The 442867-nt window shown below is 38.1% G+C and overlaps 40 protein-coding genes, 12 long non-coding RNA genes, 2 other non-coding genes and 5 pseudogenes across 89 annotated transcripts; 23 read left to right on the top strand and 36 right to left on the bottom strand.

The window, feature by feature from the left end:
- Positions 1-4026: 4026 nt before the first annotated feature.
- LOC133729773 (G-type lectin S-receptor-like serine/threonine-protein kinase At1g61370) lies at positions 4027-8862 on the bottom strand. Of its 2 annotated transcripts, XM_062157345.1 has the most exons (8): positions 7443-7577; positions 6889-7359; positions 6676-6783; positions 6170-6366; positions 5835-6045; positions 5182-5419; positions 4658-4808; positions 4028-4531 (listed from the first exon to the last, which is right to left on the bottom strand). In XM_062157345.1, the coding sequence occupies exons 1-8, from the start codon at positions 7564-7566 to the stop codon at positions 4229-4231; spliced, it is 1803 nt and encodes a 600-aa protein (XP_062013329.1). In that variant the 5' UTR covers positions 7567-7577; the 3' UTR covers positions 4028-4228. The 2 variants fall into 2 exon arrangements, with proteins under 2 accessions (XP_062013328.1, XP_062013329.1); XM_062157344.1 differs by having other exon boundaries at positions 4027-4531; positions 6889-8862.
- A 2246-nt stretch (positions 8863-11108) lies between these two features.
- On the bottom strand, positions 11109-15288 carry LOC133729772 (G-type lectin S-receptor-like serine/threonine-protein kinase SD1-29; annotated as a pseudogene).
- A 1095-nt stretch (positions 15289-16383) lies between these two features.
- On the bottom strand, positions 16384-21369 carry LOC133729766 (G-type lectin S-receptor-like serine/threonine-protein kinase SD1-29; annotated as a pseudogene).
- A 1461-nt stretch (positions 21370-22830) lies between these two features.
- LOC133729793 (uncharacterized) lies at positions 22831-23987 on the bottom strand. The gene is made up of 2 exons (XR_009856510.1): positions 23944-23987; positions 22831-23873 (listed from the first exon to the last, which is right to left on the bottom strand). It is a non-coding gene; the product is annotated as an uncharacterized LOC133729793 (long non-coding RNA).
- Positions 23988-24869: 882 nt separating this feature from the next.
- On the bottom strand, positions 24870-25339 carry LOC133731413 (G-type lectin S-receptor-like serine/threonine-protein kinase At1g61460). The gene is made up of 2 exons (XM_062158789.1): positions 25169-25339; positions 24870-25085 (listed from the first exon to the last, which is right to left on the bottom strand). Exons 1-2 carry the CDS (start codon positions 25337-25339, stop codon positions 24870-24872), a joined length of 387 nt encoding a protein of 128 aa, XP_062014773.1.
- Positions 25340-25442: 103 nt separating this feature from the next.
- LOC133731412 (G-type lectin S-receptor-like serine/threonine-protein kinase SD1-29) lies at positions 25443-26172 on the bottom strand. Its single transcript, XM_062158788.1, has 2 exons — positions 25655-26172; positions 25443-25555 (listed from the first exon to the last, which is right to left on the bottom strand). The coding sequence occupies exons 1-2, from the start codon at positions 26157-26159 to the stop codon at positions 25443-25445; spliced, it is 618 nt and encodes a 205-aa protein (XP_062014772.1). The 5' UTR covers positions 26160-26172.
- A 1213-nt stretch (positions 26173-27385) lies between these two features.
- On the bottom strand, positions 27386-28292 carry LOC133731410 (G-type lectin S-receptor-like serine/threonine-protein kinase SD1-29). Its single transcript, XM_062158787.1, has one exon. The coding sequence runs from the start codon at positions 28226-28228 to the stop codon at positions 27386-27388; it is 843 nt and encodes a 280-aa protein (XP_062014771.1). The 5' UTR covers positions 28229-28292.
- A 10683-nt stretch (positions 28293-38975) lies between these two features.
- LOC133729774 (G-type lectin S-receptor-like serine/threonine-protein kinase SD1-29) lies at positions 38976-43217 on the bottom strand. 4 transcript variants are annotated; one of them, XM_062157347.1, is made up of 7 exons: positions 41372-43217; positions 41147-41254; positions 40986-41041; positions 40679-40889; positions 39955-40192; positions 39617-39767; positions 38977-39487 (listed from the first exon to the last, which is right to left on the bottom strand). In XM_062157347.1, exons 1-7 carry the CDS (start codon positions 42687-42689, stop codon positions 39185-39187), a joined length of 2385 nt encoding a protein of 794 aa, XP_062013331.1. In that variant the 5' UTR covers positions 42690-43217; the 3' UTR covers positions 38977-39184. The 4 variants fall into 4 exon arrangements, with proteins under 4 accessions (XP_062013333.1, XP_062013331.1, XP_062013332.1 ...); XM_062157348.1 differs by having other exon boundaries at positions 38979-39487; positions 40986-41254; positions 41372-42051; positions 42178-43217; XM_062157349.1 differs by lacking the exon at positions 41147-41254 and having other exon boundaries at positions 38976-39487.
- Positions 43218-44211: 994 nt separating this feature from the next.
- LOC133731409 (uncharacterized) lies at positions 44212-58019 on the bottom strand. The gene is made up of 13 exons (XM_062158786.1): positions 56236-58019; positions 55826-56094; positions 55517-55727; positions 54761-54998; positions 54423-54573; positions 54005-54300; positions 46926-48316; positions 46710-46838; positions 46303-46499; positions 45992-46202; positions 45274-45511; positions 44904-45054; positions 44212-44777 (listed from the first exon to the last, which is right to left on the bottom strand). Exons 1-13 carry the CDS (start codon positions 57554-57556, stop codon positions 44475-44477), a joined length of 5106 nt encoding a protein of 1701 aa, XP_062014770.1. The 5' UTR covers positions 57557-58019; the 3' UTR covers positions 44212-44474.
- A 141-nt stretch (positions 58020-58160) lies between these two features.
- Positions 58161-62145, bottom strand: LOC133729765 (G-type lectin S-receptor-like serine/threonine-protein kinase SD1-29). The gene is made up of 7 exons (XM_062157333.1): positions 60682-62145; positions 60489-60596; positions 60111-60307; positions 59800-60010; positions 59082-59319; positions 58706-58856; positions 58161-58589 (listed from the first exon to the last, which is right to left on the bottom strand). Exons 1-7 carry the CDS (start codon positions 62021-62023, stop codon positions 58290-58292), a joined length of 2547 nt encoding a protein of 848 aa, XP_062013317.1. The 5' UTR covers positions 62024-62145; the 3' UTR covers positions 58161-58289.
- Positions 61586-74674, bottom strand: LOC133729770 (G-type lectin S-receptor-like serine/threonine-protein kinase SD1-29). 4 transcript variants are annotated; one of them, XR_009856502.1, is made up of 9 exons: positions 73326-74674; positions 73105-73212; positions 72750-72946; positions 72448-72658; positions 71687-71924; positions 71362-71512; positions 70776-71248; positions 63231-63556; positions 61586-61722 (listed from the first exon to the last, which is right to left on the bottom strand). XR_009856502.1 is itself a non-coding variant. In XM_062157338.1 (7 exons), the coding sequence occupies exons 1-7, from the start codon at positions 74659-74661 to the stop codon at positions 70949-70951; spliced, it is 2541 nt and encodes an 846-aa protein (XP_062013322.1). In that variant the 5' UTR covers positions 74662-74674; the 3' UTR covers positions 70358-70948. The 4 variants fall into 4 exon arrangements, 2 of the variants coding, with proteins under 2 accessions (XP_062013322.1, XP_062013323.1); XR_009856503.1 differs by having other exon boundaries at positions 70776-71131; XM_062157338.1 differs by lacking the exons at positions 61586-61722; positions 63231-63556 and having other exon boundaries at positions 70358-71248.
- An 8074-nt stretch (positions 74675-82748) lies between these two features.
- Positions 82749-86605, bottom strand: LOC133731408 (G-type lectin S-receptor-like serine/threonine-protein kinase SD1-29). Its single transcript, XM_062158785.1, has 3 exons — positions 86504-86605; positions 86175-86253; positions 82749-83515 (listed from the first exon to the last, which is right to left on the bottom strand). The coding sequence occupies exons 1-3, from the start codon at positions 86603-86605 to the stop codon at positions 82749-82751; spliced, it is 948 nt and encodes a 315-aa protein (XP_062014769.1).
- On the bottom strand, positions 84984-95589 carry LOC133731407 (uncharacterized; annotated as a pseudogene).
- A 3343-nt stretch (positions 95590-98932) lies between these two features.
- LOC133729764 (G-type lectin S-receptor-like serine/threonine-protein kinase At1g61370) lies at positions 98933-104223 on the bottom strand. Of its 3 annotated transcripts, none has more exons than XM_062157331.1 (8): positions 103828-104223; positions 101292-102329; positions 101102-101209; positions 100776-100972; positions 100472-100682; positions 99782-100019; positions 99527-99677; positions 98933-99385 (listed from the first exon to the last, which is right to left on the bottom strand). In XM_062157331.1, exons 2-8 carry the CDS (start codon positions 102184-102186, stop codon positions 99083-99085), a joined length of 2103 nt encoding a protein of 700 aa, XP_062013315.1. In that variant the 5' UTR covers positions 102187-102329; positions 103828-104223; the 3' UTR covers positions 98933-99082. The 3 variants fall into 3 exon arrangements, with proteins under 3 accessions (XP_062013315.1, XP_062013316.1, XP_062013314.1); XM_062157332.1 differs by lacking the exon at positions 103828-104223 and adding an exon at positions 102808-103159; XM_062157330.1 differs by lacking the exon at positions 103828-104223 and having other exon boundaries at positions 101292-102765.
- Positions 104224-106495: 2272 nt separating this feature from the next.
- Positions 106496-107290, bottom strand: LOC133729760 (cysteine-rich receptor-like protein kinase 19). The gene is made up of 2 exons (XM_062157328.1): positions 107123-107290; positions 106496-107033 (listed from the first exon to the last, which is right to left on the bottom strand). Exons 1-2 carry the CDS (start codon positions 107288-107290, stop codon positions 106731-106733), a joined length of 471 nt encoding a protein of 156 aa, XP_062013312.1. The 3' UTR covers positions 106496-106730.
- A 55-nt stretch (positions 107291-107345) lies between these two features.
- On the bottom strand, positions 107346-111419 carry LOC133731406 (G-type lectin S-receptor-like serine/threonine-protein kinase At1g61500). Its single transcript, XM_062158784.1, has 5 exons — positions 110903-111419; positions 110578-110685; positions 110250-110446; positions 109957-110167; positions 107346-107587 (listed from the first exon to the last, which is right to left on the bottom strand). Exons 1-5 carry the CDS (start codon positions 111417-111419, stop codon positions 107346-107348), a joined length of 1275 nt encoding a protein of 424 aa, XP_062014768.1.
- Positions 111420-118131: 6712 nt separating this feature from the next.
- LOC133731405 (G-type lectin S-receptor-like serine/threonine-protein kinase At1g61500) lies at positions 118132-126261 on the bottom strand. The gene is made up of 7 exons (XM_062158783.1): positions 124908-126261; positions 124712-124819; positions 124326-124483; positions 124018-124228; positions 119348-119585; positions 119113-119263; positions 118132-118564 (listed from the first exon to the last, which is right to left on the bottom strand). Exons 1-7 carry the CDS (start codon positions 126259-126261, stop codon positions 118262-118264), a joined length of 2523 nt encoding a protein of 840 aa, XP_062014767.1. The 3' UTR covers positions 118132-118261.
- LOC133729761 (uncharacterized) lies at positions 120196-123684 on the bottom strand. Of its 3 annotated transcripts, none has more exons than XR_009856498.1 (3): positions 123175-123684; positions 122700-123052; positions 120196-121303 (listed from the first exon to the last, which is right to left on the bottom strand). It is a non-coding gene; the product is annotated as an uncharacterized LOC133729761 (long non-coding RNA). The 3 variants fall into 3 exon arrangements; XR_009856499.1 differs by lacking the exon at positions 123175-123684 and having other exon boundaries at positions 120196-120651; positions 120763-121303; positions 122700-123167; XR_009856497.1 differs by lacking the exon at positions 123175-123684 and having other exon boundaries at positions 122700-123167.
- A 1802-nt stretch (positions 126262-128063) lies between the features above and the next one.
- On the top strand, positions 128064-128947 carry LOC133729762 (uncharacterized). Of its 2 annotated transcripts, XR_009856501.1 has the most exons (4): positions 128064-128289; positions 128390-128580; positions 128676-128737; positions 128895-128947. It is a non-coding gene; the product is annotated as an uncharacterized LOC133729762 (long non-coding RNA). The 2 variants fall into 2 exon arrangements; XR_009856500.1 differs by having other exon boundaries at positions 128676-128937.
- A 6813-nt stretch (positions 128948-135760) lies between these two features.
- LOC133729759 (G-type lectin S-receptor-like serine/threonine-protein kinase At1g61500) lies at positions 135761-141966 on the bottom strand. Of its 5 annotated transcripts, none has more exons than XM_062157324.1 (11): positions 140440-141966; positions 140240-140347; positions 139877-140073; positions 139572-139782; positions 137722-138993; positions 137511-137622; positions 137177-137373; positions 136930-137088; positions 136619-136853; positions 136248-136457; positions 135761-136135 (listed from the first exon to the last, which is right to left on the bottom strand). In XM_062157324.1, the coding sequence occupies exons 1-5, from the start codon at positions 141068-141070 to the stop codon at positions 138950-138952; spliced, it is 1191 nt and encodes a 396-aa protein (XP_062013308.1). In that variant the 5' UTR covers positions 141071-141966; the 3' UTR covers positions 135761-136135; positions 136248-136457; positions 136619-136853; positions 136930-137088; positions 137177-137373; positions 137511-137622; positions 137722-138949. The 5 variants fall into 5 exon arrangements, with proteins under 5 accessions (XP_062013308.1, XP_062013307.1, XP_062013310.1 ...); XM_062157323.1 differs by having other exon boundaries at positions 136248-136398; XM_062157326.1 differs by having other exon boundaries at positions 136753-136853.
- On the bottom strand, positions 135995-138614 carry LOC133731404 (G-type lectin S-receptor-like serine/threonine-protein kinase At1g61490). Its single transcript, XM_062158782.1, has 6 exons — positions 138426-138614; positions 137722-138310; positions 137186-137373; positions 136619-136752; positions 136248-136398; positions 135995-136135 (listed from the first exon to the last, which is right to left on the bottom strand). The coding sequence occupies exons 1-6, from the start codon at positions 138612-138614 to the stop codon at positions 135995-135997; spliced, it is 1392 nt and encodes a 463-aa protein (XP_062014766.1).
- A 1892-nt stretch (positions 141967-143858) lies between the features above and the next one.
- Positions 143859-148672, bottom strand: LOC133729758 (G-type lectin S-receptor-like serine/threonine-protein kinase B120). The gene is made up of 8 exons (XM_062157322.1): positions 147121-148672; positions 146557-146667; positions 146212-146450; positions 145912-146122; positions 145542-145779; positions 145295-145442; positions 144885-145195; positions 143859-144441 (listed from the first exon to the last, which is right to left on the bottom strand). Exons 1-8 carry the CDS (start codon positions 148415-148417, stop codon positions 144423-144425), a joined length of 2574 nt encoding a protein of 857 aa, XP_062013306.1. The 5' UTR covers positions 148418-148672; the 3' UTR covers positions 143859-144422.
- A 5737-nt stretch (positions 148673-154409) lies between these two features.
- LOC133733910 (calcium-binding protein KRP1-like) lies at positions 154410-155124 on the top strand. The gene has a single exon (XM_062161557.1). It carries the CDS (start codon positions 154551-154553, stop codon positions 154896-154898), a length of 348 nt encoding a protein of 115 aa, XP_062017541.1. The 5' UTR covers positions 154410-154550; the 3' UTR covers positions 154899-155124.
- A 5626-nt stretch (positions 155125-160750) lies between these two features.
- LOC133733479 (calcium-binding protein PBP1-like) lies at positions 160751-161461 on the top strand. Its single transcript, XM_062161109.1, has one exon. The coding sequence runs from the start codon at positions 160987-160989 to the stop codon at positions 161338-161340; it is 354 nt and encodes a 117-aa protein (XP_062017093.1). The 5' UTR covers positions 160751-160986; the 3' UTR covers positions 161341-161461.
- A 3600-nt stretch (positions 161462-165061) lies between these two features.
- Positions 165062-166209, top strand: LOC133733478 (zinc finger protein CONSTANS-LIKE 9-like). Of its 2 annotated transcripts, XM_062161108.1 has the most exons (2): positions 165062-165828; positions 165955-166209. In XM_062161108.1, coding segments are annotated over exons 1-2 (495 nt in total). In that variant the 5' UTR covers positions 165062-165335; the 3' UTR covers positions 165957-166209. The 2 variants fall into 2 exon arrangements, with proteins under 2 accessions (XP_062017092.1, XP_062017091.1); XM_062161107.1 differs by having other exon boundaries at positions 165070-166209.
- Positions 166210-167574: 1365 nt separating this feature from the next.
- LOC133729757 (universal stress protein PHOS32) lies at positions 167575-170452 on the bottom strand. 2 transcript variants are annotated; one of them, XR_009856496.1, is made up of 3 exons: positions 169606-170452; positions 168259-168331; positions 167575-167795 (listed from the first exon to the last, which is right to left on the bottom strand). XR_009856496.1 is itself a non-coding variant. In XM_062157321.1 (2 exons), exons 1-2 carry the CDS (start codon positions 170297-170299, stop codon positions 167776-167778), a joined length of 714 nt encoding a protein of 237 aa, XP_062013305.1. In that variant the 5' UTR covers positions 170300-170448; the 3' UTR covers positions 167575-167775. The 2 variants fall into 2 exon arrangements, 1 of the variants encoding a protein (XP_062013305.1); XM_062157321.1 differs by lacking the exon at positions 168259-168331 and having other exon boundaries at positions 169606-170448.
- A 4812-nt stretch (positions 170453-175264) lies between these two features.
- LOC133729755 (E3 ubiquitin-protein ligase CSU1) lies at positions 175265-177996 on the top strand. Its single transcript, XM_062157318.1, has 2 exons — positions 175265-175643; positions 177161-177996. Exons 1-2 carry the CDS (start codon positions 175405-175407, stop codon positions 177834-177836), a joined length of 915 nt encoding a protein of 304 aa, XP_062013302.1. The 5' UTR covers positions 175265-175404; the 3' UTR covers positions 177837-177996.
- Positions 177997-179238: 1242 nt separating this feature from the next.
- LOC133729756 (uncharacterized) lies at positions 179239-181705 on the top strand. Of its 2 annotated transcripts, none has more exons than XM_062157319.1 (5): positions 179239-179665; positions 180038-180101; positions 180273-180437; positions 180927-180992; positions 181097-181705. In XM_062157319.1, exons 1-5 carry the CDS (start codon positions 179367-179369, stop codon positions 181310-181312), a joined length of 810 nt encoding a protein of 269 aa, XP_062013303.1. In that variant the 5' UTR covers positions 179239-179366; the 3' UTR covers positions 181313-181705. The 2 variants fall into 2 exon arrangements, with proteins under 2 accessions (XP_062013303.1, XP_062013304.1); XM_062157320.1 differs by having other exon boundaries at positions 179240-179665; positions 181121-181705.
- Positions 181706-183529: 1824 nt separating this feature from the next.
- LOC133733546 (transcription factor MYB8-like) lies at positions 183530-185108 on the top strand. Its single transcript, XM_062161174.1, has 3 exons — positions 183530-184068; positions 184188-184317; positions 184521-185108. Exons 1-3 carry the CDS (start codon positions 183927-183929, stop codon positions 185029-185031), a joined length of 783 nt encoding a protein of 260 aa, XP_062017158.1. The 5' UTR covers positions 183530-183926; the 3' UTR covers positions 185032-185108.
- Positions 185109-185233: 125 nt separating this feature from the next.
- On the bottom strand, positions 185234-185307 carry TRNAT-AGU (transfer RNA threonine (anticodon AGU)). The gene has a single exon. It is a non-coding gene; the product is annotated as a tRNA-Thr (tRNA).
- A 1106-nt stretch (positions 185308-186413) lies between these two features.
- Positions 186414-189719, top strand: LOC133733477 (uncharacterized). Its single transcript, XM_062161106.1, has 2 exons — positions 186414-186590; positions 187336-189719. Exon 2 carries the CDS (start codon positions 187382-187384, stop codon positions 189569-189571), a length of 2190 nt encoding a protein of 729 aa, XP_062017090.1. The 5' UTR covers positions 186414-186590; positions 187336-187381; the 3' UTR covers positions 189572-189719.
- An 8059-nt stretch (positions 189720-197778) lies between these two features.
- Positions 197779-199287, top strand: LOC133731403 (serpin-ZX-like). The gene is made up of 2 exons (XM_062158780.1): positions 197779-198195; positions 198318-199287. Exons 1-2 carry the CDS (start codon positions 197779-197781, stop codon positions 199158-199160), a joined length of 1260 nt encoding a protein of 419 aa, XP_062014764.1. The 3' UTR covers positions 199161-199287.
- Positions 199288-207746: 8459 nt separating this feature from the next.
- On the top strand, positions 207747-209774 carry LOC133731402 (disease resistance RPP13-like protein 4). The gene has a single exon (XM_062158779.1). It carries the CDS (start codon positions 207747-207749, stop codon positions 209772-209774), a length of 2028 nt encoding a protein of 675 aa, XP_062014763.1.
- Positions 209775-213585: 3811 nt separating this feature from the next.
- LOC133733728 (putative cyclin-D6-1) lies at positions 213586-215816 on the bottom strand. The gene is made up of 6 exons (XM_062161369.1): positions 215458-215816; positions 215088-215174; positions 214891-214986; positions 214486-214690; positions 214251-214381; positions 213586-214163 (listed from the first exon to the last, which is right to left on the bottom strand). The coding sequence occupies exons 1-6, from the start codon at positions 215722-215724 to the stop codon at positions 213840-213842; spliced, it is 1110 nt and encodes a 369-aa protein (XP_062017353.1). The 5' UTR covers positions 215725-215816; the 3' UTR covers positions 213586-213839.
- A 5710-nt stretch (positions 215817-221526) lies between these two features.
- On the bottom strand, positions 221527-224292 carry LOC133729754 (protein PAL OF QUIRKY). Of its 2 annotated transcripts, none has more exons than XM_062157316.1 (3): positions 224167-224292; positions 222966-223224; positions 221527-222883 (listed from the first exon to the last, which is right to left on the bottom strand). In XM_062157316.1, exons 2-3 carry the CDS (start codon positions 223198-223200, stop codon positions 221829-221831), a joined length of 1290 nt encoding a protein of 429 aa, XP_062013300.1. In that variant the 5' UTR covers positions 223201-223224; positions 224167-224292; the 3' UTR covers positions 221527-221828. The 2 variants fall into 2 exon arrangements, with proteins under 2 accessions (XP_062013300.1, XP_062013301.1); XM_062157317.1 differs by having other exon boundaries at positions 222966-223221.
- A 7295-nt stretch (positions 224293-231587) lies between these two features.
- On the top strand, positions 231588-234610 carry LOC133733473 (equilibrative nucleotide transporter 3-like). 2 transcript variants are annotated; one of them, XM_062161100.1, is made up of 10 exons: positions 231588-231673; positions 232178-232230; positions 232348-232452; positions 232625-232780; positions 232865-233008; positions 233101-233206; positions 233403-233578; positions 233684-233829; positions 233958-234216; positions 234309-234610. In XM_062161100.1, exons 2-10 carry the CDS (start codon positions 232189-232191, stop codon positions 234417-234419), a joined length of 1245 nt encoding a protein of 414 aa, XP_062017084.1. In that variant the 5' UTR covers positions 231588-231673; positions 232178-232188; the 3' UTR covers positions 234420-234610. The 2 variants fall into 2 exon arrangements, with proteins under 2 accessions (XP_062017084.1, XP_062017083.1); XM_062161099.1 differs by having other exon boundaries at positions 231626-232002.
- A 6194-nt stretch (positions 234611-240804) lies between these two features.
- Positions 240805-242756, top strand: LOC133734708 (equilibrative nucleotide transporter 3-like). Its single transcript, XM_062162321.1, has 8 exons — positions 240805-240906; positions 241018-241173; positions 241291-241434; positions 241530-241635; positions 241766-241944; positions 242044-242204; positions 242276-242534; positions 242646-242756. Exons 1-8 carry the CDS (start codon positions 240817-240819, stop codon positions 242754-242756), a joined length of 1206 nt encoding a protein of 401 aa, XP_062018305.1. The 5' UTR covers positions 240805-240816.
- A 2453-nt stretch (positions 242757-245209) lies between these two features.
- On the top strand, positions 245210-247017 carry LOC133734887 (equilibrative nucleotide transporter 3-like; annotated as a pseudogene).
- Positions 247018-247743: 726 nt separating this feature from the next.
- On the top strand, positions 247744-250581 carry LOC133729753 (equilibrative nucleotide transporter 3-like; annotated as a pseudogene).
- Positions 250582-253453: 2872 nt separating this feature from the next.
- Positions 253454-254252, top strand: LOC133728121 (uncharacterized). Its single transcript, XR_009855629.1, has 2 exons — positions 253454-253656; positions 253831-254252. It is a non-coding gene; the product is annotated as an uncharacterized LOC133728121 (long non-coding RNA).
- A 4277-nt stretch (positions 254253-258529) lies between these two features.
- Positions 258530-264917, top strand: LOC133729752 (lysine-specific demethylase JMJ28). 4 transcript variants are annotated; one of them, XM_062157312.1, is made up of 13 exons: positions 258530-259446; positions 259547-259704; positions 260278-260383; positions 260480-260612; positions 260702-260765; positions 260896-261637; positions 261807-262136; positions 262579-263130; positions 263226-263298; positions 263376-263461; positions 263613-263732; positions 263827-263897; positions 264455-264917. In XM_062157312.1, the coding sequence occupies exons 1-13, from the start codon at positions 258745-258747 to the stop codon at positions 264459-264461; spliced, it is 3144 nt and encodes a 1047-aa protein (XP_062013296.1). In that variant the 5' UTR covers positions 258530-258744; the 3' UTR covers positions 264462-264917. The 4 variants fall into 4 exon arrangements, with proteins under 4 accessions (XP_062013296.1, XP_062013297.1, XP_062013298.1 ...); XM_062157313.1 differs by having other exon boundaries at positions 258531-259446; positions 263830-263897; XM_062157314.1 differs by having other exon boundaries at positions 258531-259446; positions 264451-264917.
- Positions 264918-267656: 2739 nt separating this feature from the next.
- Positions 267657-271144, bottom strand: LOC133733469 (uncharacterized). 4 transcript variants are annotated; one of them, XR_009857725.1, is made up of 7 exons: positions 270900-271144; positions 270336-270751; positions 269988-270095; positions 269583-269667; positions 269210-269296; positions 269018-269088; positions 267657-268215 (listed from the first exon to the last, which is right to left on the bottom strand). It is a non-coding gene; the product is annotated as an uncharacterized LOC133733469 (long non-coding RNA). The 4 variants fall into 4 exon arrangements; XR_009857726.1 differs by having other exon boundaries at positions 270336-270671; XR_009857727.1 differs by having other exon boundaries at positions 270336-270668.
- A 9175-nt stretch (positions 271145-280319) lies between these two features.
- LOC133729749 (uncharacterized) lies at positions 280320-298767 on the top strand. Of its 8 annotated transcripts, none has more exons than XR_009856486.1 (7): positions 280320-280713; positions 280843-280922; positions 281595-281922; positions 287373-287492; positions 290967-297142; positions 297481-297912; positions 298003-298226. It is a non-coding gene; the product is annotated as an uncharacterized LOC133729749 (long non-coding RNA). The 8 variants fall into 8 exon arrangements; XR_009856491.1 differs by having other exon boundaries at positions 280320-280922; positions 297481-297589; positions 297658-297912; XR_009856488.1 differs by adding an exon at positions 298297-298767 and having other exon boundaries at positions 280321-280922; positions 298003-298174.
- Positions 282582-287366, bottom strand: LOC133729750 (uncharacterized). Of its 2 annotated transcripts, XR_009856494.1 has the most exons (3): positions 285101-287366; positions 283201-283938; positions 282582-282672 (listed from the first exon to the last, which is right to left on the bottom strand). It is a non-coding gene; the product is annotated as an uncharacterized LOC133729750 (long non-coding RNA). The 2 variants fall into 2 exon arrangements; XR_009856493.1 differs by lacking the exon at positions 285101-287366 and having other exon boundaries at positions 283201-285094.
- On the bottom strand, positions 298103-314323 carry LOC133729751 (uncharacterized). Its single transcript, XR_009856495.1, has 5 exons — positions 313696-314323; positions 312782-312866; positions 310696-310795; positions 299334-299445; positions 298103-299075 (listed from the first exon to the last, which is right to left on the bottom strand). It is a non-coding gene; the product is annotated as an uncharacterized LOC133729751 (long non-coding RNA).
- A 650-nt stretch (positions 314324-314973) lies between these two features.
- On the bottom strand, positions 314974-319608 carry LOC133729747 (uncharacterized). Its single transcript, XM_062157310.1, has 5 exons — positions 319372-319608; positions 317530-318883; positions 317019-317288; positions 316259-316414; positions 314974-315586 (listed from the first exon to the last, which is right to left on the bottom strand). The coding sequence occupies exons 1-5, from the start codon at positions 319377-319379 to the stop codon at positions 315467-315469; spliced, it is 1908 nt and encodes a 635-aa protein (XP_062013294.1). The 5' UTR covers positions 319380-319608; the 3' UTR covers positions 314974-315466.
- A 1337-nt stretch (positions 319609-320945) lies between these two features.
- On the bottom strand, positions 320946-322098 carry LOC133729746 (uncharacterized). The gene has a single exon (XM_062157309.1). The coding sequence runs from the start codon at positions 321668-321670 to the stop codon at positions 321131-321133; it is 540 nt and encodes a 179-aa protein (XP_062013293.1). The 5' UTR covers positions 321671-322098; the 3' UTR covers positions 320946-321130.
- Positions 322099-322231: 133 nt separating this feature from the next.
- On the bottom strand, positions 322232-323690 carry LOC133729745 (uncharacterized). The gene has a single exon (XM_062157308.1). It carries the CDS (start codon positions 323163-323165, stop codon positions 322242-322244), a length of 924 nt encoding a protein of 307 aa, XP_062013292.1. The 5' UTR covers positions 323166-323690; the 3' UTR covers positions 322232-322241.
- A 16152-nt stretch (positions 323691-339842) lies between these two features.
- On the bottom strand, positions 339843-341318 carry LOC133733457 (transcription factor MYB102-like). The gene is made up of 3 exons (XM_062161078.1): positions 341094-341318; positions 340872-341001; positions 339843-340779 (listed from the first exon to the last, which is right to left on the bottom strand). Exons 1-3 carry the CDS (start codon positions 341224-341226, stop codon positions 339954-339956), a joined length of 1089 nt encoding a protein of 362 aa, XP_062017062.1. The 5' UTR covers positions 341227-341318; the 3' UTR covers positions 339843-339953.
- Positions 341319-352447: 11129 nt separating this feature from the next.
- Positions 352448-355732, bottom strand: LOC133733456 (putative PAP-specific phosphatase, mitochondrial). Its single transcript, XM_062161076.1, is given in 8 exon segments — positions 352448-352813; positions 353162-353212; positions 353298-353373; positions 353758-353963; positions 353965-354147; positions 354696-354755; positions 354889-355100; positions 355178-355732. Coding segments are annotated over 8 exon segments (1272 nt in total). The 5' UTR covers positions 355506-355732; the 3' UTR covers positions 352448-352657.
- Positions 355733-370581: 14849 nt separating this feature from the next.
- TRNAL-CAA (transfer RNA leucine (anticodon CAA)) lies at positions 370582-370665 on the bottom strand. The gene has a single exon. It is a non-coding gene; the product is annotated as a tRNA-Leu (tRNA).
- A 131-nt stretch (positions 370666-370796) lies between these two features.
- On the top strand, positions 370797-371779 carry LOC133733449 (uncharacterized). Its single transcript, XM_062161068.1, has 2 exons — positions 370797-371190; positions 371483-371779. Exons 1-2 carry the CDS (start codon positions 370909-370911, stop codon positions 371645-371647), a joined length of 447 nt encoding a protein of 148 aa, XP_062017052.1. The 5' UTR covers positions 370797-370908; the 3' UTR covers positions 371648-371779.
- Positions 371780-373259: 1480 nt separating this feature from the next.
- LOC133729743 (vesicle-associated protein 4-2) lies at positions 373260-376379 on the top strand. The gene is made up of 7 exons (XM_062157307.1): positions 373260-373739; positions 374217-374287; positions 374506-374587; positions 374707-374825; positions 375547-375624; positions 375797-375916; positions 376011-376379. Exons 1-7 carry the CDS (start codon positions 373487-373489, stop codon positions 376068-376070), a joined length of 783 nt encoding a protein of 260 aa, XP_062013291.1. The 5' UTR covers positions 373260-373486; the 3' UTR covers positions 376071-376379.
- Positions 376380-385255: 8876 nt separating this feature from the next.
- On the top strand, positions 385256-387738 carry LOC133728476 (uncharacterized). The gene is made up of 3 exons (XR_009855866.1): positions 385256-385837; positions 386383-386458; positions 387461-387738. It is a non-coding gene; the product is annotated as an uncharacterized LOC133728476 (long non-coding RNA).
- An 861-nt stretch (positions 387739-388599) lies between these two features.
- LOC133729589 (uncharacterized) lies at positions 388600-389486 on the top strand. The gene is made up of 2 exons (XR_009856423.1): positions 388600-388668; positions 389124-389486. It is a non-coding gene; the product is annotated as an uncharacterized LOC133729589 (long non-coding RNA).
- Positions 389487-392497: 3011 nt separating this feature from the next.
- LOC133734576 (uncharacterized) lies at positions 392498-393341 on the top strand. Its single transcript, XR_009858419.1, has 2 exons — positions 392498-392650; positions 392971-393341. It is a non-coding gene; the product is annotated as an uncharacterized LOC133734576 (long non-coding RNA).
- An 11618-nt stretch (positions 393342-404959) lies between these two features.
- LOC133733640 (uncharacterized) lies at positions 404960-407052 on the top strand. The gene is made up of 5 exons (XR_009857810.1): positions 404960-405266; positions 405559-405836; positions 406207-406457; positions 406689-406744; positions 406852-407052. It is a non-coding gene; the product is annotated as an uncharacterized LOC133733640 (long non-coding RNA).
- A 1385-nt stretch (positions 407053-408437) lies between these two features.
- Positions 408438-411218, bottom strand: LOC133729742 (sugar carrier protein C). Its single transcript, XM_062157306.1, has 4 exons — positions 410941-411218; positions 410512-410834; positions 409147-409776; positions 408438-409024 (listed from the first exon to the last, which is right to left on the bottom strand). The coding sequence occupies exons 1-4, from the start codon at positions 411068-411070 to the stop codon at positions 408548-408550; spliced, it is 1560 nt and encodes a 519-aa protein (XP_062013290.1). The 5' UTR covers positions 411071-411218; the 3' UTR covers positions 408438-408547.
- Positions 411219-430440: 19222 nt separating this feature from the next.
- LOC133731400 (uncharacterized) lies at positions 430441-430881 on the bottom strand. Its single transcript, XM_062158778.1, has one exon. It carries the CDS (start codon positions 430879-430881, stop codon positions 430441-430443), a length of 441 nt encoding a protein of 146 aa, XP_062014762.1.
- Positions 430882-442867: the final 11986 nt, after the last annotated feature.

The raw sequence follows: 442867 nt of genomic DNA, 5'->3' as shown, positions 1-442867 counted from the left end.
ACCCCATGTTCGTATAAAATAATAATAATAATAATAATAAAAACTTAAACCCCCTATACATAAGTTTTTCAAACTCATTTGGCACCCTTTTCTTTTACCTTAACTAGGTATCAATTCACAATGTAAAACGTAAGTGCAAAATTCGTATTTTAGGTATAGTTGTTGCGCTTTGTCTTGTAGTATCAAGAGTCGTATTTGAATTAGGGAATTTAGAGGTAAGTGTGTCTGCAAGTCTTCACTTTTGTATCAAATCTAGAAAACATGACTTCTAAAAAATAAAGTTTAGCTGTTTAGTCTATCAAATGTATGATGATCAGCCCCAAAGGTCAAAATTGTGAACAAGGAGCAGTACATTTATGCCTTGCTTACTAAACTACATAATACAAAAAGAAATGACATAATACCTAAAATATACGTTACAAAAAGTGATGAGATAACATCCGGAATTATAATAAGAGCCTCCTCTAATTTCATGCATCCAACCTAATTAATGTTTATTCTTTTCAATATTCAAGTTTACAAATTGCAGCCCTTGTTGGATAACACGCATGATAATCGATAAACACACCCAAAAAAAAGTACGTTTGGAATGAACCGTAAAAAATGGACCAAAATAAGAACAGGCAAAATGTGATTGATAGATAGTTAGATACGTGCACCTCAAACAAACTGCAAAGTGATACTGCAGGCAAAATGGGAAAGTCAAGCCACCAACCAAGGTCGTGGACGTGGTGCACATGTTCTGAATTCTCTGCTGAATTATTTGCCATCGATACAATCCGTTGTATAATACTTTTCATCACTGGCCAACTGATGGAATATTTCAAAAGTCGCTTTTCTATCAGTTTACATTTGGTACCGACTAATAGACCAATCATGTAGATTCTTTCTTCATTCATCCGTTGTAGCTTTTCATTTAAAATACCTAAACAGGTCGCATTCTTGTTGAGTTCAAAATTAATGTAATTACTTTAGTTAAACTGTTAAAGAGCCACTTATCAATCAGTTATCACGTTATGAACGAGTAAGTCATGATGTACAATACTAAGTGCGGTTATATCAGTTGATTCAAGTTATATATTGCAGTCGATCATCTTGTTCTTTCTCATATTACATTTAGACTTTGACCTACCTTGCATGCTAACCAGGATGATGCCGGTGATTATTTAGGCCATGTTCAGTATTGTTTCCCAAACCTGTTTTATGTTTTGCAAAATCAAAAAAGCATGAAAAATGCGTTCAACTAGCGTATTCCAAAAACTCATAATAAAATACGCAAAATACAACTCTTAATTTATGAGTAAGCTTGGAAAACATACATACGACGTTGATGGGTGATAGAGATAAACCTCACCAAAAATTTGTTGATGGTGTTGATAGGAATAATCTTACAAAAGACATTATTTTTAGTTTTAGATATACTATTAAACATGTTTTTACTTTTTTACTTTTGGTAAAACTCTTTTACAGTTTTGCTACTAGACGCATATTCAAATCCTGAAAACGAAAAATTTGATTATCCATTTTCATTTTATAATACAGTTTTTTTAAAATGACTTTGTAAATCGTTACCGAACGGGCCCTTAGTTTGCAAGAAACTCGAATCAAAACAAGCTCAAACGCATGTGCAGGGGTTGAATTAGTTATATTGTATGTGTGTCAGTTTTTAATATAGGATTTTTTTTTTTTTGATTAACTGAAAGAAAACAGGAAAGCAAACTACAAATACACGATGTTTTTTGGTTCTATGTAATCTTGACCAAACTTTAGAAATGAGTCCGAGATCCAGACCTTCTATTGTGAATGACATACAAAGAGGTGATTACTGTTTAGGTAACCAAACTGAAGATATCTGTAGGTAGTTTACTCAAAAGGTGGATCAAAATAGTTGAAGATCATGGAAGATCGGTTTCACTGAGTAACATGACAATTACATCTCGTATGGTTGGCTTATCCATGGCATGGTCTTGAACATAAGCGCAACCTGTATGCATCTTGTAACTTCGCATGATGAGGATCGAAAATGAGGCTGCCAATGCTTCATCAGTCAACTCAAGGGCCCTGCCTTCCTTCCACAAATGCCATGCATGCCTGAAACATTCAAAGATTTTATGAAATATGCAACATAGAAGAAGACTGAAGTGAGGTATTTCCGATGCAATATAAGGAGGGCACATACATAACCAATCAGGTTTAGATGTTTCTCATGATAATCAGGGTTTCTGTTCCTCCTGCTGCTAACAATCTCTAACTCCAGTTTACTCCAAAACTGAAGATATCAGATTTCTCAGAAAATGTTCCTTCCATGGCATACTCGGGTGACATATAACCAGTGCATAGACAAAGATAAACAATGGAGGTGTTTGATATTCTTCTAAATAAATTGAAGATACACAATGCTTTGAAATCAATAGCTTGGTAGAGAAGAAATGATGCTTACAATGTTCCCACAACTCTGCGAGTGTTTGCAAGATCTTGTGTTCCTTGGAAAATTTGTGCCAGCCCAAAGTCGGAAATTTTTGGGTTCATATCTTCATCCAATAGAATATTGCTGACTTTTAGATCCTGATGAATAATCTTTAATTAGGCGAGAATCATGATGGAGATAAAGAAGTCCTTTGACAATGCCCTTGATGATGTGGAACCTTTTATTCCAACTTAGCTGCGCAATTGTAGAAGAAGAAGAAGACAGATGGATGACCTAGCTATGAAAATGCTTTATGAAATGGCACTGAACTCACGGGGCAAAGACTGCTCGTGAGATTACTAGAATTGGTTGTTGCATGAACCATGTGATTTTCCAAATGCTAACTAGATGTCCATGAAGATGTAATTCCACATATATGGGAGAGATTAACAAGGAAAAAGAGGGAAGATAAGTATGTTATTTCCAACCAAGGATATATTCCAACATTTTTTGATGAAAAGAGGTCAGCCCATTATATAGATTCAGCAAACAGTACAAAAATGAAACACTCCTATGAAGTCGACAGAAAGAATCGTTCCTTAGGGAACCCTAAACACTTATTCTAAAACAAGAAATAAGACCCAGGCCACCCCCAGTACACCCACATTTTAAGAAATTAACGCACCTTTATTCCAAACAAAGATCAAAATCCTCCGAAGCAAATAGTAAAATGAATCCTAAGAGAATATGATCTTTGCGACCTGATAAAAAAACTAAAAACTAGGAATGGAAGATGACAAGTCACCTTCCATCCCCTCCAAAGTTAGGTAAACCCAGGAGGCCCACCAGTAAACACCAGACTACAAAGCTTCAGACCACAAAGCTTCAGCCCACATGGCAATTATGATGGGCACCCCACCGCAGCCAGAAGATTGCAGATCGTCGAAGTCAACGACTCCCGCCACCGCCGACGAAGTCCGGCACCATATGGGAATAAAGACACCCCGACCAGGTCTCCCTCGATCCTCCTCCATCACCAGCTTCCGGCCACCGCCACCATATGCGTCACCACCACCACTAGCAGCGTCGGTACCCTGTCCAACTCCCTAAACTAGAACCTAGAATAACGACGACGCCATATCCTCCAATGCCCCGCCACCGCCATTGAATCGCTGCAATCCCAAGAAAGGATTCCGGTCGAAACCTCGCCGCTCCACTGCTGCAGTCATGGAACGACTCACCAGTCCCATCCCCAAAGCCAAACCCGGAAACCTCTCACAAGCCAGAGACTCCCCTTTGCTCTCAAACGCCTTATCTCCAGATCCCACCACCGCCAAAACAAGGAGGAGGCATAAAACCACAAACCCATGATCACAACGGAGAGAAACTCTGTCGCCGCTACCTTCAATCCGAGCAGAGAAGAGAACAGGGAAAAACCCCACCTTTGTAGTCGGAGATTCGCTGCTAAGGGCCATTTTAGATAATTTTCTCGACAACCGCAGCCGTCGAGTAACCCTAGTAGAGAGAGAGACAGCTAGGTCTGATAACTTAATGTGTACTTTAACACTCAATCATTCGATACATTTAATTTTTTGATATATTCCAATCTCTAATAGTTATATAACAAATTAAGTAACAATGTATCCCATGATTGGCCAAGCTATTGTCTATTTTTGTGAAACCTTCAAAAACTGTCCCAAGAAAAAAAAAGAAAAAAAAAAGGGATTGGTTTCTACATCAGAAGGCAAACATTCAATATGTATAATAACAGTTTCGAATGATCAAAAGTCATTGCATTATGATGTACCAATTTTCTATCATCTATCGTCCTTCGATCATTGACATGGTAGCTTCACTTGCAGAGAAAGCATTTACATACTGTGGTTGGGGATCACAACAGACTGGGCTTTGGAAAGTAAATATAGGCCGCTTGGGTAGTGGACCATCGGTAACACTACTTAGCATGAAAACTACATCTGCCATGGTTGGTCTATCTGCAGCATTGTCTTGTACACAAAGAAGCCCAATATGCACGCATCTCAACAATTCTAAAGAGGAATATGAACTAGTCAATGCTTCATCTGCCAAATCCAATCCCCTGCCTTCGCTCCATAAGTGCCATGCCTGAGAAAATTCGATCATATGTTGTTTCAAACTGTTATATTGCTGCATTTATCTCCATATAAATTGTTGAAGCTTATCAGACAGACAGTACTCATAAAATATTAATACTTAAGCGTGTGTACTTACATAAGGTAGGAATCCTAGCTGTTGTTCGTTGTAATAGAAGCTGTTATTCTTCCTGCCGCTAATAATCTCCAATAATAAGACCCCAAAGCTGTACACATCAGATTTTTCGGAAAATATCCCCCCCATGGCATACTCTGGAGATATGTAGCCACTGCAGGCAATACATAGGGTATTAAAATGAAAAATTGCTTCATGGTATCAGTTTTAAGAAAAATATGACAAAGCTAATATGTCTAAACTCGATGTAACAGACCTTCGGTTAAGTTTTAACCCACATGAGATTCCAGGTTGTAATTAGAAGGACCTACATTCTGATTTACCAACATGCTATTCCAGCTTCCACTATTCAGAAAAGCTGTTATTCCCGGTCCTAGTTTTGTCATTCTACCCTCCAAAACCAATATCTCAGTATCTTAGAAACACTCAACAAAAGGAGTACAAGAATATGAATGGCACTGCATGCTAAACATTAATAACTTGAGGAGAAACAAAAACTACGAGTATTGGAAAGAAATGATACTCACAGTGTTCCCACAACCTTGCGAGTATTCACTAGATTCTGTGCCCCTTCAACTATGCGTGCTAATCCAAAGTCTGAAATTTTTGGATTCATTTTCTCATCCAATAGGATATTACTGACCTTCAAATCTCTATGTATTACCTTCAAACAGGAATCATGATGAAGATAAAGAAGTCCTCTAGCGACACCCTGAATTATGTTGAAGCGTCTGGCCCAATCAAGCAGTGCTCTTTTCGTTGGATCTAATCAGTAACCAATAATATCATTCACATATGCAATACATTATCCAATGAAAACATTGACTATGACTAGCTATCTGGCCTTTAATTACGAGAAAATACTAGCACCGTTGTACAAACAATACTGAAATAGGGGCAAATTAAAAATCAGTTAGTCTCTATGTATTGGTTGAAAGAATTCCATGATTTTCTGTACCATGATTATTTAGTTCATATGAATTGATTCATATAATGTTAGCAGACAGTTGTATTGCTAAAATCAAATTTTACTTTTTGAATAGAACAAATAATAATGTTGCATCAGCCCAACTTCAGGATATAATTAAGAGCCTAGGGTAGAGATTACCAACTATATTGAAAAGATAAGAGAGGTAACAGTAAGAAATTGCAGCAATTAGAAATCACTACTGAAACTAACCGAATAGAAAAGTATCCAAGCTTTTGTTTGACATGAACTCATAAATTAGCAACTTCTCATCCTCTTTAACGCAGCATCCCATGATTTTGACAAGATTTTTATGTTGGAGTTTGTAGATCAACAGCATCTCATTCTTGAACTCTTCTATGCCTTGCCCAGAGCTACTAGATAACCTTTTTACTGCTATTTCATTCCCATCTTGCAGCTTACCCTAGATGTGGTCCTCAAATTAATCATTGCATTCATGGAATCATGTAGGTATTTTGCAATTGTAGTTATAGCTGTTGTACTACTACATTTTCATTAGGGAAAATTTTGTATAAGAAAATAGTTACCTTATAAACTGGGCCAAATCCTCCTTCACCAAGTTTGTTTGTGTTACTGAAAGTGTTTGTAGCAACTAATATGCAATCAAAATCATAGATGAATAGCTCCGACGGATCATGTTCTCTTATATATTCTTGAAGACGGTCTGTTGAGGTCACAGTTGTACCAGTCGATCCAAAGTACTTCGTTTTTACTTGCCTTTTTCCTGCAAATATAGCCACGAAATTCAGAGTCCAATGAAACAAAGCAGTTACATGTTTGGCTCATCAATCCATCACAGCAAGGTTACCAAGAAATGGATATCTCCTAGACAACTCCTCTGTTTCTAAAACACAAAAAGCCCTCCTTTGATACTCTGTTTCATATTTTCTGTCCTAAATTTCTTGTCCAAACCACCTTACCTAAATACCTTCTTATTATTTTAACAATATCAACCCCTCAAGAAATTTAGATTAATTGCAACCCTCTATCATTCCCTAATGTAGTAATTGAATCCCTCTACTCATGTGCTTACCCTTTTTGTTCCTTTGCAACCTGTGCCAACCGAACACAATGGAACCCAATATACTGATAAAACAAATAGCTGCAAGGCTGACAATTAATTTTATATGCTTTCCTTCGCCTGAAAAGAAAAGAAAAAAAAAACAATCAATGAATTTGGAGTACATAAAACACAAGACAGAGAAAGATACTGCTAATCCAGGAATGCTGCAATAATATTGTTTACCGAGGTCTGCCTGTGCTAGACGAATGAAAATGTCTGTTCCTCCAGAGGAAAACTCCTGCATATCAATAAGGTCTTTGGACCAGACCAAACACCCTATATTATTAACAAATGCATACGCCAGGCAAGGACAATTATTTAGGCAATACATCTTGCAGTCTTCAGATTCCAAAGATGTGATATATTCGTGAAAATCTGGTACCTTCAACCTTACCCTCTTCTGAAAACCATCGCTTCCTCTGGATGAGACCGACTTATTTGTGTTGCTGTCACAGAACAATTTGGTTTGCCTCACACACCCTCCTGTCCAGTTTTGTTTGCTCCATTCCTCATCTGACTTGGGTACAAACTTTTCCAAACACTTGCACATTGGAGATTCAGAAGTTGTACAAACCCCAAAAGGTCCACAAACTCCATATCTGTCGCATGGGCTATCGGGTGCCCCCCAGTTACGATACCAGTTGGAGCCATTTTCTGAAAGCATAAAGTTCAATAAGCCTTTGGAAGAGATATCAAGATATGAGATAGTATTGTCAAGTAAAGTATAAGAGAAATACTTTGTCCCCAGTATGGGATCATCGTCAAGCTTAAATCCACTTTGATATTGATGATCCATTTCTGGTAGGCCAATGAACTTTGTTCTATCCCATGGACCACTTCTCCAATAGGGAGTTGATCCATTATTAATCCAGATAAACACTTGTGTTGGCGTCTGTGATTCAAGTCCAACCAAGAACATCCCTGCTGATGGATCATTATCACCTTTCCAGGAAGTCAAGAACTTTCTCTTTCCAGATTTGCTATCAAATCCAACCAACATGCTTGGAAGGATTGTGTCGCTAGGATAATCAAAGCTCTGCCACACAACATCTCCCATACTGTTTTTGACAACTAATTCTCCACTTTCTAGCAGAAGGGCAGCAGCTGAAGTACTACTAGATGAAGACACCCTAGTAGTAATATTAGTTGACCAGACAGGATTTTGTTTCCCATCTACAAGCTCCAGATTCCCATTGCTACCGATTCTCAAACTCGACAAGGTGTCTGTAAGACGCTTTTCTCTGTTGGCCACCCATACAACTTTACGAGGAGATATATTCTTGTGCCATATCCCCACATACTTATCACTATCGAAGAAGCCCAATTCAAAAAGGTGACCAGGGGAGACAAGAATTTGTCCTGGTGCTAATGGCTGTGAAGAAGTTATGTTATAAACTTCAGCACCATATTGTGATAGAAGCAAACTGAAGATGAATAAGAAAAACAAAAGACCAATACCTTTATGCATCCCAATCCCAATCTACTTCCCAGAAAAATCAACTATATAGTGGTTTAATAGAATAGTGGTGCTATTGAAAACACTAAAGCAGCTACACCACACAGAACTGAGCATAGACAAGCTAACTAGAGTTTAGTCAATATGCTTGTTACCCTGCTTTAAAGAATCTCTCTTCTCTGTTTTGTGCTAAAATGCAAATGCTACTACACAAAACTATTCTATTGAGATCATTCTGAAGCTTATTAATTTCCTTACCAAATCTACAAATATCTAACTGTTGACTTTGTCAACAAATAAAGCATATATTAGTGAACTAGAAGACTTTTCGTTCTTTTGATATGGAGAAAGATCTATAATGGTTCTGCCAATGCTTTCAAAGTCATAGCAGAGAACTTTGACATAATCTTAGGCTCCTAACGGAGATCATTTGACTCGGTAACGTAGAGTCCAAGACTCCTATATGTGGTGGACTGCTTATCTACCCCCATCAAGTTGAAACTTTTCTTCTCTACCACTAAAAAAAAAAACCATCACGTTTCTAAAGAAAAATGAAAGGGCCAGCCATACCGACTTGCACATCTCCATGACCCCATCACTGAAAGCTTATACATTGCAACTGTGTTGCTGTGAATGTTAAAAATTGCATGATTAACTTTCACAGCAATTCGAAGTCAAAGTAATAAATAAATTGTTTAAAATCAGATATAAGCATTCAAAGAAATCATGCAGAGATTTTTGAGCAATATGATGTAAACTTACAAACAGCTACTCGCTGTGGAAATTGGGAAGCCACAGAGCACCAGGATACATCGAAAACAAAATTTCATGCATGAAGTTTCACCATTTCAAGAAACCTTATACATCGAGCAACAGGTCAGAGAGCAGTGTCGCTGTACGATCTTGACACGTATTGCATGATGTACAAAGTTACCGGAGATGGCGATCGGAGATGGGAGCTCTTTTGTTGCGTTCGGTAGTTCTGCAAATTTGAGCCACTTGGGACGTTCAGGGGCTTTCCTAGAGATTTCGCATTGTTCTGGGCCAGTTACAAATCTAGCCCAATAAAGTGTTGGGCCATAAATTTGTTACAAAAATTTTCTCTTCTTTGATTTTTCTTTTTATTCTTATCCTTTTTTTTTTTTTTCATGCACATTTATTGTTACCGGAGATGACAAGTAAATCACAAAATTACAGAATGTTTGATGATGATTTCGGTCCTAATTGAAAAGGTGCGGATGGTGTTGTCAAACCTGCTTTGTAGAATATCTACCTGTTGATTTAGAATTCTTCGAGTGGCCTTGTAAACCACTGCCATCATGACTGTCTTTTCGACTCTTTTCCTAGACCTCCCATTCCAAAGTCAATCAGATTATCATAACAATAGACCATATCATCTATTCAAATGAAAGTTGGAGGCTGTTGTTAATTCGTGTCGAAAAATTCCGTTGAGGAGTTTGACTCACCAATTAATGCGGACTGGAGCGGGAGCTGACCGGGAACAATCGAGAAGCTTCCTTCGAGCGTTGACCTGAAGTTTGACCGTCGGCTCGAGGAGGAGGGGGGGTACCTGCAGAAAACTCTTCGATGCCTAAGTCAGTACGTTTCTTAGTAGTGGAGTCGAGAGAATTGGAATTCGATGGATTACCTGGACGTCGAGCCTCCTTTATATAGGCGATGACTTACTTTTTTTTTTTTTTTTTGAAGTGGGCCTGGTGCGGCTGCCCTCAAGCCTTGATTAATGAAATTGCAGAATACAAGGGGGGGGGGACATAGAGCCTGAACCTCAAATTACAATAAGCATAGAGAGAACATCCTAGATTAAAACCCGGATTCTCCACAAAATCTATGTATTCTAACAAGCACCGATTAGCAAAGAGTGCACGAATGGCTACTCTATTTGCTTTGACATAGCGGTGACATACCGGAAAGAGAACTCTATTACGAATAAGCATAATTACCTGTTTTAGCACAGCTTTCCCACTATGTTGCCGCACGGAAATAAATACGGCGATGACTTACTTAGGGAGCAAGCCGTCATTATTCTGGCTTTTATGGCTGCATTTATTTACACACTTTATGATGACAATTATTGCTGCACTAATAACAGTTAATCATTGTGTACTTACGACCGTCATTCATTGCGTATTTATGATAGTCATTCATTGCGCACTTATAATCATAATCATTGTGCGTAGTTATTGTCGTAATAATCGCCGCATTCATGACTGAAATTTAACGTCATACTAACTACGGAGTTAATCGCTTTAATTGCGGGCCCAGCAAAATTTGACCACTCCCACACACATTAACTACTAAATGCCATGATCTTGGACAAACGTTTTTTTATTTGTTTTTTTTAGAAGATCTTGCACCACTGTGTTCCTTAACAATGAATTAAAAGATGCAGGATCTTCAAGAGTTAAAAGAGGTAGCTCATACCACAACGAATTGAACTTGAACTCTTAAGAAGAGATTAGAGAGAAATGGAAAAAACAGTTGAATAAAAAGAGAATGGAACACAGTAGATGCATGACTAGATGGATAGACTTGAGGAAAAGAATGAGGGCAAGAGTTGAAATAAGACTATAGCACATGGAACACAATCAGGATGTAACACCTGATTGAAACCCGAAGGAACCTAGAGAATAAAATCACAATATGCTCTTTAGGACCATTCAAATTCCAAGCAAAACTGAAAAATATGCAGTCAAGGACATTGGCTTCACATTGGTGGGGATTGAACTGCAAGCTCTACTCTGCTCTCAATTGAATTGGGTGGTTGGTGCAAATCAAAGGGTGTACTTAACATCTGTGTGCAGCTACTACGGTCGAAGTGTGATTGCCTGCAACTCGATCTGCAACTGTTACTACAGACTAAATTCTCACCACACAAGTTACATTTATAATGTGATAAGAGTTTTGTTAATTTGGCATCAAGGACTTCTTCAACATGTTCTTTAGGGTAGTAAAACTCGCTACCTTCAACTTATAATATGCTACTGAATATGCCTATGACAGAAAAACAAAGAAAAAAACAGACCTCTATCTGATACCAAAATGGAAGTGTCAAAGTTTGCTTCAGCACATAATGAAAATTTCATTTTAAGCACCAAACTAATTACTATGCTAAGCTAGAGAAATGTGCATGACCCCTTTTCGTGAGGAAGGCTCTTCCTTGACTAGTTACTACAAAAAAGGCTAATAGTGCCATATGAGAAATCAAGACAGCAGCAATTGATCTCTGTAAATTTTGGTGGACCTAGAAATTTAATCTGGGAAAATGTTGAACAGTTTTGACTATAAAGTTAGTTGAATGTACATACACCTTCGCTGACTAAGTACACTGAATAATTATGATTACCGTCCTTCAATCACTGTTATGGAAACTTCATTTGTGGAGGAAGTATTTTCATACTGTGGTTGAGGATGAAACACTGAGTTTTGGATAGTGAACACAGGTTGCTTAGGTTCTGGACCATCTTTGTCACTACTTAGCATCAAAACTACATCAGGCATGGTTGGCCTATCCACGGCATTATCTTGTACACAAAGAAGCCCAATATGAACGCATCTCATTACTTCTGATGAATAATATGAATCATCCAATACTTTATCTAACAATTCCAATCCCCTGCCTTCATTCCATAACTCCCATGCCTGAAAAGGGAAATATATGTTGGAAATAGTAGTTAAGATCGTGCAGTATTTAGCATTCGTGTGGTTTAACCTTATAAAATAGAAATGTTCACCAAAATAATACAAGCTTCTGCTTATAAATTAGTATTTACTATTTAGACTATGAACTTACATAAGCTAGAAATCCTAGCTGTTGGTCTTGGACACAGAAGCTTGTATTCTTCTTGCTGCTAATTATCTCCAATACCAAGACCCCAAAGCTGTAGACATCAGATTTTTCAGAAAATATCCCGCCCATGGCATACTCCGGAGACATATATCCACTGCACAGGAAGCTCAGTAGTATGAAACTAATAAATTACTTGGTTTTTGACTTGGGAAAAATGCCACAAAAATTATATATCTAATGCAATGCAAACAATCTGTGGTTAAGTTTGAACCAAAATGAGAGGGGAGTCTGTTAGATTGCACGTCTGAAATAAGTAGAGACTGTACCATGCTAATTAACTATTGACTACCATATCAGTTTGCCTGATACCATGCCATGCATTAGAACTTGATTTATAAAAGAACAAGCCTGAGAATAGGAAATATATGATTCATACCGAGTTCCCACAACCTTCTGAGTATTTTCTAGATTCTGTGTCCCTTGAACTATTCGTGCCAATCCAAAGTCTGAAATTTTTGGGTTCATTTTCTCATCCAGGAGAATGTTGCTAACTTTCAAATCTCTATGAATTACCTTCAAATGGGAATCATGATGGAGGTAAAGAAGCCCTCTTGCAACACCTTGAATAATATTAAATCGGCTATTCCAATCAAGCATTGCTTTTCTGGTTGGATCTAATAAAACAATCAATACAACCATTAGCATGTAATCAGTAATGTAAGTCACAATTCCCATCGACACACTGTTGTGAATGTATGGTAGAGAACTGAATTAAACTGAACAAACATGAGCATCTACATATGCAATTCAATATATTTAGATTAGTTTGTTTGTATTGGAGAATAGATTCCTTGTGTATTGATCAGAAAGTAATTCAATGATAAGAAACTGCAGTACTATTGCAAGAGCATATACTGCCAAAGATAAGAAACTGCAGCCCAATATGAAGCGCCGATAATACTAACCAAATAGCAGTACTATTGCAAGAGACTAGCAGAACTATATTGCAAGAGCATATATTGCCAGAGATAAGAAACTGCAGCCCAATAGAAAGCGCTGATAATACTAACCGAATAGAAAAGTATCCAAGCTTTTGTTTGGCATGAACTCGTAAATCAGTAACTTCTCCTCTTCTTGAATGCAGCAACCCATGATTCTAACTAGATTTTTGTGTTGAAAATTGGAGATCAACAACATCTCATTCTTGAACTCTTCAATGCCTTGTCCGGAGCTACTAGATAGTCTTTTTACAGCAATTTCCTTCCCTTCTGGTAGCATACCCTACATGAGGTCCAAACTTAATCATATCATTCATGCCTGATGCTATATCATCGTTTAACGGAAAAAAAGAAATTTACCTTATAGACTGGACCAAAGCCTCCTTGCCCCAGTTTGTTTGTCATGCTGAAATTGTTTGTAGCAATTAATATGGTATCAAAATCATACAACAATAGCTCTGAAAGATCATGCTTTCCCATGTATTCTCGAAGAACATTTCTTGAAGTCTGAATTGTATCAGTCGGTTCAAAGTGCTGTGGTGTTAATATGACATGTCCTAATTCTGAAATTAATCATCAAACACTGAGTCAGAGCAAAACATCAAACAAGTTGTGGATAGAGCAACCAGTACATATGTTACCATCCAGTAATGCATGGAAGTTATTAACATCAGAAAGAGAGTGAGAGGTAATGTGCTAACGCTGTAAATATGCCCCCCAACAAATAACATTCTCTTACCCTTGTGCTTAGTTCGCAACCTGTGCCAAATGAACACTATGGCAACCAAAGTAACGGCAGAACAAATAGCTGTAAGGCTGGCAATTAATTTTATCGGCTTTCCTTTACCTGAAAATGGAGTTTAGATTACAAAAAACAAGCATGAGACAGAAAAGAAAAGATACTGCTACTCAGAGTTGTGCAAGAAATAATATATCATTACCTAGTTCTGAGTGTGCGAGGCGAATATAAAGATCTACTCCACCAGAGGAAAACTCCTGTACATCAAGAAGGTCTTTGGACCAGACCAAACAACCTATGTTATTAACAAATGCATAAGCCAGTCAAGAACAATTCTTTAGGCACCGTATCTTGCAGTCGTCAGCCGAGTTTTCATCATCCAAAGATGTAACAACAAATTCATGAGAATCTGGTACTTTCAACCTCACCATCTTCCAAAACCCATCATTGCTAGTGTTAGTCTCACAAAACAAATTGGTTCGCCTTACACACCCTCCTGTCCAGTTTCCTTTGCTCCATTCCTCATTTGACTTTGGCACAAACCCTTTCAAACACTTGCAGATTGTAGATTCAGAAGCCTTGCAAACACCAAAAGGTCCACATGTTCCATAGTAGTCACATGGATTACTTGGTGCCTCCCAGTTAAGATACCAGTTATTAATGCCACTATCTGAAAGCATAAGGTTTGATATCCCTTCTGAGGAAATGGCTAAATATGAGACACCACTGTCAATCAAATTATAAGAGAAATACTTTGTTCCCTGTATCACATTATCATCTAGACTAAATCCGCTTTGATATCGATCATCCATATCCGGTATCCCAATGTACTTTGATTTATCCCATGGTCCAGTTCTCCAATGAGGAATTGATCCATTAATCCAAACAATCACTTGTGATGGCGTCTCGGGGGTAAGCCCAACCAAATATTTCCCAATCGATGGATCAGTCTCACTTTTCCAGGAAGTCAAGAAGTTCCTCTTTCCCGATTTACTATTGAATCCAAGTAGCTGGCTCGGTAGGATTGTGTCAGTAGGGTAATCGAAACTCTCCCATAATCCAGCTCCCTTATCATCCTGAACAACAAAGTTTCCACTGTCTAAAAGAACTGCATTTGAGCTATTAGATGACGCTGAAATATTAGTTGACCACACATAACTCAGTTTTCCATCGACAAGCTCTAGATTCCCATTGCTGCCAATTCTCAAACTAGCCAAGGTGTCTGCAACTGCAAGAGGCTTTCCTCTATTGACCACCCATACAACTTTACGTGGAGTTATATTCTTGTGCCATAACCCCACATACTGATAATCAGAATCATTAGGAGTGAAGAAGCCCAGTTCGAAAATATGACCAGGGGAAAGAAGAGTTTGCCCCTGTGATAATGGTTGCGAAGCATTTAAGCTATAAACTTCAGCACAATCCTGCAATGAAAGCAAACTCAATATGAACAAGAAGAACAATGACAACTTCAAAACACTGAACCTTTTGATCCCAACAACCATTTCCAAACAAATATGTGTTCCTTACAACCAATGAAAGCCAAAGCATGTATTAGGATAAATTTCAGTCACAAACTTTGTCAACTTTGACAGCTAATATCCAATACCATATAATATTAACTCATTCTGCAAAATACAATGACTGCTTTCGAAGTACTGCGCAGTCAACTTTGAAATATGTTGACACATGTTTAACAAGACAAAATGAGAAGCCGCCATGGCGGCTTTGCCCCCCAATCCACATTAGAGCTCGAGTGGATTGCAGATTTGCAGCTGTTACTGGTGAACAGGACCAATTGATAAAATAAAAATGAAAATGCTGAATGTAAACACGATCAGTTGATCACTAGTGAACAAGAATGAGATATACCAGAAAACAATTATGGGCAAAGCTTCAATCTTTAAAAGGGTCAAGCAGCTATTCCTTCATTTTATTTTTTAAAGAGCAAAGCTGGTGGGCTTCAGCATGTCTTTTAGTGTTGGGTGCAGTGAGCTTTAGTTTGGGTGTATTAAGAATTAACCGCTAAAAAATTGGCGGGAAGAGGAAAGGATAGCCGAACTGTCATAGGCCCACAGTCAGGGTGTGTGGGTAGGCTTCTACTACTGACTTTGGTGGCAAATGTGAGGCCCAATAGTCAGAATGTCGTTTAGTGTTGGCATGAGATTGGGTGTGCAGTGAATTACCCGCTAAATAATTTGGCGGGAAGAGGCAGCACTCCATTTTGAAACGAATGTATAAAGTCTAAATGTTTAGGTCCCTCTTTGCATATCTAGGTAGATTGAAAACATTGAGTAAATATCAACGTCGATCTTTGCAATTTATTGGATGATTGTGATGCAACAATTTCATCTCGCTTTATCGTCCTCCAATCACGGTATGGTGGCTGCATCATTAGGAGCAAATATTTTCACCCTGTGGCTAAGGATGGAAGACCATGTTTTTGAATATTGGCCGATTAGTTTGAAAGAGGACACTTCAGAATGTTAAAATAAGCAAAGCACATATAGGCTACTGAATATGCTTTTTTGCAGAAAAAACAGTGAAAAATAAGACTTCTGAATACCAAAACAGAAGTGTTACGCGTTTGCTTCAAATAAGAAAGAAGAACATTTCATTCTAAGCTCCAAGGTACAGATTAAGCTAAGCGCGAGAAAATGCACATGACCTTTTTGTGTCCATAGTTCATTTGTTACAACAGAAAAAAGCTCTATTGCCATATGATCAATTATTAGAGCTGCAATTATTCTCAGGAACTATAAAGAGACCTAGAGATTTAATCTGGGCAATGTAGATCAGTTCTGGTCAATATAACTTCACTGATTAAAATCACCAGATACATTGAATAATTATAAAAATCACCAGATACATTGAATAATTATAATTACCGTCCTTCAATTAATGTTATTGTAGCTTCATCTATGGAGCAAGTATTTTCATACTGTGGTTGAGGATGAAAAACCAAGTTTTGGATAGTAAATACCGGCTGCGTAGGTTGTGGAATATCTGTGTCAGTACTTAACATCAAAACTATATCCGGCATGGTTGGCCTATCTGCGGCATTGTCTTGTACACAAAGAAGCCCAATATGAACGCATCTCATTACTTCTGATGAAGAATATGAATCAGCCAATACTTCATCTACCAATTCCAATCCCCTGCCTTCATTCCACAACTGCCATGCCTGAAAGAGTTCATATATGTTGCAAACACTTGTTAACACCATTTAGTCCGTACTGTGTTTAGCTTCACAATATAAAACTCACCAAAAGTAAGAGACTGCTCATGAATTCTCAACTTCACGTTAATATTTAGACTATGAACTTACGAAGGCAAGAAAGCCTAGCTGTTGCTCAGGGATACAGAAGCTTGTATTCTTCTTGCTGCTAATTATCTCCAATACCAAGACCCCGAAACTGTAGACATCAGATTTTTCAGAAAATATCCCCCCCATAGCATACTCTGGGGACATATAGCCACTGCACTAAAAGTCATTAGTCTATAACAGATAACATTGCTACTTGGTAAAGAAAAAGCCACAAAACATTACATATCTAATGCTCTGCAGATAATCTGTAGTTAATTAAGCTTTAACTCAAACGGGATGTCAGACTAATGTGGTTGAATTTAGAACTTTAGTTGTGAATTCAAGAACATGTCCAAGAATAGCAAAGAAATGACTCATACCGTGTTCCCACAACCTTCTGAGTATTTTCTAGATTCTGCGTCCCTTGAACTATTCGTGCCAATCCAAAATCTGAAATTTTTGGATTCATTTTCTCATCCAAGAGAATGTTGCTGACTTTCAGATCTCTATGTATCACCTTCAAATAAGAATCATGGTGGAGATAAAGAAGCCCTCTAGCAACACCTTGAATAATATTAAACCGTCTGGCCCAATCAAGCACTGCTCTTCTCGATTCATCTAACCAAAAAATCAATACAGCTATTAGAATGTAATCAGTAATGTCCTTAACAATTCTAGTGAACATCAGATTTTTGGTAGAGGTTAAAATTAGATAGAACCTGTGAAAATTGCAAGGAAATACAGACATAATTGTTATTGTTTAGTAGAGATCTATCTCAATCTATATATATGTCTACAGGGCATTGTAACATATACAATTAATCTTTTAAATAGTCAAAAGCATTAAATTTGCAGGGCCGAATATCTATATTAATTTATTTGTGTAGTCATATAAAAAGAGTAGATTGCTTGTATTGATCAAAAAGGTATTTCGAGGATGATTGATCATGCTGGTAATTGAGTCCACCTGGATTAATTTATAGTTTAATGTTAGTGGGCATGAAATTATGAAATATAATCATGCTTGGTTGAATTCTTATCAATGCTTTTTCTTTTTGTAAGAAATGGTATCTTTTACTTTAGTGAGAGACTGAGAGTCTCTTTCAAGGTCCTAATTTTCCACACAGTGAGCTCAGATATGACCAATACTATGAATGAACAAGATTAATAAAGATAAGAAACTACAACCAAACATAAAGCGATATTAAAACTAACCAAATAGAAAAGTATCCAAGCTTTTGTTTGGCATGAACTCATAAATCAGTAGCTTCTCCTCCTCTTTGATGCAGCAACCCATGATCCGAACAAGATTTTTGTGTTGCAGACTAGAGATCAACAACATCTCATGCTTGAACTCTTCAATGCCTTGTCCTGAGTTGCTAGATAGTCTTTTAACAGCTATTTCCTTCCCTTCATGTAGCATACCCTACAGGAGGTCCCAATATTAATCATTTTTTTCATGTGTTCTAGTTCTATATCATTTGAGAGAAAAAAAATGATTACCTTATAAACTGGACCAAAGCCTCCTTGCCCGAGTTTGTTTGTGATGCTGAAATTCTTTGTAGCAATTGATATGGTATCAAAATCATAGATCAGCAGCTCTGATAGATCATTCTTTCCTATATATTCTCGAAGAGCATATTCTGAAGTCTGAATCGTACCAGTCGATTCAAAATGCTGTGTTGTTGATTTGATCTGTCCTGATTCTGCAATATAATCATCAAACACTGAATCAAAGCCAACAACAAACACTTTGTACACATGCTCCTATATCCTATCCAAAGAAAAGGTCACTTTCTAATTCTCTTACCCTTTTGTTTAGCTTGCAACCTGTACCAAATGAACACTATGGCAAACAAGATACTGATAGAAAAAATAGCTGTAAGGCTGGAAATTAACTTCATTGGCTTTCCTTTACCTGAAAAAGAAATTTAGAATACAAAACAAGCATGAGATAGAAAACATAAGATACTGTTAATTCGTTGTGCAAGAAATAGTAGCAATCACCTAGTTCTGAACGTGCTAGGCGAATATAAAGATCTTCACCACGAGAGGAAAACTCCTGTATATCAAGAAGGTCTTTAGACCAGAGCAAACAACCTATTTTACTAACAAATGCATATGCCAAGCAAGAACAGTTATTTAGGCACCATATCTTGCAGTCGTCAGATGTGCATCCAAAGCTGCCACAACAACTTCATGAGAATCTGGTACTTTTAACCTTTCCATCTTCCAAAAACCATCATCATTTTGTTTTCCTGTTGATGAGACTGCCTTGCTTGTTTCACTTTCACAAAACAATGTGGTTCGCCTTGCACACCCTCCTATCCAGTTTCCTTTGCCCCATTTCTCAGCTGACTTGGGTACAAACCCTTTCAAACACTTGCATATTGGAGATTGAGAAGGGTTGCAAGTACCAAAAGGTCCACATGTTCCATAAAGGCTGCATGGATTTCGTGCCTCTGAGCCAAGTCTCCAGTTCTTGCCATCTGACACCATAAGCTTTGATACTCCTTCTGGAGAGATGTATAAATATGAGAGAGTGTCGAAAAAACTATATGAGAAATAAGTTGTTCCCTGTATCAAACTATCATCTAGACTAAATCCACTATTATACCGATCATCCATAATTGGTATGCCAATGAACTTTGATTTATCCCATGGCCCACTTCTCCAGTAGGGAATTGATCCATTAATCCAAATGAACAACTGTGATGGTGTCTCTGCTGACAGTCCAACCAAGAATATCCCCATTGATGCATCCTTATTACTTCTCCAGGAAGTCAGGACATTCTTCGTACCAGATTTAGTATCAAATCCCAGCAGCTGAGTCGGTAGCAAGGTGTCACCAGGATGATCAAAGCTCTGCCATATTGATTGACCAGCTCCAATAACATGTTTGACAACAAAGGTTCCATCGTCTGAAAGAACTGCAGCAACTGAACTAGTATTAGATGATGAAACCTGAATCATAGTAACATTGGTAGACCACACAGTATTCTGCTGCCCATCTACAAGCTCAAGATTGCCATTGCTGCTAATTCTCAAACTAGCCAAGGTGTCGGTATCTGCAAGAGGCTCTTCTCTGTTGACCACCCATACAACTTTGTGCGGAGATATATTCTTGTGCCATAATCCCACATACTGATTAGCAGAACCATTGGGACTGAAAAAACCCAATTCGAAAATACGGCCAGGGGAGACCAGGGATTGTCCATGTGCTAATGGTTGCGAAGCAGTTATGTTATAAATTTGAGTACAGTAATAATGAGATGGAAGCAAGATTAAGATGAATAAGAAGAACATGGAGCAATTTAAAATGCCAACGCTTTCGATTCCCATACCCATTTTCTTCCCCAATCCCATTAAGTTGTCAAAAACACAATGACAATAGTATATACTGCAACAAAGGATTGAAAGCTGTTGGTCATTTCTTAATCAGATGCTAGTTAACTTTTAAAAGCATGCATATTCATATTGGAGTGGGAACTCCATTACCGGATCGATAATAATTTAAATAATTTACCCCATCAAGGTACAGAAATCAGTCTAGATGAGCACCATGTTTCTACATTACAAAAATAATAAAGCATCACGTTTCCTACATAAAAATAAAAAAGCAATAGAAGAACAGAAGCAGATGGCCCCTCTTATTACTATATTCTTATGAGGAATGTGAATTAACCAATACTTCATCTACCAATTAATCCAATCCCTTGCCTTCATACCATGCCAGACGAAATCCATACACATTCACATGAACGTTAGACTCTGCTGTATTTAGAATCATGTAATTACCTTCAGTTAAATATGTAAGAAACCACTCTTGAATACTCAAATTCACATAAAGATTTAGAGTGTCCACTTACATAAGCTAAAAAGCCTAGCCGGTATTCTTCTTCCTGCAAATAATATCCAATACCAAGACATGTGGAATTGGGAATGTAAAGAGCCAACATTCTTGTCTCAGCTTCTTATTCGTCATCATCATCATCAGGAATTCACTTCCCACGTTTCACTTGGTTCAACTCCATGCCCATCAAGTTCAAGCAGCTGCCATCGTCGTCTGTTTTGTAAAGGGTACAGTTGGTGGGCTTCAGATTGTCTTTTTAGTGTCGGGTGTACTGAGCATAAGTTTGGGTGTACAAAGAAGTGCCCTATAATGTTCCGAACTGCTATACTCAAGACTCAAGAAAAACTTCCACTTTCGTCTTCTCGCCTCCTCTCTCTGGTGGCGGGTCTCCTTACCCTTTCCTCTTCCTTCGATGGCGGCGGAAACTGACAGTGGCGGGTTGTTTGGGTTTCGACCCATCCTTTCTTGGCGGCAGAAGGCCGCTTGTTGATGCACTGGGTGACGGAGGCGGCGCCATTCTGATCTGGCGTTTCTCGTGGTGGGCTTACAGTTAGGGTTTGGACTCCTAGTCTACTTCAGACTTTTCCTTGGTCTGCAACTACTAGGACTTTTGGGCCCCTAGTTTTTATTTTTGTTTTTTATTTTTTATTGAACCTGGGGAAGCACCCTACGTTTATGAACATGATTAATATTGGAGAAGACTCTTGACTGCATTCGGAGCCTTCTCTGTTCGGGTGAGTCATTTTGTAATGTTTCGTAATGATTTAATGGATTGACACCCCCTTTGATTAAAAAAATAAATAAATAAAAACTTCCACTTTCTACTAATCAATATGTTTTACGGTATATATATGTGTGTCAACGGTCAACCCAAGATTACAAAAGTAAAAGTTGCTGAAATAATTATGAGTACGACCTAACTAAATGATTGTGCAGTGGAGAAACTTTAGTAGTCGCTTGTCTCATTTATTATGTGTGGTAAACGATTTGCACGACCATCTCACCCAATACTTTTTCCATGTTGTGATCTAAAAAATGATATTAAAGTCCAAAATAAAATAAGGAGAAAAAAAGCCACAAAACATATACATCTTATATCGACTGAAAACATTGAATAATTAGCAACATTCGACACATTTTATTCTAATGATATTGCAATTCACCAATTCGCTATTGCCTATCGTCCTTCGATCACTGTTATGGTCGCTTCAGCATTACTAGAGCAAGTATCAACATCATGTGGTTGAAATTGAGAGACTAGGGCTGCTTAGGTTTTGAAGAAGCATCTATCTCACTACTTAGTATGAAAACAACATCATGCATAGTTGGCCTATCTGCTGCATTGTCTTGTATACAAAGAAACCCAATATGAATGCATCTCATCACCTGTGATGGTGAATATGAATCACCCAATACTTCATCTACTAACTCCAACCCCCTGCCTTCGTTCCATAATTGCCATACCTTATGCATATTATGTTTGAAAGAACTTTTCAAACTGTGCTTGGGTATATGAGAGAAATTACCATAATTTAAAACTAAGAACTTATATAGGATAGAAAGCCTAGCTGTTGGTCATGGATAAAGAAACTACTATTGATAGCTTAATTTATAGCTATTGATTTTCCTTATTCTCCTGCAAATATGTCGATTGTAATATAGGGAAATAAGGGTCTCCCGCAGAGGATTAAGTTAAACTAAAAGCTTCAACAAAAGTCACAAAACGTGACTGCAGTTCCTACTGAACAGCAGTCGGAAAACAAACTAAAATCCTAACCAAAACAACCCAGAAAAATATGAAAATTTACAGAGACGTACTAGACACACAAGGCGTCCAGCACACAAAATTTGGGAATTTTTGGAGTTAGTTTACTATGAGAATAAAATACGTTAAAACAGAGAACAGAAGGAGAAACGAAACTGAGACAGATTTGAGATTGGTTGATATCAAGATGATGAAACTAGCTAGGAAGGAAGTATCCACCTCCAACAATCACACACAACACACTTTGTCCAATTTACTTCCAATTAACTTAGTTGAAGACGCTCAGATTGGCTCGGTACGCTTGAACACAACCTATTACTCTTTCTTACTTTGTACGCTAGGCAGGAAGTGCTCTACACCTAGACTATTCCCAAGCAATGCAACCTAAAGGTACGTTTATTAGATTAAACATGCAGAGATCATTAAGTTTGAAAAGAGTTTGAGCAATCACTAGGCATCGCAAATAACTTAGAGCCTTGCTAAACCTAGGGTTTTGTCTACTTGATAGTGAAAACCACCAATTACTTCTCTAGACAATTTGAGGAATCCAACTATTGATCCAGGCATCAAATAATCAAAGTATTAGAACCCTAGCATGCATACTAAGTAGGCCTCCAAAGCATACAAACATAGAACTCATCAATGAGAAATCGGTAAACAAAACCTCAACTTTATTAATCGGAAAACAAATTGAATGTCAAAGCATGTTGTGGATCATGTCTAGGGGCTTCAACTGCCCCCTAGCTACTGGAAATTTAGTTACACATAATGGAAATCAAAAACACAATTGAGTTCATGGAGAAAGAAGACAACAAAAACCAAGAAATAGGAAAAGGCTGATCGGCGATCGATCGTCGGCAGGCAGCGATCGATCGTTTTCGGTGATGGTTGCAATCCTCCTTCTTCTTCAGCTCTTGTGCGTCTCTCCTCTTCCGTATGTGTGATGGTAGGTTTCTTGAACGTCCAAGGAGAGATTTTATTCCGTTTGTAACTCTTTCCTTCTTTCCTTTTGGGACTCTAATTCCTTGGCTTCCACGGAAAGCTCCTTTATTAATGTTCTGATTGATTTTGGATTCATTGACATCCTTCTATCCAATAAGAGCAGCCAAGATAATTAATTGCTGAATATCTTTTTCTTCATGTTGCCGTATGCTTCCTTGACTCATCAAGATTCCACACTTCTCCATTATTTGCACAAATCTCCTTCCTTTTGCTCATATTTCTTTCCTTGCTTTGGCAAACCTAATAAACATAAAAATAACTAAATTAACCAGAAAATAAGATAAACTAACAAAGTAAATATGGGAATTACCAACATTATTATCGCATAATTATGCTCCGATCAACTATTCTTCTTGCCGCTAATAATTTCCAAGACCGAGACCCCAAAGCTGTAGACATCAGATTTTTCGGAAAATAACCCTCTCATGGCATACTCTGGAGACATATAACCACTGCACGTACAGTAAAGTTAGTAGTATGCAACTCACAAAACTTGCATTTTTTCTTCTATCACAAAATAAGATGCCACACAAGATTGTATTTTGAAGGCTCTGCAGTACGGAGTCGATCAAGATTGCAATACTGTAACTAGAAGGGCTATCCCAGACCAATAAACCACTCAACATATTAATTAATTTGTGTAATACCATGTCTGAGAATAGGAAAGATCAGAAATAATTTCTTACATTGTTCCCACAACCCTCCGAGTATTTTCTAGATTCTGAGTAGCTTCAATTATACGTGCCAACCCAAAATCTGAAATTTTTGGGATCATTTTGTCATCCAAGAGAATGTTGCTGACTTTCAAATCTCTATGTACCACCTTCAAACAGGAATCATGATGGAGATAAAGAAGCCCTCTAGCAACGCCTTTTTTCTATGTACCACCTTCAAATCTCTATGTACCACCTTCAAACAGGAATCATGATGGAGATAATGCTAAAGCGTATAGCCCAATCAAGCACTTTTTTTCTCGTTTGATCTAATCAGATTATCAATATAAACCATTAGAATTAATGTACTTGGTAATGTTAATCACAAATCTCATGCATTGTACAATTGAAATGAAGACGATCACAATTCTCATGAATTACTTTTTCTAACTCCACGACATAATGAGGCTTCATTGAAAACTTATTTCGAGCCAAAGAGCTTCAGAATTGACCTACACTAATGAAAGAACAAGATTGCTAATAAAAGAAACTGCAGCAAAACATATATAAAGTGCAAGTGAGACTAACCGCGCAACAAAGTATCGAGGCTTTTGTTTGCCATGAATTCATAAATCAGTAACTTCTCCCCATCTTTAATGCAGCAACCCAAGAGCCTAACAAGATTTTTGTGCTGAAGATTGGAAACGAACGACATCTCATTCTTGAATTCTTGAATACCTTGACCTGAGCTGCTAGATAGTCTTTTTACCGCAATTTCCTTCCCTTGTGGTAGCATACCCTACAGAAGTACCAGAAATTAATCACATCCAAGTGTGAATTTTGGACCTTTGATCCATATGAAAAAATAACAAAAAAAGTTACCTTATAAACTGGACCAAAGCCTCCTTGCCCGAGTTTGTTTGTGATGTTGAAATTGTTTGTAGCAGTCGATATAGTATCAAAATCATAGATCAAACGCTCTGATAGATCAGATTGTCCTATATATTCTCGAAGAGCATCTCTTGAAGAAAGAATCGTATCAGTTAATTCCATATGTTTTCCTGATTTTGCAATTATAATCATCAAACACTGAGTTAGAACAAAACAACAAACATGTTGTGGATATAAACCAATAAATTAATTAAATCTCATTGTCTTAACCTTTTTGGTCAGCTCCAAGCCTATGCCAACCATACACTATGGCCCCCAGGATAGTGATAGAACAAATAGCTGTAAGGGTGGCAATTAACTTTATTGGCTTACCTTCATCTGCAGAAAGTTCACAAGATAAAAACAAGCGTGAGACATCACAGAAAATAAAAGACGATGCTAATTAGACAGAGTTTTGCAAGACATGTAATCCTTTACCTCGTTCTGCTTCTGCTAGGCGAATATAGAGATCTTCTCCGCCAAACGAAAATTGCTGTATGTCAATAAGCTCTTTGGACCAGACCAAACACCCTATTTTATTTACAAATGCATAAGCCAGGCAAGAACAATTGCTTAGGCACTGCTTCTCGCAGGCACCATGCTCGTTGTCAACATCTAAAGATGTAACAACAAATTCATGAGAATCTGGTACTTTCAACATAGTCATCTTCTTAAACCAATTATTATCTTCTTTAGCTCTCAATGAGACTGACTTGTTTGTGTCACTTTGACAAGACAATTTGTTTCGCCTCACACAACCTCCTGTCCAGGTTCCTTTGCTCCATTCCTCATCTGACTTTGGTACAAACCCTTTCAAACACCTACATATTGGAGATTCAAAAGCTTTGCAAACACCAAAAGGTCCGCATGCTCCATAATTGTCGCAGGGATTAGTTGGTGCACTGAAGTTTGGATACCAGTTCTTGCCACTTTCTGACAGCATAAGCTTTGATCTTCCTTCTTGAAAGTACTAGAATGGCCTAGAGGGGGGGGGGGTGAATAGGCAATTAACAATTATTTGCAATCAATTTTCCTGGACGTTGTTGAGGGATTGGAAAAGCCTATCTATCCCTAACCAACAGTATAAAGCATTTACCATATGCAAGCATAAGAATAAATAACAGAAAAGTAAAGAACACAGGAAAATGTTTACGCAGTAAAACCCTCAAAAGTGAGGTAAACAACTGCGGGCCTCAGGCCAAGTGCTTAAGCACACACTATAAAATAGTAAACAAAATACAAGGTACACTTACAACCTCTCGGATAACTCTGGACTCGGTTATCTCTAGCTAAACTCTTTTAGCCAGTTGAACTACCTCTCAGTAATTTGTCTACAGCTTCTAAATGTGCTCCACTTGTCTTGAAAACATCGGTCTTGAAAACTCAAACATAGTTGATTTTCTCAACTGAACTCATCGGTGTTTAATACAAGAGAATATTAAGAATGAAATATACTCATGACTAACTTAATCTCTTGAACTTTGAACTCAGACACCACACCTCAAAAACCACAGAACTCCTATATATATAGGAGGAACAATAACCAAGTTTCTTCAGCTTGGTTGGAGTAAGACCACGAGGTCCAGATGCACTTGCTCCCTACTTCTATCTTTGACAGCAAGGTCTTCATGATTGCACTGAGTGGATATTAAGATTAACAGCAAGGCTAGATCGAAACCTTTTCTTTAACAGCAAGATTTCCATGATAGAAAGATGGAGAACCTAGCTGCCATGTCCTTCCCTTTTCATTTACGACAGCAAGGTCTCCATGATTGAATTAAGTGGGCAGCAAGGAAAAGATATGGTTGCTTTCACCTTTCTTCTTCACTCGGATCCATCTCAAGGGGATATTGCCTCTCCTTGCCAATATGTTAATACTAACAAATCACCAGAAGATCACAGCGCACAACCCAAATTTCGTATGAGTCAGTGGGTCCTTGTCATGTGTTACTGATCCAAATGCTTAGATCAAATCACTCACACACTTTTAGCTAGAACACTCTTAGGCATGGGGCCGAAAGCAAAAAGTGAGGCAGTCATGCAATGATGCAGCCGAAAGCAAGCAAGGGGCAGCAAGAGGGTGACAGCAAAGCTGAAGGCATGTTGAGTCGCAGCACATGTCCGACAGGTGGATAAGTTTTGTATAAGGGGAATGCCAACATACAATTCTTATACTAACACTTCTGAAGAGATGTCGAAATATGCGAGAGTACTGTCAGAAAAACTATAAGAGAAGTACTTTGCTGTTAAATTCTCATATAGACTAAATCCACTTCCATATCGATCATCCATATCTGGTATGCCAATGAACTTTGATCTATCCCAAGGCCCACTCCTCCAATAGGGAATTGATCCATTGATCCAAATGAACACTTGTGGTGGTGTCTCAGGTGTCAGTCCTACCGAATACTTCCCAGTTGATGGATCACTTTCACTTTTCCAGGAAGTCATGACATTCTTTCTTCCAGATTTGCTATCAAAGCCCAGCAGCTGGTCTTTTAGGATTGTGTCAGCAGGGTAATCAAAACTCTGCCACAATTGATAGCCATTATATTCGACAACGAAGTTTCCATTGTCTAAAAGAGATGCAATGACTGAACTAGTAGTAGATGATGGCACCTGAAATGTAGTATTGGTTGACCAGACAGATATCTGCTTCCCATCTACAAGATCCAGATTCCCATTGCTGCCAACTCTCAAAGTAGCCAAGTTGTCTGCAACTGCAAGAGGATTTTCTCTGTTTGCCACCCACATTACTTTACGCGGAAGTACATTCTTGTGCCATAACCCCACATACTTATTAGCAGAACCATTGGGACTGAAGAAACCCAATTCGAAAATGAAGCCAGAGGAGACAAGAGTTTGTCCATGTGCTAATGGATGGGAAGGAGTTATGTTATAAACTTCAGCACAATGAAAATTCGACGAAAGCAAGCTGAAAATGAATAAGAAGAACATGAGAAAATTTAAAATGCTAAAGCTCTCAGCTCCACTACCCATTTGCACTCCCATTCCCAAGATGTTGCATGTAAAGACAAAGACAATCAGATACTGCAAGAAACGAAGGAAAGTTGAAGATGGTTATTTATACTGAAGCGCAGTAACTATTTTCACGTTGTTGAGGATGAAAGACACAATCTGAATATAGGCCGAGTGGGTTGTGAACAATCAGTGTCACTACTTAGCATAAAAAACACGTGGCATGGTCGGCGTATCGACTGCATTGTCCTCAACACAAGGAAGGCCAACACGGAAACATCTAATTACTTCTGACGAGGAATGTGAATTCGACAATACTTCATATACTATTGAAATATGAGAGGATGAAATATGAGAGGAAGAATGTCTTCCTCTTGATCTTATTTTTTGGATATGAAGATGATACAACATCCTAGCTTTATATAGGCATCTTACAAACAATTAATGCATGTGTGAATGCATGAACTAATTGCCAACCAATGTTGACATCAACTAAATACAACATGTGTAAATGCATATGTGAATGCAGCAGCCAGCCAACATTGACAGCAGCCAATGTTGACAGCTGATCCTATACTTCCAACACTCCCCCTCAAGCTGGATCAGGGAAGTCCCTTGAGCCAAGCTTGGAAAGCAGACGGTCAAACTGAGCGGAAGCGAGAATCTTCGTAAAAATATCTGCTAGTTGATCGCATGATCGTGTGTATACTGTTTCAATAAGCTTAGACTGAACCTGATCTCGAACAAAGTGACAGTCTACTTCAATATGTTTGGTGCGTTCATGGAAGACAGGATTGGCTGCAATATGCATGGCAGCCTGGTTGTCACAATGTAGAGTTATGGGTGCAGGGCATATAATGCCTAAGTCACCCAACAATGTCTTTAACCATATGAGTTCACAAGCTATGGATGCCATTGCACGATACTCAGCTTCGGCACTAGAACGAGCAACCACCGTTTGTTTCTTACTTTTCCAGGTAACTAGATTGCCTCCAATGAAGGTACAATACCCAGTTGTAGACTTTCGATCAATGGAATTGCCTGCCCAGTCAGAGTCTGAGTAGCCCACAAGGTTGAAGTGACCATTGTTCTTCATAATAATTCCTCGATCAACTGTGCCCTTTAAGTAGCGAAGAATCCTTTTGACAATTTGTAGATGATGAGTTGTAGGAGAGTGCATGAATTGACTAACCAAACTCACAGCGTAAGTGATATCTGGTCTTGTAATGGTGAGATAGATGAGCTTACCCACAAGACGTTGATAAACACAAATATCCGTGAGAGGCTCTCCTTCAACATCTATTTTAAGTCTGCTACTAAGAGGAGTGCGTGCAGGCTTACTCTCCTTCATTCCTGCCTCATCAAGAAGATCAACAACATATTTACGTTGATTTAAGAACATACCATTCGAGGAGTGATCCATTTCAATTCCCAGAAAGTACTTCAATGGTCTAAGATCTTTGATGGCAAAGGTGTTGTGCAAGGCTAACTTGAGAGACTTAATCTCATCCACATTATCTCCAGTGATGATTAAGTCATCCACATATACTAGAACAACCAACGTGCCAGCCTTGCCACGTCGAACAAATAAGGAGGAGTCTGCATGACTTCGCTTAAAGCTTGAGGCAAGAAGGACCGAACTCAGTTTGGAATACCAAGCACGTGGGGATTGTTTCAAACCATATAAGGCCTTGTGAAGTTTGCACACCATTCCAGCTTCGCTTTCACGTGGGTGACCAGGAGGTAATCTCATATACACATCTTCTTCTAGATCTCCGTGCAAGAATGCATTCTTGACGTCCATTTGGTATAGAAACCAGCCACAATTTATAGCAACAGATAACAAAACTCGAACTGAGTTCATTTTAGCAACTGGAGCAAAAGTCTCTTTATAATCAACACCAAAGGTTTGAGTGAAGCCACGAGCAACTAACCTTGCCTTGTGCCGCTCAATTGAACCATCGGAGTTGAACTTGATTTTGTAAATCCATTTTGCCCCTACAATTTTCTGGCCTTTGGGAAGTTTGACTATACTCCAAGTTCTGTTGTCATCAAGGGCTTTGAGTTCATCATGCATAGCTTTCTTCCAAATGGGTGACTGATTTGCTTCTTCAAAATTCCTTGGTTCAGTTTCTTTGGAAATCTTGATGAGGAAAGCACTATGAGAAGAGGAGGTATTGATGGAATGAGCAACTTGTGCAAGAGGATAACGTGGTGTGTAAGTCTCATAGTCCTGAAGTCTTGGTGGTGGATGTCTCATCCTTGGTGGGTTTCTTCGAGGTTGAGATGTGTTTGGTACAACTTCTTGTTGATCATCTTGAGTATTGGACTCTGTCGGCACCTCTTCAGTGTTTGCAAATTGTTGAACTAGTTGTGGTGAACTAGGAGTGCCTATTGCAGCTTCAACAGGAATTGGAGTGGGAAACAAGTCACAAATATGCTCCCCCTGAGGTTCATTGTCAGATAACTGAAAGAAAGAGGCAGACTCATCAAAACGAACATCCCTTGAAACAAACAATTTTCTGGTCTGTGAATTGTAACACTTGTATCCCTTTTGGGTAGATGAGTACCCGAGGAACACACATTTGACAGCTCTAGGATCAAACTTATCTCGGTGATTTGACTGAACATGTACAAAACACGTACAGCCAAATACTCGAAGGTGTGTTATGTCAACTTTTCGACCTTTTAGAACTTCAAAAGGAGATTTGAAATTTAACACACTGCTAGGCAATCTGTTGATGATGTAAGCTGCAGTTTGAATTCCTTGAGACCAGAATTTTTTTGGAACATTTGTTTGAAGCATTAAGGCCCTAGCCTTCTCAAGTAAATCTCTATTTTTGCGTTCTGCAATACCATTTTGTTGTGGTGTTCCCACACAGCTGGTTTGATGAATAATCCCTTGAGCACTAAGATAATCAGTCATGATTTTGGATGTGTATTCAGTGCCATTGTCTGACCTTAAAATGCAAATTTTTGATGAAAAATGATTTGTGACAAGGTTATGAAAATCTTGGAAACACTTGAAGACTTCACTCTTGAATTTCAAAAGATGCACAAAAGTGGTTCGAGTAAAATCATCAATAAAGGTGACATAAAACCTATAGCCATCAAATGATTCTAGGGATGCTGGTCCCCAAACATCAGAATGTATAATTTCAAAAGGCTGAGTTGCTCTGGATTGAGAGATTTGAAAAGGCAATCTAGTAAATTTTGACATATGACATGTCTCACACTTATGGGAGACTTTACAAAAATTAGGGAATAACATTGACAAAACATTAAAGGAAGGATGGGCTAGGCGTTTATGCCACAATTGTTGCTGTATTGCAGATTTGGACTCTGTTAGAAAACACTTTGAAAAGCTTGATGAATTTGATATGTAGTACAAGCCATTTAGAAAGAACCCTTCACCAATCTTCTTCTTGGACACTCGATCCTGAAAAACAACATTATGAGGAGAGAAAATAGCTAGGCAATCCAATAAGTTTGTTAACCTTCCTACAGACAAGAGTTGGAATGGGAATGAGGGTACAAATAATACAAATGACTCGATGCTATCAGAAAAAAGCTTTAATTTTCCTTTTCCTAAGATGGGAACATTGTTGCCATTTGCAATTGAGACATGTGAAGGTTTTGACAAGATTTCAAACTCATGTAATATGGAAGAATTGTTTGTCATGTGATCTGAGGCACCTGAATCCACTATCCAAAAATCATGATTCTTACTGACATCTAAAGCAGTAGAAATGACACAAATAATACCTGGTATATCCTCTGAAGAAGCCATGTTTGATTTCGCCAAAAAACCAGCAAACTTTCCAAGCATAGCAGTTGTGCTTCCATTTTCATTTCTCTCTAAACTGCCTTGCTTCTTTTCAAGATATGTAGCAAACTCATTTATAAGACTTATTGGATTGGATGTGAAGTTCATCATACCTTCAGAAGTGTTGCTGAGGTTTCCCTTTGGATTAGAGATGTAAGAGCTTCTTTGAGTGGTGCCTCTTTGATTCTTCTGCTCCTCATTGAACTTAGGTTTCAGTTCTGGATGCAATATCCAACATCTCTCTCTTATGTGGCCTATACCAGCTCGTCCAATGCCTTCACAATGTGTGCACTTTAGATCTAGCCTCTTGCCCTTGTATGTTCTGTCGCTTGTGACACTTTTGTTTGCAGCAAATGCTCTAGCTTCTGACCCTCTAATATTGGTGTTCACATTCATCACCATTTTGCGCACTTCTTCACGTTGAATGGAGTTGCATACTGTTGCGAACGAAGGAAGCTCCGGGGTCATCAAAAGATGGCTTTTGAGATCCTCATATTCAGACCCCAGACTTGCAAGCAATTGGAATATTTTATCTTCTTCAGCTCGTTTCAACAATATGGTGGCATCAGTGGTGTGAGGCCTATACATATCAAGTTCATTCCACTGGGCCTTTAGGTTGCCAAGATGTTGAACAAATGAGAGATTACCTTGTTGAATCCCTGCAAGATCCTTTTTGAGTTGGAACACTCTTGCTGCATTGTTTAGGTTGCCATACATGTCTTTGACAGCATCCCAAAGATGTCGAGATGACTCTGAATAACTGAAGATTTCTGCAAGTTTTGGCTCCATTGAATTAAGGAGCCATGACATGACAAGTTGATCGTTGGATAACCAACTTTCATATTCAGATGATGAGGCATCTGGGATCTTGCTTTTGTTGTTGATGAAGCTGAGCTTTGATCTTCCATCAAGGGCTAGAGTGATGGCTCTTGACCAAGGAAGGTAGTTGAACTCATTTAGAAGCACTGAGCACAGACGCTGATTTGGATTCCCTTCTGGGCTTTCTATCTTTGCAACGAGGGAACCTTCTCCTTTTGTCATCTTAATGAGGATGAAAGAGGACTACAAGAGTCTTGTAGGAACAATATAGATGCAGGTCCTATGAGGATTTCTGCTTTGATACCATATTGAAATATGAGAGGATGAAATATGAGAGGAAGAATGTCTTCCTCTTGATCTTATTTTTTGGATATGAAGATGATACAACATCCTAGCTTTATATAGGCATCTTACAAACAATTAATTCATGTGTGAATGCATGAACTAATTGCCAACCAATGTTGACATCAACTAAATACAACATGTGTAAATGCATATGTGAATGCAGCAGCCAGCCAACATTGACAGCAGCCAATGTTGACAGCTGATCCTATACTTCCAACATATACGTACCAATTCCAATCCCTCTTGCCTTCATTCCATAAGTACCATGTGATAGAAATGCCTAAATAAAGTGTTTCATTCAATGCATGAACTTTACAATCTGGTGTCTATTTATACATGCTAGAGTGCATTGTAAAGGCTGCAATGGTCCTGTTGCTATTCATCTATGTATTGACACTTGTGTGTGCTAAAATCTCAGTCATGGTAGAAAGCTCGAAGAGTAAGCATTAAATCATTAATGGTGAAAAAATAGAAACCCTAACCTGAAGAAGAAGATGAAAGAGAGAAAACGAAGAAGAGCAACTGATATAGAAGCTTGGTAATTTTACAGAATGATCGAGAACTAATACAAGTAGAAAAAGTGTAGCTATTTATACTAGAAGATAACAGTAAATCGTTGCAGCTAAGCAAACATATGCAGATCACGCCACATGTCCTTCATGATGCGGTCAGGATTAATCGTCCATGCAACTGAGTCAACTTGGTCAGCTTGAGGTTGAGTCATGCAATAAGCATGAGCTTCTTGACCTATTGCTGAGTTGTTCTCATTAGACCGCACGTTGATGTTGGACTCATTAGCCTCACTAGGCACACGATCACCAAGTACACTAGGCGCAGTAGGCACCACCTTACTGCCATCAGTATTAGTCTCACAGGCACTAGGCTCATCACCATTACTACGAGCACGAGCACTACTCATTATGCTAACAGTGTGATCTTACTTACATCTGTACTATGGAAACACAAGTTTGGTCTGTGCTACATTTGTTGCACCATGGTAACATGTCTCTTGGCTTTATTTTGCAGAGAATTTTGTCTTTGAGCTCCATTTGAGTTGTGTAGGAAATCCTTATCTTGAGCTCTGTGTTGTTGAGCATGCTTTGGTTTTGGTGGTTTTGACACTTCAGCAGCTGACTGGTTGGTGATTCATCCTCTACTATGTCCAGGTCAGTGATGATGTAGTTATGATGTAGGGGTCATCATGGGCCGGGCTAGGGCCGGCCCTACCCTAAATTTTAGGGCTTAGGGTCGGGCCGGGCCGGGCCTAGTCAAAGTCAACAAAATTTAGGGCCGGGTAGGGTCGGGCCGGGGCTTAAATATGCTAACCCTTACCCGCCCTAAAAGCCCGATCTATTAGGGCCGAAAGGGCCGGGTCGGGCCGACCTTCCGAATAGGGCCAAATAGGGTCGAATATGGCCAAATAGGGCCGAAAAGGGCCTTATTTTGTTTAATAAAAAAAAATTACATTATTTTTTTTTCCTCAAAATGTGGCTCAATGGTTATATAGGTAATATAAAACATTGTTTTTAGTTGATCATATTTAATATGTGTGTGTGTGTATAGGAATTAACTTATAACATTTATTAATATTAGTTAAGGTGGTTATATTCAATTAACTATCTCTCTAAATCTCCTAATATTAATTGTTATGTAACAAAGAAAATAAAAACTAAAGAAAAAAAAGCTTAAGAAATCAATTACAAAGAAAGAGATAAATTGCATATTATAGAAAAAAGAGAAACATAATTAAAAAATAGAAAAAATAGAAAATTATTAGGGCTTATTCGGTCGGGCCTAAAGGGTCGGGCCGGGCTTGGCCCTAAAGGGCTCAAATGGGCCGGGCCGGGTTTCATTCTCATGGCCCATACCCTACCCTATTTTAAAAAGGGTCGGGCCGGCCCGCCCTAATGCAAGGGTCGGGTTGGGCTTCGGCCCTACCGGTCGGGCGGGTTTAGGGCCTAAGGGCCAAATGATGACCCCTATTATGATGTATACTGTTAGCACCACGCCAGACAAAATTCCACATATATGTGTTCACATGAATGTTAGACTAGCTATGCCGTATTTAATTAGAATCATATGAAAGAGATTGGTCTTTTTTTTTTTGGTCGAAGAAAGAGATTGGTCTTCACTTCTCAAATTCACATGAAGAATTACAGTACTGTCCAATTTCATAAGCTTGAAAGCCTAGCTGTAGGTCATGGTAATAAAAGCTTATATTCTTCTTGCGCGCATGACGCTAACTGTGGGGGTGTAAAATTTTGGCTTTGGGCTCCCACCCATTAAACCAAGCCCACTGATCAAAGCCCAAAAGTGACTAACAACTTGCTAAAGTGAAAGACAGTAAAAACTGATCACCTAGTGGAGAACGTGCAAACACCTCTTCTCCCACTACAACATAGAGTAAGGGCCAAGAACCATAAATTGAGGACCAAGGAATGAATGACTATAAATTCTGAAGCTTATGGAGGAACTGGGGGGAATGGTAAGAGGTATCAATCCAATTTCTTTTGTAATCTTCTCGAATTGATATTTACTTGGGCGTCGGAGTGTTTTTCTGTTTTGCAGGTCCCTTCTCCCATAATCGATTACAAGATGGATGCGTCAAGGGCTTCTCGGAGATTGAAGGAGAGAGATTTATATTGGGTAATCCCTCTCCCGAATTTTTATGCACCAACACTAACAATCTCCAATACCAAGATCCCCGAAGTTGTGGATCGAGATCAGATTTTTCGGTAAATACCCTACCCATTAACCCATAGCATACTCACGAGCCATACAGTCATTGCATGGGCAACTCATTGTGTTTACTGAATGAAATTGTTTTATGGTTTGTAAGATTCTAAGGAAACTAGGAAAATGTTATAACGAATGATATATCTTATAAGATTCTAAATGTCATGGAGTCTACAATGAACTTGTAAACCAAATTTTGGTGTCAGTTAGTAATGCAAGGTTAAAACTGTTAACAATGACCACCATCCCAAAAGCCCAAATTGTGGGACAAAAATGCAAAATCAACCCAACACTCTTTCAAGTATATATCCTCGATATATGGGTGTAGAGGAGCATAGAAATTCGATCACATACCTGTGTAGACTGATCATACCATATGCAACTAACAAAGAAGTGGGGAATGTCAATAGGAGGTTTACAAATTGGGACCTGGTACGCACCGAGATCTACATAACAGTAACCACCAAAACTTAAAATTTTTAAGCTGCATTAAAGATTTTGGTTCTAGAACCCATTGTTGTATCCGAAAACTAAAATTCAGATGAATGCAATGAAAAGCAATCTTTGTTCATGCACTGAAGTTTAGGGTTTACCGAATGCACGTGCTGGTTGTCTAAGTAATCGGCATGCAAAGCAAAAGTGACGAAGGTGACCACGTTTTCGCTTCGTTTGCGGAAACCATGCGCAGAAGAAAGCTACTTTTGAATAGTCGCAATTGGGTCTCCAAATCACAAATATCTGTTTCGTCGGCCATGTAAGAATAAACGACTTGACCTCTGCAGTTGCCAACGACGAAGCTGTTCTGTTCCGGACTGGATTCACTGGAACAGTACAAACACGTTTTTTCCCTTTTATTTTTGCTAATGCAAAAAGATTCCTATTTCAAGAATACGGTTTAGAGTTTTTTTGATTAATTACAAGACCCCCCGAAACTATTAAGTTATTTTCATTATCACACACAACTATTAAATTTTTACATTTGCATACTTTATGTTTCATTTTGTTAGCATTTTGATACTCTGATCACTAACACTGTTAAAGTCTACTGGTATTCAATGGAATTTTCGTCAATTCATCAACTTTGTAATCAAAACTAAAATTTCTGCATTTGGGATTGTTTCTGTTGTGGCTCAAACCTGAGAAGTTCACCGATGCACACCGAGACTAATGGGTTGTTGTGGTTAGGCCTGGGATTGGTTTGGATCTCGTTAAAAGTGCAAGGAACCATCACCGAAAGCGTTGCTATGAAATTGGTTAGGGAGATAGATTAAAATACAAAAGGCCTTTTTGATCCAAGTAGCTACGAAAAAAGAAGTACAGGAATTGTAAAAAAAAAACCCTAAGGCGCCGCTCTGACGCTATCAAACCCTAAACCTAAATACAGCGACCTGCATCGTTGTCTTGTGATCTTTGTGATCGTCCTTCCTGCTGCTTATCCTCTCTCAGAATGGCCTCTTCCATCGATGCAGTGACTGCCAGTTTTGCGACGTCCCTGGCTCTGGCGGGGGATGATGTCGTAGACATATCTCGTTTGCATGGATCTGCACCACTGCGCATCTCCCAATCTTTGCTGCCAGCGAAGCCTCTGACGGCGAAACCGTATGCTGCCTCCGACCTCCAACGCCACTTCAGGAGGGTGTGGGTTCTTGATGGTCGTTTCAAAGTCCAGGAACGTGCCCACAAAAACTTTGTGTTTGCGTTTGATCTCAGGAAGGATCGCAATAGGGTGCTGTGGGGAGGACCTTGGTACTTTAATCGTGCACCGATGATTATACAGGAGTATGATGGTCTAATGGCTCCCGGTGCGTTGAAGATGGACTCTCTTCTTCTGGGTCCGGATCGAAAACATCCCGCCGGCGTTGGAGGTGAAACAAACCACTATCAACGTGGCATCCGTGGCTGGTAAATTTCTTGATATTGACAAGAAGCTCTTTGACAATACTGGCAAAATTAGGGTTCGCGTCTCCCATGAGATCTCCAGGCCTTTCTTTCTCAAAAGAACTCTAAAGTTAGCTCCTGGCATTGTGGAGGAGACATCTTATTTCTTTGAAAATCTAAATGGAGTTTGTCCGATATGCCACTTAATCCTTCACGAGAATGGTACATGTCGGATGGCAACCTAGTCTGACCTGCTGCAGGATGACCAAATGAAAGAAAGAAAGAAACTGGATCTGCCTAACCCTTTTCAGAGTGTTGCAAATGGCATTTTTCACAATGGGACTTTTCGTTTCAAGGGCATCCAAACCCCGATTTTGCCACCACTGGCTCTCAATCTCTTTGGCACCAAGGATGTCCCAAAACAGCGGAAGCCGGTGATTCTTCACAATGCACAGCTAAAAAATTCTGGGGAAAGTGATAAGGCACTTGCGCTTGTCCCTTTTGACGAAGCACAAGTTCTACCCCAAGTGCATGAGTCACAGGAATCGTTAAAGCGAGGTAGACCTTCTTCACCTTTTGCTTCTCCAAAGAAACTAAAATTCCTGCTGAATGCTAGACTTGAGAGGAAGGGAGATACTTGCATGCCTCTCAAAAAGGTGAAGATCCCTGCTATGCGTTTTACTGCAAAGTCGTTGGGATTGATAGAAGCACCAGGAGGCATGCTTGTGCCTGCGGAAGTAGCGATGCCAAAGGAGGGCACTCAAACTGAACAAGCAGCTACCAAAAAGAAGAGAGGCCGCCCTCTTGGGTCCAGGAACAAGAATCCACTGAAATCCAAGAAGGTACCTGTTGAGGAGGTATTGAGCACGCTCTACTCAGGCAAGCCTCCTAGCCCTAGCTTCAAGGGCAAAGAGAAATTTTAGTTTTTTTTTTAAATTTAGCCTATTACTATGCTAACTGTTTCATAGTTGAATAGACTTGCTTTGAATAAGTGAGCAAGACATGTCGAATGAGTAGACCTATCCTATGTACCACCGTGTTACCTTCACAACTCTCTGTCTGTCTATAGATGGCAGCGAGAGGGTATGTAATGACTACTCTGGCCTGACCTTTTATTAATGAAAATCTCTATGATGATGTTTTTTATTCAAAAAAAAGAAGTACAGGAATTGTCAACCATTCAATGAAGGTACAGGATGGATCTATTTTGGGAAAATTAAACATTCATATAGATTATACGTTCCCCAAGAGAAAAGGTTTTTTTTTTCTACTCAAGAAGGAAAACCTTCAACATGTATAACACGCTTCAGAAAGACCAAAATTCATGAAATTGCAATGTAACAATTTGCTATCACTTATCTGTATCGAACAATATTTGTTATCGCTTATCGCCCTTCAATCACTGTAATGCTAGCTTCATTTTTGGAGGAATCAGAATTTTCATACTGTGGTTTAGGATAAGAAGCTGAATTCTGGATAGTGAACAAAGGCTTCTTAGGTTTTGGACCATCGATTTCACTATTTAGCATCAACGCTATATCCGTCATAGTAGGCCTATCCGTAGTATTGTCCTGTACACAAAGAAGCCCAATATGCACACATTTCATTACTTCTGATGAGGAATATGAATCACCCAATACTTCATCTACTAACTTCAATCCCATGCCTTCGTTCCACAACTTCCAAGCCTGATCCAAAAAAGAAAAAAGAAAAAAAAATCATATTTGTTGTGAACAATTACCAATATTTGTGGCTTAAGCAAAATGAAAGAGGCTACTAATAAATTCACAATAAGATTATAATGAATATGAACTTACATAGGCTAGAAAGCCTAGCTGTTGGTCATATAAATAAAAGCTGGTAGTCTTCTTGCTGCTAATAATCTCCAATACCAAAACTCCAAAACTGTAGACATCAGATTTTTCGGAAAATATTCCACCCATGGCATACTCTGGAGATATATAGCCACTGCACAGAAAACTGATTAGTATGTAAAAGAGAAAATTGTTTTTTTTTTGGGTTTCTGGCTTTAAGAAAAATGCCATGCAACTAATCTGCAAGTAAGTTTTGACCAAGCAGGTCAATCAACCATTCAGTAAACATTATTTTTCTTGATAAAATCTCCGAGATATAATAGGAAAGAAATGATTCTTACCGTGTTCCCACCACCCTCTGAGTATTTTCTAGAATTTGTGTTCCTTCAACTATGCGTGCCAATCCAAAATCTGAAATTTTAGGATTCATTTTCTCATCCAAGAGAATATTGCTGACTTTCAAATCTCTGTGTATTATCTTCAAATAGGAATCATGATGGAGATAAAGAAGCCCTCTAGCTACACCTTGAATAATATTAAAGCGTGTAGCCCAATCAAGCACTGCTCTCTTTGTCAGATCTAATCAAATAATCAGTAATGTTAATCATAATATTGACCATCACGAGATTTGAAATTGATGAAATCAGTACATTCCTAGCCTTTATTCTCTAATGAATAGGCACGGTTCCAGTATAATATGTAGATGAAATGTAGTGAGAAATGAACTGAACAAACAAACAAATGTTGTACAGATAAGTTCTAATATGTAATGAGTTTCTCATTTATTTTGTGATTGAGAAACAAAATCAATTGCAAATTCCTTACATATATTGCAATGTTTTTCCTTAACCAAAACAATGATCCTTTTGTATGTCGATGGGTAAACAAGTGAATGATAGATTATTTGGTCCATGGTACGTAGTTTAGTTAATGTGAATTGAGTCATAGCTTTATGTTAGAAATTTACATTTTACAAAGATCTAGTTCAGCTATAAAAGATTATATTTAAAAAGAAGACGGGTAAAACATAGTTACTACAGCCAAATATAAAAGCACTGAACTCACCAAATAGAAAAGTATCCAAGCTTTTGTTCGGCATGAACTCGTAAATAAGTAACTTCTCATCCTCCTTAACACAACAACCCATGATCCTAACAAGATTTTTGTGTTGAAGCTCAGAGATCAACAACATCTCATTCTTGAACTCCTCAACACCTTGTCCTGAGCTACTAGATAGTCTTTTTACTGCTATTTCCTTCCCTTCGGGTAGCATTCCCTACATGAGTTCCACAAAACAATAATTCTATTAATTCCTGTATCTTGTACCTGTTGAAGTGCTGTATATGTTTTTCTTAGGCAAGAAGATATATACCTTATAAACTGGGCCAAAGCCTCCTTGCCCGAGTTTGTTTTTGATGCTGAAGCTGTCTGTGGCGATTAGTATGCTATCAAAATCATATATCTTTAGCTCCGAGGAATCATGTTTTCCTATATATTCTAGAAGACCTTCTCTAGACCATTTCATTATCTTACCCTTTTGGTTGGCACGCAATCTGTATAAACCAAAAACTATAGCAGCCAACAAACTCATAAAACCAATAGCTGTGAGGCTGGCAATTAACTTTATTGGCTTTGCTTCAACTGAAAAAGAAAAAAAACTTATAGTTATATATATCATCATACAAAGTTACATACACAAGCATTAGACAGATAGAAAAGATCAATATTGCTATTCGAGTTGTGAAAGAGCTCATTTACCTAGTTCGGATTGTGCTAGGCGAATATATAGATCTTCTCCATCAGAGGGAAACACCTGTATATCAATAAGGTAATTGAACCAGAGCAAGCACCCTATAGTATTAACATATGCATAGGCTAAACAAGAACAATTTTTTAGGCACACCATCTTGCAGTCTTCAAATGTGTCTGCATCGCCCAAAGAAGAAATATATACATGATGATCTGGTACTTTGGACCTTGCCATCTTCAAAAACCCATCATCTTGTTTTCCTGTAGTTGAGACTGAGATATTTGTTTGTCTCTCACAAAACAATTTGGTTTGCCTCACACACCCTGCAGTCCAGTTCCCTTTCCTCCATTCGTCACGCAATTTGGGTACAAACCCTTTCAAACACTTGCAGATTGGAGATTCAGAAGCTTTGCAAACCCCCAAAGGTCCACATGTTCCATAAATGTCACATGCATTATTTGGAACCTTCACAACAGCATTCCAGTTCTTGCCATTTTCTGAATACAAAAGCCTTACTGAACCATCGGAAGACATCTCTGTATATCCAGTAATGTTGTCGACTAAATTATAGTAAGACAAATACTTCGTTCCTTGCTTCACATCATCCTCTAGAGTATATCCACTTAGATACTGCCACTGGGTATTGGTGACTATCCCAATGAACTTTGATTTATCCCATGGTCCACTTCTGCAGTGAGGAGTTGATCCATTATTAATCCAAACAAACATTTGTGATGGTGTCTCTGGCGAAAGTCCAGACGAGAATATGCCCATTGATGGATCATTATCACTTTTCCAGTTAGTCAGGACATACCTCTTTCCGGATTTACTATCGAATCCTAGCAGCTGGCCAGGTAGCATAGTGTCACAAGGATAATCAAAGCTCTGCCATATAAACTCATCAGCTCCTATATCATCTTTGACAACAAAGTTTCCAGTGTCTAGAAGAACTGCAACAGCTGAAGTACTATTAGATGATGATACTTCAATGGTTGACCAGACAGACTTCTGTTTCCCATCTACAAGCTCCAGATTCCCATTGCTGCTAATTCTCAGATTAGCCGATGTGTCTGCACTTGAAAGAGGCTTTTCTCTGTTGGCTAGCCACACAAATTTCCGGGGATATATATCGTTGTGCCATAACCCCAGATACCTATTAGTGGAATTACTCAAACTGAAGAAGCCCAATTCATAAATGCGGCCAGGGGAGACTAGAGTTTGTCCTAGTGCTAATGGGTTTGAAGGAGTTATGTTATAAAGCTGGGCACTATACTGGGAGGGAAGCAAACTAAAGATGAACAGGAAGAACAACAAAACAATACCCATTTGTTTAATTGTTTACCAGGAAAAAAAAAAAACTCTGAATTATATAGTTTTTTGAAAAATAGCTCTGCGATTGAAAGAAGTGAAGCACCTAGGCCACACAGACCTGCAGTCGATGAAAGTTCTATGATAAGGTCTGCCAATAGTTCAAAGTCATGGCAGACAAATTTGACATAACTTTAGGCTCCTTGGAGATTTTTGACTCGAAAACATAGGGGTCCAAGACTTGGTGGTAACTTCTCCGCCACAAAAAAGAAGAGAAAAAAGAAATTGAAGCCAGGCCAGCCATACCGACATCAGGCAACATCCCCATCAAAATGAAAGCTAGCTTGTGTATTAAGTTAAACACCGACAGAAATACCAAGGGCTTCCCGGCTTCGACTCATATTCCTTGTTTAGATTTTTGGATGAAATGTCCCCAGAGGGAGATCGGCGATGAGAAGAGGGTGTGTTGGTAGTTTAATGATGGGTAGTGAAGAAAAGGAAATATGAAAGTTGGCGTGGTGGAGAAGAAAAGATGAAAATGGGTTCTGGTGGTTTTTGGTGGTGTGTGGCGCTGTGAGAAAGGGATAATTAGAAATGGTGGCTTGGTGGGGCACGTGGCTGTTGTGCTTGTGGGTAAAACAAAAAAATGAAAAATAGATGGGCCGTGGTCCGTTGTCGAAGAGGAAGAGATGACTGAGAAAGAGAACAAACTGAAACAAACATATAAAAAACAACATGTTAATTGGTACAAACATATAAATTCAGTTTGGTCCGTTGCCTGGTAGTTTAATTGGTCTTGGGCTGTCAATTGGTACAGTGTCGAATTACCCGCTAAATAATATTGGCGGGAACAGGCAGCACTAGAGAAGACACCCAAAGTCAATGTGTGTAGGCTTTTACTACTATAGTGGAATTAACAAAGAGAGAACAAATTTCTATCAACTGACTCAATTGTGAAGGAAAATAGAAACCTAAATCCACAAAAAAAAAAAAAGGACAGTAATCTCGCTGAAAGAAAATACTTGATCCATTTCGAAACTAATGTCTAAAGTTTAAATGCATATCTAAACAGATTGAAAACATTGAGTAAATATCAACATCGATTGATTTAAAATACACAAGCACATATACGGTAGCGTGTATGCTTGCTGCAGAAAAACAGTGAAAAATAAGACTTCTAAATACCAAAACAGAAGTGTTACACATTTGCTTTAAATTAGAAAGAACATTTCATTCTAAGCTCCAAGGTACAAATTAAAGCTAGCTTGTGTAGTAAGTTTAACTATGCTAGCCACAGTGTTTAGAATAATCTAATCAAATCAAAGAGACATATACAATAGTCAAATATCAAACTCATTTGCAGATGGAGATGGCAATGGTAACCGTAATACTAGACTACTAACTGAAGAAAAGAACCGGAAGCAAGTAGGTAAAAGCAAAAATTATTAAGGGTCAAAACAATAGAAGAGAACTGAATTTTTTGAATTTTGTACTTTGTCTACAATCTAACCAATTTAAACTCCGATCAGATCAAATCTGTTCAATTGCATACTCAACTCCCAACCATTTCATAAAGAATACCAAAACTTCAACTCCTTGTTTTCCAAACATCTAAATTGAATACAACATTGAATAATGATTGACCTGAAAAGCAGTTTAATCTACAGAATCTGAATGGATATTTTTTACATGTAGCCACCATATGGATGATGGTGAGCATGGCATGTAGCTACAAATAAAGTCTGTCTGCTATGGAATTGTGTAGGCAGGATACCTATTTGATATGCAACAATTTGTTATTATCTATCGCCCTTCGATTATCGTTATGGTAGCTTCATTTCCTGAACAAGTACTTTTCACATACTGTGGTTGAGAAGGAGAGACTGCGTTGTGGAAAGTGAATATAGGCTTCATAGGTTGTGGACTGTCTGTGTTACTACTTAGCATGAGAACTACTTCCGACATGCTTGGCCTATCCACAGCATTGTCTTGTACACAAAGAAGCCCAATCTGCAGACATCTCATTACTTCTGTTGACGAATATAAATCAGCCAATACTTCATCTACTAACTTTAATCCCCTGCCTTCACTCCACAAGTGCCATACCTGAAAAAAATTTGAATATGATGGCTACAATTCTTAGACTAATGTATTTAGCTTGTTAAGTATTGTTTAAGCTATACGAAAGAGACTGCTCAAGATTTGAGATTGAGATTTAGTGTGTGAACGTACATAAGCTAGGAGGCTTGGCAGTTGGTCATTGTAATAGAAGCTGTTATTCTTCCTACCGCTAATAATCTCCAATACCAAGACTCCGAAACTATAGACATCAGATTTTTCAGAAAATATCCCTCCCATGGCATATTCCGGAGACATGTAGCCACTGCACAGGAAATTTATCAGCAAAGTTGATAAAATTGCATCAAAACCAAAATACCTCCACATATGGCATGAAACTATCTTCAGTTAAGTTTAAATGACAAAGGGGAACAGGAGTTGATCTCTCCATTCATTCAGTATATCATTACGAATGACAGAGTATAACACTAGAACTTAAGTAGTAAAAGAACATGTCCAAGAATAGGAAAGAGATGATATTTACCGTGTTCCCACAACCTTCTGAGTATTTTCTAGATCCTGTGTCCCTTGAACAATTCGTGCCAATCCAAAATCTGAAATTTTTGGATTCATTTTTTCATCCAAGAGAATATTGCTGACCTTCAAATCTCTATGTATTACCTTCAAACAAGAATCATGATGAAGATAAAGAAGTCCTCTAGCAACACCCTGAATAATATTGAAGCGTCTGGCCCAATTGAGCTCCGCTCTTCTTGACAGATCTAATCAACAAAAATATTGGAAATGTAAACAGTATCCCATGCATTGGACAATAAAAACATTGACCATGACAAAATTACTAGTCTTTAGTTGCCAGGAAATTTTTGACAAAGTTGTATGAACAATAGTGAAACAGGGCTATAATATAGTCTAAAATTGGTCCTGTTTAAGATGTTCTCCAAGGAAATAAAAAACTGAATGTGTACTCACAGAATACGCAATTCAGTAAATAGTTAAAAGAGTACTAAATCAGAGGGTTATCTTGCTTGATTGTCTAATTATTGAACATAATTCAAGGATTTTTCCTTCCCTGATTATTTAGTACAGGAATTCATTAATAGCTCTGTGTTACTAGGCAGTTGTATTGCCAAAATCTAATCTTAGATTCTGAGAGAATCATCGAAAGAGTTCAGAGATCACCAATTCTATAAAATTAAAAAGAGAGAGATAAAGAGAAATTGTAAAGTGCTAGTGAAACTAACCAAACAGAAGGGTATCCAAGCTTTTGTTTTCCATGAATTCATAAATCAGTAACTTTTCATCTTCTGTGACACAGCAACCCATGATCTTAACAAGATTTTTATGTTGAAGTTTGGAGATCAACAACATCTCATTCTTGAACTCTTCTACTCCTTGTCCTGAGCTACGAGATAGTCTTTTTACTGCTATTTCCTTCCCTTCTTGTAGCTTACCCTACACAAGGTACACAAATTAGTCATCGCATCATTGTACGTGTCTTGTAATTAATACTACAATAATGTCTAGGGGCATGGAACAAATGATAGAAACTCACCTTATAAACAGGGCCAAATCCTCCTTCGCCGAGTTTGTTTGTGGAGCTGAAATTGTTTGTTGCAATTAAGATGCTATCATAATTATACATGAATTGCTCTGCCCGATCGTGCTCTCTTATACATTCTAGAAGAGTGTCACTTGAAGTCTCAGTCGTATCAATTGACTCAAAGTGCTTAGTTGTTACTATTATGTTTCCTGCAAATATAGCATGCATAAAATAAAGAGTCAGAATGAAACAAGAAAAATGTCAGATCAATTAGCTCACAATTTTATCAAAGTAAGGCAACTCAAGAAGTGGATATCAACCAGCGAATACACACTTAATATAAACTTATGCATGGAAACTGTACTGACTACATTAATACTAAGAGAAATGAGGGAAATCATGGCCTAATGTAGTTGTACCTCTGTAACTCAAACTCTTACCCTTCTTTCTAGCTGAGAACCTGTGCAAACCGAACACTATGAAACCCAGAATACTAATGACAAAAATAGCTGTGAGGCTGACAATTAGTTTTGTCCGCTTTCCATAACCTGGGAAAGTTGAAATTATAATACTTAACACAAGGCAGAAAAAAACAGATACAGCTAATCCTAGAATTCTGGAAATTTATAGTTCACCTGAATCTGTATGTGCTAGCCGAATAAAAAGATCTTCACCGCCAGAGCTAAACTCCTGTATATCAATGAGGTCTTTGGACCATACCAAACACCCTATATTGAAGACATACGCATAAGCCAGACAAGAACAATTACTCAAGCACTGTGTCTTACAGTCCTCATTCACATCGTCAGATAAAGATGTCAGATATTCATGAAAATCAGGTATTTTGGAGTTCTCCATCTTCCAAAACCCATCTTTCTTCCCCATTGACGAGACTGATGTATTTGTGCGTCTCCCACAAGACAATGGGGTTTCCCTCACACAACCTCTTGTCCAGTTTCGTTTGCTCCATTCCTTGCCTGACTGGGGTATAAACCCTTTCAAACACTTGCAGACTGTAGGGTCAGAAGCTTTGCAAAACCCAAAAGGTCCACATGCTCCATAACTTTCACATGTATTAGTCGGTACAGCATAGTTAATACTCCATTTCTCGCCATTTTCCGAAAGCATAACCGTTAAGATTCCATCAGAAGATATGTCCAAATATGCAAGAGTTTTGTCAAAAAAACTGTAGGAGAAGTACCTTGTTCCCTGTTTCACATTATCATCTAGAGTAAATCCACTTAGATATTGAGAATCCATATTAGGTACACCAATGAACTTTGATTTATCCCATGGACCACTTCTCCAGCGGGGAGTTGATCCATTTTTCCAAATGAACACTTGTGTTGGCATCTGTGCTGACAATCCAACCGAGAATATCCCAGTTGATGGATCATTTTCACCTTTCCATGATGTCAACAAATTCCATTTTCGAGTATTACTATCAAATCCCAGCAACATGCTTGGCAGAAGTGAGTCACTAGGATAATCAAAACTCTGCCACAAATCAGCTCCCATATCATCTTTGAGAACAAAGGTTCCATTGTCTAAAAGAACTGCAGCTGAACCATTAGTTGACATCGAAACATTGGTTGACCAGACAGAACTCTGCTTCCCATCTACAAGCTCCAGATTTCCATTGCTGCCAATCCTCAAAGTAGCCAAGCTGTCTGTAACTGCAAGGGGATTTTCTCTGTTAGCCACCCACACAATTTTACGAGGAAATATACTTTTGTGCCACAACCCCACATACTTATTAGCAGAATTATTAGGACTAAAAAATCCCAATTCAAAAATTTGACCGGGAGAGACTAGAGTTTGTTCCTGTGCTAATGATTGTGAAGGAGTTAGATCATAAACTTCAGACCAATGTTGTGAGGGAAGCAAGCTGAAGATGAATAGGAAGAACATGGAGGAATTTAAAACACTAACACTATTGGTTCCAACACCTATTGGCATCGCAATAGTGAGAACATCAAAATAATGAAGAGTATGAACTGGTTTTTGATGAAATTCAGAAGCAGAACTTTATTAACTGAAGATGATAGATATTCATGTATCAAGGGTGTTAATTTCTTACCAAACGCGGGATGCTTAATTGTCATTGTCAACCAATAAAGCATATATTACTGAACTGTCAATGTAACCAAATGAAATTATCATTTTTTACTATATAGTAGAAAGTTCTGTCAAACCTTTGAAAGTCATGACCAGAAAACTTTAAATAACCCTGGATACATGTCTCAGCAAAAATAAACAATTCTTAGGTTCCTTGTGGAGCAAGACTGACTTGTGGAGGTCATTTGACTCAGTAAACATAGTTCCATATAACCAATTCAATTGGGTACTTAATATACATGTATCAACAGTTCAATTCCCATCCACCTATTAATCTAGACGCCAACAAATATATGAATGGCACATACTAATTGGGATGAAATAACAAACACGAAGAGTGTCAGGCTCCAACGCACACAAGTAAGCTTGTGAACACCTTGAGTTACACAGACCATTGACACAGTCCACATTTCACTATCTTCTGTGGTCGCTTTCAGATTTTCAACTAAGGGCATGATTAATATTGAGAAAAAGAATTGAAGTTTAAGTGAAGGATAGACATCTGATAGGTAAATTCAGCACAAAGAAATTCAGAAAAAAGTCAAACAAACCCAGTAAATATAACCCATAAATCTTCTCCCTCAGTCCCTCACCTAAAACCAATCAATCTGTACACGAATCTATCAAAACAATCATCATGACAAATAGCTCTTCAAGAGCCCAAACCATATAGAAGCAGAAATTGATCAAAAGGATTGATAGTTTCCAAAAAGGGTCCAATGGGCAACAATCAAATAAAATTGCAATGCCAAACTTACCCAGAATCAATTCATTAGAACTATAGTAGTGAACAAGAATCCAAGTATCCAACATACCAGAAAGGAATCAAGGGAAGTAAGAGCAGGGTAATGGCGGAGACTCAGAATTCCGAGAACAAAGATAATAATGCACCATTTGAGGAACTCACCAAGCTGCATTTCATCCCTGGAACAGAAGCAGAAGAGACCTGTCCTCACCTCTAGCGCAAGTTAGGTTCACTGCTTGAGGAAGAATACATGGATGACTTTTCTTCTTCATAATTTCTCATATTCTCAGTCAGTGCACTAATATGAACACAGTCTTGTTGACATATAAAAGTTGAGAATTTCAGAATTTTTTTTTCTGATTCACACTAATTAAGCCTATAGACTACAATCAAATATTCAGAGCAAAAAAGTGAAAAAAAGAAAAAAGAAAAGAAACGCAAGTCATTTATGTGGTTGTTGACCCATATAAAATCATTAACTCATAAAATACAAAATAATAATTATTATTACAAAGCAAGCTGTGCTATACATTCTGATGCAACAGTTTGCAAGCACTTATCGTCCTTCAATCACTGTAATGGTAGCTTCATTTGTGCAGAAAGTATTTTCATATTGAGGCTGAGAGAAAGTGTTCTGGATAGTGAATACAAGCAGCTTAGGCCGGTTTAGGACAATCTGTGTCACTACTTAGCATCAAAACTATATCCGTCATAGTTGGCCTATCAGCAGCACTGTCTTGTACACAAAGAAGCCCAATATGCACACATTTCATTACTTGTGATGAGGAATATGAATCACCCAATACTTCATCTACTAACTCCAGTCCCCTGCCTTCATTCCACAAGTTCCATGCATGCCTGACAATATTTAGCTTCACATTAATGTAGCTTCATATATATGCTTTCAGGTATATATGAAAGAAACTCAGAAAATCACGATTTTACATTAGGAGATAAAGTATGAAACTTACATAGGCTAGAAAGCCTAGCTGTTGGTCATATAAACAGAAGCTGGTATTCTTCTTGCTGTTAATAATCTCCAATATCAAGACCCCAAAACTGTAGACATCAAATTTTTCGGAAAATATCTCACCCATGGCACACTCCGGAGACATATAGCCACTGCACAACAAACTAATTAGTATATAACTGACGGAATTGCTTCTTTTGGTTTCTGACTTTCAAGAAAAATGTCATGCTACTAATCTGCAGTCAAACATGTCAATTAACCTTTTAGTAGTACATTATCTTTCCTGATACCATCTCAGCAAATAGGAAAGAAATTATTCTTACCATGTTCCCACAACCTTCAGAGCATTTTCTAGATTCTGCGTTCCTTCAACTATGCGTGCCAATCCAAAATCTGAAATTTTTGGGTTCATTTTCTCATCCAAGAGAATGTTGCTTACTTTCAGATCTCTATGTATTACCTTCAAATAGGAATCATGATGGAGATATAGTAGCCCTCTAGCAACCCCCTGAATAATATTAAAGCGCCTATCCCAATCAAGCACTGCTCTTCTTGTTGGATCTAATCAAACAATCAATACTATTAGAATGTAATTACCCACTAAATAATTTGGCGGGAACATGCAGCACTAGAGAAGACACCCAAAGTCAATGTGTGTAGGCTTCTACGTACTACTATAGTGGAATCAACAAAGTGAGAACAACTGACTTAGCTGTGAAGGAAAATAGAAACCTAAATCCACCAAAAAAAAAAAAAAGGACTAGTAATCTCGCTGAAAGAAAATACTTGATCCATTTCGAAACTAATGTCTAAAGTTTAAATGCATATCTAAATAGATTGAAAACATTGAGTAAATATCAACATCGATTGATTTAAAATATGCAAGCACATATACGCTAGCGTATATGCTTTCTGCAGAAAAACAGTGAACAATAAGACTTCTAAATACCAAAACAGAAGTGTTACACATTTACTTTAAATTAGAAAGAACATTTCATTCTAAGCTCCAAGGTACAAATTAAGCTAAACGTGAGAAAATGCACATAAAGTATACAGAGAGATATTTTTGATATCGTATGTCATCCCCTTTAATATGCAACCTCTAGAACTCTCCTCGGCCTTCCATTGATGGCTTTATGAATGGGTTTGTGAAATCATATAAGAAACTCTAGCTGCAACATCGAAACTAAAAGTTCTGATACCAATTAGTAGTGGGAATGGAAATACGAAAAAGATAAACCCTAATTTTTGTTGATTCCCAAATTGAGAATAGTCATGAATAAAATGACAGAAAGTAATAAAACCTAAATTACTTCATTGATTCTATCCTCCGAAAGTAGTTAAGGATTATATATCCCCGTTATTACTAGTTGGTTCCCGAAGAATGCTGAATTGATAAAACAAGACGGGAAATCTCGAGCTCGATGATATTCATAATTAATACGTCAAAATCCATATCACCAAAACCTTAGAGGGTTTACATAACTTAGATAGCAAAACATAAAAAATAAATCTCAAACATAAAAGGAAAAAAAGAAAGAAAACGAGAACATAACAGGCTTAAACAGGTTGATGCAATATTTGGCTATCACCTATCGTCCTTTTAAGCGATGTGATCGTAGCTTCATTCGCGGAACTAGGATCAACATCATAGGGTAGGGATCGAGAGACTGGGTTTTGGAATGTGAAAGTTGGCTGCTTAGGTTGTGGACCTTCTATCTCACTACTCAACATGAAAAGAACATCATGCATATCTGGCCTATCCGTTGCGTTGTCTTAAACTTGCTGAGAACAATGATAATGTGGTGGAAGTAAGATTAAGATGAATAAGAAGAACATGGAGAGATTTAAGCAGCTAACACTTCCAGATTCAATATCCATTTGATATGTTTCCCATGAAAACAATGACAGTTTATATGCTGCTGGTTATGGACCCGAGCTACTTAATTTGTGAAGACGCAATTCATATTGAAGCTGGTTAGACTTTGAAAAACTTGGAAGACGTTATGGTAGAGCGCGCGGAAGAAGGATGGAAACTTCCTGATTGGCTCATAAATTTGCCACTGTTAGCTACTTTGGTTTGAATATTAATTGCTACCTGTAACAATTTCCTGGTAAGATTTCTAGCCAGTAAAGTTTTGCAGGGCTGCACAGTTCCGGTTATTTCTTGGTACTTGTAATTGCTCTCTTTTGTCAAATTTGTACAGTAGGCTCGTTGGGGCTTGCTTCACATTTAACTCGTTTATTTCTTCAGTATGCTTTTAACTCGTGTATGCCGTCTTCTTCAACATTCTGTGAAACACATGGAAATGCAGCGGCTGCAGCATTCACAACAAATTTTGCTTCTATTTTTTTAATTAGTCGTAGATAAATTTAGTTATATTGATCAATAAATGTGGTATCATTACCAGAGAATCTATCACGTAGTGGCTCGATAAAAAAATTCTCACACAACACTACTGTCACTAAATTAGCATATGCATGATGCACACAAATACAAACAAAACTATACAGACTAAAAATAAAAATAACATCAAACCCCATACTTAAATTTTAAATTTAACCATGTGGTTGCCTAACTCCTCAAAAAGTTTTGTAAGCCACCTCTTTAGGAGCATGAGGGGCCAAAAAACTAGGACTAGAATTTACTCAATTTAGTCTCTCTCAAACTCAAAGTCGGCCTGAACCCGAACTCCAACCCAGCCTGCACCTGAGGCCCAACCACACCCATGTCGGAGACGTCATAGACCGAGCGCACTACTGCAAACAGCCACTCATGACCAGTCACAAGCCGCCACATAAGCTCTGATGCAAAAATCTATCTAAAACCATTGCGGGCACCACTGCCCAAGGACACTACCTCCATCAAACCAATGAATGGTTGTCATGAGATTGTTAACTTTCAGTCTTTCACCGTACCTGTTCAGTTGTTTCAATTGTTTGATGTAATTGAATGAGTAAACGATTTTTGTTTACAATGAATTTTTACAAAGATGATCTATAAATGTTGATTTAACTTTTGAACGGTTAGATTATGGATTTAGATTGCTGATTGTATGTAAATAAAAGATAATTTGAATGCTCACATGCTCACATACATACTGATTCAAATGCAAGTATTTTCTTGAAGAATTTTTTTAATTATTTTTCTTTTTATAAACCTTAGCCCACCCTACCCTTACATATGTCAGTGAGAATCGAACTCATGACCTTTACAAAATATGATTCAACAAGAGTTGAAGGTTGAACTGGATCAAGACAACCTCCATGCGCCACCTTTGTTTGCCGTATTGATTGACAAACTAAATGCGGATCTAAAAAATTATAGCATTTGGGAACATAAATTGATTATATGGTGAGAGGAACTTTTTTTTTGTTTTGAGGCACCACCAGGAAAATGCCTACACTATGGCTAAGCTCCTGCAGCATTGCAATGCTAAACTTATTTAGCCTAAACGGAAAATGAAAACCTAGCAAATAGATATTCTAGAACTTACTGCACGCTTATTCAAAGCGACTACAACAATAAAACATAACTAATCAATTAATACATCACTTCACATAGCACTCAAGAAGACTCGGGCCATGCAATGATGCAATGGTAAGAGGAATTTCTTTGCCAAAAAGTATTAGATGTTGCTAATGTAAGACTATCACGATGAGGTGCAGATTTTTGTGGAATTACTTTATGTGAGATAGAGTTAAATGCAAGAAGCTTTCTTGATTGAGGTAGCTACGGAAAAGAAGTAAAGGAACATTTCAATACAAACTCTAAAAGTATTCAATGGAGGTCCAGGTTGGTGTCTATATATTTTGGGGAAAACATTCATATACTACATACCCCAAGAGAATGGGGTTATTTGCTATATATCACTTATCGCCCTTCAATCACTGTAATGCTAGCTTCATTTTTGGAGGAACCAATATTTTCATATTGTGGTTTAGGATAAGAAACTGAATTCGGGATAGTGAACAAAGGCTCCTTAGGTTGTGGACCATCAATTTCACTACTTAGCATCAACGCTATATCTGTCATGGTAGGCCTATCCGTAGCATTGTCTTGTACACAAAGAAGCCCAATATGCATACATTTCATTACTTCTGATGAGGAATATGAATCACCCAGTATTTCATCTACTAACTCCAATCCTCTGTCTTCCTTCCACAACTTCCATGCCTGATCCAAAAAAAAATAAAAAATCATATTTGTTGCGAATAATTATAAATATTTATGGTTTAAGAAAAATGAAAGAGATTGCTAATAAATTCAAAATAAGATTATAAAGAATATGAACTTACATAGGCTAGAAAGCCTAGCTGTTGGTCATATAAATAAAAGTCAGTAGTCTTCTTGCTGCTAATAATCTCCAATACCAAAACCCCGAAACCGTAGACATCAGATTTTTCAGAAAATATTCCGCCCATGGCATACTCTGGAGATATATAGCCACTGCACAAAAAACTCATTAGTATATATAAACGAGTAAATTGATTCTTTTGGTTTCTGGCTTTAAGAAAAATGCCATGCAACTAATCTGCAATTAAGTTTTGACCAAGCAGGCCAATCAATCATTCACTAAAACATTATTTTTCCTGATAAAACGTCCGAGATATAATAGGAAAGAAATGATTCTTACCGTGTTCCCACCACCCTCTGAGTATTTTCTAGAATTTGTGTTCCTTCAACTATGCGTGCCAATCCAAAATCTGAAATTTTTGGATTCATTTTCTCATCGAAGAGAATATTGCTGACTTTCATATCTCTGTGTATTATCTTCAAATAGGAATCATGATGGAGATAAAGAAGCCCTCTAGCTACACCCTGAACAATATTAAAGCATGTAGCCCAATCAAGCACTGCTCTCTTCGTCGGATCTAATCAAATAATCAGTAATGTTAATTGTAACAACCATGCATGTTACTATGAAATATTGACCATCACGAGATTTAAAATTAATGAAATCACTACATTCCTATAGCCTTTATTTTCTAAGGAATAGGCATGGTTCCAGTATAGTATGTAGATGAAAAGTAGTGAGAAATGAACTGAGCAAACAAATAAATGTTGTACAGATAAGTTCTAATATTTAATGAGTTTGTCATTTATATTTGTGATGGAGAAGAAAAATCAATGACAAATTCATTACATATATATTGCAATTAATGTTTTGCCTTAACCAAATCAATGATCCTTTTGTATGTCAATGGAGAAACAAGTGAATGATAGCTTATATGTGCCATGGTACGTAGTTTAGTTAATGTGAATTGAGTCATACCAATATGTTAGAAACTTAAATTTTACAAAGATCTAGCTCAGAGATAAAAGATTATATTTAAAAAGAAAACAGGTAAAACATAGTTACTGCAGCCAAATATAAAGGCACTAAACTCACCAAATAGAAAAGTATCCAAGCTTTTGTTTGGCATGAACTCGTAAATAAGTAACTTCTCATCCTCCTTTACACAACAACCCATGATCCTAACAAGATTTTTGTGTTGAAGCTTGGAGATCAACAACATCTCATTCTTGAACTCCTGAACACCTTGTCTTGAGCTACTAGATAGTCTTTTTACTGCTATTTCCTTCCCTTCGGGTAGCATTCCCTACATGAGTTCCACAAAACAATAATTCTATTAACCCGTGTATCTTGTACCTGTTGAAGTGCTATATATGTTTTTCTTAAGAAAGAAGATATATATACCTTATAAACTGGGCCAAAGCCTCCTTGCCCGAGTTTGTTTTTGAAGCTGAAGCTGTCTGTGGCGATTAATATGCTATCAAAATCATATATCTTTAGCTCCGAGCAGTCATGTTTTCCTATATATTCTAGAAGACCTTCTCTAGACCATTTCATTTTCTTACCCTTTTTACTGGCACGCAATCTGTATAAACCAAAAACTATGGCAGCCAACAAACTCATAAAACCAATAACTGTACGGCTGGCAATTAACTTTATTGGGTTTGCTTCACCTGAAAAAAAAAAAAAAAAAGGAAGAAGAAGAAAGAAGCTTATGAGTTATATTATCATATATGGAGTTACAAACACAAGCATTAGACAGAAAGAAAAGATCAACATTGCTATACGAGTTGTGAAAGAGCTCATTTAATTACCTAGTTCTGAGTGTGCTAGACGAATATATAGATTTACTCCATCAGAGGGAAACACCTGTATATCAATGAGGTAATTGAACCAGAGCAAACACCCTATACTATTGACATATGAATAGGCCAAGCAAGAACAATTTTTTAGGCACACCATCTTGCAGTCTTCAAATGTGTCTACATCGCCCAAAGAAGACATATATTCATGATGATCTGGTACTTTGGACCTTGCCAACTTCAAAAAGCCATCACCTTGTTTTCCTGTAGTTGAGACTGAGATATTTGTTTGTCTCTCACAAAACAAATTGGTTTGCCTCACACACCCTCCAGTCCAGTTCCCTTTGCTCCATTCGTCGCTCGATTTTGGTACAAACCCTTTCAAACACATGCAGATTGGAGATTCAGAAGCTTTGCAAACCCCAAAAGGTCCACATGTTCCATAAATGTCACATGCATTATTTGGAATCTTCAAGACAGCACTCCAGTTCTTGCCATTTTCTGAATACATAAGCCTTACTGAACCATCTGAAGACATCTCTGTGTATCCAGTAATGTTGTCGACTAAATTATAGTAAGACAAATACTTTGTTCCTTGCTTCACATCATCCTCTAGAGTATATCCACTTAGATACTGCCACTGGGAATCCTTGTCCACTACCCCAATGAACTTTGATTTATCCCATGGTCCACTTCTGTAGTGAGGAGTTGATCCATTGTTAATCCAAACAAACACTTGTGATGGTGTCTCTGCTGAAAGTCCAGACGAGAATATACCCATTGATGGATCATTATCACTTTTCCAGTTAGTGAGGACATACCTCTTTCCGGATTTACTATCGAATCCTAGCAGCTGGCCAGGTATCATAGTGTCACAAGGACAATCAAAGCTCTGCCATATAAACTCATCAGCTCCTATATCATCTTTGACAACAAAGTTTCCAGTGTCTAGAAGAACTGCAACTGCTGAAGTACTATTAGATGATGATACTTCAATGGTTGACCAGACAGAGTTCTGTTTCCCATCTACAAGCTCCAGATTCCCATTGCTACTAATTCTCAGATTAGCCCATGTGTCTGCAACTGAAAGAGGTTTTTCTCTGTTGGCTAGCCAGACAAATTTCCGGGGATATATATTGTTGTGCCATAACCCCAGATATCTATTAGTGGAATTACTCAAACTGAAGAATCCCAATTCATAAATGCGGCCAGGGGAGACTAGAGTTTGTCCTAGTGCTAGTGGGTTTGAAGGAGTCATGTTATAAAGCTGAGCAGTATACTGGGAGGGAAGCAAACTGAATATGAACAGGAAGAACAACAAAACAATGCCCATTTGTTTAATTGTTTACCAGGAAAAAAAACTCTGAAGTAAATAGTTTTTTGAAGCATAGCTCTGCTATTGAAAGAAGTGAAGCACCTAGGCCACACATGATGAAAGTTCTATGATACTTCTGCCAATAGTTCAAAGTCATGGGAGACAAATTTGACATAACTTTAGGCTCCTTGTGGAGATTTTTGACTCGATAACATAGGGTCCAAGACTCTGGTGGCAACTTCTCCACCACCAAAAAAATAAATAAATTGAAGCTAGGCCAGCCATACCAAGATGAGGCAACATCCCCATCAAAATGAAAGCTAGCTTGTGTCCTAAGTTTAACTATGCTAGCAACAGTGCTTAGAATAATCTAAGCAAATCAAAGAGGCATATAACAATAGTGAAATATGAAACTCATTTGGAGATGGAAATGGCAATGGCAATACTAGACAACTTGAAGAAAAGAACCGGCAGCGAGTAGGTAAAAGCGAGAATTATTAAGGATCAAAACAATAGAAGAGAACTGAACTTTTGAATTTTGTACTTCAAGTGTGATACAATCTAACCAATTTAAACTCCGATCAGATCAAATATGTTCAATTGCATACTCAACTCCCAACCATTTCATAAGGAATATCAAAACTTCAACTCCTTGTTTTCCAAAAATCTAAACTGAATATGACATGGAATGATGATTGACCTGAAATGCAGTTTAATCTACAGAATTTTTTAAGCAACAATTTGTCATTTTCTATCGCCCTTCGATTATCGTTATGGTTGCTTCATTTCCGGAACAAGGACTTTTCACATACTGTGGTTGAGGAGAGACTGCGTTGTGGAAAGTGAATATAGGCTTCATAGGTTGTGGACTGTCTGTGTTACTACTTAGCATGAAAACTACTTCCGGCATGCTTGGCCTATCCACAGCATTGTCTTGTACACAAAGAAGCCCAATCTGCAGGCATCTCATTACTTCTGCTGACGAATATAAATCAGCCAATACTTCATCTACTAACTCCAATCCCCTGCCTTCACTCCACAAGTGCCATGCCTGACAAAATTCGAATATGATGGCTACAATTGTTAGACTAATGTATTTAGCTTGTTTAAGCTATACGAAAGAGACTGCTCAAAGATTTGAGATTGAGATTTAGTGTGTGAACGTACATAAGCTAGGAGGCTTGGCAGTTGGTCATATAAACAGAAACTGGTATTCTTCTTGCCACTAATAATCTCCAAGACCAAGACCCCGAAACTGTAGACATCAGATTTTTCCGAAAATATCCCTCCCATGGCATATTCTGGAGACATGTAGCCACTGCACAGGAATTTTATCAGCGAAGTTGACAAAATTGCACCAAAACCAAAACCAGAATACCTCTACATATGGCATGAAACTATCTTCAGTTAAGTTTAAATGACAAAGGGGAACAGGAGTTGATCTCTCCATTCATTCAGTATATCATTACGAATGACAGAGTATAACACTAGAACTTCAGTCGTAAAAGAACATGTCCAAGAAGAGGAAGGAGATGATACTTACCGTGTTCCCACAACCTTCTGAGTATTTTCTAGATCCTGTGTCCCTTGAACAATTCGTGCCAATCCAAAATCTGAAATTTTTGGATTCATTTTTTCATCCAAGAGAATATTGCTGACCTTCAAATCTCTATGTATTACCTTCAAACAAGAATCATGATGAAGATAAAGAAGTCCTCTAGCAACACCCTGAATAATATTGAAGCGTCTGGCCCAATCGAGCTCTGCTCTTCTTGACAGATCTAATCAACACAAATATTGGAAATGTAAACAGTGTCCCATGCATTGGACAATGAAAACATTGACCATGACAAAATTACTAGCCTTTAGTTGCCAGGAAATTTTTGATAAAGTTGTATGAACAATAGTGAAACAGGGCTATAATTTAGACTAAAATTGGTCCTGTTTAAGATCGTTCTCCAAGGAAATAAAAAACTGAATGTGTACTCACAGAATATGCAATTCAGTTAATAGTTAAAGAGTACTAAATCAGAGGGTTATCTTGCTTGATTGTCTAATTATTGAACATAATTCAAGGATTTTTCCTTCCCTGATTATTTAGTACAGGAATTCATTAATAGCTCTGTGTTACTAGGCAGTTGTATTGCCAAAATCTAATCTTAGATTCTGAGAGAATCATCGAAAGAGTTCAGAGATCACCAATTATATAAAATTAAAAAGAGAGAGATAAAGAGAAATTGTAAAGTGCTAGTGAAACTAACCAAACAGAAGGGTATCCAAGCTTTTGTTTTCCATGAATTCATAAATCAGTAACTTTTCATCTTCTGTGACACAGCAACCCATGATCTTAACAAGATTTTTATGTTGAAGTTTGGAGATCAACAACATCTCATTCTTGAACTCTTCTACTCCTTGTCCTGAGCTACGAGATAGTCTTTTTACTGCTATTTCCTTCCCTTCTTGTAGCTTACCCTACACAAGGTACACAAATTAGTCATCGCATCATTGTACGTGTCTTGTAATTAATACTACAATAATGTCTAGGGGCATGGAACAAATGATAGAAACTCACCTTATAAACAGGGCCAAATCCTCCTTCGCCGAGTTTGTTTGTGGAGCTGAAATTGTTTGTTGCAATTAAGATGCTATCATAATTATACATGAATTGCTCTGCCCGATCGTGCTCTCTTATACATTCTAGAAGAATGTCTCTTGAAGTCTCAGTCGTATCAATTGACTCAAAGTGCTTAGTTGTTACTTTTATGTTTCCTGCAAATATAGCATACATAAAATAAAGAAAAGAAAAATGTCAGATCTATTAGCTCACAATTTTATCAACCAGCGAATACGCACTTGATATAAACTCATGCATGGAAACTACATTAATACTTAGAGAAAGGAGGGAAATCATGGCCTAATATAATTGTACCTCTGTAACTCAAACTCTTACCCTTCTTTCTAGCTGAGAACCTGTGGAAACCGAACACTATGGAACCCAGACTACTAATGACAAAAATAACTGTGAGGCTGACAATTAGTTTTGTCCGCTTTGCATCACCTGGAAAAGTTGAAATTATAAATTATAATAAGCACACAAGAATAACTGTGAGGCTGACAATTAGTTCTGAAAATTTATAATTCACCTAAATCTGTTTGTGCTAGTCGAATAAAAAGATCTTCTCCGCCAGAGGTAAACTCCTGTATATCAATGAGGTCTTTGGACCAAACCAAACACCCTATATTAACGACATATGCATAAGCCAGACAAGAACAATTACTCAGGCACTGTGTCTTACAGTCCTCAATGACGTCGTTAGATAAAGAAGTCCGATAATCATGAAAATCGGGTATTTTCAAGTTCTCCATCTTCCAAAACCCATCTTTTTCCCCCATTGACGAGACTGAAGTATTTGTGTGTCTCTCACAAGATAATCTGGTTTGCCTCACACAACCTCCTGTCCAGTTTCTTTTGCTCCATTCCTCGACTGACTTGGGTATAAACCCTTTCAAACACTTGCAGACTGGAGGGTCAGAAGCTTTGCAAAACCCAAAAGGTCCACAGGCTCCATAACTGTCACATGTATTCGTCGGTGCGGCAAAGTTGAGGCTCCAGTTCTCGCCATTTTGCGAAAGCATAAGCTTTAAGATTCCATCAGAAGATATTTCCATATATGCAAGAGTATTGTCATATAAACTGTAGGAGAAATACCTTGTTCCCTGTTTGACATTATCATCTAGAGTAAATCCACTTAGATATTGAGTACTCATTCCAGGTATACCAACGAACTTTGATTTATCCCATGGACCACTTCTCCAGTGGGGAGTTGCTCCATTTTTACAAATGAATATTTGTGTTGGCGTCTGTGCTGACAATCCAACCGAGAAAATCCCAGTTGATGGATCATTTTCACCTTTCCATGATGTCAACAAATTCCAGTTTCGAGTACTACTATCAAATCCCAGCAACATGCTTGGCAGAAGTGAGTCACCAGGATAATCCAAACTCTGCCACAAATCAGCTCCCATATCACCTTTGAGAACAAAGGTTCCATTGTCTAAAAGAACTGCAGCCGAACCATTAGTTGACACCGAAACATTGGTTGACCAGACAGAACTCTGCTTCCCATCTACAAGCTCCAGATTTCCATTGCTGCCAATCCTCAAAGTAGCCAAGCTGTCTGTAACTGCAAGGGGATTTTCTCTGTTAGCCACCCACACAATTTTACGGGGAAATATACTTTTGTGCCACATCCCCACATACTTATTAGCAGAATTATTAGGACTAAAAAATCCCAATTCAAAAATTTGACCAGGAGAGACTAGAGTTTGTCCCTGTGCTAATGATTGTGAAGGAGTCAGATCATAAACTTCAGCCCAATATTGTGAGGGAAGCAAGCTGAAGATGAATAGGAACAACATGGAGGAATTTAAAACACTAACACTATTGGTTCCAACACCTCTTTGGCATCGCAATAGTGAGACCATCAAAATAATGACAAGTATGAACTGGTTTTTGATGAAATTCAGAAGTTGAACTTTATTAACTGAAGATGATAGATGTTCATGTATCAAGGGTGTTAATTTCTTACCTAACGCGGGATGCTTAATTGTAATTGTCAACCAATAAAGCATATATTGCTGAACTTTCAATGTGACAAAATGAAATATCATTTTTTTACTGTGTAGAAAGTTCTGTCAAACCTTTGAAAGTCATGACCAGAAAACTTTGAATAACCCTGGATACCTGTCTCAGCAAAAATAAACAATTCTTAGGCTCCTTGTGGAGCAAGACTGACTTGTGGAGGTCATTTGACTCAGTAAACATAGTTCCATATAACCAATTCAATTGGGTACTTAATAAACATATATCAAAAAAAAAAAAAAAACACAGTTCAATTCCCATCCACCTATTTAATAATTGGCACATACTAATTGGCACAGTTCAAATATATGAATGGCACATACTAATTGGGATGAAAATAACAAACACAAAGAGTGTCAGTGTCCAACGCACACAAGTAAGCCTGTGAACACCTTGAGCTGTAACATTGTTACAGCACAGACAATATACAGTCCAGATTTCACTATCTTCTGTGGTCGCTTTCAGATTTTCAACTAAAGGCATGATTAATATTGAGAAAAAGAATTGAAGTTTAAGTGAAGGAAGCAAAGACCGTATGATACTCTCATCTTGAGAGAGACCCAGATTACATGCAAAGAAAAGAATCCAAAAGTATGATTCCAAGAACTGGTACCTCAATTGAATCATCTGATTGGTAAATTTTTTGGATGGAATTTATTTGTGCTGAATTTACCTATCAGATGTACATCTGATAGGTAAATTCAGCACAAATAAATTCAGAAAAAGTCAAACAAACCCAGTAAATATAACCCATAAATCTTCTCCCTCAGTCCCTCACCTAAAACCAATCAATGTATACACGAATCTATCAAAACACTGAACAATGTATGAAGAGGATCATAACAACAATCATCATGACAAATAGCTCAAGAACCCAAACCATATAAAAGCAGAAATTGATGATAAGGATTGATAGTTTCCAATGTTCTGATGCTTGTAAAGATCTAAGGATCCAAAAAAGGGTCCAATGGGCAACAATAAAATAAAATCACAATGCCATACCTACACAGAATTAATTCACTAGCACTACAGTAGTGAATTCCAACATACCTGAAAGGAATCAAGGGAAGTGAAAGCAGAGTAATGGTGAAGACTCAGAAATTCCAAGAACAAAGCTATAAATAGTACCATCTGAGAAATTCAACAAGCTGCATTTCATCCCTGAAACAGAAGCAGAAGAGACCAGTCCTCTCGTCTAGTGCAAGTTAGACTGCTTGAGGGATGGTTATTCTTCTTCATGACATCTCTTTCTTTCAGATAATTCTTGGTCAGAGCACCAAAATGTACTAGTTTTGGTTGAAAATATAAAATTTGGGATTTTTAGATATTCTTTTTGTTGGCTGTTGAGTATATGAATTAACTGGCACCAACAAATTCTACCATGTTGTAGTATATATGAAACATGTTGTATTGTTCATTATATAAAATGTCTATGTCATGTATAAGATAAGTATTTGAGTGAATAGCATAGGTATAGTGACTTGTGAGTCAAGCTTTATGCCAATGGGGAACAAGTGTGGCAATCATCATCACAAACCACAATGTGGAGCTGCAAATGGAGATGCCACAATGGAAGGCTACAAATGAAGATGCCATCAAGTTGTATCATTATTTACTTCAAATGTATCCCTATAAATACCTCCTATTGAATGAAATGAAACACACTTGAATCTCTATTCCCTCTCTCTCTCTGTCAATTTTGCTTGTCCTTAAACACGTTATCAGCACGAAATTGCTCTAGAATTAGAATCGAAATTGAAAAGAGTAGAGGAGTTCAAAATCCGATCGAAGTCATTTTTCCAAACCAACAAAAAACCTCCAAACCCTAGCTCATATCAAAGCCCTTGATCCAAGAAGCCCAGAACCGGTTTTAGAACCTCCAGAACCGGCCGGAAACCGCCTGAACCGGCCACCGGAAAAATTGAACCGCTGCCGGACCGCTGTCGAGTCCTGCCGAAGTGCTGCCGAGCAGCTGCCGAGACCTGCCGAGTCCTGCCGAGCCCCTGCCGAGCAGCTGCCGAGAACTGCCGAGTCCTGCCGAGCCCCTGCCGAAGTGCTGCCGAGACCTGCCGAAGTGCTGCCGAGCCCCTGCCGAAGTGCTGCCGAGCAGCTGCCGAGACCTGCCGAGACCCCTGCGCAGCACCTGCCGACAGCACCTGCCGAGTCCTGCCGAAGCCCCTGCGCAGCAGCTGCCGAGCACCTGCCGAGGACCTGCGCAGCAGCTGCCGAGCACCCGCCGAGGACCTGCGCAGCAGCTGCCGAGCACCCGCCGAGGACCTGCGCAGCAGCTGCCGAGCCATCTGCCGAGCAGCTGTCGACAGATCTGTCGAGTAACTTTCCGGCAACTCTCCGGCCACTTTCCGGCCACTTCTCCGGCAACTTTTCCGGCCACTCTCCGGACACTTTTCCGGCGACTTTTCAACAACTTTTCCGGCGACTTTTCTACAACTTTTCCGGCCATTTTCCGGTGACTTTTCCGGCAACTTTTTCGGTCATTTCCGACAACACTATTTCAAGGTATTCTTTACTAAAAGTTCCCGCTTTTGAGTTTTTCTTTATTTTTCTCCTCCTTTTTCTTTTTGGGAACTTACAATTAAAAAGCGGAATTATAGAAATTCACGCTAAACGAACTAAGAGCGTTCGTAGTCAATGAACTAAGAGTGTTCATAATATTCGGACTAAGAGCGTCCGCAAGCATCGACTTATGACCCTATTAAACATCATTGTTTCGATCTAATCCAAATATTCTTGGAAATTGATTTCTTGGTAGCATAGCTCGGAAATCTTATTGTTTTAGTTTTTCGTGGAAGTTTTAAACTCCGAAACTAATACATCTTTTTCTTCTTATATTTCAAGGATGTCGAATGAACCTAGACTCGAATTTCAAATCCTTGACTCAACTGGTTCGGATTACCATAGTTGGAAAACTGACGTTGAGAACCATCTCACATCAAAAGGGATATTGCCCATAATCCAGGCACCAAACGCGGGCCTTGTGTTCCAACGAACACCCATAAAGCATGCACAAGCAATTATCTTGATGCGACGCCATATGGACAGAGCACTCAGATTAGAGTATATGTCCATCAAAGATGCAAGGGACCTATGGGTAGCGCTAGAAGAACGCTTTGATAATATCCAAGATTCCCTCCTCCCTGACTTGAAGGTTCAATGGAACAATATACGCTTCTCCGACTTCAAGTCTGTTGCTGAATACAATTCAGAAGCTCTTCGGCTAAAAGCCATGCTGAAGTTCTGTGGAAAACCTCTCACAGAAGAAGAGCTAATTGAGAAGACTCTCTCCACCTTCCCCGTCGCAGCAATTATACTATCAAAGCAATATCGCACTGAATTTAATGCTGGACGACTTACGAAGTTCAATGAGCTTATCAATATTTTGTCGGTGTCTGAGAAGCACGACAATATCCTTGTGAAGAATTATAATTCAAGGCCCGTAGGAACCAAAAGCGTTCATGAGGCAAATTATAATGCACCCAAGAAAGGGCGCAAGGAGCGGTACCCTACTAATAAGGGGCATGTATACCCTAATAACAGGGGACATGACGGACGAATGGGTCCATACAACCGCCCCAATAAGGAAGGAAACCGCAACTTTGGAGCGGGCACACGTGGTGGCAATTCCACACGTGGGAAAAGAGAATATAACAACACCATGGGCCGTAACACTGTGGGCCGTGGAGGTCGCATAATACGCCGTGGTAGTAGCAGCAACAACCCGCCTAGGGAATATCCACAACGTGCACCTCAAATAAAGAAAGTCAACCACAATGACGTGTGTCATAGGTGTGGATCAATCGAGCATTGGTTTAAGCAATGCCAAGCAAGTACTCAACTAGCTGCACGCTACAAGGAGTACAGGGAAATGAGGGAGCAAGAAGCTCACCTTGCTGAAGAAGAAGATGGTGAAGATGTTATTCTCACCATAAAAGACTTCAAAGCTGAAAATGAAAAGCACGAGGATGCCGCAGACTTTGATTAAAATAGTCTTTTCTATTTTCCAATAAAACGGCAAATGTGCCTTAGTCAAATAACAATTGAATTGACTCTTTCTCATGTGGCGTACCCAATGAAGTATGATGTCTAGGCAAGTAATTGAGATCGGGGTATTTAAGCGAGCCTCGCTCCACCAACATCTCTCTACTTACCTGGTCATATTTTATTGGAATTACCAAACGGATTGAGCAATTACAATTTGTATAAAGTTTAATTTTATATTGGAATAAACTTTGGAAACTTTGATGTAATCATTGACTATTTTCCCTATTAATAAAGTATCGCATTATCAATGTCATTGACATGTGTTAATATTCCGAACTTTATTTTTTCAGTATGTCTTCGGGAGAATTGGAATGCCTTCTTGATAGTGGCACCACACATACTATATTACGACATAGGCAATTATTCTTATGGATGACTCCTAGTCAATCTTCAGTGACCACGATGGCAGGACCATCTCAATTGATTCATGGTCGTGGACCAGCTCAATTTCTATTGCCGAATGGCACAAATATTAATGTCGCCGAAGCTTTATATGCTCCAAGGGCTGGAAGAACCCTATTAAGTTTTAAAGATATAAGAGCCAATGATTTTCATGTGAAAACACATTGTGAGAATGGACAAGAGTTCCTTTACATCACCTCTAATAACTACGGAAATACACGAGTATTAGAGAAACTCATGTGTCGCTCTAGTGGATTGTACGCAACCACTATTAGAGTCATTGAATCCAACCATGTCATGAATGAAAATTTATGGGATTCCGACACATACAAACTTTGGCACGACCGTTTGGGACACCCAGGTCGAGATATGATGCTCCGTATATTAAAAACTTCACACGGACATCCATTCTTTAAAACAAAAGGAAGTACAAACCAAAGAAAGGTTCAAAGAATTACTTCTGAAGCATATCATTCGTTTTGCAAAGCTTGCTCTTTAGCAAAAGTAGGATCGAGACCATCCTATGCAAAAGACATTAAAGAAAATATACCATTCTTGCAAAGAATACAAGGTGATATCTGTGGACCTATATATCCAACTTGCGGACCATTTAGATATTTTATGGTGTTGGTTGATGCATCGACACGTTGGTCACATGTCATGCTCTTATCCACAAGAAATGCTGCATTTGCTAAACTCCTAGCACAAATCATTAAGTTAAGGGCTCACCACCCTGATCATCCTATTAAGTCAATTCGTCTTGACAATGCTGGGGAATTTACATCAAAAACTTTTGATGATTATTGCATGTCCATTGGGATCGAGGTTGAACATCCTGTCCCTCATGTACATACCCAAAATGGTCTCGCAGAAGCTGCCATTAAAAGACTTCAAATGATTGCTAGGGCATTGGTTATGCGCACCAATCTCCCTATTTCTGCTTGGGGCTATGCAATATTACACGCAGCTGTGCTTATTCGTCTAAGGCCCACTGCCACCCAACCTTTTTCTGCGTCCCAGATGGTAACTGGGTATGAGCCTAATATCTCACATTTACGCATATTTGGGTGTGCAGTCTATGTGCCAATTGCGCCACCACAGCGCACTAAAATGGGTCCTCAAATACGATTAGGCCTTTATGTTGGCTATGACTCTCCAACCATAATCCGCTACATAGAACCCTTGACAGGTGATCTATTTACCGCTAGATTTGCGGATTGTCACTTTGATGAGACAGTCTTCCCGCCTTTAGGGGGAGACATGAACACTAATGTTCATCAAAAAGGACAGGAATTGTCGTGGTTTGTCCCCACTTTGTCCCATCTTGATCCCCGAACCGCACAATCTGAAAAAGAAGTGCAGAGAATTCTCGATCTTCAGAACGTAGCAGAATCGATGCCTGATGCGTTTTCTGATATCGCTAAAGTGACGAGATCACACATACCTGCTGCAAATATACCTGCAAGGATTGATGTCCCTAAAAGACATAATGCCATCTCAAAAATACATGAGAATGGCGCCAACGTTCCCTCTATGGGTGACACATTGGCTAGGCCCATGGCTCCTGCCAGGAAGCGCGGGAGACCTATAGGTTCGATGGATTCTCGCCCAAGAAAGAAAGCGAGTTTGGCACAAAATAATCCATTAATCATAGATATGAATAATCCATCTCACGAGAATACTCCGGATTATGGTTATGTCCAAGAGACATCATTGGGGGACGCTCCAATGTCAGAACCAACTCCAGAGAATAGAGAAATCTCCATAAATTACAATAGTGTACATGAGATGATGGATAGAAATTCTATGGCAATTGATGATGCGTTTGCATATCATGTTGCAAAAGGAATCATAGAATATGATGATATCGAGCCTCGCTCTGTTGAAGAATGTCAACGAAGAGCGGATTGGCCTAAATGGAAAAATGCGATCCAGACTGAATTGGATTCACTAACAAAGAGACAGGTATTTGGGTCTATAATGCTGACACCACCAAATATAAAGCCTGTTGGCCATAAATGGGTCTTTGTTAGAAAGCGTAATGAGAAAAATGAGGTGATGAGATATAAAGCCCGCCTTGTGGCACAAGGTTTCTCACAACGCCCTGGAATCGACTACGAGGAGACATACTCTCCCGTAATGGACGTTATAACGTTCCGCTACCTTGTCAGTTTGGTAGTTTCCGAAAAACTTGACATGCAGCTTATGGATGTGGTTACAGCATATCTCTATGGGGATCTAGATTCAGAGATATATATGAAGGTTCCTGATGGACTTCAATTACCAAAATCAAGTGGTTCTAAACCACGGAGCGCGTTTTCAATAAAATTAAGACGCTCACTATATGGATTGAAACAATCCGGACGGATGTGGTATAACCGTCTAAGTGACTACTTGATTGGAAAGGGATATGTTAACAATGAAATATGCCCTTGCGTGTTCATTAAAAGAACAAGTTCCGGATTTGCAATTGTAGCAGTTTATGTCGATGACATGAACCTAATTGGAACTCTAGATGAGTTAAAAGAAACTGCTAAATATTTGGAATCCGAGTTTGAGATGAAACATCTTGGGAAAACACGGTTTTGCCTCGGAATAGAACTCGAGCACCGTAGTGATGGGATTATGATCCATCAGTCAGCATATACTCAAAAATTACTAAGGCGCTTTAATGAAGATAAAGCAAAGCCTGTAAGTACTCCCATGATCGGCCGAAGTCTTGAGCCCACAAAAGATCCGTTTCGTCCAAGGGATGAGGACGAAGAATTATTAGAGGCTGAAGTACCCTATCTAAGTGCGATAGGCGCATTATTGTATTTAGCTCAATGCACAAGACCGGATATCTCATTCGCAGTGAACTTGTTAGCTCGACATAGTTCTGCGCCAACACGCCGCCATTGGATTGGCATAAAGACAATCTTTCGATACTTAAAGGGTACGATTGATATGGGCTTGTTTTATCCCTACAAAGAGAAAAGAAAAGACGGAAGCATGAGATCAGACCCCATGAGGCAAAAAGCCACCTTCCGTAATGTAGACGCCGGCGACACCATCAATGGTGACCGACGTTCTCCTCCTCCCCTCCATCAAAATAAAAATAATGTTTTGATGGGATTTGCTGATGCGGGGTATCTCTCTGACCCCCATAAAGGTCGCTCCCAAACAGGTTATGTCTTTACCATGGGAAGCACGGCGATATCTTGGAGATCTACAAAACAGACCCTTGTCGCTACTTCCTCAAATCATGCAGAGATTATTGCTCTACATGAAGCTGTGCGTGAATGCATATGGCTAAGGTCTATAAATAGACACATTCGAGGAACTTGTGGTTTGAAGTTTACCACAGATAAACCTACATGCATTTATGAAGATAATGCAGCTTGTATTGAGCAAATGAAATTAGGTTTCATCAAGGGTGACAATACTAAACATATATCACCGAAATTCTTCTACAATCAGCAACAGCAAACACTTCTAAACATTGAAGTAAATCAAATTCGATCAGAGGATAATGTAGCGGACTTATTTACTAAGTCGCTACCAAAAAGCCCTTTCGAGAAGCATGTGAAGAGCATCGGATTAAGAAGGTTATCCGAACTCCCATGATCTTCAGGGGGAGAATAAATCAGGGGGAGTATCTAGAAACATACTCCACACTTAATGCGCGTTGCACTCTTTTTCTCCTTCGACCAAGGTTGTTTTTTCCCACAGGGTTTTATTACTTGGCAAGGTTTTTAACGAGGCAATTTCGAAGCGCACGGCTTAGACAAATACTATCGACATGAAATATCCAAGGGGGAGTGTTGTAGTATATATGAAACATGTTGTATTGTTCATTATATAAAATGTCTATGTCATGTATAAGATAAGTATTTGAGTGAATAGCATAGGTATAGTGACTTGTGAGTCAAGCTTTATGCCAATGGGGAACAAGTGTGGCAATCATCATCACAAACCACAATGTGGAGCTGCAAATGGAGATGCCACAATGGAAGGCTACAAATGAAGATGCCATCAAGTTGTATCATTATTTACTTCAAATGTATCCCTATAAATACCTCCTATTGAATGAAATGAAACACACTTGAATCTCTATTCCCTCTCTCTCTCTGTCAATTTTGCTTGTCCTTAAACATACCACATAATCCTATAGACTACAGTCAAATATTCAGAACAAAAAAGAAAAGAGTGCCAGTCATATATGTGGTTCTGGACCCTAATAAAGACATTCACCGATAGAAACATTGAATGATTAATATTACAATGCAGGCTGTGATATACATTGTGATTCAACAGTTTGCAATCGCTCATCTTCCTTCAATCACTGTAATGGTAGCTTCATTTGTAGAGTAAGTATTTCCATATTGAGGTTGAGGATGAGAGAATGAGTTCTGAATAGTGAATACAGGCTCCTTAGGTTTTGGACCATCCGTGTCACTACTTAGCATCGAAACTATATCCCCCATGGTTGGCCTATCCACGGCACTGTCCTGTACACAAAGAAGCCCAATATAGGCGCATTTCATTACTTCTGATGAGGAATATGAATCACCCAATACTTCATCAACTAATTCTAGTCCCCTGCCTTCATTCCACAAGTTCCACGCCTGACAATATTTAGCTTCATATTAATTTAGCTTTGTATTTATGGCTTCAGCTATGTAAAAGAAACTACTCAGAAATTCACAATTTTACATTAGGATTTAGTGTATGCACTTACATAGGCTAGGAAGCCTAGTTGTTGGTCATATAAACAGAAACTGGTATTCTTCTTGCCACTAATAATCTCCAAGACTAAGACCCCGAAACTGTAGACATCAGATTTTTCCGAAAATATCCCACCCATGGCATATTCTGGAGACATATACCCACTGCACAGCAAACAAATTAGTTTATAACTGAGGAAATCGTTTCTTTCAGTTTCTGGCTTCAAGGAAAATGTGTCATACTGCTAATCTGCAGTCAAATATGCCAACTAATTACGATCCATAGTACATTATTTTTCCTGACACTGTGTCCATGAATAGGAAAGAAGTGATTCTTACCGTGTTCCCACCACCCTCTGAGTATTTTCTCGATTTTGTGTTCCTTCAACTATGCGTGCCAATCCAAAATCTGAAATTTTTGGGTTCATATTCTCATCCAAGAGAATGTTGCTTACTTTCAGATCTCTATGTATTACCTTCAAATAGGAATCATGGTGGAGATAAAGAAGCCCTCTAGCAACACCCTGAATAATATTAAAGCGCCTAGCCCAATCAAGCACTGCTCTTCTTGTTGGATCTAATCAAACAATAAATGCAAATATTAGAATGTAAACTATGTCATACCATTGATAATATTATGATAAATTGATTATTATTATCTTGTGAAGGTTAAAAGTAAACAGAGCCTAAAAAGAACCAGAGAATTACCAACAAAGTTGTGAATGTATAATAGAGAACTGAATTAAACTGAACAAGCACAGGCATTGTACGGACACGATGCAGTATTAAACAGTTATGACCAGTAAATTTGGAGGGCTGAATGTCTAGACTAATTTGTTTGCGCATTAGAAACAATGAGTGGCTCCCTGGTGTATTGATCGGAATGTAATTCAATGATGGATTGTTTGTGCAGCCATTCAATAATGAACTGAATATTCTTTTCATTCTGTTAAGCAAAAAAGGATCTGGCATTTCAACATCTTTCAAAGGTCCCCAAAGTTCGAGGTGTTACAAAGAGCTCAAAGACAATGAACACTATTGAAAGGATAAGACAGCCAAAGATAAGAAACTGTAGCCAAAAATAAAGCATTAGAACTAACCGAATAGAAAAGTATCCAAGCTTTTGTTTGGCATGAACTCATATATCAGTAACTTCTCCTCCTCGTTAAGGCAGCAACCCATGATCCTAACAAGATTTTTGTGTTGAAGGTTTGAGATCAACAACATCTCATTCTTGAACTCGTCAATACCTTGTCCTGAGCTACTTGATAGCCTTTTCACTGCTATTTCCTTGCCTTCTTCTAGCATACCCTGCATGAGGTCCATAAATAATCATTGCAATCATGTCTGAGTCTTGTACATGTTGCAATGCTGTATTACACATAAAAGAAAATGATTTTACCTTATAAACTGGACCAAAGCCACCCTGCCCGAGTTTGTTTATGTCGCTAAAATTTTTCGTAGCTATTAATATGGTATCAAAATCATAGATCAATAGCTCTGATAGATCATGCTTTCCTATATATTGTCGAAGAGCATCTCTTGAAGACTGAAACATAGTAGTCGATCCAAAATTCTGTGTTGTTGATTTGTTGTGTCCTGATTTTGCAAATATAACCATCAAACACTGAATCAGAGCATACCAATAAAAAAGTTGTGGATATCAAACATTTGCTCCTATCCAGCTATGCATCAAAGTATAATTTGATTGTTACATTAGAGTTGGAAAGGGAGACCCCACAATCACATTCTCTTACCCTTTCGGTTAGCTCGCAACCTGTGCCAACCAAACACTATGGCAACCAAGATACTAACAGAACAAATAGCTGTAAGACTGGAAATTAACTTTATTGGCTTTCCATCACCTGAAAAGAAAAAAAGAAAAAAAAAGGAACTTAAAATATAAAGATAATCATTTGTTAGAAAATAAATGATACTGCAGATTAGAGTTATGCAGGAAATAATGATAAAAAATTACCTAGTTCTGATTGTGCTAGGCGAATATAAACAGTTTCTCCACCAGACGAAAACTCCTGTATATCAATAAGGTCTTTGGACCAGACCAAGCACCCTATTTTATTAACAAATGCATAAGCGAGGCAAGAACAATTATTTAGACACCGTGTCTTGCAGTAATCAGGTGTGTTTTCACCATCCAAAGATGTGAGAACTAATTCATGAGAATCTGGTACTTTCAACCTTACCATCTTCCAAAACCCATCATTGTTTTGTTTTGCTCTTGATGAGACTGAGTTGGTTATGTCAGTATCACAGAACAATTTGGCTTGCCTTACACAACCTCTTGTCCAGTTTCCTTTGCTCCATTCCACATCTGACTTTGGTACAAACCCTTTTAAACACTTGCAGATATGAGATTCAGAAGCTTTGCAAACCCCAAAAGGCCCACATACTCCATAATTGTCACATGGATCATATGGTGCTTCCCAGTCAAGATACCAGTTCTTGCCCGTTTCAAAAAGCATGAGTGTTGCTATTCCTTCTGAAGAAATGTCAATATAGGAGATAGGATAGTCATAAAAATTGTAGGAGAAATACTTTGATCCCTCTATCACATTATCGTCTAGACTAAAACCACTTTGATACCGATCATCCATAACTGGTACGCCGATGAACTTTGATTTATCCCATGGCCCACTTCTCCAGCACAGAGTTGATTTATTAGTCCAAATGACCACTTGTGATGGTGTCTCAGGTGTAAGTCCAACCAAATATTTCCCAGTTGATGGATCATTCTCACTTTTCCAGGCAGTCAAGAAGTTTTGCTTTCCAGATTTACTATCAAATCCTAGCAGCTGACTTGGTAGGAGTGTGTCACAAGGGTGATCAAAACTCTCCCACAAATCAGCTCCCCTATCATCTTTGAGCACAAAGTTTCCAGTGTCTAAAAGAACTGCAGATGAACTATTAGATGACGCCGAAATATTGGTTGACCAGACAGAATTCTGCTTCCCATCTATGAGCTCCAGATTCCCATTGCTACCAATTCTCAGACTAGCCAAGGTGTCTGTAACAGCAATATGACTTTCTCTGTTAGCCACCCATACAATTTTACGAGGAAATATACTTTTGTGCCACAACCCCACATACTTATTAGCAGAATGATTGGGACTAAAGAAGCCTAATTCAAAAATTTGGCCAGGAGAGACAAGAATTTGTCCCTGTGCTAATGGTCGTGAAAGAGTTATATCATAAACTTGAGCTGAATACTGAGAGGGAAGCAAGCTGCAGATGAACAGGAAAAACATCAAGCAATTTAAACCACCAACTGTTTTTTTTCTAACACCCATTGGCATCACAATGTGAGTCCTATACAAATAATGGCACCTAGGTACTGGTTTTGGGATGAAACTTAGGAAAGCTCTACTGAAGGTTTTAAATTTCTTACCAAATGCAGGATATTTAATTGTGATTGTCAACCAAAGCATATATTAGTTTATAGAGGGTGGTAGTATCTTTTTCTGTCAAATTGTAGTTTTTAATAAGGTCACATTTCATCCCCTTGCTTGGAAGCTGATTTATTTAATGCAATTCCCTTAAAAAAATATGTACACATTTCATATTCTAATGGAGAAACTTCTGTTAATTTTCTGAAAGTCATGAACACACAAGATCCTGGTGTCCTGTGGAAATCATTTGACCCGGGAAAAAAATTATTGCTTTATGACCAATTCAAATCGAGAGTAAAATAAAGAAAAGTTGGTATACTTCCAATGGATTCAAATGAAGCCACTTAAATTGATCGAATTTACCTCAGAGGAAGGAAGGGAAGTGAGAGCGGCAGAAGCTGAGCAGACCTGTGAAATCCCTTAAATTGATCCCAATATGGCCGTTCATCGTGTATTAGTGCACCTCGCCACCTCGGTGTTAAATCCCTTGGTTCTTTTTTTAGAAAATTACATAGTAGCACCTGACCAAAGATATAAACACAGAAAACTCACCTTCAATTTGTTTTATACAAATAAGGACACAAACTCAAGCCCAAAACCAAATGAAGCAGGGCCTGGCTTCGAATTATGATAGAAAATGACTAAAATGCTCAGTTTTTATTACAATTTACGCTCATGCCACTGCCACAATCCAACAACCAAAACCTAAAATCCCAAAACGCAAAATGCCCAACCCCAAATCAGAAACCCTAAAAACTCCAGCGACGGATCTAGCTTGAATCTCCGAAGCAGTAGCACTGCAAAATGTCCAAAGCAGTAGCACTCAGCTTGATTCCGGAATCAACCTTCGCTCGCGTCATCTGCGACTTTGCCGGATCGTTCGTTCTCAACCTCAGCCTCTTACTCCAATCTGAATCGCGCCGGCGACGACGACGCGCTCACCATTCACGGCGACGATCTGATCGGCTTCGTGATCGTGAATTCCGGTCAGTACCGCTTTTCTAATTTCGAGTTTCTTGGGGTTTTCGCTTAATTCTCTGAGTAATTTTGTAAGATTAGTTCTTTCTTGGAAATGAATTGAAGTTAATTTGACAATTTATCGGCACCGACTTGAGAAAATTTTTCGGATTCCTTTCAGTTAGGGTTTAAAGATTTCCGGTAGTGTTTTAATAGTTGACGGTAGTTTCAGTTGGTTCTTGGATGTGGAAATCACTATGGCTAATTATACAATTGATTGACATAACCTTGAAAATTTTCAGAAAACCTTTAGGATTGTGCCGTTTGAAGCAGTAGCACTCAGTTTGGAGTGTGGGGAAGCAGTAGCCTCTTCTGAAAATGGTATATTGATTATATTGCTCTGTGTTGTTTCTTACTGTTTTTTTTGTGTGTGCATATCTGGTGGAAGATTAGTATTGAACTATTGATATTGAAGATTTGATCTTGCTTTAGTTGTTTGAGATTATGACTGCTTTTAACATGAAATGAAAGACGATGGTGTGTTGACTGATGTCAAATGGACACATGAAATGAATATTGACTGCTTTAGTTGCCCGGATATTGTTCTGTCAAATGGACAATGGTTTCTTTGTCGAGTATGTTGATGGTCTGCTTTCTGGCTGTAAGGGCATAAGGCTTATTAGTTATTAGCTTATGTCAAATCTTTGAAGGGATATATTTTCCATGTATATTGATTATCTATGCATCTTCTATTGCAGTTTTGGAACTTACCCCATTTTGGGTTATGGCTTTTTGTTGTCCTGGCTTCTGGTTTTGTTATATCAATGTTCTTATCTTGCTATGTGTGAAGTACATATTATTGTTATGTGCTACTGTGTGCAGTTTATTTGAAGTTTATTTGTGCAGTTTATTAGTGTGCAGTTTATTTGAAGTTTATTTGTGCAGTTTATTATTGTTATGTGCTACTGTGTGCAGTTTATTATTGTTATGTGCTACGGTGTTCAATTGAAGTTTATTTGTGCAATTTATTATTGTTCTGGCTTCTGGTTTTGTTATATCAATGTTCTTATCTTGCTATGTGTGAAGTACATATTATTGTTATGTGCTACTGTGTGCAGTTTATTATTGTTATGTACTACTGTGTAGTTTATTATTATTGAAAGCAGATTCATGAATTTAGTATCACAGGTTCTGTAGTTTACTTTGATATGATCGGCTACTGTCAATGATATAATCTATGGATTAATGACCAGCTTTTTGTGTTCAGGTACTTGGAAGCAAAGAAAGACAAAAACAAAAAGGGCAAGAAAGAAGATAATGTAGGCGATGACGAGTGCAATAGTAGAACACGAGTACGAGGGCAGTAGCAGAACTGGACGAGCATGACTGCAGCGAGTGCAGTAGCAGGATTAGGCGATGACGAGTGCAGTAGCAGGATTGGACGAGTATGAGTGCAGTAGCAGGATTGGACGAGTACAGTAGCAGGATTAGGCGATAATGAGTGCAGTAGCAGAACTGGACGAATATGAGGTGCAGTAGCAGGATTGGACGAAGACGAGTGCAGTAGCAGAACACGAGTACAAATGCAGTAGTAAAACTGGACGAGTATGAGTGCAGTAGCAGGATTGGACGAGTACAGTAGCAGGAATAGGCGATGACGAGTGCAGTAGCAGAACACAAGTAGCAGAACTGGACGAGTATGAGTACAACAAGTGCAATAGCAAGATTGAATTAATGCACTAGCAGGAATGCAGGATTAGGCGATGACGAGTGCAGTAGCATAACACGAGTAAGAGTGCAGTAGCAGAACTGGACGAGTATGAGTGCAGCGTGGGCAGTAGCAGGATTGGACAAGTGCAGTAGTAGGATTAGGCGATGAGATGAGAGTAGTAGGAGAGTGAGGTTTTGTGAAGTGTCATGAAGGGATTATTCTCAAAAAAAAAGAAAAAAAGAGTAACATAAACGAATTATTCTTAAAAAAAAAAAGTAATATAAACGGATTATTCTCTGGATAAAAAAATAACATAAAGGGATTATTTTCAGAAGAAAAAAAAAGAGTAACATAAACGGATTATTCCCAGAAGAAAAAAAAGTAACATAAAAGAGATTATTCTAAGAAAAAAAAAAGTGACATGAAGGGATTAGAAGTCAAAAGAATTAATTAAGGGTAAAAAAGTAAATTAACTCATGACATGTGACAAGTGGAAAGTAGATTGTCCTTATTTGTAAGATTTAATCCTTATAAATGGATTAGAAGTCAAAATAAGTAGTTAAGGGTAAAAATGTAAATTAACTCATGACATGTGGCAAGTGGAGAGCACATTGTCCTTATTTGTAAGATTTAGTCCTTATATGTTTAATTCAATCTTTAAAGGATATATTTGTTAAGTCATCTTTTGTCAATAACTTATATGTAATTTGTTATTCTTTTTTTGCTTCCCAATGTTCTCAAATTACACTGTCAACATGTCCAAATTATAAGTTTTCTTTTTGGGCCCTTTGTATTGGGTCTACCGGTATTTTAATAGTTGGGCCTTTTCGGTTGGTTACATCAGGTGGCTTTAATCAATGATTCAGTATCATAAAATAACAGTCATGCTCATCTAAGAAACAAAACAAAGTACTTGTCCTTTTTTTTTTTTTTTTGTGAGAAAAAAACAAAGTACTTGAATTTGATAGGAAAATGTAATGTGAAAATATGCTGATGACTGGTTTGAAATTTCATTAATCACAAATAGGGAAATTGAGCAAGTTCACTAATGTTCTACCTTTCTATAGCTTAGATTGAAAAAAAAAATAGAAAATTACATAGTAGCACATGACCAAAGATGTAAACACAGAAAACCCACTTGTAAAAATATTTATACAAATAAGGACATGAGCCCAGGCCCAAAAACTAACTGATGCAAGCATGACTCCCAATTTTAATGTAAAATGACTAAAATGCTCGAGTTTCATCACAATTTACGGGCATTGCCACTAACCCAAAAGGGGAAAACCTAAACCCAACGATACGCCAAAACAAAAACCCCAATTTCGCAGTAGCAGAAACTCCAGCGACAGGGCCAACAACAGTAGCAACTACGATTCAAATCCGTGCTCAGCTCGAATTTGGCTTCAATGGAGGTCGATAAGGTAAGCCTTTACTCCAATTTCGCTGCCTTCGTTTATGTTTCTTCGAATTAGGATGTGAAAAGAGTGAGAGGAGGTTGGAGTAGTAGGAGTAGGAGTAGAATTACTTATTGCGTTGGTTTCGGGTAGTTGGCTTGGATGTGAAAATTTGAGTTGCAATCTTTGAGTTGGGTTTTGGTTTTCAGCTGCATTTGGTAGTTTCAGAGTGGAAATTTGCTTGATTTTGCTATTTTTCTTTCATGGTGGAGATTTCAGTTCTCAAGTTCTGGGTGTTGTTCAGAATTTTGGAAAGAGGGGTACTTGAAGTGGGCAGTGGACTTGTCGGCTGAAAAGAGGTTTATGCGAGTTGGTTTTTGAATCATCTTGATAAATTTGTATGTGGGTGGTTCCTGTTTTGTTTATGTTGTTATGTGTGATGTTGATTTGAATTAGTTTCGTGATGATTTTCATGGATTCTGTTTTCATGTATCATCAGCTGCTTGGAAGTGAATCAGTTTATTGTGTGTGATATTGGAATTGAAGCTTACCTTCGGCTTCTAGTGGAAGGTTACTGAGACTCTAATTCAAGTGTTTATGTAATTAAGATATAAATGTCTGATTTTTGTGATTGAGGATTCTAGATTCTAGATACTTAAATCGGAGGAGTTTCCAATTTTGTGTTGTTTGCTTATTTGTTTAATGTTCATGGATTGGCTTCTTAAGAATTATATGGAACTGTGGGTTTCTGAATGGTTGAATATGCACAAGGTGCAAGTTTATCATTTGAGTTACTGTATTCTTCCTTCTATGGCTACTTAATTTTTCCATGATTGAACTTGAGCTTATTGTGTTTAATGTTTTTGTGCTAGTCATCCATATAGGTCTTTTGGTATGAAGATATTAGTATGAATCTGTGAAAGATCAAATCAACTTGTATTCATTGATTTGCTAGCCCAATAACGATTATACTCTCTCTCTCTCTCTGCCTGCATTAATCTGGTGGGGTGCTATACTCTCTATACTCCCCTCATCAAGGGTAGTATCTAACTTGAAGTGTTTTTGGATTTTTTGCAGTTGCCACGTACTCCGAAACAAATTAGAGAACTTATGCAGGTTGATGGCCTGACGAAACACTACAATAGGCAATTTCAGTTATAATTTGGATGTTATTAGTGTTGTTTTTGGATTACTGTGAATTGATTTCATGGATCTTTATGGCTTTTCTCTTTTGGGTGGGAATGAGTTTTTGGGAATTTTGGATTCTATCTAATTATGGCAATTTCAGTTATAATTTGTTTATTTGTTTAATACTTTTACTGGGTGGGTGTGGTCTTTTGAAAATACAAAGCATCATTTTCATTCCAACCCTGTTTTGGAAATTATTGCCCCCAAAGTTCATTCCAACCCTGTTTTTGAAATTATTTTCATTCTTCAGTCTTTCTAACCATGATAAAAGCTATTCTTGATCTCCTACTATTCAAATTGAATTGATATGCTACTATATAATTTATAGCTTATGTCAATGATATGCTCTGCTACTGTTCAGTGATATGATTTATTATTTGGTTCAATGATATGATCGGCTACTATCAATGATATGATCGACTACTATATAGTTTATAGTTTATGTCAATGATATGCTCTGCTACTGTTCAGTGATATGATTTGTTATTTGGTTCAATGATATGATCGGCTACTATCAATGATATGATTTGCTACTATATAGTTTATAGTTTATGTCAATGATATGCTCTGCTACTGTTCAGTGATATAATTTGTTATTTGGTTCAATGATATGATCGGCTACTATCAATGATATAATCTGCTACTGTTCAAATTGAAATGATATAATTACTCCTGCTTCTGCTATTGCTCCTGCTACTACTCCTGCTCCTGCTCGTGCTACTACTACTGCTCCTGTTACTGGACGAGTATGAGTGCAGTAGCAGGATTAAGCGATGACGAGTGCAGTAGCAGGACAAGAGTACAAGTGCAGTAGCAGAACTGGACGAGTATGAGTGCAGCAAGTGCAGTAGCGAGATTGGACGAGTGCAGTAGCAGGATTAAGCGATGACGAGTGCAGTAGCAGGACAAGCGTACAAGTGCAGTAGCAGGATTGGACGAGTGCAGTAGCAGGATTAGGCGATGATGAGTGCAGTAGCAGAACATGAGTAGCAGAACTGGACACGAGTACAGTGCAGTAGCAGAACTTGACGAGTATGAGTGTAGTAGCAGGATTGGACGAGTGCAATAGTAGGATTAGGCGATGAGATGAGAGTAGTAGGAGAGTGAGGTCTGAGATTCTTTCTCTTAGCAACGTGTAGAAGAAAGATTTTTTTTTTTTTTTTTTTGCTTTTGAGAAGTAACATAAATTGATTATTCTAAAAAAAAAAAAGTAATATAAACAGATTATTCTCAGAAAAAAAAAAAAAAAAGTAGCATAAAGGGATTATTCTCAGAAAAAGAAAAAAAGTAATATAAAGGGATTAGAAGTCAAAATGAGTAGTTAAGGGGGAAAAAAAAGTAACATAAACGGATTATTCTCAAGGAAAAAAAAAGTAACATAAAATGATTATTCTCGAAAAAAAAATAATAATATAAAGGGATTAGAAGTCAAAAGGAGTAGTTAAGGGTAAAAAAGTAAATTAACTCATGACATGTGGCAAGTAGAGAGCAGATTGTCCTTATTTGTAAGATTTAATCCTTATAAAGGGATTACAAGTCAAAATAAGTAGTTAAGGATAAAAAAGTAAATTAACTGATGACATGTGGCAAGTGGAGAGCATATTGTCCTTAAATGTAAACTTTTGTCCTTAAATGTTCAAAACCAAATGTTGTGGAGTTTTTTGTGTTTTGAAATCCTATCAAGAGGGTATATGTAGTTTGCTAAAAAAAAAAAGGAAAAAAAAAACATAAAAACAACATTGAAAGCATCTTGACTGAATAAATACACTGAATATAAATTTTTTTGATGCGATACACTGAATATAAATGGGATTATGCTAGAGCAAAGAATTTACTAGAGCTTATAGGCCTTCAATCACTGTAACGGTAGCTTCATTTTTGGAGGAATTAGCATCTTCATAGTGTGGTTGTAAGCGATAAATTGAGTTTTGGATAGTGAATACAGGCCTCAGAGGTTGCGGACCATCTGTGTCACTAGTTAACATCAAAACTATATCCACCATGTTTGGCCTATCAGTTGCATTGTCATGTACACAAAGAAGCCCAATATGCATGCATTTCATTACTTGTGATGAGGAATATGAATCACCCAGTACTTCATCCACTAACTCCAAACCTCTGCCTTCATTCCACAACTTCCATGCCTGACAATATTTAGCTTCGTATTTATGGTTTCAGGTATATGAAAGAAACTGCTCTGAAAATCACGAATTTACATTATGATTTAGAGTATGAACTTACATAGGCAAGCAAGCCTAGCTGTTGGTCAAGTAAATAGAAGCTGGATATATATATAGAACTTTCTTCCCGACGCCGGAGGAGCGACGTCCGCACTTTTTCTGGGTTGCGGACGTCCGCTCTCGCTCCGGCCTCTCTATATATATATATATATATATATATATATATATATAATCATAAAAATACTTTACATCACAAACACAAGCATGAGACAGAAAGAAAACTGTTACTGAAAAGCTGTGCAAGAGGCCAAGAGGTATTATCATTTACCTAGTTCTGAGCGTGATAGGCGAATATAAAGATCTACTCCGCCAGAAGGAAACTCCTGTAAATCAATGAGGTCTTCGGAGTTTTTCGACCAGACCAAACACCCTATGTTATTGACATATGCATAAGCCAGGCAAGAACAGTTTCTCAAGCACTGTGTCTTGCAGTCCATTTCAGATAAAGATGCCAGATATTCATGAAGATCGGGTACTTTCAAGTTTTCCATCTTTAAAAACCTATCTTCTTTTCCAATTGACGAGACTGATGTATTTGTCTGTCTCACAAAACAATTTGGTCTGTCTCACACAACCTTCTGTCCAGTTTCTTTTGCTCCATTCCTCGTCTGACTTGGGTTTAAACCCTTTCAAACACTTGCAGACTGGAGTATCAGAAGCTTTGCAGACCCCAGAAGGTCCACATGCTCCATACATGTCACACGGATTCTTTGGTGCATGCCAGAGAAGATTCCAATTCTCTCCCGTGTTTGAATACATAATCTTTGTAATTCCTTCTGAAGATATGTCTAGATATGCAATAGTTTTGTCGAATACAGTGTAAGAGAAATACTTTGTTTCCTGTTTCACATTATCATCTAGAGTAAATCCACTCAGATACTGAGTACTCATTTCAGGTACACCAATGAACTTGGATTTATCCCATGGCCCACTTCTCCAGTAGGGAGGTGATGTATCAACCCAAATGAACATTTGTGATGGCGTCTGTGCTGACAATCCAACCAAGAATATCCCAGTTGATGGATCATTTTCACTTTTCCAGGATGTCAAGAAATTCCGTTTTCCAGAATTACCATTGAATCCCAGTAACATGTTCGTCAGAAGTGAGTCACTCGGATAATCAAAACTCTGCCACAAATCAACTCCCATATCATCTTTGAGAACAAAGTTTCCATTGTCTGAAAGAACTGCAGCTGAACCATTAGTTGACACTGAAATATTGGCCACATAGAACTCTGTTTCCCATCTATGAGCTCCAATTCCCAGTGCTGCCAATTCTCAAATTAGCCAAGGTGTCGGTAACTTCAAGAGGATTTTCTCTGTTAGCCACCCAAACAAATTTACAAGGAAACAAAAGTTTGTGCCACAACCCCACATACTTATGAGCAGAATTATTAGGACTGAAGAAGCCCAATTCGAAAATCTGGCCAGGAGAGACTATTGTTTGTCCCTGTAATAATGGTCGTGAAGGAGTTATGTTATAAGCTACAACACAGTAGCATGAGGGAAGCAAGCTGAAGATGAATAGGAAGAACATGGAGAAATTTACTATACTTAATACTATTGGTTCCAATACCCATTGGCATCCCAATTAGTGAAACATCAAAACATGACAATTATGAACTGGTTTTGATGAAATTTAGAAGTAAACCTCTGTAGTTTCTTACCAAACCCGGGATACTTAATTAGTTAATTGTGATTGTCAACCAATAAAAGCATATATTAGTAACCTCAATGTGACTAAATGACAATCTATTTATTTATTTTTGGGGCTGTGACCAGTTACCCATTTTTAGCCCAAAAAATGCCCACTTACTCCACCAAGAGTTTTTTAACCCCATTTACCCAATCTTACATCTATTGACATTTTAGCCCCTGTTAATTAAATTAAAACCCATCCATCTCTTATCAGTCTCTCTCTCCTTCCCAAACTCTCTCTCTCTCCCCCCGATCTCCACCTCCACTCTCTCTCTCTCTCTCTCTCTCTCTCTCTCTCTCCTCCCCATGATCTCCACCTCCGGTCTGTCTCTCTCTCTCTGATCGCCGCGCCGGAGATGCAGTCCAAATCTGAACACGACGATGAAGCTCCAGTCGGCGATCCAACGTTCTCGTCGCCGTTCGATTGATCGGCGATCCAGCCACTCCAACGTCCTCGTCGCAGTTCATCGGCAATGTGTCTACTGCCCCTAACGCTGCCCCTAAACCCTAAACTTAACACGAAGACATTATTTGGGGGCAGTAATGTGTCTACTGCCCCCCACTAAACCATTATTACTGCCCCCCACTAAACCATTAAAACTTGCCCCAGTTTTGTGAAGGGTTCTGACTTCGTATGAAGACATTATTTGGGGGCAGTAATGTGTCTACTGCCCCCCACTAAACCATTAAAACTTGCACCAGTTAAGTGAAGGGTTCTGACTTCGTATGAAGACATTATTTGGGGGCAGTAATGTGTCTACTGCCCCCCACTAAACCATTAAAACTTGCACCAGTTTCAAGGATTCACAGTGTATTGCACTTTATCACAAACAAATCAACAAGAGATGATTACTGTCTCCTAAGAAAGACATTATTGGGTGGCACTAATGTGTCTACTGCCCCCCAATAGACCATCAAACATTACACCGCTTCCTATGTTTCGCAGATTATACAAGTTATTCACACTCAAAACAACAGATAATGTCTAAAAACCCACATTATGAGGGTCAATATTCTGTCTACTGCCCCCCACTAGACTGACACAAACAACACAATTTTTTTCATTTATCAACTACTGCAATTTAACACTACATTTACTTTGGAATAGCAGTTTTCAGTCCGTCAATAAATAAAGCAGTCATCATTGGCCCCCAATACAAAGTCTACTGGGGGGCACTAATGTTACAACTTTTATGGTTATGATTGCACAATAGCAGATAGCCATTTTCAGTCCGTCGTCGATTCCTTCAGAAGGTCAACCCCGGCCTCGCCGAGCTTCTCAGCGACGAGGACCGTCGGCTTGGCGTCGAGCCTGGCAGCGGAGAGCACGACGACGAGTTTCGGCGCGGCGATGGCTAGAGCAGGCGTCGTGGGCGACCTGCCGGAGGGATGGAGGGAGGGAGAGAGAGATCCGACGTCTTCTGGAGAGAGAGAGAGAGAGAGAGAGAGAGAGAGAGAGAGAGAGAGAGAGAGAGAGAGAGAGAGAGAGAGAGAGAGAGAGAGAGACTGAGAGTAGAGAGAGAGAGAGAGAGAGAGAGAGATAGAGAAATCGGTGAGGGGGGAGGAGAGAGAAATCGGTGAGGGGGAGAGAGAGAGAGAGAGAGAAACTGAGAGTAGAGAGATTGAATGAGAGGGCAAAAAAGTCCCAAAAATTAATAAAAAGAATTAATTGGGTAAAGGGGAAATAATCCCTTAGAGTGTTTTGGGTAAATGGGGTTTAAAAACTCTTAGTCGGGCAAGTAGGCACATTTTAAGCTAAAATTGGGTAAATGAGCATTTTCCCTTTATTTTGTTTAATGTAGAAAGTTCAGTCAATCCTCTGAAAGTCATGCAAGAAATCATTGAATAATCCAGGATACCTACCCCAGCCAAAAAACAAATAAATAAATTATGGAGCTGGCCTTGTGAAGATTTTTTGACTTGATAAATTTATTACTCTATAACCAGTTGATCTGAGAACTTAAAATAGTCCAACAGTTGAAAAATAAGAAGAGGAAATAGTTTTGAGGAAAAAAAAATTACTAAAGAATGGTTATTCTATGCATGCTACTCTCTGGGTGCAGGAAGAATTAAAAAATTGAAAAATTAAAGAAGAAAGTGGCTTACCGTTGATCACCTTGAGCTGTAACTTATTCCAGCACAACATTAATCAAGAATTCAAGGTTATATCTCACTATCTTCTTTGGTCACTTTCAGTGAATGAAGTAAATTAATGTATGATATTCTCACCCTGATAGAGACCGAGATTATATGCAAAGAAATCAACACCAAAATGGTTCCAAGAACTGGAACTATTGAATTGAATCATCTGATAGGTAAATTCAGTAGAAAGAAAATTCAGATCAAGTAAATCAACCAGTGAGTATAACCTCGACAAACCAAACCATGTAGAAGCAGAAATTGATGAAAAAGATTATAGTTTCCAATGTTTTGATGCTTGTAAAGATCATAAAGATCCCAAAAAGAGTCCAGTGGGCAAATAATCAATAAAATTGCAAGGCCAAACTTACCCAGAATCAATTAATTAGAACTATAGCATGAACAAGAATCCAACATACCTGAAAGGAATCAAGGGAAGTGAGAGCAGGGTAATGGTGGAGACTCAGAATTCTGAGAACAAAGATAATAATGTACCATTTGAGGAACTCACCAAGCTGCATTTCATCCCTGAAACAGAAGCAGAAGAGACCTGTCCTGTCCTCTAGCGCAAGTTAGGTTCACTGCTTGAGGGTATTCTTCTTCATAATTTCTCATATTCTCAGTCAGTGCACCAATATGAAACACAGTTTTGTTGACATATAAAAGTTGGGAATTTCAGAATTTTTTTTCTTTGGGTGTACAGAATATATAGATAGTCAACTGGCATCAACAAGTTCACACTACATAAGCCTTTAGACTACAGTCAAATATTCAGAGCAAAAGAGTGGAAAAAAAAAAAAAACATAAGTCATGTCTGTGGTTGTTGACCCATATAAAGTCATTAACTGATAAAATACAAAATAATTATTATTATGACAAAGCAAGCTGTGCCATACATTCTGATGCAACAGTTTGCAAGCACTTATCGTCCTTCAATCATTGTAATGGTAGCTTCATTTGTGCAGAAAGTATTTTCATATTGAGGTTGAGTTTGAGGATGAGAGAAAGTGTTCTGGATAGTGAATACAGGCAGCTTAGGTTTTGGACAATCTGTGTCACTACTTAGCATCAAAACTAAATCCGCCATAGTTGGCCTATCAGCAGCACTGTCCTGTACACAAAGAAGCCCAATATGCACACATTTCATTACTTGTGATGAGGAATATGAATCACCCAATACTTCATCTACTAACTCCAGTCCCCTGCCTTCATTCCACAAGTTCCATGCCTGATAATATTTAGCTTCACATTAATGTAGCTTCGTATATATGGTTTCAGGTATATATGAAAGAAACTGCTCAGAAAATCACGATTTTACGTTAGGAGATAGAGTATGAAACTTACATAAGCTAGAAAGCCTAGCTGTTGGTCATATAAACAGAAGCTGGTATTCTTCTTGGTGCTAATAATCTCCAATATAAAGACCCCAAAACTGTAGACATCAGATTTTTCAGAAAATATCCCACCCATGGCATACTCCGGAGACATATAGCCACTGCACCAAAAACTAATTAGTATATAACTGACATAATTGCTTCTTTTGGTTTCTGACTTTCAAGAAAAATGTCATGCTACCAATCTGCAGTCAAACATGCCAATTAACCTTTCAGTAGTACATTATCTTTCCTGATACCATCTCACCAAATAGGAAAGAAATGATTCTTACCGTGTTCCCACAACCTTCAAAGAAATGATTCTGCGTTCCTTCAACTATGCGTGCCAATCCAAAATCTGAAATTTTTGGGTTCATTTTCTCATCCAAGAGAATGTTGCTTACTTTCAGATCTCTATGTATTACCTTCAAATAGGAATCATGATGGAGATATAGTAGCCCTCTAGCAACCCCCTGAATAATATTAAAGCGCCTATCCCAATCAAGCACCGCTTTTCTCGTTGGATCTAATCAAACAATCAATACTATTAGAATGTAAACTCTGTCATTCACTGTTTCAATCATATTATGTTTTTGCAAAGGTTAAAAGTTAATACTACAGAAAGCCTTAAAACTTGCGAGGACGCCCAGAATTACCAGCACAGTTTTGAATATATAATAGACAACTGAACTGAACTGAACATGCACAGGCATTTCACAGACACATTGCAGTATTAACAGTTAAGAGCATTAAATTTGCAGGGCTGAGTGCCTAGCTCAGTTTGTTTGTGCATTAGAATCAATGAATAAATTCTCTGTGTATAGATCAAAAAGTAATTCAATGATGGATTGTTGTGCCCTGGTAATTTAGTTCACGTAATTATATTTGTAGCTTAATGTTAGCAGGCGTTTCTAGTTCTAAATAGCAACTGAATTCTTCTTTTTTTCTTAATGTTAAGGAAAAAAAAAAGGCATTTTAATTTAATAAGAGTTTCAAGGTCCATCCATTAGAAGAACAAGATAGCTTAAAATAAGTAACTGCAGCCAAGCATAAAGAGCATTGAAACTAACCGAATAGAAAAGTATCCAGGCTTTTGTTAGGCATGAACTCATAGATCAGTAACTTCTCATCTTCTTTAATGCAGCAACCCATGATCCTAACAAGATTTTTGTGTTGAAGATTAGAGATCAACAACATCTCATTCTTGAACTCGTCAATGCCTTGTCCTGAGCTACTAGATAGCCTTTTCACTGCTATTTCCTTGCCTTCTTCTAGCATACCCTACACGAGGTCAAGAAATTAATCATTGCATTCATGTCTGATTCCTGCACCTGTTGCAATGCTGTATTATTTTTAAAATAATATAATTACCTTATAAACTGGACCAAAGCCACCCTGCCCTAGTTTGTTTGTGATGCTGAAATTTTTCGTAGCTATTAATATGGTATCAAAATCATAGATCAATAGCTCTGATAAATCATGCTTCCCTATATATTCCCGAATAGTGTCTCTTGAAGACTGAAATGTATTAGTTGATCCAAAATGTTGTGTTATTGTTTTGATGTGTCCTGATTCTGCAACTTTAATCATCAAAACTGTATCAGAGCAAAATAACAAACAAGTTGTGGTTATCAAACAGTAAATATGTTCCTATCCAGTTATGCATCAAAGTCATAATATTTTGATTGTTACATAATAATGGGAAAGGCAGAACCCCCTCAAACCTGATTCTCTTACCCTTTCGGTTAGCCCGCAACTTGTGCCAACCAAACACTATGGCAACCAAGATACTGACAGAAAAAACAGCTATAAGGCTGGCAATTAACTTTATTGGCTTTCCTTCACCTAAGAAAAAAGGAATTTACATTTCAAAAGCAAGCATGAGATACAAAAGAAAAGATACTGCTAAATTGAGTTATGCAAGAAATATTGAAATTTACCTAGTTCTGCGTGTGCTAGGCAAACGTAAAGATCTTCTCCGCCGGAGGAAAACTGTTGTATATCAATAAGGTCTTTGGACCAGACCAAACACCCTATTTTATTAACAAATGCATAAGCGAGGCAAGAACAATTATTCAGGCACCGTATCTTGCAGTCATCAGGCGTGTTTTCAGCATCCAAAGGTGTAAGAACTAATTCATGAGAATCTGGTACTTTTAATCTTATAATCTTCCAAAACCCATCATCATTTCTTTTGTTCTCGTTGAGACTGACTTGCTTGTATCACTATCACAAAACAATTTGGTTTGCCTTACACATCCTCCTGTCCAGTTTCCGTTGCTCCATTCGTCATCTGACTTTGGTACATAACCCTTCAAACACTTGCAGATATGAGACTCAGAAGCTTTGCAAACCCCAAAAGGTCCACAAGCTCCATAATTGTCACATGGATTATATGGTGTCTCCCAATTAAGAAACCAGTTCTTGCCACTTTCTGAAAGCATAAGATCTGCTATTCCTTCGGAAGAGATGCTAAAATAGGATATAGTATAGTAAAAAAAACTATAAGAGAAATGCTTGGATCCCTTTATCACATTATCATCTAGACTAAATCCACTTCGATATCGATCATCCATACTTGGTACACTAATGAACTTTGATTTATCCCATGACCCACTTCTCCAATGGGGAGTTGATCCATTAATCCAAATGAACACTTGTGATGGCGTCTGAGGAGAGAGTCCAACCAAATATTTCCCAGTTGATGGATCACTCTCACTTTTCCAAGAAGTCAAGAACTGCCTCTTTCTAGATTTACTATCATATCCTAGCAGCTGGCTTGGTAGGAGTGTGTCACAAGGGAAATTAAAACTCTCCCACAAATCAACTCCGGCATCATCTCTGAGAACAAAGTTTCCAGTGTCTAAAAGAACTGCAGATGAACTATTAGATGACGCTGATATATTGGTTGACCAGACAGAATTCTGCTCCCCATCTATGAGCTCCAGATTCCCATTGCTTCCAATTCTCAAACTAGCCAATGTATCACTAACTGCAAGGGGACTTTCTCTGTTTGCCACCCATAAAACTTTACGAGGAAATATACTTTTGTGCCACAACCCCACATACTTATTAGCAGAATTGTTAGGAATAAAGAATCCCAATTCGGAAACTTGGCTAGGAGAAACTAGATTTTCTCCCTGTGCCAATGGCTGTGAAGAACTTAAAACTAATAGCATTAAGGTACTGGGTTTTGGATGAAACTCAGAAGCAAAGCTCTGTTAACAGAACATAATAGCTATTGATTTTGAAAGTTTTAAATTTTTTAATCAACCATGATATATTTAATTGTGATTGTCAACCAATTAAGCAATATCTTACTTTCTAAAGAGTGGCACTATTTTTTTTTCCTCTCAAATTGTAGTTTTTAATGAGGCTACCTCGATCTCACCCTCTTGCTTAGTTGCTGTTTTAAGTAATGCAATCTTCGTAGTTTGATATATATAAAAACAAAAATACAACATGTATAGGAAAGAAAACTTCAATCTCACATAAGGCACATTTCATTTTCTAATGGAGAAAGTTCTGTCAATTTGTTCAAAGTCATGAGCACAAAACTCTAAACAATTCCTGCCTCCCTGTCTCACCAAACAAAACAAAAAAATAATTCATGGGTTCCTACTTCCTACTTGAGATCATTAAACCAAAAAAAAAAAAAGGATACCAGTTAGTGAACAAGAACTTACTCACAGCAGAGTAAAAAGGAAAAAAAAAATTCAGAAAATAAAAGAACGCTCAGTAGTCTCAGAGAAAAAGAAAAAGGCTTTACTTGCATGAATTAAAGCTCAATGTATTGCAGCAATGCTAGTTGAAATTACTTAATAAATCAAATCAATATAAATCACAATGCTAAATTTACAACAAGTGAACAAGAATTGAAAATACCTGAGAGAGCAGGGACTCAGAAGTTCAGAGAAGAAAGCTGAACTGCCAATCCGAGAGCTGCAATTGAAATCGGAACCCGACGGCGGAGCTGTGACTGGCGCGCCAAAACGCCGCCATCGATGGCTCTTCTGCTTCTTAATTTGACAAAATTGTCAAAAGGTTCATAATTTGAAGTTTTCGTTTTGGGCTTTAGGTGTTGGGTGTAGTGTGTAAATGATTAGGTGACTAGCATCAAAACCTCGCACCACATCATCAAAAAGGTTACAGTGAATTGGGTTATTTTTGAACTGTGAAACAACATTTCAACGAAAGGCAACAAAACTGAACATCTTTTTATTCATTGATAGGATTCAACATCATGCAAATAAGACTTGGAAGTGTTTTACGTTCACGCCGAATATACAAAGTGTGAAAGCATGAACGAGGGTCTATCTACTTTGGGTAAAACCTTATATACTACAAACCCCATGAGCAAGGGATAGTTTTCTACACCAAAAGGCCTACAATGTGTACTAGAAGGCTTGAGAATGACCAGAAGGCATTTGCATTTTAATGCAAAAATTTGATGTTGCCTAACGTCCTTCGATCATCGTGATGCTAGCTTCATTTTTGAAGGAATTAGTATTTTCAGAGGATGGTCCACGATGATAAGCTGACTTTTGGATGGTAAATACAGGCCTCATTGGATGTGGACCAACTTTCTCGCTGCTTAGAATTGAAGCTACATCCGTCATGGTTGGTCTATCCGCAGCATTGTCTTGTACACAAAGAAGCCCAACATGCACGCATGTCATTACTTCTGATGACGAGTATGAATCACCCAAAATTTCATCTACTAACTCCAATGCCTTGCCTTCATTCCACAAGTTCCATGCCTAAAAATAATCTCATTAATTATTGTTAAGACTTGTCAAGACCCTAAAGATGTAGACAACAATTACATTATGTATAAACTTACATATGCCAGGAAGCCTAGTTGTTGGTCATATAAATAGAAGATGGTATTCTTCTTGCCGCTAATAATCTCCAATACCAAGACCCCGAAGCTGTAGACATCAGATTTTTCAGAAAATATCCCACCCATGGCATACTCCGGAGACATATAGCCACTGCACAACAAACACATTAGTACAGATCTGACAAAATCGCCTCTTTTGGTTTCTGGCTTAAAGAACTGATTCTCACCGTGTTCCGACAACCTTCTGAGTATTATCTAGACTCTGTGTTTCTTCAACAATGCGTGCCAATCCAAAATCTGAGATTTTTGGATTCATTTTCTCATCCAAGAGAATGTTACTGACTTTTAAATCTCTATGTATCACCTTCACATAAGAATCATGATGGAGATAAAGAAGCCCTTTAGCAACACCCTGAATAATATTAAAGCGTGTCGCCCAATCAAGCACTGCTTTCTTCGTCGGATCTAATCAAATATTCAATGGACCCAGTTAGATTAGTAATGCTATTCATATTTCCCATGCACGTAACAAAGAAACATTGACAACCACTAGACTTCTAGCCTTAAATATAACTAGATTTCTACGCTTTAAGTGTTGACAAATACAAATATTTGCATGAAAAGTAGCGAGTATATAATACAGAAATTAATGAACATACACACAAAATAATTTGACAGTGGTAAGCATTAAACCTGCAGGGCTGAATGTCTTCCTCAGTCAAACTAGCTATATGATAATTCATGACTTGGGTAAATTTAGTTCATGTGAATTCGTCATATCTCTATGCTAGAACTTTTCAAGCATATTAATATTAAAAGGAATACAGGCAAAGATGAGTAGCGTACAACAGCTAAAATAAAACACGAGTGAAACTAACCATATAGAAAAGTATCCAAGCTCTTGTTTGGCATGAACTCGTAAATCAGTAACTTCTCATCCTCTTTAACACAACAACCCATCATCCTAACAAGGTTTTTGTGTTGAAGATTGGAGATCAACAGCATCTCATTCTTGAACTCTTCGACACCTTGTCCTGAGCTACTAGATAGTCTTTTTACTGCTATTTCCTTCCCTTCTGGTAGCATCCCCTACACGATGTCCATAAATTAGTCATTGCATAGACATAACCTTCTCAAGTGCTATATATGTTTTTCTTGGCAAAGAAAATACCTTATAAACTGGGCCAAAGCCTCCTTGACCGAGTTTGTTTGTGATGCTGAAGCTGTCTGTGGCGATTAGTATGCTATCAAAATCATATATCTTTAGCTCTGAGTATTCATGCTTTCCTATATATTCTCGAAGACCGTCTCTATAAATCTTAATCATACTAGTTGATTCCAAGCGCCGTGGTGTTAATTCGACGTGTCCTGATTTTGCAAATAAAATCATCACACAGAGTGGAATTAAACAAGAAGCAACATTTGGGTTACAGACAATAAATAATAAATTCTTATAATGTGCTAAATTAATTGGCCCCCTCATCTAATTCTCTTACGGTTTTTGTTAGCACGCCACCTGTGCAAACTGAAGACTATAGCAACCAAAATACTGAAAAATCCAATAGCTGTAAGACTGGCAATTAACTCTATCGGCTTTCCTTCACTACCTGAAAAGAAAGAAAAAAAATCAACCTACAATACAAACGAAAATGAGTGGTATAAAAGCTGTGCGAGAGCTATTATCATTTACCTAGTTCTGAGTCTGCAAGGCGGATGTAAAGATCTTGTCCATATGATGGAAAATGCTGCATATCAATAAGGTCTTTGAACCACACCAGACACCCTATGTTATCAACATAAGCATAAGCCAGGCAAGAACAATTACTCAGGCACTGTATCTTGCAGTCCTCGAACTTGTCCACAGCCAAAGTATTCAGATATTCATGAAAATCGGGTACTTTTAATCTTTCCAACTTCAAAAACCCATCTTTTTCTTTTGATGAGACTGATGCATTTATGTTAGTCTCACAAGACAATTTCTTTCGTCTCACACAACCTCCGGTCCAGTTTCTTTTGCTCCATTCTTCATTTGACTTGGGAATAAACCCTTTCAAACACTTGCAGATTAGAGAGTCAGAAGCTTTGCAGACCCCAAAAGGTCCACAGGCGCCATAATTGTCACATGGGCTTTTCCATGACTCATAGTCAAGATACCAGTTCTTGCCACTTTCTGAAAGCAAAAACCTCAGTATACCTTCGGAAGATAGGTCGGCATATGCAAGAATTTTGACACCAGGAATTTTGTCAAAACTGTAAAATAAATACCTTGTTCCCTGTGTCACATTATCAATAAGAGTATATGGATTTAGATAGAGAGAATTAGTCGTGGGTATACCAATAAACCTTGATTTATCCCATGGCCCACTTCTCCAGTGGGGAGTATCTCCATTAATCCAAACGTACGATTGTGTTGGCAACTCTGTTGTCAGTCCAGCCAAGAATGTCCCTGATGATGGATCATTTTCACTTTTCCAAGATGTCAAGAAATTCTGTTTTCCAGAACCTCTATCATATCCCACCAACACGCTTGGCAGTTGTGAGTCACTAGGATTATTAAAACTCTCCCATAAATCAGCTCCCATAACATCTCTGACAACAAAGTTTCCACCGTCTTTGAGAACTGCAGATGAACAATTAGATATATTGGCCGACCAGACAGAACTCTGTTTCCCATCTACGAGCTCCAGATTCCCATTGCTGCCAATTCTCAAAGTAGCCAAGGTGTCTGTAGCAGCAAGAGGAATATCTCTGTTAGCTACCCATACATATTTACGGGGAAATATACTTTTGTGCCACAATCCCACATACTTATTAACAGAACTGTTTGGACTGAAGAAGCCCAATTCGAATATTAGGCCAGGAGAGACTAGAGTTTGGCCCTCTGCTAACGGGTGTGAAGGAGTTATGTTGTATACTTCAGCGCCATACTGTGAGGGAAGAAAATTGGAGATTAATAAGAAAAACAAAGTAATAGTACCTAGTTGCATCCCTGCTTGGATATGTTTCGCAGAAGAACAATGTCAAATATTTTCTGTTTCACAGGGATAGCTCGGCTGCTGAAAGTGCTAAAGAACTAGGCCACACAGTACTAAACAAAATACTATGATAGTTCTGCCAATGCTTCAAAAGTCACAGCAGACAAATTTGACATTATTAAAGCTCCTTCTAGAAGATCATTTGACTCAATGACATACCATCCAAGACATATATGCGACAAGTTTGAAGTTGACAGTATCCTTAAATCTTAGTGGGTTGGTGTAACATTGTTTTCAACCGTGGACACAATTGACATTAAAGAATTGAACTTTAAGTGAAGGAAGCAAAGCAGTGTGATATTTTCATCCTGAGAGGGACCCAGATTACATACAAAGAAATCATCTGAGAGGCAATTCAGCACCAAGAAATTCAGAAAAAGTAAATGAAACCTAGTAAATATCTCCCATCCAAACCCCTCAACTAAAACCAATCAATCTCAACATCAAAGACTTATAATTAAGACCCATCATTATCATCATGACATAAGCACTAGATGGAAAACATTGAAACCTTGCAATCTTTAGTAATTTACAGTAGAAACAATTCAGTACCTGAAAGGAGTCAAGGGAAGACGTCTACCGGAGACCCAACAACCGCCATTTACGGCTTTCCTTCTTCTTCTTCTTCTTCTTCATTTTTGGTTGACCGGTAATTGACCCAGTTTCTAATCTACAATGATTGGCATCTACAAGTAACATCCCATAATTACTTGAGTTTTAGTCTCATACGGCAGTAAATATAAAACATGGAATAGTTGGGTTGAACTTTGAGCACCATGGAATAGTTAGGTTGAACTTTGAGCACCATGGAATTGTGGGTATGGACCAATGGTCCAGTGTTGCAGTGATAACTCAAAAGCTAAGCTGGTCCAAAATGACTCAACAACAATGTATATCAAACTTTGTCATGATTTCAAGGAAAATCTATCACATGATGAAAACTTGACTTTTGTATACAAAATTGTCAATACAAAGTGTAAAGTGTAAACACATCAATGAAGGTGCATCTCCTTAAACACCTTCATATACTAACGACCCCAAGAGAAACGGTTTGTTTTCTACACCAAAAAGAAAACCTTCAATATGTATAAGAACCCCTTGAGAATGATTAGAAAGCATTGCATTGTGGTTTAACAATGTATATTAAAGCTACATCCATCATGGTTGGTCTATTTGCAGCATTGTCCTGTATGCAAAGAAGCCCAACATGCACGCATGTGATCATTACTTCTGATGAGGAATATGAATCACCCAATATTTCATCTACCAACTCCAATCCCCCATCTTCATTCCACAAGTTCCACGCCTGTAAAGGTTCATATATGTGGTTTAAGCTACACTAAAGAAACTGCTCATGAGTCCACATTTTACATTAGAAGTTGTAAGTTAGCCTAGAAAGCCTAGCTGTTTGTCATATAAAGAGAAGCTGGTATTCTTCTTGCTGCTAATAATCTCCAAGACCAATACCCCAAACCTGTACACATTAGATTTTTTAGAAAACATCCCCCCAATGGCATATACTCTGGAGACATATAGCCACTACATAGAAACTAATAAGTACGTAACTAATTCAACATGTTGGAGATTAGGAAGAAAATGATTCTTCCCGTGTTCCCACAATTTTTGAGTATTTTCTAGATTTTGAGTCCCTTTAGCTATGCGTGCCAATCCAAAATCTGAAATTTTTGGACTCATTTTCTCATCCAAGAGAATGTTGCTGACTTTCAGATCTCTATGTATTACCTTCACATAGGAATCATGATGGAAATAAAGATGTCCTCTAGCAACACCCTGAATAATGTCAAAGCGTGTTGCCCAATCAAGCACTGCTCTCTTTCTCGTATCTGATCAGAAAATCAATGCACCTAGTTAGTGTAATCAATAATGGGTTTTCATAAATCATGACTCCCCATGCATGTTACAATGAAATATCATGAGCCTGCTCCCTTTTCAAAATTTGGTTAAAACCAGATTTCTAGCCTTCTTTCATTGCTACGAAATGCAGACAAAGTTGTATGAAATTAAAGTAGAAGTAAATGCATCATAGAGATCTGAACTGAACACACAGGGTACTCAAGAAGCAGAAATTCCGAGTTGGGTTTTTGTTAAAGTTTCTTACTTGATTTGACGCACAGCTGAACAAGGCATCATAAAACAGAGCCACCATACCAGTTTGATGGTGATCCGGGATTTCTTCGTCTCTGTCTTCATGATCAATGCTCTGGCTCACTATGGCCTCCTCTGCCTTCTTCTACGGTAACATTGCTACAGATAAAATCGACCTGAGAAAGATGCAACAACCTGTCTCGTTAAATGCCTCGAGAAGTAAACCAAAACGTAAATAAGAGTGAAAAGCCATGATCTTTTGCTTACCCGGAAGAGAATGGAGGGTTGTTTCACCTTGTTTAGAAAGTTTGACCTGGTATTTATAATGTAGAAAGCCACAGAAAGCCTGAGAGCTTTTCAAGGTTGCTTTCTGCAACTCCCAAATACCACTTGCCCGTAAAAAACAGAGAGTACGTAGTTTATCTTGTTTAACTTTTGAAACAAGAAACCAGAGCAGTTCGTTACTTTTTTGTTTTCCTGCAGAGTATTATTGAACTTTCAAGTTCAAAGAATTTACGTTACAGAGAGACTTGAATATAAACTTGTAAGTTGAAAGACTTGTCTGAGTTGTCTCAGACGAAGCCAAACACTGAATGCTGGCTTTTTTATGAGAATTGAATTAGCAACAATATCTGGGGGAGTGTCAAAGAAGATACTCACAGGTAAAAAGGAGGAGAAGTAGAGCACCATTGCTTAATATAATAGACTATCTCCCTTCTCTGTCTCTGTGCTTCTGTTAAACTGTTGCAGAGATTTTAGATAGCTTCTGTCAGTGTACTTGGTTCTCTCTTCTCTCTCTGTTTCCTGTGTGGCATGAATGATGCAGCACTTTTATAATAGCATGTATAGGAAAGAAAACTTCAATCTCACATAAGGCACATTTCATTTTCTAATGGAGAAAGTACTGTCAATTTGTTCAAAGTCATGAACACAAAACTTTGAATAATTCCTGCCTCCCTGTCTCACCAAAAAAACAAAATTCATAGGTTCCTACTTCCTAGTGGAGTTCATTAAACCAAACAATAAAATAAAAAGAAGTATGGCATTTCACTTGGGTTCTTACAAAATCTCACTACAGAACAAAAAGGAAAAAATTTCAGAAATTAAAAGAGTAGAACATACCCAAGAGGATTCAAAGGGAAGTGAGAGCATGGACTCGGAAGCTCTAAGGAGGTTGAACTGTCATTCCAAGAGCTGCAATTGAAATCGGAATCTGACGGCGGAGCTGTGACAACCCCAACCGGCGCCCAAAAAGCCGCCATGGCTAGCTCTTCTGCTTCTTAATTTGACAAAATTTTCGGTCAGTGCACAAAAAGGTTCATAATTTAAAGTTCTCATTTTGGGCTTTAGGTGTTGGGTGTACTGAATGAATGATTAGGTGACAGGCATCAAAATCTCGAACCACAATACCACATCATCAAAAAGGTTTCCAGTTAATTTTTGAACTACTCAAAATTTAGAGCATCGATGAAAGAACGTTTCAAAAAAAGGCAAAGAAAACTGAACATCCTTTTATTCATTGATAGGAATCAACTTCATGCAAATAAAGACAATGTTCACGTACATGCCGTATATACAAACTGTAAAAGCATCAGTGAGGGTCTATCTACTATGGGTTTTGATGCAACAATTTGCTGTTGCCTAACGTCCTTCGATCGTTGTAATGCTAGCTTCATTTTTGGAGGAATTAGTATCTTCATAGGATGGTCCAGGATGATAAACTGAGTTTTGAATGGTGAATACAGGCCTCTTTGGATGTGGACCATCTTTCTCGCTGCTTAGCATTAAAGATACATCCGCCATGGTTGGTCTATCAGCAGCATTGTCCTGTACACAAAGAAGCCCAACATGCACACATGTCATTACTTCTGATGAGGAGTATGAATCACCCAATACTTCATCTACTAACTCCAATGCCCTGCCTTCATTCCACATGTTCCAAGCCTGAAAATATTCACATTAGTTGTTGTGAAGACTTGTTAAGACAGTGCTGTATTTAGCTTCAACTTAATGGTTTAAGCTAAATAATGAGCTAGACTACATAAAATAAACTATTTTACATTAGGATTTAGAGTATGAACTTACATAGGCAAGGAAGCCAAGTTGTTGGTCATATAAATAGAAGCTGCTATTCTTCTTGCTGCTAATAATCTCCAATACCAAGACCCCGAAGCTATAGACATCAGATTTCTCGGAAAATATCCCACCCATAGCATACTCCGGAGACATATAGCCACTGCACAGTAAACACATTGGTATGTATCTGATAAAATTGCTTCTACTGGTTTCTGGCTTAAATAAAATGCCATGTGAGTGTGTAACAGAAAAACTAATATTTACCGTGTTCCCACAACCTTCTGAGTATTTTCTAGACTCTGCGTTCCTTCAACAATGCGTGCCAACCCAAAATCTGAGATTTTTGGATTCATTTTCTCATCCAAGAGGATGTTACCGACTTTTAGATCTCTATGAATCACCTTCACATAGGAATCATGATGAAGATAAAGAAGCCCCTTAGCAACACCCTGAATAATGTTAAAGCGTTTAGCCCAATCCAGCACTGCTCTCTTTGTTGGATCTAATCAAATATCCAGCGCATCCAATTAGAGTACTATCATCAACACTATTCATATTTCTCATACACACTACAATGGAACATAGTGTATCACAAGACTTCTAGCCTTAAAATTCAGTTCAAACAAGATTCTAATCATAAATTGCTAAAAAATAGACACACACTTGTATGAAAAGTAATGAATGCATAATGCATATCTGAACTGAACAAACACAGAGCATGTTAGATAGTGGTGAGCATTAAACTTGCATGTTGAATGTCTTGATTAGTCAAACTCAATGATACTTTGTGTCAATCGAGAAAAAATTCAATGACCAATTTGTGACTGTAATTTAGTTCCTGAGATTTCATTCATAACTATATTGAAAGAATAGACGAAGATAGAGAACTTTCAGGAGAATAAGATAAAGATGAGTAAAGTATTGCAGCTGAACATAAACAATAGTGAAACTAACCGTATAGAAAAGTATCCAAGCTTTTGTTTGGCATGAATTCGTAGATAAGTAACTTTTCATTCTGTTTGACAGAACAACCCATGATCCTGACAAGGTTTTTGTGTTGAAGATTGGAGATCAACAACATTTCATTCTTGAACTCCTCCACACCTTGTCCCGAGCTACTAGAAAGTCTTTTTACTGCTATTTCCCTCCCTTCGGGTAGCAACCCCTACACGAGTTACACAAATCAATAATTCCATTATTTCCTGTACAAGGTACCAGTTGGAAGTGCTATATATTTTTTCCTTAGGAAAGAAAATACCTTATAAACTGGGCCAAAGCCTCCTTGCCCCAGTTTATTTGTGATGCTAAAGCCGTCCGTGGCGATTACTATGCTATCAAAATCATACATCCTTAGCTCGGAGGAATCATGCTGTCCTATATACTCTCGAAGACCGTCTCTATAAATCTTAATCATACTAGTTGATTCCAAACGACGTGTTGTTAATTTGACATGTCCTGATTATGCAAAAAAAAAATATCAATCACTGAGTTGGAAAAAAACAAGAATCAACATTTGGATAAAAGATGATAAATATCAAATTCTAATATGCTAAATTAATTGACCCCTTAATTTAATTCTCTTACGCTTTTGGTTGGCACGCCACCTGTGCAAACTGAAGACTACAGCAACCAAGATACTCATAAATCCAATAGTTGTAAGGCTGGCAATTAATTTTATCGGCTTTCCTTCACCTGAAAATAAAAAACAATATCAACAAATAATACAAATAAAAATTAGTGCTGCAAGATTTGTGCAAGAGCTATTATCATTTACCTAGTTCTGAGCGTGCTAGGCGGACATAAAGATCTTCTCCAAGAGATGGAAACTGCTGTATATCAATAAGGTCTTTGGACCAGACCAAACACCCTATGTTATCAACATATGCATAAGCTAGGCAAGAACAATTATTCAGGCACTTTATCTTGCAGTCCTCGAACTTGTCTAGAACCACAGAAGTCAGATATTCATGAAAATCGGGTACTTTCAATCTTTCCATCTTCAAAAACCCATCTTTCCCTTTAGATGAGACTGATTCATTTGTGTGTGTCTCACAAGACAAATTTATTCGTCTCACACAACCTCCGGTCCAGTTTCTTTTGCTCCATTCCTCATTTGACTTGGGTATAAACCCTTTCAAACACTTGCAGATTGGAGATTCAGAAGCTTTGCAAACCCCAAAAGGTCCACAGGCACCATAATTGTTGCATGGATTTTCCGATGACTGCCAGTCATAGTACCATTTCTTGCCACTTGGTGAATACAAATTGCGCAGTATTCCTTCTGAAGATATGTCCATATATGCAAGAGTTTTATCAAATCCGAGAATTTTGTCAAAACTGTAAAACATATACCTGGTACCCTGTGTCACATTATCAACAAGAGTAAATGGAGATAGATACTGAGAATTCATTGTGGGTATACCAATAAACTTTGATTTATCCCATGGCCCACTTCTCCAGTGGGGAGTAGATCCATTAATCCAACTATACAACTGTGCCGGCAACTCTGCTGACAGTCCGACCAAGAATATCCCTGTTGATGGATCATTTTCACTTTTCCAAGATGTCAAGAAATTCTGTTTTCCAGAACCACTATCATATCCCAGCAACATGTTTGGCAGAAGTGAGTCACTAGGATTATTAAAACTCTCCCACAAATCAGCTCCCATAACATCTTTGGCAACAAAGTTTCCATTATCTAAGAGAACTGCAGATGAACAATTAGATATATTGGCTGACCAGACAGAAATCTGTTTCCCATCTACGAGCTCCAGACTCCCGCTACTGCCAATTCTCAAACTAGCCAAGGTGTCTGCAGCGGCAAGATGATTGTCTCTGTTAGCCACCCATACATATTTACGGGGATAAATACTTTTGTGCCACAAGCCTATATACTTGTTGGCAGAATTATTAGGACTGAAGAAGCCCAGTTCAAATATTAGGCCAGAAGAAACTAGAGTTTGTCTCTCTTCTAATGGGTGTGAAGGAGTTATGTTATATACTTCAGCATCGTACTGTGATGGAAGCAAACTAAAGAAGAATAAGAAAAACAAAGTAACACTACCCAGTTGCATCGCTACCCGAATATGTTTTGCAGAAGAACAATGTCAATTATTTTCTGTTTCACAAGGATAGCTATATATACTAAAGCAACTAGGCCACACAGAACTTAGCTTAGACCAGATAATTGAGAAAGTTCTATGGTAGTTCTACAAATGCTTTTAAAGTCATTGGGACAAATTTGATATAATCTAAGCTCCTTCTAGGTGATATTTGACTCAACGACGTACCTCCAAGACTTAAAACAGTAACCCTTGATAAGCATCAAGTTGACAATCTTCTTCTAGACCACAAAAAAAAACATACAACGTGTCCTCCAATCCCTCCATCAATGAAAGCTTACATCTTGAAACTATAAACACAATTATAGGAAGTAATCTAAGACTTTGGAGAATTTAAAAGACAGGCACTTTTGGTTCCAACACCCATTGACATCCCAATAGTGTGTCTGTCAAAACAATGACAAATAAAGTATAGAAATTCATTTTTAAGGCTGTTAAATTTCAGAAGAATGAAATTCGGAAGCAGAGCTCTGTTCATACTAAAGTATAGAAATTCATTGTTAAGGCAGTTAAATTTCTAACCAAACCTGGGATATTTCATTGTGATTGTCAACCAATAAAGCATATATTAGTAAATTTCACAGTGACTAAACGACATTTTATAGATACAGTTCACACCTCACTATCTTCTTTGGCCACTTTCAGATTTTCAACATATTAATTAGGATGAAAATAACGAACACGGATGGTGTCAGGCAAGTAAGCCTGTCAACACCTTGAGCTGTAACATTGTTACAGCACACCATTTGAGACCATTCACATCTCTCTATCTTTTTTGGTCACTTTCAGTAACATTCAAACTGTAATTGAGCTGCTATAACATTGTTTTCAACCATGTACAAGATTAACATGCATTAAGTAAAAGAATTGAACTTTAAGTGAAGGAAGCAAAGCATTGTATGATATTTTCATCCTGAGAGAGACCCAGATTACATGCAAAGAAATCATCTGATAGGTAAAATTCAGCACAAGAAATTCAGAAAAAGTAAATGAAACCCAGTAAATATCACCCATGACTTTTCTCCCCCAAACCCTCAACTAAAACCAATCAATTAATCTCTACATCAAAGAATCATAACACCTATCATCATCATCATCATGACAAAATAGCTAACATACATTAGAACTTGATGGAAAAGATTGAAACTTTGCAATGTTCTGAAATTTAGAGTAGAAACAATTGAGTACCTGAAAGGAGTAAAGGGAAGTGAGAGCAAAAAGCTTTGGATTTTTGATAAGTTGAATGGTTTTAGGGAGTATAAGACGCCTGGCGGAGATCCAACAAGCCGCCATTGACGGCTTTCCTTCTTCTTCTTATTCTTCATTTTCTCTTCAGTTTCTTCACTTCCTTGTTTCTGTGAAATGGGAATTTTTATTTTTTTTTGGTGGGGAGGTGGGTGATCATAATTGACCCAGTTTTATATTTTAATCTATAATAATTGACATCCGCAATTAAAATCTTATATTTACCTGTGTTACTTGCATGAAGCAAGCAGCACACACAAAAATTACAAAAAAAAACAAAAACAAACAAACAAGTAAAAAATTAGAATATCTGTGTTTGAGACTTTGATCTCATCAAAGCCGGAGAGGGATCTTTTTGGGTGGCGTAAGAGAATTGAGGGAAGCCAAGCAGCGTCGTGACTAGTGTGTTGATGAGTGATGACTTTCTCCATATACATAAGTTGATAAGATCATCGGGACATGGGGTTTTAAAAAGAAATTAATATAATTAGTTATTATTATAAACAAGTAAAGAATTACAGGTATGGATTAAAACCCCTGCCTAATGTTGCATCGATATATGGTGCGCTTGTGTCTCAAAAAGTTAAATAACTCAACAATGTATATTTTGGTGAAGAGAAATTCTTAGGTAGGAGCGCGGGGGCAAACGTACCTGCGACGTGGTACGCCCAGCTAATTATATTTCTCTATTTTTTTATTATATTCTGAAACTATCCATGTTTAATTAAAATAAAATATCCACAACATCCCCTGCATAAGCAATTATTGGTTGGGAGTACCGCCACGTAACATGTCTGCCCTGCCTAAGAACCTCTCGATTGGTCATGATCAAATATTAAAATATCAGTTTTTACATATCTATCAGAACTTAAAAAAAAAAAAAAAATTGATATCGAGGATTTATTTTTTTAAAGAGTTAATTTATTGGATTTATATATAAATAGATATGTATGTCAATTTCATCTATATCCAAAAAATTACTCTAAGTGATTTAAAAATCGCTCGCTAGTCTACAAAATTACAATAATCAGACTAAAACATATGACCCATATAATACGAATTGTAGTGATGAACATGATAGTAATAAATCTCTTTCAAAGTGTCGACTATTTCCCATCTAAGAAGATAATAAGAATCAATCCAACTGGATAACTGGTCATTTACTTCTCCACATTGATTATATCCATAAGTGTCATAGCCACATTGATTGTTGCCTTCATCTTAGGTGATTTGAGGTCCAGCTGTGCTTTGTACCAAAATTTATATAGTAAAAACTTAGGTCTCGTTTGATTTGCGGAAAGGAAATTGGTTCCGTGGCCTTTTCCATGAACATGGGAATCTAAATTTCCCACTAGTTTCCCTTCCAATGTTTAGGAATGTCAGGAAAGTAATCTGAATATGCATTATACTTTTCTTTCCAATGTTTGGTTTGTGCATGAATAGGAAAGTAAGCAACATCAAATTTCCAATAGCATCCTTAATATAAAAACATAAACACTTCGAGATTCAAAATTTTCTTGGATAAATTGGTAATAGTCTTTAAAATAATATTTAAAATAGGCAATTAATATGCAATTAATAAAGGAAAAGTAGAAGGGAAAGTGAATCACATAGGGTGTGGGAGGATCCATTTCCCCCCTATTTTGTTGTTCCTTTCATTGGGCGTGCCAAACACATGAAACGATCAAGTTTCTATTCCCAAGCTTTCCATTTTGCGAACCAAATGAGGCATTAAAGCAACTTAAGCAACAACAGACATGGTACTTTGATCATCAGTTGCACCTCTAGTCCTCCTCCCATAAACAATTTTCTCTTTAGCAACGTGACCAACTGTTTAAACTCCGTGGTTTTCATCTTGGGTGACATGATCCATATAATAGAGAAAGATGAAGTGAGTAAGTTATCTTTTAAAACATGGCTCCATCAGGTTTGTTATCTTTTGTTGAAATTGCTCCATCATGATTTCTCCTCATTCGGATTCTCTTTGAGGGGATTACTCCTTATCCGGATTTCCTTCGAGGGATTACTCCTCACTTAGATTCTCCTTAATGGGATTTCTCCTCACTTAGATTCACCTTAAGGGGATTACTCATCACCCATATTTACCTTCAGAGGTTTTCTCTTCACACATATTCACATTTAGGAAATTACGTCTCACCTAGATTTGTCTTCAGAGAATTTCTCCTCACGCAGATTTCCCTTGAAGAGATTTCGCCTCACTCAAATCTGCCTTGGAAAGTTTCACCTCAATGCATTTTTTTCAAATAGGTCACGCTGCCTCTATTAGGTCATTTCTTGACTAAAAACTGTTTTTAAAATTTTACACCTTTACATAACATCCATATTCCATAATCTTCTCTGTGAATAATTGACGATATCAAATAAATTTTGCAAAAACACTGGAAGGTAAGATATTTTCCCTCTATGTGTATTTTTGAGAGTTTTGAATTTTGGTGAAATCTTTGACACCAAACCAAACGCTACCATTTCAAATATCTAATAATAGAGATTTAGATGAATCAATTTAGAGGAATTCTTTCAATGAAAGTGTAAGACAATGAATTCCCATTTTGGAGACCATCTATTCGAGTTCCATCAAAGGATAAAAAAATTAAAACAACACAAAATAAAATAAAAAGTATTAGACTACAGAAAAATGGTATCACCAAGTGCATACTTAATATTTTGTGCATAAAATTTGTAAAAGCATCAATATAGACTTTTGGAGCATCTTCTAAACGAAAAAGACCTTCATATACTACCAACTAGAAAGCCTTTAATATGTACAAGAACCCCTTGAGAATCACTAAAAGGCATTGCATTGCGATGTACCAATTTGCTGTTGCTTACCGTCCTTCAATTATTGTAATGCTAGCTTCATTTTTTGAGGAATTTGTATTTTCATAGTATGGTCCAGGATGATAAACTGAGTTTTGGATAGTGAATATAGGCCTCTTCGGATGTGGACCATCTTTCTCGCTGCTTAGAATTGAAGCTACATCGGTCATGGCTGGTCTATCCGCAGCATTGTCCTGTACACAAAGAAGCCCAACATGCACACATCTCATTACTTCGGATGAGGAATATGAATCACCCAATACTTCATCTACTAACTCCAACGCCCTGCCTTCATTCCACAACTTCCATGCCTGAAAATAATCCCATTAATTGTTGTTAGGATTTGTCAAGACTACAAAGTTGTAGACAACAATGACATTAGGATTTAGTATAAAATTACATAGGCAAGGAAGCCTAGCTGTTGGTCATAAAAATAGAAGCTGGTATTCTTCTTGCTGCTTATAATCTCTAATACCATGACCCCAAAGCTGTAGACATCAAATTTTTCAGAAAATATCCCACCCATGGCATACTCCGGAGACATATAGCCACTGCACAGCAAACACATTAGTACGTATCTGACAAAATTACTTCTTTTGGTTTCTGGCTTAAAGAACTTATTCTCACCGTGTTCCAACAACCTTCTGAGTATTTTCTAGACTCTGTGTTTCTTCAACTATGCGTGCCAATCCAAAATCTGAGATTTTTGGATTCATTTTCTCATCTAAGAGAATGTTACTAACTTTTAAATCTCTATGTATCACCTTCACATAGGAATCATGATGAAGATAAAGAAGCCCTCTAGCAACACCCTGGATAATATTAAAGCGTGAAGCCCAATCAAGCATTGCTCTCTTCGTCGAATCTAATCAAATATTCAATGAACCCAGTTAGTGTAGTAAAGTTATTCATATTGCCCATGCGCATAGCAAAGTGATTATACTCATTTATATGCGTGTAATTATATCTAAAACACTATAAATAAGTAAATCCTCATGTCAATTAATATGTAATTAATCCATTTTTATTTACTCTGTAGAAAATAAGCGGAATTGCGGATTTCGGAAGAAGTTGTGCGAAATTGGAGCAAAATGAAGTTTACGAGAAAATGACAAAATTATGGATGCAGTCAACTTTAGTCAACGCCAACATAGAAAAGAAGGAAAAAAAAAGAAGGAAACATTTTAATTAAACAAATTGTTTAATTAATTAATGTGGGCTCGTGGAAAGCAAAAGGAAGACTCAGCAGCTTAATTAACCAAATGGTTAATTAAGCATGTTTGCACGTGATGTTAGTCCTAGGCCTTTCCAGTTATCCCATAAGCCACTGCCACGTAGCACCTAATCCTCTTTTCCCTTCTCCACAGCCGGGATGAAATCTGCTGTCCCAAAAACCCTCTCCCAACACTATCCCCATGCTTTGATTGGCTTAGAATGATTAAAAAAATCATTATCTTAATCTTTCTTTCATTTTCTAATCTTAATGGACCAATCAGAATATGGAGACAGGCTTGGCACATGGTTTTTGGGGACAGCAGATTTCATCCCCTCCACAGCCATTCACCGAGAAGACGGCACGCACCCATTGTCCCATTGGGATTCCTTTTATTCTCTCTCGACACCAGCAGCAGGGGGAGATAAATCTCTCTCCTTGGAGAGAACCCTTGGACAGCGCCGCACAACCCAATCCCAGATCCATTTTCTCTTTCTTCTTCTCTACAGCCGAAACACACACCAACACCACCCCATTTCATTCCTTCCCATTTTCTCTCACCCATCACCTCACCCAATTTATCATTCTCCACCATTTTCCAAAGAAAATCAAAGGGCTTTTACTACCCACACAATCAATTGCTCATCAACACTAAGAGATTTTATTTTTGGTAAAGAGTAGGGGCTTAATATCAAGTTGGGTTTATGTTTGCCTATAGCAAATTGTGAATCTACCTTGTGTTCCTCTCTCCTCTATCATTTCTCTTAATTTCTTATGTATTTGATGATGTATTTGCTAATGGGTTGTGAGTAGTTTAATTTTGGGAGTTAGGGTTGTGAAGCCCTAACTCATCTTGTATAAATATTGATGCTTTAATTTTAATAAATGCAATTTTCATTGTGTATGCTTTAAATCCGAATTTATTGGTCATTAGAAGCATGTTTCTAGGCTTTGTCACCCTTTGAAATTATGTTGTGGGCAATTGTGATGAATAGATTGATAAATTGACAACTTATTGGTCTTGTTGCATCTAGGATTTAAGTGTGGTAACCATTAGCTAGCTTAATTGTAGCTAAGCTTGCTTGGGTCTCTATTATCTTGCACTCTAGGCCTCTAATTTTAGATATTGCGGCCTTAACCGGCGTAATGCCTAAGTTAGAGAGTTGATTGTGGCCCTAACCGGCATAATCGATACACCGAAAGGATAATTAGTTTAGTAGCCTTGACCGGTACTAAATACGGGACTTAACACATATAGGAAATGCATGCATTTGTGAAATTGGCATCGATGTTTACAAGATAGTTAGTGTGAATCACCCGACACTCCCATGTTCCCATTAATTTGAAAATCCAAATTTAATTTCTTGCTTGATAATTAGTTGTTTGTTTTTATTTTAGTTTGCATTTAATTTAGTTAATTCTCTATTCAAAACTCCCAAACAAAATTCTACCTTCCATTGTGGATAACTCATTTGGGCTACAAGTTAGTGGCTTTGATTAGGCTTAGTGTGAGCTAAGCCGAGCATTGCCGAGGCTTGGTGCCTTGTGAATATTATTTTACTTTATTTTATTTTCATTTTTCATTGTATGCTTTTGAGTTACTCTACTGCCAATTACCTCGGTTAGGTCCAACGCCTAATCCCCGAGGTACGATAATCAAGGTTCAAATACTTCCCTTACTTGACAACGATTCGTACGCTTGCGAGAGTTTATGAACCAAGTCACAAAGAAACATTGACGATCACTAGACTTCTAGTATAACTAGATTTCTACCCTTTTAAGTGTTAAAAAATAGAGTAAGTACATAATACATATCTGTATTGAACATATACAAAAAATATTTGATAGTGGTGACCAATAAACTTGCAGGCCGGGTTGACGTACTGTCTTCCTCAGTCAAACTCTATGATAATTAATTTTTTGCTTGATAGAACTTTTCAAGCATATATTTATATTAAAAGGAATATAGGTAAAGATGAATAAAGTACAACAGCTAAAATAAAAAAACTAGTGAAACTAACCATATAGAAAAGTATCCAAGCTTTTGTTTGACATAAACTCGTAGATCAGTAACTTCTCATTCTCTTTAACACAGCAACCCATCATCCTAACAAGGTTTTTGTGTTGAAGACTGGAGATCAACAACATCTCATTCTTGAACTCTTCAACTCCTTGTCTTGAGCTACTAGATAGTATTTTTACTGCTATTTCCTTCCCTTCCAGTAGCATCCCCTACACGATGTCCACAAATTAGTCATTATAGATCTTGAACCTTCAAACATGCTATATATGCTTTTCCTAGCAAAGAAAATACCTTATAAACTGGGCCAAAGCCGCCTTGACCGAGTTTGTTTGTTATGCTGAAGTTGTCCATGGCGATCGATATGCTATCAAAATCATATATCTTTAGCTCCGAGGAATCATGTTGTCCTATATATTCTCGAAAACCGTCTTTATAAATCTTAATAAAACTAGTTGATTCCAAACGCCGTGTTGTTGATTTGACATTTCCTGATTTTGCAAATAAAACTATCAATCACTGAGTTGGAACAAAACAGGAGGCAACATTTGGATAACAGACGATCAATATCAAATTCTTATAATGAGATGAATTAATTGACCCCGTCATCTAGTTCTCTTACGCCTTTGGTTGGCACGCCACCTGTGCAAACTGAAGACTATTGCAATTAAAATACTCATAAATCGAATAGCTGTAAGGCTGGCAATTAACTTTATTGGCTTTTCTTCATCTGAAAAGAAAAAACAAAATCAACTTACAATACAAACAAAAATTAGTGGTATAAGAGTTGTGCAAGAGCTATTGTCATTTAACTAGTTCTGAGGGTGCTAGGCGGACGTAAAGATCTTCTCCAAGAGATGGAAACTTCTGCATATCAATAAGGTCTTTGGACCAGACCAAACACCCTATGGTATCAACATATGCATAAGCTAGGCTAGAACAATTACCCAGGCACTGTATCTTGCAGTCCTCGAGCTTGTCTAAAGACACAGAATTCAGATATTCATGAAAATCGGGTACTTTCAATCTTTCCAACTTCAAAACCCCATCTTTTCCTTTTGATGAGACTGAATCATTTGTGTTAGTCTCACAAGACAAATTTGTTCGTCTCACACAACCTCCAGTCCAGTTTCTTTTGCTCCATTCTTCATTTGACTTGGGTATAAACCCTTTCAAACACTTGCAGATTGGAGAGTCAGAAGCTTTGCAAACCCCAAAAGGTCCACAGGCGCCATAATTATCGCATGGGTTTTTCCATGACTCCCAGTCAAGATACCAGTTCTTCCCACTTTCTGAAAACATTTGCCTCAGTACTCCTTCTGAAGATATGTCCATATATGTAAGAACTTTGTCACCTGGAATTTTGTTAAAACTGTAAGAGTTATACCTTGTTCCCGGTATCACACCAATATACTTTGATTGATCCCAAGGCCCACTTCTCCAGTACGTAGGGAATAGATCCATTAATCCAAATGAACGATTGTGATGGCAACTCTGCTGACAATCCGACCTTGAATATCCCCGTTGATGGATCATTATCACTTTTCCAAGATGTCAAGAAAATCTGTTTTCCCACCATGCTTGGCAAAAGTGAGTCACTAGGATTATTGAAACTCTCCCACATATCAACTCCCATATCATCTTTGACAACAAAGTTTCCATTATCCAAGAGAACTGCAGATGAAAAATTGGATATATTGGCGGACCAGACAGAAATCTGTTTCCCATCTACGAGCTCCAGACTCCCGCTGCTGCCAATTCTCAAACTAACCAAGGTGTCTGTAGCCGTAAGAGGATTATCTCTGTTAGCCACCCACACATATTTACGGGGATATATACTTTTGTGCCATAAGCCCACATACTTATTGGCAGAACTATTAGGACTGAAGAAGCCCAGTTCAAATATTAGGCCAGGAGAGACTAGAGTTTGTCCTTCTACTAATGGGTGTGAAGGAGTTATGTTATATACTTCAGCGCCATACTGTGAAGGAAGCAAACTGAAGATGAATAAGAAAAACAAAGTAACACCACCCAGTTGCATCCCTACCCTAATATGTTTTGCAGAAGAACAATGTCAAATATTTTTTGTTTCACAGAACTAAGCGTAGACCAGATAATACAAAAAATTCAATGCCAATGCTTCAAAAGTCATGGCAGACAAATTTGACATTATCTAAGATCCTTCTAGGATATCATTTGACAAATTTGACGTACGTAACATTGAAGTTGACAATAAACCTTAATAAGCATTAAGTGGAGAGTTTCCTTCAAACTTAGTGAGCTGCTGTAACATTGTTTTCAGTAACATGCAAACTTAGTGAGCTGCTGTAACATTGTTTTCAACCATGGACACAATTAATATTGAGTAATAGAATTGAACTTTTAAGTGAAGGAAGCAAAGCAGTGTGTGATATTTTCATCCTGCATGAGAGGTAAATTCAGCAACAAGAAATTCAGAGACAGTAAATGAAATCCAGTAAATATCTCCCATGACTTTTCTTCCGCCAACCTCTCAACTAAAACCAAGCAATATCAACATTAAAGAATCATCATAACACCCATCATCATCATCATCATCAAAAATAGCTGGAATACATTAGAACTTGATGTGAAAGATTGAAATTTAGCAATGTTCAGAATTCTGCAGAAGAAACAATTCACACTACTAAAATAAGCCTCATAGGATACATATTTTATTCTGTATCTTTTGCTTTAGAGGATATGGATAACCATATTTAAAACTCATTAGATACGGTGCAGCCTCGGAATGAAAAATACTTGCAGGTTCCAGTAGTCAAAAGATACGGTTTATTTTGTTGTGGGGTCCATCTATTATCAACTTTTAATTTATTTTGTTTTCTTTTTTTTTTGGACGAAATTTATTTTGTTTTCTTTATTAACAATTTTTTATTTATTAACAATTTATTTTGTTTTATTTATTAACAATTTATTTTTCTATTTATTTGGTATTAATTTAGGTATTTAGCCAGGTAAAATACAAGGAGTATTTTAAATTATGTATACTCTGTATAATACTTGAAGAGTCCAATCAAAACTTGTCTCATCTAGACCGAGCGGCCATTTCCTCTCCTCCACCATCAGTCCCGCCCTCGTCCCAAACTTGCTATAATCGAACAAGCAATAATTCAAACTACCCAGCAGATCAAGCAACTCAAATCGGAGTAGAAGAAGACGAAATCGGCTTATAGACCACAATAGATCAACCCATATTATATTCTCTAGTAGATCTCGGGCAAACTTGAAGCGAGTGAATGATCACCTTCAACTGAGATGAATAAATGGCTGAAAGATTAGAATTTATTATGAAATCACAACATATATATATATATATATATATATATATATATATATATATATACTATTATTAAGAGAAGAGGCTTTGTTAGCCAAAATGCATATGAAATTACATATGGATCCTTACATCATATATTAATTTGAAATTATATTTAATAACTAAGGGATAAGAAGGTAAATAACAAAATCAAAATTGAAAAAAATAAGAAAACAATAATTTACTTATCTGCAGATAACTTCCTACTTACCCACTATGTGCATTTCATCTAAGACAAAACTTCCCACTATTTGCAATAACTCCCCACTTATTTTGAAAAAAGCTTTTCCATATCTATTTAATTAATAATTATCCACACCCATCGGGTGTGTTTTGTTCTAGTATATATATATATATATATATATATATATATATATCAAGTCTAACGTGTGAGAGTTAGGGTTCCGAAGCACCGGCGGTGGTGTGATAGGTGGTGTATGTGTGACAGATCGGACGTGGTTCGCATGTCCTGGTGCCCTCCTTTCATCGTAGAGGGGTGGAGTTGGTTAACCGGCCCGAAGTTTGCTCACCATGGAGGAGGTTGTTGGTGGTTTTGTCCGGAAGCTGGCAATTTCATATCCGAGTGTGGTGGAGGTGGTTTTGCCGGAGAAGCCGGCTGGAAATCGTTCACAACGTTTCTTCATGGTGGGAGAGTTGTTGACCTGTAAGCCCTACCGGACAGAGGCCCTCATTAGTACTCTTAAGGGTCTCTGGGTTCCGAAGAATGGACCGGTGGATAGATCGAGAATTACTGTCTGTAGCCTAGAAGGAAGCAACAGGATGTTGTTTTCCTTCAAGTATTAGGCGGACGTGAAGTGGGTTGAATATCCCGTTCCATCTTCTTGCTCCATTGACGCCAGCACCATCTGAAGTTGATTAGCTCTCTGATCACTACTTTCCTGATCAGGTTTCCTCCCAGTTGCCTTCGCCAACAATATGTTCAAAGCTCTGATGTGGTTTTTGTACGCTCTGTTTTCTTGCATCACTTCTGTCACTTTCTTCTCCATAGACAAAATCTTGTCATCGGCAACCATAATCTTTTCCCATAGCACCTTAATATGGTTTGCCAAGTTTTCATTCGCTTGTAAGATAGTCTTCATTTTCTCCTCCATTTTCTTTTTGTCATCTTCATTTTCAATCACTGTATTCATCTCCTTTAGGAGAACTCTCATGTTCCCAGTAACCCTTATGTTTTCTCTTCTTTCTCTTGTTGACTTGCTTGCGGAACCTGCAACCAATAAAACAACAAAAAAGTCAAAAAAAAAAAAATACCAATATTGGGGCCAATAGAGGTCTATTGGGGGCCAGTAGACACTTTACAAACCCTGTATTGAGGGGCAATAGATGTCTATTGCCCCCCAATAGAGACATTATAAACCCTGTATTGGTGAGCCAATACAGGTCTACTGCCCCGCAATAGATCATTTGTAAAGTTCCAATGTACCTGCTAACTTACCCAGTTGGCGAAACTTGGTGTTTCCTACTCCTCTTCCATATCCAACAACTTGATGAAGTTATGTTCTAACCATGGGCCTTCTTTTATTAATTCCTCTGGCCAGTCTGGATTCTGGTGGACCTTCTGCAGGTTGACATCTCCTTTATTGACCACCTCACAAATCTTGGTTTTTCATTCTCCATTCCTTGAATCCAGTTTCTGATCTTTGTCTTCTCCAAGAACCAGTACTGTTAAAAAAAACTATTTTTGTTAGTAAATGAATAACAGACACCTAATTATCCTGTATGGGGGGGGGGGGGCAATAGACATCTATTGCCTCCCAATAGAGACATTTTAAACCCTGTATTGGGGGCCAATAGATGTCTATTGCCCCCTAATACACCAGAAAATTTTGTATTGTACTTACATACATGAGAGGGAGGCAGCCAAAAAGAGTTGTCTGATGATCTTTTCGGTACATCTGAAGCCCATCCATCAGAAAATCTAGTACCATCTTTGCCCAATTGAAGCTTTTTATGTTGTCTAGGTCTTCACAAGCGTTGATGAGGTCCCATGTTAAGGTTGTAGATGTCCTGCTGAAGAGGAATGCATTGAAGAGGTACATGATAAGCAGTGCCGCGATTATCTTGGGATTAGCCTTCTTCTTCTTGTCGAGCTCCGTGCTGAGTGCCTCTTCCAGTTCAGGTTTGATTACTGTTTCTTTTCTCATATTGACATCAAATATCGAAGATGCCTTCCGTTCCTCCTTGAACACCTTCTTGCTTAGATCCCATTCAATACCAATGGTTGGCAGGTCAAACAATTCATTTATGTCTTCCAATGTTATTTACATTTCTGTCTCCCCAAACACAAACTTGTTTTTTTTAACGGCAAAGTACTTCAGTATAATCTCCAAGTCGGCCTCATGTTTGTGGAGCTGAGTTTCGGTGAGCTTCTTCTCGAAGAATGGTCGGATCATCCCCCAAAATACAGTAGTACTCGAAATATCCCAAGCCTCTTTTGGAATTTTGTCTCTGTATGGTGTCAATCAATCTCCAGAAAGCACTTAGCGTGCATTTCTGTTGCCTACACTCGATATTTGCCTTTTCTTTTGTATCTTCTTTCTTCTTCCTTCCCCCTTTCTTTGGCTTTTTCTCTTTTGTCTTTGACTTTTCCTTTTTAATCTTCTTTTTCGTTGTTTGTTCATCCTTGTCGTAATCAGACTCTTGTCTTTTTTTACTCCTTTGACTTCTTGTCTGCACATAAAGACTTTGTGTCGTTTCTCTGTCATCTTCTTCTTCTTCTTCTTCTTGTTCGACTTCATCTGTTTCTTTTTCTACTTCTTCCTCTGTTTCCGCCTGTTCTTCTGTTTCTTTGTCTTCACTAGAAGTTTCTTCTTCTCTTCGAGATTTCTTCTTATTCTTTAATTCTGTCATGCTTTTTTGAAGTGTTTTCTGTTGTGTTTCTTCCATATCTTCTTCAGAGCTGGAGCTGACTTGTGGTCGCTTGGTTCTTGCCATTCTGTTCATAAACAAATTAAAAAAGAAAAATTAATTATTGCACATCAACAGATCAACTATTGAACTCCAGTAAACATTTATTGGGGGCCAATAAACATCTATTGACTCCCAATAGATGATTATGTTGTGGGCAATAGTCATATATTGGTCCACAATAGACATCTACTGCCCAGAACAGAAGTTTCTATTGTCTGAATAGACATGTATTGGCCCCCAATAGACATCTACTTTCCCACAATAGAAGCTTCTATTGGGGGCCAATACATGTATATTGGCCGAATAGACATGTATATTGTCTCGATAGACATGTATTGGCCCCTAATAGACATCTACTTCCCCACAATAGAAGCTTCTATGAGGGGCCAATACATGTCTATTGGGACAAATATACATGTCTATTGTGGGCCAATAGACATGTCAATTGAGGGGATTGAGGGCCAATAGACATCTACTTCCCCACAACAGAAGCTTTTATTGGGGCAATAGACCCCTATTGGAGCAGTAAGGGTTTGTTAACCTGCAATAAGCTCACAATACATGTCCATTTTCTTATTTTGCAGTTTTTTGTTTCCCAGTCAATATAAAACATTCAATTTGTAATAGATTTTAAACTGAAACCCTAGATTTAACAGATTTTGAAACATGCAAAGCCTATTCTTTCATTTACCCACTCGATTAACGAAACCTAGGCTACGAACAAGTTCATTTTCACAGAAAACTAAAGAATCTGAAACGGAAAAGAGATTTTGACTCACTTTCTATAATCCCGATAGCGTAGAACGTTAAATCACCGCCGGCGTTGGTCGAGTGAGTAGCGGTGGTCGAGAAACTGAGTATCGAGGGCGAGATTCGTAGACCTCGAGTCTCTGAATTGAGAGCGAAAGCGAGAGGAAGAGTATGAGACGGTTGTTTTTGAAACTGAAAAATTGGAGAAACCGTACCGCCTAATTTGTATAGTGGGTTGCCATATTATGTAATTTTGGAGCTTTCACTGGGTAAAATGGTCTTTTCAATTCGTGTTTGGGTTAGTGGGAACAGTTTTTTGTTTGTTGTGTAAGTGGGCTAAAATTGGCCTATTTTGGGGCTGATGATCACGGGCCCTATACTAATTTTGAAAGCCTATGGTAGGAAATTGGCTGAAATAAAACTTAGGATATCAAATTGGTTAATTATGAAAACCTAGGATTGCAAATTGATAGAAATAAAACATAGGATAGCAAATTGACACTATGATAAAACTAAGGGTAGCAAATTAACTATTAAGCCTATAATTATTAGATCAAATATTGCAACTCCTGCGAGAAAACCCTGAACCAAATAACAAGATAAATAAGACATCTACGAAGGAGTATATGTGAAAATAGATAGCATCCATAAGAGACTGAATTAGCCTAGAAATGGGTGCATCTTTTTGCTATCTATCACGACCCCAGTTTCACTGGAAAATTGGAGGGTCGCAAACCGCTCTCTACAGTTGCAAATGTGAAATGGTGCTAAAGCAAGACCCGCGACTATTAAAAATGAAAAATGACTGTGCTCAATTTAGACTTAAGTCACCCTGGAGTAAAGCCACATACTCAACAACATCTATGTCTGTGTCATCAAAAAAAAAAAAAACAAAAAACAAAAAACAAAACAACATCTATGTTTGAGGTCACACTACATATACAGTATTACAGGTGACCTAAACATTAACGAGAAAAAAAACTTGTTGATCTAGGTACGTAGCTGTATATGGAGGAGAAGAAACAATTTTAACAACCAAACATTGCCTGGATCATTGAGTTCTAGAGGATTTAGTGCAATATCAAATAAGAAGAACAATTTAGATATCACTGAGAAACAATGTCAATACCGGTGTAAAGTATTCAATCCAAGGTCCTGGCCAGTATCTACTTATGGGAACCTCCATATACTCTCACTAGAGAAAAACAGTTAAAGGAAAACCTTCAGAATGACCAAAAGTCATTGGATTTTTGATGCAACAATTTGCTGTCACTTATCGTCCTTCAATCACTGTAATAGTACCTTCATTCGTGGAGGAACTAGTATGTTCATACTGCGGTTGAGGACGAGGAAATGAATTTTGCATAGTGAACACAGGCCTCTTAGGTTGTGGACCATCTTTCTCACTGCTTAGCATTAAAGCTATATCCTTCATGGTTGGCCTATCCGCAGCATTATCTTGTACACAAAGAAGCCCAATGTGCACACATTTCAATACTTCTGATGAGGAATATGAATCATCTAATACATCATCTACCAATTCCAATCCCTTGCCTTGATACCACAAGTTCCATGCCTGAAAAAAGAATCCAGATTTGTTGTCAAGAATTGTTAAGACTGCTGTATTCAGTTCCATATTTATGGGCTAAGATATATGACATAGCTTGACATCTAATAAAACTCACTAGTGGCAATCTAGTCTCTTTTTAGGCCTTTCTGGGGCAATCTACTGGATTTTTTCCTATCTAGTTTAGTATTGGATCTTGGTCTTGTTGACTTAAGTCTCAGTGTCTCTAGTTATACACCAATTGAGGTCTCTAGGCGACTAGATTCACTATTCCAGAGTTAGGTTGGGAGGGTCGGATCCTTCTATTTTATTTAGTTATTCTAGGGCCTCCAGCGTAGTACCAAAGGGGGATCCCGCTATGTCTACGATGTATTCAATGTCAAATGAGTGACCTAGTTCTATGTACCACTGTGTGTACTAACACATCTTCTTGTCTGTCTAGATGGCAACGGAAGGGTATGTAAGAGTCATTCTGGCTTTTGATCAATATATTGGCTACTGCATTCTTCTTTCAAAAAAATAAATAAATAAAACTCACTATTTTACATTGAACTTACATGGGCTAGAAAGCCTATTTGCTGGTCATATAAAAAGAAGCTGTTATTCTTCTTGCTGCTAATAATCTCCAATACCAAAATTCCGAAACTGTAGACATCAGATTTTTCAGAAAATATCCCACCCATGGCATACTTTGGAGACATATAGCCACTGTGTAAAAAACTCATTAATTAGTATGGAACTAGTTTCTAGCTTAAAGAAAATTACCATGCAACGGAAATAACTTATTCTTACCGTGTTCCCACAACCTTTTGAGTATTTTCTAGACAATATGTTCCTTCAACTATTCGTGCCAATCCAAAATCTGAAATTTTTGGGTTCATTTTTTCATCTAGGAGAATGTTGCTGACTTTCAGATCTCTATGTATTACCTTCATATAGGAATCATGATGGAGATAAAGAAGTCCTCTACCAATACCCTGAATAATATTAACGCGTATATCCCAATCAAGCTCTCCTCTCCTCATTGGATCTAATGAAATAATTCATACACCCATTAGAATGTGATCACCAATGTTATTCATATTTCCAATGCATTCAGTGATTCAGTAATGAACATGATGAAAAGAATCTTCATCAAAAGACTTCCAGCCTTTGTTCTCTGATTGAAACTAAAATTCTAATCTAGCCTTTAATTGTCAGGAAATGAAGATTACACTACAAGAAAAAACATGTTTAACAACATGCAATTCACGTTGTCAATCACTTTTGACAACGTTTGGCGCATGTTGTAGATGCCAGAGTCATTAAAAGTCCACGAGTCCTTAACATCGCGCTTTGCACGTTGTCGAAAAGAGGCGAAGCATGTTGTTGTAATCATTCAACAATGAGCCATGCACGTTGTCATAAATTTTCGACAACGTTTCAAGCGCATGTTGTAAGTTTTAACAACACTCTCAGCATGTTGTCTTTAGTTTTCGACAGCATACATGGTATGTTGTCATATTACTGGATACGTTGTTATAAAATTTCAGTACATATTATTGCACCCAATTTGCTGGGCTATGCTTTCCTGTACCTCTATAAACATTCACCATTACTTAAACACATTCACATGCCAATATTAGTACACACTAACCATGTATGAAAAATATACATTTCATTAGGAGTGCCACATTCTCTTATACATATGTGCTTTACAAAACAAGCATGACAAAGTACTGGATTCTTTGTTCATCAGCATTCACAAAACATGCATGGTACTTCCTGACCTACATAAATTCTCTAGTAAAGCAAAATGTACCTGCTACTTCAACTACTAAGGGAGCATTTTAATGGAGCTTTTGGGCCATGCAAGAGTGCTTCCTACAACTTCACCAAGTTGTTTGGCATCCATGGTTGCTCTATACACTTCCATATTCTGATACTCATCAAACACCACATCAACCCAAACCTTCCAACAATCTCGTCCAAGAGGCACACAATGAACTTTTGTACTTGGAGACTTAATACAGTAGCTTCAAGTTCTTTAACCTTTGCACTCCCTTGAATAGTAGCATTGACTCGAGATGGTGTAGCACCAAACCCAAGCCCACGAACTTGAATAAAAGAAGATTAAATGAATACAGAATCATATAGAGTTGTAACAATGAATACAAAAACATGATAACCAAATACCCTTACAGAGTTGCTGGTATTAATTTACTCACCTCACCATGCTCAGACATCTTCTAGAGTTGTACAAATCAATCCAAAAGCTTTTGTTCTGTATGCATAATCAATCCAAAAGCTTTTGTTCTGTATGCATTCACATGTATTCTGATTACATGTAGCCTAAATGTGTTAAATCAAACTAAAGGCCTTCCCCCAATCAAACTCACACATGGCATTTCCAATTTACCTCATATATTTTCGAAACTAAACAATTTGCAGAACTAGTTTTGTGTATTATTTGGCATTTCCAGAGTAAGGAAAATGCCAGAGTAAGGAAAATGCATGCTTCCAATCTGCGGAAACAATGGTAGCTTCTCATTTCTCAAAATCTCCTAGTTTTGTGTATGATCTGTTAATGACTATTAAGTTTTAACATACATACATACATACATAACTTAACTCTTTGCTTTTGAAAGAAGAAACATTCAAATAAGGTGAAATATAGACAAGAGGAAGGAGATTTACAGTTTGATACATGTAACTATCAAGCTCGTCCACTGAATCATCAGCTGGCGTCAAATTTGCCACAGCAACAATCTGCGTAATAGCACACACATGTCAATCCTCAAGCGTTGATAAATTAAATTACAAAGAGTTCCTTTTCATCTTCTGCAGAAAAAAATGAAGAAACAAATGCAGAAAGTATAGACAGGGTTCTTTTGGATACATATTATGACAACACCAAACAAAAATGTTTATTAGTCAATACTGAAGCACGCATTCTGCTGGCAAGTTTCAGCTTCCTACCAACCCATCAAAAGAGTCTTGCTTTGTTGCCAACCCAAGGCAACTCGAAGAAAACGATGAATGCAGAAAGAGTTTAACAACATTTGGCTGACATGATATGTGTCAAGCATATGCTGCCAATGGCTAATCCAAATCTAAAAATAGAACATTACTTATTTCCATCCAATTCTAGCTCAAACAGCTTGGCTAATCCATGTCTCCCAACTACTTTTACTTACCGAATAATCACCCAACAAAATTGAACCCAAGAAACAAGAAAGTTAAAACCCAGTTACCAAAACCCGAAAAAGGAACAAACTTTATGCTCCTTTCCTTCAACTCTTCTAAATTTCCCAGGAACCAAATAAACCACATAGAATGACAGTGACTCCCAACAAAGAAAAACATAGCCCCATTCCTCAAATTCCAATGCCATCATCAGACTTGGCTCAAATTGAGTTAGGGTTCGTGATTATGATACCATCAATTCGCCAGAAATACCACCTTAATTTTAAACTGATTAGTAATCAAATCTTCGAGAAAACAACTGGTAGAAGAACATTGCGGCCTTACTTTCTAGTCTATAGTTCCAATTCAGTTCAACACAATTAACATGCCAATGTAATAACAATTCCTTGCATTAATATTCTTTGTACAAAACCAAGAACTGCATTTAGTCTGATTCCATTTTGTTAGTTTCATTTCACTGAGAGCAATCTGACATCTCTACAAACTCATACTTAACATAAAGATTAGAACTGGAAATGGACTTGCAAATCCATTCCAGCTGCCAGCCCATTATCAGCAAACATCAACAAGCGAAAAACAAACACTGTAGTGTAATCAACATGAAGATACCAGTAAAAATTAATGATAATAATCACCACAGATGAAATTCAAAGCATAATTATCCAAAGCAACCACATATTAACCTAACACGATCCAATTAATCGCAACGGATATGCAACGGATATGTACAAGTATGGTACCCGCTTCCAATTAATCGCAACAATTACTCTATCAGAAATCATATTAAAGAAAACCACACAAACAGATAATCCGAAACGAAAAACGAATTGCAGAGATTGAAATCGAAACCCTAATAAAGGATACACACTTCGAAGCAAAAAAAAAAAACCAGAAACCACAATTCGAAATCAGAAACCTGGCACAGTTAACTAAGCGGAGCAAGAAGAAAGGTACTGACCACTTGAAATCGACGCCTCTGATGGCCATGGAGGTCGAGCTATGCACGAATCGCTGCGAGTGAGATACAAGATCCGACGATACTCAAGGAAGGAAATGCTTGAATCGGACGCCGATCTTTCGCGGACGGAGAGAGGTTTCGGAGAGAACAGAGGTCGCCGGAAAAAGAGAGAGGCGGTGAGGGAGTGAACGGAGAACCACCATTGTCGGCGAGTCGGAGTCTATGGAATTGGAGAAGTCAAAAATAGTACCTGCAATCAGAATTGGAGAAGCATTGCAGGAATTAAAGGGAATAATGCGCAGAGAAAAGCGAGCTGATCTTCTTGGGAATCAAAGAGAGAGAAGCGGGCTGATCTGAGAGATGCAGCAAGTGAGTGAGTGTTTGAGTTGAAACTGAGATATCTGAGCTTTTGATTTTGATACCTTGAGAGAATTTGAAATTGAAAACTGAGAATGAAGAACTGCTTGATAATTACCTTGAGAGAGTTGACGGCTTGAAAAGTATCTTGAGGTCTGAAATGACTAGGTGGCTCCGACCCCATCGAACATTATGAAGGTCACCGTCGACTAGGGTTGGTGGCGGGAGATGAGCTTTTGGCTTTGAGGGCGTTTAGTGAGTTTGTAGAAGTTAGGTCAATGAAATTTCAAATTTCTCCTAAAATTTAGGATAAAACGGACAACTCCATCCCCTCATAATTTTCTATTTATCTTTTTTTCTCTCAAAGTTTTGACAACGTTCGTTACATGTTGTCATTCTAAAAAAATTTCAACAACGTGCACGCCTGCTTGTTGATAAGTTAATTGACAACTTGCGGATAACAACACGCAAAGTAGGTTGTTGATAACAAAATTAACAACGTGCAAATGACGCATATAGTGTTAAATGGTTTACTACAACGCACATTCTTTGCCCCTTGTCGAATACTATAAGTAACAACGATCATTTAGAGCATGTTGTTATTATGATGTTGTGGTAGACTACTTTTCTTGTAGTGTTAGTGTAGGAATGCACCGTGTATATATAGATAAACATGCATTCAAAGATTGATGGAGAATTTCTGCCATGGCAATTTAGTTCATGTGGATTCACTCGAACCTTTTTGTTAGTACTTAGTAGGCAGTTTTAATTCTAAAATATAATTCCTAGTATTATACTGAACTTTTGGCATCTTGTTTTAGTAACAATATCTTTCAAGTTTCAAGGTCCCCCAAGTTCGACATATTATAAAGAGCTCAGAGACAACAATGACCGTTAAAAAAAACATGATCGATAGCACTATAAGAAACTGCAGTCATCATAAAGTGGCAGTGAAACTAACCGAATAGAAAAGTATCCAAGCTTTTGTTTGGCATGAACTCATAAACCAGTAACTTCTCATCCTCTTTAACGCAGCAACCCATCATCCTTACAAGATTTTTGTGTTGAAGATTGGAGATCAACAACATCTCATTCTTGAACTCTTCAATGCCTTGTCCTGAGCTACTAGATAGTCTTTTTACAACTATTTCCTTCCCATCTTCTAGTGTACCCTATACAAGGTCCACAAGTTAATCATGGTGTTCATGTTTGTATTCTTCTACCAATTACAATGCTATATTACCCTCAAATAAACAAATAATTTAGTACCTTATAAACAGGACCAAAGCCTCCTTGCCCGAGTTTGTTTGTAGTGCTGAAATTGTTTGTAGCAGTTAACATGGTATCAAAATCATAGATCAATAGCTCTGATGGATCATGTTTTCCAATATATTCTCGAAGAGTGTCCCTAGAAGTTGGAATCGATTCTAATCATACGAAGAGAAGTTTTGTTAATTTGCAAGTATCAGCGTCAAACACCAAATCGGAATAAAACAACAAATGTTATGGATATCAATCAGTATATAACTATGTATGCTCTTACATAGTTCTGCAGGGAAGTAATACTAATTTGGTTAGTAGTTTAGTACTTCAGAGATACCTATAAATGTGCTAATGCATCATAATAATTAATCTCCTCCATCTCATTCTCTTACCCTTTTGGTTAGCTCGCAATTTGTGCAAACCGAACACTATGGCAACCAAGATAATCATTAAACCAATAGTTGTAACGCTGGCAATCAACTTAATTGGCTTTCCTTCACCTACAAAATGAATTTACAATATGAAAACAAACATAAGAAAGGATAAGAAATTGCTTATAAGAGTTTTGCAAGCATTGTTATCGTTTACCTAGTTCTTTGCGTGCTAGGCGAATATAAATATCAATTCCCCCCTTGGGAAATTGTTGTATATCAATAAGGTCTTTTGACCATACCAAACACCCAATATTATTAACATATGCATAAGCCAAGCAAGAACAATTATTTAAGCACTGTGTCTTGCATTCATTGGGCGTGTATTGAGCATTGAAAGATGTGATATACTCATAATAATCTGGTACTTTTGCCTCTACGATCTTCCAGAACCCATCATCATTATCATCTTGTTTTCCTTGCAATGGTACCGACTTCTCATTTGTTGGTCTCTCACAGAACAATTCAGTTTTCCTTACGCATCCTCCGGTCCAGTCTCCTCTACTCCATTCCTGGTCTGACTTTGGTACAAACCCTTTCAAACACTTGCAGATTGGAGATTCAGAAACTTTGCAAACCCCAAAAGGCCCACATGCTCCATAGATATCACATGGACTGTTTTGTGAATTGAGGTAGAGTGACCAGTTCCTACCATTTGGTGCATACATAAGCTTAAAATTTCCCTGTGAAGAGACTTTTAGATATGCTGCGACAGTGCCAAATAATTTATAAGAGAAATATTGTATTCCCTGTTCTACATTCTCTTCTCCGTTAAATCCATTAAGATATCGATCATCCATACCTGGCACGCCGATGAACTTTGATTTATCCCATGGCCCACTTCTCCAGAAGGGAGTTGATCGATTAATCCAAATGATCAGTTGTGTTGGCATATCTGTTGCCCGTCCACCTTCCACTGTATATATCCCAATAGATGGATCATTCTCACTTTTCCAAGCAGTCAAGAAAAGGCCGTTTTTAGACTTTTTGTTGTATCCCAGCACCTGGGTTGGTAGAATAGTGTCACCAGGATAATCAAAGCTCTGCCATATTGATTGACCAGCTCTAGTAACATCTTTGACAACAAAGTTTCCTTCATCTGAAAGAACTGCAGCAAATGAACTAGTATTAGATGATGAAACCTGTATAGTAACATTGCTTGACCACACAGAGTTCTGATTCCCATCTACAAGCTCCAGACTCCCATTGCTGCTGATTCTCAAACTCGCCAATGAGCCTGTAACTGCAATGGGCTTTTCCCTGTTGGCCACCCACACTACTTTACGGGGAAATATATTCTTGTGCCATATCCCCACATACTTATTAGCAGAACCATTAGGACTGAAGAAGCCTAATTCGAAAATGCTAGGGGACACAAGAGTGTCGCCGTGTGCTAACGGTCGCAAAGGAGTGATGTTAAAAACTTGAGAACAATGATAATGTGGTGGAAGCAAGAATAAGAAGAACTTTGAGAGATTTAAGCAGCTAACACTTACAGATTCAATACCCATTGGATATAGGGTGTGAAGGAGTTATCTCATATACTACTTCAGCACAACGAATTCTTGGTTCTGATACTCATTTGCATACAATTATACAAACACGTACGTTGCCCACAAGAAAACATGGCTGGCAACTAAATAGTACTACACAACTGTTTCGTCCCGGCCAATCGGTACGGTGAAATGAATTTCACATGGATTGGTTATTATTGTTTTTATGAAATCATAATAACCTATTTTCTTTCAGTCGATCGTCGAGACAAAGGGAGCAAAGTAACTTGACCGCCGGGAGACAGTACCAAACGCGTGATAGATCTTCCAACGAGCCAGCCTTCTTTTGAATAAGTCCACCCGGTCCAGTCATTTCAGCTATTTTTCTACTTTAGAAATTCAGCTGCAAGCCTGCAAGAGGAGAAATTGTAAATAACAGTCCGAACTGGATGATTGCTTTTTCTTGACTTCCGATGTAAATAAAGAACCAAAGATTCCACTTCGTGTTAACATGGATCCTATGACCCTACGCGCGAGGAAATCATGAACATAACAAAAATAAAGAAACAGATCATAAGGAAAGTAAAGATTACTTAAGGAATAATGAAATCAATGATAAGATGGAGTGATAGACATGTCCTGATTGACATTCTGTCCCACGAATAAAAATTTGACACCTAATCACTAATTTAACAGCCCACTAACTATGTTAACTCTCATTTATACTAGCATTTCTTCACACATGCTCTGCATGTAGAACTTATTATTATTATTTTTTCTTCAGAAAATAAAAAAGTAGTTATTGCAGAAAAAAGATAATGGGGAGAGAAAAGTGGGTTGTAGATACTTTTTTTGTTTATTTTTTTAATAAAAATATATTTTGTAAATGTCTTAATTATCCTTCTGATTTAATTAATTCTCAAAGTTTATTAATCTTCTAGGGTCTTTTCTGTCAAAATTCTAGATCTTGGCTAACAAACCCTCTTCTCTTAATAATAGTATAGATAAATATAAATAAATAAATAATTTAATCTTTTTCTCTTCCTTCATTTCCAGAAGAAAAAGTATCAAATCTAAATTATCTGATTCAATGTCATTCCCACTTTATAATGATCTGCGAGATCAAGACGGAGATGAAATGGGCTAATTTCCCTTTCAATTTCCTCTTCTACTACTTTTGTATCCTTATGTCATGCCAGGTTTGGAGATCTACCGATCCTCCATCCAAATGGGACGTTTCCCCAATTTTTCAGTCTTCTACAATGATTGAAGCCTCAATACGGGTTGGGCAGGACTTTGACCGGGTAAACGGCATGATGAAGAGTTCAGGTTCTTGAATTAGGACTTTGGTGCTTCTTCTGGAACCAAAGGAGTTGAATACTGTGTCTCTCATAATCAGGGCCATTGTGAGAAAGAAAAAAGGAAGAGACTATGGGTCAGTGGAGAGCTTTTTGGTTTTGGAACATTTTTGCTTGATTGAAGGAAGCCATGATTGTGATGATGAAGTTTTGGAGAGTAAAAGGCACTGAATTTCAGAGAAACGATAGGGAGTCCTGCACAGAGATTATAGATAGAAAGAAATAGGGCCAGTTTTGATGGGATTGGAATTTGGAAGATGGATTTTTGGAGGAGAGAATATCTCTACTATTAGAAATGGAAGCGTCTGTTTTGGTGTCAACAGCTTCACTAAAAAGTGAACTCCCCATACTACCCTTCATTTATGAGAACAGTTCAACTTAATTGAAAAATATGAAGGAAGGCTAACAACGTAAAATACAAACAAACAAAAAAACAATTGAGAAAAAATAAATACTGAATGATTAGACGAAACCAGAAATTTCCGACGGTTAGCACGATCTCCTGGAAGAACGACTGCCAGGGCTCACGATTGGAGACTGAAGACGGACGTGGGACATGATCGGAGTAGAGATGGCTTCATCACTATTCACCCCACTCTCCATTTACGGTTCATATAAAAGGAGAAAAGGGAAAGAGGAGCAGAGCAAAATCAAACCCAGAAAGAGGAAAAAATTAGTATCAAAATCGGTGATTTTCAGATTTCTTTTCTTTTTCCATTGATTTGGGTATCCTTTCTGTTATATTTGGTTTTCTGTGTTACTCATTGGAATTGGATTATGGCTGTTAGGTATTGTGTGCAGAGCGGATTCTCAGTCAAACCCAAAAGGCAGAGTAAAATAGGTATCAACTCAGGCGACAGTGTTGCAGATTCAGTGGAGGTCAGACTTGATAATTGTTTCCAGATTTCGAACAAATCTCTCGCCACCAATTCTATTTGGGTTTAATAAATCAAGCTTAATGGCTTCAAAGAGTTTGGAGGTAGTATTAACCGTATCTTTGTTTCTATATTTTTCGATTTTGATTTCTTACTCTTACATTGAACTGTTGTTTTGGAATGTCATTGAATTTTTCAGGTACTTTACATACTTGGGTAGTTTCTATATATCTTGAAGGAATCAGAAAATTTTGGTTATAGGTATGGTTTGGTGATTTTATTGATTCTTGGTTTCACGTTTTCAAATAATCATAGTAACCAATTGCTGCTCATGAACTGTTCGTTCAATAGGGATTTTGTTTCTTTTTTCTTTTCTTTTTTTGTTACCGCTTGGTTTTCTTTCAATTGTACGTTGCAGGTAATATTTCTGAACATTGTGAGAAAATGATGTCTACTAATGTCAGTTCCAGGTATTGTTTCTGTCTCCTGTGTTCTTCTTTCTTCAAGTAATCAATTGATATGCAATTTTTTTTCTCTTATCTATTGTCTATGGTATATGCTTAGTTATGCATGCATGTTTCTTTTAAATTTACTTCCGTTACTGTACTATGCTTGGTAATCGTTCAGTAAATATCGACATGAATGTTTCTTTCAGGGAGCATTATTACACCAATGCCTTTGGTCTCAAAAGTTAAGAGTTCAATCCGGGTCTCATGGCAAGTTCTATTTTCCCCTTTTTCCCTTCGTTGTGTACTTCTGATAATCAAACTTTTAAGCTTAGTTGGGGTTTTATCTGCAACAGTAACTATTGTTTTTTGTTACAAAAAAAGTGAGTATCTTTACCACATGAGTTGTCAATTTTGGTCTCAAAACTTGCTTTTGTTCTTCCTACTTCAAAAGTTTGAAATGAGGTGTCATAGGATGTGAAATAGTGCTTATGATATTGTTTGATATTGGGTTTTTTTTCCTTTTCCTTTTTTCCCCCCCTTCCAATTTTTCTACCTAATTTAGTGAAATTTGCTCAGATATGCTATTTTATATGTGGGAAGATGGTATGCCAAGCAGTAGGAATATTATATAGTGATATATAGAAACACGTACACCCGTCTACCAAACTCTCTCAAACCATTTTGCAGATAGGAAACTGTTTCTCTTTTCTTTTTTGGATTACTGTATGCTGTTGCAATTGATGTGTGATATCTGGTGTTGCAATGTACCATTTGAAGGTTGTTTATTCATTTACTCTTCAGTGGAAGGGCTATATTAAAACTGGAAACTAATGGATGCCCGATGTGTGATATCTGGTGTTGCAATGTACCATTTGAAGGTTGTTTATTCATTTACTCTTCAGTGGAAGGGCTATATTAAAACTGGAAACTAATGGATGCCCTGTAGACTTGCGTCTCTAAGTACTTACTCTCATTGTATGCCTTGATTTTGAAAGTCACATTTCCAGAATTTTCTACTTTTTCTTCCTCATTGGTTGTGCTTTTTGATTGTTAAAGGGTCATGTTCTGTTTCTTTAATGTATGTTTTTTGGTTTGGCGGCTATGATCTAAACACAACATCGGGAGTTATCCTTCATCTTGAACTCTTGCTATTTTTTTTTTTTTGGCAGCGAGGACCGGGATTATTGTGGTAACCCGTGATTGAAAAGCAAGAGAAAAAGAAGATAAGTGAAGGAGAAGGAGACTGTTAAAAGTTTAGAGCTAAGAGTTTTGATGGGAATGGGATTCAGATTCCTGTGCTCTTACAGAAATTAGTCCAATTATAGACCTATAATAACTCAGCCAGCGCTTCAGGTATTTATGCAAGTAATTATAGACCACATTCATTTTTGTTTGAGGCAAATGTACTATATTTGGACACTGTTTTATGTGAATGTGACACCAAGCAAGTGAATCCAAAAAAACTTCCACTGCTTTTTACAATTGTCTTTCTGTGTTTTTAAACTTGGATTAACACAAGTTTGAATCTGTACTATTTCCTCCCATGGAGGAAAAAAAAATAGTGATACATATGTCTCTGTTAGTTAAAGTTGATGACTATTTTGTTAAGTTAAAAGAGTGTGTAGAACTACAAGGAAGAGTATCTTTGAGGTTTATTCTTTCAATGATGATCAGAATTAGGTTTATTTTTACAATGGTCATTAGAATTAGGTACAATCGTTTTAATTCTTTTTGGTTTGTTACTATTTAGTCTCTTTTCTTACCCGTAAGAAATAGAGATTTTTTTTTCCCGTCGTGTACTTAGAATGATAAGTAACATAAAATGAAATAAAAATATAAATGAATAGCAACTCTTAAATACAAACCGTTATAGAATGAAAAAATATATACCAAAAAGAATTGAAGAAAAAAGCTAAAGGAAATGTATTATTTTTTATAGCAACAAGTCCCAATGACTCATGGATCAAAATCAAATGGAGCATGTACGTGCTCGGCACAGTAGGAAAGTGAGACAGTCAATGAGTTTTTCACAACGCCGAGCATATTTGGCCCGACGACGTGCAATAGCTCAAGGGAAGTGACCAATGGTGGAAACTAGCTCAAGCAACAGAACTGAACAAGCTTCAGGTACTTCTTTATTCAAACGATAAATAAGATTATAAACTTACATATTTGATTGCACTTTTTTTTATTATAATCTTTGATTTTCATTCTCAAAAAAAAAAAAAAAAAAAAAAAATCTTTGATTTTGTGTAATTTTTTCTATTTGTAGGAAATGTACAAGCTAGGCACCCTCAACAAAAGAAAAAGTTTCAAAGAAACGAGGTCTTTAGGAGACGTGTTTCCGTGTTCTCTTCTGGTTGGCGGATGGGACAATCAGTAAAAATGAACACCGCTTATCTTAGTGAACTGATTTTGAAAGAGTGGACGAAAAAGAAGCATGCACAGTATGTACACTGTTAGTTTGTTTCTTTTCTTCCAAGTGTAGTTGTTTACCTGATTGTCACCTTTTTAAATTCTTACAGTTGGCACTACAAAAACTCATGTAGAGAGTTGATGACACACGATATTTGTCACATTAAACGAACTGGGAGAAAGGTTTTGCGCATTAGGTATTCATTATGATGTATAATTTGTTCATTTTATTGCATACATCTTCAATAGTCACAACAATTTTTGTACTTTTTTTTTCATATAAAAATTTGAATATGGATGAGTAGGAGGCAAAAGCATCGTGAACAAAACAGCGTTTTGGCTAAGGTATATTTCAATTGTGATACCTAACAGCAAGTATACATGACATTGAACTATTACGAAGTCTCCTAACAATAATGGTTTGTTTCTCCTAACAGTTCTACATCAAACGTTTTGAGGATTTGAAACATGATATTGAGGTGATTATATAATGAATGCATTCATATGTTATACTTGGTCAAATCATACAATTAAAAATTTAATATTTTCTGTCATTACATAACTCTTTCGATAATTGGAGTAAGGGTGTTGCAGTAAGAAAATTAGCTAACTTCATGGTATGTACTTCACTTAGTAGATCAATTTCACCTTAAAGTAAAAAACCGAGACACTATCTTATGTTTTTTTTTTTTTAATAATGTTTTTTTTTTGTTCTTTAATTTGTAGTTTGGGCAACGACTGTTGACAAATGGATGGCTGAGATGGAGTTGATTGGAGCATGTGGACTTTATTGAACAAATATGTATATAGGCATGTATATAAGTTTCTTTTTAAAAAGTATGTTTGTATTGCAAACATTTGTATATATCAGTGCATATTTTTGTATGAAGTTTAATGTTTTTTACTAATGAATTTCTAAAACCAAATACCACTGTTGTATAATGCTTGCATCTAATTAAGAGAGTTAGTAATGTGTAACGCAGAAATTGTATTGCACTGTCGAGCAAAATCTGACACACATTGTAATAGAGGAATGAAAATGTGCATATGGGAAATGTATTGTCCAGAAACAAAACTCGCACGCGCCAGCGCGGCCCTTCCGCAAGCGCAACGCGCGTGCAGGAAGACTAGTGATGAGAAGGTGAGGACGAAGGATATTAACCAGCACTAATTTTAATTATTTGTTATTTTTAAATTAAAAATATTACAAGTAAAAAGTGTTAAGTTTATAAAAGCATCTTTAGCTATTTTTGAGTCAAATTTTAGCCAAAATAACTAAAAAGTCATTTTGGCTAGCCACTTTAGAAATACGTCTACATCAGTGCTCTTTATTTTAGCTAGTTTTGAATTTATATTATTTTTTAAAGGAATATTAAATAGTTTAAATGTATTTATAAATTATATAAAGTAACTCAAAAGGAATGTTTTAAATTATATAGAGCCTCATCTCGCTCTCTGTTTGGACCCAAAATGAACATTTTGGCCTGACAAGGCACGTCTTGGAGAAATTGAGCCAATGTCAGTGGCTAAAGCTATATATTTTTGACAAGTTCGAAATATATATTTAGAGGCTAAATAAAGCCTACTATGGAAGCATGGAAACATGAAAAGTCAACTTTAGCATATTTTCCTACTTCGGCTAGGAAAAACCGAGCTAGACAAGGAAGGAGGGGTGACAGACTAACCAAATGAAATCTAAATGTGCTGAAACTTTCCAGATCCATTCTAGACAGCCCAAGGATCATTTCTTATGAAGAGTGCAATAGCTTTTTTTGAGTGGAAGGCCTTCAAAAAATCAGCCCAATTTTCTACAGAAGCAAAACTGGAAAACTGGACCTGTAAGAGATCCAGCAGCATTTTCGGCCCAACCACATGGAATAAAAATCTGAAAATTTGTCAGGATGATCTACACTCATAGTGGAACATTTCATATGAAGAAGTCAAAGGCATATAATGAAGTATTGTTGGAGAAATAATTGAAGGAATAAAGGGGCAGAAACTGACCTAAAACCAGCTCAATATTCACATGTTCATGTTTCCTACCCACATGAAGAAAGCTAGATGCTTTTCTCTTTTTCCTTGGATATATTTTTCTTCTACAATCTCTTTAATAGATCATCACCACTTCCATGTTGCTGCACCTTCATGCTTTGCTTTCATTTCATCTTTTCTCTATCTTTTCCATATTTTACAAGTGAACTTAGATCTACTTTCATTATTTTTCTTCCACTCATCATTTCACTCTTCTTTTTCTTCCCTATATAAACACCTTCTCCTCTCATTCTAAGGGACACATTCACATTCAACAACAACATCTCTAAGATGATCTAAGTTCTCTCTAGAGCAAACCTCTCTAAGAGCAACTCCTCTCCTTCTCTTTCTCTTACCGGTGATCACACTCCTAGTCCTAGTCTTCTCAGAAGCCGACTTTCAGTGCCACCAAACCCTCTGTCAACGTGCTTCGGTCCTAGTCTCCTCGGGAGCCGACGGTAGTGCCGCGACCACAACGGTTACAGAACCAGCCAAGCAAGGGTAACGCCCTAGCAACCCAGCCAAGCTAAAGTCACGCTTTAGCAAGATCTCAATACTTCCCGGTGATTTCGCTCTGCTCAATCTGCAATATTAAGTATCGACTTGTGAACAAGAAGGAACTTCAGCAAAGTCCTCACCACGAGGCACAAAGAATCCCACGACGAGGTTGGTGCTCTCCTCGTTTACAATCGCTCGACAGAAGTCAGGTCAAGGGACACCCCCGACGACCGCACCCGACGGTGCTGGCACGCCCGCGCAAGAAAAGAGACTGTTGACCAGCTGCAGCAAAATTGGAGCCAACCACTCTCTATATTTAGGAGCGAGATAGCTAAAAGTTATAATAGAGAGTCACTTAGGAGTCTGGTGTAGCTGCTAAAATAGATAAAAAACTAAACATGCTCTCTAAAATAGCTAAGGAACCAAAATAGAGAGTGTGCTAAAGATGCTCATAACAGATTACATATAAGTTATTGGCAAAAGATGACTTAACAAATACATCATTTAAATATTGAATTAAACATATAAGGACTAAATCTTACAAATAAAGACAATCTGCTCTCCACGGGTCATGAGTTAATTCATTTTTTTACCTTTAACTACTTCTTTTGACTTCTTATCCCTCTAATTTGTTTGTGAAAGGTGACTCCAAAGCTTTGATTGATGCTTTAAATGGCAAAATTGATGTTCCTTGGCGTATCAAATCTCTGGTTCAGGACATTCATTTGTTGGGCCGTCAGTTTTCCAGCATCTCCTTCAGCCACATATATCGGGAGGTTAATTTTGTAGCAGATTCTCTAGCCACCTCGGGACATTCTATTTCTTCCTCGTTAGTTTGGCACGGTGCTCTGCCTTTATCCTCTAGCTCTGCCTACCATTTTGATCAGTTTGGGGGTGGATGCATGCTCTAGAGGATTTTGTTTGTAGTTGTGTGTGTTTTGTTCTTTCTTCTATTGAAAACAAAAAAAAATGTGAAATCTCATCGCGCTTTATTGAAATCATAAAAGTCTCTTATGTGTTGATAAGGAACCTTTAAAATCCCAGACTATAGTCATTGCAAAGAGCTCAGAGAAGGCAATAATATTCCTGACGTTGAAAATGTGGCCAGGGGAGACTAGCGTTTGTCACTACGATAATGGTTCCGGGTATTGTTTTAAGTATTTGTGACGATGACACAAATATAAACTTCAACAAAGTAATCTTTAGAAATGAAAATGGATCACTTTTTGATCAATTTAAAGTAAGAAGTACTATTTAATTATTTAATGACTTGTTATAATTTGTTTTGCCTCTCAAAATTTGAACTTCGGGTTTATATGTTGTATCGGTCTCACCTAATTTTGAGAAATTATTATGTGGTTCCGGACTACCACGTGGCATTGTCGTGTGGTGGTCCAAGCCAATAACATAACTCGAATTTGATAGGGACCATGCAGAGGATGAAAAAAAAATTAATTAAGAGATCAATAAAAAATAACTACAAGTCATATGGACCAATAACATCAACCCGGACCACCACGTGTACTATGATCCGGGACCATGTTATAATTTTCCCTTAATTTTAGTTGAGCTGATTTGAGTTTGTGGCTTCTTCCACTAAAAAAAAATAGTGCAATCCGGTTGTTATTTGCAGTCAACTCTAGATCACTGCAAGAAGCCAACAAGGATTACTAGAAGGACTAAATCACCAGAGAGGGAAGTTTCGTGATAAAAATAAACATTTGGAGGGAAATTTCTATGAACCTCAAATAACACCCACATGCATAAGAAAGTCAATATGTATGTATAGGCCTTTTCTTTCTTTCCCCACTGACCAATCCATGTTTGCTTCTCTGTATATTGTTGTACTTAAAATATCAACAAAATTTAATGTCATGAGTTTTAGACGTAATGAAAGATAATCACATAATTGTATTTCCTATTGTGAAGAGTCAAAACAATGAGACATTGCTTATGAGTAACATGTCATATAGCAAAATTACAGCTCTAAGTGCAACCCTCTCTTTTCCAGCCAAATATCCGAATTGAATTAAAGAATTCATGGAATGATTAAAATTGCAACTATTCTCTAACATTATGAATCTGTAAAGCAAATTTGCTATCGGTTATCGTCCGAAAATCACTGTTATGGTAGTGTCACTTGTGGAGCAACTATTTTGAAGCTGTGGGACAGAACTTTTCCAAGCAAATGTAGGCTGCTTAGGTTGTGGAGAAGTTCTTCATCTACAAAGTCCAGTCCCTTGCCTTCAGTCCACAAGGGCCATGCCTGACCAAATTTATATGCATGGTGGTTTAGAATAGTTAGAGTGTGCTGTATAAATTTTTAAGCTAAGGGAATGTGACTGTTCTACTATGATTGGTGTGAAGTGTGAACTTACATAGGCTAGCAAGCCGAGCTGTTGTTCATGGTAATAGAAGTTGCTATTCTTCTTGCTGCTAATGATTTCCAATACCAAGACCCCAAAGCTGTAGACTCCTGATTTTTCTGAAAATATTCCTCCCATGGCATACTCCGGAGACATATAGCCTCTACAAAGTGAACTCGTTAGTAATTAAACTCACAATAGTCACAAAATTGCTTCTTGCTCCTGTTAAGAAAAATGCTAGCCAAAATTAATTTGTGCTTTTAAAGCCACATGCATGTAAGTATGTAACTGATCTTCTGTTATATTCATATGCTAAAACACTAGAAATTTTGTCGTGATTTGTGAAAGAACATGTCTGAGAATTGGATAGAAATGACGCTTACAGTGTTCCCACAACCTTCTGTGTATTTTCTAGATCCCTCCCATGAACAATACGTACCAATCCAAAATCTGAAATTTTTGGGTTCATTTTCTCATCCAAGAGAATGTTGCTGACCTTCAAATCTCTATGTATTACCTTCAAACAGGAATCATGATGGAGATAAAGAAGCCCTCTAGCCACACTCTGAATAATATTGAAGCGGCTAGCCCAATCCAGCACTGCTCTTCTCATTTGATCTATGAAAATAGTCAATGCATCCATTAGACATGCGATCAACAAATAGGAGCAAACATAAATTGCTAGTAAACTAACCGAATAGAAGAGTGTCCAAGCTTTTGTTTGGCATGAACTCATAAATAAGTAATTTCTCATTCTCCTTAACACAGAAACCCATGATTCTAACAAGATTTTTATGATTCTCAAGCTTTTATGTCGTTTTACTGCAATTTCCTTCCCTTCTCCTAGTTTACCCTGCACAAAATAATCCTTGCATTAATGTCTGTTTTTGTAGAGTTGTTCAAATGCTATAGTTTCCTTGAAACAAACATCAAGTAATCACCCTATAAACCAGGCCAAAGCCTCCTTCCCCGAGTTTGTTTGTGATGATGAAATTGTTTGTAGCAATCGATATGCTGTCAAAGTTAAAGATTAATAGCTCTGATAGATCATGCTTTCTCATGTACTCTTGAAGAGAGTTTCCTGATCTCTGGACTTTACCAGTCAATCCAAGGAGCCTTGTTGTTGCTTTGATGCCTCCTGATTTTGCAAATATAAAAAAACAAATTCCAAGTCACATCAAATAACAAACAAAGATCAACTTTATATTTGCAAATTCAAGCAGGGAGAGATCATGTCTAATGCATTAATTGTATCCATGCATCTCATTCTCTTACCAATTTGGTTAGCTCGCAGCCTATGCAAACCGAACAGTATGACAGCCAAGATACTTATAACACAAATAGCTGCAAGGCTGGCAGTAAACTTTAATTGCGTTTCTAATATCACCTGAAGAAGAGAATACTGTATGTGAGATATAAAGTTTGAGGCAAGAAAAAAAAAACAGATATTGCTAATTACTGCTGTGTAACCACTATCATCATTTACCTGAGTGGGCTAGGCGGATAAAAAGATCTACTCCGCCAGAGGGAAACTCCTGTATATCAACAAGGTCTTTGGACCATACCAAACAACCTATTTCGTTGACAAAAGCATAAGCCAGGCAAGAACAATTATGTAGACATTTTAACTTGCAGTGCTCCGATTTGCCTTCTGCCTGTAATGGCCTATATTCATGAATATCTGGTACTTTCACCATTACCATCTTCTCAAACTTATCTTTTTCTTCTTTTAGTGAAACTGACTGACTTGTGTGACTCTCGCAAAGTAAATTTGTTTCTCTTACACACCCTCCTGTCCAGTTTCTTTTGCTCCATTCATTGTCTGACTTGGGTACAAACCCTTTCAAACACCTGCAGATTGAAGATGCAGAAGCATTATTGCAAACCCCAAAAGGTCCACATGCTCCATAGATGTCACATGGATTCTGTTGTGCCTGCCAGTAGACATGCCAGTTCCCACCATTATCTGAATGCATGAGCTTGAGCTTTCCTTCTGGGGAGATGTCCATATATGCGAGAGTTTCCATCAAATACTCTATAAGTGAAAGAAATAGTTCCATGTTCCACATGCTCATCTAGCTCAAATCCATTTAGATATTGGTTATCCATATCATGTATGCCGATGAACTTTAATTTATCCCATGGCCCACTTTTCCAGTAGGGAGTTGATCGATTCATCCATATGATTACTTGTCCTGGCATCTCCTTTGCCAATCCACCTGCAACCGAGAATATCGCAGTGGATGGATCATTCTCATTTTTCCAGGCTGTCAAGATATTGCTCTTTCCAGATTTTCTATTGTATCCCAGCACCATGTTAGGCAGCATTGTGTCACCAGGATAATCAAAGCTCCGCCATATGAAATGATCAGCTCCCATATGATCTCGGACAACGAAGTTTCCGTTGTCCAATAGTACTGCTGCTGAACTAGTGTTGAATGATGACACTGGAATAGTCACTTTGGTTGACCACACAGCATTCTGCTTCCCATCTACAAGCTCCAGATTCCCATTGATACTAATTGTCAATCTAGCCAAGGTGTCTGCACCTGCAAGAGGGTTTTCTCTATTGACCACCCATACAACTTTCCCCAGAGATATATCCCATATCCCCACATACTTGTTAGCAGAGTTATTAGGACTGAAGAAGCCTAACTCAAAAATGTGGCCGGGGGAGACTAGAGTTTGTCCCTGCGGTAATGGTTGGGAAGTAGTTATGTTATAAACTTCAGCACAACGATGCTGTGACTGATGTAAGCTGAACATCAAAAGGAAGAGAAAGGATGAATTTAAAGCGCTAAAGTTTTCTGTCCTAACACCCATTTTCATCCAATAGTCCACAAAAACAAAGGCTCTGACAATATATACTACTGACAACTGACTACTTCTGGCTAAAATTCAGATGCAGAATATGCTAATATCAAGTGGATGCAGACTATTGCATAATAGATATCTGAACTGAACAAAGACAACCATTATACATAAATATTTCAATAGTTAATAATCAAAAGCAATAGATTTGCAAGGGTGCCTTCCATAATTTGTCTTTGTACAGAAATTTAATGGTTATTTGTGCATAAATCGATAAATTTCCTCATACTTTAAATCATATCAGTTTCCTGTCAGTCACTCAGTCATGGTCTTATTTTAGTATTGCAGTTGTAATTTCAAGACAAAAAAAAAAAAAAAAAAACAAAAATGGAGCTGGGATCTTAATTTTTCAGGCAATGGTCCCCTATCTTTGGCATGTTACACAAAGATGAACAATTCTATTGAAAGAATAAGAAAAGTAAAGATGAGAGAGATAGCCAGACACAAAGCAGTAGTGAAACTAACCGAATAGGAAAGTATCCAAGCTTTTGTTGGGCATGAACTCATAAATCAGTAACTTCTCGTCCCCTTTAACACAGCAACCCATGATTCTAACAAGATTTTTATGTTGAAGATTGGAGATCAACAAAGTCTCATTCTTGAATTCTTCTTTGCCTTGGCCTGAGCTACTAGATAGTCTTTTTACTGCTATTTCCTTCCCTTCTGGTAGCTTACCCTACACAAGGTCCATAAATTAATCATTGTATTCATGTTTGTATCTGCCACCAGTTGTAATGCTATATTTTTCTTTGGGATAAAAGAAAGATTACCTTATAAACTGGGCCAAAACCTCCTTGCCCGAGTTTGTTTGCAAGACTGAAATTGTTTGTAGCAACTAATATGCTATCAAAATCATAGATCAATAGCTGAGATGGATCATCTTTTCCAATATATTCTCTTAAAGTGTCTCGTGAAGTCTGAATCTTATCAGCCATTTCATACTCCACTTTTTCTACAGTGATTTTTCCTGATTTTGCAAATATAACAATCAAACTGTGAGTCGAAGAGAAAACAAGAAAGAAGTTGGATCAATTAGCTCATCTACTTCATTACAGTAAGGCTACATAATTTAGGATATCAACCAGTAAATGCATGAAAGAGATCATTTGCTCATGGATTACTATTTCTCTTACCTCTTTGGTTAGCTCGCAACCTGTACAAACCAAACACTATGGCACCCAAGATACTGATCAAACAAATAGTTGTGAGACTGACAATTAATCTTATTGGCCTGCCTTCACCTGAAAAAATGAATTTATAATAAAAAGATCATGAAACAAACAAACGAAAAGATCATGCTAATTAGAGTTGTGCAAGCACTATTATCATTTACCCAGTTCTGCTCGTGCTATGCGAATAAAAACATCTACTCCACCAGAAGAAAACTCTAGTATATCAATAAGATTTTTGGACCAGACCAAACAACCTATACTATTAACAAATGCATAAGCCAGACAAGAACAGTTATTTAGGCATCGGATCTTGCAGTTTTCAGATGTGTCTGGACCGAAAGAAGTATAGAATTCATGCAAATCTGGTACTTTTAGCCTTACCATCTTCAAAAACCCATCATCTTCTTTTCCTCTCGATGAGACTGACTGATTTGTTTGTCTCTGACAAAACAATTTGGTTTTCCTCTCACACCCTCCTGTCCAGTTTCCTTTGCTCCATTCCTGGTGGGACTTGGGAACAAACCCTTTCAAACACTTGCAGATTGGAGATTCAGAAGCTTTGCAAAATCCAAAAGGTCCACAAGCACCATAAATGTCACATGGATGTTTTGGTGCCTCCAAACCAAGAATCCAGTTATTGCCTTTAACTGAAACCATAAACTTAGTTGTACCTTCTGAAGAGATTTCTTCATAAGCCAAAGTTGAGGAAAATAGTGTAGCCCAAGTTAAGTACTTTGTTCCTTGCTCCTCATTATCATCTAGAGTAAACCCACTTCGATATTGAGGATTCATTTCAGGTATCCCAATAAACCTTGATTTATCCCATGGACCACTTCTCCAATAGGGTGCTGAATTCGATCCATTATTAACCCAAACAAAAACTTGTGATGGCCTCTGTGCTGACAATCAAACCAAGAATCTGCCAACTGATGGATCATTTTCACTTTTCCAGGAAGTCATGACATTCCTCTTTCCAGATTTGCTATCGAATCCCAGCAGCTGAGTCGGTAACATAGTGTCACCAGGATGATCAAAGCTCTGCCATACTAATCCATCGGCTTCTACATCATTTTTCACAACAAAATTTCCACTATCTAACAGATGTGCAACAACTGAACTAGTATTAGATGATGGCACCTGACCAGTAACATTGGCTGACCACACAGAATTCTGCTTCCCATCTAAAAGCTCCAAATTCCCAATTCTACTAATTCTCAAACTAGCCAAGCCATCTGAAACTGCAAGAGGCCTTTCTCTATTGGCCACCCACACAACTTTTCGGGGATATATATTCTTGTGCCATAACCCCACATACTACTTACTTGAATCACTAAAACTAAAGAAACCCAATTCGGAAACCCGGCCAGGGGAGACTAGAGTTTCTCCTACTGCTAATGGTTTGGAGTTAGTGATTTCATGAACTTCAGCACAATAACACCTTAAACTAAGCAAGCTCAAGAACAAGAACAACATCAAGAACATAATGGAATTCAAACCCCAAACGACTTCTCCTCTAAAACCCATTTGCATCAGACTAAACTTGTCAATGAAAACAATGATAAAAATATAAGCTTTGTTAATTTAGCTCCCAAACATGGGAATTATACAAACTGTCATCATCACTGTGACAATAATGTCATTTCAAGTTGTGTTATAAGAACATGCAAGCTACCTAACAATGCTCTGGAGTTGAACGGAGGACTGATGAGAACCACAAAGCGTAACGATCGTACCTTTAATTGGGTGCAGCAGCATTTAGGAGCAGACAAAGATGGTCACCAACTTCATGGGTCGATCTTATCAGCAAGTTTAACCCATGTGGGATTTGATATTTCCATGTCATCATCCTCATCATCAAGAACCCAGTTTTCATGTTTGGCTTCAAAGTTCAAAGAACCAGCAAAGCTGCGTGCTTTGTGTTTACGTTTTACGAACTGATTCAGTTACTTGGGCCCCTGAAGAGTTTGACTGAACCTCGGTATTAAGGAAGACCCATCTTTGTTCCCTAGACGACGTCGTCTAGTCTAAGTGTCCATTTGCAAATTTTAATGCCTAATTTTTTTTTTTTTTTTTTACTTCAGTACACGCGGACATACACTTAGGGGTGTATTCAATACAGAAATCTATGGAATTTAAAAGTCTGGGTGTATTCAATATAGACTTTCAGCAGTCCATGAAAGTCTTGAAGTATTCGATTAGGATTTTTAAAGACTTTATGAATTCTACCAAAATCTAGGGGTATTCAATTAAGACTTTTAAAAATAAATAAAAGTTCAGAGGTATTCAAAATTTCATTCATACTTATGGAATTAGAAAATCAAGGATAATCATGGACTTTGTAGTGTTAACTATACATACCAAATTCCAATAATTTTCTAGCCACAAGACCAAAGATTTGAAAAAATCTATCAAAGACTTTTTTTTTTTTTTTAAATCTATCAAAGTTTTCTCTCTGCGCGCAAAGAGGTTGGTTATCTATCGTCTCTCCTTCTTGTTTCTTCTTATCTTTTCTCTAATCTTTCATGATATCAATATTTTTTTTATACCTAACATGTTCATTGTAGTTGTTGAATGTGATTTTTTGTTTTTGTTCAATTGTGATACTTGGAACCCTAATTTGCAATAAAAAATGATTTATGAAACCCTAAGACCCAAATATTGTGGTCTACCCCTAAAACCTTGAATAGTGTTGCTATGAAATACTAGGTTTTGTCTTATTAATTAATTATTCTCATCGATTTGAATTTATATCATTGTTCAAGGAAAGCTTGAACAATTGAATTTCGATTTATTGATTATAGATCAAGACATTGATCAATATTTTTATGATATATGTTAATAGGTGAAAACAAAATTGATGAGAATAATTAACCATAAGCATCAAGTGATCTATATTATATCTTTAAGTTGATTGGGAGATTAGAAATGAGAACAAATTAGCTAGACAGAGTAATAATCATTCATTTGAGTCAAGTTCTACTAGAAGATACTCGACCATTGAATAGGCAACGAGTTATTATCTTGCTTTGCATTTGATTGCATTGGTTGTGTTCTTTATTATTTATTTTTATTTACTAGAAAATCTATAGAAGTCATTCATAATAAAGTATATGGATTTTTAAGAATGAATAAAAAGTCTGTTGCTAAAATCAATGGTTTTAAGAAATCAATAGCAGTCTATCAACTTTTTAAAGAGTCTGTGGACTTTTCAAAAAGTCTACACAAATCCAAATACAATACACCCCCCTTATACTAACAGAAATAAATGGCTTGATAAAATCAAGTACACTTTTTTGTTATTAAAAAATTTTGTCTATAAATATCAATAGCTGAGATCTGCTGGATTTATTGGTGCATAGAAGAATTTTTCTTTCTTGAAATTATTTAGAAAAAATTGGTGTGCTATACAAAGAAGATAAATAAAAAAATCAAGAATTAATGTTAAACTCAAAACGATGTGAGCAACATTTTTTTTTTTTTTTTTTTGAGAAAATAGATAACTTCATTACTTATCCATGGCCAGAAGGCACGTACATCAGATGCTGTCTCATACCAAAAAAACTAAATGGCACAAGCCGCCAAGCAAAAGACAGGTGACCCTCACTGTTAACACATACGCTCACTTATTGAGCCTAAACAATAAGAAATCAAGTCCTCACTACTAACCCCTATTTGAAAAGTAAACCTAGTCGCCTAGAGACCTCAATTAGTGTACAACTAGAGTAAACTAAGAAGAAAGTAAGAGAAGACCCAATTTCAAGTGGTAGGCAAGAGACCAGGAAAGCCTAAGGCTTTCCTTTGCCCTTATCTCTAGGGCTAGAAACCGAACCTCCAATTGCAGTTACTGGGACGTTGGCTCTTATTCTTACTTCCGGCGGTCTACCCGTCTTCTTCTTCAGAGTGACAAGAGGCACATCATTGTCATCCTCGATCAAAGGTTTGCCAAGTAGAAAAGATTGGGAGAACCTGCACACAGGACCACCGCCAATCTTTCCCAGATTCGGGGTTCTACCACCCACTGCGAGAGCAAGAGGAGCAGCAAAGCTTGCTGTGACGACATCCATGGAGGTCATGGAGAGGAGGAAGCGATAGCAAGAGGCTAAAGGCTAGGGTGCCGTAGAAGACTAGGTTGAGAGAAATACTCTCATAGGGTTTTGTGCAACCTGTATAAAAAAACATGTCAATACTTAAATTTACAAAACCTAAAGATCGATGTGAACAACATTATTGAGAGGACACACAGCAACTTTAGTGTCATGCGTCATTATGGTTTTTGCACTCTACTAAGTTTGATATACCAAGGATAAACAACAGAAGGATTTGAAATGGGTTTGTCATGGAGTAAATACGTAAAAATTCATTGAAACCAATCAAGTTGGATTGAACTATTGAAGTGTTGATTTGAAACTGATTGAATTGAACTTCGAACAATAACCGCCAAAATTATTAATAAGAAGAGGAAAATATTAGCTGTGAGAAGAAGCTCCCCAACTCTGAACTCTCTGTGACTATCTACTAATAAGTAATAATTATATCTATACATATTTGCTTGGACCCCGAAGAATGGATGGACTAGCAAATAACAGGTAGCAAAAAATGTTGTCACCTTCCATCTACCATGGTAATTGTGACATGGTTCACAGATACTACATCAGGGGCTTCTTCTTCTGTACTGAAGGTTGTATCCACATATCTCTTAATTGAAGTAAACATGGGTTCTCTTGGCAATGGAAGATTTGCAGTTTCACTCTCCAGCATTAACACCACGGCCGACATGGTTGGTCTAGAATCTGCGGAATCTTGTACACACAACAATGCAACATGTATGCATCTGATTAATTCAGTTCGATTACAAGTTTCTGCAATGGAAGGATCAATAAGATCCTCTGCTTTATTTGCATTCCAGAGATTCCATGCCTGAAAAACATTCCATCATATCATACCTTCAGTATTTGCACACGAAGTCCAGATTAAATCTAGCACTTGATAGTAACATTATAGAATGTATGCACTTACATATCCAATAAGGCTCAAGTGTTCTGAGGTCCGCAAGCTAGTGTTCCTCCGGCCACTCACAATCTCTAGCAGCAATACCCCCAAGCTATAGACATCTGACTTCACTGAAAACAGACCTTCCATTGCATATTCAGGTGACATATAACCGCTGCATTGTAGAAATTGACATGTAAACTTTAGATTGATAAACTTTTAACATAAATTAAATGAGGTTAGATTGTATTAAGTGACAACTGCTCAAACTTACTATGTTCCAACAACTCTCATTGTGTTTATTTCGTTTTGGTTCCCCCCAAATATTCTTGCCATACCAAAGTCAGAAATTTTGGGAATCATATCTTCATCTAGCAAAATGTTGCTAGCTTTCAGGTCCCGATGAATTATTCGAAGTCTAGAATCTCTGTGGAGATACAGAAGCCCTCGTGCAATCCCTTCAATAATCAGGAAGCGTTTACTCCAATTTAGTTGTGCTTGCTTGGTTGCATCTGTCATTCACCAAAAACAGAACTACTAAGTGAACTTCCCCTAATTAAAATCTGTATATTTTCACTATGCCATAAATTTTTTGTAGCTGTTTGATACTAAAGATTACTTCAATTAGCTAAAAGAGAACATACCGAAAAGAAAGAAATCCAAGCTTTTGTTTGGCATGTATTCATATAGCAGCATCTTTTCTTCTCCTTCAATGCAACAGCCTACTAGCCTAACAAGATTCCTGTGCTGTAATTTAGCAATCAAATTTATCTCATTCTTAAACTCCTCCAACCCTTGGCAGGATACTTGCGAAAGTCTCTTGACAGCTACTTCTTCTAGTCCTGGAAGGATTCCCTGAAAATGGAATAAAGAGCGAAATCCTTAGTAGATTCAGATCACTTTAATATTTTCAGACGTGCTTATCAATTACAATATGAATTCACCTTGTAGACAGTACCAAATCCCCCATTCCCAAGCTTGTTTACTAGAGAAAAGTGGTCTGTAGCAGCAGCTACACTGTTAAAACTGAAAGATGGCAAATCATCAAGTCCAGTTACTTGATTCCCGTCTACAGTAGGGTCAACTGATCCTGACATTTCTGTTGAGAATTCTTTGCTCTTGCCAGCATCGTGTGTTGGTGTTTCACTGATTCTCAACCATGAAATTGAAGTGGTGGGCAACACTGAAGATTTAAAAATTAATGAATGAAGAAGTTAGGAACAAAAGGGTAAAGAGATTTATCATGTGCACCTTCTCATTAACCAAAAAGAAGCAAATGCACATCCTACCTTTGAGTTTTGCTCTGAACCTCCATACTAGAAATATGAAGATGGCTACGAAGATTGCTCCCGCTACAGAAAATAAAGATATCGCAAGAGTGGATAACTTTTTGCTGCCACCTATAGACCATAAGAGATTAAAGAAAAGGAGTAAATAATATGTCCAATATCACAAAATAAGGTATTAAAGCACCAAACTACGTAAAAAGAAAGTCAATTCAGCTGATTGTTTATGGTTAGCCATTACAAAGACGAGTTCTACTACAAGCCTACAACAAGTGGGATTCTACAAGCTAAACCGTTCTGTGCGATCCTCTGAATTTTCAATTAATTCGATGTACCACAAAGAAACCTCATCTTGCCTATGACTAGAAAGAACCATTCATGCATAGCATAATCAAGTCACTCTATTCTTCTTATTATCAAATCTGATTCACACTTGATTTTTAGTATAGATAAGAAATAAAAACCCAGACCAAAAACCTCAGCAATGACAGAGAAATCTAGTACTATTCCATTGACTAAAACTAAACAATCAAAACCAGCAACAAGAAAGAGAGAGAGTTTGAGTACCTAAATCGGCATGAGCAAGACGAACATACAAGGTGTTTCCTCCCTTTGAAAACTGCTGCACATCCACCAACTCAGTTGTCCAAAGCATACAACCAAGTCCAGAAACATCTGCATAAGCAGTGCAAGAACAATTGTTCAAACAAGACTGCTCACAAGACACCTGTGGACCTGTCGACACCACCAAGTCTGCAAAATCCGGCACCTTTGTACACTTCACCGCCACAAAACCATCCTCACCATCTTCATCATTAGTACTATTTCTCTGACACTTCAATGGGGTCTTCCTAGAACACCCATCTGACCAATTCCCCCAATTTATTCTTTCAAATCCTTGCATACAATCACAACTAGCATCCGATGCACTACAAAGCCCGAAGTTCCCACACTTGTTGTAAAGCTCACACTCGGTGCTCATGTTCGGCTGAGACATAAGAACAACCCACTTATTGATATCTTCCACCCAAATAGATTGCTCTTCGTTACCATCCCACCCAATTCGAAACCTCAGCTTATCGGATTCATTCCATGGTGTGTAAGATAAGTAGTTGCTCCCATTTTGGTCTGCCCGATCCGTAAGACTGAAACCAGCCGAGTATCTTGTGGGCATATCGGGAAGACCAATAAATATCAGCTTGTTCCAGTGCCCACTTCTCCATCTTCTTTCTGAACCATTCCATATCATAAGCTGTGGTGCTGCTCGAGGATCAACCCCCGAGAAATAATCACCTGGAGCTGGATCGTTGGCAGATTTCCAAGACCTGAAAGCACGATTCACTCCCTCTTTAGCGTTCACCTTCACTCTCATCCCAGGCAAAAACGTATCCGTAGGAAAATCGAAACTCTCCCAATAAGGCATGGTAGTTTCATTTGTCGAAAGCACAAGGTTTCCTGTATCTCTCAGGACTGCAGATGTGTTCTTGGATGTTGATGAAACATTGCTAGACCATATTTCATTGCTGTTTCCATCTCGAATCACCAGAGTACCATCGCTTCCGATTGTTAACACTCCAGCTTTATTGGAAATCGGCTTCTCTCTGTTTGCGACCCAAACGATTGTCTGGTTTGAAAGGTTGTAGTACCAAATACCCAGGTACCGGGACGAAGAGTTCCCCGGACTGAAGAATCCCAGTTCGAAGGTTTGGTTATCGGAGATCAAAGTGTCGCCGTCTTTTAAAGTTTGGCCCTGTGTGATTGAACTCGAAGCAGAGCAAAACAGAGCAAGAGAGCAAAAAACAATCAAAAAGATAGAAACAACTTGGAAAACAGAACCTGGGTGTGTACCAGTGACGAATTCCATTTGAGAGACTCACAGAATTGCAAGCATTCTAGGATTTTAGACTTTAGAAACAAGAAATGAAGATTGCAGCGTGTGAAAGGTGTGAAAGGTTCCAAGTTCAACTAATGGGTGGCTGGTGGTGCTTTCCTCGTCGGTGGTTTAAGTAAAGCTTTTAGACAATGGAGTCAGACCAAAACGTTGCATATGTAAATCGTTTTCGCCTTGACTTACTGAGTGGCTTGATGACTGTAGCGAGCTTTGGAATTATGCAGAGGACTGCGAAGGAATATTTGTTTGTTCAAGTAGACGAAAAATTAATTCAATATTGCATGCTCTATTATATATATTCACGCGCTTTAACAGACACATTTTTGTATTATTACTGATGTGATGATCATTATCAACTAAAACAAAGATTTTATAGAGTACTAGACTACAGACTTTTATGCAGTACAGAAAGTCATCAACTAAAACAAAGATTTTATAGTAGAGTCTGAAATATCGAAACTTCTGAATTTGAGAATACAATATTGCAAATTGTCTATGTGATTCTAGACCTAATTAGCTGAATAGCTGGCAGAAGCTTATGCGCTTCATTGATGGTGGACGTTCATTTTCATATCAACAACCTCTAAACGGGTGATTTTGGTGGGGATGGATTCGTCTCTATCTTGTCTATAATTTTCATAACTAGAATGTTGTCCAAATATGAACGATGAAGGAAAAAATTACCTCAAAATGCTTTTTCAAAGATGAAATTTATAGACAATGTATAGATGAAACCAAACGCCACTGGAATCACCGATTTTAGCGGTGATTGACCTACTAGTGAATATCTACCGTTAGTAGATCGAATAAATTTTCATTAGCTAATAATCCTAATACAATGATCCTGGACTCCAAAGTCTAATAAAAGAATCTAAATTGAAATCATTGAACATTAAATACTAAAATCATCAATATATTTTATGTCATTCCTTACAATTTCTTATTGGGTAAGAGTTATAAATAGTCCTTGTGGTTTGGAGTGATGCTCAAAATTAACCTTTTGGTTATGTGGTTTGTGAAACTAATTAATATTGATCCAAATGCAATTTTTTATAAAAACCCCTTATGTGCAAGGATACATTTGTCATTTTAATTTAAAATAGTAAAAGGAATTAAATTAATGGGGAAATGATCATTTACCCAATTTCAACAACAAAATTGCCCACTTGCTCCACCATGAGTTGTTAAACCTCATTTACCCAAAACACTCTAAGGGATTATTTCCCATTTACCCAATTAATTCTTTTTTTATTCTTTTTATTTATTTTTGGGACTTTTTTGCCCTCTCCTTCTTTCTCACTTAGAGGGAGAAATCATCCTCCACCTTGCCGGACTCCGGTGACTAGTGGCCGGCCTCGGACTCCGGCGACCAGGTACAGGAATCCGGCAACCGGTGACCGGAATCCGGCGACCGGTCACTAATAATACCCAGTAACCATATTATTGCCCCCCAGTAATCATATTATTGCCCCCCAAAAATAACATTATTGCCTCCAATAATCATATTATTGCCGTCGAGTGAATTGTATGAACTCCCAAAATCAAAATGAATACACTACAGGCACAATTGATCAATTTATAATCATATTATTGCCCCCCAATAATCATATTATTGCCTCCCAATAATCATAGCTTCGACCAATCACAGAGTGCCATGTCACCTTTGTTGTGTCATCCAACCAATCATAAAGCTCCAAAATAAGTCCATAATTTTCTGAATATATTTTTGCCGAAATATCCATTAATTAATTCTGATTTTCTTCTTTATTTTCGGCCAAAATTCCTTTAGGAATTGTAGGATGAACCTAGACTTGTTTTGGAATTCTTCTTTCCTTAAAATTCTCCCTTGAAAATCTCCATGCATATCATTCCTTGTGTGGCGTCAATCACCTTGATTTTCCACGTTATTTCCTTGTTTCTCCCTTGGCTTTTTACGGCAACACATAATTAACTCCTCCAAGAATATCTTTTTGCCCTTAAAAATCTCCCTTGATTTCCTCCAATCGAAATCTCCAATCACTCTCCTTGATTTTCACGTTGGCTCCTTTTTTTCCTCTCCCCCAATAATCATATTATTACCCTCCAATAATCATATTATTGCCCCCCAATAATCTATTGACACTATGTTATTATTTGTGGGAATTATGTTTTTGATAGCTGATACGTTTATTTGTGTTTATAGTGTGGAAATGTAGTGTACTATGTTGGTCTATTGGGGGGCAATAGAAATATTATTGCCCCCCAGTAATGTGATTTTTAGACGTCTATTGCCCCCAATAGACATTTAACTTCTCTCTATTGGCCTCCAATTGACATTCAAATCATTTTTTTTTCTTTTTTCTTTCCTTCTGCCCCTTATTTTACTTAAAAAAAAATAAATTTGGGCACCCAGAAAAATGATCTGGGCACCCACATCAAGACCGGACGCTTTTCTCGACTACTAGGTGTTGGACTCCGGCGAGGTAGGCCGACCAAAGCTGCTTGGTCGTCTTCAGGAGTGGATGCTGCTTCTCCAATCAGCGCCGCAGACCGGAAAGCCCAGATCGCCGAAATCGACCAGAAGCCCGGTCGCCGAAATCGACCTTGCTCGTCGCCGTCCGATCTCAACAGAGTCCTCGATCTGCGGCCTCTGAGGCGTCGTCTTCGGCCTATGCGGCGTCGTCCGGCCTCTGTGGAGCGCGGCAATGGGCACGGTGCGGAGAGAGAGAGAGAGAGAGAGAGAGAGAGAGAGAGAGAGAGAGAGAGAGAGAGAGAGAGAGAGAGAGAGAGAGAGAGAGAGAGAGAGAGAGACTGGAGGTGGAGATCGGGGGGAGAGAGACATAGAGTCTGAGGGGAGAGGGATGAGTTTCTTTTTAATTAATAGGGGTTAAAATGTCAATAGATATTAGATTGGGTAAATGGGGTTAAAAAACTGTTGGTGGAGCAAGTGGGCAATGTTGATGCTGAAATTGGGTAAGTGGTCACGGCCCCTAAATTAAATATTATTTAAAAAATGAAACTAAGAAAATTTCTAATTTATTTTGTTTCGTTTTATTGAGATGACATACTTATCCTTACACATGACTTGCACATGAGAAAATTTTTGTCAAAATTAGCTTTTGAACCAACTTTGATCAATTTCGCAAATCACAAAGGTAAAATTAAACATTTTAAAATCACAATGTTAATATTGAGTATCACCCCAAATCACAATGATCATTTCTAACTTTTACCCTTTCTCATTTCTTTGTTCTTTAACCGTTTACGCGCAGAATTAATTCGACCAAAGTCACCAAATGGTTTTTAATGATTTCAATCTACTTTATCTAAATTTGGCATTAACCCTACCATAAAACTTTTTGAAGCCATGTTGCCTTGAGATAGAATCACAGAAACCTCCTAGGAATATGAGTTGAAATGTTGACCCTGCATTTATCACATTGTGCAAGTTAAAAATATTATACACGAAACATCGGGTTAGACAAGGATTCCTCCAAGGTGGCAGAAAATCTGGAGTAACATGGCAGGCAACAAACCCAAGCCAGCAAGATCAATGGTTCAATATTATCAATTTTCCAAGAACACAAAGTTGGACAGATGGAGTCGTTGCATCTATTCACTAATTTATGCCCCTAGCTAGCCATTTTTATTTTTATAATGAAAGAGTCTTGGCTTCAAGCCGACTCAAAACTAAAAATAGAAATATATTGATGTTATTGATCAGCAAACGAGTAACGTGTAACACATTTTATTAAATTACCACGAGTTTTCTAGAAGCAAAATATGATTCCTGCCCATAAACATGAGGTTGTAGATGGAATATGAACTTAACATTGAACTTCATAATTTTGACCAATGCACTCATAAACCCAAACACGCATGTAATGTACTCGGTCTTGGATTCTTCGATTTTAACTTATTTTTGTGGTTAAAAGTATTTACTTTTATAGTGAAAAATTATGGTTTAGTATTAATTACTCTAGAACTGTACGTTAATTGATCATTAAGAGTATAATTTGCTTTTAGACCACACAGCAAAATTATGCTCCTCATACATTAGTAAAAGAAGAGAAGCTATAAGAAGTGTGTATTAAATCAAGGGGGGTGAAATCTACACTCTCCTTTTTATAATCTACATTTCCAAATTAGTTTTTAAATATACTTTTTCCATTAACATATGCATGTTGTTTTTATTATCAAAATGCCATAACTTCTTTAGATATAAAATAATAAATAATTAAGGAGGGAGTGTGGAATGCAAAAATTAGAGTGCAAATTTCAGTCTGCTAAATCAATAATTACATTTGTTTATTGTGATTTGTGAACATGATTGAAGATGATGGGTGCCTATTCTTTTTCAAAGACGTACAGAAATTTCAATGATATTGAAGGACCCAAATCGTTTATATTATATGCCAACTTGCTGTTATAGGTCATACACTTTCAATCAGACGTGTGAAAACAAGACATCCTTTACAGGAAAATGCCGACCCAGAAAGAACTACGTACACTTTTGTTTTTGAGCTAGCCGATCGATCACTTTCAAAACCTAATAGTCACCACAACAGCAATAATTTTAATTGTAGTATCACTATCCCAATAAATTTTGTGACTTTAATCGTATACACATGTACTTGGACTAAAGTTTTCTCCATATAATTCATGTCCGATAATTAAGGTTTGGAATAGATTGAAAACATAATGATGTTCTTTGATCGTTTGGATTAAAATCTCATTGAATCTGTGTAAAATAAAACTCTCAAATACCGGTCAACATTTTGGCCGATGGGAGACATTGAGAAATATTCTAATTGAAAAGAGTTGAGACAATATTTAGAAGCCAGAAAAGTCTCCATCGTAGGTAAGCCACCATTCTTGTGACTACGAAATCTCTCTCTCTCTCTCTCTCTCTCTTTCTTTTTCCATTTTGTACTTGTGTTTTCCTCTCATAGGAAGAAATCTGGAGGAGTTATGGGCCTGCCTCAAAAACTCAACCAGACTCAAGAAGGCCCAAAATTAGCCATGATAAGCCCAGGAAAGAAGTCAATTTTGAATTTTCTGTTAGGGAGGGGACCAACCACTTGCTCTCTAACTGTTATGTTGTCCAACCTTTTCTCTACAAGAAATATCACGGCATCTTCTTGGCATTAAACTTCGTGAGAGAGAAATTCCAAATTTGAGATTCCAAATTATCTCTTTTGTTTTTTTGTGTGATTCAAATAGAAAAAATGATTTCAAATAAAATGTAGTTTTAGTCAAAAAATTTAATTTCCATGACGAACGGTCATTTGTACCAGATAGTTAAATAATTAAACGGTCTTAAATATTGCATATTAATCTCTAACAAATAATTTAAAAAGAATTAATTGTTCATTGACGTTCAATACACTACGGATGAAGAATACCTAAAAGAATAAAACAAAAATGTTACAGAGAAGATTGCCACATTTCTTAGACTAGCTAGGAGTATAATATCATGACTTTCGGTTATTATCTATACTATTATTAAGATAAGAGACTTTGTTAGCCAAAGTAGACGTGAAAATACGACTTAATCCTTAGACTATAGATTATCTAAAAATATCTTTTAATAAATGGAGGTCATAATCGTAATAAATAAAATAACATAATAAAAAAATTAATTTATTTTCCTCTAAAATCTCTTTTTATAACTTCCCACTTCCACAGTTCCACAGCAAAAGAGGAAAAACTCCCCATGTTTCTCCCATGATTATTTTGTTTTTGTTTTTTTTTTTCTGTCTAGTATATTTTTAAAGGAAAACAATGCTTTTGATTTTCGAATTTAAATTTTGAAACCGTAAGATAATAGGCATTCTTGTAATTATGCTGCCCATGCCATGTAGCAATCCAATCCCAGACGAAAGTTCAGTTTGTTCAGCTATAATTTCATGGTAGCTTCCCATGCAGCTTCGAGGAAGGAGAACTTTCTTAAAATTTAAAACACCACATGCCCAGATGATCAAATGATACCAGAACACATTAATTGTAACTCCAATTTTATCCATACCTTCACATGCATATAAATAGTGTGTAGAGTTCCCAATCTTCTTGCATCACTCTTAGTTTCCACATATATAAGAGCAAATAGAGTTGTACGTACATAGCAATGGCGTCCAGAAGTGGATTGGTTGTGTTCGAGGATTCGTTTCCGACGATGTTGGAGAGGTTAGGCGAGGAAGGGTTTATGAGGGAGTTGTGCAACGGGTTCCGTCTGCTGAGGGACGAGAAGAGAGAGGTGATCACATTCGAGAGCTTGAAGAAGAACTCGGCGCTGTTGGGGTTGCAGGGAATGAGTGATGAAGAGTTGAGGTGCATGGTGAGAGAAGGTGACTTAGATGGAGATGGGTGTCTGAGTGAGATGGAGTTTTGTACTCTCATGTTTAGGTTAAGTCCTGCTTTGATGCAGACTTCTAAGGAATTGTTGGAGGAGGCTATAGTAAGCAGTAGGTGCTGAAATGTAACCATGCAAGCTTAAGAAAATTAGTCAGCAGTGGATTTATCCAAGAAGAAAGAGAGTGCTCCACTGTGAGTTATTATGGAATTAAGTACTGTCGTTTCTCTTTTTTTACTCCAAGTGGATCGAAAAGAGAGTGCTATTTCCTTTTTCTTTATTTATGTAACTCCTACCTCGTTTTTATTTGATTCGACCTCAAGAAAATAAAGTATATTGTTGTTCTTCACTTGGATTTCCTCTTGAACATTCTTACATTTCGAATTTGATCGATCTGAACTTACGGGAGAAAAATTTCTCTGTCTTTAGCATTGACTTGTGTTGCAAGGTGCATGCTGGCTCCAACATAAGGGACAGTAAATCATAATTAACTCAAAACAAATTAGGGTACGTTTTAACTCGTGTATGTATACATATAGAAAAGAGTATCAGATGAGAGTATACACCAAACATATTTCCGAGCTTCCAGAACTCAAGAAGATCACCTAGTAAACAAAAATTCAACAAACACAGTAACTAATCATCCCTTCGCATTTGCGTAAATTTTATATGAGTTTCTTGCAAACTTCTTTTTCACAATCGAGAATCAATCCCGTTAGCGTGCAAGTGAAGTAAAAATTTTAATGTAACATGAATGGATATGAAGGATTAAGAACAAGATGAGTAGGAAAAAAATGAATGCAGTAATAGATCGACAACAAGCAAAAGCTCATTGTCATAATGTTAAAACAGGAGCTACATCGTTTCTATTATTGTTGTGTCAAAGGATAAAACTATAAACATCAATCCAAGAACAAGGCCAGAGTTTCCACATGAAGATAAAGGGGAAGATGATTCCGTGATTCCTAGAGGCCAATGCAGGGAAATGCAATTAAAAGAGTGGAAACCGAATACGTGCAAGAAGAAGAACTAGAAAGCTAATTTGTAAGTTCTTAGAAGAATTAGCTCATCCAGTTTTCCAGCCAATTCAAAGGGCTTTCCTGCACAATTTGTTAATACAACGGCCATAGGTATCGTTGACGGTGATACCATTTTGACAACAGAAAGGGATTTTGGTGATTTTAAGCAAAATGATTTTGGTGAATTAAGGTTCGCTCGGTAGCTATGATTTTCCTAGGTGGCCAAATAATATAAGTTCAACGGTTGAGGTTGCTCATCTTCCTTTATACACTTTTTAGTTAAACTTTTACTTATTTATTACTCACCTGAAAGGAAATGGGTTTTGGTGATTGTTTTGTCCATTTACACCATTTTTAGAGAAAATAGAAGAGAGAGAAACCATGGGAGACTTCGCCGGAGCCCGGTCCCGGCCGCCGGAGTCCCGTCACCGGCCGCCGGAATCCGGTCACCGGCTGCCACCCACCGGAATTTGCTGAAAATTTCACTGAAAAGTTTTTTTGCCCCCAATAGACATGTATTGCCCCCCAATAGACGACTATCAGCCATGTATTGCCCCCCAATAGACGACCATCAGCCATGTATTGCCCCCCAATAGAAAGGCAATAGACGTCTATTGCCTCCCAATAGACGTATATTGCCCCAATAGTCTATTGTCCCCTAATAGACGTCTATTGTCCCTCAATAGATGTCTATCAGCCATGTATTGCTCTCCAATAGGCGTCTATTGCCCCCTAATAGACTTCTATTGCCCCCCAATAGATGTCTATTGCCCTCCAATAGGCGTCTATTGCCCCCCAATAGAACTGTCAGTAGCTGAAATGGGAACTAATATTCCTAAAATTAGACAAATAAAACTTTGATTAAAGAAAAAAACAAAGAGATTATATTAATTTAAAAACGCATATTGCCCCCCAATAGATGTCTACTGCCCCCAATAGACATTCAAAAAAAATTTCCCTTTCTCTCTGCCCCATTACTTAAAAAAAAAAAAAAAAAAAAAACGGAAGAGAAAAATTGATTTGGCCACCCAGAGAAATACTCTGGGCACCAAATCGAAGCAAAAACCCAGAAATCTGGCCAGACGTCACCGGTGGCTGTGCTTGCTGCTCTCTCCAATCCTCGAAATGCTAGCAAAATCCTCCTCAGTGAAAACGGCATCGTTATGGGAAGGTCGATCAATCCGGTTTTCTCCTCATCCACGATTGCCAACGATCGTGCAATCGAGGCTGCAAATGGAGATGTGGTCCTCATCAATCCTAGCCAAAGATGATCAGATCGGCTTTCTCCTCGTTGGCTGAGCGGTCGAAGTCTTAATCGGAGTTGGAGGCCGAGTTGTTGAGGTTGACGACGATGGCAACTGAGCGGTCGAGTTCAGAATCGGAATCGTTTGACGGCGACTGCAGTCGTGCTCGACGGCGGTGAGAGAGAGAGAGAGAGTTGGTGACGACGCCGTGGTAGGCGGCCCGACTCTGGTAGTAGGCGGAGTTGGCGTCGGGGTTTTGCAGGGCGGGGAGAGGGGGAGAGGGGGAGAGAGAGAGAGAGAGAGAGAGAGAGAGAGAGAGAGAGAGAGAGAGAGAGAGAGAGAGAGAGAGAGAACGCAGATCAGAGAATGAGAGAGAGAATCGGTGTCCGAGGGGAGAGAGAGAGAGTGGACAGAGTGGCGCAGTTGTAATTCTTTAATTGGGTGGAGGGTAAAATGGTCATTTGGTGTTAAATTGTGTATGTGGAAACAAAAATCTGATGCTGGGGTAAGTGGGATAAGTTTTGCTTATTTTGGTGCTTTGGGTCAAGGACCCTTTAGGGTTCCTAAATAGCTATGTTTTCATAGTTGCCAAATAATGCAGTTTTGACGGGTGTGATTGCTCATCTTCTTTCCTATACTTTTTAATTGTGTCTTGTACGTTTACTAGGTTATCTTTCTTACTTGAATGTTTGATAGTTTCAACTTTCAAAACTCAAGATCAAATCTTATAAGGAATAGAGAAAATCATAAATACAGTTATGATTGAAATTTTTTATTTTTTTAACCATATCAACAACTAGTCTTATGTCAATCGAACTCACGTTCTCTTACTTATAAATACGAGACTCATGTCACTATCTTCTTGTCTATCTGTATAAGGCAGCGGAATGGTATGTAACGGCATATTCTAGTTTTAGATGAATATATATTGGCACCGGCTTTGGATTTGATTCAAAAAAAAAAGGTATTGGGCATTACTGAATTTAGATTCCTGAAATATTCAACAATAATTTATTTTTTGTAATAGCTTTGATCAAAAATGTTTTCCTAGTGTTAACCCGTAACCTTCATTGTGTTAGTTAAGCTCTAACGAATAAACTACGGCTCACCGGCAATTGAGTATGTAAATATGAATATAAATCAACTTGGTAGCATTTGGGTTTAAAGTTTAATGAGATTAAAGTGAAAAAATATTGTCAAATTCCTCAACTATCAACTTATCAAGCAACAATTCATCAAATAAATCAATCGGTTATGCGACTTGATCGATATTCCGATATCAAAAGAAATTACTTTTTGCTATATTGTGATATTATTTAAATAAAGTCCTACTTTTTGCCATATTGTGATTAATGTCTTACCTAATATCCAACCCTTGGACAAGTCTAAAGAGACTTTGTTACTAGAAAAAAATATATTATGGCACAAATTCGACCAAATTGTTATAATTCGTGACCTCATTTCCCCAGTGTTGTAGCTACGCACGGATGAACTTTTCTACAAGGCCAAGGAACCTGCCCTTCAACTTCACAGTGGTTCAAAGCAATAATATGCAATTCAGTGGAAGATTTCAGGGGAGGTTCTATGTGGACTTCGTATATGGCTCTTCTACATATATAAGGAAAGGACTTGTTTTAAGAATCCCATTTCACCGTCCGTGCTTTGTTGTCATTCACTAAAATGACAGAGGGAGTACTTCGAAGGATTTACATGAAATTATTGGAGTTCCTCACTTTCGTGGTTGGTTGATCATTTGGTTTGACATAAAGATGTAGACAGAGTCCAGAGTATCCTCTGGAGTCATGTCTGAAGTACCCGTCTTCCCTTTGAGTGGAAAAAGAATATAAGGTATTAAATATTTAAGTGAAAAAAAAGGTAATTATTCTATCAGACTTAACACTCATGATAAAGATCATGCTGGTTTGTAGTATTGTGTGATTTTTCAGGGTCGGCTTTTTTTTTTTTTGGCAAAGAGTAATCAACTAACATTAAAATGAACTAAAGTTACAGAACCCAGAAACTGGGTTGGAACAACAGACAAACATGAACAAGAAAGAACAAAGCAAACATAAAGCAAACACAAAATACAACACAAGAGCCATCCAAGGAGTATCCCAGCAAGGAGGACAACACCGTGACATCGACTGCTTCGCTGCCATGGAGAGAACACCAAGCATCACGACCAAGAAGATAGAGATATCTCAGGAAGCACCAACAAAGAAAGACAACAGGGCCTAAACCAGGGTCGGCTTTAGACTAGTCCTCCGGCCTGTTTGTATTTTTTTTATTTCTCTTTAATAAAATTTTGTGACAGAATGATGAGTTAGCATTCTCCTCGCTAAAAGAATAAAAATAAAAATAAAATAAAATAAATAAATAAATAATATGATAAGAGTTCGATTTTATGATCTCAATTATCTCATATTTATTTGTTTTGCATAAATTTTTCTCAACATCTTTGATTCTCTCCATTGAATTTTTGTTATTGTGTCCCACTCTCTTGATTATTTTCTCAAGTGATGCGATATATCTGTCGAAACTTGAAAGAACAATATTGATATTACCCTTCACAAAAGCAAATTCTCGGCTCCTTGGTGCATGGTACACTAATTATTGGCGTGTACGTATTTGATATAAAGCTGACATTGCATGTGTGTCTTTCTTGCTTACATTCCAACTCATTTCTCTCTACCCCTCGCTACTTATGGGATTTTTCTCAGGTGCGGACGTCCGTACCGAAATTTCAGTACAGATTTCCGGTTTTCACCCACTTTCTGATCACATATTTTGATATTAACCGTTCAGTTTTGAGGTCTTAATGTATAGATCATCTCTGCAAAATTTCAGCCAATTTGGTGATCGTTAAGGCATCCAAAATTGCAATTTACACGAACGAACCGAATCTGTCGAACCGGAACCGTTCGTGTACATTGTTGTAATTTGCAGTTTTGGATGCCTTAACGATCACCAAATTGGCTGAAATTTTGCAGAGGTGATCTATACATTAGGACCTAAAAACTGAACGGTTAAGATGTGAAAATGTGATTGGAAAGTGGGGGGAAAATGGGAAATCCGTACCGTCCGCACGGCACGGACGTCCGCACCGTAGCCGGACTGCTACTTATGTTAACCCAAACCACTTAAATCTTAAATATATGTTAGAGTCATTCATATTTGTTTAAATTTAGTGATATTTGAGTGAAATGTATACATCTTGGCTGATATTTGAAATTTCATCTAAGATCGATTAACGTTAAGGCGACACTGAGGTGCGTGGCTCTAGCATATGAGAGCACTTCAACCAACTAACTTTTAGTCTAGTTTGTACTTGTAAGGTATTTCCTTCCAACAAAGGAAGCATCGGTAAAGATGTCAAATTCGACATCCAATGTATCAAAGTCGACATACTTAATACACTAATCATTTAACCCAAAAAAAAAAAATTGAAATTTCCTCTTCCTAACCGTTTATGTAATTACGCAGCTATTGCTCGATCGAGGGTCAAATCTTTTGTGTTAATTAATCTATTACGTGCTGATTTGAAAAGAGCCCTTCTGGCCTTCTATGCCAAGTTTCATATCCTTTCGTGGGAAAATACATGCAGCTACCTTCTTTGCCAATTAATATATGGACCTTCCCATGCAATTTCCACGAAGGAGAACTTTTACCAGAAATCAAACTGCCCCAGCTTACATGAATTTATATTTATATGGCAGACTGGCAGAGCAAATTAACTTCGTTCATGCCCTTCTCTCTCCTGTACCTTTGTTGTCATCCACACCCACCTCTCTTTCCTCGAAGTTTAATTTTCCCTCCCTTCTAGGTCTTTATTCCTTTTCTTGCTTCAACATGTTCCCTAGCTATATATAAACCTCCTCACGCACGCACCCTGATTAATTTATAGGTATAGTTTTTCCGATTGACTTTCATCACACTGAGATAATTATAATGGCGTGCCAAAACGGAGTGGTGTTTGAAGACTTCTTCCCGGCCATGGTGGACAAGTTGGGAGCGGAAGGCTTCATGAAGGAGCTCTGCAACGGCTTTCGGCTTTTGATGGACGGAGAGAGAGGCGTGATCACGTTTCAGAGCTTGAAGAGGAACTCCGGCTTGTTGGGATTGCAAGGTATGAGCGACGATGAGGTGAGGAGCATGATCAAAGAAGGTGATTTGAATGGTGATGGGTGCTTGAATGAGATGGAGTTTTGTACACTCATGTTTAGGTTGAGTCCTGCTATGATGGAAAGTTCTGTGGAGTTGTTGGAGGAAGCTTTTGTTACTGAGGATGGTGATCAGATGTAGTGATCTCTTCTTCTGTGGCAATCTAGTTTTTCTTGTAGTATGTCATCAAGATCTTTTTGTTTCCATTATCATCCTAGTTTGTAATTTCGGTTGAGCTTATTATTAGAGACTATTTAGCTAAGCCCAGTTTTCATATGATCATGGCATATATGTTTGCTTTTCAAAAGTTTCTTTTTATATAGATCAACCAGAATTTAAAAAATAAAAAATAAATGAAAAGAAGAAAAGAAGGTGGGTGGAAATCCAATTTGGTATTGGTAATTAAGGTATACTAATTAAGGAGATTTGGTATTAGTTTACCTTGTAGTATTCTGTTTATTTAAAATTAAGTATATTCAAGTCAATTCGGCTTCATCAATTTCTAACAAAATGTGTCTTGAACTATTGACACTACTTTTTTTCGCATAAAAGATGGGACAAGATACGTAAGACATTTGAAGAGAAATCAATCAATTAGTTGGTTTTCCAGAGTTGCTCTTGTGCTCAAGGCCTCAAACATGATGTGTAGCTTTCCTCCGTAATGACATCTACTTGATGAATCTTTCATGTTATTTCTTGTTTTTATGTGTCAGACTCGAGATTATGTAACAATGTAGTACCTCAGTTGGCAACATTCTCTATGAGATGTAATGTAACTAATGTTATCTCAAGCGTCATTTCAAATAAGTTGGGTCCTTGACTTGTAATGGGCCTGGGACCTCAAATGAGGTAAAGAAAGGGAGCAGTCTTCTTTAGTCACCCATCTAAACAAATAAGTTGGGTCCTTCACTTGTAGGTAGATCATGGATGACTTCAACCAATTTGTTCATGGGCTTGGCTGGTTGAAGAGCAACTCCATCGTCATCATTAACATCAAATTTTGGTTTTGGGACTTGGGAATTAGAGAAAATCATTGAAAAACAAATATAAAAACAAATGTTAGAGAAAATCATCCCATTAATATAGCGGAGCTAATTTTCCCATTAATGTTAAGAGAAAATCATCCCATCTGGTTTGAAAATTAAAACCTAACTGGCGGAGCTAATTTTCATGAATGCGTACCACAGATTCAAATCCACTACATATTTATATGTACTAGTAGCTAGAAACCTCTCAAAGCTCAGCCACAATGTGTTTGTGCAGCTAACCAGAATTAGTACGTCGAATTTGGGAATGCCAAATTGAGTCATTGACAACAGTAGCTAGCTATAGCTACTTATTCATCCACTAGCTTATTTGTTCTTCCAATTGAGTTCAATGCATGCATGAAGAGGGAAATGGACAAAACCAGGCCAATACCAAATTCAAATCCACAGGTTTCTCTCCTCGCCCAGCTTGGCAGACTATCTACTTGGTTTTGGAAGCCCTCCCCTACTGAAATATCAAGTACACCTCTTTCAGATAAGAATGCCACTCCAAATAAATTCAAAATGACGACTAAAATGAGACGACACATGCTATAATGACACTTTTGTAATGAATTTCTAACATCAAGCAATGCACTTTATATAATTTATGTATTAGAGTTGTATCATTTTTTTGCATGACTTTGGATTCAACATATTTTAAGAAACTCCATCATAACTTCATAAGTTAATGCATGTAAGTGTTCGACAGATTACTTTAAAAAATTAAAACAAGAGTAACTAAATAAGCGTACGTAATAAATTATATCATGAGTTTCTTAATTATTTCTTTCTCAATAATTTTAGTTATCATATATTTTTAAAAAGATAGTTCTATTCAGACCTCCTAAATTGTTAGTTAGACCTCCTTTCATATTTTGAGACACTAAACTTCCAACTCTGCCCAATAATTTTTATTTTTCTATCTATACCTCCTGCTCTTCCATCTTCTCCACAACACTCATTTATGGTGATACCACAGCAACTATCTCACTCTCTCTCGCCCCTATGCAATATGTCAAACTCTAATTAGGTTAATTAGTTTAAGATTCGCACTTTCGCAGTAGTTGAATCAGAGCAATAATTTAAGACCAGGAACCTTCATCTTTCATTTTATATCAAGTCCATATGTTCCCTAAAGTCAGAGGCATTTTCCATGCCCAACACTTGAACATGAAACAATACTGTATGTGAATGAATAGCCACTGATGTCCAGCTCAAACTATAAGCAAATGCGTACAGGATTTTTATTTATTTATTTTTTTCCCAGAAAATTCTGTTTGGTTTTTTTATTCTTGCGTAAGTGTTTTTCTTGTGCAGTTAAGAACACTCGTTTTCACCTTTAAACAATCTTCAAACTACCTAAGCTATCCTGATCTGATCTGGGAACAAGAACTGATTTTTTTTTTTTTTGTTAGGGATAAATTTGGATTTTAAAAGTTTCAAAAAATGAGGAGGTCTAAATACTAAATCAAGAAGTATGAATAGAAGTCTTTTTTTTAAAATAGACGATTTTTATAAGAATGTCGTACCGCTCATTGTACCTTCCGACGTACCATCTCTGTGATTATGTCAAGAATTGAGAATTAATTTTTGCTGAGCTCATTACAGTTGACGGATATACTTTCAAGTTGTTCTACAGAGAGACAAATAATCAATCATGCTGTTAGTAGTAATAGCCAAGGCTTCATCTGAACCACTAAAGAATCACCATTGACAAATCCAGGAAGGTGCCAATAACTACCAGAAAGTAAGATTCCCACTAAGTTTAACTGGCCACGTACGATTTGGAATTTGTTCTAAACGAAAAGAACTCTCGCTCATATCGTCGATCTCAATTCTCAACCCTGTACATAGATCATCATTATACAACCACCTAGCTAGAGGCTAGCAAAAGCTGCAAGATCTTGAAGCTAAGAGCCAAAGGAGTAGTGAGCTGTCCACATAATTGAGTTGAGTTCTAGTTAGTTCACTGCAATTCAGACGCGTGTGTCTTCTAAGTATTCCAATTCTCGCCTCCATTATTCCAACTGGTGTGTGTGTAAATTCAGAGGGAATGCAGTGGGTTCTTGCACGATACCAACCACAAATTGCATGGAAGGGGAACAAAGAGTGCCATAATGCCATATGATGTGGCAAATTTTAGGTGGTGTTCAACATTTTAACACTCCATCACCTAATTCCAACCCATCAAAGTTGAAAATATCCTTGGCTTCATTGTTGTTGTAAGAAGCATTTATAACACGTTTACTTGCTTTTCATACAATACATTCTAGGTTCTTCTTTTACGTACATTATATCAATGTATTAATTTTACTAATAGCGTAGGATTGAAAGCTCTTAAGTATATGTATGTACAAGTATTCTTGTGATTTTTATACACTCAAGCTTTTGCAAGTTCTTAAAAGAGGCTTTCTTTGATTGTTTTCTGTTAACAACGCAAAAAAAAAAAAAAAACCACAAGAATATCTCCTACTATTGATATCACGCCCAATTGTCACATCTGTACTTACTTTATTACGTTCCCAAATCAATGATGTTGTGTATGAATTGTCTATTGTACCTGTGAGCAAAATGATTAAATTCCGAGTAATTCAGTATGTGAAGGCTTTACCCTAAATTATCTTCTATCTGCTCCTCTCTTGCCAATAAACTTACCCAAACTTAAGGAGTGAGATTGATTGGTGCATTTTCTCCCTCTTTGAAGGAAACAAATTAAACAATAAAGTCCAATTCCTCTCTTAAAAAAATAAAATAAAAAAATAATCAGGTGCTGGTCTTGAATATAAATAACTACCATCTTGGTGGCCAGCCGACGGTGAGGCCTTGTGCTTGTTCGCGTTCCTGCCCCGTGGCGATACAGTGGATTAATCCGGTTATGCTGGGATATCCTGAGTGTGTGTGTACCTAATCTAACAAAGACTAACCCTTCGACCAAAAAAAAAAACAAAGACTAACCCCCCAATCAAAAAAAAAAACTCCCATCTTGTCCTGCACCATGTTTTCCAATCCCTTCCTTTTTATATATGTACATTTACACTTCAGGGCTTACAAACATAGATAAAAGAGATCTGCTTGAGCAATCAAATTGAGAGAGAGAGAGAGAGAGAGATGAAGAAGTGTGAGCTGTGTGATTCTGTGGCAAAGATGTACTGTGAATCAGATCAGGCTAGTCTGTGTTGGGATTGTGACATCAAGGTTCATGGTGCAAACTTCTTGGTGGCGAAGCATTTAAGGACTCTGCTCTGCCATGTCTGTCAATCTCTAACCCCATGGAATGCCTCTGGACCCAAGCTTGGTCCTACTGTTTCAGTTTGTGAGAATTGTGTGAACAGTTCTAACAAGGAGTCCACAAATGAAGAAGAAGAAGAACATGATGATGATGATCATGAAGAAAATAGCATTGGAGAAGATGATGAACATGATGGTGGTGGTGGTGACAATGGCGCTGATGATAACGATGGTGGTAATGATGATGATGATGATGAGGAGAATCAAGTTGTTCCATGGTCATCTAGCTCTTCAACTCCACCAGACTCAAGTTCTTTAAGTGATGAAGAATGTTGCCATGAAAGCTTCTCAGAAACAAGATCATCATATCCATGTAAGCGCAGGTGCTACAATGCACTCTTGAATTCTCAAGCACGCAATTTCTTCACCTAAAGATCTTGCAAATCATGCATCTCTTATTTTCTTTCTTTTGAGTTCATCCGATCATCTTCAATAATAGAAAGATGAGAGCTGCTGCAGTGGAACCGATATCAAGAAAAAATTCGAGCCCAGAATGATTCAGGGAAGCAACAAGTTAAGACCCAAAATTTACTTCCACGAGTTGATGAAGATTTTACTGACTAGGTGAATTTTCTTTGTTTTCAAGTCATTGTAAGCTTTTAACTTCCATTTCAGTTGGATCCTTACCATCTTCCTCACCATTTCATCTTTTCAGCAAAGTTTCCTGTATAAATGACATATTTTGCTTTGCTTTTCTTTGATTATTGTACTTAACATTGGCCTTTTGAGCTATCAAATGGGTGGAGCTCAATTTAGACCGCCCCATTTGAGATCAGTGCAGATATTAAAGTTCTGCAAGTAGAGAACCCCTTCAAGAAGTCCATTAGTGCTCATTTTCCTCCACCTATGTATTAAGTGATAAGTGATAAGTGGGGTCTGAGAACATACAACTAGCAGAAATTAAGTTCTGGTCCGTGATGGTAATAGTGTACATTGTTTCATATGCATGAAAAGCCACCACCATCTGTATAGTTCTCCAGCAATTTGGTACCAGAAAAAAGGAGAATGATTTGAGTCATTTGACCTTACAAGAAGACTAAGGGTTCCCTACTTCACTTAGTCTATCATATTAGGTACAGGTTTAAGGTGCTTAAAAGATGACTAATAAATAAGTCAAATTTTGTTGTCTATACTCAAAACCAAAAGAATGTGGCAGGATTGTTTTTTGTTGTGTAATTCTACTATAATAAGTCTTCTAAACTAAATTGCAGAGAGTTAGAACTATCAAGAATTGTGGATGCCATCTTGGAAGTTTGAAGTTTGAAGTTTGAAGTTCGAATACCCCTAAACTCCTAAAGTCGTAATTTGTTCGGCAGAAGGTCGTGATTTTCAGTCGGGTTTCGCAAAAGCGTATGAATGGGAGGTGGGGGATAAAGCTTGGGACATGTCCACGTGCCTACCATATCTCATGAATTAGTATAATCATTTACTGGCGAGTTGATTAGTGATGAATAAGAAAGCTACTAATAAATTAACATTAAGCTTTAATGAAAGGAATCAAGAAGGGCCAGAGCTAGTGAGAACTTTGTGGTGTGAAATTGTTGCTTGTAGAGGAAAACCGAAGTTTTATGTGGCTATGGTGTATCCAATTGAAAATTTCAACACCTGGTATCCAATTGTAAATTTCAACACCTGGAGATGCGAGAGATTTGGATTCTGTTTCCCCTAAACTAAGCGGAGCAGTGGTTTTGATCTATGTGTTGTGTGCCAGCCATGAATTGAGATCTTCCTCTCTGTCGGCCTCTCTGGAATTTAGCTTGCTGTAACTTGGAACTGGGACCACTTCTTATATATGCCCATCTTTTATATGGACAAGCTTAAGCTTCTGTACCTTACATCACAAGAGTGATGTTCATTTGCGTTGCCAAAACGATGGAATCTGAACAAAAGGGACCAAACGCTATAACGATAAGCTCAAAGTGTTAAGAATAGGCGATCTTCAGAGACCCAAGCTCCCACTCGTTATCATGAGTTCATAACCATCTACTTCATATGCATTATATATATATATATATATATATATATATATATATATATATATATATATATATATATAAGATTGAAATTGAAATCACCATCCATTATTCATCAACATCCCCGAGCTTCATAAACATATGGCAACGCCGTGAAAAGGTGGGTTTAAACAAAGATCAGTAGACTCAGTCCCTGCCAAACTCTTCCATACAACATGACAACATGATTACACACGAACCAGGAGTACTTGATAAATATCTGAATGCACTTCACCATCTCTATCTTTTCAACGCACCTTATCCGTATCTGCAAGGCATGAAATATAGAATTCACCATGAAGTTTTAACATGATCATTGAACATATTAACAGGTTTATGTGGATATGAGAAGACAGTGAGAAACAGAAAGATTCTGGCCTGTTGATGGTGCTGAGCACATTGTAAATCATGCAATGTAAACAGCCAAAGACCTATCAGGATGAACTTATTGCATATAATGGTTTGGAACGTGTGTGTGTGTATTTTTGGAATAATGGCTTGCAACTTGGATTTTCAGAGAAAGCAAATGGTCTACACATTTCATCATTCTGCTTAGACTAGCAGTGCAAAGGACGTTGAAAGGTTTGCTAAAATGAACCAGAAAATGCCTTAGAGAAGACAACTATCCATTTTAATCATAGCTACCTTCAAATCACAATATCACATAAACTACTAAAAATACAATACATACAATGTACCAGCTACAATTCAATCACTCATCAAACACTTACCTAATATCATCATGAAGTATACATCCCTTGTGCAGTGTTCTTGCAGCAGAACAAACATATCATAAAAGAGGTTCTCAATAGCCACCCACATAACAGCACAAAAAGTAGTTCAAGTTACACATTTATATATATCTAAACCAACTTCACCTACTAGCAGCAGTAGATATCAAAATTGAAACTTGAAAGTATGGAGCATTAGCAAGACTGCTCTTATACTATTGGCTGCCTCCAATTTCTATGTTAATTTATTGCACTTGTACAGTCGCTTATTTGGAGTACCTTATTACTTTGTTTAATTTTGGCATCAACATGTAAGTTCTTTCAATTATAGCTGGAATTTTGTATAACAGCAAATGCTGGTTGTCCAAAAGGTAGTTTATTTCAAAAATTATACACACCATCCAAACTACTGTTTGAGCAAACAAACTTATTAATATTCAAGATACCAAGAAAAAGAGGGGGGGGGGGGGGGGGGGGAACACTTGAATGCCAAAGTAAACCACTTATAAGCTGCTCCAAATAATTGGACATTAAAAATTTTCCCTATTAAGAGATTTCTATCTATCACCAAACAAAACCTCTATCACTATATCTGGCATGTAGACTGTAGAGGAGCTGCCCAAGCATTCCAAAAGTGTATTGATACAAAAATTAAAGCGAACGAAAATGTGAAGTTCCAAATTGCTAATTGAGTCACTCCATACAGATTAGGTTCAACCAAGCCAACTGTGCCTACTTGCTCTGCTAAAAGTGACTATTAATGCTAAGTTACACTATTCATGCTGCCTTAAATTTGATGTCTTCTAACATATGCATGTCAATCATGAAACCATTACTGAGAAGTGAGGACAAACATAATGAAAGGCGATAAGAAGGTGCATGACTCCCACGTTTAACTTACTTCCCAAAATAAGAAACCGCCCCCTAACTCCCTGTAACAGGTGCCAAACAAATCTGTTACCATAGTAGAACCGAGGCTTTCCAGATTCGTAAACTACAACTTTGTCAACTTTTCGATTAGATTGCAGTGGCATAGATACAGCATTACATGAGTGGAATCACCGGGTCAAGAAAAAAACGAGAAAGTGGAAACTTTTGCAGACTAAAGCATATCTTCATCAAATCCAATGCACCATCATTAACAATCAAATGCAAAATGAACTGTACTAACAGAGCTATCCGCCAAGCACGAAACTTTAACCAGAAATCAATCCAATTTTCACCATAATCAACTAATACTAAAACTTGATGAAACATTATTAGCAGAGTCAAATGCTATGCATACTAACAAACCCAATAAGTATCAGAAGCCGAAAATCGAAACGAAAAGCCAAGTATAATGCTGACCTTTATCCAAAGCGTCATGGAACTCCGGCTCTTCCTCGTGAACAGAGTCAAACCTCGCCGGCTTTACGACGTGGTCTCCGTCTCCATCTCCGTCCTTGTCATCGGAAAACCTAACGACGATGACCGGACAGACGCAGTGGTGAACACAGTAGTCACTAACACTACCGAGCCTGGCGTTGGAGCTCCGCTTGGTGGCTCCGAACCCCCGGCTGCCCATAATGACGGCGACCAGGCCGAGCCGCTCGACCTCCAAGCAGAGACGCTCCTTCATATCGTGGTCCTTCACTATGTGGATCTTGTAGGGGATCCGAGCCTCCTCGAGAGGCTTGGAGAGGTCGGTGGCTTTGGTGAGGGTGAAGTTGTCGAAATCGGACTCGAGTTTCTGCTGGGAGGCCTCGTCGTAGGGGACGGAGACGTCGGTGGCGCCCCAGTCGGCGCCGTAGAGGACGCTGGTGGGGCGGACGTGGAGGAGGACGACGGCGTCACCGGGGCGGAGGTAGTTTTGGACGGCCCACTTGACGGCGAAGGCGCTCTCGTCGCTGAGATCGACGGCGATCCCGATGCGGCGCTGGGCGCCAGAGGTGGGGGTGCCGGTGGGAGGGAAGCGAGGGGAGGAGGGTTGGACTACGATCGCCGAGCCGGAGTGCTGACGCTCTGGTTCTGAAGATGATGGGCTCTTCTTCGGAGAAGCCATGGGTTTGATTGAGAGAGAGAGAGAGAGGGAAGCAAAGGTTTTGGCTTTTGGGTGAGACTTGAGTAGTGATAATAACAGAAGAATGTCAATGTCACACAGGATCACTGTGCAGGTGGAATGTTCGAGCTTCTTTAGGAAATTTGATGAGAGTTTGCGTGAAAAAAATGCCAAGGAAAAAAAGTATACGCCTCGCGCACACTGTTATTGTAATTTTAGCTCATTGGTAACAGTGTCCGCGAGGCGTATACTCTTTTTTCGAAGGAGAGAGGACACTAGTCCTAATATCTATTTCTAAGACTCATATATGGATAGGGAGTTACTCATATTTGTTTCCTAAAAAGTAGAGTTCAGTTGGTATCACAATTGCGTACAGGCTATGATTTTTTCCTAAAGACACGAAGCTGTCATTTGTTTACTAGCTTGCTAAAATAACAAGCTCAAAATAGATTTGTAATGAGTTATTTTTCTTGATGGAGTTTCGGGATTTCTTGTCTATTTTCCTATTCAAATACATGTTAGACTCTAAGATCATCTTTCGCAATACTAGTCATTTTTGAGTCAAATTTTAGCCAAAATAGCTAAAAAGTCATTTTGGCTAGCCACTTTAGAAATACGTCTGTATCAGTACTCTCTAATTTAGCTAGTGTGAATTTATATTATTTTTTAAATGAAGATTAAGTAGTATAAATGTATTTTTAAATTACATAAAATAACTCAAAATGAATATTTTAAATTATAGAGAGCCTTATTTCGCTCTCTATATTTATGAGCGAGATAAATAAAAGTTATAATTGAGAGCCATTTAAGAGTCTGGTGCAGCTACTAAAATAGATAAAAAGTTCAACATGCTCTAAAATAGCTAAGGAGTCAAAATAGAGAGTCTGCTAAAGATGCTCTAAATTTCTAACCAATGACTGTTGATTCAAATGGTATCAATTTCATTTAGAAAAAAAATCAATTCTTATCTTAATCACATTCTCAATTTCATTGAGAAAAAAAAAATCAATAATAATTCTAAATACTCATGGTGTTCACCTAGTTAGTTACTGACCAAAGACATTATGCTCAGGCACCCTTACTCCCTTTGTCACGCCCCTGATTTTTAACACAATTAAAAATCGATATATAACTCCATAATTATACATGCGTGATCGTTCAACCATCAATACAAATACCTGGAAACTTTTTCTCTTTAAACTAAATACATATTGATGCACTGAACCCACTATGTCAATACACACTCACCCCACAGAGTTATATATAACACAAGCTTACGAATTAAATTGTCAACAACAAAATAAAACGTAAGTACTCATCAGAGTTTACTACATAGCGGAAGTCACACAATGGCAAAGCCAACAAAATTTGCTTCCTACCCATTCTGCTGCCAACCAACTACCTCAGCTTCAGCTACGATTATCTTAACCTACAGGATTAACCCCTACACCGTTTGAATTGTGCACCGGGTTGCCACACAACAAACCCGGTAAGCTTTCGCAAGCCCGTATGAGTAACTCAAAACAACTCACACCAAAATCACGGGATGAACCCCGCACATTTCAATCGAGAAACCAAATCACGCTTTGATCCCTTAAAACACGAAATAAAGGAGAACAACTCACACTTTAATTCCCATTCAAATCGAAATAAAAGAAAGCAACTTACACCTTGGTTCCTTTTAAGTCAAAACATAGAAAACAACTCACACCTTGAATTCTATCAATTGTACCAAATCGTATCATAGAAAGCAACTCACACCTTGATTTCTATCAAATATGACATATCAATCAACAGCTCACACAAATCAGCTTAAGGAAACCATGCAACCATGATTCCTTCTAACATTCCATATCTTTTCCACCGAAATGACAACATAAATCACCGCTGTGACAATGTTCTATTTGCTAACTTAACCATCAAGAAGCAATTCAAGTCTCTTCTAGACAATAAAAGAAGAATACTCTCGGAACTCTCCTTTTAAACTACACTCTTATGAGTCTCCAGCAACCTCGACCGTTACTCCTATAAGCTATAATGACAGACAGACTAGCGCCCTAGCTAATCGTACCCATTTGCCTGGCCAACTACGTGATTCCCTATTTCTAATTGCCTTGGTCACTATCTGTGACCTGTCACCATCTGTGACCTATGATCATTCAGACCCCGTCTGGTCTCGGAATCAACCTTTGGTCACCATCTGCAACCTGTCACCATCTGTGACTCTTGGTTTTCGGACCCCGTCTGGTCTTAGAACCAACCGTTGGTCACCATCCGCGACCTATGCCTTTCAGACCCCATCTGGTATCAAGTCAAACGTTAAGTAAGTCACACCGGACCTGAAAATGTTACAACCATCTAGTTCGGCTATCCCCATCCCTGCTCACCGTCTGTGACCCTTGGTACAAGGACCAATACATTTAAAATGAGTCACGCTTGACTCAAAAATGTAACATCAAGTTCAATACTTTTCAAACAATAGAAAACATCTTTTTCCACAATATTGTTTCAATGAAAAGTCACATTCAACAATAATATGAATACCATCATGCATATTATTCATCACACATCATCCACAAGAATATATATATATTTCACGTAAATATATATACGTAGTCATTCGCTCAGGAATGCCTACCAATACCAACTATAGTTTGCAGTTAAATAATTAACGCCAAAACAATAATGGTAATTCCGTTCATAATGAACCTTGTGAGATTACTCACTTCGAAACTCCCGCTGCGTCTTCAATACCGAACAAAGCAGCTCAACCACAATTTAACCGTCCAAGGATACTTCGTCAAGTACCTAATCACAATCGGTTTCCACTTAGTAACAATTCACAAACGATTTAAGTCCGAAACCCCTGTTTTGAACTAAAATCCCCCAAGGTGACGCCAATCGAGGCGAAACCACATCCGAGACCTCCCAAAGTCTCCGGAATACTTCCACGATCGATATGCCAAAACCGCAAGTCGATCGGATAGTCGGATCCTCACGGATCGAATCATCGTACGGTCCGAAATCGTAAAAACCCTAACATACTCATACGATCTCCAAAAATTACAAACAATATATCGAAATGCTTGTATCGACGAGTAGATCGAACTCAGGAACATAAAATATCCCTGAGGTGGCCAGAAACCACCGGAAAACACCACCACAGTGGCGCCGCCGCCGCCGGCCCAAAGTCAGAATTTGACAAAACTCTCGACACCAAAGTTCTTCATCTCAACTCCAATTTAAACTTTCATAACTAACACAAAGTCTAAATCATAGCCGTTTGGCCGGAATTTACCTCGCAATATCTGAAATTCGATGAACCCTAGAATTTCAAAGCTTCGATTCGTCCTCCACAAGTGAAATCGTCCCAAGCCGCTTTGGGAGAAGCATCAACGTCCTATGGCCTTCAAAAACCCTCAAGAATCACCGGCAAAGGTGGCCGGAATCGGAAATTCACATCTGGGTCCGACGCAGCTCCGCCGCCAAACTTCTCGGCCTTGCACCACCCTCCACAGCTCGTTTCATGCTCCAATTCTTCCACATACCTCAATAGGGGATTGAAGCGAAGAGAACCCACTTTGAATCGCGTTCTATGGTGGCCGGAGGAGGGAAAACGAAGCCGGCGAAGTGGAGAGGAGAAACCGGGCTCGGGAGAGAAGAGGAACGCTCGGGTTTCCATTTTGGGAAATCTGGGCTTTTCTGCAATTTTCCCAAAAATTCGTCCTTTTATACAAAAATAAAAAAAATTTCCGAAGCCCATAACTTCTTCATACGAACTCCGATTCTCGCATTCCGCATGTCCACGAACTCGTATCGACGTGCTCTACAATTTTTGTGAAGGAAGTTTTTGAAGATACCCAACGAATAAAAAGTCAACCCTCGCGCCCCCCCCTAAAATGACACTTCTTGAATAATTATTCGCCCGAAACACTTTTCCGCTCCATCCACAAGCCACGAAATCATCCAATAACCACTAATTAAATTCCGGAAAATCCTCGAAAAATAATTACAAATTTCCGGGGCATCACACCCTTAGATGCAAATCCAAAGGTGGAATACAAAACAAAACAACTCAACTTAATAATAATTACATCCTCCATTGGATTTACATCAAATGGTGGTTAAACATAATTTTCTTGATCAGTTACTGACTAGGTGAATATTATTGCTAAATACTTTATGATTCATGAAATAATCACACTACTGTATACACGATATATGTGAAGTTATAACTCATGTTTCTCTTATGAGTATGGTTGGCATGAAAGTGTTCTATTTGAGTGATAAATGAAGTTATAATTAAAACTTGCGCATGAAAATTAAGAATTGAAATTCTAGAAGATAATGGAAAAAGTACGTGTCTGTGTATATATATGGATGTGGATGCTCCTTGATGATATATAATTAATTTTTCTTTTTTAAGAATATGAGATATTAGAAGAAATTGAATAACAAGAAATGATGTTGAATAGAATCTCATGTACAAAGAAAGATAACAGATAGACTCATATTCAGGATACTCTATAAGAATAAGTGTAAAGCTTTTAATGTAGCTCGGAGTTCAGATTCTTTATTCTCTCTAAAGAATAAGTGTAGAGCTTTTAATGTAGCTCAGAGTTCAGATTCTTTATTCCCTCCAAAGCATAATGTTTTATCTAGTCATCAATAAATTTTGGATAAAGGGGCTATATCGGAGTACATACCTCACCTGCTTCAGCAATTCATGCTTGAAACTTTGACAATCTAGAATTAGGTTGTTAGGTTGTTTTAGAGAAAATGTTTTTCATTTCATTTGGAAAAAAGTACAAGAAATATTAAGTTTGAACAATATGTCGTTTTTGTCGTGGAAAAGAATCCAATGTCCATGGAACCAAAATTTTGTAAGAAAGCATTTTTCTATGAAACGACATGTGGTTTTTGTTGAGGTTCTAATTCCCAACCGAACCGAACCCGGATGTGGCCCAATACATATTTCAGCGCGGCTGCTTCTGCAATCTGCATCTCTCTCCCTCCTATTCAAATCCCGAATTGAAATCCCCAAATCAAAGACTTTCAGAGTCCCCAAATCCTTTTAATCCCCTTCTCCTTCTCTCAGAGATAATACTATGCCTCAGAGACACTCGAAGAACAACAACGACCTCGCGTTCTTCACATACGACGAGAAGCGAAAGCTTGGGTATGGAACCCAGAGGGAGAGACTCGGCAGAGACTCCATCAAACCCTTCGATGCTTGTTGCCTCTGCTTGAAGCCCTTCATCGACCCCATGAGTTGCCAGAAAGGCCATGTCTTTTGCAAAGAGTGCATTCTCGAATGCTTGCTTTCCCAGAAGAAAGACATCCACAGGTACCTTCAATTTTCCATAGCTGTATAACCCAATTTTTTGTTCGCTTTTCTGTGAATTTGATTTGGGTGTATTGGGTGTCTGGGTTTTGTGTTTTTTGGTGGTGCTGTGATGAAAGATTTGTTCTTTTTGGAAAGCTAAGAGTTTAGGGTTTTGGGGCCTAAAGGTTCCAGCTTCGACTGAAATATCGTGGAATTGAGATTGAGATTTTAGGTACAGTTGACTAGAATCTGAGTGAGATTGGTAGAGTCCTCATACTGCTTTAAATCACAGATTTTAGAGTGCAATTTTGATAGGCTCATAATGTAGTCGTATATGTGTTTCTGTCATTGGCATCGAGTTATTTTCTGAACAAGCTTAGCTTTAGCGGCTGTTAACGGGTTTAGAGGTTCGTGGGGTGTGTGAAACCGTAAAACATATTTCTGGATGAAGAAAGTTTGATTTAGTTACGACATGGTAGAAGTGCTCAAATTTTAGAGTGAAGTTTTGCTCGATGCTCATAATGTTAATGGTCTTAGTGCTTTGTCATTTTGGCATTGAGCTCTTCCTTGAAAAAGGTAGCTTTAGGAGTTGTGAATAAGTTCAGAGCTGTAACACCAATTTGTTGTTTGTAATTGTTCAATGTTATCAGGTTTCGTTCATTGTTTCTGTTAATTTGAGTGTGATGTTTTGAATTTTGGGATTTAAAACCCTGTGTAGCCTAAAGCTTCCAGGTTTGAGTGAAAGTTTATGAGTTTGAGATTTTCAGTAGAGGTCTAGGCTTCAGAGGACTGTGTTCTATTGTAATAGAAAAAGGGAAATAATGGGAAAAGAATGCAGGTTCTATTTTTTTCCCGAAGTGTGGATTTTAGTATAACAAAAGCTCATCTTTGCATGTTTGGTTACTTATTTTGTGTAGCTACTAAAATGGTTGTGGAATATAGTTCCATAATAGATGTTATTCAAACCAATCTGGATTTTTGTTCCAGTTATTCAATCATATTCTCTTATAATGGTGAATATGGTTACTTGATTAGGTGCAATTCCGTGGAGCCTTTGGTATTTAGGGAGTTCTTGAGAAAGTGAACTATCAAATGGCTTGCCCTTATGGGGAAGCCAATTTTTGGTAGACTCGCATAGGTGTGCTAGTATGTCAGGTCACATCTGTTCTGTGCAGGTTGTTAGTTATTTTGCGACATTTTGTGTGCTTTCTGTGCTGTTAGTAGCACCTTCCCTTTGGCAAAGTCTCATATACAGCTGTTAGTTTACCCCCGGAAGAAAAAAAATAAAAAACCTTCCTTTAATGTCGAGAAGACATTCTACTTACTTGTCATCTAGTTTTATCGATGTACGTCAAGCAAAAATTGTTAATGGTGGTTTCTAGTTTTGTAGTTTGGTGGATCTTGATTATGTTTTGGTTTCTCTAGGCTTACTATGAAACCAAGCCTGGCTGAGCTTGGTGCCTTTGGTTTTGTTTTCTTACATTAGCTTGAGGATATTGTGTGGTTTATCTCAAGAGGTTGCTTCTTCCACTTTGCAGAAAGCAAGTTGCACATAATAGTCAGCAGAAGCAAGACAAGGAAGATGAAGAAGAGAAGTTAAGGCAACAGAAAGCCAGAGAGCTTGAGGCTTTTGATCAGCAAAACCATGGTGCAGTACCGCACTACAATGATAGAAACCAGGACCGGGATAAGAATGGTTTTCATGGGGCAAATAGTGTGAAGGTCACTTCTTATGAAGAAGAGGCGCTTCGGACAATGAAGGCATTTTGGCTGCCTTCTGCTACACCAGAAGCTCCTGTTAAAGTGGCTGCTCCCCCTGAATGCACAACCTGTCCAGAAGGAAGCGAGAAACTAAAGCTGAAGTCTCTTTTCCCTATCCATTTCACTGAAGACACCAACGACGAGAAGAAATCAACGCCTCTTGACAAGACATTTATCTGTCCGAGCTGCAAGGTTACGTTAACAAACACGCTATCACTCGTGGCTCTTAGCTCATGTGGCCACGTCTTCTGTAAGAAGTGTGCTGATAAGTTCATACCTGTAGATAAGGTTTGTCTCGTTTGCAACAAGGGATGTAAAGAAAGGAACTTGGTGAACCTGAAAAAAGGAGGGACCGGCTTTGCTGGCCACGACGATGATCTTGAAGCCAAAGATTTCAAGCACTTGGGGAGTGGCTCGGGTCTTGGGTTAGTGAGACCCGCAGCGAAGACTTAACTCCTGTGTTTTTACAGGTCCACGGTGTCTGTATCTCGTCCTTTCTTTCCCCTCCGTTGTGGCATTTTACAGGCAACAATACTACGAAATCATTATATGTGACTTGATTTGTACTTTTGACATTTTCGTTAGTGCTGCATTTCGAGGTTTTTGTCTTCGATTTTGTTTTCCCTCATCACTCGGAAACCTTTCGGCATGTGGGGGGTGGTTGAGACTTTGATAGAGAGTAGATAATAGAACCCTTTATTGTGCTTATCCATATGGATGAAATCCACAACAGCCATGAGCCAGCATTATGGTCCCCTCAAGCACGAGATGTGTCATATCATAGAATAATATGGTTGAACAATTATAGGGCTCTGTTTCTGGTGCATAATGCATTACGGTTTTGATTAGTCTATATTTATATTAAGCATGAAATAATGGAGATTACAGCTCAAGGTACATTGGAGACTGGCTAGCTTGCGCTATATGATACCTTATTTATTCTTTGCCTATCATCATCATCAGACTCATTCTTGTATCTCCTTAATCCAAATAAACTAAGATCGATTCCTAATCTTAAAATACAAACGTCGACCGAATTTTATTCGGCCGCTGTCTGTTTTGTGGATCATAAAGTTTCTGTTCTTGTCATTAGTTTAAGATCATCACATGTTATTATTTAGTATTATCATTGCAAATTTGTTGCTTACAAAAAAAGAATAATATAAGTATTTTCTTTTGATTGACCCCGTTCATTTGGCTGGTAGAAATGATGGGATTAGGGTGGACCGTCCATAATTGAGATGCCGTATTATCATGTCAAGGCATCATAAAAAGAAATGTATCATATATGCTGGTCGTTGAATCACATTTACTTCTTAATCAGCTATAGAATGAGACAACGGTAAATCAGATAAAGATCAATACTGTTCTTGTAATCGGATTATTCACATTTCTAGATTGAAAAAGACAAAAAATCAGTCAACTCAAATAAAAAAATATTTTTTACCGAGGATAACATTTGTTTGAGAAAATTCGAGTTTAGAATCCTCATCATCTTTTGACACTGACCTAGTATGAATTAAGGATAAAATTTTGTTGTTTGTTTGCATAGCTGCATACTAAAAAATGTTTGGGGTTGGCTAAACCAAACAACTAGCTAAATCCTAACAGAAAAACAAACAAATAAAACCAACTTCAAAGAATAAATTAGAGAGAAGAGGAGACCGGTAATTTGGTGATTAACCAGATACAAGACAATCTCAAGTTCTCAACAACAAGAAAAAGAAAAAAGCAGATATAAAACATGGGTCCCACCCAGTAATTAAGCGCCGATCCAAACCCGACCCGACCCGCCTACAATCATTCATCCGCCACCATCCCCAAAAAAAAAGTTTAAAATATTTTCAGAAAACCCAAAAAGTTTCCACTATTTTCATTTCTGAAAAACCACGGTTTCATTGAAGGAGAGGAAGACGAGAGAGAGAGAGAGAGAAACCAAACCCTAAAATTTGTTTCAGGTTTTGGGGGGGTTCAAAAACCAAAATGGGGGATTTAGAGAAGCAAGCAGAGAGGGTCGTGCTGAGCAAGGACGAGGCGGAAGAGGAGGAGATGGAGAGGCTGGTCGGCGGCGGCGGCGGAATGGCGGTGTTGGATTTCGACATGCTCTGCTCCACCGTCGCCTTACAGACCCAGGGCAAGTCCGCCGCCAAGTTCCAGAGCTTTGGTGCCGGAGAAGAAGAAGAAGAAGCTGAGGTTGGCGTTTTCGGCGGCGTGTTCCGGATGTGGGAGGGTGAGCTTCTCGATTGGTTCGACGATCGCCGCGTCGCTATTCAGTCCGCTTGGTATGTACTCTTTCTTATCTAATTACATTGGCCGGAAAATTTATTTACCGGAATTTTGGTTGTTTTCCGGTGGAAGAAGAAAGTATTGAAGAAAGTATTGATTTTGGATTCCTGCTCGAAATTTGATTCACTGGATTTGTTATGTTTGTTTTGGGATTTCAAAGTGTTTCTATTTTTGGATGTTGGGATATAGAATTGGTCAAAGGAAATTGAAAAAAGGTCAATACTTTTTTGTACATGGAATTGGAAGCCTCATTGACCCACTTGACTAAGTGGTTAGACTCTTTGTGGAATCGGGTTTCGCCATTTTTGTTTTGAGCATGAGAATTGTTTTTGGCTGCTTTTGTACTAACAGTGTGATTGATGCTGCAGCTGTCCGTGCTATACATTTGGGAAGAACATGAAGCGAGCTGGTTTTGGTCCTGGCTTTTTACAGGTTTGTTTCTTTTGCTTCGTCCGTTTGTGAAGTGATCAAAGTCGAAATCTTTGGTTTGAGGAGAGTGAGAGATGCCATATTGTACCTAGTTGAATGAGCGTTCAGTGATAGGTTCTTCCACCAAAGAGGATTGTTTAGGGAGATTTTGAATCTTGGTATATTGTTTTGCAGGGAACTCTTCATTTAGTTCTTGTTGCGAGCATCCTTCTCAACTGCATTGCGTTTATTATCACCAAGAAGCGCTGCTTTATATATCTGGTGGTTGCTTTCACCATTACACTAGGAACGTATTTGGGGTACTTCCGTACACAGATAAGAAACAAATTTAACATAAGGGTAATCACTCTCTCTTTGTCTGTCATTGTGTCCATTGCTTGCTAGCAATCATGTTTGGTGTTAACTGAATCAGTATTTCCTTTTCTTTGTCTAACATTAGTACTTTCCTCACATTCATCTGTATTCATGTGCTCTCTCCTTAATTCCAATAATAGGGAGGAAATCATTTGACTTTAGTGGTGATTAGGCATGCAAAAGCTACATTAGATGTAGGAAATACAGAACATGTGGGTAAATATGCTGTCTAATGTAATGCTATGTGGTTGATGATGCTCTACTTGGCAAGCATATCATGAATACATGAATAGTTCTATTTCCATTTGAACCGCCTAATCATGTAGCTTTCTGGTATATAAAATGGCTGTTGTCATATTGGTACTCTGTAACGGAGCTTTAGCTATGTTTGAATGTGGGCATTCTTCTGTTTGTTTTCTTTCATGGTTACACTAGAATTAACAAATATTCTTGTGTTAATGTTATTCTTTTCAGGGTAATGATAGTTCCATGGATGATTGCATCTACCACCTTGTCTGCCCATGCTGCACTTTATCTCAGGTCATTATCTCTTCTCCAACCCATACATTCTGGATAGATTCATAAACTTAAAAGTAGACGTTGGCATCAAGTTTGACAAGCTTCTTATTCATGGAAATTCATAGATAGTATTCTCGTTCTGTGAGCAGGAAGCCAGAACATTAGAGATGAACAATGTCCAAGATGGCACCTGGCATGGCAGGGGCGATTCAATATACATAGGCAGCCTTGGAGAAGGAGGAAAGTCTTTCTTTGAGCTCCAAGCACCTCCTCTTGTGTCAATCAAGTCCCCCGACCTCTGCAACGCGCAAAAAAGTACAGCGACTAGTGCATATTCATGAGTTCAACAAGCTGGCCATTTACCCTCGATTGAGAAATTAACTACAGCTATCATTCAAAGCTGAATATCCATTTGGTTTCTTCCCCACGGAAGGGAAATAATCAACCATGGAGTCCAAACATTTTACATTCAGGATTTGCTGTTGTGATTGGAAACTAGAGCTTGATTCTGCTCCTCCACCTGGTGATTGCTTGCTGAGTTCTCAGAGATGGAAGGCCATATATGCTAAGTTATGTGGTGCGGGTAACTATGTATTTGTACATACATGTGCGGGGGTTTTTTAGAGACCCCTGTTCTCTAGATTTGCGTTGTTGTAGAACATGTTATGATCAACACGTTATCCTTATCCTTTATCAAAGAAATCAGGGTTCAATGAAATGTTAAATATTGCTCATCTTATGCTTACTGTTCTCTGTCTGTTGGGTTTGAATAGCATTCTATTCGGATGTTTACAAGAGTGAATTAGAATTCAGTACTTTGCGTCTTGGTTGCTTTCTTATACGCTTTAATCTTCTCGATTAGATGGCCGGATTGGCTATACGAAATGCATTAGAGACGAAAAATGTCCAAGAGGGATTACATGGTTCATTCACGCTTTCATATGAGTTGGATATTTGAAAGGAGAGGGCAACAAAAGAATGTAGCAACTGGGCCGACTTGTGCATAATCACATGTTAATTATATTGAGAAGATCATAAGAATATCTCAACATGTGATACGCACCCATTGTTGATTTTCTACCTCGTTGAAAAACTTGAAAGTTGAAACTCTTCCTCAAATGGCCACTAAAATATGACTCGAAATGATTAGTATTAATCTGTATTATATAGCACCATCATCCTCTTCATCTCCAGCTTAAACAATGCAATTTCAATAGTAAGTCTCTGCTAACTAGTATAAATTCATTGACTGTGAATTTAGATTATATATATGCAAGTACTAACTATCGATCCCCTCGTGCTTTAGAATTTCGAGTCTGTGAAATTCAAACTTGATGTACTTATATAGAATTAGTATCTTTGTAGACTTATGACTGAAAAGAAATGTGTTGCACGAAGTTTTCATTACTGGAACTCCAGAAGTTATATATAGAATTAGTATCTTTGTAGACTTATGACTGAAAAGAAATGTGTTGCACAAAGTTTTCATTACTGGAACTCCAGAAGAATAGGTTATCTAAAGTAAATATATTAAAAGGGGATGTTATGTTTTATTAATATTATCTTTAAATTCTATTGTTTACTGAATTTTTTTTTTTCGAGGGAAAATTTTAACTGAATTTAATAATACCATTTGCGAGTGAAATATTCGAGGGCAAAGACGAAGCCAACCGAATTTAAAAAAAAAAAAAAAATCCTATATCGATGAATTATTTGTCGAAAAAGGTTGATCTCAAGCGCACTTCAGAAAATCAGTGCTGAAAATTGTTGTTGTCAACTGAATTTAAGAAAACCTTTTGCTCAAGAGTGATTCGTCGGTAAAAGTTGATGTCAACCAAATTTGAGTAAACCACTTGCCAAATAGTTTGTTGAGAAAAAGTGGTTCTATCATTTTATTAAAAAAAAAAAAAAAAAAAAAAGAATGACGACAACCTTTATTAATGAAAGCTAATTGTTAGTTTGTTACAAAGGATTTCGAGGATCCGAATCCAAACTTGAAACCCTGAAATAAGAGCACTATTGGGTAGTCTATGAGCAATCTATTAGTTTTTCTTTTTTAATTCTAGTACCAACTGAATTTAGAAAATTTTCCTCTCGTAATGTTTTTATGAGCTACCCTAATTACAGTTCTACTCTCCTAATTAGAAACATTTTATCACTTCTTTAAAAGCAAAATTTATGAGTTTTTTTTTATCACTTCTTTAAAGGCAAAATTTATGAGTTTCTTACGCTATTACATGTTAAGTGAAGATAATTACGTACGACACTCTAACACGCAAGTTCTATAAAACTTTGAATAAAAGAAAACGAAATACACTAATTTCTATCAAATGTGATTGGCGTAAATATCAAGTATCCATATATCAAATGCTCTTGTTGACTAAAGCTATTTAAGGAAGTTCATTAAGCTCAGCAACTTTGAACACTGTTCATGCACCCAAAAAATGACCACTTTAGCATTGAAAAGACAATGCGTAAGGCATAAAATGGAGAAAAATCCAACACATTTTTCTCACGTTGATCGCCCTAAATTTTCTTTTTCCATGTACTTCTCTGAATTTATTGTGATTTGTAATGATAATAGTTAATAGCTTAATCCATCCTTCCATTTCAAATTAATACTCCTATCAGACTATCAGAGTCTTGGTTAATTATATCTCTGTCTTCTTACATGTACGACTTAATTGTGAGATAGCTACCTTGATTGACTTTGCATTGTTTGCTTCTATAACCAAATTAAATTCTCAGCTTTCAAACTAGGGATTCTCTAGCTAAAGAAATTATTTGGAAGGGGAACCTATTCTTGAATATGACTGCTTAGCCTTTGAAAAGCTTCCCAATTATTGGAGAATTTAGACTTGCCAACACGTTGAATACAGGGACTTTGTGATGATTTAGGCAAATGATGACATAACAATGAGCAGCTTGAATCTCTGAGACAGATTCTGTGGAAAAATGGTGAGGAGTAGTACTCAGCAGTGTGATGAGAAGAGACCTTTGAAGAAAGGGCCATGGAGTCCTGATGAGGATCACAAGTTGATAGCTTACATTCAAAGATATGGTATTTGGAATTGGAGTCAGATGCCTAAACCTGCAGGTAAGAAAACTGTACATCTTCATTTTTCGGTATTTGTTTCTGGCATTTACATTTGGCTGTGGATGATGATCATATGCAACTTACGTGACCTTCTCTTTCCTCTGCCTCAATTCTCTTAGGTCTGGCAAGGTCTGGGAAAAGTTGTAGACTTCGTTGGATGAATTACTTGAGGCCGGATATTAAGCGCGGAAACTTCAGCAAGGAAGAAGAGGAGACCATAATCAAGTTGCAACAGAATATGGGAAACAGGTAATTTCCAGAAATCTAATTTGTTATATGCAAAACTATTTGGTTGGAATCAGTGTTATAACCTATTATTCAAGTAACTTTTAATACCAAGTAACCAATTAGACCATTCCAAGCATTTGAGTTATACTGTTAGACTGTTGGTGCAAATATTTTCTCCACAAAAATTGATATGATTGCTATTTCTTCTTGTTTGTGTGTTCAAGATGGTCTGTGATTGCAGCAAAACTTCCTGGAAGAACTGACAATGAAATCAAGAATTACTGGCACACCCACTTGAAAAGGCGCCTCAACAATGACAAAGCCAAAAGCGTCGAGAATACTTCATCTGAAACTGAAACCTTTCTTCTTGATAAGGAAGCTCCAAAGGCATCACAGTTGGAAACTTCTAGAGAAAACTTCTCTTCATCAAGTTCTGGTATTGCTGATGAAGTTTATCACAAACCCCAGATTCCAGAACAGCAGAGCATCTGTGAAACATTTGGTGAACTCCAAAGTTTGTGGACAGATTCTCAAGTGACATCAACAGCGGTGAAAAATTCTGAGGCTATGTTTACAGATTCTGCTGGATTTACATTATCAAGTGATGCTGATCAAGTGTGGCTGCAGCAAGAGCCCATATTTCCATGTGGTTCCTATAGTGATGATGCTCATGTTCCCATGAGTGACTATTGGGTCAATTTATCAGTACAGTCTGATGAAACAAATGGAATGTGATGACACTCTCTTTGCCATTTTGATGCTATCTTTGAACTTCAACTTATTTTGAACTAGTAGAAATGTATTTGGTTGCTTGAGTAGTGTTAAATTTATATTAGATATGTGAATGATTACAAAAAATTGGAAATAGTAGGAAACATAGATATGTTCCCTGACTGATTGGCTGATTACATTGCACCGAAAAAAAAAAATAAACATCTGCTTTCATTGAGAGTTGAACTCAAGACCTCCCGCTTACTAAACGGGTGCTCTAACCAACTGAGCTATGAAAGCTTGTTGATGATTTTGTCTAGTTATAGGTATATTAATGATTCACTAGTTCAAATGTCTATACAATTCCATCTCTTCCCATTTTGTTAGTCTTTTCTGAAACCATCAAACCAATCTCCAAGCTTTGATTCGAAACCAAGCAATTTCAATCCCAGCTTCGGTTACTTGATATTATAATTATCAAACTGAAATACCCAAATTCACCCGGTAGCATAAAAAATTGTCAAACAATGCCAGACCTTGCTTGCTTAATGACTTTTTTTTTTTTGATAAGTGCTTGCTTAATGACTTTGATGCCAAGGGAGCAAGGGGCTCCATAAAATGCGTGACTTGCATGTAAGTGTGGCATGTTTAGGAGCATTGCTTGTTGCTTTTCACTGTGAACCCTACAAATGAGGCAATAAAGAAGAGGGCTTTTGGTATTCTGGTGGTTTAAGCATCACAGTGAAGCAAAGAACATTGATTTCTCAAAAGGGTTAAGGTATGTCAGATATTTGAGTTGTTCTGCAAGCTTGATAACTAGGCTGGGAATCTTAGAACATGGTCACAGTTTAAAGCAGGCACTTCCAGTTCCGGAGAGAAATTGGATCACTGAAAAAGCTCACAGAGTAGGGAAAAAGCCCAAGGGGATTGCTTGCACTTACAAAAAAGTAAACCTCTATGTACATTTCCTAGATTAGTAATCGTACCAATTGTCCACCACAAGCTGAGAAAAGTGTAATAAGAGAGAGCAAAAAGTTATGCCATTCTTGTGGCCAGTAGGAATCGTAATTTCATATCAATCATAGTGTGAATTTTATAGTTGATTTGGCTCATAAAAGGTTATAGCATAACAAAATTGCCAGGTTAAATAGCAAATGCACGTGAATCATGGTTATGTTCTGAAGCAGAGCTACAAAACTTTGTATTATCATTTTAATTAATCAAGACTTGATTAAGACATAGCTAATGCTAGAATCTAGATTAACTAAAGAGCCAAGGTGCATAGTTTAGTTTGCTTTAGCTGACTGTGACCTTCAAGTCATCCACTTTGGAATTTTGTATTTCCTTTAACTTTGGAATTTGCATAATTTATGGTACTTTGACAGATCAGATGGGAAATTAAGATGTTATTTAAACTTGAGTGAACTGGTTTCAAATATAATGAAAGACTTCACAGTTGACTTCTAGCACGACTGAGAAGTATCATTTCAACTGAACCAGTGGGAAACGAAGCAGACTCTCTTACTCTTCTGCGCAGCTTAATTGGTTCGTGGTTCGACTTCCGAGTCCACTCAACCCATCAGGTTTTGCTTCACTTATCTTCATTCTCTGCTGTGTTCTTTTCTTTGATTCGTCAACAGTTAATGTTGCCTGTACTATTCAACTGTTGAACACATTATACATTTTGCCTATCCTTGTCAACTAAGCTGATCTATCTAGAAGACACTGTGTTGGTCATCATCTGCATATTCCTAAATATTTCTCTACAAATTGATTTTGTTTTAATATTGGGTATTGCTGTATGTTTCCGAAACCTCAAGTATTTCTTATGCAAGCTTTCCATTTAGAATTCAGAACCAATTTTCACATTGCAGAAGATTTTGTTTCCTTACTTAAAGATGTCAAAGTTTCTTATGATGTTAGTATCTTGTTCGTTTAGGGGAAATGGTCTTGTTGTTCGAGTAATAGTATAGCATGCAACTAAGGGATTGGAATGTTTGGAGAGGTTCGATCAGTTTTGTTGCTTCTGTTTTCTTAATGATCCTTAACATACTAAAACCAGGCTTTCATCCCTTTTTAGTATAAACCTCTACTATAGGATGTGAAGGTGAGATTCAATCTGGTTTTTGATGAGTTCCTTCAATTGAAAAGATGCAACCAGCACCTTCTGCAGTTTTGGAGATTCACCAGTGTTAGATATCCTGCTACTGATACCTGTTTAGGAAAAAACTAAGACATTTTAAAGTGAATAGTTATATGCTTTTGCAATTGAAAAGATCCCATCCCCATTTGCTCAATTAATTAATAGAAACTTTTTTTGTTCTTCAGTGGTGTGAAAGAAAAGAGAACTAAGGGAGTCAAAGAAGGAGAGGATATGGTTTCTCCCATTCCTACCAGAGTCAAGAATATATGGGAAAAGTGGAATCTCCGGGGTTTTGTACTCCTCAGCCTCTCATTGCAAACTATTTTAATTCTTGGTGCACCCTTTCGAAAGCGATCACCTAGCTTATTTGTAACCTTGGTTATCTGGTCATCTTACTTGCTTGCTGACTGGGCAGCTAACTTTGCAATTGGCTTAATTGCAAACAGCCAGGGTGATAATCCATTTATTCCAAACCCCAACAACACCGGTCATTTTAATAGCGATCTTCTGGCATTTTGGGCGCCCTTTCTTCTGTTACACCTTGGTGGTCCAGACACAATTACAGCATTTGCTCTTGAGGATAACACATTGTGGCTGAGGCATTTGTTTGGGCTTGTGTTCCAGGTTATAGCTGCGGTTTATGTCTTCATTCAATCATTTCCCAAAAACAAGCTGTGGCTGCCGACGGTTCTCCTATTTCTAGCAGGAATCATCAAGTATGCCGAGCGTACACGTGCTCTGTATCTTGCAAGCTTGGATAATTTTAAGGAGTCCATGATTAAGAAACCTGATCCTGGTCCCAATTATGCAAAGCTGATGGAGGAATACTCTTCGAAAAAAGATGCCAAGCTTCCAACTCATATAGAGTTGACAGCAGAGCGCAGCAAAGATTCCAGGACTACTACTTATGTGGTGGACCCTAAGGATATGGAACATAATATTGCACTGGTTCGCCATGCTTTTCACTTCTTTAACATCTTCAAGGGTCTTATTGTGGATCTCATTTTCAGCTTTCACGAACGATTTGAGAGCCGTGTGTTTTTCCATGACAGAACAGCAGAGGATGCTTTCAAGTTGGTTGCAATTGAGCTCAATTTCATATATGAAGCTCTATTCACCAAGGTGGTTGTTGTGCATTCTAAGAAGGGATACATTTGCCGAGCTATATCCTTCAGTGCAGTTTGCACAGCTCTTGTTTGCTTCCAAAAAATAGAGAAACATGATTTCCATGGGTTTGATGTTGGAATTACCTATATTTTGCTTTTTGGTGCCTTGGCCTTGGATTCAATAGCTGTGTTCATGCTTATATTCTCTGATTGGACTGTTGCTGCTGTGAAGAAGTCTTGCCAGAATTCTTGTCTTGCCAATATTCTCAAAAGGTACATCACTCTCAAGCAATCTTGGTGGTTCGTTGCCGAAAATGCAAATCCATATTTGGAGAGGTGTAGGCAACTTCTATTTCGAAGGTGGTACGAATCTGTCTCCATATTCAACTTGATACATTATTCCCTCAAGGAATGTCCAAAATCGAGTCCTAATATTTTTGATTACTTCTTCATGGCCTACATAGAAATCATCTACTTACTGGGTCTTAAGGATCTTCGAGATAAGATCAAATATAGGAAGAGCAAGCCACTCAAGAAAGAGCTATGGGAATTCATTTTTGCTCAGTTGAAAGGTAAGTCCATGCTCGCAGATGATCCTGAAACTGCCAGGAGAATAAGTTCGGCCAGAGGTGACTGGATTCTACAGGATAGTGACTGGAATAACTCTACAGATTGTCGTAAATTGCTCCCTTATGTTGTTGATGTTGAATATGATCAGAGCATTCTACTGTGGCACATTGCTACCGAGTTTTGTATTAATGATATTACACTCGAATTTAAAGAGGATGAAAGAAATAAGCCTGTTCTCACTAAAATCGAACATTGTGAGACCTTGTCTGAGTACATGGTATACCTCTTAGTTATGCAGCCTACTATGATGTCTACTGTAGCAGGAATTGGACAAATAAGATTCCGCGATACGTGTGCAGAAGCGAAAAAGTTCTTCAGCAGAAGGGAACTAGGACCAGATGTGGATCAAAAAGACGCATGTGATAGAATTCTCGAGGTAAATACAGATGTTCAGCCGGTTGCTGTCAAAGGGGATCGCAGTAAATCTGTGTTGTTTGATGCATGTATTCTAGCGAAAGAACTGAAGAAGATGGGCACAGAGAAATGGGATCTCATGAGTCAAGTGTGGGTGGAACTACTAGCATATGCTGCAGGTCACTGCAGAGCAAATGACCATGTCCAATTGCTGAGCAAAGGTGGAGAGCTTGTCACTTTTGTTTGGTTAGTGATGGCTCATTTTGGCATAGGGGAGCAGTTCTTGATAAATGAGGGGCATGCAAGAGCAAAACTCATTGTGGGAAAGTAATCATACAGTTACACTGAATAAAATGGTGTAGAATTTAGTCATGGGAATGAATGGTATGTAATTATTTTTTTTTTTTTTTTTTGCTTGGAGATAATTGTACTGCACTGAATTTTTAATTGAAGTGTGAATAAAACATATTTGTGACGTTCTTGTAGTTTACTCATTCTGCTTATGCCTGTGCATAAAATTGTGTATGAAGTATGAACCAATTTCTCGGCTCATCTGCATCACTCATTAGTCATTTACATAGCTTAACTGGTTGCTGTTTCCATTTATTATTATTTTTTTTCTTCTCTTTTCTTTTTTAATAAAAATCTATTACTTTTGGGCCGGATTCTTTGGATTTTGAACTGGCCCGAATTGGTATTTTCGTTTGAGTCTTCTTTTGATTTGGGCCTAAACCCTAAAACTAAATGATCAATGAATCAGATATAAAATAGGGGATGGAGAAGAAGAAGCTTTAAAATTGTGAGACAAAAGTTGGAGGCCATAAGAGAAACATATTTGGTGAGCATGCTCTCTCTCTCTCTCTCTCTCTCTCTCTCTCTCTCTCTCTCTCTCTCTCTCTCTCTCTCTCTGTTAATAGTTCTATTATTTGCTCTTGAAAAGTTGAAATCGTAAGGATATAGTTGGTTCTGTCTAACGTGGATTTCCTCTTTGAAGCTTCTGCTCAAAGAAGAAACTTACATGCTGTTAATTATTACATGCTGGTTGTGACTTTGTGAGATTTATATATTGTTCTTTACTTGATAGAAAAAAGAAGAAGCAGGTTTTAATAAACGTAAGATTGTAGCCGATGGAATTCAATTTTTCCATCTTTTCTATTTCTGCATTGTACTTGGGGGGTCATTTTTGCCCCATGTTTTTGTAATTTTAGCTTTTTCTTTAATAAAATTTTACGATAAGGGGACGAGCGGTGGGTTCCCAGAGTGTGGTAGGCCCCTCTCCTTTGGGATTGAGTAGGGGTGGGCAAAAACCGATCCGAAAGTGCAAAACTGGCCGAACCGGCCTGAAAAACCGACTCGGGGACCGAACCGGACTAAATACGGCAGAAAAAGTATTCTTTCCGAACCGGACCGGCTTTTTCCGGTTCGGGACCGGGTTCAGCCTTTGAACAGACCGAAATAAAACCAAACCGCCCGAATAATTATTATTTAATTTTAATTTAAATTAATATTAATTTTTATTTAAATTAATAATATTTTAATGGTTGTTGAATTCTTATTGGCTGAAATCAGGTTACACATAGAACCTATTGCACCCGATTCCTTTCCTTAGAACAAAACCCTAAACTCTAACTCAGCCTCTCATCTCTCTCGACTCAAACCACTCTCAGAGCCGCCGACCAACGACGACACGAGACCATCGCCGCCGACCCAACGCTGCCTACCAACGACGCCGTCATCTTTCAGTCTCTCATCTCTTTCAGTTTTTCAAGTTCGACTTCGATTTGCACTTTTGCACAACGACTTCAATCTGCACAAAGTCGAGCCGAACCTTCAACCTTCGATCTGCAATTCTGCACAACGCCGCTTTCCAACGACGACGACCAACAACGATGAGCAACGACGTCGATCAACCGAAACCGAACCGGGCCGACTTGAAATTCGGGTCACCCGAATTTTTCAGCCCAGCCCATTAACATTCAGTTTTCGGTCCTAAAATTCAGCCCACCGAAGAATACGGGTCGGATGCGGTTTTGGCCCAAACCCGATCCGATCCGACCCGCGCCCACCCCTAGGTTGAGGGTGGGACTTGTTCCCTACATCCTCTACCTCCGAGGAACTATAAGATTTTGACATAAATTTACATCATTCCACCCTTTTTTTTGTAGTATATACAAAGAAATCGTTGACACTGATTACACGCATTTTTATGCATATAATTATATCTAAAACACTACAATAAGTTAATTCTCAAGTCAATTATTATGTAATTAATCCTTTTTTATTTATTATGTAGAAAATAAGCGGTGTGACGTACCGTATCTTAATTTACCTGTTTACTAGTCATTTGGACGGTAAACGACAATTACTTTCACTTTTACCGTCGTTTCGATACTTTTAGTGGCCCAAAATTGTTGACTTTTTTTTTGGGTCAAAATTTGAGAAAATGTTCTTCATGGAAGTTGTAGAGGACGTTAAACCGAGCGCGTGGATATGTGGTACGTAAAAATCGGAGTCCGTATGCGAAAGTTATAAGCGAAATACTAAAGTTACTGTTCATATGGTAAGTTTCTATTAATAGCCAAGTTACTGTGGTAAGTTTCCATTTTTGGAAACCTACCGGGCTTTTCTCTCTCCTCTCCCCCGATCCTTTCCCCTCTTCGACCCGATTGCTCCTTCCTCCAATTTCTTCCTCCTCCGGCCACCCCACGACGGAATCAGGGCACCGGCAAGCTCGCCTCTTCATCCTTGTCACGCCTGTGGTGGTGTTTTGCGGTGGCTCGATCGGTGGAGCTCGGAATTGAGCCGTGAAGTTCACTGTAGCAGTTTGGGAGTTTTGTCGATTTCCGGCGATTCCGGCCGTCTCCGGCCACCAAACCGCCGTCGAAGGTTGGGTTTTTGACATAGATCATTTCCCCTAAGGTCTTTCATTTCAATTTTCAGTGTAGAGGTCGAATTAACGATTTGCAATTTCTAGGGTTCTTGGAGTTTCTGGAAAAATTTCACCGGCCAATTTGGAGCCCTTCAAGGTAAAATTGGAACTTGTTGTAGTTGTGAAAAATGTTGGGTCTGTTGAGTAGGTGGTGCTGCCAAAATTTGGTAGCCATCAGAGGTGGTGGCCGCCGGCGCCCCACGCGCTGCCACTGTTGGTTGCGCGTGGAAGCGTGTAGGGCAGTGTTTTAATTCCGGTTTTTAGCCCATTAAATCCTATAAATTGTGTAGAGCTTGTATGTGAAGTTTGGTAATTTTTGGAGAAACTTGGTATTAATTATGAATTTTGAAGTTTAGGGTTTCGATTATCGAATTACGAGAATCAGACCGTCGGATATCTCTCGGTTCTGCCTTGGAACCTTTAAATTAACGAATTGGTATTAGTGGTATTATTTGGGCTAAATCCGAGGAGAATTGGGAGGTCAAATTATGAGGAATTGATTTTAGGAATTGTATTAAATTATTGAAGAATTATTCAAGGAATATAATTGTGTACAGGATGTCGTACCGAGATATTGCTCGATGACGGAACACGAATGCGTGATCGTCGAAATAGTACTGTGAGTGGACTTTTGTTTTAAATGGCGATGCATGCATTTATTTTCTTAAAATAATGCTCTAGTGATTATTCATATTACTTTTTGAGGAAATGAATTAATTTTCAGAAATTGATTTCAAATTATATCATGGATTTACTTTCAATAATGAGTTTCAAAGGTTGGTTTTGATTTATAATAATATTTGATGAATTCCTTATTTCCGAGGTAAATTTTCGGAATTAAGCATATCCCTAATCACCGAGTTAAGCTCCTGGAAGATTTTTAAGATGAGTTTCAATGGAGTTGGATATTCTCAATTGTTTATTGACTTTCGATTTTGGCATCGGGAATGCCTAATTAAGGATTTTGGATTTGGTTGGCTTCTTGGAGATTTTGAGAGATTTTTGGAAATGGGATTTGATGGAATTCCTGCAAGTATACAGGGTGGATGTAGTATAGTAATGGAAGAAAAGGGGTTGTCGTTCCCACGAGGATATTAGTTCACTTCACAATATGAAAACCTACGTTAATTAAACGAAAAACACACAAAACAATAAGCACAAATCGACTAAGACACACAATGACTCAAACTAAGACTTATGATTTTCACGGTTTTGAAAGAGTTTATGATAATGGGAAAATAACTTGAAAATAAAAACTTAAAAAGTGAATCTAAAGAAATTGAAAAGAGTTTATAATGATTAAAAGTAAGAATATGATGATGATGAGCTTAGGGTGTCGGAATCAACCACAAGCAATCTTATCTACGTTTTGAACCAACCAATGGATTCTTTCGTTTCTCCAGATGATAATTCCCGTATCTAAGTCCTTCTCAGGTACTCTAGACCATAGTTTTCCTTAAGTGCATGATTCTCTCCCTCTCGGGTAAAGGTCGTATATCCTAACTATGCAGTTTATCCTTCTCAGGTATAAATTTAACATGCAGGACTCATTACGTTTTAGAAAACAAGGAAATCAAGCAAATCATTATTCTTTCTCAAGTAATAATGTAATTTACAATTCTTAATCACATGAAGCTAATATGAATTATATTGCAGCTATGCCTCAAATTCATCTTCTGATAACTAGATGCAAAGCCCTAAAGGTCGCGAATCAATAGAACTTTAACATAAGCACAATTCAAGCAGAGATTAAGAATTCATCTAAAAAGAAACTAATAATCCATCAATTGAATATCAAAACATGTAAACAATCATGCTAGGGCCTCATCCTAGCCCTAGAAAAGAGTTTAGCTACTCATGTTCAAAGAAAACATAATAGAAAATCTTGAAAACATAAAAGAACTTGTTGAATGGAGATGGAAGGTGAACACGTGATGGCAGCAGCCTTCTTTGGTGAAAATCTGATGGTGAATGGTACTTCTCTATCTTGACACATTCTCCTTTTATAAGGTGCAACTTTTCCTTCTTGCTTTAGGCCTCTGGAACTCCTTAATAACTTAGCACAAAAGAAAGGTGATGTGGCATCCTAAAATTCCAAGGAAACATATGTTTGGGCTCTCAAACGGTCCATAATGCTATGTTAATTTTTCCAGAATTTTGCTAAGTCATTCAGGCCTTGAAAACTCGAGCTCTTGGAAACACGTCGCAGATCCGCGTATCGACTGAACTGCCTGTACTTAAACGGCCATATCTCTCTCTAGGAATATCGAAATCACGAACCGTAAAATTCTCCAGAAACTAGACATTCAGGGCTTTCCGTGCATATAAGGCTCGTTTTCTGGTTGTCTCTGGATCAGTACAGTTTAATCCTCAAAGTTAGCCATTCTGCAGAGGCTGCTTCAGTTTTTAGGATTGCAAAGCACCTTCAATCCTTTTCCTCTCTTTTTCCTTCTTTTTCTCATCCTTGCTCTTCATACCTATAAACACACTAAACTAAGTAAATAGACTATAAACAAGGAGAACTAAACATAAATATCAAGATTAAGAGGTACAACAATATAGGAAAATATGAGCACATCAGGATTTACCTATACTAATTTCCGGTTTTGGTTACGGATTTGAGAATATTTGGGCGTGTGGGACACGCCGTCGATTTATTCCTATTTCTCACTTATCCATTTTGAGATTGAGAGTAATCTTGGCGTGCGAGGTCACGTCGTTGAATACATGGTTTCTATCTTGTGAGAAATGTGGGGAAGCTACATGGATTTACTGGTTTTCGATGATTTTTTCTCACCATACGCGGGTTATGTGATTAGGTCTCCTCCTCACTGACTTTGTGTTGGTGAGTGGCAGTTGAGGTAGCTTGTTCTCCTCCTCACCTACTTTGTGTTGGTGAGTGGCAGTAGAGGTGATTTATTCTCCTCCTCACGTGGGTGGCAGTCGAGGTTATTTGGTCTCCTCCTCGCACAATCTATGTGTGAGTGGAAGTTGAGGTTATTAGTTCTCCTCCTCGCACAATCTATGTGTGAGTGGCAGTTGAGGGTAGGTAGAGCCTGGGAGGCTCCATTTCCCGTATGGTGATATCTCTTCCCCAAATCCTATCATTTCTCGACTAGCGGGGCCTAGTCTGATTTCCGTGTAACTAGCGGAGCTGGTCTTATCCTGTTGAGTATCAGAGTTTCGATCTTTCCTCTCAGTTGTTTGTGACTAGCGGGGCTAGTCGGTTTTTTTTTTCTTGAGCGGAGCTTCTCGTGATTTGTTTTCTAAATTGTTGCATGCATCGAGAGTTTTTAAGGAAATAAATGTGGGAAAGTATAAAATCCATTTGGTTTAAAAATTGTTTATTTTTGTCCACTCACGCTAACGTATTTTAAAAACTGGGCCCTTCGGTTTCAAATGCCCAGTTTGCAGGCAAATTGGTTGAGGTCGGGCGTACACGGAGTTGAGGCATAGTCAACAGCATGGCTTCCGCATCTGCCTTTGAATTAGGTTTTCCTCTTATACCTTTCTGTTAGAATTGCTCTGATTACCTATGGGATTTATGCTATTCGAGTTGAGATGTGAATTGGAGACTGATGTTGATTTGGGGAGCAGGGTGGCTCCAGGAGCATAAGGATGAATTGATTGAGAAGTGTAAATGTTATCTACAGGTTTGGGTAGCCCATTTTAGGGGAAGTTCCGCCAAATTTTTGGTAGAATTTCTTCTAAGGTGGGCCCCGCAGGGTCACTTCGGATTTTAGGGTGAAATCCGGAACGGGTCCTGTCAAGCGGAGTTGCAAAATGGAGACAAACCGACGCAAGAAAATAGAGCAAATGAGGATTTTCTACTACATGACAAGAAAATCAAACATGCGTTGGTGCGATCAAGAAATGCGGAAGTGATTTGGGAAAAAAGAAAAGAAAAATAGCAAACTTAATTAATCATTAGTTTTAATTAATTAATGGTTAATTAAGTGTTGCATGTTTTGGGCTTAATTATGTGCTGCACGTGTAGCCCATGGTGTGATAGCATGATGGCTTAATTAAACAAGCTTTCTTACTCTTTCATTCCCGAAAAGCATAGCAACAGGTGAGGGGACACGTGCCCAATTTTTGGAGGAGCTCCTGATCTTTTGACTGCATCTTATCCCTTCTTTTTCTCACGAAGACCTCCAGCAGCCACCCATTTTCTTGATCACTCTCTCATATATATATATACACACCTAACCCTACAGAGAGAGCTACAGCGCCGCACCAAAAAAAGAGGCAGCTTGGGGAGGGCTGCTGCCCTTCCTCCCCTCCTTCACTATTTTCTAGATTTTTGTTAGTTTTATTTTAGAGAATTGAAGAATTACTCACCCAAAGCTTCAAGGATTCATCAAAGGCCTCTATCTCTACAAGATTCAAGACTTGGGTAATTGTGGAAATTGTAATTCAAGACTAGTCATGCTAGCTTTTTAGCTATTTGTGATTAATCTTGTTTTCTCCTACACTTCTATACTCTTTTCCCTTTGAATTTTGTATCTTTGATGTTCATAATTATGGGTTGTGAGTAATTTTCTTGTTAGGGGTTAGAGTTGTGTCCCTAACCCAAATTTTGTGTAAAAGATGTTTAATTTAATGTAATGATGCAATTTTCATATGATGGATGCTTATATCTATTTTTGTTGGGTTAAAATGCATGTCTAAGAGCCTAGTCAACTCTAGAGTGTGTATTTTGAGCATGTCTAGGACGGAGTTAGAGGCTTGACCCCCTCTAATTCCTAAGCTAGAAACCTTCAATTTCGTATTCGAGGGGTTATAAGCATGGTGATTTACACCCGTTGCGTGATTGCGCCGGCGGGTCGCTTAGTAGTCTAATTCTTCGATCTCTACGCCTCTTGATGTGAATTAGTGACCCTTGAACCGGCTCTAATTCATGCCAAGTGAGTTCCTACGGCCCTTGAACCGGAGTAGGAATACCATGAAAGAGAATTTCGGTCCTTAAGCCTTGAACCGCCTTGGATACGACTACTGCCAAAGTAGGAATTTGCATCTACATTAGATTAGCTTCCGACACATAGAATTTGGGTGAAGGAACTTCCCTAGCACCCGACATTCTCATTTCCATTGTTTACATTTCATTTTTATTTTTATTTCTTTACATTTCATTACATTTTGTTAATCTAAAATCCTCTCTCAAAATATTGAACTCTTCCACTCATTTGTGAATATCCACCACTAGGCTCTTAGTTTTGATTAGGCTTTGGTGAGAACCAAAGTCGAGCATTGCTAAGGCTTGGTGCCTTAGAATAGTATTTTTATTTATTTTCTTTTTCTTTTCTTTGTTTGCTAAGTATCTTTATTTCCGATTACCCAAGAATTGTGGGTTAGCCACTAATCCCCGTGGTACGATAAACTTTGGGCATAATATTTCCCTATCTTGACAATGATACGTACGCTTGCGTAAATGTGTATCAAGTAAGACACCTTGTGCATGAACACAAATATGTTCTACGTCCTGCTTGGGATAATTCTAGCTTGTATTGGTTAATGTAGTTTCTTTTCAGTCTAATATCAATTTCTCCAAGAGTGATCTTAAACGGGTTTAATTAGTTATGTTTAATCTAAAATCTTCCACAGAATTAATGGCTCTTCGCAGAGGTTCGAAACGTGCACGATCCCCATCCCCAGCCCCCCCCCCCCCCCCTTCTTTCAAAGCATCAAAGTCTCTCAGAAAATCCATTCAGGACCAAACCAGCGTTGCACTAGAAATCACAAAGCAACTGCTTTTGACCGAAGAAGGCATGGACATGAACGTGGTGTTCTCGCCGCTGTCCATCCATGTGGTTCTTAGCATGATAGCAGCTGGCACCAAGGGTTTCAACCAAGAAGAGATGCTCAATTTCCTCAAGTCCAAGTCCATACACGAGCTCAACACTCTCGCCTCCAATGTCATCCCCCTAGTCTTTGCCGATGGATCTGAACACGGCGGGCCTCTCTTGTCATTTGCCAATGGGGTTTGGATAGATGAATCTCTCTCCATCAAGCCTTCTTTCAAAAATGTATGTAGTTTTGTACAACCGAGTTTGACATATTAACTAACACTTTGTTGAAGATAGATATCTTATCATTAAACCAAACGTTAGTTGGTGTAACATGATTTCAAATGTCTTCTTTAAAACAGGTACTGGATACTGATTACAAGGCGACCTTGAAACAAGTTGATTTCAAGACTGAGCCAGAGGAAGTGCGACATAAAGTGAATTCCTGGGGGGAAAAGAAGACCAATGGTCTCATCAAAAGCATTCTTCCCCCTATGTCTGTTTCTCGCACAACAAGGCTCATTCTTGCAAATGCTGTATACTTTAAAGGAGAATGGGATGAGGAGTTTGATGCATCAGAGACAAGAGTGTACAAATTTAACCTTCTCCATAATGGGGGCTCAGTTAAGGCACGCTTCATGACAAAGTCGTCGAAACAGTTTATTAGTGTCTTTCAAAGCTTCAAAGTCTTGAAGCTTCCCTACAAACAAGGTAAAGATCATGAGCGAATGTTCTCCATGTACATTTTTCTTCCAAATGCAAGGAACGGGCTGCGAGCGTTGGTCGAGAAGTTTTGCTCCAAGTTTGAGTTCATAGATAGCCATCTTCCTTACATAGAAGTTCCAGTGGGTGAATTCTTAATCCCAAAGTTTAAGATTTCCTGTGGTTTTGAGGCTTCCAAACTTCTGGAGACTTTGGGATTCTCTCCTGGAAGTTTGACAGAGATGGTGGACTCACCTGAGCCCCTACATGTTTCCAACATATTCCACAAAGCCTTCATTGAAGTTAATGAAAAAGGCACAGAAGCTGCTGCTGTAACGGCTTTTGTTGTGACGACGTGCTCGTTCCCACCCCGGCCCCTTCCTGATCCGATAGATTTTGTGGCAGATCACCCATTCCTTTATCTCATCAGAGAAGAAGTGACTAAAACGGTCATGTTCGTTGGGCAGGTCCTCAATCCTATTGAAGACTTGTTTATCTCCTAGGCTTGTTAGGAAGTTCACCATTAAAACGCAGCGTGTAAGTCTGGTCTATTTAATTTCCCCCTTAGTTCATTCTTAGTTCATATTCCTTCTCCTGTCTATTTTGTGATAACTATAAATTTTACTATGGTATCAGTTAGTCGCTATTAATCAGAGTTTGATAAGTTTTAACGATGAAAGTATTGATGGTATATTGTTGATTTGTCATTTCGATGAAGCAAATGGCCGGAATGGTCATATATTGGACCCCCCCCCCCCCCCCCCCCCCCCAAATTAGTGATCGAGCCCCATCCTTAGAGATCCAATTAACTAGTGAAGAGCAATCACAAGTTATCATCAGCTTAAGTGAGACAGGCTTACGGTACGGTGTAAGCATTGACTTGATGTTAGCTCATAATCGACTTCTTATATTATGTAAATTTGGAAATCTTTCTCTGAGTTATTCTACAAAATGTTATATATTGTGAGTTTGTATATATAGTTCAAGTAATTGGCATGCATAATATTAGAGTGGAACTAATTAACTATTGAAGTACCACTTATTGATAATTGCGTTCTCTCTTTATTTTTGACAAGTTGAGTCACCATTCATGGTTTTTAATAAGTTGTTTAAGACGGCTGACCCATAATGTATACAGTAGAACTGAGCCCAAGTATTGACTTGATGTTAAAGTTCAGTCACTATATGCGGTGCATGTCAATTATTTGACTTGATGTCAAGTATTTTCTTGTTTTTCCTTACTTGAGTCAGAAAGAAGGAGAAGGTTGGGAATTTTCTGATATATTTCTTCTCCAAGAATGGAGTATATATATACATAAGATACATAAAGTCCTATTACAAAAAATATTCCTAATAGTGGATTAGCCCATAACTTGTTCGGCCAGCCACCAACTTGTCTGCCACCATTGTCGGCCATCATCGTTGGCCTCCAGCACTACTCACGTCAACACTCCCCCTCAAGTTGGTGCATACATATCACGGATGCCCAACTTGTCAAGTGAGTCATAAAAAGCTTTAGTCGAGAGAGCCTTTGTAAGAATATCTGCCAACTGTTCTTCAGTAGGAACGAAGGGAAACAAAATGATATGTTCATCCAGCTTCTCTTTAATGAAGTGTCGATCTACCTCCACATGTTTCGTGCGATCGTGCTGAACAGGATTGTGAGCAATTTCAATTGCAGCTTTGTTATCACAATAAAGCGGCATAGCCTTTTTCTGTCTGAACCCCAAATCATTCAATAAATTTATCAACCACAACATCTCACAAAGTCCTCGGGCCATTCATCTATACTCTGCTTCAGCACTAGAGCGAGCCACCACCTTTTGTTTCTTGCTCTTCCAAGTAACCAAGTTACCACCCACAAATGTGAAGTAGCCCGAAGTAGACCTGCGATCTGTAATACTACCTGCCCAGTCTGCATCTGTGTATCCGGAAATATCCAAGTGACTGTATTTTGAAAAGATTAATCCCTTCCCTGGAGCAGACTTTAAATACTGCAAGATACGAAATACAGCATCCATATGGGCTTCACTGGGATTATGCATAAACTGACTCACCACACTAACTGCATAAGCTAAATCTGGTCTCGTGTGGGATAAATAAATCAACCGTCCAACTAACCTCTGGTATCTCCCTTTATTTGTGGGTACTTGATCTAAATACTCTGCTAACCGATGGTTCTGCTCGATAGGAGTAGCAACCGGTTTACAATCAAGCATACCTGTTTCTGCCAGCAAGTCTAGGACATACTTTCTCTGACTCAACACAATACAATCCTTGCCACGAGCAACTTCAATTCCCAAAAAATATTTCAAATTACCCAAATCTTTCATCTCAAATTCAGAGGACAACTGACCTTGTAACCTTTGAATTTCCTCAATGTCATCACCTGTCACAACCATGTCATCAACATAAATAATCAAGGCAGTCACTTTACCACACCGATGTTTAAGAAACAAGGTATGATCTGAATTGCTCTGTCGGTACCCAATTTTCTTCATGAACTTGGTGAACCAGCCAAACCAAGCTCTGGGAGACTGCTTCAAGCCATAAAGCGACTTCTTCAATTTGCACACCACCTGCTCTCCAGTGGAAGTACCATATCCAGGAGGCAAATCCATATAAACCTCTTCATGCAGATCACCATGCAAGAATGCATTCTTAACATCAAACTGTTGCAAAGCCCAATCAAGATTAGCAGCTAACGAGAGAAGTACCCGAATTGTGTTAATTTTGGCCACTGGTGCAAATGTCTCATCATAATCCACTCCATACTTCTGAGTATAACCTTTAGCCACTAATCTTGCCTTGTACCGATCCACTGAACCATCCGAATTATGTTTCATTGTATACACCCACCGACAACCAACTGTCTTCTTCCCTTGTGGTAATGACACCAACTCCCACGTACAATTCTTCTCAAGAGCATCCATCTCGACTGTCATTGCTTTCATCCACTTCTCATCCTTCATGGCATCCTGCACTTTACTAGGAAGAGACACAGAAGATAATTGATTCACAAATGCTGCATACGGTTTAGATAACCTATGGGTCGACACATATTTAGCAACAGGGTATTTAGCCTTAGCACTTAGAGTAGGTTCATAGTGTTTCGGAGGTTGACCACGGGTTGAACGACTGGGCAAGATTTTGGTAGGAACACTACCTGACACAGAAGAACTATTAGACAAGGAAAGATTAGGACATACCTCGGGTGATGATTGAGCAGGTGAGACCGCTGAAGGAGAGGGAGAGACGGAAGAATTGTTTAAAACACCATCAGAAGACTGCAGAACATTATCGGAAACAGGGTCTGAAACGATCTCTCCGGCCGACTGGTCAGACTGATCCGGTTGACCAGTCGGTAACACATTGCCCAAAGCTTCTTCTCCAACCAGATCCATATTTTTCCTATTTTCCGTTTCTAACTCGGATGATAGGTCGGTAGAGTTTCTACCCTCATTTTCCAGCTCCGTTCCTAAACACTCTAACCTTGAGAACTCAGATTCCAGACTCTCATCTTGCCCATTAAACAAATCTTCATAATAATAAGACCTCTCCCCCTGGCGAGGAGTCACAGGAGGCAAGAAATAACATGCATCTTCACTGAAAGAAACATCCATGGTGACATAAAACTTTTGGGATTGTGGATGATAACATTTGTAACCTTTCTGATGAGAGCCATACCCAACAAACACACACTTAAGGGCTCTAGCATCTAATTTTGACATTTGATTCTTATACAGGTGAACATAGGCAACACAACCAAAGACACGAGCAGGAAGGGTATTAGATGATGGGATAGAAACGTAGTTAAACAAGACCTCAAGTGGGACACGACCTTGAAGAGGGGCAGAGGGAAGGCGATTGATAAGATGAGAAGCACACAAAACGGCCTCTCCCCAAAGGTATTTAGGCATGTTAGCACTAAGTAAAAGAGACCGAGCCATATCCAGAAGGTGACGATTTTTCCGTTCAGACACCCCATTTTGCTCAGGTGTCTGTGGACAGGAAGTTTGATGGATTATGCCGTGGTGTTGGAAATATTCATGAAAAGAATGATTAACAAACTCACCCCCATTATCGGAACGAAAAACCTTAACATGAGCATCATATTGAGTACGAACAAGACTATGAAATGCTCTAAAGGCAGAGAAAACAGAATCTTTGGATTTAAGTAAAACAACCCAGGATAATCGGGTAAAGTCATCGATGAATAACGCAAAATATCGCATTCCAGAAAGGGTAGAATGTTTAGAAGGACCCCACACGTCTGAATGAATTAACTCAAAAGGCATAGTACTAGAATGAAAGCTCGAAGGATAGCTAGATCTATGACTTTTAGCCAAAGCACAAGTTTCACAATGCAAACTAGAATCACTTATTCCCAAAAATAACGAAGGCATGGACTTCTTCATAACTCTAACGGATGGATGACCCAAACGTCTGTGCCACAACCATACCTCACTCAGCCGATCAGAACTCAATGTCAATGCCAAAGGCTGTTCCGGTGCTTGTGTTTGTCCTGCGTACATGCAATCCAAGTGAAACAGTCTCCCTCTCAGGTCTCCCTTGCCAATGATCATCCGATTGCACAAATTTTGAAAAACAACATACATTGGATAAAAAGTTACTGAGCACTTATTCTGCGAGTTTAGTTGAGATACAGATAAAAGATGATGAGACAACGAGGGCACATAAAGGACATCATGTAAAACAATGGATGGTGTAACCTGAATAGACCCAATACCTAAGACCGGAAAAGACACACCATTTGCATTAGAGACATGAGATATAGAAGGAGATGACATAGACACAAAGAAAGATTTGTCGTAAGTCATATGATCAGACGCACCAGAATCAATTATCCATGTATCACTACCAGTAAAGTCAGAAACATGTAAAGCAAAACCAATTTTACCTCGAGTTTCCTTAGTCAAGGAAACATTACCCTCAGAGAGATTTTGTCCTCCAACACAGTAGAAAGCAGGTTCTGTCATCTGGTGGACTGCTGTTTGGCCTTTCTGACTTCTACTCCTTCCAGTATTGTTCCCTCCTCTCCAACCGGAATTACTGAAATTAAATCTTTGCAGCTTAGGATTTCTTCTTCTTCGTTCTTTTTTTTTTTTTTTTTTTTTTTTTTTTTGAAGCTTTTAGAAAAAAAGTGAGGATGAATAAAAAAGTTTAATAGAATAAAAAAGTGGGTGGAAAGTGAGGAATGAGTTGGTGGTGTACGGGTAAGTGGGTGGTGTTGGAAATCTTAATAAAAGAAATTGGGAAGTGTGGAGAGGAAATGTGGAAGGATTAATGAAATGTGGGAAAGCAAATGTGGGATAGGCGTGCGGCTTGGGAAGGCTTTGATCAAATGGGTCAAAGAATAAAAAACAAAATGCGGTTGGTGGGGGAATCAAATAGTATGATTAATAGATATAGTTGGCAGCTCCTCAAACAAAAAAAGGTTGCCAGCAAGGTGGTGGCTGGATTGACCTTAATTAAATGGAATGGAGCATAGGAACGGAGAAAAGGTGTTGATTAATCAAAATTGGAGCTGCTGCTGCTGGATGTCGGATCGTGAGGTTGCTGCTGCTGTAGGTTTTGCACGGAGTAGCCGCTGTTGGAACGGCGCGGAGCTGTTGCGGGAAAGATGCGGAGCTGCTGCTGCGGGTTTTGATCAGAGATGAACTGTCTCCAGAATTTTTCAGGGTCCTCTGTTTTGCCGCTGCGGGGTTTGGATTGGGCTGAACTGCTGCAGGTTTTGGACGAAGCGGATGCTTGAGTGAAGGTAACCAAAGTTATGAGCGCGGTGATGGTTTGGACTGGGCTGAACTGTTGCAGATTTTGGACGAAGCTGCTGCTGCCGGAACGGCGCGGTGATGGTAGTGTGCTTGAGTGAAGGTAACCAAAGGAACCCAAAGAACCGGAAAACAAAGAACCCGAAAAGAACAGTGACTGCATTAACGAAAAGAACCCGAAAGACAAAAAACACGGCGGAACAGACAGAGTCCAAATTGGATCTCTGCTGTGATACCAAGTCAGAAAGAAGGAGAAGGTTGGGAATTTTCTGATATATTTCTTCTCCAAGAATGGAGTATATATATACATAAGATACATAAAGTCCTATTACAAAAAATATTCCTAATAGTGGATTAGCCCATAACTTGTTCGGCCAGCCACCAACTTGTCTGCCACCATTGTCGGCCATCATCGTTGGCCTCCAGCACTACTCACGTCAACAACTTGCTCTTGTGTTGCCGGTTTTGGCTATGGTGCTTCCATCTCACCAGGCCAACTCCTACGAGATGGTAAGCGTTTGGTTTCAGAGGGAGCACATCTGTGAGAGAGTTTGGTTTCATTAATTTATAAATAGGGCTAAATACTGTTTACCACCCTGTGGTATGGACCTCACATCAATTCAGTCCCTCGACTTTCAATTTCATCAAAAACACCCCTGCGGTATTATTTTCTCGTCCAAGAAGTCCTTCTGACTCAATTCCGTCAATTTCAGCCTTTAACTGCTGACCTGGCATTTCCAACTCATCAATAGTGGGGTCCACACGCATGTGAAATTCCCAAACTGACCCCCTGGGCAACAGAATATGGAAAATCCAAAATTAATTCCAGTTTTGAGATTGAGGAGATTCGAACCCCTCCCCAAGCATATGCAAAGTTTTAGTACATTGCAAAGGGGAAATATCATCAATGGTCACTGAGTTATGACTTATTCGACACTTAACTCACTGTATTTTCAACAATATCACTTAACTCACTCAGTTTTACATCCGTCTTTCACTTAACTCACTGCCGTTAATTCTACCGTTAGAAGCCGTTAAAATTGAGGGTATATTTGTCAAAACACTTAAAAATCATTTTTAACTTAAAAAAACTACATTTATTAGACTTTTTTTCAATTTTTTTAAATTTCTGAAATTTCTAATAAAAAATGATTTTTTTAACTTAAATATAATTTGAAAAAAATTGTCTTTTTTTTTTAAAAAAAAAGTTAGAAATGCATTTTTTTAGTGTTTAGATAAATATACCCTCAATTTACATTTATTAGACTTTTTAAAATTTTTTAAATTTATGAGATTTCTAATAAAAAATGATTTTTTAACTTAAATATAATTTGAAAAAAAAAATTGTCTTTTTTTTTTTAAAAAAAAGTTAGAAATGCATTTTTTTAGTGTTTAGACAAATATACCCTCAATTTTAATAGCTTTTAACGGAAAAATTAACGACAGTGAGTTAAGTGAAAGACGAATGTAAAACTGAGTGAGTTAAGTGATATTGTTGAAAATACAGTGAGTTAAGTGTCGAATAAGTCATAACTCAGTGACCATTGGTGATGTTTTCCCTATTCCAAACAAAAATAGTATATATCTACATAATAGTGTTTTTTTTTTAAAAAAAAATATGAACACTTTGTGATATAATCGTCCGCCGCGAAATGAGCAAATGCCGACTTGGCGCTGGGTCTGGTCTTTCTCTTCACCTTCTTCTTCAGCTTCGAATTGGTCCTCATCCAACTCTCCGGCCTCCTCTTCCGACTCTTCGTCGTCTTCATGAGAGTGCTCGTAAGTACTGAAATGGGGTTCCGGTTCCTGGTCCGGGACTGCGAAGTCTCGGGGCTGTAGCGGGCTGGATTCTTTGGGGAAGTGGAACTGGAACTTGAAGGACTGGATCCACTCCAACATGGAAGGAGATCTGGGGAGTTTGGGCTGTTCGACCTCCTGGGCGTGCGGGAAAGCAAAATGGGTCTCGGATTCAGGGGATTTTTTGTAATTCGTGGCCGGTTCCGGAGATCTGTAGGCGTAGAAGTTGATGGATTTGAACCGCTGCAAAACAAAGGGAGATCTCGCCAAGCCTTGTTGGTGGTAGTGGTGGTGGTTGTCTTGGTCGTGGGGCTTCTGGGTGCCGAGGCTGGAAGCAATGAAGATGATGCCAATCATGAGCTAGAGGAGGAGGAAGAGGACAGTTGGGGTTAACCAGTTGTTCATGGAGGCCCAAATTGATGGTAGGGAGGATACAAACTCCTCAAACATGGCTTTTGGGATTGGTTACAGTGGAGGAGAGAGGTGGGTGGAGATGACAAAGTGTTCATATTTTTTAAAAAAAAAACACTATTATGTAGATATATACTATTTTTGTTTGCAATATACCAAAATTATGCAAGTGGTCTGGTGGTTGGGCCATTCATTTGCATATGCTTGGGGAGGGGTTCGAATCTCCTCAACCTCAAAACTGGAATTAATTTTGGATTTTCCATATTCTATTGCCCAGGGGGTCAGTTTGGGAATTTCACATGCGTGTGGACCCCACTATTGATGAGTTGGAAATGCCAGGTCAGCAGTTAAAGGCTGAAATTGACGGAATTGAGTCAGAAGGACTTCTTGGACGAGAAAATAATACCGCAGGGGTGTTTTTGATGAAATTGAAAGTCGAGGGACTGAATTGATGTGAGGTCCATACCACAGGGTGGTAAACAGTATTTAGCCCTTATAAATATCTCAAGAACTAATCTTTTTAGAAACTTCATGTATTAAGGAAGACAAAAAGGAAAGTAGAACAACAAAACAGAGGAAGCACATCAAACCAAAAACCCTAAAGATTTTTACAAAAGCCTTAAAATTAAAATGCATATCAATCAGAGATTTTACGTCTTTGTCCTGCTCCTGAGATGTGTTTCTTTCTTTCTAAACGAATACAGAATTTACTCGTCATATTGACCAGCCAAAAAAAAATGTAAAGACTAGTCATATTGACCAAAAACTGCAAGGAAAAAAACAAAGAAGTGTCATACAGATAATGGAGAGTAGGTAGAATGAACCTCGTGGGAAAGTGCAGAGAAAGAGTGGAAGATCCATCATGAAGACCTTGACCATATAATTGTCTTCATAGACTATGCACTATGCAGCTTGCCAAAGTATACTAAACATCCCCCCTACTGGGTGAGCGGAATAGCTCTAACCTTGCATAGCTCTGTTTTGATTAGACATCACTATTGTGAGTCTTGCCCTCTCCATCTCTTCATCCTTTTTAGATTGATAATTCTTCAATAGCTTGTAATTTCTCTTCATTCTCCGCCACCAACCATGTCCAGGCGAACCCTTGTTACTACTTCATTCAAGACACCTTATGTGTCTCTGGATCTTCTTTCATACTTGAAATCTGGGCAGGTCACACCATTCCAAGTTTTCAATGACGTTATCATGCCCGATTTCAAAGACCACATATCCAAGGGAAACAACAGCCCCAACAATGCAGCAGCACGTGGGATACTTGAGGAAATCGAGAAAGATCTGGATCCCATTGGTAAGGCCTGTGAAAGGTTCCAGAAATGGGAAGTTGAGGTCAGCAGTGCTATCAAAAAATTAGCTTACCAAAGCCTGGATGATGCATTCAGAGAAAGAACAGAGGCACTGGAAAATACCAACAGAGCCAAATTTCTTCGGGACAAGCTTGAGAAAACCCGCAGCCTTGTCTCCAGGTTGAAGGAATCTGTTTGTTCAGCTTCAATCAAGATGAGTGATGAGACCTCAAAAGACTCAGATACTCCCCAGACCGGTGAGGAATTACAGCCTCCGAAGGAGATCGATATAGTGAAGGTACGAAGAGAAATTGAGGAAATCTACAAAGGTCTAGAAGGCAAACGGAGGCCCTGCTTGCTCTGTTTCTCAATGTTCCCTGAAGATGCTGTCATCAAGAAGAAGGTTTTAATCCATTGGTGGGTTGGAGAGGGGTTCATAGACACTTCGGCCACAGGAGAGAGTCAAGAGACTGTTGAGGAGATAGGGAATAAATTCTTCAAAGAATTTTTGGAGAAGGGCATTATTGAGCCCTTCTACAAAAGGAGCAGGCCTAGTGCAGACAGCTGCAAGATGCAGCCTTCAATCCGTGATGCTGTGATTGAGCTTGCAAGGACAGAAAACTTCTTCGATTTCGATAGAAATGGAAACCCAACTGAAGATTTCTCTTGCTCTGAGAGGGCATGCCTGGTAAGAACCATAGAAGGATCCAATGTCCGTGAATTGCCACTCCTTTCAAGTCAGGAGAATGTTCAAAGTCTGATCAATGTCAATGAGCATGATCTTTATTTTAGACCAAACTGGTTCTCAAAGATGAAAAGCGTCAAAGTTTTGCAGCTCGGGAGATGGCATTCAGACAAGCATCTCATCGAAGTAGAGGACTGTGAATTCCTGAAAGGCTTGAAGAATATGAGAGAGCTCCGGTACTTAAGCCTCCGAGGAGTCTCTAGAATCACAGAGCTTCCTGCTTCAATTTGCAAAGCCCGCAATCTAAGAATCCTGAACCTGAATGGATGTTGTGATTTGGAGAAACTCCCTCGTGGGATAGGCTCACTCAAGAAACTGACACACCTAGATATGTATGAGTGCTACCTGATAAGCGGCATGCCCAAAGGACTTTCTTTGCTCTCCAACCTCCAAGTGCTCAAAGGGTTTGTGATTAGTAAAAGGTCGGGAAGCCAAGACTGTAAGCTAGATGACTTGTCAAAATTGGAAAATCTTCGGAAGCTGAGTATCCACATAGACAGAAATCAAGCTAAAACAGCAGAAAGAGAGCTGAATTCTTTGGCAAAGTTCAAAAAGCTCCAGTCACTTTCTATATCATGGTCACGAATATATGACAAGCCTGCAACTCATTCTCTCCAAACTCTCCAGAGGATTGTCACCAAGAAGCTAACCAGAGCGAAAAGAATAACAAAACTGCCTTCAATGTTCATGGCTCCAGAAAAACTTCCTTCAATGTCAATGGCTCCAGAAAAACTGCCTTCAATTCCAGAGTCTCCACTTCATTTGGAGAAACTTGACCTCCATTACTTCCCTCATTCTACGATGCCAGATTGGTTGAAGCCAACGCTCCTCGGTAAGCTAAAGAAGCTCTATATCAGAGGAGGAAGCCTCTCAGATCTTTGTCACAATGGCATCAATTGTACTTGGACTGTCCAAATGGTGCGCTTGAAGTTCTTGGATGAATTGGAAATGGATTGGGAAAAACTGCGAGGCTTGTTTCCGAAACTGTGTTACTTGGAGGTAGTCAAATGTCGTAAACTCGATTTCAAACAATGTGATGTCAATGGAGTGTGGAAAGAGGAAGACTAGAAGCAAGTAGAACTAGCATCGAGCAGCAATGCTTAGAAAATTTTGTATTCCATATCTGTTGTATCTGTCTCATTTATTTCTGCTAGTATATTTCCATAACCAAATTCTAGTGCATTGAGTATCAACTTTCAAGGTTACAACTATATGAAATATGATGAACATACTAAATGAAATTCCATAACCAAATTCTGGTTCTTTGAATATAAAAATTTCAAGGTTATAACTTTTTGCTATTTCATAAGTAATTGCACAAAACCAAACAAAACTAGAACTCACCAGCAAATTAGAAGAATTTGCAGCACAGAAACGTAAGGAAACTCAGCAAGAAAAGAAAAAGGAAGAAACTTACCTCTGCTGTTTGCTTCAGGATCGACATGTTGTTTTCTTGCTCATTGCTGCAGAGAGAAACCAGTTGTGAGTTGTTCTTCGCTGCTCAAGGCCGGGCTGTTTATATGTTTGGGTTTTCCTCTTGTTTGGGCCTTTAGACAAATCCAGGCCTGGTTTTCTTTCTCTGTTCTTGTTGACTCTTCTGACCCCAAAGTTGAAAGGGCAAGTTTTTCAAATACACTATTGGAAAATTACCGCTGGATTGAATGCTAAAGATGACCTTATTGCATCATGGGAAGCAATTTCAATTAGCACAAGAATAATTTATTTTTATCTTCTTGTAGTTCCAAAAAATTTAAACCAATGTAGCTTTCAAAGATCGAGCTCAAGAGACCTAAGGCCCAAATTCAACAGTACTTGTAGTTTAAAAGTAACCATGTGCCTAGGCGAGTATGAGTGTTCACGCATGGATTTTTCACCATTCATTCTCCATTGTTATTGTTTTTGTTCTAGTTCTATGCTCTGGATCTCGGATTCTTTTCGGCAGCCATAGTTTCTTCTTGGTCTCGATGGTGGAGAAAATGATGTTGTTGTGAGGGATCTCATCCATTTGGTTGTTGGTTCTCTTTTGGTATGTGTTTTGGGGTTTGAATGGCATCGATTTCATCAATACGGAACTACTAGGTGTTTTGTTTCTGGCGATACTTCGACAACAGTGCGTAGCTGGCGGCGCAAGTTGGACGGCAATAGCTAAGGTTTTGTTAGTGGGTTGGGCCACTTATGGGGCCTATGCTTTAGTTTTTATTGTTGTGAGGATTAATTTATTGATATATACCGGCTCTCTTGGAGCGCAAGAAAAAACCTTTATAGTTCCTATTATCAGACTGATTGAGTGTTTCTATTATGAGTTATTGGGCTAGCTTTGGGACAGCGATCACATTTTCCAAAAGAGCAACCATGTCCTTTGTCAAACAATTTGCAAACCAACCATTTTCTGGGCGTTTGGATACAAATGATCCTGTTGAATAAGGCAATAAGCACGGGTGAATTTGAATGAACAATACCTTGAGTTGAAAGCTAGTCCAACAAAAATACAACCAAATAAATAAAGAAGCAGACGAAGTAACTACTGTAACTGCGAGTTCAATCAAGGCTCTTCAATTCCCAACAACATTCGAGCTAAGCTAGCTGGGTGAAATTAATTACGCTCTATTCAGAATTTAGTACCAACCTATCTACCAGCTGTTAATGTCATGATTGTGTTTGTGTCCCTTATGTTTATAAGACAAAGAATTCACATGCATTTCTGATCTTGTACTACAAACACTTTGAAGCTTTTAGTGCTACTACTACTTCCCACGTCGCTTTTCGACAAAGATGCTACAATGTCGATGAAAATTACGTCTCTTTAACGGTTCCTTTCTCTTTTAATCCACGACGAAAAACTTCTCCCGCCAACTTTTTAGCAGTAAATCCATGCTTTGTTCTGGATTGACAAGGAAATACTTGTTCTTTTGTCATTTGTTTTTACCCCTTTGACCCTTTCACCAAACGATGCACTCATTTTGTTATTGAAGCATTTTCAAGTCCATGTTGCCCCAAGCAAACTTTAGCTTGTTCGGTTGTCTTTGCCTTAATCTCTTCTAAATAATTCGCCGAACACTTTTTTTTTTTTTTGAGAATTATTCGCCGAACACTTTGTTCCTATACTTTTGTGAAGAGGAGAAGGGGTTAACCAAAACAAAGAAAACTCCAAAATAGCATATAGCTCGACGGCTTAGTAGGTTAATATATAAATTAGAGTGGAGGTGATTGGACTGTCCCAGATCCATCTTCGATCACTAATGTTGTCCCAAGTCCCAACTTAACTGCGTATCAGTGAAAATTGTGTTTTACCCAAAAACTATTGGTCTTTCTGTTAATGCTTGGATCCGTAGGGATCTAATTAACGATAAGTAAAGAGAGAGAGAGAGAGAGAGAGTTGACACAAGATGTATAGTGGTTCGCCTCCGCATGAGCGGGAGACTACGTCCACTTGAAGGCTATACTAGTGTGTCGAGCCTTGCGGCCTAACAAGATTACAAAGTATGTAATGGAATGTCTTGAGTTGTGGGAGGAGGCATTCCTTTTATAGATAAAGGAATGTTCTTCCTTTACATGTTTTTCGATGTGGGATAAGCAACCACACAATTCTAGTCTAGAAAGCCTAGTTGTGAGGGCATCTTGGCAAGGGCGGGAAGGTGGCTTCCCGGAGGCAGATTTGCGACTTTTGGATACCGTGGTGTAGCTTGAACATAGGGCTATACGATGCAAGTAGCGGTTGGGTCTTGCCATGTCTTGTGGATGTCCCAAAGAGCGCGTTTACTTATGCTTGGTGAGATAGCAAATACTCCATATTATTGGAGGTATGTACACTTTCTAAATGTACTCAGCAAATTTCTATGTACACCCAGCAGGTTTTTTACCCTCAATAAAAAAAATAGAATTTATAATTGTACTCAGCAACGCTTCCAACAACACCCTTAGCAAAACTCACACCCAGCTAATCTCACACCCAGCAAAACTTGGATTATCTCCGCATCAATTTTTGATGTTAATTGTTGCAGTGTGCATTTGAGCCATGTCCCACCGCCGCTTCTCCGCCTCTTAATCATCGTCACGACAACCAAGTCAGTCCCTCACTCTCTTCCCCGCTCCAATCTTTACACCTCTTCTTCTCCATCTCTCCGATTACCCGGCCCAGAGTCAAACCCCTAGTTTGGGTCTCCGTCAGCACGGCCCTCGAGGTCGACAAAGCCCCAGCCTCCACCACTCCCTCCAAGACCCTTCCTTTCCGGGACGAGCATGGCTTCGACCTCCACCGATTGGAGCCCAACCTCTATGAGAAGCCCAACTTGTGCGGCCAGTGACTCAAACCACGCTCATGGCAAGCATAGTTTGTTGCTTTTGGATTTGACCTCAATTGATGATCCACTGGCAGTGTAAGTTTGATGAAAGTCTGGAATTGGGGAAAAATTACATGAGGATAATGCCTCCATTTACCTTATTTGTTTAGATTTTTAATGGCGAGTGAGAAATTGCTGGATATGCATCATGATAACGTTTGTCCTTTACTGTCAATTTTTGATTTGGATTGTTAGTTACAGTACTGTAAACTGAATTGAGATCATGTATGTGATGCACTTGTTCTGAAGCATGAACTGTTTTGGATGATGAATGGGCCCTACCAAAAATACCAACCCTGCATACATGGTTTAAATGCACACTGCAATAATCAACATCAAAAATTGATGCGGAGATAATCCAAGTTTTGCTGGGCGTGAGATTTGCTGGGTGTGACTTTTGTTTGGTGTGAGTTTTGCTAAGGGTATTGTTGGAAAAGTTGCTGAGAATAATTATAAATTCTATTTTTTTATTAGGTGTAAAAAACTTATTGGGTCTACATAGAAATTTGCTGGGTACATTTAAAAAGACCCAAAACCATTGGAGCTCTAGAGTCAAGGATAGACAATCTTATTTAAACCAACATCCATCAAACAATATTGGTTTTTTTTTTTTCCCCTGTATTCTGAGAACAGCAGGATAAGCTAGTACTACCATCTAACACTGAGTTTCCTTCCTCCTCTAGTCCGCTTCAAACAATAACAATCAAAATGTTTGGCTCAGCTTTCTGATTCGGAGTGAGGCCAATTATTATATATAATCTAGGCTTAGACAAGAAATTAGCAAATGAATCAACTAACAATGTTGAAAATGACGAGAAGAAACCTGAAACCTATTTTCACTTGTACAAAAACCATTCAATCTACGCCGCTTGCTGTCTCTCTTCTCTGCCACCATTACACTACTAGTACTAGAATCAGCATATGCTGCAGCCGCAGCTGTGGTGGTGTTGGTCGTGGCAGCGGTGCTATTAACCTCGCTTTCGGAGCTAGAGAAGTGACGATGGTCCAGCACGCTCATTGGAGTTCTAGTTGTGCATGACAGAGTATCTAAAACTGAGTCGTACCCTTCATTCACTATCATTTCTTGCATTAGGTTCAAGCATTTCAACAAACTCTCCTGCAATTAGAGCAACCTGTTATAAGTATTATTAAGGAAAATTTAGTTCTAAATTATTTTGTTCCTTCATATTGACAATGTACTCACTTCATTTACATATTGGCAAGATGATATTGAAACTTTTAAACTAGGAAACTGCAATGGAAGTAGCTCATGACTCGCAAACAAAACCGCCGATGCCGCAATTATCGATGGCTTAAACTCAACGAATTTGATTTCTGTGACCAAAAACAAAACCAAAATTAAGGGTTAGTTTAATTATAGCGATTAATATTGAAGAAATGGGCATTGAATTTTGAATGTGAAGTACTAGAACAAGTACCATTATGGGCATTGAAGATGACATCTGAAGCTCGACTTTTGAGGGCTTGAGTGAGTGGTCGTTCATTTATGTCCACCAAAGAGACAAAGAAATGTAGAAAGGAGAAAGGAGTTATTGATTTCATCCTCCAATTTAATGTGTCGAGAATCACAAGCTCCATTTTGTTAATCGTTTGCGCCTCAAACATGAAACCTTCTTCTCTTCTCTGTTTCATATATGGCTATGAGTTCCCATATGCAACTTAAGTACTTCCGCACAATATATGGTACTCCGAAGAATGTCATACTCGGGGTTTTCTACTGTTAAAATCAAGTGAAAAACACCGCAGTATCGTATACTCCGGAATACCATAGAGTCCCTTAATTTTCAGTGAAGTTAACAAAATTAAGGGTTTAATTTCATTACCTGAAAATCAGAGAATGAGAATGAAGTGTTCTTCATTTTTGCAGCTAGAGACAGGCAGGCGACTTCAACAAGTCTTGAAACCCAAGGCTTTCCTTGCTGCAATGTGAATGATGAAATTAGACTAAATGTGATGTCTTGGAATTTTAGTAGGTTCGACAATAATTGCATGTCGAAAATCGACTTCTTTAACTATTTACCGGAATGTTTTGCTTGGAAATGAACTGATCCAGGTAGTTAATGGCTAGGTAAGGAATGAAAGGGTCAAGGTCGCAGGAATACTGTGCCTGATAAACACATAAAAGACAAGTACTTTAGACCAATATCCAAGAAAACAGAAAGAATCATAGTACTAGCTAGTAACATAATTATTTTTGTTCTTAGTCTGAAAAAGAGTACTAGTATTTTGCCTATAGAACAGAGAAATGCTTCAAATAGAGAAGAAACACAGTACTGGTAGTTATTTTATAATGCTATCTTTGTTTTTGGTCTCAGTTACAGAGTACTAGTATTTCACCTATAAGAACATAGAAATGCTTGAAAACAGAGTAGTACTAGTATTCGATTTACCTGTAAAAACAGAGAAATGGCCTCGAGTCGAAATGAGCAGTAGAAATCCGAGTGTATGGAGCTGGTTAAGAAGTTCTGTGAGGGCATGTGATCGGTTTCTGAGGCAAATAGATCTGGGATAGAATCTGGGTTGTGTTCTTCAAGATCAAAGAGCTCCATGTTCGACTTGTTTTGAGTGATTGATGAGGAGCTCAAGGAGTTAAGGACATGGGAGCAAAAGTTATTGGAGGAAGAGAGTAATAATGATGGGAAAGAGAAGCTTCGCATTCTGTGTTGATAAAGAGGGGGTGTGGCGAGTCTCAAGTCCTCTTCTCACCTTCAATTTTTCTCTGCACCACTATTAACTTATATGCATGTTGGTCCCTTTTTCGTCACTCTCATTGGAAAAGAAAACAGGATAACTTAGGTTAGAGCCTTTAATGCTTTTTAACCCCCAGTAGATTCCCATATTAAAAGACCATATTTTGTTCTTTTAAATAGACTCCCATTTGAGAACATGTATATTTACATGTGTGACTGGTGAGTCTCTTCAAAGTCCGCTCTGGTGTCATCTCAAATTTAAAACGTTCAATCTAAACATTACGTTTTTACATATTATAAAGCAAATATATGAAAATTAGGTGAGTTTTACTCTTAAGGTTGGTTTTTTTTTTTTTTTTTTTTTTTTTAAACTAACTTCCGTTGTGTTGTGAGAATAATCTGAGCTATGCTTTGAAATACAATAGCCGATTGTTTGAAAAAAAAAATGTGGTTTTACAACTTAACTTCCGTTGTGTTGTGAGAATAATCTGAGCTATGCTTTGAAATACAATAGCCGATTGTTTGAAAAAAAAAATGTGGTTTTACAACTTAAACTGACTAAGTAAGTCACTCTAAGTAAGTCACTTTATTATAAAGTGGCATTTTAAAAGCAATGTCAACTTGTTATAATGTTTAATGCATGCTAAGACAGTACGTGCACTTTATTATGATATTTAAAAATTATCTTTATAATATATAGCTACTACTTTAGCTACTTACCCCTCACCAATTATTACGAGAGTATCCAAAATTACATAATAAATAGCTTAATTTACTCTCGTTACCGAATAATCTTAATTTCTAATAATCACTTCAATTCTAAACTGGCCCTAAACAAGACTCACTCCCCCTTAAATGTTGGATCTAGTTTGTCATCTTCAAGACTTGCAATGAAATATTTAGAATTATCAAGCATGGACTTATCAGACCAAAGAACAATTTGAAAACAATGACTAAACCAGCCGAGTCAAACCCACTTCTAAATCTAAGATTCACCTTGAAGTTCTTTCATTCTTTTACAGACTTACAAGTCCCAAGTTGTGTATACTGTACTAGAACTTGTTTACCCATTAAAGACTTGTTGGGACTACTTAAGTGGGATTTGGTGTTTGCTCGAGTTGGCCTAATGAAAACAAGCAACCAATTGGATTTGAAATGAAATGATTCGTTTCATAGTACTTGAATGACTGAGTACTATTTATGAGCATGCATGGTGCTGCAGAAGGAGGACAAGTGGTCCTTTTTGTTCACAGTTTCACAGAGAGAGAGAGAGAGAGAGAGAAGCTGGAGACGAAGACAGTTGTGGTTTATATCTTCCTATTTTCCGCGATAAACGCCGGTAACACTTAACAAAATCCATCGCTAACTACACTACTAGTAGCTGGCAAGGCAATGTCATACCATACCACTGAATCCTCACTTTTATCATGCTTCTCTTTTCAAGAATTTCACTCCCCATTACCCTATATTGATATGTGGTTCGTGAATGGTTGTAGGTCATTAATGTGTAAAATGACGATTAATTGTGCAACCGGCCAAGGAGCCGAGTAAGAAATTTGTCATATGAGGATGCGATAAAACATTTACATGTCTTCTTTGAGACATTTCATCAAACACTTTACTAAAATTAGTGTATAAAATATAACAATTTTAGGGTCACCGATCATTTCCATCACATACACAAACTTGCATGTGTCCAAAATGACTAAATGTGTGTGGAAAACTACAAATAACATTCACCATCTCGCCTTTACACAAGACTTGTGTGTATATGTGCATATATTATACTCCAAATACATCTTGTTTTAGTTTTGAAGAGGGTATTTGGGGTAGAATATTTTTGATAATGGTGTGTGGCTTCTTGTTTTGACCAATTGGTATATGACTGTGTGTTTATTTAAACCCTAATGGCCTAATTGCAAAGAAAGATGTCCTACAAGGAAAGACGCTTCTTCCAATTTTTCCTTCAATATCTTAGCTAAATCTAGGATACTAGGATACCTTTAATCAAAATTCGTATATAGTATAGGTGCCTTCACTATGATATACATTTAGTATAGTTGGTTGCATTCTTAATGTACTGAACAATAATGACGACTATAGCAGTCAATCAACAACGTGACTATTCTCATATATTATTGGGGCAGCTACCTTTTGCTGCAGAGTCACTTACTTTCACAACCAATTCATCAGAATTTACTAATCAGAAAGTCAATTTCAACCGGACCTAGCGATATGATCGACCTTCACCTGAAATCAATGGTGAAGTCTTTGTGTCAAATTATATTGAGTCTTCAATTTTCTTTTTCTCTGCAGAATTGGGGGCCATTTGAGTTTTGATTCACCTCCTACATGTGACTCACGTGTGTTGCAATAAGTATCGACATAAATTTAAAGTTTGAAGTTTTTTTTTTTTTTTTTTTTATGATAATGAAAATGAGCAAAGTGATAAGAATTGTAAAACCCACAAAACCCCACACCAAAAGGGATCCCAGATTCATAGAAATTTCCCTGTTGGAAGTTTAAACCCCACCACTAAATTCAAAGAGAAATTTCCCAAACAAATGCTAGTTCTTGTTTCCTCCATTTTCGATTTTAAGTTTGCAAAAGGTGAAGTGAAAATGGTGATTGATATATGCAGAGGATTACAAAAGGTACAGCTAAAGTAGGCTCCCTACTGATCCATATTATGAAGCTAGCTAGCCCATGAGACTTCAGTGTAAGATAAAGACAAGTAAACTATCTTGACGTTGCAAAACAAACCACACAGCCATTCCGATTTAAGTTTGTAAAGTATTTTTGTGAAATTATTGGTGTCTTAAAGATGATATGTATCTATTTATGCAAACCGTGATACTGCTTGGTCTTTCCTTGTCATGGCAGGATGACAGCTTGGGTTCATGTCCTAGTTTTCAATGCGAGGCCTTTTTGTAATTAAGTGAATCCACATTCTGAACCTAATATATGGGCAAGTAAAAACTATCCGGGTCCTTGATGCAAATGTTCCTAATTATTAAGTTGACTGACTCATTCATTTCTTATGGCTAAGGCTTAGGTATTAGATTGTGTGGTTCCGATTAGTACTACATCCTGAACAAGTCGACCAAAACTATTAAATGATGACCTAATTAGATGCAAAACAAATTAATGTACGTGTACGAATTTTAGGACCCAATATATTAAGGCAACCGACCAAAGAAAAATGTTGAGGCAATCTACTTGCATGTCATGACTCATGATGTCATGAATCTAGAACTCCTTATGTCATACATTAGAGTATTATTATTTCTTGACCGATTAATTAACTTAACTAAACCTAGGAGATTAAGGAGATCTGAGAGAGCTATTGCATGTGCTTAATCTAATTAACCGAAATTGATACAGAAGCTGTACAGACGCATTCCTCGATTTGCAGAAGCAGAACTGTACCAGCACTTTGAGCCTCTCATTCTCCATATATAGGAGGATAACAGCAGATCGATCGAGATCGGCTAGCTAGCGTCTATCGATCCATCGAGTATAGACCCACATAGAGGATCGATCGGAGATGGAGCAAGCTAGCTAGCTGAGTCCAAAAATGTTGCATTCTGCACTGCTCGCATTGTCCCTAACTCATCATATCAATGTGAAACATGCATGCATACTTGCCAAGTTAAGGCAGGGTCCATATACACTACGTACGTACTCCATCTTCACGGGCTCAGATAAACCTAATATATTCTTATTAAACCCTAGCTAAATCTTCGCATTACAACATATATATTCAGTCCTTTCCAAAATCTCCAGATATCGACCAGTTTAATTTGGAATTAGCAGATAGCAACGATACATACTTGGCTTATCCATATGAAATTCCATGAAGGAGATATATATGCATGTGATGGAGCTAGACAAATAGCTATAATGCTGGAAATGTACCTTTTACTCTAATTTTAGTGGCTGGCATGCATCTGTATTCCTGAATTTGTAGTTTCCTTGCTTTGCTAGTGAGTGTCTTCTTCTCTACCTGGTCTGCTTTGTTGGGGTTTTGGAATTCTGGCAGTGCCATATTACCCATATAATGAATACGAATATTCATTCTGTGTCGATATCTAGGGTTAAGAAATTAGCATTGGTGCAAGAGAAAGCAATCTAATAAAGCTAAGCTCATGAAAACAAATGCATATGCTGCATGCATGCTGCGATTCACCTTTAATAATTAACTGGATTCATCATCGACTTGAACACCAGTCAATTTCACTTTTTCCTTTTTCCCCTTTTTTCTCTGAGGCCCGTCTTTGATCTCTAGAGAGGGTCGGTTTCATTTAGACTGCTGACTGCCCGACCATTCTCACACAACTCATTGACTAGTTTAAAAAGTTTAAGAGTGTTAGTATTTTTGGGTGAGAAGTAGAGGTGCCGGTTAATTTTGTTGTAGAGTCTTGTTTATCCGAAATGTGATTGTGCATGTAACTGGACGAATCTAAGATAATACGATCTGACCCGATAAAACTTTCTAACTTAATTCTGGTCTCCTGCCTCTTCCATTTCTATTACTAATAAGATATGATAATTGAAGAGTGGTGAGAGATATGGCAATGCCACTGCCATGTAATTCTCTATGAAAATTCTGTGAATGCATTCAAGCTTTGCTCCACCATGAACCATTTGTAAGAGACAACTAAGATTCCAGTGGCCTGTGGCCCTCCTCCACTTAAGAGACAAAATCATCAAATAATGAGAGAGACCTCAGACACAAATTTTTGGCGCGCAGATATTCACCTCGTAAATACTTGTTGCCAACACATGTGACTATTGCTTCATCAAGACCAAAAGCATAACAGATTCTTTGAGTCATAAAAATTTCTTGGCCCAAAATAATTTTGGGTGATGTCTCGGCCTAATAGCCCAAACAGAATTAACTTACCTATCACATATCACAAAGTTACGAGCCCAACTAAAAGAGACGACTATCTTTATCCGACTCATAGTTAGTAAAAAATATGACATGTATAGTACGCGAAAAATACGTACGTGTATTATTCAGACATTTTATCAAATAGTTCGTTGAAAAGTTCGGCAAAATATTTTTAATTAATTAAATAATTAAAATTTTTAATTAAAAATATTAATTTAGATTCATTTTTGTTCAATAATGTGTAAAATACGAAGAAGAAAAAATGTAAAAATCGTGTATAGTACGTGTATAATAATTTTGGCTTCAAAAGTATCGGAAATTTAACGAGTCCCTTTTAAAAATATGAAGTACGGAAGTATTTTTGAAAAAAATATAAGTACGTATTTTATTCACGTATAATACGAAAAATTACTAACTAGGATCCGACTACAATTATTTATGGCCTAGTGACTAGACATTAGACAAATGATAGATTCAATTTTGTTTTGGAACACTTTTATGTCGACATCCATCGACAAAACTTTTCTTTGATCATGGAAACACTCTTGCGTCAGCAATCACATTTTGATTTTACTCTTCATTTAACCATGGAAATACTTTTACCAACGAAGGATCATCGTAGAAAGTCTTGGTTTTGATTTGACCATAAGAACACTTTTGCCGACAAGTATACCGTCAACAAAGATCATATATTGATTTTGTTTTGGTTTCATAATGGAACGCTTTTGTGAACAAATGGGGCACTATAGTAAAAGTTCAAAACTTCGCATTGTAGTCTTATTACGTACATAATCTTTATACTATAGTTATTTTTAGTGCTCTAAGTTAGAAGTATAAAGCATTGTACAAATGATACATGGAGCATGTAAGAATCATTAAGAAAGCTTAATTTCTTGAGCTGAATACAAACAAACCTCTCATTTTGAGATTAAAAGAAATGAAACTCTTCGAAAGCAAGCTTTCAATTTACTAGTCTTTTTTTTTTTTTTTTTCCAATTTTACATTGAAACAAAACCTTCACAGTTCCAACACAAGTAATGTTGATTGAGATTTAAGAAAACCCCAAAACTAGTTACTTACATTTCTTAATCCTTACTCAACATGAACCCCATCAATCACAAATCACACACAAAGAACCATAGAAGTATCCATGAAGCCAAAACTACCTCCATCGTCAAGATCCATTCGGGGCGCGACCCGCATTGATATCGGATCCATTTCCTTGCCATTCTTCCCCCGATTGCACCACCCTTGCCGGATTATATCCCGGAACCACACCACCATTCCTCACCCCATAGTACACCTGCTGGTTCACTCCATCAGAAACAACCCTACCCGACACGTCATACTGGTCCATTCCCGCAACGGGCCTTAACCCTCCACCATAAACCTGGCCCATACCCGGCATCTGATTATGATACCCGACCGGTATCTGACCCGGTAGAGCCTGGTATTGCTGAGGCATATACGGAGTCCGTATTTGAACCTGCTGGACCGGTACGTTTGCCGGTTGAACCGGAGCCGGGTAATAATAAACCGGTACTGAGCGCACAACATGACCCGGATAATTCGGGTCCTGGATATAATGCAACCCGGCATTACCCGAAAACCCTGTTGCTTGCGAAACGGGCAACTCCGCCGTCGTCTCTGCAAAACCCTCCGACTGATTCTCTCTCGTCTCCGGCTTCGAATCCGGCTTGGTCTTCACCGGCGGGAGATTCGGCAGCGACGGCACGGAGGGATTAGACGACGTGGAGCAAAACGGCGACGAGATAACCGGAGCGGGAGAACCGGGATCCGAAGCCGATACGTTGTCCTGTAAAACCCCGGGTCGGGTCTTCGCTCTGAACTCCCGGTTGTGAGTGTCGTCGGAGTTGTCCAACCCGAACAGATAGTCCGGCACTTCGGAGAGAATCGAGGAGGCTTCAGAACGGCCGCGCTCGAGGAGCGAAGCGTTCGACGCGCCGCTGTTGAGCGCGTCGAGGAACCAGTGCTCGCGCTTAGCCGAGCCGTCGAGGAGCGAGCTGATGCTGGAGGTTCGGGAAGCCGAGTCGTCGTCGCCTTTGGGGAAGAGAAAGAGGCGGAGCCGAGCCGCTTTCGGGTTTTGATTCTGTGTGATGCGGTCGTACTCGTCCATCATGTTGTCGACGTCCTCGTCCGTCGTGACGGAGATCAGAGCATCCAGTTCCTCGTTCGGAAGCTGGTACTTGACGGTCACGTTACTCAGTCCTGCAAAATACAATCAAAACCGTTTAGAACGCAAAATCAAAGTCAACGTGAGCACTACGACGTCGTTTTTTTTTTGGCTTGCCTGAGAGTTTGGAGAGCTTGGAGAGGAGGGAGCCGTAAGTGGTGGCGCGTTGCACGGCGACAATTCTGGTGTCGCCGCCGACGTAACGGAGCTGGTTATCGTGGGGCCGCGGGAGGATCTTCCCGCCGAAGCTGCACATGAAACGTACACGTGTCTGATCGTTTGAGGGGTGGTCGGATCGCGGAGTGGAGGTGACGGAGTCGGTGTCCATCTCGGAGGGGTGGAGTGACGTCATTCTCCGACGCGATTAGTTTCTCTGCTGCAACAGAAAGCGTCAGTTTTTATATTGGAATGTGCGCCGAGAGTTAGTTTAAATAGGTGTTTAGCAGTTTTGGCGTGACAAGTCGTTTTTTGTGAGTGACTTGTAGACGACGGTAAAGGAATGTCTGCTTGTACTTGGATTTGGAAATTTTTTTTTTTTTTTTGGTTAATAAAATGAAATTTATAAAGAAAAATTTCAAACACAACTTCTTCATATTAAATAGTTGGGGACACATAAAAGATGAGACAATTAGATTAATAAAAACAGAAAATAAACTATGCCTCGAATCAGCAATAGTAGTTTTAGCATAATAAACCTCTCGAAATTTCCTGTATCAATTGAATAGTGGAGATTGCGTGAAGACAATTGGACCAACGAAAACATGAAATGAACTAGAATACTCTAGATCATCAACACTTCAATAGCATTTGCTATAAAGTTGACCTCTGCGGACATATGACCCCGCCTGCTTTTTAGTTTGAATGTTGTTGAAATGGCCCCACTTCCATCATCTTCTTCTATTTTTTTGTTTTTAATTTTTTTTTATGAAAGGGTAATTATTTATTTCTTTATAAAAAATGCAATTATTGGGTCTTATATTGTATGAGACAGCTGCTTAAAGCTAAGATAATGAATATTAATTCATAAAGCATCCTTACTAAAATAATCGAAATCCATTTGAGGGAAAGAAGATACTGATCTAATCTTCCATGATTCGATTGTCATCGAAAAAAGATCACCACCATGATCACAAACAAGAACAACAATCTTTTATTTCTATGCGAAACTAATCAAACAGCAAATCGCGATCATAATGATCGATCATTATATTTTGATTCAAACTATAATTCATATACCAAAATTAAATTGAAATCGATGTCAAAACGAACTCATTGTGATATAAAGTCGAAAATGAACAACAACAACAAGATCACTTACTCGTAAATTGTAATGGTGATCGGACTTTGACGAATTGCAATCGGAGCTAGACCGTCTCAGATTCCAGAGAGAGAAGAGGCTGGAGATGGAAGTAGAGAGAGTAGGTGAGGGGTTGAGGTTTTTGGGGTCGGAAGGTGAAGGTGGGCAATGTGGTTTATAAGGACGGTGACGTGGGGCCAGTTGCAGTTGTCTGATTGTAAGAAGCAACGTGGCGATTTGTCATCACCTTGTCCGGGGCCCCTGAGATAATGCTAAACCCACTGTACTTGGATCCACAGTGCCCTCACTGTCCAATCACAGGAGAGCTGGATGAGGAAGAATTTTATCGAGGAAAGTGGTTAATTGGTTCCATTTTGGCCTTGGTGACATTGATAGATTGTAGGTAGATGCATGGCTATCTGGTTATGGGGATTGAGTTTTGAGGGTTACTGATTCCTTTAGTATAAAAAGTCTGCTTCAAATGTGTTTGGATTTGGATGAATCAAAGTTTTTTTTGAAAGATTTTCGAAAGCTTAGAATGACATGGCAAATACGTGAAGTATTAAAAATGAGTATTTTATCGCAATACAAATTTACACACAACAAAGTAGTGACTGTCTCTAATACCTTTTGTTTATTTTTTTTGCCAAATAGTTATATAGTCTTGGGATACCCCTACACAATTACGTTGTTGGTAGTTTTGACTTAAATTATTGTTGCTGTTTGGTTCATTGAACATAGTGACATTTAATTTCACTTCAAACTGCAATCCTATCTCTGTGGCCAAAAAGTGCGGCATCTTCCCAGTCTCTCCATGTCCGATTACTTCATTTCTCCTAAATTACTAGTACCTCTAGGATTTAGGAAAACATTTGCCCTAAATTTTGGTCATTGCTCTAACACATATACGCAATAATACACCGTCCTATGTTTCGCCGTTTCGGTCAATTGGCTTAGTTTGAGGCCATGTGTTATCAATTTAGTATTTTAGGTCATCGTATCTTCAAACAATCCCAAATGCCACATTAACCACATGTAATGATCATTTACATACATTATCGTTAGTCAAATGACTCGTCCGACTTCAATAGAGCATTTGACCTTCATGGTACATAACAAAAGAAGAAACTTCATTCATATCATTTTCTCCTCGATTATTCGAAATGAAAACCAATAATGCCTTTCTAAATTTTCTGGACAGGGATTCTAGCTTGCGAGTATTATAAAATACCTGTCTCTGTCTTATATCAAGTTGGGAAATAATTAAAGGGACGTTTATGGTGTTTTCTAACTTGGGCGGTGGGATAGAGACATTTTAAGTGCCTTGCATCATGTCACACAGTATATACGAGGAAAAATACACTCTTATTGAGCTAATACACTTACTAATTAGTATTAAGGACCCCTACCAGCTACCACATCTACTCTTCCTAATTACTCTTACATCTTTAAGCAATGGAATTTCATAATGAAGTTTTTCCAGACCAAAAACTAAAACAATGAAATTTCATATGTTCAATGTCTAGTTTGGAGGTGACTAGAGCCCGGAAGTCGTGATCTAGGAAATATGAAAATTGAGCTAGATTTTGGTATATACGTATGTTTTTCATACATTTTTGTTGATTGTGTCACGTTTTACCAAAATTTGTAATAGTTCCATTAATTCTCTGATTTCACTAGTAGGATGATCACGAATACATGCATGACCGATATTCTTTTACTTAGCACTATATATAATTATATATCTACATATATACGCCACACAAGTATTAGCGGCCATGATCTTCCAAACCCTAGACTCTAGGCCGACGACATGGGGTTAAAAGCAATACCGGTCTATCAAACACTTTCTATAGGTTCCTTGTTCGAATTTCATCGATCATGTTTACAAATCCCTGCATTTTCTACCTCATCTTCCAAATTTCTCGTTCAAATGTAACAACCCTAAGGTACAGAAGTTGAACGGATCCTAGCTTTTGCTCCTATTAAAGAAATTTTCCAGAACACTTTGCACAAATGCTAAAACGCAAAGTATAGCAGACATTATTGGACTCAAATAAAATATCCATTGGTAAAGGAGGTGACCTCAAGTTGTGGGCATGTCGATCACATCTAGCCAATGCAAGAGTCTAATGAGGAGATTTGGTCAACTCTTCCTTTCGATGACCTTTCAATTTTCGAACAAAAAAAGAGAGCTTTGGATTGAAATTAGAAGCATTTGAACATACACATACGTACGCCAAGTCCATATCAACGTTATCAATTGGGCCGGGCTTGTAATTAGCGAGGATGCATGAGAACATACAATTGCCAAATAATTTGTCAAATCCTAAAGGAGCTTTCCACACATAACTTGTTTAGATCCCCATTGAAAATCATGATTGCAGAGTTTTTTAGCAAATGCAAAATCATTTAATCATTTGAATTTGATCCAACAACTGAAAAACACATGGAGGAGTGCCGAGTACAATGTTTTTCATTAAACACTATAACTATTAGTTTATTACAACGTTATTTAAGTATGTGGACCGCATAGTCTCTTATTTTTAAATTTACAGCATTACATACGAATAAAAGTTGTTTAGTTTTTTTATCATTAGGGGAGGTTATGTCGAGATGCTTTCAGGTACAAAGTTTGTTCTGTATGTAAAAAGTTGAGATAAAATCATATCATACTCGGTCCATCGTGGAAATATAGAAATGTATTATAGTTGTCGTTATTCATTTACCCCTTTGACTCTTGAATTCTTTATTTTGCGATTATTTGTATGAGTTATAAAATTGACAACTTGAATGTTAAAACAAGAAATACATTTCCAAATAGTTAGCGCTTGTTGTAAATAAGGCGATTTTCTAATGATGGTCCCCATCATTTGGTGATGGGTATTGTAGTAGCTAGCTACCTAGCTTGGTTGATCATTTGGCCACTCATTCCTTAGAGCAAGTCCACCCATTCAGGTTAGCAGGTCAATACTGTTCACTGCTTTTTGCCTTTCATTTTCACAATTTAGGTTGACTGGTCAGATACTGTTCACAAAAGGTCACCATATGTCAGTTGGCAGGTCAATAAATTGACCCAGAGTGACCTTTTGTGAATAGTATTTGACCAGCCAACCTAGATGGTGGAAATGAAAGGCAAAAAACAGTGAATAGTATTGACCAGCCAACCTCAACAGGTAGACTTGCTCTTAGCCATCAAGTTTCATAGCCTGACCTCACCAGTCACGCCTTTCCTCATTTCACTCCTACGAAATAGCTTGAGGGATTCCCGCAACAAATCTTCCACATCACACTTTCAAATTACTAGGAATCAGTAGCCAGTGCCCAGTACTCAATGTTGGACTCATATTCCAAAAATTATCTATTTCCTAAATGTGACCTCAAGTTTTGGGCATGTCATATCCAGCTAAGGCCGAGCAGTCTCACTATTTGAACTCGTCAACTCCACCTTGCTAGGACTTTGTTTTTTCGAAGAAAAGGAAATGGAGTATTCCCACATCCAAAGGGAAAAGAACACAAAATTGGGGAGGCTGATCATCCACTTGCTAATCATTTATCAATTTTTAAGGCAACTCCTTTCCAAACCTTTTGACCACAACTTGATCTTGATAGGTACTGGCTAAACATAATCTCCATGACTACATATGTAGTTCAAGCAAGAAACTACCTCAATATATTAGATTTTGGGTACGTGCTACAAAAAAGTCATATATGCATACCTCATTGGAATAGTTATCTCATATATGTTATAGTCTATAATAACTTTTAAATTACTTTAAAAAATCGAACTGACGACATTTGACGTTCATAATTGACTCTTATTTTCTCTTTAAATCTCATTATAGCTTCATCCTTAATAAAATTGGAACACATAATCTCTTAAATGAGAAACTATCGCCTTATCACCCGACCAAACACACGCACCGATTAAGGACATGCTGTTAGTGCAAGCGCTTTATTGATTAGCTATGGAAAAGTTGTAAGAAACCATACCACCACCATTATATCATCTCCGGTTCTCGTGATAATGATACACATCCCAAGAAAAGCCTTGCATGTAATCTACTGTGCACACCTACCATCCTCCATCCTACCCATCTTTCAATCATAGAATTAGAAATATATTAGCACATGATAACAAGGTGAGGAGTCTAATATATTGTATATATTCCAAATGAAAAGGAGATAACCAAATAATGAGCAAAACAAAATAACGCTCATGAACTCAAAGTTGTAGTAGTGCTAGGTTTTCTTTGGTGAACTGTAGTACTTAGTTTTAGGGGGGTGTATTCAATTCAGATTTTAAAAGATTTTGTTTGAGTTTTTATAATCCATGGATTTACTTAATCCACGGATTGTTTAAATTCTATATGGACTCTGATTGATTCTAATGGATTGATTTACTAGTATTTGTTTAGATTTTATAAGTTCTTATGATGTTTTTGGTAGGTTATTTTTTTTTTCTTCTTTAAAAGCAATGGATGTATGGATCCAACTATAATGCTAGATCAGTGACAAAAAAGTGTGTGTGTGTGTCAATATATATATATATATATATATATATATATATATATATATATATATATATATATATATATATATTGACACACACACACACACTTTTTTGTCACTGATCTAGCCTTATAGCCATATATATATATATATATGGCAATCTACCATTCTTTATGTTTTTTTTGACGAAAGGAGGTCAGCCCATTATATAGATTCAGCAAGCAGTACAAAAACGAAACACCCCTAAGGGGTCGACAGAAAGAATCGTTTCTCAGAGTACCCTGAGACTCCTATTCTAAAACAAGAACAGGAACCCACTATACCCCCAGTACACCCACCTTTTAGACAGTTCACGCACATTAATTCCAAACAAAAATCAGTAATCTCCGAAGCAAGATAAAAAACCCTCAGAGATTATGATATTTGCGATCTAACAAAATTAATTGACAAGTCGAGGTTGTCGTCCTGGATCCCAAATTTTTATAAGAAATCCACCGGGATCCCAAATTCGAATCCAGAATAGAAGAAACCCACACTCTGCAGCCTTAGGCAACCCATGAGGGCCCAAGCCCAAGTCAGAAAAGTAGAGCCAAGCCCAAACCCAATTAGGGTTTGCCATTGTAGTCAATGCAATAGGGACTCTGGTCTTGCCGCCATCGTCGCACCCACCTGCCACCAAGCCTCCGGTCGACTTGCCCCAATGATCCAGACAACTCCCGACTCCAACACCGCCAGATGACAAGTGTGAACCAGTCGATCTAAGCAAACCAACGCCAACACCTTGGAAATAGGACCACCCAAACAGCAGAGCAACGACCACCCCTCTGCATCTTTGCCGCCCGACAAACAGCAGACGCCGAAGAGCCAGGAGATAGCCATGTCTGAGTTGCAGCCAGTCGTAGATAGGAGGCTCAAATAGAATCTGACCCGACCCGAACGAAAACTCCAATCCCCTCCGCCATGATCGAATCAGAACACCCTGCGCTGCCGGTAACGTTCCTCGACCTTTGAGCCTCGCCCGCCGTGGTCTTCTTAAGCCACCACTAACATCAAGAGGCTGAAACTCCAATAGTACACATGTCACTGTGCCTACCAGCCACCATGGCGCAGAAGGAGTCGGCGACGGAGAAGAGACGGTGCAAGCCAATCTTGATTTAGGAACCCCCAGAGGAGACGCCGTAGGTGTACTCCATACAAGATGAAGAAAGGTACAGAGAGGCCAAACCCGAGGGCGGCGCTCTCCCAACCCTGGCAGAGAGTTGCTAGGTCGAAACATTCCAATAGTTATCCATAAAGATTTATTTACCATTCTTTATGTTGTGTATAATGATATATGAATAATAAGAGAAAACTAATCAACCAAAATGTTATACAAAAAATAAAGTAGTAAACTAATGACATAATTTATTTCATATCTAATTTACAAAAGAAACATGTGTGTATGTAACGGCCTATTCTGGTTTTAGATGAATATATGTATATATATCGGCACCCGGCTTCAGGTTTGATTAAAAAAAAAGAAACATGTGTGTATGTATCATCTTAACAATACCATTGAAAGTGAGCTTAATTAGCTAGAAGGATTAAGGCTTCCAGAGCTATAGTGATAAAAATAAAAATAAATTATTAGATGAGAGCAGAGGCACAGGCAGAGGAGGATAGTGGGAAGATAGGTTTAAGACAAAATAGATGAGTGTCACCTATTGAGAGCTGCTTCTTGTTCTTGTTTTTCTTTTTCTTCTTTTTTTTTTTTGTTTTTTTTTTTGTTTGGTGAAGAGCTTCTTCATTTTTTGAGTGAGAAAGAATCCATCAAAATCTCTTGGAAAATGGTTAGATTGTTTTTGAGTTTTGATAAGTATAAAAAGCACTATAAAATCCTTCAAAATCCAGCATTTAATGAAATCCTTAAAAATCCGTATACTTTTGAATATCTGCAGATTTGAATGGATAATTTTAAATCTTAATTGAATACATCAAGATTTTAAAGGATTGTTTAAAATCTCAATTGAATACCCATAGATTTTCAAAATACAAAAAAATCTTGTAGACTCTTAAATGAATACACCCCCTTTAGATTTTACTGATGTAAATTTCTTATATTTGTACTTAGTCTTTGGCAAAATTACATTAATTATCCCTCTAAAAATTTATATTCCCCACTAATATTCCTTATAAATTGATGTACTTTAATTAGTAAAATGGCGTTATTGAAAATTATAATTTCATATTTCATTCTTATGATCTACCAAACACTACAATAGAAATGAAAAATTAATTCCAAAATTTAAGTTCTAGTAATATTCCAAACACTCACATGGAAATACTAAAATATATTCCATTCCATATCTGTTTGGAAAGGAAAATAAATCCTTTTCCAATTTTGACATTCCTGCTAACCAAATGTTTCTAACAAACGAATTAGTAAAAAAATAAAAATGAGAAAATATATTCAATACATGATAAATTTCCTTTAGATAAAGAGATTCATGGAATCCTTTTAGATAATTAGATTCTCAGAATCTCTTTTTGGATTCAAAGAATCTCTATAAAGAGCTTTAATTTTTCAAAAGACATTTCCAAACTTATCTTTTCGAATCTCCAACACATAAAAAGAATTTATATTTTCGATTCCAAAATTTTGTTTTTTTCATCAATAAATTTGGGAAAAAAAAAACTAATCTTTGGTTTCCAAGATTCCTGAAATATTGCCGGAGATATGGGGAATCATGAAGTCAAGAATTTTAATTTGATTCCAAATCCAAATTAAAAATAGAAATGGATTCTCTATTTCATCCACAGCTGTTTAGAAAGTAAGGTTTTACTGTTTATGGGTGCTAGGCTAAGAACAAATACAAATACAAATACAAAAACCAAAAAAATGAAGAAATAGTATTTGTATTCTATTGAAAGATGGTTCCATTATAAGTCAATCTCTTTGAGGACGCTTTTATTTGTTTATCTCCACTTGCCAATTAGCCACTCATCACCAAAAACAAGAATCAACTGGCTTTAACAGGCAAAGCCCTTTTACCTTTCTTCTTCTTCTCTCTGCATGTCACTTTATTGCGTTCACAGTACAGACCTCCATAAATATAAGATTGCGTACCAATGTGATTCTCAAGGTCTTATTCTTTAGTATTTTATATGCCAGTTCAACATAAGCCTGCACTAGTTTTATAATAAGGTTGTTGCTTTGATTCTGGCATTGGGTTTATATATTGCTTCAACTAGTCAATATCTGCTGTCATGAGTGTTTAGGTTCTGATCATCTCTTATAGTTATTCTTGTTTCTGAGTATTGAATACCCAGTTGCATATCCAAGTCAGCTCCAAGTATATAACCCAGGTAATAGAACAATTGAATTTTTTGTTTGCTGGGTTACTTGTTTCAATTACATATGATTTTTTACAAGTTGACCAATCTCAACAACACTACAAGAGTCATGTTTTGAGCCGTATCAGGTCAACTTTCTAGCCTACATGGTATTTATATAACACTAGATCTGTTTTTCTAAATACAGGACTAGTAGCCATGACTGAAGTTAATGGGATCAAGGCTCCAGAGAAGCTTGAGGTTCGTGCTTAAAGCATTGACCTTTGTTTCATTAAACCAGCTATGACAATATGAAGTTTCTATTCAGACTTTGTGTTTTCCAATTTTTAAACTCAATTTCTTTGCTGCAATAAGCAGGGGCATTTTAAAGCTATGGCAATTTGTTGGCTCCTCGGACTAGGGTCCTTAGTCGCATGGAACAGTGTTCTGACTATAGGTGATTACTATGGAATATTGTTTCCGGTAAGCGGCACATGTCCAGTACTTGTCTATAGCTCAGTTTCAATTTTGTACACAAATTAGTCTTCAGGTTCGATTTTGATTGCCCTTCTGAAATTGCAAGGCAGCATGAAAAAGAAACAGGATTTTTGATACATAGTCCTTAATGTCTGATACAGTTTGATATTTTGGGCAGAAATACCATCCTTCGAGGGTTCTCACCCTGGTTTATCAACCATTTGCATTTATATCAATGGGAATACTAGCATACAAGGAAGCAACAGTTAATACCAGAAAGAGGATCTTAATTGGATACACTCTCTTCTTTCTTGGTACCTTGATGATGATAGTTGTAAGTAATGCCTACATCTGGTTCATGAGGTTCATCATGGTTCTATTGCTTCATCAATTTAACTTTCTCCTGTACAATATATAGGTGGATGTTGCTACATCTGGCAGAGGAGGAATTGGACCTTATATTGGTATATGTGCAATGGTTGGTGTATTTGGGATTGCAGATGGTCATGTTCAAGGTGGAGTCATTGGTGATTTATCCTTGATGCGCCCTGAGTTCATCCAGGTTTGCTGAAAGCTTAGAGCTCAGTTACTTAATTTTCGAACGCTTATTTATATTTTTTATTAAAGGTTTAACTTCTTATTCTCCTTTTGCAGTCCTTCTTTGCTGGCTTGGCTGCATCAGGTGCTCTAACCTCTGCCTTGAGGCTGATGACAAGGGCTGCCTTTGAGAAGTATCATGATGGTCTTCGCAAGGGAACAAGTATGTGGATCTGTTTTAATAATGGATAAATTCTGGTTTATCTTGAGTCCATATCTGTTGTTATATTGTGGCTAAAAGAGTTTTAAAAATGATAATGTATGTGAGTTTGAGATACAGACTACACAGAAATATAATTACTAATGCACTAGTTATGTACTTCAGTAGTTCAGTTAATGATGGTGTCTTGATTTTGCAGTGATGTTCTTGGCCCTTTCCACATTCATCGAGTTCCTGTGTATATTTCTGTATGCAACTTACTTCTCTAAGTTACCCATAGTAAAGTACTACCGCTCAAAGGCAGCGTCGGAAGGCTCCAAAACTGTTATGGCTGATCTTGCTGCCGGTGGCATTCAAACACAAGCAGACATAGAAGTAATGCAGAACTTCTTTAATCTGACACCAAATTTTGTTTTAATCTCCGTAAGTGTATTCTTGAGGACTCGGTGCAACTACTAACGAACTTCTCAATTTTCACAGGCAATTCCACAACGATTGACCACTAAGCAATTATTCATTCAGAATTATGATTATGCACTTGGCTTGTTTCTGATATATGCATTGACATTATCAATCTTCCCTGGTTTCCTTTTTGAAAACACTGGAAAACACCAATTGGGCACATGGTAAGTTTCACTAGTTTTGTTTCCCTAAATGCTTATTTTGTGACACTAATGAGTATGACTCATATAATAATGTTCTTACTTGTATGTTTACAAAACAAGAACTAAGTTGGCTGGTGGTGAACTCTCAGGTATCCCCTTGTTCTGATCGCAATGTACAACGTGTTGGATTTTATATCGAGATACACACCTCTTATACCATGCTTGAAGATTGAAAACAGAAAGGGGCTCATGGTTGCAATTGGACTGCGTTTTCTCTTCGTTCCAGCGTTCTACTTCACCGCAAAATACGCTGACCAAGGTTGGATGATCCTGCTCACCTCAATCTTGGGTTTTACAAATGGTCATCTTACTGTTTGTCTCATGACAGTGGCACCAAAAGGCTACACGGTAAGTGAACATGTTTCATAAACTATACTAAATCCTAGTTATTTCTTGTGGTTAATTGCTGATACATTTTCCTTGGCTACTTTGATTTGCAGGGACCTGAGCAGAATGCCTTGGGCAATGTCCTTGCTTTCTGCCTTATGTGCGGCATATTTGCCGGGGTTTTACTCGATTGGTTATGGCTCATCGGCAACGGCAAATTTTAAAGAGCCAAATGAAGAAATAAAGATGCTATATGAATGGTAATCTCATGCTTGGATGAAGATCACATAGGAACTATCAATTGCTATCCAGTAGTTACAATGTAAATTGTTGTTTATGGCAGAAAAATTAGATGCCTAAAATGTTTGGAGAACTACATATAAATGTAGTCATGTAGATGGGTTTTTTTTTTTTTTTTTTTTAGATAAAAAAAGAAAAAAAAATGTAGATGGGTTTTTTCATAAGCCCAAAGCCCAACTAACCCCCACCCAGAAAATTCCTCATCAACTGGGCCCGAAAATAGCAAAGGTCCTAACCCAAATCCAGGGGGTGGGTATCAGGTGATGCATTCATATGTTTCTCGCCAATGCATCCTTAGTGGTATTAATCTAGTTGAAAAATGCAGTCCATGTGGCAATGCATCGATACAATATTCTTCTTGGTAATGTATTCTTTGTTTTAAAAACACCTTTGTATTGTGTAAGGTCCGAAATCACTAGGTTTTAAGTTCTTATAGTTCACCAATTATTTGCCTATTTTTCGTTCATCCCATTCTCTGATTCACCCCAAACCCTCCATCTATTTAGTCTTGTTGGTCATACTACTAATTCAAATCACCATCCAATTACAACCTTCCAAATTATAAGAAAAGGGTGACATAGTCCTCTCCTACTCGGAGCTTTCCCAGTCAAACATATATTAAGAACCCCCCGAGGGCTTTGCTTCTAATCCAGATCTTCGCTTTTTCATGTTGTAAACAAAGCCATTTTCTAGCGAGGAAGCAGCTGAAAGCATACTTATTCAAATGCGGCTTGCCCATTTTTCACAATATGAGCTCCAACATAGAAAATTAATGCATTTGTGAAGAACAAAATGATGCAACAGTTCGAATGCTACCAATTGCATCATTTACCACTTGACGGGCTTCTTTATACATAACATGCAAGCAATATTCAAATCATGAGCTGTTTGTTCATTTTGCAACATAAATGACTCATTGGGGTAGATAAGACTGACCTTGGCATCGGCACTAAACCCTTTAAGAAATTTTGTTTGGAGTATTCCTTGCCCAGTCAACAATGGCGACACAGCCATAGTTATAATTAGATAGGGTGACTAATAATATTTATACCGCCCCTGAGGTAGTGCTTTGCTTCTCATCCAGATCTTCGCTTTTCATGTTGTAAACAAAGCCATTTTCTAGTGAGGATGTGTATGTGTTTGAACTTAGAACAATTGGAACCATCAAAAGCTACCGTGTAGGTTATTGTTTCTATGGAACAAAACTCAGTTACATGCTTGAATGACTTGTAGAATCATGTTGTCTTAAAGCAGTCTTATTAAGATTGTTGTGACAATCAATCATATACTCTTTTTTTTTCTAGCTAAGGGATCAAGCACATACATAGTTACATACATATAGTGATGCAAAAACAAAAGATTTTGTTGACCTTTTGTGAGCATAGATTTGAGCTTAATCTCATGGCCGTGTGTTTCTTTCATAGACGTCAAACTACCTCGGCTAGTTCAAAGTTTTAAACACATTTAATTTCAAAATCCAAACTATACCCTAAACATGAATAAGGTCTTAAATCAATAGGGTGAGGTTTCAAAGTCTACATCAATTCACCCATATTTAATTTACCTACCTTCCTTTTCCTTCTTTAGGTTTAGAGACCTTAAGTGCTCTTTAACACATATGCATTATCTATCAAGTTCTTATGGCTTATCAGAAAAGTCATTCTTGTGTGCTTTTTATTTGGCGCAAAAACCAGTTGGCTCGCAAACTGTCTCTTTTGAGCGTGTGCGCAGGCGTGCCAGCACCGTGGGGTGCAGTCGTCGGGGTATTCCCTTGACCTGACTTATTCTTCAAGCGTTTGTGGACGAGGAGAGCACCAACCTCGCCACAAGGTTCTTCTCTAGCCTTCCGGGAAAGGACTTTCTGCCTTACGGATAAAGATTTTGGGTGTAATCTCTTCGCGTCACCGAATCGATACTTAGTATTGCAGACTAAGCAGAGCAATCACTGGGAAGTTTGGAGAAAGCACGGGTTGCGCTAAAGCGTGACTTTAGCTTCGCTGGGTTGCGAGGGCGTTACCCTTGCTTCGCTGGAAGTAACGGTGGCGGTTGCGCTCGCAGTCGGCTCCTAGGGAGACTAGGACTGGAAGTACGGTCGCCGGGTTGGTTTGGTGATGCTGACAGTCGGCTCTTGCAGAGACTGGGACTGGCGCAAGATCACCGGGTTTCAACGAGGTTGAAGGTTTGCTCCGGAGAGGCTTTGTAATCGCTAGGATTGATTGATTTGAGAGAGGTCATTTTTTTCGTCCTTGAAACCTGGTATATATACCTAGGGTTTCGACTGTTCCTTGTCATAGAAGGGATATTGATTGAAGTTTCCTATTCAATCCTCGCTACCTGACTCCAATAAGGTTTCGTTTTCCTCATGGATCACGGAATGGGTGAAGCTGAAACCCAAACCCGAGTAGGCTTATTTTTGGGCCGCAGGTATCGGCCCGTTATGCTAAATCCACTAAAGGATCTTGCCAAAATTACTTTTGGGCTCAAACATTGCCCCCCAGGCCCCGATATCAGGCCCATATTTGTAACTGATTGAAGGGGACTAAAACGACACGTCTGATGATCGAAACGATGCAATTAATGAGGGTTGCGTCTATTCGCTTGGCAAAACGTCTTTTCGTCGCATCGTTTCCCTCACAAAATCTTTTATTTAAATACCGCAGCCACTCTAGGCCAGTCACATCAGAATCCCTTCCAGTCTCTTAAACCCAGAAAAACTCCTGCTCCAAAACTACTTTGCAGAAACCCAGAAATGGCTCCGCCAAAGAAGGTGATCATCGATCAGGAAGAAGAACTCACTGATGGCATCGCTCGCACCTGGGGAGTCAAAATCGGTGCCCGCTGTCGCGCTCATACTTCCGTCCAGAGACCTTTGCTTCTCAGGCTTTCAAATCATCACGCCGGGCTGGGTCCGACACCGCGAGATTCCATTCCTGACGACGTCATCGTCCTCTATAGTCTGCCCATTCGTCGACCCGCCCAAGTCCTCCGGAGGACCCCTGCAGATTTCAGCAGTTGGGGTGCGCACAATCATCGAGCAAAAATAGGGCATTGGCCGTCCCACATCAGCGCAGAGGAGCTTTCCTGGTATCGTGAAGTAAGAGCACGAGATTTGGCTCGCTGGGACAGGGCAGGTATTACCCACACCATCGATTTATGCTTTCGCCTTCCTCGCGGTGGGAATCGCTCACCACTCGCTGCCTTTCTTTGCTTTTGGCATACTGCCACCAACACCTTTGATTTTCGATTTGGCCAAATGAGTATAACATTGTTGGATATCCTCACCATTACTGGATTACCCATCGATGGCGAGCCCTACCTGCATGGCCAATTTGATTCTGACACCTTCACCGCCACCATGGCCCAAACCGGTCGCAGTGCTCATAGCGGCTCCTATCCGCGGTGGGTGATCCACTATCGCAAAGAGCGCAATGCGACTGGTGGTATTGCTTTCCTGGAGTACTGGCTCTGCAAGTTCATTTTCTGTACTTCTGCTTGTAAGCCCACTGGCGCTTGGACTCTTCTAGCAACGGCCGCCGCGTGGGGCTAGGATAACCAGTGCTGGGTGCCCTCTATCGCACTTTATACCTGCTCATTCCAAACATTCCTTATTTGTACCAGACAGCTCATTCAAACATTCCTTATTTGTACCAGACAGCTCATTCAAACTGGTATATATACTAGTTTGGGAGCTAAACATTCCTTATTTTGGGAGCCAAACATTCCTTATCTGATTTGAGAGAGGTCCTTTTTTTCCTCTCTCATAGAAGGGATATTGATTGAAGTTTCCTATTCAATCCTCGCTACCCGACTCCAATAAGGTTTCGTTTTCCTCATGGATCACAGAATGGGTGAAGCTGAAACCCAAACCCGAGTAGGCTTATTTTTGGGCCGCAGGTATCGGCCCGTTATGCTAAATCCACTAAAGGATCTTGCCAAAATTACTTTTGGGCTCAAACACTTTTCATTCTTTCTCTTGAAACTTTTGTTTTTAGCAATGTATTCTCTTTGAACCAAGGTTGGTTACTGGCCAAAGAGAAGAAAAATGAAGAAAAGCATGTCAAATAGAAATTAATTAACTCTTTTTGTGTTTAGCACGTAAAATAATGGATTAAATACTTGTTACTCCTCGTACTTTTCCCTGAAAAACAGTTTGGTCCCTCGCCTTTTAAATTAAACTGAATAGTCCTTATTCTCTCAAATTCTCATATAACAAGTCCAAAATGATCCGAAATGACTATTATGCCCCTCATTTCCTATTTTTATTATTATTTTTGATTTTTTTCTCTATTTTTTAAATTTTTCTCCCTTTTTTTTTTTTATATTTTCTCTCTCCCTCCCTCTCTCCCTCTCTCCTGGCCGAACATTCTCTCTCTCTCTCTCCCTCGACCTCTCTTCTTCTTCTCTTCCTCTGCAACCACCGAAGAACACCAGCGCCGCCCTCTCCTCCGGCTCCCCCACCTCCACCGCCAAGAAGCTCCAGAACGCCATCCGCCTCCTCGAGTCCCAGCTCCGCTCTGAGGTCCTCTCCCACCTCTCCTCCCTCCAGCACGCCGACCACGCCCTCTCCACCGTCCGATCCTCCGTCCACACCCTCCAGTCCTCCCTCCGCCACACCCGATCCGAGCTCTCCTCCAAATATAATATCAGAATCATCGAAGATTCCGAGGCGAGTACGAAACTACGAACCGACCAGAGAGCTTTAATTCCCAGTCCAACAGCCTTCCACGGCTGTTACCGGCGGAGCAGTCCCAAGGAGCTAGGTGGGTGGGTGTTGCAGTGTGGAGGTAACGGTGGAAAACTGCGGAGGTTGGGAGGTGGGTGGGTGTTGCAGTGTGGAGGTAACGGTGGAAAAGTGCGGAGTTGAGCCCATAGGGGGGTGGGTAGCAAAAGGGGTGGGAGATGGTTGTGTAGGGGGGTGCATAAACCTAGAATAGGTTGGGAGTGTGTGATTTGTGGTGAGTGTGTGATAGGGGGAAGAGACCCGAAGGTGAGCTGGGCTGTGTATGGTGTGGAGGGGAATTGGGGTTCAGTGAGTTATGTTGGTGGAGGCGGATGGCGTTCTGGAGCTTCTCGGCGGTGGAGGCGGGGGAGCCGGAGGAGAGGGCGGCGCTGGTGTTCTCCGGTGGTTGCAGAGGAAGAGAAGAAGAAGAGAGGTCGAGGGAGAGAGAGAGAGACCGTGCGGCCAGGAGAGAGGGAGGGAGAGAGAAAATATAAAAAAAAGGGGAGAAAAATTAAAAAAAAATAGAGAAAAAATAAAAATAATAATAAAAATAGGAAATGAGGGGCATAATAGTCATTTCAGATCATTTTGGACTTGTTATATGAGAATTTGAGAGAATAATGACTATTCAGTTTAATTTAAAAGGCGAGGGACCAAACTGTTTTTCAGAGAAAAGTACGAGGAGTAACAAGTATTTAATCCTAAAATAATCTATATATAGAAATCTTTCTTTGTCTTTATCTGTATTTTTTTTTTTTGTGTAATTATTCAACTGATAATTATACATATACTAAAGTTGATCGCTTGCTTGCTACTGTTACTAAGCCGGTAACAGTAGCGGCTCGAGTATCAATGAAATTTGAGATTTTGAACATATGATTTTCATGTTGGGCATAGCCCCCTACTTTCGGTACATGCCTATTTCTTTCATTCCCCTATGTAGGATTTATAAACAGGCTATTAATAGAAGCAACCCAAATTGAGTACTTTAATAAATGAAGTTGGATTGATCACTAGTAAATAGTAATGTGTTACAAAATTTCATTTTATAATGGATGTAATAATAACAGTAAGAGTTCATGATCTTTGCATCTAGGAGTCTTTTCATCATGTTTTCTTGTCTTTCAGTCAAATTAGTGCCGTCCATTTATAGAAAACCCAGTTCCACATTCAAGCCAACCTTGCATTTTCTTGTCTTATAGTTTTAGATTGCATAATACTTCTGAGCTCCTGCATTATTATTTAGCTTGTTTCAAGGGTATATACTACTGTACTACTAAGGACTATTACATTGAAAAACCAGTTCCATATCCAATTCAGCCTTGTTTGTTCTTGGCTTTACCTTCTTGGACTATACAATAATTCTGATACTGCTTTCTGTATAAGTTTAATTATTTTTGTGCTGCATCGATCATTTTATCAAAATGCAGGGAGTAGCCATGGTTGATGCTCCACTTCAGGTTTGTGCGTATAGCATTGAACTTAGATTCATAAATTACTTAATTATGAGATTTTTTTGTTTGTTTTTTTTTTTTTTTTTTGGTATTGGTAGTGTGACCATATCTTGTCAATTCTGAAACAAGCAGGGACAGTATAAAGCTATGGCAGTTTGTTGGGTTCTTGGACTAGGGACTCTATTTGCGTGGAACAGTATGGTGACTATAGAAGATTACTATTATGTTCTATTTCCGGTGAGCACCTTGATCATGTTGTGTTCTTTATGGAGCTGAATCACAACTTACTAGACCGTTCTGTTTTTGTTTGAGATTTAAAACATTATGATTATGATCTTCCTATTGCAGGAATACCATCCTTCGCGGGTTCTTACCTGTCTTTATCAACCATTTGCACTTGCAATATTGGCAATATTTTCATACAATGAGGCAGAAGTTGATACAAGAAGGAGGATCTTAGTTGGTTACAATCTCTTCTTCCTTGGTACCTTTATGCTAATAATTGTGAGTAATGCCTACATCACATGTTCTCGGTTTGCTCCTTCTTGTCTATGTGATTCATCAATCATCATAGTTCTGTTACTTCAAACCAAATTTAGCTTCATTTTGAATTTGTAATAGGTAGATTTAGCTACATCTGGGACTGGAGGGATTGGATATTTTATTAGTATATGCACAATTGTTGGTGCATTTGGGGTTGCAAGTGCCCATGTTGAAGGTGGAGTTGTGGGTGAGCTATCTTTTATGTGCCCTGAATTCATCCAGGTTGAACTTTTATGTAAATGTTCCCAGTGACTTATTTTTAGAACATAAACTTTCAAACTTCTTATGATTGTTGTTTTTGGGTTCTGCTTCTGCAGTCCTTCTTTGCTGGCTTGGGTGCAGCAGGTGCTTTGACTTCTGCCTTAAGGTTGGTGACAAAAGCTGCCTTTAAGAACTACGACAATGGTCTTCGCAAGGGAGCAAGTAAGAAAACTTTCTGTATCAAAAAGACTGTTTGGTGAACGGTTCATCTTCATTTCTTTATATATCTCTATGGAGTTATTCACACTTTTGAATGAACTTTTAAGTATATTCTTCTGACTATTGTTTGCAGTGTTGTTCCTGGGAATTTCCACATTCATTGAGCTTTTGTGTGTTCTATCATATGCAATTTACTTCCCGAGACTGCCTATAGTAAAGTATTACCGCTCAAAGGCAGCCTCAGAAGGCTCTAAAACAGTATCAGCTGATCTTGCCGCTGCTGGTATTCAAAAACAAGCATCAGGCACAGAAGTATAGATAGCAACTTTTTCTAGTCTCATGAAGTCATTTTTGTTTTGAGGACAGACTCGGATAGATTTAAGTACTTACATGATTTTTAAACTTCCACAGGTCCAAAATGATGCTAACCTTCCACATAGATTGAGCAATAAGCAATTATTGGTACAAAATATAGATTATGCTCTTGACTTGTTTCTCATATATGTACTGACATTGTCAATCTTCCCTGGTTTCATATTTGAAAATACTGGAGAGCACCAGTTAGGGTCATGGTGAGTTTCAATGTTCCTCTCATTTGAAGTAAATTCTGTTTTTGGAGTAACTGAACTCTAGCACTATGCAGGTATCCACTTGTTCTAGTGGCAGTGTACAATGTGTTGGATTTGATATCAAGATACATACCTGTTGTGCATTTCCTAAAGATCGAATCCAGAAAGGGTCTCATGATTGCAATCCTATCTCGTTTTTTATTCGTTCCTGCATTCTACTTCACCGCAAAATATGGTGATCAGGCAGGGATGATCATACTCACATCAGTCCTAGGATTAACAAATGGTTATCTCAGTGTCTGTGTAATGACAGTGGCACCGCGCGGTTATAAGGTAAGTTAATTTTTGTCAACATGGTTCATTGCTCATGTAAATATTCACATATATAGGTTAATCTTAGTGGTTAATTGCTCCTGAAATTTACTTGCCTGGTTGATTTTGCAGGGCCCTGAGCAAAATGCCTTGGGAAACATTCTTGTGCTGTGTCTTTTGTGTGGCATATTTGTTGGGGGTTGCCTTAACTGGTTATGGCTCATTGGTAAAGACACATATTAAAAAGATCCAATTAGTGAAGAAACAAATTGGCACTAGTTGGATACTAGTTAACTGAAAGCAACTGATTAATTGTAATTATACTTTGTAAAACTTTATTAACCATCATGATGTAGTACTCAATCTCTTCTTTTTTCTTAATCAAGGTGGGCTTCCTGGCCACAAAGGGGGAAAAAAAAAAACCATGTGGCTTGAAATGTCAACTTTTGTAGAAAGTAAATCCTTCTGTCTCTATGCCTAACATTCTCTACCGCCGCCCTTTATCTTTTCGGTTTCATCGGCCGATTTCTATGGTTCACAACTACCTAACTACCTTGGACATCTGATATCACACACCTTTCCTATGGTGATTAGGAATGGATGGTTTTTACGAATGTTAATCTCATTGTTGGTGAGCATGGGTACTGTAAATTTTGTGGTTTCTCATGAAAAGGGTGAAGAAGTTTTTAAAAAAAAAAAAAATGATCTTCACCCAGACGCCACCGTTTCAAATTTTTGATTGCTTCTCCCTTAGTCTTGCATGTTCTAGTGAAGATTGTTCTTGTAAGTGTCAATCTCTCGGAGGATCCAGTTGGAGGCTTCTTTTATTTCTTTTGATACACTTTGTCTCCTTGCTCACCTTTTGGGCATTAGTCACTTCATGAACAACAGCAACCAGCATCAGTTTGGCTCAGAAGCCAAAAACCATTGTGCATTCCAGTGATTCCACACCCCTATATATGCCATTTTTGCTTTCACATTCCATCGAAGTCGATCTTCTCCATGAAAATGTAAGGTGTCCTTTCTCTGTGCTCACTTTTGTTTCATGCATTAGTTCAGTGTGTGTGTGTTTATATATTGCTTGAACATGTCTATTGGATTTTGAATTCTGATCATCATCTTTTATATTTCCTGTGGTGATGTTCTGGATAATTTTGTTGGCAATGCTTTCCATGCGGTTTTGTATTCTAGGTGATGCATGCATTCATATTTTGCTTGGCAATGCATTCTTTGTGGTAATGTCTTCTGATTAATCTTGTTGAAAAATGCATTCCTTGTGGTAATGCATCTATATAATCATCTTTGGTAATGTATTCTTTGTGTTGAAAGCACCTATGTATTGTGTAAGGTCTGAAATCATTAGGTTTTAAGTTCTATTAGTTCACCAATTATTTTCCTATTTTTGGTTCATCCCGTTCTCTCATTCACCCCAAGCCCTCGTCCTATTAGTCTCAATTCACCCATACTTAATTAACCTACCTTCTTTTTCCTTAGGTTTAGAGACCTTGAGTGTGCCTAATTTTTTCAAACGCATATGCCTTATCTATCAAGTTCTTATATATGGCATATCAGAAAAGCCATTCTTGTGTGCGGTTCATTCTTTCTCTTGAAATTTCCGTTTTTAGCAATTTTAATTCTCTTTCAACCAAGGTTGGTTGCTGGCCAAAGAGAAGAAAAATGAAGAAAATTAAGCATATCAAATATAAATTAATTCTTTTTGTGTTTAGCACGTAAAATAATCTACATATATAGAAATCATTCTATCAGTGAAATTTGAACATGTGCCTCTGTGTATGTAAGACTTATAAAAACACACCATTAATATGAGCAACCAAAATTGAGTACTTTAACAAATGAACTTGGATTGCTCACTAGTACTGGTTCATGTTGGTTCTTCCCAAGAGGATCAGGTAGAAGGAAAAGTTTGAGCTATGTTACAGAGGTTACCGGTACAGAAAACAAGGATGATTGTGAAATCATGTGAATTGTAATCAGAACGTTACACAAAAGATAAAAGATATGACCTCCGTATATGGAGCAATCACATGCAAAACCAGATTGTAGAGCCAATTTCCATTGATATCAAGTACCTTTTGTGAAATTGGATGCTCACAATTCCAACATTATTTTCACTTTTAGAGCACTGGAAATTAATTTTGGTATCAAGTAGCAACATTTTCTGTATACTGGATGTACTAAGAGTAAGAGTTCATGATTTTTGCATGTAGTACGTTTTTCATCATGTTTTCTTGTCTTACAGTCAATTTAGTACTGTCCATTTATTGAAAACCCAGTTCCACATTCAAGCCAGCCTTGCATTTTCTTGTTTTACAGTTTTGGATTGCATAATAGTTCTGAGCTCCTTCATCTTTATTTAGTTTGTTTCAAGGTTATATAATAGAGTACTACTAAGGACTAAACATTGAAATACCAGTTCCATATTCAATTCTGCCTTGACTATTCTTGGCTTTACCTTCTTGGATTACACAATAATTCTGATACTGCTTTCTGTATAAGTATGTTAATTATTTCAGTGCTGCATCTTTTTATCAAAATGCAGGGAGGAGCCATCACCGTTGCTCCGCTTCAGTTTGAGCGTCTAGCATTGAACTTAGATTCAAGAATTACTTATTTGTAAATTATTTTATTTTTTTAATAGTGTGATCATATCCTGTCAATTCTGAAACAAGCAGGGACAGTTTAAAGCTATGGCAGTTTGTTGGGTTCTTGGACTGGGGACTCTATTTGCATGGAACAGTATGGTGACTGTAGCAGATTACTATTATATTGTATTTCCGGTGAGCACCTTGATCATGTTGTGTTCTTTATGGAGCTGAATCCCAACTTACTAGACCGTTCTGTTTTTGTTTGAGATTTAAAAAAAAAAAAAAAATATAGGCACAATGAACATTATGATTATGATCTTCCTATTGCAGGAATACCATCCTTCACGGGTACTTACCTGTCTTTATCTACCATTTGCACTTGCAGCATTGGCAATATTTTTATACAATGAGGCAGAAGTTGATACAAGAAGGAGGATCTTAGTTGGTTACACTCTCTTCTTCCTTGGTACCTTTATTCTAATAATCGTGAGTAATGCCTACATCACATGTTCTCGGTTTGCTCCTTCTTGTTTATGTGATTCATCAATCATCATAGTTCTGTTACTTCAAACCAAATTTTGCTTCATTTTGAATTTGTAATAGGTAGATTTAGCTACATCTGGGACTGGAGGGATTGGATATTTTATTAGTATATGCACAATTGTTGGTGCATTTGGGGTTGCAAGTGCCCATGTTGAAGGTGGAGTTGTGGGTGAGCTATCTTTTATGTGCCCTGAATTCATCCAGGTTGAACTTTTATGTAAATGTTCCCAGTGACTTATTTTTAGAACATAAACTTTCAAACTTCTTAAGGTTGGCAACGGTTCATCTTTATTTCTTTATATATCTCTATGGAGTTATTCACACTTTTGATTGAACTTTTGAGTATATTCTTCTGACTATTGTTTGCAGTGTTGTTCTTGGGAATTTCCACATTCATTGAGCTTTTGTGTGTTCTATCATATGCAATTTACTTCCCGAGATTGCCTATAGTAAAGTATTACTGCTCAAAGGCAGCCTCAGAAGGTTCTAAAACTGTATCAGCTGATCTTGCCGCTGCTGGCATTCAAAAACAAGCATCAGATACAGAAGTAAAGTTGCTATCTATATTTAGTTTCATGAATCCATTTTTGTTTTGAGGACAGTCTCAGATAGATTGAAGTAATTACATGTTTCTTTAACTTCCACAGGTCCAAAATGATGCTAACCTTCCACATAGATTGAGCAATAAACAATTATTGGTACAAAATATCGATTATGCTCTTGACTTGTTCCTCATATATGTACTGACATTGTCAATCTTCCCTGGTTTCATATTCGAAAATACTGGAGTGCACCAGTTAGGCTCATGGTAAGTTTCAATGTTACTCTCATTTGAAGTAAATTCTGTTTTTGGAGTAACTCAACTCTAGCTCTATGCAGGTATCCCCTTGTTCAAGTGGCAATGTTCAATATGTTGGATTTGATATCAAGATACATACCTGTTGTGCAATTCCTAAAGATCGAATCCAGAAAGGGTCTCATGGTTGCAACCCTAGATCGTTTTTTTATTAATTATTGCATTCTACTTCACCGCAAAATATGGTGACCAGGGATGGATGATTATGCTCACATCAGTCCTAGGATTTACAAATGGTTATCTCAGTGTCTGTGTAATGACAGTGGTACCACACGGTTATAAGGCAAGTTAATTTTTGTCAAGATGGTTCATTGATCATGTAAATCAGATAGGTTAATCTTAGTGGTTAATTGCTCCTAAAAATTACTTACCTGGTTGATTTTGCAGGGACCTGGGCAAAATGCCTTGGGAAACATTCTTGTGCTGTGTCTTTTGTGTGGCACATTCGTAGGGGGGTTGCCTTAACTGGTTATGGCTCATTGGTAAAGACACATATTAAAAGATCCAACTAGTGAAGAAACAAATTGGCACTAGTTGGATACTAGTTAATTGAAAGTAACTGGTTAATTGTAATTATACTTTGTAAAACTTTATTAACCACCATGCTGTAGTACTTAATTTCTTCTTTCTTAATCAAGGTGGGCTTCCTGGCCACAAAGGGAAAGAAAAAAAATAAAGAAAACCATGTGGCTTGAAACGTCTACAAATGTAGAATGGAATTCCTTCTCTGTCTCTATGCCTAACATTCTGATAAACACAACATAAGCAACCCAAATTGAGTAGTTTAACAAACGAGCTTGAATTGCTCCACTAATTGCTCACGCATGTTGGTACTTCCCAAAGTTCATAAATGAATGGTAGAGGGAAGAGTTTGCAGGTAAGTCATAAAATGAAGTGAAGTTACGAGCTCAGGTACAAGGATGATGTGAATGGCAATCAGAACGTTACCTAAATGATGAACGTCATAAGCAACCGCTTTCATTTAAAATCTTAGTCCTGCATCTTAGTTTGTCTATCCATTGGAAAAACCAGTTCCATATTCAAATTAGCCTTCTCTGTTCTTGGCTTTACTTTTTGGAGTACACAGTAACTCTGATACCTTTCTTATAAATTTATTTCTGTGCTGCAGCAATGCTTTAGGTTTGTGTGCAAGTCCTTGAACTTAGATTTAACAGTTCATTGATGAGATTCTGCTTTTTAATTTTTTTATTATTATTTTTTTTTACGCCAATTAAGTGTCATCATTTTTTTTTTTGGCTGCAACAAGCAGGGACAGTATACTGCTATAATATTCATGAAAATCCAGTTCCCTATTTAAGTGAGCTTGTCTTTTCTTGGCTTTACTTTTTAGATTACACAGTAATTCTGATACCCTTTTCTATATAAGTTTATTTCTGTGATGTATGTGTTTCTAAAGGAAAATGGTACAGATAGACTCAAGGCTTTGGAATGATCATAAATTTGAGTTTGCCATTATGTATATATGAAGTTAATGTTTTGCTCAATTGATGTTTGTACAGTAGATGGAGCTATATGTATAATCAATGTGCAAAAGCCTAACAGCTAAGAAACAAAGAATTCACATGTGATTTCTGGCTATTGTACAATTGATTGTGTGGTTAAGACCTGGACTTGTACTTGAAGAGCAGGCTGAGCAGCGCAAGCTGTCTTCATGTGCTGGTTGTTGACATGAGCTGTATCAATTAACTTGAATATGACTTATTTTGTGTATCAATAGATTAAGATTGATTACTTTCCCTTATGTACATGGATGTAATACTATGTAAACCTCCTTGACAGATGAATAGAAACATCACACTATTCCCAAATACTGTTTGATACTGGTATCAGTTTGTGCATTTTGTTGCTTGTAATTAATGGCGTGATCTTGTTCTGCTGGTATTGTTTTCTAGATGCAGGGAGTAGCCATGTCTAAGACTCAAACAATGCTTGAGGTGTGAGTATAATGCATTGAAATTAGATTCAATAATTCATTTATGAGATTTTTTTGCTATATATTTTTCCAATTTTAAGTGTGATTATAACTTTTCAATTGGTGCAACAAGCAGGGCCAATATAAAGCTATGGCAGTTTGTTGGGTTCTTGGACTAGGGACTCTCTTCGCGTGGAACAGTATTGTGACAATAGGAGACTACTATTATAATTTGTTTCCGGTGAGTTGCTCAATCATTTTGAGCTGAATATATACAACTTACTAGACAGTTCTGTTTTGTTTGATATTTTTCATATCTGCAATATAGGACAATGAACATTATGATTATGATTATCATCTTTTTTCTTGCAGAAATATCATCCTTCGTGGGTTTTTACCCTTCTTTATCAGCCATTTGCCCTTGCAACATTGGCAGTACTTTCATACAATGACTCAAAAATTGATACAATAAGAAAGAGGATCTTAGTTGGTTACACACTGTTCCTCCTTGGTACCCCTATGCTAATATTCGTAAGTAATGCCCGCATTAGAGGTTCTTGGTTTGCATCTTTTGGTTTATATGATTCTATTGCTTCCAAGCGACATAACTTCACTGACTTCGTAATAGGTGGATTTAGCTACATCTGGGACTGGAGGATTTGGATATTTCATCGCTACATGTGCAATTGTTGGTGCATTTGGGGTTGCAGGTGGAAATGTTGAAGGTGCAGTTATGGGTGAACTATCTTTTATGCGTCCTGAATTCATCCAGGTTGATATTTTATCTCAATGTTCCCAATGCCTTATGTATAAACTAAAAACTTTCGAACTTCAATGCCAATTCATATTTGTTGTTTTCATCTTCTGCTTCTGTAGTCCACATTCATTGAGCTTCTCTGTATACTTTTATATGCAATTTACTTCCCAAGATTGCCTATAGTAAAGTACTACCGCTCAAAGGCAGCCTCAGAAGGCTCTACAACTGTATCCGCTGATCTCGCCACTGCTGGCATTCAGGAACATGCATCAGATATAGAAGTATAGATTACAACTTTCTCTAGTCCTTTTGTGGAGGACAGTCTCAGATAAATATAAGTACTTACCAGCTTTCTCAAACTTTCATGCATGCAGGTCCATATTGATGCTTACCTACCAAATAGATTGAGCAATAAGCACTGATTTGTGCAAAATATAGATTATGGTCTTGACTTGTTTCTGATATATATGCACTGACCTACTCAATCTTCCCCAGTTTCATGTTCGAAAATACTGGAGAACACCAGTTAGGCTCATGGTAAGTTTAATGCTAATCTGTCTAGAGTAATTTCACTTATATATATTTTTTTTGAGAATTTAAACTCTCTCTACAGGTATCCACTTGTTCTGGTGGCAATGTTCAATATGATGGATTTGATATCAAGATACATACCTGTAGTGCAATTCCTAAAGATTGAATCCAGAAAGAGTCTCATGATTGCAACCCTAGCTATCTCGTATTTTATTCGTTCCTGCATTCTGCTTCACCGCAAAATATGGTGACCAGGGATGGATGATCATGCTCACATTAGTCCTAGGATTCACAAATGGTTATCTCAGTGTCTGTGTAGTGACAGTGGCACCACGCGGTTACAAGGCAAGTTAATTTTTGTCAATGTGCACGTGTAAATCAGATAGGTTAATCTTAGTGGTTACTTGCTCATGAAAATTACTTGCCTGGTTGATTTTGCAGGGACCTGAGCAAAATGCCTTGGGGAACATTCTTGTGCTGTGTCTTTTGTCTGGCATATTTGTGGGGGTTGCCTTGGCTGGTTATGGCTCATTGGTAAAGACACATTTTAAAAGATCCAACTAGTGAAGAAACAAATTGGCACTGGTTTGAATAGTATTAGTTAACTGAAAGTAAGTGGTTAATTGTAAGTATATATAATATGTAAAACTTTTTTAACCACCCTTCTTGTAGTGGTAAATGAAAAAACCATGGACCAAAAACTTCGTCTTTTTCATTTAACTTGTAATGCTGAGTTTGGTGATTAAGTCTTACGATGCTCCTACTTCATTCTGGAAGACTGTTACCATCCTTCAAGGCTACCTCTTTATAAATGCATATTGTTTTCATGGATGGATACTATATAGATTTTTATCAACGCAGTTGACCAAAGTCAAGACTGTATTACAAGCTTTCTCTCTATATCTCCTCAACCTTACAATTTTGAATGCTCTATGTAAATTTAGCAGCCTTATTTTTAGGATATGCGCGCCACCAATATATTTATAGACAAATGCAGTTACTAACCAGTTTTTCCTCTCATTCGGATAAAATCAGTGTTTTTTACAGTTACCTACCGATTTCAATGGTCAATGTTGGAGTTCACTCTTCCTCATAATGCTTTCATTCGCTTCTATTTGAAATAGCAAGCATGAACTTCCCCAAAACCGAAGTAACCAGAATATATATGTTCAAGTTTGAGAGTTCCTGAAGAGATCTCTCTGACCGTTTTCATCATTAAACTATTTTAGTTATAATGCTGCCTTGTTCGTGTAAAATATGAATCTTCCTTGCCTCGTCTCCACTCCAACTTTATTCAATGCATAACTACGTGAAGCAATAGTTCCTTATGTTCCAAACAATCCTCAGCATAACTTTCTTCATGTTTCCAATTTAGGATAGTTCATGAGAAAGTGCAGGACAATGTTGGCCTTCGCTAAGATTTCAAGGTTCGAAAAACTAATACACCACCCTGCAGTTTGTCAATTGATCCGGAGTTTGCACAAGGAGTCAATTCCGGTAGCGTGGGAGAAACCAAAAATTGGTTGGACTAAGCTGAACTTTGATGGATCATCCAAGGGCAAAGCAGAAAAGGCAAGCATTGGAGGGCTATTTAGAAATCACAAGGCAGAGTTTTTACTTGGATATGCTGAATCCATAGGAAGAGCAAACAGCGTCATTGCAGAACTTGCTGCACTAAGAAGAGGCCTTGAGTTGGTTTTGGAAAATGGTTGGAGTGATGTCTGGCTCGAAGGTGATGCCAAGACATTGCTTCACATCATTGCAAAAAGAAAACAGGTTAGATGTGCAGAAGCACAGAGGCATGTTTGTGAGATAAACTCAATTATTCCAGAACTTAACAACTGTGTTTTGACTCACATTTATAGAGAAGGTAACCGAGCTGCTGATAAATTTGCTAAAATGGGGCATTGGTATCAGAAGCCTCAAATTTGGGAGCACATTCCTCCTCATCAAGTGTTGTCCATCATGCATGAAGATGCTGAGGGCAAGGTTCTTTTCCGTAAAATAAGATGAGAGTAAGCCGGACCTAAGGGGAGTCGAATGAGGCAACCATCATGCCCTGAGGGCACAAAGTTCTACGGGTATATATGTAGCTTGTTTTAGACTATATTATGATGCAAATATGCATCCTAGGGTATATAGTTAGGAGCTTGTTATTTGGATATATATATATATATATATATATATATATATATATATATATATTTGCATCCAAGTTCGAGTCTCAATTTTACTACTATTTTTCCTTTTTCAACGTAGTGTTAAAGGTCTGGTAAACTAGGCCGAACAACCTCATGTTCGGGATGCTCTTGTCCATTATAATTTGCATGTGTATCATTGGGGATTATATATGATAGAATGATCACTTGAAGCCTGTAACTTTTGTAAATGAAAGCTTAATTAATGCATATATGCCTTGTTGCCTTGTTGGTGCTATTGGTGCTGGGGGTTCAGGCGTTCAGCTTATACCACATCGTTCTCATAAGGGTGACAGTAAATGTAGGTGTTATATATACAAACACGGTTTCAAATTAGGATGTTGATTTGTAGCTAATTTCATAAAATCTCTTATTCTACCTATAACCGGCAGCTGGTTGGGTTTGAAATATGTGCATATGAGTTTGAAAATTGGACTCAGTCCTTGGTGTCTGTTTACAGGAATATGTCAATCTCATCATGAAGTACAACATGATTTAATCATGTGAATGAGTGAATCTATGATAGGAAAAAGAAAAGGATCGAAAATGGGGGGTTGACTTAGAGGATCTGAAATTCTGAATATACAATTTTATGTTTTTATTTTCATTCGACGTTTACTTTAGTCGTGTATAAAAAACGGAACAATTGTGTGAGCAAAAAAATGATGTGGAAATAGGGGGTTAACTTGGGGGATCTGTTTATACAAATTTTATGTTGTTATTTCCATTCAACGTTTAATTGAGTCGGGTATGAAAAGTTTAAACAATGTGTGAGCAAAAGAATGATGAATTCGTAACGAATAGGTTAACAAATTTGAGTCTGGCTTCTTCATCTCTATCGAGGATCTCTCCATACTTGCAAATGGATGACTAGAGGTTCCCTTATTCTCGTGTTTCTTCTTGATGTTGCTTTAGGTTTCCTGGAGTTTTCTTTTTGTACTTCTAGGATCTTAACTTGTGTTCCTTTTCTTTATTTTGTATTCATTCTTTATTATTAAAAAAAATCCAAATAAGGGACGGGTAGTGAGATCCCATAATGTGGGAGGCCGTACCCTTCATTTTTGGGTTTGAGGGTGAGACTTGCTTATTAAATTGTCCGTCTCTGGAAACCTAATATCACCCAATTTCCTATTTAATTATTAAAAAAAAATCATATATAACGTTTGTTTTTTTTTTAAAACCGGGCTAGGGTTGAAATAAGCCAAAGTCTAGCAAGCACAGAAATGAAAACCGGGCTAGGATTGAAATAAGCCGAAGTCTAGGAAGCACAGAAAATCCGTTTCCTAATTATTATTAGTAGGTGGAAATGTAGTACAACTACCATACACCTAGTACAGAGAAACGTGCAGCCATAAAGGGTTGGTTTGGGAAGATGAAATGATAGTACAAGATCGTTATTCCATACGTACAAGTCTCCACTCTCTACGTGTACTACCTTCTTGAATCTATTGCTACAGCCAATTATAAAAGAGGGCATCAGTACTATCAGATCTATGATATTGATCGAGCTAATTAAGTGTATATGGCACAGGAGGTTTCAGAATGAAGAAACGTCATTGAGTGCAGCGTTGATGAAGTCCTTAATTTCCGATGATATTCATGGAGGCGAAGTTAAGGAGATTTCATCAACGCTGCACCCAATTATGTTTCTATCCCTTCTAGACATTTGCAAGTGTTTTTATTATAGATCTTCTTCTTCAACATTGAGATTCTGGAAAGGTAAGTATCCTGGTTTTGGAAATTATGGTGTTATGTATTGTCCTTGAGAGCAACTGAGCAAGTCTATAGTCATTTTCGGGTTTGTAGATGAACTCTTCAATTTTAGCATTTTTCTTCCCAAAATGCTGGAGGCTGATGAGGGAAATGACCAGTTGACTTTTCTTTGTTCATTAGTTGACTTTTTGAGAAGAAAAATAAAAGTGCTGTATCTTTCTGAGGAGAAACGGAAAATTACAATGAAAAGCCTCTCGGACAACTAAAATTTTGAATATCCAAATTGAGAGCTGAAACCACTGTAGCAGAAACGCTATTGATCCTAATCATCGGAGAATGAAGATTATAGCCACAGGAAGTAACAGCATCCGCTAAAAAATTTGCTTCCCAAAAAATATGGGAGAAGGAAGAAGCCAACATCTTGATATCCCGGATGAGATACTTGAGCTTCCAAGGAACTTCACAGGTCCTCTTTATACAATTAATAACAAAAAGGGACATCTTTGAGCGCTGAACATTGTACACTTGTTTTAATATATAAATAATTTTCATGTCATATATTATACATGTAACTAGCTAGTAATTGAACTTTGGTTTATTTAGGAATGAGTTTTTGATTTTGATGTGGAGTCCATTTTCATTCTTATATTTGTTTGCTTGAGTAATCACGTACAAGAGAAATCATGAATCGTAATGATTTTTCACATGCGCCGAAGGAGTTTATCTTGGACCTACGAAACATTTGGATTCCCCTTGACAAAGTCAAAAAATAAATCGTAATGATTTTTTATTTTCATATTAACTTCAGGTAAATAAACGTGCTATAATTGATTTACGAGGAAAAGTACAGTAAAAGAAGAGATGAGTTGAGGGTAAAACCGTCGATCTACACTCGGTAAAACCGGACCGAAACCGATTTTGTTCATTTGTTGGTTGGTGCGGTTCAGTGCGGTTACTGGGGGTTGGTGTGAAAATTAAACCCCTAGTTGCCTTTGTTATGTTCCGCAATTCTCTATACTTTTGGGTCAAATTGGACACTTAATCAAGGGCCAAACGCCAGCACCTAGCAAAGAAAAGCCCAATGTGAGCCCAGGAGGCACGAAACAAACATAAACATTAGCAAAATATATAGATGCTGAAACTGTCATCTCTTCCGTTCACCACCGTAATCAACTCCTAGTTCATAACCCAGAATCAGACGGTGGTTTTTTCTTTTCTTTTTTTCTTTCGGTCTGGAGTATCAGATAGTGGTTGATCGAGCCTAGCCATTCAGGGCTAATTGATAAGTAAGCTTAATATTTCAATATAAAAACTAACTTCATATATGACTAATCCAGAAATATCCGCAATGGATGGTTGCGGAAATAGGAACTAGCTAGTTAATAAATTGTTTTTTTACACGAAGTGAAATTGCCACCATTTTGTGTATATGCCAGACCATTTTATGGCTTTTGTTGAGCTTTTTGGTTCCGATTTCGACAAAAAAATGACAAAATCAGAATTGATCTCAGGCCTAGAGTTATTCCACACATTATTATTCAAAATTTAAAAATGTGTAGGATATAGAGAAAATTAAATGGCCTCAGTTTTACTTATTTTTTTTTAGCTCCGCTACTCTTGCGTCATGACAACATAGATCTGAATAGTAATTATTAAATTAGCTGCTAGTTTTTTTTTCTTTTTAAAATATTTAAAGCACATTTTGTCATGCGAGATTAAAACTTGAAACCCCATCTATCAATGAAAGAGATTAAGGAAGAGCTAGTTGCATGATGGGATTTGTTAAGAGTACAATTAGCAACTTAATTAGCAAGGATAGCTGTAGTCGATAGAAGAGATATATAACAGAATACGGATTAGTCAGATTTTTCTGATAGTATATATTCTACGATCATGAGGGTTATTATAAACATGCAAGAATGAAAACTTCGAACTCTTCATGGCACATTGGCACATGCAAACCCTTCTTGTACGTAATAGTTGTCGTGCACTTATGTCTCAAGCTAGCCCATTTTTCTTCTAAAAACTCCATGAAACACAGAATATGCTTCAGAATTTTTTGAAAAACATTCTCACTCCGCCTATCTTTTTGGGTATGAATCCATGAATCTATGATCAAAACCTTAATAACTAATAAGCTTGGCTGCCTGAATTAACGTTACAGAATTCTGCATCTTCCTCATTTGATTTCTTCACCTCCACTCAACTGCATCACAATGATTCAAACTATAGATAGCTAGAAGCTTACGTCAAGGAATAGTTCCTCACACGATAGATATTTCATAATTCTGCATATAGTATGTATAGTCTATATATTACGTACTTCTGTTTTGCATCAATACATTATACATGAATGAGAATTCCACGTTTTACTCGCCTTAATTCATTGAAGGTGATCGAGGAGCTAGATTCATATATATTCTTGGTTGGCTTGATTCTCATTTGAAAGTTCTTTCTGCATGCATAGTACAATGATGTTAGCCTTTACAAATCTTTGGAGGTGTCAAATTCTAGCTGGTAGTACTACAAAACCCAGTTCGTTTTTAGTGCTCAGAAATTATCGCAAAGAACCGATTCCGGTGACATGGGGAAAGCCGAGAATAGGGTGGAAAAAACTGAATTTTGATGGATCTTCTAAGGGAAAATCAGGAAAAGCCACCATTGGAGGTGTGATTAGGAACCACAAGGCTGAATTCTTGCTCGGATTTGCGGAGTCAATTGGAGAAGCCAACAGCACCATCGCCGAGGTCACAGCCCTTCGAAGAGGCCTCGAGTTTGTGTTAGAAAATGAGTGGAGTCACGTATGGCTTGAAGGTGATGCCAAGGCCATTCTTGACGTCATTAGGAAAAGAAAACAGATGAATAAGATCAGATGTAAAGAAGTTCAAAGGCATGTAAGTCATATAAACTCGATTATACCAAAACTAGACGATTGTATTATTAGTCACATATATAGGGAAGGTAACCGAGCTGCTGATAAACTTGCTCAGTTAGGGCATCAACAAGACGAGCCTCGGATTTGGCGGTACATTCCCCCCGATGAAGTTGTTGCCATTGTTCACGAAGATGCAGAGGGAAAGATTGTTATACGTAGAAGATGAATAGCTACAGAAATTAATATTAACCTAGCTAGATATATACAATTAACTCATACAATTAAATCTTTCGCTGAGATTAATTGGCATGTATATATAGTCTAGACTAGAACCAATTTGGTAACGACCACCTACAGTCGGTCTACATATAATAAAGAATAGACTTGTCTATCTCGCAGCATTGAACTCTGCAGAAAATAATGAAATGTATTTGCCTGATGAAAACCATTTCTTAATTAGATCTTATCTACCAGAGCCAAAGCTGTCGTACGTAGATATATATAGGCTTTTCCATTACTTTAAATTTCTTTGACATGGTCCATAATCTATATATGAAAAGAGTAGTAGATGATGTATACACTTTAATTATGTACAAAAAGAAGAGGAACCTCGATCTAAATGGTATTCTATGGCATGGGTTCGTATATATAAGGAAAAAGCTAGCTACAGTACAATTTTAATAATTAGAGACTTAAAAAAGATCGAAGATCGAAAAGAATAAACTGTATTGGAGACGTCGCTCTGGTTTGGAAAGAAATATCAACCAAAAACCAAAAGAAAAGAAAAAAAGAGAGACAAATATGCAGGAAAATTATATCCTGTTCTGCATGTAGATATATTATTTGATTGAGACATCTTTGGGAAATATAAACAGACTAATGAGCACTAGTCCATGATAATAATAATAATAACAATATATAGGAAGAGAGTGAAGATTCATTTCAGTTTTCATATCTAAGATGGATTAAAGAGAAAGGAAGACGCTTACTCCAAGCTTTCATTTCCATATCAATATCAAATTCCCAAAACAAAAATTAAAGAACAGAAGCAAACTAACAAACAATCTAATTGAAAAGCTAGACAGGACAAGATTTACCCAAAAAAAAAGGGGCTAAGAACAAAGAAAAGAAGATGGTAGTGTATGGCAATCTATATTTTCAGATTACATGCAAGGAACAGCTAGAGAACAAGATGTACCCAAAAAATAAAATAGATGAACAAGTTTTAACATATATGAAACACCTTATTCTAGTTTGACACTAAATATCACCCTAAAAGAAAGAAAGAAAAAAAATCAGCAAATTAAATTTTAGTTCTGCACAAAAAGATAAAACTTTGAGGCTTGAGTTCTCTAAACACACAAATCTCTGGCCCATAATCACTAAATCCTCCCCATATTCATTGCACTAGTAATCTAACAGTAACACGGACAGCACTTACTTCAAGCTTTCAAATCCCACTTCAGTTACCAAATTCCAAAACAGACTACAGAAAAATGGTCTTGCACCCAAAAATGTATCACTCAAACCCTCATCAGAAATACCCAAAACACTTGAGGCTTGATATATATCTCTAAACAAAACAGCAAATTAAATTTTTGTTCTGCACGAAAAGATAAAAACTCGAAGCTTAATATTTCTAAACACACATATCTCTAGCCCATAATCACCAAACCCTCAAAGCATATCACACTTGCTTTTAGCTTCCAAGCTCCAAATCAGACACTACAGAAAAAAAATGGTCTTGCTCCTAAACATGTATCACACTCAAACTCATATCCTCATCAGAAATACCCAAAAACCTAAACAAGGCACAAAAACTTGCACAATGTGATTCATCAAAAACCAGGTTCTAGTAATTAGGACTACAAATTCGGCTACTGTCACATTTTAGCAGAGCTATTATGGGCTTTTTGGACTGTCATCAAAATCCAATCCATGAGAGACTTGAGATTTAAGAAACTGAATCAAACTGTGATCACTGATTGTGACGAGAGTCCTTGATCTGACTCAGATTGAGGATTTCGAGAGACCCAATTGGACTCTCCATAAATTACCAAACTTGCCACTGGGGATTTTCGGAGATTAAAGCCTCTCTCTCTCTTTTTCTTTAAAGACTGTTTCTTTTAGGAACACAAAAACCCCTAAAACTCTTCCTCTGCAAATAAAGGCCTCAGCTTTAATCTCAAACCCTAATTCCGATCGATTTTCCGGCGGGAATGGACCCTCTGGCCGGACCGGTGCCGGAGCATATGCGGTGCACGAGGACGGACGGCCGGCAATGGCGGTGCAAGAGGAGAGTGATGGAGAACATGAAGCTCTGCGAGATTCACTACCTGCAGGGACGGCACCGGCAGTACAGGGAGAAGGTGCCGGAGGAGCTGAAGATTCAGAGGAAGACGCAGACGGCGCCGTGCGAGGATCGAGACGGCGGCGGAGAAGGCGGAGGAATTAGGGCAAAGAAAGTGGACGATTTGGTGACGCTGCTGAAGAGGAAGAGGGCGGCGGAGGAGGCGGCGCCGGTGAAGATAAAGAAGGCGAAGGTGAAGAAGAAGAAGAAGAAGAAGAAGAAGAGGAGAGGGGGGGAGAAGAAGTGTGAGTTGAATTTGGAGCTGATAAGGATGGTGCTGAAGAGAGAGGTGGAGAAGAGGAACACGCCGCAGAAGAAGAAGAAGAAGATGAGGGTTTTGGTGGAGGAGGAGGGGAGTGAGGGTGAGGAGGGCCTTGATCTGACCAGAGACTTGCCTAATGGAAGAATGGCCATTTCGTCTTCTTCGTCGCAGTCTTTGGGGGGCAATGTAGGTTCCAATTCGGGCTCTGATGTTAGGGTTGGGGCCGAATTAGGGCCCCCCGTGCCCACTACTACCCGGCGGTGCTTTCGGTCCAAGAACATCGAGCCAATGCCTGTTGGCACAGTGCAGGTAGAAGCTCTGACTTTTTCAGCTTTCTTGCAGTTGTTTCGAATTTTTGATAATGTGGTTTCGGTGTGAAGTTTGAATCTTTGATTGTTTTCGAGTTTAGGTTTTGCCATATGGTGATGAGAATGAGGGGAGATTGAGGAAGGGTAAGAGGAAGAGGTGCCATTGGTGTCAGAGAAGTGGAAGTAGTGCTTCTTCCAGCTTGATTAAGTGTTCGAGTTGTAAGAAGCACTTGTTTTGCTTGAGCTGCATCAAAGAAAGGTTCGTTATGTTTGAAACTCAGGGGAATTTGATAGCTGCTCTGTTCTCTTCTGGATGTTAACTGTCTGTTGTTCATCTTTTTCTTTAGATGGTTAAATATGTTGTTACTGGTTCTTGTAGCATGGTGGTCATAGGTCTTAGTATCAGTTTCAATGGCGTATTACTTGAGAGGGGTTGATATGTACAGTATAGATGCTTACTTAAATGCTTAAAGACTAGGATAATGTTTACAAAGTCCGGATTTATGATAAAGCAGCAGTCTTGATCAGTTTTAATCAGAATGTCAGCTAACCAATTGAAAGTCAGTCAGTTCAAGGCAAGTAAAATATACTTGGTGTTAACTACTGATCTACACTTCACACTTGATCCATTTGATCAATGTGATGTGTTTCTATGAAATTTTATATGGAACTTGCGGAATTTTTGGTCCGATAGGAGATTCAATGTTAGATTACATAGCATAAAGACGTAGACTCATCTTCAATTGTGCTATTGTTTATAGCTCTATGCTTTATTCCTTCTCCTTGTTATTTTGAATGATGTTTAATGCCCTTGGTGTTCAAAACAATTTAGGTATTTTGATACTCAAGAAGAAGTCAAAATGGCATGTCCAGTTTGTCGAGGAACTTGCCCCTGTAAGGAATGCTCTGAAAATCAACCGAAAGATGCTGAAAGTAAGGTCTGACTTTGATTTCAGCTCATTTGTCAACTACAGCTTCCATATTATGATGTTGGATGCTGATGCTTGAATTTGTGAACATTCCTTTCTTTTCAGGATTATGTGGGGGTTAAAAATAAAGTTGAAATTATATTACACTTTCACTACCTCGTCTGTATGCTTCTCCCTGTGCTGAAACAAATCAACCAAGATCAGAAATTTGAGCTGGAAGCAGAGGCAAAAATGAGAGGTAGTGTGTGCAATACTTCTTAGAAAGGTTTTTCCTGGTTTCAGTTTTACGGTCGACAATAAACAAGAAATTTTCTTTTTATTTAACAGGGAAAAAGCTCTCCGAAGTTTATATCAAGCAGGCTGAATTTAGCTGCAGTGAGCAAAACAGCTGGTATGCTCTCTGTTTCACTAAAGTTTTGATGGTACAAGTGAATTCGGTTTCTTTTCATAAAAAGTAAAATAAAAGGAAATTATCTAACTTTCCTGCTTTGATTCTCTGTGCATAATTGATTTTGGAACAGCAATAAATGCAAAGCTCCCATTGTGGATCTTCACAGAAGCTGCCAAAATTGTTCCTATAACCTTTGTTTGAGCTGTTGTCGAGATCATTTTCAGGGGACTTTACGGGGAGGTATAAATACATTTCTCTCAAAGTGCTCTAATATAAATGATACTTGGGTCTCTGGTAAGGGGAAAGTTCAGAAAAGGCCAATAACTACCCATAAGCAAAATGTCCGGTACCTGTCGTCATTTGCATCAACTAACTGGAATGCTTGTAATGCTGTTGACGGTATATCTTGCCCGCCCAAGGAGTTTGGTGGTTGTGGTGACAGCTTCCTTGATTTGAGATGTTTTTTCCCTTTAAGTTGGATCAAAGAGCTAGAAGTAAGTGCAGAAGAAATAGTTTGCAGCTATGAGTTTCCAGAAACTTCAGACATGTCATTGAGCTGCCCTCTATGTTTGGACACGGACCAGAATGTCGATGGACTTCAACAGTTGCAAGAAGCTGCTTTGAGAGAAAATTCAAATGATAACTATCTATTCTACCCCACACTTTCAGACGTACATGGTGATAATGTTGAACATTTTCAGAAGCACTGGAGTAAAGGTCATCCTGTTATAGTCCGAGATGTCCTTCGGAGTACGTCAGATTTGAGTTGGGATCCAGTATTCATGTTCTGCACTTATCTTGAGAGGAGCATTGCTAGATATGAAAATAACAAGAATCCACAGGAAGCTATCCACTGCTTGGATTGGTGTGAGGTCAGTGAATTTCCACCAACTGATGCCCTGTCAAAAGTTTGAAGATTATAGGATAGTAGACTAGTTCTCTCTTAGTTCACAATTATCTACAGCTAATCCCTTCTTAATTTTAGTCCTCAAATAGAAAACTGGTTGTGTACTGACTAGCCTTAAAAAAATGATATGGCAGGTGGAAATGGGGATCAGGCAGTATTTTATGGGTTCATTGAACGGGCGAACACAAAAAGACATGTGGAGTGAGACCCTGAAATTGAAGGGTTGGCTTTCTTCACAATTATTTCAAGAACAGTTTCCAGCTCATTATGCTGAAATCATCCAAGCTCTACCACTTCAAGAGTACATGAATCCCTCGTCTGGTCTTTTAAATGTTGCTGCAAGGATGCCACAGGAAATCCCAAAACCTGATCTAGGTCCATGTGTTTATATTTCGTATGGGTGCAGTGAGCAGTTTGTACAGGCTGATTCAGTGATAAAGTTGTGTTATGACTCATATGATGTGGTAAGCTTTGGGCATCTCCATTGTGCATTAGTGTCCTGCTTTTTTTTTTTTTTTTTTTTTCTTTTGATATATGTTGTAATGACACATTTAGGCACGACACTCTCTAAGTGTCCAAGAAACTGTAACTGCAGTTCTTGCATATCATCTGAATCTATGGAATCAATCCTGTAGAACTGCCACCTCATCAGACCAACTTCACCCAGCATTAATCCAACTTTTTTGTATTTCTTTCTAGTTCAAATTTTCAAGCTTTTTGAAGAACTACTGTCGAAAGTCTATGAAAGAGAAAAGTAAGCTTTATAGTAAAGCTTCATCACTTGCATCTCTATCATGTGCATTGCTTTTCATTTTATTTTTTTCTTTCCTTTTTAATGTTAGTTTCACATATGTAACGCTTTTCTGAGGGTTCTCTGCCATTTACCTTTGGGTTTTGTGACCACAGGTTAACATTTTGGCACATACATCAGATGCCCCTATTTCTGATGAACAAGTTTCTAAGATAAGAAAGTTACTGAAAAGGCACAATCAAAATCAGAGGGAGTCTTCTAGGAATACTTCTGAACAAACTAGAGCAAAAAAAGTGAATGGAAATTCAGCATTGCATAGTCAAAACAAGGAACAAGTGAGGTCACATAATGTGATTGGAGAAGAGATGCATTTACGGAAAAGAATTGCAAGAGAATCTTGCTTCTCTGCTGCAACGCGTGAAGAATGCACTAGGAATCTCAAAGAGAGTAATATGTCACTTGATGGGGAATCTGATGTTGATTCTGAGGCCACGTTGAGTTGCTCTGGGTCTATCAATGGTGATGAAACATCTGAAGATGAGGAGTCACCGGATCTCCTTGAAAGCTCAAATGGCCATGAAAAACCCTTTGTAGAGTCATGCACTGCACAGTGGGATGTTTTCCGCCGGCAAGATGTTCCGAAACTTGTAGAATATCTCAGAAGGCACTGTAATGAATTTACTCGTAAATATGACGTTCATAAACATGTAAGTTCTAAACTCAAAGTAACTTGATCTTAGGAGGCATTGTAATGATTTTGCTTTTCATCTAGGTTACCTTCTAACTTGTGCTTCTATTGTAGGTTGCTCATCCAATTCTTGATCAGAGTTTCTTTCTAGACTCGATTCACAAAATAAGACTCAAGGAGGAATTTAGTAAGTATAATTATTGTTGTTTTTATCACTTATTGTTTTATGGGGCATTGAAAGTAACCATCTCATGGTATCACCAGAAATTGAACCTTGGACTTTTGAGCAACACATTGGAGAAGCTGTCATCATCCCTGCTGGATGCCCGTACCAGATTAGTAGTCCTAAGGTATCATGTGCAACACCACTATCATAATTTAGTAGATATTATGAAGTGCCTCATATTCTATTCAGTTGAATAATTTTCAGTTCCTTGAGTTGAGCATCCAAATGCCATTCGTGATACAGTTTATAATCTAATCCTGTTATTGGAGATGCAGTCTTGTGTACATGTGGTGCTCGATTTTATGTCTCCCGAAAATGTTACCGAGTGCATCCAGTTGACAGATGAAGTTCGCCTGCTTCCGGAAGATCATAAAGCAAAAGTGGACAAGCTGGAGGTGAACGTTTAATGATCCTTGTTTCACCGTCTTCTTTTCTTCTTAAAATTCATACATAATAGGTCAATGATAGAAAGTGCCTTTACCTTTGTAGCAGGTGAAGAGAATGGCACTCTATAGTATTAGTTCAGCAATCAAAGAAATACGTGAGCTTACTTGTGCAATGTAAGTAGAAACCCTGCTGAGAAAGACGTTTATCTCTTTTGTGCTTCTACATTTAGTGTTTTTTCTTTTTCATATTTGTCAAAAAAATAATAATAATAATAATAATAAAGAGGAGATTCTTGCTTGAAGCTATTGAGTATCTTGTGGTAAAAGCTACATCACTCAGGCTTGAGTTTCCCAAATAGTTTGAGGGTATCATACTGGCAATAAATGACAGGAACATCTATTGAGATTGTGAAAGCATCAGATGAAAGAAAGAGGGGTATAAAATTCATTTTTGATAGTATAAGGAGTGACAAAATAATTCAGAGTTTTTTTTGTGCCTGCAATTTAACAAAGTCAGATATCATTTTGCATGCAGTCTTTACAACTTAATGTCATTGTGCTTGAATAACTTAAAGGGCTTTAGCAAATTATGGAACCAGTACTGTTATGCACTATAGTGATTGTTCTCTTGATGAGGTATAGACTTTTAGTTATCAGTTTTGAGCGTGGCGATGTAGATATCAGTTTTGAACGCTGCAGGGTTTTCTAAACAATTGTTGTATGGCAGGTAGTGGTTAGATGATCACAGCTGTAGTTTCTGAGAACGTCAAGAAACTGCCTCTGCTCTCCAAATGGGTGATCTTTTGCGGAGACTGGAGAGTAGACTGTACAAATGTACAATGTTGAATGGCAGGTAATGGTTAGATGATCACAGCTGTAGTTTCTAAGAAGGTCAAGAAACTGTCTCTGCTCTCCAAACGGCTGGTCTTTTGTGGAGACTGGAGAGACTGTACAAATGTACAATGAATTGATTGATTCAGTATCTGGAAGTCTGGAACCTACCTCAGCTCTCTGTACAACGAGTCTATATGTACATTGTTGATTCATTTAAATTCTATTGTACAGCCAAGTGTATATTAGCATATTGGTTGCAGTCCTCCGATAAGTGCAGTGTTTTACCAGTCTCTTGTGCTAGGTGATAGTTCCTTCCCAGACATTAGAAAGAATGAGAATAACTACGTTTCTTTTAAGTTTTATCTAAAGACTCGGAATATTTCTCAAAGTCTTTTTTATATACAGTCATGATGCCTGCTTTGTCACGAAAATTGACGTTTTACCATTCCAAATAGGAAGACGTTTTTTGACACAAGATGCCTCAATTTCTTACGACAAACAAGTTCGTACTCAGGGCCGGCCGCCTCAGGCCACCGACCTCCGGCAATTTTCTTTTTAGATATAAATATAGACTTCTAAAATCAATTATATATTTTTTGTCGCTAAAGTTGGATAACTTACCGTCCTAGTTCAGTAGTCGGGGATCCGTGTGGGCTTCCTTTATGAAGCACCCACCTAGGTTCAAGTCATTTTTCGCTCAATGCGTTTTGCCTTTTTTATTATTATTTTTTACTGGTTCAGTTTGCCCTTTTTTTTTTTTTTTTTTTTTTTTTTTTTTTTTTTTTCTGTTTTCTTTTGGTATAAATACCTTTAGGTTTTTTATTTCATTGTTACCAGTGTCTATAGGTTTAATTTATTTTGCCAGTTATAATTTGAGTAAACAATATAGAGGTAAGAAACTACTCCATGAAGAATATATTTTGATTGAACACCTTTATATGAGACTACAATTAAGCAGTAACAACACCTTTCATTAGAGGCCCGAATTGGTTGGCATTCGTGCGTCAAAGTTAATTGGAATCATCTGCTTGGATGAGTTTAAGGGTGTGAGAGCAAAAGAAGGGATTTGAACTTTTTCAAGTATGGGAATTGATAAATTTTGAGTTTGTAATTTCGTAAACGATTAGTAGGACATTCCACTTTAAAATGAAAATGATATTAGCTGCATTGGCTAGCAGCTAATAGATGCTTGAGGAGAAATAACAGCAAGATGAAGTCATATCAAGCTCTTGGATGATGAAAACGACGTCATATGAATGAGATACTAGATTGTGTAATTTTGTTCAAAGCTATTCGGTGGCCTTTTTTTTTTTTCCTTCCTTTTTTATTGGTTTGAAAGGGGTACTAGACTACTAGTCCTTGTTTTTGCTATCTGCAGTTTACATGAATTGCAAATTCTTGTCTTAACTGCTGCGGTTTCCGGTTTATTGCAGGCCCACGTCAGCCTCAGACAAGGTCTGATGATGAGAAATCATGGCAAAGAGGAGCATGCTTATTTTGGGGTTCATATATAATGTAATGTAAGACTTTTAATTAAGGGCAAGAGTAGCATCCATGCTTAGAGCAAGTTCACCCGTAGTCAAGAAATGTCAAGGTCGAAAAGTCAAGGCGTCGACCAGTCAAGTAACTGTTCACTGCCACTGGACATGGGTTTCCACCCGTTTTTTTTCTTGACTTGTCAAGACTGTTCATTTTTCACTGTTCATCGATTTTTTCTTACATAAATGAAAAACTAGGAATAAGTACAATACAACGTTATTTAGTTGTTGTACGAGAAATTCGGTTTCTAATCGATTTTTATTTTCGAAACAAACGTTATTTAGGGGGTCGTGAAAATCGACTTTTTATACGTTCGGAATTTGGGAAAACTTCCTTCATGAAAGTTGTAGAGCTCGTCGATACGATCTCGTGCATATTTGGAACGCAATATTCGGAGTTCGTATGAATTAGTTATAAATTTTTGAAAATTTGAAAATAATTTTCTATAAAGAGCAAAAATTTCTGGTCCTTTTTCATAAGGACAGATTTTTCCTCTTTTCTTCACTTTCACCCTTGAAACTCTCTCTTCTCTCTCCTCCGCATCTCCTCAGACCCGTCGGGTCCCGACCAACTCGACCCGAGTTTTCCGGCGCCGTCGTGCGTCCTCCGGTAGCGGACCCCGGCCATACGGGCTCGCCTCGGCCCGCTCGTCCTCCCCACAGTGGTGCCTCACCTCACCACTCAGCCCAGAAGGAGATCGAAGGCCTCCCACAACCGTGCGACATGACCCGGCCGGAATTCCAGTTTTCTGGCATCCTCTCGGCGACTGGGCGTCAAATCCTGCCTAATTGCGGCGCCACGCGTCAGCGTCTCGTCCTCCACTGCCTTACTTCAGCGCGTCGTCTTCTCCATTTCTGTAGATAACGTGGGTGACGTCATCAGTTGGCCGAGCTGGCAGATGCTTTGGCTGGGTGAAGAAAAATGTCAGCCCGTTGCCTTTTTTCTTGGCTTCGGTCAAGGAAGTCATCTTCTTGCCCGGTCAGAACACCACCGCTGGAAGCAGGTTTTTCTCCTCCATGGTCACCACCTCAGCTTTTCCTAGCTGGTGACCAGTCAAGAAGCAACCGGTGGACTTGCTCTTAGGGGTGCATATATATATAATGTAATGTGTGTGGGACGTTGTCATCTTTATCTTTTGCATATTTAAAGTTTATGTTGAGGTAACTCAGGAGCACCACACTGCTAATATTATCATCTATCTACACAATTAATCTATTCAACTCAGCATAATGAGCAGCTGAAATTGCAACTAGATCAACAACTAGGCTTTCACATCCACCGACCGGCTCACCAAATTTGGTTTACTCATAATCGATAGTAGTTTAAAGTTTGAGTCTTTTTTACAGTCTAAATAAGATTACGGGGGGGGGGGGGGGGGAGGAGGATCAGATGCCAAGGACCTGCAAAGAAAAAAGTAAATATTAACCAAGCAAAGTTGCTAATCAATACCAACAATACTTCAAAGGACAAAATGAAATCAAATAGTCATGAACGCCTTGCTGGTGAATTTCAAAGATATTCAACTGTCTTATGAGCAGAAACTTGCCTGTAAACCTGGTAGGATAAACAGCAGGAACTTATTATTGTTAATTTGCCACTCGAGGAAGTGACTTCGTGACATTCGCCGACATTACATTGGCTAGTATGCCTTGTATATTCCTTTGTCATTCAAGCAACTACTGTTTCTTTATTGATTTTGTCTTCCCAACCAATTTTAATAATGGATTATGCGCAGTCAAGTATGGTTTCTCCATTCTCGATGCATCAACAACAGCAACAAGCTATGCTATCCCAATTTAAAAGGAGTATGTAACACGGAAGGAGGTCTGTACTATGGGTTGGGACTGTAAGAGTATGTAACATTAAGCAAACTATACATTAAGCAGAGGACTCGCGTATGAGGAACTTCAAGGGCTTCAAGCTTAATAGCTTATCAGCAAAAATGGGGGCCCAATTATGTTCTTCTAAAGATGCATCACCATCCCTATCCTTTCTTTATCTTCATGCTTCAGCAATTTTTGGTTCACAAGAGAAGATACCGTTGAGGGTAGCAGCCAAGCAGACCCCACTCGAGCTAGCCGCTTCTCCACGACAGGCAGCCGAGAAAGAAAGTAACCATCTGTAAACAAATCACATGATTAGAGAGAGAGAGAGAGAGAATAATAAAACTCTGTAATCAGAATATACAGAGCACCAAAAGAAAATGCTGCATGTCCATGTGATGTGATCATGTAAATATGTCTAGAATATGGTTAGGTTGTCACTGATGCAAAAGTCAACCAGAGCAAACCAGTAAGCTAGAGTTCCAACATTATTGACAATTTTCCTTTCTAAGAAAGTGAATATTGAGTTAGGTTCGACATCATCTTATTCTATAATTCGGTTTAGAAAGAAGAAAAAGAAAATACCATTTAGAGTGCTTCCTGGAGTGGCATAGCTGTAAGACCAAATGCAAGTTAAATATTTTCATACTAGATTTAACGTGTTAATTTCTTTTCTACCAGAAAAAAATAGAATGCATTGAAGTCCAAGAGCCACATTAGTATTCACTCTTTCAGCCATGATATTCACTCTTTCAGCCATGATAAGATATTCGAATGATTGGCGCCAAATTGAACATGCATATTTTCAGGACCAATCAATTGCTAGAATCTATTTGAATCCTCCAGACTCATCACAACTTTCAACAGCTTTGAACTATCAACTTGGTGCTCAGGAAGCTAAAATCAAGTAAAAATATACAATGCCATCTACTTCACACACATATGTAAACTAGAACTTGGGAAGTGAAAAGATCAAGTATCAGGTATAAAAGCATAACAAGCACCTCATGCTATTAGCAGAGCAAGCATCTCAAAAGCATCATGTTACACACAAAGCGGTACCGAGCAATAAATGAACTAAAAGGAACATGTACATACTCATTTGGACATACAGTTGTCCGATTATCAGCACAAATCTGCAATGATGACATATTATTGAACCAAGCATCCTATGGATAGTAAAAATAAGGAAAATGTAAGTATCACATTGCTGCACAGGTATATAACCCTCTTGTGAGGGCAAAAGCTCAAGTAAACAAACTAAACAACAATAAGAGATGAACTTCACACCGTAATATTCCTTTGAATGGCTTCTATCATGAGTTCAAGATCCTTACTGTAGATTACAGCAGATTCAATGATCATATTATTCCACACCTGGAACAAAAACATTCTTTTAGAGAACCTAACTTCATTCTGATTATAAATAACACAAACAGAACGTAAGCCAAACCTATAATATCTGGTCGTTGCTTTGCACAGTCATTCTCATAAAAAATAAAACCACAAAGAAAGACTCGGGAACTGAAGTGGAAGTATAGGGGAAAGAGCATAAATGTGTATTGAAGTCCATGATGATGAGGTAATAAAATTTCTTTTATTTTTTTTATTTTAATTTTGCAATTGCACCACTATACTGGTCAATAAGGAAAGTATGACTTACATGGTGAAGATTTGTTTTTCTGCAGATACCAACGGACTATTATCGTGTTTGACCCTAGATCTCCGGTGAAACCAACATGTAGAAGCTGTCAACACCATACATGACGTTCATGAAAAATGAAAATCACTTCCTCTCTTCTAAAATAAGCCAAAATTTATAAGCTTCTAAACGCAGAGATAGTATGTGATTGACTCATTGCATGGTTTGGTTTTCTTATAGGCATTTACGTTTTGAGGAACAAGTATGAAGAGCAAAACTGATGGACATCCCGAATAAAGTGAGACAAGAAAAGAAGTGCCTCTGTTAAGTTGTTTTGATAAAATACAAAAAAACGAAGGATTTTGATATTCAGGAATATTAATAATTTGGAATAGCAAGGTGTATCCAATAAATATGTGTGCGTACATTTTTATTTTCAGCTGGACTCCTGATAAGTCGAAAGTTGCATCGTATAGCTGTATATTGCTCCAGTTACACATCTCCCTTTATGTCCAGCAGAGTCATGGCAGTCTCCTATTAGAGATATCAACATGAATCAAAGTAAGATCGAGAAGCTATGCAAAATAGACCATGCATTAACATATGCACCAAATTCAACTGGCAGGCAGAAGTCACTGAAGTAATAACACATGCATATATAGCACCAATGCATAATAGAGAATCTCAGTCATCTAATTAGAGAAACATTCAGAAAATGTAATATATGATACATCAAAATAGCACTACTGAACCATTTGAAAACTAGCTACTCACTGCTGTAATTGTAGTTACACAGAAAATTGGGTGTGTCAACATAGTGTAAAGCACTGCTCCAATGATAATGAAAGCAAATCTGATCAGTCCACGAGCAAACTGCAGCAAGATCACCTCCAACAAATTCCTGTAGCAATTCTCTCACTGCAGCTAAAGCATCTTCACTCAGAACAAAGGTGTCTCATCAGAACTCCATCATCATTGAAGATTCCAAACCCACTTCAAACCCACCTCACCACCATCTTCACAGTAACAATATAGGCACAAACCTCGTTTACTTCATCCATTGACCTTTCAAACACATTTTGCTCCAACTTTATGGTATTGTAACTTCTACTGCCAAATTTTAATACTCATCATATTAAACCACTCTTTCCTCAACCACATCAAATTTTACTGGCCATTCCATCTTGTAGCTAAATTGTATACAAATACCAAAGCAAGATCACATCATTCTACTAATACATTTTCAAAGCAGTATCATAAAACCAAGAGCACCCAATATTTAAGAAAATACATAAATAAATAAAGATCAGTCCTTTAGTACTGTAAAAGTTCACTGACCTCTCTGCTATCTTGCAAACTGCATGGTGGCCTTCTTTGCCCCAACCCAGAATTCCTGGCACCAATAGAAGAAACCCTACCACACTTCCATTCCACCACAGCCCAAACAAACTCATATATCTTAAAAGATGGTGCCTTTTCGGGTTTGGATTGAGTCAAAGTCTCCTGCTTCCTCCTCTCTCTCTCTCTCCCAGAATGTTTACAAAAGAGGACGAACAAAATCCAGTTCTATTTGATACAGACACGACATGTCGTTACTCCCCATTTGGTTAAAAATACAAAGAAGACGAAAATATGGTGGGTCAAGTCAGTCCCCACAACTTTGGGTTAAAGATGAGGACAGGTCAGAAAATTTTCCGGCCCACTAAGAAAAGCATATCTGCTGGAGATTCCATTCCAACCCACACATAATTTATTATATATAACTAACATTTACTTATCTTTCATAATTTCTTACAATTGTTCTTAAGCAAGCAATAAAAACAAAATAGAGGTCAAAGACCCTATCTCACAACCCCTACAAATTTGATCAAACATAAAAGTTGAGCGCACATAGGTATTGTAATATTCACTAAGCAAAAGACGGTCGATGACAAATCTTTAACAAGCAACATCTATTATGAAATTTGTTCGGATGGTTCCCGATGAAGTATTATTAAAAGATCTTGAAGCAAATAACATATAAAGATTTGATAAAGAAAAATAGAAGTCTCGAAAGAAAATCAAAAGAGCTTTAAATAGTTTTGACGTCACGCATGAGCTTGAATGCTTGATCAAGTTCACATTTTATAATCTCAACAAACTAAGGTACTAAACCACTATGAACGTATGAAAAGAAAGAGACGAGAATTATACACACACATATGCATAATATATAAATCTGTGTCATTGTGTGTGTGTGTGTGTGTTGGGAGGAGAAGCCTGCATGTACATTCAAACGGAAACCTCAAATCAACCATTTCAGTCTGTTTAATTAATTGAAGAAGCTGAGATCAATGAAGGTCATAGTGATTACCTCACCAGGCGGACCGGAGGTCCTCCAAGTACAGGAAGTGGAAGACCCCAAAAATAAAAGACGACGAGTTTCTAGTCAAAGTCGAGGCCACGTCACTGAACCGGCGAGGCCGACAGCTTACAGCGGGTCAGCGGCTAGCTAGGGTTCTACCCACGGTACCCACCACCTCTGGGTTCCAGCGAGTTGCTGGGCCTGGAATGTTCTGGAACCATCGAGGCCGTCGGGGAACACGTGTCATGCTGGAAAGCCGGCGATCAGGTGAACGATTTGGAAATGTGAATTGTTCTTAGTTCTTATGCTGCGTTTGATTACTGAATTGATGAAATGAGGTTGTAGTTTGATTACTTGACCGTTAGTTTCATCAGAGTTTGAATTGCTGGATCAATGGTTTGTAATTAGAGTACAAGGTTTAACCCAATTTGGGATATATACACAAAAATGAAATGAATTTGGTGGCTGTTAATTTGGAGTACAGAGAAGAATTTCTTTAATTCAAGTTGTTATGTTCATCACGATCATCTTCTTGTTTTTGGCAGCCAATGCATATATATTGGAGTCACGACAGATTAAGGAGGAAACACAGTAGACTTGCGTTAGTGCAGGCACATATCCAATCTCCAGTATATAAGCATGCACTTGTTGTCGCAGCTTATATATAAGAGGAACAATTAATCAGATAGTACTTCATCATGTTAGCTGTTACTAATATCTTCTTATTGATTAAAATAAGTTAGAAATGATGATAAGAATTCAAATTGGATGCAGGTATGGGATCGACCTAGAGATTTTAATTCAACCTCTGCATGATTATTATTACAAGGACATGGAACTCCTCGATCCTGCAAGACATACAGGGAAACATCACAGATGTAAGTGCCGGATGATAACAATAGTTATCAATTAACTACTAGTTTAACAAATTAACTGTGCTAATTCTTAAAAGAGTTAGTTATATTGCTGATTTCTTCGTAAACAGGGAGTCTGGTCTGATGATGTTACATCTGGGGACATTGTGATGATATCAGTTCTTGTATAAACAAGTAAGCTCTCTCTCTCTATGTATCAATCATTCCAGATTTTATATTCTCTTCGATAGTCGGATATATTCAGCCCGGCCTCTTCCAATTTCATCAAGCCGTATTTTTATTCAGTTCTTTGCAATTTGCTCTCTTCTTCAAAAGTTTCTTGCACGCAAGCATTAGTATATTCTCGCAGATTGTAAGTATCTATGTGATTATTGTTTCAGTTGCATGCATGCAAGTTTCAGTTCGGGATCCGCCACCGACTAATAATACCTACCATAACTGGTCATGGCTTCTGCAGTTGATCTAATATGCAAATATTATCAACTTGGGAGCTACCGTTATTAATTATATGACACAGACATTACTCTATCAGTCTTCGGACTCCTAGCTCATTTAATTTCGAACATAGGATGGTCATGGTCACCTCCAGACATAGACTGAGAGAAATTATAAGTAGCCCGAAAATCTACCTCCCCTTCGAGTCGTTACCGTTGCTAGTTATTTTAGAACTCCAGATTTTCCAACTGACTAACATCAATCTTCCCTTGATAACAAGAGTCGCCTTGTATGAACTCATTTGTGTGATGTGGTTATACTACTACGTATTTGCGTGTTTAAAAGTCAACGTCGGTCTACTGCAAGGCAATGCCAGTGCCAATAGGCCAAAAGGTTACACGACTTTCAAATATATATCCAATGGAAAAAGGATTGGGATTTTGCAGCAGCGAGTGTGCTATTTGCTTGGAAAAGTACGAAAGAAAAGACAAGTGTGCAATGCTAGATAAATGCCACCACACTTTTCACCATGCATGCCTCCACAAGTGGTTTGCGACCTAGCCTCCACCAGTTGTCCGATTTGCCGCCGAAAGTATCAAATATTGGACACAAATATAGTGAAGTCTAGGGAGTTGGTGATTGTTAGCTCTATATATATGATATACGTACAGAGAACTCCAGGGATTTGGTGATTTTTGGAAGACGTCCCCTAAAAATGTAGGTGTATAATTTCCATTGAAGTTGTACATCAATAACAGAAGAGATTTTTACCCCACTTTTAAACATTCAATTTATGGTATTTACAGATGTTATTGTCATTTAATAACAGTCTTCAAACAAATAAACTTAGAACTAATAACCTCTATTTTCAAAAATCAAAACATTCGCAATTGTTGGACCGACAAAGGTGGCAGACACCCCTGAAATGCTGGCTTAAATCAGGCCATTATATTAGGAATATTGTTTTGTAATAACAGAGATTTTGTAATAGGTCTTGCCGTCTTGCTCTGTTCGTAGAGAAGATTAATATAGAAAAAATTCCCACCTTCTTTCTGACTTGGTATCAGAGCAGAGATCCAATTTGGACTGTCTGTTCTGTTGTTTTTTTGGTTCCTTTGAGTTCTTTTGGGTTCTTTTGATTGATACAGAGAGAAACACAAGCAGATCTATTTCTTACATGCCCAGAATTCCTCCGCCGCTCTGCTCCGTCAAATCTCTTCTTTTGGTTCTTAGGTCCTTCCTCTTTCTTCGCGGTTGAAAATCACAGTATAATTTTGTAAAAGTCTTGGCCCAATTCATCAACAGCTGTGGGAGTATCTTGGCTCAATCCCTTTGTCAGCTGCCGCTCCGCTAGCCACCGCAGCAACTGCAGCAGGACCCGTCACACCCAACAGCAGCACGACGGTCACGTCTCAGCCACGACGTTTGTTGACGAACGCGCTCGACGCCGACAAAGAAAATTTGTGAGGTTGTTGAGGAGATTTCGGGTTTCAGTGGCTGAGTTTATTTGGTGGAATCTGTGGTTTGTGTTTTTTGAAGGGTGAGAGCATGCCCGATTGGAATCATCACGTGCTGCACTAGAGATGTTGTCCTGCAGCAACTTTGCAACCACTTTTTTGATTAATTAAACACTCTGCAGCAAAACCCTTTTAACACCCTCATTTAATTAATCCTTTTTTCCCATTTCCCACCCAACCCACCACTTCCTCCCTTCACGCCTATCCCACATTTACTCTCCCATATTTTTGTCTGCCACCAACCACATTTTTTATTCTCCCACCAACCACCCTCCTATATTCTTTAAAAAAAAAAAAAAACTAACTTGGCTTTAGTTCTGTTGTATTTGTAATTTATCTGACTGAATATGGCTCCGGTCAACATTTACTTGACTTGCAACTATTGCAAGGAAGTTGGTCATTTCAAAAATCAATGTCCTAAGCTGCGAAGGTTCAATTCCAACAATTCCAGTTGGAAAGGAGAGAGTAATATTGGAGGAAGCAGAAGTCAGAGAGGCAAAGCAGCAATCCAACTAGTGCCACCAGAACCTCACTTCTACAGTGTTGAAGGGCAAGATCTCTCTAAGGGTATTGTTTCATTGACTAAGGAAACTCGAGGTAAAATTGGTATCACTTTACATGCTTCTGACTTTACTGGTAGTGATACATGGATAATTGATTCTAGTGCGTCTGATCATATGATCTACAACAAGTCTTTCTTTGTGTCTATGTCATCTCCTTCTGTATCTCATGTTTCTAATGCAAATGGTGCAATTTTTCCGGTCTTAGGTATTGGGTCTATTCAGGTTACACCGTCCATTGTTTTACATGATGTCCTTTATGTGCCCTCGTTGTCTCATCATCTTTTATCTGTATCTCAATTGAATTCACAGAATAAGTGCTCTGTAACCTTTTATCCAATGTATGTTGTTTTTCAAAATCTATGCCATCGGATGATCATTGGCAAAGGAGACCTGAGGGGGAGATTGTTTCACTTGGATTGCATGTACGCAGGACAAACACAAGCACCAGAACAGCCTTTGGCCCTGACATTGAGTTCTGATCGACTGAGTGAGGTATGGTTATGGCACAGACGTTTGGGTCATCCATCTTTTGGAGTTATGAAAAAGTCCATGCCTTTGTTATTTCTGGGAATAAGTGATTCTAGCTTGCATTGTGAAACTTGTGTTTTGGCTAAGAGTCATAGGTCTAGTTATCCTTCGAGCTTTCATTCTAGTACTATGCCTTTTGAGTTAATTCATTCAGATGTGTGGGGTCCTTCTAAACATTCTACCATTTCTGGAATGCGAAATTTTGTATTATTCATCGATGACTTTACCCGATTGTATTGGGTTGTCTTATTGAAGTCCAAAGATTCTGTTTTCTCTGCCTTTACAGCTTTTCATAGTCTTGTTCGTACTCAATATGATGCTCATGTTAAAGTTTTTCGTTCCGATAATGGGGGTGAATTTGTTAATCATTCTTTTCAAGAATATTTTCAACACCACGGCATAATCCATCAAACTTCCTGTCCACAGACACCTGAGCAAAATGGGGTATCTGAACGAAAAAACCGTCACCTTCTAGATATGGCCCGGTCTCTTTTACTTAGTGCTAACATGCCTAAGTACCTTTGGGGAGAGGCCGTTTTGTGTGCTTGTCATCTTATTAATCGCCTTCCATCTGCCCCTCTTCAAGGTCGTGTCCCACTTAAGGTTTTATCTAACTATGTTTCTATCCCATCATCTAATACCCTCCTGCTCGTGTTTTTGGTTGTGTTGCCTATGTTCATCTGTATAAGAATCAAAGGTCAAAATTGGATGCTAGATCCCTTAAGTGTGTGTTTGTTGGGTATGGGTCTCATCAAAAAGGTTACAAATGTTATCATCCTGAGTCCCAGAAATTTTATGTCACCATGGATGTTACTTTCAGTGAAGATGCTTGTTATTTCTTGCCTTCTGTGACTTCTCGTCAGGGGGAGAAATCTTATTATTATGAAGATTCGTTCAATGGGCAATATGGGAGTCAGGCATCTGAGTTCTCAAGGTTGGAATATTTAGGAACGGAGCTGGAAAAGGAGGATAGAAGCTCTACCAACCCATCGTCCGAGTTAGAAACGGAAAAGAGGGGTCCCGCAGGAGAAGAAACTTTGGACAATGAGTTACCAACTGGTCAACCGGATCAGTCAGACCAGTCGGCGGGAGAGGTCGTTTCAGACCCTGTTTCTGATAAGGTTCTGCAGTCTTCTGATGGCGTTTTAAACAATTCTTCAGTCTCTCTCTCTCCTTCAGTGGTCTCACCTGCTCAATCATCACCCGAGGTATGTCCTAATCCCTCCTTGTCTAACAGTCCTTCTATGTCAAGTAGTATTCCCACCAAAACCTTGCCCAATCGTTCAACCCGTGGTCAGCCTCCGAAACACTATGAACCTACTCTAAGTGCTAAGGCTAAATACCCTGTTGCTAATTATGTGTCGACCCATAGGTTATCTAAAACATATCTGGCCTTTGTGAATCAATTATCTTCTGTGTCTCTTCCTAGTAAAATGCAGGATGCCATGAATGATGAGAAGTTGATGAAAGCAATGACAATCGAGATGGATGCTCTTGAGAAGAATTGTACGTGGGAGTTAGTGTCATTACCACCTGGGAAGAAGACAGTTGGTTGTAGGTGGGTGTATACAGTGAAACATAATTTGGATGGTTCGGTGGACAGGTACAAGGCAAGATTAGTGGCTAAAGGCTATACTCAGAAGTATGGAGTGGATTACGATGAGACATTTGCACCAGTGGCCAAAATTAACACAATTCGGGTACTTCTTTCTTTAGCTGCTAATCTTGATTGGCCTTTGCAACAATTTGATGTTAAGAATGCATTCTTGCATGGTGACCTGCATGAAGAGGTTTATATGGATGTCCCTCCTGGATATGGTACTTCCACTGGAGAGCAGGTGGTGTGCAAATTGAAGAAGTCTCCAAGAGCTTGGTTTGGCCGGTTCACTAATGTCATGAAGAAAATTGGATACCGACAGAGCAATTCAGATTCCTTAAACATCGGTGTGGTAAGGTGACTGCCTTGATTATTTATGTTGATGACATGGTTGTGACAGGTGATGACATTGAGGAGATTCAAAGGTTACAAGGTCAGTTATCTTCTGAATTTGAGATGAAAGATTTGGGTAATTTGAAATATTTCTTGGGAATTGAAGTTGCCCTTGGGAAGGATTGTATTATGTTGAGTCAGAGGAAGTATGTCCTAGACTTGTTGGCAGAAACAGGTATGTTAGATTGTAAACCCGTTGATACTCCTATCGAGCAGAATCATCGGTTAGCAGAGTACTTAGATCAAGTACCTACAAATAAAGGGAGATACCAGAGGTTAGTTGGACGGCTGATTTATTTGTCCCACACTAGACCAGATTTAGCCTATGCAGTAAGTGTGGTGAGTCAGTTTATGCATAATCCCAGTGAGACCCATATGGATGCTGTATTTCGTATTTTGCAGTATTTAAAGTCTGCTCCAGGGAAGGGATTAGTTTTCTCAAAGAACAATCACTTGGATGTTTCCGGATATACAGACGCAGACTGGGCAGGTAATATTACAGATCGCAGGTCTACTTCGGGCTACTTCACATTTGTGGGTGGTAATTTGGTTACTTGAAAGAGCAAGAAACAAAAGGTGGTGGCTCGCTCCAGTGCAGAAGCAGAATATAGAGGAATGGCCCGAGGACTTTGTGAGATGTTGTGGTTGAGAAATTTGTTGAGAGATTTGGGGTTCATGCAAAAAAAGGCTATGCCGCTTTATTGTGATAATAAGGCCGCAATTGAAATTGCTCATAATCCAGTTCAACATGATCGTACGAAACATGTGGAGGTAGATCGACACTTCATTAAAGAGAAGCTGGATGCACAGGTCATTTTGTTTCCCTTCGTTCCTACTGAGGAGCAATTGGCGGACATTCTTACAAAGGCTCTATCGAGTAAAGCCTTTTATGACTCACTTGACAAGTTGGGCATTCATGATCTGTATGCACCAACTTGAGGAGGAGTGTTGGACCGACAAAGGTGGCAGACACCCCTGAAATGCTGGCTTAAATCAGGCCATTATATTAGGAATATTGTTTTGTAATAACAGAGATTTTGTAATAGGTCTTGCCGTCTTGATGTATATATATGCTCTGTTCGTAGAGAAGATTAATATAGAAAAAATTCCCACCTTCTTTCTGACTGCAATTCCCTTCACAAGGGTAATAGCAACATCCACCAGAGGCGTCGATGAACATGCATGCTAACTCACCCAGATAGGAAATACGATGACATTGTTTACGTGTTTAGGATTGCACTTTGTCCATAATGAATGTAAGGGGTTTATCTGTGTTAGCATCGATCGTTCGGATTCTGTGCGCTGTGCTTGATTGAAGTGAAAGTAATAAACGGAGATGCTCTCAGTTGGGATGTTGTGCAGACAGAAGCTCTAGTCAGTTGGGATATGTGGAAAGATATTTACCTTATATTTTCGGTAGAGTTTTACGTCCTAACTAAATACGGCAAGTTCAACTGTGGCATGCAACGGTTGTGTTTTAGCCGAAATTAACATTTTCCTGACAAGGAATGTCTGGAAGGAAACCAGACTTATATTTGTGGCCCAAATCATATATTATCGAATGACTCGTTAAATTTTTCGTGCAAGAAATGTCTAGAAAGACTAGGTAATTTTCCATACTTTTAAAGTTAGAAGTATTATACACATACTATACACAATTTTTACGTTTTCTCTGTATTTTGCACATATCATTGAATAAAAATAAATTAAATTAAATGTTTTAAAAGTCAAAAAATTAATTAATTAAAAATATTTTGCCGAATTTCTCAACAAACTATGTGATTAAATGTCCGAATGAAACATTTATGTATTTTTCGCTTAATATATATGTCCAGTATTTTACTAACTATGATTAAATTTGACACGAACTTTCTTTATTGACGAAATTTTGCGGCAAAACGCTCTAATTTGGTGGCACATAAATTGGCAAGACTAGCCTTTTCATTGGCACAAGCCATGATTTGCAAAGAAATAAGTCCTCTTGGCTTCATGACTTAATTGATGTTAATCATGTTGTTTGTTTGCTCTAGGGGGGTTCTCGTTTGGAGAACAATTTTTCCCATATTGACGTTATTTAGTTAATAAATTCATTCTTTGATAAAAAAAAATGTGAATATTATCTAATCAATTTTACCGACAACGTTTTTATTGCAAAAAGTTACGCATTATATATTCATATTTTTCAAAGTAAAAATCTCAGATAACCCTAATAGCAACGCCACAAAGCTAGAAATCACAAATTGCTTTTGGCTCGTCCATTTCTTTGTAATTGCATTATATGATCCAACGAACAATTAAAAAAAAAAGTTATCTCTTTAACTTTAGAAAAGAAAAGGGAAAAGCCGGAGACACACAATGCATGGAAAGGCTGGCATCTCATGTCTCGCTTGCATTTTTTTTTTTTTCTGGTCCTAGTTTGTTATCCCAGACGTGGACAGCAACAACTGAATATTGAAAAGATCGAGAAGCCAAACATAGCTCATTGATTTGACCTGTTTTCTTAACAAACTCAGCTGTAAAATATTTTTTCAACCAGTGCGTTTTCCAACAACTGGAGCCATACATTTTTTTTACCTAATTTGGCAATCTCAGGCATCCAACGGCCGAAAGCCAAAGATACCAACCCTGCCGACTCAGCCATCCATGATGATAGTCCATGTACAGATCATGAGGAGGCATCTCTTAGCTCCAGACGCGTTGTCTGGGTTTTCCTTTTCTTCTGCTGTCTTCGATTGTGAGTGAAATCGGATTGATCAAAAAATGCCTAAAAGATGAAATTTTTGTTGTTGCCCTCTCTTGCTGGTCTCCCTCTTTGATAGAAGGTTTCCAGCTGTAAACAATACCACCACAGCCCTAGCTCCATGGATTGAAGGTTTCTGCGCTCTCCCTCTCAATTGAAGGTTTCTGTTCTCTCCGGCCCTCATGGTTACTATTATTCTTTTCTTCATTCGTTAAAACTGATGCATGAGGGCATCTTCTCATCGATCTGCAACCACAATATGCAACTTCATCGATCTTCAACACCTTAGAGGCCAGGCCCGCGCAAATTAAACAAGATCTGATTGCAAGTTTTTGTTCTCGTCAAAACTGGAGCCTGTGCATGCCTGAGGTGGAAAGATCCTTCTCTTTTTTTGGTTTTGATTAGCATTATTTGTTACAGATCTGATTAGGGATTGATTTGACGTAATTCTTCTTTTCTAGTTTTAATTTGAAGCAGATCTGACAGTAAAAATTAAATTTGTATATCTCCTTGTTGTTAGGGATTGACTTGACCTTCATTTTCTTACTTCTATGTGAATATTGTCCTGAAAAGTACTTATAAATACAAACCTATACGGCTATAACACATAGGGATAGCCCAAGGATTAAATGATTTATTTATAATTTAAATTAAATGTGTTTTCCTTTTTTTCTAAGTTGGTTTAGTAAAATTCACCTTGATCCAAATTTTTTTAAAAAATTTATTTATAATAGAAATCCAACAAATTAGATCTTGAGTTCTTCTTTTGGCTAATAATTTTTTTTTCTAATGTTGTTTTACTTGTACAAAAGAAAACAAGTAAATTTGCCTCTAAATTTTGCATTACTTTATCATAACATTGCCTTCTCCTTCAGGGTCGTATGCCCGGGTATTAGAATTATGGAACTCAGTGTCTTTATCAAAATTCACAATATACTCCGCAAACAATAACTAATTTAACAACTCGATCCATAATTATGAGTTCCGATACTCCGCAATAATTATGGTTACTTTATTTTATGTTTGCCGTTAATTTGGCAGGTGCTGCCGAAGTAATGACTTTTGAGTCCTTGGATGCTTCTTGTGATGTCAAAGCACGTGATGGTTTCCAAACATTATTTAAAGATGCACTTGTCAGTGTGACCCTCTAGACTCGATTGCTCTCTTTGAAGAAGGAAAAGACTACAATATGCGACTAAACTCATACATCAATGATAGACGAGCTTGATATAGTATAGACATATTGCATACAGTCGTAGAGCAGTATTTATGAACTGTTGCATTAGTCTATCAGAAACTGGTCTACGACTGCATGGAACTTGTCTACTATTTATATGGAGCGGTATGGTAGATAAACGCCATTGAGCAGGTACTACTTAGTATGTTATTGATTTCAGTGTAGGGACTTGTATGTAGTAAAGGTTCATTAACGTGAATGCAAAGGGGTGTTATGTGCGAATTTGTGATAGAAAAAACCTAATATTGTTTATAATTCCACCCTTTAAATATTTCATGCACGTATTTGAGATGTATTTGTCTCTCATTGTCGTTTGAAACTGTAATTTAGGTGAACAAGACTATCAATACATTAGTAGCAAGTAAAATGCAAATGCTTTTAACATGAGTAAACTAAAGTAAAGTTGGCATTTAGTCATTTCACTAGCAACAATGCCCGCGCTTTGCCGCGGGATGTGAATCGTAACCATAATGTTTTTTCCTACTCCCTAAACTTAAAAATGAAAGGATATAAATGATAGAATTGTTTTCATTACTGTTGATCATCTAAAACAAAAGATGATCTTATCATAGTAGTGGGTCTAAAAAAGTTGGTCTATTGTAAAATTCAATTCAAAAATAATAGATAGAAATCAATACACGCAATAAAGACCAAACAATGTGGTATCCCTTTTCGATTCCAAGCATCAGTAGTATTTGTACAATTATCCTATCTACAATTGTACAAAGGCCAGATTGCATAAACCAACAAAGGAAGGAGGGGGAGAGAAAATTACATCATTCACTTGGTTGTTGACAACTTGAAGTAGAACAAACCTTTTGAAAGGACTTTGCATCCAACAAAGCAATGTCTTCTTATGGAGTAGTTGCTGTACACAGAACACTGCGGTTCCAAAAAAAAAAAAACACACACACTCTTATCAACAACTTAAAGTAGTCAATTGTTACAATACTAATTTCTGATCTAACCTGTCATAAGAGTAAATATATAGGCACTGCAGATAAAAAATGGGGGAAGATATAATATATGGTGACCACCTTGTCGCTATACTTAAAAACTATTATGCTAATGTTCCTATTGCATAAAAACGCAATAATGTTCCTATTGATTTCAAATTCCAGGTTCAAGATAAGCATTCATTTTCTAGTATGAAAATGGAGTAGGGGTTTAAATTGTTCCATATAAATGCAATAGAGTTACCTTACTTAAATCGATGAACAGTGCAAGGGGAATTAGTAGCAAATTCATTTCAATATCTCAATTTGCGAAACATAAATCAAAATAATGAAACTCATGTTAGCTCAACTACTGATTCCTTACTCCTTTCGCCAATATTTAACTCTTAACATAAATAATTCAGAAGGACAGTATATACAATAGGTTAAGTTGCAAGTAAAATTAATTACTTACCTTTAGTTTCTTCTCTGACCTTGCTGCATCTAATGTTTCAAACTACAATTGGCTCCCTCTCCTTGATTCCAAATGCAAATCTGGAAATTCTAAATTAAAACACAGGACGTATTATATACATATATACAATCAAATAAGATTAATAGGCAGAATAAGAATAAAATAGAAGACATGATCAAATAAGAGGCAGAATATGAGATTACTATGAAGACACTGGAAATAGTCCCCACGCTTTGCTGCGGGATGTAACATTATCAATGAATTAGATGTAATAGAACTAAACTTAAAAGGACGACAAAATTGTTTTCAATTGTCTTGAGACCATTGCTACATTATAAATCAAGGATCTCAGACAAAATTGTACAATATGACAAAATAGTACAATATCATCACTGCAGATCATCTAAAACAAAAGATGAATTAAAGTTTCTACTGGCAACATTTTCCATTATAGTAGTTTTCAAAAAATAGGCTATCTTAGTTTAAGGTCAACTTGGTTACAATTGCTGAATGGAACATTTTCTAAAAAATAGTTGTTCCAGGTGTATATATACAAAAGGTGTTAGCGTATTAAAAGTTGGTCATGAGTCTCTCCAAAAACATTGTTTGCTGCAGTTTTATCTATACAAAAAAGGTGCAGCAACAAATAGTAATTCAGCAGGGAATAAAATTTAGAAAAGGAGACTGAAACAGTGACCACTGACCAGGATCACACTGCTTATAAAATTTCTTCAAAATCTGCAAACAAAAATCGAGAGCAAGGAAAATTCATACTCAATATCCAAAAATTTACTAAGAGGAGGAAACCAATTGGAAACTGGAAATTGATTACCTAAATAGTGAAATGATACATAATAAAGGATACAGTTAAATGATATCAAATCCATTATTATGCATCACTTCACTATTTAGGTAATACAAACCCAACAGAACAACATTCACTGACTATAAATATCCCAGAGATTCATTTGAAAGTTAAACACTACGTATGAATCTGTAACTCATATCAATATCAGCAAAAGAATAATGCAATAGAAGGGAACAACAGTGAACTACTGAAGTTCATGTATAGAATTAAGCTTTGAAATTAAGAATATTGCGGAAGATTAACAAAAAGGCATCAATGACACTACTAAGGGACATGTATGTTAACTGTATACAAAAGTGCACATGATGAGGCATGAACCAAATGTTAATACAAATAAAAGAACCAAGCTGAGAAGGTAACTTAATTGCAGCAGTTACAGAATTCTACAAAACATAGCACTTATCAGAGGATTCCAGTAATAAAGTTACGACTACTTGCAACAACTGCCCCTAAAAAGTCATCGATCCTCAGAAATAAGCCAAGAAGGTCAAAATCCCGACTTCTTCAATAATTCCCAGAAATAACACGAATAAAAAAATAAATAAAATAAATTCATAGAAACAAAATTTAGATTAATTTCAACGATCAATATCAAGGAGTGATGATTAAGGAAAAGAAGCGCAAAGAGAGAGCCGGGGGGAAAAAAAAAAAAGAGGATGCCGTGGCTCATCAACTGCAATCACAAAATGATTCAAAACCTCATTCCTTATCATTAACTATTCCAATCCTTCACCCATCAAATACAGCACCCAGAAAGAATTTCAAATCACATTCTCACAAATTCACAAATAACTTCCACTTGTCCTATTTTAAAGCGAGAAATATACTTAAATGAGAAAAGGCACAGAATACTCAATCAACTTAACACAGGACCAGCTACTTGATCATATTTGAAAGCGAGAAATATACTTAAATGAGAAAAGGCACAGAATACTCAATCAACTTAACACAGGACCAGCTACTTGATCGTATTTGAGAGCGAGAAATATACTTAAATGAGAAAAGGCACAGAATAAAAGATTGAAGTCTCACCTATGAAATTCGAGATGAAACTGATTTCCCTTCTTCCCTTTTCTATTTGAATTTTGAATGCCTCAGACTTTACAAAGACTGCAAATTATGGAAAATCAAAAGTTATTTAGAGATAAAAAAAAATAGTTCTAACATCAGAAATTCCCAACATTGTCTTTGGTCACAAATTCCCATAAAACAAAAATTGTTCTCTCTGTTGTTTTAAATAAAGCTGACAGCCAATTTTCACTTATACTATTTAATATTACTCTTAATGCTTTAGCTGTTTGAAGATCACATCTCATTGAACCCCACTTACTCAGAATCCACTATTAAATATGGTTCAGAGCACGATAATTATGAAACCAAACCCAAAATCTCTCTAAGAAAACCAAACTCCAACAGCTCACTTTCAAAAAAAGAGGGGGAAAAAAAACTCACCACCAAAAGACACTAATCAAACTTGTTAAGAACACTAAACAAAGAAAACAGCAAAGAAAAGTTACCTCGAGCAAAAACTCCAAAATCAACAGACCAATAATATTAAAAAAAATCAAACAAAAACAGATAGCAGCAGCAGACATTCCAATTTCACACCAGCACTTCAAGTATAATCATATCAAATCAAGGACGACATACAAAAATTCATCCAATCAAGGAAGCCACTATCTAATGTCTCATAAATAAAATAAAATAAAGAGAAAAAAGTATAATCCAATAAAAATACCCATCGCAATTGAACAGCCTTGATTTAACAAACTTCCATAACGATACAGAACAAAACAACTCAACTCAACAACCTAATGTCTCTTTTCAACCAACACATAGAAATCCAGAAAGAAAAGGGGTGTAAAACGACGAATGCAAGCAAGAGCCACTACTCTACCAAGCACCCACGGATCAAACAAACCAAACACAAAACCCAATTTCACAATCGAGGATCAAACAAACCAAACAGAAAACCCAATTTCACCAAACAAAACAGTGGAAAAACCCAGAAATCCGAAACCCCCAATTCCCATCCAAAGACCACAACTTTAAACAAAACCCACAATTACCGAGCCCAAAAAAAATCGAATCGAGACAATATTTCAGAAATTCGAAACCCCCAATTTCCTCCAAAGACCACAACTTTAAACAAAACCCAGAATAACCGAGCCCAGAGGAACTCGAATCGAGACAATATTCAGAGTCGGATGCAATCAGACCTGAAAATTAGGTGAGAGAATTACCGGATTAAATGTTCAAACTTTGGAATCCTAGCTTGAAATTATCGGGGATTGACTGGGCAACGACTCTATGCTTTAGGGATTTGCCTCCGATCTCCAGAAAGCTTGAGCTTTGTCTCTCTTCGAGGAAGCTTGAGCTTGAGCTTTAATCAATATTCTGTGCTGAGTGATCAAATGCAGGTTAGAGACGGAATATTGATTTGAGACAGAAACCAATATTCTTTGCCGCATATCTAATCAAACCCTCCAGTTGCTAAATATCTGCAACCACTGTCAAGTTGATGAGACCCAAAAAACCTGAACCTTCTGGAGTTCTAGCATTCTACTGTCGGCGGGTGCTTATAACAGACTAAATGACAGGGATGTAATTTAAGAAAAAATTAAGGGCAAAAGCGTCATTTACTTCGGGCTCGAATGAACAGTGAGACGCGAATGAACAGTCCACGCCCTTTAGATTATAGATAATTACTATACATTTACTGAAAGGATCACTAAAAAGGATTCGTCCCATACGGAGAGATCATATTACTAGTGTGTTTGAATTGCTTCTTAACAATCAATATATTATTATCATGAGAAAAACAGATTGGAAATATACACATGTCTTTCAGAACAGTTGCATATTTCCCGAAATTGGTTTGAAAATACTTCTCCTTAAGTTTTTCACTTAAGTTGAATTGATGATTGGTGCCCATCATTTTAAATAATTTTTTATTATTAAATACTAGTCTTCCTACACACATGCTCTGCATGTGCCAAAAAAAAAATGGTAGAAAAAAAAAGAAGAAAAGATAATGAAAGGAAATAGTTATTATAGAGAGAAAATAGGTTGTGGGTTTTTTTGTTTGTTCAAAAATATATTTTGTAATTGTCATAATTGTCTTTGTGATTTGATTAATTCTGTAAGTATTTAAATATTTTAGAGTCATTTCTATCAAAATTTATGATTTTGACTAAAAAAACCTATTTTGTTAATAATAGTGTAGATAATTGTTATTGTTAAAATTATTTATTTATCTTTGTACATCTGATCCATGTTAGCACATTCGGACATCATGTTGCAGGAATATGGGCCGCTGTATCAACTTTGGGTCTTGCGTAGTTGTTTTCATCTTGATTAAAAAGATGGCAAGACAATATCTCATCTCGTTGATAGGCAAGCCTGCCGGGTGGCTTTTATTCCAGTAAGCTCTCATGCAGACCTTCCATTCTAAAGTTTTTGTTAAATGTATAAATTCAAAATATTTGCCTAGTAATGCAACTTCTAATAATAATAAATAAAAATTTAAAAATTTGATCATCTATCAGAAAATTAATGCCTCAGCTTAATACCAGTTGGTTTAGCTGTATTGATTTTCTCTTCATAAGTGGGATGTTGTGAGTCTGACTTACGGAAAATTAATTGATATAATAAATAAATATAAATTAATGCATCAAAAATTTACTTAAATTAGCTAGATACAATGAATTAATGACACATTTACTTATTTGAAATGAAAATAGAAATGAAGGGAATGATTCTAGTGTATGAGTTTTTCTGCAATTACTAGCTTATATAGGTATTGAAATGGGTGTGGGTCCCACCTCATTATTAGGAATCGAGCCTAAATAACGCATAGTATGATACTGGAAATAAGGGGAATTTGCTTCTACACCCAAATTCACACACAACTTTTAGATGAAACCCATCTATAAGATTGTTTTAATATACACCCAAACCTATTAATTAGGTTTCTCTAAAAAAAAAAACTTATTAAATAGGATAAATATTAAAACCCATTGTTGTTAAGAATTACTAAAGCTGCCACCATCCCCAAACTTTCTGCAGATGCAAGTCTTGAAACAGTTGCGCAAAGACATCGCCAAGAATTAATCAACTATTGATTCCAGCAACTGAAATCAATACCTAGGTTGGAGGTTATGTAATCTCCACATTCAAAAGCCTAATCTAAATCATTACTTGGGTTGGAGGTTATGTAATCTCCACATTCAAAAGCTAGAATTATAGGTGCCTAAGTCATTCTATGAATGATTTAGGTACAAATTGTGAACTCCCTGAATGATAGGTACCTAAATCATTTGCTTATGTTAAAACTCACATGATGTTTAACACCTGAATGATAGACAAAATTATGCAATTTTACTTATGGTTCATTCTACCTAAGTCATTCCTTGATTGATAGGTACAATTTATGAACTCCTAAATGATAGGTACCTAAGTCATTTTCTTATGTTAAAACTCACATGATATTTAACACTTGTACGATATGAAAAATTATACAGTTATACCTATGGTTCATCTAGAAATACAAAAATTAGCAAGTGAAAGTTAATGACAAGGATGTTGGATTATTCTATTTCATTTCTGATAAATGAGGTAAAATGAATATTTATTAAAAAGTCAACAGCTATATTCAATCAGAAGGATAAAATAGTCAAACTAAAAAAAATGTGAAAAATCATAATTATAGACTTAAAATCTATAAGGAAGGTTTAATTATGTCAATGGGTGTAGATTAAAAGAAAATATAGGAATGAATTTTTCCTAATAGGAGCTTCATTTTTTGGGTTTTTTTTTTTTCCCTAATTTTCTCTGGAAATAAATTGTATGTTTACTTGGAATTGGAATGCAAATGAATGGAATGATTCCGGTATATGAATTTTCTGCGATTATTAACTTATGTATGTATTGAAATGGGTGTGGTTCTCACCTCATTGTTAGGAATCGATTCTTGAACAACCCAGATTTAGGATATGAGCATAGAAATCAAAGCATAATGAATGCATTTTTTTTTTCACCCAAATAGGCTTACGTATTTTTAGTAACCTCAAATTACCCATAACCCTAGAAATATATACACCTCTCTCATGAACATTTATTTTTGTAGGGGTACTTTAGTAATTGAACTAGAATTAATTATGGATCATGAACATAAAAATCAACCCTAACTTTAGACAAAACCCTAAAAACCCTAACTTCTTCACAAAATTTGACACTATTCTATTCCACACTAGTAAAAGGGAAGGGGAAAGGAAAACCTTTTACAAAAGGAGAACATTTTTATCATACTTTCACTATTAGAACTATATTATCAAAAATCGGCTAAAAATTGCGCTTGATGTCTTTATGAGTGTTGAGGAAGATCCAAAAATTGAGACATCGGTTTTTAGCTGATGTTAAAATTAAAGCTACACGTACATAGCTTTTTTATAAGCACTCGATGTAAAAGTCAAGTCTTAACATAGGTCCTTTATAAGAAACCGATCTTGTTTCTTGTTATGACATCGTCTTAGACCAATAAATCAATTTACTTTCTAGTGTTTGACATATGTTATTTAGATAGAACCAGTGTAATCATTCTTTCTGACATCAGTTTCTTATTTTGGAGATGCTTTAGTCAAGTTCAAAATAATTTGCTTTCAAAGTACATAAACTAGTTCTTTGTGGAAACAATCGTAGTAATTATCATTAGAATGAGAATATATATGCTAAGCAAACAATTATTATTATTAAATACTGATAAAATGTCAATATAAAACGAGTACATAAATTGAAACAAAAGTTCAATAGTTCATAGAACTAAACAATAGAAATATAAACGAAAATGTGCCTTTTTCTCCTGCAATTAAAATTGAATGAACAATTAGTTATAACATAAAAGAAAGAAAGAAAGAAAGAAGATTGGAAACTCCTTGGTATAGTTGCCAATGAGCCTAGCAAAAACATGTGCAGATGAGTTGAGAACTAAAGTAGAGGTTGTCTAAAATAAGTTTCAGCAAAACTTATTAGAAAAGATTTACATTTGCAGGCTTGTTCAACCATCATCCACAATATTATAAACCATTAAATTTAAAGATTCAGTTGGTAAAATGAAACACTGTAATACTAATTTCAAAACTCAGAAAATTCCTGCATCTCTAAGACTAAACATGCATCTCAAAATCAATCAAAGTTCCATACCAACTTCTCTGCACAACTTTCTCATCCAAAATTTCACTACAACTCTACAACTTTCTCATCCTCATTAAGCAGCCAAAGCACAGAGAACATTTTAAGGAGAGATCACAATAGTCAAGATCAAGATAAAGTTTCAACATCAATTACCTTCATATATGGCATATCAAGTTCTTTTTCTCCTATATATACATGCATCCATTCAAAAAGTTCATAGAATATATTGATCAGGCCGTTTGATCGACTTGTAGATTAGATATATTGATCGTAGAAGTGTTCCGATCGACTTGTAGATTAGATATATTTTATTTTATCTTGATAGAAGGGGACATAATTAAGCATTGTATCTTGGAAGAAGAGGATTTGAGCTAGAGACATCATCCACATTTGTAAAGAGAAATACTAGTAGACTGATTTACTCTCAATAGCACATAGAATAATTTCTATTAAAAAATTTGGTATTCTATTTAACTAATAAAATTTTAATTTTAATTGAAATTAATAACTATAAGACGTAGTGTTTATGAGAGGCCTGCCCACCTAAAGGAATTTTTTATTTTTATTTTTTATTTTTTTTTGTGAGGGACAAACTTAAAAGAAAAAACACCCTAAGCGGTCTCATTCTCATTGCCGCACTAAAACCTTATTATTCCCAACCTCTGTTGTCGCCGTTTTTTTTCCATTGCTTCTCAATTCCTTCCAGCATCTTCAGATACTCTCTTGAAGAGACTGCTCTCATGGGTCGTCGGACGATATTCCGGATTCGTAAAGTCCTCAGAGTTCCTCACATAATTACTATCCCTAAGATAGTAACGGTTGAGAGAAGCCCCGATTCCTCGACCAGTTTTTCTGCTCGCCTCACTGGATTCTCTTCAGCAATGGCAGTCTACGGGAGTCTCCCTTCGATTTTGGACGATCCGAACGATCCTCATCTCTCGGAATTGGAGAGGTTGGAAACGGAGGCAAGGGTTCATCTCCGAGCCATCCACCGTGAGGAGGCGGAGGATGCCAACAGCCGCCGCTGGTTTGCCCAGCTGCGGAGCCGGTCCAACCCCCCCATGGCAATCGAGTGCAAAAAGTAAGAATTTTCATTCTAGATCTACATCTCCTTAAGATCTAGCTGAATGAGTTTTGAATCTGCCACAGAAAAAAGGACCGATATTCTAATTGTTATCAGCAATTTTAGACATCCGCGTTCACTCTTTTATTATTTGCAATTTTGTTTGAATTTCTTTTATTTTTCACGCTTTATCGATCTGATCTATCAGCAAAACTATTAGGGTTTTGTTCAAAGCTATTCGGTGGCCTTTTTTTTTTTTTTTGGTGGTGACAGTTGAATATCTTTGAACTGTTCAAAGATATTCAACTGTCTTAATATCTTTGAACATCTTTGAACTGTTCAAAGATATTCAACTGCCTTTTTTTATTAAGACAGTTGTCTTAATATCTTTGAACATCTTTGAACTGTTCAAAGATATTCAACTGCCTTTTTTTATTAAGACAGTTGTCTTAATATCTTTGAATATCGAGTACATAAATTGAAACAAAAGTTCAAGAAATAGTTCATAGAACTAAACAATAGAAATATAAACGAAAATGTGCCTTTTTCTCCTGCAAATAAAATTGAATGAACAATTAGTTATAACATAAAAGAAAGAAAGAAGATTGGAAATAGTTGCCAATGGGCCTAGCAAAAACATGTGCAGATGAGTTGAGAACTAAAGCAGAGGTTGTCTAAAATAAGTTTCAGCAAAACTTATTAGAAAAGATTTACATTTGCAGGCTTGTTCAACCATCATCCACAATATTATAAACCATTAAATTTAAAGATTCAGTTGGTAAAATGAAACACTGTAATACTAATTTCAAAACTCAGAAAATTCCTGCATCTCTAAGACTAAACCTGCATCTCAAAATCAATCAAAGTTCCATACCAACTTCTCTGCACAACTTTCTCATCCAAAATTTCACTACAACTCTACAACTTTCTCATCCTCATTAAGCAGCCAAAGCACAGAGAACATTTTAAGGAGAGATCACAATAGTCAAGATCAAGATAAAGTTTCAAGATCAATTACCTTCATATATGGCATATCAAGTTCTTTTTCTCCTATATATACGTTCATCCATTCAAAAAGTTCATAGAATATATTGATCAGGCCGTTTGATCGACTTGTAGATTAGATATATTGATCGTAGAAGTGTTCCGATCGACTTGTAGATTAGATATATTTTATTTTATCTTGATAGAAGGGGACATAATTAAGCATTGTAGCTTGGAAGAAGGGGATTTGAGCTAGAGACATCATCCACATTTGTAAAGAGAAATACTAGTAGACTGATTTACTCTCAATAACACATAGAATAATTTCTATTAAAAAATTTGGTATTCTATTTAACTAATAAAATTTTAATTTTAATTGAAATTAATAACTATAAGACGTAGTGTTTATGAGAGGCCTGCCCACCTAAAGGAATTTTTTATTTTTATTTTTTATTTTTTTTTGTGAGGGACAAACTTAAAAGAAAAAACACCCTAAGCGGTCTCATTCTCATTGCCGCACTAAAACCTTATTATTCCCAACCTCTGTTGTCGCCGTTTTTTTTCCATTGCTTCTCAATTCCTTCCAGCATCTTCAGATACTCTCTTGAAGAGACTGCTCTCATGGGTCGTCGGACGATATTCCGGATTCGTAAAGTCCTCAGAGTTCCTCACATAATTACTATCCCTAAGATAGTAACGGTTGAGAGAAGCCCCGATTCCTCGACCAGTTTTTCTGCTCGCCTCACTGGATTCTCTTCAGCAATGGCAGTCTACGGGAGTCTCCCTTCGATTTTGGACGATCCGAACGATCCTCATCTCTCGGAATTGGAGAGGTTGGAAACGGAGGCAAGGGTTCATCTCCGAGCCATCCACCGTGAGGAGGCGGAGGATGCCAACAGCCGCCGCTGGTTTGCCCAGCTGCGGAGCCGGTCCAACCCCCCCATGGCAATCGAGTGCAAAAAGTAAGAATTTTCATTCTAGATCTACATCTCCTTAAGATCTAGCTGAATGAGTTTTGAATCTGCCACAGAAAAAAGGACCGATATTCTAATTGTTATCAGCAATTTTAGACATCCGCGTTCACTCTTTTATTATTTGCAATTTTGTTTGAATTTCTTTTATTTTTCACGCTTTATCGATCTGATCTATCAGCAAAACTATTAGGGTTTTGTTCAAAGCTATTCGGTGGCCTTTTTTTTTTTTTTTGGTGGTGACAGTTGAATATCTTTGAACTGTTCAAAGATATTCAACTGTCTTAATATCTTTGAACATCTTTGAACTGTTCAAAGATATTCAACTGCCTTTTTTTATTAAGACAGTTGTCTTAATATCTTTGAACATCTTTGAACTGTTCAAAGATATTCAACTGCCTTTTTTTATTAAGACAGTTGTCTTAATATCTTTGAATATCGAGTACATAAATTGAAACAAAAGTTCAAGAAATAGTTCATAGAACTAAACAATAGAAATATAAACGAAAATGTGCCTTTTTCTCCTGCAAATAAAATTGAATGAACAATTAGTTATAACATAAAAGAAAGAAAGAAGATTGGAAATAGTTGCCAATGGGCCTAGCAAAAACATGTGCAGATGAGTTGAGAACTAAAGCAGAGGTTGTCTAAAATAAGTTTCAGCAAAACTTATTAGAAAAGATTTACATTTGCAGGCTTGTTCAACCATCATCCACAATATTATAAACCATTAAATTTAAAGATTCAGTTGGTAAAATGAAACACTGTAATACTAATTTCAAAACTCAGAAAATTCCTGCATCTCTAAGACTAAACCTGCATCTCAAAATCAATCAAAGTTCCATACCAACTTCTCTGCACAACTTTCTCATCCAAAATTTCACTACAACTCTACAACTTTCTCATCCTCATTAAGCAGCCAAAGCACAGAGAACATTTTAAGGAGAGATCACAATAGTCAAGATCAAGATAAAGTTTCAAGATCAATTACCTTCATATATGGCATATCAAGTTCTTTTTCTCCTATATATACGTTCATCCATTCAAAAAGTTCATAGAATATATTGATCAGGCCGTTTGATCGACTTGTAGATTAGATATATTGATCGTAGAAGTGTTCCGATCGACTTGTAGATTAGATATATTTTATTTTATCTTGATAGAAGGGGACATAATTAAGCATTGTAGCTTGGAAGAAGGGGATTTGAGCTAGAGACATCATCCACATTTGTAAAGAGAAATACTAGTAGACTGATTTACTCTCAATAACACATAGAATAATTTCTATTAAAAAATTTGGTATTCTATTTAACTAATAAAATTTTAATTTTAATTTTAATTGAAATTAATAACTATAAGACGTAGTGTTTATGAGAGGCCTGCCCACCTAAAGGAATTTTTTATTTTTATTTTTTATTTTTTTTTGTGAGGGACAAACTTAAAAGAAAAAACACCCTAAGCGGTCTCATTCTCATTGCCGCACTAAAACCTTATTATTCCCAACCTCTGTTGTCGCCGTTTTTTTTCCATTGCTTCTCAATTCCTTCCAGCATCTTCAGATACTCTCTTGAAGAGACTGCTCTCATGGGTCGTCGGACGATATTCCGGATTCGTAAAGTCCTCAGAGTTCCTCACATAATTACTATCCCTAAGATAGTAACGGTTGAGAGAAGCCCCGATTCCTCGACCAGTTTTTCTGCTCGCCTCACTGGATTCTCTTCAGCAATGGCAGTCTACGGGAGTCTCCCTTCGATTTTGGACGATCCGAACGATCCTCATCTCTCGGAATTGGAGAGGTTGGAAACGGAGGCAAGGGTTCATCTCCGAGCCATCCACCGTGAGGAGGCGGAGGATGCCAACAGCCGCCGCTGGTTTGCCCAGCTGCGGAGCCGGTCCAACCCCCCCATGGCAATCGAGTGCAAAAAGTAAGAATTTTCATTCTAGATCTACATCTCCTTAAGATCTAGCTGAATGAGTTTTGAATCTGCCACAGAAAAAAGGACCGATATTCTAATTGTTATCAGCAATTTTAGACATCCGCGTTCACTCTTTTATTATTTGCAATTTTGTTTGAATTTCTTTTATTTTTCACGCTTTATCGATCTGATCTATCAGCAAAACTATTAGGGTTTTGTTCAAAGCTATTCGGTGGCCTTTTTTTTTTTTTTTGGTGGTGACAGTTGAATATCTTTGAACTGTTCAAAGATATTCAACTGTCTTAATATCTTTGAACATCTTTGAACTGTTCAAAGATATTCAACTGCCTTTTTTTATTAAGACAGTTGTCTTAATATCTTTGAACATCTTTGAACTGTTCAAAGATATTCAACTGCCTTTTTTTTATTAAGACAGTTGTCTTAATATCTTTGAATATCGAGTACATAAATTGAAACAAAAGTTCAAGAAATAGTTCATAGAACTAAACAATAGAAATATAAACGAAAATGTGCCTTTTTCTCCTGCAAATAAAATTGAATGAACAATTAGTTATAACATAAAAGAAAGAAAGAAGATTGGAAATAGTTGCCAATGGGCCTAGCAAAAACATGTGCAGATGAGTTGAGAACTAAAGCAGAGGTTGTCTAAAATAAGTTTCAGCAAAACTTATTAGAAAAGATTTACATTTGCAGGCTTGTTCAACCATCATCCACAATATTATAAACCATTAAATTTAAAGATTCAGTTGGTAAAATGAAACACTGTAATACTAATTTCAAAACTCAGAAAATTCCTGCATCTCTAAGACTAAACCTGCATCTCAAAATCAATCAAAGTTCCATACCAACTTCTCTGCACAACTTTCTCATCCAAAATTTCACTACAACTCTACAACTTTCTCATCCTCATTAAGCAGCCAAAGCACAGAGAACATTTTAAGGAGAGATCACAATAGTCAAGATCAAGATAAAGTTTCAAGATCAATTACCTTCATATATGGCATATCAAGTTCTTTTTCTCCTATATATACGTTCATCCATTCAAAAAGTTCATAGAATATATTGATCAGGCCGTTTGATCGACTTGTAGATTAGATATATTGATCGTAGAAGTGTTCCGATCGACTTGTAGATTAGATATATTTTATTTTATCTTGATAGAAGGGGACATAATTAAGCATTGTAGCTTGGAAGAAGGGGATTTGAGCTAGAGACATCATCCACATTTGTAAAGAGAAATACTAGTAGACTGATTTACTCTCAATAACACATAGAATAATTTCTATTAAAAAATTTGGTATTCTATTTAACTAATAAAATTTTAATTTTAATTTTAATTGAAATTAATAACTATAAGACGTAGTGTTTATGAGAGGCCTGCCCACCTAAAGGAATTTTTTTTTTTTTTTTTTTTTTTTTTTTTTTTTTGTGAGGGACAAACTTAAAAGAAAAAACACCCTAAGCGGTCTCATTCTCATTGCCGCACTAAAACCTTATTATTCCCAACCTCTGTTGTCGCCGTTTTTTTCCATTGCTTCTCAATTCCTTCCAGCATCTTCAGATACTCTCTTGAAGAGACTGCTCTCATGGGTCGTCGGACGATATTCCGGATTCGTAAAGTCCTCAGAGTTCCTCACATAATTACTATCCCTAAGATAGTAACGGTTGAGAGAAGCCCCGATTCCTCGACCAGTTTTTCTGCTCGCCTCACTGGATTCTCTTCAGCAATGGCAGTCTACGGGAGTCTCCCTTCGATTTTGGACGATCCGAACGATCCTCATCTCTCGGAATTGGAGAGGTTGGAAACGGAGGCAAGGGTTCATCTCCGAGCCATCCACCGTGAGGAGGCGGAGGATGCCAACAGCCGCCGCTGGTTTGCCCAGCTGCGGAGCCGGTCCAACCCCCCCATGGCAATCGAGTGCAAAAAGTAAGAATTTTCATTCTAGATCTACATCTCCTTAAGATCTAGCTGAATGAGTTTTGAATCTGCCACAGAAAAAAGGACCGATATTCTAATTGTTATCAGCAATTTTAGACATCCGCGTTCACTCTTTTATTATTTGCAATTTTGTTTGAATTTCTTTTATTTTTCACGCTTTATCGATCTGATCTATCAGCAAAACTATTAGGGTTTTGTTCAAAGCTATTCGGTGGCCTTTTTTTTTTTTTTTGGTTTGAAAGGGGCACTAGATTAATAGTACTTGTTTTTGCTATCTGTAGTTTACATGAAATGCAAATTCTTGTCTTAACTGTGGCGGTTTCCAGTTTATTGCAGGCCCCCGTCAGCCTCAGACCGGGTCTGATGATGAGAAAGCATGGCAAAGATTAAGGGCAAGAGTAGGATACTTATTTTGGGGCTCATATATAATGTAATGTAAGACTTATTTTGGGGTTCATATACTCATAATCGTTAGTAGTTTAAAGTTTGAGTCTTTTTTACAGTCTAAATAAGATTACAAAGATATGTCTTGCACCGGGTCACGGTTGGCACCATTTGTAATTGTGTTCAAAGAACCAAGGGGGATCAGATGGCAAGGAGAGCTGCAAAGAAAAAGTAAAGATTAACCAAGCAAAGTTGCTAATCAATACCAACAATACTTCGGAGGACAAAATGAAATCAAATAGTCATGAATCACCAGCATGGCGATTTCAAAGATATTCAACTGTCTTACGAGCAGAAACTTGCTTGTAAACCTGGTAGAATAAACAGCATACCTCAGCAGGAACAACTTATTGTTAATTTGCCCATTTCTCGATTCAAAACTGATTATTATTGTTAACGGACAGGTTAGTGATGATTTGAAACTGAAAACATTGAGAAGAAATCACAAGAAGCAAGTCAAAAACGACGACAACTTAAGCAGAAATCATTTCCGCACCAGTTAAAGAGGATGAACTCCATGGAGGACTCGAGCAAGTGACTTCGCCGATAACGACATTACATTGGCTAGTATGCCTTGTATGTTCCTTTATCAATATGGTTAAGCTTAATAGTACACCATTTACAAACATATCTAATCTACAAACAGTACTGTTTATCAACCAATTGGTCATAGTACTAAACTAAGTATGGTAAATCAGTGAGCCGTCGGTTGGTGGTTAAGACATTGTGGGGAGCAATTGAAGAAAGAAAATCCCTGCAAAAGTACTAAAAATCTTGCCAATTCCACATCAATTGGTCTAATCCTTTAAGCTCATTCACGGTCAGCTGGGACTCTTGGAGCGTAAGTCTGCAAAATGAAACCAGGTGACTTATGAGATGATTTTCATATCCAATCATAACATATACAGTACATGAATCATGGTTTATCTAGAAGTCTATAACCAATAAAGAGGTTAGAGACTCGGTAAAAGTTGTGCAGCTAGAGATTGAAAGAAGCTTAGTTAGCTTAGTTCTTTTCTTTTATACATACCAAATACTAATACCATCATATCATACAGACAGGCATTAGAAGCAAAGCAGCTGTTGTGAAGTTATTACTTATGTGAATTAAGAATACCTTAAGAGTGATCACAGAATGTTGTCATTCACATATTGTACAGTTGAAATCAGTTCTTCTGCTTTGCTACTTTTTGCCTATTATGTAAACACAAATTCTCTCTATCTAGAAAAAGGAAACACTCAAACTAACTCTATATAATGCTGTGAATGCAGTTAAGGCAATAAACTAAAAACAGTCAGAATGCAAATTGACTATAGTGCAGCAATAGGCAAACCAATGTGGTAAAATTTAAATAAGAAACCAAATGATATGTAAATGTCAGTTTACCGGAGCATAATTTCCTATGGCACTAACACTTCCAGCCGCACCACGAACTGCACGATGGATTTCATTTTCAACCACTAAGTTGATTGGTTCCTGTCCCCCGTGTAGCCATCAGAGAGAGAAAAAAAATATATGCTTTAGTGAATTGAGTACCTTCAAATAAAGTCCTTTTCAAGAACGGAAAAGTACTTGAAATCCAAAAGGATGATGTACAAAAGCCAATAATGAGAAAACAATAGGCTGATACTGTATAATCATTCGGGTTTAGCAGAAACTATGAAGAAGTATTGAAATCAAAGCAAACAACTTTCATTGGACACAATTCTAGAATAGGGTTAAGTGAAAGCTTACCGTCAAGACCCAAATCAATCAATTTCAGATAGACTGCAGGCTGCAATAGCTTCCTGAAAATTCTGTCTGGCTCACCCAAGTCTCTTTTGTCGACATGCACGCGGCATCCTTCCTGTAACAAAAAGCAAATTCATGAATAACTCAGAAGCTCAAATGAGAGCCATTCGAGCAATGATCTGAAACCAAAATGTAATGTACTTTAAGTTGTTATTAATGCTTATGCAATTCACAACTCTCCTCCTTAAGTTTTCTCAAATGTAATACACATTGGTCCTGCTTGCTGCTGATTGTAAAAAATGGAACTTTAGTATGTTTGGACTAAGAAATTAAATTTCTAGCCACCAGAGACCAATAAGGAAAAAAAAAACAATCAACTTACATCTATTGAAAGAAGCATGATTTTTTGTACTACCCAAAATGTTGCAGATCCATCTCCAGATCATTCAATTTGATAATATCATGACGCAGCTAATCCATCACTAACTTACAAAATATATAAACCCTCTAAACATGTACGAAAGGAAACAGAAAGCCGATCATATTTACCTTTGAAATGATGAGAAGAAAGGCATTGAAATTAAATGGTTCGAAAATGAAAACAATAAAGCCCAAAGTTTTCTGTAATAACCTCGATTTTCAATCGAGCAAAACTTGGCGGCAGTTTTATTCAATGAAGTATTCATTTCGATTTGGTAGAAAATAAAATTACGTCAAATCTCAATTGTTAATTTCGTAGCAAGGATTAATCAAATTTCCCCTACATTAATAATCAAATCCTATATTTCTGGTTTTAACACAAAGTAGTGGCAATCACTTTGTTTTGTTAAAAAAAAAAATGGAGGCGTGCTATGTGTTTCAAGCATTAAGTAAAGTAGTGCGACACTAGTTTGCTTTTTATTATACAATTGTATAGGATTGGTGGTATACCAGCTTTGGAGGAAGAAGAACAAAAAAATCCATTTTTTCTCTCGTTCTCTCTTTCTGCCGAAACAACACCAGAAAAAGTCTGAAGATTTTCTCCAAGCTTGTTCTCGCTCCACAGGCCTTCGATCGACCCCAGACCACGTTCCACAGCTTCACCTTGATCTTGCACAGCTGCAGGAGGCAGCCTTGCGCCTCAAAACGGTCGGAAACGGCGGCGGAAGTCCGGTTAGTTTAAGCCTGTTTTAGTTCCAAGCTCGATAACTCGTGTTTCCGGCCACCGTTCCTTGCAAAACTTCATCCTCGTGCTTGCCTCAACCCCCTGAAGCCCCCAGAAGCAGCCTTGCACGGCGGCGCATCCCGTAGCAGCAACTACAAGTCAACCCCGCCAAGAACGAAACCGGAGCTATCGATCCAAATATCTCGAGCTACAGGACGTATTTTTGAGTGATTCTTGAACCAGTGAGCTCACCTTGAAGTTCTGAAAAACTCTCCAGAAGGAATCGAAGGGTTTCGTTGAAGTTTTTATGTCGAAACTCAAGCTCGCCGGATTCTGGAATTTTTCCGACCACCGAAGCTTTCGATCGGTATATCTCGAGCTACAGACCATATTTTTCTGTGATTCTTGAACCAATAAGTTCTCCTTGAGTTTCTTAACAACTCTCTAGAAGGGATCGAAGCCCGAAATTGACGTTTTGACGTCGAAATCCAGCCTTGACGGATTCTGCAAATTTCGCCGGATTCTGGAAATTTTCCGGCCACCTCGACTGTTTTAGGTGATTGACGGTTTAAGTTGGTGGACGATTGTGGATCGTATTTTGAGCTATTAAGAAGACGCAGCGGGATTAGAGGTGAGTAAACCTCACATGGTTCATATTACGAACCGAATATAATTAATTGATTTTTTTTGTCGTAATTGTGTGGAAATTGTTTATGAAATAAAGATTTGTTTTGAAATAATATGAACTTGATCAACTACGGTTCATAGGGCTGCGGCTCACAGGTAAGAAAATGAATTTAAGTATAAAATGAATTTATTGCTGTAATGCGTGTGAACTATAGTTGGTATTAATAGGCATTCCTGTGCGAATGTCTATGTATATATATTATTTACGTGAAATAATATGTATTGTTGGAATTGTGAAATATTATGTGTTGTTGGAGTTGTGAAATAATATGTATCGTTAGAGTTGTGTTGAGTTTATTGTTGAAAAGCAACATATTGTGAGAGATGTGGAGTTTATTGTTGAGAAACAATATACAGTGAGGTGTTGAGTCTTATTGTTGAGGAACAATAAATTGTTGTGATCTGTGGAGATCAATAGGTCACGGGGTGACCATGGCATACTATCAGCGACCCACGCTCTCGCGCCGGGTAGGTGGAACTGATAGTATTAAATCGTGAACCACTCTCTCGCGCCGGGTAGGTGGAAACGATCAGTTAGAGCTCTAGTCTGTCTGCCAAATGTTGAGTGATCTTATGAGGAAAATTGAGAGTAACTCATAAGTGTATATATATATATATATATATATGAGAGTGAGAAAGTGAAGTGGTTTTGTGGTGGTCGTTGTGATTGTGATGTTTCTACTTCTATACTTGAGTTAAAGGAAATGTATTTTAATAAATCAACAGTTCATTCTTGTTTACTCATACTAGCTGTCAAAAGCTTACCGGGTTTGGTGTTGTTGCAATCCCGGTACACTATTCAAATTGTGTAGCGGGTACTACTACAGGTCAAGAGAATCAGGAAGGTGATCGAGCTGCGTAGGGTAGCTGCAAGGGTGTTATTCTGATTTTCTATTGTGAGGTTTGTTATGCTCATTTAGAGCTTTACAATTTTACTTGTGAGAGTGAATTTGTAATAATAAACTCGAGGTCTTCGAGACTTTATGTTTGAGTGGCGAGTGGTGTGTTTGTTCTGAGAAAAAAAATTCAGAACGTTTATTTGATTTAGTTCTTAAATTCATGTTTCGGATTTGAATTTGTTATTCAAAATTCGGGGCGTGACAGTTTGGTATCAGAGCGTAAGGTGCATATTCGGTGATGTGTCAATACTTTCCGAGTGATGGCCCGTCTGCAGCGGATCCCCATCGTGTGCTCTTCGGTATTGGCTAAGTCATTGGGTATGCGTGAGTGTTGGGAGTTGTTTAGGCCGCTAGGTCGTTTTAGGAACGTAAATACTTTTCTAGTAGTATTGACTTGGTTAATATGGACTTGTATTTGACTTATACTACACTTTAAGCATTATACGTGTATTAACTAAGCGTACTATGCACCATAGGTAATGGACAGACAGCGAGGCCATAATGTGCGCAGAAGAGGAGGCAGAATTGGTAGTAGGGAAAGAACTCGTCCCTTAGAGGAAGTTTATGACAGTGACACAGAGTCATCTTTGGATGCACCACGTACCCCACATGTGCGCAGAAGGGGAGACAGAACCAGACGTGGGGAGCATGCCCATGGGGATGAAGTGGAGGTACCACATCTTGAGCAGCCTGCTCCACCAGTGACGGATGTGAGGGATGCCACTCGCTTGTCGAAATTGGTAAAGGAAATTTATAGTCTGGGAGCAGTTCCATTTAAGGGTGGCACAGACTATATGTTGGCAGATCAATGGATCGAAAATATGAAGGGCTACTTCCAGATGGTGATTTGTGATGAGTTGGAGAAGAGGAAGATAGCATCGTTTATGCTTCAGGAGGATGCACGGTTGTGGTGGAGTGGCACTGAGAGGATGATGGACGTGACCACTCTAACCTGGGATGGCTTCATGGAACTCTTCAGGCAGAAATACTTCCCAGTTACAGTGAGACAGCAGTTGGAACGACAGTTCCATTCAGTAACTCAAGGAAAGTTGAGTGTGAGGGAGTATGAGGCAGAGTTCAACAGGTTGTATCAGTTTGTGAGACAATTAGATCCTGAGAGTTTGGCCATGAAGTTTCAGTTGGGGCTGAACCCATCGATTCGGCGTGATGTAGCCATTTTGGAACTAAAGGAACTAAGACTCGTTGTGGCTAAGGCATTAACCATCGAGCAGGAAAACCAGATCCTTCTGGAAGAGCAGACCGCTGAGAGAGATTTTCTGAGGAAGGGAAAGGCAGTTGCAGAAAACAGCCATACAGCAGGCAAACGAGGTAACTTCTGGAAGAGACAAAGGACTAACCAGCAGACACCAACTAGGGCCATGGTTGCAGCACCTGCTAGGGTGATGCCTATTAGACAGGTGGCACCTCTGAAATGTTTCAACTGCCAGGAGTTAGGGCACACTTCGCGAAACTGCCCGAAACCAAAGAATTTGGTGTGCTTTAATTGTGGCCAGGCAGGACATGTCTCCCGGGTTTGCCCGCAGCAACAAGATAGAGGCCAAAGAAACCAGCAGAGACAACAGCCTCAAGGTCAGGCTAGAGTCTTCGCCATTTGTCAGAGAGGCACAGGGGTGGAAGGTACCTTATCTATCTATAACTATCTTGCTAGAGTATTGTTTGATACGGGAGCCTCCCACTCTTTCATATCTAGTTCAGTAGTGGATGTGTTGGGATTGATTGTCATGCCTCTTACTAGATCATTATGTGTTACATCACCCCTGGGTGTGTCTCTTGAGCTGGATATGTTTTGTGATGATTGCCCTATTGGGATAGGTGGTAGAGAGTTCTCTGCCTCATTGATTGTGATTCCGGATCACACATATGAAGTGATTTTGGGTATGGATTGGTTGAGCCCGAACCATGCATTGATTGACTGCTTTAGGATGATTGTATCCTTCCATATCCCTGGACAACCAGTGTTTCATTACCGTTGTCTGAAGTCCGACATTACCATGAGGGCAGGGATTTTGGCACATATTGAGTCTGGGAGTAGTATTTCTGAGATTACAGGGATTCCTGTAGTTTCAGAATATGCTGATGTGTTTAAGGAGATACCAGGGTTACCTCCAAAAAGGGTAATGGACTTCTCCATTGAGGTGATACCAGGTACTGCCCCGATATCAAAAGCACCCTATCGGATGGCTCCAGCTGAACTTCAGGAGCTGAAGGTTCAGATTGATGGATTGCTGGCTCAAGGGTTCATCCAGGCTAGTGTATCTCCTTGGGGTGCACCGGTGCTGTTTGTGAAAAAGAAGGATAATTCACTCCGATTATGTGTGGATTATCGGCAACTGAATAAGGTAACCATCAAGAACAGGTACCCTTTACCTAGGATTGATGACTTATTCGATCAACTTAAGGAGGCTACGGTGTTCTCAAAGATTGATTTGAGATCTGGATATCACCAGTTAAGGGTGAAGGATGAAGATGTTCCAAAGACGGCGTTCAGGACAAGGTATGGACATTTTGAGTTCCTTGTCATGCCTTTTGGTCTAACTAATGCACCTGCAGCATTCATGGACTTGATGAACCGCACATTCAGTCTTTACTTGGATCAATTTGTGGTAGTGTTCGTTGACGACATCTTGATATATTCAAGGTCATCAGATGAGCATGAGAAGCATTTGAGAATTGTGCTACAGACGTTGAGAAAGAATAAATTGTTTGCCAAGTTTGAGAAGTGCGATTTCTGGCAGAAGGAAGTCAAGTTCCTTGGTCATGTGGTTTCGAAGGATGGAGTTTCTGTGGATCCTTCGAAGGTTGAAGCAGTGATGAGTTGGAGCCGCCCTACCACTGTTACAGAAATCCGTAGCTTCCTCGGATTGGCAGGTTACTACAGGCGCTTCATTGAGGGGTTTTCTAGTATCGCTTCAGCTTTGACTAAGTTGACACGGAAGGACACTCAGTTTTTATGGACGGATGAGTGTGAGAAGGCTTTCAACGAGCTAAAGACCAGGTTGACTACAGCACCAGTCTTGACTATTCCTACTAGTGGTGGTGGTTTAGTTATCTACAGTGATGCATCTCATCAGGGTTTGGGGTGTGTATTGATGCAGAATGGTTGTGTTGTTGCTTATGGCTCTAGACAACTGAAGGTTCATGAGCGGAATTACCCCACTCATGATCTAGAGCTAGCTGCAGTGGTGTTTGCCTTGAAGATTTGGAGACACTATCTGTATGGCGAGAAGTTCGAACTCTTTTCTGATCATAAGAGTTTGAAGTATCTATTCTCTCAAAAGGAGTTGAACATGAGACAGAGAAGGTGGATGGAGCTCATAAAGGACTATGACTTCACCTTAGAGTACCATCCCGGAAAGGCCAATGTAGTGGCGGATGCCTTGAGTAGGAGACCGAGGGGTATTATTGCTTCTGCCATGATTCAAGAGTGGCTCATGTTGGAGACTGCATCTGAGTTTGACCTTGTAACATCAGTGGGAAAACAAGGGATCTTCCTTGGTAGTATTTCTGTGCAGCCTACTTTGATTTCAAGGATTATTCAGGGTCAAGCGCAGGATGTGTTCTCACGTGCAAGGTTGACAGAATTAGTTGCAGATTTGATAGATGATTGTCCTTCTGAGTGGACAGTTGGACCTGATGGTGGTTTGAGGTTGAGATCGAGACTGTGTGTTCCGGATTGTGATGAGCTCAAGGGAGAGATCCTTCGGGAAGCACATCGATCTCGATACACTGTACATCCGGGGAGTACCAAGATGTATAAGGACCTACGGAGGCAGTTCTGGTGGAATGGAATGAAGAGAGATGTGGCAGAGTATGTGTCCAGGTGTCTTACCTGTCAACAGGTAAAGGCAGAGCATCAGAGACCCGCAGGTATGTTGAAGCCATTACCTATTCCCGTGTGGAAGTGGGAGCGGATCTCTATGGACTTTGTGACTGGATTGCCTAGGTCCAGACAAAGCCATGATGCAGTATGGGTGATTGTGGACCGGTTGACGAAGTCGGCACACTTTCTTCCTGTGTCGAAGACATACTCGGGTGATACTTTGTGTAAGTTGTACGTCAACATGATAGTAAGACTTCATGGGGTACCGGTATCAATTGTTTCTGATCGAGATGCCCGTTTCACTTCAGATTTCTGGGTTGGGTTCCAAAAGGCTTTTGGAACTTCCTTGGATATGAGTACAGCTTTTCATCCACAGACTGATGGACAGACGGAGAGGGTGAACCAGGTGATGGAAGATATGCTTCGAGCTTGTGTCTTGGACTTCAAGGGAAGTTGGGAGGATCATCTGCCGTTGATTGAGTTTGCCTACAACAATAGTTATCACTCTAGTATCGGGATGGCACCATATGAGGCTCTTTATGGTAGGCCATGTAGAACTCCTGTCTGTTGGGCTGAAGTAGGAGATAGAGCATTCTTGGGCCCCGAGATCGTTCAGGAGACTACCGAAAAGATCACTACTATTCGGGATAGGATCCGAATAGCACAAAGTAGACAGAAGAGTTATGCAGACTTGAAGAGAAGACCAGTTGAGTTCGAGACGGGTGATTACGTGTTCTTGAAAGTCTCACCTATGAAAGGTGTGGTGAGATTTGGTAAGAAGGGGAAGTTGGCACCAAGATATGTTGGACCTTTTGAGATTCTAGAAAGAGTCGGAGACTTGGCATATCGACTTGCCTTACCTATTAGCATGTCTGGTGTACACAACGTCTTCCATGTATCAATGCTTAGGAAGTACATCAGAGATGGAACTCATGTGATTGATCATGGTACTATTGAGGTAAATACAGATGTGACCTTTGTGGTTGAACCAGTTCGTATCTTAGATAGGTCTACGAAGAGGCTTCGAAGGAAGGAGGTGGACTTAGTCAAAGTATTGTGGAGTCACCATGATGAGGGTGATGCATCATGGGAGTTAGAGTCAGACATGAGGAAAAAGTATCCACAGCTTTTTGTCGACGAGCGTGCTTGAATTTCGGGACGAAATTCCTTTAAGGGGGGTAGATTGTAATAACCTCGATTTTCAATCGAGCAAAACTTGGCGGCAGTTTTATTCAATGAAGTATTCATTTCGATTTGGTAGAAAATAAAATTACGTCAAATCTCAATTGTTAATTTCGTAGCAAGGATTAATCAAATTTCCCCTACATTAATAATCAAATCCTATATTTCTGGTTTTAACACAAAGTAGTGGCAATCACTTTGTTAAAAAAAAAAATGGAGGCGTGCTATGTGTTTCAAGCATTAAGTAAAGTAGTGCGACACTAGTTTGCTTTTTATTATACAATTGTATAGGATTGGTGGTATACCAGCTTTGGAGGAAGAAGAACAAAAAAATCCATTTTTTCTCTCGTTCTCTCTTTCTGCCGAAACAACACCAGAAAAAGTCTGAAGATTTTCTCCAAGCTTGTTCTCGCTCCACAGGCCTTCGATCGACCCCAGACCACGTTCCACAGCTTCACCTTGATCTTGCACAGCTGCAGGAGGCAGCCTTGCGCCTCAAAACGGTCGGAAACGGCGGCGGAAGTCCGGTTAGTTTAAGCCTGTTTTAGTTCCAAGCTCGATAACTCGTGTTTCCGGCCACCGTTCCTTGCAAAACTTCATCCTCGTGCTTGCCTCAACCCCCTGAAGCCCCCAGAAGCAGCCTTGCACGGCGGCGCATCCCGTAGCAGCAACTACAAGTCAACCCCGCCAAGAACGAAACCGGAGCTATCGATCCAAATATCTCGAGCTACAGGACTTATTTTTGAGTGATTCTTGAACCAGTGAGCTCACCTTGAAGTTCTAAAAAACTCTCCAGAAGGAATCGAAGCGTTTCGTTGAAGTTTTTACGTCGAAACTCAAGCTCGCCGGATTCTGGAATTTTTCCGACCACCGAAGCTTTCGATCGGTATATCTCGAGCTACAGACCATATTTTTCTGTGATTCTTGAACCAATGAGTTCTCCTTGAGTTTCTTAACAACTCTCTAGAAGGGATCGAAGCCCGAAATTGACGTTTTGACGTCGAAATCCAGCCTTGACGGATTCTGCAAATTTCGCCGGATTCTGGAAATTTTCCGGCCACCTCGACTGTTTTAGGTGATTGACGGTTTAAGTTGGTGGACGATTGTGGATCGTATTTTGAGCTGTTAAGAAGACGCAGCGGGATTAGAGGTGAGTAAACCTCACATGGTTCATATTACGAACCGAATATAATTAATTGATTTTTTTTGTCGTAATTGTGTGGAAATTGTTTATGAAATAAAGATTTGTTTTGAAATAATATGAACTTGATCAACTACGGTTCATAGGGCTGCGGCTCACAGGTAAGAAAATGAATTTAAGTATAAAATGAATTTATTGTTGTAATGCGTGTGAACTATAGTTGGTATTAATAGGCATTCCTGTGCGAATGTCTATGTATATATATTATTTACGTGAAATAATATGTATTGTTGGAATTGTGAAATATTATGTGTTGTTGGAGTTGTGAAATAATATGTATCGTTAGAGTTGTGTTGAGTTTATTGTTGAAAAGCAACATATTGTGAGAGATGTGGAGTTTATTGTTGAGAAACAATATACAGTGAGGTGTTGAGTCTTATTGTTGAGGAACAATAAATTGTTGTGATCTGTGGAGATCAATAGGTCACGGGGTGACCATGGCATACTATCAGCGACCCACGCTCTCGCGCCGGGTAGGTGGAACTGATAGTATTAAATCGTGAACCACGCTCTCGCGCCGGGTAGGTGGAAACGATCAGTTAGAGCTCTAGTCTGTCTGCCAAATGTTGAGTGATCTTATGAGGAAAATTGAGAGTAACTCATAAGTGTATATATATATATATATATGAGAGTGAGAAAGTGAAGTGGTTTTGTGGTGGTCGTTGTGATTGTGATGTTTCTACTTCTATACTTGAGTTAAAGGAAATGTATTTTAATAAATCAACAGTTCATTCTTGTTTACTCATACTAGCTGTCAAAAGCTTACCGGGTTTGGTGTTGTTGCAATCCCGGTACACTATTCAAATTGTGTAGCGGGTACTACTACAGGTCAAGAGAATCATGAAGGTGATCGAGCTGCGTAGGGTAGCTGCAAGGGTGTTATTCTGATTTTCTATTGTGAGGTTTGTTATGCTCATTTAGAGCTTTACAATTTTACTTGTGAGAGTGAATTTGTAATAATAAACTCGAGGTCTTCGAGACTTTATGTTTGAGTGGCGAGTGGTGTGTTTGTTCTGAGAAAAAAAATTCAGAACGTTTATTTGATTTAGTTCTTAAATTCATGTTTCGGATTTGAATTTGTTATTCAAAATTCGGGGCGTGACATTTTCTTTCAAGATCACTCACGCATTTCACTCATTTTCCCACTTCCCTTTTAAACAATCTGACAGACTAATTAAACCATTTCTAATCTTCTCTCCCAACTCCCAAAATTTCGGTGGTTCCAACTCCTAAACCACAAAATACCACTTTTTGGTCTACTCATCCCTTCTGATTTGCTTTCCCACTCTCAAAATAATATTGGGTCTTTGGCATCTGGGTATTTGGATAATTATCCAACATCTCTAAATTTGCCAAAAACTCTCTACCACATTTCCTGCGGTTGAAGCAGAGGCAAATAAAAAATATTACACACTAACGAACATGAGCGAAAAAGAATCAAAGCAACATTGCTGATGGCAGAAACAAAGAGAAAGCTCTTGTAAATTTAACAGCTAATAAAAAGCTAAAAAGACAGTAGCTTTTTACTTGTACATTGCCAAAACACGTAATAATCGACAAACCCAACTCATCAGTCTTTCTACTATGGTGATTATTATGCCAATGTAAACAAAAGCTCTCTATTTTATATGAAAAATCAACATGAAAGGCAGAAAAATGTTAAACCCAGAACAAAAAAAAAGAACTTTCAAGCTCAAAAACCCATCTCCAGTACAAAACACCCAGATCTTATACACACGCAATACAAAGAAACAGAAAATGTATACAAACTGGGGAAACAGAAATACTAAAAGCTCTTCTTAGCCTAAGAAAATTGAACAGAAACACATGGAATACAAACCATTGATAAGCACTGAAACATGAACAGAGAAAATATATAATGAAGAACCTAATCTATGCTTGATTTCTTGATTTACATAAAATAGCATTACACCAATCATTTTGATCAACATGTTAGAACTTATAACATGATGAATTATCATTTAATTACATCCTTCAAAGATTAGGAAGAAGGGGAGGAAAAAAAAAAAAAAATCAATTGTAGGTTTCTTAATGCCATCACCCTCAATTTCAACAATCTCATCTGTTATCAATAGTTCCCTACGCATTCAAACAATTCCAATCAACCGGAAGGGCAGACAAATGAGAAGAGGAATCCAAGGATAGGAGTTGTGCCAAATTCAGTGTTCACTGTTTTGAAATTCATTATGAACATCAATTGACTGTTTTGAAATTCATTATGAACATCAATTGACTGTTTTGAATTCATTATGAATTCAGTTCACTAATGTGTTAGCAATGAATCCAGATTATGATATAATAAAGCAGACATCAGCCAGATTTGCAAAACTAATCCAGATTTAATGCACTGTTGATAAACTGAGAAGGTCATTCAGTTTTATGGTTTGTACCTGAAATAAAAATCACTCAGTTTTGATGTAGACGATACAAAGTTACTGCTTGTTTCTCTGTTTTTCCTGATTGATTTCAGCTCTTCACACAAATGTAAAGCTGCACAAAGTAGTCTTTAAAAGTTAGTTAGTAAATACATGAAATGAAGTACCATCAATCAACCTACTTGCTTCAATGCAATCACTGTCATAAAAGATTGACAAACTTTATTGCTTTTATTTCAAAAAGCATTTAATGGCATATCTAACTGCTGCACAGAGAAAATTTACATTAACTTTGAATAGAAGCAAAGCAAAACTAAAGTTTATACTTATAGAAACTGTGGTCTTTTTACTGACACGGGTTTAATGTTAAAAAAAAGAGGTTAAACCATACTAAATAAAATGAGTCATTGCAGAAAAAAAAAACATTAGGGGACAAATTTTGAATCAGAATCAAATGAAAACAAATGTGAAAACTGGAGTTAGTTTGAATATCAAACTATGATTTTCATACTTAATTCTCAAACCAACTTAAAGCCTGTTTTAAGTTTACTAATGTATTAGCAATGAAGAAATACATATGAGAACACCAATTTGAGGCCAGCTACAACAAATGATACAACACATTTCAATGATCTATGATATTTATAGTTGTCTCTTTTTTGTAACAATCTTTTTCAATACTTAACCGATAATGCATGCATTTACTATCAGTTTACGGCATACAGTATACATCTTGAATGAAGAAGATAATTATCAAGTCAAAGATAAAGGGCAATTCTGAATGAGGCAACACTAAGACAGATTTAGGTTGGTGATGGTTGATAGTTTGATCACCTTATGCTGTGATATAAATTTTTGATCAGGATATTAACAGATAAGTATTCATAATTGATTGGTAAGTATTCATAATTGTTTGGTATAGAGATTTCATACTGTTATCTCTTGAGAAACAAAACACAACACACCTTCTTACACTAACAAAACCTGAGGAGCAAAGCACAGCCTAATCAAATATAATGATAAATAAATTTCTAAACCTTACGGATTGAAGAGAAAACAAATTGTAAACAAAATTACAGAGTAGAATTTCAGGAATTTTGTTTAGTAATATAAGGATGAAGAGTGAGCTTCTAAACAAAGATCATTATAAGTCATTAAAACAAACATCACAGAATGACACAAAGATAAATAAGAAAAGTAAATATTAAAGGAGTTACCACTGATATTGAAGACTTTGTCAGCAAAATTACATACCACGAAGTAGTTGCACATAAATAAATCAAAGCGGATTTTAGTAAAAAGAAGAGAAATTTGTATAAAGAATAAATATTTGTATCATACTTGGACTCATAGAGTTACAAAATACAAAAGATAAATAAAGAAAATCAATAAAAATGTACTCTCTCTGGAACTGGTATAACAGTATTCAGTAACAGAATAACATTGACATAGGAGAAATATCATATAGATTGATTTGAAAGTTAAAAAGGTAAACATATATATCTGTAATTTTGTGCAGAAAATCACAAAGCTAATAGCAGATTAATTTTCCTAAATTTTTATGACTTTGGAATAAAGCCGTTGGAAAGATGACTGAGGCTAGAATCATTATCATTAATAGAGGCCATGATACCCCCTATGGCAGACAGAGACTGAGGCTACCAATAGTGTGCTATTTGCTCCATACTGGTGCCAGATAAAGTGGCATATATCTTTTCTGCAACTCCAATTCAAGGAAGATTTATTATTGCCAATCATCACTTAATTAAGTTTTCTTGAGCAGCAACTCACCCAGCAAAGAGCAGCAAACCATTGACATGTGATTGTGAACTTGACCACATCTTGAGCCTGATTAGTGGCTAAACCTAAACCCTTGATGTTTCTGCTTTCTTCAACTTTGGAAAAAAAAAAAAAAAAGGTTTAAAGCCTTCAAAGGTATGGTTTAGAGGAGTGGGGTAGAGAAGGACTTTGGATAAATAAAAACTCAATGGCTCTAGGAAATGACCACTTAGAAATTCTTTATCTTGGAGATCAATTCTATATATACTATTTGATAAAGATGTGAATCCATTGGAAAATCAAAAATACACATGATACTGACCCTTCTATCATTATTCTGCACATCAGGTGGCAAATGTGGAAACGACAACAGAAGTAAATGGATGTTACAATTGTCAAATGAGGATCTGCATAGGATGACAAAATGTTCAGGGTCAGAGACAGACTTATAGGATACTCTGGAAAACAAAAATGGAACATAAAGAGATGAATTATACTACAAATGAAGAGTGTAAAACTAATGAAGAGTGCAAAAATGAATTGTTCTTCTATTAAGAAGTGCAAACACGACAGAAGGAATTTAGACATCAACAAAAACAAATTCTCAATTCTCAAGGCAGCAAGAGAATTTGTACAGGAATCTCAGGAATGCTAAAGTTTTAAATTCTGTCAAAAGTTATGCATTGGACTTCCCTGCAGAGAAATTATTTTTCTAAGCTCAACCTTAAATCAAAAGCAAAACTGCTCCAGTTTAAAGTACTTAGATTGGTTGCTCTACGCAACCATCAAATACACGTCAAATCAAGAGATTAAAGTAGGCCATGAACCTAACACTTAAATCACAGGATAGATTTTTCCGGTAGCCTTGACAATATCTCGAAAATAATATAATCGCAGAGAACACCAAAGGAGCTCAGTCGCTGATGCCGCTTTGGTTGGCTGCCTGCCATGTTAAGCTTCTTCAATATTTGGAGCTAGCCAGGTTGCAAAATAGAAGATAGCAGATTCCTACTTCTAGGGCACTGATTTATCCTTGTTCAGGTTTACTACGCATTCAATATTCATATACAGGTAAAAAACTTCTGACCCTCCAAGTAGGAATAGGAGCGTTAACCCAAGTTCTAGCATGAAAAGAATTTCTTATACATTTCAAATTGACTGCAAAAAGAGCAAATTAAACTCTCTCCGAATAACAATTGGTAACCAAAGTAAAAGGTGCATGTTGTTACAACAGACCTGTTTTTGGCTCAGCCTTTTGACATTCTCCTCCTGCCACTCCTGTACATCGTGAAGAGTTCCAATAGCACTTTTGGATCCACAATACCTATCTCCCTGCTCGATTTCAAAATATAAGAAGACTCTATCTCCCTCTCTCTTCTCTTATCTTCAGGCATGCTGCAACTCTATCTCCCATTCTCCCTGTCTCTGCCTCTCTCTGTTGAAATTAGCTAGAACCACAAATTGAGTCAAAATAAGAAAAAGAGCACACCCTTCACTTTGAAAGCGATCATACTATTATTCCCCATGATCAATCATTTTCTTCGTCCACCAAAAACTAAGAAAAAATATTACAAAGTCGCATGCAACTCTATCCCTTAAACTCATCAAATTGCACAGACGTGAAGGCTAGGAAAACCTTGCAATATGAGTTTGATTTCAAGTGAGAGGTAACCGCAGTCATACGCATTACCCAAAATTGCATGCACCGAAATATCGCACCCAAAATTCAAAAACAAATAAGAAGCTTACCCGAACCTCAATATATCAAAGCCTATATCGGAGGTGGTTATTTATAAGTATGCCTACTACTGTGCAGAGAGGCTTCACCTTCTTCGGAAAGAGATTGAGATGTACTGCCCCGGTCCTCGTCAGAGTAACACAGCAGGTATTCAGTTCATTCCTGTCAATCTTTTACCTGTTGAACCCGTTTCCATTTCCACATTGAGGATTTTTATGTGACATTAATTTCTTTATCTTCTCATTGGTTGGTTTTTTAATGGTTTGCAGCCCCGGACTCTCAGGTTCAGAAATGAACCCCTGATGATGTGATTTATGTGAAGAGATGAACCCCTTATGATGTGAAGAGGACTTTTGGTTTTGATGTAGTTATATTGAGGATTTCTAGTCTGTTCTGTACTGTAAGTGAGATGACAAGCTTGTCTGGATAGTGTCATAATCAACTTATCTGATGTATTGAGGATTTCTATTTTGTTCTGTACTGTAAGTGAGATGACAAACTTGTCTGGATAGTGTCAAAATCAACTTATCTGATGTTTGGTTTACTACAGTTAATTTGGTTCTAATTATTTTTATACATTCAAAAGTAATTTACGATCGGTAATCTCTTTACAAAGAAAATAATCAATTTATTTATATTGACTTCATGACCCATTTCAGCGAAATTTAAATGCAATAGAGATCATCACTATGAAATTCATGGAATATGAACCATCTTGTTGCATTTTTGAGTACAAAATTGTTATTTTGTATACATGTGTTGTGCTCGTGCAAAAATAATTGAAAGGCTTGCTAATAAACATGTCAAAGAATGACATAACAAAAATGTATAAAACAATAACAGCTTACAAGACCAATTGCCTAATGGCCTATAGCTTTTGAATTTGATAGTCATCTACTATCAATTTTACAGTTTACTTTTCTTAATAAATAAATTTTACACAGTTGCAAGATATCAGGCTCAGCAAAGTAACTGGCCTCCAGAAAGAAGTGTAAAAGAATGAATTGCACTTTATTTCTATGTTACTTCTCCTGTGTTTGCTTCTGAATTGGTGAGGCTTCAAAAAGGGTAATGGTTGTTGATCAATACAAGGTAAATACGAAAAGTTAACGTCGAAGCAAAACATAATAATGACTTTCGGAGAGGGGAAAAAAAAAATTTAACAAACAATATAACCCCCAAGACAGTCGTGTCCGTTTCTCAGACTCTTTTGGTTTTTTAGAACTGTCAAAATTGTTTAGTAACAATACTAGTAGCACGGACAGGAACCTAAGGAGCCATTAGCCCCTCAATTGTGTATGAAAGGGACTTTGCCCAGTCGGCCTTGAGAAGCAGAGTTTGCAAGGTATGCATCACATTGTATGCTGGATCAAGTTTCCTCTGCCATCCCTGCAAAACATAACCAGGGTGATAATCAGATCAGTTATTAATGACCACGTAAATGATCTAAAAGTGAAATTAATTTCAGTGATGAAAGCTTGTGCCAGACAATTTTAAATGTAAATGACAATTGTCCATGCCACTTCATTAATTTCAACCAGTTGGCTGAGAACCTCTGTTATTTGTTTTCACGCAATTGTCAAAGGAAAACCACAACTTCTTTCTATCAAAAATTCTACTGAACCCATTGTTTGTAATTGGCACAGGCCGAGTGGTTGGATTACCAAACGCTCTTCATAGTATTCAGGGGTTACCAACCAAACTATCCAAAACCAATTAAGCAAAGTCCAGATTTAAGGGGAAAAGGGAAGATCATAGGAAAATGTCAATAAGGGTTTTTAGATTTATCTTCTTCATATAAACAACAAAAACTAGAGAAGAATGTCATGAACAACAGACTGGTGAAAGCAAAAAAGGAAACAATGTGGAAATAAAAGAAAAGATAACTTCATGAGTGTTCATCACTGTTCCTCTACTTCAAAGTTTTTGAAATCTATCAGTGTTGGGGTTTGCAATACAACGGCATTCTGGAAGCTTCGCAGTATATGCAAGTGAAAATCTAAATATAGTTTCCATTGCATAAGAGAATGCTTTGGCTTCTGAAGATAAAGAAAAGATTACCTCAAGAACCAATGTTGTCACCATGACAGTACAAACATTGCCATCAACATTGACTCTATGCCGCCTAACTTTCTCCAGTAACTGCTGCATGCAATCAGCAGGATGAACCAGATCACCTTCTGGAGTACCCCAGAAAGTGAATGACTCCTCCACTTCCTGTAAGAACATGGTTAGGGAACTCTGGCACAGAACCTAGCAAATGCTTCCCAAGTTCATAAAATCTTTGTATTCACATAATATTGGATCCTATGATCCACATATGCCTACAATATAAGTAAATACACATGGAAACAAAATTAAGATAAAGAAACTCAAAAGAATCATAAAGTTCATTGCTAGAAGAATTAAGTTAACAGACCAGAAAAACAAAAAGAACAGTGCATTTACCACATCTTGAATTCAACATGAATCTCATCTAAATTTATTCTAAAAATTGTGCTTAATAGAGGTCATGCTTGGAGTTTCAGAAAAAAACTATTGCCAGGGAAGCTGGATTAAATATGAAATTCTTTATTTTATTTTATTTTGTACAAAATATATTTAACACCAACCAAAAACAGAAAAGAGCGATGTGTCTTCAGAACTGTTGAAAATAACAAGGAAAAACCTAAGAAGGTGACTTAGGATTCAAGAGAGTTGAGTTTTGCAAGAAAACTAAAAATACCAATAAGCTTTTCATTTTAGTTAGAACATCAAACCCTGCAACCTTATCCCAGTCACTTTAAAGTTTTCTAAAAGTAAAGTTGTCCAACAATTATACCTCAATGAAAGCTTTTGGATTTGGGCAATTCTGTTGCTTAGAGAGTCTTAGTGTGCACTCAGCAGCAGTGCGCCCATCACGACGTGCAACAGCCTTGAAAAATTCAAGTAAATTCACTCTGTCACTTCTAGAGAGTTCAGCAGTCATGCCTACATCAAGGAAAATGACATGAGGCTTTGATTTGAACAGTCGCTTCCGAGAAGGCTTGTTCTGAGCCACTCGAACAAGTATGTTCCCAGGATGCATGTCTGCATGTATAAAGTTGTCCACCTGAAAAAAGAAACTTGGATAACTTGTAAGCCATGCTATATCATACTTCACGTCTCAAATTAAACAGGAAATAATGACCAAGCAAAAGTTATAAGACAGAAATCACTATCTTCCAAAGTCAAAAAAATGCCTACGAGATTTTTAGTGAAAAAATAAAACTGCACCAAAGCAATGCAACTGCCAACTGACATAATTACTACAATTTATTGCAAGAAACATCAAAAGTATATGTGAACGTTACCAGGAGCATCTTCAGAAGTGCATGTGTTCCAATGTGAGCAAGTGCAGATTTAATGCGTTCATGCCCTTGAAGATCATCAACATAATGTGAGACGCATTCCCCTTGCTCATACGTTTCCACTAAAACAGCAGGATGCACAAGTGGATACAAAGGCTTTGGGAAAGAGACGTCCTTCCATCTACGAAAATTATAAGTAAAGCGGCTCAAATTGGCAGCTTCCCTTGCAAGGTCAACTTGAGACATCATAAAAACTGAAAACTGTTGTACACTTTCATCCAATCTCCACCACTTTAAAGTAGGAATGAACTTTGACATTTTTGCTACTAAATTGATTATTACAAAATCTCTCCTAATTGATTCACCAACACCAGGATGTCTAACCTTAACTGCAACTACTATGGGCTTCACCCGTTGACCAGGGTATCGAAATTTCAAAGTAGCCCGATGCACTTGAGCAATACTCCCAGATGCTACTGGTGTCTCTTCAAAGTTTTCAAAAATTTCGGGCAGCCTGCGGCCAAATGATTTTTCAATTGTCTTCTTTGTGTAGGCAAAGCTATGTTCAGGAGCTTTGGTATGAAGCTCGGAAAGTTTGGTGCATACATCTCTGGGGAAGAGATCAGGACGAGTGGCTGCCCATTGACCCCATTTGATGAAAGCAGGACCTGCTCTTTCCAATGTACGAAGAACAACACGAAGCCACAATCTCCTAAACTGAGGTCCACAAGAATCAGCAAAAGGAGCCATCATTATGCTTGGTGAGAACAAGATCCCTAGATAGATTGCTCTCAGCAACAAGATTATACCTTCTACAACTGAAAATACTAATGAGCTCACTAAAGCATGTCCATTTTCTGCACGAGTGTACAAGGTAGTCTGTGGTAGCGGTGGTGCATAGTGGTCCTTCTCTGCCAAAGTCCTCTGTGCCCATGCTAGCTTCCCACTTGAGACAGCAAAAACGCCCGGAAACAACAACCCATAGCGCGTTATTCCCAAGCTGAATGCTCGAGCAATCCTATCTATTGGCGAAAATCTATAACCACCATTGGAATAAAACTTTTCGGAGAGCCTTTTCCATATTATTTGTGCATTGTGTCTCACGGCACTCCTTGCCGCTGGGATGGTAGAAAAATTCCTGGAATAACTACTCTGACAAAAGCTCTTTGTGGTATTGTACAATGAGAATCGGGCCTCTCCTCTATTAGGAAAGGTATACTCCCTGTAGTACCTGCATTGGGGAAGCCGCAGGCCAATTCTAACAACTGTTCCATACTTGGCCGCTTCAGTGTAGCTCTGTTTCTGGCTCGTCACAACAGAATTCACAACTCTCCTAAAACTCCTCAACGTCAATAATCTGCATTCCAATTACGAAAGCCAATTAAACTACCACGCATCAATGGAGCACCGAAAAAACCAAAAACCCTTGAATGCTATGCTTCAATAATAACCTAAATGGGAACAAACCCTCTTTCTCTAATCCACAAACAATCACAAAATCCCAGTTTTCACCACAACCCAATCTCTTAATGATCAACATGCTCAAAAAAGCAACACCCTTTCTGATCTCCACCACCATAACGAATCCAAAAACCGTAAACCCCTCAATCCTCTGCTTCATTCACACATTAAAAAATCACCATCCCAAAACAAATTAATTAAATTCCAGTTTTTTTTTTTTTACCGCAATTCAATCTCTCAATGATCACCACCCTCAGAAAAGAAAAAAAAAAGAAAAAGGAATTACCTTTATGATTCAAACCACCAAAACGAATCGAAAAAACGAAAACCCAGCTCAGAAAACCAGAGAAAACAAAGAAAGGAGCAAAAACAAAAGGGCCCAACCTTGACATGGCGATCGAATCTGGGTTGGGGCTAACGTGCGCGGGAAGTATAGGGTTGTATTAGCCAGCATTTTCGTCTCATGGACTCGTTGGTCCTCGGTGAAGATTGATCAAAGCTCTCTAATTTTGGTGAGGTCGGTTTGAGGGTTTCAGAGAATTTCAGACAGAGTCGGCGAATCTGAGCTTTTGGAATTAGGAGGAGGAAGAGGGGGTCTTCTTCTTCCCGGGTTATTTTTGGGCCCGGTTTCGTGGGCCTCACGGAGTTTCCTTAACTATTATGGAAAACCCAAACATTGGGGAAAAGTGTGAGGGTTTTCTTCTTGTCCTCCAAAAAAAGAAAAAGAAGAATCCAAATAGGGTGTTGTGAATTATTTTCCTTGCAGAAGAGGTAAAGAGAGACTCATAGCCTCCAGCATTTGATATATAGAAAAGTAATAAGAAACTATGTTTTGAAGTAGTTTAAAAATGTATTTGTGGACTGAATTGCGTCGAGTCTTGCTTGAACAAGCGCTTGTTTTTAGTATGTAACGTAGAGTTGGATATTGACAATGTTAGTTATAAGTCAGTCATCTCAGCAAATAATCAATCAAAGTTGTAAATTAATTAGTCATCTTGCATCAAACAAAAAGAACATTAACGCTTACCTATAGTGTCCATTTATACAGTTCTTTAATTAATTGGACTTGTTTTTATCATGACATTTGATCGATATATGTAAATTGAAAAAAAAAAAAAAAACAAATTTAGTTGGACCGGGGACCCGCCCTAATGTTTTCTGTCTGCACTTTAATCTAATAGTGATCGGACTACATATATCAATTGTGTTCTTTCAAAAAATAAACCAATCCACTTTAAATGATGAAGGGAACAACACTCACAACAACAAGAGTTCAGCTCTCCAAGCAACTCAACTCAACCCAACCAGTCATTTGATGAGGCACATGGATTTCTGGAATGAATCTTAAAGATTTGAAGACTTCATATTATCAACCCGAGTTATGTTTAGTTTTTTAAAGCATTTTATCGAGTAATTTAATTGCACATCGGAAGTAATTAAATCAGTCATCGTTGGTAATTGTATAATTTTCATTACGGGTGCGCTAACTTTATTGATGAGGAGAGGTATAGATGAAAATATTGAGGTGTACTTTCCCTTTCTTTCCAAGGACCATTCTGTCTCGCTTTGAGCAGTCTACTTACCGATTGCTTATATTGCATTTTGGATCTTTTCCTTTTATAAGAAGAATACAAATGAGTTTCTCATCAATGAACATTCAGTTAGTTTTTTTCTATATAACCAAGTACGTAGCTAACAAATTAACTTATATACCGACTGCCAACTAATATCCCTTGTTAATTGGTTTCACAATTAGCCTGCACACGAGGGTTTTAGGTGTTTGCTGACATACTTCAAACTTTGAGGAAATTTCTTTTCCTGATCTTATAAATCTGAAGCCTTAGATGTGGCTAGTTAAGAGTACTGTTTCCTTGTTAATGAAACTTGACAGGCTAAATAACGTAATCAGCTGGACCAGACATTCACACGATAACTCATTCATTTGATCAAAATACAGATCTAAAATTTAATAACATAAGATTACTTTGAGAATCATAGACTCTGAGCTGAGGATATAATTACATTGCGAGTCCTACCACCTCTTACTCTTAAAAACTCCATTGATTTCAGATTACACACAAACTAAATCTATAGCAACTCCATCCCTACTAGCATACCTCAAATTCTGACAACATTGAGAAGATTAGCAATCGGAACATGGGTTTTGACACCTAAAATGAACATTATGTCTATACTTCTTGAACAATTGGAACAAGAACCTCAACACATAAGGCAGAGCAGCAGTGAACAATATGTAACGAAATTTCACCGACTCCTTCGGGGTCACAGCAAACACAGCAGAGCCATAAGTCACAATCATAGAAAGTGTGGCAATCATTACCTCAAAATGGAAAGGGAACCTATGAGTAAGCAATACGATTATGAAGATTGAACTCGAAAGAGCCAAGGTGTTCGATATCAAGAACACATAAAATGGCACCTGGTGAGTTGCGTAAATGGCTCTTCCTGCAGTGTGACCCTTTCCATCGTCTTGCCAGACACCTCCCGGAGGATTGACCCCGGCTTGGAATGTCACAGCAGTGATCAGCGCCGCAACTACTAGCAGAACGTTACGTGCATGGCCTGGTTCGTCATTTTCCTTGTCATACTCAAAGCTCGTGAACCAGCTCCACCCAGATTTTTTTGGAGGGTTCGCTACTGGTTTTTCTGGTGGGCTAGCCATTGCTTTCTTCTCTGAAGCTATCAAGCACCGAAGAGTTGGCACCTTATATAAATACTATTCACCAGTCATTCGTTTGTCTATCTTCTTCTTCTTAACTTGACCAATCTCTCCGCGTAGGCTCTACTGAACCCAGTCAACCAGCAGTTTCGTGGAGATTCTGAAGAAACAACAAGGAAGAGTCGAGGAACTAGCACCAAAAGTGATTACAAAAGAAGAAGATCGATGTCCAAAAGCATGATCAATAATTTAGTCGGTCTTTGATATGAAACAAAGAGTTTACCGGACTTTGACCTGCTCAACAAATTTATGTCCAAGTCTACGGATCACCTTCCAGGAATCTAAACACCTCAAATATGCAACGCGTTGATGCTACTGGTAATTGTATGATTTTCATTACTCAGCTTCAAATTATGATAAGCTAATGTTAAACACCATTTACAATCAACACACTTTCATGAACATGCATGGTCCTATTATAAACCAACACAACAACTACAATAGACTTTTGTCAATCTTACTCCAAAAATATAACAAAAATGAAATAATCATGAAAAAAAAAAATGAAAAAAAATTAGACCGTGTCATTCTCATTTTCATTACTTACAATTACATGGTGTTTCCTACACTCGCAGTAAAAAACCGAGGTAACAACATACCCCCAAAGCGCAACCAACCCATACAAAATCACCCACCCAAATTTCTCCTCAATACCCACGACGACTCTCGTCATTGTTCCCGTCGACGACTGCTCCATCAAATCCTGACCGTCCATCACATCCTCCAGCTTCCTTGCAATCACCGCCGTAACCATCACGAACGAACCCGACAACACCCACCCGCACAGCCTCTTACCCGCCATCAGATCCGACCCGACCCGGATCGCTTCCCAGCCGTACCTCTCCTCCAGGATCGAGACAACCAGGCCAAGCCCCATAACCGCCATCAAGTAGATCTCCAGACCCGACCCGATAATCCGGATGAAAAATCGGGACCCGGACGAGGCGAATACCGCGGCGGCCAAAGTGCGGGGGACGAGGGCGTACGCGATGAGGAGCGCGTAGATGCAGACGCTGGTGGCCAAGGGTCTGCTCCAGTTTGACTTGACGGCGGCGAGTGAGGAACGGAGATTTGGGGATCTTCCGTGATAGGCTGATGAGGTGGCGGTAACGGCGGTGACGGAGGCGGTGAGGGAGAAGAGGCAGGAGGGGAGGAAGTAGAGGAGCTTGATGCGGAAGAGCGAAACGGCGTCGTCGCGGGACTCCTTCCAGACCTGGCGGGCCTCGAAGCGCGTGGGGGCTTGGGAGGCGAGGGACTCGAGACGGAAGACGTGGGATTTGAGGGGGTGGGAGGAGAGGGAGAGGGAGAAGAGGAGGAGGGAGAGAGGGAGGGTCGTGAGGGCAAAAATGGAAAGAAATGTTTGCTTGTTTCTCAGGGTGATCTTGACGGAATCGATCAGGGCTTGTTTGAGAAGAAGACGAGTTGGAGTCGTCGACATGCCGTCTCTCGTCGGAAGAAACAATCTTTACGCTTGGACTCTTTTATGAGGTGGGTTTTAGGTGTGGGAACTTACCTAAATAGCCTTTTACAACCTTTTGGTTCGGAACTTTGGTTACAAGACTATAGAGCCTATAATCAATTTCAAGATTGGAAACTCCGAACTCAGAACAAAGGCAAGAAACCAAAAATTCAGACTTGTATGACAGAACGCCCCGAATAATCGACCCGTTTGCCAAGCAGAGTCTCACGAAATCTTCCCTCTTTTCCTTCAATTACATCTGAAAACGACTTGTAAACCTTATTATGACCGTCCCTCATTGGTTGTCCACGGATTCCATTATCAAGAAGTGTATCCACAGCTTCTTGTACCAACCACATAGAGCAGAATCTATACCTTGACGATTTGATAGAGACTAGATTTTCGTTTCCTGAATATCCCTCCCTCTCTCCCTGAACCAGCACTCTTCCCTCTCAGCCACCAAAACTGAGAGACCAATTGACAAGGGATCGAAATGGGTCGCAGCAGCCACGAAACAAGAAAGAATGATCAAGCACAAGAGAAACAGTGAGGGCAAAAACGTAAAGATACTATTCATAAGCATATTAAAATTATGAACCCTTTTTTACATGGGCCAATTTTATATGTCTAGGCATTTCAGTGAAGCCTAGAAGATTGATCACTCTCAGGAAAAGAAAAAGAAAATAATACTACGGAATTTGGATTCTTAAGAACAATACCAACTGAATCTTAAATGCATAAGACTGGATCCTTCGTATATGTGGAGCCTAGAGTCGAAGGCCTGTGCATATATTGTGCTGAAGATACAGATGGCCTTAATTATGCATCGATCATTGTAGTTATAACTTATATATAAGACACTAGCTCATACGAAAATATATTGTCCCGGTGGCCATTTCATGCAAAGGAGGGACAATATCACATAAAATGCTCGATCCACAGGGTCATTCTTCCTTCCAGTTCCATTTACTCGTAGTACTACTGCTAGCACTTTACCAAGCTCCCCAAAGCTAGGTTTTTCTTTCGTAATACGAGCACGTAGTTTATACAGCTGAGCAAGCTTAATTCATAACCAGCTGCCTGATGTAACTAAGCTCTGAACCCAGCTTGGTGCAAAAATCGCTGGGGAAGATATCCGGTTGCTAAGGCGCTTAGCTACCACTAGATCCTATAGGACAAAAGCTGGACCCTTTGCTTTCATTGACCAACAAACAACATCGAGCTACGTACAATCTTCTAAACCAGGTCTCAGGTCCACAGAATTTGGCAAAAGGAGCCATCATCATAAGGAGAGTGAACAAGCACAATATATAGATTGCTCGCAGAGACATGATCAAACTTTCCAATATTGCATCTCCTAATTTCGTCAGGAGTCCATCTTTATCTTGTGCACGAACCTTCTGCATGTCCCCTGCGATGCTGGCTTGAGCTTCCCACTTGTGGAGGAAAAAATGCCTCGTTTTAGTAGCAAGTTGGAACCTTTTATGGCCAAGCTGACTGCTAGGGCAGTGTTATTTATGGAGGAAAATATTCTACCACCATTAATCAAAGTAAATTTTTGGGCAGGATGTGGCGTCACTACACTACTCCTCGCTGGGATGATAGAAAAATTCTTGGAATAATTGCTGCTCCGGCAATGATTAAAACTGTTGGCGTACTCTTGCCGGTTGTGTCTAACATTATGTACGTGTCCAATACTTGGTCACCGCTGCTGCTTCTGTATAGCTTTGTTATTGGCTTGTAACACATTGATGTGCAACTCTAGTAAAACTTCTCAACACCGAAAATCTGCGTTCCATTATCAAGCCAATTAAAATACTGAAGTAAGCATATTGATACATAATTACATATGATTAGTTAATACGGGAAACAGCTGAAAATTTGAACACAATTAAACTAGCTAGTTAAGGCAACATATATTTGTAGAGGGTGTTTCTAAATGTACCCAACAAATTTCTTAATACACTCAGCAAATCATTTATAAAAGTTTTTTTTTTTTTAAATCCAATTACTTCCCCAAAATACCCTCAACTTCATCGAACAATGTACCCAGCAAAAGAATGAAAACATGCCCAGAAACAAGCAGAAGTTGAAAGGTGCATCAGGGATGACGAGCTCCATGCCTTGATGTTTACATTACTACTTTCTCATTTCTTAATCTCTCCCTTGACATCCATCTCTCCTTCAAATATCCTTGCAATTACTATAGTGCTCTTTGTTTTTCTTCTTTTGTATATTGGACATTTAGAGTTCTGAGTTTTTGACATCTACAATTTCTCAACCCAATGGAAGAATATAGGATTTGATAAAAACTTATGTTTATCAATATTAAGATTAACCAAAGGCAAACGATTACTTTCAACAATGAGAACTAACCAATCGATCATGCTCGAGCAAGTATTATCAAACTTATTCTAAAGTAGAAGCCGAGTTTAACTGTTTTATAGGAGAGATGTATAGCTGCGAGTTTAACTGTTCTAAAGTAGAAGCCGAGTTTAACTGTTTTATAGAAGAATAAGATAACTGACGGGTGAACTCTGGGTATGTATTTTATTATTTCTCGGTGGCTACAGTTTTTTTTTTTTCCTGATAAGAAAGATGTGAGTACCATAGGAATCAAATTAAGACATCTCAATTGAACTCATACAACAATCGCAAGCAGATTTCACAAGAACAGTTTGTCATTCTTCATCTCAGAAGAATGAGGAAGTTTGCTGAGTGTATGGATTTTGCTAGGTATATGAGTTTTGCACTCTTGCTGGGTTTAATTAAAGGGTATTATAGGAATACTTGTTGGGTGTAGTTAGAGATTTTATAAATTTGTTGGGTGTAAAAGTTTGTTGGGTATACTTAGACATTTGTTGGGTACATCTACAAAGACCCATCTACAACCATTGTGGTTCATCTAGCTACTACCCAAACACAAAAAACATATTTATGCTCAGAAGCTAGCATACATACCTTTCGGCTAACTATAAGGAATATCACAAAATCGTGTCCCTAGTTCAAACAAAAAGAAGGAAAAAAAATAAAGAAAGGCAACGGATCACCTTGACATGGCTATTGAATCTGAACGGGAACGCAGCTAGTTGAGGTTAATTAAGCAATTAGGGACTAATATTTATTCAATTTTTGGGGGCTCCCCTACAACCATAAGAACATATAAAATATTGAGGATTCTTTGATTTTATATGTGCCTTCTTAAGAATATAAAGACTTGGATGGATGTTTAAGAGATAAATTCCTAGAGGAATGAGGATAAGAGATTACCCAAGTCTATAATGGCACGTTTACTTACTTGGAATTGAAAATAATCATGAATCGGAGACAAGTGGAATGGGAGAAGAAAGGAATCGGTATTGATTCCGGAGGAATGATTCCTTAACCCATCTCCCCCCTTCGTAATCGAATTCCTGAGTATTCAGGAATCGATTCCTGATAAGGAGGTGGGACCTACATCCATTCTGATTCCTTCATGTGTTAGTAAACGCAAGAATTCTTTTACCCGGAATCATTCCGATTCCTTTATGTGTTAGTAAACGCAGGAATGTTTTTACCCCGTAATCATTCACTTTCCTTCCAAGTAAGTAAACGTGCCCTAAATGTTGTCTTGTTTACTTGGGTGTCCTTAGGGAAAAGATCGGCCGTTGTGGGGGTAGCCAACCACTTTGGCCCGCCTTCATGAAAATTAAACGTAGTCATAAGTGTGCGAGTAATGACGACAATGAATACGATGATAACTACCATTGTAAATGTTGCAATGAAGGAGGCTAATAAACGCGGCATGATGGCGATCATAAATCAGGTAATTAACGCAGCATGATGGCGATAATAAGTACAGGTAATAAAGGCGATATTAAACGAGACTTGTGGTGCAAGCACTCCCTCACCTATAAATAGGGGGCACGATGACCAAGTAAGATATCTGATACCGACTCTTTCTATTGCACACAACTCAAGCAGTTTCTAACTTGAGCGTCGGAGAGTTTTCTGCAGGTATCTCCCCTCTCCTTTGAGTCGACGGTCAACTCCAAGTCAACGACGAAGGAAGCTTCTCAATTACTCCGGGTCAGCTCCTGCTCCAGTCCGCATTCATTGGTGAGTCAAAATCCTATATATAATTTTTCGTCACCAACAAGTGGCGCAGTCTGTGGGAAACACTTTTCCCTAAAAAGTGATGGCAGAAGATGCACCTGACGAGATCCCAATTTTGTCACTGAGGACTGGAAGTGATGAAATTTTCCCCTACCAGCCCCCAAATGGATCATCACAAATCCAATCGGCGACCGGAACTTGCCTCCGGTTGACGAGACGCAAAGGCTGAGATAAGAGCTCGAGCAACTCCATAAGAAAAAAAAGGACCGCGAGGCCCGCCGAAGGTAAAAACTCGAAAAAATTCTACAACTTGATAGCGACTCGTCAGACGACGACGCTGGAGGTGACCGTCCCTAAACCAACAATGTAATAGAAAATGCGGGCGCCAGCAGTGTCGGCGTCACAAGGGGAGTCTCTGGAATGCCCCTCATTGAGGGGATGGGAGGCACATCGAATGGGGGGCAAAATGGCGGAGCCAGACTAGGTCAATCCAAGAGAACACGCAACGAATCGTGGCGCGAAAAGATGGAGAAAATGATTGATGCATGCAAGCGTGTCGGCCCTCGAGAACTCGCTGCCAAAATTGCAAGGGATGTCGGTAAGTCTCCATTCACTGATGACATCCTCAATGCGGTGAAACCTCGCAGGTTCACCACCCCCGTTTTCCAAAAGTATGATGGGACTACCGACCTAGTACGTAGACCACATCAAGGGGTACAAGCAGCAGATGTCCATCGAGACAACCAATGAGAAATTGATGTGCAAACTCTTCCCTTTAAGCCTCACGGGGACCACGTCGACATGGTTCCTACACCTCAAACCCTAATCAATCCCAGATTTCAAAACCTTGAGCTGAACCTTCATCTCTCATTATTCTTGCAATCGCAAGCAAAAAAAGGACATGACAACCCTATTCAACACCAAGCATAAAGTAGGAGAGAAAATCGGGTATTTCTTCAAGAGATTCAAGCTAGAGATGATGCACATCAATTGTGACCCTCAATGCGCGGCAATCACCTTCTGAGAAGGTCTCTTCCCAGGTATACCCCTATATGAAAATATATTACGTGACCCGCCAAGAGACATGGATGATATTATTATAAGGGTCGAAAGTGAAATCCCGGTTGAGGGGGCAAAACTCAAGTAACGTAGACTGATGTTCTTTATTTTAGTAATCATTTGTTTAATTTTCACTTCCTTTTGTATTCGAAATGTATTTATGGCCAATGACCAGAATAAATAAAATATTATTTGCTTAACTCGTGTGATTTCATGGTAAACCTTGCCAGCCGAACAAGCGGGGATAACTATAACCTAATCTCATTTCAAAATACATACATGAGGCTGGTGGCCGAAATGTAAGCACAAGGCCCGTAGCCAATATAATACATAAGGCCAGTGGCTGGAATGTAAGCGCAAGGCCATGGCCGAAATAATACACGAGACCGGTGGCCGAAATGTAGATGCGAGGTCGGTGGCTAAAATAATGCACGAAGTTGGTGGCCAAAATGTCTATGCGAGGCTGGTGGCCAAGAGAAACCAAGAGGAATGTATGAGGCTGGTGGCCGAAATGAATATATAAGGTTGGTGGCCACATATAAATATTTGAGGCCGGTGGCCAAAATGAAGAAAATGTTGTTTATCAGACTCGAAGAAAAATTGGGGAAACTCTATGTCCCGTGCAGAAACTAACATATACGGTTTGATTTCGAACTCCTAGTACTCTGAATATATTTATGTTTTTAATTGCTATTGAAATTCTCACAAGAGAGGACTCTTAGTAAAGGCGGCAGTGACATATAGGCAGCAAATTATTTTCATTTTTGTGCATACGAGCACACAACAAAGAAAAACAAGGGGCAATATGGGGAGTAAAAGGACTAACGGCAAGGAAAGCCTGCGGCGAAGAAAAATATCATCAACGAGGAAAGCCCGCGATGAAGAAAAATATCCTCGACGAGGGAAGCCCGGGACAAAGAATAATATCCTTGACCAGGAAAGCCCGCGCCGAAGGAAAATATCCTTGACGAGGAAAGCCCTCGATGAAGAAAAAATCCTCTATGGGGAAAGCTCGCGACAAAAAGGAAACACATCGTTGAAGAAAAGAAGCTCTTGATGACGAAAAGGCTCTCGGTAAGGAAAAAAGCTCTCAGCGAGGAAGAACACTCTCGATGAGAAAAAATCTCTTTGCAAGGAAAAAGGCTCTCAGCAAGGAAAAAAGCGCTGAGGAGGTGAACTCTAGAGGATACGTAAATTCGAAAAGGCAAATGCTCGAGGAGGCCACCGCGCCGAACATTGAAGGTATGTGGCGATGTTGATACTCGATATGTTTAATAATTAAATGTATATATTGGTGAAGTATTAAGCGTCACCTCGTCAATGTGTCAAATCTTGTCGAGGTTCGAGGTGACAACCGCATCAAGGCTAATATAAGAAGGAGATCGTACGACATCAAAAGAGAAGGAACCTCTGAGTTGGGCTCGGGTCAGGGCCAGATTTTAGAAATTTTCTCTTAGGACGAGTGTTCAAAGAGAAAATTTGGAGGGATTATGGGAGTAGTCAACCATTTTGACCTGCCTTCATGACAATTAAATGTCGTCATAAGTGTGCGAGTAATGACGATAATGAATACGATGATAACTACCATTGTAAATGTTGCAATGAAGGAGGCTAATAAATGCGGCATGATGGTGATCATGATAACGCGGCATGATGGCGATCATAAATCAGGTAATTAACGCGGCATGATGGTGATAATAATTACAAGTGATGAAGGCGATATTGAACACGACTTGTGGTGCAAGCACTCCCTCACCTATAAATAGGGGGCATGATGACCAAGTAAGATATCTGATACCGACTCTTTCTATTGCACACAATTCAAGCAGTTTCTAACTTGAGCGTCAGAGATTTTTCTGCAGGTACCTCCCCCCTTCCTTTGCGTCGACGGTCAACTCCAAGTCAACAATGAAGGAAGCTTCTCGATTTCTCCCGGTCAGCTCCCGCTCTAGTTCGCATTCATTGGTGAGTCAAAATCCTCTACGGAATTTTTCGTCACCAACAGCCGTGCAGCTTCCCATTGACCCCATTTGATGAAAGTTGGACCTGCTTCTGTTGCCTCTGAAAATCACCTCGGCCTAGATAGCCGAGAGATCAAGGAACAAACGTCCTTCTTGGTGAGTAGATTGCGGGGCGTGCCAGCACACGGCCAGAAGGCCAAGTGTGCAGTTGTAGATGTAGTAGATGAAGTGCGCGTGCTCTGACTTATCAAGCAATTATTGACCGAGGAAGGAACTGATTCTCGGCCGATAGTTCGCTGCCTTTGGATCAAGGACTTGATGGCTGAAGGTCGAGTGAATTGGGTGTGGTTGTGAGAGTATGAGTGAATACGAATTGTCTGGTCACAGGGCTTAAATCAATTGGATCCAAATAATAACAAGTAACAGTAAAAGTGAACTCGTAACGAATGAAATCTTCAAGATTAATAGCTACTATGCGACTACAAACAGTAAATAACATGATCAAACAAGTAAAGCATAAAGACAATAAGGAGCAAATAAAAGATAATAACAACGAAACTGAAATCTGGAATGGCTGAAAATTATTAACTATTGTTTGAAAGAAAACAAAGAGAACAATTCAAAATCGATACTAGGCTACAAGGAAAGTAAAGTAACTGAAATTGTAACTAGCAGAGCAAACTAACTAAGGAACAAGCGGAAATTCTACCGAAGCAAAAGGTAAGACGAAAACAAGAAAAGCTTGATGGCTTGAGTTTCTGGAGTTGTGTGTGTGTTGTCTTCTATCGATGCTTCTATTTATATTGGCTGCTCTGTGACTTGAACTGATCTCTTGGCTCTTTGAAGTTGAGTGGAATTCGGCCTCCTCTTGGCTCCGTGACTCTATCTTGCTTTGGCTCCAATACTTATCATCGGCTGACTTGATGCTGGACTCCGTCCTGATCGGCTTTGATGATTGTCATCAACGGCTATAACTAATCTTGAAGTAGACTATCTTGGATTGAACTCTCCTTATCGGCTAACAAACTTCAATTCGACTGAAATACTAGATTCCACCTCATCTTTATCGTTTATCAGCTTACTTTATCGATTAGCTATATCCTCCCAAGTTGAGTTCGAGTTGGAAACTGACTAGAATGACTTGAACAATCGGCCGATGGGCTTTTAGATAATAAATCTCTTTTTCGAATTGATCGATGATTACAAGCCTGCCTATAACTAAAGGCCTAGCTTTGTCTGACTCGACTTGGACCAAACGAAGTGTCCAATTATTCATCGGCCAACATTTCTGGCTATCGGCCCCCAATTACTTGTTGAGCGGCTCATTGTAATTAGAAGTCATTCAATAACCATGCACATTAGCTATGTCCGAGTGAACATGCAAATGTGGGTACAAACAGCTTCTCCAATGTACGATGAACAACATGAAAACACAATCTTCTAAATTGTATCAATAGGAATCGGCAAAAGGAGCCATTGTTATGCTTGGTGTAAACAAAATCCCTGGATAGAGTGCTCTCAAAAACAAGATTACATCTTCTAAAACTGAATCTACCAATGAAGTCCCAACAACATGTTCATCTTGTGCACGGGAGTAGTGCAAAGTATTCATTGGTAGGTGGTAGTTGCCATTGTTTGCCCTTGTGATTGCAAAAACGCCGGGAAAGGTCAAGCTGTGGCGGCTTAGGGCCAAGCTGAATGCTTGAGCAATCTTCTGTACGGGGGAAAATCCTCTGCGCGCCATTGAAAGAAAATGATTTAGAGAGCCTTTTTCCGAAAAAAAAAATGTGAGCATTATTGTCCACTCTATTACTCCTTGATATGGTAGAAAAACTCCTAGAATAGTTATTACTCTTGGTTCTAGTAACTAGGAAAGGTGTACTCCCGCAGGAAAACATATACCTACTATAAGAATTGTCCCATATATACTTGGTTCCTGATAGTTTTGTTACAAGGAAGAATTAAAGTTGTAACAATGGAATTCTCAACTCTCCTAAAACTTCTAGAGGTCAAAAATCTGCATGCATTTCAAATATCAAGCCAATTCCAGATCATGATCGGTGTTTTGTTTTGTAGCGTTCATCGAGATTTGGCAGGTTTATTGGAACGAATTCACTTATATTGATATGTGAATTAGAATTTTCAAACTCATCAACGCCTCCTATAACCAGAGTTTTGAAATACAATATACTATTTCATGAGAATGAATCACCAAAACCTATCCAATAGAAAAGAAAAAAAAGTAACGAACCTGAGCATGACGATCGAAGGTGCGCAGCAGCTGTATATAGTTGATTTAGGTTTTATGAACAAGGTGGAAACACACAAAAAGAATTTTAAAAAATTAAAAAATTACCGTTGCAGTCCAACCCCCAAAAATAATTAAAATCTTGGAATACCTGCTCAATAGTGAAGCTTTTGTAGCAAAGAAAGCCTTTTTTATTTTTAATTAGAGACAAAAAAAATAATTAAAAAACTGTTGGAGATGCTTTTATTAATTGATATTGTTTTTATGTTTCGTTTAAAAGCTCAAAGAGTCCACCGACGTTTAGAAAGTAGAATTCGTTCAACAAAGTGATAACTTAGGTTTGTCGGATTTACAAACAATTGTCGATTTGGAAATACTAAAGTATGGTATCGGTGCCCATGTAAGCGAGGCTAAGCACACAGCTGTTTCTGTTTGTTGCTTTTCCAATCCTGTGGGAACTAGCCCAGAACTCTCCACACAAAAAAAAAAAAAATTGTACGAGAAAATGATTTTTTCGCCAAGTTTTTTCGACAATATATCTTATTCTTATTTTCTCACAAAATCTTTTTCACCGTTAAATCATGATTTTTAAGCAATTCTAGAATTGAAAGAACTCAAAAATCTAGACCTGATTTTTTTACACGATTTTACAAAATTGGAAAACAGGAAAAAATTGTAAAAAAAAACAAAAATTGGATCGATATATTTGCAGTCCGTCACTTGAAGCATCTCCTAAAAATCATGCAATATGTTTTCCAAAACGTGTTGCAAGTAATGAAACTCAAACATATGGGGGAAAAATCTTCTCAAAAAAAAAAAGAAAAAACATATACGGAAAAAAGAAAAAACTTACCAATATTCATTATAGTGACTAATTAATCACTGTAAATCCAATTCTTCCATTTAGTTAAATTCCAATTAAGCCCACACAACTCCACTTGTGCTACCCCGTCAACCCTGTTCAACCGCCTACGACGTCGCCGCGCCATTTCCACAATGCTAGCTACGGGGATGAATAATGTTACATGTTCGTATTATTGGATCGAATTGCTGATGCAATTCTGGGTTAAGGATCCCTTTCAGTCTTCAAATTTCTAGCTGTAATCCAATTAAGCCTAATGTTAGTGGTATAGAAGTCAAGTATATCGTCCAAACTATAATTAATGTTGAGACTTCTGTACATTAAAACAGAAGTATTCGATCCTTGTTTTGGTACTTTGATAAGAAGGATGTATACATGCATGAAGTAAATTAAAGTCGATTTCTTGCACAAAACCAATCGCTTTAGTTGACGTTATCGGTGAAATTTTGAAACAGACTTGATTTCCCTTTCAAAAATATCCCAAGCTCAATAATTTCTTTGACTGAAATAGTATTGTCTATGGAGTATTAATTCGATTTTGACAAGACGAATTGATGTTCCATTTACCAAATCTTATAAATCGAAGGAAGAACATGCTGAAGAAGAAAACTTGGTATCGATTTCACCTATTCATGCATCTCAGCATTCAAGAAGATGATGAGATGCATCTTGAATGCTGAGATGCATCCATTATAAATTTCCAAACAGCATTGTCAAATTGAACACTTTAAGTATGACAAAGTGAAGATGTTGATTTGAATGTGTGAAGCAAGGGAAGGATTGTCCTGGGCTAAGATAATGGGTGGAGCAACATTGATATTGAATGTCATAATGGTTCTTTGGTGGCTGCTGTCCATAGGGATGGTGTTGAAACTTCACTGATTGGACATGCAAATTGTGGAGGATATCAAAGCTTATGCGTACTTGTTGACACACAGGTACGTCATGTGTTTCGAGAAGTAAATGGTATGGCTCATAGACTAGCATATCTTGCTAGAAGAAATGGTGTAGAACATGTATGGTTAGACGAAATTCCTGATATTATTCAAGACGTTTTGTGTGAGGACAAGATTGGTGTCATGTACCCCGGTTCTGTAACTCATTTCTTAATAAGTCTCAATAATAATTGAGAAGAGGGTAACCTCCCTCCAAAAAAAAAAAAAAGTGACGATGTTCCTTTGATTTCTACAGTAGTGATCCTTCTATTTAACTTGGCAGCAACATATTTTTTTCTCTCTATTAAAGCTAAACCCTTTAATTTTCTTAGACGCACATCTAGAAACATCAATGTATTGGTTTCCATTCACACCTTATATAGAAATGCATCTACTACATATTTGTTGAGAATATATACATCCCACATGAGAAAAATGGGACATTGTCTATGGGTTTATAAGGATTTGGGTCACTCCATCCATTGTCAATTGGTTTTGGATGTGAACCCCAGATTACTTTATGGGTTTATAAGGGTTTGGGCCACTCCATTTAGTTTTGAATCTGAACCTCAGATTACTTTATTAATATCTTCCCCCACGCGCAACATAAGCATTATCTGTCTCTCGTTGCACATATATGAGCAAGCCTTCAAAACACCATTCTTTGTCAAAAGAAGCCGTCACACCTCGACGAAAATATATTAATACGTCACGAGCCCATTTGGCTGATTCCTCATCATTTCCATCTTTCTGTGCAATTTTTTCTCAATGATAGAGTAGTGCATTGTCATCTCAACTACAGCAAGAAACAAAAAGGAAAGGATGCAAGAAAGTTGAGAACCAAGGAAAAGAAAACTCAGCCGCTCAAAGACACAAACCCGCTTTAGGGGTTTACTTATTCAAAACGTTTGAAGAGCTTTTTCTTTGGGCGGTCGAGAGAGAAAATGATGGAGGATCTAGATTGAAATACTGAAAATAAAATTGTATATTAAAAGGGGTATCTGTCTTTGTGTTCTGGTCGGTTGCGAGTCAAAGACCAGCCGTACCCTTTATACCACGAAATTGTCTGCATTTTTACACTCGTCAATGAGCTCGATCCAAATGCTTTACATGATATAACTTTTGCTTGCTCAGAGGCAGGCACGTATATATGCCATGGGAAAAGAAAACATTGGGATATATACACACACGAAGCGTTATTATCATCGTGTAAAGTGTAAACTTGTTAATGATAGAGCAAAGAGCAGATTAAGCTTGGAAATTCCATAAAGCTATTTTTCCTCTGTTTATATGACGGTTGAATACATTGAAATTACGAGATTTCTTTAAGACGGAATACATTGAAAGTTATCTTCATTTTGGACCCGTTTGTTCGTCATTCCCTTTTACCTCCATACACTCTAATAATCTGTTCTTTTGCAGTCCTAGCTGATGGTTATAACTTATAACCTACACCAGTAATTACACTCGATAGTTTCACCATTATACTTTGATGGTTCAATATATAGCTAATTTACAGCTACACGTAGAAAGGCAAAATTAACTAAATCGAAGATGTATTAGTACTCAAATACAAGTTAATCCAGACGGCCGAAAATGAAATACCAATACATTAAGGGCATGTTTACTTACTTGGAATGAGAGGGAATGATTACGGGGTAAATTTATTCCTGCGTTTACTAACACATAAAGGAATTGGAATGATTCCAGGTAAAAGTATTAATTCCTGCATTTACTAACACATGAAGGAATCAGAATGAGTGTAGGTCCCACCTCCTTATAAGGAATCGATTCCTGAATACTCAGGAATTTGATTACGAAGGGAGGAGATGGGTTTTTGATTACTCCTCCAGAATCAATACCGATTCTTTTCTTCTCCCATTCTAGTTGTCTCCGATTCATGATTATTTCCATTCCAATTAAGTAAACGTGTCATAAAACAGCCTTAAAAGTAGGAATGGCAACAAAGATGGGACCCGAAAGAAAAAAAAATCTCCCAGATGAAATGATTCACACTCATTCCACCAAAGTTGAACATAAGCATTCACTTTAGGGATCCTTGATTTATCGTGAACAATTGATAAAAGACGTATATACGTAGGTTTTCTAGACAAGTGTCATGGATTTAGGCCGCATACATATTAATCAATATCTTTGACGTATAAATGACGTATGGCTTACATGCATGCAGGGGCTTGACCTTGATGTTAATCATCAATGAAATGGGTTGTGATAGAGCTTCTAATAATAGGCAATTAAGTAGAAGAAGCAGAAGTACATCTCTCTGGCGATTTATTGACATTAGCTTGGGACGTATTAATGGCAGTTCTAGCAAGCTAGCTTGGTTTCCTAGTTAAGTTGAATCATTTGAATGCACATAATTCTTGCATGCATATGATTGAGGAGGAGCCAGAGTATAAGACGTACGTTTCGTATATGAATGGTTAACCACAATAATGAAAACAAGTTTCTGAGCATATACGAAATTTTTTGGTTCTGTCTTGTTGAACAAGAATCAAAACTTATCAAGCTTAGGTTAACCAAACGCGCTTATCGAAGTGATCGAGATGGGGATTTTGTTGAAATGAAAACTTAACTATCAAGGGGTCTCGTATATAAATGGTAAACCTTCTGCTCTGTTTACCATTTCATCTTGAAGAGGAACTTGTAGGAGAATCCCGCTGTTTAAAGATGGCACTCAAGTACTCGATCTGTGTGTGTACAAAATGAGAAAGGACTAGAACAAAAAGAGACATGCGAAACATTTTAATGTCCATATGAGCACGAGTTTAATGTGCAGGGAAATCGGCAAAAGGTTGAATTAGAGACGTGTGGAGAACACATTCCAGTAGTACTGTTCCACCAATTACATAAACATTGCAGAATAAGGATAAGACTGGCTGATGATCAGCAATGTGAAGCGGAGATCTGGTGGGGAAATTTACATATAGAACCCGCCTAATAGGTACAGCACTTCATTTGTTTTCTTGTTGATTGATGACCTCATTCATTTTAGGTCCAAGCCAAGCTTCGAAGTTTGGATTAAATTCAAACTGAATGACCATGGGGGTGGCCATGAGCTGTCCATCTATAGCTCATCTAATCAGGTATTGGCGTATTGCATGGGAATAATGTAAATTATATTTATTGTCAATTTAGACTTTAAAGTTCCATATATCCAATTAAAGTAAAAAAAAAAATTTCTATTTTCGACCTAGCCTATTGATATGAAGTCAATGCTATGAATTTATGGCTACATTTTTCAAGGCATCAAATTGTAAGAGCACGACTTTAGTTCTCTGATATATATATATATATAGACTTTAGTTCTCTGATATATATATATATATATCCAATTAAAGCAAAAAAAAAAATTCTATTTTCGACCTAGCCTATTGTTATGAAGTCAATGCTATGAATTTATGGCCACATTTTTCAAGGCATCAAATTGTAAGAGCACGACTTTAGTTTTAATATATATATATATATATATATATCTTATTCAAAGAGGAGCTCTGCTTTGAAATTAACGTGTGAAGTTCGAGTTTTTGGTCACTTTTCGGTCGCATATTCACATCTTGACCGTTTAGTTTTTAGGTACTAGTGTATAGATCATCTCTGCAAATTTTCCGCCAAATTGATGATCGTTAAGGTATCTAACTCGCTTAAACCAATGGACGGACTGAATCTGTCAACCTGAACCGTACTAGCTTTAAGGCAATTATCAATGCCTTAACGATCATCATTTTGGCTGAAAATTTGCAGAGACGATCTATACACTGGTACCTAAAAACTGAACGGTCGAGATGTGGATGTGCGACCGAAAAGTGACCCAAAACTCAAACTTCACATGTTAATTTTCAAAGCGGAACTCCGCTCTGGATAGGATCTCCGTGTGTGTGTGTATATATATATTAAAGAAAAGGCTAAGACAAAAACAAAGAACTACATACAAGAGTCTATGGGGCAACCTAATCGTACTTGGTCAAACATAGAAGTATTTAAGACATAATTAGATGGAAACCGATTCTCCCAAGTTTGCTCGTTTCGGTAAAGAGTGACCAATTTTAACCAGAGCATCTACTGTGAAATTTGCTTCTATGTAAAGAGTGTGACTCAAATTAGTTCTCAATTATTAACAAAACAAAATGTCATACATTAAATAAGACATTAAGACTATGTATAATCATAAACTCGAGAGGAATGAATGTCGAAATAAGAAAAAAAGTATAATCACCGTATATATTAAGTGAATTTGCATCAAATATGTCATGTCGCGTGTATGTATTAGATCTATATCTAAAATAACAATGAGTACGTCCAAATTTTGAAACCTAACTATTAAATCTACTTTCACTACAAAGGAATTTTGCATCCTTAAGACTGTTTAAGTCAAATAGCTAGAAAAAAACAGTATCTGCCTACTTAAGCTCATTGTCATCACCCTATCGCAATAACACCCCGGATTCCTGTACAAATAAACAGCTAGCGATCGAAGAATCAAAACTCGTAGTCAAAAGCCTAGGCACCATTTCATTTCTAAGTTGTAAAGCTCCGACTGGATAAGAACCCTAACCTAACCAGGTCAACCGGTCACCTCCAACACCGTACGGTCCCACCCTCTGCATTATTGACTACACGTGTCCCAGATGCTGACGCAATAAATACCCAAGACCCCCCTTGATTAGCAAAATCGTAAAAGGGACAAAACCCCAGCTCCGGCACAGGAAGCACGCCATGATTTTCAATAAAAGCAGACTAGCATAGGGGAGCTAGGGTTAGCGTGGTCCCCACAAAATAATAATGTTACACCGCTCATGCATCGACACGTACTTTTCTATTTTTATTTTATTTTTTAAGTACTTAACTTTTTAGTCAAACTCCGCCATAAAATGATCCCCATGCAAATCATTACTTTTTTAGTACGTGAAAACGACCGCTGTGCCATACAGGTGGCCTGGACAGGTGTCCCTCCGGTGACCCCCTCCGGCACTATCGCCGGAGCCTCGGACTCGATGTCGGGATCTATGAAACAAAGTGTTCCGTACTCAAGCTCGATCTCTCCAATTTTGAGCCTTCTTTTGCTTCTAGAGTTTCACTTGGATTTGCTCTTTCCTCTTATAGATTTATAAATTATATGTTTCCACCATCTGAACAGAGCACGAGAGAAAAAAAAAACCGCTTTACTGCGACAGATTTATTAAAATGTTATACTTCTTGTGACTGCCAACTATTATAGTAATAATTTTATGTATTTTAATCCATATTATTGTGGTGCCATATTATTGTATAAGGTTCTAAGAGCATAATCATTGACATGAACTCAATGGAGTAGTACGTTCTTTTCATAGACAAATAATATATAGTTTTATTTATTTAAAATTGTAGGATATACTAATTAAGTGAAAGGGAGAATAGATTGAAGGGTACAGTGACACTCAATTATGGAAACCTTCCTTAATTAAAAAACAAGGGGCAAGAACTTGCTTCCGAATACAGTAAGATTAAGAAAATTGCACAAGCTAATAATTATTTGCTAAATTTTACACGTATGAACTGCGAAAATGCTTCATCAATTGGGATCAGTTTGATCCTGACATTGATTAATTACACATGAATGAAATCATCCAAAATGTTTGGGATGTCAAACTTCAACATGTTGCTACAGTAGCTCTCACGTTCATCCTCTGTGCCGCTGTTGAAGTATGTAGTCGAGTTTGAGTTCAAAGGCGTTGGGCTTGAGCAAGGCGTTGAAAACACCGAAGTGAAGTTGAAATTCTGGTTGTTGCTGTTGTAGGAGTACAAATTCGAAGTTTCGGGTGAAACATCGCTAACGATCTGGTGATCCGACGACCCATCATAATATGTCAAGCTTGGTAATTGAACATATTGGTTTTCAGTAAAATTTGAAGGGGCCTCGCCATTACTTTGCCACTCACTTATTTGGCAATTTTGGGAACTGAAATCAGTAATGGTTGGTGGTTGTACTTCATGAGGAAATGGAATATCACCGGTGTTCAATGTGGCGCAAACTGGAACGTTTTCTTGAAAGGGTTCTTGGAGCTGGCTAGATTGGACTAGCTGTACTGGGATTTGATCATTTTGGGGACTGCAAAGCTGCTGCTGCTGGTCATTTTGAATGAAGAAGTTTGAATTTCTTTCTCTCTGAGATGATAGGAGAGAAGTGGCTAGCCTTAGTAGCTCAGGGTTGAGTCCCATTTGTTGCATCCCAAGCAACCTTGAAAAGTTTACTTGAGGGTGATGATGAGAAGAGTTGTATAGAATGGAAGAGAAGTCAAGCAGATCAAGCCGAGGACTGTGAGTAACCGGATCGATTCCCATTCGGAGAAGCCTCTTCCTAATGTGGGTGTTCCAGTAGTTCTTGATTTCATTGTCGGTTCTTCCAGGCAAACGAGCAGCAATAGCAGACCACCTATACATAAATTATATGATTAGATTCAAAATGTTAAACATGCAAATTGTAACATGGGAAATTAATCAAAGAGAGTAGCTATCTAGGCTTACTTGTTGCCCAAAATGCTATGCAGTTGAACAATTGTCTCCTCCTCTTCAAAAGAAAATCTTCCTCGTTTGATATCAGGCCGCAGATAGTTGGTCCACCGGAGACGGCAGCTCTTTCCACATCTTTGCAGTCCTATATAACAAAATCGATTTGATTAGAAAATTCAACCATGCACACCCATTAATAATCAACTAAGGAAAGAAAATTAAGTATGAAATACACACCTGCATTCTTTGGAAGCGTCCTCCAGTTGCCATAACCGTGTTTCTGGATATAATCAACGAGCTTCTGATCTTCCTCCGGCGTCCATGGACCTTTTTTCAGGCCGTTTTTGTCACAACACGGTGCTCTTCCCATTGTGAATAACACTGTTACGTTACTGTTCTTCTGAGAAAGACTGATTAGTGTTCAGAGCTAGAAGAGAGAAATGGGAAGGATGTAGGGTCCGTAAGGAAGACGGAGGTGTATATATAGCAATAGGTGAAAGTAGAAAAGGAGAAGTCAAAAGGATTCGGTGCCGTCCTCCGTATATCAAATTGGCTACGTGTCCTTTTGCTTTGAGAAAATTTTGTTATCGTCGTCATCAAGTATCCAAGTCCTATTAGTCCCTCTCTTTCTCTCTGTGATTATTGTAATTATTTGGAACTACCCAAAATCCAATAACCAGGGCCATACTGCATACATATACTACCTATTATTTCTTGGTTGTTAATTCTTAGGTTATCGTTTTCCGGCGGGGTTGTGTCACCCTCGCCTTTCCCGGATTCATAATATTAGCTGTCATCAACGTTGTGATTGTGCCACGTGCTTCCTCTGAGAGCTGACCTGTCCTTACTGCAACTTCACTTTCACGGCGTTCCTCTGTATCACTGCATGGCTTCTGCTAGATCATAATCAACTCAATCAAGCCATAGCTAGCTAATTAGGGTTAACCAAGTATTGGGTTTCCGATGATTCAAATGATTTCGTGCAATAGAGGACAGATTCAAAATATTGAACTTACTGGCTGAAATTTGGACAATCTTCAGCTTCTTTTTAAATTGACCAGTACAGAGAGGACATTATTACGTGGAGATAGCAATAATGGAGTTCGGTGTTTGCCGAAATGTAGAAGCATTTATGATAAGATAGAAAAGGGTCATGGCCTAATATATTTGGCGAAGAAAAAATGAAATGAGGACGGTTTAGCTTCACTTTCGAGCGAAGATGTTTACTCATTTCTATTGTGATTAACGAATATTCACTTTATATTATTTAAATTTGAAATTATTTGTTTTCTAAACTATATTTTAGAGACACAAAAAGTTAATCCACAAATATTATGCACAAGCGCTTATAGTAGTGTAAAGTGATAAATAATTACAAATCATATGAGTCAATAACATTAATCCGGACCACCACGTGTACCATGAACCGGAACCATGTTATAATTTCCTCACAAAAGGATGAATGGTTGAGTCAATTCACTCTTGAACTTAAATGTCTAAAAACTAAAAGAATAATCCTTAAAGAGTAATTTATAAAACTAAGAGTTCCAATTAAAAAAGTGTAATTATGAAAAATAAAAATTATGAAGTTTAAGGTAAATTTTCATCATTCATTAATATCAGATGGAGTAAATGCATTATCCGAATTAAAACAAGCTAGCAAACTCTTTGACCATCGAAGAAAAGCTAGCTGAAGTCACATGTTGCATTGCATTATTAGCACAACAGAGAAAGCCAAATTTTACAGGAATTCACAAAGAAATAAAGGCTCACACTTTTGAATACTGTTGGGCGTTGGAGCATTACATAATCATATTGATTATATAATATAACACTATTTTTCAAGGTAACAATTAAAAGAAAACATATAATAAGGGCATCGTTCAAAGCGCAGACATTGTTTTCAAAGTCTGGTTTTGCCCTACAACGTGCAGAAAACAAAAAACAGTTTTGACTTTATGAATGATTGATTACTGAGGAAAGCATGTACTTCTTCTTCTTAATCTTCTACTCTCACTCTCAGACACAATTAAACACTTATTTGCTGTCAATTGGCAAAACTTCAAGATTCTCAACTTCATTGACTTGAGCAGTTCATCGAAACTGATTGAGCAATTATGTATGGCTAGCTCCTAATTACAAAGACGGTTCCATCCTATAAAGATCGGGACTAAGGGCGAGTTTGGCCCCGAAGTGATTAATTTAAAATCGGCTTTAGCTGTGCTGTGAGAATAATCAGCTGTGAAGCTGGATGTTTGGTAAACCATGTTTTTAAAAGTGTTGTGAGTACAAAAACAGTGTTTAAATATTTGGTAAACTTTAGTATAAAAGTGCTATGAGTTTAAAAAATGACCAAAAAAGACATGATGTTAAAATGGTGTTACTTATATATATATTTTAGAAATAATAACATTTATGATCTTTATAATAAAATTTATTATCTTTATAAGTTATACTCTACTCATTCATTTATCGTGACTTTCTAAAATTCTGGGAAATTTTCGGAGAATTTTTCGGATACCCGGACCATTTATCGTAACTTTCCAAAGTTCTGGGATTTTGAAAATTTATTTAAGGAAATAGAAATCAAGTGGCGCGATTTGAGCCGTCAATTTCCTCCACAATCCAATCTAGTCCGTTGATTTAGCTTTAAAAGGAAAGGAAACATACCAGATTGGCCTAGAAAGCTTGAGAGAGAGAGGGAACTTGGAGTTTCTGACCCGAAAGGAGGCTGCCGACCCGGAAGAGAAGTCCGACTGGAACTTTCACCTTCGGCCACCCCACGACGGCCCAGGGGCACCATCCTCTTCGTCTCCTCATACATGTAATGCCTATGGCCTTTGATCGTCCATGCACTGGACGACAAAGAGGAATCGACAGTGAGAAGGTCCGACTGCTCCGGTGAGTTTCAACGAATTCCGACAACTCCGGCCACCAATTGGCTTGCATGTGGTATGAAACATCATCTTCTCATCATGGTCTACATGCATGTGTGATTAGTTTCTGGATTCGAGTAGAATCTGATGATTTTTCGTTTTTGGGAATTCTCGGCTCCGTCGCGGTTCCTTGACGCCGGCTCTTCTCGGCTTAGTTTTGGCTTTGCTGCATCTGTAGAAGAAAGCTGACCACGATTGGAGTTGGAAGTCACGAATTTGCTGGGTTGTAGGCATCGAATCCTCAGTCCATCTTCAAACCAGTATCGGCAGAGTGTTGGGAAACTGAGTTCGGCTAGACTATAGATGAGGGCAATATAGGTAAAGCTAATAAATGATCTCAACTTCTGAAATCTCTTACTCTAGAAGCATCACTTTTGCAACTTGTGAATTATAACATGGGTTAATTACATATAAGTGCATCTTTGAATGTTCACCAACTAGTTTTTTCCCTCATAAGGCCACTAGATTAAAAAGGGTGTTACATTTTGGATATTAAAAATTAAAATATTTACATAAATGCCACTAGAGTACAAAGTCTCTCTCCCCTCTCCGGCGAGGTCTCCGGTCAACTCCGGTGGGTCTCCGGTTGACCTCCGGCCAACTTCCGGTGGATCTCCAGCCGACCTCCGGCCAACTTCCAACAGGTCTCTGGCAAACTTCGGCGACCACAAAAGCTACTATCACTAACATTAAAAGCTACTGTGGCTAGCAACAAAAGCTACTCTGATAAGATTTCCGGTAACCTTCGGCGAGATAACAAAAGATACTATCACCAATAACAAAAGTTACTCATTACCAAAAAAATCTATGCTTCTCAAAACCAAAAGCTACTATCCCCACCAACAAAAATTACTGTCACAAACACCAAAAGCTACTCTCACCATCAATAAATGCTACTCTAACCAACACCAAAAAACTACTCTCACCAACAGCAAAAACTTCTCTTACCAACACCAAAAGCTACTCAAACTAACAACAAAAATTACTATCACCAACACCAGCGAGCTACTCTCACTAACACTAGAGAGCTACTCCAGTATCAAAAACTACTCTCACCATTAACAAAAGGTACTCTCACCAACGTAAAAAGCTACTATCACCACCGCAAAAAACTATCTTCACCACCAACAAAAGCAATTCTCCCATACGTCAAAAACTACTATCACCACCGCAAAAGGCTACAATCATCACCACCAAAAGTTACTCTCACCAACAACAAAAGATACTCATCAACATCAAAAACTCTTCTCACCAATAACATAAAGCTACTTTCACCAAAATAAAAAACTACTCTCACCAACTCCGAAAGCTACTCTCACCGACATTGAAAACCGCTTCATTTGCTCTCTTTCTGAAATGATACAAGACAAGTGCAAGTGCAAGACAACATTCTTGATTGGATATCAAAATTCAATGATGCCAAATGCAAAAATCGTCGGATTAGACAAGTAATTACTCGCACATTACACATCCAATTCATATGAGGAATAACATTCATCATTAACAAAAACAGAAAAGATATCAAAACAAACCAATTCTAAAAATTTTAAAAAAAAATTCAAGGACATCGCCGGAGTCTTATTAGAGGCAATTGAGATGATGAAACGAAGGTGGTGGTGGGAAGGGATTTGAATCCGATTCGATTTCATCCAAATGTAGTAATATAAAAATGAAGAAAATTGTTCTGATTTCATTGAGGTTGAAGAATCAAGGATGTCAACGAAGCCGTACAAAGAAGCAAAGCTTCTCATTGCGGCGATCCTCCCGATCGGAGAGCTCTCTGACCATAAACGACGGATTCAAACTGAAGCTCAGATATGCAATCTCAGATCCCGGCGATGGGAACGAGGTTGAAGCTGCCAGAAGAGGTTGGACTTGCCTTCGAAGGCGGAGATGATGTCGTCGATGTCGATCTGTAGGAGAAGCAATGGAATCCTTCGACGGCAACCGTGATCTGTGGGAGACCGGAGTTGGCGGAGGGAGACAATAGCGAAGTAGAAAGGATCTGGGAGATCTAGTTGATTCTCTGACATCTGGCGCGAATCTTGAATTTGGGCTCGGACCGGTGGGTGATTTGTGCATGGCGACCATGGCTGGTCCGATCGGTGGGCTCGGACAGATGTCGCGCTTCCTCTGAACTCATTGGTGGTGGTGATGCATTGAAAGGATGACCGTAGCTCGATTAGAGTTGTGGAACAACGACACCACAGCTTTGGATTAAGTGAGGTGGCCGGAGCCTTAATCTGCGATGGGGTGGCTGGGCTTTGGTAGGGTTTGTGTTGTGGTTCAATTGATGGTGATGGTGATGAGAGATGGTGGCCAGAATTGATGCTTTCCGGTGATTGTAGAGGGTAGAGAGAGAGAGAGAGAGAGAGAGAGAGAGAGAGAGAGAGAGAGAGAGAGAGAGAGAGAGAGAGAGAGAGAGAGAGAGAGAGAGAGAGAGAGAGAGAGAGAGAGAGAGAGAGAGAGAGAGAGAGAGAGAGAGAGAGAGAGAGAGAATTTGTTTTTGTTTTGGCGAGAGAGATGGAGTTAGTTTTCTTCCACGATGGGTAAAATCGTCAAGGTGGAAATAATATGAAGATACAAGTGGTCTTATGTGTACAAAAAAAAAAAACTATGTGGCCTTATGACTAATTTAAGTTTCAAAATGACACTTGTGTGTAATTTTCTATTATAACATTGAGAAATGGGAGATTGAATTATAATCAATAACCTCTTGTCTTACCAAAAATCGCATCCAACTTAAATTACTGAATAAGCAGCTTAAGCTGCTTAGACCTCGGGGCCAAAATGGGCCTAAGAATAGTAGTAATTAGTGTAAAGAAAATGACTATTTCTCTCTCGATCCCCTAGCTCTAGCTACCATGGGCTATACCGTACAAGTAATTTGAACTTGGTAAGATCCAAAAACTTGAACCCAGCTAATTAATTCTTTAGCAGAAAAACCGCGAGCTATTTAATTAGCATATTTTTAAGCCAATTAACAAGCCAGTAGACACAACCAAACATATAATTAAGCTGAATGCCATGACTATTGAACTTAATATCTGCTAATTAACGAACTCTAACCTGACAATTAAGTGATCTTCTTAGTACGTACCTCCGATCCCTCACCAGTTTTCTAGCTTAACTATCATTGTTGGGAGTTGGTACCTTCCTGAAGAAGAACATTGTTCAATTTATTTGATTCGTCAGCCTGAGAAACAAGGGATTTCATAAGTTTGCCAATCCTAGCGATTAGCGAAGGTCGGAAACATATCTTAGGGCTAGTTTGGGCGAAATGTACCTTAACTCTTCTAATAGATTTTGTTATAACTCATAGGCAAGATCTAATTTTTTCCATGTGGGATATTCCACGCCCCAGCACGTGTGACGAATTTTCAAATCATATACGTGAACAACTTTTTTGGTGATGTTGAACCCGTGTGGCAGCGAGGCATGCACACGTGGAATAATCTGGCTCTGATATCATGATAAAGTAATCTTGGGTTCACATCCAAAACCAATTGGCAATTGATGGAATGTCCCAAACCCTTATAAACTCATAGGCAAAGTCTAATTTTTCCTATTATATATGAATATATTCTCAACAGATTGCCTTTTCGAACAGCCTTCTGTATTAAAAGTTAAATATTGATATAGAATGTGATTATTATTATTATTATTATTATTTTCATAATCCGCGGAATATATTAATCAACACTAACCACTTCTTCTTATTCTTACTTCCTGAAAGTGTTCGACTAGCTCATAGGGAAGCCGGCCCTAAACCACATAGCTCACCGGTATGGTGCATGATCTCTGACTCCCTGTTTCTCCTCAAATTATAACTAGCTAGAAAAGAAAGCAACGTTAATTTAGCTACGGGTAAATAAACAATTTGCATTGCATTGCATGGATGACGATCTCCATTGTACGAACCTCTATTGCTTCCGCCAAATTCTTAGGGTATTTAATTCAACTTAGTTTAATTAACTTAATCACTTCGAATCGAGCTTGACCTATTACGTGTACCGACACAAAACCCTGTAGTCTCAGAAGAGTGTCAATCCACCATCGAGGATCAAGCACTTAGATGGTCCTGATTCCCTAACTTAAACTCTTAGAGCAAGTGCACCCGTAGTCAAGAAAATGCAAAGTCGAGAAGTCAAGTTACTATTTACTGTCACTGGACATGGGTTTACGCCCGTTGTTTTTCTTGCCCGGTCAACACTGTTCATTATTATATAATTTTAGGGGGGGGTCTCGAAAATCGACTTTTTACACATACATAATTTGGGAAAACTTCCTTCATGAAAGTTATAGAGATCGTCGATACGATCTCGTGCATACATGGAACGCAATATTCGGAGTTCGTATGAATTTATTATGAATTTTTGAAATCTGAAAATTTTCTATAAATAACAAAAAAATTTCTATTTTGTTTCAAAGGACGAAATTTTTTCATTTCCCCCCTCCCCTCCGGTTCTCTCTCTCGCAGCTGCACCAGATTTCTTCCGACCCGACCCGGATTTTTCTCCGTCCTTCGGCCAAGGACCCGCCCCCTTCCCCCCGAGGTCGCCTCAACTCGTCCTGCCGGTCTGTGGCGTCAAACCGCCCAGAAGCTGCCCCCAGGCCGAGATCGAAGCAACCCAGTCCTCCGGCCGCTCTGTGGCGTCAGATGAAGAGCACCCACGTCTTCGCAGCCTTCCTGATGTCACCCACGTTCTCTTGTCCTGCAGCGCTGGCAGCTCCATGACTTGGGCAAGAAAAAAGTCACAGCCTTGCCCTTTTCCTTGGCCTGGGTCATCAGAAGCCATCTTTTGGCTGGTCAAAACACAACCGGTGGAGGAGTGTTTTTGACAATGGCTGGTCAACACATCATCATTCTCTCACATTGCCCGGGCAAAAGAGCACCGGTGCACTTGCTCTTAGAGCATCTCCCATGACAAATGGGTTTAGCCTATCAAAAACAGAATATTCCTTTCAATATGCTTTTTTGGCGTACCAACAAAAAACAGTGCTGCCACCATAGGTTAAATTTCAAATATCATCACATACAACGGCTATAATTTGAAAATGACAAAAATCAAATCAAATAGCTTGAAGTAGTTGATTAATGTTTACATTTGCGTTAATAAAACTAGTCGATTTAATTAAATGGAAATAAGTATATCATAAAAATTAATTATTACAAATTTATTTTAAAAATTCCAAACATATCAAATATTGGGCTTATATTGAACATCTCAACAAGATATTTACAATGATGTAATTTTAATATTTAGTAAGATTATAAATAACTCATGTATATAGGAAAAATGATTTTTCTTAAATGTAAAATACATATTCTTAAAGAAACAAAAAAAAAAAAAAAAAAATCAATGGGGCCCACAATTTGGTTTACCAAAACTGAGCCCAAATTTGGCTTAGGAAATTTGGAAAGGCCAAATTTTTGTCTTGATCCTTAGGAAATAGCCTACGGTGGAAGGAGGTTTTATGCTATATTTGGGATTATAGCCTACCGTGGGAGATGGCCTTAGATCACCAGCTTGCCACTTCAAGAAATCTGACGTATCACAATATCTTTGCTCAATCTTTAAAAGTCTCTCCTAACAAAGAACAAAGCTTCCATGACAACAAAAGTCTAAAGTAGAGTTTATTTTCTCCTCTATTTCAATCGAATTCTTAATTAATAATAATTAAACTTACAAAACTGGTCACCTAAGAGACAATTTTTTAAAAACTGTGAGGGAGGAGTGTATCTGATAGCTGAGAATAAATACACAGTTCTAAGTTGTTACAGTTTCATATTTAAATTTAAATATGTAACTGAAATTCACTTGCCCTTCACTGTACTTTAAGTGAGCAAGACTGTTTAAACTTAATTATGAAAATGATGAATGAGTTTTCTGCGCTGAATTTGCGTTGAGGTTAACTTAAACTTTCTCTAATTGCATGTAGTATCCGTTAAGTCAACTTAAACAAACAATTAGTGCAATCAATTTTAGATAATTATACAAAATGTTTGATTTGCACAGGTGTTGCATTACATGATGCAGTGTGATTCACACTGTGTGAAGCCCCCCCCCCCCCCCCCCCCCCCCCCCCAATTAATTTGATTTCTTTTCACACTAAGGACCACAAGTATGGTTCCTTAGCTAGTAGTTAATTAGAAGTAAACATATATTGTTTTCATGTGGAGATATGTTCATTGGCACTGACATTTAAAATGTCTCATTCACCTTTCTGGACTGAAGGATATAAATGATGTACGGTCAAATCTTATTTTAATCATCCACTAAGATCTTTCCCTTTGACTTTTAAGAAACAGCTTACAAATTTTCACCCAATACCATGCCTTTCTTACCCCCTTCGATTTTAGAGCAACTTCAACAACTTCACTATATTTTAATTTTAGAGAAAAATAAGTTTATTTTGCTCCAACAGATTCCCTATTGTTAATCATCATTTTAGAGAAAGTGAGGAAAGAGAAAACTAAATTTCATAAATTTATCTCTAAAATTTTAAGGAATAATTATAGAGATTTTAGGGACTGTTATAAAATAGGGAATGTGTTGGAGTTGGAGAAGAAAAAGAGGCTACACATTTTACTTTTGCTTCCCTATAATACAAAAATTATAGAGAAGCTGTTGGAGTTGCTCTTAGAAATTCTTGTTATAATCAAATCCTCAAGCTAGGTTCTCACTATTATGTTCATATACATTATACAAGTACATACATATAGAGTGTTTGTGATTTTTTTTTATCTTTTATTTTATTTTTTCAGTATTTTTTTTTTTAATTTAAAAGAGGGTTTATTTATTTTTATTTTTTTCAGTAATTTTTTTTTAATTTAAAAGAGGGTGAAATCCATCTCACAACTCTCAGTTTTAATTACATATATATACTAGACGTACAAACTCACAAAAATACGTACGAGTTAGAAACCACGTAGTTAACCAAAATACAATCAATTATTTGTGATCTCTTAAAAAAATTGTGTGTTAGGTTGGGGTGGGGGTGGTGGGTATTTACTATATTCTCCATGTTTGGTATCAACGAGACATGTACACAACTAATTTAAGTAATCAAGATTGCTTAGTATACTGATTACTACTAATGAATCATCATTTACAATACTATATACCAATGGCCACATCTCATACGTACCAAAAACGGTAATTAGTTGCTTCTACATAGATGTATCTCAAAATAGAGCAATACTATATACCAATGCCCACATCTCATACCAAAAACGGTAATTAGTTGCTTCTACATAGATATATCTCAAAATAGAGCAACATACGTGATCCTGTTGACTACTTGACTGCCCTAAAATACACACAATTCAGTTATTCAGGTAGATAATCTAAAAATTGTTGCACAACAAACCTTGAATAATGACCATGAATTTTCACAACATTTGTTAATGCCAATTTGGTCGCCAAAGCGCACATAAATTAGAGTATACTGAGATACGGGATCCGAAGCCTTCACCATCACTATTATAGAACTAGAACCAGCAATGTCATTATAGAAGAAGCACCATATACAATACTTTGTGGCTTTCGTTTTTTAATTGCATGGTCCAATTTCTTTATTGGGACGTAGACCATACTGAATCAATAAGATTTCGAAACTTATCACTATATATTTTTATATATTTGAAGAAGTTTCTGGACGTAGAGTCGTTGTTTTGTTCGGAACGTAAGCAATCTGGGAGTCTGGGACACGTCTGGTGTTTCCATGGATGTCTCTGGAAATGGTGTGATAGGATGAACACCATTCACGAGATTAAGAACGTGTCAAGAGCACAGTGGTCTGAACACCCATGCTGAAAATGTCCTTATATTTTATTGGGTTGACTTCTATGCTCTCGACCAATGCCGTCTTGACACATAGGATAAACTATGGGGTCTTTAGTTCATCTAAAAGGACAATGACTAGTTCTAAATTGATCGCCCAATTTGCTTACTAAACTCCAATCAACACTTCAAAACTATCCTTTTTATTTGGATTCGGTGGTTTTCCTAGTGAATGCTTCTCTAATTGATAGTACAGACTTCAATAATCAATCATGGAGTGTAATGAAGATTACTTGATAAGCAATTAGATATCAAATACATTTGAAAACTGTTCAGTAATCGATTCACTAAATGAAAGTAAAGTGAGAAGTTTTGATTTCGCCAAAAAGAAAAAAAAAATTCTACTAATACATGTGTGTTTGTCATGCATACAAAAATCTGATGGTCAGTGATGAAAGATGAATGTTATTTATGACTTACACACCGTCAGATTATGTGTGTGTCATACATGTGTATATAGTCGATGTTCACTTCGCCAAAAGCAAACTGGGAACTTTTGAAAGAGAGAAAAAAACAAATGGGAGGTAGATTCAGATTTTTGGCTTCGGCTAAACACAACAGCCCCTTAAAAATAAAAAATAAAAAAAATTGTGGAAGGCATGAGGCCGTTATTGGTGTGGAATTTACTGGGGAAACCAACATTAATCCACAGATGTGACTGGACTAGATAAAATATAGGATACAAAGTCATAATCGTGTTATGAGAAATGCCTGTGTTTCCACAATACCCGACCAATCTTGCTCTAGATGAACTTAAATTTACTTCTAATATGAAGTTTGTTCGATACCATGACATGTAAAGGATTTGGTTTCCCTTGTAGTAAGATCTGGTAGTTGGAGAAGAACGCATATGACGGTAATTAAGACTGTTGTGAAGGTGAATCACTACTATCATATGAATTTCCAAAGAATTCATAATGTGATGACAGATGAAGTAATGTTATTACCTGCTGTCCAAGATTATTACAATCATGTGTTGAAAAAATGAGTGAAGAAAAATTCGCATATTAAAATACGACTAGCGTAAAACTGTTGATGAAGTGGAAGATATCAGTTCCAGAAGCTGGTTATGTAACTTGCCATTACTCACAAGGAAACCATCTTGAGGGTATATACTCCTCCGTCCGGCTTCATCTGCTGCAAGATCAACTTGATTCCCTTTCCAGTCAGTTGCCTGATTAAACAGTATAATCTCTTTAGATCAATGGTAAAAGTACACCAATTCATATGTTTTGAGAGCCATCACAAATTCCAAAATGCTTATGCAATACTTGTAATAATGTAAACAGAAGCCTTACACTTTCATATTCATATTCATTCAAAAGTAGGATATGTTTTATCATCAAAAGCCATGAATTTTGGGTTTCTGGTCTAAACTCTCATCAGTTAACCTCATTTCAGTTTTAATACTCTTACATGGTAGTTTAGCATCAATTTTATATTTTAGATAAAGTATCATTACTCAATGCACCAAAATGGATACATTACTCAACACTACAGAAAGAGCCATAGAATAACATACCCTTCCCCCTGCTTCAAGCACACATATAATACCAACAGCGTGATCCCAAGCCTGCATTGTAATAAGTTGAAGTGAGTGATGCTAAGGCAGTTCCTAAGTTTCTGTAATTCACTGACAACTGTAGGAGAATCAATACCTTAATAACTTTTTCTTTCTGTCGCTGAATGAAAACAGAACCCCTACCTGAAGCCACCAATAAATACTTGCATAAACTGCAAGAAAGTGTGAATACAGCTTGTTAGAGTTAGCACTAAACAAGGTAAAACCGTAAAGGTAATTTGTAATGGATCGTCGAATTTCAAAAACAGGGACCCTTAACTTAATTCTAATATGTCACCTACACATGCACAATGGCAAATCAACACTAAAAACAAACATTTGGATTGTAAACTTAAGATTAAAAGCAATCTTGACAGGACCATCCTATGCAATCAGTGATCACTGCCATTTTGAAACACAGGTGTATGATGATGGAATAGATTATTTCTACATTTATGCACCTAAATAACAATGCATGACCATCGTTAACACTACTAAATGTATCTATATAAAATCCTGTTTTCTTGTAGAATCAATTGAGTTGGAAAAGAACAAACCTTCCACAACAAGGTTTCAAAACGAGAACTTGACCCTCACCAACACTATCAGCATTAGTTGTTGAGGTAAAGAAAGCTGACGGTGGCAATGCCTCCCATGGTTCACTCTCTATGATACAAAAGCGTGCCTGAGCCACCACAGAACAGCCATCAACAAAGCAACGGGTCCAAGAATAAGGAATCTTTGGCGTGCGGCGTGCCATTTAGCACAGATGATAAACTTCTTGTCCACGTGCCACAACCAATATGAGAGACCATAAGAAGCCCTGTTTCAGATGGAATGCTCTTCTCTTCCTGGACTCCATTGATACATTTGTTCGATTCCTGCCAGTGCGGGCAGCCCATGACACCTAATACAATCTCCCCGTCAACTACAAGAGCCAAACCTACCTGTAAATTTTGGCCATTTCCTAAGAAATTCTGTTCTTTATTCGGTGAGAAGTAGAAAATCGTCTGATTATAAGTAATGCAGTAAAAAGGATCTGAATTTCCCTTTAAAGAACATAGCTTGAATCATTTCTTTGGCAACATAGACTGCTCTTACCATATTGCATTTGAAACTGTTAACCTTAAATGCAGGATGAAAGGTACATATACCACTGGAACTGCTCTTCTGATCACTAACCAAAACACTTAATCATCTTTGCACGAAGATTAGTTGTTAAAATTTCTCAGATTCCTACTTGTGTTTAGATTCATCACCTTCTCTCTATTATTACTTCTTAATTAAATGTAAATCACTCCATTTTCATATCAATCTTCCTACATCCTAACTGATCCAATTCATTTCCTCAGTAACACTAAGAAGTTGGAACTCCATAAATCCTTTAAAATCACTTTCACATAAGACACTCAGCTAAATACTCATGAAAAAATCCACGAAAAAAAATTTAAAGGCGAAAACCGAAAGCCATATTTTTACAGTTGGTAAAACGTACCACAAACAACGCCTTGTTCCCCATCACAAATCCTCTTGTGCCATCAATTGGATCCAGTAACTGCATTGTGTTTCACATTTCAGTAAAAACTCTATCACACAGTTTAAGCCTAAAACCACCAAAAGAAAATCATGATTATTTACCACAAGCAAGTTAAATCTTTGTAATAAATCAAAATCCAAACCACACAAACCCAATACGTCGCCGGCTGAGCTCCGAATCTAAAAGCCTCCGGTCCGCCTCTATCAATCGCCTCCAACACATCCTCCGCCGTCAACGGCGTCTCCCCGGCGCCGGCCTTATCAACCACCGCACTCACCACCGGCTCCACCAGATTATTCTCCCTCACCGACGCCGAGTCCTCCTCCGCCACCAACGGAATCGACGGGAATCGTCTCCCCAGCTCTGTTCGGAATCATCCCAATCAGACCTCAAAATTCGCAATTAGATTCAAATCCAAGGACTAGTTAGCAAAAAATTACCTAAACTGATCAGTGCCTGGACGCTGAAATCGGCGACGGTGACCGGAGTCTGGTCGTTCTTCTCGAGAACCCCGCCGGCGCTCGACGCCAACGCCGTTTGGACCTCGACGCAGAGGTTGGAGGCGGTTTCGACGACGGCGATGGCGGCTTCGAGTTCTCTGTAGTGCTTGGCGGTGTCGGCGGCGAAGGGGAGGGCGGAGCTGCATTTGAAATGGGAGCGGCGGGGGAAAGAGGTGAGGATTCCGGTGCGGGGAGGCGCAGGGGAAGATGAGGTGGGGAGGGTGAATCGGACGGTGGAGAAATGGCGGGAGGAGTGGGCGAGAATCATGGCGGGAATAACGGGCGAGTGTCAGAGAATGGTTGGACTGTGGAAACAGTTGAAGTGGTGAGTGATTGGTGGAGGGGCCTACGGAGAATGGGATCAAAAACCCGGTTAGAGGCCCAAATTGGGATGCATGGTAGCTTTGAAGTAATCCTAGCCCAAAAGAGTACCGAACGGCTTCTAAATTAGGTTTAAGAAGAGAAGTGAAGACTTGTTTTTTTTTCATTTAAGAAGAGAAGTGAAGACCTTTATTCACTTCTTTCAATTTTGATTATAAGTAGATATTCGTGAAATGTACAGATAGTGCAGCTAGTTAGTAGAGAGTGCTCTTTTATTTTTTGACTTTCATATTAAGCTGTGGATTGTTATTTTTGACTTTCTCATAGTTATATCATGTAATTGTATCTAAATTGTTTATAAATGCAATTCCTTTTTTCTTCTCAAAAAAAAAAAAAAAAGAAGCCCAAATGACTAGTGAATGTAGCTGGTGAATTGGAGTTTGGTGACCAAGGCTGGTTGGATCACAAGATTTTATGGGTGACAATCTTGGAAACAAACTGCCTAACACAATTTGAATATGACATGAATATATTAGATTTAGATTTGAACTAATAGGCAGTTAGTCTGACATCATATCACTGTTTGCTTGAATTTTAGAGAATAAGTGTGGTTGTCATCTCATGTGATTTTTGTGCTTATTAAGATTTAGATCATATTGAAAGATAGACTAATAACAATCTTGGAACAAGCCTTTCCAAGAAGGGTTTCAGCATTGATACATCATGACGTACATAAAATGTGAATACTATAAAGACATTTTCGAATTGTTCATTTAAGTACAGTTAGCTTTTTTCTCTTCTCTTTTGATTGTTTTCTCTCAACACAAAAGTAAGATCTTTGCTGCATTGATAACGGGATACGTAGAGGAATCACTCCACTATTGAGCTAGTATGAAAAGATTTATAACAATCCCACACCGGGTGATCTCTCTCGGTTTTGGAGATTTTTCAAGTGAGAAGTAGAAGTAAAACTTCCGATTCTATGAAAACGATTGAACAAAAGGCTTATATATGCCACCATAGTCTTCTGCAGAACCAGGGAATAAAAGGCCATGGCTTGGGCAATGGGTATTGGCTTGAATCACCTCTGTCTTCTTGGCCAATTCCTCCTCCCTGAGCAGGCGAACGGCTTCCCTCCGCTGCTCCTCCTGCCACGCGGCATGGATCTCCTTATCGCGGGCTTCCTTCGCCTCGCGTGCTTCCTCGTTCCGACACCAGCCCACCAATGACAACGCATTGCCGAGGAACGAAACTGCTGTAGCAGGATCAGTCATCCGAAATTGCAAATAATAAAAGGATGTCAAAAATTGCAGATAACAATTAAAATATCAGAACGGATCAGAGGTAGATCTTAAATTTCTAAAGGAATGAGATTTAGATGTACAAGTAATTAGATGCAGTGAACCCACGAAGAAATTCTTAATAGAACACAAAGGTGCCATTGAGGACGCTTTGCTGCAGTTATGTGTGCATTGGTGAGGGAATTACCTCGATGCCGCTCCTCAATTTTTATCCAAAACATCATCCAAGGTCAATTGAACAATCGTATTCATATCAAACGTGATTACATCCAGTCCCACTCCCATCTCATTGAACCCAAAGACATAGACCGGAACCGAGCGAGAGAGGTATGAAGGAAATGGCCCCATAAGAACATGGAACGCCACCGATTTTTTAAGGCAGGGGCTTGGCTATGGTCTTTTCTCTCATGTTTTGAGTAAAGGTGGTGGGGATGGTATTCTGGCCATGGTTTCGGCGGCGAAACAAAGACGAAGAGAAGACGAGTTACAGAGGGACTAGTTGAGAGCGGCTGGAGTGAGTTTGGGTTTGTTTAAACCCTTAACCACGTTTTTATACTGCATTCCTGGAAAGATGGATTTGAACTTTTCAAACTCAGGAGTAGTTGGTAGTACTTGGTAGAAGTGGATGCAGTCAAATTAAGATAGGGTCTTCTGCATTCTGTGAAGCACGTTCTGCTTGGTCAATACTGAGACTACTACAAGCTCTGTTCTTTTGTTTCTCTTCTCTGTATTGGAATGAAGTTTGAATGCAAAAAATAACGATTATAAACATGATAAGGTAAAAAACTACGATAACTTAGCCCAATAAAATGGATTATGAATTGTGATTAATATTAATTACCACTTTCTTTATGTGATTAACTGGCTCTGATATCTGTTTATTACTTAATTAAAATGATAATGCCCTAAAGCAAGTTGCTTAATTGGGTCATGATTGAAGCCCCAAGGAACTCAGTCAAAGTATGGTATCTAGGACCACTGAAATTCAAAGAAAAACTGAAAAATTTCAGTCAAGGACATTAGCTTCACTGCCTTCACATGGTGGGGATTGAAGTACTGCAAGCTCTGCACTCTCAATTGATTTGGTTTGGTAGCTAGTTGGTGTAAATTAAAGAGATGTACTTGGCATCTATGTGCAACACAGTCAATATGTACGTGTGATTTTCTCTTTGATATTCAGAAGTTACCACACAAGCTTGTCAGTTTTTCACGAGGGTCCTCAAGCCTGATATTTTTGCCAAGAACGAAGTGGTGGACTGGTGGCAAGTCCAATGTAAAAGTTGTAGTCCTCTGTTTCTGTTGGGATTGATTTTAGTTTTGATCTTAACTGGATGATCTAACAGATGGTTTAAGATATATTCTATAATCTATATCATAAGTTCGCAAATTGCCACACAAGTCAAAAAATAAAAATTAAGATTTTTCGATCTTCTTTTTTTCTTTTTCAAATATATTTGTCTTGTTGTTCACTTAATTTTTTTGATACAATTTCTGACTACACCACTAAAGAAGTTCATTGTAAAAAATAGAAATTGAACTTTTTTCAATAAACTAACTCATGCATCATAGCATCATGAAAAGATTGAGAAAACAACAAAAGTAGTGCTATTGAGGTACACATATATTTGGGAAGTTTTTTTTAATGAGAACCACTAAAACGATGATTAGTTGAAGACTTTCTAGTCAACGGTTTGGAAGACTCACTTTTCGATTATATTACGGCAAATCAGCCGTCAGATGTTTATGTATGCATGAGTAAATCATTTATGAAAATTTACTTCCAAATTGTTAGTCGTTGAGGTACCAAACTAGATCAAATCAACGAACGAATCAAATCTGTCAAACATGAACCGTTCATGTTTATAACTGATAAATTACGATTATGAATGTCTTGACGATTTTCAATTTGGTTGAAAAATTGCATAAATTATCTACACTTTTTTTTTTTTTGAATAAAGAGAATTATCATAAATTAGGAATACTCAATAGAGTTGGTTACAATCATATCGTAACACATCCAGAAACAATTTTGGAGTGTTATAAAAAGACTATAAATTTTTGCTAACCTAAGGCCAGAGTGACCATTACATACCCTTGCGCTACCATCTAATGACATAACAAGATGTGGGAGTACCCTTGGTGGTACATAGAGATAAATCTACTTATTTGACATGTCATGCTCTGTCATTACAGAATAACTTGAATTCTCCCCTTCACAAAAAAAAAAAAAAAAACTTGAATCCTCATTCAATATTACTCCAGAAGATTTACTAGTACCACAAATGTCATACCTAAGCGTAGTTTGTTAGATCAAGTCGCCGGGGTCTTAAATATGAAACCCTAGAGAATTAGAGCTCATAATTTTGGTCCACGAAACCCTCTAGAGATCCATGGCTGCATCAGCCTCCTCCCAAAGCCCAAAAAGCCCAACAGGCTTGGGCCTCCAATTGTTTTGGACACCTAGAATCTAGGTACCCAAACCTTGGTTCTGACTAGGCCTGGGCACGGGCCGGGACCACGTGTCAATTAGCTAGGCCCGGGACCAAGCCCATTTATTTCGGGCCGGGCTCAAATAAACATTTTCAGTTATAAGGACCGTGAAGGACCGGACCAAATAGGCTCGGGCCGGTCCTGCCGGGTTTTCGGGCCCAAACGAAGAGAATAACATCCATTCATAGCTTCTTCAAAGTTACAAAGTACAAACAAATGAAGTTTCAATTTGAAGAAAAATGAAGGTAAACAAAGTACAAACAAATGAAGTTACAAAGTACAAACAAATGAAGAATTGAAGTTTCAAACATATCAAAGTTACAGACCAAATAAAATTCCAAACCAAATAGGCAAATAATATTACGGACCAAGTAAACTAGCAGTTTCAAACCACATTAATTTGCTTCCAAGCCTCCAGCTGCTGCCATCAAATAGTGTCCAACAAACCATGTCATCCTACAACCATTTCACATTATGCAGATCACATTATTAGTTTACAACACACATCGCATTAAAAGCTTACAACAGAAGAAGTTTTTGGCAGAAAAACTAGCAAGCTGATCACATTAAAAGTTCCATTTCAATACAACAGATCACAATAATCTCAGGTCGATCTCTGTACCACCAAGATCAGCTATTGATACTGGAACCTGTTCCATGGTAAAATAAAAAGGTATGTAAAATGAAGGCAGCTTCCATACTCTAGTTTGAAAAAGATGCGTGCATGGAAAACTCAGATCTTTTATGTGGTTTAGCAGCACAAATATCATGTAGACATGTACAAATATATGCTTTTGACATGGTGGATAAGATTAGCACAAAGTTCAATAACAGATTTGCAGCTCGATCTCCTGCACAATGTGCACGTATTGTCCTCAGTTAAGTTGGTTCATCAGTTGAAAAACTAAAGAGAGGTAAATCCGAGAAAAGTAATATGAATAATGCAATCAAGTTGTTCTGAGTGAAATTTAGCATTAAAGCCAACTTTAAGCCAACTGGAAAATGCACCCAAAGAAAGCAAGCATAGATCACAATAAACCGGAAAATGCACACAAGCACAAAACAAAGTTTAAAATGAACCTAGCAAGCACACCTTTAGAAGTAGATGTTGCTGTCCTTGCAGCCTTTGGGACCCTAGGCTGCTTTGGAGGCTTTGAAGTTGCCACAGCGGGAATTAGGGCTCTATTTTGATAATCTGCAGGTTAATTGGCAGAAAGTTATGAACCAGAAAACAGTCCAAATACTGAACAAAAAAGAGGGAGAGTTGTACCTTTCTTAATATCTTCATACATGTTCATCTCCTCGATGGTTGGAACATACTCTAGACCCATTATTTCATCATTCTTAAGCCAGTTTTGCAAGCATATAAGGGCTTCAACACTTCTAGGAGTTAAGGAACATATATGAGGATCAATTACTCGCTTGCCTATGCTAAAGCATGACTCGGAAGCTACTGTGGAAACTTGAATAGCTAGCACATCCCTTGCCACAGCTTGTAGGGGTGGCCAAACGAAACCGAAAACCGAAAAAAACCGCACCGAAAACCGAACCGTAGCCTAAAAAACCGAACCGAAACAAAAAAACCGAACCGAACCGAACCGAACCGAACCTAAACCGAACCGAACCGAACCGAAACATTGTGAAATTTTATGACCATGGTTTACCAATCCGATCGGGTTCGAAACTATTGTGAAATTTGCTAAATTTTTTACCACACACATAATTTATTGTAATCATCGCATCCAACAGTCAGTTTTTTTATTTTCTTTGAATTTATAGAGGTTTCTCTTTGGAGTGTATGATATATAAATATAGGTTTATAAGAGTAACTAAGTTTGACCTAGTTGATCGAATTCGAAACGAGAACCAAATTGGCCGGATTTTTTACAACCACCATAAAACATTACAATCTCTCCATCGAGTGGTTGGTTTCTCCAAATTCATTTTTCTCTTCATGGTTGCTTTAGAATGAACCTCAATAATTTAAATACAATATATAAGTCATACTACTTTAGGAGACAAATTGGTATAGGCCAATGTATTGGTAATTAAAATTGAAATTTTTATCTTATGTCAACGCACATCCATCAATGAAATATTTACAAACATGATGTAAAAAAATAAGCACGTTTTGCGGTCGTTACTTTATTGGTCAACCAAGAAAACATACAAGTGACTACGGTTGACCAATCCGATCGGGTTCGAAACTATTGTGAAATTTGCTAAATTTTTAACCACACGCATAATTTATTGTAATAATCGCATCCAACGGTCGGTTTTTTTATTTGCTTTGAATTTATAGAGGTTTCTCTTTGGATTGTATGATATATAAATATAGGTTTATAAGAGTAACTAAGTTTGACCTAGTTGATCGAATTCGAAACAAGAACCAAAGCCAACCATTTCATATAATGAAGCTTTGAAATTTGATTATGAACTACGAAGCAAGATTATTGTCTTGCCAAAAAAACAAAAAAAAATTTGTTTTATTGAAAAAAAAAAACTGTTTTATTGAAAGAAAAAAAAAACCGAACCGAACCGACAATTCGGTTCGGTTTTCGGTTTCGGCCTAAAACCGAACCGATTGGAACCGAACCCAAAGCTGTCAGCTTGCAAGTTAGGATATTTCGATCCGTTGAGCTTCCACCAAGTTAAGATATCGAAGTCATCCCCTTCTTTTGGCTTTTCAAATGGATCAAGAATGTATCGATCAACTTCACTCTCCACAACAATTTTGTTCGAGTCCTCAAGCGCCTTGGCCCAATTATCCATCATCTTAGCCCAACTTCTTCCTTTCGTAGCAGATGGCTTTTTACTCTTGACACAGTTTTGTTTTTTAGTTGAACTCACCGTAGATGATTGTGCATAGATATCAGTCAAAGCAACAAGCAGATCTTTCACTTTTGCTTCCTTTTGTCTAACCAAATACTCATCCATCTCCAACATTTCCCTCATAACATGGCCGACATTGCGAAGTTTATACCTAGGATCAAGAACTAAAGCAACTAGAAGAAGTTGATTGACATCATCAACGTTGCCAAAGTATTTCTTAAACTTATTTCTCATCCTCACCGCCATCCGAGCCATTAAAGCTTCTGTTTCACTTTCATAGTTCATTTCCGGCTTCAAAAACAGCGCGTTAATCTCACACTCTATCGACACAATGTCATGGAAAGCTGAAGCTGCAGTAGACTTCGTTGTTGCGCTGATCCTCAACGTAACCTCATAAAAAAATCGTAGAAACCTAATAAAAACAGCAGCCTTTTCTCGATCTTCATCTGTAGGTGGTCCGACCCTCTTCCTACGAGTTTTTGACTTAGCATCCTCTTGAATCTCTATCACTTCTAAATCCTCCTCTATCGAATCCTCATCTTCACCGAAATAACCCGAGTATTTGCTGTCTTCCTCTTCAGCTAACCGATCAAACCCCTTTCTCAACTGCATCACTGTATCAAACATTAGAAATGTAGAGTTCCACCTAGTTGGAACATCAAGAATGCATATTTTGTTAACGTCCAACTTCTCCTTCTCAACACACATCTTAAACTCATCTAACCTTGAAGCAGAAGACCTCACATACCTCACTTCATTTCTAATAGCTGCAATCGACTTGTCCAAAATATGCAAGCCGAATCTAACGATAAGGTTTAAAATGTGAGCCAAGCACCTCACATGCATATAATGTCCGTCCAAAACAGGGGGAACTGACCAATTCATCATCTTCTTCCTAAGATACTCCACTGCATGCTTGTTGGCAGCAACATTATCAACTGAAACAGTCATCACTTTATCAATCTTCCATTGCACCAAGCATGTTTCTAAAATCTTCCCAATGGTGGTGCCGTTATGATTGGGAATCACACAAAAGTTCAATATCCTCTTGTGCAAATTCCAGCCCATATCGATGAAATGCGCTGTCACCACCATGTAATTGACATTCTGCATCGAAGTCCAAGTGTCGGTAGTCAAGCACACTCTGTGTTTGGCCAACTCACCCCTAAGCTCCTCTTTCTTAGCATCATACATCTCCAAAATCTCCGTACAATTAGCCTTATGCTCGGAATTTCCCATCGAGGGATGGCAACCGAACAGAAGTACTGAAACCCAGCCTTTTCTACTTGACTAAATGGTAGTTCGTCGAGAACTATCAGCACAACACAAGCTTCTGTACAAGCATCTGGACACCATTGTCTCACAACTACACTTTTGTTCCCATCTCTAGTCAACACCTTCTGCCCATCTTCCAAATCTACTCTACCGGGATATTTCTTGCAAACATTTTCAATATGACGCCTAAGAGTACTAGTACCACTATAGCCCGAATCGGCACCAATCTCTGTTTCACAATACTTACAGCGAGCTTTGCTGGTGTGGCCGACTTCAACCTCCTCCCCATCTTTAGTTGCTTTAATTGGAACATCAAATTTATCAAAATGCTCCCAGACTTGTGACCTGCAACGGCTGTTGCTACTGCTCCCAGACTCTCTCTTTCTCTTCATGCCAGTCGCACCACCTGCCGGCTCACTATCATCACCGGCCTCAGACTGACTGGAAGCCACCACCAACTCAGCCCCAATAACTGCAGCTGCTTCGGGTTCCGTTGCTACTTCGGGCATTATCAAAATCGATTCTTGAATCCTTGTACCTAGAAACAAAATAAAATCATACAAATCAGTGAATCACAAACTAAGCTACAAAATGAAGAGAATAACATCAAAACTTCATAGCTTGAATCTTGAATCCTTGTACCCATAAACAACAAATTGGAATAAGATAACCCCAAATGGCCAAATCAATTACGACCCAGATCAGAAGCTACCCAGTTTGAGAGAGAGAGAGACTTATTATTGAGACTTTCGGGGAGGTACCACAGTACTAGAGAATTGTCGATTGACCCGGATTTGATGTCGTACAATACTATGATCAAAGCATTTTGCAAGATGGGTTCCAGCCCTCAGCTGCTTCGGGTTAGTGATCGAAGAAGACTTGGGGTTTCGAAATGGAAAACTGAAAGGGATTGGTTTTTCAGTTAGTTATCGAAGAAGGGCAGAATGGATTGTTGCTGGGTTTATGAAAATTAGATTTCTCGATCGAATTCGAAATCTAGAAAGCTAGAAGGAGTAGAAATCGATTGACTGATGAGGGATTCGACTGGGTTCGACTGATTGCGACTGGATTCGAGGCTTCGACTGGGTTCGAGACTTCGAATGGGATCGACTGATTGCGACTGGGTTCGAGGCTTCGACTGGGTTTGACTGATTGTGACTGGGATCGACTGGGTTCGACTGATTGCGACTGGGATCGACTGATTGCGACTGGGTTCGAAGAACTGAGGTCAAGCCGACAAGACTCGTGTTTGGGAAAGGGTCGAGGTCTCGGGGATGGCTGCGAAAGTTTGTGTCTGAATGTTGACTGAAGTCACCACAAAGACAGGCTGAAATTAGGGTTATATTTAATCGGGCTTATCTTCGGGCTTTGGGGATTATGGACACCAGGGCCCGGAACCGGCCCGTTTTAAATGTCATGGTCCGGGCTTTTTTTTTCATCTATTTTTTCCTCAAAGCCTGGCCCGGACCTGACGGTCCGGATCAATCCGGTCCGGGTTTTCGGGCTAAAATGCCCAGCCCTAGTTCTGACTGAGAGGACGCATACTATTCTCCGTCTTGAAGCACCACCGCCTCTTCGGTTTACCCCCGCTCGCCGTCGCAGGCCCAAGAACCGCATCCTCGACAGTCACCGCCGAACCTCGATTCATCGCTTCAACTGCGAAGCCATACGCATCCATCACTACACCTTGATTCGAATCCGCCACACAATACCTAGGACCACTCCCCAAACGCTCATCACCCTCCTTGCCGAAACAGAAGCTATATGAAGGTGAAGTTTTGAGTCCAAACCAAGCAGGATTGAGATTAACATCAATAACGCCCCTCAATGCATCACCGCCTCCATGCACACTCTCTTCATCAATTGCTTCAGCCACATATACAATTTAAGTCCCCCTCATTTGGGTTGTAAACAGCCGATCTCAATGAATTCGCTCAGGCACAAAGCAAAAAACTGTGAAAATCTGCTTTGATAGGTGATCGCGAGAAAACACCATCACTGGAGGGATAGGATTGGACAGCGGGCGGTGGAGAGGGTTCCACCACTTAGCAGGGAGATATATAGGCAGTGGTCGTTGTGGTTGAAGGACTGAGCACAGGCGGCTAGGTTTCGGGAGCCAAAGCATTAGGGAAACTACATGATCTACACCTAAAACTAATGAAACAAAAGTTATATTGGTGCGGATAATTGGACCAAAACTGGTTAAAAGCCCTAAGTTGAATGCACAGAAACTAGGTAATCCAATCCCAAATGACTAGCAAGATATTAGAGCTCCCCGCGCCTATCAATACAAGCAAATCATGAAGAATTACCAATGCACATTGACATGTCAAAGGTTGGCACATTGTTTGTATTCTATCGAAACAATGCCATTAATTCTTCTCCATTGCAAAAATTGAAAACTGGATTCAACCTATTAAAGGTCTTAGATCTTGAATGTGTCCCAATTCTTTACTTGCCACATGACATAAGAGTGCTACGTACGTAAATTTGAGCAGGACAAAAGTGAAAGAGCTTTCAGAAGACATAGGAAAACTTCATAACATAGAAACACTGGATATTAGCCATTCCAAGATTAGATTACTTCCAGTCGGGATTCTAAAGTTACAGAAGTTATTGCAGCTTTTTAGTTACCATCATATTTTCAATCATAAAGATACTAAATTTTTTGGTTACCTTGATGGCACAAAAGTACCATCAAACATATGTAAGCTGAAATGCTTACACGTTTTGGATGGTGTCGAGTCAGGAGGCAATTTACTCAAATTGCTCGGATACATGATGCAACTCACAACAATTGGATTAACAAATGTGAGAGAAGCAAATGGGAAGGACTTGTGCAAATCAATTGAAAGCACAAAACTCATCAAGAACTTAACAGTGAAGATAATTGATCAGAATGAGGTGTTACGCATGGATGCCATTTCATCAGCTTCTCCTTCACTCAAGTATTTTTTTTTTTTTGGGTAAAAAAAATTGGAGAAAGTTTCACTTTGGTTGCATTCTCATCAGAGCCTTACATCATTACATTTGTACTGGTCCAGATTAACAGAAGATTTTCTTCCTTCCATCCAAGCACTACCTAATTTGACATCTCTTGGTTTAGTTAATGCAAGTGCAGGGCAACACTTGTTTTTTCATGCTAGATTTCTGAAGCTGACCTCATTGTTTCTGAACCATTTCCCTCAACTGAATATGATCTCGATAGGATAGAAAGAGGCGCAATGCCAGCATTGGAAAAGTTGTACCTTTATGGATAGGGAAAATTTTAAGAAATCTACACCACATATGGCCTACTCCGAAGATCGGTACATTTGTTTTCAAAGAAATCAAAACGGTACATGGCTTGGGGTTTTGGGTTTTCTGGTCATGCTTCTCTAGAGCATGATTACAATCATACTATAACACATCCAGAAACAATCTTGGAGTGCTATCGAAACATAAGAAACATGTGCTAGCCTCAAACCAGAATGACCATTACATACTCTTCCGTTGCCATGTAGAGACAGAACAAGAAGATGTGATAGTACCCACAGTGATACGTAGAGATAGGTCTATTCATTAAACATCCAGTGCTTCGCTATTACAGAATAGTGTGAATCTTCCTTCAGTACTATTTCAGAAGATTCACAAGTACTATCTATGTTGCCTAGAAACATAGCATGTTGGATTAAACCTCCAAGATCCCAATTCCGAAATCCTAGAATGCTAGAGTCCATCAATTTGGTCCATGATAGAACCCAAGCCCAACCTAGAGCTCGTAGTTGAGCCCAATTCCAAACTCTTCTCCAAGTGGGCTACTAACTTGCTTTAGGCCCCTAATCTGAGTGTGATTTGGGCACCTCCACTGGTTTGGGCCCCAAAATTGATTTGGGCACCCACCCAGAAATGGGCACCTGAACATCAGCTTCGCCATCGTCGCCGTTCTCGGCGTTCCATGACCGTGCCGCTATATCACCTGCCATGCGACCACTACCATCCCCATGAAAATCACCGCAGCCTCGCCATAATTGCAATGAGACCATCGCGTTCCTCCATTTAGGTACAGACCAAAATTCTGGTTGCCAAGGATTAGCGCAGCCGCCAAAACCCCTAGTCGATTTGTTGGTCACTCCGCCAACTGACTTGCATCCAATCACAGGCCATCCATCTCCTTTGTCTGTCGCATATGCAAATCATGTCGCACAGATTTCCAACAGTGCTCGGAAATCCCTAAAGGCCTTAAGGCTACCTTTGCTTGGTCGAGCCCGACTCGGCTCCTCCCCAGCTAAGCCACTCCAGTTCAAGAGGCCGGTGACTGCAACACCAACCTTTCCTCCAAGATTCCTTCTTGTGGAGGGAGATTCCAGTTGGAAATTTGCCAACGGAAGTTGACGGTTGATCGCCGTGAGAAGACAATGAAAGGCAGAGAAGGTGGACCTGCTTGGTCTTGGCGTAAAAAGCCGTTGTTGAGGTCCCCAGCCATGGCGGCTAGGGTTTAAGAGCAAACGGAGGATGATCCGTTTCATTCTAATATCGATTCTGAAACCTTCGCAAAACTAACACTTATTTTGTTCAAAGACGTAGTTATGACATTGTAAATTGAATCACTATAGTGATAAACAAAGGTGTGAAAACAAGTTTTCTTCTTTTCTTAGATGTAATGGAGTATTGGGAAAAAAAAAAAGGAAGGAAGAAGGAAGAAAGAGAAAGAAAATTTTTATGTTCGTTTGTTTTTTTTTTCATCAATAAGGTTGAAGAGACAGATTTGCCCCTCAAAATTTGACGGAAATCACACTAAATGACGGAGGAAGTAACAGCATGTACCAATTTTGGTCAAGATTACAACTTCATGTACCGTTTTGATATCTTTGAAAGCTAATGTACCAATTTTAGGAGTGAGCCATATGTGGTGTACAATTCTTAATTTTGTTTCTTATGGATGCTTGAAGTTAAAGCAATTGCCTCATGGAATCAAACATCTTACATGTCTTCTAACATTGGAATTGCAAGGCATCCCAGAGGAACTCGTAGAGTGGATACGCAGAGAAGTATGTGCGGATCATTCGAAGGTTAAACATATTCTCGAGATTCATCATCAAAGAGAAACCGAATTTGGATACTCTTCTGAAAATTTGGCGTCCTATGTCCAATGATTAAACTGAGACCTCTTATAGGGCAATCAGCTTTAGCCGTCGATACGTATATTCTTTTTCATTAGTTTGTGAATCATGTTATGATCTTATGATGATACAAATGCAACATATTGTAAAACCACCAAAATTTTTGTGTTCAAGTTTTCATCTGTCTAATGTTAAAGGGTCGAATTCAAGATTTTTTTTATCAAATATGTAGAGTTCTAATTTTATTCAACCATATCATGCTTCATTACCAAATGTAGTATTGAAACGATACATAACTCTAGCATAACTGTGACAATGATCCTTTACCATTTCATCCAATCAACAGCTTGAAAATTTTCTTTATTTTTAGTGTGTGTGTCTATATATATATATATATATATATATATATATATATATATATATATATATATATATTATTAAACATATTGACCAAAAGACTATACATACTTACCATTGAAACGTCACATTGTTCACCTTTTTTTTTTTTTTTTTTATGACAGTCACATTGCTCACCTTGTATACAGTAGCATTTGCCTCTTCAGCAGCGCTGTGAGCTTTGTCATCTTTTTTTCTTTTTTTTTAATCAGGAGTGAGGTAGCTGTAGGCCTGTAGCTGCCATCTCGAATATGAAGGCTTCTCAAATTTGTTGATCACATTAGTAGGAGTTAGAACTCGAATGCTTTATACAAAATTTCATGCTAGGCTGCTCCACCAACCTCACCCCACTTAGGGTTAGTTTGAAATTGCTGTGACTTTTAAAAAAGAAAAAAAAATTGTTGTTACTGTATTGTGAGAATAATCAGCTGTGAATTAAAACAATTTCATGTTTGGTAAATAATATTTTTAAAAGTGTTGTCAGTACATAAAATAATTGCATAGTGTGTTTTAATCGAAAGCTGTTTCTAAAAGTAACATTTGCGTTATTTCTAAAATCTACTGCCAGTGACCTATAATTCTTAATTAAATTATTTTTAATTATTTCAAAAATGAATTTTTTTTTAAGCAAAACAATCCCGTAGTCATTAACTTTACCATATTTGCTAAACAAAATCATAATTATCCGAAATTTATCTTCATCTAGATAATTTAGATATCCCTTAGATAAACTAATAAAAGTCAAAAGAAAAATCCCTAGAAGATAGAAAGATAGAAACTTTCTATCACTCCAACGTACGCATTCTTGTCCTCATCCAAACAAGACACGCGTCAGTCACTCATTGATCGCGGACCCAGTACCCCCAGATTTCTTGCCAAGTCCGCTATAATCAAGCCAATCCATGTACATCACAAGCTCCCACAGATTCTCTAAAAACCTGGGGATCCAACTTCACCATATAAATATATTCAAAGAGAGAAACCAACATTTCTTAATCCTTCAAAGTTTGAGTTTGGTGTTTTGGTTGTAAAAATATTCTGGGCATGAGCTTGAGGTACGCGAGCAGAGTGTTGTACCAGGCAGGGATGAGGGCGATGAAAGACCAGGCCCCCAAGCTAAGTGGCGAGTCGACCGTTAAGTCTCTCAGGGATTCAGCTTCCTCAGCTGCTTCTTCTTCGTCGTCTTCGAAGTTACAGACGAGGCGGTTCTCTGTAACTATTGATTCAAAGGGAAGTGCTTTTAAGGAGGCCAAGAGCGAGAAGCTTAAGAATGCAGAGGAGTCTCTGAGGACCGTCATGTACTTGAGCTGCTGGGGTCCGAATTAACTGAGAGTATATATATACTCGGTTTCGATTTCTAGCAATCTTTTTGGTGCTACTGTTGATTGTATATTGCTTTTGTATATAGTTTGTCTATGTACATGAACTTTTTAATTGAATCCAGAGGTTACGTTTTTGCTGTACGTTGTTGTTCATCGATCTCAGGTGGATAGATTTTCATGAAATGAGACATCTCCCATAACAAAGTGAATGAGTCTTTTAATATTTTATGCAAGTTCATGAGTGGGATTTGATTGAAAAAAAGGAAAAATGTAAAAAAGAAAATATGTTAATCGAAAAACAAAAATGTCAGAAGTGGGATTTGAACCCACGCCCTCGTTAGAGGACCAGAACTTGAGTCTGGCGCGTTAGACCACTCCGCCATCCTGACTTCTTGTTAAGTAATCAAGTATTTGTTTATTTATACGACATTATTGATGAATTATATTGGGTAGCCCAAGCCCAAGATCCCAGAAAGCCGCATGATCCAATCAGATATCCACATCCCCTATCATCACCCCCAAGTCTCCACCACAAACAAGAAAACCTTGGAACAAAACCGATAAGCTTCATTTTTAGCCTACTTTTCTTCTTGCTTCTGCCACTACCATCACATTGCTCAAAAACACAAAACATGTTCTTACTGAAACCCTGTAGAACACATTATAGCTCACCAATCCTCTCAAACCATCCTCATGCGTTTCAAAAGCTAACAAAAACGCAGACTTCCCATTTTGCACCATTGAAAAAATTGTACCCCCACAAACGAAAGCTTAGCTTCAGAGGATGTAGTAGTAATGGACAAGAAGGAGAAGGCGGCAGAAGCGAGAGGAAGCCATTCTTGACTTTAGAAGAAGCTGGTCTAGTCGAAATCTCAGGCCTCAGCACCCACGAGAGGTTTCTATGTCGCCTAACGGTACTATCAACTAGTTCCACTATTCTTCTTATTGTTCTTTAATCTCCTGCATACAAATTTTGGGATTATTAAATAAGAGCACGTTAAGTACAAGGTATCTATGCACTACTTTTGGACTTTTGGTAGTGATAGACTAGCTTCCGAGAGTGGTAGATATACCACACGGACACTAAACTGATTGATCTATCTTTGAGGAGCTAGTCTACCACTACGAGAGAGTTAATGTAGCGATACATAAGTGGAAAAATAGTAGACTTTCGAGTGTTAAATTAGTTGTTTTGTGTATGCATAGATATCGTCATTGAATCTGCTAAGGGTGATATCGGAGCAAGAAGGATGCACAATTGAGGAGCTAAATGCAGGGAGAATATGCGACTGGTTTGTAAAGGACAAGCTCAAAAGAGAGCAGAATTTAGGCTCTGCTGTTCTTCAATGGGATGACTCCCAGCCTTTTTAATTAAATTGGTCGATTAGTTCATGTGGTAAAGCCAATACTAAGCCTTTGTAAAACGACGTCCAGTTTTGAAATGCTCAATTATCTCAGCTTTTGTTAAAGTAATGCTAGTGTTAAACTTGTATGTCATAGTTCCATTAGAACGACTAGCCATTAGTTTAACCAAACCAAAACATTCTTCGATTTGAAATTTTGAATAGTCAATGCTGCCCTGATAGCCAAGGCAATTCCCACGCGTATTTGACTTCTCTCTGTATTGAAACTAAAACCTATTCAAAATTTTGTGGAAGACAATTAATGGTTACAAGATAAACTATGCGTTATATTAGTTGTGTGATCTTATGCATTATGCAACAAGGAAAGATGTGGACTTCCACCATTCATACCACAGCGGACTTGGAGAGAACGAGTTGATCAGTATTTTTAAGAATCATTCACGTTTAAATTCGGCTAAATTATAAATTATTTTGTTTTTAATTCATCAAATTCTTATTTATATCTGTTAAAAAATATAGGACAACTTGTAATTTGGCTAATCACGAATAACTAAAAAAAATGTTTGCATTATACTGAATGTTTACTCGATTCGTCTATCATAATTAATCGTCTTGTGTTTTTTTTTTTGACTTTTTCAAGGGGAACCCAAAGGCTTCCTAGGCCCAATATAAACCCTTCAGCGCATGTGAAATGCTCTAACTATGCATTGCAGCACAGTGTCTGGCCACTTTGACAGGTTCGGGGTTCGGAGCTAGGTTGGGGAGCACACCAAGCTAGGCAAGAACCACTAGGCCACTTGCAGTGGTTAATCGTCTTGTGTTTAATGCCCTTATACTGATGTCATGTTATATTTTTCGGAAACAACTTAGGGATTTTGGATCATGCTATCATATGTTGCTAGAGCGAGTCTTGCCTCCAATTAAGCCTTGATTGATTAGTTAGTAGTCTTAAAAAAAACAAAAACAAAATTTTTTGTCATGCATTCAGACTCCAAATAATATTACATTACACCAAACACAAAGTCCAAATCTTGCAACGTCACAGTTTGGAATAGTAAATCCCACTAATCAATCACATAATCAAGTACCAACCCGCACTTAAGTTTAAAAATTTTCAAAACACAACGAGTTAAACAGTAATTAGCACTAACCTAATCCCACTGCAAAAAAATTTCATTGCACTGGCATTGTAATTGACCTAATACCTATTATGCGATCTCAACTCTTAATATTTAGGTTAACCTTTCACAAATCCGGCCATTCATTCCTATTGATACAAACGCAACAAATTAAACAAAAATTAGCACTAAACTAATCCCACTGCAGAAATTCTTCATTGCACTGACACTGTAAATAACCTAACACTTAACATTATATCTCAACTTTTAATATTTACAATTAACCTTTCACCAAAAACTACATTTGATGTTATCCGATCGTTGATTCATATTAATACAAGTGCCACATCGGTGCTCTGAATCCCTTTCGCAGAATTTACCATGCACCCTGCAACAGTTGCTACAGTAGCTGAGAGCAAAACCCAAAGTCAACTCACCCACACCCCACGTCAACGCCTCGCCTACAAAAAGCCATGGTTTTGCCACTTTTTCCATCCCCCAGTACGGCGTCGTTTCCTCATTTTAGTCCAAACAGAAACAGTTGCCAAAAAGTGAAGGATTGATTCCACAAAGGCGGAGCATAAAGGGGTCCCCTCCTCCTCCTTCCTCTCGGACGTGAACTCCACCCGGTCAAAATCCAATTGAAATCCTCTCCCTCAGTTCCGATTCCGGCTCTCTCACCTCCGAAACGACGCCGCTTCCTGTTCCCTAATCTAATGCTCTGACCGATGGCCATAGCTGACCACAAGTCTTCGTCGTCTTCGTCTGACGGAAAAGTCTGGGGCTTCTTCAAACGGCCGTTTCGACCGTCCGGTAACGCCGCCGCCACTACGACGTCGTCTTCTTCTATGTCGCACCACCAGCCGAACGGCGACGGATCGATTCCTCACGCCTCGAGTTCCGTGTCGTCGGTAGCCAGGTCGCTGCTTCCGACTCGTCGTAGACTGAAGCTCGATCCCTGCAATAAGCTATATTTTCCTTGTGAGTATTATCTCATCCATTTCCTGCTTCTATCTGTTTTTTATTTTTGTATATATATTTGGTATGGTTCTGATTTTTGTTTATTTTTGGTTAAATTAGCTGTGTAGGTAGATTTTACTGTCTATTTTTTTCAATTTGGTTTTAGATTTTTCTGGATTTGGTTGCTGATTTTGTTTGTTTAAGCATGAAAATATCTGTTTTTGGAATATTTCTGTTAGAACATGAGGATTGGACATTTTTTCATGTAGCTCTGTACCAAATGAGAAGGTGATTTAGCTCGTAAGCGATTGTGATTTGGATTTTCGAGTAATGTTATGGATAGTTTTGTATTGACATGAAAGAGTTGGTGTTAATGGAGTTGGTTTTTTTGGATTATTTACTTATTTGGTGTGTGTTGATAGATGTATGCAAGTTTTAGTAGGAAATAGCGGTGCTTGCGTATTGTTTTTGTGGTGATAAACTCTGTGTGTCTTGTAGGTGAACCTGGGAAGCAGGTTAGGAGTGCCATTAGAATTAAAAACACAAGCAAGTCCCATGTAGCGTTCAAGGTACGATCAGAGGTTAAGTTTTCCTTTTGGGCATATAGTTTGATAGTTGATTCTATTATAATTGCCTTAATATGTTAGGAGTAAGTTCTGTTTCGGTGTTTCTTATCGTTGCTTTTCTATATTAGCAAGGTTTCATGTTGAATAATGTTGTTTGCATTCTTAAATTTGCTTATCCTGCTTGAATTTTCTGATGAGTTGATCACTTTTCTGTGCTTTAGTTTCAAACGACTGCACCGAAAAGTTGTTTCATGCGTCCTCCTGGTGCTATTCTTAGTCCTGGTGAGAGTCTCATAGCCACAGGTAATTTTCTGTGTATAATAACGTGTAATTTCATTTAAAAAAAAATGGTTTTTGTCATAAGGTTTAATTTTGGGTTTTCTTATTAAGTTTATCTTCTCAATGTTTGCTTTCTACTGCAGTGTTCAAGTTTGTGGAGGTTCCTGAGAACAATGAAAAACTAGTGGATCAAAAGAGCCGAGTTAAATTTAAAATAATGAGCCTGAAGGTGAAGGGGCCAATGGACTATGTACCTGAGCTGGTGTGTTACATGCATCCTTCAAGTGCTATCTTTAATTATGGTGTTACTTGGTTAATCATGTTCCTAAGTATTTGACTTGGATGTTTTCAATCCGTGACTGTGCTTAAAAGGCCTCAGCGCACCTCTTCAACTGAAGTATATCCTAATTAGATCAAATCATTTCAATTTAAATTTGATCTAATTCTTTTATGTGATGACATACTTACTATATATACAAATTGGAGATGGTAGGTTATGTTCTGAAGCACATTAATATGTATAATGAGCTTCTGGGCATTTAGAAAACTGCACATTACTAAGTCTGCCTAGATGACATATACTGAGCTACTGCCACATATAGTCGAATGACAACTATACAATGGTCATTAATGTTTAATATCAATGATACTGTTGTCTGCTGTGATTACATTTTCGTTAATGTGATTAGTCCAGAGTCTAGACATGATAGAATTCCAACCTTTTGAGTTCAAAGCTGATTTAGCTTTGTTCAGATTCTGTTGATTGCATCTTGATTGGATATGACTTTTGATATTGTCCTACTACTTGTTTAGAAACTGTAAAAAGGTATAGTCTTGTTCAATTTGAGGTCTTCGCTGTGAATTGTATCTTTGTTTTGAAGTTGATATGAAACTGATATGCATTGGTAGGATAATGGAATTTTCTTTTGCAATGTAGTTATTGTACATTAGTACTAATCTTAGAAATTCGCTCTTGCCCACAGTTTGATGAGCAGAAGGAACAAGTAGCAATAGAGCAGATACTACGGGTTGTCTTTCTGGATCCAGAGCGCTCTACCCCTGTAAGTGTTTTCTGGTGTCTCCACTATTCATTGACTTGATGTTAGTAACTCAATGTTAGCAGCTGTGTTTATAAGTTTTCATGAACCTCCTCGTGCATCTATCTACTGGTCTCATGTAAGATGCTCTAAATAGGGTATACATGTTTGAAAGATTGCACCTTGTATGTTGTAGGCTATGGAAAAATTGAAGCGCCAGTTGGCTGATGCTGATGCTGCGCTTGAAGCACGCAAGAAACCTCCAGAAGATGCTGGTCCAAAGATCATAGGAGAAGGTCTTGTCATCGATGAATGGGTAAGTACTTTGTTCTCTAATCACAGGAGAAATTTTTCTGAGTTGAATATCTTATCGTGTTCCTCATCCATCTTTTTCTTCTCATATTCTTTAGAAGGAGCGGAGGGAAAGATATCTTGCTCGGCAGCAGGTTGAAGGGTTGGACTCTGCATGAACTGGTGTTTCATTTGTGCTGGTTGGTTGAAGTGAAAATCAAAAGTGTTTTTCATTGTATCAGTTTATGATTTGCATTAGTACCCTCGTATCTTTTCCCGTAATGTGAAGGTGGTGGTTGTATTAAAAAATTGATGACGACAATCCAATATATTTTAATGTAAAAATGAAAAAGAAAAAAAAGTTTGAAGTGTAGAGTCTCCTTTAATTGGAGAGTACTCTGAACTTTGCTAGTCTCAGCAATCTGTAGATAATGCGATTTTGTTTGTCCAGAGGAATAATACTGTTCTTCGGGCAAGTGTTTTCTTTAGTGTCGAACTGATCTCCTAGTATCAAGTAACCTTTCTATGTGTCATAAAAAAAAGAAAAAAAAGAAGAAGAAGACCTTTCTATGGCATTGCTCTGAAACTGGCTTAGACCTTATGACTCATATTCTGCACTCATGGCAATCGATACATACTGTGAGAGGCTTTCTTGAGTATTGTAAATTGTAAATGAGAAATGCAGTTGATCTTACTAGACTGGTTCAGGTTCTCCGATGGATTGTACCTGTGGTGAAACGACCAGTTGATTTTCAATTTTCCTCGGCATACACTGATGTTCAAGAGATGATTGCTCAGATTGTATTGTATAGTTAGAAAGATCAAACTAAGAATAAGTAAAATGGTAAAATACAGGACCAGTAGGAAACGAAAAAAATATATGTACTTGTATTATACATTTTCTTTCGTTCTAGATGACCTTAAGAACGAAGGAAGGACGTAGTTTCTCTCATTATTTCGATCCACAAGAACACCAAAGAGGGATTTCAAGATTACACTTTAGAATATGCAAAGAAAGACAATGACCACGTTTCTTCAGGTAGCAAAAGCACATTGAGATTGCACCTAGTCTTAATTAAACAAGATTATCATAGTGCCTCAATTAATTAATCAAGGTTGGTCAACATATGGTGGCAACTTTTATGGCACTAAACCAGAATCCCAAGCCTAATGCAAAGCATGTCATCGCTTCCGTTCCTTCCCAAGTTTCTTGTGGATTCAATTTTTCTAAGAAATCATACACCGTCAATTTAGTACAGAAAATACAAATCCCGCCACTGGTATAAAACCAGAAACCAATGGCTTCCCACTAATGGTTTTAAGTTTGAAGTTATCCAAAACCACTATACCACCTTCCCCGCCAACTGATACTGTCCCAGACACATTGCCTATATAAAGCCTTATCCCTTTCAGCTGCAAGAAGAAGAAAAAGAAGAAGAACAAGTTCATACACATTATCTAAATATTCAATGAGTTATTGGAGGAGAGATACGCTAGGAACTGCTATTACTGTGGAGAGCAGCAGGGTTGATCCGGCAGGTGTTTCGAGCCCGAAGGAGAGCAAGCAGAGACAGTACTTGACATGCAGCAGGAGGTTTAATAGTCCGGTGGAAGGCGGTAGCGCTGAAAGTGAAAGGAGGAAGCAAGCTGAGGCTGAGGAGTCCCTTCACAAAGTCATGTACTTAAATTGCTGGGCACAAAGCTAACAAGAACTTTGGACACACGGATGAAGAAGACTTGAATTCATTTTGCTAGCACCTCCTGCTTCTCGATCTTCTCATTTGTACATAGATCCATACAGTACTTTTGGGTAGGAAGATCTGTTTGGGCAAGTCTTGTCATACACACTTGCATGTTTCTGAATTCCGGTGTTCATTTTTACATTAATTCAAGGCAAATATATATATCAGTTCTTGACAGATCATGCTTTTTAATTTGATTAGGTTTGAACTTTTATCAGAGATGTTTCAACCCCATTACACTACTAGTACGTGTACAAACCCCTTTAAAACATAACAGTTAAAGTTCAAAATATTTGCTGCAAAATCTTCTCAATTTTATTACTTGTGTATGTAATACCCGGTTGTTTCTTTAATCAAAGCAAACAGTGTGCTTTACTTTCATGATTCGATTACTTTAACTTTAATGATTATGCTGGGTTAATTGTTTGTGTTGATCGACATTGCCGACACTCTCTCTCTCCCTCACTCACACTCTCCCTCTCTCCCACTCACACTCTCACTCTCTCTATCAGCCGAACCCAGCAAGAAAAACAGAGCAACCATTCACCTGCCGACCTCTCTCTCCTCAGGCCACCTCAAGACGTCGGACCACCTCCAGTAGCTTCGCCTAGACCTTGCGCAGCCGCCGGTGGCATCCTTGCGCTGCAACATGGACTGTAGTGACGGCGGAGGACCTGGCTCCGTTTGAGCCGATTTCGAATCAATCTCAATATCTTGAGCTACAAGCCACCAATACTCTTGATTCTTGGCTCATATGATTCGCATCAACTTTCTGAACAAGCACCAAGAAGAACCAGACCTGAATCGACCATTTTCACGTTCGTCGGAGCTTGACCGGTTTTTGATCGAAAACCAAAACCTTTCGATCGTGATATCTCGAGTTGTAGTGCATCATTTTGATTGATTCTTGAACCAGTGGGTTTGCCTTGATGTTCTTAACAACTCTCTAGAAGGAATCGAGGCCTGAAATTGAATTTTTTACGTCGAAATCTTGGCTCGCCGGTTTCTGGAAAATTTCCGGCCACCTTCAACTGTTCTAGGTAATTTCCGACCACTTCCTTTCGTTTTTAGACTTCATGCTAGTTAGGAAAGTGGTTAGGCTTGATGAGATAAAGAGGAGCAGCCCGGCCCCGACACCATTGGCGGTGGTCGGCGGCGGCTCTGCCACTAACTCCGGCGGCCCTTTCCGGCCACCTCCGGGGATCAAAAATATGGTTTCTGTACATTTTCAGATTCTATATTTCAATACGATCATTTCGATATATTATACGCAATTTTTGGATATCGTATGATTAAGTTATAAATCTTTAAGTTTCGATCGTGAGATTTGTGATCTGTGAAGTTAGGACCGTCAGATGGACTTGTAGTTTTGATATGATGATCTTATGACTGTCCCAGTGGCTTTGTGTGGTCATGGGCGAAGATCCGACCGTTGGATCTTCGTGATGATTTTTGGAGGGTGATCCTAAGGGCGATCCGTGAGGATCCGACCGTTGGATCATCATTTAATTTCGATCCGACCGTTGAATTGTCGTTTGAGTATGTTTTTGAGCTATTGGCTAAGATAAGGTCATGTGTGATTAGGTGATTGACGGTCTCCCTTGGGTGAACGATTTCGGTGTGTGTTGTGTTGAATTGAAGACGCAGCGGGAATATTGAGGTGAGTAAATCGCACATGGTTCATTCACGAACCGAAATTCGGTGATTTTATTTAATTGGGAAATTGTGGAAATTGTTTTATGAAAATAAATATTTGTTTTAAATTATATGGACTTGCTCAACTACGGTCCATAGGTAAGTAAAATGTATTTAAACTATAAAAATGAATTTCCTGATTTTAATGCATGTGAACTATAGTTGGTATTAGTGGTCATTCTTGTGTGGGTGACTACGTATATATATATTTACGTGGAATATATATTGGATGTGTGGTATTTGGTGAAGTGTGGAATTGATGCGATTGATTTACAATTCTAGCATTACTCTCTAGAAGATATAATTTATCTTATAGGTTGAGTTGAGTGTGATAAAGAGTAATTGAGTAAAGTGCTATAGTTGAGTCGTTGAGATGAGTTAAATGAGGAGTCGAGTGATTTGAGGCAAATATTTTCGTAAGGGTGAACCTTGGCCAAGGTGACACATATACTGCATGGGGGATTAAAATAAAAATCGTATGCCCATGAGTATACATTGTATGTTGGAGAGAGAACACGTAGTTGAGTTGTGGTGGTCATTGTGAGATGTGAGTTGATTGATACTTGAAGTGACGTTGTACACTTCAATTATTATGCAAAACAAAATTAAAATGTGCTTGAGTTGATTTTGTTACTTTAAATCGTGCAATCCTTTCATTTACTCATACGAGCTTTGCAAAAAGCTTACCGGGTTTGTATTGTTGCAATCCCGGTACACTATTCAAACGGTGTAGCGGGTAATCCTACAGGTCAGGAGAACCAGGGAGGTGATCAGGCTGCTTAGAGTGGTGGTACTTGAGTTACAACATCTTGTGAGGTTTGTTATGCTCATTTAGAGCTTTACAATTTTACTTTGTAAGAGTGAGATGTAATAATTAACTCGAGGTTTTCGAGATTTGAATATTGAGAGGTGTGAAGTGTGGTTGTTTGTGAGAAAAAAATTCAGGACATTTATTCTATTAAGTTGTATAATTCATGCTTCGGATTTGAATTTATTTATTCAAAATCCGGGGCGTGACAGTTTGGTATCAGAGCGTATGGTACATATTTGGTGATATGTCAATACTTACCGAGTGATGGCCCGTCTGCAGCGGATCCCCATCCTGTACTCTTCGGTATTGGCAAAGTCATTGGGTATGTGTGAGCGTTAGGAGTCGTCTAGGACGTCGAGTTGCTTTAGGACCTTGAGTGCTTTCCTTGTGGTATTAACTTGGTTAATATGGACTGGTATTTGACTTATAATGTGTGTAAGTGCTATACTTATATTAACCAAGCGTACTATGCACCTTAGGTAATGGACAGACAGCGAGGCCATAATGTGCGCAGAAGAGGAGGCGGAATTGGTGGTAGGGGGGAAAGGACCCGCCCCTTAGAGGAAGTTTATTTGAGTGATGCAGAGTCTTCTTTTGATGTACAGCCTACTCCACCTGTTGTGGAAGTAGTGGATGTCGTTCGCTTAGCCAAACTGGTTAAGGAGATCAAACAGTTAGGTGCAACCCCATTTGAAGGGGGAGTTGATCATTGGGCTGCTGATCAGTGGCTTGAGAATATGATGAGCTGTTTCGAGATGGTGATTTGCACCGAAACTGAGAAGTGGAAGATTGCTGCTTATCTTCTTCAGGGTGATGCCAGGATATGGTGGGCTGGTCAGAGGAATACAGTGAATATGGCTACTCTGACTTGGAATGGTTTTGTGGAACTATTCCAGGACATGTACTTCCCTGATGCAGTGAGGGAGCAGATCGAGTTAGACTTCATTTCTATGGAACAGGGGACTATGACTGTGAGAGAGTATGAAACACGGTTCACTCAATTATACAGGTTCGTTCCCCAGTTGGATGCCCAAGCCTTGGCTAAGAAGTTCCTGAGAGGACTGAATTCCAGGATTAGAGAGATAGTGTATCCTCTTCGGTTAACCACCAAGGAAGAGATCTTTGCTAGTGCCATGGCCCATGAACAGGCAACCAGCATGCATACAAGTGAACGAGGAGTTGTGAGAGAATCCTTGGGAAAAGGGAAAGCGATTGTGGGGAGTAGTGGTTCCAGGGATCATGGAGGTAGGTCGTGGAAGAGACAGCGGACCAGTTTCCATCCACAGGCTCCAGCTAGGATAGTCAATCAGTACCAGGCCCCAGCCAGGGTAGCACCGGCCCCATTTAGAGCTGTACCTGTGAGGCAAGTAGCACCAGCTGCACTGGTGAAATGCTACAACTGTGGTGAACAGGGCCATATCTCTAAGGTGTGTATGAAGGCGCAAACCAGGGTGTGCTTTAGATGTGGCCAGCCGGGACATATTTCCAGAGAGTGTACTCGACCTCAGGGTGGAAGACGGGATAACCAGCAGAGACTCTTGCCCCCAGCACCAGCTAGAGTTTTTGCAATCGGTCAGAGAGGCACTGGGGTGGAAGGTACCTTATCTGTTTATAACTATCTTGCTAGAGTATTGTTTGATACGGGAGCCTCCCACTCTTTCATGTCTAGTTCAGTAGTAGATGTGTTGGGATTGATTGCCATGCCTCTTACTAGATCATTATGTGTTACATCACCCCTGGGTGTGTCTCTTGAGCTGAATATGTTTTGTGATGATTGCCCTATTGGGATAGGTGGTAGAGAGTTCTCTGCCTCATTGATTGTGATTCCGGATCACACATATGATGTGATTTTGGGTATGGATTGGTTGAGCCCGAACCATGCATTGATTGACTGCTTTAGGATGATTGTATCCTTCCATATCCCTGGACAACCAGTGTTTCATTACCGTTGTCTGAAGTCCGACATTACCATGAGGGCAGGGATTTTGGCACATATTGAGTCAGGGAGTAGTATTTCTGAGATTACAGGGATTCCTGTAGTTTCAGAATATGCTGATGTGTTTAAGGAGATACCAGGGTTGCCTCCAAAAAGGGTAATGGACTTCTCCATTGAGGTGATACCAGGTACTGCCCCGATATCAAAAGCACCCTATCGGATGGCTCCAGCTGAACTTCAGGAGTTGAAGGTTCAGATTGATGGATTACTGGCTCAAGGGTTCATCCAGGCTAGTGTATCTCCTTGGGGTGCACCAGTGCTGTTTGTGAAAAAGAAGGATAATTCACTCCGATTATGTGTGGATTATCGGCAACTGAATAAGGTAACCATCAAGAACAGGTACCCTTTACCTAGGATTGATGACTTATTCGATCAGCTTAAGGAGGCTACGGTGTTCTCAAAGATTGATTTGAGATCTGGATATCACCAGTTAAGGGTGAAAGATGAGGATATCCCAAAGACGGCGTTCAGGACAAGGTATGGACATTTTGAGTTCCTTGTCATGCCTTTTGGTCTAACTAATGCACCTGCAGCATTCATGGACTTGATGAACCGCACATTCAGTCTTTACTTGGATCAATTTGTGGTAGTGTTCGTTGACGACATCTTGATATATTCAAGGTCATCAGATGAGCATGAGAAGCATTTGAGAATTGTGCTACAGACATTGAGAGAGAATAAATTGTTTGCCAAGTTTGAGAAGTGCGATTTCTGGCAGAAGGAAGTCAAGTTCCTTGGTCATGTGGTTTCAAAGGATGGAGTTTCTGTGGATCCTTCGAAGGTTGAAGCAGTGATGAGTTGGAGCCGCCCTACCACTGTTACAGAAATCCGTAGCTTCCTCGGATTGGCAGGTTACTACAGGCGCTTCATTGAGGGGTTTTCTAGTATCGCTTCAGCTTTGACTAAGTTGACACGGAAGGACACTCAGTTTTTATGGACGGATGAGTGTGAGAAGGCTTTCAACGAGCTGAAGACCAGGTTGACTACAGCACCAGTGTTGACTATTCCTACTAGCGGTGGTGGTTTAGTTATCTACAGTGATGCATCTCATCAGGGTTTAGGGTGTGTGTTGATGCAGAATGGTTGTGTTGTTGCTTATGGCTCTAGACAACTGAAGGTTCATGAGCGGAATTACCCCACTCATGATCTAGAGCTAGCTGCAGTGGTGTTTGCCTTGAAGATTTGGAGACACTATCTGTATGGCGAGAAGTTCGAACTCTTTTCTGATCATAAGAGTTTGAAGTATCTGTTCTCTCAAAAGGAGTTGAACATGAGACAGAGAAGGTGGATGGAGCTCATAAAGGACTATGACTTCACCTTAGAGTACCATCCCGGAAAGGCCAATGTAGTGGCGGATGCCTTGAGTAGGAGACCGAGGGGTATTATTGCTTCTGCCATGATTCAAGAATGGCTCATGTTGGAGATTGCATCTGAGTTTGACCTTGTAACATCAGTGGGAAAACAAGGGATCTTCCTTGGTAGTATTTCTGTGCAACCTACTTTGATTTCGAGGATTATTCAGGGTCAAGCGCAGGATGTGTTCTCACGTGCAAGGTTGACAGAATTAGTTGCAGATTTGATAGATGATTGTCCTTCTGAGTGGACAGTTGGACCTGATGGTGGTTTGAGGTTGAGATCGAGACTGTGTGTTCCGGATTGTGATGAGCTCAAGGGAGAGATTCTTCGGGAAGCACATCGATCTCGATACACTGTACATCCGGGAAGTACCAAGATGTATAAGGATCTACGGAGGCAGTTCTGGTGGAATGGAATGAAGAGAGATGTGGCAGAGTATGTGTCCAGGTGTCTTACCTGTCAACAGGTAAAGGCAGAGCATCAGAGACCCGCAGGTATGTTGAAGCCATTACCTATTCCCGTGTGGAAGTGGGAGCGGATCTCTATGGACTTTGTGACTGGATTGCCTAGGTCCAGACAAAGCCATGATGCAGTATGGGTGATTGTGGACCGGTTGACGAAGTCGGCACACTTTCTTCATGTGTCGAAGACATACTCGGGTGATACTTTGTGTAAGTTGTACGTCAACATGATAGTAAGACTTCATGGGGTACCGGTATCGATTGTTTCTGATCGAGATGCCCGTTTCACTTCAGATTTCTAGGTTGGGTTCCAAAAGGCTTTTGGAACTTCCTTGGATATGAGTACAGCTTTTCATCCACAGACTGATGGACAGACGGAGAGGGTAAACCAGGTGATGGAAGATATGCTACGAGCTTGTGTCTTGGACTTCAAGGGAAGTTGGGAGGATCATCTGCCGTTGATTGAGTTTGCCTACAACAATAGTTATCACTCTAGTATCGGGATGGCACCATATGAGGCTCTTTATGGTAGGCCATGTAGAACTCCTGTCTGTTGGGCTGAAGTAGGAGATAGAGCATTCTTGGGTCCCGAGATCGTTCAGGAGACTACCGAAAAGATCTCTATTATTCGAGACAGGATCCGAACGGCACAGAGTAGACAGAAGAGCTATGTTGATTTGAAGAGGAGACAGGTTGAGTTTGAGGTGGGTGACCATGTATTCTTGAAGGTCTCACCCATGAAGGGCATAACTAGATTTGGCAAGAAGGGAAAGTTGGCACCAAGGTATGTTGGACCTTTTGAAATATTAGAGAGGGTTGGAGATTTAGCTTATCGGCTTGCCTTGCCTCCTAGTATGTCGGGTGTCCATAACGTATTCCATGTATCTATGTTGAGGAAATACGTTCAGGATGAGTCACACGTGATCGATCATGGCACGATTGAGGTACATGCGAATACAACCTTTGTTGTTGAACCTGTTCGTATTTTGGATAGGTCAACAAAGCAACTTCGAAGGAAGGAAATTGACTTGGTCAAGGTATTGTGGAGTCACCATGATGAGGGTGATGCATCATGGGAGTTGGAGTCTGACATGAGGAAAAGGTATCCTCAGCTATTTGTCGACGAGTGTGCCTAAATTTCGGGACGAAATTCCTTTAAGGGGGGTAGATTGTAATACCCGGTTGTTTCTTTAATCAAAGCAAACAGTGTGCTTTACTTTCATGATTCGATTACTTTAACTTTAATGATTATGCTGGGTTAATTGTTTGTGTTGATCGACATTGCCGACACTCTCTCTCTCCCTCTCTCCCACTCACACTCTCACTCTCTCTATCAGCCGAACCCAGCAAGAAAAACAGAGCAACCATTCACCTGCCGACCTCTCTCTCCTCAGGCCACCTCAAGACGTCGGACCACCTCCAGTAGCTTCGCCTAGACCTTGCGCAGCCGCCGGTGGCATCCTTGCGCCGCAACATGGACTGTAGTGACGGCGGAGGACCTGGCTCCGTTTGAGCCGATTTCGAATCAATCTCAATATCTTGAGCTACAAGCCACCAATACTCTTGATTCTTGGCTCATATGATTCGCATCAACTTTCTGAACAAGCACCAAGAAGAACCAGACCTGAATCGACCATTTTCACGTTCGTCGGAGCTCGACCGGTTTTTGATCGAAAACCAAAACCTTTCGATCGTGATATCTCGAGTTGTAGTGCATCGTTTTGATTGATTCTTGAACCAGTGGGTTTGCCTTGATGTTCTTAACAACTCTCTAGAAGGAATCGAGGCCTGAAATTGAAGTTTTTACGTCGAAATCTTGGCTCGCCGGTTTCTGCATTTCTTCGCCGGTTTCTGGAAAATTTCCGGCCACCTTCAACTGTTCTAGGTAATTTCCGACCACTTCCTTTCGTTTTTAGACTTCATGCTAGTTAGGAAAGTGGTTAGGCTTGATGAGATAAAGAGGAGCAGCCCGGGCCCCGACACCATTGGCGGTGGTCGGCGGCGGCTCTGCCACTAACTCCGGCGGCCCTTTCCGGCCACCTCCGGGGATCAAAAATATGGTTTCTGTACATTTTCAGATTCTATATTTCAATACGATCATTTCGATATATTATACGCAATTTTTGGATATCGTATGATTAAGTTATAAATCTTTAAGTTTCGATCGTGAGATTTGTGATCTGTGAAGTTAGGACCGTCAGATGGACTTGTAGTTTTGATATGATGATCTTATGACTGTCCCAGTGGCTTTGTGTGGTCATGGGCGAAGATCCGACCGTTGGATCTTCGTGATGATTTTTGGAGGGTGATCCTAAGGGCGATCCGTGAGGATCCGACCGTTGGATCATCATTTAATTTCGATCCGACCGTTGAATTGTCGTTTGAGTATGTTTTTGAGCTATTGGCTAAGATAAGGTCATGTGTGATTAGGTGATTGACGGTCTCCCTTGGGTGAACGATTTCGGTGTGTGTTGTGTTGAATTGAAGACGCAGCGGGAATATTGAGGTGAGTAAATCGCACATGGTTCATTCACGAACCGAAATTCGGTGATTTTATTTAATTGGGAAATTGTGGAAATTGTTTTATGAAAATAAATATTTGTTTTAAATTATATGGACTTGCTCAACTACGGTCCATAGGTAAGTAAAATGTATTTAAACTATAAAAATGAATTTCCTGATTTTAATGCATGTGAACTATAGTTGGTATTAGTGGTCATTCTTGTGTGGGTGACTACGTATATATATATTTACGTGGAATATATATTGGATGTGTGGTATTTGGTGAAGTGTGGAATTGATGCGATTGATTTACAATTCTAGCATTACTCTCTAGAAGATATAATTTATCTTATAGGTTGAGTTGAGTGTGATAAAGAGTAATTGAGTAAAGTGCTATAGTTGAGTCGTTGAGATGAGTTAAATGAGGAGTCGAGTGATTTGAGGCAAATATTTTCGTAAGGGTGAACCTTGGCCAAGGTGACACTCTACGATTCAGTTAGAGCTCTAGTCTGTCTGCCTTTGTACTGCTTGGCCGGGGGATAACCTTGAGTTATCGTATGCCCTTGAGTACACTATACTGCTAGGGGGATAACCTTGAGTTATCATATGCCCTTGAGTACACTATACTGCTAGGGGGATAACCTTGAGTTATCATATGCCCTTGAGTACACTATACTGCTAGGGGGATGACGTGAGTTATCGTATGCCCTGGAGTATCATATACTGCATGGGGGATTAAAATAAAAATCGTATGCCCATGAGTATACATTGTATGTTGGAGAGAGAACACGTAGTTGAGTTGTGGTGGTCATTGTGAGATGTGAGTTGATTGATACTTGAAGTGACGTTGTACACTTCAATTATTATGCAAAACAAAATTAAAATGTGCTTGAGTTGATTTTGTTACTTTAAATCGTGCAATCCTTTCATTTACTCATACGAGCTTTGCAAAAAGCTTACCGGGTTTGTATTGTTGCAATCCCGGTACACTATTCAAACGGTGTAGCGGGTAATCCTACAGGTCAGGAGAACCAGGGAGGTGATCAGGCTGCTTAGAGTGGTGGTACTTGAGTTACAACATCTTGTGAGGTTTGTTATGCTCATTTAGAGCTTTACAATTTTACTTTGTAAGAGTGAGATGTAATAATTAACTCGAGGTTTTCGAGATTTGAATATTGAGAGGTGTGAAGTGTGGTTGTTTGTGAGAAAAAAATTCAGGACATTTATTCTATTAAGTTGTATAATTCATGCTTCGGATTTGAATTTATTTATTCAAAATCCGGGGCGTGACAGTGTATACCACTCAAGATCATGTAAATAATGGAGTTTTTAGTGCTGCTAATGTTACTCCTAAATACTATTTAATTTCAACTCGAGCCACTTAACACATTACACATAATCTCCGCGGCTGCATCGTGCTCACTTCTATATCTACTCACACCAGACCTCCAAATTAATTAAAGAACAAATTAAAAAGTGAAAACCACAGTTAAGACAACGAAATCAAATCAACATAAGTTGGACAAAGTGGTTGGCATATTTTGGCATATCAAGGCATAAAACATTTCATGCTTTGAATATGTTTTAATTATGGATTGAAGGATGCAGTGGACAAAGTGATAGCAAGGTCATTCACAGAAGTCATTGGCTTAATTAAATTGTTTGGGGCACAAAGAGTTAAATGTTTTGGACACAAAGATGAAGAACAACCATAAAGTTTAAACTCAGTTTGGTCCTTGTGGGACACTGGGATGCCATTTGCTAACCTATCGGGTTGTTCTTGACTTCTTTCTCATGCGTTAAGAGCAAATCTGATTACTCATCCTTAAGAAATTGGTCTACAATAATTTATTAAAGAACATATAAACGTATGTCTTCTAATTGTTTATCTAGTATGTTCCGCAATTTCATAGTTGAATTACATCATAGAAAACAATCGGCCTCTTTGGGTTTGGAACTCAGAGAGTAACGATTTTCTTGCCTGTAGTTGTTGGCCTGATACCTTATCTTTGCCATTATAAATAGGGAGGAGTTCAATTAGGATGACAAACACCATCAAGATCAAGCTTTCTACTTTAGAGGAGGAAAAAGTAAAGATCAGTAGAAGAGAATGGCTGAAGCTTGCAATGCAGCCATCGTTATGACTTATGAACTTGACAATTCTGATGCTGTCTTTTCTGCTTGTGGTCTCTTTCGCTGAAAGCCGATTTCTTGGTAATTAAATCTATATGGTTTTGTTTAATCGTAGCATAAAAAAATAGTTCGATGTAATTAGCAAGAATATCCCAAGTGGATCACATTATCCTTGATCTGAACCATCCATATTATATATATATACATGTTAAAATCAACCATATCCAAAATCGCCCAACCAGTTGATACCCTCTCCAGATTTTGGAGTATCAAATGGTTTCTGCATGCTAAGGTTGGTTTCTTGCAAGTATAATCTTTACAATTTAGACCCATTTCAAAAATGAATCGGATTACTGAACTACTCTGCATGCATGCATAGTGGCACTGAAAAAGGGATTAAAATCGTTTAAGCAAAAGTGCACAAACTTAATTAGAGTCACTCTAAAGCATGAACATATATAGATGGAGTTATTTGGTTATATGTTTGAAGAATTTCCTAGATACATTTTTGTTTGATGTTGAAATAATGAATTAAGAAAAAGGGATCTTGAAGCCTGCCACCCTGAAATGTGATTCAGTGTACGGTGTGAAAACTGGAGACACCTGTTTTGAAATCGCTGAGGCTTTCAACTTGTCTGCTGAGTTCTTTGATTTCATCAATCCCAATCTCAATTGCAAAACCCTCTTCGTAGGCCAATGGGTTTGTCTTGATGGAGAATTAAGTTTTTAAGCTGCTGATGCTCATAGTTCTTGATACTCGAGTAATTGGAAAGTTACGAATAATGAATAAAGAGATCATAAGAACTAATAAAGTGATGGAAGTACTCGACAGCCATTTTCCACTGTTATGTATTTGCCTATTTGGCGTTGGAATTTAATAATTTGACTGTGTTTCTTTAGTTCTGAGTACTCATATTTGTCAAAAAATTGTTAACCTTGCTACACAAGCATCCCACTACATTACACGCACCCTTACCACCACTACATTAGCAATGCATTTCAGTGAAGACCAATCCTGCCCTTTTATGGAGTTGCTTAGAAATATTGTATCATTTCTGGTCACAAAGAGCTTAATACAATGAAGAGGAACCACAAAATTTAAACTCAGTTTTGGTCCTTGTGGGACACTGGGATTCCATTTGCTTACGTATCGGGTTGTTCTTTCTCATGCTTAGAGAGCAAATCTGATTAATCATCCTTATGGAATTGGTCTACAATAATTTATCAAAGAACATATAAACGCATGTCTCTGTCTGTTCTAATTGTTTATCTAGTATGTTCGTCAATTTCATTGTTGAATTGCAACGAAGGAAACAACTGGCCTCTTTGTGTCTGGAACTCACATAGTAACGACTTTCTTGGCTGTAGTTGTTGGCCTAGCCCTGATTCCGCATCTTTGCCATTATAAATAGGAAGGGTTTCAATTAGGATGGCAAACACTAACAATATCAAGCTTTCTACTTTAGAGGTGGAAAAAGAAAAGATCAGTAAAAGAGAATGGCTAAAGCAATTAAATAGCAATGCATCCATGGTTTTGACCGGAAATTCTAGTGTACTTGTGGGTATCTCATATCCACATTTACAAAAGTGACAACAAATTTGTTGTCAGAGTGGTGTTGAGTCATATTTTGTGTAATCTTAGTTCTAATAATAGTAATTACATCTCTTACGACATTGTTATAAGCTTTTGAACAAATTCGTTGTCAATGTTGTAATTTTTGTTTAACTATATGTAAATAGTGTAAATGAATATGGTAACTTTTGTTCTCAATGTTGTCATTTTTGTTTAACTATATGTAAATAGATTTACAATGGTAACTTTTGTTCTCAATGTTGTACTTTTGGTTCAAATAATTGTAATTTTTTGTTCAAAGAGTTGTAAATGAGTGTATGAGATACCCACAAGTACCATAGCTTGTCTCGGTTTTGACAGTTCTGATGCTGTCTTTTCTACTCGTAGTCTGTTTCGCTGAAAGTCGATATCTTGGTAATTAGTTCTATATGGTATTGTCTAATCGTAGCATAACAAAATAGTTCGATGTAACTAGCAAGAATATCCCGAGTGAATCTCATCATCACCGATCCAAACCATGCATATTTCTGTCCTTTTAATGTCATATATATGGGTCAAAAATCAAGCATATCCAAAATCGCCCAACCAGTTGTTATTTGCAGATTTTGGAGTATCAAATGGTTTGTGCGTGCTAGGGTTGGTTTCTCGCAAGTGTAAAAATTGAAATTTAGGCGGATTTTGAAAAAATGAGTGGTTCGATCGGATTGCTGAACTACACTGCATGCATGTATATTGGTATTGAAAAATCGTTTAAGCAAAGATGCACAAACATAGAGTCATTCTAACGCATGAACGTATATTGATGAATTTATAATGTTATATGTTTCAAGAATTTCATTGACATATTTTTGTTTGATGTTGAAATAATGAAGAAAACGGGATCCTGAAGCCGAAGCCTGCCACCGTGCAGTGTGATTCAGTGTACGGTGTGAAAAGTGGAGACACCTGTTTTGAAATTGCTGAGGCTTTCAACTTGCCTACTAAGGTCTTCAATTCCTTCAACCCCAATCTCAATTGCACAGCCCTTTTTGTAGGCCAATGGATTTGTCTTGATGGAGAGTTCAGTTCTTAAGCTACTGATGCTCATCGTTCTTGATACCCAGAATAATTGGAAAGTAAATGAATAAAGAATAAAGAGATCATAAGAACTAATAGAGTGATGGCAGTAGTACTCCATAGCCATTTTCCACTGTTATGTTTTTGCCTATTTGGTATTAGAATATAATATGTTTCTCTAATTCGAGTTCCTAATATTTATCAAGAAAGGTTAACTTCACAACACAAGCATCCATTGCATTTTTTTTTTCTAAATTAAATATAGGATTAGGTGATATTAGTTTCTCTGCGACAGCCGATTTAGGTTGACTGGCACCCACCCACAATCTCAAAAGAAAGGGGGCTATCGCAACCGGAAACCCACCGGCCGTCCCTCTATTTTATTTTATTAATCAAAGAAAAAAAAGCACAAGAAGAGAGAGTGGAACAAGAATCAAAACCTCTCTGAAAACAAAATGAAATAAATTACTCAAAGTGATAAGCATCCACTACATTACACGCACCCTTGCATTTCCACATTAGCAATGCAATTCAGTGAAGATCAGTCTTGCACTCCTACCCTTTTATGGAGTTGCTAAGAAAAATTATGATTTCTGCAAAAGGACAGCTACTAACTCTTCGAGCATCGATCTTAAAACGTTCAAATTAAGTTTCGAGAAAACGGGATTTAAAAAGTTTTGTTCAGTCTGTTACTTATTTATCGGTCACTCTTTTTCACTCTTCTTCATCACACATAAGACACTATAGTCTCATGCATAATATTACTCTTAAACATTTCTTTAGACGAAATAATATTTAATCTCATCAGGTGATATTAAATTCAAGAATTGGTGATGATGAATTCTCTACTGGTTAGGTAAAGTTCTAAAGGATATGGAGGTAGTGATAGCTAGGCCGGGATGTGATAGGAGAAAGCCCCGGCTGAACAGTCCATACACAAAAGCGTGCCCAAAGAGCTGAAATTTTTTGACACTAGATGAACAACTCGCAAATTTGCACCCCTATCCGATTGTACTTCTCATCCGAAGAAAGCGAATTTGATCCTTTTTATGAAATTGGTCTACAAGTTTTGGGAATCATTTTATATTAAAAAACACATAAGTGCTCTATTTGTTTGTCTAGTATTTTCCGCAATTTCAACAATGAAATTGCATGAACGGAAACAACTGGACTCTTTGTCTTTGGAACTCAGATAGTAACGATTTTCTTGGCTTTATTTGTTGGCACGCCCCCAGGTTTCTGCCACTATATATAGGAAGGGGTTCAATTAAAATGGCAATAGCAAAAACAAAATAAAACTTTCTAGTTCAGAGAGGAAAAAAAAGATTAGGAGAATGTCTAAAGCTGATACCAATGCATCCATGGTTATGAACTTGACAGTTCTGATGGTGTCTTTTCTCCTTCTAGTCTCTTTGGCTGAAAGCCAATTTTTCGGTAATCTATATAGGATCTTTGTCTATTCATATCATGAAAACAAAATCGATGTAATTTGCAAGGATATGTAGAGTATCTACTTTTGCACATTGTTTTTCTATATTTTGTACTTTAATTATCCGAATCATCTATATCTAAGTCACAAAATAAAATAACCATTTAACTTTATAGCTAATAAGAAATTAGATGATGGTTCCGATTATTGAACTACACACATAATAGTTACGAAAACTAGCTACTCGAACTAAAACCGGCACATATAATTATATGCATTTAGTTTTATTATTGACATGCTTTTGTTTGATGTTGAAACAATGAAGGAAATGGGATCTTGACACCTCCCAGTCCCATAGCTCCGCCTCCCAGCTCTCCCTCCCCTCCCACCCTAGAATGTGATTCAGTGTATGGTGTAATAAGTGGAGACACATGCTTTGAAGTGGCTAAGACGTTCAAACTCACTACTGCATTGTTTGAAACACTCAACCCCAATCTCAATTGCTCAGCTCTCTTCATAGGTCAATGGCTTTGCCTTGATGGAAAATTAACTTAAGCTGCTGTTATTTTTACTTTTTTCTGTTGTTGAGAATGAATGCTGCTGTAAATTGATCCTCAAAACAACTGGGAAATAAACTATGAATAAAAATGAACTAATGGCAGTCCAAATTAATCATGGGTTCATACTCATTTTCAATTGTTATGTTTTCTCTATTTAGTGTTGGAATTGATAATTTCAATATTCTTTGATTGGATATATATTTATACATGTCTATATATCAATCGGGGACCCAAACTGGGCCTTTAGTTTGCTATTTAACCTCAAACCTCGAGGATCAGATTGGGCCAGCTCTAGTAGTTGAGTAGTTGAAGATGCGCTTTTGTACTACAGCCCCAATACTTGGCGGGCTGAGCTCCTATGGTCCACGAATGGATGCACGCATCCAATGACGTAATTAGCACAAACTTTCTGCGTTTATTAACACTACCGTCACATCCGTGTGATGCACATCTTAGGTTAACAGGAAGAACGTGAAAAAAAATATTTATCACCCACTTCTTAATTTTTTTTTATAATTATGTTCTTTTCTTTTACCATAATAACCTTTTAAATGATTTAATCTTTTATTTTTATTTATTTTGTTTTGAATAACATTTTATTAAATTTTGGTGAAGTTTTTTTTTTTGAGAAAGAATTTTGGTAAAGTTTTGACACCAAAAATGAGGCACCATTTTATAATAGTAGTTAAAAATGTCGATACAGAATTTAATTTAATTTTTTTGTCTAATATTTAATATGTTTTTTTTGTTAGCAATCACCCAAAAGACACTTGCATCACACAAAGTGTGTATATCAAGACTACTTGCTCGAATAGAACTTTCCCCAAAAACTCAAAAAGGGCTCAATTGTATGCATCCTCTGCTTTATGAACAGGGATATGGGGGGACGGACATGCTCATTGAGCATCCAAAGCTACCTAAAGAAATAACAAAATAAACTTAAAAGAAGGACAAAATTAGCATATGATACCCATTGCCCGCGTCTTCCTTTTGAGATTGAGAAATGAATTTCACTTATCCAACTCTATCCAAAAACATATCCATTACGACTCAAAGAGAGAACCAAGAACTTATAAAGTGCCCCTATGAATTAAAATCTAGTCATGCGATTCTTCTTTTGCTTCACACTAAGGCCGTGACCAAATTGACAAAGCGCCTCTCTTTTGGTAGCTACAAGGTTTTTTGGCCTAAGAATTGTGTGGTATCTAATTCTTATATTACCAAGTTGGATTCACCGCCAAGCTTTGTGAAATTGTAATGCCTAAAGTTCTTAAATCTCATTATGGCATTGTGGAGAAAAAGAAAAATGCTACAACCAAAAGCATGTGATATCTATTTTGATTCGATCCCGCTTTGAATAAAGCTATATGATTATGAGTGGTAGCAATGTTCATGATCTAATGGTTTCATTCTGTACTTTCTTCTTCCATTGCTAGAAAGTTCCTTCTTAATTTTCCAGACAAATCCATTTGGGTGGGTTCATGTTGTTGTTAATCAATTGTGCCTTCATAATGTCCCACAATATCATATCGTGCACATATTTGTGTGTAGGTGTAAATTCAAGTAATACGAAGCACAAAAAATTTAGACACATATCATCTTCATTTATATTGTTTTATCACTCAACATTATCACGTGAAAGAGATAATTTTGACAAATACTATAAAGATTGAACAAGTTATATATTGTATTGTGAGCATTGGTTATATGTTCTCAAACTAGGTGAACACCCATCACAAATGTACCTAACTATTGTATAAAATGTGGGTCGAAGAGATAGATCTTGTGGCCTAAAAGAATGCATGTGTCCATAAAATTGAAGGATTGTGAAGGTTAGGTGTGTTATGTTTTTTATTTAAACTATTCTTTCATTTAACAGTTAACACTGTCATGTAACAGAAATAGCCTAGTCATTAATTTTTTGTTTTAATCATTTGTTGATGCAATCCTATGTGCGATTATTGCTTGTCTAGATACAGGAATATTTCAATCCGAAGAGTTTGTGAAATGAGTCATCAATCCATCCTTAGGGTGTCTAACATCACATGTTCAATAATGCGCCTAGGCAAATAGAGCATTAAGTTCAAAAAACATTATTAACTATTATCTTATGTATTTAGTGAGAATATTAATGTAGTACATTAGCTCAAGTCGGGACCGGAAAATTTTATTATTTAAACGTGTTTATTAAATTATCACGTATTAATTTATTGAAGTTTTACTATAATTACAAAAATACCACTGCACTTTTATTTTTAATTGTTTACGAAAATGTCAATGCATCCAAACAACTATTATTATTAATTAAAAAGCTACTACTAAGTACCTAAAAAGATATTGTCAACGAATTGAAAAGTTACTATCAATGAACTGAAAATCTGTTGTCGTTCCATAGAAAAATTACTGTTAGTTAGTTGACAATAGCTATTCGAAATAAGGTAGTGACTATTCTGTTGAATGACAATAACTTTTCTAAAAATTGACAGTAGATTTTCGGTGTGTTGATAGTAGCTTTTTGGTCATTTGACTGTAGCGGTTTTGTTTGTGGAAATATTTTTTTTGTCCGTCGACAGTAACTTTTCAATTAATGACAGTAACTGCTTTGACTCAACGATATTTTCGTAAATAATGACAATTAAAAGTGCGGTGACATTTTCATAATATTGATATTTCTTGTTTTTTGGTGGCTTTGTAAGGAAAAGAAAAAATTAAGTGGCTTAGAGTGTAATAAAGTTATTTAAGTGGCCTTATTTGTGATTGACCCTAACTAACTTTACAAGTTTACAGTTTAAAAAATTGCTTAGTTGATTAGTATAGTATATACATTTTTTTTTTTATTAGTATAGTATATACATGAGCCATTACTTCTTGGACTCACTTTATCCAGTGGTCTCCGAGTCTAAGAAACCAAAGACCTAAGGGTCTGTTTTTCTAAATGTATGAATCATGTACAAACATTTCAGTATATATAGCTACACCATGTTTTCTTCTGGTCGATCAGTAGACCAAGCTTGCCTTGATATATTTTTCAAAATCGAAACAACCTGTCCAATAACAAAGCATTGAGTGTTCTATAAAACTGCATGGTCTGGAGACGTCGGCTCATTAAGTAGGGCAAAACAAGATGAACATTACTTTGTAGAATATGATAACACCATTCTAATAAATATAACCGAGTAAAATATATATATATATATATATATATATATATATATATATATATATAGTTTTCAAGCAAAATTAAAACAATAATTGAGGACATCATAAAGCTTTGGGGTCTCTTGTCATAGCCTGCTCTCTCCAGCCTGGAGCAACATACTAAAATGTACCCTTGCAGGCAGCTACGCCCTCTAGGTCTGCGCATCAGTTCCAAGTCGAGGAAGCTTAGAAGCTTTACCCTCTGATTCTAATTCTGGTCTAGGGCTTACAATTGTCAGACCACAACACAACATTTGGACACTGACTAGTCCAGTGCTCGCCAGACTTACGACATCTCCTACAGATCTTGAGGAGAGGTCCAGGACGCTTATCAACAACATTTGGTCATTTGGACACTCAGAACTCCGGTGCTCGCCATACTTACGACATCTATTACAAACCTTGAGGGAAGGATGTCCGTCCGCACAGTCAAAGTGGCTACATCGGCCATCATTGAGAAGACCACAAAACGGACAATACACTCTCGCTGTCATCAGTGCCAATTTAGCAGCTTCAAATCTTGGACACTCATGTTTATAGTTGCCACAATTTGAAAACTCGGGGGCAACTCAAAATTCTCCTTCTCAGCCACATAATCATCCTCTAGTTCAGATTCATTCTGACCTTTTGCCTTCTGACCACGGTTTTTCTCAAGTCGTGCTCCCCATAGTATTCTAATGGTTCCAAGTGCATTTCAGTATCCCCCATCAACATATCTCGAGAACAAAGCATGAGCTGAGATACTTCATCAACAGAAACAGAGTTCATACCGAAGTTCATGTCGATTCCAGCTATCCACTATATGGTTATGCACTTATGTTTTAGGGCTTAGATATATCGTGTGTGGTGTGTGACACACACACACACACACACACACACAATTCAAATCCAATTCCGAATGGGACTGGGACAGAACTGGTAGTCGTCGTTTTGCAAGATGAAACTGACATTTCATAGGGATAGGAAAAACGATAAAAAAGAAGTTAGGGCTGACAATTTCAACAATACTTTGCAAACTTGCAGTCGTGTTTGGCTAGAAAACAAATTGGGGGAAAAAAATGCAAACAATACTTAATATGGATTAACTTCGTGTTGGCGGGTTGATCTGCGGTCAATCCGTTTATTAAATGGGTTATGACATGTTAACCTGCGGCCGATCCGCATTTTAATAGTGCGGATTCAACCCATTTTATTTTGTGCGGATTTCGTGTCATCTTATCGAGTTGTGTTGGAATTGTCAGCCCTAACTTAAACCCAAACTCAATTGCACAGCTCTCTTCATGGGTCAATGGCTTTGTCTTGATGGATGTAGCTAAGCTGCTCTAATATATACTAGCAGGGCCTACACACTGTGTGTGGAAAGAAGTTAAAGATAGTGGAAAAACTTCCCGTACAATTACCACATTTTCTGCTTTTTTAATTTTTTCTATTTTACAATTTATCATATTATCCTTATTGATTAATTATATTTCATAATTTTTTAATATATAAAGGTTAAATTGGTAAAAACTTTCAGTTTGGAGAGCAAACTCTTTTTTTTTTTTGAAGTAAAGATGAAATTGTATTAATGATTTATACGATTACAATCGTACTGTAGGGCATCCAGAACAGACTCTGGAGCTTGAAAAAACCAATCCATATGAATGTCAGACTTAAAGCCAAAACCTGCTAATCTATGAGCAACATGGTTAGCAGTTCTATAAGTATGATGAACACCTATAGAATGCAATTCACCCAACAAACCTCTAATTTCTTCAACAATAATTCCCAAAGGAGAAAAATCTTGGTCATCCGCTGTCACAGCCATTACAGCCTCTAAACAATCACTCATTAAAGCAACATTTGTTATACCAAGTGCCTGGATGATCTCCAACCCAGATTTAATAGCAAGCAACTCAGTATGATAAGCAGAAGACACATTAGGCACCCTATAAGCAAAGCCAGCAATAAACTCACCCTTCTCTTAATAATAGTATATATATATATATATATATATATATATATGAGAATGGAAGCTGCTGTAAATTGATAATAAAAACAACTGGGAATAAACTGTGAATAAAAAGGAACTAACCGCAGTACAAATTAATCATGGGTTCGTAGTCATTTTTAATTGTTATGTATTTTTTTTTTTGGCAATAATTGTTATGTATTTGCTCTATATGGTGTTGGAATACACTGTGTATATATATCAATTGGGTTGGACCCAAAATGGGCCTTTTAATTTGCTATTTAACTCTAAACCTAAAGCATTAGGTTGGGCCAGCTCTAAGTAGCCTGAATGCAAGATCCTAATCAGAAGCTCAATATAACTTTGATGACAAGATAAGGTAAAGGGCTCATTTGACAATAACTTGAAGACGCGCTTTTGTACTACAACCCCAATACGTGGCGGGTTGAGTTCATATCGTGCACGCATGGACTCTATTGCAGCTAGATAATGCAGGCCCAAATGATGTAATTAACTAGGGCTGGGCACGGGCCGGGCCCAACTATAATTTCACTGGGCCCGGACCCGGCCCGTGTTGACAAAAACAGGGACCGGCCCGGAACCGGCCCGTTTCATTTCGGGCCGGGCTTGCGGGCTTTCGGGCCCAAAAATCTGTATTTGACCATTTGCTTATGCCTATATATATATATCCAGATTTCATTCATATATAGCTGCAAATTTCAAGCTGTTGAAGATTTGAATCAAAACACAATATCAAAATACAAAGTTCAAGCTGCAAATTCGAATTCAAAGTGTCCAAATTCAAATACTCATCAAGAATAATTGAAGGTACAATTCAAATTCAAAGTGTCCAGATTCAAATACAAATATCCAATGAAATATAAAGTCCTAATTCAGATGCAGCAATTTAGCAAGCCATTTTTCCAGTCTCCTATCCAGCAGCAATGCGGCCATCCATCAATTGGCTTCCATAGTTTTCCCTACAATAGCCATCATAAATAGATTTAGATAACAAAGAACCATTCAAGCTGCAACTTTACCATTAATAGCACTACACAGAGAACCTACTTCAATATCAAAGAACCATTCAAGAGCCAAAACTTTACTCAACTAGGAGTACACACAGAAGCTACTTCAATACCAATATTCAAGATTATCAACAAGTCAATACACAAAAATACCAGAAACTGCAAATCTCTTAATATATAAACAAATACCAAAAACTGCAACTCAACATAATCAACTTTACTCATTCATTTCAGAAACTGCAGGTAGCAAATAAAATAGCAATATGCAGCAAGCAAGTAAAAATTAATGCAGTAGGCAATAAATCAAATACCAGGAACCACAACTCACAAGCATATTTGCAGTCACTAAAAATCAAAAATTTAAATTTAGGATGCAACAATTCCATCACATTTCAGCCTCATTTTATCAGCAAACATAAACTGACAAACACAAACACAATAACTCAATCAGACGCAAAAACAATCACTGTATCAGAATATCACAACAACTGAACAAAGAGTTGCAAAAACCCAGAAAAAGAAACTCACAGATCGTTGTGTTCAGCAGTGGTACAAGCCTGCAATCACATATTACAAGCTACATTAAAACCCATTTTCAGGAACCACAACTCACAAGCATATAAGCACATAAAGAGATCAAATTTATCAATAAACTGAGGAACCCATGAAGCTAAAACGAGATGGCAGACCTAAAGAACAACGAGCTCCTATTTTGGTGTCTCGGCCTCATAGCTATGGCGGAGGAGAGGGAGAAATTGAGAGACGGAGGCGGCCTCTGGTGCGATGTGAACTCTCCGGTGAATGAGGCGGCCGGCTCTCGGGCCTATAGCTACGCAGGTGAAGTAGGGAGAGAGAGAGAGAGAGAGCGAGAGAGAGAGAGCAGCGGCGGGGGTCTGAGCGTCTCAGCGGAGGAGAAGGAGGCGGCCGCCTCTCATTGCTATTTGGTTCAGATCGGGCTACACGAAGGAAATGAAGGCTGAGGAGTGAGGAATGAGGATTAGGTTTAGGTTATTAGGTATTTGAGTGAGAATGCAATCCTGTGTGTATGATCCTATTATAAAAATTTTGAGGCTTATATGAGGACCAATACTACGTGAACATATGTCCTCTTTAATATATGACGGGCCTGACGGGCTTTGACAGCTTTGAAATACAAGGCCCGGCCCGAACCGTTTGTCTGAAGATCAAGGCCCGGGCCCGAACCGTTTGGTTAAAAAAAAAATTGGGCCCGGCCCGTTCGGGTCGGGCTTTGACGGTTCGGTCCGGGTTTACGGGTTTTCGGGCTTAAATGCCCAGCCCTATAATTAACACAACTTCCCTCCACTTTCATTTTTTTTTTTTTGAATAGAAATTGATATCATTAGAATCAATAGCCCGGCATTCAGCCAATGGCTAGAGTCTAGCTGTACTTACAAAAAAATAGCCGGCAAGAAAATCCGGAACCCTAATCTATAAGCAAAGCAAACTCATTACAAGTCACTGATAAGCTCGCTATAATTAGCGAACTTATAGACAAAGAAACTCCAAAGTCTTCTAGGGAAAAATCATATTTTAACATCCCATTAGCCAATCACGCAATTGTGGTACCAATAGAAAGTCACTTCCTAGCCAACAAATAGGAGCAACTCTTTATCCATAAGCCGCTTGAACGCCAATCTTGTTCCAGATAATTACCAACTCCTACAAAAGTTATGATCCGAAACGATTGGTCCTGGACCATAAGCCGACCTGAAAGCCCAAGAAAGTCTACATTCTCAGGTCAGGCCCACCTTTCATCACTAAGTGACAAATGAGGGTGGCAAGACACCCTCCCTACTGGCCCATAACATAGAGCCCAACAACTCAAGTTTGAGCCCAGGCCCAAAGGCCCAAGCCCAAAACTGAGTAAGGTGAGCAGCAGCCCGACTCTGCTTCTGCCCCGTCACCGTCGTCACCAAGTTTTCCGGCGGCCGACCTCTCCAGCACTGCATCACCGTCCTTTGTGTTCGCTGCCTCGCTGCTACGCACAAGAATCCAAGTCGGCGATCAGACCCGGCCAACCGGAATTAGCACAAGAGGATCCGATCCCCGCACTCAAAACCAGCTGGAATCCGGTAAACCCCGACCTGTCTCCCGTGGACCTTGCCGATTGACGTTGCTCTAGCAACGTCAAGACCCGCCGATCAATCCCACCTCACGCCGGGATCGAAACAAATCTGTGTCGAGTTCGACTTTTCTCACCGATCTCCAAGCCTGGGAAGAAACCCCGAAGGGAAACCCTACAGCCTGCCCGAGAACAACAGATTGGGTTCTCCGCCGTCTGCTTGAACACGGTCGGACTCTGTACCGCCGCCGTTTGCTCGAACCCTAGGGTTTGGGTCGCTTTACTGACTTACTAGCTAGTCAGTAATGGGGAACTTTCCTCCACTTTCATATTCGATGCAAATGTTATTGTTAAAAGAAAGAATGTAAAAAAAAAATTCATCGAATTTTTAAGGGGAATTTGATTCTACACTCAAATTCACACACCCCTTTTAGAATAAACCCATCCATAAGAGTGTTTTAATATACACCCAAACCAATTAATTAGGTTTATTCAAAATAAAAAAAAACCTATTAAATAGGACAAATATTAAAACCCAATGTTGTTAAGAATTACTAAAACTGCCACTATCAAATTCCCCATTCACCTATTAAATAGGATTAATATTAAAATCCAGTCTTGCTGCCTCTTCTCAAAAAAAAAAAAAAAAAAAAAAAAAAAGTCTTGCTGCCGATGGAAGTCATGAAACGGCTGCCCATAGACGTTGTCCGGAATTACTCAACCCTTGATTCCAACAATTGAAAACTCTCCTTTGGGTTGGAGGTTATGTAGTCTCCACATTCAAAAGCCTAATCTCTACATTCAAAGCCGGTATCAATATCTCTACAATCATGCGATTATATTTTTGATTTCAAATTGTGATTGTGATATAAATGGATCGCACAAATCAGAAGTTGGTGGGTTGCCTTTGTTCAACTGCATATCCCTTTAATCCGATTGGCATGGTTGATGAGCATTGTGTTTGCTACCTATTCAATAGGTGTGTGTCTTCCTGACGAAGAGATATTTGTTTTGTGATTTTTCAAGGTTTATGCTATTGAATAGGTATAATAGACTCTACAAGTTCTTGATTGCATGTTTCTTTTTCCTCTTATTGTTTCTCAATAGATTCTACAAGTTCTTGATGGCTAAAGAATACTCCCACCTAGAGTTTAGGTGCGACTATCTCCACAATCATACGATTATGTTTTTGATTTCAAATTGTGATTGTGATATAAATGGATCGCACAATCAGAGGTTGGTGGGTTGCCTTTGTTCAACTGCATATCCCTTTAATCCGATTGGCATGGTTGATGAGCATTGTGTTTGCTACCTATTCAATAGGTGTGTGTCTTCCTGACGAAGAGGTATTTGTTTTGTGATTTTTCAGGGTTTATGCTATTGAATAGGTATAATAGATTCTACAAGTTCTTGCTTGATTGCATGTTTCTTTTTCCTCTTATTGTTTCTCAATAGATTCTACAAGTTCTTGATGGCTAAAGAATACTCTCACCTAGAGTTTAGGTGCTATCTAATAATAGGAATATCTCCACAAAAGGATGTTTAATCATGTTGAGAAATCTACGAAATCTAATAGGAATATCTACGCAAACATATCTACTAAAAAATAGCAAATATATAGATCAAATCTGAAAGGAAGAGATATACAATAATTAAGGCAATTAATCTTTTTAAATAAGGAATATCTACACAAACATATCTCCTAAAATATGGCATAAGTTATATACTATAATTAAGGCGATTAATCACGTTGAGATATTTAATAATAGGAATATCTACACAAACATATCTACTAAAAAATGGCAAATATATAGATCAAATCAGAAAGGAAGAGATATACAATAATTAAGGCAATTAATCGTTTTTAAATAATGGAAAATAAATTGATTGTATTAAATTCTAATTTGTGTTTATAACTGATGCCATATTTAAATTGAAAAAAAAAAAACAACTATATTTGAGGAATATTTTCCTTATTCAATCAGAAGGGTAAAATAGTCAAACTAAAAAAACATGAAAAAACTTAATTATAGACTGAAAACCTATAAGGAAGGTTTATTTATGTGAATGGGTGTAGATTAAAAGAAAATATAGGAATGGATTTTTCTTAATAGGAGCTTCATTTTTTAGGGTTTTTTTTTCTAATTTTCTCAATTTTTAAATTTTTTCATATTAATGTTTTTATATTCTTTTATTTTACCATAACAAATTTTTTTAAATGATTTAATCATGGATTTTTATTTATTTTTGTTTTGAAATGCATTCTGGATCTTTCAAATTTTGGTGAAGGACTTTTTTTTTTCTTTTTTTTTTTTTAAGAAAGAATTTTGGTGATGCTTTGACACCAGAGAAGCAGAGATGAGGCCTCACTTTATTATAGTAGAGATAAAGATGTCTAGTAAAGAGCTTCTTTGATATGTTTCAAGATTTTGGCAATCACGCAAAAGACACTTGCATCATGCAAAGTGTGTATGTCAAGAGTCAAGACTAGTTGCTCAAATATAACTTTCTGCCCCAAAAAGGGCTCAATTGTATGCATCTTCTGCTTTACGAACAGGGATATTTTTGTTGGGGGGGGGGGGGTGGGGGCTGGGACGATGCTCAATGAGAAACAAAACAAACATAAAACAAGGACACAATTAGCATATGATGCCCATTGCCCCCATCTTCCTTTTGAGATTGAGAAATGAATTCCACTTATCCAACTCTATCCAAAAACATATCCATTACGACTCAAAGAGAAAACCAAGAACTTATAAAGTGCCCCTATGAATTAAAATCTAGTCATGCGATTCTTCTTTTGCTTCATAGTTCATACCAAGGCCGTGATCAAATTGAGAAAGCTCCTCTCTTTTGGTAGCTAGAAGGTTTTTGGCCTAAGAATTGTGTGGTATCTAATTCTTATATTACCAAGTTGGATGCCAAGCGCGCTAGCTTTGTAAAATTGCAATACCGAAAGTTCTTAAATCTCATTATGGCATTGTGGAGAAAAAGAAAAATGCTACAACCAAAAGCATGTGATATATATTTTGATTCTTCTCCACTTTGAATAAAGCTCTATGATTATGACTGGTAGCAATCTTCATGATCTACTGGTTACATTCAGTACTTTCTTCTTCCATTGTTAGAAAGTTCATTCTAATTTTCCAGACAAATCATTGATTAATCCATTGTACGCCATTATCAATTTGGGTGGCTTCATGATGTTGTTGATCAATTGTGCCTTCATAATCTCCCTCAATATCATGTCGTGCACATATTTGTGTATAGGTGTAAATTCAAGTAATACGGAGCATCAAAAATTTAGACACATATCACACTACAAGAAAAATGTGCATTTGCGACACTGGTTCTGCGACAGATACACTAAATTGTCGCAAGTATAAACATTTTACCTGCCTAAATAATAGGGCGAAACTATTTACTACATGAGTTTAAGTAATGTCGCATTTGTTGTCGTATATACTGCTTATATCGCGCACTCAGGGAAAAAAAAAAAAAAAAAACGGAACAAGGTTTTCCAGACACACGATCTTCTCTCAATCTGACCATCAAAGCCCCAAAAACAAACTCCTATCCTAGTTAGATCTAAACCGCCTGCAACCAAGCAAGAATTTTGATCTTCTAATCCGTATGAGCCCACAATCCGGTACACTCCTTCGCATCCCCTCTCCGATGAGTGAGACCAGCAGCTCTGATTGAAAACTTGAGATATGCCAGAGTACCCCGGCTCAAAGTTTCTACTGTGTTCGGGCTTCATTGGGGCAATTTCTCGAGCAATTGGCGTGTAACCCTAAACTGGTACGAACCTATTTTCCTTTAGAATTCTCTTCACACCCATTATCTTATTTGCCCCCATTTTGTCCGGTTGCAGAGTTCATTTTACTTTCAGTTTCTTCAATTGCTGGGATATGATGTATAAATGTCTCCTACTTTGTAATTCTGTCAATTACAAGAAAAACAAACTCAATCACTTTAGGTTTTATGGATCTCAGTGTGATATTACAGTCCATGTATTGCTGTGAGTTCAGGAATATCTTCACATTTCGGCTGACAGAGCAACCGTGCTAATAATGCTTTGTTTTATATGTAGGTTCTGAGATCACGAGAGATCAAAAGTCTAACCTTCAATTTATATCTAGTCGTTCTTATTTTCTTTCTTGTGTCTCAGGTACAATTTACTTTGGGTTAATTTGATTGCTGGTTAAAAGGGAATTGTAGTTTGGTTCAATTTCTATGAATTTTGGTTGAGATTTTTTAGTTTGAATAATGCGTTTTTCTGGTTTTCATGTTGCCCCATTTTCAAATGCCTTGGGTTCCTATATATATGGAGTTTCGGATTTCTCACTGGAACAACATCACTGCAAGAAGGTAATTTTGACTTTGATAATTTCAGTTATTGGTTTAGCAATTGAGTTTGGTTTTCTTATTGAATGGTTCTAATTCCAGGTTTAACAATTGATCCATTAGCCATCACTATGTGGAAGAATAAACAAAGGACCTTACTGTTGTATAAATCTGGATATGCTTTCCATTTCTCTTTATTTGTTTATTAATTTTTTCCCTTTACTGTATTTTATGAAGAAAATCTCTCTTCTGGTGGGCACTCACAGATGCTCACCCATCTCTCATGTCCACCTTTGGATTTTTCTTTTTTCTTCCTTTCTATTTAGTATTGCAGTGTTCAAATATTCATGTGGTGGATATAAGCTTAATTCATTTAATTTGTTTCATGGAACAGGAAGTATACCTTGGAGAGAATGTTTGCAAACCAGCTACTCGAATGTGCAAAAGATCAATTATCATTTAGGGCCGTGACTCAGATCTCCAATGCTGCAAATTGTTCTCATGTCATAAATACAAATTCTTGGTCTGGCAGTGGTCATGTTTGGCCACACTGGGCAATACCAAACCAGTACCAAAGATAGATCTGCATCCTGTCATCAAGGTGCTATTTTCCGAGTGCAGCAGCAGCACTGAGTCTCAACTAAGGTTGGTTTAATATTTCAGCTCTTTATATGTTTTAATGAGTCATATAAAATATGCAATACACATCCTGAAAAGTGTTCCTAGAGTTAGTACATACAAGAATATACTTTTCTCAGTTATTTTTTTTTTTCTTTTCATTGTCTATTGAGGGTTTTGTTCATTGCTTGCCCTCCCACTGTTTGTTGTCTTCTTAATCATCTACAGTTAAGTATATGTTACTTTAATTGGTTATAGGTGTATTAATTTGAGAGGCAACTTCCATCCTTGAAGAACAAGTGAACAACCAATTGGTAAGCTACTAAGCTGCTTGATTTCAGAGTTTATTATTGGGAAGGAATGCTATGCTGATGTTATGTGCCTAGAGAAATCTTGATCATGCTTTGTGCATTTGTGACAGGATATTGCAGGTTCAATTGATGACAAACATGCGAAATTTCCACATTATTTGGATGTAGAAAGCTACTTTACATACTGTACATGCCCATATCACTACTTTGAATAATAAAATTTTTCTGACATTAGAATATAAATTTTTTGTGTAAACATTTACATCAGCTATGATGTTTATTTGTTATGAGTGAAAGGTACTTTTAATACACATGCAAATGGTGTTTACTTGCTAGATCCCTATGAAGTGAATGATCAGAACCTCTTATTGCGACAGTCAAAATGACTGTCGCAGTTTTTTTTTATTACCCCACAAAGTATTTGCGACGAATAAAAAGTGTCGCATCTTTGTCGCAAAAGGTTTTTACGACGCTTGTTTACGTGTCGTATTTAATGAAACTATTTATGACATAAATTATTGCGACACTTGAAGAAACGTCGCAAAACCGTCGCGAAAGGTATTTGCGACGCCTCTTAAAGCGTTGTAAAAAACAAAAAAGTATTTGCTACGCGATTTATGACGACGCTTCAATAAGCGTCGCAAAACCGTCGCAAAAAGTTATTTGCGACGTTTTTTGCTTTTTTTACGACGGTTTTCATATGTCGCAACATTGTCACTCAACATATCATCTTCATTTATATAGTTTTATCACTCAACATTGTCACTTAAAAGAGATAATTTGACAAATACAAAAAAAATTGAACAAGTTATATGTTGTATTGTGGTCATTGGTTATATGTTCTCAAACTAAGTGAAATCCCCTCACAAATGTACCTAAACTATACATTATGAGAAAAATGTGGGTCGAAGAGATAGATCGTGAGGCCTAAAAGATGACATCCGTGCAAGAAATAGAAAGATTGTGAAGTTTAGGTGTGTGACATCTTTCATTTGAACTATTATTTCACTTAACAGTTTAAATTTTATATTGTCGTATAACAGAAATATCTTCATTATTAAATTTCTTTATTTATTTGCTGATACAATTGTACGCTTGATTATTATTGCTTGTCATCAATCCATCCTTGGGGTGTCTAGCATCACACCATGTGCTGTGTTCAATAATGTGCCTTGGCAAATAGACCATTAGAGGCAATGAACATCCAAAGGACTAAAGATAGTTGCTTGGGGCTCTATAAAGTTTATATATATCCAACTCATGTAACGTTTTTTGAATTTAGACAAAGTATCTGAACTACTATTAGATGAGCAAATTAACCAATGATGTTAGTTATGATCTCACTCAAGAGGGCCTAAACAAACCCAAATTGAGATGCCCTTTAAGCCACTTTAAGCAATCCCACCAATAATTGAAAGCTACTCATCAAGAACTTGCATAGTGCTCGTAGTTCCCTACTCCTTTCTTCTTGGACAATTTATACCAAATTTTAAGATGGCCTTCAAATTCAATTTCTTCTCTCTCTTTTTAATGACGGTATTGTAATAGTCTCATTGGCTTATATTGCCAAAGTTTCCACCCAATTATTGAAATGGAAATGAGTGCACATGTAAGAAGTCAAAACCACAATCCATTTCTGGTCCCAACAACCCACATTACGATTCAAGTATATGGAAAGGCACAGAACATAGGTATGTAAATTGAAGAACAGAAATTTGTATATAAACCTTGCCAATTGGAAACAATAGTATTTACTACAACCAAAACTAAACAAGTAAATGAAGAGGCATATTTGCCCATGACCAATTACACAGTTTTGACAGTTGTTGGCTTGCTCATCTCATAACCATCATTGGGGTAATCTTCATCGGTAACAAATCTCTTCCAGTACCAATGCTGCTTCCACACCCTGCTCATCTCTTCAATTGGGATCCCCTTTGTCTCGGGCAAGAAGAAGTACACGAAAATGGACATGACACACACGAAGAATGCGAAGAAGATGAAGAGCCCGAATTTCAAGTGGCACAACATTGTCAAGAAGACTTGAGCCACAATGAAGGTGAAGATCATGTTGACTGAGACATTGACACTCTGAGCAGCTGATCTGATTTCCAAGGGAAAGATTTCACTAGGGACTAGCCACCCTAGAGGACCCCATGACCAAGCAAACCCTGCTACATATGTGCAGATGAAAATCACCACAACAATTGCATACCACTTTGGCAAATTATCAGCATCTCCATCCAATCCAAATTTAGCACCAATGCAAGTCGCCACAACTATCTGCAATTAGAAAGAACAAGACCCAACTGGTTAAAATCATGAAAAAAAAAATGAAAAAAAAAATTCATTAAACATATGAAAGGGGAAAACCCAAGTTGAAAAACGAGTGCTTGCTTAAGTACCTGGCATATCAACATTTGAGTTCCACCCTCAAGGAAGAGCTTCCTCCTTCCCCACTTATCAACACCATACATCGAAACACATGTTGCAGCAACATTGACAGTTCCGGTGATCACAGCCGATATGAGAGAAGCATCACTTCCGAAACCAATTGTGTTGAACAACACAGGAGCATAGAACATGATCACATTGATACCGGTAAGCTGCTGAAAGAATGGAATCAGAATTGCCATGCAGAGTTGGGGCCTGTACTTCCTCTTAAGTAGATTCCTCCATGGATCCTCTATCTTCTTACACTCATCACTAGCTACAATAAGGTCATTGAACTCCTCGCTGACATCATCAACACCGCGAATTCTCCGGAGTTGGGTCTTGGCTTTCTCGTGCTGGCCGCGCTCGATCATAGAGTTTGGTGTGTCTGGTAATATTAGGGAGCCAACGGTGATGATAAGGGCAGGGACCATTGCACCACCCAAACTCAAACGCCATCCCCAACCGCCCTTTATCTTGGCAAAGAAGTAATTCAACAAATTGGCGGCAAGGATACCAATTGTGATAGAAAGCTGGAAACCAATGTTGAGAGCTCCTCTGAACTTGGATGGCGCCATCTCAGACAAGTAGAGTGGCACAGACTGTAAATTCAAATATAGAATTATCACAGAATTAATTAATTATATCCCCAAAGATTTACAAATAATAATCTGATAGAAGTGAACAAAAAGGTCAGGATCAAGAGGGTCACATGGTTTTGACAAGTTGTCATGTTTTCTTATTTCACAAATTATTTAAAGGAATCAAAGATAATGACATCTTTGTATTATATATTTAATGTTTTGGCAAACTGGTTGCAATTTCATATTCAACACCGTTACCATCAAAAGTAAACGCAGGCGAAAAAAGGGTGCACAGTGAAGTCACAAACAAAGAAAAAACAGCTCATGCATTTGAAGTTTAATTTGAACTAAATTCAAACACAGAAGTTCCATATTTTCCAAATTCTTATCCCATCACACATCACATCCTTGTTAACTTGTTTGCTTGCTGAAAACACACAATAAGAAAGTAACCATCTAGATAGAGAATAAGTGACCATTCTTCCTCATATTCTCAGTGACAAAATTAAGGTGAGAAGACAACATTAATATACAGAAGCACAAAAAGAACATTCATATATAAAAGCTTGAAATCCCATATCTAAATCCTAAAAAGTTAAGGTTATTTCGTCATGTTCGATATCAGATCTGAAGAAAAAGTCAAATCCAAGCATATAACTCAGGAATAAAAATCATTGAGCTTTGTTTTTAGACAGCACATTCTTCTTGTTCACGGACAGAGACCAAATACAAAGATCCAAACAATTGTTTTACCTGATTGGAGAACCCGATACCGAAACCGAGCAATATCCGGCCAAGAATCAACATCCACACAGCTTTGGCAGCGGCATTGATGATGGCGCCGGAGCAGAAAAGAAGACCACCGAACAACATGGACAATTTCCGGCCAAACTTCCGAGTCACGGTGGCGGCCACAATCGAGGCCATGAGAGCAGCCAAGTACAACGAAGACGTGAACATGGTCAACGTCTGACTGTCATACTGGCAGTACTGGTTGGTCGACTTGTCCAGCTCCTTCTTACGGTACACAGAAGGAAAGAACTTCTTCAGGAACGAGTCCATGGACGTTACACCACCTAACAAAACCAATAAATTCATGTCAGGAAAAAAAAAGGGTTCAAAATTCAAGTTTGTTCAACCAAAACAAGTACGTTACTAAAGTGTGGTCAAGAAAATGATTACCGGAGATTCCAATGTCGTAGCCGAAAATCAGCCCCCCCATGGCGGCGATGATGCATGTTACCAGTACATAACCGGTGAGTTTTCCGGCATACTCCTTTTCGCCACCACTGGCAATACCTACGGCAGGCATTGTCGCCCCGCTTTACTCAGAGAAAGAACTCAAGCAAAAGGGTTTGAAATCCCGGAGTTGTTTCGAAAAACTTAGAAATGAACAAGAAGAAAAGTAATGAGAACACAATAGGCACACACAGGAGGAAGAAGATACAATGAGGTTTTGGACAAGGGCCAGTAGGTGTGTATATATAGAAAAACGGAGAGTCTGAACTGGGAGTCAAATTACAAACAACCCCTTGAGCTGTCAAAGAAAATAATAACTTCTAATTACTAATCATCATTAATTTCATACACGCTATATATTTTTTTTAGGATAAGATTTGATATGATTTGTTGGAGTATTCTCTAAACAGCTACCACAATTACCATATACGTAAAACCAATTTATGGTCCTACAATTACATTTTAAAAACTTCGGAAAGTGACCAAAAGGTTAACCAAAGCAGTGATCCAAATATGTTTTTAATTTCCTTAAGCTTTTCCGCAACGAAAATGATTAAACCGGTAAGTAAATACTATGAATTGGATAAAGGTCGGTGACAGTTTCTTCAATTTTACACGTCAGATTATACTCATAAAGAGTTGGATGTCAATGTGGTTTAGCTGTCCAAGTTCTTGACACCTTTGCTTCATATTTGGATATGCAATATATATTTCATACTAGGAATGGATTGGATTAGGATTAGTCAGATTTTCAATATGTCAGTTATGCTGCTATGTTGGAGCACGTACTATACTCATTAATTAAAATATCGGATATCGCAGATATACTGTGAAGACTACTATAACTTTGGATAATATTTGGATATACACATCATGCTTGGATGGAATCGGATAGAAATAGGAGGAGTTTTGGTACATCGGCCATGCTAGGCTATACTATACCTCCCATTAATCATGGGATTTGTGGAAAAGTGGGGAATACGTGACTTAAAAGGGCCTTTACAATTACACCAAAGCAGTCGGTCCATGTGAATGTGATGATACTAAAGATATGTACGAGAAATTAATACAAATCTAGAGTGGTAGTATTGGTAAATTAGGAGCAATGTCGGGGATATTTGGGGTAAGGTCTCAGATGACGTTAGGTTGGGTTGATGTCATTGGAGGTCTGTTCCTCATTTCCCGGAAAGTCCAGCAAAGAAAATTGATTCCCAGCTTTGTTTTTCTCTTTTATGTCTAATGGTCCTCTGTCAACTTATTTATTACTGAACCAACTCTTAACTGATGGCCTTTGATGGGGCAACGGCACAATTTGTTGCTTGCTAGTTGAGTAACCTCCGACCCTCCGTGATCTTTTTTCTTTCTTTCATCGAGCGCATCTTATATTATTTTAGATTTTCTTTTGATCTATGAAATGTTATATTATTAAATTGTTGTGAGTTTCTAACAAATATATCCGAAAAATGTAGGGTCATTTTGATAGAGAGTATCATGTTCCTAAATTCAAACGCTTCCTCAACCTCATACGTTGTGATTTCCGAGTGAAAGCAAATCTAAGGAATCTACACTACAACAATATAACTTCATACCAAGTAAGGAGGCTGAATGTTGACTCATTTCAAAAAGGAGTTCTCATACCGCGACTTTTACTCCTCCTCTCTCCCGCTCTGCTAGGGTTAGGGTTTTGAGTATTTTCAAGTTGTGCGCCGTCCTACTTTCATGGCTGCAGCGATCGCATCCATGACTGCCAGACTTGCGACTAAGTTGTCGCTCAAGGAAGGAGAAGAATCGGTGGACTTGGGGAATCTTAGGATTCCGAGGAAGGAGTTTTTGGCTCGTAATTTCTATTTGGTAGGGAGGCTTAACACCTGCCGGGCGGTGGTGTTGGATTCGTTCCGGAGTGCTGTGAGATCGATGTGGAGGTTGTCGGGGACCGTGGAAGTTCAACCACGGGGAGAACGTTTCCTGTTTACGTTCACCCATGAAAGGGATGTTGTTCGCGTGAAGAAGGGAGACCCGTGAGGTTTTCAGCGAGCCATGCTTCTCCTGAATGATTATGATGGCTTCTCGGAGATCTCTACAGTGAAGTTGGACTTTGTTTGGATCTGGGTTACGTTGGAAGGCATACCTCCAGGTATTTTGACGGAACCTACTGTCCGGTTGGTGGGTGGGACAATAAGTGAGGTTATGGAGGTGGATCGTATGGCGCTGCGTAGGGAGAAGCTCGGGCCCGGCTTGTTCTCTCTATCCATGATCCGGTGCGTCTTGACCATCGAGTTAGGGTTTCCCCTGTTGACGTCCTAATCCTAAGATTCAGGTATGAAAGGCTCCTAGGGCGTTGTCACTCCTGCACTATGTTGAATCATGGTGGCCAGGGTTGTCCTAGGGTGGATGACTCGGAGACTGACTCTGTGGTGGAGATGGGATCGCAGCCGGCAACAGGGCCGATCGTTTTGGCCCTTGTCTTTAGGGCAAACGTTCAACCCTCTATTTATTCTTCATTGCTTTCTACCTTCAAGGTTCCCAATTTACTGAAGAAGAAATCTGTGCATATTCGAGAGCTTCCAGAGTTAGTGATTTCCGGGACTGAGGATACCTCTGCTCAGGCTCAGGTGGTGGGGATGCGTCGTCCCAGAGATGAGGACGTTCCTGAGGATGGTAAGCGTGCCAAACACAGCTTGGCTTTGGTTCCGGTTAACCTACAGCCGGAACACCTGGGCCTCGAGCTTTCTAACGCAAGTCTGGTTAGTGCAAAGACGCCTCTGGCATCTAAGGTATACAAGAAGAAGGGTAGGCCTCGTGGTTCGAGAAACAAAGCCAAAACAGCACCGACGACGTCCACCTGTGACGGGTCTGAGTCCATGGAGTCGGGGTCTCCTGACGGAAGAGTTGTTGGTGTGAATAGGATGCCTGTTGGCCCGGTATCTTTGGAGCCTGTCTCCTAGTCTGGGTAGGAGATGATTCCCTACGTCATCTAAGGTGTGATGTGTCTTGTTTGATGGCGGCGACGTACACCAAAAGGGTCTTAGGCGTCAAAGCGATCAAGGAAATGTCTCATGCTAGGAGGTGTAGGGTTTCGTACGTAGTGTCGTAGTGTTTTTTTTATTGGCTTTGGCTAGTAGTTTTCTCTTTTGAATTTTAGTTTTTTTTGGATTTCCTTTTGGTTTTAGTACTCTATGAGCTTGCATTGTAATATGAGGGGTGTTTGTACCCTTCAATCCTTCATGCTTGACCGAGTGAGGTCGTCATGATTTCGATCAATGGATTAGTCTTCCGTTGCTCTAAAAAAAAAAAAAGTAAGGAGGCTGATTCTTTTGTTAAACCAAAAAGTTTATTGTTTTGTTTTATATATAGATGAGATCACATCTATAAATGGTCTTCCGTGAGGACTAATTTGGCAATTAAAGTTAACAATGTGTTAATTTGACATTCATGGCACAATATGATTAAATATGGTTATAAGTGACATTCAAATGAGATCATATTGCATGGATGTTATTTAATCAGATTAATCTCACAAAGATGATGAAAAAGATTGTAGGCTTATCTGCTTAACGAATACTTATAGTATTACTAATGTGAGATTTTACAAATATTCTTTAGGTGAAGACATGGTTTCTGGTGGTTTCCTAGGACCCTACACATGTTCCTCTGCCCATGACCTCGGGTTAATATATACTTATATAGCTCACATATATTCTTCGACACTTCAAATATGTAAAACAAATAAACATAAAGACCTTGATACTGCCTAAAGAACATGAAGATACGGAGAAACTACCAAAGAAAAAACCACTAAAAGCAAAGAACAAAAGTAAAAAATGTGATCTCTTTTACTTAATTATTCCATTTCCCAGTAATCTTGTTCAGACCAACTCCTTCCTCAATTGCTTCAATCTGAAGATGATAACTTAGATTTAAAGTTTCTTACATTGTATTGGTTCTTTAACACTTTTTTTTTTCTTGGGTATTTGACCAGGATAATCCTTTTTTAATGAAGACTACTAAAATAAGGACTAATTGAAGACTTTTTTGTGAGACTCTCTATTGGATCACATTACTGTAAATCAACCGTTAGATGTTTAGATATTCATGTTTAGAGCATTTATGTAATTTTTCAACAAAATTAAAAACCGTTAAGGCATTCATAATCGTGATTTATCAGTTCTGAACATGAACGGTTAATGTTTGACAGATTTAGTTCGTTTATTGATTTGACCTAGTTCGGTACCTTAATGATTAACACTTTGAAAAAAAACTTTTCAGAAGTGATCTACTCATACATGTAAGATTGATTTGTCGTAATATAATCGAAAAGTAAGTTTTCTAAACCGTTGACTAGAGTTCTAATTAAAATGATCATCATTTGAAGGGCTCCGGCCTATATTAATTGATATGCTAGTATTTTCATTTAGCCGCAGTTTTCTATCAGCTTCATGTACTTTTCAATACGATTTGTTTAGTCCAAAAGTGCCTCAAATTCACAGCTACGGTTTGGTGGCTGGTAGCAAGTATCCACTTGCCACCAATCTTAATCAAAATTTTGTACCCTTTACAAGCCTGGTCTCTGATTGTCATTAGACCACAGAATATAGACGCAAACTTTAATTTTCGTTTCGAAAATTCCAAGCCGAAACCAAAACCAAATTAAATGGTTTTAGATTTTCAAACAAGGCTGGCTTGACTTTGACCAGTTGACGCCATGAATATGTGGTATGGTATGTATTGGTAAGTCAGTCGAGCAATGTTTACGAATTGAAGTGGCCGTCTAGTCATGATCAACGAAAGAGCCATTACAAGGCATATCAATTAACTTCTGGGCATCTACTCATTAGGTTTCTGAAGCGAATCTGACTTCATTTCTGATATCAAGCTTTGGGGGTCCTACGTGCCATGACTTTAATCACACGTGCGATAAGATATACAGAAGAGTTGATTCGTCATCACATTCAAACAGAGCTGCATACTGCTAGGGCATGGCACTACCTGAGGCTAGTGGTACCATGCAGTCGTATAGGCGACGACGATGACTAGCTTCTTGTGTAATATTGTCGCCACTCTGCGAAAAAGTCGACCACAAAGTGGTAGTTTGGCAAAGCGGAAGAGAGGCTTTTCGTTTTAGTCTTTAGCTAGGTATTGATCATGGAGGAGAGAAGAGACGACTTCATATATTTTAATAGCTCTATCATAATCGATCATCTCCACATAAACCCTCACCATTAAAAATTATTTTGAAATTTCGCAGTCGATCTACTTAAAAAAATTTTGACAGTACTTTTTAACTCAATCTAGCTTGATTGCTCTTATATTAAGAATTCACTAGCTTTTAATTTTGATTGCATCGTAACTCATGTATTTGTTGTCATTAACATAGCTAAAACAAGTTACTTTTGTTCACATATGTTGTAGCTTGCATAATAAGCATGTGTGACTGTGTAAGATAAGAGCGAGGTTATATGTGTCTAAACATACAATTGAGCACGCCATTGAATCTGCTGGATTTCCTCCTTTCGTTCAAGCCCACGATTGCGGTTTGGATAAAGATCGATGGATTTGTGTAGTAATAAAGCAAATTAAGCAAACACATGCATAATGCATTCCCATTTGCATACATACATTTGACTAATGGGCTGCTTCCATATGTCATACATAGCTAGATATATAGTAATACGGGAAGGTTCTGAAGAGGACGTCCGCAACCCAGAAAAAGTGCGGACGTCCCTCCTCCGGCGTCGGGAAGGCGGCGACGGCGGCGCGGGGCTGGCCGGATGGAGGCTGGAGGCGTCCCATACCTCTTTTGGGCAGCAATCGACGATCGAGAAGGTCGGGGTTGCAGGTTTCTGGGCTTCCATGGTTTCCGGCGAGCTCGTTGCACACCGCCGAGTTTCCGATCAGCTCCGTCTTCGCCGCTTGATCGAGGCTGTCTGGGATGTCCAGAGGGTGCGTCCGGCACCCGCAGCGTAGCGATCACCGCCTTCCCGACACCGGAGGAGGGACGTTCACACTTTTTCTGAGTTGCGGACGTCCTCTTCAGAACCTTCCTGTATAGTAATATAGTATTAGATGCTTGCCGGCAACTGTAGCTGGAGGATGGTATACTACGCCATTTCTAGCATTCCCATTTGCATGAATATGAAGTTGAAAACCCCTACTCCAGAAATCAAGAACTACCAGTCAAATCTCAATCTGGATAAGCCTAAATTACGGTTGTGGCGGCAGCTTTAATGGCCCTCTCTAAATCTAATGTCTATGAATTGGTGCAAAATGCGCAACATTGTCTCCCATGATATTATTATATGAAAGAGGATAATATAGAGAGGTCGAGCAGCAATATGAAGTCAGCACCCAGAAAAATTAAGATTCAGAAGTCAACGGACGAACATGATATTGACCGAGCGGATCGTCCCATTTATTTTTTCTCAGTTTTATTTTATTAATTTGTACTAGTAGCTCAAGTCTGAAACTATGGCGGATGACCAAAGGACGTAAAACATGTACCCAATAACAGACGGAAGGTTTGATTCTATGACATGAAATGATGAGAGGGGTTTAGCTGTCTGATTCATGAATCCATTGACCAATATTTAAAATATTTAAGTTTTTCATAGTCAACTACGCATTTTAATATATACTCGATCTGTTGAAAAAAAAAAAAACAAATGAATTGAATCTGAATCTTCTTATCAATATTAGGCTAAAATGAAAAGTATTCCTACATGTCCATACATATACTATTCGGTATTTAGTTCACATTGGTATATCTATCGAATTGAAGCTGTTTATCTCGTATTAATAAAATATGAGTGTAATGAAATTAAAATATCAAATTTAAATTCATTAGATACAAATATTAAACATTAATACGTAATTTACATATATGGTATATAGTACTTGATTAAAGTGACGTTTTGCCACATTTAGTACTTACCCAAAGTTCTACAAGAAAACCCTATTTTTCTGTCGTAGCCAATGTCCTAGGTATACGTAATACGTTAACCCAATGTGAACGTGCTAGCTGTCCAGTTGGTCATTTATTCTTAATTAAATTACAGTATAAAATATGAGAGTTTCTATTGGGACCTCTTAAGTCTAGACTGTCTAGTGAGTAGACCTCCCTCAATTTTTAATTATTCAATGACATATGTATCCTTATACAAAAAGACTGTTAAAGACAGCAAACTAATAAGGAAAATATTTTTTTTCTTTACAGTACTTTAATTATTCATTTCCATTTTAGTTCTCATTTCATACTTATTTCTTTATTTATAAAAGCTTTTAAAAAAAAAAAAATCAAGAGAAAATGCATTCAAAATTACTTGGCAAATTATATAAAAATAAAACTAACCAAATAAGGGGATAGAGAGTCCTCATGTAAACTAACCAAGTAAGTTTGTGATGCAGCATATAAGACAAAAATAAATAATAAAAGAACAAAGCGTGAACAAATTTAATATTGCAACCTATCTAAATTTCAGCATGCAACCATAAACCATAAAAACTAAGCTTTGAAAATCCATAATTAAGCATGAAATAGTAGGCTTGAAAAACCCCTGATAAATTTATGTTAATTAGTTACACTATCTTTTTTCAATAATTATCTCAGATTTTTTATTTTGAACATTGTCAAGTTTATTTTGTGGTAAATAAATAATTATGGGAGCACTAACTCATCTTTAATGCTCCCAAAAATTTTCTTTTATGAGTAAGGTTAAGTTAGGTATTTAAAAGATGTTTACTTAGCAAATTTTAATTTTCAAAAAGCAAATAGGAGGTGTAAAGAGATGAGAGGTCAAATGAGAAAATATAGAGGTCCTAATAGAAAAACTCATAAAATATTACATATTCCTTAATTTTCTGTTGGACAGTATTTCATATAAATTATATTTCATATTCCTCACTAAACATATAAAACTGCACTAGATATATACACTGATCATTCGTGACAACTATTGACAACTGTATTCGTTGAAAAAGAAAAAGAAAGTAATATAGCATTCTTCGATCAGCATCACAAGGCCGGCATCCCATCATTTTAGGGTATATATATATATATATATATATTTTTTTTTTTTCCATTATATAATTTTTGTATGCATGATTTTTATCGTTAAGCCAACTTGATCATACCTCACTCATATATATATTTATTTATTTATTTATTTATTTATTTATTTATTAGAGTGCGACTATTGCCACCCTACGAGTCACTTTGTTCGGGTTATATGCTCTTCTCACCCTACATATATTTTTTTAGTTTCAAGTTTACTTTGTTCACCAATTTGTAGTACCCAAAATACCATTTTCCTTACATGCTCTTCTCACCCTACATATATTTTTAGTTTCAAGTTTGCTTTGTTCACCTACATGCTCTTCTGTTTTTTTAGAATGCAAGAAATCCTCATAATCAAGCTTAAAGGATCGACCTCCTCAGGGAGCTCGGCAAAACCCATTATACAAGAAGAAAAGACGAGGGCCTTCCAACTCGATCTTAGGATATATGTTCTTCAAGAAATCAATACTCAATTCTATGATAATGACCTGGAGAAGAATTCTAATAGGTATGTTGTATGCATATGTATGTTTTCATATAGCAAGAGAATCCAACTTGAAGAAAAGAAAACAAAAACATGATTACATCATTTTCAGGCTCCACTAGCGTTAATATTTTTGAGGCATAGTTCTACATAACATGAGAATGATTGAAGATGATGAGTGCTAAAAAAGAAAGTGTTAGGGTTTAATGATGATTGAAACGATTAAGCTTCAAGTTTAAGTACGTGTCCTATAGGGAATAAGAAAACTAATTGTAATTTTTAATAACATACTATCCTTTATTGTAATTTTATTTTAGGATATTTTGGTCTTTCAATAAATCAGAAAGTTGTAGGATGAACAAAGTAGTTCGTAGGGTGGCAATAGCTGCACCTATTAAAAGACAGAAGAACGTTAACGTGTATATATTTTTATATATGAGAGAGCCGTTTAAGTTCTATATGCTCAAACCCGATCTCATTCTATGAACTTGTTATTATCTAATATGGATCGATGCTGGCATTACGTACTGTATATACACTTTCATAGAGTCGTTGACTCATTTTATTGTAGATAATAGCCTACGTCGCTAACAAATATCTAAGCGATCAGTGCTAGTTAGATAGTTGTTACAATATGCCAAAAGCCACTAGGCATATAGCATGGCCCGGAGTTAAAGACATGTCTGCCATGGATGAAAGATTGGGGTTTGGGCACCAACGAACACCACCGCTGCCTGTGCCAATTAACCACCACCGTACCAGAATACCAACTTTCAAACCCCTCTAAAAGCAAGTTCACCCGTTGGGTTGTCGGGTCACCTACTATTCACTGCTTTTGTGTGTTTATTTCCACTCTTTAGGTTACGAAATATACTGTACCCATGACCCAGGGCACGAAATACACTGTGCTCGTGACACAGAGGGTGAAAATACACATAAAAAACAGTAAATAATAGGTGATCTGGTGACCCACATGTGAACTTGCTCTAAATTGCAAGAAAGCCAAAGCTTTAACCACAACATGCCATGAAGCCTTAAACATATATGCATGACATTAATGCAGTGCCACCTAGCTTGCTAGAACGTAATCGGACCATATTTCTTTGAACTTTTTGCAGGTTTGTATCGTATAGGGTTCGGCTGTCATGTATGACACCCTAAACTCTAAACGCATGGCCATACATCCCATCTGCATAGTATGCAGGTCTGTAACTCTCTATAGCAGAATTTTCCCGTATAAATATATTCAGTCAACTGTTTATAACAACTCCATGGACAATCTTATAGATAAGTAGTGTACACACCAGAGCTTCAGAAGTAGTCAGCTTCCAAACCATCATTACAGTGACTAGCTATACACAGCATTTTGTGGCACTCGAAGTCCCCAAGTTGATGATTTTAATTCATTTCTTACTAAATTTTCCTGCATCCAAAGCCATCTTGATTATTTCCATTCAAATAAGACAAGAATTGAGCTTAGAAAGTCGAAGAACTACAAATTGATCATAAGATAATAGAACCTTTAAATTTGTCGGGAACACTTAAGTTGCACCTTTTGACAGTACTAGATAATCTAACTTAATCTGGAATTACATATGATAATACATAGATTAAGCCAACCACATTATACTTAACTATGTAGGAATAACCACGTACATTAATTAACTACATATGGGGGGGGGGGGGGGAATAACAACGAAATATGGGCCCTAGTACCAGACTATCAATTCAGACCACTGCTACTCTTCCCCTCTGTATTCTCTCTACAGCACCAAAGCGACTCTCGATAGAAGAACTCTCACCATCTTCACTTGAATATGCTTCAAGTGACGAATCTAAAAAAACTTGACTCAATATATTTTAATAAATTTTCCTGTTTTATTTATTTATTTATATATGCATGGATGGATAATATTGTAATATGGCCCCTACCAATTCAGACTGCTGCTAGTCTTCGCCTCTGTATCCTCTCAAGTGCACCAAAGCGGCTCTGGGGAGAATCATCTTCAGGCTCCTTTCTCTTGTTAGCCAAATGTCCAAAAACAGCCAACGGGACCTCCTTTTGTGCAACCTCAACCATCTTCTCATCTTCGAAATCAGTTTCTTCTTCCGCTAGTTCAATGCATGTCTTCATGATAACTAGCACTGACTTTTATCTCCCCATCAATGCTCAACCTCTGATCCTTTTGCATCATATGCTCAGGTAGAACAGAGTCCGTCTGGCTATAGCTTGCAGATACACTCCGTTTGATTCGAAGCATATCTCGGCAAGTATCCTCATTTCCGTATTGCACCTCAAACTCGAGCCATTTGTTCCAGAAATCCGCATCATATTGTGGACGTGAAAACTGTGATCCATATACATATACTCTCCGAGCACGATCAATTTCAGCCAAGCTCTTCTCTGGCTCGGCATACTTCAGACACATTGTCTAAACATCCTTGTGTGGAAGGCCAGATTCTATTGCTTGCGCATATATCTCCCTTGTCTTGGGGACACCAAGTCTCTCCGGCCGCTGCGCGGGCGATATAGATTCATACACGCTCAACTTGTCGTGTTTCGGAACAGCCTCAATTGCTTCATGATAGACATTCATAGCGCGCTTTGCTAGACCATAATCCTCCTCCAGCTTTGCAAACTGAAGATACAAAGGTTTCTTTGCGTCAGAAGGACTGAAGGAGCCACTTTAACGGCATCCTCGAATAGCGCTCTTGCGCGTTCCATTTGTGTCCCCCCATATCTCTTCACAAACTTCGAAAGATATGTAACCCATATGTCTTTGACATGCGGGTACTTGAACATTTGGGTGCCCTTTTCATACACTTTGAATGCATCTTCAAAATACTTATGCTCTTCCAGAAGGGATGCATAGTTGATTATGATTTGTGTTGTGGCTATTCTAAGATTCAATATTCTCTCGTACACTCCAGGTCCAAGTCTCGAAGATCACATATATATGTGGATTTGTAGGACTTTATATATAAAGTCCAGAGTCTCGAGGACTTGGGGAGTTTCTATAAACAACAGAATTGACCAGCTTAGGTCTTCTATTCATGAGATGCTCCAACTGGTTCAACCTCAAATCTATATTATTATCACTACATAGCGAAAAATCCCTAATTAATGTCTTTTTAAACTCAACTTCAGACAAGTATAGAGCAACTCCAACAGCTTCTCTATAATTTCTGTATAATAGGGAAACAAAAGTCAAAGCTTTAGCATATTTTTCTTCACTAACTCCAACAGATTCTCTATTTTACAGGAAGGCCTGCTCACCTAAGGGACAGTTTTTAAGGGACTGTGAGGGACAAGTGAATCTGATGGCTGAAAATAAATGTACAGTTTTAAGTTGTTATAATTTCTGCTTTTATTTTTAATACATGTGGTTGAGATGCATTTGTCCCTCACAGTCCCTTAAAACTGTCCCTTAGGTGAGCAAATCTGATTTTACAGCAATCTCTAAAATCTTTATATCTTCCTTAAATTTTAGAGATTGCTGTAAATATAGGGAATTTGGTTTTCTCTCTCCTCACTTTCTCTAAAATAGGGATAATTATAGGGAATCTGTTGGAGCAAAAGATGCTCATTAATTTTTCCCTAAAGTAGAGAAAAATTAAAGGACTAATTTCAGTTTACCCCCCTGAAGTTAGGGGTCGTCATCATATTAGTCCCTCTAGTTTCAATTTAATCAGTAACACCCTTGTACTCTCCAAATTCATCAGCCATGTCCAATTTTTGGACTTCCGTCCAATTGGACGTTAAATCTGTTATGTGGGCCCCTTTTAGGGGGCAAAATGGTAATTTTGAGCTCCAAATTATATAAAAAAAATTTAATTTAATTTTTTTTTTTTTTAAAAAAAAAAAAAAAATAATAATTTTGTCTTCAACCTATACACCACAAGTTATAATAGGTTTATAAAAACAAAAAATACTCTAGGTGTTTCTTCGTTTTTTTTTTCTCCTATTTCTTCGTTTTTTTTTATTTTTATAAATTTTGTCTTCAACCTATACACCACAAGTTATAATAGGTTTATAAAAAAAAAAAAAATACTCTAGGTGGTTAAAAAGCCGCTCGCTGGTCTACGATATTTGTGATATATCTCCGATAAAGCGAAAAATTTTAGGATATATCTATAAAATATAATAGGTTTATAAAGTGAAGAATAATAGGATATATCCCCAATAAAGTGAAAAAATATCTGTAAAATATGATTAAAAAAATAAATACAAATATTTCTTCACTTTATTGGGATATATCCTAAAATTCTTCGCTCGCTGGTCTACGATATTTGTGGTATATCTCCGATAAAGTGATGAATTTTAGGATATATCCCCAATAAAGTGAAGAAATATATGTAAAATATGATTAAAAAAATAAAGGGAGAATTTTTCAAACAGTACCTGAACTAAAGGTCACTGTGAATTAACGTGTCTCACTTTACACTAACTACACTTTGGTACCTGGACTATAAAACCCGACTACATTTACATACACGCCGTTAATGACTCCGTTAGTTGGCATGCCACCTGGCATATTTTCAAGGGTAAAGTTGTCTCTTCATCTTTTTACTCTATGCACCCATCTCTATATCTCCCCTACCCTGGGCACCCAGCTCTCTCTCTCTCTCACTCTCTCTCCCCGACTGTTCTGTCTTCTTCATCTGTTCTTTTTTTTTTTCAGCTAGATAGAAACAGTTTCTCATCAAGCACCGAAACGAAAAGCAACCACCTTGTTAATCACAACAATCACAACCCCAGAAGCTAAACCCTAAAAACCCCAAATTGAAATTTTGATTCAACACTTGCTCGGAGCCATCGTACTACTTCAGCTCATCAACGGTGATCTCGCCGAGCTGGACCGGAGGCGGCAGAGACTGCATCTCCTCCAAGTTCCTGTGCAAGTGGTGGGTCTAGGACGGCCCAAAAAGCCCAGAAAGCACATGGTAAACGGTGATGAGCAGAAGCACGAATCGGGTCAGGAAACAGGTTCATCCACTTAAAGAAGAAATTAAGGATCTTAAATAATCAAGGAAGATATCCGGTCCAGAAATGAAGGATGACGATGGCCTTCCGACGATGATGGTCGCCGGCACAAAGAAGGACAGCTCTGATTCAAGCCTAGTACTCGGGAAAGGTAGGTACAAGTTTTGGGCATTGGACGTCCTTGTGAGTCCCTCGAATTTTCTTATCTTGTTTATGGGGATTTAGGTTTTGTGGATTGTGATTGGTTGAGTTAGATCTCTATGATTTGGGGGTGTTGCAGGAATTGGAGGAGAGGGAGATGGTGGTGTGATCAGCCGTGGCAATAAGAATGAGGAGGAGAAGAAGAGGTCGAGAGGTCGAGAGGTTGAGAGAGAGAGAGAGAGAGTGAAAATACCAAACTATCATTTGAAAAATTAAAAATGACATAAGATTAACGGTGTTATTAACGGCATGTATGTAAATGTAGTCGAGTTTTATAGTCTAGGTACCAAGGTGTAATTAGTGTAAAGTGAGGAACGTTAATTCACAATGACCTTTAGTTCATGTACTGTTCGAAAAATTCTCCCAAAAATAAATATATTTGTGGCAAGCAAACCAATCCTATCTCTGGGTGATTTTAGCTCACTACCCTCACATGCACACATGATGTGCTTTCATGCTCCCTTTTTGCCTAAAGGTAATCAATCTCTAGGATTGATTAGGTCTAAGTAATGCATTCAACTATTGACTTAGCATGTGAGAATGACAACATGAATTTGCATCAATTTATAAACAAAAGCATCAATACAAGCAAGTTTGGCTAGGGCTTTCAACCCTAGCCCCAACTAGTTCACTACTCACACATAGCTAGATACACAAGCTTCAACATTCTATTAAACATCAAATACATAAAGAGATAGGGAGTAAAGGGTGACTATTGATGATGCCGGAAGAGGTGGTGGAGATGGGTCTCCAAGAACATGATGTGGTGGTAGTCACCTCCTTCTCCTTGCTCCAAGCTTTTGATATTGGTAAGAAAAATGAAATTTGGAATCTCTAAGGTGAGTTGTGGTGTTGAATGGTGGAGGAAATGGAGGTTGTAGTGGTGGAAATGGAGGTTTTAGAAGTGGAGATGGTGGTTTTAGTGGTGGAAATGATGGTGTCTTCTCTAGAGAGAAAATAGATCTTGGATAGGATGAAGATGATTGAATGGAGTCAAGAATGCTGAATAATTGGTCTTTTGCCTCTATTTGATCAGCTATGTGTGTCCTCTTTGGTCCCAAAGTGTGCAAGAGATGTTCTTACGTACACCATTGTCCCCCAAATGGTCCCAAATTGGCAAGGTGACAAAAGGACGACAAGGTGTAGGGAGATATTTGAATTTCAAGTGATGGGAGATTCTCACAACCATGGTCCTCCTTTGCTGGAGAAATGACCCTCCATGAGTGGCGGCTCGCCGGAAAAGTTTGCCGGAAAAGTCGATTTGCAATTTTCTTTCAATCTCCGTGTCTTCTTCCCCTAGTTTCAAATCTCCGCATTTCAAGCCTCAAATAGTCATTTTATTCTCAATGCAAGGTTTCCTACAAATAAAAGGAAATGGATTAAAAAGAGTAAAATAGCATGGAAGACAAATCAATTTTCATAATTATGGGGCACAATTGCATAAGTAATTTGTGACTCAACATACTTTCGATCTCTGACCGTTTCAGCAAATAGGTCAGTACTACTTACTCAGTACTTCTTGTCGATTTCTATGTTTTTTATTTGATTTTAAATTTTGTTGTTATTCTTCATTTTCATTTACTCCATATACAATACGGATAAAACCATCATCCTCAGCTTTCTACCCTCATCATCATGACATCATCTATGCAAATGAACTTTCGAACAAATGAATCAAGGAAAAATAATTTACAAGTGAATGAATTTTTTTTTATTTGAACGAGCAAACGAACAAACAAATAAGCAAAAATTTGCAATTGAATGAAGGATAAAAATTACCCTCATACATTTGGTGTGCAACTTTTTTCAGTCATTCAATTGCAAATTTTTGTTTATTCTTTCGTCCGTTTGTTCAAATAAAAAAAATTTCATTCACTTGTAAATTTGTTTTTCCTTCATCATTGTAAGCCCCGGAAAAATATATCGAGCTTAATGGAGATCGTACGCGAAATTATTCAACGATCTCGATAAATGTCAAGATGCTCGAGGAATTTTTCAGAAATTTTCATAAAGTGAAATCCTCAATCTAAGAGTTGGATAATAAAATACACAACACGACGAGTTCGTGGGAATTTTTGGAGAATTTTTCGAATACCCGAGCTAATTTTTATAGATTTTGGAAGTTTTGGAATAAAGAAATTATTAAAGGAAAACAAGAAATCACGTGGAGCTATCTCAGCCCTCCAATTCTCCACCGCTTAATCTCAGCCCTCGGATTTAAGTTGGGTTTGGCTATAAATAGCCTTTGATCAGAACAAACGATTCAGAAGAATCGAGAAGAAACCAGGCCTCTCGACCCGCGAAGGAGACCGGCGACCCGAAAACGACGACCCGACTGGAACTTCCGTTTCCGGCCATATCATAGCGGCGGACCACCGACAGTCTCTTCGTCTCAACGGCGTCGACGTCCCTGTGGCCTCTGATCGTCCATGCATCGATCGTAGATGAAGAATCGACGATAGGAAGCTTTGTGTCTCGTCCGGCGAGTTCTGCAATTTCCGGAGACTCCGGCCACCGTCTGAGCTGCAAGTGGTATGAAAATCACTCTTCTCGTCGTGCCCTACACGTTTATGTAATTAGTTTTCAAATTGGATTGGGTTTTGATGGTTTGCGTTTCTGGGTAGCTACGGCTCCGACGTGTCCTTGGGCACCAGCAACTTCTCCGACACTTCTGGGCTCGGTTTCCGTCTTGACTGTGTCTATTGAAGTGAAATTGGGAGGCTTGCTGGGTCGATTGCAGCAGAAGCATTAGTTCATCATCAGTTGAGTTTCGGCAGTGAGTTGATTTAGTTGGAATCGATTTTCCAAGGTATAATCCTGATCTTGAATCAAAGTTTGGTACTTGGTGATAATCGGATGTTAATCCCTGAAAGTGAAGATTTGGGTTGGATGTGCGGTATGGTTTGCATGTTCAGAATGAGTGTATGTGAAATTGGAAACCTCTTGATTTTGTATTGAATTATGTTGTTAGGTCGGAATTTTGGCTTTTGTTAATTAAGAAGTAAAGGTACTGAAGTTATGAATTGATTGTGGAATAATCGAAAAATGGTCAAGTTATGAAGCTTGGGTATCCTTAGTAATTTTGGGTACACCTTGTATGAAAATTTGAAAGTATGGGGGTCCATAGTAATTCTATCAGAATTGCTATCCGACGAAATTTGAGTTAGAATTAAAGTTGAGTGTTGAAGTGATAACAAATAGAGAGAAAAGAAAGTAATATATATTGGGTGGTCTTGGTAAATCGGGTGCACTCAATGTATGTTTGGTCGATATTGATACTTCAAGTGAATGTTCGATAATTTAGGTAATTATCGAACCTATCTCGATTGGTCAAATGTGGTCAAACTGGTCAATGTTGGTCAAACTTTGGTCAATCCTGGTCAAACCAGGAAAGGTTGGTAGGACGAGTAGATGATCGTCGAGATTTTAGATAAGTGTTTAACAAATTATTAACGATTATTATGTCGGAATCTAGGACTCCAGTTACCCGAGGAACAGAAGGTTCGCGACTCTCAGAGTGCGTGAGAGAAAGCATCGGAATCCAGGTAGGGATTCAGGACTCTCCTCGGTTAGTGATTTTCTTATATTGTTATTAAATTATGCATGTTAGTTGGTATGGTTTGGTTATGTTCAAATGCAATGCATACTAACCAAACCATGTGAGAAATGTGATGGCTTGAGAGCGAAGGGTGGCTCTGACTTCCTTGGGTTCGATCCCCAAAACCTCCGGAGGGTTAGTTACACCGGTCGGACGGTGAGCGATCGCAATAACGACCCGATCCGTGTGTGTAGCTAGGTAGCGGACGCTCTCGCTACGCTTACCTGGTGATAAATTAAATTGAGGTAAGGTCGTGTAGTGGGTCTATGAGACCGGCCATCAGGTAAAACTTGGATTTGGCGCCGTATTTATTTAAGCATCATGCATCAGTTTTCAAGTTGAAAAACATTAAAGTTTGTCGTTCCTTTTAGAATATTTGGTTTAAGCATGTTTTCATACTGATCCCAAATATATATTTAGTGGTTTCAAATCTAGTCGAGATAGAGTTCCTATTGAGCAGCGAGGACGAAAGCTCACCCCTACAACAGTGTGGATGCAGGTACTGTGCACTAGTGACGAGACAATAATGGACGGAGCTGGGTGTGCGGAACAAGTTCGGTAAATTTTGTCGTTTAGACCTTGTTCTAAATTCTATTCCTCGAACTTCGTATTCCGAGACCTGTCGATAGTTAGCCTTGTGTCAATTTTGGTTGAGTTCTCATTTCCTTGCAGTTCGTACCTCGTGTGTGAGAATTCATTTCAAGTTCTAGATGAATGAAATAAATTTTAGCAACTCAAGGATTTTCACCTCAAAAATATTTGTAGCTTCCGCTGTGTTTATACGAAAAGTTTTCAAACAAAATGCCTAGCGGTTCTCTAGAACGTAAATCGAGCGTTCGGTTTATGTTTTAGAGGCTCGCGGCACTGTGACGTGCTTAAGCTGGTGAGGTGCAGCTTGGGGCGTTACATTCATTCACTCAAAAGTTCATTTGCTTGGTTGATAAGGGTGGGAAAGGTGAGGATGATAGTTTACTCGTAATGTTTATGGAGTAAATAAAAAACAAAAATAACAACAGAAATAGAAAATTAAGCTGAAAAAAAAATGTTAAAGATAGAGTGATTATGAATTCATTAAAGAATAATGAAGACATTTTCACTCACCATATGGTTATTTTTTAATGATTTTGGAAAATAAGGTTACAAACCAACTTAAATGCCCAAACTTGGTCTTTTTTAAAAAAAAATTCTCATAATTCTTAGGAGGCTAAGATTTTCTCCCCAAACGCATGTTTGAGAAAGTTTTTGGGAAAAATCCTCATATGGTACCTGGACTATCATCTATTGCATTTTCTGGTACCTTAACTTTTAAAACTACCCTGATGGTACCTGAACTATTGCTCCGTTTCTCCATATGGTACTTCCATCCAATTTGCCGTTAACTTTGCCTATGTGGCCCATTCTTATAGGATGACATTCATCTCAAAAAAAAAAAAAAATTTAATAGGCAAAGTTAACGGCAGATTGGATGGAAGTACCATATGAAGAAACGGAGCAATAGTTTAGGTACTACGAGGGTAGTTTTGAAAATTTAGGTACCAAAATGTGCATTGGACCATATTTCAGATACCATTTGAAGATTTTTCCCAAAGTTTTTAGGGTTACACTCTGAAGTCTTCTCAATCATGCTAGCCTCTCAGCTTACACTCTCAAAGCCTCTCCTCTCTTACACTCTCAAGCCTCTCTTTACACTCAAATCGGAGAATGCAGCACTTCGTCAATCATGACACAACTGCCAATATTGAATTCTACCCACCGGTATTCGTTGGAAGAACATCTTCCATCAATGAATTTTCTTCGGCAAAGTGTATATATATTGATCAAAGTCTTTTGTCGATAATTATCTCGGTCAGTTATTAGAAAATTTGTTTCTACGGGCTAGTCATTCAGTATCTGAGGACATAAAAGTGGTGAAATATGACCCTAGTTAGTCTTCTACTCTTCACACCCAATACTTAATCTTGATAACACGAGAAATAAAATAGAATACTAAAAGGAGACATGAAATCAAACTCCAGAAACAAAAGACGAATGGACAAAGAGTTATGAGAGAGAAAATTCTCTGTTACATATATCAGAGGAGACATGGTTCTAATACTAGTCTCTAGCTTGGACCATTTATGCCACCTTCATTCAGTCTCTTGCTTCAGCCTTTCTTGCTCCATAATTTTACACAACGCCTTCTGCGTTCGCCTTTCAAGCTTATCAAGCCTCTTCTGCACATCCCTTTGAAGTTCAAAGTGTGGTGCTTTGGGAACAAGATCCTTGAACGGGTCCTTTTTCTTCTCTGATGGAAAAGGCACTACTGCTGCAATAGGGTCATCAAACTTCAATATTGGACCAGTTTTAAGCTTTCCTTCCATAAGCTTCTTATCACGAGGGAAATAATTTCGGAACTTCACACTCATATTAGTTTCTTCACTAGCTTCGTTGTCATCGTCAGTGTTATTGTTAATACGAGCAGAGTCCTCATCCGGAGTGTTTGACAGTTCCTGTGCAGCTCTAAGGGCTCTTATCATCTCTTTTCGTGTCGCAGCAACTACTTCAATGGAGTCCTCTTGACCTGCCATTTTGCTTCAGCTATACTAACTTAGGGCAGCGTCTAGGTTGTTATGTGTTTGCGAGTCTATGTAGTAATTGTGAAATTTTAAAAGAGAAGATAATCACAATCTCTTTTATGGTTGTTTCTTGGTTAGAGGTATTTATAGGCAATACGTACATTTAATCAAATTGAGAAAGTAAGCACAATCCAACTAGGATTAGAAACATAATTCAACTAGGAATCAAAAACTTAATCAAACTAGACAACAAGGAAGGGCAATGCGTAATATTCACTTTACACATTATATGTTGCAAACTAATTGCTTTGTGTGACAATATTATTCACCCATACATGATCCATACCCCATTAATTTAACCGGCTGGCATGTAAAATTTACCCTCTATAATTTATACATGATTTAACCAACTTAATGAAACTTTGGGAATAGATGAACTATGAGCTTCAAAGTATGATTGATTTTAGTCTTGCTACTCAAATTTTGTATTAGACTAATCAATCATACTTTGAAGCATAGCACCGTTAACACGTGAAAGTGTGGGAATGAACTAATTATGTCCATTAATTCTTGTCGAATGGTTGGTGGCGATTTTGCATCACATCCTTTTCTCTGCATTCTAATTGAACATTTCGTATGAATTCTGGGTTGGCCTGTCTCTCTGCCTTGGTGTCGACTCTGTCAATGTCTTTCTACATCGATATTTATTCATCTGCTACTGTACATGTGATGGTTGTTTGACCTAATTAATTATCGAAAGGGTCTGGCTTATTCTTCGTTTTTCTCATCATACTCATCTACTTTCAGATTGATACTTACAACAAATTCACCTTTTTCTTTAGGCCATTATTTGTGTCAGAAGGTACAGATGAGAATCATAGATAATCTGCAGAACTTGAAAGGATTCATAATCCTATATTGAACCATCATGGTTGTTTAGTTAGGTCCCATGTTATTATCTGTGTCTTTTACACCATCACATATAGTATAGGAGGGTTGCTGAACCATCTTCACAGATTCATTTCTCTTATCTTTGGTTTTTGATTGATGTGCAGCTCTGTCCTTCCTTTAGAAATTTAAGATATACCTGAAAGCCAGCCATCGTCCTATTTTTTTATTCTGATATTATAACTGTTATCTGCAATTTTGGACATCCGTTCACTCTTTTATTATTTGCAAATTTGTTTGACTTTGTTGTAGGAGAATTGTAATTGTCTATTTATTATTGATAATAGGAGCCCTTTATATAGGGAGTTACAAGGTACACAAAAGGGAATAGAATCCGAATATAATTGAATACCTAGAACACTTTCCTATTACAACTCTAAACCCTAGTTTGAGGAGGCACACATTATGTCGACATCCTTCAACACTCCCTCTTGTGCCCCTCAAACTTGGTGATGACGCTTTGATCGTTGCCTTGTTAAAAACCTTGCCAGGTAACAAAAACCCAGTGGGACAAAAATAACCGTGGTCGAAGGACAAAAAGAGCACAACACGTCCTTCACTCTTCGAGATCGAACATGCAGACATCATGCCTCCCCTTGATGTCGACATCTCCCCCTGATTGCTACAATCATGGGAGTTCGGATAACTTTCTCAATCCGAGGCTCTTCACTTGTTTCTCGAAGGTGAATTTTGGTAACGACTTAGTAAATAAGTCCGCTACATTATCCTCAGATCGGATTTGATTCACTTCAATCTTTAGAAGCGATCAATGTTGTTGCTGATTGTAAAAGAACTTAGGCGATATATGCTTGGTGTTGTTGCCCTTGATGAAACCTAATTTCATTTGCTCAATACAAGTTGCATTATCTTAATAAATGCAAGTAGGTTCATCTGTGGTAGACTTCAAACTACAAGTTCCTCGAATATGTCTAATCACAGACCTTAGCCATATGCATTCTCGCACGGCTTCATGGAGAGCAATAATCTCTGTATGATTTGAGGAAGTAGCAACAATGGTCTGTTTTGTAGACCTCCAAGATATCGCTGTGCTTCCCATGGTAAAGACATAACCTGTTTGGGAGCGACCTTTGTGAGGGTCAGAGAGATACCCTGCATCAGCAAAACCCATCAAGACATCGTTGTCATTTTGATGGAAGGGAGGAGGAACACGAAAGGTGGCGTTTTGCCTTGTGGAGTCTGATCCCATACTTCCGTTATTTCTTTTCTCTCGGTAGGGATAGAACAAGCTCATATCAATCGTACCTCTCAAGTATCGAAGGAATGTCTTTATGCCAATCCAATGGCGTTGCGTTGGCGCGGGGCTATATCTAGCCAACAAGTTTATAATAATTGAGGTGTCCGGTCTTGTATTGTGCTAAGTACAATAATGCACCTATTGTACATAAGTAAGCACTTCTGCTATTAACACGTCTTCGTCATCATCCCTGGGACGAAACGGATCCCTTTTAGGGCCAAGACTACGGACGACCATGGGAGTGCATCTTTGACTTTATCAAAATGCCTAAGCATCTATTGACACGGTATACAAAACCGTGTTCTCCCAAGGTCCTTCCTCTCAAACTCGGATTTCAGGTGTACAGCAGTTTTCCTTAACTCACAAGGGTTCCAATTATGTTTATCAACATAAACCGCGACAATTGCAAATCCGGAACTTGTCATGAAAACGCGTGGGCATAGTTCATCATATCCCTTCCCAATCAAGTAGTCACTTTAATGAGCGTTTCAACCTCGTTGCAAACGTGCTCCGTGGTCTAGAGCCACTTGACTTGGGTAAATGAAGTTCACAAGAACCTTCATTATACTTCGTATCTAGATCCCCATAAAGATACGTAGTGACCACATTTGTAAGCTGCATGTTCAGTTATTTGGAAACTACCAAACTGACAAGGTAGTGGAGTGCAATGACATCCATTACGAGAGAATATGTCTTCTCGTAGTCGATTCCAGGGCGTTGTGAGAAACCTTGCGCCATAAGGTGAGATTACCATCTCTTTTTCTCGTCACGCTATCTAACGAAGACCTATTAATGTCAACAGGTTTTATGTTAGGAGGTGTTGGCATCTCAGGCCCGAAATCCTTCCTCTTCGTTAGTGAATCCAATTCAACCTTTTTTTTTTTTGGTCAAGAATCCAATTCAACCTAGATCGCATCTTTCCATCTTTCCAATTCAACCTTACTCCGTTGAAGAATGCCAACGTAGAGAAAATTGGCCTAAATGGAAAGATGCGATCCAATTCAACCTGGATCGCATCTTTCCATTTAGGCCAATTTTCTCTACGTTGGCATTCTTCAACAGAGTAAGGTTCGATGTCATTGGTCTCAACAATTCCACGTCCTCACGTACACTAGTGTAGTTCGTAGAGATCTCTATATTCTCAGGAATTGGTTCTAACATTGAGGCGTCCCCCAACGATGTCTCTTGGACATAACCACAATCCAAAATATTCTCATGAGATGGATTTTGAGTATCAATGATCAATGGATCAAGTTGTGCCAAACTCGCTCTCTTCCTAGGGTGAGAATCCATCGAACCTATGATTCTCCTACGCTCTCTAGCGGAACCGATGGCCTATGACGCCATTATGCCACCATGTGGCGTCACCATACCACCATCCATGGTGGTGGTGCCGTACCCATCTTCTCTGGGTGGCACCATGTCCTCTTGTGGGGACATCAATCCTTGCAGACATGTTTGCAGCAGGTATATGTGATCTCGTCACTTTTAGGGGATCAAGATGAGACATAGTGGGGACAGACCATGACAATTCCTGTCGTTCCTGTTGAACATTGACGTTCTAATCTCCCCCTAACGACGGGAAGACTGTCTCATCAAAGCGACAATTCACAAATTCAACGAAAAAGAGATCGCCTGTTAAGGGTTCTACATAGCGGACTTATAGTTGGAGACTCATGTCCAACACAAATATATATATATATATATATATATATATATATATATATATATATATATATATATATATATATATATATATATGCATTCGTTGCAATGACTCATGTTGATGCGCTGTGGCGGCACAATTGGCACATAAACCGCACACTCAAATATGCATAAGTACGAGATATTAGACTCGAACCCAGTCACTAGCTGTAACGCAAATAAAAGTTGAGTGGCTGCATGTGATATTGCATAACCCAAGCGGAAATATTGGTGCGCATTACCAATGTCCGGGCTACCATCGTAGTCTTTTAACGGTGGCTTTTCCGCGAGACCAATTGGGTGTGTACATGGGGATATGATACTTGATATCAATACCCAATGATATGCAATAGTCATCGAAAATTTTCGATGTAAACTCTCTAGCATTATCAAGTCAAATTGACTGAACGGGATGATCCGGGTAGTGAGCCCGTAGCCATATGATTTGGGCTAGGAGTTCATCTTAAGCAGCATTGCGAGTGGACGATAGTGCAACACGTGACCAGCGTGTCCGCATATCAACCATGGTTCTAAAAATCGGCCTAGGCGGCCGCTTGGGCGGTGCCTAGGCGTGGCCTTTCCGATTCTATTTTAGGCTAGTCGATGCTTCTGGGCGTTCGGCCCTCGGCGGCCGACTAGGCGGCTTTTTGGCGCTGGGCGCTCGACGCTGGGCGCTTTCTCAGAACGACAAAACCCAGTTCTCAGACTTCAACTTCATCACTGGTATGAATCTCAGACGCAACTTTGGTTTGAATTTCAATAATTGGAAAATAATCTGATCTAGAAAACACAGATCGAGGCTTTAATACGAACCAAGTTTACCTTTGAGATCAAGCTTGTGGCACCTCTTGACGAGCCGAACGCTGTTCTTAGCAAACTCACTGAGTTAATTTCTCTCACTAAATCTAGAGCGAGAGAAAGAAGACGGGGTCATTGGGAATTTGGTTGTGAAGTACGACGCGTGTTTTCTATGTTGACTTATGAGATGTATCTAGGAAGGTTCAGTAAATGAAGACCTAAAGTTACAGTTTCCTTTATCATTATAATTATATGTTATCAATTACCCTTTAACCGGAGAAGATAGACACAAGCTGACAATAGTAGTGACTCAGCTTTATCTTTATAACCCCATTTACAATTATATATATACATATAATTATATATGTTATAAAAAATAAAAATAAAATTAGAAAAATAAAAACCGCCTAGTCCCCGCCTAGACTCCCGCCTAGGCCCCTAGGTGCTAGGCCTCGAGCCACCGCCCGACTAGCGCCTAGCATTTTTTAGAACCTTGATATCAACCAACACCATAAAACATCTAAGCAGTCCGTAAGTTGGTTAAGTCGATCCACATAATCCTTTTGGATTCTCTGAGAACACATGTGTCCTTTGCATAGGATGGTCTCGATCCTTAAAGAGCAGGCTTTGGAAAACGAGCGATGGGCCTTAGAAGCAACCAATGAGGATTTTGGTTGAGCCACGAAATCACAATTGACTTGAGAAGTGGAGAGAGGTGGCACATATATTGCCACTCTTGGCGTCAATGGCAAGCTCTTGCCGTAGGGGGTGACGGCATGACCCTTCTCCTTGAATCAACTTTTGATTCATACTTCTTTTCACTCGAAAGAATGGATGTCCGTGTGAAGTCTTTAATAAACGGATCATCATATCATGACCTGGATGTCCCAATTGGTCATGCCAAAGCCTATATGTGTCGATGTCCCAAAAATCATCTCTTATGACGTTATTGGACTCAATTACTTGAATAGTGGTTACATATAACTCACTAGAGCGACACATAAGCTTCTCTAATACTCGTAGTCATTTAAAGATGATGCAAAGGAACTTATGTCCATTCTCGCTATGTGTTTCCACATGAAAACCATTGGCTCTTATATCTTTCAAATAAAGTTCGAATTAAGGTATGTCCAAGACATTAAGTAAAAGAATCGACACTTTATTAATAGCCAATGATTACATCAAAGTTTCTTAACCAAAGTCTAATCCAAAATAAAAGTCAAACTTAGACAAATCGTAGTCACTCAATCCGTTTAGTAACTCCAATCAAATATGACCAGGGAAGTAGAGAGAGATGTCGGTGGAGCGAGGCTCTCTTAAGTACCACTAATCTCAATTACTTTCCTAGACATCATACTTCATTGGATGCGCCACTTGAGAAAGAGTTAATACAAAATTGTCATTTATTAATTAAGGCATAATTGCCATTACATAATTCTTGGAAAAATAAAAGACTATTTAATCAAAATCTGCGGCATCAACATGGTTGTTTTCCTCGCCAGATTTGAAGTCTGTAATGATGAGATTGACGTCATTGTCATTTCCATCATCTCCTTCAGCTGCGAGATGAGCCTCATGCTCTCTCATATCTTTATACACTTGTATTGTGCAGCTTTGTTTTTCCACTCGCATCCTAGTGCTTAAACCAATGCTTTAAAGATCCACATCTATAGCATTACCTCACCCATTAATTGAGATGCACCTTGTGCATTTGGCCATCCTCCATGGACGTTGGTGGCGACACCTCCACTACCGGCGGTGCCTGTTTTGCCTCTCCCACGTTGGCTAATGTTGCCACGTGTCCGCTTATCAATCTCGTGGTTTTCCTTCCTTTGTAGAGCGGTTGTATGAACCCACACGTCCATTTCGTTGGCCCCTAACTTTTAGGGTTCCGCTCCTTGCGCCCTTCTTTAGGTGCGCTATTATAACTCGCCTTGTGAACGCTCTTAGTTCCAACGGGCCTTTGAATTATAGTTTTTCACGAGTATGTTGTTAGCTTTCTCAGTAACTGACATAAGTTGATGAAACTTCGTAATCCATCTAGCATTGCACACAAGTCTATTGCTTGGCAATCATTAACGCTGAGACGGGGAAGGTTGAGAGGATTTTTCTCAATTAATCTTTAGTCTGTGAGCTCTACTCCACAGAATCTCATTAGTAGTGAGGTGATTCTTGACGTTATTCACCCATCGATGATAACAAATGTCATTTGAATCTGGTTTAGTGAAGTCGGGTTTTTGCACGTTTGCATTCGACATTCAAAGGTGAAGGAGAATAGATTAGTTTCGGAGTAAAAACTTCCACGACAACTAATGTAAGATTTCCGAGCCTTAATGCTACCAAAAAATAGATTTCCAAGAATATTTTGGATTAGACCAAACAATGATGTTTTAATATGGTCACAATTTGATGCTTACGGACGCTCTTAGTCCGAGCATTATGAACACTCTTAGTTCGTTTATTATGAACACTCTTAGTTCATTGATTACGAACGCTCTTAGTTCGTTAAGCGTGAATCCCCACAATTCCGCTTATCAATTAATCGAACCTATGTTCGTATATTTCAAAACCTGCAGCAAATAATGAAATTTAAAAGACAAAAAATGCAGGAACTTTAATCACAAAACTTACTTGGTAATTTGAAGCTTTGCTTCACGATTCTTTATACACGCGCGTATTGATGCAGGCGTGTAGCTAAATTAGAATTGCCGGAATCTGGTCGGAAATTGGTAGTTGGTGGGCTACCCTTCTCCCCTCCTTTTTTTCTTTCTTCAGCCCAAGCTTGTTTTCCCTTTTTTTTTTTCGGCCCAGGCCCACAGTGACTTCTTCTTCTAGCTTTTGACTTGCGTCCACCTTCTTCCACCCTTTTCCTTTTCTTCTTTTCTGGCCCCCCCCCCCCCCCCCCCTTTTTTTTTTTTCACTTCTTTTGCAACTGTGGGCCACCCCTTTTTCTTTTGGGGAATTTGATTCTACACCCAAATTCACACACCCCTTTTAGAATAAACTCATCCATAAGAGTGTTTTAATATACACTCAAACCAATTAATTAGGTTTATTCAAAATAATAAAAAAAACCTATTAAATAGGGTAAATATTAAAACCCAATGTTGTTAAGAATTACTGAAGCTGCCATTATCAAATTCCCCATTCACCTATTAAATAGGATTAATAGTCAAAATCATCTAGCAAATATTATGGAGTTTGATTGACGTTATTGTTGGTATTACCTTCACTTTAGGTTTTTATCAGTACTTAATTTTAGGTGTTTACATTAATGTCATTATTATCATATAATGATGAATTTTTGGTATGTTTCTTCCTATATATAGAAGCTAGTGAATTCATTCGTCATTTTTTTTTTGGGTGGAGACCTTTCACAAAGTTGCATATGATTTTAAAGGATGATTTCAAACGACCTATTCATGAGGTTTATTTCATCATTTTCTTATGGGTTAAAGACTTTCTTTCAAATAGGTACATATATCATATTCGTAATTCAAATTACCTATTCATCAGATTTATTTAGTATAATATCTTTGTTAATCTTTTGATTTTGTGTAAAGCTTGAATTGGATGGATTTTTAGTAATTAGAAATTTCAATTTATGAATCTGGTACAAAACTTAGTTTCATTCCTTCAAAATAGAATCGTTGTTTCTAATTACCTGATACTTAGATTGCTTTAATATGTAATACCTATGATTTAGATGTTTGTTTTTGTAGTTTTAAATTATTTGTGTGACTCTATATCATAGGTTGTTTATTCCATAACCTATAGTATTGACAATTAATATACCTATATTTTGGATAGATGTATTTAAATCCTAATAGAGTTTTACCTTTGAAATAGATCTATGAAGGTAATTTGCAATTGTATAAGAAATCACAACATGCAGGGCACTAGTAGTTGGGAGATTTATGAAGACTACATTGCAAAGTGCTAGTCGAGATGACGGATGAAGTGTTATAATGTTCTTTATATTAGGTTCGAAAATGTAAAGTTTATATTTCAATTGTAAAAACAAATTTAAAATTGTTTATTTCAATACTGGATGAACATCATTTATGGTTGTACTCATTGTCCCTATTTCAATAAATTTTTAGGTTTATTCCTTCAAAAAGAATGTGTATTTAAATTATCTTGATATTAGAAATAAACTTCTTAATATTGTAAAGTTCAATTTCAATTGTAAAACAATGAATGATAATAATGAGTTTGCTAAATTATAGTGCAAAAACTCTTGCACATTCAAAATTATTCAATGTGCCAAAATTAAGGGATAATTATATATTAAGCAAACTCTACAGTTACACATAACTATTATGTGGTCCTTGACCACCTCATAGAATCAGGCACCTATGTGGAGAAAAATGTAGGGGCGGAAAAAAAAATCTTAAAGCAATCAATCTACATCAAGTACATTTTACACTGGCTAATTACATTAACTCGACCATTTTAGAAAATTAATGAATATGGAATGATTGTATAACTACACCTATTAGAACGGATAAGCAAAATAACATACCTTAATGAGAGGATGTTTAATCATGTCGATTGTCGAGAAAGAGAAATATTTATATAATAGGAATATAACATAATCTGATGATACACAATAGCAAATATATAGATCACATCGGAAAGGAAGAAATATAGGATAATTAAGGCAATTAATCGTTTCAAATAAGAGAAAAATCAAGGATTAAATTGATTGTATTAAATTCTAAATATTTAAATTCAAAAAATAGTCAACAACTATATTTGAGGAATATTTTATTTATTCAATCAGAAGGGCAAAAAAGTCAAACTAAAAAATGTGAAAAATGTTAATTATAGATTTAAAACCTATAAGGAATGTTCAATTATGTGAATTGGGTGTAGATTAAAAGAAAATATAGGGATGGGTTTTTCTTAATAGGAGCTTTGTTTTTTGGGTTTTTATCTAATTTTCTCTTCTTCTTTTTTTCTTTCTTTTGCTGGCACGTGGGGTGGGAGATTCTTCTCCCCTTTTTTTCTTTTCCTTTTCTTCTTCTGGGCCTGCTCCCCCTTTTTCTTTTTCTTCTTCTTCTTCCTTTGAGCGTCTTCTTCTTCTGGCTTCCCTTTTTTTTTCTTTGATAGCAGTGCTTGCTGCGTTGGTGTTGAGGGAACGCAAGCAAGCTGGGCGGGGCAGACTGCTCCTTGCACTGCTTTGATTGGGCAGTAGCGTGTGGTGCAGGAGCAGTGCTGTGCAGGGCGGATGTGGGTTGTGCGCTGTGGGCAAGGGTGACGTGCAGGTCAGTAGGTGTAGCGAACTGCAGGGGCAGCGAAGGCGGTAGGCGCTTGGGTGAGCGCAGGGCAGCAGGCGAGCGCGCGGGTGCAGGGCTGCGGGTTGGGGAAGGCAGAAGCTAGCGGGGGCTAGCAGGGTTTGCGCAGGATTGCAGGGGCAGTGGCACACGGGTGCACAGAGGTTGCGGGGGCAGCAGGCACGGGGCTGCAGCGAGCGGTGTGGCTAGCTTGGGCTAGGGCTCGCGGTAGCTTATGGTGAGGGATTTCTTGGGTTTTGGTTTTTAGGGCTAGGGTCAGGGCTCGTGCTGATAACGTGTTGTAGGAGAATTGTAATTGTCTATTTATTATTGATAATAGGAGCCCTTTATATAGGGAGTTATAAGGTACACAAAAGGGAATAGAATCTGAATATAATTGAATACCTAGAACACTTTCCTATTACAACTCTAAACCCTAGTTTGAGGAGGCACACATTATGTCGACATCCTTTAACAGACTTTTAGTTTTTTTTGTAATCAACAAAAATATACAAGAGTGTTGCCAAAGGTAACAACAAATATCCTAGCATACGCAACCATTTAATCTTTAGTTTTGTTCAAAGCTCTTCGGTGGCCTGTTGTTGTTCTGTATTCAAATATTTTTGCTTATATGTTGATGACATAGAAACTATGCTACTGTTTCCATCAAGAATCCTGTTTAATCAGAGACATCTTCCCAAGTACAAAAAAAAGTAAATAGTAGTAGCAAACAACTAGGAATGATTAGAGGAAGGACAACCCTAGGACCAATCTTCAATCCGAGTAGGAAAAGTAGGTTGGTAAAGGCTCATATAAGACATATAGAAGCCATGGGAAATCCATTTACTACGTTGAAAATTAGTCATGTAAAATTGAATATGAGACACCTTTTGCATTGTGAGTCTTGCTCTCAATCCTTGGAAACAGTACGAAATAATCTATAATTTTGATATGATAAATGAGACACCTTATGCATTGAAACTCTTGCTCTCAATCGTTAGAAACTGTATAAATTCTGTTGATTAAACTCTTGCTCTCTCTCCCTTACCATTCTTTCCAGTTTATTGCAGAGGGAATGTTGGCAATTGAGGCTTCTGATGAGGAATAGAGGCTTCTGATCTATCTTTAATTTAGTTCACTACTCTAAGTGCATGTAACTTGCCTTTTAGGATGACTATCTTTTGATAAAAGTTTTAAGACCGTGCAAGTTGTGTATTTATCTGATATTAACAGTAGTGTGCAATGTGCTTTTGCTTTGTCTAAATATCTCTTGATAAAGTTCTCATTAGTATTATAATAAAGAATACGAGAAACCATGTATGGTTGCTGCAAACCCATCCGTAACTGAATCAATATTCTTCATAATAAACACCTTTGTGCTTACACATGGTTGGTTGCACGCACTAAAGTTATGAAACTTTGTTAAGCTGCTGAGTAGCCTTTGCATTTAACGGGAAAGAGATACAAACAAGACCTTGCAGCTACATGTGCTGCTGTTCAACTATCAATCAAGGTAGGAAAAAGAACAGGAGCACAACATTGCCAAAATTATCATCTATCATGATATACTCCATCGGTATTTCTACAAATTCAACTCGGCATAATGAGCAAAAAAAAATTGCAAATAGATCAACAAATTAGGCTTTCACATCCAACCAGCTCATCAAATTTGGTTCACTCATAATTGATAGAAGTTTATAATGACAAAGCAAGCCAAGTCGTTACTCACAAAGTAATTCGCAGTCTTTCTAAAGTCTAAATAAGATTACAAAGACATGTCTTGTACCAGGCCAGAGGGGGATCAGATGCCAAAGAGCTGCAAAGAAAAAGTAAGATTAACGAAAGAAAGTTGTCAATCAATACCAACAATACTTCGGTTATAAAATAAAAGGAAGCCATGGTCACATAATTTCGTTTAATTTCATCAAAGAGGAATTTTATGTGACTCCTAATCCAAATTCTGAGAGCCCCGAATTTTCTAACCATTTGCTAAGCCAGTTGCTTAATTTGAGGG

The sequence above is a fragment of the Rosa rugosa genome, chromosome 2 (genome assembly GCF_958449725.1).
Source record: "Rosa rugosa chromosome 2, drRosRugo1.1, whole genome shotgun sequence".
In the NCBI taxonomy this organism is placed as follows: Eukaryota; Viridiplantae; Streptophyta; class Magnoliopsida; order Rosales; family Rosaceae; genus Rosa; species Rosa rugosa.
This window is presented reverse-complemented; position numbering and strand designations above follow the sequence as displayed.

Coding starts and splice junctions, on each gene's coding strand:
- LOC133729745 (XM_062157308.1), bottom strand. CDS start 323,165: ATGTCGACGACTCCAACTCGTCTTCTTCTCAAACAAGCCCTGATCGAT.
- LOC133729773 (XM_062157344.1), bottom strand. CDS start 8,173: ATGCATAAAGGTATTGGTCTTTTGTTTTTCTTATTCATCTTCAGTTTG. Junction 6,367..6,675: donor GTTGCAAAGGAACAAAAAGG/GTAAGCACATGA, acceptor CTATATTTGCAG/GAAAAAGGCAAGTAAAAACG. Junction 4,809..5,181: donor CGCAAGGTTGTGGGAACACT/GTGAGTATCATT, acceptor TATTGCCTGCAG/TGGCTACATATCTCCAGAGT.
- LOC133729747 (XM_062157310.1), bottom strand. Junction 316,415..317,018: donor ATCCAAAAGCTTTCATTGAG/GTATAATTGTTG, acceptor ATGTTCTTACAG/GAAGTGGAGGAGTCATTCAC. Junction 315,587..316,258: donor TGACAACATTGGTTCTTGAG/GTAATCTTTTCT, acceptor TATGTTTTGCAG/GGATGGCAGAGGAAACTTGA.
- LOC133729774 (XM_062157346.1), bottom strand. CDS start 42,689: ATGGGTATTGTTTTGTTGTTCTTCCTGTTCATCTTTAGTTTGCTTCCC. Junction 40,193..40,678: donor CTTGGATACTTTTCTATTTG/GTGAGTTCAGTG, acceptor TTATTTGATTAG/ATCTGACAAAGAGAGCAGTG. Junction 39,488..39,616: donor AGCTAGGCTTTCTAGCCTAT/GTAAGTTCATAT, acceptor TTTTTGGATCAG/GCTTGGAAGTTGTGGAACGA.
- LOC133729742 (XM_062157306.1), bottom strand. CDS start 411,070: ATGCCTGCCGTAGGTATTGCCAGTGGTGGCGAAAAGGAGTATGCCGGA. Junction 410,835..410,940: donor CTACGACATTGGAATCTCCG/GTAATCATTTTC, acceptor TGGTTTTGTTAG/GTGGTGTAACGTCCATGGAC. Junction 409,025..409,146: donor CTCAAATGTTGATATGCCAG/GTACTTAAGCAA, acceptor TTCTAATTGCAG/ATAGTTGTGGCGACTTGCAT.
- LOC133729764 (XM_062157330.1), bottom strand. CDS start 102,591: ATGCAACTGGGTAGTGTTACTTTGTTTTTCTTATTCTTCTTTAGTTTG. Junction 100,973..101,101: donor GTGGCGTGCCAACCAAAAGC/GTAAGAGAATTA, acceptor TTGCATAATCAG/GACATGTCAAATTAACAACA. Junction 100,683..100,775: donor GCTTTGGCCCAGTTTATAAG/GTATTTTCTTTC, acceptor TAACTCGTGTAG/GGGTTGCTACCCGAAGGGAG.
- LOC133731413 (XM_062158789.1), bottom strand. CDS start 25,339: ATGGAATTAACTGATACGATTCTTTCTTCAAGAGATGCTCTTCGAGAA. Junction 25,086..25,168: donor GCTTTGGTCCAGTTTATAAG/GTAACTTTTTTT, acceptor GTACTTCTGTAG/GGTATGCTACCACAAGGGAA.
- LOC133729756 (XM_062157319.1), top strand. CDS start 179,367: ATGGGGGATTTAGAGAAGCAAGCAGAGAGGGTCGTGCTGAGCAAGGAC. Junction 179,666..180,037: donor GTCGCTATTCAGTCCGCTTG/GTATGTACTCTT, acceptor TTGATGCTGCAG/CTGTCCGTGCTATACATTTG. Junction 180,993..181,096: donor CATGCTGCACTTTATCTCAG/GTCATTATCTCT, acceptor GGAAATTCATAG/ATAGTATTCTCGTTCTGTGA.
- LOC133733479 (XM_062161109.1), top strand. CDS start 160,987: ATGGCGTGCCAAAACGGAGTGGTGTTTGAAGACTTCTTCCCGGCCATG.
- LOC133731408 (XM_062158785.1), bottom strand. CDS start 86,605: ATGCAGCTTGGTGAGTTCCTCAAATGGTACATTATTATCTTTGTTCTC. Junction 86,254..86,503: donor CTTCCCTTGATTCCTTTCAG/GTATGTTGGATT, acceptor TTTACCTATCAG/ATGATTCAATTCAATAGTTC. Junction 83,516..86,174: donor TAATCTCGGTCTCTATCAGG/GTGAGAATATCA, acceptor GAGAATTGGCAG/CACTGGGAATTGGAGCTCAT.
- LOC133731403 (XM_062158780.1), top strand. CDS start 197,779: ATGGCTCTTCGCAGAGGTTCGAAACGTGCACGATCCCCATCCCCAGCC. Junction 198,196..198,317: donor TCAAGCCTTCTTTCAAAAAT/GTATGTAGTTTT, acceptor TCTTTAAAACAG/GTACTGGATACTGATTACAA.
- LOC133731412 (XM_062158788.1), bottom strand. CDS start 26,159: ATGCTGTCAGAAAGTGGCAAGAACTGGTATCCAAACTTCAGTGCACCA. Junction 25,556..25,654: donor CCTAGCAGAAGCAGAACGAG/GTAAAGGATTAC, acceptor AACTTTCTGCAG/ATGAAGGTAAGCCAATAAAG.
- LOC133733473 (XM_062161100.1), top strand. CDS start 232,189: ATGACTGAAGTTAATGGGATCAAGGCTCCAGAGAAGCTTGAG. Junction 233,009..233,100: donor TGCGCCCTGAGTTCATCCAG/GTTTGCTGAAAG, acceptor CTCCTTTTGCAG/TCCTTCTTTGCTGGCTTGGC. Junction 234,217..234,308: donor TGGCACCAAAAGGCTACACG/GTAAGTGAACAT, acceptor TTTGATTTGCAG/GGACCTGAGCAGAATGCCTT.
- LOC133731404 (XM_062158782.1), bottom strand. CDS start 138,614: ATGGGAGCTGATCATTTCATATGGCGGAGCTTTGATTATCCTGGTGAC. Junction 137,374..137,721: donor TATCCGCCTAGCCCACTCAG/GTAAATGATGAT, acceptor TTGCAAAATCAG/GAGGCATCAAAGCAACAACA. Junction 136,753..137,185: donor GGGAAGGAGGCTTTGGCCTG/GTTTATAGGGTG, acceptor TCCTGTTTGAAG/GTAATACATAGAGATTTGAA.
- LOC133733546 (XM_062161174.1), top strand. CDS start 183,927: ATGGTGAGGAGTAGTACTCAGCAGTGTGATGAGAAGAGACCTTTGAAG. Junction 184,069..184,187: donor TCAGATGCCTAAACCTGCAG/GTAAGAAAACTG, acceptor CAATTCTCTTAG/GTCTGGCAAGGTCTGGGAAA. Junction 184,318..184,520: donor CAACAGAATATGGGAAACAG/GTAATTTCCAGA, acceptor TGTGTGTTCAAG/ATGGTCTGTGATTGCAGCAA.
- LOC133733728 (XM_062161369.1), bottom strand. CDS start 215,724: ATGCGAAGCTTCTCTTTCCCATCATTATTACTCTCTTCCTCCAATAAC. Junction 214,987..215,087: donor TTTCCAAGCAAAACATTCCG/GTAAATAGTTAA, acceptor TTCACATTGCAG/CAAGGAAAGCCTTGGGTTTC. Junction 214,691..214,890: donor TCTCATTCTCTGATTTTCAG/GTAATGAAATTA, acceptor TATATGAAACAG/AGAAGAGAAGAAGGTTTCAT.
- LOC133729746 (XM_062157309.1), bottom strand. CDS start 321,670: ATGGCTAGCCCACCAGAAAAACCAGTAGCGAACCCTCCAAAAAAATCT.
- LOC133733477 (XM_062161106.1), top strand. CDS start 187,382: ATGGTTTCTCCCATTCCTACCAGAGTCAAGAATATATGGGAAAAGTGG.
- LOC133729757 (XM_062157321.1), bottom strand. CDS start 170,299: ATGGCTTCTCCGAAGAAGAGCCCATCATCTTCAGAACCAGAGCGTCAG. Junction 167,796..169,605: donor CCATGACGCTTTGGATAAAG/GTCAGCATTATA, acceptor CATGCCTTGCAG/ATACGGATAAGGTGCGTTGA.
- LOC133733457 (XM_062161078.1), bottom strand. CDS start 341,226: ATGGGAAGAGCACCGTGTTGTGACAAAAACGGCCTGAAAAAAGGTCCA. Junction 341,002..341,093: donor GACGCTTCCAAAGAATGCAG/GTGTGTATTTCA, acceptor TTTGTTATATAG/GACTGCAAAGATGTGGAAAG. Junction 340,780..340,871: donor CATAGCATTTTGGGCAACAA/GTAAGCCTAGAT, acceptor ATTTATGTATAG/GTGGTCTGCTATTGCTGCTC.
- LOC133729743 (XM_062157307.1), top strand. CDS start 373,487: ATGGCCATAGCTGACCACAAGTCTTCGTCGTCTTCGTCTGACGGAAAA. Junction 374,826..375,546: donor TGGACTATGTACCTGAGCTG/GTGTGTTACATG, acceptor TCTTGCCCACAG/TTTGATGAGCAGAAGGAACA. Junction 375,625..375,796: donor ATCCAGAGCGCTCTACCCCT/GTAAGTGTTTTC, acceptor TGTATGTTGTAG/GCTATGGAAAAATTGAAGCG.
- LOC133729754 (XM_062157316.1), bottom strand. CDS start 223,200: ATGACGTCACTCCACCCCTCCGAGATGGACACCGACTCCGTCACCTCC. Junction 222,884..222,965: donor CAAGCTCTCCAAACTCTCAG/GCAAGCCAAAAA, acceptor TGTATTTTGCAG/GACTGAGTAACGTGACCGTC.
- LOC133729759 (XM_062157324.1), bottom strand. CDS start 141,070: ATGAATCCTCAATATCGAAGTGGGTTTACTCTAGATGATAATGAGGAG. Junction 140,348..140,439: donor CATAGCACGAGCAGAACTGG/GTAAATGATAAT, acceptor TCATTTTTTCAG/GTGAAGGCAGGCCAATAAGA. Junction 138,994..139,571: donor CTTGGATACTTTCCTATTCG/GTTAGTTTCACT, acceptor TTTGATGTTCAG/CTTACATCAGTCACAGCATC.
- LOC133731402 (XM_062158779.1), top strand. CDS start 207,747: ATGTCCAGGCGAACCCTTGTTACTACTTCATTCAAGACACCTTATGTG.
- LOC133729765 (XM_062157333.1), bottom strand. CDS start 62,023: ATGGTCTCACTATTGCGATGCCAAAGAGGTGTTGGAACCAATAGTGTT. Junction 60,597..60,681: donor ACTAGCACAAACAGATTTAG/GTGAATTATAAA, acceptor CAACTTTTCCAG/GTGATGCAAAGCGGACAAAA. Junction 60,011..60,110: donor GATTTGGCCCTGTTTATAAG/GTGAGTTTCTAT, acceptor TACCTTGTGTAG/GGTAAGCTACAAGAAGGGAA.
- LOC133731406 (XM_062158784.1), bottom strand. CDS start 111,419: ATGGATCTATTCCCTACGTACTGGAGAAGTGGGCCTTGGGATCAATCA. Junction 110,686..110,902: donor CTGCAAGATACAGTGCCTGG/GTAATTGTTCTA, acceptor TTTTCTTTTCAG/ATGAAGAAAAGCCAATAAAG. Junction 110,168..110,249: donor GCTTTGGCCCAGTTTATAAG/GTATTTTCTTTG, acceptor GACATCGTGTAG/GGGATGCTACTGGAAGGGAA.
- LOC133731409 (XM_062158786.1), bottom strand. CDS start 57,556: ATGGGCATTGTTTTGTTGTTCTTCCTGTTCATATTCAGTTTGCTTCCC. Junction 54,301..54,422: donor AGCTAGGCTTTCTAGCCTAT/GTAAGTTCATAT, acceptor TTTTTGGATCAG/GCATGGAAGTTGTGGAAGGA. Junction 46,500..46,709: donor TAAGAGTTTGAGTTACAGAG/GTACAACTACAT, acceptor CTATATTTGCAG/GAAACATAATAGTAACAACT.
- LOC133733478 (XM_062161107.1), top strand. CDS start 165,336: ATGAAGAAGTGTGAGCTGTGTGATTCTGTGGCAAAGATGTACTGTGAA.
- LOC133729758 (XM_062157322.1), bottom strand. CDS start 148,417: ATGGAATTCGTCACTGGTACACACCCAGGTTCTGTTTTCCAAGTTGTT. Junction 146,668..147,120: donor TCTTGCTCATGCCGATTTAG/GTACTCAAACTC, acceptor TATGGTCTATAG/GTGGCAGCAAAAAGTTATCC. Junction 145,780..145,911: donor CTTGGATTTCTTTCTTTTCG/GTATGTTCTCTT, acceptor GGTGAATGACAG/ATGCAACCAAGCAAGCACAA.
- LOC133731405 (XM_062158783.1), bottom strand. CDS start 126,261: ATGGGTATTGAATCTGTAAGTGTTAGCTGCTTAAATCTCTCAAAGTTC. Junction 124,820..124,907: donor CCTAGCACGCAAAGAACTAG/GTAAACGATAAC, acceptor TTCATTTTGTAG/GTGAAGGAAAGCCAATTAAG. Junction 119,586..124,017: donor CTTGGATACTTTTCTATTCG/GTTAGTTTCACT, acceptor TTATTTCATTAG/ATCCAATGAGGAGAGGAGAG.
- LOC133729755 (XM_062157318.1), top strand. CDS start 175,405: ATGCCTCAGAGACACTCGAAGAACAACAACGACCTCGCGTTCTTCACA. Junction 175,644..177,160: donor CAGAAGAAAGACATCCACAG/GTACCTTCAATT, acceptor TCCACTTTGCAG/AAAGCAAGTTGCACATAATA.
- LOC133731400 (XM_062158778.1), bottom strand. CDS start 430,881: ATGGCAGGTCAAGAGGACTCCATTGAAGTAGTTGCTGCGACACGAAAA.
- LOC133733449 (XM_062161068.1), top strand. CDS start 370,909: ATGTTCTTACTGAAACCCTGTAGAACACATTATAGCTCACCAATCCTC. Junction 371,191..371,482: donor GGTTTCTATGTCGCCTAACG/GTACTATCAACT, acceptor GTGTATGCATAG/ATATCGTCATTGAATCTGCT.
- LOC133729770 (XM_062157338.1), bottom strand. CDS start 74,661: ATGCCAATGGGTGTTAGAAAAAAAACAGTTGGTGGTTTAAATTGCTTG. Junction 71,925..72,447: donor CTTGGATACTTTTCTATTCG/GTTAGTTCTAAT, acceptor TTGTTTGATTAG/ATCCAACAAGAAGAGCAGTG. Junction 71,513..71,686: donor CAGAGGGTGGTGGGAACACG/GTAAGAATCACT, acceptor TTTGCTGTGCAG/TGGGTATATGTCTCCAGAAT.
- LOC133734708 (XM_062162321.1), top strand. CDS start 240,817: ATGGCAGTTTGTTGGGTTCTTGGACTAGGGACTCTATTTGCGTGGAAC. Junction 240,907..241,017: donor ACTATTATGTTCTATTTCCG/GTGAGCACCTTG, acceptor TTCCTATTGCAG/GAATACCATCCTTCGCGGGT. Junction 241,174..241,290: donor GTACCTTTATGCTAATAATT/GTGAGTAATGCC, acceptor AATTTGTAATAG/GTAGATTTAGCTACATCTGG.
- LOC133733910 (XM_062161557.1), top strand. CDS start 154,551: ATGGCGTCCAGAAGTGGATTGGTTGTGTTCGAGGATTCGTTTCCGACG.
- LOC133729752 (XM_062157312.1), top strand. CDS start 258,745: ATGGACCCTCTGGCCGGACCGGTGCCGGAGCATATGCGGTGCACGAGG. Junction 261,638..261,806: donor ACTGCTTGGATTGGTGTGAG/GTCAGTGAATTT, acceptor ATGATATGGCAG/GTGGAAATGGGGATCAGGCA. Junction 262,137..262,578: donor GTTATGACTCATATGATGTG/GTAAGCTTTGGG, acceptor TTGTGACCACAG/GTTAACATTTTGGCACATAC.
- LOC133731410 (XM_062158787.1), bottom strand. CDS start 28,228: ATGGGAGTGCAAATGGGTAGTGGAGCTGAGAGCTTTAGCATTTTAAAT.
- LOC133729760 (XM_062157328.1), bottom strand. CDS start 107,290: ATGTGTTTGCTGTGCAGTGGCTATATGTCTCCGGAGTATGCCATGGGT. Junction 107,034..107,122: donor AGCTAGGCTTCCTTGCCTAT/GTAATTTTATAC, acceptor GATTATTTTCAG/GCATGGAAGTTGTGGAATGA.